This window comes from Sebastes umbrosus, chromosome 2 (genome assembly GCF_015220745.1).
Source record: "Sebastes umbrosus isolate fSebUmb1 chromosome 2, fSebUmb1.pri, whole genome shotgun sequence".
Lineage (NCBI taxonomy): Eukaryota > Metazoa > Chordata > Actinopteri > Perciformes > Sebastidae > Sebastes > Sebastes umbrosus.
Window position 1 is genome coordinate 10,112,283 of NC_051270.1, and position 540,570 is coordinate 10,652,852.

A 540,570-nucleotide genomic window follows, 5' to 3' on the forward strand; every position below is an offset into this window, starting at 1 on the left:
AAAGTTTTCAGAATCCTCTTGTAGTGTACTTTTTAGCTGTAAAATGAGAAGGTTTGTGACCCGGCAGCCATGTTGAGATCAAGTTGAGGAAATACCAATAACAGCCAATAGGAACGCTCAATAGGAACGCTCTCTCTCTGAAATGACCTGTGATTGGTCAAAGTCTTCCGTCACGGGCTAGATTTTTAAAACCTGAAAACAGAGCCATGAGGAGGTGCAGAAGTCTAGGTTTCTCTCAGAACACTTGAATTACAATATGCTGAAAGGATATACAAATTTGGCCAAAAACATTCTACCTACTGCACGTTTCAGTTGTGTTCACACAACGAGCAACACAGCAAAAGTTATTTTCAATGGAAGCCGGTGACATTAAGCTACAAACTGACGGCCGGGATGCACTACAAATAAAGTTGAGTTGGTCTCAACTTGTTCAGCGCTCCAATGACACAGTGACGCGTCAACCAATCATATGTGTTTGTTTCACCCTGTCCCGTTCCATCTTAAAGAATGCTGTTAGCCAGTTCCTAGTGCTGTTTAATGACATAACTACGTCAACGAGCGCTTGAGCAACACTTCAACGGTGACTCGCCGACAATGCAGCTGACCACGCTAGCCGTTTTGTTGCTTTTGTCGCTCGTAGTGTGAACGTACACTAGCGTCTGAAGCCATGCTACTGGCTCCGGGCACCGCTGTAGGCACCGCAGTGCTTTGAGCTAAAGGCTCAAGTCGGCATGCTAACATGATCACAATGACAGTGATAACATGCAGGTATCATTTTTACTGTACCATGTTGATCACATAGTGCAGCTGATGCTGATGGGAATGTCACTAGTTTTGCAGGTATTTGAACCAAAGTATTGGACAAGTTGAAAATTTAACCTGATGATGGTGCTAAATGAAAAAAGTCAGGGGATGACTAAAGTTATTACAATTCATCCTGAGGGGGACATGGACGTCTGTACCAAATTACATGGCAATCCATCCAATAGTTGTTGAAATATTTCACTTGAAGCCACAAATGTCAACCTCATGGTGGTGCAGGAGGAACAGTAGAATACACTGTCTGGGAACCATGGATTTCTGTACAACATTAGACAGAGATATTTCACAGACTAACAGCGAATGTACAGTGCATCTGGCTGCGTCCCGTTCCAGCTACGCAGTTTTAAAGTCCACCGGAAACGTTTCAGAAGCGGAGCGTCTGCTCTTATAATATACTTTAGAGTTGTGTGCCGTCATTTTTCTGTGTTTTACCGGCATAAATACACGTTTGCAGCTCATTTAGATGTGGCAACAGATGCTTTTTGGCCGTACTTGTATGTGACAAACCTCCTCTATGATCACTCATTTCAAAACGTCAATAGAGTTGTTTATTTTGTCTGATGATCATGCAATAATGATGTTATCTGCAGCCGCAGCAGCTTGGTAATGCCGGCTGGTCAACATAGTATTTATGAGCTGTGATCAAATTTCACACTCATTTTGCTGTCAGATAACAGAGACAAAAAAATACGGAAATGAGAATAACTATATCGTGAATTTGGCTGCATTAAGACATAGTATCAGTGATCACAGAGAGCAGGAGGAACAGAATGGAGGTTTAGAGACGGAGACGGCACAGCGGCCAGCTTATATCCCGACAGAGTTAGCCAGAAACCCAAACAATATACGATCGCAAAATGTGCACCTTTCTCTAATAATGAGTATAATGTATGAGCAACTGTTTACAAGTTTATCGTGCTTTGTGGACTGTAATTACCTTAAACAGGGGGGAATAGTAAGGGAGAAGGATGAGGAAACAACAAACAGCTCTCGCCTTCACTCGTCTGTAGAGTGAGGAGGAGGAGTGCGATTCCCCTACTGGAGCCCTGAGGCATTACCAACAGATCACCGCACAATTAAGTATCTGTAGTCAAGGATCTGTATCACGTATTCCCTCTTTCTGTACAACTGGCTGCATAGTCTCAACAGTGACCAGTACTAATAGACATTTACAGGCAAAAATGAAATTACATGTCCTGAAATACAGTAATAACTGAGACAAGACAGAAATCTCTGTTACATATCACTGCAACCCACTTCCTAACTCTTTTTCAGCCTTTATTTAACTAGGAGCATGTTATTATTCAGCACAGTACTATCCAGTACAACCACAGCCAGCGTTTGTTGGCCACTGAGTACCTTTACAGGATTGAATGGAAGTTGTAAAGCAACAGCGAGCGGGTTCACTTACCGACAGCCCCGATTGGCAGCAAGAGGTACTGTAACTCTAAAATGCCATCATAAAAAAAGAGAGTAAAAACCATGATATGAAATCATGGGTCAGTAGCAGTGAGCTGCTTACAGCTCATTCATTCTCAGCAACTGGTCAATGAGTCCTTGTATCAAAAGATATCACAGAGCAAAGCACTGTATCGATTTTTGACAAGCTTTCAAAAAATGTTTGCTGTCAAGAAAATGGTTTAAATTTCACTTTAAAAGAAAAGAAGCCCTCTCTCTTACGCTTTTAAAATGTTATGTGACATCTGTCTGTGATGTTGGAATTTTTTTGGTGCAGCAGGTTCCTTCAGTCTGCCTCACCTACTTCTACTTCACGTTGTGGTTTCCAACATTTCCCAGGATGGCCTTTGAAGAATCCCAGAGAAGAACTTCTTTCATCCAGCTGTTGGGTTTTATATGAGGGAGGAGAGAGGAGCAACAATAGCAACACAGTTTCCAATTTTCCAGTGCTGTTTCTATCAATTAAGTTTTATAGTCACAACAAAGAAAGTTGGGTTTTTTCGTGACCCATGTCAAATGTCATGCCAATAAAGCTTATCAAATTGAATTAAATTGAATTGAATAGAATTGAAAGGGACTATGACTCAGAACAAGCCGTTGTTACTGCCAGCTCTGTGATGGATTCTTCTGTGTGTGATTACTTAGCAGGGTTTCCTGCCGGGTCTAAGTTGACTTCCCGCAGGGCATAAGCAACGGGGAATTATGTTATTTAAAGATGTTTTTTAAACTAAAATGTGTTAAACAAATAGCAAACTCCTTTAAGAAATAACTCAGTGTGTAGTTAGCAAGAGAGACAGACAGAGAGAGCGAGGGAGTGTGTGTGTGTGTGTGTGTGTGTGTGTGACGGAGTGACAGCGAGTATGAATTCAGCAGTAACGTTATACACTCACCGGCCACTTTATTAGGTACACCTTGCTAGTACCGGGTGGTATCCACTTTATTAGGTACACCTTGCTAGTACCGGGTGGTCTTCATCTGCTTCAAGGTTGGACGTGTTGTGCGTTCAGAGATGGTATTCTGCATACCTTGGTTGTAACGAGTGGTTATTTGAGTTACTGTTGCCTTTCTATCATCTCCAACCACTCTGCCCATTCTCCTCTGACCTCTGACATCAACAAGGCATTTCCGTCCACACAACTGCCGCTCACTGGATATATTCTCTTGTTCGGACCATTCTCTGTAAACCCTAGAGATGGTTGTGCGTGAAAATCCCAGTAGATCAGCAGTTTAATACTCAGACCAGCCCGTCTGACACCAACAACCATGCCACGTTCAAAGTCACTTAAATCCCCTTTCTTCCCCATTCTGATGCTCGGTTTGAACTTCAGCAAGTCGTCTTCACCACGTCTAGATGACGTAATGCATTGAGTTGCTGCCATGTGATTGGTTGATTAGCTGTTTGTGTTAATTGAACAGGTGTGCCTAATAAAGTGGCCATTGAGTGTAGCTGTAAACGTAGCAGTGCAGTGTGTGTACAGTTTAGGCTGCCAGTGAATAAATGCTACAACTCCTCAAGACAAAAGCTTGTCTTGCTTGCCACAGTCCTTTTACTGAAGGGGGGTTAGCCCCGAAGTTATCCACAACTTCGGTTCAGGCTCACTTAAGGTGGGCTGACCTTTAAAGGTGGACCAGCGCTATTGTCATTATGACAAGCTGCTCCTCTGAGTTTTAGCGTAGTAGTGTGTAGCTATACATTTCTCTTTCACAATATTACCATAAAACTATTTGACTCTTAAAGGGGAACAACAGCCATTTTTTAAAACATTGATATTATTCTGGAGGCTATATAACATGATGGAAAAAAAACACAGCAACTTGCTCATGTACGCATCATGGATCTCTCCATTCCAGTGGATTGCTCCGTTCCAATGGCCAGCACTTGCATAAACTATAACTACTGGAAGACAAAAGAAGTCAAAAAGGTATGACCCAGTTTCCCTGTCTTATAAGTGTTTATTGTTAACATAAAATAGATTCAGAAAGTACCAGCATGTTTATTTATATTGAAAATGTTGTTGAAATTCTATACTCCATTTATATCAGGCAGTTACTGTTTACCGTGATGACGCTGCCATCTTGTGGTTTCCGGGCGTGCCCTCGCAATATATGCGTACATGTGCAAGTTGCAGCATTTTTTCCATCATGTTATATAGCCTCCAGAATAATATCAATGTTTTGAAAATGTCAGATGTTACCCTTTAACTTTGGACATTATCACCTGGGATTCACAACACACTTAATTCTTACATTGAGGTATGTGCATCTCATCTGGAGGAATTTTAACCCACCTGTGGTTGGAAACAAAGAGGCAGAAAACTTATGCTTACGTTCAGCTTGACTGCAGGATATATTCTCATACTTGTAGAGCACAACAGCGTTTTACTTAATCTCTAAAGACAAAACAAAATAGATTAAAAAAATGTTTATCTGACTTATTTTTTAGCTACTAAACTGAGCCATAGCTCCATAATGAACTGCACTATGACTTTTTGACCTTTGCTGCATAATATTTACGCCCTGTATTTTCAAGCCTTTACACATGCTTGTTAATACGCACATAAATGCAACACAAGCCAGTTGGGGATTTTTTTTAACCCTTCAAGTTCAGTCACAGTTTGCCCACAGGGATGTCTAGACGGAAGGTTGGAATTCACATATTATTATGTATATACTCACATCACCTCACAAACCCACACATATGGAAATAACTGTCAACATCTAGGAGTTAGGCATTTTGAGATCTAAGTGCTTTTCAAATTGGTGCTTTTATTCTTCCATCATACGAAGCCACGCAGTGCCTGTTCCGAGAGAAATGATTTGATTCATTTCCATTCTGTGATTAGATCAGAGTAGGTACCTTATGGTGCCTGAATATGCACTAATTTGTATGATTCGCACACGCTCTACCTACATTTAAAAAGGGAGAAAAATCTGTCACAGCAGCGTTTTTGTCATACTAGAATTTTGCCTTCCAAAATGACATTGTTTTAATAAGAACAAATAGCAGCCTTACTGCTTGGTGTTGTTGTTGTGCTGGCATATATATGTGTGCGCGTGTTTGCGGGAACGTGACGATTATGTTTATGCTTGTGTGGCAGATGAATATTGCAGCACAAATTGATCACTCTGTAGAGTTGGAAATTTGATTAAATGCTCAAGGCTGATTTCCGCAACAGCTCTTGTATAAGTCATGAGAGCACTTTGGGGGAAGTTAAAAAAACTGTGAAGAAAACAAAAGCCATCCATTTACCTCATTAGTGTGCGTGGAAAATCTTGACATGCTTTGAAGAGAACGTGCTTGTGTAGCTAAATCAGCTTAAGGGCCCAAAGCAGACATTCAAGGCAGGCAACCAAACATCTTCCCAGAGTGATAAACAACCTCGCCTTGGTTGGGAGGACTGTAAAAAAAGAGAGAGACTTTGCTCCATTTTTCAAGTATTACTATTATAGGTTCCTCCGTTAATCTTCATGTTTGCCTTGGAGCCAGCATTAACATGGCTGATGACAGGTTTCTGCTGATTCTCTGAGCTCCATCACACAAGCATTCGCACGTCGTGCACACGCGCGTATAGTACAAAGACTCTCAGCTGCTTACACACACACTCTCGCTGTCTACAATGGCAGCAACTGCATCAATGCCCATTAGCAGAACAAAAACAATTTGAGGGGTCGAGTCCTCGGTTCATCGGGGCGACATTTGAGAGGCAGAGAATATTTCCCTCCAGCGTCGAATACAACATTTCTCTGATTCACATGCACGCCAGGTTAATTCTCCCCCTTTCACATAAAATCCTTGTTTGTTTTGGCGGTGCGTTGCGGCGCGCTCCAGACGTGTCTCTCAGTGACACAAACCTCATTAAAATGATTCGCTGGAGCTCCGTTATTAATCAAGCAAAGCAAAATGATAAGTGGGAAATAACTTTACGGAGGAAATCTCAAAGTCCTGTTGAGGACATGTGCTTCCCAAATATCTCATTTGATTAACTGGCCTGAACCCCTTTCATCGACACGCTGCTCGTGCTGGAAACAAGCACTCATGTGTCATTTGGCAGGACGGAGCCAGTGATAATATCAAGAGAATGGCTTTAGAGAAATAAAATCTCAATCTGTCAGTATTTCATTTTTTCCTTATGTGCTCCAGCAGGAACTTCCAGTGCCATAAATTGCTCCCATTTGAACGCTGTTGGTATTAAACTGTTCCAAATTTGGACACACTGAGATTCAGACAGAAACATTTAAGATTTATTTAAATGTACTATTATTGTATACTCACAATTTTTCACACAATTCAGATGTGAGTCTCTGAGGCAAACCTTTTACAAAATGCTGTGTTTAGTTCTCATGTCTGTAATAATAGCAGGACAGTCGAGGGTCTGTTATCTAAACTGCTAAAGTCGGCTGAAAAAGTGAAGTGAAGATAACGTTGTCGGTAGCCTACCGTTTACAAACAACATCCTGACGGATCGGTTAAAACATATCAGTGATGCTGTTCTGCCCTCAATGTTCTCCATGAAGTTTGCTGGAAGTGATGCGATGCCGCCGTGTAATGCGTTTTATGTGGAGAGAACACTGCGCCAGACTCCATTTAAAAAATAGCCTTTTAAATGCTACATTGCCTGTCAGTAACCGGTCATATGGTAACTTGGGAGGCAATTTGGCCCTGTGTGCTCTGATTAATTTGGCATGCAGTTAACACACCAGTCATAATTTGGTTTTAATGGCAACTCAGCTCCTGGCATTTGCTCCCGGTGTTCTTCATCACTATTTTGGAAGAAGGAAATAACGGGAGTAACAGGAGAAACAGCTTTAAAAGTGACATATTTTCTTTTTTAAAGTGCTGTGCGGTGGATCTAATTTATGCCAATGGGAAAAGCGGTTTGTGTGGATTACGAAAAGTGATAAACTGATTAAAAGAATCTTTAAATAAACTGTTAAATTTGAGAATGGAATTTGGTGTGTGGTGTGAGGCCAAAGCAGTCAACCTAGGGGAAAAACTGATGTTTTGACTGTATACTGAAAAAGCTGGAAAGCCCTGCTGTGTCTTGCCTCACACTGTTGACATATTGCACATAACCACATGATGGCAGTACTGCATCTGAAATATTACAAACCCCAACACACTGGTTTTGCTTTCAGAAGAACAATGCCCTCTTTTCATGCACACGGAGGTATGTGAAGTATAGTAATGTGACGATTTGCTGCCACCACCTGTCATGCTTCCGTCTTGACACTAAAACACCCATGAAAGCCACTGCAAGTCGTCTAATTAAGCTATACGCTGGTATTGACATGAATTATGCAGCAGCTTTAATGAACTCGAATCAATAAACACAAGATCTATAATGGAGCCAGTCACACAAGCTGCTGTGGGCAGAGTGGTTCTTTAACCTTGGGGCTATATCTCTACCTGGCTGACACAACTCCCGGGGAACGGCTGAAACATTCAGGTTGATGGAATAATCCTGCTTTTTTCATATTTATACCATCAGAGGCTCCCCCCCAAACTCTAATGACAGCATATTGTGGATGTATTTTTAATGTAAAAATACATTAAGGGTTGAGACGAACATCTGGGTGGTGATGTTGATGGACAGAAGGAGGAAGGAGGTACGCAGATATGAGAGTGTTAAGAGAAGACAAGGAAATACAAAGATATACCATATATATTCTAAGGCTGCACCTAACGATTAATCTAACGATTCATTTTTATTGATTATTCTAAAGATTATTTTTTTGAATTCTCGATTAATATAACAATTAATTTACCCAAAATAGTTATCAAGCCTTGTCTGATTAATATTTAAATATTTTATTCAATCATCTTCTCTTAAATACATACAAATGTAACAAGATAATAGACCCTATTTGTCAGATACAGGATCAGAAAAATACTGGACCTCAAATTCAAAAGGAAATCTGTGACACAGTTAATTTAATCATGTGGATTGATTTAATCGCTGGAGTTATATGCAGCCAAGATAATCACTGGCAAATGTATTTTTGCATGACGCACGTTATGCAAATCGACATTTTTTGTAATCGATGATGTCGATTACGCCGACGAATCACCCCAGCCCTGATATATTCAGTAGAACACAACCCTAACATCCTGATAACTTACATAAACAATAATGTTGCATTTTCCCGATGGAGACAAGTGAACTCTGTGGATATCAAACTGAAACGCCTACTGTACTGGATAGGTAATATATCAATGATTCACAGACCTAATAATAACAATACACATTTGTCTTGTCTTTCATTGGCATGAGAACAAGGTATGTGAGCTTTTGCAGTTGATTTGTGTTGCAGCGTTGAGTCGTTTGTTCCTCACAATGCCTTCCAACACTGAGCACGGCGTTCCAATGTTGAAATCAACTTTGCCAACTCTGTTGGCTGAGCGAAAAAGTCAGATGTCATGACATCACACACCAGTTTATAATTCAGTATGCTTCCAATGTCAAAGCCACGATGATCAGACTCGTTTGTATACGAGAGCAAAGAAATGATCAGCATGAATAATACCAATCTGCCTCATCTGCCAAAATTCTCCCTCATGGTTTGAAAAAAGGAGTTGTTACTGTTTGCTTTTGAGTATTTCAGTTGCCAAGGATGGTGAGAAATCCACCGACAATCTCTTTATTTGGCAACAATATCTGAAACTTAATGAGGAAAATAATGCTTTGGAGAAAACTGCAGAAAGAAGATCTCTAGAAAATTCCAGCGGAGTTTAATGTTACACTGCAGAGTTCACTTCAGTTAACCGGACAGTTTAACCCTTTGAAAACGGATCTCCCGCAGGCGGCTGCGGGAGATCGTTGTTTGCATGATCCTGATTAAATCGATCTAAAATATAAACTATAACAACCAGAGCATTCATTCTTTTTGCAGCAGAGAGCTAAGGCTTCTGTCTTTCGCGTCATCACATTGTACGCTCATGATGACGTCATTACGTCACATGCATACATAATGAAACTATCAGAACGCCTTTGCGCTTGATCTGCTCATAAAAATGAGAATATCTCCAAAAGTAAAAAATGTGCATAATTCAAATAACTTATGGAGTGTTAAGAAATATGTTGCTCATGTTTCTACATTTAGAAATCTTTTGGATCAATATTATTTTATTTAAGAACGTAAAAACATGACACAATTTCATTATTTTTATCAATTATTATGGTTTGACTTACATAACCTTTTAGTTTAGGTTGTAGAGATTTTAGGGATATGAAGCATTTGAAGATATTCCAAGTTATGACATCACAATAAGCAAAAATACCACTGTAGGCAACGGCGGACCGTTTCCATTGCAGAGTTCAAAGGGTTAACGCAAAGCAAAATAGAGAGACCTTTCTCTAAATGTAAGAAGTCTACCATGGTTAAAAAACATCAAACTCTAAAAAAGCATCTCATTAATACTTTGGCGATTTAGTTGCATTTGATCTGTATTTTTCTATTAATCATTCTACGCATACTTTACAAACATATCTACATAAATGCGTCATGAGTAACACCACAAATGAAAAAAAATGTCTAAAACCCCACTGGTTGACAGGCCTCCAACCACTCTAACCAACAGAAGTCCTCCTAAATTCGGTCTTTTTCAACAAGAACACATCTGTGGCGCCACAGTCTCTTTCACCTATTCCCAACCATACAGCGTTGCCTCTCAAAACAGAAACAACAAACATGTAGGAGGAAAACACTTTGTGCTCTCCGTAAAACCAGCTGGGATCCCCTGCCGGTTTAAAACAGCTTGGCTTCTTTATCAATAAAGGTGTATCACACATCAGAGGACGCGTCAACCTCTCAAGTTTTATTCACTTTGGAGCAGAGCTTCAACTATATTGAAAGTGTTTTCACATTCTCCTCTTATTTCCTCGTTGCTGGCAGCTCTCACAAACACTAAAAAAAAAAAAGAAAAGGCAGCCACTATTTCTCTCTACCGCTCCCTTTCAAGGAGAGAGGAGAGCTTTCAATGAATCACCCCCCCTCTCTGCTCCCGCCGTGTTCTGAACTGTGTCTTCCCTTCGTCAAACAGCGTGAGTGATGGAAGTGACAGAGAAGACACCTGCCCTGAACCACCGCTGACAGAGAGGGAGAAAAAGGAGGAGAGAAGTGGAGGGAGGGGAGGCGCACTGCCTGATGGGAGAAACACACAACGAGGCAACAAACTTGCAGAGACTATCACTTATAGTGACAGGCCAGGAGGTGCCGTGCTATTAGCAGGCCGTAGGGTAGGCCCTGAGCGCGGCCCGTCCTGCCTACGATGGATGGGCCTCTCTCTCGGGACTAAATTAATACTGGGAGTCTAGTGAATTGCTTTTGGAACAATGTCCTCCTAAGGAGCTAATCAGACAGGAGTTATCTAGAAGTGCCTGTAGGCTGGCTGGCGTGGCTGCAGCTCTGTGGCTGCCTGGCAGAAGGCAGGTGCACCACGCCGACACACAGCAGTTCATTCCCGAGCAGGACACAGTGGTGGTGCTATTCATTAGACTCTGGTGATGATGAATCCCAAGACTCAAAGTTTACCAGGAGAGAGTTTTCCTGGGAGTACTAATAGTAAAGTAACATGATCAGACAGGTTGAAGTTCTAAATTAATGTTGAATGTTTGAAATTGTATTAAAAAATTTACTAAAAACTAATTTTGACAATATAGCAATTCAGTTTTCACAGGGGGTGTGGACTTTAAACATGGTTCGAAATAGAGGTATACAAACTATCGTTATCAGTGGAACAGGCCTCTAATAGTAGCTGATGGCTGCACAGCCGCCGCCACCGCCGCCGCCGCCGCCGCCACTCACGCAGAGATGTACATGGAGGCTCCATACAAGTCAAGTTAGAGGGGGCGAAAAAAAAGTTATGTCTGGAATATATGACACAACACTATCAGCTCTTTGTCCCAGATACAAGACAGGCAGACAAGGAGGAAAAGAAATCATTCACTTCTTCTTGCTTACTGTACCAATTTGACGTGCTCTCTTCCAAATAATCCAGCCATGTAACCATCCATTCATGAAATGAAACCGCACACTTTAGGATCCTCCTTACACAGGGAATATGCACAAACATTAATGGTTTGTAAGAGTGGCATCTAACAACGTAACGGGACACGCAACAGAAGTAATCCTGACCAATCATACTGTAAGCCACAGAACAGCGCATCGCCCGTTGCAAATAAATACCAAAATTGAATCCACCAAATCACACTTCAAGATAGCTTTTTACGAATTATTAAATTTGGAGTGAGAAAAAACTGATTTATTAAAATAAGTATATGCAAAAGTAGCCGAAGTGAAGTAAAGAAGATATCTGCCGAAGTAAAGAAAATATCGGCCGATTAATCGTCTATCGGCTTTTTCCTTCACCTAACTATCATCATTATATCGGCCTTTAAAAATCCACTATCGGTCGGCCTCTAGTTGAAAACGTGGTCAAAATGCCAATATCACTATATGACAAGAAAACCCAGACTGCTGATAATACATCACAAAGTCCAACCTCAACAGAAAAAAAACTCACCCACTCGATGCATGCATCAGGAAGCATCACAGCGTAGAACAAACATTCTCCAATGCAAACTTAAAGAACAAATGCAAGAATGTTGTTGAAGCAAAAGCAAATTAATTCCACCAAAATAGCACAACATAACTCACCAGACACCACTGCAACTCTAATAGTTTTGTGCAACAGACTTTCAGACAGTCAGTACACAAATCTGCAGACTCACCGCTGGAGGAGCTGGAGGGGGCGTGTCCTGGTGCGGGATCTATCCATTCATCAGTCAGCAGTAACATACAGGGAAATCTTTGCCTGTGTAGGCAGTGACCTATCAATGTGGCAAATGTCTGGTTTGTTTGGCAAAGATACAACCAAATAAACACCCCAAAAGAAAACCACCATTAGAAAACAGCTTTTTCACAACTAAAAAAATGTGTAAAAGCACACGATGAACACACACGATGAGCATCTGGTGACGGCGCACCAGGATAAAGAAAAAGGAAAGAGAAATCTTGGTGTCAGCGCACCAGTAGCCATACATCAGACAACATACACAAAGCCAATAAAAGGGTTAAACAAGTAAAAAGAATAACTAAATCATATAAATTAGGCCTGTACCAAATCTCATTCTTTACATTTGAAGCTTCTTTTGAGGTTTTCGAATGAATCTTTGAATGTCTGCCGTCATATTTCATGATGTCATCACCCTAAACATATGGGAAAATATGAATTTGTGTTATTGTGTTTATATAAATTTAATTCATGGTGCTAGACCGCCCCTTTGTGTGCAGCAGAGTGCAAACAGTTTTCGCCCACAGTAGTGAAAATGTTTTTGAAAGGCTAAATGCCAACAACTATGGACTGAAGCAGAATATTTCATTGGATAAAAACAGGGAAATTGGAAATGATTACATTTATCTTTTTTCAATCAATTTTGACTTTTGGACTGAGACAATTACAGCGATGACGACTGAGCGCCACGTCTCTCTCTGTGTGTGATGCCGGATTTTTCTTTCTGGGATCTTTACAGACTTATCTGCCCACGTTTCGACTGTTTCAACGCTTAGCTGGAGAACACCAGTCAAATGTTTGGACCACTACACCATAGCTACAGTATAGTCAATATAGTTATATTCCTTTCCACCCTGAGCGTGACGTAAGAGCAAAATGGCCACTGTGTGAATAAGGTGAATTGTATGCAATGTTTAGGTTAAGTTATTTAAGTTAAGTTAGTTTTAAGTTATTAATAATAATATTTTGAATGTCAACGTTGTGAATGAAGCTTCGAACTCTTCGGTACAGCCCTATTTCATATTTTTTAAGGAGGCAGTGGCACTTACTTTATTTGTAGACGAAGTCCATGCGTCTATCCCTCTAGACAAATGTCAATGACTTTGTTGTAGAAGTCCTCCTTGTCAAATATATTCCTCAGTGCCATCAGTCTCCAAGGACGAAAGCCTGTTCTGTTCCACTCTGGTACGGCTGTAGGTCTTCATGTGCTTTAACGCTGAAAAGGTCCTCTCCACAGATGCGCTGGGCGAAGGAATAGTTTTGTAGCCTCGGGTACAGTCTCCTGCAGATTATTATCTGTCAAAAAAATTAGTAGGTTTACAGGTGTCATTCTTGGACTGTTTGTGGACAGTATAATCCCATCAAATTAAACTTTAATCTAATCAGATAATAATAATAATTTTGCCTATCTGGACAGGCTCTTTAATATATTATCATCAAAATTCTATAACCTCATTTTTGTGCTGTTGACATGTCTCAACACCACTGATGTTTGAGCCTTGTTTGTGATCTGTATCATCCACTTCTACTGCAACAAAGGCTGCTGCTTGTATGTCATTATTTAGAGGCTATGACTCCTGATAACCTCGGCAACGGCTTCAATTGAATTATTCTGAATCTGGGTGTTATGCTGAGGTCTGCTCCCCTGTCAAATAGTGTTTCCCTCCTGTTAAAATGATAACGCCCCCATCGGATAAGGGTTGGTTCAGGTTTAGGTTCAGGGGGGAAACGCGCATCCACGTGAAGCAGTACTCCACACAACACCTGTAGACAGAGTTGAGGAGATAAATATGTCTCCAACTTGTCGTCTTTTTCTGCCAACACACGCAACAGTTCAACATAATTTCTATGATTGTCATTTCCCCAAAAGGCTAGCTCTTGGGTCAGTGTATCATTTGGTCATTTGATTTTCCTTTCACAAACGAATATTAAAAAACAAACAAAATTGTGGTTATTTGATTTTCGTTTTGAAATACAAAAATGTATATTGATATACGAGATGTTTTTCTTTATCGGGCTCAAAAAGAGATGAACTAAACTTAAAAAAACGAGTTGATTTTCATTTTCTATTTCTAAAAACAAAAAATAAAATCACTAGAAGACAGAAACGAAAAAACGCCCCGTTTTTAAATATTCTGCGACCGGAAGCTGCCATTCAAAATCAAAATCAACCAATTTTTTAAAGTTTAGTTCATCCCTTTTTGACCCCGATAAAGAAAAATGTCTTGTATTTCAATATTGATTTTTGTATTTTAAAACGAAAATCAAATAGCCACTCATTTTTTAGGCAAGGTAACAATATAATATTTCCCTATTTCCCTTTAATGTTACCTTTGCATCGCGCGCACTGATATGGAGCCCGCGCGTCTCATCCAGGTGCGTCAATGCGCCTCTTTCTGAAGTGTTCCCAGGAGGTCTGAGAAGTGGACATGGGCCGTGGATGTTTCATGCTTCAGCAGAGCTCTTGATAAATAGTTCAGTTCACAGTATTCCCTTTTTTTCCGCACGCTGTCGCTGCTGGAGGAGAAGAGTATAGGATGGAAAACTTCCTCCCACTCTGTGTGAAAACTCTTCCGGTGCGTCAGTTCCTGCAGGTCAGGTGTAGGTGCACCATTATAGCGACCAAAGCTCTTTCTTCTTCTTCATAAGACAGTGATGAAAATATGTAGTAAGAAGTATCCATGCTGGCCACAGTGGTGAAGCTATCTGTGCTAGCTGCTGTACTGTAGATGCAACTAACGAGGTGCGCCGAGCAAGAGGTAGTGAATGTCACGTCACCCGACTGCGCATGTGCGTCTATGGCCTTGAACTTCCTGTCAAAGAGCATAGAAGCAAAGAGACGAAACTCCGGTGTTTTTTTGACAACAGCTGCTGCCGCCATTTTGGACTGAAAACGCTTATTACGCTTATTACTTTTTAGAACTGCTTTTAATGTGGGATTAATATTGTGTGTTTTATATCTTTTTTATGATGTCCTTGTTTTATGATCTTTTTATCTATGTAAAGTGTCTTTGAGTTTTTAGAAAGCGCTATATAAATTAAATGTATTATTATTATTATTATTATTATAGTATCAATATATATGTATAGTATAGTATGGACATTTTTAATGGCTTTGCTGCTGGGAGCTGATGTTGCAATACAACGAACAACTGACTTTCACTTCTTGGCAATATACGTTCTTTGTTACTTGTATTCAGGAACTGTATTTTTAGGAGCAAGTGGCAGAAGGAGGATACTAAACTATTCTGACTAGTTTTACTGGAGTATGTGTATTCCTGAGACTAATTCTGAGGACTACAAATTAAAAATTAAATTAATAAATACAACTCATAAAAAAATGAATTATGAATATGAAGAAATAATCAACAAATTCAACATTTCTTTTTAGCTTTGGTGAGGCACTGCCTACCCTGCCTGCACATCACTGCCAGTCAGACATTTACGCGTAGGTCCCTCTTGAAGGCCAGCTGCTGCATGTGCATGGCGCATGGATCCAAGGTTGGTCAGTGAAGATGTTCCTCAATACTGTGAAGTGAATTTTCGCTCACTTCCAATATCATTTGGAGGCTGAAGTTGTGGTCCACTGACAGTCACAGCGGCAGGGGCTGCTGCCACAGGGCTATGAGCTTCTTCCCACAACTTGTCTCTCTTCTGATTCCGAGCTGTACGTATCTTTATTTTGGTCGGTTGAATTTCATTTCACATTAAGCAACTTTTCTTATCATCAACCATACATCACTATTTGCTCCCAAAATTCTGTAGGCAGCGGGCGTAACCTTTGACCTTGCAGCTCATCCTTAATCTCGCAGTTATGTGAGAGATTTGATGGTTGACTGTCTTCCTCCTAAATCAGGATGCTAAATTAAGTATGCCCCACAACAGTTTTTATCTGTGTAATCTCAAATGTAAGCACAAATACAAGACACGTATATATTTTTTCTTTTCATTAGAAAATGTTGTCAGATGGAGGGGTGTAACATGGTACAGGTGGGTGGGTACGGGTGGAGGGACACGGGATGTGCCATGGGGGGACATTGGGATGCAATGGTCAATGCCCACAATCCATTCAGTAAAGTTGAGGGCCATAAACCCAAAACAAGACACAAGAAAGACACGAAAAACACTTCATGTTCATTTTCTGTTTACAAGCGAACCTATTACATTTCATATTCATATTTCAAATATTGATTAGTTTAGCTTCAACTATGAATAATTTATCATTTTTAATTGAAGAAAACAAACTAGCATGTGGCATGTTTGGAATTAAAGCTTAAATGTGTTTAATAAACTCACATCACTGAATAGTAAAAACAAATTCTGATTCAAACAGAGACACAGAAAAGGGACAGACACAGAAACCAGAGGAAACTGACTCTTGAGTCTTGGATTTATACTTCCAGACAAACCAAAGAAGATCCAAACTATCTCGTGGCTGACAGCGCTTTGCTAGTCGTCTCCACAGTGGCTTCACAGAAGTGGAGTAAAGCTCCATATCAGAGGTATAAACTGACAGGATGAGGTCAGAGCTGAAACAGAGGGGAAAGCAACACTGAGACACACACACACACACACGAGTGAACCATAATGATGTGTGAGAGAATAAACTCTCTGGTTGCATGCACAATGGAAACCCAGAGTTACTTATGGCCACTTAACACAAAGTGTTGGTGAAAGAAAGCGATGTCTGTGGGGCTCTGGCTCCTCAGCCTGCATCAGGGCGAACCGGGAGAGATCAGCGCCTCTGGCGAGCCCCGGCCTCGGCTCTGTCCTACACTCTGGAGGACGGCGAACACATTCACACTGTGATTCACTGCACAAAACAGATATATCATAGGTTAACAGGCCCATAACACCGTGTCCAACAAATATGGAGATGTTGGCTCTGGTTGCTATGTGGAAATGACGCAGATAAGTGCTATAGGAAGTGATACTGTATTATATCAACCACTGGTAAATAACATCAGTATTAAGTGATGGAAGAAGAACTCAGATATTTTACTCGATGAAATATGTCAAAATACTCCATTACGAGTAAAATTCTTGCATTCAAAGAAAAGTAAAAGACAGAAGTATTATCATCAGCAAAATGTACTTAAACACTCAAAAGTAAAAGTACTCGTTCTGTAGAAAAATGCCCCCGTAACTGATGTTTCTATATATTGCATTCTTACATTGTTAATGCTGTTGCATCAATGCATACATGTAAGTATCATTTTACTGTTAGCTGGTCAACAGTCAGGTAGTTTGATCTGACGCGAAATGATTCATGGTTTAGGAAAGAAGAAAAAACAAAGTTATGCTACAAAAATTTATATAATTTTTATTATGGCTCTAATATTTACTTTTTATAAAGTATTTCTGGTGGAACTGCTAACAACTCATAAACGTCACAACGGACCCCAACTAGACACTACTTTGTAAGGGGTCATAAACCAAAAACATTGGAAACCACTAGTAGCCTATAATCTTTAACAATGTTGTATCTTATAAATGTAGCTGTATTGCCATATTAATATACTTGACTGTTTTTTTTTTGTTTTGTTTTTTTAAATTAACCATAGCTGTCAGATGAATAAAGTGGAGTAAAAAGTGAAATATTTCCCTCTGAAATGTAGCAGAGTTGAAGTATAAAGTAGCATTAAAAGACCAGTGTGTAGGATTAGGGGGAATTTATTGACAGAAATGGAATATAATATACATAACTATGTTTTCATCACTGTATAATCACCTGAAACTAAGAATCGTACATAGGGAGCAAGTCCTCCTCATGGAGTCCGCCATATTTATACAATAGCCCGTAGTGTATGTTACCTGAAGGCCACCATAGTTCTCCGACTGGCTTGGAAAGGGAGGTTTGAGCGAAGAATTATTCAGTTGGTTGAAATCTGCAACCTCACCACTAGATGCCACTTTGAAATGGAAATACTCAAGGAAAGTACCTCAACAATGTACTTAAGTACAGCACTTGAGGAAATGTACTGTTACTTGCAACCATTGTATTTACCTCTAACTTGTATCCATTAAGCTGCAGATAATGCCTTAATTTATCAACAATAACACTCTACAATTAAGTGCAAATGAAATCTCATAAGTGAAATTATGCACAGCGATTTGTAAGCTCTTATTTTGCTAAATAAAAGCTACAGAAACTATTTGAAAAAAAGTCTATTATCCCTCCATATGGTACGAGTTTAGACATTATTTTACCACTCATTGTTCTGTTTACTGTAAAAGAAGTAAAACTCAAAGGACATGATGACACGCAAAACTGCGTCATTCTTTGTGTGGCTGTATCAAAAAAAAAAAAGAAACCCACTACCGTTCAGTGTATGAAAACTGGATTTTGGGTGGGATTGCATGTTGTGACCATAAAATGTCATCAGCCAGCAGCCTCAGTCCCTATCAGGCAGTCTGCTGCACAGAGCACTCTCCTCTAGCCCTGGGCGCTGGCCACACTAGCTGGCACCCTTCCCCCCCGTCGCCTCTCTTTCTCTCCCTCTTCCTCTGTCTGTCTCTGTCTCTCTTTTACCAGGGTGCAGTGACCCACCCTTCCCTCCCCTCCCTGTCACCCTGAGGCGCTCAGCTTCCATAGTGTCAGTGCGGAGGCCTCAGTGTTGACAAAGCAGCAGGCCTTCAGAAGACACATCAAACCCTGTCCCTCCTCGGTGCTGTTAGGGAGCTCAGCGCACAACAAAAGGACAGGGACTCCAGTTTCAGTCTCAGGCCATTACTAGTCCCAACAACATGGCTACAGACAGAGAAAAGGCCCTTGAGGATGGTGCACGTATCACGAGTTACAAACACGGGCCGGATCAGCTCAAAACCGTTCAAGACGAGATCTTCTGACTGTTGCGATGACACTGTTGTGATGGATGATTGTAAATATAAAGCATAAGTCAAGGCTGCGGGTTGATGCCATCGTGACACATGCACTCTAATGAGGACTGTGGGTGCTCCACGGTGCCAGGGACTCACCCCAAGGCACGTTGAGCGGGGGGAATGGTATGTGATGCATACCAGATGTGATTGGAGACATCACACTGTTCACGTTGTTACTGCTAAGCAAATAGTCGCAGCAACAAAAAGCAAAAGACCATTTTTCCTCTGTTCACACATTCAAAGCATGATGCTGGATATGTGTAAGACTGGTTGGAGCCAGAAGCACAATAACACATTTCAGAAGAATTTCAGAGAGTATTGCACTTAGAATAAGTGTCTGGTGAGGAGAGTTTAGTGAAGGATACGACAAAATGAAGCCATGGTATCACCTCTCCCTCCCTAAACAGACAATTTCTTGGCATCTTGTGAATGTATCCTGTACACATCAGAATTTAACCCTTTGCCCACAAACAAATTTGGGGGCCCTCATCCTCCAAACATGAGAAAGGCCTCCAATACCTGAAGGGCTCTCTTATTCACATCACAGGTACCGAGCAGTTACTTACAGCTTGTATATATTATGTGATTAGAGCCTCAGACCACATGATGGCAGCAGAAGAGATTCTTTAGCCAAATCTCAACTACTGGGCCCCTTTTTGATATGCTGTTAAGGCCAGAAAAGTGATGTAATGATGGGATTTATTATTCAAGTTACTCTGAATTTGAAGCAGAAATTCCCTCTAGTTTGGGCTGAAAAATTAATAAAATCCATTTCGGTTCAAATCAGGACATCTGAACTTCAATCAATAGTTATCACTCAGTTACAATTTGATTTACCCTTTTCACTCAGGTGCAGCATTTCATGACAGCAGTTCCCAACATATGGTTTGAGACTCTCCAAGAGCTGAAGGTATATGTTTATCTAAAGCAGTGATTCTCAAAGTGGGGTCTGGGGACCCCCAGGAGTCCGTGGCACTCTGTCACAGGTCCGCGAAATTATTAATTATAAATGAGAAAATTGTGTTGCATCATTAAAAAGTGCATGTTTACAGATGGCGACTATTTGCACCAATAAAACAAAGAATCTTTTACTACCACCCATGTTAGCTTTGGGCCAATAGAAACTGTCATATGATTGTGACACACAGCAATAAGTTAATTATTATAAAGTTGAAGCACTTACTGAAAGTCAGCTTAAGACAGTTAAATATTTTTGATTTATTAGAACTGCCTTTCTTGGTACTGTTCATTTACTGAAAGGTTTTAAGATCAATTACTTGAAATGTTAGCTATAAATGCCGTCAAGTCAAAATGCAATTTGAATGTCACTCTCTGTTTGAAGGTATATCAGTGGTATTAACATTCAATTATATTGACAATTTCACCATTGTGGGACAAATGTAAAGGATTCTCATCTCATGATTCATATTGAAATGTTTGTTCATCACAATCAAAAGTAGTATTTAAGTTGAAAAGTTTTAGATTCCAAACAATTCCAATGACATCTAAGAGAACAAATGGTAGTACACATTATGCTTAATCTGTGTTACAGGGGGAGTAAAGGAATAAAACAATTTCAGCTACACCAAATTCTGTTATTCCGTTACCCCCCTCAGGCCCAGTTTATTAACTACATAGGAAAAGCTCTTTTTTTCTTGGTTGAACCACTCGCAGCTTATACCAGTAGCAATGGACATATTTAGATTCCATTATAAGTAAAAGTCCTGCATTAAATGTGTTAAAGTACAAAAAATATCAAGTTAATATTCAGGAAAGGGCCCTTGTTGTCGGTTGAGGTGGAGCTAGTTTTAATTATTTCACACCCATCTGGGCAATCTATAAAAACGCATCATATTTCATTAGCTCTGTTAAGGAGGAGGTTCAGAATCAGAATGAACAGGAAAAAGCCAGGAATTGATCTGAACGAGGTTTTATTTTCTCCAAAACTCAAGTAGTTGCATTTATGAACTTAAAGGGAGCACAAGACACACATGGACTGGCGTATCTGAAACAAAAGAAATACAAGATTAGACACAATAAGTCAAATTAGTCTCACATGTCCATCTTAAAGAAACAATGCTAAATAAAGTTACACTAACTTGGACACAGGATAAGAACTAAAGAGTAAGATAAACTCCTCTTACCAGACCTGCTACTCCATGCAAAGGTGAAAAAAGAGTGCATGAAAGGGAGTGCAGTCCTTAAATAAGGAGTGATCAGGTGAACTTAATCAGGCTAATGAGGGGTGATAACAGGAGCCAATCAGTGACGAGGAAAGGAGAGGACAGGAAGTGAGGTAGGTGAGGAAAGAAAGTGGAAAAGTAAAAGACATTAGCTGGTATGTTTGTAAAAATTTAAATTGTAAAGTAACAACAGATGTCAAATGAAAGCAGTGAAATAAAAAGTACTTTATTTCCCTCTTAGTACATATGAAGTATAATGAAATGGAAATACTGTAAGTACAGTACATACTAAGTAAAGTGCCTCAAATTTGTACTTGAGTAAATGTATGCAAACTGTGACAGGGTCTACTGCATTTTTAAGGGGTAAAAGTCTACCGTGTTTGGGGTTAAAACGTACTGAATGTCTCCAGCAATCACGTGATAATCTGGGAGAATCAAAGAGATAACTTGACAGCACCAGGGTCATTGCAGTTTTACCTGTAAAAGTGAGAATTGACTCATAACAGCAACTCTCAGAAGTACACAGAAAGTACACACACTCTCTTTGTGCTCAGCTTTTTCGGGAACTTAATTGCTGGCATTAAGCACTTGAGGGAATTCTGCGCTGTGCTTGTTAGGTGTTTGTGTGCAACACAACCCCACACGTTCTATTAATAAACTGACACCCTCTTACCCTCTCTCCCTCTCTCTCTCTCTCTCTGAAATAACGAACAATAAGTGTCGCTGCTGCACCTCAGACACACACCGACATCAAGCAGAATGTCAAATGGCTGGAAGAGCGGAGCGATTGACAGCAGCCGGGCTCCACAAGGCATGCAGATTACTAAAAGCAAGTTCTGAATGTTCTTTTCAAACTTTCTCCACACGCCAGAGGGCGAAGCAGGAGTGTTGATCTGATGTGAAACGCTTGAAAGAGATTCTTGCAAAATGCCCGCATTTAGGAGGGTGGATGTGACTGTATTGTGTCTACTGTTTCCACCTCAGTGCACAAGTACAGTGTGCAGGTGACCTGGGTTATGTGGATGTCGGCCAGATGCCCTCAAGGCTTTAATGGAAAACACCTGAATGAGAGAGTTTAAGAAAGAACATGAATATGATTATGAAACAGATAACCAATGGGTGTCACACAAAGGTTAGAATAAAACAGTATGATTTATATATTTAGTAACATCACAAAAATGGTAATGTGCTGTTTTGTGCCACTAACAAGCAGTGGTAAATAGATGTTTTTAAGAACATTTTGCCCCAGGCGGGAACTCAACCTTTAACCCCTGACATAACTAGTCGTCTACCAACCTCTACCTATATGAGAGCGTCCATATACAGTGATCATTCAGTCAACCAGCAGATGGTACTATGTCCCAACTTCATGTGAACAGCATTATGTTATGTATGTATACATGTAGAAAAAGCAGAATGTATTGATTTCTCAGACAGTGTAGGACCCTGACCTGTATTTCCCAAAGGACACAAACACAAAAGCACACATTTAGTTCAAGAGATCACTGCTTGTAAATCTGATTAAGTGTTAAATTGTGTTTATAATGAATGAATGAGACAAATTAATATCGTAGCGTGTGTGTAGTATGAAAAGATTACTTCACAATCTGTCAAAGTACATTGTGGCAAGGGGATATTTTTGAAGATTGCTTAGTAGAACATTGGTTATCCTCAGAGCTAGTATGTAGTGCTGCTACATGCTGTAACTCAGAGTTTCTCAACCAGGAGTCCTTGAAGGAGTTCCAGGGGGTCCCCAGAAAAATGGGGAATAGTTTATTTTCACTATTTAATTTACTAAAGAAGTGAGCCCGCTGTGAGTAAGAGTCTGAGAGTATATTCTGATCTCCTCGACTGTGGTTGACAACTATTCATTTCTTATTTCATCATATAACCAAAACCTTTTCAGACGGAGGTCCCTAAAGCGAAATCTTATCAAATGAGGGCCTGTGACCTAATTTGTATCAATTTAAAGGCCCCTGATACAAAAAAGCTTGAGAACCACTGTTGAGAGCAATTCATGCAGTATTAGAAATGATTTAAAAGTCATATATCATCCTCTGGTAAAAGGACAAAGCTCCTATGGTAGAGATGGGTGTCCTCCTTTGTGCCACTTTAGGCAACACCACTAATAGCACCTGCTTTTTGAACCTACAGGCAAAGTTATTATTCTTAAAGGGTCATGCATTAATTCATACAGCTCATTAACATAATATAATGTCTGAAGGACACTTTGAAATTGTGACTGATTTTCAGTTGTTCCTGTTTAATATTTCTTATTGTATCTTAAACATATTAGCTCAAATTGAGGTAAAAATCTATATTGATTTGACTTCCATAGTTTAAGAAAGGCAAACATTTTGAAATTGTGGGTAAATTTAGTGGAACAATCCTTTAAGGAGAACTAGAACAGAGCTGTTATCTCTGACCAAACATCAATAATCTCATTACTTGGGTCAAATATTACAATCAGATCTGCATTTTATTTCCCCTGAAAACGAAAAGTGTTTTTGAATCATTGTGTGAGTGATACAGAATTGTTATTTTTTTTAAAGCTTGGGAGTGTCCTTCCACCTACTGGTACCGGTCACCAGGAGGGCAAATGTTTGGATCTGTGGTGAAATCTCAAAGCTTGCATGCAAATCCTCCAGATGACCTACTTCTCTTCCCTTCGACATAGACACTCCGCTAAAATCCATAAATTAAGGAAATTAACTGATGGGGCCCGGGGCCACTTTGTAAGCTATTTAAATCTTTAAATTTACAACATCCCTGCATACTTCATGTAATTGAACTAACTCCGGGCTTGTTTCCTTTAATGAGAAAAAAAATATCCAGTTTCCCCTCCAGTTTGTACCTCTGGAAACAACAAAATGTGTGCCAGAGGGTGAGATGGGATGGCTCTGAGTCTCATTACGCAGACTTGGAACGCTCCAAGGAACAAGAGACGCGTTCTCACACTCTCACTAGTCCTGCTGTCAAACCACCAGCACATAACTAAACACTATGTCAAAGTTTTAATGTTGTAATGTTTTAAATGTGTGTAATCAACATAAAGTTTTTATCTTAAAGAAAGGTTTCTCTTGTTCTCCGAATGCGTCCCGTTGACTGCACTGTAAACAATTGCTGTTAATTTACATCAGGATTTCAACAGTATTAACCTGTTATTGCTAAAAACAGTGCTTTACTGTTAACACAAAAGAAAACCTGTTAAATTACTTTAACTGAACTATAATGCATTCTTAAAAAACAGCACTTTACTGCTGATCAACTGTCTAAAGTATCATCAGTAACAGTTTCATTCAGTATTTTTTTAATTCTGGGACCTGATCTGCACATGTGAGGCTTGTACATTGTACATGATTGTAAAATCAGTGAATTAGCTTTACTGTTCTTCACTCACATGTTGTTCTGGTTTGCATTCTGTGCTTGTAGCCAGCTATAGACATACATTTTGGGAAAAGTGTCAACAAGTCTATTATAGCCTTTTTCCTAACAAGTGCCTTTAATTGTATTTAGTGTGACTATTCCTATGTCTGTAACCTGCTAAGTCTATTCATCTAGGCAAAAAATAATGTATAGTATACACAGACAGTATAATAATGTTAATTTTACAGTAACATAAAGGCAACCCTGCTGCCAGTTCTTTACTGTTATTTTACTGGGAAATTCTCAACAGTGTGTTACTTTGTCTGTCAACTGTGTTACGTGTGGTTCTTGTGTCATAAATCTTTTTCAATGTTGGCTAAACTGTAACAAAAAAAAGATGGGGGATATCTTTAGAGAGGGAAGTTTTACATAAGGATGGTGAATAACTCTAAATTCAGTGTAATGTGGATTTATGTTGAAAAAATATTCATCCTTACTGAGAGCATCCCATAAAATGTCCCATTACGAAGATCAAAATTCATATTTTCAAATCAGTTACACAGACAACGTTAGAACCCCTGGGGAATAGACTCAAAAACTTTCAAACAAATGTGTTATCAAATGTGTAGTACCTTGTTCATGTTTAATATGACACAACATGTGTCTGTAACACAGTTGACAAAATAATGAATCAAATGTTTATTTTCATTAAAATATTTAAAAAGTCATTAGAGCTTAAGCTTGGGAATTTATGAATTTAGCACATTTAGGGGGGAATATTATCTTTTGATGTTTAGATACATTTTCTTTTCTTCTGTACTGATGCATGCATTTCATTGTTTTTATTAGATTGTTTTCCACTGTTTGGTTAGGTTTTTCAGCACATTTTGTGTACTTCTTGTTGTTGTTTTTAACTTTTGTTGTATTTTTAAAATTAGTGAAGATCTTTCTTCCTTTTTTGTTATTGTTTTTTTCTCCTGGGGTTGGGGGGAGGTCCTTTGTATAAGCCTGTAGCTTCTTGACCTTTCCTGACACATTTCTTGTTTTTTTTTTTCATTGACTGGATTTTGTGAAGTTTTATATATGTGCAAATAAATAAATAAATAAATAAAAAACGGTTCCCAAAAAGTGAGATTTTTCTGTGGACCAATAATAAGTTCCTACACTGGTTGGCGCCAAATATCAAGAAAACGACCTATCACTCTTCTCTCTCAGGATGCTGGTACAGAGTAATTACTGGGCTCAATGTTGCATCAATTATTCACAGTTATTTACCCGCAAATAAACAAACATGCAAATAAATAAATAATCGTCTCCTTTGGTGTGAGCACCTGCTTTGACTCTCTCTCGGTGTGCAAAAAAAAAATGTGCGCACCACTTTTGCGCTTCATCACCTGCATTGTGTCTTTCTTTATGTTGAGAAATAACAATAATCTTATTTTCCAAAAAAAAAAAAAAAAAGTCTGCAGGCTGTCTGCTTTCATTTTAGAGTGAAGAGAGAGAGAGAGAAGGGGGGTTGTTCTGGGCAGATATCTCCATCTAAGCCCTGCGCTATAATTGAAATGGCGCATTTGGCTGCAGGCAGGTTGTGAGGGCGCTTTCTGCAGCAGCATGCATGCATGTCCATAGACGTCATTTGATTTTTAATGGCCTGCAGGACAATTTGGCGTTACAACTCCAGACATTAAGGCAAGAGAGAGGAGAGAGGGAGGGAGAGAGAAAAGAGAGAGAGGAGAAAATCACCGCATGAAAGATATTGGTTCAAGGATATCTCTTCATTTTCAACATTATTTTTCCTACTGGGACTTTATCAACAAGTTACTGCGCCTTTTATTGCGCGTTGCACAGAGTGGAGGACTATGGCAGCTCGCCTGGCTTTAAACTTTAGATTCAGGCTGGAGATGGAGATGGAGATGGGATTGTATGCCTACTAGCTGGAAAGTGCCTGGGGAACTATTACATCAGACGGAGTGACAATGATTAAAATCTGCTTTTTGCTGCTCTAAATCTATTGAGCGACAGTTAGTTGCCTGTTATAGGTCTCCTATATCTAAAATCACAACTTCACACCACTAAAGGGAACGGTCTACTTTATAGCCGGGGAAAAAATAGATAAGTTATTATATCTGTGCAGTCATAATTTCGGGAAATAGTGGGGGGGGGGGTATTTTTTCTTTCCTTGAGAAAATTGCCTGTGTGAGAGAGTGGAGTTGAGCTAATTGTAGCCTAATCCCTGCTGCATGGCCCAGAGGCGCTCAGGCTGCCCGGAGCAACAATACTCTTTTTTTCCAGCTCTGCTCTGTTATTTAGAGACGGATTATTGGCTTTTCTTCTTCTTCTTCTCATAACAAACCACAGACAGGGGCAGTTTTCATTTTTAGGCAAAAGAGGAAAAAAAAGAAGAAGCTGGAACACGAAGCAGGATTCCAAATTCCAAATTCCAAATTCCAAATTCCATTTTTTTTACGCGTATCCACAAATAAGAGCACAGAAGAAGAAGAGAGGAAGGAGATCATCTCATCTAATGTACAAGGTAAGAAGGACGCTTCCTGTGCGCTTTGGTTTACAAAGAAGAAGCTTTGGTGAGGACAGGACAGGTCGAAGTCGAAGCCAGCCGTGTGGTGTGATAGATAGATAGAGCCTTTTTAAAGCCACAGAGACTCTTTTAGCAAAGCAGTCCATCCAGACCACACAGCTATATAGTGTGTGTTATAAAAAAGGCAGTTTTGTGTTGGATACGGAGCAAAGACTTGAGTTTTTTTTATACCGTGCGGCAGTATAGCTATATAGGATCGTGCTGGAGCTGGATGCTTGTACCACAAACTCAGGGGGCTATTTGGAGAATATATTTGAAAATTATTACGCGGACAGCAGCTTGGACCGATTTCCTCTGGACTCCCTACAATGTTTGAAACGGTAGGGTTGGAACATTTCATATTACACAATCCAATGTTTTTACGCACAACAGGGCAGGTTTATTATAGTCTGGAGAGTGTAGCCCGAACTGCTGCTAGTATAGAAGAAGAGTAGCACTGGTGGATACTATAAAGAGCTTGTCCTTCTTTTTCTTCACAGTTAACACGTTTTTTTTTTTCATCAAGCTTGTGGGTTGATGGATTACACGTGTCGGGATTATGCTTTTTAATTGTACAGCAGTGAATAAAGACGCCATGTTGAGCATTTGCTAGAATTAAAGGCAGAGCGCACATGCAGGTTTATATATTATGGTGTTCGTGATGGGATGTTGTACCGGATTGTTCCTCGTTCGTGTCCGTCTCGTGGTTATATTTAAATGAATGGTGGGGTATCGGGATTATTTTGATGTGGATGTCAGAGGTGTGAAATTGGCCACGACGCTCGAACAGGGTCATTGGAAGGAGGCAGCAGCTCTGAGGGGGAAAGTTGATGCCTTTAAGGCTGCTGTGATTTCGTGGAGGAATTTATCATCATACATGTATGGTGTGTGTGTGTGTACGTGCGTGTGTTTGAGTGTATGTAGGGGAGATATATATAGAGAGAGAGTGATTAAGATAGTGAGAGAGAAAATGTAGACATGATTGAAATTGTGATTGATTTGGAGAGCAAAGAGATCTATTTATGGGTCTATTTCTTTCCATTTGTCCCCTGTATCCACGTATATTGTAATTTAATTGGTTAATTGATTGGTTAGAGAGAGAGAGGTAGAGACAGAGAGAGAGAGAGAAAGAGGTAGAGAGAGAGACTTTGTCAGTGGGACAGCCCAGTATCCAAAACTTCTTAAGTCTTTCCAAGTTTTTTCCCCCCTTTTTCCTGGGATTTGAAATGTAATCCCGTCCTCCTGTAATCGTATTAAACGAACATGATACTGCTGTAAACCGGGCGACACCCTGAGAAAAAAAAAGGAAGAAAAAGCTCCAGTCTCATTTATTGCCCAGAGGCTCCTCTCTCTCAGAGCCGACGGGCTGATCTGGCCTTTCACAACTTCCTCCAGTTCACCAGTCCTTCTAGAACAGCCCTGTATGTGCAACAACTGACTGATCAATTGTGCTGATTTACTGGAGGGTGCAATGATATTATCTCAATCTAGTTAAACCCCAACTACAGTAGCTGTACTGTGGAGCTCCAAGTATTAAAGTTTGGTTGTAAATTGCGTCAGGAGGTCTGCATTTCAACCAGAGCCTGCAGGGCAACAACAGATGAGTAATGATAACCTTTAGTCAGTGATCGCATCACAATAAATAGTCTAAATAGTTTTAGAGCAGCATATAATCTCAGCCACTCTGTCTGTGCTCCCTTCCTATGATTTACACCGTGACTTTCTAGCAGGCAGGAGTCCCATTAAAATGTGGCCGGTGTGAGGTTACTGTAGGTGGTTTACATGATGCAAGCTGTTGGCCAAACAAATTACGCGCCAGTAAGTTGGACATAAACGCCTCCTCAGTGGAGGAATCTGATGGCTGCATGTCCAAGAAGTGAATTAAAAATATTTTTATCAAACATTTTAGCAGCCAATCAAAGTCAGCTGCTGACCTCGGAGCGCACCAGAGTCTGCTCTCAGGTCAGCTCTCCAAAATGTGCGCCTCCACAACTTATTGAGCTGGCCTGTAGATAGTGTGTTTTTTATTATTATTATATCGTTGAATTATTTCAAACACTATCCTTCTGACACTGAGTCAAACATGGAGTAGAATACTTCATGGTTCGACCTGTTAATGTTGACAGCAGGGTGATGCTCTCCATGCGTTTTTACGCATGTGAAGTTTATTTCTCATGCATGTGCCACATAAGTATCGAATCCTCTTTTGTTTTGAATGCATATTTTTTTTTTTATTATATCATAGAATTATTTCAAACACTATCCCTCTGACACTGAGTCATATATGGAGTAGAATACTTCATGGTTCGAGCTGCTAATGTGGACAGCATGGTGATGCTTTCCATGCGTTTTTACGCATGGGAAGTTTATTTCTCATGCATGTGCCATACAAGTATCAGTTAATCTTCTTTTGTTTTGAATGCATGTGTGTGCCAAGAAGAAGAAAGTTGCCCCCTACCCCTCCTCCCTCCCTCTCCACCGTGTTTTCCCTGCTCTCAGATTGGTGGTTGGTGTGTCTGGGCGCATCACGTCTAACACATAAGGCGACCTTTAATTAGAATATTGCAGCAGCAGTTTGTTTTATTCCCCTGGAGGCTGACACCTAGCATTCCTCCCTCTCTCTTTCTCTCTCTCTGTCTTTCTATCTGTCCATCTCTTTCTCTCTCTCTCTCTCTCTCTCTCTCTGGTTCTCTCTAATAAGCATCCTCCTATCCTAGCCTCCGGTGCTGCATGAAAAGATGCAAACATACTTAATTAGAGCGGTGGCAATAATTTCCAGGCTAAATATGCGACCAGACAGACATGGAAGTGATCTGATACCATTCAGCAGAGAGGATACTATCTGCTCCTCGGTGGTGTAGAAGAGCACTGTGTTGTTGTTAGTGTTTTTTTTTTTTTAGCTTTACCTCTATACTCCCATGGCTTTTCTGTACACTTGCTTTCAGGAGGGAAGAAGCATGTCTCGGCTGTCTCTGACCCGGTCCCCGGTCTCTCCTCTGGCCACTCAGGGGATTCCTCTGCCGGCTCAGCTGACCAAATCCAACGCCCCTGTGCACATCGATGTGGGGGGACACATGTACACCAGCAGCCTGGCCACCCTCACCAAGTACCCAGACTCAAGGTAAGGAGACACCACCCTGCATGCTTTCTCATGGCTGCAGAGTTAGTTTATTCATTTATATTTATCATTATTAAGGGAATATTGGCACATTTGCTTTTTGTTTTAAATGTGACACAATCATGAATTTATGGCATTTGAAGTTTCTTATTCTGACAATCCTTTCCTAATTCTGGAGTTAGTTTATTCATTTATATTTATCATTATTAAGGGGAATATTTGTACATTGAAGAGTGCATCTTGTTGCTTTTGTTTTAAATGTGACACCATCATGAATTTATAGTATTTGAAGTTTTTTATTCTGGCAATCCTTTCCTATAATTAAATCCTGTAATGGAAATTCTGTCAATATTCCAAGATGAGTCCTAATGAACGTTGAAAATAAGGATTTCAAACTGATGAAATGTCTTTGTTGTATTTTATTCTTGCAAGAAGAGGCACTGGTTATATACAGAGTCACACAAAGTCTGCATGCAGAAGAGTGCACTGCAGGAATGTGATTATATTGAAATCTACAACAGGGACTGTGAGAAACGGAGTTGTTTAACACAGATAAGGAGTTGTTTTACTCAGACAGTGTCCCAGTAAAAGTAAACACTCAGTACTTTTTAGTACACAAACAGTAACTTTCCACTGTTGCATTAAGAGACATAATTACATACAATGTAATTTTCCATTATATTTCTCAAGTAGATTTCAATCCGTTTACATCTCTATTTAACAGCTTCATTTTTGCATTTCAGTCATTTAAAGCAATTATTAAATTGTTTGACTGGTGTTTGTCTTAATTAAATCTAATTGGATTTATGCTGTTAACAAGTCATTTGGCTGACTGGCATCAGGACAACTGCACTGCAACTTCCATATAGGCTACTATATACAATAATTGCCCTCAGAAGCTCCCACTTTAATATCTTTGCAAACCATTCCCTTCCCCTTCATTATTTTCTAAACTCTCGTGGCTTTTAAAATGATGAATTTGATTGCTTTTGTTTGTTTTAGTCGTGATTATTTTAATTGTTTAATAAATACCTCCGAGGCTTTTATTTTTATCTCCTTTCACACGGTAGCTGTGTTTGGAGAAATCCAGCTGCTGTCGAGCTGGCAAGGGCTTTCACACGTTTTAATTGTGATTTGAATGGTGGTGAATTTACACACCACACAGACATTTCTGCATGTACTTCCTCTTTTCCCAGTCCTGATTTTTGGCTAGTAGATCAGGGTGATTTTAGAAATCCTTGGAGGAAAACCAATGACGTAAATGTCCGGGTGATTGTCATCAAAGCTGATGTGGAGCAGCTTCAAATCTGATTAAAATTGAGCTCATTGGCTGTTACATATTGATTTTCTTCACTATTTTAGAACCAGCATCAGATCTTCTTTATAGTCATTATTTGTGTTCAAACACAGGGCTTATTTTCAAGATATACGATACATGACTTTCATACAGTATACTAAATATTGTGAGACAACATAATCATTTTTATAATTCTTTAAATAACCTAGAACGTGGCTTATATCGCAGTCAAACTTTGAGATGTCAACACCTAAAAAAGAGCGACTCTATTCACTGAATATTTGGAAAAGAAAGGAACTCCGGCTCTCATCAGGCATCTGGTTCTCTCATAAAGCAAACAGGCCTTTTTTTATTTATTTTTGATGCGCTTCCATTGTAAGACTTAGTCCTGATGATTCAGATTGTGTAATCCACCCTCCCACTTTATTCACGCTTTTAGCTCCATCCACAAAACAAGGTGACGCCACCGGAGGAGGTAGCTTTGAGAGGAAACACACAACACTAATGATTCAATATCTCACTGTATGAATTCATTCCATTTAAAACTATAGGATGTTTTACTTTCCCCTCTAATGCAGCATGTCATTCACTACATTATACAGTATTCAATTCAGCATCAGCTGGCAGAGTCCCATGTGGGCCAAGGTAAACACTCGCCAGGTTGTTAGAAAATCTGCAAAAATTGGATACAGGAAACATAATCCCTTGGTGATAACGTCTTGATATTCATAGACAGGAAACCCCTGACAACTCCCCCTTTTATTCCTGACGTGTAACATGAAAAATAAAGATGAGAGTTTTTGTTATTAAAGCACTGTTGTCGGTGTTATATCGGGTTTATCCAGGGGCCACAAGACAAGAGGTTTATTTTAATCAAATGTGTTAATGTTATTCTGATCCGGATGATTTTGAAGCTGTTGGAGCAAAACAGTGAATATTCATTTGCTTTAAAAGGAGCACATCTCAGGTAGTTGTTAGAAAGCAGCTCTATTTTTCTTTTACATTTTTATTTGTGTTTCTTTATTTTTCGGTGCAGCTTTTCCACGTTACAAAGAAGTTATTCATAGGGGGAGACACACACACAGGGCAGAGTCATGTCAGAGCACCCAAACAGTGTTTTCACAGTGAGAGTAAAGACCGGATACCAGTGTGAGTGTTGGTTGGAGTGCTCTTTCCTCTCTCTCTTTTTCACACATGCTCCTTTGCTCTCTCTCTCTCTGTGTCTCTTTCTGTGTCTTTCTCACTCTGGATCACACACACACACACACACACATGCATACACTCACTGTTTCTCTCTCCCAGCCTCCTCAGTGTACAGTTGGCCTCGGGGCTCCACTTTCCACTGGAGCCAGTGGAAGGAGGGGCCCTTTTGTGTGAATTAGGATAATGGCTGACAGCAGAAAGCAAAACAATTACACTGGCATAGCTGCATACATACGCTGCGTCGTTCGGTCACGTCCGGTCGAGCAGCTAGGGCACAAAAACTGAAACTGTGACGCCTTGAGCGGGGTTAAAGAGTTTAAAGTTGATGATTACTTTTAATAGATTGGCCCCTAAATAATGTAGCATGCCAAGAGAAAGTTAGTCTAGTAACTAATGTGCGGTTATTCATCTTCTTCTGTGCGGGCCATATTAAGGGACAGGGGTCATGAAACATTGATGCACACTCTGTGTAGCTCTCAGAGAGGATGGTCTCCAGCAGTCACTTGAACAGAAGCTGAGGAAATTAAGGGGGAAATGTTCCAGAGTCGAGGAAACTATTTTGAAAGGATCACTGGACATTTTTTTTTTCTTTGAAGACGAGTCTAGATCTGTACTGCTCTTTTAGTGCTCCTCTGTAGCTCGCTGTTTTTCTCAGGCTCGAAGTCACCATAATTAACACAGCAAACAATATCTCATCATTTACACTTCGCATTTGCTGTATTTCCTTTCATTTTTATTCCATTTCATTAGGCCTCAAGTGATTTTTTGCTTTTTTAAAGAGGCTACATGGCACTAACACATCGCCGTGATCTGAAGTAAAATGAGCTGTTTGATAAGACTTTTAGTTTTAATCACTTGACATGAAATAATAATGAGAATTAATTGTTGCTCTTTGCGCAGGAAACAGTCGAGTTATGATGTGGCTCCAAAATAACAGATAAAATGTTTTCACGAGCCGCAGATAAACACCGTGATTATTAGCAACACATATTGTATAAGAGTATGAGAGTCAGTGACAGTTATCAATGTAAGTGCAATCTCAAAACATGCACATCATGGGCAAATATTGAGCAACAGAAATATATTTATTCCCAGAGAAGGATGTAAGAAGATTTCTGTTGCTTTTGCTTTTTTAGTATTGAAATGTAGAAATGTGTAAAGGTATTACAAGTTACATTAAGTCATAATCAGCACATTTAAATATGTATTCCTTGTAGGGCTGTCAATTGATTAAAATATTTAATTGTGATTAATTGCATGATTGTCCATAATTAATTGCTAAATAATCACACATTTTATCTGTTTAAAATGTACCTTAAAGGGAGATTTGTCAAGTATTTAATTCTGTTATCAACATGGGAGTGGGAAAATATGCTTGCTTTATGCAAATGTATGCATATATTTATTATTGGAAATCAATAAACAACACAAAACAATCACAAATAAATTCCAGAAACCCTCACAAGTACTGCATTTAGCATAAAAAATATGCTGAAATCATAACATGGCAAATTCAAGTCCAACAGGCAACAACAGCTGTCAGTGTGTCAGTGTGCTGACTTGACTATGACTTGCCCCAAAACTGAATGTGATTATCATCAATTGAGGTCAGAGGTCAAGTCGTCTCTTGACCTCTGACCTCAATCTAGGAAATTTAGTGTAAGTTTGGAGCTTTATTTAGCCTCCTTCGACAAGCTAGTATACTAACTGGTACCAGTGGATTTCTTAGGTTTTTCTAGTTTCATATGATGCCAGCATCTTCGGGCTTTAAAACTGAGCCCGCTACAACATTAAAAAAAACGCAAGTTGTGTTCATGCGTTAAAGAATTTAGTGGCGTTAAAACAAATTTGCGTAAACGAGTTATTATCATGTTAACTTTGACAGCCCTAATTCCTTGTTTTGATACTTTTGTCACACACCCTTTGGGAGAGCTTTCTGAGAACCGTCACAGTGTCTTTAAGCAGAACTCAGCGAATCAGAGCAAGGCTCAGTAAGCAATCTGGTTTTTAACTTCCCTACTCTCAGAATCTATCGTGGGCAGCCCCTTGATGTCAGGCTGGACACGCTCGCCGTCATCCCTGGGTGTGTTTGTTTCACTTTGCAGGAAGCTGCTGGGTGTCTTGCATTTATTAGGCGTCCATTAGTGTTACAGATAGCATCTGTTCTTGTAGAGTCAGTGGTACCTGCGCTGCCTGCGTCCCCCCTCCCACCTCCTGCAGACATTGTCTCTGGCAGCTCGGAGCCGCTGGCCGGCTGTAGCTCGCTGCGGCGAGGATCCTGCCAGATATTGCCCACCTACTGCCCCGCTGCCTGCCCTCACTTGGCACCGCTGGGGTGGGAGATCTGAGCTGTTCCTGTCCTTGATAACCTCCCACACCCACAACCTCCCTCCCTCTCTCCCTGACTCTTTCTCTCTCTATTTCTATGGAGTTTTTTTCTCCCACTCTCTCCATCTCTCTCTGTCTTCCTCTCGTATTCTGTTTGTTTCTCTGCCTCTTCCTCTTCTGATTTCTTTGTCTAGTTTTCCCCCATCTTCACCTTTCCTTCTCTTCTTTCTGCTTGTCTTATGGCCTGTCTGTTTGTGTATCTTCTCTCTTAATTTCTCTATGTATGCCCCCCCCCCCCCCCCCCCCCCACACCCTTTTCTCTCTCCCTACCTGTTAAAAACACCCCCCTCCTGTCCAATTCAGGGATTTAACTGAAAGGGAAAAGATGAGGAGACCAACAGAGAAAGAGAGAGAGAGAGAGAGAGAGAGAGAGAGAGAGAGTGAAGGGAGTAGAAGAGAGAGGGAAAGAAAAAGAAAAACAGGCAGCATTTTAATTGCTTTTTAAAAAAGTGGAGATGAAAAACAGAGTTAGCCTGGAGGGGTATGGTGAAATTCTAGCTGGAAGAATTGCAAGACCATATGAGAAAGGAACACCTCGGGCGAAACAGGGAGATGAGTATTGGTTTTTTATAAAGCATTTTGCATCGATTTCCAGAGAGAAAGCGAGTAAGGGAGAAGGATGGAGACGGAAGGAGAGAAAGAAAGAGTGAAAGAGAGAAGGGATGGCAGGAGAGGAGAGAGAGGAGGGAGGGAGGGAGAACCATCTTTGCTCTGCTTCTTCACACAGTCAAGTCAAAGAAAAAGAAATTTGACGTGATAGCTTTGGCGCGTTGAGCCGACACATCGGGGTCAGGAGATACCTGATAGAATCGTTAAATACGAGCTCGTACACTTTTACAAAGTAGAGGCTCGTAATTGTAAATTCAGTGAAATGAGTCCAGCCTTGCTGTTTGTTCATTGACATTCCCACCGCGGCTCCCTTCCAGTGTCTTGTAATAGAGTTTGACAATACCAGTTCTCAGGCAGCGCCGGGCATACGTGTGTATTGGTTTGCAAATAGGTTTTGGCGATTTCCATATTGTCATACAACTCTGTCAGCCGACCTAGAAGCTGTTACTGTGATTAAAGAGCCGATTACATCAAAATGATGATAATAAGAGCAACGCAGCGCCCCGCCAAGAGCTGTTTCTCAGAAAGAACGAGGGAAATGTGCAGTGAAACCGTTAAGGAGGTTACGCGCAACAGATTTCTTGTGTAAATCACTATTACGACGTATTTACACTGCAAAGGCACTCCAGGTTTCTGTGCCGTTTCCAAATGACTCACGAAATTAAAGCTAATTTTTGCACTTCAGAGTTACATAAATTTAAGCTTTGGGAACGTAAAACTTTTACAAACACTTGTAGAGACGCTAAACAACTATTTTAAATTATTGAATAGGGGTATTTTAGCATATGGAAATGAACAAATAGATAGAGGAGATGTGCCCAGATGAGATTATTAGAGGGAGCTGCAGGTAAGCGGCAGGAAAACCACACAAAGACAAGGGGGGAAATGAATATCTGTCCAAGGGTATCTCGAGGCACGGCGCCAATGCGGTGTGATGAAAGTTTAAACATAACAGCAATTTCCACTCTTTGCCTTGATGAGCCCCTGTAGCCAACTAGTTCAACTGAGCCCTTAATCTTGCAGTACACTAGTGGAAGGAAGAGGTTAACAGCAACAAGTGTCCTAATATTACACCAAAGTCTCGACAATATTTGGTAAAAGCTGTTTAATTACTGTGTTTTTAATTAATGAATGTGTTTCCTAATAGGAAAACATTATTGATGTAATTTCTGGTAATGTTATTTTCATTATTTCAGCTCTTTTTTTCTCTTTTAGATGTTTTTTTCAATCTTTTCTTTGTCTTTAAATGTGAATCAAATAACTTGTCTAATTCAGCCCAATTTATACAAACGAGAGAAGAACTAGGGATGCACCGATACTGATACTGATATTGGATATTGGACCGATACTGACTCAAATAGCTGGATCGGGTATCGGTGACAATGGGGCCATTCTTTTAAGTCAGTTCTATGTTTATATACTACTGTATATACTGGAATTTTAATTCATGTTTTTGTTGCTGCATTAAAAATGTTTTGACTTGAATTATAATTCTTGTTAATTTGAAGATTTTTTACCAAGTTTCTGGTGTACGATTTATTATTTTAATAATAAATCGACTGATGTTTCCTTACATATAAAAGAACGATCCTAGTCTCTCCCACACAGTGAGGCATACGGCTTATTAATTAAACACTGGTATCGATCGGTACTCGGTATCAGCCGATACCCAAGCTAAAGTATCAGGACCGAAAAAGTTGTGCATCCCTAAGAAGTGAAAATGCAACAGATTTTCTGTGATGACATATGATGTAGGGTCATGTTTCCCTCACAACAAATGCACATTTTTAAAGGCCGATATGTTGACTTGTTGAGTTTAGAATTAGATTATGGATCGCTACAGATTAAATAGGAATTTAAATATAGTTTTAAAGTGGCATTAATCACTTTGTCCTCATGCATTCATGTCATTATATCGACCGGATCATGTAGTGAGATTGTGTTTAATACAAACAGAATACAGAGCGTGTGAAAGATTAATTAAGTCCAGACAGTATGACATACAGTTGGGGTGCAGCTGTCCAAATCCCTCTCACATTCACAACAAAGTCGAGTCAAATATCTTTCCCCAGATGTCCTCCTCACATTAGTATGTGGACCTCCACCATTTCTTACCGCTGTTTCATTTCCACCCCTCTGACAGATGGAATAATAGAGCTGTAATGCCACATTCATGCTATTAATTTCTGTAAGTACAAGCAGCGAGCGTGTGTGTTGTTGTAATCTCTCCGCAGAAGGGACACTTCAAACAAGTCTGGAATGGAGGAACGGTGCCTTAAGCCCCTTGTTTCAACCTGGGATGCTAATGCATTTCAAGCTTAGTGCTAATAAAATTGAAAAATAAATGGAGGGTAATTGTTTCATGCATTTGAAGGGAGCTGGCTGGCTCATTCCATTATGTGTGTGTGTTTGTGTGTGTGCGGCTGCCTGTGTGCGCGTGTGTTTGTGTATTTCAATTTTCAGAATCAGTCGTCTGTTCAATGGCACCGAGCCCATCGTGTTGGACAGCTTGAAGCAGCACTACTTCATAGATCGGGACGGCGAGATATTCCGCTACATTCTCAGTTTCCTCAGGACCAGCAAATTGCTCCTTCCAGATGACTTCAAGGTATATATCCGCACCACCACATACTGTATTGTTTGTACTTGTCTGCACCATCAGTTTGAACAAAACACAACAACATGGAAAAAGAAGCTTGAGTGTAAATCCATCTGCCCAGACACGTAGTCGTATAGTGTGAAATTCCACATTTTTATTATACAAGATACTAAAGTGTGAATATGTTAATATGAATCTATTAATTTTTATCGCCCTCTCAGAGGGTTGCATATTTTCAAAATAAGACCTGATACCACAACAGAGCTTCCTCCCCTTCAACACATTAATTACCTGTAATCTAAGCATAAGCAGTAATTAGGGGGGAAAAAAAGAGATATGGAACAGACTCAGTTGGAGTTTACAGTTGGTGGAGAGGTAAAATGCTAACTGGCTAACTGGAGCATGGCCCGGCGATGTGTGTGCCAAAGCCCTGAGCTGTTGTTTTTCACTCAGAGTGCTTTCTATAGAGGTGAGCCCAGGTGAAATAGCCTGTACGCCCCTCTGTTTCCCCCGCGCTCTGATGACCGGCTCCCACTCAGACAGGAAGTCTCGCTGACAGTCAAGGACTCGCTTCTGGGAGAGCGGTGGCCTGTTGGTTGCAGTTTAATACATGCTAGTATACGCTCTGCGCCAATGTAGACCACACACACTTTAATCTTTGTGGGCCATTGAATCTGCTTCGGCCTGTATTAGACTACCGGGGCTGCACGGACCTGGCTCCTTCCTTCCTTCTTTATAGCGTCTGCATGGAAGAACTCTATTTGAAGAGTATATAATGCATATGCAGTATATTATGCCCGTTATCGTACATTATTAAATGATCCAAAGCACATGGCAACAAACCAAGTTCTGTCCGGCTTGGTATCAAATAATGCTTTACACCCTCTAAGGTGTGCTGTACTGCAAAAGGCAGGCGCTTTCAAAAAATACTTGGCAGGTGATTGGATGAACCTTTTCTGAAGCCAGTCGGGAGAAGAGCGAAAACATCTTTTCCATCGAGAAAAGCCTTCAGTACCGTTCTTTGCTCTTCTGTCAATGAAGAAATACTCTCCAGTTCTGATATAACTGATGCTATTGCACTTACGCTAACTGTTCTGCCCTCATCAGAGTCCCCTTCCTTAACTAGACAGACGGATGACTCCGTCAACACACTGTAGTCAATGAATGATGGATTTATTGCGCACCAGCGTTTAGTATTGACAGTATGAGAATGGAGTAAAACTGAAATGAAGGCAACAAAGAGTAAGATAAGCCTCATTAATATACATTTCCATCATGCCTATTATATGCCTCATAAGCCTATGTAATATATCTGGCTATAGTTTGCAGAAAGCCATTAACAGGACAGGTGGTGAACAATGAATAGTCCATAACACATAAAAACATGGTCTAACCTAGCCATCCACACAAAATATAAACATTGCTGTAAATATGGGCATCTTATAAAAGCAGTACTTACAGACAATGCTTCTAAAAGTTATTCCAAAGAAGATGGATGAAGATGCTCTGACTAGACAGTTCCACAATGTGCTTTCTACTCAGGAGTGCAAGGAAAACAGAGATGGCCACCAGGGTTCAAAGGACAAGCAATAAAGCCTGTAGTAAAAAGAATCAGCTCCACCTAGTGGCTGCAAAATGAACTGAAAGTTTCTTTTTCTCAGGCCGGAACACTAATAACCTCTTCAGTGTTGTTTAGAACGAACAGTCGCCTCTCTGTGTCGCGTCACACCCACCTAAGCCACGCCCGTAGCTGCCAGTAGCTCCTCGCAGGACGCTGATTGGTCCGAACCACTGTGGTTTGGACACAAACACATTAGGTTTACTTGAAGCCTGACATGGGGTCGTGTTTTGAAGGTAACCCACAAGTTGCGAAAACGTGCAAAACTTCTCGTAAGACTTGCTGCCTGACAGCCTATCCTAATCTTAACTATTTGAGGTTGATTCCTAATATTAACCATGTCACGAGAGTTTCGGAACTTGTGCGTTACCTTCTAGACATGACCCTGACAAGTTGCAAAACTCTCACTAGATGTGTGATGGTTACGGTTACGATAAATTGTAGGGCAGCGAGTCTCGTGAGAGTTGTCGCAACTAGTGGAATAGACTACCTTTTAGACTCGACCATTGATTTTTGCGTGATTTCATGATCGCACGATTCTCGTGTGAATCCAGTCAATTGGTCATTGGTGAGACAAATATACACGTTTTGTATATTTCATATGAGCTGTGTTGATCATTAAGTTTCTGTTTCTGTCCCCGAGTCAGATGGTAATATTTTTAATGCTAGCAGCTGTTAAAGTGACATGTATGAAGATGACGTGTTGCTTATTTATCCGACATGGAGCAACATTACTTGAAGTTGTGTTTCTGATCGCTTCTGTCAAACATAAGTCCAATATTTGCCCTCCTTCTTGCTCTGGTTTGGTCTCCACCACTTCATGAGAAAAAACATCTGACACTTTAGCAGCTAAATGCTCAGCTATATTCTCCCGCCAGTCGTTAACGTTGTCTGTCTGCCGTTTGGTTCTGGGCTGGTAGCGTTCAGGTGGTTTATCAGTACTTTTTTACTGAAAGAAATCGCCTTCTGCTGCTGAAAATGAGGTTGATGACAGCCGAGAGAGTAAACCAAAACAGTAAAGTTGCGTCCGTAAAACAGCCAGTTAATCCATTGTTGATATGAAAATACTGATTAGTGCAGCTTTAAACCAAACTGGTTGCATTACAAGCAAGTTAGTCTCACTCTACAACCATATGTGGCTTTGTCAGAATGATTATATATTCTGCCCACAGCTCCTTTCTGTTCAAGGTTTTTATTCAGTGATACTGTTTCCTAGGTGCATTCTACTCTTCACTTCTACTCCACCTTAACTCGCGTGACCTTTCTACCGGGCTGGCGCTTGTTCATCATTCTCTACAAGGGAACAAGGCGAGGCCGAGCCGTTCAGAGCCAGGGGCGAACTCTTCAGGCCTCACGGAGAGTCTGAACGAGAGCCAAACCTCAGACAACAGAACATGGCATGAAAGCAGCGCATATTTTCAGCAAATGACGGCCTGACTCAGTGCCGATTAGTTTTCTCCCTTTCTTATTCATGCTTTTCCCTCCCTCGCTGTGAAGTCTTGACAGTCCAATCAGGCGCCTCGGTTGAAGAGAATGCATTGGACTTCATTGTTTCAACTCATTATGATCCCCTCGCATAAGCCCGCGTTGATCTGCATACCTTTCAATTTGCGTGACGCCGGGGAAGGAGAAAAAAAAATGCAAATAGTGCGAGGCGGAATTGAGCATGTCCTTATCTGAACACAATCAGGCTTGCCGTCGCCCGAGGGCCGGGTCTGTTCTGCTGCTGGCAGCCACGGCGCTGTGTGTTTTGCTAAATCAATGTGAAAGTCTGAGCAGAATAGGAAAAGAACATTTTCAGCCTACATCAGTGGAACAAAATATTCACTATTAATACCCTCCCTCGTCTCATTATTCAAACTACAATTAATCACAAGAGTGTAAGCAATGCTCAGTCATATTGAGGGCATGGCTTTAAACCGTTAAGAGTTACTCAGGCTTTTGTATTGCACTTTAAATCAATTGTTTCTTTAGGTATTAAAATGCTAAAAAATAACAGGTAAGAGCTCATGTTTTCATTTTTTTTGCGGGCGCTGTATATTAGATGAGAATCGGATGGATTTTTCATGGGTTGCCTGTTTAATCAACAACCTGTGAACCTCTACTTGTGTGGCTTTTTTTGTCCAGAACATACGTCTTTATCAGCCCTCCGACTCCCTCATAGTGACACTTTCCATCATTTTCTTCCTCTCCTTCTCTTTCTCTGTCTCTCCCTCCCTCCGTCCTTCCCCGAGATGTTGCCTTGCCGGTGGGCGATCAGGTCGGATCATTATTTTGAAGCTCAAACGGGCTGTCTGGACACAGGATTGGGGGATGAATTGCCACGTAGAGCTGGCAGCGTGTAGCAGCAGCGGCTCCAGCAGATCAGGACGGAGCTGTTGGCCCCGTCTCCCTCTCATCCTCACCTCGGCGCTTAGGATTACTCTGTTGTTTTCTGCGCTGCTCAGGATGACTAAAGTGCCTCGCAGACAGACCCCTGTTAAAAACATATCCATCCATGGCTTCAGACCTGTGAAGGATGAGGAGCTACACTTTGATACAGAGAGCCGCCTGAAGGGGAGCGTCTCAGTATGAGTTTTGTCAGCTGCAGCAAGAAGGCCAGGAGAGAGAAAAAAGACAGGGAGAAAGGGAGAGAGAAAAAGGGGAAAAAAGGGACCCCCTCATCCCCCCCATCCCTCCTCCTCCCCTCTTTCGCATTCTGAAATCTTAAATATTAGACCGTCAGCTTAAGATGTGTTGCATCAACGCTCGTCCAGATGGAGTTGTACATGGGTGTCGTTCACACGCCTCAGATGAAGGCACAGTTTATGTGATGGGGTAAACCAGTGAGGGAGAATGTTCAAGGCTAAAGAGTCTGACAGAAGCAGCGGGGTTAATGAATATGCTGTTTGCTGCCACGCTCTGTTTCTATACCCAGCAGTGGTGAGAAGGGAAGGAGGAAAAAACTCTTTTTAGATCAGGGCTCCCCGGCACCCAACACCCACAGCCACCAACGACGCACACTATATGAAACATATGTTGTTTCCACAGTACAAATACACAGTGCTTCACTGTTCAAGGGCGTTTAGACTTTGCACCATCATGAGCAACCTCTATCTGTATCTATTAAACAGGGGCGATTCTAGGATCCAACCTTTAGGGGGGACTCAGCCCCTAATGAGAATGTGACGTGTACAGTCAAGGACGTAGGTTTCGTTCCAACATTGGGGCGGGGAAAGGGGGTCACATATTTAGCGGGGGTCGGGGGAAATTTTGAGTGCTTCATTTCCTGCATTCTGGTGAATTTTTGTGCACCAATTTCTCCTTTCTCTGCATCAAGTTATGGTGAAAATGTCTTTATTTATGTAAAGGAAAACACAAAATTCAGGCAATTCAATTCTTTGGATCCACAGGAGTCTCAGCTTTCCACTCAACTTATGCAATTCCAAGACTGTTGAGGGACCTCAGCATGCAGAAATATTCAAATATACCATTTTAGAATAAGAAAACATAACACATTTATACTGTATGCAAAAAAACTGCATGTGATTATCATGAAGTGGGCATGTCTGTAAAGGGGAGACTCGTAGGTACCCATAGAACCCATTTTCATTCACATATCTTGAGGTCAGAGGTCAAAGGACCCCTTTGAAAATGGCCATGTCAGTTTTGACTTTTTGGAGCGTTATTTAGTTTCCTTCCTGACAAGCTAGTGTGACATGGTTGATACCCATGGATTTCTAGTTTCATAAGATACCAATATCCTCACTCTAGAGGGTTTAATATTATACTGATTGTTTTTTAGGGGTGTAAGAAAATATTGAAAGTATCAAAAATCACTTTGTTGCTTGAGCACCCCTAAAAAGAGTCTAAAATTGCCACTGCTATTAAATATGTAACCAACAATCAGTTGTTTGCTGTGTTTTGACAGTGTCCATGCACTTAAACAAACTAGCTAAGCTAAGGAACATGAACATCGTGTAAGAGTACACTTTGAACGGCACTGATGGAAGTTCAGAATAAATGAAGCTGTCATTCTTTGTCGTGTGAAACACTGATCAGATTTATTAATTACTAATTGTTTAGCAGAAAGATTTGCAGCATTTAGGTTTAACCTAATTAAATCTTGTTCTAATAGGAGCTTAACACCGGGGCCACGAGCCTCATTAACATAAAACTCCCTCCACGTGAGGAATACATTAAAACGCTCCTTGGCTGATGATTGTCCTCATGTTCACTTGCACATATCTTTTCCTCACCTCCCGTCTGCCTCCCATAGCGAACCTCCGCCTCCCTGTATTTCTCTATGGTAGCGGTGAATGATAGTGCCATCTGGTCTTGTGGGAAATTAGAGGCAAGAGCGCGGGGGCAAATGGCCCCCAGCAAGCCCTGCGCCGGTAGGCAGAGGCAGGCAATCTGCTGCAGACTGTCTGCACACAGGAATGCACCATCCCACTTCACTGGAGCCCCACTGACGGCCTTTCTGGAGTCGGCTCACTGAAACATGCTAAAGGCTAGCGCAGCTCTGCCAAGAGCTACTGAGGAGGAGAGCTGCAGCATGGTTATGCTTTGTTTATTGAGAGTGTTGTCCTGCTGGTCGGCGGCCATCCCCGATCTTAGTTTATTGTTCTGCTTTCCAGAAGATGTATTACAAGGTGAAAAAGTGAGACGTTGAACACTGCTCTGTTTTCAGCCTTTCGGCAATTAGATATCATTAATGGTTCTTTATATTCAGAGCATTAATATAGCAGCAAACAACTATTTGCTATGTAAAATAGAGGAGTAATGTCTACCTGAGCAGAGAATGAAGTTACGGCTCACCGTTGCCATGTTAAGAGCCGTTTAGAGGCAATACAAAATCCTCCCAATCCCGTATTCAGCACTTTTAAGATCACAAGGAAAAACAACAAATTGTATGTTTACACTAGATACTTTTTACATAATTTATATTTTGCATATTTATCGGATTCTTATCCAGATCAACTTACCATGAGTATAAATTCAAACTTTTACTGACATTTACTGACATTACAAGACGCCACAGTAACGAGTTTATGGGTCAAAAACATAGACTGTATATAAAGATGGATGACGCTTCTCCACTTCCTCCCACTGTACAAAAGTGAAGCCAAAATATCCCGCATACGGGAGCTGCCGTCTTGAGATTTTGACGTCATATGGAGCCAGAGTCTGAGCAGTAGTGATTGGGTGGTGGAGTCGCGGTATTGAGGTCACCCGCCTGAACCAATCGCGAGCCGACCACGGCCACAGCTTGTCAGCGAGAGAGACTCACAGTTGTCAATCATGACGTCTCACCCCCTTTTTATAGCATTAAATAACTAATTAAAACCAAACTTATCAGAAAAATTAACACTTGAACATATCAGCGTGATAAAAACTAACTAAAATGACAGAAACCATCTTTGGAAAAAATGTATTTGACGTGTAGTTTGACTTTCGGCCCATGTCCCATCCACTAACATGGAGGGGGCGGGCTTTATGACCTATACTGCAGCCAGCCACGACGGGGCGATCCAGATGTTTTGGCTTCACTTTTAGGGAGCTGTCATGTCGTCCATCTTTATATACAGTCTTCGGTCAAAAACATGGTGCCATGACCCTTTGCACTCCTTAGTAATGGTTCCTTGTAACAAACAGTGAGGACAACAGACACTGGTGGTATCTGATTCACACATGTATAAATGTTTCCTTAAAATATTCTGAAATATTGTTGGACATTTTGAGCACATTCATCACTGTGCTATTAGTTATTTGTTTCTCCCTGCATGCCTGTACCGCACAGTTGATGTTTCACTACTGCAGAGGGGTCAAAGTTCAGATGCAGCCAGAACAGAACAGCTCTCCTATAGAGTAATTAGTGTCTTGCTCAAGGACACTTTGTCATTAGTTGCTGTGGGGAAACCATCAGGATACCCTGTAAATATATCTTCCACTGTCATCTTAATGTATGTGTAGGGTTTTGTCCTGATGACCTTGGTAATGAACTGTAATGTAGTGTGTTCGTCACGCATATAGCCAAGAGGGCCGTACATGCAAACTCACTGCACTCCTCTGCCTGTATAGGACTTCCACCTGCTGTACGAGGAGGCGCGCTACTACCAGCTGATGCCCATGATCAAGGAGCTGGAGCGTTGGAAGCAGGAGCGTGAGCAGCGACGGATGGCACAGCCCTGCGACTGCCTGGTGGTTCGCGTCACGCCAGACCTGGGCGAGAGGATCGCCCTGAGTGGCGAGAAGGTCCTCATCGAGGAGATCTTCCCAGAGACCGGAGACGTTATGTGTAACTCAGTCAACGCCGGCTGGAACCAGGACCCAACACACGTCATCCGCTTCCCCCTCAATGGCTACTGCAGGCTCAACTCTGTCCAGGTAACACACTGGACACCCCCCACCTCTGTTTACTGTCTCTCTCTCTTCATGTCAGACAATTTATGCAAAACACAACTATCAAATGTAGTTATATCTAAAACAACAGTACACATTTTTGTCATATTAGTGATTGAAGAAACCCAGCACACTGTTTTCACGGTGTTCGTAATATATAAATTAAAATTTTTAATAATAATCACTTTTAAAAAAAGGAAAAATCATCTAATATGTTATGGTAACTATACATGCACTTCCAGATACTAAGTTCATTTTAGAAATATTACAGGAATATTATACTGTGATTGAAATAGCTAAATAATCATTTAGATTAAAGAAGTGGTCTAAAATGAAAATGTGCAAACCAGACAGTCAATGAGCAGTATACAGTATTCAGCACGTAGCCTTTAAAATCTCTTTTTTTTAATCCTGAAAGTATAATGCAACCCAAACTATGAAGAGACAGCTATTTACAGCTTCAACACAGTCTGACGTAACTTTAAGTTCAGCTTTGATTAAGGTTCAAACTTTACTGACTAACAAATGAACCGTGTTGAGCTACAGGAAGCACAACTTGCTTCCTTATACACACTGACAGAGTCAGTATGAGGAACAGTGATAGACAGTGTGGCGCTTACCTCAGTGGTCACTGCAGGCCTTTGGTGAATACACACATTGCGTCTCACACAACATTCTCTTAAATTTATCTCATATTTTCTCTTAATTTTCTGTTAATAGATAAAATAAGAGAAGTCAACTTCAGATGCACCAAACGTTCATTACCATCCAAATCTGCTCTTACCCAGGTGTGCTGAATCCCACGATAATAGATTGGAGGCCGGTTGTTTATTATTAGCATAGGTAACGCCCCCCAAAACACTACATAAGGGCAGGTGTTGTGCTGGGTGCAAATACTCTGGCACACGCCCATGAATTAAAGCAATGCCCCAAAAATAAAGGCCGTAAGAGGAAGAAGAACTTCTGTAATTGTGAAATTAAGGTAGCCTACTGTTAAATACACCTTAACATGTGATTTTCCAGAACGTCAGTACTGGCGTTACAGGAAAATGAAAAAGCATAAGAGCACTATGTAAGCCACGCAATATCATCCAAGGGTTTTTATAGTCATAATTAGGATCAGTGGACCAATAGTATTTCTTTAATAATCCAATATATTATTATATTATACTCTAAAACATATAATAATCTAAATTTGATTATAGAATATTCATGCATTTTTTTATGTTCCTCAAATTTAAAACATGTATGTTTCCTTGCGTTGGACAAACACAATTTGTGGACTATGAAATCAAGATGTTTTCTTTTATCTTGGTAAGAGTGCTCTCAACTACTCCTCTTACCTAAGAGAAGAGCAAAAACAACATTGTTGAATCCAAGAAATCAATAGATACAAACAAAAATAAGAGAAAGTTTATTTTTATATCACTTCCTGCATGAGGCCCATTATGTAATGCATGGGTTTGTGACTCTAATACAATAATGCTGAAACACTTAACGTTATATTTAAGACCTCAAGTAAAGTGTTTCCTAATATAAGCTAATTTCCTAATATATTTTTACCTTGAGGTGCTTTATTTTTCTACGGATAATATCTTCTCTGCATCAGGAAGTGAAGATAAGACTTTTAAATGCTCAGGTCTCCTCGTGATTTTGCAGTGAAACCCTGCCGGTGTGCATTTAGTCTAGACGCTGTAGGTCTGCATCTGTTTAAGTGTGCTTTGGCACTCTAGGTGTTTTATGGCACCTTTATTTATCCAGCAAAGGATTTTGCTGAGCGAGCAAACCATTTTTCACCGCCACCTTTCAACACTTTCATACACACCTAACACCTGGCTGGTACTGTACAACCGGAGCTTTGATGGCCACTGAACTGAGGCTTAGCTGCCTAGCATAGCGTCACTCTATCAGTCCAGGTATTCTATGCCAATTTGCAGATTTTATTTTCAGATCACTGGCCAGGCTGGTATTTTTCCTTCATGTTTTTGTCTTTAAGGTAGAATTCCACCTCAAAACTTTGCTTCAAGGCAGTTGGCATGATTTGCGGCCCTTTACTGTGTTTCGCCAGAGTCGAGATAATAGCTGGTTGTCACTAACTGAGATAATAGCTACTCTGATGGAGCTTCAGTCGAGAGATTAACAGAAGTAATGGCAGGTGTGCAGAGTGTGTGCAGTTTTTCTTTCTGTCTAAAGACGGACTTACACGGCTTCCAAGTGGCTCTTGTGGCTGTTGCATTATGTGAAATCTGGCCCGGCCTTTTCCTTTGTTATATGTGACTGTTATGCCGTTTTCAAACCGCCAGTCTGACTTGGATCTCCTTGTTTAAAGCCGAGTTGACCACAGTGTGTAGTAAAGCAGTAAAAACAACTTCAGAAAAGTAATTTTACAGTTGTGTTACCCAGAGAGGTCTGCGAGAGGGGAAACATAACAGCCTCACACCACAGGCTCGATATAACACACTCCAGCGCCCACAGCCATGAACGGGCCAACACATAGAGGAGCCTTCCCCCCCCTCCAGCACCCAGAGGGAGCCTCTCCCAGGCAGGCTATAGCGCGCTCTGACACCTCCACCTCCCTCCTGCCAGTGCGAGAGACCACCTCCAGGGAGGAGAGAGCCGAGCGAGCGGGACAAAAGCACGTGTGGACTGCGGCCATGTTTTCCTGCGAAAAAATGAAGAAGAGGAATGGGAAGGGGGGGAAATGATATGCATAATTTACGCTTTACTCCTTTTTAAGACACAGCTCCTTTTTTTAAAAAAGACTCCAATATAACACCGCTCAAGGCCATTGAAATACACGTATTGCATTTTTTAATACCATACTTACAATTTCTCAAACAGCCTAAACCGGTTTATACTTCTTTTATAGATTTTTAAATGACTTGCAATATAATTAATTGGCCGCATCAACTAACACAACATTTTCCCACTCTGTTTACCAGTGAGACTGGTTATGGGATGTGAGCGCGTCTGACTTACATGGTCTGAAAGGAGTTTTTTTATTGGAAGGGTTTTTAATGGGCTGCTCCTGTGAAGTCGAGGTGAGCTGAAAATCCTCTTTTCAGACAAACTGCAAACAGCAAGAGGAGCTGGATCTTCAAGGTTTCCCCTTTGTCTCACAGTGTGGCCTCACTCAGTTAAGGTGGTGTTAGTTGTTGGTCTTTTTTGTCTTTTGCTGGCTCCTTTAAAGCAGCAGTAGGTAGAATTGGAAGAAATATGATATAAAAAAGTTATTTTTATAAAACTATACTATGTCACTATATCCTGACAGTAGTGCATGAGACAGGTAATCTGAAAAAAATCATGTGCCTTTGTGTCCTCCGGTGCTCCTAATGGCATCTGCAAGATTTCACAGACCGGAGGAAAACAACCGATCAGAGCTAAGCTGGAGTCTGCTGTGTCTGAGCAGCTGTCATTTACTCGCAAACTCCGATCAAACGATCAGCGCTGCCTAGTTTGACCGTTTGATCGGAGTTCACGAGTGATTGACAGCTGCCTCCGTTGAATGAACAGCAAATAGGAACGCTCTCTCTCTGAAATGACCTCTGATTGGCCCAGTCTTCCATCACGGGCTAGATTTTTAAAGCCTGAAAACAGAGCCATGAGGAGGTGCAGAAGTATAGTTTTCTTTCAGAACACTTGAATTACAATATGCTGAAAGGTTATTATGGAGTTTTTGCCCAATGATGCCAAAAACTTTCTGCCTACTGCACATTTAAGACACACAGATACACAAAATTCTGTTAAAAAAAAAAAAAGCGCAAACACACTCACACACATAATCTGCGAGCACAGTAGAGGGGCCGGCTCATTGAGTCGATGTAGATGAGGACGCGAGGAGCAGATGGAGGTGTTTTTCGGTGTAAGGGGAGATTTTTCTAAACAACTTACTCATTCTGTCCTCTCTCATTGTTGCGTGAAGGTATGAGAAGGTTAGGAAAATAATCCTTAGACTTAGCCCGCCAGACAATGAGCCTCTGATCTGATTTCAGTCCTGGACCCCAACCCAGGGGAACGCCACCACACCCTGCCCACAGAGGAAGACGCAGAGCAGTCTGGGACAGAGTTGTTATGGTCTTTGAAGCAGTCTTGACAGGAAAGAGATGTGACAATTTTGAAATGTGTTCAGTTTTCTTATTATTTATTATACGTCACTGGCATAGAGGATTCCTTTTATTGAAGTTAAGGTACTGTTGCTGTCTTGCCCGGGGCTGGAAACCGCTAGACCTTGTGATACTTTGGTCACAATGAGATAACATGACGTTTCTCAATACTTTACTGTACGCTAAGCACAGTATCCTAGTTTTTGCAGTTTTTATTCACTTTATAAAGACAAAGTAACACCCCCTAAGGTCAGTAAATGTGGTTAAACTTTGGAGTGAAACATTTCATTCAAATACTCAGTGATATTCAAAGCATTTCAAAGACGCTCTGTTTTAGGCTTTCTTCTATGTACAGTCTGTTTGTATCAGAAAGGATATCTTGGAAGGAAAGTCTTACAGTATTACAATGTATACTATACATTTAGCCCCTTCTTTAGTCCTTCATCATGTGTATTCAAATGTGAGAGAGTGAGAATAAACAACTCCACCTTGGCGAGTGATTCTCCATGAAGTCATGGCTGGAATTTGGGGAATAATGCGAACCACCTGCGCTGTGATGTAGATCCAGCAGAGAGAGAAATGGAGAGAGAGCAGCAGAGGCACTTAACGGAGGGAAAACATTTAGCCAAAGAGCCACAGAGGTGTACACATACACGCGTCCCAGAGCTGGAGCCGAGGCCTGCTGCTCAATACATCACCGTGATGAAGCACTCGGATCAGACCAGAGCCAATCCGTCCTTCATCAATGTGACAGCGGAGGCAGTCGTAGAGAAGGGCCCCCTGTCCCCCCCGCCACCCGGGCGGCGAACGCAACGCGTCGCAACACTCTCTTACATGTCACACTGCCACTCCATCAATCCTGCGCTGGGTGGAGAGAGAGAAAGCACAACTCATCAGAGCCAGACAAGGCCACACAAACACCTCAGCTGCTCCTCAGTGGCAGAACAAGACATTAACGCTGCTGCGGTGAGGGGTCTGTGTGCTGCCTGTGTGGCTCAGCGGTTAGAGCTCAGAGTCGGGGCACTCGGGCCCAACAGGCAGTGGATTAACCTGCAGTACAGTGAGGCTAAAGACTGGACGACGCTGCCTGCTGACAGCTTCAGCAGTCGGTGCCAGAAAAGTGTTTCGCAAAAATGTTTTTGTTGGACGCAGCATGGTTAGGTAGTGGAAATGTAGAGCTTTCCATGAGTGACTCTGTCAACAGTCAACTGGAGATACGAGACACTTGGAGGAAAAAGTCAGAATGAACTATTTATGAGATGATTTTCAAGTTTTTACACAGTTTAATAAGAAGAGATAAATTCCATAGAAAGTTGTTTTGTTCCCGAAACCTAAAGAAGACGTTTTGTTTGTTTCATTCAGTTTTACAACGTGTCAGTCTGAGTCAGATAGTGTGAGATCCTTCAAGTGTGTTCGCTTCAGTCTGACCTGCAGTCCGTCTGAGGCCTGAGCTAACCCTAAATACCTGTCTAGCTCTGTGGGTATTTACAATGCCAGGGTCAGGGGTCGCATCGCCACAAGGGTCACCCAAACTCGATTACTGTGTGGATTCATACCACTTAAAAGACACTTTAAATCAAAGTGTCCATTTGTAACGGCGAGCTCACTCTTGTCAGCTACGTGATGAATGAGCCGCAAATGCTATAAGAATATATTACACTGTCACAGTGTTTTTGTCGCTTGTGATTCCCTAAAAAAGCTGGCAGATGGCTCGGAGAATTAGAAAGAGTCGGAGCTTCTCGGCTGTTTTATGCCAGATGCTCACAATAAGCGAAGGATGCGATGCAGAGACTGCGGTTAGCGCTCCTTGTCACACATTAAAGACTGTGCATAGTTAAACAAAAGCGACCCCCGGTGTGCAGCGCCCATCACATACTACCGTGTGTGTGTGTGTGTGTGTGTCATACGTGTCAATCAACTCTGTGCCATGATGAGCGAGTGTCTTCCAGCGCCTCCTGAGAGCATGTGTGTGCACTCCGGTGGCCATCAATATTACATTGTGCTCCGGTTTCCAGCCCTGAGAGTCATCCTCTTTGATTCCTGGCCCTGCCATCTTCCATGTGTTGGAAATATACGGCGCTGGGAGGTTAGAAGGGCGAGGTTGCCTTCCTCATCCCCATTGCGACCCTAGAGTGAGTGGCAGCTCAGAGAGATGATCAAATGCTAAATGGTGTGTTTTGGGGGCAGATCCCAGTGCAGCCAAGTCGACCCCGTAACAGTGAGAATGGGTTATTATGTTTCAGATGTAGAAGGATCACTGGGGATGAAGAGAGACGTTGTTATTCTGCTTCGATCACACGCAGGACAAGAAGACGAGAAGAAGAGCTTGAGTTTGTGGTAGAACTAGTAAACTTTGAGAAAGTATTCTCATCTCCTCTGTACTCAGATTTCCTGTTTAAGGTAGTAGTAAATACTGCAACTCTGGGAAGGTCTTCTCAAAGTTCAAACTAGTGCACATGAAAAGGAATAATTAGTCATAATTCCATTTCACGGAAATCACCATGCTTGGAATGAAACTTCGACCAATCGGATTGCTCACATGCAACTCGCTGTTAGAATATTTCGCTATGGTTACGCTCAAACGAGGCAGGCAAGCAAGCAGAGAAATCATACAAATTTCAACATAAGCTGAGATCTGAAAGCCTGCGGTCACAAGTATGTTGTGCTGCTGAACGGAGCCACCCGGACATGTTTTAGCTTTTTAAGAGGGTGCTTTACTTTCTGTCGTCAGCTGGGATTGATTTCAGGACATTGTCCCGTGGACATTGAAACCTTTTTTTTTTTTTTGCTTGGATACATCTTAATTATTCAGTGTATTGTTTATTCCCCCGTGGCACTAATTTACTGTGTCAAACTGAAAATGAATTTCTGTTTTTTAATGGCTTCTTATAGTTATTACAGTATCCTTGAATCAGTTACAACTATCTATAATAATATCCTTAAGTCTTTTGTGTTGCCGTGCATTAATGATAAAAGTGTTTTCAGACTATCTTTATTGATCAGGCCATTCTCCTCTGTGACCAAATTCATTGCCGAACATGACAGTCCCACATGCGTTAAAGAGATGATGGGGGGAAAATGCAATGTGATGCAATGATCAAAGAAGGCTATGTAATATCATTTCCATAATCGTTAGGCTCCTCCGTCGTCTGTCATGGATTTGGGAGTGTTTGATGCTTGGGCAGGTCTCTTAATTAGCCATCCTCACCATCAGCTGTCTGCCGCCCCTTCTGTCTCACAAATTACAGAGTTTGTCGTCGTATGGCCAGAGGACGAAAAAAGCAGGGGGTAACTTTTCCAAGTGGTCCTTTCTGCTTACAAGCAGCATGTCGGCTCATATTTCAGTTTAATCAGGAAGTGGGGTGAGAGGGGTTCAGGTTCTGCTCAACAAGTTTGTGTGTGAATACGATTTGCATTTGTACTTTTGCATTCTTGCTCACATCTGATCTCTGTGTGTTTGTGATTTATCTGCTCTTCTCTGTTGTGCTATAATCCCCAGTCAGGGCAGGGAGGCTGCAGGCCTTCAACCTGGAGGCTTAAATGCCCCAATTTAGCCCTCCGATGGGGCCCTCGGTCCTGTAATTAGAGAGGTCATTCTGCGCCGTGTGTGTGTGTGTATTTGCGTGTGTGTGTATGGGCATCTGAAGAAAGTGATGTATTTTGTGTGAACTTCTCTGTATCTGGCAAGAGGGGTTAGCCCTCGGCGAGACCTTTCATTTCCAAGCGCTGCACACTCCATTAAAAAGGACGGGGGAATAAGTAAACACACAGCACTCCTCGCACTGGGATTTAGATATACCCCCATCCAAAAAAAAAAAAAAAAAAAAAACATCCCACAAGGATTACAGCAGATGAGGAGAGAAAAGGGATCTTGGAGTTCACGTGTTTGAGCGTATCTGCATTTATGTATCGATGCCCAGACTCTCGAGGGCTAACATGCATCCCCGTCTCCCGTTCTCTCCCTGCAGCTCCGACACTTTGTCCTCACACAGATCACCCATAAACTCCCCTATCCTCATTCCCCACACGTCGCTCTCTCCTTCGCTCACGGACCTCACTTCTCCTCTCACCCCGGCCTCATTACTCAAATTAGGAGCTTCAGTAATCACCGCGCTGAGCCCCTTAACACACCTCACTCACACTCCCCTCAGCCCTTTGAGCTCATGCCCTCGGTTCAGAAGCCGATCCAGCGCGAGCGGCATGAATATTGCAGAGGTGGTGTGATGTCGGAGTGCCCTCTGGTTTTTATCCCATCGCTACGTGTGATTGGAGGAGGGGGGAGGTTAACGACACATGGTGTATGTTGTGACTGATGAGGAGCGGAGGTCGATGCGAGGATGAATGGATATCAAGAAGTGATATCTATCCAAGACTTACTTATATATTTACTGATGATGATCATGTATTGCACGAGAAACCTGTAACATTCGGGTAATGAGTTATCACTAAACTTTCCAATAAATCAACATTATTTTTTATAGAGGAAACGACTGATTCTATTAAGTAAAGTACACATTTCAAGCAGAAAAGTATTTATCACACAAAAAAATGTGCTCATATTTTTTTAAGTTTAGCAACAAAAGGGGTATCAGTCTTCTCATCTAATGGTGCTTCAAATGGGGTTCACGAGAAGAGTCCATATGAGCGCCCCCCTCTTGTGGTATTAACGACCTCGTAGGCGGAAAGTTTCTGAAATAATAATAATAATCTGTCTGAGAAAAATGTCGATATTCCCAACGGCCTCATCTTTTTGCTCTGTCATTATGCCTTTTGAATTTCTTGCATTATGTTAGCTCGCTAAATTGTTAGTCTCTGTGACGTCTAGACGCCGACAGTAACAGTAATATTGTCGTTGCTTAGCAGCGAGCTCACGAGTTTCATTTGAAGGCAGCATAACTCTCAGCAGGAAAGCATTTCCCAAAATGTTGAACTTTTTCTTTAGAAAGTATGAAACTTAGTTATTAATGGCCTTCTCTTTACTCTCCTCCTCTCTCTACTGTGTTTCTTCAGGTTCTGGAGCGCCTCTTCCAGAAAGGTTTCAGTGTGGCAGCGTCTTGCGGAGGTGGCGTGGACTCATCCCAGTTCAGCGAGTATGTGTTGTGTCGCGAGGACCGGCGGAGTCTGTCCATCAACACGCCCATCAGGATAAAACAGGAACCCCTGGACTAGAGCATTCTGGGCGAGGGACTGCCAACCCTACCAACTACTCCTTCCATCTTCTCACACCACCACCCCCCCCCCACCCTACCTCACCCTGCCCCCTCCCTCCCTGTCCTCACAGGACCACAACCACCCCCAACATACCTAAGTATTAGCAGAGGCTTGTTAACCTCACCTGCTCTGCAGAACACTAAGGGGAATGTAGTATCAAACAAAAAGGAAAAAAAAGCATCAGCAGCAAAAGTTTTTGATTATGTTAAATGACGCCCAAAGAATCTGGGACTGTGATGAAAACAACACCAACGACAAATGGACTCAACAGCAGCTCACTTGAAGCATTTTAGCACCATGACTGGTTGATTTTGCCCTCTTCTTCTTATGAAAAAGGTGTCCTGACCCTTTTGGAGTGACACAGCCTCCTCAAATCCCAATACACTCCCCAACATCCCCCTCACCCTTCTACCCCTCTTTCAGTGGTGTATCATCCGATTCTGTCTCTCTACGAGGCCCATGTCTGGTCTGCTGTGGGACAGGAAAGCTTTGGCAGACGGGACGCTGTTAAGGATGACAGGAAGAGGACATAATCCCATCCCGCGAGCCCCCCAAAAAGGCCCCAATCCCCAAGACCCCCGCGGCCCTCCAACCCCATCCCACCTCACTCCACAGGCCTTGCTACAGACGGCGGGGGCCTCGCCGAAAAACAGCATCGTTTGCCAAACTGATTGTTTATTACAATTTTCATTGTTGTTTCTAAAGTACGTTCTTCTTGCTCCTTTTGCTGTTCTTATCATGACATGGTGTAAACAATTATTATTAATAGGATTATTTTTAATGTCTCTTTTTTTCCTTTTCTCCAATATGAAGGATGTATGAACGTTGTATTCATTAGGCTTTGAGAGCTTGTGAGGGAGCGTTTCTTGGCAGTAGCTGCAGAAACTCAGATGTCTGCAGGCTATGTGGCTAAAGCGATCTGGCTGGCAATGCATTCAGAGCTGAAAAAAAAAAAGTCCCATTGTTCAAACGGGGATGGAAGAGAACCTGGATCTTTCAAAATTGTTTATAGTCAAATGTGTAGCGCACATAAAAAAGTGCTCTGGAATTTCTGCTTATTAACTCTAAAACATATCTCGGGTCTCTGATCGGATTCTCTGTCACGGGCACGAACCTTTGTTCGTGTTTAGCGAGAAGTTTAAGAAAGTCCGTCAATTTGAAAATCAGGTTGAAGTTGCACAAGCTCTGAGTGTGTTTTGTCGAGTTAGAATGTTAAAGACTTGAGGACCGACGTGGACGTTTACCAGTATGTCTCGTGATCGGCAAGAGATGTACTCTAAATGCTTAATGTTTCTTTGCACTTAAACGTTTCCTGCCCTGTTCCCGCCATACACTTGTTTGAACCCAGTGACCAGCGCCAAGTCAAGCTGTTTATCTTAGACCAGAATATTAAAACAAGCAAAAGTTACAACAGAACAAATACTGTAAAGGTACCAGAGGAGACAAGGTGCCTATTTTGTTGATTGTACAAACATAAAGACGTCACCTCTTTTTACAGTTTATAGCTAAAGAAGACACAATGCATTATAACAAACTGCACCAATATTTGTTCCTCCGGGCCTCCAGTCTAGTTGAGAATAGCTCACAGTACCTCCAGACAAAGTTTGAGAGACAAAGTCTCTGTTTGTTTCAATATTGTCACTTCTAAGCCAAGATTATTCCGATGGCAGAACCCAACGTGAACCGTACTCCCAGCATCAGCGTCTTATTCACAAAGAGGCGAGTGGGCGGCATTTACTCTATCCTGCTCTCATTCTCTTGGTCTTATTCGCAACATTTCTGGATCAAAGACAGAAACAAGAAAGGCCAAGTTTTCATGCTTTGTATTTGTGTGTAACTTACAGATGCTGTTTCTTCCATTCCAAAAGACTGATAAGAAAAAAAGAAGTCTGATCTTTGTTTGAGTTGAACTGGGGGTTGTTTTTAAAAACTAGTTGTTCATTAAAAATGGGTGGTAGTTCTTCTGACCAATCTTGTCCTAATATCTGCTCTCACCGGACGGCCGCTGATTAAACAAGGCCAATGAGTGGATAAAGATGAGCTCGGTGTAAGCGTAGCTCCCAGTCTAGCGCGCTCCTCCCCGGGCGTCTCCCTCACAATCAAGCCCATCTTTGTTCTGACCTGCCAGTGGCCTGCGCCTTTGCATCCAGTCGCCTCAAAGGGAATGGTCAACCAGGCCTTTCATGTGCCGAGGCATGTTGGGCATCTTCACAGCGCTCCTCACCCCCCTCCGCCTCCCCGAAGGCCCACAGCTCAGCGGTGCCAGTAGAAACTCGGGTTGCACCCCCTGCTGCTGTGTCATCCCCATGCCCTGGTTTTCAAAACGCCCTCCTACACTGTGGCTCGCTGGACCACACACTGCAACAAACCAAACTGATGAGTCAAATCTGAGCATACTCAGAACTCACTGTACAGCCAGGCGGCTCGACTCTGCTGCTGAGCCCGAGATCTTTTGATCCAGTTGATATGAGGTGTGGAAACTCATCTGGGTTAGTTCTCTAGGAAACAGGGGTAAATAAAATCAGTGTTGTTCTAAAAACACACATCTGCAACTATTACTTTTTTCAGGGAGGAAGGAAAGAAGGCATATTTTCTCACTGATGTGGCATTTGGAAATCACAGAATGGGCTTTTATCAGCTTTAAAGAGTTAAGGGGTCATGCACATTAGAATAAAACATTAATGGGCGATCACACAAACACATAAAGTGAAAAAAAAGGAACACAAATTGCAGTTTTGGGCTTCTGTCTGCAATAAACAAACCTGGGACGCCCCTTTTCGACCAAGCGTATAAGTGACAGGTTAACTAGACAAACTCGACAGGACTGGGAACTTCATAGACATGTTCACACACGCCACCCTTCCAGATATAAGTGCAGGTCAGTGTTTCAGCCAGTTCACATGGCATTCACTCCACCTCTGAGGCGGGTCAGTTGTACTGTACAGTTATTGTATATTGAATTATCAGGACTCTGGGTTTTACGGGACCCTCGTGTTTTTAAGAGACCTCTTAGTCCTCTTCACGAAAAGAATGGAAAGAATTCAAAGCATTACATTGTGTACATATGGATTGAAACATTTCAAAGGGTATAATAAGGTGCAAAATGTATATTATTTAAAGTGTTTAAAACAATTAGACTGTGGTATTAAAGGGCATGTGTTCATTTACAGTGTCTCCATTTGACTTTTCTTGCATATTTGCGATAATAAAAGGATGTAATGATGTATATCTGACGTGTGTCTCATTGCTCTCATGCTCTTCCATTAACCTTAACTAGGGCAGTGCCCGTTCGGAGCTTGTGCCCGTCCAAAATGGCCCAATTGCTTGGGCCCTAGAAGTTCTGCTTACAGCATTGTCGAGTACCGCTGTATGGCTGCTTGTACCCGTCAAGTGTGAAGTTGATTGGATGAACAGTTCTTGAGATATGCGAAGGACAGTTTCACACACGTAGACAGAGAAACTTTCTTTATAGTTAGATGTTGCTGCTACAGTGCCACCTATTGGCCAAATGGCACCAAATTTGCCATGGTCACTCAAACATCATATCTACACATGTCCACCAAACGTGGTCCCAATAGCTCAAAGCGTTAAGAAGATATGGCATTTTTTGTAATATAAGCCCTGCCGACAGCATTTGAGCTAACTTTGAGGACCAGCTGTAGCAAAACTGTATGAAACATCAACAATCCAAAAATGAAACTTTTTCCAGCTTGGTCCAGAGATGTTCTTTACCAATTTTTGTGATGATTGCTAAAAAAAATTGTAGGAGAAGTAGCAAAAAATCTGACTTGGACAAAATTCAAAATGAGGGACGCAAATGGGCGTGGCTTATATAGATAGATTCATCTGGACCAACAAAATCCAGGGAAAAAGATATCGAGAATATATATATATACAGAGGATATAAATATACAGAGAATAAAAATGTTTCTGAGACTTATGGTTCAAAAGTTACAGCCCAAAACATAAAGTTCATTGTTATAGCGCCACCATCTGGCCAAACTAGACCACATTCAACAGTGCACTCCATGGGGTCCCCAGCAATACACCCGTCAAGTGTGAAGTAGATCGGATGAGCGGTTCTTGAGATATGCAAAGGACACACAGAGGGACAGACAGACAGACAGAGATTCCTGCCTTTATATTTAGATAGTTAGATAAGTTAGTTTTATCAGGCATTGTTTGTACTATCGGTGATTTCGAGACGTATTTATTGCAGATGATGCCAACACGTAAATATGTATGGGGTTGCTATTGCTGTATATAAGTTGATCTCTGTATCCTGTAATTGAACTGATGAAACCTGATGAATCCCCCCCATCTACTTTATACAAGCACACACGGGCTCCCCGTTGACTTGTTGCGAAGCGGGAAGGTCGTCTTCAAGACTGAATCCAGATCAGCCGTCTGCGGCTCCAGAGGGACCGAGGAATAGGCCGAGATCTTGAAAAAAACAATATGCTCCCAAACTCCAATATTTTACACTGAGTTAAACAGTTTGGTCTTTTCAAAAATGCTTCTGCTTAATTAGCAGCAGAAACCTAGAGGGACTTTTCATAGTTGAGCAGCAGCGCTTGACTCAGTTTGTACTTAGCATGTGCAATGTTAGAAATGGAAATGAAGCAGGCTGAAATTAGTAGTTGACTTAAGTAAAACTGTCTTGCAAAAACATAACAGCTTATTTTTTTTCCTTTTCAAGAGTGAGGAATGAACAGAGGGAAACATATTGCTTAGTTATTGAGTCATTTTTGAGTAAAATTTACATTTTCTTTATTACCGTTGAGACTCCCACAGTAATGTGTATGCTGTTAGAGTAAAAAAAAAAAAAGAAGAAATAGACAAAGTCAGCATCTGCTCAGTTTAGTAAACAGCGTATTTATTCCTTTACAAAATAGGTACAAATACATAAGTATTGTTTTTTCACACAAACAGGAAATTTTCAAGATATGTACAAGAGTTTACCAAAAATAACGTGGTTCTAATAAACACATAGTTTTGTAAACAATATTTACAAATCATCCATACATTGAAATGTTATTTCCCCCCATCTGTTTACATCAGTAATATTGTCCTATTATTTTGGCTAAAAAGCTGAAGTAGTAGTAGAAATGTCCTCCTGTGAACCCACCAGAAACCATAGAAATCACTAATAAAATCATCGGAAATCACCACAATAGCTATTGTTGTGCTTGTCTTTAAAACATGGTATTTTGGAGATAAAACTTATGAAAATGTATTAAGCTTAAAAGCCAATTAAAAAGAAAAGAAAAGAAAAGAAAATATATTAATTGTTAAAAAATAACTGTCTTTTGACAGAAGTTGGCAATACTGTTTACTACTTAAAAGAGTCATTTCTTTGCTATAATACAGTGACAGCTTTCAGTTGTCAGGTAAAATAGATATAAAAAAAGTTCTGTCAAAATGTACAACGCACAACAATTGTTTCAAATGTCACCAATATTTAAATAAATTTCAATATGACAAGAAAAGCTGCATAGAGGCCAAGATATTTAGTTAAATAGAAAAAAATACATAATGGACAATATTACATTATACAATAAGGATTTGTAAAAAAAAAAAAAATTAAAATAACAAGGCGACAATGCAATACGACATGTAAGAAGCAGGCGTTTTGTCCCATTCCTATATTCAGTCAGTAAAATAAACAAAATGGGGAAAAAGTAGAAATCAATTTTAGGTTGAAATCAACTGATTCCTTCTACAGTTTATCTTTACAGCTGCGATATTGAATTTGGGATCAAAATACAAACAGGTATAAGTGCTTTTGTCGTTCAGTCATTACCAAAGTAGGTGGGTAGCTGAAATGTAATTTTTTTGCCATTAATGTGCAGATGGGACAGCGAGAGGAGAAGATAAAGGAATGTCTGTTTTGATCCGAGGTCTCACTCTCCCCAGTCACCACCCCGCCTACAATATTAACCAAAACTTACCTTCCTAACAGGTAAGTTATTGAAGAAGTGAGCATGATAGTACACAACATCAAGTCATAAAAACAATGTTCACATTATGTGTGGGTAAAATAAAAAATACTGACACGGGTGACCAATCAGAAACTGGCGTCTTAGTGCGACTCTAATTTAGTTTAACGACCTTTGCAGAAAGCTCATGGGGACTCCGTCTTATTACAAATACTCTACAGGCGAACAGAATAAACTAATTCTGACTCATTCAAATCACAAAACATCAGGTCTCATTATATTGACACACGGGTTATTTCCTTTTCCTACAAAGCTTACGTGTGATAAAAATATACATGCTGTAAAATAATTCAATACGAACTATTTACACATACAGTAAGGAGATTGATCGTGATGCTGTTATTTGGAATCCTAATGTTTGAAATCAGTAAAGTCTCTCATTTATTATTGAGTTCAACTAATAAACTACATTCATTGAACTGTGTTCAACAAATAGCTCGCGGAGAATATCGTAGGCTGCATCGAGGTGCGAACATAACTGTCTTACTCTGAGGTGGTTCATTGAAGCTACTGCCGACGACGTCGAATAAATAGTTACCCGACATACATGGAACCAGTTCTGGGTCACAAAATACACTTTGTTCCTTTAACAAATTCAACGTCAACACAAAGAATCTGATATGGCCTTTAAACTCAACGATCTAACTACACACCGTGAATCTAAAACGGAGAAGACACGGAACAACAGTTTAATTTTTGTTTTGTTTTTCCTCTCTTCTCTCTTTCTCTCTTCTTATTAAAAGCTACATCAAAACGTCACTACAGTACATAATGGAGACACAGAGCTGAAACATTAGACCTGATCTGAAGGCACGTGGCTGGGAAGGAGGAGGAGGTCGAGGCGGGCGCTGAGCGGAGCGGAGGCTACTTGAGCAGGGCACGGTAAAGGAGGAGGGAGTGGGCGGTCTCTCTCTCCTGCTCCATGTAGAAAATTAAGTCCCTGAGGTTGACGCGAGTGATGCGTTGCCGCGTGTACTGGCGCGATGAGGTGGACGGGGCGGAGGAGCTGGCCGGGGAGCCCGTCGAGCTGCCTGAAACCTGGAGACAAGGGAGGGGTCAAAGGGTGAGAAGGGAGGACTTCACACTGGTTCCTTAACATTTTACATTCCTACACATGGGTTTTAAGGATTAATATTGCCTTTAAATATAATATGACAATGATTCAACCTATATTCAGTATATACAGAAAACCCTGGTAGCTATCATGAACAGTGAGATTTTCAATTGCTGAGCTTATGAACAGAAAAGGCATCATTTCTAAAAACTGAAACTGCATCGACAAAATGTTCAAGGGAAAAGACTCAAAACTGGTTAACTGACAAGAAATCTCCGGGAAATGAAGTGCAGAAACACAGCAGCAAAGATTCCTGTTAAATACAATTTTGAAAAATGGCATCATGGATTTGCAAATGTTTACTTTTTTCAGGGAGGAAGGAAAGACGGCATCTTTTCTCACTGATGTGGCATTTGGAAATCACAGGATGGGCTTTTATCAGCTTTAAAGAGCTAAGAGGTCATGCACATTAGAATAAAAACATTATGTTGTAACAAAAATGATAACATTTCTAATCATATATAATGGGTAGGGCTGTGTATTGGTAAAAATCTGGCGATACGATACGTATCATGATACAGGGGTAACGATTCAGTATATTGCGATATACTGCAATTCTTTTAAATCCTATTTTAGAAAAACTGTCATAGTATAAAGAAAACACCAGAAATACACAACATTTTTAGAATAGGCAAAAAAAACTTGTGGGTACCAATAGAACCCATTTTCATTCACATACCGTGAGGTCAGAGGTCAAGGGACCCCTTTGAAAATGGCCATGCCAATTTTTCCTCACTGATATTTCGCCTAACTTCGATGCGCTTTACTTTTTTTTTTTTAATCAATTTTATCTTTAAAACTGAGCCCACTACAACCTCCGAAAGATCAAATAGCGGCCAGGCCCGACGGCGGACCATTGGATTTTTAAAAGGTTAATTAAAAATCAATACAGTGTTTTGGATAATCGATACGGTATCACAAAACATGATATCGCAATACTCGAGTATCAGTATTTTCTTACACCCCTAATAATGGGACCTAGCAATAATTAGCTATCCTAGCGGCAGAACATTGGATGGATTGCCATGAAATTTTGTGGCCTACAGACATTCATGTTCCCCAGAGGATGTTTCTGAATGACCTTTGTGATCACCTGACTTTTCCTCTAGCTAGCTCCACCATGAGGTTGACATTTGTAGTTGAGAGTGAAATGCCTAGAGGTGTATTGGATGGATTCTCATGAAACACTGGACAGACATTCATGTTCCCCTCAGTATGAACTGTAATAAGTTTGGAGACCCCTTAACTTTTCATCTGGCGCCACCAACAGGTCAAATCCTCAATTTGATTAACGACCAAACATCTGCAAAACTAATCACATTCCCATCCGCCTCAGCTGTACTTTGTATTTAGTGCTAATTATCATAGACATGGAAGAATTACACTCTTCCAAAGCTGTGTAGGAACCCTGAAACTAATCAGGGGACGGGAGGGAATATTCCAGCTCTGAGCTTTCAGCACGAGAAGGTGCTTGATATTAATCAACAGCGGCCATCAACGCTGCTATAGTGACCTTCAGCAACACACACTGCAATCCAATTGCTTGAGTGTACCGACTTCATCGAGGAAGTTCCTTTCTGTATCAAGCTTTTTATGCAGATGAGTTTTTAGGTGAAAATAAAATGATTATGCTTTTCATTAAAAACATCAAATGATTTGTTTAAGTTTGTTCACTTTATCTTCTCCCTTTACAGATGTGTGTTTTGCACTTTCTCTTTCAGGCGGTTTGTCCTCACTTTGCCTCTAGTGAAGGAAAAGATCTTTGTGACGCAGCCGAAGGGATAGTTTCCATGGTGAAACATAGAAACTGTTCAGAAGTAAGCAGCAATACTATGTTTCCCATTTCCCATAAATGAAGTAATCGTTGTTGAATGGCTAACACATTGACAGTATCAATAGTAAGGAATGCTGTGGTCTCTAACAAAGTATACACCTCCAATTAAGAAAAGTAAACCCTCTTACAGAGCATGAATGAGATCAAACAGATGCAGTAATAACAACCAGATCTTCAGGTGCAGCAGAGCGTTTGGAGATTTTTTTTTCTTCAAACTAGCTGAAGCCGAGAAAAACATTGGCGACGTGCTCCGACGGCAAAGGAAACGATCATTTTTATTTTACGGCTCTTTACGTCGCCCCGAATACGAACAGATTTCCCCTCTAAATGAACAACGCCGCTGACGTAGATCTGAGCCGACGTCCCGCTCTGAAATGGAGCCCTCGTTGTTTGTATTTGATCCAGGAAAAATGAGAAGGACTAAAAAGGGAGTGTATACAGAGGCTGATACAAATCAAGGGATGCATTTACATTTGGAAATGAGAAACACTGGGAAACAAATCCAGCAAGTGCCCACACTTGAACCCAGGCAGAGAGAAATAAGACAGACGTTTCAGTCAGGAACACCCTCTCACAATTACATTGATTGCACCACTCTGTAAACACACAGTACAGACAGGCCTTAATTGCAAACATATGACGGGTATGGATTTACAAGAACCAAACCAAAGTCCCTCCAGCACCGCCCCCTCGTGTGCTTGTCTTTGTGTACACTGTATGACGGTGTTTTGTCTCAAATTTCCCCTCAGTACACTCTCTGACCCCTGGACGCTGGATGATGATGAGTGAGGGGAGCCAGGCCATTGTTCCCGCCAACTTACCCCAACCACATCAACCATCTCTGGCAGACTCAGACTGGCCATGAGAGCACTGGGAGAATTACGGTAGCCTGGCCAGCTGATTGGTCAGCAGTGTTAGGCCAGTGTTGAAGAGGAATTGCACACAATTTTCACACAAAATTCATTTTATGTGTTACATTAGCTTGTATTTTATTTGGATTTGAAAGTTTGTTTCAGCCCAATTCTCTGGCCCCTCCCTAACCGTGACGAAATAGGTAAGCATCCGAGGACTATTAGTTATGTCCACCCCCCTATGTGGTAGCAGCTGCCGTGCAAAGTATAAAAAGCAAAACATGAGGCTGCGTCCGAAATTCCACGCTAACATGCTGTTTAGTACACTAAAACAGTATGTGAGATTTTTTAGTATGTCCGAAACCTTAGTATGAAATCAATAGTACGAATAGTACCAAATGCTCGACACAATGGCGGCACAAATATCCCACAATGCAATGTGGTAGTGACGACAACGTTCGTAACAGACGTTGACGGACAACTCTGTAACGTCAATAACGCTTCTATTTAAGTGTAAGTATAAGATTTCACTTTGATGGGTGTAATATATGTTTTTAAATTAGTTCAGACTTTATGATTCTCATAAATCATCGTTTGGTCACTGCTACACCCCCACACACAAACACACACACATGACCTCCATGCTAAATTTGAGCCTCCCAGGGCGAAAACTGTGGCCGCAAAAGCTTGGGGAAATGTTTGTGGACTGACCAACCGACCGACAGACTGATACGCTGCTGGTCGCACCTAAAAATAACATGCTAGCAGGGCCGCCCTCAGCACGTTATACTGTCACAACTACCCTCCCCGAGTTGATTCTGTGTTTTTAAAAACTAATAAATGATAACAAAACTTGTAGGAAAGCAGGAGATGTGTGTATTCTTGGAAATATTCCAGAAAATAAAGACATATCTAGTCTTTTCTGTCAGCTGGAAGTACCTCCAGTTACTCAGACCTACCAGTCCAGTCAGAGCTGTGAGGAAATGCCAGGTGCAAAACAAACACTCGAAATCTAATTAATTCCTGTAGACTTATTATGGAAATGCAACTGAGTAACTAATGAAACTAAAGACACTTGACTGTTTTTAACTATTAACGATGTTTGTTGAAGCAGTTTTTGTGTGTAGTGATAAAACTAAAAGATGTGTTACAGTATATGTGGTCTGTTTTGAATGTGTGGAGATTGGCCTGCGTGGCTGATGTTAGATTCCAGGCATGAATTATTATCCCCGTCCGGCACTGGTCTCTGGTCAGTAATGCTCATATGCTGGGAGCAACGTGGGTTGAAGCACAAGTGGGTAAAGCCAGCTCCCCGCCGCCGCCCCCCCCGGGGCACACCAGACCCTCACTTTGGGGAGCGACCCCAGCCTAATCAGGTCAATCATGGCTGACCACATGTGAAAGATGGGCCTGCCTACTGCCATGCCAATTACTGCCACTCACAAGTCAGCTCGGCGACGGGGCCACAGATTCTACCAATCAAAGCCATCCATCCACCTGGACGGATGGGCAGCAGTAGCCACAGGCAGTCGGTGCTGGGGTGGTGCCGTCGCCGCAGCGGTTGATGGCGGGTAGGAGAAAGACAGTGAGTATAGCCAGATATCGCTGGTCAGGTAGTGTGCCACAGCTCCCAGAATGCCTCATTCCCTTCAGGGACAGGGGCAGCCTCAAGTGATCCAAATACAGGCAGAAAGGTCAGCGCTCGTCCAGGAATTCACTCAACGCAGCCTCTCCTCTCCCCTCCGTCTTTATATGCCCTCTACATGCCAGCAACCCAAACACGGGTATGTTGTTGTCGGTATCTATGGAGACCAATCCCTCTCGCCAGCACACGCAGGAAATCATGTTGTGGAGGAGGGAGCGGGGATGGGAGGGGTAAACACCGACGCTAAACAAAGCAGATGGCTGAGTGTCAGTTAAAAAGGAGAGGGAGACATCAACAACCACGCTTTCCCTGTCGCTGGCAATTACACAGTAATTGTGTCTGAAATTCAATGAAAAACAAAATGGCAGGCTTTGTAAGGTCACAGTGGATGAAAAGAAAAAAGTGAGAAGAAGAGGAAGAAGCAAGAGAGCAGAGGCACAGAGAGGGGGAGAGAGAGGGGGAGAGAAAAACTGAAAGTCTCAAAATCAGCTTGGCCAAGAAAGATCCATGAGGCAAAAAACAGCATCTGTCATTTTATCTGTGATGGGCGCTCGGAGGCATTATGTCATATGACATATCCATCGTACAGAACGCACAGGGATACTTCGATACATCTCTTCAGACATTTGACTTGTTTGGAGCTGGGGACAGAGAGAAAAACACAGAGAGAGAGAGAGAGAGAGAGAGAGCATAGAACCCGAGGAGAGGAGAGGAGAGGAGAGGAGAGGAGAGGAGAGGAGAGGAGAGGAGAGGAGGAGCTCGTCTGTAATAAGGCCTCTTTGCTGGCTCTGGTCTTCAGCCATATTCTGTTGACATACATGACAACGTGCCAACAGGCCAGACACATTACGTTACACCATTTCACCCTTCCATGGTTTCTCCCACACACACACACACACACACACACACATGTTCATCCACAAAGAGAGAGCCTGAGTGGGTTTGTGTAGCTGACAATTAGTATAATAGACTGCAGTACGACAGACTACAGGAAAACACAGAAATACATGACAAATGCCCCAAATGCCCATTCTGACAAGAGGAATCAGGCAAATAAACTACTGGAATTTCAATAATTAAAATGTATCAATAAAGATGTATAAAAGCTCAAACAATGTGTCAAGAGTATGATAGAAGCAACTTTAAAGGGATATTTCGGGTGTTTCTGAGTGGGGTTGTATGAGGAACTTATCCATAGTAAATGTATTACCTACAGTAGATGACGGCTGGTACGCCCCCAGTTTAGAGAAACAGACAGCAGTTACCGCATGAAAGCAATGTACTGCTGCGGACTGGGCCGGCAGGAAAACGTATTTTAGATACCAAAACGAAAGGCTCACCTTAAAAAATCAATATCAGTTTAAGTGTACGCTATATTTACAATATTTTTGCCGGTTTACCTTGCTGTGAGACAGCGATACAGTCTATGTTTCTGATAGGGAACTGAAGCTGTTATCTATGCTCTCGCCAAAGCAACCAGACTCCATTGAAAAAAACTGCAAGGTAAATATTACAAGTTTTTTCAATGGAGTCTGGTGGATTTGGCGAAAGCACAGATCGCTGGAACGGCTTCAGTTCCCCATCGGATAGGTCTGTCTGATAGCAATGATGCACCGATAGCGATACTGGATCAGATATCGGGCAGATACTGACTCAAATAGCTAGATTGGGTATCGTGACAGTGGGGTCAATCTATTAAATTCAATTCTATGTTTATACAGTATACTATATACATTATATACTGAATTTTGAATTCCAGTGTAAGTTTTGACCAATTTGTTGCTGCACTACACAGGTTTACACTTGAATAATAATTCCATTTAATTCTGAAGATTTTTTACCAAGTTGCTGGAGTACGATTTATTTCTATGTATTCATTTTTTTTACATTTTGTTTTACAAAGTTAGGAAAGCAAGTTTAAGTCAAGCTTGATGTTACCTTACACTTAAAAGAATGATCCCAGTCACTTTGACACAGTGAGGCGTACAGCTTACTAATTAAACACTGGTATTGCATCGGTACTCGGTATCGGCTGATAACCAAAGCCCAGGTATTGCTATCGGTATCGGGACTGAAAAAGTCAAATTGGTGTATCCCTCGAGTTGCTCTTTGAATAATTGCAATTTGAAACTGCTATTATGTGTTATTGGAATGACTGGGCCCCTATGTTTAGACACCTCATTCAATGTTTAATATGTCTACGGTACTCAGAGGTACAGAGAAAATCTGAATTTCCTATTAGAAGGACAAAGTCAGCAGGTCACACTTTCATGTTCATGTTCGATGACCAGCAACATTCACCTCAAGTTCGAGGGGCCTAAAATTAATTCCCGTTTTGCTAAATTTACTTTTGATTAATAATGTATGTTTTCGCCCTCTCTCTCTCTTTCACACCGTCTCTCTGCTTTTGACTCCGTCTCCAATTGTGCAGCAGCAGCAGCGATGCTAGTAGGTGTCTTGAGGAATTTACATTCAGTCCTTTATTGTTTGAGAAGGGAGAGGGGGTTGGGGGCAGGGGCAGGGGCGGCGGTGGGGTTCTTGCTGATCTGTGGCTTTGAACCCTGAGTGGCACCTGTGCCTTGATGCCGGAGCCAATATTGGATTTGGCCCAGGTCACACCTTAGGGCGGTGGGTTAATGGCCCACTTTGCCAGGCACACAGAGCTGCTCGGCCGCGCACAGGCCAACTTGCTGTCTCAGCACTCCACTCCTCACTTCAGGAGAAGTTGCAGACGGGCTGCATGGTGAGAGAACACACACACACACACGTGTACTTTATGTACCGGTATGTGTCGACATCACGGCTAACGTACTGTGTTAACTAAAACTAGGGGAGGGACAACATTGCTCAGCATTCTCATTGAAGGATAAAGACTAGCCCCATGTTGGTTGAGAAATAGATAAGCTGTTCATGATGCAACATTACTCTTTTGTTGTTATTACTTTGATGCTGAAAAATCCGTTTAAACTCTGATGTCTACGCTCCAGGCGGGGAGGCCATATATAGCGCAACAGAGACAGACTGTTGACAAGCTAAACAAAGAAGTGAAGCAAAAGCTGAACCAGGTGGTGTACTTTTTTTTCAAAAGTTGAAGCCAGGGTGGAAATTAGCAGCAGCCAGTCATCAGTCAAATACTGATGACTTTTGCGTAATGATTTGGTGGTCCACTTGTATTAGCTAAGTAAGGGATAATGTACGGCGAGATGGTCATTGTTGTGAAATAAACCCCGACGCAAAGTCTTGCATTGTCCTGAAGGGGTTTATTTCACAACAGTGACCTGCTAGCTGTACATTATCCTGCTTAATACACGGCTACTCACTTAAGAAATCAATAATTTGACACAAAAACGGCACGTCAGTGTCCAAGATCAGAACTGTGCCCATAGCAACGGTCTGTTATACATAGCAACGGTCTGCTATAAAGAAATAACAGACCGTAGAACGCTGTGATTGACCTATCAGAATTGAGTATTCAACAAGGCTGTTTAATAAGAACCTTCAGGAGTACCTGACTGACTGACAAACTAGTTGTTACCCATGCTGGCTGACTGAAGGACTCCCTGATTTGCTGACTGACGGACTAACTGAAGAACTGGCTGGCTGAGGGCCTGACTGACTCACTGACTGGCTGACTAATTTACTGACTGAGGGACTGACTGACTGACTGACTGACTGACTGACTGACTCTGTGCCAGGGAGCAAAGCTTTCCCACATGTTCTCCTCCACGCCGCATTTCAGTCGGGGAACGCTGCCTCGTCCCCTCACAGTGTTTACAGCGCGGAGCCCAGCCGTGGGAGTGCAGCCCCGCTTCATCTCCACACTCGGCCTGAAAACGCCTCTCCTACGGCCGCCATTAATCAGCAACAGAGACTTTCTCTCTCTCCCTCTCTCGCCTCTCCCTTTCTCTCGCTCCTCTACGCCCACAGACATGCTGGATGAGGCCATTTTGAAAGAGTTAACAGATGTCGGCTGATTCGCCCCGGGCTCTCTGACATTGCCCGAGTGATGTATTTGATGTGGAGTTTATTCAGCTCTAATAAACGTATAAAGAATTAGAATAATAATTCACAGATGTACATACCCAGATTATATGCTGGAGCCGCTCTTTGAAGCAGACAAGGCAGCCAAGATTAACAGAACCAGGGGAGAGGATGAAAAGGGGTTTTGGTTCAGCCCGCTGATAATCAGAGAGGTCAGGATGGACTAATACCGCAGCTTTATGTTCATGCACCGACACAGACGGCCTTTGTTAGCATCACAGGTTCCTTTTCTGTGAAAAGCCTAAACAAGAGGCTGCCATTGTCAGTTAAAAAAACTGGAGCAGAGGGAAACAGATTAGCTTTATCTGTTTTTTCTCGTGTCATACTGTTAATTTGTCATTTTGTGAACAGCAGAAAGAATAAAGGGGAAATACAAAAGGGATAAGAGGTGAGGTCTAGCATTCTGATCACGGCAAAAAAAATGAGAGAATTACTTTCAAAACAAACAACTTCCATTTGCTTCACAGCTAAAGAACAACAAATCTCAAAAATGGCCAGTTGCAGAGCATCTTAATACCCACATAAACCATAAAAACAGCTACACAGCTCCATGGCAATGCATAGCAACCGTGCAGAATTTCAGTCAAGGAGAAAGAAGGCAAAAAAACACCTTATTACTTCTAACTCCTGCAAGCCATTTTGGTCTCCAAAGGTTTTAGAGCGCCGCAGGCCATGTGTCTGCAGTGTTTCGGGAAATGACTTGCCTTCGCACGAACACTGCTATGTTCTGCAGCACTGCTGCCCCCAGCATCCCCGCTCAATTTCTGTTTAACCCCTTCCTGCCTTCCCTCACACTGACTCACTGCAACAGAGAGCTCACACCCAGCACAATACTGTCACATTGTTCAGCCTCCCACAAACCGAGGCAAAGCAGACCAGCTTTTTTCACGAACTAACACATTAACTCCACGTCTAATTTGGCTACTTAAGCATGTGATGGCTCTTAACAATCGCGGTGCAGGAAAGGCGTAAGGTTACACGGGGCAGAGAAAAGATAGGAGCAAAAAAAAAAAAAAAAAAGCCCCTTCACCATTACACTTGATCTACTACAATGTGCGACACAGTTTGCACACTTGAGTGTGTATCAACGGTGGATTAAATCTGCAAACTCGTTGACACAACACATAATTAAAACATCTTGCTCGAGGTCAGGAATTTTCTAATTAGTAGTGTACTGACAAAGCTGCAATTCCATCGCCCTAAGTTTCAAAGTCCACAGGTTACCGCTAAGATGAAAGCCGACCCCGGAGCACTTTTCTGCAGGGCTGCTCATACAATTCCTCAGAAGACAGTCACAGGGTCACCGAGCTAAACAGTGCGCTGCACCCGGAACCTCGCTTCCAAACAAAGAACTTCAAACTTTCCTGCCTGGAAACACAACGTTGGCTTTTTCTCCCCCCTCTTTCTCTCTCTTTCTTTCTTTTCAACCTGAGAGAAACAAAAGATTGTGTGAAGGCAACCAGATGAGGAAACCATAACATTGTTTTTAATCTGTTTAATTAAAATGCTCTCAGCCTGGCTAGCTGAACAACTTGTTAAATACTACAAAGGCTTTTTTTTTAGCTGGGTCTTTGCAACTTCAGTCGGCAACACCATATAGGATTGTTACATTTTGTTCATATAATTGTTATTATATGAATAAAAGTCCTATTGTCTACATAATAGTACAACAACAGCTACTATAACAACAATGCAGATGATGCTTTTGTTGCTGTGATTCATAAATCAGCTTTATTTGTCTGCAGATCAGGATCCAATCAATAATCCACCAAATGATGCGTTCAATGTCTTTCCTCTCTGGTGTTTTCTATGAAGAGAGCAAAATAAAGCAGCTGGGAAATGGCTAACAGCGTGCCTGATAAGCTGGACAATTAACGCAGGCCAAGTATCTTTGGCTACATAAAGTATCAGAAGTAGAACTTTTCCCAACATTAAATATTCAAGGCGTTTCATATATAAAATGAACCCAATTAGAGTTAAAATAGGAGAAGTGTAATGAGTCTCAAGTCAGAATGCTTGTCTTCAGAACTATTCGCTAATGAGCCCTTGTTGGTTTTGCACACTTTACTTTCAATGGTGTGGCACTGTCATTTTCTGCCGCTTTTTAATTTTTAATTCAAGTTGAATGAGAGGGTGGTGACTGAGTTAATAATCGAGGCACCGGGGTGTTTTTGCAGCCGCCGATGGATAGCTGGGAGAAGTTGCCAAATGAGGCTCGTGGTCCGCCCTTTGATGTCTTTGCGAAACGTTCCAAATAGGAACAACCAGTTAACAAAAGCCTATCAGTTCAGAGTGGTATATCGAACCTAAATGACCACACTAAGGGGGGGACGCATCCTGCAAATGGCCTAATTAGGGGAAAAGAGTAGGCTAGCAAAATAGCACTGAATAACACAGAATCCCAGCACTAACAGACTGACTTGAGAATGAGATAGGAGACCGAAAAGGCAGCGCGGAGCGTATCCCGCCGCTCCGCAGATATGTGCTGTGTGCCGAACTGTCAGCCTTCACATAAATCCTCATATGAGCGGTGACACATTTCACTTACAAGGAGAGGAACGCACCGAGGGGGCCACAGTAGAATATGCAGATGGAGGAGATAAGGAAGCACATTTACAGCGGAGGGTTCACACTACGAATTGGTCCTTGATCTCAAATTGACACAAATGGGGCCATTTTTGACATCATTTAGCCATCACAGGCTCCGTTCCGGCGCCGCTGTCACTGGTCCCCGTGCACCTGATGTGACGCCCGCTAAGTATATGAGGCAGGGAAACGGCTGTCTGAAGAGCAGGTCTGATTAAAATCCAGGCTCTTCTGGGGAAAGAGCAGAGCTTCATGTTTTATATAGATGGCCCAGAAAAGACGAACCGAAACTTTACTGGAGGATTTTTTTTGTTTTAAATAGAGAGCCTCTGTGAACATTTGTGACCCCCAGTGTCAATGTTTTTAATCCACCAAGCTGTCAGAGTGCGAGGCTGATAGATACTCGGAAATAAATGTTTCCATTTACCATTTGGGACATTTGGGTATGTCAACTTCAATATATACTGTAATAACATCTATAATATAATACTTATATTATTACTAGGGCTGTCAATCAATTCAAATAGTTAAATCGCGATAACGTGCATGATTCTCCATGTAATCGCAAATTAATCACGCATTCTTTATCTGTTAAAAATATACCTGAAAGGGAATATTTAATACTCTTATCAACATGGGAGTGGACACATATGCTTGCTTTAAGCAAATGTATGTATATATTTATTGTTGGAAATCAATTAACAACACAAATCAATGACAAATATTGTCCAAAAACCCTCACAGGTACTGCATTTAGCATAAAACATATGCTCAAATCATAACATGTCAAACTGCAGCCCAACAGGCAACAACAGCTGTCAGTGTGTCAGTGTGCTGACTTTCCCAATAACTGCATGTGATTATCATAAAGTGGACATGTCTGTAAAGGGGAGACTCGTGGGTACCCATAGAACCCATTTTCATTCACATATCTTGAAGTCAGAGGTCAAGGGACACCTTTGAAAATGGCCATGCCAGTTTTTCCTCGCCAAAATGTAGCGCAAGTTTGGAGCGTTATTTAACCTCCTTCCCGACAAGCTAGTATGACATGGTTGGTACCAATGGATGCCTTAGGTTTTTTAGTTTCTATATGATACCAGTGCCTTCACTCTAGCTTTAAAAACTGAAAATTTGTTTTGTTAATGCGTTAAAGAAATTAGTGGTGTTAAAGCAAATTTGCATTATTATCGCGTTAACTTTGACAGCCCTAATTATTACTACTAGTTCTGCTGATAAAAATGAGAAAGACAGAAGTCTACTGATTCCACATACTGCGGTACATTTGGCACTGCAATGTCAAAATTAAAATCATATAACACACTGTCAATTAGTAGTGTGGGTGGGTTGGGGGGGTATTAATGGCAGGCAGCATCACAAAATTTGGACTCAGCTAAAGAGATCCTCATTACAGTTTTTCTGGCATTTTCCTGGAGGCCTTGTTCCTCCCATCAGGTTCCTCTTCCACGGGCCCAGAAGGCTTCCTTCCTACCTGCACAGCATTTTGGCAACCTGCTTTATTATACCACATACAACAGCATCATTTTCCAGGCAGCTGCGGTGTGTGTGTGTGTATGTGTGTGTGTATAGAACGCTTATCTACATATTGACTTGGTTTAAATCCACACCCTTGTCTGCCATAATAATTACACATCTTGTAAAAAGGAAGCACTCAATTCTTCCTGCACCTGAGGCGGGCAGCTGCAGGACTTTGCCCACCGGCGCCCAGCAAACACACCTCCGGCGCCGCCTGGTATCCAAACAGCTTCGGCATACACACCCACGGCCATTGCCTTCAATGGCGTAATGGCGCCTTTCTATTAGACTCCAACTGAACAGAAAGGCGCCAACGCAAGCACGGTTTCCATGTATTGCGGGAACAAAGCAGTCGGGATCGGCCCGACAGGTAATAAAGTCAGCAGGGGCCTGTTTTATAGTTGTCAACGAGTCAGACCACACACACGCACAACTGCACACACTTCAATACACGGACACACAACAAAGCAGGAGTGTGTAGTGACACAGGCCAGCCCAGGAGGTATGTTTACATTTTGTGGCTCTCTGGACCTTGTTGTATGTGTATATAAAAATCACTCCAAAAGGCCAGGCAAGCCAAAACCACATCTATTGCTCAGAACTGCAGAATGACACGTAATCAGAACACCACATCCAGCTATTCACAACTCTCCCAAAGTTCTATCAGTGGAGGGCGTTCATTAGTCCCAAAAATACATAATTTATGCAATCTAAAAAATACATGTGATCATGAATCAAAATGGGAATGAGAGACACAGAAACATTGAGGTTCTCTGGTGATGCCAATTCTTTGTTTCGGGGAAAAAAGCGAATAGAGGTCAAGTGCTGGGCAGCTGTCCTGCCAAATAGGGGTGTAGGAAAATATTGAGTATCGCAATATTATGATTTATGATACTGTACTGATTCTCAAAAACACTTTTATTTAATCAAAGGGTCACATGCAAAGATTAACACAGTCAATACTTTATTTCATTGGCAAAGAGATGCACCATCTCAGTGTATGTGAAAGTAGTGCTATGATGCTGGATGTTACAAGTACTGCGATACATGCAAATACCCATCCCACTGTTCTGATTGTATAAAAAGTAAAACATTTTACGCCGATTGTATTCATATGGTGGTGTGTTCTTTATATTATGACAGTTTTCCTGAAATTAGATTAAAAATACGCAAAATATGCAATATAACATCTGGCTTACAGTATCGCGATATATTGAATCATAACCCCTGTATCACCTCATGCAAGTACACATCCCTACTGCCAAACATGGGCGACCACAACATTGTTGTTCTGCTGCGTAGAGGCCAGATGAGAGCCAGATCTAGTGACACTGTATGGCAAAATAGCAGCAATCTGTGTTTATTATAATACTTTTTCTCTCAAACTATACTACCGTATCTCAGAGAGTATCCATGCAATGGTTCAGTACATTAAACAACAGTCACGTCAAATCTAACATATTGTATAATTGTACAAACTTGGGAGACATTCGATTAGACTGCATGCTAACTGACACGAACAACACACCACTGGGAGCTCACACACACATTTTCAGCAGCACAAGCAAGCGTCTAAAACGGCACCGGAGCCAACAGCCGTCATCCTCCCTCCATTCAGGACTGATAACATTCATGTACGCGGTGATGTCTGAATTCTGCCGAGATTATTTGTCAAAAAATGCCTGAATTTCACAGTTAATTGGCCTCCCTAATTAGCACAGGATGTCTAATTCCCATTGCAGTCAGTGTGCTAAATGGTAAAGCTTTAGCAAACGGATGCCATTCCTTTTTCGTCTGAGCGGAGCGAGAGTCCCCGCGCAGGCCGAGCTACACTGTACATTACACACTCAATGATCGATTCTAAATCTTAATTAGGGAAACGACAAACAAGCAAGGGGACTTAATGAACTGTGTACCTTGTCAAACAGCTGGCTGATTATATTTATTGAGATATATTTTAAATTTAATGATTCGGGCAATTAACTGTAGACCCCTGTGTAATCTCTGAGGGATGTAAAGGGGCCAGGGCGGCGAGCACCGGGGCCACGGACCTAATGGAAAGCAGCTGACACATATTTGTCATCCCCAGAGTGCTGAGACAGGCATCAGCGGCTCACAAGACCTTGTGCCCAGGAATAAAGATATCATACGTATTTTTCTCCCTTGTGTGCTTCAATCCCAGTCATTTGCGGTCGTGGTTTACACGGCTCTGATGCCGTAATAACACGTGTTTCAGGCACTCTCTGCTTTGCTGGGACCTCATCCCATTTAATGATCTGAGATGGTCCGCAAAAACAATACAGAAACATAACAAAAGATATCTAAAAGTGGGCACAGTCTTTATTATCAGCGCCTTTTTTTTCACGGCCATCCATTTCCAACTTTTTTTTCTAAATTGGTCAAATGGAAAGCAGTGAAAAGCGAGGAAAAAAAAAATTACGCCGAGCCGAAAAGTGCGACTTGGATTTAATATTTTATAATTGCCAAGGGACATTCTAAGATCAATGAATTTTTGCCCGGGACGCACATCAGAAAGAGATGTACTTCAGTCTTTTTAGGGAACATTGGTCTATTTAATTCCAGTGTCTGATGCATGTGAAATATGCCTTCCATGGCCTCCTTCTTCTTCCCCAGGCACTGCTGCAGGCAGACATTACCACTTTTAATGGGCCGCCATGAGAAGAGGCAAGCCAGCCAATAACCCATCCTCGCTAATGGATCGCCTTGTTTGTTCTCTTTCACCATTTTTTCTGAAGCTAATTTTAGATGTTCTGTTTTTCCGTTACAAGACAAAATAGAGGACACTGTATCGCAACAATATTTTAGCACAAAACAATAGAATAAATGGTGCTTAGACTAAAGGACTGATAAGAACTGTGTTATTGGAGCAATTCATTTACATTGGCCGTCTGTCGAGTTAAGTAGCTGGTTGTTGGTCTAGGTTATGAGGGGTAGTTCAAGTGTAACTGGGAGTCAGAACAGGGGCTCTGTGTGTGGGAGACTGAGAGAAAAAAAGGTGCTTCTGGGCAATGTAGTAAAAATCTTAGAGTGGAATAAAGGGGCTAGTTAACAGCAGTAGTCAACAGTCAACATATACTGGTATATTCATTAGTCATAATCTAAATTTAACCTTAATAGTCCAAAAAGTCCCCATGTCTTATCAAAACAAATACAAATTTGAAATTAACATTTTTGCCATAAAATTAAAGGTGCAGTGTGTAGGATCTGGCGACATCTAGCGGTGAGTTTGCAGATTGCAACTAACTGAAATTTCTCCCGTGTGCCAAGCTTGGAGGAGAACTACGGTGACCGACGCGAAAACACGAATGGCCCCATCTAGAGCCAGTGTTTGGTCCGTTTTGGGCAACTGTAGAAAAATGGTGACTGGCTCGGTGAAGAGGACCCAATCCGTATGTAGATATTAACGGCTCATTCCTAAGGTAACGAAAACACAACGATTCTTATTTTCAGGTGATTATACACTAAAGAAAACATACTTATTAGTCAATCGATTCAAATATTTAATCGCGATTAATCACGATTGTCCATAGTTAATCACGATTAATTACAAATTAATCACACATTTTTTATCAGTTCAAAATGTACTTTAAAGGGAGATTTGTCAAGTATTTAATACTCTTATCAACATGGGAGTGGACAAATATGCTTATTTTACGCAAATGTATGTATATATTTATTATTGGAAATCAATTAACAACACAAAACAATGACATATATTGTCCAGAAACCCTCACAGGTACTGCATTTAGCATAAGAAATATGCTCAAATCATAACATGGCAAACTAAAGCCCAAGAGGCAACAACAGCTGTCCCATAGAACCCATTTTCATTCACATTGCGGACAAATTTCCGCAATTTTGGAGCGTTATTTAGTCTCCTTCACTCTAGCTCACTCTAAGTTGCGTTAGATAAATAGATCCCCCTAAATGGGACACACTGTTCTTTTAAGTTGTCATCTGTTGTGATGTGGAAACACAATCAGTATTTTTCTATCATACATGACCATTAAACAGACGTTGTACATTGTACAGATATATTGAAATATCATGGGTTCACTACCAATGACATTCCTACTTAAATTATTAAAGACATCAAGGTTATTCGTGAAGAAAATCAACTACTGCAAAAGTACTTGTATATTATACATATTAAGAAAAATGGAAAACGCAAACTGCTAGAGAAAAGCTATGATGCAGTGAATGTAAAGATGGTGCCCCATTCTTTAGTATTGAGTTTTAAGCAGAAAGCTGCTGCTTACAGGATGCATAATGTTCACCTCCACAATGAAAAGACCTGAATCAGACTCTGGAAACTCAAACTACCCTCTATGTTGGCATTTCTGCCATCTAGTTGTAGTATTCTGCCTACTCCGTACATATTACCACCTCTCCTCTGCCCTCCTTGGCATTCTTCTGCCCCCTCCTCCCACCCCCCTGCCAGCACCTAATGAAAGATCTTTTCCAGCTTTTTCTCCTTTCTTTCCCGGGGCTCAATACCTTGACAGCTGACAACGGAGCTGACATAAAACTTATAGTCAAAGGAAAACAAACTTAAATACATAGCGACAAGAAAACGCTGGCAATGTGCTCTCTGGCAATGCCACGGCGCTGTTGTGCACAAAGCAATCAGGGTTAAATCCAACAGCATCGCAGGAGGTCCTATAAAAAACGACAGTAAGTCACACAAAGACACAGGAGTTTCTTAAGTGAGCCATAACAGAAAGAACTCTCCGGGCTCTCCAGGGCTCCACCATGTAAGTTTCAGAGGCTCCGTGTTGACGACTTCATTAGAAGCGCCCGCGCTCTAAAACTCTCGAGTCGTTCAACAACATTACCACACGTTAAGAATTTGGAGGCCCAGAGTTTCCATCTCCTCCAGGATGGAGGAAACACAAGCAGGCGCCGAATGGCAAAGCAGCGATTGAGGCGTTTTCCTCTGCCTATCCCTGTGAGTGGTGAAGGCGTAGGATGAGGAGAGTGGGTTTGCACAGCGCGGTATAGCACAGCATGGGGCCCAGGATGTTAGGCTGTCCCCACGTCCCTGGCCAGCAGGCTAGCTAGAGAGCCAGCCATTATCAGCTCGCCTCCATAGCAGCGAGGCGGAGTGAGGGGAAAAAGGCAGCAAATTTCATTCTTCAGAAATTTAATTATATCAAGATTAACAAGGGAGGTAATTAATTTCTTTAAGATGGGTATCTTTAAAGTGCCTGGGGCTCAACTTTGTTGTCAAAACTGTATATTTAACCATTATTTCAGGGCAAAGTTTTAAAGGCAGAAACGAGGGGGGATCTCTACTTTGCCATGAATATGGATTATATAGGGTGTTGTTATCTAAATAGGGAGATTACAGTGTTAACACTAATGTGTACATTTACGTACATATGTAAATATTTAGGAATTTTCAAAAATGAATCATCAAAAATGGGTTGCATCAACTACATTTAAAATAATTTACCAAATTTATGGTCATGATGGATTTTTTTTGTTTTTTTTAGCTTATACTGAGCCCTTAGTGTTAGTCAGAGCTCTAGGCTAAAACCCACTGTATGGACCATGAGCTGATCCGGGACTTGTTATTTTTAAGGCTTTCATGTAAGTGCGTACTGTTTCCTCTCTTCAGGCTGACTTGAGATGTATTGTAGCGATGCAGATTGATGTATTCATTTAGATGGAGCACCATCAGCTAAATATAATTCATCAATATCCACTGATGTATCACAGTTACAGTACAATCGAACTTTATGCAACCAGTGAATTCTACATTGTCTTTTATGGTCTGATTGGTATACGTAGGAGTCCTCTCTCCTTCACTGAGAATGTGTAATTACTGTCTTATTTCTGTAAGTGTGACTAACTCGAAAATTTAACCTAAATGAGTGGTGGAACGTGGACAGCCCATGTGTGTGTGCGTGCGTGTGTGTGAGAGGCTCTTTAAACCGCTGTCCATGAATGAATACATTAAAGCCTGTGATGCTGAGTCAAGTTGACAGTTACCATATATTCAAGAACTAACAGACAACCATGGCGGCTACATTATCTCTTCTGCTCTCTGGTTCTATACATATTTTCAATTCATGTGCAGAGAGCAAGATACAAACGTGTCAGAAAGTAAATTATTCTTTTAACGCCTCATGTCTGTTTTACAAGAAACATCCTGAGAAACATCAACCCGGGCCACACACACACATAAACTGACTGGGTAAGAGAACAGAGACGGTGGGACAAACAAGGATTCTCTTAAATACAAACATGCTGAACTGTCTAAGTATTGGGTCTATTCCATATTCATGTCCATGAAGATTTTTATTTAAATGGTAAACAATGTGGAAATGTGTGTTGTGTGCACACTAAATATCTGAATAGATCTGTCAAACTAAAGAACTACGATGTTTATGATGTAAAGAACTATGTTTTTTAAGCTGCCAAGTATATTTATTAGAAAAATGTGTTTCTATGGACGGCAATGTTGGTTGTTCGGTCCACCATTTTGGTCCAGACTGAAGTAACTATTGGATAGACTGCCATGAAATGTTGTAGACATTCATGGACCCCAGAGGATGAATTCTGCTGACTATGGTGATCTCCTGACTTTCCCTCCAGCGCCACCATGAGGTTGACATATTTGGTTTCTAGTTAAATATACTGACGATGGAAAGATTGTCATGGAATTTGGTGCACATTTATGTCCCCCTCAGGGTGAATTGTAATAACTTTGGTGATCCACTGACTTCTCATCTAGCGCCAATCTGACTTCAAAATGGAATTTTGTCCAATGCGTTGGTAAATGACTAAAAGGCTTTTTGACTCTAAAGAAGACACAGTAGTGTAGTAGTGCTGGTTTGCACTATTTAAGACTGTAAATGAATCAGTGTGCTCCTGTGCCTTTTCCCCCTTGGAAATACCTACACAGCTTCAGCTGTTCTTTGTGTTTAGTGCTAACTACCAGATGTTAGCATGCTAGCAAGCTAAACTAAGACGGTGAACATGGTAAACATTGTACCAGCTAAACATCATTTAGCTCAAAGCACCGCTGTGCCTGAGTCCAACCTCACAGACTCTTGTTTAAACTTACTATTCACGGTGACATTTAATTGGAAGTTGATATTATTTGCTGTTTAACCTTTGATTTACTTCTTCATTGAACTGATATTTTCCATGTATGTTTTATGTCAAAATGCTAATTTCACCTTATTAAAAGCTCTTACTATAACTGTGTGATCTAGTTCTCATCTTTCGAAGTCCAGCCTTTCATGAACTGAATACACGCTATGAAAGGGTTATGTTATAGGGAGATGTAAGACGAAAAGACGGACAACACCCAGACTGGACAACGCAGCGGTAGCGACTTGTCAACCACAAGGTAGCCACGCCCTAAAGCATCCCCTGCTTTATGGTCTATTTGACTCTAAATGGGACCATAATTTACTTCATGAACATCATGTTGTGTTGAAGAAGAGTTTAAACTAGCTATTGAGACCATAAACTCATGTTTACAATGTTTACTGAGGTAATAAATCAAGTGAGAAGTAGGCTCATTTTCTCATAGACTTCTATACAATCAGACTTCTTTTTGCAGAGGAGTCGCCCCCTGCTGGCTATAAAGAAGAATGCTAGAAAGAATGCAAGTTTAAGTCTGTGTTTCATATTTTGTGCATCTCAATACAGAACTAAACGGGAATGGATAAGTGGATGACTAAAGAACAAATGTATTTATATTTTCATGCTAATGCTATAGCTGCATTCCAAATGCTTTAACCCACAGACCATAGTACATTGACCACTGGTGGGTACCACTGTGCTCTGCACTGTGCAGGGGAAGGGAAAGTTGGCAAAGTGCACTGTGCTAAAGCTCTAAGAACGCATGGCATCCGGCCAAGGAGCCCCTGTAACCATTCCGAAGACTCGACTCTGTCTCCTTTGTGTCCTCGCTGGAAACGCAGAATCGCCTCAAGACATGAAGTCAAACTAATATTACAATCTTCTTGACATTATGAAACCAATAGCAGCCTCTCTGTGCCCTCTTTAATCATATTTATGTAGTATGTAGAGAGGGGGAACCCACACAGGAATCCTTATGCTTCATTACAGTCTGATATAAGTCATGCTAAAGTCATTGCGTTCTACTTTGCATCCCACCCTGCATTACTTGAGTGGTGAAATAAATAAATAAATAAAAACAACGGCTAATCGGGGGGTTAATATCCATGCACCCAGCGGACTTAAGAGAAGCCTGCATATTGTTAAGGGCAAACTTGAAAATAAAAAAAGGTATCTTTTCCACTGTGTGCATGGTTTGGACATGGAGAAGTGTAAGAGGAAAGTAGTGCTAGTTAAAGCAGGAGGAGGATGTAGCGAGTACTGTATACTCACACATTACTGCCACTTCTCCTACTGCACCAACAAGCAGGCATGACTTTCTAACCAAACACTTATCCCCAACAGATTGTGGGCAGAGAAGAGGGAAAAGATGGAAAGGAAGAAGAGACGGGGAAGGAGGAGGAGGAGCGAGCGGTTTCCTCCACGCTGTCCCTTCTACTAGCATTCAGTCGGCCAGTCTCTTTCTTAACCAAACAGCCTGGTTGGTCCTAGTCCTCTGAGTCCTTACGCCCCCCCCTCCAGCTCCGGAACCCTCGTGCTCTTGCGAGTTTCCTGTTTGTCTGGTTGAAGACCTGGCCGTTTTTTACTCCCAGGCGGCGCACTGGGAGGGACGCGGGAGAAGGAGAGGAAGGAAAGCACAAGAGAGAAGGACAGAGGGGAGGTTGGCGGGGGAGAAGGCAAAGGGAGAGACACTGAACACTCCCGAGTTGGGATTGATTTACTTCATTAACCGAGATTACAAGTTTAACTTACAAACCAGAGGTCAAAATTTCTCATTAACAAGGGGACCGTGGAGAACCTCGGGGCTTGGAGACCACTCTTATTACTGACTACACATTTCAATCTGTCTTTGATGTTCCATGTCTGCCTTTCTACCCCCTCTTTCCCCCTCCTATTTTTTGGCAGCGAGGTTGATTTTAATTGTAGCTATAGAACAGAGCATAGTTTGCCTGTAAGCCAGCCTCCACATCTGTAGTGAGTGCAGCTTTAGTGATATTGGGTGCAGTCCATAGCTCGGGGCTAATTTTAATGGTCCCCCCCCCTCCCTCCTTCATTGGAGACTCAGATTGTTTTCCACGTGATTCCTGTTAATTTAGCTGGAGGAAAGGGCATCAGTTTTCCTTGTGCTTTTCCCCCTCTCTCCCCATGCCTCTCACTCTATTGCCTCACTCCTTCTTTCTGATCTACAGCCTCAAAGAAAGAAGGTGAAATGAATTCAAATGGAAAAATAGACTGCGCTCACTATTAAATCGCTCGCCTACCTTTTGTCCCTCGCGTTGCGCCTGGTCGAGACAGATATGAGGAGAGGCGGTGTGGCTGCACCAACTGGGGCAATTTTAGCTGATATTGTTGCTTTTTTCTTTTTTTACGTCAACAAACAAAGCTCTCGCTTTGATGTGATAAATGGCCTGAGCGCCGGGATGATAACTCTGAGCTCGTAAATGTGTCAAGGATGTTTCAAAGCTCTGAGCATGTTCAACACTGCAGGACATTGTGCGTCGAGGCGCATTTTACATCGCAGAACCTTTTAATGCTAACCTCAGATGTACCGGAGGAGCCTCTATCTGTCTTTTCATAAAGCTAGCGACACAGGAGTCGAGATGCACCGAACGGGGAGAGGGGAGATCATAACACAGAGAAATCGATGAGGGGAAATGAAACAGTAAAGTGTTCAAATAATGTTAAATGTGCGAAAGGACAGAATATGGAGGGTGTGATGGAATAATCGTTGGGAATAAAGCTCTATTTGACAGACTGTCCTCTATCCACAATTCAATGAACTAAAAATCCATTTTTATTTCCTCTCTGTACAATATACAAATACTGATGTGGCTATAGAGGAGCATAGAGTATATCTATGTATAAGCTGCTACCACCTCATGTAAACTTTAGTTGCAGCAGCACTGTATAGATGCTAATAGAAAGAATTAAAGAAAAAACAGCGTCTCGCAGTGATTTTCTACAGATGTGTTTTTTGGTGCCTAAGAAGTAAACATACACTTGGAATTAAGATATCTTTTTTCAATAGCTCAACACTGTTTAATCAGGCATTATAGTATTAGTGTCCACATCTTCAAGCTAATGTTTTGAGGGCATTTCCATCCTCCTTCATCTGCCCCTTTGTCCCCGCGCTTCATCCCTCCACCTTCTTCAAGGTGGCTCACCCTTGACTTTTGTGCTGAACTTCAAAAGCCTGTATGTGCTGATTGGAGGGTTCGGGGACTACTGAGCTGGAGGGGGGTCTGCGTTGTGAGGCCCCTGCCTGTGCAGTGACCCACCGCTGGGGCCACAGCAGGCCCTCTTCCAGCGAGCCGCCCAGCCAGCCAGCAGCCCCAGCCATTGGCTCCTTGGAACTAATCCACCCTGCGGAGCCCTGTAAGGCCCCCTTTGTTCCCTCCCGCAGACTAGATCAGGCTGGAGACAGACACTCCAGTCTTGACTGGCTATCAGTTTCACAGCCCGTGGCGATCCACATCCAGGCACAGGCCCAAGCCCGGCCAAGCCACCATCAAATTAAAGGTGGGAGAATGGGGGGGCCTGTGGGGGTCGGGTTGCGCGGAAACGGAGCAAAATTGTGTCACCTGAATTCCGTCACAGTCCGAACACGGCGGAAAGGTGGTCCGATGAGGAAAAGAACAAGCGGGAGGAATATTGAAGAGGAGGATTTCAACAGGAGCTCTGCTTCTCAGTGAGCAGAGCAGGATCTCAACAAGGCCATTATCTGGATCCTAATTTGAGTTCTGGCACAGCACTGAAGGGCCGCCTTTGTCTGGGATTAATGCGGAAAGCTCAGGATGCGATGTCAGAGGGAAATAATCAGCATGGGCCCTTCATAACGTTGGCTGCTTGTGCTCCTGGCCAGGGCCCCCCGGCTCATTTCTGTGGAGATGAAATCTATGACAAGCCCCTCAGTGAAGCTAAGAGCAGGCAACAGTCCAGTAACACCCACAGGCCTCCAGGCATCCTGTGACCCCCTTAGAAAAGTCACATTCACTTTGCTCTGGAGAAGGGAAAGAGAACGCCGCGGGCGCTTCCAGCCCATGTGAAATGAAGAAATGTGAGGAGGTGAAAACGAAGTGAAAATAAGTTAAGATTCCTCCTCCGCCCCCTCCGCAATCACTCCAGAGGAGGGGCGCGCTACGACTTCACTTCATTATGCCCCTCTAATTAAACATGAACAGGACATTAAAAAAATATAGAAAAAAAGACAACAACTCCCGCATAATGTATATTCATGTTTATGTTATGTAACTGCATTTGGGAGAGCAGTTTGAGAAAGCAGCTTTTTTTGAAAGCAGCAGAAGGTCGCGGGCTAATACCCATCAGGGTAAAACATTCTGAAAGAGGTTGGCACTGCACTCAAGGACCAGAAGTAATGCTTTTATTTTGTTATTTATGCTGTTTTACCGGGTGCATTACTATGCTCCTCTGCAGCATATTGTTGCTAAGCGAAGGATGTGAAGATGCAACTCGATAAGCAGGTTATTAAAATGACCAATTGACATTCAAAATTCAGGCTTATTTTAGATTCATCATATTTACAGATGAATATGTGGAATTTAAATGTTTCCCCCCGCTGCCTCGAGGGAAATGTGACTGGGTACAGCAACTGTGCATGACTTCATGTATGACCCTGTGCCGGAGAAATATGATACTCAAGTCACTGCTTTAACTCAAACAGGAGACGGTTCTTTATAATACCGCAGTTCAGCTTAATTAAAAACAGACCAGGCAAGTCACATGGGAGTATGTCACCATGCTCCAGACGCAGATATTTCCTACCATCTCTGTCACGTTCACCAACTTAAATTGTGGAAAGTGGGTTATTAGACAGATTTCCTAAACTTGGCTAGTGCTTAACAGGTTAAGCATGAAGAGGATATGTGGTATTAGGAAAACAATGGTTCTAAAAACTAAAGCCGTAGGGGGAAGGGAGACCGACAGAGAGCCCCGTCCACAAAACAAACCCGCTCCCTGGTGCCTCCAGAAAGGTATTGGCTCGTGACTCTAGTCAGAGATTTCAGATTTGTTCATCTTCATCCACTTTGTAGATGAATAAACATGAGAACAATGGTTCAGAGGGCTGCACGCTGTGTCGCCAGCCCACCAGTGCACTTCACAGCTCCCTCACCAAACAGCCTCAGTGGTGGAGAAACACAATCAGCTCGACTCTGTGGGAATAAGGACGCCAAACTAGAACCGGATTCTTACTCGATCGGTGATCTGTGGCCAAATATGAACGTGTAAATCTGAAATAAAATGAAGGCGAGGCATCTGCTTATTCTCATCTGAGTTGTGAATATTAATTTCAATCATTTCACTTGGTCAGCTGAACAGTAAAATATTTTAATGCAGGATGATAGTAACCCACTGTGGCTTCTTTCAAGTGAAGCAGCTCAGGTTCTTTTTCCAACTGTTTTCTCTATTTTTGGGCTATGTAGGTATCTAATACTCCTTTTTACACCCAAAATTAGCATGTATATGCAGGTTTTTTAAACGTGGGAAAACACACTAACAATAGGCAATAAACTCCTTTAAATCCTAGACGAGTATGCCTTTCTGTTTTTTTTTCTGGTGTGTCACGTTTGACGTCACAGACGCGCCGGCCGGCACCAAAAGCAGGGTTAGTAAACAGTGAAAATGTTGCGGTGGTTACTTCTTTTTTATATGTTACTTATTCAGTCTCTCTTTCAAACTCTCAAACCAGAGTTGGTGGTTTTTGGAACAGTGGAAAAGACTAACAAAGACGGTTTTGATGAGTTTTATTGTGTTTTGTGTCGAGTTTGAATAAAGTGTGTTTTACGACGATCAGCGAGGTAAAATGACTGCTGTGTGACTGGAGTCTGGTGGCTTTGAGGAGAGCATATTAACATTGTATGTTTTGTATGGAAATAAATTATAATAATTTTCCAAATCCTTGTTGATTTTATTAATTATATATTCACTTCAATGCGCATCACATAGCACCAAAAAATTGCATTGTACCGGGAATGAAAGCCGATTGTAACCTTTCCTACTTAAGACAAAAGCCAGATGTTAGGGGGGGTTTTATACAGTGGGAAAGGGACTTTATATTGCTTATTCTATATCCTATTTGGGTGCAGTATATTACTCTTTTCCTCTATTATATCCATTGCTCTAAACTCATATCTATTCTTCAGCTTCTGATTTTAACTACTAGTCTGACACAGACTCAACCAATCAACCAGTTATTTATCTATTTACAATGTTGTTAGACTGCAGAAAAAAAAATATTATGGTGTGGTAGATTACAGTCATCAATTTTATCCTTTCACATGTTCACCTCAGCAAACATTAGAGCCTCTAACATGTCAAGCTGTCAGTGTTTTCTACGTGACAACTGACTAGTCAGCCAAAGAGAAAACTGCTAGAGAGGTTAGGGTCACACTCCCTCAGGGAGTTTAATTTGTATTTCCAATCTCCATTTTTACGACATCTGATGTATTCTCAGTCGACTTCATTTCGATGTTCACCTCTAAAACAGTAAGCCTGCTTTTTTACTGCACTATAAAAACTTGAACAGACAAACAAATATAATTTTGGGTTGATCAAAGGAATTTTTGTGTGTGAATTTAAATGAACTTGAAAAAGCATTTAAACAGAAGCCTATTGGCAGAAAGGAAGCCCCACAGAGTGGACTGTGAAGTGATCACATCTTCCACCAAAAGATGCCACGTTATTTTATCAGGAGATGAGGCCAAGACAGCAGCATACAGAGGCTCTGTCTATATAGATAATATAAATTAATGCAATAATATAAAGTAATAATTTATGTTTTAGTTTTCATTTAATTTGTACGTCCATCAGGATTCCGCTTCTACTAATTTTCACTACAGTGTAATCTGAAAATCTTTGCTACTGGCCTGCTATGAGTTTCTTCTGGCTGCACGGAGGTGCTAAACTCGTTTCTGAATCGGTGAAAAATGGTGTAACCAGACGTGCTGCTGAACACTGATGTATAAGAATTCATGACAATAGCTATTAGGCAGATGAATAAAACAGGCGGAAAACTAGAGTAGGTAAACAAGAGTTCCACATAAAGTAAGCTAAATGATCAGGGAACAGTGGGGGGACAACTAAACACAAAGCAGGCTGTCTGTATTGTATTGGGCAGCCAGCAAAGCTAACTGTGATTTTGCCTAATCTCTAACAATACCACAGCCGATTGTAGATTATTGATTAACTGTCCCAGGAGCAATGTCGGTCACTGCACTTATGTAAATAATGTCATGACTACCAAAAAAAACCTTGACCTACAGATGCATGACAAGTTTGGAGCATTCTGTGTATCGTGAGTGATGTACAACACCAAATCTCTCAACAACAGCACAGTAATTAAGATTCAGGAGAATATCCTGCGTTAAAAACAAAAACTTCTTTCAAAGTGTGTTGCTTAAGAGGAGTAACAACCTTCGACCTCCCAGCAGCTGGAATTGGAAACCACTTCTTTACCTTCAGTAATGGATTTCTATTTCTTATTCACTGAGATAGAGATAGATATTCAGTGACTCATTTTTTTTGCATATCTAGCATCCCTCCATGTTTGAACTTACTACACAGTGAGGGATGACAAGGCCATGGAAATTACCATTGAAAACTGTCTACACCAAAAAATATACCGCAAGAAAAAAACTCAGAATAAAGATTTTCCGCTAGCCCGGGGCAAGTAAAGGGGCAAGTAAAATGGCAAATTAATCTAGCAACTCACTTGCCAGATCAGGCAAAAAAAGAATTAACACATTATTTTTACCAGAGTTGATAATGGAAGCAGCTAAGGAGTGAGCCATCTTTCTTCCGTCTCTCTCTGATGAGAGTTGCACCTTCGCTGTACCGATCGGGCACTCACAAGAAAAAGGAGGAGGGTAAAGACAAAGCTTATGAGCTGAAGCGGAAACGAGCATTTCAATTGTCCTGAAAACAGGAGTTTAGTTGGGTGGCGTTAGAGGATGGGGCCGAAATTCCAGATTAATTTATTTAAATCAAGATTAAAGGTTCTCTATACGATATCCAGAGCATTAATATAGCATCAAACAACTATTTGCTTTATAAAGATATAGTGGAGTAATGTCTACCTGAGCAGAAAATGAAGTCACTCTCCCAACCTGACCGACAGCGCCATTGCGGAAGCGTAGCACCCACCCTCTGGTTAACCCCCAGGTTAACACTGTTAGCTCTCTGTTGCCGTTGTTTCCACTGTTAGAGCTCTTAGCATTAGCCGTCGCCATGTTGAAAGCCGTGTGGAGGCAATAGAAATGCTCCCAATCTTGCAATTAGCACCTGACAAACATGACAATTTGGTCTTTGTTGTTATTTGATAACCGCTAATAAAGAAAAGAATTTGTATGGGGGCAAGTAAAAATTGACTTTGGGCCAGTAGATTCCTGAAAGACAACATTAAGGTTGAACCCTGCACAAACAACTATATATGGTCGAAAACAAATTGAAAATCTAGCCATTAAGTGAGTTTAGTTCTTCTTACCTCGGTCCCTGATGGGGTTGTCCCTGGTGAATCCACTTTACGTTTTTTGCGGGGTCCAATGGCTGCTAGTGCTGTAAGGTTGGCATCTCGCTGCCTTATCTGTGCCAGTTCCTGTTGCTGCATCTGTTGAAAACAACACAAATATTAGAAAATAACCGAACCCTCTGCACTATTTATGTAGAGTTGCCTCAGTATCACATGCATATGTTTGAGTTAGTAAGTACATCATGTGCAAGTGGGCAACCTCTGGGTCCTGGAAAGTGAAGCTAATGCGGAAGTGCCTTAAACCTGCATTCTTTCTAATAGCCAGCAGGCGGCGACTCCTCTGGTTGCAGTCTATGAGAAAATGAGCCTACTTCTCACTTGATTTATTACCACAGTAAACATTGTAAACATGAGTTTATGGTCTCAATCGCTAGTTTCAAGTCTTCTTCAATACTGCATGATGTTTATTTAGTAAATTATGTTCCCATTTAGAGTCATATAAACCATAAAGCAGGGTATGCTTTAGGGCGTGGCTACCTTGTGATTGACTGGATGTTGTCCGTGTTTTGGTCGTACAACTTTAACCCTTTCACAGTGTGTTTTCAGTTCATGAAAGTTAATTGTAACATTTTGGTCGTCTAAAAATGTCTTATTCAGCATTCGGTTGTACTTAGCTCCACCCTCTCGTGTCCCGTCTGGTGGCGACGGTCCAAATGCTGGACTTGAGGATTCTAAACGGCAGTCAACAAACCAATGGGTGACGTCACGGTGACTATGTCAACCTCTTGTATACAGTCTATGAGTACAAGGTATCAATATGCACCAGTGACCCAGTGCCATCCTGACAAATTCAAGTGGATTTAATGTCTCTAAAACCTTACAAAAACGTACAACCCTTGATTAATGTATAAATCTAAAACATGTCCTGTATGTGGTGGCTTTGAAGGATTGCCTCAGTCTGCATTAAACAAATAAATAACAAACATTCACAGCAAAAATAACTATCTGTGATACAGAACATCAATAAGCTTGCTTTTTTTACTTGGTGGTACTGACGGTCCCAAACCTCCAAAACACTTCTTTATCACTCTGTATATGAAACCATGACACAATGACAATTACTTGTAGCCACACATGTGACACCAAAATTCGGAATTTCAGATTTTAAGAGCATTTTCCATCAAAACTGTCATATTTGAGAGCGCCGTAAGACCTGGCGAGAACGAGTGAGCGATGAGAGTAGGATGAAAAGTTTAAGTCAAAATCTACGTCTGTAAAATAGAAAGATCTATCTGTCCAATCATGTATTGTATAAGCTCTCCTGAGCCAAAACAAAATGGAAGCCTGTTGTCAGCCATTAACAGCGCTCCTGTCAAAGACCGAGTGTGTGCGCAGTCACATGGTCCAATTGTGATTTTTGCAGTTTGTGATATATAAAGGGGGAGGTTGTAGGGAGGCACTGCCCAAGGTAATGTCATGTCTAGCCGCGGGGCTGAGGGGGAACCCAGCGTCGCTGGGAGCTGCCCTTTCTATTGGGTGGATGTGTGAGGGCCTGGGGCCATGGCACAGAGGGTGTCAGCACTCCCTCCAACATGCAAACACAGTATACACACACACACGCACACACACACAAACACACACACACACACACACACACACACACACACACACACACACACACACACACACACACACACACACACACACACACACACACACACACGCACACACACGTGCCTATCAATCTTGGCCACAGCACAGGGAATGCCTACCCACCAGCTTGCCTCCGTGCCTGCCCGCTGGGGGAGAGAGGCCTCGGTTGAAGCGAACAGGGACAATCAATGTGCGCTTTCATGTCTTTCATGTTCTTTTTATGTTATCTCTCAGCATGTGTGCGCTGGGCGCTGGTGTTTGTGTGAGGCACGTATGTTGTCTGATCGTGGGGAAAAATTTCATGTTACTTTCAGATGGCGCTCTGTAAAAGGTTGCTTTGGTGTATAAAGTCTGATCTCAAATGTGCATGCAGTTGCCTCTGATTTTTCCCTAAAACCCCCCGGGCAAGGCATGCCCTTTAGGGTGTTGCCACTTCACATTTAGCACGGCGGAACTGTTGAAAGATTCAAACGCGCTGACAACACAAAGTAGGGGAAATAATAGCAGTGGTGCCAACCAGCTGAATATCTAAACCACATTTATTTGTCCATTTTATAAAATGGATGGTGGTAAAAAATGGATAGTTAAAACAAATACTACTTAGTGGCAATGTTACGGACAAGTCAGGAATCAGGCTCTTAACAGTATGTAAATGGAGACAGAGGGTTTAAGGGAGTCAGAAACTGGAGGTCGTGGCTGGATGTGGCTAACAGGGTGGAGATGATTATTGCCCCTGTCCATATGGCAAATGTAGCATTAAAGGGATAGTTCGGGTGTTTTTGTAAGTGTTGTTGTATGAGGTTCTTCTCCAAAGTCCGTGTAGTAGTCAGTAGATGACGGTCGGCACGCTCCCAGTTTGGAGAAATAGACAGGAGTACCGACACGGGAGCAAAGCAATGTACTGCTGTGGACGGGGACGGCAGCAAAATACATTTTAGCCACCTAAAAGTAGGGATGGGCACCAAAACCTGGTACTAAACAAGCCCTGGGGCAAATTTTTTTGTTAACCGTTGTATCGTTAAGCTCCGACGTTAAAGATTCTGCTGTTGGTATTGGAAAATTAAGAAAATGTATTTCCTACATTAACGTTATCTTGCACCTTGGATCGCACAAACTCTGTTTCTAATTTGTCGTCTGTTTGTGAGGGGCGGGGCCAGCTCTCTCTGCCTCTCTCCCACTCACACACAGACACACAGAGACCGGAGAAAGTGTGGTTATACTTCAGTCGTGTCGATGCAGACAATGTTCGACGGATACACAAGCAATCTGTCAAAACATCTAGCGAAAGTGCATCAGATACGGGTGAAGAAATGCCCCATTTTTGACAGGCTAGCTCATCCCTCGTTGTCCCATCCACCATCATCACATTATAGTTTTATAATAGTGATTTGTTCAAAACATGACCGTTCCATATACCATAAATAATTGTTTATTTTATTCATTTTACATTTTAATCATCATAAGCGATTTGTTAAAAACAATGCTGTTGCAGTTGCTACACGAATGTTAATTTATATACAGTATATATATATGACAAAATAAAGCAATAATGATTCTGTTATTAATTTGATTATTTTTTTCTCTTAAAAAACAACAAAAAAGAAACGTTAACAGTACCGTTGAAGTATCGGATCAATAAGCAGTATCGGTAAGAGTAGTAGTACCGTTAAAATCTTAACGATACCCATCCCTCCCTAAAAGAAAGACCCACCTAATAAATCAATATCTGTTTAAGCGTACGCTACATTTAGAACATTTTCACCGCTTTATCTTGCCGTCAGACAGCCCTTTCCGACGGGGAACTGAACTGAACGTGAAACTTATCTATGTTCTCTTCAAAGCCAGCAGAGTCCATTAACAAAAACAGAATAGATAGTTCAGTGTCCAATCGGAACATATTCTAAATATAGCATACACTTAAACAGATATACATTTTTTTAGATGGGCCTTTCTTTTAGGTAGCTAAAATAAGTTTTCTTCCCCCGTCCACAGCAGTATATTACTTTGCTTCTATGCTGGCATTCCTGTCTGTTTCTCCAAACTGGGGGCGTGCTGACCATCATCTACTGTAGATAATACACTAACTATGGATAAGTACCTCATACAACCCCACTTCAAAACACTCAAACTATCCCTTTAATGTTCTAAATCCTAACCTTATTAGGCTTTGCCACAAACAACACACAAATCTCTCCAGGCCTGACCTTAAAGAATCCCTCTGCAAAGTGAGCTGGGAGAGAGCGATAGAGCAGGAGAGAGAGAGAGAGAGAGAGAGAGAGAGAGGTCCGCTATCTCACTGATGGCACCAGGATGCCGGCATCTCTGCCTGGCAGTTGGCACCAGGCATGGGCTCCCAGCGCCCACAGCAACTGCCTGCATTTTCAGATTTATGACTGTATGATAAATGAAGACTTCATTTTACCATCTGCAACCCTCCAGTCTGCGTTTCCAGTCGGTGAAACGGCCGCCATGACACTGGGAGACTGATTTCTGATTTCAATCTGGTGCCACTACGCCGAGTCTACCTTCCTTTAATGACCGCCAACTGATACGAGCCAGATTTGGGGCCAGGCTTTGATAGATTTGTTTTCCCTTAGGAGTTGTTTCGACTACCATTTCATCCAAACATTTACATAAAAGTATGTTCATCTAGGCACACACAGGTGGACAAATGCTATGAGGTAGCCTAGTAGCAGTAGCTATGAAGGAATGTGGATACGCGTTGCCTTCAAAACAGTTTCAGCTCTTAGACTGCTGTCATTAACTGTACAGGGTTTGTTGAGATTTAGTCACAATGCCATCCAGCCCCCAGAGCATCTTTTTGATATTGATGTAAATCAAAATTGTGACCTACAAGAACAAAAATCTCTCTATGTTAAGCCATAGCCACAATCGCCGCCAAAAACTGCAAAAGGTCACTACAGAGATTCATCCCAGACTGGAGGAATGCATACATTTGCCAGGTCCGATCAATGGTACCGCATAAATATCTGCTGTTCCAAAGTCACTTAAATACCAGTGCTTCCAGTCTGCCTGTATGCCCTTTCAAAGCACGGAACTGGAACTTGTAAAGTCAAATTATTAGCAAAGGTCAGGAGATGTAGAACATTTTTCAAAGATGCCCGACAGAATCAATCTGCAGCTTTGTTAGAAAGAGGTTTCAGTCTTGATGCAAAAAGAATGTCAGGTGATGAAGTTATGGTCAGTGTGGGGGAATAACTGGAAATATTCTGGGGAAACACTTGTCGCAGTTGCACAAAGCTCTTTTACGGATGTCGAGTGCTTGGCTAAGTGTGTATACACTATGATGGTGCAATGTGCAAGTGCAAACAGTGAAACTCTGAATCTGATATTAACCAGATCAGGGTCTGTTTTCATCAAGGCTTTCAGAATCACTCCTTATCTGAAAATGTGATTACAGCTTAAAATACACTGTTGGATTAAGCTTCTACACAAACTCTCTGCAAGAAGTAAAAGCTCTCTTTTCAGAATAAATGACATCATCCGATGTTTAATAAATATAACATAAATTACCCACAACCCACCTCCAAAAATAAATCAAATCTTTTTTAGGAATCTGAATTGAATATGTTTGATATAATCCAGATCCTGGGTATCAAATTACATGTATTCCTCAGATTGCTCATGTCATGGAGTTATGTCCTGGAAGATTCTTCCAAAATCATATTTAAATAAGACTAAGACCTCTAGTTTGAGGGCAGTGGATGTTAATATTGATCAGCAGCGTAGAAGGCCGGTTTGCAAGCTTAACACACAGCTGCTGAATCAATTCAAAAACTAAATAATGTTATAAAACATCAGTAATATTTTCATTACTGGGCATGTTTTGGTTTTATTGCAATTTACATTACAACAAATACATTTCAGAAAACATGCGTGAATTGGGCTGAATGTGAGCAACTTAAAACAATCAAATCTATTTGTCTATCCTAATATTGTTTTTTTTAGTTACCCGTTTCCCACATTTTTAATTTCTAAAAGTCTAATTTTAAGCTCTGTGCCCTTAATAGAGTGGTAAAAAATGTCCATGAAGACCTAAACGAGAAATAACAGGGCTTTTTCTCAACACAAAAGAAAGAGAATTATGTTCCCTTATGATGCAAAAATGTCCAAAAGACGGCAAGAACCTCAGAGCGCTCTGATGCGCTTGGAGTGAAAGGGAGGATGAGCTGCAGGAGCCATGATGGCCAACCTGCCGTTCTCCGTCTCTGCTGTTTTTTAACAAAGGCTTTTCTCTCCATCTTCCCTCCCTCCCTCCCTCCCTTCCTTCCTCGCGCCTCCCGGCCTGAGGGGCTGCTCGCGGCCCCCCAGACGCTTACAGACAGATGTCCTTGGTAGAGCAGAACACGCTCTGCTTGACGTCACACGCAGCTACGGGGCCGTGAAGGAAGCTACGAGGCTCTCTGCCCTGCAAAGACCACGGTATAAAAGCCAGACCATGGGTTTTGGAGTTCGTCTGTCTCTCCCCCTCCCCCTAAAAAGCTCTGGTCCAACGGCACACAGCAGGGAGCCTCTCACTATATAGACATAACATATGCCACCTTTTCATGAATGCTTTTGCCCCCCTAAAGAGCCTTGGTAGGGTGCATACATCGTAAACAAGGGTGGCTCTAACCTTTGCACTGTGAGCCTATAGGTTGATCTATAGCATATAATGGAAAGTGCTTATTGGAGTATGTTGACAAGAATGAAGCTGCATCTAAATGAATAACTAAAAACATTTAAAATGATTTTAGTATATGACAGAAAACCCAGGGTTAAGGCTCCTGAAGAGACATATTGTATACAAAGTACTAGTTTTACCAACCTATATTTGTGTAATGGTGTGTAGGTGGATATTAGTTAAAATGCTGAGACCAAAACGTTTCATCATTTGTTCTTGGAAACAAAACAGTCTCTTTAAATTATGACTGTACCTTGATTTTAGTTTGATACACAGCAAAATGTTCAGCTCAAACTAACTCTGCTGTTGTGGTCGATACACACACTATAACACAGTGTTAACACCAATAATACTGATATTCAGTGTCAGCAGTGTAAGGTAAAGGCTTGGAGGATGTGACAGGCATTCTATCAACTCAAAACTTCACGTGGGAAAGATAAAAATCAGCATCTTGATTTACAACCAGACGCCTAAAAAGGTTTGTCAGCTGTCAGGTATATCAGAGCAACAGGAGCAGAACAGACAGTTACAGTACCACTGGACATTGGCATCCCAACAGCTCCCCATAAGTCAGCATCAATGTCAGGTGGCAGTCTAAACTATTTCTTATCTACTGTAGAGTATGTCAGTGTGGGAGTGTTGTTCGCCCCAATACGGCTGCTCAAGGGAGGGGCGTAACATCATGTTTCTCTGGTGGTCCTGGTAGTGTAAGACACCGATTGCGCAATCACATCAACGCTGGTTCGAGTCCAACCGTGACCTTTATGGCATGTTGTCTCCCCTCATTTACTGTTACCTCTCTAGCAAATGAATGTAAAATACCACCAAAAATTGTACCTTCTAATATCAAAAACATAATGTATACATTTTGGGCTGCGTGCAGACAGAAAAAATCTACATCACATATGTCCTGCAGCTATGCAGACACAGAAAGAATATATATATTTTTTATGATATAATATTTTTTCCAGCTATTAACTATAAATCAAACCAAAACTAGTAACCCCGTAGGAGTGTTTAATATTTTATTAGTTTTAGCCATGCTAGCAGCGTGGCTCTTGGAATGGCAATGTTGGTCTGTTGGTCGGTCCACCACTTTGGTCCAGACTGAAATATCTCATTAACTGTTGGATGGATTTCAAAGAAATTTTGCATTCACGGCCCCCAGAGGATAAACCCTTACGGTTTTGATGATCCCCTTCCACTTTTCCATCTAGTGCCATCATCAGGTCAAATTTTCAATCATGTTTTCACATTAATTGTTCATTATTCCCAATTTGCTGACAAACAACTTGACACAAAAACAAAAGAATTTGTGCACATTGGTAAATATTGGTTATGACAGCATAAAAAAATAACATTGTTTCATCTAAATAAAGTTCTTAGTAAGTGTGTACGCACGAGTTAAGATCGAATCTGTGTGTACAAATATGTCATGAATGAGGCCCAGTGGAATTTGTCAGATGAAAGGGAAGATATTTTTTCCCAGCTTCAATACCAATTTCAAATGCCGGTATATCCGAAACACATCTTCTTGTGCGTGTGATTCCCACTACTTAACGTGAGAGTGCGTGGACATTTCACGTATGTGCTTTATGCAAGTCTGTAATCCATGGATCTCATTCACCTGACACCCACATGGCCGACATTACGTGAACATCTGGGAGCCGCATCTCGAGGCCTTTCTTCATGTGAAGTGCCTGGCAGTTAGTTTGCTGCAGGGAGAAGCGCCATTTGCGGTAACCAATCAGGTTTCACTTCTCCATCTGCACTCAGACATCACAAAGAGACGAGTTCAGCTCTGACCTGCTAATGGAGGCGAGTCTTTGTGTTACAACTGGATATAGAAGCATGTCTGACTTCATCAACAGAACGCAGTAATTACACGTGGCAGCATTCTTCAAGATAAAATAATTAATATATGATAATATACAGTATGTGTCATGTCTGAATTGAATTGAATATACAGTATACAGATATATATTTATTTATGGAATATATACAATGGAGTCATAGATTCAGTGCAGCATATCATTTCCTGCCATGTATACCAGTATATATTGATACTTATCATAATAACCACTTTGTGTTTGCACTATTGTGCGGATACCAATCTTCTTGAATAACAGACAATAAATCCGTTGAGATAGAAAATGTGCATTAAAGATGCAAAAAAAATCCATTTGGAATTCTGTTTCATCATCTTTTTTTCAACGCACATAAATCTCCTTAAATATTCAAGTAAATCTGTTTATGATGATATTATTTTACCTATGGAGATGAATTCAAAATACATGCATGGAGCTAATAGTCTTGGCTCCGAGTGCTCCGTTTCCTCTGAAGCTGAGTATGTCAGAAGCGTTTCCAGGGCCAAGGACCAATTATTCAGAGCCCTCAGTCGTCCCTGGAGCTAAGGTCATTATGTGAGTGTCACTATCATGACCCTACGGGTCCTCTTCATCTGCAACTTATTTGCAGGAATTAAACAGCGTAGAGGGAGACTGTGTGAAAAACAGGGATAAATTGAAAGTGTCTTAAAGACTCAACGCTTTTACGTTGAAGTAAGTATTATTTTTATAAATAATAACATTTGCGCTTCACATTTTGCCAAGGAGCAGTGTTTAATGAAGGAGCAAGAAATCAGTGTTAAGCAGATTCTGACGGCCTTACACCGGGAGAGTGGTGATCATTAAAAATACTGCTTATCTAAGGGAAAATTTCCTACTTTAAATGTTCTCTCGCTTTGTCTCATTCTATGCCGGCGTGCTTCGTCTAGCAGTCTTCTCTCTGCCTGTCTCTCTCTTTTTTTTAACATTTAGATTCGCCGCTCGTCACCTTCTATTGATCACGCCTAATTTGCATCCAGGAAAAGATGAGAACTCAGATATTCACACTCCGAGAGAGGACGATCTCAATGATTTATTCATTTCCAAATCAAAAAAAAAAAAGGAGTGAAAGGTAGATGAGAAGGGGAATCTTCATAGGCAAGCAGGCGACTAGCGGGCTCTGAGGCTGGGCTCCTCTTCCCCACACCGCCCCCAGGCACATGGTGTGCAAGTCCTCCTAATTAACAAGGTGAATCATGCTGCCGCTCTCTAATTAGCCAACATGACAATCTAATGGAAACATGCAGGCCGAGCTGGCACACTTAGCATCACCTCACAAAGACCCCCGGTACCGTCCTTCCCATGTGGATTCCACAAAAAATGACACCTCCGATTTTAAAAGAAGAGAAAAGGTGGAGCAGAGCGGTTCAGGGAAGTGTGTTTTTGGGAGAGGTCAGAAGGGAGAAGTTAGAGGTGTTTTTTCCACTTCTCCCCATCCTCTGTGTGCGGTGTTTGTTGCCTAATTGAAACGTGTCCTGCCTCCTGCCTCCCTCTCACTTATATCCCCGGCACAGGAGGCTGGCACCTCGCCACCAGCGTAGCTCAGCATGCCCAATTCCCCTGTCGCTCGAGTCCCAAGGAGTGCTCTGGCGCACAAAGAGAAAAGTGAACCTACAGGCTTGTACAGCGAGGAGACGAGTCGCTATCTCCCTCTGAGGCAAAAAAAAAATCTCCTTTTTTTGTTGTTTTCCTTCTCATTACAGCACTTTGTAATATTCGAAAACACACAGGAACACCAAAGGTACTTTTAAAGCCCGCTTCTGTTTTTTTCTTGCAACATGTCTTGAGGTGAAGAAGAAAAAGTTGAGACTACCGGCAACAAAGCAACAAATAAAAATAGGGTTACAGTGTACTATTTAGTAGCCTGCACATCTTTAAGACCTGCAAAACAGACCTTTCTTACGTGATAATTAAGTTATCCACATCGACCTTGTATGATCTTTCAAAAAACATAGAAATTATATTAAATAAAAGGACACCTGCTAAACGAATGTATAACCCAACAAAAAGAAACACACGATCTTTCCACTTGAGCAGAGCATATGTTGTTGTACTCACTGACCATGAACGCCGCTGCTCTATTCATATTAAGGTGTTGTGTATCTGCGAGGCCAGAAGACAAGAATATAACAACTACGAATTGGGACGCACACAACAGCAGGAATTCTCTTTGAAAGTCAGCACAGACAGGGAGAGAACATGGAGGAGGGGAGCCGGCTTTTTGCCCTGAGGCCTGCCTGACGGGGGAGAGCGCCTCTTTGAGCAGAGCAGTTTTTGGAGGGCCAGAGGATGAGAGCCTATGAACTCGCAGATATTACTGGCCTAATAAAAAAACTAAGGGGCTGCTACATTGTCCTCTGACACACAAGAGCCTCTCCTCTCCGGAGGAGTGCGAGGCTCCGGCTGACGGGGGCTTTCACCGTGGGTGGAATCCAATCTCTCCGTGACCTGGTCACTTGTGGAGGATGCCGGGGCCAATCAAGAAACATGTATGTGTGCATTAAGACATGGTGCATACCGGCTGACCAAAGGGTTGTGATTTAAATAACAAGCACAACATAAATGAGGCTAAATATGCTCAATTTGACCATGGTTGTGCATATGTCACATGAGTATTGCTCTAATTCGATTCATATATTCTAACATATATGTTAGTACAGTACAGTACAGAGGAGGGATGTATAACTGCAGGCTTTTAATTGGAGCCATGCAAGGTTCAAAGTTGAGCTAGGGCGGAATTAATTCGGTAGAGGTTCAAGACATTTCAAGCAATGTTGGTGCGTCAAAAATGGGCAAAATAAATGCCTGAAGAAGAAAAATATTTGAGAATTATACTTATAAAAACCTTTGAGATTCCTATTAGACAGCTCTTGGTTTCCTCGGGAATCACTCTATGCTAGAAGTGTCTTCCTGCAAGGGCATGGTAATGTGGAAGACTAGAAAAAGAGCAATAGTTTATGATGGTTAACCAGCTCTTATTAACATCGCTACGCAGTGGAAATTTTGGGTGTTCTTTGCATAGGTTTGCTTTAGCAGCTGAACGGGCCCCTAACAGGAGCGTTTGGCCAGATTTTGGCCAGGTATGGTAGCCAATTTGTCTTCCCCCCCTCTTCCCTCGTCTCTCTTCGCCTGTCCTCGCTCCACTCCTCTTCTCCAGTTCACTCGTTTCCTGTGTCCAGTTGTGCCTGCAGACGCGGTTGCGATGATGAATCTGTGGCTGCGGTGTGTCTGTGTGTCTGACATCGTGATGTATCTCTACTGGCCTTAACTCCCTCTCTATCTCTCTCTGCCTCCCCCGTCTTTCTCCCCCCTGCCCCCAAAGTCTCCTTTTCTCTCCATCTCTTTGTCTCTGTCTCTCTGTCTCCTTCCCTCTCTCTCTCGATGATTAGGCATTGCCTGGCCTCCTGCCTCAGTGATGGAACAGACAGAACACACAGACCCACCACCAACAACAACAACAAACAGGAACTGAGCTCCACGATTTGCCCATTGATTTTCACTGGGGGCATTTTTGAAATAGCCCATCTGACCTTTCGGCCAAATGGTAGTGAATGGAGGAAACAGGGGCGCTAGACCGCTCTGCCTCTCTCTCTCTCTCTCTCTCATGCAAAACCTCTGTCAGCATCTATCTGTCCAGCCTGCTCTGCTGGTGATGAGGTTGCGGGTTAAGTTGCAGGTGAAAATACAGACACACAATTAGATGCATGGCTACGACTAAAACCCGAAAGCCCAGCTAGTGACACCTAGATCCTACAATGTTCATTACCCCTCAATATAACGCTATTGGACAAAAACATTGTGGTATTTTGGGGTCTAATATTGTAATTAAACGTTTATCCTGAGACCATTGAATCAGAGGTTTTATCCCCTTGGGACCATAAATCTGCTCTGTGAACTTCATGGCAACTTCATTTGCCTGTAATATTGTGAAATATGTTGTGTCCACAGTTTTGGCCTGAGGGTGGCACCATAGACTGGATATAAGAAGTGGACGTAGTTACCGTGACGTCACCCATTGGTTTGTGGACGGCCGTTGGGAAGCCTGTTAAGAGTTCGGCATTTTGGCCGTCGCCATCTTGGTATTTTGCAACCAGAAGTGCAACAGGAGCGTGGAGCCAAGTACAACCGAACGCTGAATAAGACGACCAAAAGGTTAGTTAACTTTCATGAACAGAAAACAAACTGTGACAACTCCTAAATCGGACAACGCTGTGGTAGCGACCTGTCAATCACAAGGTAGCCACGCCCTAAAGCATCCCCTGCTTTATGGTCTATTTGACTCTAAATGGGGCCATAATTTACTAAATGAACATCATGCTGTATTGAAGAAGACTTGAAACTAGTGATTGAGACCATAAACTCATGTTTACAATGTTTACTGAGGTAATAAATCAAGTGAGAAGTAGGATCATTTTCTCATAGACTTCTATACAATCAGACTTCTTTTTGCAGAGGAGTCGCCCCCTGCTGGATATTAGAAAGAATGCAAGTTTAAGGCACTTCCGCATTGTCTTCACTTTTCAGGCCCGGAGGTGTAGCCCAATGGGTGGCACAAGCAGAAAGCTCATGGATTGTCCACAATATAAAGATTTTATCTGCTGGGGAGCATGAATGTGACCAGTGAATGTCATGGCGATCTGCCTATTTGATTCTTAAAATCTTGTTTACAAGTGAACATTTTCACCTGATAGTTGCACTAAAGGAAAGATAAAGGGATGACAAAAACATTGGGATTTATCCTCTGGGGAATGTGAACAACATATTCACAGTGATCTGGCCAGTATTGATAAGGAAAGGTGGGGGAACCCACTGGTATACTGACTCAGAGGTCCACCTTTTAGGTCGTGAGGAAACAATCTGTCTAATCTAAACTTTTATTTTGTATTTTTTACTAACCTGCCCTTTTTGTCACAGTATTAACCTTTATGGACTGTGAAAAGGTGAGAACTAATAATTCTGTTATGTTATCAGGCTAAAAGAGAGACCGTGAGCAATGCTAGTGAGTTAATTGCCATTCAAGCACCTATTATGTGGCCTGTGTGGATCTACAGGGTGTAAGTGATATCACTTTCTTGGACAAAAAACACTTTCACCGAAGGATCACGGATACACATTGAAAGAGAGTTTCTCCCTTTTTTCCGTGGAGTTCTTCCTTCCTCTAAATCGCTGGTCTAAGGATGGAGACGCTGTACAGATTATAAAGCTCTTTGAGGCAAATTTGTGATTTCGGGCTAAGTAAATGAAATTGACTTGACAAGACATTCAGCCTGAGCTTGACGATTCATACCATTCATTTGCTGGTCATGGATTAATACCTGGTCGTCAGACTAGACTAGACTCAAGACCGCAACAATAGTTCCACAACACACTGTACCTGCCTTTTTAAAAACAAATCATGTGCCTGCTCAGTTTACACGCCGACACTCGGTTCGAGTATATAACACGCTTTAATTCCATCTCTCCAAAATGATGATTGTTTTGGTGGTGGTGGTTATTTTGTTTGTGTGTGCGTGATCAGGGAGAGGGGCTTAAAGAGAGGCTGGCTCCTCTGCCCGTCGTCGCCTGGAAGAGTAGCTCGGGCTCATTATCCTGATGAAATTTGCACAGATGTGTGAGCTGCCGACAGACTCCGCAGTGACACAAACAGCCAACTCAGGTGATGAAAACCGGAGAGGCACGGGGGCTGAGAAACGACGGCCATTAAGCAAAAAAAGAAAGAGGTGAGGGAGGGTGGAAGAGGGGTGTGTGTGTGTGTGTGTGGGGGCAGTTGGGGGGGTTGTGAGTCTTCCTCGCTTCTATCTAGCGGGAGAAAGCATTACATAAAGTAACAATTTTCCAAACCACCTTCTTCTTAAAATTCCAGCTGAAAATGAAAATGTGCACACGTGCGCGCGGGCGTCTCCTCGCAAGGCGCTAATCTGGCCGTATCCAGATGACGAGCGGACTGCCACTTAACAGGGAGGAGATCCGCTTTGATCACATGGCCCCTGGGGGCGAACCTATCGCGCTGCCTATTACGCTGCTTCATTTGCATATGTGGGGCTTATGGGTAGGCTGAGATGTAGTGTGAATGTTCTAAACTGCAGCCGGGCTCGCTGTTGCTAGAAAGAAATGTCCGGGAGAGATGCAGAGAAAAGACAGAGCGCTGCCAGTAGCCGGCGGTGAGAGAAGTCCACTTGTCACTTGAAGGTCACAAGTTCAGCACAACAGACTGGCTAAGAAAATCCTTAATACTTCAAACAACAATACTGAGCTGCCCTTGAGCAAGGCATTTACAGTGAAAATGTAAATGGCCAACATTAACAGACAGTGGTAGTTTTACTGGGGAGCTGTCAGGTGGAAAATTGTAGAACTGCGAGTACGAATTTAGATGTTGGTAAGAAAAGTGCATACGAGCTCAGTAAACTTTACCTGGATGAATAAAAGACAACTTAAAAGAAACCACATCTGCTCCTTAAGTTCTACATCAACAACAACAACAACAGGTGACTGGTGCCTGTTTTATCCTCCCGCCTACTCAGACTACTCTACGGAAGCTCAAGACAATCCTCTTGATCCCCGTTAGCACGGCGAGGACTGAAAAAGCACCCAGTGAAGTTATTCTGGAGTAAACAAAGTGAAAAACGAGAATGCAAACTTCCACCGTGACAGAACTATTGCGTTTGCGTAAACAACATCAACCAACCACTAAAAGAAGACTAAGAAGACTGGTCTACTTCCCTGGGTCCACTGGGAATTTTGACATATACAGAACCTGCACTTAAAGTAAGGAGGATATAGCAGCGTAGCGCCAACAGAAGTGCGCTACATCAGTAAAACACAATGTGCAACTCTATGTGTTGTGCCTTAGCCTATTGCTTGAAGAAGGAAATAATTCCTTTTATTCCTTTGTAGTAGGAGAAGTTAATGCAGAGCATGAATTGGTATCTAAGACCCTCACTCACCATTCACTTGCTTTTTTTATGTTATTACTGAATTATTGTTGCAAATTTGACTCTTTTCCAAAGAGATGTGACAAGAACAGGTTTTTTTGTTCTCTTTTAAGTCATAACTAGAGAGACAGATATTATCAGAGGTGTGGACTATGGACAACTCTCAAATTTGATGACTTGAAAAAAAAACTTGCAACTCGACTTGGACTTGAGCTTTTTGACTTGAAAATACTTGATACCTTCCCCCCAAGGCCCAAACAAAAAAAAGTATGTTATTTAAAACGTCAACACCTAATTCCCCAGATTGTTTTTTATGACAAAGTTCAGTCACACTTTTTTTTTTAAATAAACTTGTTTTAATTAGGGCTGTCAAAGTTAAAGCGATAATAACGCAAATTCGTTTTAACATCACTAATTTCCATAACGCATTAATGCAACTTCAGATTTTTAGGTTGTAGCAGGCTCAGTTATAAGGCCAGAGTGAAGATACTGGCATCATATAAAACTAGAAAACCTGCACCATCCATTGGTACCAACCATGTCGTACTAGTTTGTAGCGAAGGACATAGCAAAGAGGTCATTTGACCTCTGACCTTAAGATATGTAAATGAAAATGGGTTCTATGGGAACCCATGAGTCTCCCCTTTACAGACATGCTCACACAATGGTATCACATGCAGTTTGGGGCAAATCATCGTCAAGTCAGCACACTGACACACTGACAGCTGTTGTTGCCTGTTGGGCTTCAGTTTGCCATGTTATGATTTGAGCATATTGTTAATGCTAAATGCAGTACCTGTGAGGGTTTCTGGACAATATTTGTCGTTGTTTTGTGTCGTTAATAAAGGAAGCATATTTGCCCACTCCCATGTTGATACAAGTATTAAATACTTGAAAAATTTCCCTTTAAGGTACATTTTGAACAGATTTAAAAAATGATTATTTGCGATTAATCATGGACAATCATGCGATTAATCGCGAATAAATATTTTAATTGAATGATAGCCTTAGAATAAATACTATTTTTAAAAAGCATTCATGATTTTTGTAAATTAAATATATTATTACTCTGTTGTTAAAATGTTATTGCATTTGGTGAAAAGAACATTATTACTTGTTTAGGACTCAAAACTTAAGGTTTAGGACTTAGGACTTGTCAGTCTTGACTTAGACTTATTTGTGACTTCCAAAACAATAAATTGGTCCCACCTCTGTATAGTATAGTGGTGTTTTACAACAGAATGGCATTAACAAATATCATTAACAAAAAAAGGACTGAGATTAGAAAATGCAGAATAAACCTAGAAAGGCAACTACAGTTACAACTGTATATCCTTCCCCTGATATCCCGTTGACCAAGAAAAGGAGGAGCTCAATGATCAGCAGTTAGTCAAAATTCAAACGAGATGAAAGGTTCAAATAGACGAAGAAAAGAAAAAGACGGGGGTCGGGGGTTGGGGGGGTGAAGGAAGTGGAGGGTGTCTTTGGTATGCAGAAAAATCATTTTCCACACATGGGCATCAATCGGCGCGAATAATTCCTCAAACTTTTTTAAGTCCGACTTTAAATGGCATTACATATGTAGTGAGGCATGAAAAATTAATACGCCCGAGTCGGGGGAAATGTCAAGGGTAATGATCTCCGCAGCAGCTTACCTCCTTAGCTTTCTGTTTCAGTCGAGCTTGCTCTGGGTCCTCTTGCCTGGAGCGACTCTGTGGAGTAAAAAGGGGGGGGGAAACACAGGTTAACAGCTGGTTTAAGGAGTCCACCTCCCCCGCCCCCCCTCGCTACTCATCTGTTGCTGCTGCAGCAAAAATAGTGCAAAATGGGAACAGGATACAGAGGTGTCAAGGACATCGTATTTGAATTCAGAGAAGTGCAATGGAGCGCCCCCCGGGGGGTGGTGGCCTTTAAACCCGCTCCAAATCCAGCCCTAAATAAGCCGCTGGAGGGGGATTCTAATCAAAAGAGGTTATTAAAAATTCTGCAGGAGCCAGCACACACACACATAGTCACACACACACACACACACACACACAGACACACACAGTCACACAGACACACACAGGGCAAAGGATGTTGGTGAGTATCAGTGGCGGTGGCTGTGTGTGTGTCACTGTGAGCCAGTGTGGCTATCCGCTGCTGTGTGTGTGTGTGTGTGTGTCCCTGGCGTAACAACACAGCACTTCTATTTTAATCAGCAGCCAAGATCTGGGTGAATGTGCTTGTCCCTGGGAATCCTTCACCACACAGCCAAATGTACATGTACGGCTGACCACTGCAGGCAATACGGCAGATTATGGTACTACACACACTAACTGGGTGTTGCTATTTTGTTGGGATCTGGATGTAATCTGTGTAGTATTATTTTTACTGAATTAGGTCAGGGGGTTCATGAAAAAACATTTTTGTGCAAAAATATATCTTTCCCTTATTGTCCGATATTGTTTTCTTTTATTCACTAACACATTTCAAAGGGTATATCGTGTAAGCAAACATTGAATATGAATATATTTTATAGTAAACTCTATAGATCATAGAGTATTAATATCTATTTTGGTTAATATCGCCTTCCAATACTGAATCAATCAGACTTAGCGCTGGGCCTCGACCCTCTGCCTCCCTTCCTCCCCTTCCTCTCCTCATCCTCTCCGCCTTATGGATGCTCCTCATAGCCTTCCTGCTAATTGGCTTTAAATATATCAGGCGGTTCACGTACTGGTCGGTATCTCAACTAAGACTAATGTGTTCGCCCTCTGGTCGGCCAGAGCATCCCTCAAGACTTGAGTCATATTCTAAATGGACGGCGTCGAGGAAGGGGAGGGCTTGTTGTGAAGGGAGGAGGAGGAGGAGAGAGGACGGGGGTGGAGGGGAATATGTTAGCGGGTTTCTTATTCAAGAGGTCAAATTAGCGGGCGCTCGAGCAGGAGAGAAGCGGGCAGGCAGGCGGACAGGCGGGCGGGGAGGTGGGTGGCAGAGGGGCGGAGGAGTGGGAGGGGTTGGTACAGATGGACTGTTTACAAAAGGGCAGCGGTGCCACTGGCATGCTCTACATCTCCTCTGTCAGCTGCCCTGGTTTCCCCACTTACAGGAGAGAGCAGAGGGGAGAAGAGGACCGGGTAGTCGATGCCGACAAGCTCTGTTGGGTTTGGCACAGTGGAATATACTGTACTTAAATAATAAAGAAAAACCTCCATGCTACAGTGTTCTACAGCATATGATCAATCTGTGATGGTGATCATATTCCAGGAGTTATTTTGTGATGATTTTTTTTTTCACAAAGTTTTGTCTACTTTTACTTGGTCGGTTGGCTCTCTATCGTTGCCCAGATGTATTTTTGAAAGCCCCCAGAGGGTTGTACTTGGTTCATTTAGCTGTGGGTTGTATGTGGAGAGAGAAAAAAGTTAATATTCTGTCAATATATTCTCCCAAATATTAAGTCCAGATGGTGAAACTTCTACTCCTATCACTCCTCTTACAGTAGTCACTGATACATTTATTTATCATAGTGGTTTTTCTCATTTGCTTTAAAAATTTTAGTAAAGCAAATCACACACTTTACAAATAGCCAATAATCAATCAACCTTACATCTGTTTTTAAATAGGAGAGCAGAAGTGTTGTATGTTTGTCGAGAAAAAGCGAGATTATGCAATATGTCTTCAGGCTGCATAACATTATGGAGTTTTGAGGTTTATGATGTATTCAGTGATGGATTTCTCCCTCTATACTGGTTGGCCTAAAATGGAGAATGTGAATAAAAAAGCAGTGGGCAACCGGTTATGAAAATTAAAGTGGCTTAAACTTGCATTCTTTCTAATAGCCAGCAGGGGGCGACTCCTCTGGTTGCAAAAAGAAGTCTGATTGTATAGAAGTCTATGAGAAAATGAGCCTACTTCTCACTTGATTTATTACCTCAGTAAACATTGTAAACATGAGTTTATGGTCTCAATCGCTAGTTTCAAGTCTTCTTCAATACAGCATGATGTTCATTTAGTAAATTATGGTCCCATTTAAAGTCAAATAGACCATAAAGCGGAGTATGCTTTAGGGCGTGGCTACCTTGTGTTTGACAGGTCGCTACCACGGCGTTGTCTGGTCTGGGAGTTGTCCGTGTTTTCGTCTTAGAATTTTGACACTTTCAAAGTGTGTTTTTAGGTCATGAAAGTTAATTCTAACATTTTTGGTCGCCTAAAATGCTTTCTTCAGCGTTCGGTTGTACTTAGCTCCACCCTCTCATGTCATTTCTGGTTGCAAAAAAACACAAACTAATGGGTGACGTCACGGTGACTACATCCACTTCTTATATACAGTCTATGGTAAAGAGACTCTTTTTTTGTATTTTTCAACAACAAATGTCAAAACATGACATAGGTTTGACAGTTTGCATTAGGAGTAAGAAAAATAAACAAAAAAAATGTTAAAAATAAATTAAAAGAAAGGATAATCAGTAATCAGATCAGATCAGAGCCAATGATCTGATACAACTGATGTGATGAATATGCTTGTGTCCACACAGTAATATAGAAATAGATTTAACATGCATGATTAAATAGGAGAAGAAAAAGTACTAGTATGTTATCAGGCAGTGTGGTGGTGTAATATATTGTACTATCATTAGGAAAGAAGATTTGCTCTCCAAACTTCTGCTTGAACTGAAACGCCATGGCAACAGGCACCAAAAAGCCATAGACATGTCTCTGAGGTGAAGTCAAACTATCCTCAACGATGCTCATGTAATCCAAACAGCCCCGAGGTAAGCCCTTCCAACAACAACTTGGCTACATTTGCAAACGTTTTTCACTAATCCTGTTAATGAAGAGAACTGTTCACAGTAAAAGAAAGAAAAGATTACGCTGTTCAGCCATGTAGAACCGGCCACTGACAGAGGACATAAAAGCGTCACTATTCATTTTTTTAACAACACACTTCACGGTGTCGTTTTCCTGCTGAGGCAATGTCTTTTTTCACAACCAGGAGCGAGGCTATCTGGTTTCTGCTAAAAGGAAAAAACAGACAGGTCATGAGGTTTGGTGGCCAGTGTTCATCAACTAGAGGATTTTCTAATATCCTGCATGGCAGGACCGGAGCGTAATAATGCAATTAAGACAGTGAGGTGTGCCGCAATGAGAATCTTTACTGTGGGACATTTGCTCCATTCAAAATTAATTAAATTAACCTAGCTTTCTGCTAATGTCGCACCGCGAGGCATTTTCATTTGCAAAAGATTCTCTCTTTTTTTTTGGTCAGTGGTGATCTTTCCAAATTTGAAGACCTTTTTTTAACTGATAAACAAATGTCTCTACATGTACAGAGACGAGATCAGAATGGTGGATGGGTAACAAAGCAAGGACTCTGTTGGAAATAAGTGGTTTTAATACTTTCTTCCAAAGTTAGCGCAGGTATTCCTCTTCCACGTGTCTTATTGAGTCAGGAGTTTTGTGCAACTGTGATCAATCTATCAGCTGGGTAAAAGAGACTCCTATAGTATGCAACAATTTGCAATATTTTTCTAGGACAAAAGGTCACTTACGCCCTTGAATAAAAAGATGTATATAAAATGTATAGACACTCTCTATATTGGGACTAAATGACTATACCAGTGATATACACCATACCATAGTTATTACAAACCACATAACTTTACATTACTGCTGGCCATTTTTTTAAAGTTTCTTGTAGTTTTTGCAATTGAATTCTATTTGCACCGTGTAACTGAAACGTTATAAGGAGTTACATAAAACACAACCTTTTCACCCACTGTAGCCTTATACAATAGCTAGTAAAAATGCTAAGGTGTGTTATTTAATATTAATATATAATATATTCCAGGTGGTTTAGTAATGTAGGTGTTAGCATCTGGTAACTGTTGAAATGTTGGCCGGCAATTTGATTTTTCTTTATTGGATATATACTTATTACAGGCCCATGAATTAGCCAATACCATTATTCAAGATTCAGGGAAAGTATCGGCTGTAGTTAGGATTGTGTTTGAAACGATTTGTGTAACAGTTAAAGGAACAGTGTGTAACATTTCGGGGTGATCTATTGGCAGAAATGGAATATAATATTCATAACTATGTTTTCATTAGTGTATAATCACCTGAAACTAAGAATCGTTGTGTTTTCGTTAGCTTAGAATGAGCCGTTTGTATCTATATAGGGAGAGGGTTCTCTGGCGGAATCCGCCATGTTGCTCCTCCATGTTTCTCCTCCATGTTTCTACAGTAGCTCAGAACAGACAAAACAAACACTGGCTCTAGAGAGAGCCTTTCATGTTTTTACGTTACCTGAAGGCCACCGTAGTTCTCCGACACACTTGTGAAACTGCGGTAACGTGAGCCACAGAGCACAAAACCGTGGTACCGCCAGCCGCCGTCTGATTTCTGTTGCTCCTAAAGTAGTGTTATTATGGTATGGATGGCCTCTGAGCGAGGCGAACTGCGTTACCACGGTTTTGCACTCGGCAGCTCGCGTTACCGCAGTCTTGGAAAGGGAGGAATGAGCGGAGGGGTGCTCAGTTGGTTGCAATCTGCAACCACACCACTAGATGCCACCAAATCGTACACACTGTACCTTTAAGACGCAGTGCACACTACTACTCCGCCAAAGCCAGAAAACTTGTGCAAATGAGGCATCTGGTTAGACAATGATTTTTTTTTTCTGATTGCCACCTAACATACAATGACAATCAGAGATAGTTTGGACAGGAAATCATAACACTTCTTATTGCTTAAAGTTGTAATCAACTTTATATATATATATATCTTTGGTACTAAACGGTTATTACTGTAGTCAGGCTGTTCTCATACACCATTTGTAGCTACTGTATACCTACGAGAAATTATTTTCCTAAATCAAACTAAGTAGTTTTGTTGCCTAAACCTAACCAAGTTGTTTCCCTGTGAAGACCGAAGTTTATTTTGAAAAGACTGTATGCATGTTACAAGCAGAAATTGAAATGTGTTGCTGGACATTCATAGGAAAAAGCACAAAAAATGAGGAATAACTTTTTTGTAAGATATGAGGATACGTTGCTGTAGCGTATTTGTGCTGTCTCTAAAAACTACCTCTAAATTAAACAGTGCAGCCGGTATTATGAGGCTTTTCATTGGATTTGTTAGTTTAAAGAAATCATCTATCTCTGTTCTTGATTACTAATGCAGTTTGTTCCAAACAAATCTCTGTTGCTGCTTTTGGAAAGATGCAATACTTTTTGTGCACAATGCAATTTTCCTGGTAAAAGCCTGCTTGACACCAGATGTTTGGAGCAACATATATTCAGTTGTATACAGTATATTGATAGATAGCTTGATAAAACAAAAAACATGCTGGCACTCTGAGAAATCTGTACTCTTTGTTTTTAAACTGATGCTCTGTTTCAGCTGAGCTGTCAAGGCTTGTGATAGAGGGATGTTGTGCAGGTTGTACACGGGGGTGGGTGAGTGTGTGTGTCGGCTGAATTGTGCATGGGAGTTGCGTAGTGTACGAGGTCCCCCCTCCTCGCTGTGTCCGGTGAGGAAGAGCCAGGACAGAGGAGGCCTGGGGCCAGGAGCCTGGGAGGACGCAGGGAGGTCGCTTCATCCACTGGTGTCACACTCTAATTCATCTGTCAGAGCAACACGCACACACATACACACAGCAGCAGTACACAAAAACACACTGTTGCACGGGGACATAACAACTGTCTCTCTTTCTCTCACACACACACACACACACACACACACAGTAGGATGGTGAGGTGACAATAACTTACTTTAGCGGCTTTCAACAGGATCTCTCTCTCCTGCTCGTCCTTCCTCTGCTTTTCCATCCTTTCCAGCTGCTCGAAGAAGCGCAGCTGAGAGCGAACGTCTGCAGACTGCTCGTAGCACTCATCATCCTGACAAGGAGATAGAGAGAAAATCACTGCAACTGTTGAAAAAAAAAGCTACAAGTCCCATTCAGTGGCTGCTTCTGAGGCTTTGGGCACATATATCAGAACTTCAGGGCGGCCCTCAGTCCATCTACTAAATTATCTCGAAACCAAAAATAGAGTAAATAATTGCTAGAACATCGATTTCACCCAAAGCACAGAGTATGGTGGTAGAATATTTGTCAGACATCAATGACAGAAAATTTAGAAACTCCCCTTCCTTGAAGTTTGGCAAGATGAGTCAAACCAAAAAATGTATGTGGCCACAAAACTTTTAGTAGCAAAATAGTAAATACTGTAATAGTGCTGAACAGTAGATGAATAAACAGTTCAGTTCTTTCTTTTTAGTCTGCAACTAATGATTATCTTCATTATCGATTAATCCTTTAATTTTTCTGTTTTATTGATTATTTACTGTATTATGAGTCAGAAAATTGTCTATACCGCCCAGCACAGTCTGGCAGAGCCCAAGGGGACGTCTTCAAATGACTTCTTTTGCATGGCCAACAGTCATAAGCATAAAGATATTCAATTTAAAATGATATACAACAGAGAAAAGCAGCAAGCTGGGACCAGTAATTTGGCCATTTTGCTTGAACAAAAGACAAATAAACGTGTTGCTGATCAATTTTCTGTCGATTGACTCATTGAATAATCAACTACTTGTTTCAGTACTACTGCACAGTGGCACTATATGGAAACAGGCTTCTGAACTAAGAGGACGCACAGAGAGGAGAGACAGGTAGAGAGCAAACTGACAAAGAAAAGTTTGACAAGATGTGCGTGATCATAATTAAGCATGCTTGAGAATATACATGGGTCAGTCCTCATTATAAGAATTTCCTAAAAACAATGTATAGGTAGCTTTCTCTCAATTTTCAAGTTAGTATTTTTTTTTGTAAAACTTAAATACATTTTTTATATCAAATTAATAAAACACTTGGTAACACTTTCATGGTAATTAGAAAGTAACCTATTTGAAATTTCTTTGGATTTACTGCCAAATTTACCTCAAAATTATTTAATAATTATATGCTAAAATAGCATATAATTGTTAAAAAAGGGCTCTTATGCTTGAGAAGCGGTTGTGCGCTGCTCTTCATCTGAGGTGGAAAACCAAAACTAATAGAAGACACTTCTGATCAGACACAAATCTCACCATTGTGTGATTTATTGTCTACACAGCTGTAACCAGGTAGCTAATGTAATGATTCAGGAAGGTTTTTTTAACAAATTTTAAAAGAAATTATTTGCTAATTATGATCTATTTATCAACAGACATGGAAATAAAGCATATCAATTAACTTTGTATTCTTTTCCTGGAAATGTATTGAATAAATTACCAGCTATTGGGAAATAGCGGAATAAAACACTTTGTCCAGGTGTGATTTATTGTATGCATTCATCGACTGGACGAAAAGAATAACAGACTACCATCACCATTAAAATCAATGATTACAGAGCACCTTTGTAGCCGAGTGGTTACAGCACACGTCACATTACCACAACGTCCCGGGTTCGACTGCAGCTTTAGGACCTTTGTTGCATGTGATACCCCTCTCTCTCTCTCTCCCCCCATTTACACTCTCACATAAAGGCAAATGTCACAAAAAAATAAATAAATACAAATAAATCTATGATTACAAATAAAGATTATAACAAATAAGTCTGGCATTCCCTGCTGATAATCATAAATATACCTTCATCATTAACTGCACATTTGGTTAAACCAACTTTAAGACGTCTGGAACACCAGCGGTCTGATCACAACAACACACTTGAACATACACTAACTTTTTCTATTTAAAGGCGACGCTTCTCTTTGCGCATGGCGCATTCGCCTCCCACTTGGGAGATGGAAAGGCAAGTGTGAAAACAACTTTTGTAGGTCATCAAAAGTTAATAGGATAATTACTTATTTCACATGTTTGTGTGTGTATGTCTCCTCTGCAGCTCTGTTCTCCTCTTGCACTTTATTTCTATATCACTCTCTTCTCTATCTGTGTGTGTGTGTGTCAGGTTTGTGTGGATGAGAGACGCTGGGTGGCACAGAGCACAAAGACACATCAGAGGAGGCTCCTCGCCAGCACCCCTCCACCCCCCCACCCTCTTTCTCTCTCTCATCCAGCCTCCCTCCTCTTTGTTGCAGCGCTGAGCCTGCACTCTTGCCGTAGCTCCTGCCGCCGCTGACGAAGCCCGGTTGCTCTTTAAGGCCGCTTTGTCTTTTGGTCTTTTCTCTTTTTTTTTCCCGCTGATGTCAACAGAGTGGCTTCACAGAGCTCCGTGCCTCTCTCTCACACACACCTCATTTACAAAACCACAAAAAAGGAACAGAAAGAACGAATAGAAGAAGAAGCACCAAACAAGATGGGGACAGCTGTAGCGATGCTCTTCCTCCCTCCCCCTCTTCCTCCCTTCTTGGTGTCAGGGAAAAACACATTTTCAAAGTTCCCCCACTGTTCTCCCAACAACGCCAAGATTTAGGCTCGCAGTCGAGATGGATTTGTGCTTTAATGTACACCAATTAAATGTGGTTATATAGTTGCATTCAAGGGCTACGAGAGATAAAGCCACCAATAACGAGAAAAGCACGCAGGTGTACGTCGCAGACGAGCACTCAGAAGTTCTTTTACACCTCAAGTTTTGGCTGACTGACTGAGAAGTCTGCGCTCTCCTGTTTATCAACTTAAAGGTAAAAAAAAAGAAGACTTTTCATATTAACTTTTATGTGTTTATATTAGTGGTACACTTGCATTTTTGTCTGTGAGTTTATGCGTGAGACAGATAAAAGTGCATGTGTGTGCATGCCACTGTGTGTCTGTGTGGGAATGTTGGAGCATATAAGCCCGTATTCGAGTTTGTGTGTTTAAGTATGTGTGCGCTTGAATGTCCTGATGAAGTTTCTTCACGAACTCGAGTGAATATTCTATATGATGACGTTGCTACATATATCCTTATCCGTAGTCAGTGCATTACCTACAGATAGTGGTCGGCACGCTCCCACTTTGGGGAAGCAGACAAGAGTAATAGCACAGTAGCTAAATGTATTGCTGTGGACGCCACATTCGAATCCGAAAAGTCACACAATAATATAAACAAACTAACCAATCGATGCAGCGGCAGACTAGCAACTTCGAGGTAAAATTACTGTTTGTGTCAATGGAGTCTGGTGGCTTTGAAGAGAGGGATATAACGGCTTCAGTTCCCCGTCAGAAAGGGCTGTCTGATGGCAAGGTAAAGCAGTGAAAATAATCTAAATATAGCGTACACTTAAACTGATATTGATTTTTTTGAGGTGGGCCTTTTTTTAGGTAAGTTTTTCTGCTGCTCCCGTCCACAGCCGCTATACCTCGCCGTCAGACAGCCCTTTCTGACGGAGAAGTGAAGCCGTCATATCGTTCTCTTCAAAGCGACCAGACTCCATTGACAAAAACAGAAATTTTTAGAACACGAGAGTGTACATACAACTCCACTTCAAAAAATCCAAATTAACCCTTTTATTTATTTGCAAACTTAGCACAGCTAATGTTGACTAAGCTAATGCTAGCATTCACATTATTTATAACCTTACTGATTAGCTTACTTTGGAAACCTATGTCACTGCTTTATGCTAATGGCTGAGTGGGCGTTTCCATTTGAAAAACCCGGAAAAGAACGCAGATGGAGTCAACCTTTAACGATACTTATATTTATCGATGCTCTTAATGATACTTCATAAAAATGTGGCAACACACCAAAAGTTTTTGGATGAGAAAATGATAATGTTCGTTCATTTTCCACGATTTCGCTGTGTGCACAGTTCAATCTCACACACTGATGGCGGCGGATGACATGTAATGCGCTGGCCTGCCCATCAGGAGCAACTTGGGGTTCAGGTCTTGCTCAAGGACACTTCGACATGTGGACAGGAGGAGTCAGGGTTCGAACCACCAACCCTGCAATTAATGAGCCACAGATGCCTGAAGTAGCACACACAGCAGAGTGGGATGACTGGCTGCTGTGAGTGTGAGGCCATTAATTGAGGGTAATGAAATTTCTATAAAACACTTTTCAACTTTATCCTGCCCACCTGCCCTCTGCCTTTGGAGTTTTACTCACTCACTTACATGTTGAATATTTCATTTTCCCCAGTGTCGGCTGTACCTAAGCTCGTAAGCTAAGCAGCTTTAAAACATGTGAAAGTTGACGTATCTAGTTACAATAAAAAACTGTTTGGAAATGAATTAGGTGTAAGAAATGCATTGAATGACTCCAACAGCTCTAGACGTCTCTACTTAGTGGGTATGTGTATGTGTGTGTGTGTGCGTTCTTCTTACCTTACAGGAGTCCAGTCGGTGCTGTGCGATGGTAGAAACCTTTTCTACCACAGTTCGAAGTCGTGACTGCGTGGCGTGTGAGATGAATGTCACTGCCTCCATAGGGACCTCTGTGACTCCAAACTTCTTAGCTGTGAAGGACACAAACACACATTTAGGACAAGATGAAACTTTAGCGATCAGCATCAATATCAATTCGACCCCTCTTTCTCACTCAACAGGTACAGTTAGTATTTTTTCCTTCTCATAATTAAAAGCAGATTTCTCATTCACCTCACTGATTCTGTCTCAATTAAAATGTTGATCCTCTACTTTTTACCATCTGGGAGTTTTATAATATAGCCTTTATTCATTTAATTTACTAAAGAGATAAACGGGTTGGAAGTGATTGTTTTATCATCACTTCACTTGCTTCCACCATTTGCCATTTCGAGAAAAACAACAGCTAAGCAGGTAGAAGGTAATTGTTTCACTACAAACACACACACAACTCATAAAAACACACCAACAGAGTATCACAACTTTCATTCTCCACTCATACACACCTACTGTACTCACTCACACACACACACACAGAAAAACAGTCTGGATTAGTACGTGCAATTAACTCCCAGAAATAGGACTCATCACACAGAAAAGTTAATTTGTTTCACAGTCTTAGTGCAAATTCAGAGAGTGGCTTTACTAGCTAAGCTCCTCCAAGTGTGTAAACGACATTGACCATCTCTTTTTCACAGGAGAAGGATAATTTAGTTTCCTTGGAGCAAAACTCATCTGAAGTCATAACAAAAGAGAGGAGGACAGACTTTGGTGGGGTTACTATCTGTTTCCAACTTCCTTTTAAATTATTCCATTACCATAATTTTCTCTCTGGCACCCTTTTAAGTAAACCACACCAATTATTTAAATCAGCTGAACAATGCATATACTCCTCATCCGCTCAGGCTTTGAAATGGATGCATGGAGGGAGCCCTGTTAGCCTTATAATTACGGTGGCAATACATGTGGCAATGTCACAAGGTCAAAGAAAAACACTAATAGGCTTCTGCTTCCTGAAAAATAAGATCTTTCAGGGACATTAATATTTCAGAGAAAGTTTAAGAGACTTAGCCAGAGAGCCACATTTCTGTGAGCAAAAACACATTCTTGAACTTGTACGGATACTAATCACTATTATTCACCTAGAAAAAAAAGGGCCTGGAAAACAGACTAATGAACTAAACAGCTTTAATAGTTTGCTTAGTTTCTACAAGACAGAAAAGATAACAGGAATAAATTGCTGCACCAGATTTTAACATCTCCAGTTGGGTGGATATTTAGTAGTTTTATCAATGCAAGCGGTATGGCTGTAGGGATGGCAATGTCAGTTGTCAGGTCAGTCTGTTCACCACTTTGGTCCAGACTGAACTATCTCAGCCATTATTGGATGGAATGTCATGAAATTTGGTACAAACATCTGTGGTTCCCAGATAATGCGTATTAATAAATTTGGTAATCCTCTGACTTTTCCTCTAGCGCCACCATGAGGTTGACTTTCATGGTATTTCTTGGGTTCACTAAGATGGTGAACACATGGATGTTTTATAAAAACTGGATACTGGACCCCAAGATGACGCCTATTCATTCCAATGAGAGTTGCTCGACTGATGTATACACCAAAAACGTTTTCTAGCTTCCGGGTTTCCTTCCAGGGTATGCGGCCCACTGAATATGTAGAGTAGTGTTTCTCCCGCTGGCCCATAGGCTTTACATTTTGATGATGTCACAGATTTTAAAATCGCTTTTCTCGGCTCGAGGAAAGTTTTATAAATATAAAACCTCCAAAGAAAGAATCATAATTGACCTTGATTGCAGTTTGAGGTGTCCTGTCAACAGTTTTACAGACGTCTCTTTTACAATGGTGGTCTACGGGGAAAATGCTTTGTATATCCAGGTCTTATTGTACATCCATGGGTGAACATGGTAAACATTATACCTGCTTAACTTTAGCATGTTATCATTGTCATTGTGAGTATATTAGCATGCTGATGTTAGCATTTAGCTCAAAGCACCGCTGTGCCTATAGTACCTGTACAGCCTCACAGAGCTACTGGTGTGGCTCTTTGTATGTTTGAGATCTGTCATCAGTTACATCTTTATAGTTTCTCTTTCAAGTCATACAAAGACACAAAGACATTTTGATTGATGGTTGCATGTGTCGAACATGTCTTCAAAACTCAAGACACCCAATGTCATATAGAGAACTACATGACCATCCGCTACCCACGTATGCATCCACTCCTTTTTACACTTGCAGTTGCAGAGCTTATCAATATAAGACTTATTAGAGGCTATCGCTAATGTTTTGATATATCAAGTAGGAGCTATGTAAACAATTAATTATAAGGTTAATATAGATTATGTTTGTATTTTTCACTTATTCTGTGTGTCATGCCGCTCCCTTGTTAGATAACACTGTATGTTCTTATACCATAGCTATCTGCTCATCACTTTCAACACCACAGCATCAAGAAATCCAATGGAGAGACACAATCTGCATCAAGGCCTGGTATCTTGAATATTTATTTAGCATAGAACTGAATGGTATCCATAGCAACAAGGGTCCCCCTGAAAAGTAGCTGGCAGTGAACATAGAAAAGGTCCTGAATGACCCAACTATACTAGTTTATATCTATAAAACCTGCAACTATGTGATTTGTTCTTTTCTCTGCCCACAAAACACATAATAACCCATGAAAATCCTGATATAGTCCTCTTGGGGCAGCTGCTCCCCCTCACCTGAATTGAGCAATTTAACTTTTCTGGGAAGGAACCATGATCTCAGATTTGCACATGTTGATCTTCATCCTGATCACGATAAACTGCACATCAGGAGTCAAGGTCCAGTAAAACCACAAGGACCACTCCGTCCTCAAATAGCAGAGATGCCATCGCATCAAGTTATATCCACACACATCTTAAATATGATGTCAATAATAAGAAATGGCTCACATAAACATCCAGTGGAACCCATAGCCGAGGTGCTCATGATCTTATTAAAGATCTACAATACGCACATAAAACGTATTACTTATAACCATTATGATTTTTTTTAATTTTTTGATACTCTACAGTTATTGTGTTTTTATTTAAAGGTTCTCAATACAATATTTAGAGCAGAGGGATTGCTTCCGCACAGCTCTCAACATGGCGACGGGTGAGCCGGCGGCTAGCAGCTAACGGCGCTAACAGCACGAACAGTGCAAACAACTGCCACAGGGCTGACAGAGCTAACAGTGTTAACCTGGGGGGGAACCGCAGGGTGGGTGCTACGCTTCGGCGACGCCGCTGAGCGTTATCAGTGGTAACCGCCGTATGAGCGCAGTGCAGAGCGTTGGAGATTAGCTACCCAGTGGGGAACAACAGAGAGACTCAAATGCACCAACATGCATGCATGGCTGGCCCGCTACGTGAACAAAGCACAAACAAACTCGGATTACAACACGCACAGAAGGAGAGTGACTTCATTCTCTGCTCAAGACGCTATTACTCCTCTAAATCTTTACAATTGCAAATAGTTGTTTGCTGCTATATTAATGCTCTGAATATCGTATTGACAACCTTTACAGGTTGTATGCATTTAAATTGATTTGCGGTATTTTGATTTGCCAACAGGAACTGCATTCAAGACAGATTAAAAGGTGATGTAGCATAAAAATGCCACAGCATGGTGAACAAAAAGAACTGTATTTAAAACTGCTTGCCATATAAATTTGATTACTTAGTCTCTGTTCCATTGATGATTTACTCTCAAACAAGCTCAAGCAGCTAACATTTGTGTCAAGCAAAGTGAGACTTCAGTGACTGCATCATGCTGCGACGTGCTCCTTAGATACTGTAGTTTAATAGCTATACTGGTAATTAAAATATCAGTTGATTATTATGCCATTGTGCACAAATTAGACACTCCAGAGACCAGTCACATTGTTTAATGGTTAAACACACTCTTCTTCTGGCGCCAAGAGAGATATCGGAGCACATGTCTTACAATTAGAGTGTTTGTGTTGACCTGTGTTTTTTCCCCAGTAGCAGGTCATGCTAGTTTCATGGTAAAACTGACATGATGTGAGCGCAGCATGAGACACTTCCTTTGTTTTGAAAGTGAATCATGTTCCAGTTGCAGGAAATTATACTTGAGAACACATAGCATCCAATCAGAATGAACCATTTTTTGTGTCGTTGCTATCATCTCTCGATTGTGCTATCAAGATATGTTTGAGAATGACACTGAAATAATAATCAATCCACAAATGATTATTTTAATATATTTTCAGGTTGTAGAATTTTATTTTTTTAAGACATTTTCAGCAGATATGAAAACCTGTGTGTTCCCTGTTAAGCGTGTGTGTGTGTGTGTGTGTGTGTGTGTGTGTGTGTGTGGACCATAAAAGTATCAGTGGACTATCATTACTTTGAGGAGCTTTTCTAGAGAGCTTCCAGCTGTGCTTGTGTTCTGGTTCCTGAAATGAGGGAGGTGGAGTGCTGTTTTGTGGCTTCAGAAATGTAACTGCCCCCCCCACACCCAGCTCAAGGACCAGCCTAGAGAGTTACATGTATGAAGGGAGGGAGAGAGAGGTTTGGGGAGAGGAGGGCGGTGTTTGTTTGGAGGGGATAAATGAGAGAGGAGAGGAAAGGAGACACAGGGAGACATGAAGAGGAAAATAAAGACGGGGATAGAAAGAGGCATCCTCTCCTGGAATCAAAAGAAATAAAGGGGGAAAAGGAAAGGGGGAATTAGGTCTCGATTGAAAAGAAAGATGCTGGGACCCATCTTTTTGAAGGGGCAACCAGAGGTGAAGTTTTAGCAGGATGTTCCACAGTAAACGAGAAGGCAGAGCAGAGTCGAACTTGGTACTTGTACAGTAAAGAGGTGCAGCCGAGGCTTTCTGATTGAGTGGAGCTGGCAGGCCGGTGGAGCCTCCCTCGGACTGCTGTCAGCTGAGAGCGCAGAGAGGCCAATCACTGACACAACAAAGCTGCATAAGTGCCACTTCCCCAGCAGGGGGCGCCCTAGCCTCCTGCCCTGCATCATGCTGCGTGCCCCCCCTGAGGAAAGATTTATATTTTTAAACAACCCCTCTGCCCCGAGGTGACGGGATAACAACCATGCCAAGAGTCCACGTAACGAATCATGACCCGCAGGGTTCCGTGCTACTCTACAGATACTTTAATTGAGATAAAACGAGATGAGGGCGCTAGACTCCCCGTCACGTGGAATTATGCTGTGTGTTTTTTGATCTGACGCACAGGAGCAAGATGCTAGGCACAGTTTTATCTTGAGTAATAACGCTCATTACACGTTTTCACAGGTTTCACTGTGCAGCGAGAGCCTAAAGTGTATTTCAAGCAATAAAACTGACTGCCGGTAGCGAAAAGAGGTAATGAAGACACTATCACTCTCATGTGATGCTGCAAACCGACCAAGACCTCTCCGCCTGTATCGATTAGCACACGCAATACTGTGTGCCTTCGGAGTGTCAAGATCCACTAAAAAGAGAGAAAGAATCAAAATCTCGCTGCCAAGTCTTATTCCTCTAAACTCTGTTCCTTTAGTCCAGAGGACAATCTGACAGCCAGCCTTCAAAAGACAAACCCATAAAGTATTTATGTGTGTGCCTGGGGTCCAGTGAGTTCAGACAGCCACTGAAGAATTCATTAAAGGAGGTGAAAGAATTGTTAAGTGTATCAAATTTAAACCGAGGCCAAACAAGAAAAGGCTCAGCCTGAACCACTGAAGGAGAGAAAATCAAAACTGTCTTTAGTGATGACACAAATACAGAAACAACATGTTCCTGACGCAAAAGACAACAGTTAGTGATTTCATCACTACTACAGCCTGGGTTTTTCAGTTTTGGATTGTTGTTTAGATGTGAAGATTGGAGGTACATTTTGTCTGCTGCTATAATAACCACTTTATTTCTGAGAGGCTGTAAGAACATCTAACAGTTAAATGTTTGTGAGTCTGGGCAAGGCGCACTTATCTTACCTGTTTCCAGAATCCGTCGATGGAGCAGTCCCGGATGGAGAAAGGCCTCGTCTTTACATGAGCGGATGTGCGTTCCCACTAGTTCAGAGTTGGTGGCGAGTATTCTTGCGCTCTCCTCGTTCAGGTTCACCCCGGCCATGGAGGCCACGTCATTGATGTCATCGTCATCCCTGCAACATGAGAGATGGTCGATTAGCAAAATACACACAATGGAAAACATTAACTTCTAATTTAGAATCCTAACTAAAGGATCTCTTCTTCAAGAGTATTAAGTGATTAAGTAAACAAATCTTTTATAGACCCCCAAATAGAAATAGAAGTAACGCCTCGCGGTTGTATGCCTCCACCAACCAGTCAGCGATATTACGAATCCTACTATAGTGAAGGCTAGCCCTACTCTGCCTCTGATTGGCTTACCATGATATTCTTACCCTGACCCAAACCAATCTCACTCCTCATGCCTAAACCTAACCAACCTAACCAACCCAACCAACGAAGGCAGTGAGTACTAGCCAATAACAGGCAGAGTAGGATAGTTCATACCTATACTGCTATAGCAGTAATTTAGCTACCAGTCAAGTTGCAATTTACATCCATGTCTGTCCAAAATGTCATCACTTCACTATTTTATCCTATTAAGACATTTGTGTGAAATTGTCATAATTAGCATATGAATGCTTGAGTTATGACCAAAAACGTGTTTTGTGAGGTCACAGTACCAAATTCTAATCAGTTCATCCTTGAGTCCAAGTGGACGTTTGTTCCAAATTTGAAGAAATTCCCTCCAGGCGTTCCTGAGAGATCATATTCACGAGAATGGGACGGACGTAAGGTCACAGTGACCTTTGACCACCAAAATCTACTCAGTTCATTTTGGAGTCCCAGTGGATGTTTATGCCAAATTTGAAGAATATCCCTTGAGGCATTCCTGGGATATCGTGTTCATGAGAATGGTACGTACAACCCGAAAACATAATGCCTCCGGGCGGGGCTGATGCCGGCGCGGAGGCATAAAAATAGCTAATGCATTCTGGCAAATTTGATGTCCTTTATCTGGTTAGGATTACAGATTTTGAAGACACTCCAAAATAGAGGCACAGCAGAGGTACAAGGTAATTCAGGGTGAACTAAAGTTACTAAAGTCAGTGAAGGTCGCACACTGATTATGGCGCCTGCATAGCGCAGGGGAGAGGCCCGTTTGGGAAGCAGTCTTTAGGGATCTTGTCCTTGTCGCAGCATTAGTGACTCCTACTGGTTGGTTTGTCTGCACCCTCCACAATTAGAAGAAACTGCTTATAGTAATCTGTATTGCGGAGGGAAATAGTCGTAACAAAATGTAAAAAAAACAAAAATCCTTAAGAGAAAAGGCACAATGCTGCTCGATCCACTATAGAAAAAAAGAATTAGGTTTGGCCATGGAGGAAAAGCCTTGTAAACAAACCCGTACCCTTACTCAATATCAGTATTCATGTCCCAACATTATCACAATATATTCCTGCTTATATTCATGAATATTTCCTTGATTGACAATATGCATTCATTTTGTTACAGAGGGCTATGCTTTGGTCATAATGGCACAGAATTCCCATCGCGGGGTCTATTTGTGTCGGCGCTCTGTGAGGCGGGGAGATGAAGAGCGTTTGGACGGAGCTTAGCTCGGTAAGGATGCTCCTGAGGATTGGCACAGAGCTGTGATGAATCTGGCCATGTACTAATGTCAACAAACTCCATTTGCACGCCACTTTGCCGCACTTTGCTTTGTATTTTCTTGATGTACTGGTCATTTTCTCGCAGTCGTAACGCTGACTTCACATTGTTTACATGTTATTTCATATTAGCAGAGACGTGGACGAGGGTAAACATGCATAATTTGTGTTTGGGTCATTGCATTTGACAGTAAATGAGATCCCTGCATCCTTCAAAGGCTGGAACTTTCTTTGTGAGTTGTCACCGGGACAAATTCCTCTACAATTATTGTACTTGGCAAGTAATGATTGTGATTCTGGCCTGAATTAGCTGAGCGGTGACGTGTTGTGCTTACAGGACTGGCCCAGAGCGAGCAGCGGATTTTCTGAGTTGCTTTGACGGAGGGAACAAAGAACCACAGAACACACACAGAGTGGCCTCTCGCCACTCACTGGCTCACCTCCACAGTCATTTACGTTCATGCCACCGATGTTGGTTGCGACAGAGCTTGTGCATGTGCCGCTGTGCTTTTGTGTATGCATGTGTGTGCAGCGCGGGACACCGAGTTCTTTCAGGCGTCTGAGCGTGGGCACTCGCCGTCAGCCAACTCCACCCCACTGAGGCCCTCCTGCTCCTCGGTGCGGCCACAGAGACCCGATATGAAACTTGACACCACAGCGGGAGGTTGACAAAGATGATTAGAGCATCTCCCTGAACCTCACACACCTCTACCTTCTCTCCTCTCTTCCTCCTCTACTCCGGTCTAATTATGCCTTCACAGGGAGGATCTACATAACAACACAAGCATGGATACGCAGGATTATACCCCGCGCTGCACCTCAGTCTGCACCTTTCTTCATCACATCTTCATGAATAACTTGGCCTGTCCTAAAAAGACACATGCCCGAGGCCATGTTCACTCAGGTAAAAAAGAAACGCTGCTACCCCCACAGCTTAAATCTATACATGTAGTCAGGTTAAATGTACCAGTCAGGTTGATGACCTTATCCTTTTCACATGTTGAGCAACAGAATGAAAAACACTGTGGACAAATTCACTATTATAATAGATGAATACAAAAAAAAATATCTCTCAAAAATGTCTCTTTTTGGACAAATCTAATCTCCTACTTAAGTACCATGCAAAGCTTACCAAGGCACCTACATTTCTGAGGTTGGCAGGAGACATCACAACGGGTTAGAATTTTATATAAATCATACATTAATTGCATACTATTCATACACATAAATATTGAAGTTGTTATTCCTTTTTTAGGTCAGATCTGGCGGCATCTAGCGGTGAGGTTGCAGATTGCAACCAGCTGAAACTTCTCCCATGTGTCAAGTGTGTAGCAGAATTACGGTGGGTGACGCAAAAACATGAAAACTATCTAGAGCCAGTGTTTGGTTTGTCTGTTCTGGGCTACTGTAGAAACATGGCGGCCGGCTCCGTGAAGAGGACCCGCTCTCTAGGTAGATATAAACTACTCATTCTAAGGTAACGAAAACACAACAATTCATATTTTTAGGTGATTAAACACTAAAGAAAAAATACTTAATAATATTATATTCCAATTCTGCCAATAGATCCCCCTAAATGCTACACACTGTTCCTTTAAATGTATTAACATGTGTATTTCCTGCAAACTGGCTCAGGTAATGATGTGCAAGTTACGATATGTGGCATTAGTCTATCTAGCAAATATAATCTGCTTATGTATCCCTATAAAAAAAAAACATGAAAGTGAATTTATAATTTTGTTCCGTTGCCTCTAGTTATCTGTTCATATAGCCCTAATGAAATAGGGAATAAGCCACATGAAGTCATATAAGTTTAGCTCAATTGATGGGATGAAAGTAAGTGTTCTTATTTTCACCAGTGAGTGTTTACAGTGCAAGTATCAGTACTGTTGATGCACAAAAATCTACATTGAATCTGTTAGGTAACATGCAAAAAAATGTCAGCAGTAAGTCAGGGCAGAGAGGTTACTACACTGCATAAGTACATAAAGCATCACCCAGTATCCAAGAACACTAGTAATATTCTGTTTCTTTTTCTTGGATGGTCTGATTTCTGGCTGTTTGGGATCGCCAGGCTTCAAATCAAATGAGAATGCCAAAGACAGGTCTGACATTAAAAGGAGGGAATGAGATATGAAATGCAAAATATTCCCGACTATACCTCCGCGCTAATAAAGCAGAGATGTAATTAGCTTCCACAGAAGCTAAAGAGCAGCCTCTCAGTTATTGGTTTGGGTTGGCTCGGGGACATAGAGCCGGCGGTCACATGAATACATATGCATGTCGTTTCCATATCAAGCCTGTGTTTCACAGAGGGCACGCCATAGGTGGTGGTGAGAGGATTGCATTGCCATTTAGAGGCTGTGTGTTTGAGCGTGTGGAAAGATGGGGGTGCAGATCTCCTGCGCCCCTCTCCACCATCGCACCAACCCCCCACCCCCGCTGGATAAAGGTCCCTGTGCCCAGGCGGGGGGGCGCTGATTGATCCCTGTGACTAACGCACAGGCCATCCAGGCTTGTTGCGCCCTCACTGAGAGACATGGACCACTGGAGAAGTATTCTCCATGAGGCAGCCAGGGGTTCACTGGGCAGCTGATGGGATGTGTGTTTATGGCCCAATGGATGACTGGTGGCACAAGAGGGGCCAATAAACCCAGCAACAAACACTATTAATTGAACAGACCACCCACGCTCAGACTACAGTTATTCACAAGCATCCTGGCTGGGTGTTATGTAGATGTTTTGATGAAGGTGTATGCCAAAATACCTCAGTTTGATGAGGCCGTCAATAAAAATATATTAGCATTCCAGACTTTCCTATTTTTGGAGTGCCACCATTTTTTTCCATGGATTTTTTGGAGCAACTTTATAGTGGCAGAGCACCCACTCTGAACGTAATCTAATCTTGTGGCTGCTCTGTTTCCAAGTCTCTGCATCAACAACTGTTGGGAGGTCACTTTTATGTTCTAATTGAGTCCAATTTATTTATAAAGCTTTTTTAGCAAAATAGGCGCATCACATTTGGCAATTTAGAGAGCAACTGAGGATGTAACCACAACGGCAGAATCAACTCACTTTGCTGGTAAATGATGGAAAAGGGCTGGTGGGACACTGGCAACAGTGACTGATGAACAAAAACTTTTGTTCCCTATGTGTCTTTTCCTATTCAACTATGCATGTGTTTGTGTGTTTATGCGCACGGATGGATGTGTGTCCAGCATGTAGGACAGGGTTGGATCGGAGGGCTGAGCCTGAGCTCGGAGGTTGGCAGAGGGCTGAGGGCCTCGGCTGGCTCGCCTGTGATTACAGCGGATGTTGAGTGTTTACAGAGAGATGAGGAGGGGATGAGAGGGGGGGGGGCACAGAGACAGCTGCTTTCACTCTGTACTGTAAACTACACACACATCCACACACACACTGACACAAGCGCTTACACAGAAGGCTGTAGCTGCACTGGAAACCCCACAAGCCCCGCAGTGTGTATGTGTGTGTTTGTGCTACAGCCGGCCCGCTGGGACCAGTGGCTCAGAGTGACAACCATACACACACATCAGTCCCCGACTAACAGCTGAACACGAAGCAGACCAGGCCGGCAGAGCTCAGTGGATTATTTTTTTTCTTTCTTGCGATCACTTTCATACTTTTTCTGATGTTTGCTCCTCTCTTATGTTAAACATTTGTTGAGTTGTAAGTAGTAAAATCATGTCAAAACAATGCCGATAGCATGTTGTGAGAAGAAACCCATAGGTAACTTTGAACAACTCCTAAAAGCAAATATATGTTTTTTTTCCCATTGTGATTGACAGGAAACACAGCAGCCACCTCTGTTCACAGGTCAAGCCATTATGTTCATGTTGCAGGTTTCTGGTATGAAGACACAATGGCGTCCGACGAACACTGGGCTCTGCTCCAACATGTTTGTATCCTCAGGTAAGAAAAACGACAGCAAACAATAAACAGCAAATGAGACTGAGAGGTTTCAGACAGTCCAACAGTAACCAACTATAAGGTTCAGCCGAAACCTTCAAAAAGTAAAGAGTTTAATGCACTCTGTTTGCACTATAAACTAATAATAAATAACAAAAGATAATTTTGCACAGCGGTTTCCAAGATGCTCAGAAATGCTGACTGAAGAGGAGCAAAGCAACACAAAACAAAAATTGGAAATGAAGAGGATGTCAACAGAGGTCCATCACTCATTAAACATTAAAATCAATATCAGCCCCAGCAAACTCATATTTGACTTAAATTACAATTGTGAGTCGAGGAAGTTCAGCGAGAGCGTGTTTGTCGGAAGGAAACAAGCTACCGGCATGTAGAGACAAACACATGGATGGAAGCAAGTGTGCTGTTTAAGGACCGGGCATTTAGCTTCTTTAACACACAAGTGCAGATTATCACCTGACCTGGATGAAAGGAAAATATGCTACAAAATATCAGTGACTTGCTTCTTGCGTGACAGTGTTGCTGTGCGTTATTGGGCTTATGTTGAAACCAGTGTGTTTGTGTGTGGAGGGCCACTGTGATCACCGCGGGGGGAAAAAGGTCGACAGTAACAAGCGAGCCTGACAGCTTAATTACCAACGCAAGCTAAAGATTTATTGGTTTATCAATCAGAGCCTCGGGCGCTGCCTTTCCCCTCAGGAGACGGGAGCCATTACCATGAACCCGTTGGCCCATGTGACCCAGACTCTTCTTGCCCCGGCCCGGTCACACCAGGGCAATCCTAAACCCCCTGCTCCTGTCAATACACGCATACACACATAAACAATATTCTCAGATCTTTAGGATATACACATATGTTCATGTGCACCCAAGCAGGGACACAAACAAACACAGAGAAATAGAGGCATACATGCAAAACATAAACACACACACACACTAGCACGTATATGCTGCACAGACAAACACAAATACACAAAGACTCACACAGAACATGAACCACAAAGGCCAGCATGTGGGCGATGAACCTTTTATGTTTTGAGACAAAAGCCCAGCTGAAGCTGAGACGGAGAGAGAGCAAAGCTGCGGGCTAAATACCGTATGTTTGACTTAACCGAGAGGTATTTTCAGAACCGCATCCAGAAATTCCAACCATCTGGACACAATTACCTTATTTCTAAATTAAGATGTAGCTCGTTTGTAATTCTGTCGATGAGTTGTGACACTGACACAAGGAGGGCGACCGTGAGGGTGATGTATTGGCTGGCTGTGTGTTGCTATGTGGTGGGCGCAGAGAGAGAGAGAGAAAGAGAGAGGACCACCGATCAACCAGCCAGGCTGCCAGGTGGCCACTGGGATGAACACTCGTAGCCTTAGCTGAGAGTGTAGCCTGTAGTCATGCGGGGGCATCTTAGTGAAATGCTGCCCCCATGTGACGACTGCCAGGAACAACAGCGGTCTCCTGGCGAGAAGAGATGTACCTGAAAGAACCTCCTCCGGGGTCGTTGAGCTTGTTTTTCTGATTCCCAGAGATCTGAACAGCGAGGCCCACGGGACTTTTGCCTGCTTGGATGAAGCCTCCCTTCCCCATTGTGCCTGTTAAGAAAAGGAGGGATAAAAACAAAGAAGAACACACTAAACAAAACAGTAAAGGAGTAATGTCATCATTGAAACGTCCCCTTCTATCTGCGTCAAATATCCTCCTGTCTAACGACTACCTTCAACTGTCTCTGTCAACCTCGCAGGGGTAGATGGAGGAGGGGAGCGCTACTGTCGCTCTCCCCAGGTTGGTGCGTAGAGCGTCGCTCTGTCAATATCACTGCGCTTCACCGGCTCTCCTTACACTCCTAAACCGCATCCTGCTCCGAGACACGTTTTCCAGAGAGGCACAAGGACTGCCAGAGTGAATTTAAACTTGATTTTAACAGGCATGTTCCTCGCCAAGAGGCACAGAAAAGTATTTTTAGAACTATCCCCGCATTCCAATTTATGGGCATAAAACAACCTACAGATCTTTCACTGCAGGCAATCTTGGGAAAGGGGGCAGATCAAATTTGTATGCACCTCCGATCGCGCGCACACACACACACACACACACGCACGTACGCACACAAGCAAAAAACAGGTACAAACACGTACACACATTACACACACCACCTGAGAGCACACAGCTCTCTTAGGGGAGCGTTACGCCCGGTTGGTGTTGGGGCGATATTTGTGGGCTTCTGTGGGAAGAGTGTTTGTGAATCAGTGTGAGTAAGCAGCAGCGCAAATGTTTGAGAAGGCTTTATAACCAGACAGGGAAAAAAAAAAAAACACCTGTTCTCTCTGTGGCTCCTGCCTGTTTACACATCTTACAGCTTACTGAGAGATCATTTAGGGTTTCACTAATGGCTATCTTTGTTTAACCTACTTTGCTGGCTTTTTTATTTAACCAGGAGGTCAGACTGAGTTTGAAAATCTTGAAATATCCGGCCAAGCATGCTCCCTTGCTGGGAGAAGTAAAAGTTGCAGGCCAGAAACAGAAGCAAAGTGTGTGTCGGAGGACTTCTTCAAAGATGGGAAGCTGAAAGTCAAACCTACCAGAAGTCTGTCCTTAACTGAACTTTAGTCTCGCACAATTTTAAAATATGTTCTTCTGAGTGAGACATGAACAACTGCCTGAAATAATAAAAAAAAAAGGCAGATACTGTACATGTGATTGAATTCAGGCTGGAGAAGGACTGCAGATGTCCTACCTTGCGATCTGACAGACTGTGCGATCACCACAGGCATCCGGACCTGGCCACCAACGGCGCCCGCTGACTTGATGCCCTGAGGAAGAAAGACAAATGATATACTTTACTGTAGTATTTCAAAGAATGAAACAATTTGTAAGTGAGACGGGAGATTAAAAAGTATATGTAACTGCATGCCTGCTGAACCACATTCTGCACTTTTACACCATCCCCAAGAGGAATTGTTCGGGGGGAAAATCTACTTTTGCTCCCCTCGCAGACTTTGTTAGTTGAGAAGAAACGATCCATAGTCAAGCCGGCCGAGAGCCACTTGAGTTTTGTGTACTGATTTCTATTCTACTGTAAGATACTGAAAAATATCTGCAGTAATAAAGCAGGATAGATGCAGAATATTTAGAAGAATGATGAATGCTACAATGGCTATCCCGACACACTGCTCTGAGAATCAATAAGGAGGATGGATTTCTGTCACTGTACATGACCTACATTTGCTTGCAAGACAAAGGCAATAAGAAGTCAAGACTGCGGTGAAAAAGTAGTTTAGAAGAAGGAGATGTAGTGGTAGAAGAAGAAGAAGGAGCAGGGGGGGTGGGGGGGGCTGTGCTGGGCTATTAGAGTCACTTCCTTCCTTGGTAGCAGCCAAAGGCTCGGCCTCGGGCTCAGCCATCCATTCCTACCAGTTTGCTTCTTGCTGCATATTTTTTAGCCTTGTTTTCCATTCCCTGACACATGCTATATTACTGTTCAAGCTACTGAAAAAAGACAGAGGCCATTTTTCCCAGAGATCCACTGCAGGGGCTTGCGAGAGTGGGAGGGAAAGGGAGAAAAAAATACATTCAGCACAGGCAGAGATAGCGAGCACCTCTGGCCAGCTGGCGACACAGTTAAGAGGGGGGAAAAAGTCAGGTAGAAAGTTCGGGAATCAGAGGTTAAAAGGGGAAACACTGAAACTGAACTCACTGCTCGTCTTTCAATTCAAAAGTATAATTTTTCTACTTTTAAACAAAGTCAATATTAAATATTAGATATTATCATAATTACTGTAAACAAATGATATACAGTATATTTTGAATGATTGTTAACATTTGCCACATACTAGCGGTTTCGTTAGTGCTGGTATTCTTCAAAAAGACCACTGCTTCCTCAATAAAACTGTACTCGTGTTAGCTGTAGGAAAAACTGAAAAACTGTCATGGCAATTTTCAAAGGGGTCCCTTGACCTCTGACCTTAAGATATATGAATGAAAATGGGTTCTATGGGTACCCACGAGTCTCCCCCTTTACAGACATGCCCACTTTATGATAATCACATGCAGTTTGGTGCAAATCATAGTCAAGTCAGCACACTGACACACTGACAGCTGTTGTTGCCTGTTGGGCTGCAGTTTGCCATGTTATGATTTGAGCATATTTTTTATGCTAAATGCAGTAACTTTGAGGGTTTCTGGAGAATATTTGTCATTGTTTTGTGTTGTTAATTGATTTCCAATAATGAATATATACATACATTTGCATAAAGCAAGCATATTTGCCCACTCGCATGTTGATAAGAACATTAAATACTTGACAAATCTCCCTTTAAGGTACATTTTGAACAGATACAAAAATGTGATTAATTTGCAATTAATTGCAATTAACTATGGACAATCATGTGATTAATCGTGATTAAATATTTTTATCAATTGACAGCCCTAATCTATACACATTGTGAACACACAGTGAATAATAAGCTGCCATGTAGTGATGTGGCCCAGTTACTACTCTCCATTTATTCTCCACCTTTTTATCAAGTCCATTCACTAAATATATCATTTGCCCGGAGGAAGTTTCATTATAACTAGCGGTGTATTTCTTTTTCCAAAAAACAAAATTACATCATAAATTGCTAATTTTATTCGATTTTCTACCCTAAATGTGTTAAAGAAACAAAGTCGTACTTCAGATATCTTGCAATAAAAACAAGCCGTAATCACATTAAACCCATACCATGTCATGCTATCTCCAGTTACAGTTAAAAAAACATTTTGAAAATCACTATGCATAGCTGCATATCCTTGTGCAGTAAGTGAATTATAGAAGAAACCTCAAATAATATAACCTCACATCTATAGACTTTAAGTTACAACTGCTACACTTTAAAAGATATTTATTACATTTAAGTATTTTCCATGCTGCTGGAAGAGATGTAACCAATGCTACTGTGGTATGAGAGGAATTTTTTGCCTAATTCAACTAGCTGTCTGGTTTCAGACTGTTGATGTGCCAGGGGCGATCATTTACTAATGTTTTGTGTGATAGCTTATGTTGGTGTTTTATGCATGTGTGTGTGTGTGCGTGAGAGAGAGAGAGAGATGGAGAGAGACCAGAGGCATGTTCTGGACATAGACTGCGGCCGCCACATTGCTTTAAAATTGACCCGGGGCTGACCTAGTTACCTCGCTTCACCCTTCAACGGTTAACGGGTAGAGGGAGGGAGGAAGGGAGGGAGCGAGCGAGCGAGATGAGAGAGCGATGCGGGGGTAGATACAATGAAACTGTTGGAAAGAGATGGAGAGACAGCAGAGGATGGAAAAGAGGAAAAGAGAGAAAGCAAGTGAGAGAAAAAAAAAAGTAGTGAGGAAAATGGTGCGAGAAAGAAGAGCAGGAGAGAAGGAAGGAGGGAAAGTAAAAGACAGAAGCCTCTAGCTCGCCCACCCCTCTGCCTGGACCAGACCAATCTGAGTCTGACCTCGCTTGACCCATCCATAGCCTGTGCTCTGTGTGTGAACACATCCGTTTCACTTTGCGTGTGCACACACACATATACAGTATTCACACACACACCATGCTAACGTGATACTGCTGTGAGTTGAGTGAGGCTGTCGGTGTCCAGCCCTGGACCCTGCAGCTTACCTGGCTTTACTTCAGCTGTATCCACACACTATCACTGGATGAACTGCCCCTAACCTTGGGTAACACTTGTCCCGTTGCCAGGGGAAACGACTGAACAAAAAGATATTTAACTGGGACAGAGCACACAATTATCCTTGGTCGAAAGACGCTGCCACAATATTTTTCTCTTTCTAACTTACATTTCATTTTCAGGGTCAATTTGCAGAGTAATATAAATACAATGAAATAAAAACTATTAAATTAAATAAAAAAAATAACTATAATAAGAGTCGCTATACAATACTGCATATTAGGAATATGTAGGACAGATGACACTCCATTGACTGCAGCAGGTTGTGGTTTGTCTCAGAAAGCACCCTAATAAAGTACACTTAAAGTTGAGATGAAATTAAAGGAATGCCTTTTTAACCCTTTTAGACCACATCCCCGGTCATATTGTGCACCTATTTAACAATATATGCAAGGAAAAAAATTACAAAAAAATACATTTCTTCGTATTTTTATTTTAAAAGCCAATCATCTTTTCTTTCTGTAAAACAAAATATGACACGTGCTTATGTAAGCTAGTACCAACCAGTTTCAAACAATAATATCGTGACATCCATCCATCAATCAATCAATCTGCAACTAGTGACAAGGGAGGTGTGTGTGATGTAGCTCCGTATTGCACTACATTCTAAGCCCGCCCACTTTTTAGCAGTTCAATCAAATGCAAAGAATTTGATTTTAAATCCCTCTTGTAGCTGCACACCGCTCAAATACTCTGTTTCAATGGGGAATACTCACAGTACAGAAGCTAAAGAGGCTCTGACTTCTGTTTCACAGGGACTTCAAAGCCCCGATGTGTAAAACTTTTACGTCATCATTCAAATATTTCTAATGGCAAACATTTTTGTTGTAGAAAAAAATGTATGTTGATGTGTTGCTTTTAGCTCATTCTCAGTGGGCAGGGGATAGCGCCGTTTATTTCCCTCTGCCACAGTGCCTCGCTGACACTAAGATCAAGCTTATGAGTCAACAAAGTTTTACATCTCCAATTCATCATCATTGGAGCTTCAACCAAGACAGCAGATAGGTTTCCAGGTATTACTTGACATATTGTTATTATTATATCATTATGATATATTGAATTAGAAAAGCTCAACAACTGAAGCACATTTTTATAAAATAATAATGAAAATAAATAATAAAAAATGGTTATAACTAGTGTGTGGGCATTATAATGATATTATCTTTTTATCAGACTTGATAGCAAGTCAGAAATGGTGTTGTCCTAAAGAAAAAAAACAAAACGTATTTATATATCACCTCGCATAAATGAAGTGTAGCATTCAAAAGGAAAGAAAAAGAGCTTGGTTTGTGACCTTGCTCACACATTTCTAATCAGCTGTCAAAGTCTTGGCAAAACAATAACAAACAATAATCACAAGGTGCCTTTGAGTCAAGCGCTCGAGCACCATCTGCTCTGATCAGCACCCAGTAGTACAGTTTGGTCACACTGAACATCTCCAAGGTGTGAATACAGGAATGAGTCCTAAAACCCGGGAATTAGTTGGCATTTTAGGACTTACGTGTCCCCTCATCTCATCAATGTTTTGTTTTTTTTAATGGGGGTTTTCAGGCATCTAGCCTCAAATAAGGTCTGTGGTTAACACAAGCTGAAGAGATTTTAACGTTTTGTTCTACGACATAAAATAAATCAATACTTACTAACCCCATTTGTGAATTTTTAAACTTTCATATGTCTTAAAAAAAGGCTGTTGCTAACAGGTGGCAAAAAGAGACTACAAAACACCATCACACCAACTCGTCCGCCTTCACAGCCTCGTTGTGTTTATACTCGCGTTCATGTGACCGTGGTGTAGTTCGTTTATAGCCTAACGTTAGCTTTTTACTTCTGGCGATTACACTTTAAATATCATAGTAGTGGTGTTCATTTGTGAAGAATATCTTGCTGAACAAAATGTGTAAGTATCATAAACGTGTGTTTGCCACAGAGCTTATTTTCTGCAATAATCCAAAACCTAATGGAATAATCCCATTGGCTTTTTGTCAAGGGAACCAGGGCGATGTTAACTTCCTGGTTGGCCTACATAAATACGTCATCCCTGGAGCACTCTACTGTATATGGAAGTTTATGAACAAGTTTGCATGATACTGAATCAAATAAACTGAAACATTGGACGGAAATTCATAATTAAGCAGACGAAAAAAACACTGTAAATGTTGGAGAACAGGACCTATTGAAAAGGGAGAAAGTCAACCTTTTCACAGTGAGTTACCATTAAAGAAAAATACATATTTTCTGAAGACAGAAAATGTTTCTGTGCGGAGTTTGCATGTTCTTCCTGTGTCTGCATGGAGATCTGTCCAGGTTGTACTTGATCTTGTTTAGATAACTGTGCACATCTTGAAGTTAAGCCCACGTACTACTCTCCTAAAACTTTTTGTTCTGTAAACTCAGTGTGATTCCTCAGTGAGTCTGTGAGCTGGGTGTGACTCTAACTCACTGATGGCACTGTGACACTCTCCAGCCTGATAATTCAGCCTTGTATAAGACCCATCAAAACACCGCCGCCACCACCACCCCCCGCAGGTCTACATCCATCACATTCAAGCCCTTCTCTATTGAATGTAGGAATATTGAGGGTAAATATTTGTCACATCTATTACTTGACCTCTTTAGCTCTTACCCTCTCCATACTAACACACATTTCACCTACACGTTTCTCTACACATTTTAATTACTGCTCTTGTACTGGACTAGAATGTATTTTATTGGCTGTATTTCGCTAACTCTTAAGATCACTGTAGGTCAATTTAAATATAAACTGTAAATGTAAACAATGTGTCTGCACTGGAGTCTGTTCCATCTGGTCCGCGCCGTACATACCATTGCAGCTGCATGTCCGTGCGTCCCGGCGGGCAGCGCACTGGCACCCGTAGTGACGCTGACGCTGTTAGGGTGGTGTATGCGGACAGCTGGCCCAGCCGTGATGGCGGGAGGGGGGCCGCCGGGTACTGGTTTGACTCCCTGCTGCGGGGGCGGGGTCAGGGACTGCTGACTACTCAGCAAAGACAGCCTCAGGGCCGGGAGGCTCTTCTGTTGACGGGCAGAGAGAGAGGCCAGAGTTGAGAGCAAAACAGACATGCATGAGAAACTTCCATACACAGCTGGAAAAACAAATATTGCTGTGGTCACTGGCTAATTTAGCATAATCGTTACCACAAAAAACATGGTTACAGGCTAAAGAAACACCTGCTGAGAAGTCAGTGATTCATGTGGTTATATACTGTACATTGTAAAAAAAAAACATTTACTTCTACAGTTGAACTGTTTAATTTGATTTCATGATAATGAACCATGTCATACATGAAACATGGCCATCAGCCATTTCTGATAACCCACTGTCACTGACGACCTGATGCTGCTCCATACAGACTATTTCAGGCAGATTTTTGACGTAAGCGACCTAACGTTGCATGACAACATGTGTTTGTGGCCGGGTTAGGCGGGCGGCCGCCTTGATGTGACGCTCATCACGGTTGGCTGGAGAAACCTGCTGGCTACTGGCAGGGACGGCTGCGGGGACCACTGTCACACACAGTCAGAAGTCAGGCCAGAGGGGCGTATGTGTGTGTGTGTATCATTCTACTGTCAGGCCTGGCCATCGCTGGCCTTGGTGCCAGGGAAAGGACTACTGTAGGGGGTCAGTTTAGGAAAATACATGGGAGCACCAGCTTAAGGAGCCACGCTAGGGGATGATTTAGGGGCAATTGAGGAAACAACTCTATTTTACAGGACAATTTAGGGCTAAAGGGTCAAGTCAACTGTCAATGTAGGGCCCCGGTAAAGAGGACTACTTTATGAGACAGGTGTAGATGGCAAGCTTAGGGTTAATTGTTAAGGAGCCAATTTAAAGTCCAGTTTTGGGAGGAATCAGTCAGTGAAGGAGGCAGTTTTAAAAGTTGATGGAGCAAGTTTAGAGAGTAGTTTAACCCCACCTTGAGAAAGGGCACCAGGTAAGGCTGCGGAGACGACTTGAGCTCAGTCTGCAGCCGGCTGGTGAACTCCTCCGGTTCGATCTTGGCATCCTGTTAGGTGAAGAGCATAAAGTATAAACACCACAAGAGAAGAGCCCGGTAACAGTAAGCGAAAGCACACCACAGTGACTTGAACACAACAAGATGACATCCCATCACCGGGGCTGATGATCAACCATTCAACTCCCATCCTGGCACCTCAGGGTGCAGCTCATGAATGTGTAACTGTGTATATAAGATGGAAATTCAAGATAGGGCAAGGAGGGCTTGGAATGAGTTTCATGCTGCCATCTACAGGTTTAAAATATTCAATACAACAATTCATCAAAGAGTAAACTTTCACTTCGTCCTACATATATTCGAAACTGCAAAAATAGTTACACTTCAAAAAGAAATGATTGAAGAAACAGTCAATCAGATGTGTAGGAAAGTTGGTCTTATAAGTCTGGCTATAGAAAAGAAGCTCCTGACAGGAAAGTGGAAGTTGAAATTTAACACCATAAAGTTAAGACTTTCAAAAAGGTTGACTCTTAAAAAATACTCTTCTTCTTTGTAGAAAAATGCTGAAAAATGTGAGTGAACATGATCTGTCCAAAAGCTTTTGTTACTACACAAGCACAATACCTCCATGATGTCCATGAGTAGTGTTTGTTTATTGTTTTTTGAGGCTCACCAGCAGGTCCTGAACCAGAGACTTGACATTCTTGGAGGTCTCAGGGGACGGAGAGTTGTGAGACGCCAGCTTGATGAGTGTAGCCAGGAAATTCTTACACTTCTTGACGTTCTCTTGCATTTCCTGTAGAAGATAATAAAACAATTATTTACTTTCTGTGCGAAAACAAACTGTCAGCTCGAGCTACAAATAGCTCAGAGACTTTAGCATCAAAGATCTTATTTCTAAAATGCTAATCAACATTTACAGAAATGTTCTTCCTTTGTTATTCGTCGATGATTAGTGCCAATGTGGGATCAGAATTTGATGTTAAAAGAAAGGTGTCGGGTCAAATCCTGAGCAGAGAGGAAGAGACCTGCTGCTTTTCTTTTATTAATACTTAGCAGAGATTATACCGAATGAAATTACTTGGACTGATAAAGAAGCTGACAAGCATCAGTCACAAATCAGAGCATAGTGCACGCTGTAGCCAAATGAGACATGGCACCTGTCCACCCAAATTGCCGGTGGCATCAAACTGTAGCCCCTATGAGGGCCTGAATATATGGAGATGTGAGAGTCTGTATCTCAGTGTGGATTATGTGGATGTATATGAACCCGCATCTATGGCCATGTGTCCCTGAATGTGTACGTTGTTCATGTTGTGTCTGTGCCTTTATGTCTTTGTCTGTATGTCCTTGGGTTGGTATGCACTTGTGTGAATGTATGAGTGCAAACGTGTGTGGGCATGTGTTAGACTCTCGGTGCACGGCCAGCTGTGTGAGGCGGCGAGGCTGTGGGTCCGGGGCTGAGCTTGTGACACAGCCAGCCTGCTGGCAGCTGTGACAGTGCCTGCGCCCTTGAGGGTGGAGTGTGGGCGGTGGCGGTGGTGGTGGTGGTTGTGGGGGCAGGGCGGCAGAGAGAACAGACCTGGGACACGGGGTTCGCGGTGATGCCCGTCTGCGGAGGCTGCGCTGGCTGGGAGGCAGCCTGGGCCGGGGCCTGCGGGGCCATAACCACGGGGGTCTGCTGCGGAGCCGTCACCGCCACGGCCGGCGCCACGGGGCCCTTCTGGAAGAGCAAGGAAGAGACAGGGAGATAAACAGGACGTGACGCCTCGCTCGCAGCAAGGCCACAGAGAACAGGAGGCGGGCGCCACAGCGCTCCTGTCACATCTGGTGTCCTGACTTCGGTGGACATCGCTTAACAGACAAGGAGGCGGATGGGGAGGTGGTGAGGAGCTAGAGGCTGGGAAAGACGGGAGGCCATCAAAGCTTCTCTTAACAGTCACCTACCTGATGAGAGAAGTCTCCTATCAAGATCTGTTACTGGTTACCTATTGTCTACTTTCTCATAATGACACGTGAGGGGATGACTAGAAAATATCTCACATCCAAAACACAAATTTTGCTCAACAGATGAGATGCCGTCAGCAGTCTCTCACTCTAAAGCCCCTCATCACCTCTTTCCAATCTCTCAGGGCCTGTTCACACTTGGCAAGAAAATACATCTCATGTGATGCAATCGGAAGTGGACAGCTCTAAATACAGGTGTGAATGCACCCAAAATGCATAGAGGACACATTAGGGTCTGATCACTCAAGAGCCCAATTCCCATTTTTCTCTGCAAATAAATAACTTTGCTTCCAAGATTATGTTTTATGTTCATTATTGTATCTTTTAAAAGCCAAATGATTTCATCCCACAGTAAAAACCAGTGAAAAAGGCTCAGGACAATCAAAAACCTCAACAATAATGAATTATGATTGCGTGTTATAGGGGTAAGATGTTTTAGATTATATTTTAGATTCTCCACCCTGGTTCACAACCTGCTGTGTAACCTCTAGACTACCACTAAGCCACGACAATAGTTCTTGGCATCACTCGTCAAGGCTGCTAAAGAAAGAAAAAATAAGGCAGAAAAGACTGAAAAATAGGCGAGTAAGGAGGGTTATCTCACTGGGCGGAGTGCGGGACAGGAGGAGGAGGAAGAAGAAGAGGAAGAAGAGGAGGAGGTCTGGAGGGCAGGGCTGGAAGGAGTGGGAGAGGGAGACGGTACCATCTTGGCCGGGGTCAAAGGACACTGTCTGGTGGTCTGAGAGGTCACAGGAGACTGCAGGGAAGAAAGAGAGCAACACAGAGAGGCAGAGGGATGAATAAGGAAACAGAGAGCATAAAGATATCAAAGAAAGTGGGCCAGAAAGGGGAAACGGGAGATGAATGAATACAAGGCACCTCAAAAGACACAAAAGAAAGAAAGAAACAGTGAAGGTGAGGGTGAAGAGGAAGTGAATGGAGGGCAGAGAAAAGACCGGGGCAGCATGAGAGAGAGGGGAAAAGAGCAGCAGCGTGCCTTGCAGACAGATGAGAGGTCAGGAAACAATAAAGAAGGTTGGAGCATGTTGGTGGTGTTGAAGAGCGAAACAGAGCATGTTCGGGTTGCAGTGGGTCGTGGTGTCACACTGCTGGGGTCTCATGTGTGTCCACAGAACCAACAACACCAATGACATTTACCTAAACAGAACCTGGTGTAGGGATGGTTTTACTTTTTATGGGGAAAACTCTGTCACTTGCTTTCCTGATGTAAATGTAAAAAGCAAGGAACTGAAGTGGAAAAATCGATGGAAATGATTTGACTTTTGACACAATCTGACCAGCAGGTTAAAGTCTATGAGAAATGTGTTGGTTTTTCTGGCAGAAGAAAACAGCAGCAGATGTCTGATTGGCTGTGTATACACACAACCGCTTATTCGTTGCTAAATGCTGCAGCTAACTCAGCGAAATAGTTGGCAGATGAACGATGATTTTAGCATCATTAAGCATGAAAGCGTGATTTTATATTTATTCTCTAATTTATTATATTTATATTCTCCAACTTTGAAAGAGATGTTAATTCACTGACTCCTGAGGACTTTGGCAACAAATTCATGATAACTGTAGGTAATGACAAAGTCTTACGCTGTCTTCATTACAGTGCCTATATTCAAGTCATTTAAGGCCTCAGCATTTACAAGCTTTTAATTTGAAATACAGACATGAGATGATTAGTTTGTAGAGGTTGGTGTTTCTTGGAACACAATATTTGTCCAGTGAGAAATTAGCTCATCCAACTAGCATTTGTTTTAATGAAACCTTCAGACACCATACTAATTGGTATGACTAATGCAACTATTAAAAATTTTTGCATAAGAAGCCATTTACAAAGACCCAATTCCATCTCGAAATATGCCTGTGTATCTATTCCAGACACCGTCTAGGATGAGAGAGCTGACTTGGATGTTACAGCAAAGGAAAGTATGGTAAGATAGGGCCTGTTAATTACAGTAAATTAACAGTATCAACTCTATAATTGTAGCAAAATATTAAACACTATAACCAAAATGATAAACTCCCCAAATCAACCTTTTACTGACTGTCAAATTTGCATTATTGCAACTACATTAATCAATCAGATCTGGCCACCAATGCAACACTGGTACGCTCAAGTGATGTTTTACTTTTTCTCCGAGAGAATCTTCTACACTACTGACGCACAAGTAAAGAAATAAATACATAACAGACTTAACCACATGTTTGAAATCCCCTGTGATCAGGAGCTGATTACTACGGTACATTGTGAAACCGTGAAATTCAAAAAATCTGTTTTGATGACGCTGCTTCAAGAACAGTTGCACACTGCACATACTTAACATTCAGTACAAAAGGATCATGCAGGACGGATATATACAAGAGAGATTTTTGGACAAATTCTTTTTTTTTTATTGTTTTGATGGCACTTTACTCCAACACAGTGGATTTGAAAACTTAACTGGGAGGTTTAAGTGCTAACGTTCAGCTTTAATTTGAGGATGTTTACGTACATCGAGCCCCTTTTATACACATTCCTTCAGTTATAGAGGACCAAATGTAATCAGACAATAGGTTGCAGAAATATTTCTTGGGTAGATGTGTTGCATGCATTATTAATTCATGCACAAAATAGGCAGCAGGATGTCTGGTGTTGATTCAGGGTGTGACTTTTGTATTTGGAGTCTGACATTGTCTGCTATCTTTTGCAACCTGAGTACCAAAATGTGCATTATTAGGTTGAGAAATCTGAATAAATCAGACCCATAGTGTATATATACAAAGTACAGTATATTATGCAGTATGTGGAATGGACACACAGTAGGTTGCAAATGTGTGGAATAAGGTCAGAGCATAGTATGGAAATACTGCAGGTTCTCTGTACGATAAACAACATGGACTTGGAAACAAAGAAGAATATAGTATTTTTTTAAAAAGATTTATATAAGTGGATGCTGAAATTTGTGGGGCTGCCCCCTCTTAGTCAATTAGTCAACTAATCAGTCGTTTTGGTCTTAGTCGACTAAGATTTATTTAGTTGATTTTATGTTTTTTTTTCATGCTGAATGACTTATTTCCTACAAAATTATGAGCACATCTCTGATAAACACATGATTTAAAGTGGTGCTTTTGTGTGATTCTTTGTGGAGAAACTCAGTTTTCCAGATCTATCGATGAAATCAACTAATTGATTAGTCGACAAAATTGTACGAGTGTTAGACGAGTGTTAAAGAATTTCTTTGGTCGAGGATGGCCCTAGAAAATTTGTCATAACTCAGGTCTGTTTATTAGCATATTAAAAGGCACAAGAGCAAACGGGATGGCTTGTGCCAACTGCCACAAAACCATGGTGATGCCCGGTGGCTCATCACACACACATAGAGACACACACACACACACACACATCCTGGCTGCTGTCCTGTCTGTGGGCCAAGACAACCCAAGAGGGCCTCTGCCCTGACCTCTGGCACACAGCCTTCCATTCACAGGCGGGCCAAATCATTCAAACACACACACACTTCCCCAGCACAGACCCACAGACAGCAGAGAGAACATGCACACAAATACACACACATTCAAGCACATGATAAACTGCACTTGTCTTGCACACAAATGAAAACAAACTGATACACAACCGTGCCAAGGACAGGGGGAAGGAGGCGTAGAGGAGAAGAAGTAGGATAAGAAAGAGGAGGGGAGGGAGGTTCGCCTCAACTAAAAGTTTTGTACGATCCAAAAGAATGTTGTAGTGAGGAGTTGGGGGAAGTGTGTGTATGAGGGATGAGGGGATGGGGGTGACGGTAAGAGCCACGGGGTGCATCCCACCGCTAGCTATGCCTCTCTCTCTCTCTCCCTCTCTCACACAGACAGACACACACAAACACACTGAAGAACCAAAGCCTTGTTAGCTTTTTAAAATAATCAGGCAGTTGGATGATGAATGATTTAACAGGTATGGAAGGAAGGAAGCTCAGGATGCCTTCCGTTTCTCCCCTTAGGGTCATGGGAAGAGTGACAGGCCGACAGAGGGGTTGAGCTCTGGGAATAAACACCATTCCCTTTCATTTCCCTGCTACTGCTTTTCCTGTCGAGACGGCAACGCCGCGGCCCGCTAATTTGTCATCAGCGTGACTGTGAGAGGCGATGACAATCTGCGACTCTCTTTTGTGAGGGGGTTCATATCAGGATGGATCCAGGTATGAGTGCAGAGGCAGGAGGAGGGGGGCGTTGTTGTGTAACTGATGCGGACTTCTGTCTGTGAAGCCAGCAGGCTACTGTGGAGACTGGGGGGATGAGTAACCATGGGCTGTACTGAACATTTACATGGGATGTTTCAGCATGAAGTTCTTTATACTACTAAAGTATGAGGGGGGAATTTTCCATTAATAAGGAAAACTTAATCTCAGTTTTGAAAGGTGTTACATGGCCTCTGACAGCTCAGTCTGTAGTGTAGCAACACTGCCTGAGAACGTGAGAAAACTACCCAGAGTGTAATATTGCTATTGTATGATGGGTACACCAAACACCAGTATGGCATACCTGCACTAATCCAGTACACAGTGCTATATATTATGAACGTGTTTGGTACGGTAGGCTGAATTTCCTGGACATGTATTGTCTGATCTGATACAAGGCCATATCTCTTTTTCCTTTTTGCATTCAGAGATCCTGTTGACAATACTCACAATAGTAGTATAAAATAGAATGAACACATGTCTTACTGTAACCCTGAGTGCAAAATGTTAGAGGAGTGAAAGCAGCAGTAGAAACAAAGAGGAAAGTTCAGCCGAATATTTAAAAAAAAGACAATGAAATGCTGCCCTCTAGTGTCAGTCCTTTGTCCTCACAGTTAGTGATATGATGAAGAGGCGCCAAAGATCTTCAGAGGGCCTCTTCACTGCAGCCTTGAGAGTCCAGATCACAGAGTGTGTTGGAAGAAATTAGCGCTTAACTTTGGAGATAAAATTGAGCACTTGACCTTGAGATGAAAAAGCAGTGATTACTGTATTTTGCTATCCGTAACCCAAACAGATGACTGAAACCAAGAGTTACTTAAAAGCCACTTGTATTCAATTACTTATTATTAGAAAACGTGTGAATCATCTTTTTTATGCCTGAGCTGAGTTTCAATAAATTGTCAAACTTGTCCTCAGTTGCCTGCAAACTAAATGTTGTATTTAAAGTACAAGATATGTGGTGTTTTCAACACTGCGTGCAGGACAGATTAGATGATCACAGGACACTATTTGAAAGTCTATAGAGGACAGGTTACCTGATTTTACAGCAGCCAATAGCGCCAACAAATGCCAGCAGCATTTCCTCTAAGTTCACTGTTGACATCTAAACACTTAACCAAGGTCAAAGTTGAGTCTCAAAACATTTTGAGTTGGGATTCGAGGGCGTATTGTGCACTATTTCTCTAACTGACAACTTCACCTGACCAATTTTCAGTAGCTTTACAAGGAGTCATCTTCCAACAAAAGCCATTGCCAGTGCAAAACTTCCCAGCGTCACTCCCTATTGCGAAAAGAATATAACTAAATGTGATTAATTAATTAGTCAAATGAATTAAATGAATCGATAAAGTGGGAAGGAAAATTTATCAAGCAGAAATGCCAAAGATTTACTGGTTCCAGCTCCGCAAATTTGAATATTTTCTGGTTTTCTTCATCTTCTGTGAGAGTGAACTAAATATCTGCGTGAATAATGACTCAGTATTTGGCTTTTGGGTCGAACAATACTAGCAGCTTGGGCTTTGGAAAATTACAATGGGCATTGTCTTTTTCTGGCATTTTGTGGACCAAGAAAGTAAGAAATAAGTAGAACAATTGATAATGATAATAATCATTTGTTGCAGGCTGACATTATCTCAACTGTCGGATGGATGGATGGATGTTTACGTTCTAAAAACGTATTCCTACTATAACATGCCAATTTGAACAAATGAACCCCTCTGATATGTTAGTGTTGTATGTTCTGAGGTGAATGAGAAAGACAAGACAATAAATATTTATCTGTGCCATTTCAGCTTTCCTACGTGATTTACAGAGAGACTGTGAGAGACAAACTATCTAGCAATCTCATGATTAAAGCCAATTAAGTTCCAAAGGTGTGGACCCACCCAGCAGCACAAGCTCAGGTTTCTACATGACTGATGTATCCACAGGTGATAATAAGCAAATTCCAATTAATGATTCAGTGGCTCGTTAAATTTTGATGAGGGGACCCCATGGAGTCATTAAGCAGCCTTGAGACATTAATTCACCTATTAATCTCAGTTTAATCTATACGTAAAATAATCAAGAATATTAATTCATAGTAATAATTACACGATTAAACATATTAATCACATCCCAATTAGGTGGCGTAGAACTAAGCTGTTCGCTTAATGAGGTGCTGCCCAGCTAATATCAACTGTACGAACCTGCACATAATTAGATCAAAGTTTCTCCAATTTAATCAGTCGAAATCGTTTTGGAAAAAGGTCACCAGTTGTGGCATTAACACTGACACATTCTGCAGAGCTCAGAAGACTGAAACATGCAGGAAATATTCCTGTACAATGTCACAATTTCAGTCATACAAGGAGGTCTGAGGTTGATGCCCTTTGCATTGTGTAAAATAGAAATGAAAAGAACCAGTAACTGGTGCTTCACATAATATAACTAAAATTTAACATGGAATTAAATATTATCATATCATATCATGTCTTTTATTTATTTTTATTCTGCTTCACTAGTCCCAGTATATAATACCATCTCCTGCATTAAACTCATCCTAACAATGTGAAGCGAAGGGCAGCCGTTCTGTACTGCTAACGTCAGGTCTGGGGTCAGTGCCTTCGTCAAGGGCAATGACGATTGCACTTTAAGTGTACGTTTTTATTTTGGGTACCTGCAAAGCTTTACAGGTGGAGTGGATACAAATGTCTGTATGATTTGAATCATTTTGTTAAAATATTGTTTTTTAAAATTGGTTTAAAATGACATATCTACATATCTAAAACTGTTTGGTATATGTAACATACTGTATATGGCTTCGAAATCGCACACTAACATACTGCATACTACATACTCAATATGCATGTATCGCATACTGCCCACTAAGTTAACGATTAAGTATGCCGTTACCAGCAGACTGTTCACTCTAAAGTAAACTCAAGCAATACGTCTTCTCTGCATCACGACCGTATCCATCACGACCGTATCCATCACGACGCTACTGGTCCGAGCTACCGTTGAATGAAAATTGTTTATCACAAATGTAAATCAACATTACCTCTCACACTCAATTTAATATTTTACAGTATTATTTGAAGGCAAATTAAAATTATTAAATATTAAGTCTTAAATATGTTTTCTAAAGTACATTATATATGTGAGCTTTCGCGCTTTCACTCGCCAACGTTAATGATTATTTTTATCCAACAGTTAATTATCTTGACCGTCTGTCTCGCAGTCAGTCATTGCACAGTCTGAAGAGATGCAGTGCATTTTGGAGCGGTTCAGTATGTACAGTAAGCTCATGTCACATACTCAGAAATTTTTGCTTATCTGGTATACATCCAGGCATCTCTCACATATACAAAGTCAACATACTATGCACTTGGAACGCACTACATACTCTTTATTTACGTCATACTCAGTATAATAATATTAACTGTATGAATAGTACGTTAGTATGCAATTTCGAACACAGCCTATGTATCTTACCCATATTTGCCAAAGCCAGGCCACTGTTTTCTTTGCAATAAAACAGTTGCTATACAATAAAATAATATCACCATCATTTGTGTTTCTGAGACAGAAATCTCTGATGAATTGCAATATTGTTTTATTCAAATAAAATGGTTTTCTTTTTCCTCTGTTATCTATCTGTTTATTAGACTGCTGTTATTTCAGCACCAGGAGCTGTCCACAGTCCTACAGTATCTGTGTGATCAAACTTTTCTCTGTTGTCCTGGATATTAACTCTTCTTCGTTTTCATGTCCCACAGCCCATTTCATATATTATTATCATGTCCAGTGAAAACCATGTATCTCCAAAATGACAGTTTTCTCTGAGTTAAGAAAAACTTCCCTGTTTTCAGCTTTCTGACAATGCATTTGTTATTTTTTTTAATATGCTATGTAATATATAGGGATATCGTGATAAAGTTATTGGCCCAGATTGTGATATTGAGTATTGAGCAAGCTGAGGAGGATAAAACACACTAGAGTACAGAAAAGAAAGGATCAGCATATCCGATTCTTTAAAATATGCCCGGATCTGACCCATTACGGATCCTTAGGATCTGCTCAGGACATCTCTAGTAATATAGGATATAAGAAGGATACTCTCCACAGCCGATAAAGAAACATTTAATCCTTCAGTTTATCTAAAAAAATATATAAATCATCACATCTTGAGACATGTGGTTTTCACAAGCAGCGACAATATGCTCCCCCTGAGGCTACATTATTTAGCACCATAAAGTCATATTTCGCTGTTGATGATACACAGATCTATGAAAACCCCTGACCTGAAATGACCCGACCTAATTGACACTGGAAAGTGCTAGCTACTGTGCTGCCTAAATAAATCAGAAACAAAAATGTATTTGACTCCATATATAGGAGCAAACACTGGAGAACAGGGATACTAAGATTCCTCTTAAAAGAAAATACTTTCAGGGTTTTCTGTTGGCTAAACAAGGAAATGTGGCATGTGTATTACTGGCTCAAATCCACAGAATCTGTACTCTTTTTTTGATGAATTGTTTTGGCTACATAAAGGATGATTTATTTCTGATCCTTTGATTGTTCTGGTTACACCAGAATAAGCGGTCTTTACACGTCTGGTCTGTTTGACAGATGTGCTTGAGTTGCTAGAGTTTGCGCTGCATGGAATTCACTTATGAATATTCTGTGTACACTGTATAAAATGTCTCTATTTATGCAGTGTTGATATGAAATTATTATCAAATATTGCTTTTGATGTGCTTATCCCAGTAAAGATAGTAACTGATGGTTACATATAGCCATTTTTACTGTTTATATTAAACATGCACTTAAAGCTGAAGTCTGTAAGTTTGTGCAAATATTTTTTTTAAAGTTATTTTTATAAAACGGTCACTGTATCCTGACAGTAGTGCATGAGACTTCACAGCGCTGAAGGAAAACAACCAATCAGAGCTGAGCAGTCTCTACAGCAGCTGTCAATCACTGCTTGTAAAACTCACGATCACCGATCAAATGGTCAAACTGGGCAGCGCTGAACTAATATGAAACTGTTACTAATCTGTTACTGTAATGCCTATTTCTCTCCTCAAATGTTTTCAGAAAAATCTTGTAGTGTACTGTTTAGCTGTAAAATGAGAAAGCTTTTCTCCGGCCGGTGGGCGGTGCTTGGTTTTGGCGAATATTTTCATGTTGGCCGAGTCACAAACTAACAGTTTGATCGGAGTTTGTGAGCAGTGATTGACAGCTGCTGTAGAGTCTGCTCTGCTCTGATTGGTTGTTTTTGTTCGGTAGAAACTTGCAAATGCCATTAGGAGCCCTAAGAGGAGGCATTTCACAGATTATCTGTCTCATGCCAGCCCAGTCGCCAGGAAAAATGGGTGGCATGGGACGTTTCTGAAAACCGGGGATACGTTGAATCTTGACGTTTTTGCATTCAGTCAGAGCAAGTGATGTAGTTTAAACAGCGAAAAGAGACCCACCAGGCAGGCGGGAGGGGAGATGGATTGGCCCGAAAAACACAAGGCTTTCAACCAGGAGACCGCTGTTTGTGTCCCGTGCGTCACGTTACAATCAGCCGTTTGTTCATGTCCCCTGTTCACAATGTTCAGTGTCATTTTCACTCGACAAACGTAGTAGTTTTAAGCCCAACCGTGTTGTTCTTTCCTAAACCTAACTATAGTAGTTTTGTTGTGTTGTTACATACAAACCATGATCTGTTTTCTAACCTTAACTAAGTAGTTTTTTTGCCTTACCAATCGTTTCACTACGTTAACCACGTGGCATTGTGCGTTTCTGCAAGGGTGATACAACATTTTTTTCTGACGACTGGGTTCCTCGTGCACTACTGTCAGGATACAGTGACAGTTTTATAAAAATACATTTTTATCATATTTGCTCAAAGTTACCGAGTGCAGCTTTAACAGTGATGGACAAGTACGGTACAAAAATAATTGCTAATTTTGGTTGTTCCCCCGAGGCCAAGTAGTGACACCAGCCTCATTCACAAATGTTGCAGTTTTGCAACGTCTCTACCAACAGGCTGTGAAGGAATTACTGTTGATCCAGATGGCAGCCCTTGTCTACTACTACTACTACTACTACTACTTACTCTCTCCTTACTGTCAATTTTATTAGTCTCTGATTTTATGAACTTCTCTTATTTGTTAAAAAAAAAAAAAAAAAAAAAAAAGAGTAAGAAGAAATTAAGATAACCCTACAACACTGATGTGTTCTTAAATCACCAAGTTAAGATTTTAAATCTCTCAATAAGGTTTCATGAGCAAAGCCGTTGTGTGTGACGTACATGTGGACTGTGGACAGCATATCATCTGTTCCGTGGTTGGAAAACAGGTCATGTGTATTTAACAGCACAGCTCCTCGACCTGTCCCTAACACTTCTCCTCTTCTCGTTCTCGTCTAGCTGTAAAGAAACAATATGGTGCAGTAACACTGTGTGCTGTGGTCACACTAATGGAGCTCTATAGGTGGCAGCTACCATGTGGGTTCTGTAGCAGCAGAGTCTCACCTGAGGAGTTGTCACTCTGAAGGATGCTCCTGTTGTGGGGGTGGCAGGTCGCGGAGAGATGTTGTTCTGGGCCTGAGCTTGAGCTTGAGCCTGAGCTTGAGCCAACGCCTGCTGAGGAACCATCACTAGCTGGCCCAACTCTGTGCGTACCAACACCATCCCTGGAGAATCACAGGGAACAGTCATGAGAGGAAACACTAGAACATCACAGGCACTGAATAGCACTTAAACCACCACTTGCACAGATAACCAAGTATCCTCCTGAGGGAGGTTTGCACTATAAAAGTCGAGCAGGTTAAATAGTGATTCAAAATAAATACTTTAACCAAGCAGCCGGTATAAATGTAATATTTAACCTTGCGAATTTGAGTCTCATTGCAAAATGGGAAGAGTTTTCTGAGTGGCAAAGCCACTTCAACACAACTTTAAGAATTAGAAAAGAATGAAAATAAATGTGAGCAAATGAGAACATTAAATGGCAACAAACAGAAGCTATTAATTAGATTATGTCAAGTGCTCTGGAATTGAATAGTGAATGATCTTATGCCATGGGCACTGAAAATATATTTCTGAGTGGCTGGAAGGTGTCTGTTAAAATCGTGTAACAGGACACCTGAAGTCGTCCCATTCAAATGTTTAACCACAAATCGGTGCATAAGGGATATTAAACTGCAGTTCACCATAGAAACAGTACTTTGCTTTGTGCTACATTACCTGCACGAAGATTTAAACAGAGCTAACCATGGGTTAAACTGACTACAAACAAAATGATGAGCTTCTTCTGTTGTAAGTGGCCATGGTTTAAATGTGAGTCATCCTAATATAGAAAATTACATCTGTAATTTTCATATATCAGGACAATCCATCACGTATTATTGTTTATTTTATTGCACTACAACACTGCTTAAAATGCGACTTCCTCAAATTAGCATTCCAAGAAAAGCTCTAAACCTCACTGGGTATCAGACTAATGCACAAATGAATTGAGTTGAAGCTGTGATCAGGAGTTAATTACACTGACTCTTTGCTCTTTCTAAAAGGCTCGCATTGCAGTTAGTATAATGCTTGTGAGGAAGCCCATGTCAGGTCAAGATGAAAAATGTTTTATTACATATTTGTTTATCTTTGCAGAATTTCCATAAAGCAAAAAAAAAAAAAAGACATGAGGTCAATAGAAAGGTTAATCGCATACTCTGATCATTCTCTTGGTTATCTGACTGAGCCGTTATTCCTGAAGAGAGATGACTCAGAGCAACATTCAAGACAAAACAGCCGGGGGGGCACACGAACCCTACTGACCGCTGTCTGCAGTTATTACCTGCCATTCTTACTAAATGACTACACTAACAAAATTCTATCCACAATTTTTCCTAACAACAAGACACTCCAAAATGACTTGAAATGACATCCCCAGCGTTACTTGCAGTTATCAAACAACACAAAAACTGAGGGCAACAGGTCTTATTCGCTTGTTAAGCTGCATTTTCTGGGGCAGTAGTAATGTTATTCAAAAGTAAAACCCACTGAAAAGTAAGGGCCATTGTATTATAAGCAGGGCAGTCAAAGTTAACGTGATAATAACGCGAGGAAAAACTGTCACAGACATTTTCAAAGGGGTCTCTTGACCTGACCTCAAGATATGTGAATGAAAATGGGTTCTATGGGTATCAACGAGTCTCACCTTTACAGACATGCCCTCTTTATGATAATCACATGCAGTTTGGGGCAAGTCATAGTCAAATCAGCACACTGACACACGGACAACTGTTTTTATCTTTTCGGCTTGAGTTTGCCATGTTATGATTTGCATATTTTTTATGTTAAATGCAGTACCTGTGAGGGTTTCTGTTGTCTTGAATCTTCTAATGGGATTCTGAGCACTTTGAAGGACTCTTACAGTACTGTACTACTCTATATAATAGCCACAGTATAAGTTTTACTTTCTTTATGCACTATTTGTTTATGTGTTTGCACTGACGTTAAGATATATTTCTCCACATTTTTCATACAAATGTTTGAAACGTTGGTGACAGTCATGACAGTAGCTGCCATTCACCATACTATGTTGCAGATGGAAAACCTTCAAATGCCTGAATATGGAGGTGGTGTGTTAATACATTGGTGATCACATTCCTACATGATTTCAGTGTAAAGAGCTCTGTCTTCTCCTGACAGTGAACTGACAAAATAATTAGCCTGGGGCTGTTAGGTGTGGCAGCATGGCCACATTACAGAGTTTTTGCTGCAAGTACTTTACAGCTCAATAACTGAAATGGACAGATAAATGTCATTTGACACAGTTTCACTGCAAACTTTATGTAAGTTTCATCTTATTTCTTATTGTTCATTTCATTTTAATGTTGTGTTATGATGCCGTTAAGGATGCTTGGTGTAAATTTGTATACTTTGCATGACTCAGTTGTTACATTATGGCTTGGTGAAGTGTTTGACTCCCCATGGGGCCGAAAGAAAACTCACAGTACAGCTACTATGAATAAAAGGATAAATCAATAGGAAGGTTTTAACTTAGGAGCAGGCACCATCCTATAGCACATTTGTAATATGTACATGGGATAACTTGGAAAGCCTCCCCAACGCAGTCAGACAAACACGAGACGAGAACAGGATGACACACACACATAAACCTCCTCATACTGAAGACAGTCAAACAAACACTCTTATCATACTGACAACCCAACCAATGATCCTCAGGTATGGTTACTTTAACACAGGTGTGTGTGTTAGCACCTCCTTGCTGCTCTCCTGCAAACCTTACCCTGTGGGATGGTAAACCCAGGGGGCAGCTGAATGGTGGTCTGCTGCTGAGGTGCTCTGACAATCAGCTGCTGGGGGGCTACGATCCTCTGAGGTGCTGCAGGAAGTCCAGGACGGGGATTGTGGGACTGTGCAGATGTGGCCATGGCAGGTGTTTGGGAGGGTGTTGTGGGTCTGACCATGCTAACAGTGGTAGTCACTGATGTGGTTTGAACAGTTCCACATGCACAACTTGCAGCAGCTGTAGCAGAAGAGCTCACAGGCTGGGTTACTGTTGTTGCTGTTGTTGCTGCTGCTGTAGTTGTTGTTGTTGTTGTTGTTGGTGTGACAACACAGGTGTTTATTACAGAGTTGACACAACCAGACTGGCTTGACATTACAATTTTGGACTCTGTTTTGGAAGCCCCAGTGTCTTTGCAGTGTGGTGGAGCTGAGGAGTTGATGGGTCCAATGGGAGCCCCCTGGTGCTGCTGCTGCTGCTGGACCAAAGCCGACACACTAGTCCCGTTACCGTTCTGGGCTATGCTCGCCACGATGTGACTCGGGAGTCGATGCAGAGCGATGGTGGGAGTCCCCCGGTCCAGAGGGATAGCAGACTGACCTACAGGGAGGTTAGCGTTTGATAGAGTGAAAGTAGAAGTGTTAATAACAGCACCACCAGAGGAGGATATCACCGGTCCAGTAGAAGAGGAGGAGTTTGGTGTTGTAGTTGTATCCACGGAGCTAACGGTTTCAACGGTTCCAACGGTTTCAACGGTCTCAACCGCCGCTGTGTTGCTGTTACTGTTACTGGTCCTCCGCGTCGTTACAGCGGCGCCGTTCAAACTCTTTATCCGAGCAGAGGCGCTCCTCCGCGGCGTCGGTAACCGCTTTCTCGGAGGGGTTACTTCCACAGACGTCGGGCTAACCTTAGACTTACTGGTGGTGGTGGTTGTGGTGGTGGTGATGCTGGCTAGTGGTGTTGTAGACGCCAAAGTTGACACACCAGTCAGTGTTGTGATGGATGCTCCATGTGATAGCGACCCGCTGCTGCTGCTAGTGGCCGAAGAAGAGGTGGTGTTGGCGGGCTCTGCAAGAGAAGAAGAAGGGGTACAACCCAGAGACGTGACAGTTGTATCCAGGTTGGAGTTGGTGTCCTGGCGCATCTCGGGTTTATACCGCCGTCCTTGGTGTTGTTGTTGTTCTAGTGTTGTGGTGGTGACTGCTGGAGCTGCTGGAGCTGCTGGTAGCGGTTTTCCTAAGTGATGGTTAGCGGGGGCCACTGAGCCAGCGCCTCCGTTTGAGTCTGTTTTACCCGCTGGGTTGCTTTGGCCAGCAAGCTGTGACTCCAACGAGCCCACCAGGTCGCTCACAGCTTTCTCATCCACCTCTGAAAAGAGCATATCTTCCAGGGGGTCGGAGGCGCCCGCCATCTCTGATCACAGATAGCTGTCTTATTTTTTTTTATTTTTTTTTTACACAGTACGCATGCGTGTTACTAGGCATTGTGGGAATGAATCTGACGTCATTAGACGAGAGGGTAGGGGGGGCATCCTAGTAGGTTTTTTTTTTTACTTTTTTTTTACTTTTCTATTGAACAAATTCAAATTTACAAACAACATGGCTAATAGGTCACCTCTGACCTGGCTTTGTTGGCTGCCCAGGAGTTCTGATATTATATGACTTGAAGAACAGGGTTGAAAATATAACTGTTACCTATTAATATACATATTACTACACGTGTAATAAGGCTTTACATTTGTACATGTATACTAGGGTTATTATTACTATACACTAAAGTTAACGCGATAACAACGCAAATTTGTTTAACGCCACTAATTTCTTTGAAGCATTAACGCAATCAAGGCAAGTCAAGTCAATTTTATTTGCATAGCCCCAAATCACAAATTTGCCTCGGGGGGCTTTATAAACTGTGCAGGATATGACACCCTCTGTCCTTTACAGTACGACCCTCTCATCGTATAAGGAAAAAACTTAACCAAAAAAAAAAAATGTATCCTTCAGAAGTTGTAACGCAATCAGTTTTAAAGCTAGAGTGAAGATACTGGTATCATTTGAAACTATAACCTATGAAGACCATTGTTACCAACCATGTCATACTAGCTTGTTGTGAAAGAGGTTAAATAACACTCTAAACTTGTGCTAAACTTTGGCGTGGAAAACTGTTGCAGCCATTTTCAAAGAGGTCCCTTGACCTCTGACCTCAAGATATTGAATGAAAATGGGTTCTATGGGTGCCCACGAGTCTCCCCTTTATGATAATCACATGCAGTTTTGGGGCAAGTCATAGTCAAGTCAGCACACTGACACACTGACAGCTGTTGTTGCCTGTTGGGCTGCAGTTTGCCATGTTATGATTTGAGCATATTTTTTATACTAAATGCAGTACCTGTGAGGGTTTCTGGACAATATTTGTCATTGTTTTGTGTCGTTAATTGATTTCCAATAATACATTATTTTAATTGATTAAAGTCATGAAAAACATGGTTCCACAACAGCTTCTTCACAGCTACAATAACATTGGTGGCAAAGGACATTAAAGAGGTATACAAATACCCTGCACCTCACCTCCATACCATTCATGGCTCTAGACTGCGACCAAAATGATCGCATATGCGACCTTTTTTTGGGAGTGTGCGAGTACAATTTTTATCTCAGATAACTCAGGACCTGTGATCTCAGGAGCTGCAGCGTCAACGGGGAATTATTCTCAAGTCAGTGAGTTAAACTTTCTGGTATTAACGTTACAGTTAGCTAAAGTTAGACTGTTTGATGTTAACGGTAACGTTACACTTAACGCTCACTAACGAGCCGGCAGCGACGTTTGCAATCACAGTGAGTGAGTTGATAACGTTACGTTAACGAGGAGTCAAAACTTCGCCACAGCTCAAATCATGTTACTGATGTTAACCACTTATTTACCTACTTACTCCTCTCTTTGTCAGCTTTGGGTAATAAGGCTGCAATGAATGAATTGTGTCCGAACATGCTGCGTCTCTCCTCATGACAGCAGCATCTCCAGCAGCTCCTCTAACTTTAGAGCGCAGCTAGCAGGGCCGGTCCGAACTTTTTGGGGGCCCTATGCAAAATCTTGTTTTTCGACCAAATGCTATTTTTTTTCACAGCAATATAAAATAGATGATAGAAAGGGAATTGTGATTATACATATTATATTTAAATAATCACAATTAATAATAAATAGTTTTTATGCAATAACAAACCACAGTTAATGGAAAAAAGTTAATTTCAGACCCTGCTCACGCGCATCACACACTGCAGGGCGCCAAAGTTTCGCTGTTCGCCAAAATGAAGCGGTCTAGCGTTGATTATTTAAAAAAAAAACAAATGAGGAGAGAAAGGAGGAAGCTGGTGGTGAGGGAGAGTCTAACAGAGGTGCCGACTCAGACACCACCGATGATGAATGTGCAACAGGCACGGATAGACTGGCTGACAGACAGGTGAAGAAAAAGAAGTACCACTTTCAGCCACAATGGCTAACACAGTACCCGTGGTTACGGTACGAGGGGAACACTGTTCTGTGTGTTTATTGTAGGCAATGTGGTCCGTCCGTTGCAGGCAACTCTAAACTTGTTAGTTAAAATATTTTGCAAATATCAAGTTTCGAGGCATTGTCAATGTTTCACTGGGGTATGTATATTAGGACAACTATTTATTAGCATGCAAGGTCATTGATTAATACCATGCTGTAAACCAAAAAAAAGGGTGCGACCAAATCATGTGCTTGTGCGACCAACTGTGAAAGTTGGTAGCACCAGTGCTACCAGTGGAAAAGTTAGTCTAGAGCCCTGCCATTATTGACACACAGTACACCTGAACTGAATGGTCTGTAATGCTGTGCAATATGCTGCCTTCCACTGTGTAATTCTCTGAAATATATCAATTATTTTTTTTTTAAATATTTTTATGAGAGCTACAACTTCTTTTAACATGGTCATGGAGCATATATACTGTGTATTTGTATTGTGGGGTATCGTTCCTATGCAGAGGGTAGTTTAGTTTATTTATTGACTACACTGAGGGCGCTTTATGTTTTAATAATTTATTTATTTATTGTTTTGAGTTGAATGTGCTACTTATTTTTTACTGTAATTACCTTGTGCCTTTTCTACCTTTTCTTTTCTTAAAGCTGACTCGGTGTAAACAGCTCAGAATTCAAATGTAAATGGCTAATAAAACTCTTGAACAAAAACACATTGACACTTCTTATCATAATAGAAGAATATGAATTACAGGTACAGCCCTATAGCCCTTAATTTAATGTATTATTATTTTCATGTATTTTCAAATTACCTGGCAATATGGGGGCAGGGCGGAGAGAGAGAACCCGTCCTTTGTAATATCGCGATATGATAGAATGGCTGGATCTCATCATCATAAGCCTCCGTGATGATGAGCTCCAGCCATTCTATCATATCGCGATATTAGCGAATGGCTGCATCTCAAACCTATAATTAAGCACCCTATGACTCATTTTCTTCGCTCAAAAAATAATCATAAAAGAGAACAAAACTGAATGTGAAGCATTTTGGGTATAAGACTAATGTATGTAAATACTACTTGTTTCTGACTTTCCACTTGTTGGTATGATCATTCTATTTTTCTTTATTTTTTTTTGTATTCCTCATGTTCGAAATAAATTTTGAAATGAAAAGTGTGCAAGTTACAGTGTTTTGGACAACACAAATATCTTTATTTATTTATTTATTTATTTTTGTATTCTACATGTTCGAAATAAATTTTGAAATGAAATGAAAATGAAATGAAAGTCTTGACATTACTAAGCTCGCCATGTTTCCGTGAAATCACTCCTTTTTTTTCGTTTTTTCTTTTTCAATATTATATTTTTTTGTTCATTTTGAAACAACAGAACAAACATTCACAAATGTTCCCAATAATAACATTCTCGGAACAAAGAAACTTAATAAACTTAATATTAATATAAAATAAGCCAGTATAGATACAGGAAAGACATATTATACACAAGTAAAATAAATAAAATTTAAAACAATAAAATAAAATAAAATCTAATTTATATATACATACATATACTGTACACATCACTCTTTAACATTTAAAAGAAAAGGGTAGTAGTTGGGAGGAAGAGGAGGTGGTTTTTTACAGGAATGAGACGCAGCCTTTTCTCCCAGCATGCTTCGCGGCGGCTGATAGAAACATGAAGACGGCCATGTCGTGGTTCAGCAGTCAGTCGTGAAACCGAGGCGAGGCGTTTACTCTGACACTCACAGCTCAACTTTAACTACTCTTAAACCTACTCTATCTGAACAACAACACAGCAGCAGACCCTCTCGTTTGACAGAGTCAGATTCCGTCTAGATAAGCGCGTTAAGAGCACGAAGAGGAGAAGCAACATGAGTGGAGGAGGGACGCCGTACATCGGCAGCAAAATCAGCCTCATCTCCAAGGCCGAGATCCGCTATGAAGGCATCTTATACACCATCGACACGGAGAACTCCACCGTGGCGCTCGCTAAAGGTGAGTTAACTCACCAAAGGGTGGAGTACAGGACTCAAAAAGGTTGCAACATCGATTAGAGAAGAGTTAAACGATGGACGTTAGTGTCAGCGCAGTTAGCTATGTTAGCTCGCTATAGCTAATGTTAGCTAGCTTAGTGGAGCTGTTGGTTAACCCTCTGCGTCCTTTGTTTACCTTGTGTTTGGGCTATTCGGCCCTTATTCAGGGAATACCAAGTGGTATACCGTGTTATAGAGAGTAAATCTTGTGACTATGGGTCATCCTTTATTAAAGTTTTCATCAGGGGTTATATTTAAGTGTTTATACTGTGTTAAGTGAACTCTGATAACAACCTAACGTGTAGCCTAAACCTACACACCTGACAGATTACCTGTCAATTTGTTTATTAAAGTCACTTTGGTGTGGTTATTCATTGTATTGTTGAAAAAGGAAAATAAACCTACAAAGGCATAACTCATTTTTTTTCTTTAACTGTGAACATTTCTTTGAAGAGATGAATTTTAACAATAAAATTGTTCATCATTATTAATAGTATTTAAAAACTACACACCTGACAGATTACCTGTCAATTTGTTAATTAAACTAATGGTTGACTCTTTAAAAGTCACTTTGGTTTGGTTATTGTATTTTTGGATGCCTGATATCTGGTCAGAAAAAAAAGAAAAAAAACTAAGGCTAACTATTTTTTTGTTCTTGAACTTTGAACATTTCTTTGAAATGATGAAAATAATTGTTCATCACTATATTTAAGTCTTTATACTGTGTTAAACGAACTCTGATAACGACCTAATGTGAAGCCTTAAACCTACACACCTGACAGATTACCTGTCAATTTCTTAATTAAACTTATAGTTGGTTCTTTAAAAGTCACTTTGGTGTTATTGATTTGTTGGATGCCTGATATCTGGTCAAAAAAAGAAAATAAACCTACCAAGACTAACTCCTTTTTTTCTTAATTTGTTTTCTTCATCTTCTTTCTTTGAATTTTTTTTTGAAGAGATGAAAATAACAATAAAATTGTTCATAACTATTCATAGTAATTAAATATGTGGCCCTTATTGAGGGAATACCAAGTGGCATACCGTTAAAGTGAACTCTGATAACCACCTAATGTGAAGCCTAAACCTACACACCTGACAGATTACCTGTCAATATGTTAATTCAAGTAATTCTTTAAAAGTCACTTTGGTTTGGTTATTGCATTGTATTGTTGGATGCCTGATATCTGGTCAGGAAAAAAAACCTAAAACTAAATAAAATTAACCTAAGGCTAACATTTCTTCTTAGAGATGAAAATAACAATAAAATTGTTCATCACTATTCATAGTATTAAAAAAACTACACTGTATCACTCTCACTGTGATAGACAATCCCTTATTAAAGTTTTCATCCTGGGTTATTAGCTGAGTTATACTTAAGTCTTTATACTGTGTAGCCTAAACCTACACACCTGACAGATTACCTGTCAATTTGTTTATTAAATTAATAGTTTATTCTTTAAAAGTCACTTTGGTTTGGTTATTGCATTGATATCTGGTCAGGGAAAAAAATAAAAATAAACTTACTACGGCTAACTCATTTTTTTTCTTTAACTGTGAACATTTCTTTGAAGAGATGAATTTTAACAATAAAATTGTTCATCACTTTTCATAGTATTAAAAACTACACACCTGACAGATTACCTGTCAATTTGTTAATTAAACTAATAGTTGACTCTTTAAAAGTCACTTTGGTTTGGTTATTGCATTGTATTTTTGGATGCCTGATATCTGGTCAGGAAAAAAAACTAAGGCTAACAAATTTTTTGCTCTTGAACTTTGAACATTTCTTTGAAATGATGAAAATAATTGTTCATCACTATATTTAAGTCGTTATACTGTGTTAAGCGAACTCTGATAACGACCTAATGTGAAGCCTTAAACCTACACACCTGACAGATTACCTGTCAATTTCTTAATTAAACTTATAGTTGATTCTTTAAAAGTCACTTTGGCGTTATTGATTTGTTGGATGCCTGATATCTGATCAGGACCTACACAGGAAGCTACTAAGTCTAATAAAAAAAGATTAATAGTGTTAATTAAAGTAATAGTTGATTCTATAAAAGTCACTTTGTATTGTTGGATGCCTGATATCTGGTCAAAAAAAAAGGAAAATAAACCTAACTCTTTTTTTTTCTTGAGCTGTGAACATTTCTTTGAAGAAATGAAAATAACAATAAAATTGTTAATCACTATTCATAGCATTAAAAACTACACTGTATCTCTCCTGTGATAGACAATGCCTTTTAAATGTGGATATATTGTCCAGTGCAAGGACCTACACAGGAAGCTACTTAATAGTGTTAAGTCATTTGAATTATTCTGTGATTTTTTTTTTTTTTTTTTTTTTTTTTTTTTTTTTTTTTCCCCCCAACAGTTCGCTCTTTTGGCACTGAAGACCGGCCCACTGACAGGCCTGTTCCACCTCGGGAAGAAGTGTTCGAGTACATCATCTTCAGAGGAAGTGATATAAAAGACCTAACAGTATGTGAGCCACCCAAAGCCACTAGCTCCCTGCCTCAGGACCCCGCTATAGTTCAGGTAAGTTGATTTATATGCATTCTTCTACTATAACATGGCTGCATGTGTGGCAGTTTGTCACATACCACTCATAGGAAAGCTGATTTCATACATTGTGCATACTGGCTCACTGTCACGGCTTACTGGGACACCTGGGTAGAAGAAAATCATCATTTACTGTTATTAGTAACACCTGTGCACCTACAATGACAACTCAAAATGTCTGCTGTGAAAATGGCGTATTCTTTCAATTTGGCAAGTCCATGAACTTTCCCAAATATGTTCACTGTTGTTAATCAAACTTTAAAATCTGTGCAAAAGCGTACAGATGGGCAACATGGACATACTTATTACTGCAGTTTAAATTAGTATTGTGTTTTTTTCTTTATTAGAAAGATTGCTGCAGTTTTAAAAAATGCTGTCAGGTAATTAAGATCTCACACAGTGACAGATTTTCATAATTAATAATTTAGACATGAGAACTTACTCCAAACCACAATATCTCAATTTGAGAACATTGTCAAAATACTACTGTTATGAAAATCAAATCATTACCTGCTCAGGCTCAAACAGGTCACACATATTTTGAATTGTCACAGCAGGAAAGGCACAGGTGCATTTAATAACATTAATTATGGCTCCATCTCGTTAAAGTCTCGCGTGCCAGTGCTTTAAAACCGGCTCACTGAAATGGCATTAAGCCATCACTGATTGTCATTGATTACACCTGTGCTTCTCATGTTAAGAAGAAACAAGCAAGATAAGAAATGGGTTAAGAACATAGTTGGTCACATTTTAGCTCATAAATTGCATTTAAAGTCAAAATCACTTTGCCCTAATAACAATTTGAACTAACAACATAGTTCCACAACTGAACCTAGATTCTGATGGTCCAAAAAAATGATTGCATAAACACTGAGGACTTCAACACTTACCTTTTACAGAGAAGTTGGCTTTTTGCTGAGACCAAAGTAGTACCATAATGTGGTTAAAATAACAACTCCTCCAGCTCCATGTGTCAAAATGGGATGAATTCAATTCCTTCCATTTACAGCTTGTTTATCATTTCTGCTTTCTTGTTGTCAATAATCATAAACTGTCTTACATGTCGATGAGGCTGACTGAATACATTAGCTTTTTTCATGAAATTGGTGAATAGCAGTAGAAATGGTGAATACAACAAGTCTTTTTAGTAATTGAGTTTCAGAACTACAATGGCATTTTCATGTCTTGTGGATGATGATTTTATCCCTGTCAGTGGTATGAAAGGAATGGATAAAAACATATGTTTATTATCTGAATTTATGTGATAGTGCTGTTTTTTCAATTGACTGTGTATTTGTTTTTCTAGTCGTCACTTGGAACCACCAGTTCTGCAGCAGGACCATCATTCCCGTCGGTTGGGCCCTATGCTGCACTCAGCAAGGCCCCTGTCCCACCATACAGCCAGTTTGGTGTTCCACCACTTGTAGCTCAGCAGTTTGCATCTGCTGTAGCAGGAGGTACGGAGTAGTTCTTGTTCAAAATAAGTGTCTATTCACTGTATGGGTTCCCAGTAGAGGTGTGGAAATTTCTCGATTCTTATGATGCATCGCAGACAGCAGTGACAGAACGTATCCCTAAACTGTCACTGCCTCTGTCAGCTGCAGCAAGATAAACTACGCTGCCCCTGCTTTTAAGAAAATCATATATGAATCTCACTTTGCTGTTTTCTGCAGGGCGCACCAGTCCCCAGCTGGAGACTCTAACAAAACGTCCCAGCTTGGAGCAGGCAGTGCAGGCCCCACCATCAGCTGCCCCAGCACCACCTGCACCTGTAGGCCAAAGGAGTCAGATGGGGGCGGCAGCTCCCAGACCCACCAGCTCCACCGTTGGCAGCCAGAAGCCCCCAGACCTCCTGGAGCAGAGGAGAGGTATGCTGAATCTATGCAATGTCTGAAGAAGTCTTAATGTATATTTTATCAAGTAGTGCTTTGTTAGAGCCTTACCACTTTACCTTGAGTTCAATTGATGGTAAATGGTGTCTTTTGCTATTCAGCTCCTGAGGTTCAGAGGGTGTCACAGCCAGATCATCATGTACATCATGAACATGGTGCTCTTGAAAACCGAGATCCTAACAGGCATCAAGCTGGTAAGTAGTTTGGCACCTTTTACTTAATAATACCCATCAACACACTTAATTACATCCACTAATATGTTTGTTTTCATTAGTTGTATTACTAGTGGTCAGTTATAGTCATTTGTTTTCCCCTGAAAATATGTCTGATTGTTCACACAAGAAAATCATCATTTTTATTAAGTCTTCTTTAATGTTTACTAATCTATCTTAGTATTTCATTTTCATTCCATCACCTCAGGTATCTACCGCGCAATCAAAACTTATTGGGACAATGTTGTGTTTTTCCCTTTTCTGTTTCTGTGGTCGAACATTTTGGATTGAATCTGATGGAACAATGATGTTAAAATGCTGACAATCAGCTTTAAAGGTGTTTGGGGTTGTAAAGGTGCACTTACAGGTCTGGCCGAACATTATCAGGGAAGCCACCTGGCGTCTTCTGATGTCTATGGGCTGTAGACTGCAGCCAGTTGCTGACTGCAACAGAAGATTTGCAACCAAATATTACATTTTGATGACCCTACTGTTTTCCTTTAGTTTAACTTGTTCCATTATTTTGGCACCTATTGGGGGATGACTTATTGAAATGGCTGCAGTTCCTACACTGTTTATTTGAGGTGGATGTTAACATCCTCAAATTAAAGCACTTACATCTCAAAGGTTTAATTTTAATTACATTGTGCTGTAGTGTAAAGCTAGCGTAACACTGTCCCACTAGGCCTAGGTGTTGCTGGTTGGAGCATTGCTGGATTTCATTTTTTCCCTGTTATTTTTCAGCTGGCGCTCAGTCCAACCGCCGTGGCCGTGGAAGAGGAAACCGCAGCAGAGGCAGAGTTAACGTACGTAGGGATGGCGCCATGAAGTTTGAAGAAGACTTTGACTTTGAGACTGCCAACGCCCAGTTCAACAAAGATGAGATTGACAAAGAGCTCCAGAATAAGCTCAAACTGAGAGGTACGGATGGCTTCAACACACTTGAGTCCAAGAAGTTAAAAGGGAAAAATGTCTTTCTTCAGCTTATACATTGGCTCAGATTGACATTTTCTCACAAGTGCTGGACAAATTTCAGCAGTTACATTGGCCTTATGGTGTAAAACACAGATGCACTGGTTGAGATAGCGCGTATCATCCAAAATGTGGAAGTGAATCATCGCTTCAAAAAGCCAAATGCGACAGGTGCAGTTATTAGTATTTTTAAAGTGCAAGACTGTTTCAATATCACCATTTTCACCAGTGAAATCCCAAGAAAACAGTTTTGCAGCCAGAAATACATCAATGTTAGAAATAAGATGTTTGTAATAATGCGCTGAGATGGACCCAAATATACTAGAGTTTTGGGATCTTTGATGTAATGGTCTGTAGCCATACTATAGCCATATATTTGTAGGTCTTTTCCCAGCCCGGATGATCACCTTATTGTTCTTAGGTAACTGTCTTTACATTATTTTAATGTCTTACAAAATTTCTTCCAACATAACCACAGATGACAAGACTGAAAAACCACAGAATGGAGAAGAAGCTGCTGAGTCAGAGCATCCAGCCAATGAGGGGACCACTGAGGAGGAGGAGGCTGCGTGTGCAAACACTTACTACGACAAGACCAAGTCCTTCTTTGATAACCTGTCTGACAATGATTTAAGGTACGTCAGTATGTCCACAGTTTTAATTGTTGTTCGATTATAGGACTCTATTCTGATAGTAGGAATTCTGATGCCAACTGCTAACGCTTAAGGCTGTGTTCACACTTATAATGGCAATGCTTAAAAAAAAAATGCAATGGTCTGTGTAGGTGCAGTTGGCAATAAAAAAGATAAAATACGAACCAGGTAGTCCAGTTTGAAGGCTCATCAGACTTGATGAGTTAAACAGTAGAAGTGGCACATTATTTGCCCCTAAATATCATTCTAACTGGACCTGGCTTTTCACTTGTGATTGGCCAACACGTAGGGCTCTGCAACAAAAGTTAAGTCAGAGCTTTATTGAAACAAATCAGGGGGCTCTGTTTGACAGTGTTATTGTCAGTCTGAACGGTATCTTTGTGAAATATTCCCTAAACTCACTATAATGCATTTATGTATTTAAACATGGGAATTGTACTCCATTAATCCACTAAAGTACTCTTGTTTTTCTCTCTTTCAGTAAAGGGGGTGACAGAGGATATTCAAGGTAAGTTGCATATTTTCTAAGCTGTGTTGAGGGAGGCACCTCAGGTTTCATAGTGATAGACCAATTTGTAGTTGTTTCTGAGAGTTGTACGTATCTTAAATACTGAAATACAGTTTTGCATAATATGTTCAAATTGAGAGCCAAAATGAGGATTTCAGCCTATGGGGCCTCCCTTTGTATGTATCATTGTTTTGATGAGGTATGTTGAAAAGATGGACCCTGATCGGTCTTTGTGTGTCAGGGAGCGAAGGACAACTTGGGCAGAAGAGAGACGAATGAATTCCGAGACATTCGGCATCCCTCTGAGGCACAATCGAGGAAGAGGAGGTTTCCGCGGCCGAGGCTTCATGGGGCCCCGCGGAGGCCGAGGGCGACCGCTTAGCAGAGGTTCCTTCGCGCCACCCCGTGGTCCTCCACCCGGTTTCAGGGGAGGCGGATTCAGAGGTGGCAGAGGAGGCCGGGATTTCTCTGATTTTGAATACAGGGTGAGTCTATCAGCTTTATGAGTTCGGATGTCACAAAAACATATTATGAAAGTGCAGTATGTAGAAAAAGGAGACATATTTATGGCCGTTCTAAACTTTTGTTTATTTGTTTTCCAGAAGGACAACAAGGTGGCTGCGTAGTACTGCAGCACTGGATCCTCAAAGAATTGTAGCCCCTCATCATGAAATTATTCCTGTTGAAGAAATTCTTTGGTCTCAACATTTTGACAGAAAGAATGACGTCATCCTCTCAGTCACCAGCACCGGGGTCGACTGCTTTACAATGGCGGGGGGGTGAGAGTGCAGCTCCCTTTTCTCCACTTCGAGAGTTAGGCTTTTTTTGTTTGTTTTTTGGCCCAGACATTTAGTTTGATAAACCAGTCACCAGATGGACGAGAACGTGTGTAAATACCTTGCTTTGGAGTAAGTCTGTATTTTTGCATCAATCAAGTTAATTTCTTACTGGAGTTGTCTTTGATATTGAGAGCTGTATGCAGAAAAGCCCACTGAATACTGTGAGTGGATCACGGTTCATGTGATCGATAGCTTTATTTTCTATTTCCGTTCAGTTTTTGATCTTGTGACGTATGTTGGCACCACTGCATTCATTGCCTGTTGCACCGTATTTTTCTCTGTTCAGACTTACTTAGTTTGGTTGCCATGTGTTCAGTATTTTTACCCAGTTTGCAGGATTTTCTCTTTTTCTTTTTTTGGGACATCCATTCAATTTCAATGAAGTAGTGAGATTAAAGCCAGTTGAAAGAAACTAAATCTGAACTGAATATTGTAATGAATGAATGTATATCTAGCTCTTCTTCTTCTGCTTGGCGCCCCCCCCAGCATATTGTGGCTCGCCAGACAGACTCACTTGTAGTTTTTAGAAATGTTCATTCAGTATTTAGAATTGCGTAGATCTTACTTTGACCCCCTCAAACCTCCCACATCAGGTGAATTCCGTTTCTGCTTTATATGTTCGTGGCAGCCTAATGCAGGCAATCAATAGGAACCAGCCATTTGAATGATGGGGTTTACAGCATTAGCTTTAGAAGCATTTTGTTGACTGTAGATTTCTTTGACCGGGGCTGTTTTTATATAGTTGACGAAACAAAGAGCATTCCCATGATTTGTGTCTGTGAAAGAGGAACATCCATTACTATTAATGCCTTTAGAAGCTCTTAGGAAAAGAAAGCCTTTAGTGTATTCAGTTAAAAACCTGCAGTCAGAATGACTTTGAACAAGTTAGATTTGGATAAAAGATGCTCCGCTATTTTGCCAAAAAGAATGAGCATTTGGTTGAGATAAAAAACTAATTGTCAGTCTATAAGTACATGTTTTCTCATTTTAGTACCTGTTAAATCTACCTTTGTATCCAAAACATACTGAGCCACCTGTTAACGCATGTTCTTTTTGTTATCAGCATCCTTTGAATTGTCTTAGTTTGTTTTTTCCACTATCAGCTGTTTGCGCTGCAAAACTGCTTGCAGTGTCGTAAGGATTGTTTACAGAAAATGGGAAACCTTGTATATGATTTGAATGATGTCTCAAAACGTATGTTCATAATCTCTGATCAATATCAGCCCTCTGGCTTGTTTGTAGCTCCTCTTGTTGCATTGTTGTCAATGGGATTGTTCTCTGGAGTGAATTTCTTTTTTTTTATTCTTACCGACTTGTGAACAAAGGGACATGACCTGGATGTGGTGCCAGTGTGTTGGAGGGGCGATAGTTTTCTTTTTGGCTCTGATTTGTTAGTACTTAAGGGAGTGCCTTCAGAAATTTTTACAGCTCTCCCTTTAACTTAAAAAGTCGACAAAAGTATTGATAGCACTACAAGGCGAGGCTCGATCTTTCTCAGTAGCCGTGGTTGTTTAAAACAAAGCAGCTCAGGTGAAAATGTGCTGTTTAGCTGGATATTGCACAGATTCGCTGATCACTGCATGATAGCCGTAGGAACCATCACTTCATACGGGCTTTTTCGCAATAACCAGCAAGATTGAATTTGAGGCAAAAAGTATTACGGAACTATTACAAACTGACATGTTTTCATATGTTTGTTACTCCTTCCAGTCACTGGAATTGTAAACCAGGAATTGTTTTCATGGGAATATCAGCAAAGTTGAGTTTTTACCTAAAATAAAGAGTTGAACAATATCCATGTCTCTTGATGTTTTATTTTTTAATGCACGTTCCTGAATTTTCACAGTAATGCTACTTTTGTAGTGTATATCTCTCTGAGTCTTCCCTTTAAATAATACCCTTGTATTTGTGTTTATTATAAAAGTTATTGAAATATGTTGTTTTATAATGGGAGTGCGATCACACATTGGCCTTCAGCAGGTAGAGAAGACATTGCTTTAAATTAGGGCTGTCAAAGTTAACGTATCAACACATTTGTTTTAACGCTACTAATTCCTTTAACACATTAATGCAGTCTATCTTTCGGAGGTTCTAGCAAGCTCAGTTTTACCGGTTGGTACCAATCATGTTACTTGTTGCGAATGAGGTTAAATAACGCCACAAACTTGCGCTAAATTTTGGTCATTTTCAAAGGGGTCCCTTGACCTCTGACCTCAAGATATGTGAATGAAAATGGGTTCTATGGGTACCCACGAGTCTCCCCTTTACAGACATGCCCACTTTATGATAATCACATGCAGTTTGGGGCAAGTCATAGACAATCAGCACACTGACACGCTGACAGCTGTTGTTGGCTGTTGGACTTGAGTTTGCCATGTTATGATTTAAATGCAGTACCTGTGAGGGTCTCTGGATAATACACTGCTCATAAAAATAAGGGGACACTTAAATCACACATCAGATATCTGAACGAATTATTCAAGTTGAAAATCTTTACTGATGTACATTGTATAATTTGTTTAGAACAAAATGATGTAACAACAGTCAATGGAAACTAAAATCATCAACCCATTGAGGGCTCCATTCAAAATCACACCGAAAATCAAAGTAAAAGAATTGAAATCACAGGCTGATCCAACTTGCGTGAATTTCATCACGGCAACTCATGTGACTTGAATTGGATTTAGGTCAGGGGAACGTGAGGGACAGTCAATGGCTTACGGTCTGACAATCGCTCTGAGGATTTCATCCCGGTAACTAACAGCAGTCAGGGTACCATTGGCTATGATGACATGGAGGTCTGTGCGACCCTCCGGGGATATGCCTCCCCATCACTGACCCACCGCCAAACCGGTCATGCTGGATGATGTTACAGGCATCATAACGTTCACCACGGTGTCTCCAGACTCTTTCACGCCTGTCACATGTGCTCAGTGTGAACCTGCCAATGGAGGAACTGCCAATTTTGGTGTTCTGTGAGCACAGGTCCAACTAGAGGACGTCAGGACCTCATGGAGTCTGTTTCTGACAGTTTGGTCAGAAACATGCACACCAGTAGCCTGCTGGAGGTCATTTTGTAGGGCTCTGGCAGTGCTCCTCCTGTTCCTCCTCGCACAAAGGAGCAGATACCAGACCTGCTGCTGGGTTGATGCCCTTCTACGGCCCTGTCCAGCCCTCCTGCAAAACCATTCCCTGTGTGGGGGTTGTCTTGCTGTTGCCTCTCCATTGCACCTGTTGTCACTTTCCTTTGCACCAAAGCAGGTGAAAGTGATTCACAATCACCTGTGCTTCCTAAAAGGACAGATTGATATCCCTGAAGTTTAACTGACTTGGTGTTACACTGTAATGATTAAGTGTTCCCTTAATTCTTTTTGAGCAGTGGATTTTCAAAGAGGCACAGTGAAGACAGGACCAGTCTGGCTGGTAGCCAGCAGGGCAAACAGAGAAATGTTCTTCTCCTCCCCTCCTACTTATAGGAGTCCTGATTGTGTTCTGATTGGACTCACCTGAGCCTAGTTGACTCTGAACAGCACAGGTGAGCCTGTGGCTCCTCTCAGAGCTCATCAGGATAAAGGCGGACATGAAACACTTTCTAACAAATATTATTGATTGTGTGGCCGTCTATGGAACCTGTTGTGTTGTATATTTATATTGTTGTATATTTGTATATACATGTTGTATATTTATTTTGCATATTTGTGTTGTATAAAACACTCTAACTTGCACACTTTGCTAATGTATGTTATTGCACACAGTAAAAAGAAATCTAAATTATTAACATAGAATAACCAACTATATTTAGATTTTTATTCTAGTTGTAGTCAAGTATATTTATAGTGTATTCCAATATTCTTTATATTTTGTATTCTTTGGATATATTGCATTATTTGGATAACCTGCTGCTGTAGCACAATAATTTCCCAATTTGGGATCAATAAAGTACATCTATCTATATATCTATTTATATCTATATCTAGATATATCTATATATCTATCTAGATATATCTAGATAGAGATATAAGATAAGATAAGATAAGATAAGATAAGATAAGATGAACCTTTATTAATCCCCGGAGGGAAATTCAGGTGTCAAAGCAGCAACATCAGCAAACAGAGTGAAACACAGGAGAGGTAAAGGTATACAAAAATTATAAAGACAATAATAGAGATATAAAAGATACAGAGTGAATGGGTGAACATAGTGTGTACAGTCCGTCAATAAATAAATGTAGAATGTGCAATAAATAAATGTAATATGTACATATGTGCAGTCAGCAATAAAGTGGTAAATAGGATGTATAGTGTAAAGTGAGTGTAAAGTGCGCCAGATAGTGCATGTTAAAAGGTAGATAGTGCATGTTTAAATTTCTTAAAAGTCCTAATAGTTGTCATATGGGGGTCAGCCTTGGTTGTGGAGCCTGATGGCTACCAGCATGAAGGACTGACCCAGGAGCTTTGTGTTGTGCCGAGGAGGGATGAGTCTGTGGCTGAAGGTGCTCCTCATCTTAACATATAATATATATATATAGATAGATCTATAGATCTATAGATATATCTATAGATCTATAGATCTATATATATAGAGATCTATACAGATGTCTGTCTATATAAACATCTATCTCTCTATCTATCAGGATGCTATACTGCAGCTGTCCACTAGATGGCGCTAGTACAACAAGAACGACGCGGCCGTCGATCAAAACAATAGAAGAAGAAAACGAAGGAAGAAGGAAGAAGAAGAAGTGGCGCTCTGCTGCAGACAACACAAACCTCCAAACTACACCAACATGTCTATTGTGTTTGTGCCAAAGAAGCTACGAGGAAAGGCGAAAATTAACCAAGACACCATACAGAGGGTAAGACATTAAGGAGATTATTTAATGCTGTACTTAGTGAAGATGTTTGGTGTTGAACTCAGTTTCTAAAGGAGGCTAACTCATGCTAACATCATCAGCTACTGTCTGTTAGCAACATGAGTTCATGTGTTTGTTCTGTGTTTCTCAGCTGCTGGATGAAAACGACCAGTTAATAAGATGCATCACTGAATACATGCAGAAAGGACGAGCAGTGGAGTGTGTACAGTAAGTCTAAACAACCCATCAGTACCTGATGGTTAAAATAGACATGCAGTGGTTGTTAGCATCACATCCATGGTTAGCATGTGTCTGAGCACTGTTGTGAGTTGTGTATCTTTTCTAATGGGTACTTATCAGCTGCTGTTTCTCTTCTTTTCCAACAGATACCAACAGATCCTGCACCGCAACATCGTCTATCTGGCCACCATAGCTGATGCCAGCCCAGACAACATGCCTCCTTCCTCAAATGTAAAGACAAAACCTCACAATTCACATGTAACACACAACCAGCACTGCTCCCAGTAGACCACTTACACTTACACACCAACAACTGACAATAACCTGATATTTTCAGGTGGAATTTCATTTCATTTTCCACTTGTGCAATTTTGTCAATAGTCTGTTTATTGTCAATACAGTATATACTGCTCCTATTTTTATACTTCCTTCTATTTAAATGGTTCATATTTTGTTATACTTTGTTTAGCTCTTTTTTACTGTGTTAGCTGATGCATCTTGTTTTTTGCACTATCCTCTTAGTTGCTGTACACTGCAAATTTCCCCACTGCCGGACTAATTAAGGAATATCTTATCTTAATAGTATCGGTAGTGTTCTGTTGACTAGTTGCTTATTCCTAATATACTCTTGTTTTTGTTTCTGTTTCTAGTCTACACCTAATGAAACCTCAGCCTCAACACCAACTCTGAATGGGCACGGTGGGACGCGATGATGGCTGTGGAGTCTGGATGGGGTGTCAACTCTTTCACATTAATGTTGTTTGTTACTGATTTTGCATCACAAGAAAATGTATTTATTATAACTATTGTTTAATGTTACCCATACTGGGATCGCTAGTGCTCCAGTCCAGTAAGGCTACATTGAATGTCTGTTATGTGGAAGAAAATTTGTGATTTCAAAATGTCTTTTTTTTTTAGTATGTGTTGTACATTACAGAAATATATTCTATTTTTCAAAAAGTTCTTGGTGTCAGTTTGTGAAATCACTTCAGTTCAGAGACCACATTGTATCGGTAATGTTTCCAGCAGGAGCTAAGGAGAGTTTGAACATAAAATGAAAAGAGAACAGTGTGCGACTCTTCAGCAAAGAAAAAAACTACAAAGACAGCATTTTGAATTGCTAGTCATTTTTATTCATTTTTTGCATTGCTGGTACACTTGGAAAGATTCAGTTGCCAGCTCAAGAGAACAATAAGCAACATAAGCCAAGCAGTCCCCCTTCATATCTTTTATCAGGGCAACATGTTTTTATTATTATTTTTATTTTATTTTGTAGAAGCCACTAGTAAACCATTTGACACAGCTGAGAAGCTAACAGTTACAGTCCAAGGTCTGTAAATGATGTCTTTAAAAAAAGGCTGCAACAGTTAGGGAGATAACACAGACAAAAAGCAACAAACCCTATATCTTGATTGTGCAAAGCACATTAACTATAAAAAGATATATATTTATATGTATATACAGCAAACAATTCTCTGTAAACATGTTAAGTATGTTAGTTTTCTGAAAACATGGTGTCATTTCATAAATACAGGCAACATTGGCATCCGCAAACATCACAAAAAGATAACATTCTGGGCTTTTAAATACAGCCCACTGCCATAGAAACCGAAGAAACAAGGGCCTCGAAAAACACCCTCATCACACAATGTTTTAGTGTTTAGCATGGCATATTTGGTAACCTTTATAGATAGATGGTGTAGTTCAACTCTGTAGGAAAAAAATGTGCTTTTTCACATATTGGGAGGTGGAAAATAATGTTTTATGTAATATGCCTACAAGAATACTAACATACAGTAATGGTATAACATGTAAGAAAATACAAAAATAAGATTAATACTGTCAATAATTGTACAAGAAAAATATTGTATTATTAAACAAAAGAAAAAGTTAGGTTCATGGGAGTTAGTGTCAATCTGGAGCAAACAACTGCCAATTAGAGCGGAGGAAATGAATGCGCTTCTGGGTGTGAAGGTGTTCCCTAATGCTCTCATCCAATAGGGCGTGTAACTTCACTGTTAATCGTTATCTTATCTCTTCAGCACCATTCATCTGAACAACGCTTTGGTTGGAAATAATATCCTGCAAGTGCTATCGATACCAACATGGCACATAGTTGCTGCTATAATTCTTAACTCTGGTCAGTTGTTGAAAAAGTAGTGTATTTCTCTCAAATTACACCTCTGCAGTGACTTACTATATTTATGCTGAGCCTGCTCAAAGCCTCTTAATAAAAAGAACTAAATATTTATATTTCAACTTCAGTATTTTACAAGCTATGAAACAGTAGATGGTAGCTGTATTCTGAGTCATCTTGCGTGAGATTTGGCAGTTACAGCTATGTAGACACAGTATATTTATTATGGGCAAAATGAGAGCAATTCAAGCCCCTGCCCCCCCACCCCCCCTTGTAATCCCCCCTCTTTTACACACACACGCGTTCAGCTGCAGAAGCGAGTGGGTGACGGCCGTGCACGTCTCCAGCTCTTGTCTGAGGAGACGTCAGCTCGACAGACAGAGAAACGACCGCTAGGCTAACTGCTGCCAGCATGACGCATGCACCTGTCGTAGTTTAAAACATGGCAGTTCAAAAAACTTCAAAATACGTCTCCTTTTCAAATGGGGATGTTTGACATGGAAAAATATAGATACAAAAATGTTGAGCCAGTGTGTATACTTAATTTTGCCTCTGGGGCTTTGAAATCTTCCAATTCAGTGGGTGTGTGGACTGTGATGGCTGCAGCTCAGCCCACTCAGTGGCTCATCTAACGGAGCTACAGGCCCTCAGTGGCACTTCACCGCGGACTCGTTCGCATCAGACTGCGATCAGTACTGGTGAAGGTAGGAGGGCCTGTGCTCGTGTTTGAGGGGGAAGGATTTAAAGCCCTTGGTCATGGGTTTGTGTTGTTGTTGCTGCTGCTGCTGTTGTTGTTGCTGCTGCTGCTGCTGGGTGAAGGGGAAACCAGAGGAGATGCCGGTGGAGGGGGAGCAGTCGCTGGCAGTGGACCACACGGGAGACTGCAGCATCTGCATGGAGTCGCTCCACTGGGAGGAAGGAGGGATGTTCATCTGGTACAAGGAAGAGCTGGGATTGGGCATGGTGTTGGTGTGGGTGGAGTGCTGCCATGGCGCTTTGGGAGGCCAGGTTTTAGTTTTGCTGTCCTGTGGAACAGCAAGGTTGAAAAGGTCAATAACCGAAATACTATACTATGACTTTTATTTTGACATACTGTAACTTTTATTTTGACACACTATACTATAACTTTTTTATGACATACTATACTATGACTTTTTTCATCACAACAAGACCTTACCAATCCCATTAAATTAGGACCAAAAATTGATTCCCAATGCCAAACTCACTGGTGCTGTTTAATGTATAACTAAGTCTGATGTTTCCTTGATGGCAAAAAAAGCTAATAGCATTTAAAAAAAAAAAAAAAAAAAAATTCCCACGAGTAGTTTGCAAAGTGTCAACACTGGTTAAAAAATAAGCTCCATTCACATACTATACAGTTCATACTTTACCTGGTTATCATCCACGATGTGATGGAGTGGTGGTGAGGGCAGGGTGCACACCTCCGGCTCACCACAGCTGTGTTTTCTGAGATCAGAGATATTTATTATGAGATCACTGAACCTTGTTAGCATTCACATACTGTACAGCTAGAGTATTTCTCACACAGCCGAGCTGGCACATCTTCTTCTACGCAATAACCCTCAACAAGTGTGTAGTATAAAAGGGATGGGGGAAAAAGATCTCTACTTAGTTTTGTGTGTGAGTGTGGAATATCAACAAAAGAAAAAGATAATTATCAGTGCGGTGTGAATGTAGGCAACGTTCACACCGCACTGATAATTATCAAACAATTGACAGTAAAATCTGGCTGACTGAAATTGATGAGACAAATCCAAGCCGGTGGATGAGTTTGAGACTTACCTCCTTTGTTTAACCGCCGCTACGAGGTCCGGCCCAGAAAACATGGAGAACAGACTGTCGCCATTGGCTGAAGACGTCTCATCGCTGGAGCTGGCCGAATCCCCCTGATTGGCTGACCAGCTGCTGTTTACGGCCTCCCTGAGGATGCAACCAGAGGAGGTGTTAGCTCTGTTACCGTTAAACTCTCAACGATGTTGTATTTGAAGGTATCACAAGTTCAGATTTATGTGATGATGATGTCTAAACACCTTGATGACACAATTAAAGAAAAATCTGCAATGTATGAAATTGTAAAAGTCTCTTCTTTGAGTTAATGTTGATTCAGTGGCATTTGATGACTACATATCAACAGAATCTCTTGGTCTTATTTCATGGCAAACGCTGTATTAAAGTGGTTAAAACGTGAAATCCTTTTCATAACGACAGCACTATTGCACAGGGTTTACATGTGAGATGCCACTGCGGTGATGGCTTCCTGATTACGTCTTCCTGTTGTCTCACACTTGTGATCTGAATTAAATGACAACAGTCATGATTAACATGGTAAATGCCTCACATATCAATGATGTCTGCCACATTAATAATTTAATCAGGACATTGCTCAACACTATTGTGCACTATGATGAAACTAAGCTTTAAATAACCATCCAACAGTTCAGCACTATACTGCTGCCCAAAACAAGTCCTGAAACATGGTGTTATAAGTGTGGGTCCCTCCGTGTATCTTGTTTTTCACAAGCCATAGTACGTTTGGCTTGTCTGAAGCAGATGAAATTGATACTTTAGGCTATTTAGTCTGGTTTGGTTTCACAGTACACAAATTAAAACGGACCAAATAAGAAAATAAGTTCTTGAAGGGCGTGTACGAAGGAGCGAATTTATCTTTTTTGTCTCAAGAGCTGCCACTTCTATGCAGGGAGTAGCAGGCTTTGATATATTGCAGTTTATTTTTTTCACTTTGACTCAGCACTGATCTACTGTACGCGCAAATCCTTTCTCTTCCAATTTACCTCAAATGACTTTATAAACGTCACTACTTTTGTGGACTTTATTTAACGTATTCTGTACGCTGTCTTCAGCCCAGATTTCAAGCAAAGGTCGTTTACTTATGTCCATCTCATCAAATGCCCGCACAGGCAGCCTGCATTTTGGTTTACTTGGAAAAGGTCAGAGAACACCTCTCGCAAGCGGTCTCAGTCCGGTTGTTTTGGTCCGCACCAGAGTACGATTACTGCGTTCACAACTGCCCAAACAAACCGCACCAGAGTTCGATTAAAAAGGACTAAATGTTGGCTTGTGAAAGCACCCTAAGAGTGAGAGCGGTAGAAAACTGTCTGCCTTTAAACACTACTCCGTATTGATTTGTGTTGTCTACATTCAAAAGGGGATACCAGGGAAAGACTTTCATCCCATAACACATTGTGGGTGTCATCTAACTTTAGCCCATGGCAACATGATGCTGTGTGTATCAGTAACCTGTTTGATGTTAATGCCATCTTTTCTTATTCTTCTTTCCTGCTTGTATTCATAAGATAAGATATTCCTTTATTAGTCCAACAGTGGGGAAATTTGCAACAGTGGGGAAATTTGCATGTTAAAATGCCAGTTTGACTAATTAAAAGTCTGGTTTTAAAACTACAAAAGAATTGTTTTCCTGTTATGCAGTGGATCAGAGATAAGGAAAATGTCATGTACATATACCCACCCTTCACTGTAGTACTCTGGGTGGGACCAGGTCCTGTGCTGCTCCTCAGGCATTGGCCAGTTGCTGCGCGTGTTGCTGGGGCGACGGATGTGCTGCACCTGCCGTTTCTGCTGCATGGCCTGACTGACGCCGGCGACGTAACGTGCAAACTCCGGGTCAGAACCAACTGCGCATATAAAAGGGAGGATAAACACAACCATGAGTTTCTGACACCCTCAGCTTTTCTCTTTGGCTCCCTGGAGCTCAATCCGTTTAGCCAGACTGTCTACCATAGCAGAAAAATCACAATAGAGGTAAGTCAACTCGGCACAATGGGCCTCGACTGCAATCAAAAGAGTCTGCTGCACTGTAAAAATAGCGACTGACAGGCTAAATTCAGCAGAAATTGTCAACTTGCAGGCGAAAACAGCTCCTCGCACTATCTGACCTACATTGATTATACTCAGATCAGGGTCCAACGTCTGAAATCTGCTTGAATGGTTAAGATAGTAAATAAATAGCACGATATGACACCTGTGCTGCATTTCAAATACTTTCTACAAAATATCTGCCATACTGAATTCACTAAATAAAGCCTAAAAAAAAGATAATATTTCTATGTAGTCCGGCCTTGACTAACTAGTGACCATCCTGATTATTTCCTTGCCATTTGCTCTCTTGTCACCACTTCAGAGTGCTTTGGCTGAAGACAAAAATAGGCAGAGACGTCATTTATCCCCACTGCCATTACACTGCTTCACTTTAATGTCATGAAGTTGCCTTTTGTGTATGATAAAAATCTTTGTATGGTAGTCCCTTTATGTTGTTAACAACTGATGCCTGCAAACAAATTTTATTTTATGGGACAATAAAGATTTGAATTTAGAGGAGTAACTATTTATATGTCAGCTGGATACTCACTAAATGCATCTTCACAGTTTCAATTGGATTGTATGGACACTGTTTTGAACATTAGTCTCCTGGTACAATGAATAGCTAACTAGTAACTGCATTATAAGTCATAAAAACATTGCAAAGCTTTTTTTAAATAATGAAACAATGTTGTCAGCAAGCTTCAGGCCTACTTCCCCCCTCACACTGCTGACATAACAGTATGACTGAGGAGCATGGGAAGTCGACGCCAACGCTCCTATCCGGACATCTCTTCGTGACAAAAGAGATGACCAGCCATAACTTTATATCTTTACATCTTTCTTATTTGTCTTAGTTTTCAGCAATCTTTACAGAAAAATACATTTGTAGAATAGTAGCAGATTGACTTATACCAATTTTTAAGGTTTTTATCCTCCTACACATAAAAAATGTATGTTTCCTGATTTTTATCTCAATTTTGTATTATTTATTTCTTGATCTGACAGCCCATAGTCAAAATATAAACAAATCAGTTCCCAGATTTTTAGTTGGAAAAAGTACACCTCATAGGTATATAAAAGGGATCTCACCTGCTGGGTCGAAGGGCAGCGTGTCTCCCAGGACTCCAAACACTCCTTCACTCTGATCCCTGTTGGGCCAAGTGTTGTTGCGGGGCCCCTGCGGCTTCTGACCCAGCATCTCTGACATGACGCTGTCCATGTAGGTGCTGACCAGGCCCAGACTGTACAGATCTGAGCTCAGATCTGGCAGTCCGGGAGAGCTCCACTGCCCGATCGGACCCAGGGGGGACAGCCCTCCTGGGGGGCCTTGCGGTGGAGGCTGTTGCCCGGAGCTGCCGAGCCACTTGCTTGCCACTCTTTGCTGTGACAGAACCTGGGGTGGGGTCTGCTGAGGAGGAAGCTGAGGAGGAGGCGGCTGCTGCTGACTGATGGGCTGCAGGAGGTGCTGGTAGTACTGCAGGGCCTGTGGGGAGGGCTGCTGAGTCGGAGGAGGGGGCTGCTGGGGCTGTTGTTGCTGCGGAGGAGGTGGCTGTGGTTGTGGCTGCTGCTGCTTCTGCACCGACGGTGGCGGCTGGGGCTGAGGCTGCGGCAGGTTCTGAGCTTGGGCCTGTAGGGCACTGTGAGAGATAGATTGGGAAGTTGGCGGAGGTCCACTCGGAGGCTTCAGCTCAGCGGGGTTTGCAGACGCCACAGAGTTCCTCCTCTTGACCAGGGGTGAAGCCTGCTGGGATTTCCCCATGTTAAATCCTGAGAGAAAGTCGATGACATCCTGCATCTCTTGGTCAGTCGGCAGGTTCATCCCCTGGTCCTCGGACCCTAAGCCGTTGGCCAGCAGGTTCTGCTGGGCGGAGTCAGGAGTGCAGGACAGGCTGCTCATCTGCAGGATGCTCTGTAGTCTCCCGTCGCCGTGGCCCAGGCTCTTGGCCTTCTCCTCAGAGCTGCTGGTTGTCAGCATGCTGCGAGACGGGGTGCTAGGGATGGAGTAACTGCCCCCACTATTAGAGCTGGATGAGACCTTCTTGGTGAACTTGGAAGTCAGCTTGGATATTGTTTTGGGCAACCCACTGGAGGTCTTGGAGCTGGTGCCTGGAGGCAAGTCTGCCTGGCCACCATAATCTGGGATCTCCCGCTGCAGCTGCATCTGAATAGTTGGCAAGGCTTGTTCTCTTTTGGAGGGAAGAGAAAGACAAGTAATTATTATTTAGTGTTAAAAGTACTACAGTAATCTGAATTCACTTGATTAAGGGTGCTAAAGGTGCTTTAACACCTGTAGTTTAATTCAGTTAGTCCGGACCTAAAAATTATACTTTTATTATTAGAATTATACTCACTTCCTCTCCTTCCACCTGTTGATGTCAAACACTGCTGTGTAGAGCACGTCTACGAGACCAAGTGTCTTCTCTGGATCCAGGCTCCTCTGGAGCAAGGACATAGTGGCTGGGTCCTCCTTCAGACACCTGAACACGTACACACACACACACACACACACACACATGCAACAACATGAAGAGACAGGAACTACAAATCCACACAATGTCTTGCATACAAAAGCCCAGGTGCATTTGCTAAAGAGATTAATACTTGAAATTTGACATTCAAGAAAAGAAGAGCCAAAACAACCCGACAGACTACTCTTTCAGCTCACACACTGGTTTAGTGTATTCATCGTGGCCCACTGCCTCTCCACATCTTGGAAACACGTCTCCTTACATGGATGCTAATTCAAATGTCTCACATTATCTCACCACAAATGATTAGAATGAAGTATTAAGAGAAATACTTTCACTTTTCTCAAATAACACTGACTTGCTCTGGAGCAAGATCTGCCAGGATCTGCCAACATAACTGCTGCAAGAGAGTTACTAGGTATAAAGTAGCTCCTCACCATGAATATATGTGTATACAACTGTATAAATATGGCAAGAATTAAGGCATAAACACATCATAACTGTATCCATATTGACACTATTTGACCTGATCCAAACCACAGTGGCATCTGGATTTTCTAGTGTGAAAAGTTTACACTCCTGTTGCAGCTGTAAAACAGTTTGGAGCACTGACTGATTGACTGAAAATTCAGCACAGAGCATCTAATCGTACGATGCTCCCATGACACAAAAAAACATTTCTATTTGAAGATGTGATAATGTCAGAGTACCTAGCAAATGTGTTAACACTATATTACAAAAGGTGCTCAACATCTTTGTGTACTCAGTCTATTAAATCCAGTGTATTAACTAGATGCTCCGTTCCTCTTCATTGTGTTGAGAATGTTAGATCCGGACAGTGTCTGCTCTTTCTCACCTCCCATCTCTGTCTGCATGCATATGATTTACAATTATGTAACTAGACTTACACAAAACCACATGATCAATATTGGTGCATGTAACTGTACCTGGGTAACTATTCAGTTTCTGTTCGTAGGTTTCATATTTCTTATTAAGAATTACAATTTGATGTGATTCATTTTAAATGTGACCGCCACTAGTTGGAAGACATGTCCATATAAAAAACTTGAACTTACCATGTAGAGGGAACCTGCACCACCACTTTAGAGCCCTCGAGAGTGATCTGGGGAGCGTAGGCCTCCTTGTTCTCAATCTGAGCTGTATCGACAACCACCTGTTGGGACACACAAACACATCTGCATCAGCATCTCCTGACAGAAAAGCTTTATTCAGAGCCATCTATTTCCTTAATGTGAATACTGATTGTGCAAGAAATCCACAACAGTTTATAACATACTGTCTGTTGGGTGAGTTACACAACTAAAACAGTGTAATACAACTTGACAAAACGGACAGTCTTAAAACAAAAATGACTGTTTTTTTACCCTCTACAGTTAGTATGTAAACCAGTCAAGCATAGCAGTTTTACCATGGAAAAACATGGGCAGAAGTCAAAGAAGTTTCATTGGTGTCTGGCATTAATTTCCCACTAAGTGGAGAGAGGCAGTTCAAGGCGAGAAAGCTGAACGCAACCAGTCAGCCAGTGACAACAAACAGGCCAGCCTTCCTGCCTGCTGCTAGTCAAATGTATTTCAAAGTTCTTTGAAAGTGGCCTTGACTCCTCGAGACCCACTCAGCCAGGTCACAAAGAGGGAGGGAAGGCGGGAGGAGTCAGTTTCCTGTATCGCAGGAAGTTACCCTATTGTTATTAAAAAAGCAGGTGTATCCTCGGAAACCCCGGGCTGCCCAAGTGGCAGAGCAACGCATACACGCAAACAGTCTGTCAGCCAATGGCGAAACACATACGACAAGGTCATTGGGGGCAAAAAGGACGAGGAAAAACGCAGCAAAACAGACAAGATCAACTTCTGCGCTGCCATGACTAGTAGGAAAAAGGGCGTCGCTAGAGAATAATGTTTCCAGGAACGACATCAGAGCAGATATGGTGATTCTTACTGTCAGTGTAAACGAAAGAAAATAAGGAGGAGAACGACTGCGTGTGGGGAGGTATGACTAGAGCGTGACAGTGTGGGGAAGACACTATGTGTGTCCATGCATGCTGCTGTGTGATCTATTTCGAGTTGAGTGGCTATAGGATCAGATAAGGAGCTAATGCAAAGCGCTCATCCATCAGCCAGGGATTGTTTTACAGTTTGCACGGGGCTGGCAGGACTGGATGAGAACAAACCCTCAAAACAGGGTAGACCACACAGAGGAAATAAACACTGGAGCATACACACACACCAGTGATACTGCGTGGAGAGTCCTCCCTCCCCGTGAATCTCCTTTTCAACAGGACAGGGGGGGATTCTGTTTGCAAACCCGCCCAGGCGAGCCCATCCTTCACCCAGATGCTGCAGGAATGTTTCTTTCCCTTTTGTGTGTCTCTGGTGTTTGTTTACACCTCTCGGCTGCCTCAAAGCAAGCAGACAGATCTCCTCATCTCCATTACAAATCTGACAAACAATGGGATGCGCGTTGCCAAACCCAAAGACACACAAAAGGAGAGGATTCAGTAACTTAAAGCAGAAGTGTCAGTGAAGTACAACAGGCCTGTTCACGTCAGCGTGTCACCTCCTTTCCGCTGCTCTGTAGTATCAACTACACTGTGTTGATGGATGTTAACAAGAGCAAATACTGAATGAGGATCCAAGAGAACTTTCTACACGCTGTTTATCTTAGTTTACCTTGCACAAACGCAAAAAAGACTCTCTAATGAAAGACTGTTACAAGAACAGAGAAAAGGCTAGTATAAAGGTGTTACACTATTTAAGATAAATATATTTATATGAGAACAGAAATCACAACAGATCACATGATTACAGGTTTAATCCCAAGAGTGTCCATATTATCAGGAATAATCAAGAAATACAGCTTTACTGTAGCAACTCCGGCCTTTAACATCTCTACTCACCAGACCAGCCTGGGCAAACAACAGCTGGACAGCTGTTTTGCAGGCTCCTCTCCAACTAGATGGGCAGACCTGGTTGAGGACCTCGGTGACGGGAGAGTCGTCCCTGGGGGTCACTCCGTTCTGGCCCAGCGCCTCCTTAATGAGCTGCAGCATCGTGTGCTGAGGAGACAAAACACAGTGGGCCATCAACAAAGCAGTCCGCCATCACCGTCTGCTGATGTTTCACTACAGATGCCACTCAAAAGAAGCATCTAGAGCTTTCACTAGTCCACATATATCTGCTGAGGTTATCGCTCAAAACACAGAGGTGATTTTGAGAGTGGCACAAAACAGAATCGTGAAAGAAAGGGAGAACAAGGTGGGTAACCACTAGAAGTAGTATGAAGCTGGCGAGTCCAGTCAAGGACCATACCGTTTTCAGTTTGAGGTTTTCAGCCGCTGACTCGTTGAAGGACACTCCTTTGAGGAAATGTGAGCCGATCTGTACAGGGATGGTGGGCAGCTCGCACTGGATGGGCTGGGAGGTGGTCTGCATCCTGCCCGCCTGCTGGGCCTCCGCCTCACTGCAGCAGCTCTGCACACACACACAAACAAGCATGTAAACATACACACATACATTGACACATGATGGAGACACACAGCAATGGAAGAATAATTGTTGCTCTTTTAACATTATAATGAAACAAGAAAAAAATAGTAAAAGAAAAAGCAACATTTTCCATGAGGCGGATATGAAATTCATTCTTGTCCAATTACATGACTGGACATTATCCCTCCCTACTTTCAAGATTTTTTCTGACTTTTTTAGCGTTAACCCACCTGTAAGGCCGCCTCCACAGCTTTGGGGTTAAGATGAAAGCCGGCCTTCAGTGCGTACTCACTATGGCCCAGGCTCTCCAGCGCTGCTTTGTAGGCCTGGAGATGGAGAGAAAACATGACCTTCTATCAGTCAAACATTGATTTCATCACAAAAAACAATCGGTTTTGATGTAACACTTCAAAATAGATTACTTTTCCCTGCATAAGTGCATGTCCATTTGATTCTTGAAACAAACATGTCTCAGGATTTTTTCTAAACAGTAATTGTAGTGTTCTGGCCTAGTCTTTGGGGTGATACTGTACCTGTAAAGCATTGTCAATCTTCATGTTGAGCTCCTTCAGCTGGTGCTCAGGGATGGTGGTGTTGTTGGAGCAGAAGAGGTGCTGAACCTGGATGCCTGCCAGGCAGCCGTCCCGGCCCCTCTCTCTCAGCCTCGCCATGGCCTGAGGACACAGCAGAGTACTGGGTCAGAGTGACAGCAGGAACATCTACACTACTACAGCACGGCCTCACAGAGAAATACAAGAAATACTTGTGAAGGAGTGGATTGCACAAAAGTGATTTTTTTATAAGGAAAAAAATGAAACAAAGGGTGTTTTTAAGAGGGATAGTGGGAGGTTTTACAGGCAAATGTCCTTTAAATATTGCAAAACCTTGCAAAAATAATAAACATTTTGACAAAATAGACGCACTGGGAGGTACACATTTTTAGATGATAAAAAGCATGTGTGCTGCTTCTGAAAAAGAGTCCTGGCCGCCTCTCTCGGCCTAAACGCCCGCCCAGCACATTCTATCAGGGTCTATCCAGGCCTAGTCCCCTCCAGGGCTTACAATCTGCATGCCGGGGCTTAACAGATCAATCAACCCACTATTCTCCTCTCTGCCTCACTTTATACAACAAAGCTCAAAATGGGCCAGAGGGACTGATTAGCCCGGGGATTAGTTAGGTCCTCTTACAAAACTGCCTCCCTTACATAGGTTTGGGTGAAGAGGGGTGCAGAACATAACATTGCAGGTTCACAGACAAACTGCAGCCCAAAAAAAAAGGAAATAGGAAATTGAGGTTGGAACTCATAAACGGCTGGCATTTCTCAGGAATGTTTAACAAGTCTGCTTTTCACCTCACACAGACAAACCCCATATTTCCAAAGGCCCAGACCAGGAGGAGTCCTGGGGCGCGCTGTGGCTGCATACCTGAGCTGCGCCTTTCCACGAGCGGGAGGCTTCCTCCAGCTCCGTGAGGGGCCCGAGGTCGACGCTTTGGGAGCGGGCGTTGGCGCAACGCTCCTGGGCCTGGGCAAGAGCCTCTGCCAGGCAGGACTGGGCCACGGGCTGGACCTTCTGCAAAGCCTGCGATAGAAACTGGAAATGGACCTGCATCACCGTGAGGAAGCACCGACCCAGCACCTGGAAACAGAGGACAGAGATTACAACATGTGTCATTCTGAGGAACATCCACCATTAACATGCTGGAGTACCAGGATGTTTGAGACACCAAACAATAAGGATGCCTGCAGGCTAAGAAACTAACATGTATGTCCACATACCTCAGTGGTTGAATAACCAACTGCTTGTGCTACATTACCAACAAAATAACAACTGGCTGCCTCACAAACAAGTTATCCCTAGCTCTGATATTTTGCACATTTTCAGGTCTGTTCCACCAAAAAGATTCAGAAACTAAACTGAAAATATAAAACTTGTGAACTCCAAAACCACCTTTCCACACCTTAAGACCAGAGAACATTAGGCTTGACAGCAAAAGTGCAGCTGTTGTGGTATATACCTTAGAAACATTCCCATTAAAAACATGTTTTTTTGCTAGGCACACTATGTGGTTTAAGCATGACATTTCCCTTGAAATGAGTTGCAGCGTCTTAATACTTTTTACGACAGACAGCCCATTTTCATAAAATAATGTCACACCATTAAAAGGTTGACTCATCTATCACATTTGCTTTAGTCATCAGATCACATGACCTAGATTGTCTTCAGGCTTCTCCTTTAAATGATAAGATGAATCATTAAAAACAGATCTAAAAAAAAAAAAGAAGAAGAGGATGAGGACACCTGGAAGAGTGTCATGCTCCAACCAATAGCCGACTATAACACAACCTGGTTTATCCAACAGCCGAAAATATAATCATCTCTCCATGTGTCCACCTTGTTTCCTGACTCTTTGCCACAGCAAATACCATAATGGGAAAGCTGAGAGCCAAGGCCGTGTCATGAAGCAGAAATCAGAGAATACGACAGCTCTCAAAACAAAACGTCTTGCCAGGTCAGATTTCAGCTAACTTAACATGTGTTTGCATTTGTGGTAAATCGTGTGCTGTAAACAGATCTCAAACATCTGAGAACGAGTACAATGTGTATTTGTATTTGCAAGCCAAAGGCAGACGGAGAACATATTGGATTCCTGAATATGTATGTCAGTGTGCGTGTCTGTGAGAGGGGAGGTTTGTCTATTTATACTTAAAGATTGGAAAATTGCAGCTATGACATTTAATGCTACACTAGGTGTGATTTTCCTGCTCTGATTATGTAGTTGAACCACAGTTTCTCTGTATACAACATTAGTACCTACATATATTTATCTCCCTTATCACAGTTGATTTCTTAACTTTCTTTAAATTGAGTTGCTAATCTAGGAAAATGGAAAAATTAAATACAAAACAATACATTCGATTACAATGATTAGAACACTGCTGAGATATTTACACATACATAACACATATTTCGGGGTGACATACATCGCTCCACACCAATGTGGTTGAACGCCCAAGTGCGTGTGTGTGTGTGGTGAGAGAATAGTTCAGGCTTAGAGGCTGTTTGTTGTTCGGTTAGCAAAATAAGGGAAACAGGACACCACAGGGTCCACCACAGTCACAGGGTTTTCTTTTTCAGGTACCTGCTGAAAATATCTCAAGGGGGAGGCTGAGTTGTAAAGACAGAAATATGCTGCTGGCAGACAGGAACAACAGGACACAGCCACTTCCATTCTTCAACATGGAAACCAGAACTAAACTATGGAAATGCCTAACAGGCATGAAACCTCAACTTGTTGGAGAGTTCGTTGTTTTCATAACAACTATAAAACAGAATGTGATGGCGAATCCATCGGCCTTTTTGAGCCAAGACTTGAGCTTTGATAGCTGCTTTAACGTTTTGTCATTCCATGCAGTGGACTTACTGTCAGAGGTTATTCTGTTTTTATAACATGCCCAATTTCATTCAGCCAGGGACCTTTATTGTATGTCATTCCCACCTCTCTCTCACTTTATTTATTGTCACCTCTCTACTGTTCACTGTAAAATAAAAAGGTAAAATGCCCCAAAAATATATATAAAAAAAATTAAAGACAGGAATGTCCCCATTATTCCTGATATCCCGAATAAAGAGATTAAAAAATTTTATCACAAAAGCAAATTGTTGGTTTGTGGCCCGCTTCACCATTGTATGAGCGCAACTATTCACTCTGAGGGGTCCCAAAACAACTTTGTGGTGTATAATGGCTCCCAACATTTCTATAAACTATTATGTGGCTGTTCAGTATATCCACTATGTTTTAGCAAACAAGGTGTGCATGTTTGGTAAAACAAAGTACTCCTGAAATGTAACTTGGGACATGGGAGTTTAGCGTGTTATCATGCTAACATTAGTTTATTAGCACTAAACACAAAGTACAGCTGAGGCCCATGGGAATGTCCTTGGTTTTTCAGGTAATCAGTCATAAACCAAAGTATTAGACAAACAGAAATTTAGATGAACGGTCAGGTAATCCAAATTTGTACAGATAATCCTCTGGGGACCATGAATGTCTGTACCAAATTTCACTGCAATCCATCCAATAATAGTCAAGATATTTCAATAAAAAACAAAAATGTCAACCTGCTGGTGGCGCTAGAGGAAAAGTCAGCAGATCATCAAAGTCAACTAGATTTATCCTCTGGAGATCATGAATGTTTGTAAAAAATGTCATGGCAAACCATCTAATAGTTGTCGAGATATCTCAGTCTTGACCAATGTGGTGGACCGACCGACTGACAGACAAACCAACAGGCCGACTGACCGACATTGCCATCACTAGAGCCGTGGCACTAGCATGGCCAATAAAAACAACTGTAAAATACAAGTCTGTGTCCTTAAACTCAGACCCATCCTATCATGTATAAAATAGGACAATATACTGCTCAACCTTACTCTGAGCCGACTCTGGGAGGCTTGATAAACACAGACCCAGATCCAGTGTGCACAAGATGGGAAATTCCTGCTCCTGCTGCCGGCGTTGACGCAACTAATCAGTCAACAGGGATTTAGTGTTTATGCAAAGTAGACAAATAACAGATAACAGACGACACATTTAGCCTTAATGAAGCTTGGACACAATACATACGGCCAAATAATGCAAACTGATATCACCTGCAGTGCATCGTAAAGAAGATCACAAAATAACATGCACACAAGCTGACAATGAGATCACATGCAAGTGAAAGTGTTACAAAAGTCGTCTACAATAACCAAGTGAGGGAAAAAAATGAGGCCATGGCTACAGCACGAGATAATGGATAACACATGTGATTGGCTGAGCAGTATCCCACACAGTCATGGAAAATATGAGAAATAAGAGTGCAGCAGAGCCAAGCCGACGTTGGGCCCCTTTCAGGCCCAAACAAGGCAAATCATGAATCAATCAACATTAATACTTCTATTTTCTGAGATCACCTTCACTATGAGTGCACTGAATCTAGGAGAGTTGTGTTCCTGAGATCTAGACATCCTCTAGGAAAAGGGAGAGTGAGGCTGTTATAATAACCAGATGGTCATGTTGTTCCACTGTCTGACCTGTGAACAAACACGGAGCCTACCTTCGTTGGTTAATGGCAATGGTAAAAAGACAATCTTTCAAGGGAAACAGGAAGGTCACAATAGTCTTGACCTCTTAATGTCTTAGAACTGGTCACTTACATATGTTGGTACTCTACAAACTGAAACAGATTTTACTGTGCCACTCTAAAGTCATTCTAGATACGATCTCATCAGCTGAATGATCAAGTGTAAATGATTTTTAAATGATGATCGGGCTAAAACAGATATTTTAAAAAGGTGCCCTGTGGAGTTGTCTTGCGAACAAACACAAGTTATGTTTACATTCATTGTTTCACACCAAAACACACTGTGTATATCTTTGAGGTCTAACAAACATGTTGAACGCATTTCCTTCCTTGTCAAAAGATTGCCTAAGGCGGTTTTCTTTTTTGTTTGTGTTTTAATCCCTGCATTGTTAAAGTCCATGTTTGCTAGCTTACAGTCTTCTTCATGTGCCTTTGCAGACAATACTGCCACGTACTATCGACCTATTATCTATTTTACCTTTGAATACGTCAGACCTTTAAATAGCATGAAATCATCGGTAGGAATGTGCATCGCATTGCTCCATAGCAGTACTCGAACAAAAACTCCAGGAGGTTTTGGTCTGAACTGAAAACAGGAGCCCGCCCAGAAATGTTGCTACAACAACCTGTGAGCATCAGGCTGCGCTAAATTTCATTACAAATCACACTTTTCTTCAGCCTTACTTTAGACCCACTCCAACGAACAGACATTTTTGTGCTCATTTTTGCCTAATGTTATCCTGGCCACCATACAAATGCTCATGACGTTGGTTAGCAGCAGACCAGTAGAAACCTCATAAGTTTAAATCCAACTTGTGCTCAAAATATTAACCTCTTCTTTCCCTCTCTGTGTTTCTTTCCACAATACACAAGTCAAAACAGCCAACAAAAATAACTCCTACAATAAATACATCATATGTTTCACTGTACTAAGATGAAGCCCTCATATATAAGGCCACATTTCATCAAGCAACCAGCAACTGTATGTTAAAAAATGTGTTTTTAACAGCTGAAGACTACGGGGTCGGCTGAGAGAGCGTATGCAGTTGTCTCACTAGAGCAGCCATGAAGGTCTCTGGTTGTGGGGGGACCTCTCCGTCCGCCTCTGGTCTTCGCTCTGTGGTTTAAACTTACAAGCTCGGCAAACGGCCTCTAAACAAACCGTGACATTTTCATGCATATTTGGCAGTGGAGTCACTCTGAGCAGCCAGGGAGCCGGGCTCTGATTTGGAAAAAAAAAAAAAGTGGTTTGTTTTGCAGACTGCACTGACCTGAACTTTTGGGGGCTCTTGGTTAAAAAAAAGGGGGGTTGGGCAAAAGAAAGAAAGAGGAGAAGGAGACGTGAGCTAGGGAACACAGGGGGAAAAGCTTCACATACCATAACTCCCCAAACTCAGACATGCATTTGGTTCTTTCTGAAGACCTCATAATACATCCAGCTGCCAAACAGCATTCCTCAACTCATGCAGACAAAGGAAAATCCATTTTACAGTCGCATATACATCACAGCGTAAAGGACAGGCTGAATTAGCGGCAATTATTACAAGCTAGGTCTACACAAGTTTAGTCTGTGAGTGCACAAAATTTCTACCGAAGTAAAACATGGGAGATAGTAGTGCAGATATGTATTCATAACCAATGCTCTACATGAGTGAACACAAACTTAGGCCATAGATAACTCATCGCAAAATCCTAAAGCCTGTTGCAGATTCAATTAACTCATATGTGCACACAAACAATGTTTTGATCACTTAATCTTCATCAGCTTTAACTGATATTTTTCAATTTCTAGTGTTGATACACTATCTCTGTCCAACATTTCATTTACGATTCTCCACTTTGGTAAGCACTGCCCTATAACTGTAAAAAACGAAAACAAAAATCTGCAGGGTTTTCTCAGAGGTTACCAACTAACACGCTCGAATAAGACCATTGTAAAGTAAAGTATTAATAGTATTTCCTTCTCTGCTTTAACAAATGTATCCTTTATGCCCGGGGCCAGACAGCAAGTGTGAGCGCCAAGCCATGCGGTCTAAACTTTCACAGACTTGGGCTTCCTCTAATATTCATCTGTGCATATCCAAGACCACAGAGAGTCAGATTTACTGACTGCGGTGCAAAAGTGTTTCCTGTTTTGGGCTCAGCCACATCCACTGAGGTCTCGTACTAGTGTCTTAGCCGCAGCCTTGTACTCATCCCCTGCTACATGCTAAAGGATTATGGAAACACTGATAAACCTCATTATGTTTGCTTTATGTTGGAGTATTTCACCTATACAGAGCTCCACCTGTGGCACATTGCTACAAATTTGTCACAGGTGCCACAAAATCAAATATAATGGGGGATTCTTCTTTGTCTTAAGTGTTAAATGCATTCATAATTGTGCTCTACGTATCAAATACGAATATTGATATGTGAAATGAAGAAATACAGCAAAAAGGAATTTGACAAGGTGAGTAAAACTGAGGAGTCTGAATGCAAGCAGCCAAACAAACTTGAGGTGAGATGGTGGTTAAGATTTTAGGCTAGAGGAGAAGCTTTCCCATGTTAAAATGTGTAAGCAGCCAATATTTACATGTAAATTGTACAAATATCTTTATTTACCAATTTCCTATGGTGTTTGTGGTTTATGTAGTGCCATGTATTATTTTGTATATGGATCATAAAAAGAGAAGCGTTTATTTTGAGTTTGTTTTTTTGTCCTACATCTTGCACAATCCACTTATTATGCAACAAATAATTGATATTTGTCGATTTTTGTCTTTGCTTTTTGGGACTTTCTCTTATTTCAAATGTTGTTATTACCTAATGAAAATCCCAGAAACTACTAAACTCGTGTCACAATGTGATTATACTCAGTTAATTGTAAGTCTCTATGTGCTGCCACAAGAAAACAGTTAAGGATGTCTTCTAATCTGTGGGATAGCGGGTGATCAGCCACACAGGGAGCTCCACAGGCTCGCAACTGTGTATTAAATGAAGGATAAATAAGCAGATGTAGTCATCATAAGGAAGGATGAGCTTTAGGCTCCTTGGGTGTGGTGTACAGCTGAAAATACAGCTACTTGATGCTGATGGCACGACATGACAGACGACAATTACAGCCAAATTATCAATTGGAATTACTTTGATAAATACTGTAATTGAGATTTTCCATCACAATTATCAAGTCGTGATTATTACATCTCAAAGCAAGAGCGGTAAAGCCTCTTCACTTTCGAATAATTGTGTCCAGATCTTTAACACATGCCCATTTCAGACTGTGACCTGAAATGAACCCGTTTTTGAGGCATGAAAGCGTCAACATGAATTATCCAACCTGGGTTTAAAGTGGGTCTGACACAACCTAGATGTAGTAGAAAACAGTGAGCAGGGATTCTATATCAACTATAGGATTATTACACTGCTATTATTGCTAGAGTTGTCTCAGCCATGACGTCTGCTCTTCTCCATAATGTTCAGGTTCAACTCTGTTGAGTGAATATATTTATACAAAATGTGACACCGTGCAACCACAGTTTAACCAGTCCGGAATGAATGGTCAGACACAGGTGTGTGTACAGCTAAAGCTCTCTCGATCAGTAAGGTGTGACAAAAGATGAATGAATGGTGTAAAAGAGAAAGAGACATACAAAAATAATTTGAGACAGAGAGAGAAATTGATTCCCATATCACAGCTGAGCCTTTTGGTTATTTAGTGCATCGGTCTCCTCACATGAAAAAACACCTCTTCTACAATGTTTTACATTTTACACATCAGCAAATTCGGTGCTGTGGAAACACGGTGTGGTATTCGCAGTGACAAAAGATGACTTTTCTTCTCACATCCTCAGTGTTTTTCACACCTCACCCTCAGATCCTGACACCAGCTTAACACTGGGCGTGAGAATCCTATTTGAGCCAGGAAACACTGATTCATGGAGCTAGCCTTCTGACAGAGTGCAGCTAAGCATCTTAGCACCACTGCTAGAAGACGAGTCATGAGTGAATGAATATGATAAAGTATGCGGTGCTAAAGTACGGCGCCTCAGGTTGCGAGCTTAACTGTTTTGTTTAGTTGGCAGACACGAGGTAGAGTCATTTTACTTAAGTCAACACAATGAGACAAAACTCCAGTATGGAGATGGTGTTTGTTTCTGTGTGATCACCTACCTCAACATCCTGCAAGCTGAAGTCGTTCTGGTCTTTGAAGTTGGCGGCCCCGGCGCTCAGCTCCATCAACATCTTGGCGATCTCGGGCTTTATTGCTGCAGTCAGCCTGCTGGCCGCCTCCATGACGTGTTCCTGCACGTCCTTCAGTTGCATAGCTGCTTTGGAATAGTGAGAGTTCCTGAACACACTGCTGAACAGGTCTGTGAGGAAGGCGCTGGCCCGGCAGAACACGTTGAGGGCATCCAAATATTTGGATATACCTTGCTGGATGTCTGCAACTGCGGTGGTGGCGCCAGAAGGAGGCGGGTGGCAGCTGCCGGGCATGCCCACCCCGGTGCCCATGGGCGAAGAGGCCGAGCAAGAGGAGGCCAGGGAGGCGCTCAAGGTCCGGCTCAGCTCAGGCATCTGGTACTGCTGGTGCTGTTGCACTTTCTGCTTGGACCCGCCGAGCAAAAAGCGACGCTTGTAGTCCATTTTACTTTCCTGCGCACTACAACAATACATAAGTGGTGCAACAGCACCGGAAGCTGTTGTTTTTAGTTTGTTTTCCCCCCGCAAAGTGCTCTTGTCCTCTTTACAAAAAACACCGAACCCAGTCCACTGTCCTGAAACTGTTCCAAGTTATGTAAAAAGACAGCTCAAGGATTCCACCTGCCAGAGGCTCATCTCAGTGTGCCTTGTAGAGAGGCAGCACAGAATTGGGTGAGGTCAGAGAGCGATCAAAAAGACTGGCAGGCTGAGTGAAATGCTTACATGCAGCCCTGCTGCAGATTTGTCAGGCCCAGCTTAAAAACACAGCACAGACACACCTCCAGATTCTCTGTTTCCAGCTTCAAACAAAAATTATCAGAATAAGGGAGGAAAAGTCAAAAACACTCCTTAATTTACTTTAAGTGATACTACAGCAAAGTTTTAAAGTGCATTAACTTTCCTTCAGAATGGGAAAAAAATCCTTCTTCATACAGTATATATAGAGTATATACACATATGTATGTACATATATATAAACCTATACCAGCCTGCACTAATAAAAGTAAAAAATCCTTCTAAAAGCTGAAAAGCAAAAATTAATCCAGGAAAATCAGACACTGGTCAACAGCACGGAGGACAAATGACAGTAAAAAAAAAAAAAAAAAAACAAGTAAGTAAATGCTGGAATCAGAGGATGTGGGTTCTTGTACACTAGCTGGTAGAGGAGCTGTGGGAGGCGAAGGGCAGACAGATCCAGTCCGTCACAAATCCTCTTCAAGAAGCAGGACTCTGCAGGCAGTGAGCGAGTGGCCAGCTGATAGCTCCGTCTGCCTGTCTGAAGTCTCCAGCAGCTTCCTGGTTTCTCCCCGGTATGCTGGCTGAGGTAGATATTACTCACCGCGGAAACAAGTGTGCTTCCAGATCTCGCTGCTCTCCGCGGATGCAGATTAGAGAGCGACAAAAGCACAAATGTATCTGTAAGGCCTCTAGGTCATTTCCTAAGGGAGGAAAGGGCAGAGACACAGAAGAGAGGGTTAACAGCATGTCAAAGAGGAAGGATGAGCTTAGTTTCAACTTTTTTACTGTTAGCCTACACCCCCAAAAAACACTGGACTGCCCAATACAACTCAAATAGTAATACTGTGACAGGAACACACATAATTTGTCAAATAATGTGCCTTTGAAAATAGTTGGTCTAGCAACAATAGTATAAAAACCTCATTGGCTGATCAGACTGAAAGCAGAAGTTGGAAAGTTCATAATTATTTTTGGGCTGCTGAGCACACCTACTTCATATTTCGAAAGTTAAAGCTACACAATAATTCACAGTTTTGTTCAGTTTTAGATACCACAATACAGTGATAATATCAAACCCTGAGTATAAATTGTGACGTCCATAATATTTTGGGATGTATCAGCTCATGTATTGACAGATACAAAACTGTTGTTTTCCTGCTCTGGTTGGAAGAGGATGACATTTAGCTGCATTTCTCTAAACTCGGTGGTAGTATTATATTACTGTTTTGGTAAAGAGCTGTGGTTTAAAGTTGGACATTTCTAGACGATTACTAACACCATACCTCACAGAGAGCGTCTCTGAAAAGAATCTCTGACAGTGTCTGGTTTAGCAGAACACAGCTGCACAGAGAAATTCCTGCAAGAAGCCATTGTTGGAAGACACACTGCGGGGTCTGTTGAGCGACGCATAGTAGGAGTCACAATACTGTTATTCAGTACCCAAGCATTAAATGACGACTTGTCCTTCTCCTTTTGGCCTTTCCGCTTGATTATAACATTTCTACATTGTCAAGATCAATAGGGAAGTTGGCCTCACATCTCTTACTACAAGTAGCTAACTCAAAGACAAGGCCAAAGGGTAGCCGATGACTGTAGATTTCAGAAAAACATGTTTAAGACTGAACATAGTTCATGACATTTCTAACTAGGAATAAATACTGATCTGAAGTCATCTAAAATTAAACATGTAAAGCAAACTAAAAGAAATCTGGAACTTGAAATAAAAACTACTAGGGCTGGGATGATTCACCCATCTCCTGATTCGATACTATCACGATACTTGGGTTTAGCCGTGATGTCTAGCTCTGCTTTTCCTGGCAATGTGTGGAACCCAAAGTGTTTCCATACTTTACTGTATGTGTAGTGTTAACCACTTTGGATTTAAAATGTGAGTTGTGCAGGTCGTATCCACCCGAACCCTCCGTTGTTTTGTACTTCCTCATTTTGGCTCGCTGCGGTTTGTTTTGGTCGATGGATACGGAACGGATATGACTTTGTTACTTTGACTACAACAATAAAACCGCTAACTTCCTTCTACCTCCGCATAGACTCAAATTAAGCAAATATATCGATTCAGGCATTAAAATATCGTGGGGGAAAAAATCTCGATACATAGGTGATCGATTTTTTTTCCCAACCCTAAAAACTACCTTAAATCAGCTTCAGAAAGAAATTTGTTTTTGTTTTCTTTCCATTTCCTAAAACGAAAAGTTTCTATAATAACTTTTATTTGGTGAAAACATTTTTTGGAGGTGAAACTGTATTCAATATTCTGATTTTGTGTTATGCTGTAGGCTAGTAGGTGTAACTTTCAAAGGAAACAGTCCATCACTAAACCTGTTCCTTTGCTATGTGGCGCCCTTGCGGCACTGGTTGATACAGACACACACACACCCTCCTGATGATATTACACTCAATGGGACACCAAACATCAACATGACAGACTAATCTGTGAGATACACAGCTCGATATACAGCAGCGCTATCACTCTGTGGAACATTCAGACTCTGTTATCTTGTAGCACCATGCTGGAAGCTTCTGTGTTTTGGGATGAGTCAGGAAAAGAAACTCGTGAAAAAAAAAAACGTACCCAACTAGATAACACTAGCCTTGCGTCATTGTATGCTAAGCGGCTGCGTAGTGGCCTTACATGCGTAGCTTCCATTATGCATCCCCGCCAACATTCTCCTGACCTTCAAACCTCACTTCCTTTCCCAAACATAGGGGTACGCCCGGCACGAAACAGCCCACCCTCATTTGTCCCAGATCTGTTAAGTGGAGAGACAGAGCCAAGGGAAACTAGTGACCTCCTCATGAGGGGACAACAGAGATGTGCCTCCCATTTTTTTTTTAACTCTTACATTACAGGCAAGTTTTTAAGTTTTAAGTTAAGAAATCAACAACACTTGTTCTAACAGTGTAACTTGTTTACAACTTCCAAAGCTTTTCTAAGATATGTACACGCTAGTGTTTTTTTTCTAAACAAAGCTTGGTGATTTCCACAAAACAAAAGCTGCTGTATTAACTAGTTCAATTAAATAAATCACATCAGAGGTTGCTTGTAGGTTACGGTGGTATTTCACTTTTTTAAGATCTTTGTATATACTAAGGACTAGGGCTGGGATGATACAACTATCTCCCGATTCGATACTATCGCGATACTTGGGTGCCGATTTGATAAGTATTGCGATTCGATATTACTTTTATTGCAATTTTTGTTAACTTTTTTAACACTAGACCATGGAAAAAAGTTCAATCATACATTTCAACGGGAAATGTACTTTGGAAAATATCTAAATTGATACAGTAAAAATGTTGGATTTTGAGCATGTATGTAGTCGGAGATGTCCTGAATTCAAATATACTTCCATACTTTACTGTAAGTGTAGGGTTTACCACTTGGAGTGTATATGGAGTGTATATGACATCACGTTACCCAGACTACAACAATAAAAGCCGGAATTTCTTTCCACCTCCGCATAGACTCAAATGAAGCAAATATATTGATTCTGGCATTAAAAAATGTATTTCAAAATTGTAAAAAAAAAATAGATTATTTTTTCCATCCCTACTAAGGATGTACCGCTCCAGTATGCCAGATCAGTATCATCACCACATTAAACAGTTTCTTTGTCAAAGTCATTATAAAATTCAGTGTTTCCATCAGTTACATTGAGTCCCATTGAGTCCCAGCAGGTGGCTTTGATTCATCCCCTTGTGTTTTCCTATGTAAGCAATTACCATTGGACTTAATCTGCTACCAAACCTCATTGTAGCTGTATTGTAAATTCATCAACAGAATATCACACCAGAGTCCACCATCACCTCTCAGCCTTTTGGCAACAACCCGGAGTTTAAAAAAAGTTTTCTTAACTGTACACAAACATACACCATCAACTAACAAACTGGGCAGATAAATTCAAGGACCAGTCCATTACTGGCTCTTTAAGGATTAAGTTTCTGGGTGAACAGCACATGCAAACTGTCTACTTGTTACTCAATGGCAGTTTGAGAGCAGCTAACTAGTGCAACAGTGCAGACCTGTAATCCCAGGGATTACAGGGAGAACCTGCCAGGTGCCCCACAATGCCTGCTAGTTGACACAGTTAATAGGATATTCACTTCTGCGAGGTAAACAGGAAACCTGAGCTTAGCTAGCCTGGAGCTAACCGCAGTACAGAAATCAGAGGATTTTTACTTTTTCTTCTTTAAAAATTACTCAAACCGATTAATCGATTATCGAAATAGTTGGTAATTAATTTAATAGTTGGTAACTAATCGATTAATAGTTGCAGCTCTATTTAACTGTGTGCTTTAGTATTTCTTCGAAACACTATTGTCACATGCAATACAGAATGAAATGGAGGACCTGCTCACAGCTGGATATAATTAAAGCTAACTATGTGGACAGCGGTGAGACCGCTTTAGGAAGGTGGTGTGGAAGACCAAAAGTTAAATATTTAATCTTAGAGAAAAACATTGTGCTTTTTTGTTAGATTTAATTAGCAGTGGTATTCCAAAAGTCACAGTTTGACATCCGTTGACTCACTGACTCACATCTTTTCTCATTCCCCGATGGTAAAAACATGCTAAATCACATAGATTTGTTTGTATATCAAATGTTAAAACATTATACTATGATGATTTCTAAATAGTATATACTTTGTGTTGTATGGTATTGAGACATGACGTGGTTTTAACTAATTCTGTGGATTTTGACTTTTCTGAGAGTGAAAGCCTCATCTTGGTTGGATGTAGTTTATGGCTCCACGCTCCTCAGAGTGAATAACAAAAGTAGGAACTGATTAAGCGCAGTGAGTCACAGTCCATTCAGCCTGAACAACAGAGCCAGATTTTTTTGGGAGAAAATTATGGGCTACTTGCTTTGTTCCATGGTTGTTCCAGGCAGATATAAATTATCTCTGTAACGTTGTTAGAGAGTGTTAGTTGTCTACATTTCCTTCCTGGCTATAAAATTCCGTAAGCAGAGGTTATCCCGAGAGGAGCAGCAGACACGGCATCAATATTAATGAGGCCTGCTGGCTTCTCGGGGTAGCTCTACTGGCTGCCAGCCTCCTGTTGCAGGGCACACTGTATTAGAGTTGCACCCAAACAAACACATGTGATAGGAGAGTCCCTCCGGATGCACTGGAGTTGTGCCAGCCCACTCTAACGTCCTTCCTCCAGCAGGGGCTGCTTGGGGCTAATGTTAGCTCTACTTCCCCACTCACCGTACATGTCAGCTGCTCAGCTTCAACAGGAAGGGGGTTAAGGTTTCCTGGAGCAAGCTCCCTGTCGCCAGTAACAAAAACATCAAACCGAGTACGCCACTGGGTAGGGGTATGTAGTAAATCACAGTACCAGGTATGATTTACCTGTCTGTGCAAACCTCCGGGTAAAACAACTGCAGCTATCAATACACAACTAGGGGGCATTTTTAAAAGCGGCAGCATTTTAGCAACAAGCTCCAAAATGCTTTTTGTTGTCTTCACTAAAGTAAGTCTCATAACCTACCAAAAAATTACTATGAATGTTGGCTTTTGCATACAACTCCTGTGAAACAACCTACCGTGCTTTCATTATGGGAAACGTATTTACTCGGGCTGTCAAATTTAACTCAATAACAACGCGTTATTGCAAATTCGTTTTAACCCTACTTATTTCTTTAATGCATTAACACAACTTGCGATTTTTAATTAACCTCTTAAAAATCTGACAGGCCACCGTTGGGCCTGGCCGCTATTCGATCGTCCAGAGGTTGTAGCAACCTCAGTTTTAAAGCTAGAATGAAGATACTTTCATCATATGAAACTAGGTTGTCACAAAAGAAGCTAAAAAACGCTTAAACTTGTGCTAAATGTTAGCGGGGGAAAACTGTCATTGCCATTTTAAAAAGGGGTCCCTTGACCTTTCACCTCAAGATATGTGAATGAAAATGGGTTCTATGGGTACCCACGAGTCTCCCCTTTACAGACATGCCCACTTTATGATAATCACACGCAGTTTTGGGCAAGTCACAGTCAAGTCAGCACACTGACAGCTGTTGTTGTCTGTTGGGCTGCAGTTTACCACGTTATGATTTGAGCATATTTTTTATGCTAAATGCAGTACCTGTGAGGGTTTCTGGACAATATGTCATTGTTTTGTGTTGTTAATTGATTTCCAATAATAAATATATACATAAATTTGCATAAAGTAAGCATATTTACCCACTCCCATGTTGATAAGAGTATTAAATAATTGACAAATCTTCTTTTAAGATACATTTTGAACAGATAAATAATGTACAACTAATTACGATTAACTATGGACAATCATGCGATTAATCGCAATTAAATATTTTAATCGATTGTCAGCCCTAGTATTTACACCAGGATGGTGCCCAGTACATCTACACCCTTTTACTACTGGCCACTGAGCAGCTCCACTCAAGCATACAAGTGCCATTGCTCAAAGGCACCTTCACACCAGTTTTTGAGAAGCATTTGCCTTTAATTTTATTCACTCTCCGCACACAGATTTCCCAACAGATTTGACTAACTAAACCCTCTGGTCGCAAGCCCACTTCTGTAACCTTCGGGATACTGCCACGCGTTATACCAACAGCAGTTACTGTTGGATCTGCAGCCATACTGTATTTGTGACTGTCACATCACAGCTAGGTAGTTTAATAGCTGCGGATGGGGCAGCTGTTACCCATGCTGACAGCTCCTTATCCATCTGCCACTGTGAGGCAAACACGGGCCCTCTGACGCTCCAGCCACAGGCCCGACATTAGCTCTCTCATGAAGTCTATTTCAGCCTCCATGGGCAAAACAGCTGCCCTACGGTCCACACCGCACTGTTTTTAGACGCTCCAAAAGGTTCAGCTCAAAGAGAAAAAAAACGTTCTCCCCTACATCTGTTGCCAATGAAGCAAAGGAATGCACTTCCCCAGAACCCTCTTACTGCGGGTTCAAACGAGCACAAAAAAGCAGGTCAGGAAAAACCGACCATACATTTGCAAAACAACTCCTCGAAATATTGTGTCATTGTGTACAATAAAAATATAAATGAAACTAATAGAGTTTGGAGAGCAAGACTGTTTGTTTTATAGGAGAGCTTCACTGAAGACATTCCACAGAGCAGATAAGCTATAGGAAAGTCTGAGACTCAGCAGACAGGTCAAGGAGGTCAGTCCAAATGACAGGACAAGTGCCGTGAGCAACTGTGTGACAGGAGTTGAGCCAGGCTCCTCTTGCCCGCAGAACACAAGGAGAGTATTGTGGCAGGCCCTGGTCTCCTCATACCAGCACACAGAAAAAAAAACACTCTTGCACATGCAGCTGCATGACTTTGTGAGAGGAAGAGAAAAATAAAGGACTTGGCTACGATTTGATATTAACTGTAGGAATAGGTTTTCTGCCATCAATATCACCTGGAATTATTTTGAAGGCAGCTGCAGGTTTCGGTGGTTTGAGTTTGGTTTTGTTCCCATTTATGTTCTGAGGGTTTAGAACTAAAAATACATTTACTTTGATACTCAGTTATCATAAAAAAAAAGCTGTCCATATATACATTTTTCTGTGAAATCGTAGCCAGTTCTGCTAGGTTGTATTTTTTGGCAGATTCTACACTTTCTAAAGCAGTAGTGAAACCTTGCCTGCTGCTGAAAGCAAACCACTGTTGAGTAAGTTAGGACAAAACCTAATACTCCTATCAGTCAAGAGGCTGATACTGTTGGTGAACAGGCTGGATAATATTAGGCTAACCTGTACTGTCATAGCAGACATTGTAAGTAGCTTATGGCTCCAATAAAAATAGCAGACTCGCCACTCTAACAAAGGACTTACATACTTGAGGGCCCCACAGGTCTGTGTCGCATATGCAAACACACATTTCAACATGTACCTTTGCCTTAATAAAATGTGCAACACTGAAAAAAAGAGAAAACCATTAATTTACTAATTAATTTAAGTGTCACCAGGGGATTTAAGATGATAATGGCCTTCTAAATGGGCACATTAATGCCAATAAATAAGAAGTCCCATCTGATTTGATCTAATCTAATAGAGCATTTGCACAAAGCATAACATGCCTTTCAGTGTTCGACTGATGGCAAACAGAATTAGCTCAGACATCCTCTCTAGCATAGCAGAGTACAATAGTGTGTGTTTAGTGTGCCCAACTGGTGGGTTTCAACAAGTGATGAAAGGCTCTGACGTCAGTTCCATTCATGAAAGGCCGGTGGCAACCTGTGGGGATGAAAATGCTTCCCTCAGCCTATACTGAGCAGGCTGCTATATACTGAGGTTGCAGGTTGTGCTGCATGCCAGCCACCAGGGTGCTGTATTTTTAGCAGGGACAAGAGTACGAATTTATTCTTCCAATTTAGGCACAATGAGACAGGATATGGAGGTGCCATAGAAGTCAGGCTTGGTCACACAAACCGCAAAACTGTTCCTAGTATTTCAGCACCGGAAAATCAAGCCAAACACCAGAAAGTGCAAAAACTTGACGTAATTATAAGTCACAGAAACCTCCAGCCTTCTGCACAGAGGAGAAAGAAAGGTCTCCTTTACTACATGTGTAGAATACGTTGACAGGTATGATAACAACAGGATATAGTAAGGTGGTGGAGTCAGGAAACATATACTTTTAAACAGTGGACCCTGGTTCAAGCCACTGCTGAAGTGAACATCAAATCTCTACCAGCTCTCCTATTCACTGTTTGGTAGCCAACCCTGACTTACAACCTAATCATAGAAAGGCACAAGCAAATGATATTTCCTGCAGGGATTAATAAAGATAGGCATCACATTACATGAGAGCCTTGATTCTTGTTTTATTTGATCATCTCTAGTGCATGAGCATTCATGCATCTCACTGGGAACATTTGACTGAGGGGCGAATAGCTGACCACAAGCTAAGTCTAAATTGGTTTCCCGGGAGACAAGGGTGACATTTCCCATGCTGCAAGCCCCGTCCCTTTATCTGTAAACCCGGCTAGCTGCTTCCCTTCTGGATGAGGATCTGGCATCTTCTTCAATTCTGCCAAGAAAATAGCCTATTTGTTTCAAGTGTACAAAATAAACTGTGCTAACCAAGCAGTAGATGAAACAGCAGTGGACTAGAATAGATGCCTCGCTGTAACATCCCCTGTTACAGAAGAAGCAGACCTCCGCCCCCTGACCAGTGCAAATAGTGTTGTTAGTTTTGTGCATCCAAATGAAAATCCTGTCACACAATACAAACTCAAATAAGCCTCCATCTCTTTGATGCATGGGCCGGCTGAACTTGTTGTATGTAGGTGGATATTATCTAACACGATGATGGAACCGCATCAAAACCATCCATTGCTTTTAACTCTTAGGCCAGAGGTGGACAACATCGCATAACTATCACAGAGCATTATCATTCTTATATTTGATGGTCAGTCTCTTGATTTTCTAGCAAATATTACCATTGCCATGACGTCTAATTCAATGTCCATTTTGTACAGTAAAAATATACTCCTTCAGTGCCGCTTTGATATGTTTCTTCATCCAGTGTTCTGTACCATTTTTATCAGAGGTTTGAGTTCAATAATATATTAACTTAGATTTAAGAGGCACTAAGCCAGTGTGTCCTAAAATGTTAGTTAAAAATCTTTCAATAACAAAGAATCGTGCCATAAAAACTATCCCTACAAAGCATCAAAACATGATATTAAAGTATTAAGCATTTTTAATATGATGATACACACTTCGGCTTGTTTTTTTATGCCAATTAGACATAATTGTTTACAATTAAGAGACCACTTGATTAGTTACTACCAAGCTATATATTTGAGCCATGCCATGGAGGTTTGCTTTGTCAAAATCTCAAACTTCTGATATAAAAAAGCTAGTGGCCACAGACACTTAAAAAAACGTCTGGTCCAATGACTCCAATCTGAGAGAAGAAAATAAACTCAATAAACAAAATGTTGGAATTCCCAGGGTCTAATAATACCGTGGCCTGGGTCGACTCACCCTTGCCCCAGCGGAGACTTCTCTGTAACACTCATCCGTATAATCTAAAACTGTGCAGCGAGAGAAACCTTAGAAAGCTCCTTTGTTGAAGGAAATAGCATTCAGGTCTGTGGAGACAGTGTCCCTAAGCACAGGCCAGGCTTGTACTCCACCCGAGGCAAGCGCAAACAGTAATCTTGTGACTGTATGTCGACTTCCTCACGCATGCATCCGGATTCAATGTTGGACTAAGGAAAAGTATCTCTCCTGGTCATATCACATGTTGACAAATACTGACAACAAAAAAAGAGAAAGAAAACTAGTTCACTAACTGTGATGGCCATTCAGGCACACAGATGACTAAGCTATTGAAAATAACAAGTTTAAAAACAGACAGGAATTTTGCAGAGCAAAGCACGAATTTCTATAGCGACACAGCTGTGGCAGATGTCAACACGTACTGTAGGTTCAGGGTTGTTTCAATGAAAGCTGTACGACCCTGCAAAACTCAACAGATGGAATGCAATGACATTTACATGAATGCCTCCTTCTAAGTCTGAAATTACACTATCAAACTTTATTACAGACACAGGGTTCAGATAAAAGACAAGACATTACATATAGCCTAATAAATTACATATAAAAGCACGATAAAAACTCATGGTTTAAAAAGAATATAATTCGGTGTCCTACAAATAGGCAACGATACTAATGTCTCCGCAGCTGGGATTTTAATGTCAGTCAATACTATACTGGGCCCCCATTCAACATCATCAACATCCATACGATTTTATAACCAGGATTGGAAATTAACTTTTTTTGTCCACCGGCCAATTTGGCTGGTGGATTCCAAATTTTACCAGCCACTCAATAGATTACTATTGTTTTTTTGGCTGGTGATGAGTGAAACAAATCTAGCAGCCACTTGCATATTTTACCAGCATTTGGCTAGTGGCTGGTGCTAATTTCCAGCCCTGCTTATAACTGAAAACAACACAAACAACTTTCTGTATAATTCAAAGTTTAAAAGGTAATAACCTTTTAGTCATATTTCTCAACACTGTACTTTGCATTATAAAAGGCAGCAAAAACAAATACACCACTTCAACCAAGTATTAAGGTCAACAAGGCCACTAGCAACATTTAATTTCCCAGTTATCTATTTATAAAAAAGCATCCCCCATTAAAATATGGATGATATAATGGCAATGAAAGCTGACTTTCAGATTCCACCAGTGAACAATTTGGCTGCTTATGACAAACCTTGTTACAGCCCTTCAGACATCCAGTGCACACACACACCATCAAATCACTGACTGTGATCAGGACCAATCTCCTTGTTCTATATGATCAAATCCAATGGGCAACTAAATGGTTACTGCTACTTTAATTTCCACACTCCAACGACCAAAACAGGAAACACTCTCCATTATTTTGTCAAAACACAGCTTCGTTGCTAGACTGTAAAATGCCTACACTCATAGAGAGAAGTGGGCCAATGTTACATATTAATGCAATTCCAGATATCTCCTCTGTTCTGTAGAGACTATATAAAGCCACATTACCAACACTACTGTGGTAGTGTAAGTTACTGTTTTTGTATTTGCATTATTTACAACCAGTCTGATAAAAGAAATAGTTCCTAGATATTCTGTTGCATGATCCAAAACAATCACCATTTCTGTACATTTGTTTTTCTGTGAAATGCATTGGGAGGATAATATTACAACACCTCTGTGGTAGTTACTCCAGATAATTCCTCTGTACTGTAGAGAGTATATAAAGCCACGTTACCAACACTACTGTGGTTGTGTAAGTTACTGCTCTTGTATATTTGCATTATTTACAACTAGTCTATAGAAATTGATCAAAGAAATAGTTCCTAGACATTCTGTTGCATGATCCAATCACCATTGCTGTTCATTTGTTTCCTGTGCAATGCATTGGGAGGATAAGATTACAACACCTCTGTAGTAGTTACTGCTGCTCTCTACACAGTATCTAACACAACACGGTTACACTGGATATTAATGCAATTCCAGATATCTCCTCTGTACTGTAGAGACTATATAAAGCCACATTACCAACACTACTGTGGTTATGTAAGTTACTGCTCTTGTATAGTTGCATTATTTACAACCAATCTATAGAAATTGATAAAAGAAATAGTTCTGTTGCATGATCCAAACATTCAATCACCATTTCTGTACATTTGTTTTCTGTGAAATGCATTGGGAGGATAAGATTACAACACCTCTGTAGTAGTTACTCCAGATATCTCCTCTGTACTGTAGACTATATAAAGCCACGTTACCAACACTACTGTGGTTGTGTAAGTTATGCATTATTTATAACCAGTCAATAGAAATTGATAAAAATAAATCGTTCTTAGACATGTTGCATGATCCAAAACATTCAATCACCATTTCTGTACATTTTTTTCCTGTGAAATTCATCAGAGGATAAGATTACAACACCTCTGTAGTAGTTACTCCTCTTGTATTCGCATTATTTACAACCAGTCAAAAGAAACTGATAAAAGAAATAGTTCCTAGACATTCTGTTGCATAATCCAATCACCATTTCTGTACATTTTTTTCCTGTGAAATGCATTGGGAGGATAAGATTACAACACCTCTGTAGTAGGTCTCTATACAGTCATCAAACACAGCACGGTTACACTGGATATTAATGCAATTATGCATTTAATATTGCAACTTCAATGAGGCAGAAAACTAAACAAGTTGTGTACCTTGCTATGAGTATTATTTTAAACCCCAGATCACTATTTAGCAGGAAGGTGTAACAGAATCCCCCGCTAGCAGCAGTTAGCCGGTTTCATCGAAACTCTCTCTGGGATGACATGGCCCCAAGTCATGGGAACACTATGTCGCAGCTATTAATACGGCCTTTTTAACGCCCTTAAATGTGCAGAGTCGACCAGAAAAGGCTTTCAGTGCAACACCAACACACCAGACGTTAGAAAAAGCCGACTACACCGTTACACCGACGGTTAGATAGCCGGTGTCCGCTGCATTCACCGACTTTGACACTCGCCCACTGCATAACTTACAAACCAAGAACGCCCATGTCCATTATCGGACATGCAGTCAAACCAGGTCGCTGTTAAACTATAAAAGCTCATTAACTTCCTAATTTCTCTCACCTGCATTAGCCACGACTTATCCAATGTCAAAGACGTGGTATCAAATCAGTGGAGCAGAAACGAGCCGGTTGCAATGAAAACATAAAATAACCGATACCAACCAATCGCTCCTCCTTCGCTTAGCCTGTACTAGGCGGATGCGCTTCATCAGTAAGACATCAAATTTGCAAAATATGTGTATAAATGCACAAAAAATATCACATGCAATTTGCAGATATCTCTTAAAAACATGTGTCCAGATGTTTATGTGTGGTGTAATATTTAAATTATGATGAAGAAAATGGATTCATGTGTGTGAGAGTGAGGTGCGTCCGATAATGGACGCATCATCGGTTCTAAAGCTAGCCACCTAGCTAAAGCGGAGCTAACGTTAGCTTCTCCAGCTAGCTAGCTCTCTGCGACACGGTTTGGAAGAAAGCTCCGGTAAATGTAGACGGCCCAGTGCTTACTCAGTACCGGCTAACAACAGTCAGCACCAAAAGGCACCAAAGGAAAGCAGAACAGCTCCAGTAAAACATGAGTAAATGATGTTAGTAGAGGTTTAAGTTAATCAGCTCATCGCTCACCATCTCTCGGCTTCCACCCTCCTGACAGCGAATCACTCTGTCTGTCTGTCTGAGACCACCGGGGAGACCACGGCAATAAAATACACAGGCTTCCGGTGGAACCTTCACAATAAAACACGGTACAGACAATTTGTATAAACAACATTATTTTTTAGGAAAAACACACTGGTCCAAATTTTGTGAGATTTTAAACCTGGTTTAAATGTATTCATTTATTTACATTTTTACTTATGTATTTCCAATCATTATTTTCCATATTTTCATATACATTGTATTTTCATATAATTACAGATTTTAATAGGCGTGTTTATTGTTTATTGTTTATTTATTTTGACCAATTTCAGACTACACAACATAACAAAAAAATAAATGAACAATATACAGTGCAGGAACTATACTATACTATGTAACTATAATTATTACCTTTTATCTATGGTTTAAATATATTCATTTATTTACTTTTTTACTTCTGTATTTCCAAATATTATTTCCCATATTTTCATATAATTACAAATTTTAATAGGCTTACATACAATGAAATACTTGATATCTGGGTGTTTATTGTTTCTTTATTTTTGCACAATTTAAGACTACACAACATAACAAAAAAATAAACAGGGTACAGACAAAAATAATCTTGTATAAACAACGTTTTTTGAGGGAAAGCCACCGGTCCAAATTTTGTGAGATTTTAAACCTGGTTTAAATATATTCATTTATTTACATTTTTACTTATGTATTTCCAAATATTATTTTCCATAGTTTCATATACATTGCAAATTTAATTGGCATACATACAATGAAATACACGATATCTGGGTGTCACTTTAATTTCAATTCAATTCAGACTTTATTGCAGACTTAAGGTCCAGATAAGAAAAAAGAAAAAACAACAACAATACATTACATATAATACATTACAATACAGGAAGCACTATAAAAAGTCATGATTAAAAGATATAAAAAATATAAATACCAAAAATATATATACATACATCAATGCCTTACATATAAAGAACTATACCAGTGCCTCCACAGCTGTGATTGGTACCATGTAGTGCTAAATCTGATGCAGACGTTATGTCTATTTAAGACTCAAAAATGTATGAGCTAAAAGATCATGAAAGCATTATGTTAGGATTGATATAGTAGGACAACATGTGTATTCAAGTGCAAGTGGAACCGTAAGTATATAAAAATTATATTTATAAAAAAATTATATTTATTTTTATACTTCTATCTCTGTACATCTTTATACTTTTTCGAGAATACTGGTTTTCTCATCAGAGCAAATAACTGTGATTAACATATTAACAAATTAAAGAAATATAACAATGCATAAATGTAAGTGTGTCATAAAGGCATATTGAGGGGTTAATAAGTCATAATGATCACCTTAACAAACTAATCCTTATGATTATTTCAGGGCATTTGTTAATGTCTTACACTTCATTTTGAAATTAAAATGATTATAACTGCAGTAACACACACCCAAATCTAAACAATATGAAGTGGTGTGAGAGGAATTATTCACAGTTTTTGTTCCCCCAGGAAAAAAATGCTGCTCTCCAAAAAACGATAAAGACTCTAAAATAGAAAGTGGGTCACCAAATATTATTATGAGTCATTAGAAGTCTTCTACTTTTCATATTTCAGTAGTGTGCCCCTACTATGCTATATGCTCCACACAGTATCTACTGGATATTGCCTGTCATGCTGGTGATGTGGAAATGTACATTTATTCTGTAATTGTAAATCCTTCTGAAATATATCAGCTGCCTACATTAGCAACAGTGTTTAAATATATATATTTTAAATGATTCCCTTCAGATAATCTCTTATCAATATCCTTTGGTCAAATCATTTAGACCATTTGCTGTTGTTCTTGTCCTTTTGATTCACCACTCTGACTATGCCTAAAAACAGAATAATTAGTGTATTTCTAGCTAGGCTTTTCTCGCCCTCTAGTGTTTAATAAAGAACATTACACCCTGCTCTCTATATATTTAAAAACAGCCACTTGGGTGCGTTGAGGTCCACAGATGCTGCTGGATGCAACAGTTTCATTCGTATGATATAAAAACATATATATGCTACGTTGATATCTAATGCATATTGTTCTGTTTTTATTATATAAGTACAAACACAGAAAATACAGCTCCATGGTGATGCAATATAAAATACAAAAGCATAACACACAATACATAGAGCAGTACAATTATATACAACATAGGAATTTTTATCCATACAAACACATAAAAAAAAGCACATAGATATTTAAATAAATGAGTAAATAGATGATAATTATTATAGATAATAATGATTGAAGACAGAAAAGGAGGAAGGATGACAATCTTCTGTTCCTTAAATTATAAATATATAAACAAATAACTTTAAATGTACTGGTATATCATATCTTTTACTTCAAAGAGATTATTTGAATGGAATCATACAATTTTTTATTTGTTGTTAACTATTGTACCTTGTTAATTAGAGTCTTAGGGTTGACTTTTATACAAATTAATATCTGTATATATCAAACAATATTAAGTAACTTTGATAAACTGTTGTCTGTAATGTAAGAGACAATGTATTGTGCAATGACTGTTTCTAATATAGACAGCTAATATTTCAGAAGAGTGCAATGAGTGCAACAGTAGAATGAACTGTACTGTCTGTACCATCTGATGAACTACGTGCCACTGTGTTGCTACACTGATGACGCTCCCCTATCAACATGCACCGTAACCCTGCAGGACAGTGTGGAGGTGTGACATGCACAAGCCCTGCATATAGTGTGGTCTCTTGTAGGAGGGGCGTGTGTGGATCTGGTCTGGCCACCCTTCAAAAAGCTCTCCCCATGACCTGCACGGTCCCACTCAGCCAGGCCAGTTGAGCACAGCAGAGCACAGGAAGCCTCTCAGGACTCATCATGGGACTCACACAGGACCCCAACTTCCAAAAGCTGCAGGACTGGTACACAGCCCATGCCCTGAACCTCAACATGAGGCATATGTTTGAGTCTGACAAGGAGAGATTCAACAAGCTCAAGTATGCATCCTATTGAAACTATTTTATTGTGTAAAATATTGTGTTTGTATGTAAATAAGCTGTATTATTAGTGTGACTTTGCCGGTTCTGTAATCTGTTGACAGTCAAGTTCACATGATAATGTTCTGATGGCATTCCTGCTATGCAACTGTGCAGCTTCATTACATAATACTGAACACTAGACGTCAAACCACCACCACAATCATCCTGTTTGTTTAGATATTGTATTTATTTTTAGTTAGGAAATGTCACAGTCGTTGTTCTAGTCACTCATGTCTTTCTGTGTTTTGACAGCCTATGCATGAAAACTGAGGATGGAGACATTCTTCTGGATTACTCCAAGAATCTCGTCACCGATGAAGTCATGAAGATGTTGGTTGATCTGGTAAATACATTTCCATCTTAAATATTTGTCGCTTTTTAAATGCTAAAGTATATTGGTTTATTATCTCCCTAATAATACAGTTGGATTAAGAGCTGATATGGGCAGCTGTGAGGTGGAATTCCTATCAGTCCTTGCAGAAGACAAAATAATCATCAATTTGAATCATAGCCACAATATACCATTCAATACTGACATATGCATTTTATATATCTGTCTGCTTCTGTAATTAACAAATGTATTGTCTGTTTCAGGCCAAGTCGAGAGGCATTGAAGCTGCCAGAGAGAAGATGTTCGCTGGGGAGAAGATCAACTTCACTGAGGTGCTCATTGTTGATCACATGTCAGCTGTAACTTGACTTAAAGCCGTCTTTACCTCTTGACATTTATGCTGGTGGGGGTGAAACAGCCACTGACACAGCACTCGCAGCATGTGACACAATAACTCCTGCACATATGTTTTGGGCTTGTTTAAAAATGAACATTGAATACAGTAAATTTAACAGCTGAGTCTTTTTTTAACTCTTTGATCAATAACAGTATAAGCAGTAGGTGCTAAGTATGTCTGTGTGTGTTTTGTTTCCCTGTGTGCTGTGGACATGAAGGGCCGTGCTGTGCTCCACGTGGCTCTGAGGAACCGCTCCAACAAACCCATCATGGTCGATGGCAAGGACGTGATGCCAGATGTCAACAAAGTTCTTGAGAAGATGAAGGGCTTCTGTCATGTGAGTGGAATGCACCAACCAGAAAGATGCAAAATCACTGGAGTTGACACATTTCACAGTATGAGTTTTAGCAATCCTGCTCATGAAGGTTTGATGTAGCTATCATACATAATGTTTCTGATGATTGTGTTTGTCTGTTGCAGAGAGTTCGTAGTGGTGAGTGGAAAGGCTTCACAGGAAAGGCCATCACAGATGTCGTCAATGTCGGCATCGGAGGATCTGACCTTGTGAGTGTAATTTCTGGGAAGATTTTGATGCATTTTATTGCAAAATCACACAAATCACACTGCCCAGTACAGCCACAGTCTTATCTGAACTTGAACTTGACTTGCAGGGCCCCCTGATGGTGACTGAGGCCTTGAAACCTTACTCAAAAGGTGGCCCACGTGTCTGGTTTGTGTCAAATATTGATGGAACGCACATCGCCAAAACCCTGGCACAGCTGAATGCTGAGACGACCCTCTTCATCATCGCATCAAAGGTAGCTGATCACGGAGCACATCTTTTGAAACTGCACCAGAGTAACATCTCACATCAGAAGAGAAATTCCTTCTGATTCACATTTATGTTTACATAATTTTGTTAAACATCTTTCGTGTATGAACCAGTTGTAAATTTTCCAATCAGGCAGATAAATCTGGTTGTGCTGCAAGCCATGAGTTGCTCTCTCCAGAAAAAGCGACTGCTAAAAGATTAATAACAGTTACTCTAAAATGCACCTATTCATGGGGATTGTTTTTACTAAGCACAGGCAATAAGATTCTTCATTTTCCAGTTTCTGTTGATGTGCCATTCTGTACTGAAACTCTTGAGTTCCTCTTTTGCAGCCAGATATACCATAAGTTTAGTTGCATTATATATTAATACTTGGTTATCTATGTATCTAATTCTCCGTTTATAGACATTCACCACCCAAGAGACCATAACCAACGCTGAGTCGGCCAAAGCGTGGTTCCTTGAACATGCCAAAGATGTGAGTATGCAGCAGCCTCAGACAGCAGCAACATTTTGTCAGATGGACGAATGATGACCTTTAATCATATCCTCTCTATGATTCAACAGAAAGCTGCTGTTCCCAAGCACTTTGTGGCCCTTTCCACAAATGGAGTAAGTCACAAAACACTATTTTATAGGTTTGACCTTCTCTCTCTGTCCAGACATCTGAGCCTAACTGTCCTCTCTGTCTCCCCCTCAGCCCAAAGTGAAGGACTTCGGCATCGACACAGAGAACATGTTTGAGTTCTGGGATGTGAGTGCTCTTTTAGCCTTAAAGCAGACTGTGTGTGTAGTGTACAGCAGGTCCTGTCTTCATCCACACACAGACTGCATGGGATGGGGGGCTGCAGGCAGTAGCTATAAATAAGCGAGGCTTTTGACCTGTGAAGTAGGTGGTACCGACGCTCTGTCCGCCAGCTGCTGAGTAATCAGAAGCCTCTCTCTTCAGACTCAGTTATTATTGGTAGCGACCTTCTCTCTCGCAGAGGTTACTGTAAAGGCTGGGTTGAATCAAAGGTCAGGGAGCTGCATTCAGTTACAATATGCCCTTTATATCACGGAAAAAATGGCTGCCAGTGTTTTACACTGTATACAGAATATACAGTATCATCTGTCCCTAGGAGAGAGAGAGAGAAAACTCGACCAATGGGACTTATGCAAAATATCAAAGGCTAAATGATGAAGTGCTAAGTGAACTACGCTGCTCATGTTAATGCATATTATGGCTTATGATTAATTACATTAATGTTGTCCCGCAGTCAGCACCTTCTGTTGTGTGCAATGCTTGTTACTCTTTCATTAAAAGCACACATTTTGCAAAGCAGTTTTGTTTAAGGCATGGATATATTTTCTGTATTTTCTGGGGTTTTTTCTTCTTTTTAGTGGGTTGGTGGTCGTTTCTCCTTGTGGTCTGCAATTGGAATGGCCATTGCCCTGCACATTGGTAAGTACAGTGAAAACTCATTTTTCTATTTTTTTTTACATTCAAAAACATTATGACTTTGGTGCCTCCCACTTGTATTATCAAAAAACTCAATTTCAAGGATACTCCAGACATTTAGACCAGAGGGTGGTGCTCAATGACAAGTCAAGGCATCACCAGAGTTATTACAATTCATCCTGAGGTAGACATACGGTAAATGTCTGTACAAAATGTCATGGCAGTTCCTCCGATAGCTGGTGCGATATTTAAGTCTGGACCAAAGTGGTGGACTGTCTTACTGACCAACATTTTGCATCCCTAGAACCACATCGCTAGCATGGCTAAAAACTGTACACACAATGGCTTTAGTAAGTCAATAGGACTTTATCTTGCTGATATTTGGTGGAGAGACACTCTGAAAATACAAGAATCATTCCACACAATCAGTCTGTTATATCAATAGTTTATTCAGTCAGTAAACCTTTCTGTCACATCTCCTCTCCTCATCAGGCTACGACAACTATGAAAAGCTTCTTTCAGGAGCTCATTGGATGGTAGGTACTTCTCCAACACCTTCAATCCTCCACCCTCTCTAGTGTAGAAAAACTATTCGTAGATACAGAAGACATGGATGTATAAATCAGCATCCCTCCCTCTCCTGCAGGACAACCACTTCCGCACGGCTCCCCTGGATAAGAACGCTCCCGTGCTGCTGGCTCTGCTGGGCATCTGGTACATCAACTTCTTCCACGCTGAGACCCACGCCATGCTGCCCTACGACCAGTACATGCACCGCTTCACTGCCTACTTCCAACAGGTCTGCAGCCACAAAGTAGTATTACTTTATATTGTTAACACAGACTGACAGAACAACACTATGTCTGTGTTAATAGTCTGCACCCATCAGAGAGAATTTAATGCATGTGATAGTTTTGATAAGTATCTGTTTTCTAGGGTGACATGGAGTCAAATGGAAAGTACATCACTAACCATGGAGCACGTGTAAACTACCACACTGGGCCAATAGTGTGGGGAGAGCCAGGAACCAATGGACAGCATGCCTTCTACCAGCTCATCCACCAAGGTAACATCACCAAAGATTATCATTCAATGACAGCAAAATGTAGGTGATTCAGTCAGTTAGAGTATCTAGTAGTCTGTCATCCTTATCCTATCTTTACTGGTAGCATTGCTAGCTGGTAAGCCTCATGCCATGAGTCCGTGGGCTACTTGTGTGTATAAATCTGCCACTAATGCCATCCAACTGTGTCCAACTCAGGAACACGCATGGTGCCTTCTGACTTCCTGATCCCAGCTCAGTCACAACATCCCATCAGAGAGAACCTGCACCACAAGGTAGCACATACCCTGTTAGAAGAATATTGGTTGTCTAAAGCAACGTGTTAAAAGGGTACAGACCAGAACTGTGGTACGCTGACACGATGAAGTTCCTCATCTTCTTTAATAGAGTATACCCAATGGAATGAGGATTTTTGCTTCCTTGTTGTAGGGAAGTTGTGTAATCATGTACTGGTTGATCCTTAAACGCTGCAAGCATTTTAATTTACGGTTTTATATATTCACAGCATGAATTCAACACTTAGTTTTTCACATTTCCCAAATCATCTCACAGACAGCTAAACATCGTCTTGTGACCTCTGTGGAATTTTGAGTCCCAAATTGTGAAACAGTGATCTGAGCTACCGCTGCAGTGGTGTGTAGTTAGTGTGTGTATTAATTACCCGGAAAACCTGAGGAATACACATGTTTGAGGGATCATCCTTAAAGGTCACACATTCTTCCACCACAAGAGCCAGCTGAAGTGAAACGTGCCCCAAGAGGGCCGATGACAGATGTAATTGAATATGTATTCTTAAACGAATACATGGAGAACTCAATAATGAAGAAGTTCACAGTGTAACACTGTAAAAAAGATAATAAAAACACATGTTTTTGCAACTAAAACACATATTGCTACAGGTCTGAAAGGCAATATGTCAAAATATTAGAGTACAATACAAAGTAAAGCATACACTGTGGCTAAAGGTGTGTGTGTGTGTGTGTGTGTGTGTGTGTGTGTGTGTTTGATGTGGCTGTAGATCCTGTTGGCCAACTTCCTGGCCCAGACAGAAGCTCTGATGAAGGGTAAGACCACAGAGGAGGCCAGAAAGGAGCTGGAGGCCGGCGGCCTGAGTGGAGAAGCTCTGGAGAAAATCCTGCCACACAAAGTAAGTCAAATCAAGAACAAACTGACTGACTATAGAGAATGAGCTCTCATAACAATGGCAACAAACTTAAACCTGAATTTGAGAAGAGGCGGTCATATCATGTTACTCATACCAAAGGAGTCATGCCTGACATGAGGAAGTGCTAACAGCAGACTACAGTAAGTACCAGGACCAGAGTGAGGAAGCATACAGGAGGAGATAGTGCCCCCCAGTGACCAGAAATAAACACAGCTATCAAGCCTCATCAAGAGAATTGTTGATTATGCCATGCACAAAGTGGTCACTTTTATGAAATATTTCTCCCCGTTTAACGCAGGTATTCCAAGGAAACAGGCCAACCAACTCAATCATTTTCAAGAAAGTGAGCCCATACACACTGGGAGCACTTATAGGTGAGAACAAACAATGTTTCTCTAACTTACAGCCACTGATGATACTAATATGAAGCCCATGAATGAAATAGTACAGTACTGTTATTGTTAGTGGTTGTACAGGTGTTTTTCTTTGATTTGGATCTCTTGATTTTCTCCCAAGAGTCCATATGATAGTCCCAATAAAAACATTTTCAGAAAGACTATAAAGCACACGCCTATACACATTTTATATACACACGATTATACTGTAGGTATTTTCACACACACTCAGTTATACATAATCATTTATAGATACACACACATTTCAGATACACAAACACATCTGTATATCTAAACTAATACTGACGGTGCAATTTCGTGGTGGATTTAACCATTTATTGCACACATGGACATACAGTTTTGCTTGGCGCTGATGGCTCCACTCTCAAGATGCTCCCTGGATTAGCCAAGACAGGGAACGCAATGCAGAAAACCTCCACGAGTATACCAGAGTGGGCCCAAAAGCGAGATATTGAATACCATTTTAACCTTTGAGCCGTGCATGTTAGGACTCTGAACTAGTAGGTGGAGGCTGGGGTGAGCTGGGGCTAGCAGCATTGGTGTAGCAGGGATCAGTGAGGTGGGGCCATATTTAAATGGACAGCTTTGTCGTGAGTGTGGGCTGTGATTGGTGTGACAATAATTCAATCAGCTGCTTGTCAGCTGGTTACAGTTGAGGCGTATGACTTCTGTGTCCTGCATGAACTGACGCGAATCTTCATTAATAGCAGTATGTTGACAGCCATAGTTAGTGTTACCATTGAATTAAAAACAAACAACTACCTATCTCCCTCCATAGTTATTTTGTTGTTGTTGTGATAATTATTATTCTGTCTTGTTTTACAGCGATGTACGAGCACAAGATCTTCATTCAGGGTGTGATGTGGGAGATCAACAGTTTTGACCAGTGGGGGTGAGACATTTCTTACTATACCTATACTATACATTATACACACAAAGTACTGGTTGTGTTGAGCAGCTCTCCTTTTGTCACCCCAGTGCAGTGCACTGCAGCATGGTTTGAATATTTCACACAGAGTACGCATCATATAGCTTCAATGAAGAGTTGGAACAAACGGATATATACAGTATATACTGTATATGTGAGACTGTCAGAAAATGTGGAATATGATGAAACCTGGGGGTTATGGAGTTAATGAGTGTGACTCTGTATCAGGGAGTTGGTGAAAAGGAGCATAACTTTTTCAGCATGCCTAAGGATGGCTGAAGTCAATGACTTGTACCTTGCATTTTGGTACAATCCTGCCCTTTAACTTGGAAGTCATCTCTAAAACCAGCATTTCAAAGTGATTCAAAAACCTCAGAGTTAATGTGGCTGTTTTTGATTAAACCCTTCATATGTTCTTCGCATCACTGAACCCATTGTCTCTCTTCTGCTTGTGTCCGCTCTCCTTCCCCTTTGCATTATTAGAGTCGAACTGGGCAAGCAGCTCGCCAAGAAGATCGAGGCTGAGCTCAAGGACACCGCAGAGGTCCACTCCCACGACTCCTCCACCAACGGACTCATCAACTTCCTCAAGAATAACTCTGCCTGAGTCTAGTCCCCCCCCCTTCCCCTCCCGATAACTTCCACATCATTATCCATCTAATCAGCTCATGAGCTGCATGGACAGGAGACTCGCAGAGGCAGCTGGTCACTCCCACGCAGTCGAGCTGAAGCACTCTGTATGTTTTTACTCTCATAATGATTATCGTGACCGTCTACAGTGCTGTCTTTTCTATGTTTGTTCGTTCACCACTGTGAGGAGTAAAGGCTTTTTGTATTAGAGTTGTGGGAGGCAGAGTGAAATGTGCCCTCACCGTCTCTCCACTGTCACAAGAAGTGTAGTTTCTGGAATAAATATCTTTACACAATGTCAGTCATACCTGGTCTAATGTGAAAAATAAACAAACACAGCTGTGTATAAATTACTGTAATAATGTGCATCAAAGTGATGCTAAAAAAACTCATGCATCCTCTCAACCTCATGAGCTTGTGTAAGCAACACGTCACTAGATGGCATCAGAGTGCCAGATTATATTACTGGGAGCAAATCAGCCACCCAGTAATCTACCATTTATTCAGTGGAACAAAGGGTCAAAGGTCAGTCCATCTGCACCGTTCCTCCCAACAAATCCCCTGACGCCACAGCATCCATTTAGAGAGAAAAACAAACATCTGGACTAAACAAACATCTGGACTGAAAGCCAGTCCTCACTGGCACGACGTTTAAACACCATTAAACTTAATTTTCTTAATGTGGGATTTCAGTCAAATGCCAGCACAACATTTGCCCGGTGTATTTCTCCTATAAACATTAAATCATATATATAATAAATTTATGAGAGACAAACATCTCACACAATACATCATGTGACGCTATTAATAACAACGCAGTAAACAAGATAAAGTGCTCTGCTATGTTCTCCTCATACTCCTCACTGCTGGGCACAATTACAGAGTGTGTATTGTATGAGGAGAAACACAAAGTTAAAAAAAAAAAATCCTAGACCCCCAGACACTGCTGGGTTTTCAATGCTGTTGCCAGGCAACAATACTTTACTTCAAATCTAACTTGTCCTTTTTTATCTCCAGCTCTGAAACAGGTTACAGAGGAAAGTGAGTTTGACTGAGGACGGAAAACACTCCACATTGTCAATTTTAGGATGTGGCAAATTGTCCCCCAAAAAAAATGTCATCTTGTAGTGTACTGTTTAGCTGTAAAATGAGAAAGTTTGTGACCCAGCAGCCATGTTGAGATCAGTTGAGGAAATACCAAGCACTGCTCACCAGCCGGCACAAACTTTGACCGTTTGATTGGAGTTTGCGAGTGATTGACAGCTGCCTCCGTTGACAGAAACGCTCTGTGATTGGCCAAAGTCTCCCGTCACGTGCTAGATTTTCTAAAGCCTGAAAACAGAGCCATGAGGAGGTGCAGAAGTTTAGTTTTCTCTCAAAACACCTGAATTATAATATGCTGAAAGGTTATTATGACATTTTTGGATGACAAAAACATTCTGCCTACTGCAGGTTTAAAGCTACTGATATCAACTGCAACCCCACTGCTGAATTACGACTGTCTTCCAATCTATTTGAGCGAGGTGCAATAGGTTGAAACAAACAAGCAGCGAGTAAACATGAGGAAATAAGTGATTAGGCTCAGGCTTAGTTCATCGGAGAGAAGAACCAAATAGCAGCATGAAAAAGGTTGTGTGCGTTCCTGAGATGTTTGCTGAACAATGGCGCTGCATACCCTCACATTCCACTTCATGCTTTATTGGTTGGCCCTGTCACTCATTTTTTTTCTCTCTCCAGCCTGTTAAAGAGCTGCCCCCCCCCGCGCCTCCCCGCTCGATCAGGGTCCCAACCTGCCCCAGTGCGGTAGTTGCCATGGCGACATCACCCCCCCCTGCCACTTTCGACAGTGCAGTCCCAAGTTCATGGTGGTGTCAGACGAATGGTAGGAGCGGAGTCTGGGATTCTTCTGCAGTGACTAACCGTACCACAAAGCTCCTCGTTGAAACATCTTCCGAGAGGCATGTCCTCCACGCATTCGCATCATCTGTATTCATCATGAGCCACAGTGCTGGAAGCAGTTTTTAGGGTCAGCATCCTTGCATGTAAACAAGCTTGTAAACTCGGCCTCAGAGGAGAAGAACAGCCTGCAGGTCCGAGGCCAGTTTTAAATTCTCCCTTGAACTTCACTGGAATGCCTTTAATGTCTTGTCTTTTAATGTGTTCTCTTGGGCTAAACATTATCCCTGTTAACACATGACACCCCAACAAGCACATCACACCAACATTTCCCAATATCAACCTCAGTGGAAGGTCCCTCTCTAGTTCCATGATATTTGCAGACTGAGGCTGCCATTGACAGCAGTGACACAGAAACCCTGCAGGCTGTTAAAAAAAATAAAAAAAAATAGCCATTGAGTCGAGCCCAGCTTCATTTTTTCCCACGACTACTGGAGTTATATAAAGATTAACTTAAGTACGTGGGCAGAACTCGTCATGCTGCAGCATAGGAAGCCAGCAGCAGTCTCATGAGGCCGGAGGGGGCTCCAGCCGACCTCTCGTTGCTCAGGCTCCATGTCCCCCATTAAAAAAGTTTCTTCAGATCCCCAGATCCATCTTTAAATGCTTTGCTGAAAAACACCCTTAAAAATACAAGAACAATTTCATCTAAGATCATATTGTTCCCATGTTACTGCACATCTATGTGACCATCTGGGGAAGAGGAAAATGAAGCAGTGCAGCTCTCACCTCCCTGAGAAACAACTATTCTTAAGCAAGGAAAAACACATTTTAATGTGTTGGTATAAATTATCACATGGAAATATTGGCCTGCTCCATATCTGAATAATTTCTTCGAGCTGTCTCTGACCTCACAGAACAGTCAGAGGTTCATCTCTGCCAAACTACCAGACAGCTTGTGCACCCATTGTAGGATTTCTTGTATTCACCACCTCTCCTAAATCCACAGAAACACAAATATACTGACCGACATCTGGCTCTTATTCAGCGTCATAATGTGAGAGATTTAAAAAAAAAAAAATACTCCCACGCTGAATGTTCACAGTGAAAGTGACAGTTGGTATCTCACATTATTTAGACCACGGCTGTTTTTGGTTGAAATTACATATTTGATGTCAAAGCAGGCATGACTGTTGGTTTTTTGCCACCATAGTAGAGGTAGGATTGATTCTTTCAACCTTCTCAGTGGTTTAAGGTTGTTTCATGGATGTGACTCAGCACATCATAGATAAAAACTGGTATTTTTTTTATGGAACAGGTTATTAAAGGAACAGTGTGTAGGATCTGGAGGTATCTAGCGGTGAGGTCGCATATTACATCTTCTCCTGTGTGAAAAGAGTGTAGGGTTGCTACGGTGGCCGAAAATGCGAATGGCCCTATCTAGAGCCAGTTGTTGTCAAAGTAGTGTCCTTAAAGTGTGTGTGTGTATGTGGGAAGTGAGTGGTGAAGCAAGAGAGAAAGAGTGGCGGTGACGGGAGCGAGTAACGTTATCGACTCCGGCCCAAGCAGGAAAAGTTAGTTTTTTTCCATTCTGGGCTCCTGTAGAAAAATGGCAGTGCAACATGGCGGACATGGCAAAAAACCTGATGACATCATCAGGAACTACACGGATTATACACGTCAAGTGTGTTTACACGTGTTGGGGAGCAGTACTACTACCGCATATATGAAAAAAATATTTTTTCTGGCTGCAGGGGGAAAAATTGTCTCCAGTGATGTCACTTGAGTCAGAAGAAGTGAGCTTACCAGACGTAGACCACTCCTCACGCTTGAGGCTAACAGCTCGAGGCTACATTAGCCGCTACTAGAATAACATGCCTCCACCAGAACAGTCAAAGGTGAAGTTGCATTGTGGGTAATGTAGGCACCAGGTTGTGACAAGAAAGAAGAACGCATTGAATAAAAAAAGACGATATCTTTGGTTCTGCTGCCTCCACTTGCTGTCGAGTTTTTCAGATGTAATTTCTTAGCAGCAAAAAATCATATCCACTGTATTGAGATGACAGTTTCATAGGTGAATACCTCATCACCTTCACACATAAAACCACAATCATCTCCAATGACTAGATACCACAAGGGTTAAGTGAAAAAATATGTTGATTTGAACTGGTTTCAACTGTAAAGGGTGTGTCCTAATTAAACATATTTGCCTGATTAAATAATTTGTGAAGTGGCTCACTAAGATCCAATATTTTCTGTTTATGTATAAGTATGATTCTCTGCAAGTTGGGTCTCTAAATATTCTCACTGTTAAGGTGACCAAAGTGGCGAGGGCTGGAGACTCTGGACATTATAAGTATTGGATGTGAGGTAACCAGAATTAGGGAGAGAGAGAGAGACAGGAAATCCCACTATAAAGGGACTTAATTCAGATGAGTTTCCCCTTTAACCTCATCAAGTGGTTGATTTTAAAAGACAGACTTGAAGGCAGGGGATCAGGTATGGCCAGTAGCATGCAGGGCAAACAGGGAAATGTTCTTCTCCTACTTATAGGAGTCCTGATCATCTGATGATCGGGCTCACCTGTGCTGTTCAGAGGCAACTAGGCACAGGTGAGCCGGTCAGTGGCTGCTCTCAGAGCTCATTAGGATGATCACTCTTCTCCTGTTGCTGTAACACATAAAACATATCACCTCATTTCAGGAGTTTTTCCAGAGAGAGCTGACAGTACGTGGTTTAGAGCATCAAGTGTGAACACTTTCATCAACTAAACCACTGAATGTGACTTCCTGCGATAGAAAGCAAACTTTTAATTGAAAGTGGCGCTGAAAAAACTCTGCTGAGTGAAAAATCAGACAAGGGTAGCAAACAGGAGGCTGATTTTTTTTTGTTACAGGAAGGGGGACAAAATGTCAGTAACCAAAGATTCAGAGTGTATGAGGTAATCCTGTGGCGAGCATATTTTCACTCATTTCCTGGCAGTGGAGGTACCCGTGTGCTCCAGAGGGAAGGTGTTCTTTTGTGCGTTGTAACAGAGCTCACCTCACAGCGGCTCCCCTGGGGCTCCGCTACCTCTGCACACACATTAACACACACACATTAACACACAAACACACACACACGGCTCCCTGAGTCACAGGGTGGAACCCTCACACACATAAAGGGCGCTTTGTGCCCCAACTCATGGAGCTGACAACCAACACCAGAGAGCTCCTCACACTGAACACCACTGTTTAGCTAACAGGGGAGCTCAGTCAGAGGGCAGACCGCTTTTATGTACGCCCACACAAAATGTATCTCCATCTGTGTATCAGTAGCTTATAAATTCAGTTGGGCCTACTGTAATTGAAACTGGAGACTCAAAGAGTGAAGGGGGTGTGCAGTTTTGAATTTTCAAGTTTTATCCTCAGTGCAGGTGCAGGAACTGTGACGGTCCTCTTCCCTTATTTCCACTTTCATTTTGAAAGATATGGCCTACAGTCATCCGTGAGTCTCTGAAACATATTTCCCGTAACTGAAAATAGAGGGTGACTTGATTTCTTACTCACTCAGGGATTGAATCGAGCCATGCAGCAGTAATTTAGCTGTAGAAATGTGACTTCCACTTCTCCTGAAACCCACCCACTCACCTGCAGGATCTCCAGAGAGAGAGAGATGACAGCAGCACCGCTTGTGTCATGTTCCTGTATCTTTACTGCCAACCTCACACAGGGGCATCATTAAATGACTTTTAAAGCTGCTATTAATAATATGTCTTATATCAACAGTGCTTCTGTAAACCATCAGAGAGCCGGGCTGCGTCCCCAGGAGGGAGAGTCAACAACATCATGACACGCTACAAGTTTGCGTGCATGGGTGTAATTATACAGCAGTGTTTTACTGACTGTGGATAACACCGGCCCCGAGTACATTTTTAATACAGCTACAAGTACTGACGCTTTGTGGGAGATAGTGGAGACTAAAACAGAGTTAATAAGAGAATGAAAAGTGGACGGAAACTCAACTGCAAATGAAAGCTTAATGTTTCTCTGTATCTGTCAGTTGGAGCCAGCATCTAGTGGCCATCGATGGTATTGCACCTTGGGGTACCTCAGCATTGGCTTCAGCCTCCGGCCGTGGTAGTTTCCATCTGGTTTACACCTTGGTGTGTTGGGGTGTGCAAAAAAATTCAAAAATCCTACAGACAAGCCCATAGGTGGTTTGTATCCAACACCACTGTGGAAATGCTGGCACGAGTTAAAAACAGTAAATGTTTTTCTTCATTGCTCCTTAGGTCTTTTCACTGTTGACCTACTGTAGAATCTACCTGAGGATTAAAGCCACCGGAGTTCATTAGGCCTACCAAGCCTAGAAACCAAGACACACGTCCGCCAGGTGGGTCTGAAGTTTTCCACCTGCTTCTTTTCTTGCTGTTATTTACTCATTTCAAGTCAAAAGGGGAGGGGAGGTTGTGGCTCAGGGGGTAGCGCTGGTCATCCATTAATCACAAGGTTGGCAGTTTGATCCCTGGCTTCGATCCCCGGCTCCTCCTTTCCGCATGTCGAAGTGTCCTTGAGCGAGACACTGAACCCCAAGTTGCTCCCCGGGCGCTTTACAGCAGCCCACTGCTCCTAACTGCTTAGGATGGATTAAATGCAGAGGTCAAATTTCATCTATGTAATGTATGTGTCAATTAAAATGGTTGTTGTTTTACTGTATGCCTCCTCAGTGATGATAAAACAATGAGATCTGAATTAACTTAGTTACATAACGACCAAAGGTATCCTATCTAATGGAGATGCAATCAAGAAAATCTCAATTATTAAAAGTCGACGGAGCTTCTCTATCAACCCTGAACATGATGTGATGACATGTTGTAGGGATGTGATCTATGTAGTTTAAGGGTTCGGAAGAAGATTCACACTTTTATGTCTGACATTAGGAGGAGAAATCTGGTAAACAAACTAGTTTATGCTCCAATTAGCCTAAATGTTAATAACAATACAGCACCACAGGGGTGCAACAGCTTTACTCAAGTTGGAAAACAAAGAGCCGTTTAAAGGAGACAACTTTAATACTGAAAATTAAGTTACAGTTGCACAAATCTGAAGGTTTCTTCAAAAATATTCACTCATTCTGACCATTTCTGCATCTCAAAATCAGGGGATTTGTTAGCACAAATACCAGATTTATGATGTAAAATAAAAGACAATATTTGTCTCCTAAATGTAAAGTAACTTTATACATTCATAGTTGACTTGGGGCTTGTTTTGTAACTAAAAAGCTTAAAAAATTCCACGGATATCCTTACAGTTTATCAGTTCATCATGCCTGTGTGGTATTTCCAGGAATGTTGGAGCAGTTTACTAAAAGGGTTGGTACCAAGGGAACTGACTCAGCGACTGTGTTTACGCTGGCTGCTCCCTGTCTTCTCATGTGTTTAAATACATGTTGCTATTTTGTCTATTTTCCTTTATAGTTTTTAAACTTTTCTGGATAAAAGGTCTCTGATGGTCATGTTTCTTCCAGGCTTCAGATTATCTGACCATCAGCGTGCCGGATGGCGTCCCAGGAGGGAGAGTCAACCACATGACATGCTGTTGCGTGCGTGGCTGTAATTACACAGCAGTGTTTTACTAACTGTGGACACGATCGGCCTGAGCACATTATGTAGTTAATGATGCTTTGTGGGAGTTTTTAATTAACAGTTTTATTCATTGTTTCATAATGTGGCTGTTGTGAAGTCTTTTGAGACATTAACTGCTATATAAATAAACTTGACTTGACTGGTCTAACTGCAATTTTTCTAAAGCAGCAACATTACAGTCGAGCAATATTAAATGAGCACAGTGAAAACAGTGATCCAACCATAATCCAGTGACCCCTGGACGATCATATTATAGGGACACGTGTCTGCAGAAGACATTAAGAGCGACGGAGGAATAGAAGAGTGCAATTAGAGAGAGTAGAAGAGACGGATATGACCATAATAGAAAGATAAGGTTCAGTAGAAAGACTGGACAACAGCATGAGATCTCCATCTGAGTCTCATCTACATCCCAAACATTTAGAAAGCAGCCCGGCCGTGGGAAAACCACTTACTGTACATGTGGTCAAACCGTTCTTGACTCGTCTCCACATGTTGTTCCCGTCCATACCCCTAGACTTTGACATTATTTTATGATTGCTTTGGATACCCGGATAAGCGGTTGAAGATGGATGGATGGATGGATGCTTTGGCTCAGTTTCAATGTGTAAAACTCTCAATGCACCACGACTTACAATTCTTATTACTACTACTGTACAGATCACTGAATACATAACAACAATCCTAATTATTTCACCACCACTGCCGTTCATTTCAAATGAATAGCAGCATCGGAAAGGAAAAAACAGACAAAAGAAATGTCTTTTCATTAGTGTTCAAATGTTGCAATGCATCAAATGTCTGTTGCAGCTCTATAGATTGTGTTTAATATACATACACATTTACATTATTACTGTAGCGTACTGTATTTTAGATTACTGTAGAATTACATACAGAAGAAGAGAACAAAATAAACTGATGCAGTGAAGTAGTATCACAATCATCATTTTGCCCTGCATGAATATAGGATTCACTGTTGTGTAAAGACTTCAGTCTCTAGATTTACAGTAGCGCAGACTTCTAAATAAATTGCACTTTTTTTTCTCATTGCTATTTGTAAAGATGTGAAGAACTGTAAACAACTGCTTACTCTGTTTTGATGAGAATTAGCCTAGTTAGTGTTTGCAGCTTCATATTTAGCGTACAGACAGGCATGAGAGTAAGTAATAAGCATTTTGCGAAGTGAATTTCCGTTGTGAAAATTGAGCCAAAGCAAATGTAAAAGACTAATATAACAGCCCTGGAGAAAACACATATCCAATGCATTTCTGGCCTGATGTTGTCATAACTACTGTACATATCTGTGATGTGTGTCTATGCTGTTATGAATCACGCAGCTGTAATTTTACTGCATTCTGTCCTCAAAGACTGTTTAAAGATATTTGATTTATATGTCTGAATGCAAACATATAGGCTACAGACATTTTTAAAAACAGCAATATTTTTGGACAAATTTAATTCAGTATTATAATCCGTAGTAACATCTGACAATTTTAGTAAAACTAGGATACATTGTTATTGTCGTTCTATATATAGTTCAATTTCTGCATATAAATGAACGTAAACATGAGTTTTAGGGTGTTCATTTAATGTCGAGTGCCAGAGACTCCCAAAATATAAAAAACAATTATAAATGTATGTCTGGATGTATGGGATGCAAACTGCTTCTCTTTCATGTCAGCAGTATTATGTAACTGGGTGTAATTATGTGTATCTGTTGATTTACTAAACATGCGAAAAAATACCTACAAACAGCAAAATAAAAGAGAGAAACAACAGACATTTTTTTTGCAGTTAGCTACAAAACCACTTTATTGAAAAAGCAGATTATGTCATCTACAGTTAAATGATACGTCCCGATTTTTAATACATTAAATAACTTTAGACTTTTTTCCATGTTTAGATAAATAGATCTAGTTTCCTTTTTTTATGAACCATCTAGGTAATCAAAACACTTAGCGATACAAAAAGATGTGTGACAGATGTGCTTGTTGGAACTACCAGTAAGAGAAGAAGAAGACGTCTTCTCTTTCCAAGTGATTTTTGACAGAAAAATAAAATTAAAAAAAACTAGCCTCTTTATGTACAGGGTAACTAGCTGTGTGCTATGCAATAGAAACTGAAGTAGTACTTTTAAAAAGGGTGAATTAAGACATCTTTAAAGGGGGTACAGTCTGATCTTGTTACGCTTTCCTCGGGGGGTTGATACTGTGCAGTTAAAAAAAATGCCTCATTCTTCAAGTATAGCACACATTACTTGACCAGATCCCTTAATACAAAATTGAAGTTAATCAAATGTCAAAGGGAATGTCTCACATATGCAGTCCTTTTCTTTTCTGCTTTTACAAATATACAACACTAATCATTATTACATTCGAACGAATCTCATTACATCAGGTTACATTAGAAAGCACTTCCTGCCTGTGGTGACCTTCAGTCTCTGCTTCAGTCTCTGTTTCTGACACATTCAGTAGTATTTATTCAGACCTGCGTGTACAGTAATACAGTATGAACGAGAGCCAGTGTTTGCATATAATAGTTGGTGACTGTTTTTACTCTAGTTTGAATACCAGATGGGTGGCGTTTGCTACAGTCAGAGGATGATATATATATATATATATATATATCAGCTACTGGAACACACCACCAATGTGGTGCTAGACAGATGTTCAAACAAACACCAAGAATTAGACACAAACATCTGGACGAAGGTATGTGATGAACAAACGCAGTCATCGCTAACAGACGGAGCAGGTCGTTGTGTTGGATGCTGCGCTGCCCTGCAAACAGTGACGTGCATGTGCCATGGCCCGGCCACTAGTACACACACATACACACACACACACACACGCGAACACTTAAGACATTTACACAATTTGCTCACATTTGAAATAAGCACAGGTTGTTGGGGTTTATATACTTCAGATTTTTGCTCGGTGCAAGAGTGACGCAGAGTTCCCTAAAATACCTTGAATTCTGACATGAAACTTTTACTTTGAAAAACCTCATTGATGACAGTAACAAAGTGGGGAGGGGTGAGACTATTTTTTTTTCCAGCAACACCATAGTTCAGAGTTTTAAGTGTTTTTGTTTTGCATACACACACACTCTCACACACACATGCACACAACGAGCAAGGGAAGCAACTCCCGAAAAACCCGGGTGAGACCAGCAGCTCCGGGTTTTCAGGGACGTCCTCCCACAACACGACAGCAGACCGCGTGGCAATTCAAACCAGAGCGAGACACACAAACACACCTGTTCTGTCTTAAGGCATGCGGACAAGAGGAGGTTCCTCGTAGTAACGCACCGTGTTCTCAGTGCTCATGTGACAAAAAAAAAACAGTGTCTGGGAAACATACCAGGAAACAGTGTCCCGAACACACCTGCGGCAAAAGGTATTTGCAAATAAATCATTCAGTTAATTCCTCTTTGAGTACCAGATGGGCCAGATGCCACATTTAGACAGTATCAGATGTTGGAAAATTACTTTCAAATGACACGAGACCCCTGAAATCAGGCTCCTCTCTGGGGGAAGTAGCTACTGGGTGTTCAGAAAATCTTTACAGTCACCAGATGACATACGTTTCATCAATAAATGCTTATAAACAGTGTTTCAGCAAGAGAAATGATATGTATAATATAGAGCTGCAATGATTAATCGATTAGTTGTCAACTGTTAAATTGATCGCCAACTATTTTGATAACTGATTAATCGGTTTGAGTAATTTTTTAAGAAGAAAAAGTCTAAATTCTTTGATTCCAGCTTCTTAAGTGTGAATATTTTCTGGTTTCTTTACTCCTGTGACAGTAAACTGAATATCTTTAAGTTGTGGACAAAACAAGACATTTGAGGACGTCCTCTTCGGCTATGGGAAGACATTTTTCACCATTTTCTGACATTTTATAGACCAAACAACTAATCGATTAATTGAGAAAATAATCAACAGATTAATCGTCAATGAAAATAACCGTTAGGTGCAGCCCTAATATAAGTATAAATAAGGAATAGGTTTAAGTTGACGATTGATGAAATGATTTACAGTCCAGATCTTGATCCCTCTGATGAGGCGTCTTGTGCACACAACAGGTTGTCTATTCGTCACACAACTACTAGCACTGACTAGATGTTTGGCCAAATCTTCTCCAATCAGAGTTTCTAAAATACTTTCTCATAGTCTAAACCACAGAGCCACATTTGGTTTCTGTGATAAGCACCGAGTGTCTTTTAGTGTTCCACCACAGGGCCTAAATCTCAGCATTTAAAGACCTAATTCTAGCTAAACTCGGAGATTTTAAGATTAAGTCTTAAACCTTAATCTTAGAGCTCTGTGTGATAACATGGGGAAATAAAGTGTCACCCTTGACAGACGGTCTGTAAGTCTGAAAACTCTAAAGATAAGGTACGAAAATGCATTGTTACATTTTGTGGGAATGAAAATTACAAGGCATTACATCTAGTAGAACTTCAATTACTGCTGATGTTCTGGAGAGACAAACCAAGTCAGCGTGTATGTTTAAAACACAGAGAGTGTTGGCATCAGTTGTTATACAAATAAACAGAGAGATCAAGATCTGCGTCAGGTCTAACCAAATACAGGGGAATTTAAGGTATGCAGAAATGTCTATTAGTGTGTGTTATAACTGTCTAGAGTCAGTAGAGAGGGGATATGCAGTGTAAAAGGAACATATTTGTTGCCAAAAATGTGATTTAGGAACTGAACATTTGGTGCTCAAAGTGGGAAAAAAATAATTGAAGGAAAATACTATTTGAGTCAGGTGTGCTCCTACAAAACCAGTAGATCTGTGACAAACGTGAATAGGCTCCGTGTCCCGGAGGAGAAATGATACAACAGACCCAAAATCTATCAGACTGCGTGACAGTTTCACCTCTGAATCTATCGCGAGCGCAGCAACAACAAAAAATGAGAATCTACGTCTACGATCTTATGTGGAAAACATCTGCAAAATATATATTCATATATAAAAAGACATTCTATGTGCATCTAAAATTTTCTTTTTTTCTGTCATAATATAATCATTAATTAAGACACTGCTTGTGAATCCCTCGAGGTCTCGTCTAAGACTTCTAAGTGGAATGTCAGTCGGTCCTCTGGGCTCGTGGTGCTACGGTGCATCTGTTATTTCGGGGTGGCGAGCGATGAGTTAATAGTCTTTTCTCACAGCCCTGTGTCGCGATGCTGGGTGTCCTTTGCATAGCCTTTAGCAGGACTCCATATCAGTGTTAGAACTGCACGGAGAGAGCCTGCTCTGAAGGCACGGCATGCCCACCCTGGGGTCTGTCCTGTCCGGCCGGCACTGGAATGTAGCGGCTTGTTCCCTGGCTTCCCCGACGCCGACATCAGCGGCAGACGTGACAGCACTGCAGAATACGCGGCGGTGAACCGCTTCAGTCAGAGAGGGAAAAAGAGAGAGGGAAGCAAGAGAAGAAAGATGAGTCTGCGTCCTCTCCTCTGATCCAAAAAACCCTCTCTTTGATGAATGTGCAGGGGTCAGGCTGTGTGACGTCACCGGGGGCCTCTGGGTGAGCCGGCGTGTTGGCTTTCGGGGGTTGAGCACCCAAGGGGAAGAGGGGGAGGAAAGGACCACAGATGGAGGAGGAGGGGGGACCCTTTTTTTTCCCAGCCCTGTCATGTGACAGCAGGGCTTGTGGTGGGAGCTGCACTGAGTGTGTTAGTCCACGGCCTGACCGTCCAGTTGAGGACGGGGGCCGTAGCTCAGATGGCCACACAGAGGCTTCCCTGGAACTGCTGGAGGGGGTGCAGGCCTTTTTTTTTTTTTACCCGCTGCTGGTGTCTCGGATCACCTGGGAGGCAGGGCTCGGTTGCTGCCCGCCCTCCTCCTCCTCACAGCTCGGTGACGTGGAGGGGGTAGCTGGGGGGCAGGTGGGCAGGGACCTGCGTCTGGAGCCGGTGGATGTGGCAACCGTGGCAGAGCAGGTGGCCTTCCAGTGGATAACAGCGGTGGCCCTCTTCGTCATTTAGCTGGAGACCACAGTCCTGAGAGAGACATGAACACACCACGAAGACAATCAGTAACTAAACCCAGATGTGTGTGTGTGTGCTTTGATCATGCAAAATTCAAGATCAAGATTCTGCAGCTTGCAGCTTCTTAAATGTGAATATTTTCAGGTTTCTTTACTCCTCTATGTCAGTAAACTGAATATTTTTGAGTTGTGGACAAAACAAGACATTTGAGGACGACATCTTGGGCTTTGGGAAACACTGATCTACATTTTTCACCATTTTCTGACATTTTATAGACCAAATAACTAATCGATTAATCGAGAAAATCATCTTCAGATTAATCAACAATGAAAATATCGTTGGTTGGAGCCCTTAAACACACTTCCCAAAACACTGAACTATTCCTTTAAGCTTACGTCTGCTTAATTAACAATTTTATTGAGAGTGAGTAGTTGGGTCTTGGTAGCGAGTGAGGGTTCAATGAGGTGCAGGACGGACTGATTTAATGCTCCACCCCGACGGGTCCCTGTCTTGTCTTGTGTATTTTTTGTGCATTTCCTTGAAATGTCTGTGTTGGCAGATTTCATGCATTTAATAATAAATACATTGAACATTGAACCTGCGGAGGAATTCTGTGCACATCAGACAGGAACGAGACCCCGGGGGGGAGGCCCTGAACATGCTGGAGAGAATTACATAAACCCCCCCCTCCACCACTCAGCTGCGGTCGTGACTCAGACCTGGATAAGCAACTGAAACTTCATGTATTATACATGAATTTGCACTGACGCGTGTGTGAATCTCACCACATCTTGTGCTTGGTATTGTTGCATCTAGTTGAAAAATACTGAAGAAAAATAAATCTTGAAGGCACCTCATTTGTTAGAGAATCTGAAAAAACTTTTGAATTTACAATCTCCTGGATGATCGAGCTTTGGACTTTACTCTTCCTCTGTCCACAAGCCCCCCCCCTCTCCACAACTCGGCTGAATCATTACCCGCTGCTTACATAATGATCTGATCCATTTCTATGAAGTTATTCAGAGAAACCAGTCAGTCTTATCCTGCTCATGACAGTAGAATTGTTGCTCAATTCAGTGTTTTCAATTCTGAAATAAAAAGCTGAATCACTGCGGGGTGAAATGTTTCATTCGTTTCACTTAACCGTTCCGTCACACTTGAACTGCAAACCATCTGACGGAGCTGAGTGGCGGCAGGATGATTTCACAAGTCTGGTTTGAGCAACAAGTCCCCAGCTGAGTTCAGAGCTCGACGCAGGAATGTGCTTCGTCAATGAGTCACAATGTTGAGCTGTAACCTTGGGTTGGTATCCGTCTGTGTGTGTGTGTGTGTGTGTGTGTGTGTGTGTGTGTCTCATTCATTCAACAGGAGACTGCAGTAGTGATTCACGCTCCAGTCTAGTCTTGTACCACTATTTGCAGCCCTTACCCAGGTTCATTGTGTCTGCGGGTATGAGTAGATGTGCACATGAATGCACGATCAGGTGTGTGTGGCTCAACAGTGTGATCTGTGTGTTTCACAACAGCCTGAAAAAGTTGATTCACACATAGCAATGCTGAAATGACTCTAGTCAAATCAAATGCATGGTAGACTGCTCTTACTCATACCCTGTATGTGTGTGTGTGTGAGCGTCTCACCTCGCAGTGGTAACACTCCACGTGGTAGTCCTTGTCCATAGAAACGACCCGGATGGTTTCCTCGGAGCCCTGGTGGGACAAACACAACAGTCAGACCTTCACATTACATCAGTCTGGTGTCTCATTAAAGTGATGGTCCAATAACCAGCAGGTCTCAGGTCTGATCTCTGCAGCTGCAACGTGTCCTAAAGCAACACACACATGCACAACCTCCTCCACTCTCTCCGTATAGAACGGTACACCAGAGCTGCTCCAAATAAATACACATGGCTTTACGACAAGCAGAAGGAGAAAGTTTGGGACTGTTTTTATCTTGTGATTACATCGCTGCTGTTTGCTTTATTTCCTACGTGACACGTGAATAGAAAGCAAGATAATCTAAGACCTGATGCACATTTGTCTCACAGTTCAACAGAATATCTCTTGGAGACTTACAGATATGTTAGATATGTTCGAACCGATATGCATTAGATGAGCTCCTTACCTGGGCTGGGAGGATGGGCTGGTTGCAGGAGGCACACTTGGGAGCAAAAACCCTGTCATGGATGAGATAACAATACAGACTCAGTCAATGTGTGGTGGAAATCAATTGACATCTTATTATCTGTAACTATTTTGCTATTTGATGCAAAAGGAAAAAGTTCTCTCTTTCCAAGAATAATCCAGAGTGTCCCATTAATTATGCAACAGTCTAGGTAAGTCCGCCACAGTTTTCATAATGAACTTCTCAACGAGTGGGGTTTGCGCGGTCTGCCTGAGGGATTCAACTCGGCGGGTTAGGGACGGACGCTCGGTGTGGGAGGATCCCCTCGTGGGACCTCTACCCAACGCTGGCTGGCCCTTGCCGGGCACATTTCCCCCGTGGCAGTGCGCAGCCACCGGCTCTAGTTTGGCTCAGAAAGGCCCGGGGTGAAGGTGGCTCGCGGCTCTGGCCGTGAGCTTTACAGCACCCCTCGCCTCTTACCGGGCGGACTGTCCTCAGTGCATCAGAGGTCTGCAGCGATGTTGGCAACCCACCCGACCCGTCTTAAAACACGGACCCCGTCTCGTTTACCATGCTTTACTATTCATATCCATACAACCAACGTGTTTATGATTTTATTGTTTACTATAGTACAAAATTGTTTACAAGAGCACAGAGCCTCTTAATTTAGCTCTCAAAGTGCACCAGATTGATGCATTTAACTATGAAATGTACAAAATTTACAAAATGTCAATTTTTCCAATATCGTGCAGCCGTAATAGTAACCATACATTTGGTGACAAACTGTTATTTCAAAATGTTCCTTTCCGTGCTGAACAGCTCGTTTGCAAATGTCAAACCATATTCCGTCACGCAGTAATCACATTTCACCAGTGTGCAGAGCAGAGAGCTGATCTCCTTACGTGTGGTAGTCTTTGACACAGTAGATGTTGTTCTCAACGTCCACGGTGAAAGGCACACCATCGAGACCCTCTTTACACACCACGCAGCGGAAACAGCCAGGATGGTAGGACTTGCCCAACGCCTGGAGGATCTAGACACACACACACAAACAGAAAAACACACCAGATAACGGTAAGACTTCGGGAGTGAGGCCATGCAGTTCATGCAGTAACACACAGATCAGATGCCATCAAAGAGGTTTCTTTAAGCTCAGTTTAAAAACATAAACACAGTGAAGGTGATATCATGTGTCAAGTCAATGTTGTGAGAAACTAAAAATGTAAAAGTTTAATATACCAAGTTGAGGTTTCTTTACTTACCCTAAACACAATAATGCCTCAAGAAGATGGGAAAGTTTTAAAATACCATACATCTGTTCACTCTTTGCTTTAATTGTTCTGTCCGATAAAGGCTCTTACCATCTCCATGATGAGGTGACCACACACGAAACACTTGTCAGCCGTCTGCTGGAAACCAGAGTACTGAAAGAGAAGAAAACACAGGACTTATTATCTTTAGGAGTGAATTTTGGAGAATATTCTGCCCGGCTATGCAATCAGTAGAACAGCTTCACACCTGATGCATGAACTTGTTTCAGTCCAGGACTCATCTATAGAGGGTGCTGCTGCGCTCTTTAAATGAACATGACAGGAATTTCTTTCAGGATCCTTTTGTCTCTCAGCTGACATGTTCATCAAGCAGCTGTGACCTGTTGCGCCTAACCTGTTTTCATCTTTATTTTAATGCTGTTTTTCTGCATCATATTCATACAGTTAAATCCGTTCACATTTGGGAATTGCCATGAGTTTGTTGGCCAGTGAGCATCTCCGCTGGACCAACTGGGGTCCTTTTGTGTGTTACAGGAAACAAAACACCCCGCGTCACATCAGTAGGACCTTTCCCTTAAACCCAGAGCGCAGGAAGATAATGACCATCTGCATCTCACAACCCCCTCAGGGTCGTGACCTGATGACTCGGGGGCGGGGGGCTGGTAGAGGCTACCAGGTGGAGGTGGGAGGTGGTGATGGGCAGGCTGCCCCCTGCCCTGACATCTCCACTCTCCAGATCTACCATCTGCCACCACCCCCTAACCCCCCCACCCTCGAGACGCCCCCGGGGTGACGGATCAGACTAGGCGAGTCTTAGCTGTATTAGGGAGGCGGAAGAAGATTAGTCTCATCCCATCATCTGACCTCCAGCATCAGTTTATCACTGAGAGGCCGTGATTGTAAAGAGCAAAACAGGAATTTGAGTATTTCCCCAACAGATCAACAGGTTGAACTTTAAGGGGAAGCTGCCTATAAACAGGAAGAACTGACAGCAGATGAGGCCATGCTTTGTGTGAGGTCGTTTGGATCACAAAGCTGCTTTCAACATTTATGTTACAGGAACCTTTTGTAAGCTCCTTCCTCCATGTTTGGAAATCAATCTGTGTCACATTAGATTCAAATGTCTTTGGTCTTAAAAACAGCATCACATACAGCTATACATAATGATCAGAAATGTCATTCTTTCATTTGCACAATCAGCATCTTTGAGTTCATCTACATTAAACTCATTACGATATTTCCGACTGAACATGAAGGCATCGTGAGAGCCAGCCCGGCGTCTGCCCTGTTAACCTGAAGCAGATGGACCAGGAGCCTGAGAGCTACAGCTGTCGTCCTCCCGCTCTTAATTGTAAGTGCCGAGGAGCAGCTCGTGGGGTAATTGAGCTCCTTGGGGAAATTTGGGGGAAATTAGTGTGAATTGGAGGGGTGGTGCTAAACTCCTAATTATAGCTGCCATGTCCGTTTCCTCTGGAGGGCTGCAGAATGTAGCCTGAGATCCTAATCCTTGGCTTTCTGCTCCGCCCCGGCCCTCTGCCAGCACACCATGAGGCGAAGATGATACGGCGAAACCAGCTGATCTACTCATCACAGAACAAAATCAATAATCACTGAACACACACGTGACTCACCAGGAAATCCTCCTCACAGTAGACCTTCCCGTTGACGTTGTAGAACGCTTTCCCTCGCAGCCTCCGTCCTGAAAAGAAAGACATACATATTCAAAAAGAGTTTAGCCAATGTGCTGCTGCAGGTACAGTATATGGCTTAAAGTATTGGTTTTGGTTTGGAGCTGTTTTTCATAGTTTGGGCCAGGCTTCTTAGTTCCAATAAAGGCAAATCTTAATGCTACAAAGTACAATAATAATTTAGACAATTGTGTGCAACAGTTTGGAGACGGCACTGTTTCAACATGACAATGCCATAATGTACAAAGCCATTTCCGTAAAGAAATGATTTTCTCAGTTTGGTGTGGAGGAGCTCCGACCTCAACCCCATCTAGCACCTTTGGGATGTCCTTGAACGCTGAAAGTGAGCCAGGCCTTATTATCGCCCAAACTCAACAAATTTCAAAAAGGTTATTTGCTAATTATTATCTATTTATCGTGGAAATAAAGAATATCAATTAACTTTGTATTCTTTTCCTGGAAATGTATAAAATAAATTACCAGCTATTGGGAAATAGTGAAATATAATTATTAAATAATGTTTATAATAGTAATTTTCGATACATTTTGAGGTAGATATTGGGGTAATTTGGCAGTGATTCCAGAGAAATTTCAAATAGGTTACTTGCTAATTATCACCAAATTTGCGGACCTGTAAAATGAAGTGTTACCCAGGTCGGTGTAGAGCAGATGGCTGGCCGAACGTATTGCCTGTGCCTTCGTTTAATTACTTTGAGCATTGATTCCAACAGGATCCCATTCACAACCCATACACAATCAATACAGCAGGCTGCTTTCCAAACCTCCCCCCAAATCTCTCCTCTTCCTTTCCCTGCTATTGTGCACCGTTCACAGACAGACAAACAATAGCAGGCTGGAGGGAGGATGTCCCTAACTCTGACATACCAGAGCTGAGACCATTAATCAAACAGCAAATTGAAATATATCAATCTGATTAAAACTTTTGGTCATTCATCAAGAAACAAGAACAAACTTTTGCTTCTGCTTTACTCAGTGTTCCACATCATTATCAAATAAACACTGAGGTTTTCTTGCCTGCAGGTTAAAGCAACATCACTTTGGTGGTCTAAAGTATCATGAAAACAATCAATAAGCTGCGGTGCTACACCTTGCAAAACACGTCCACAGAAATAAGCCCAAACCACAGCGGGCCCAGGTTCAGCGTACTGAGCTTCCAGCTCCGAGGGTGAAGGCTGAATTCCTCTGGGTGGGTCTTCATTCATCAGAATCCAAGTCTGAATCCAATCTAAAAGGAAATTCTGCTGCGGGCTGGCTTCTGCAGCCCCCTGCCATGCACCCCTCACGGCTCGCCCATTCAAATTCATTTAACAGCAGCGGTGTCTCTCTGGCAGCGCGATGACTTCACCCGAGCCTGGCAGACGAAGCACACGGATCTCATAAATCTGCTGGATTAGTCAGATTTAATTGTCGTCCCGAGCCACCGTTGATTTTATGGGTGTCCCGGCATGGGAAAGACATGCCACCCCCCCCCCCCCCCCCCACCCTTCTCTCTTTTTAACACTGAAATTTATGCAATCGCTGTATTTCACACGCAAACACGGTGTCACAATGCCGGGAGATGGCAATACATTAACACCCACATAAATGGCTGGAGCAGCCGAGGAATGCTGTCCACACAATAGGTGAGACTTTTAAGACTTTGAGACTGAGGAGCAATTAGCATTTTGGTGGCGTGGAGCAAAGAGAAAAGCAGGATCGAGGAAGAACTCCATGTGAAGCAACTCTTAAGAGACACTGTGTTCAAAAAGCCAAGACATTGGAGAGGCTAAACTTGCAGGAACGGTGAGATTATGGCGAACAGTGCAGCAGCGGGGGCTGCGAGGTGTTGCTGTGTGCTCGTCTGTGGCCTCTGCTCTGGAGTTTGGGGTCTGGAAGGTGAACACAAAGGCCCCAGCGCTGATGACTGTGTGGAGCGCTGCTAGGGGAGCGGGCCGACTGAGCAAACGGGGACATTCTTTCTGCCTGAGGTCACTAGCTGGTCCCATTCAACCCCCCACACCTCTCCAACACCCGCTCTCTGCCCGCTTCCCTCGCCGCCGAGAAAAGGAGGGGGAGGGCTCCATGCCTGCCTCTCTCTCTCTCTCCTCTGGCCTTTTGTCACCAGACAGCGCTGCTGCAGAGAGCCCGAACCTCCTCACAGCACTACGAGTGATAGAAGCAGCAGCTCCATTTACAAGTTATTACTATAAATTTAAGACCTCTTTAACACTAAATGGAAATACTTCAAACTTAACTGCACAATGTGAGATCCAAATGTAAACCTAATGAACATAAGATAGCCTCATATTACTCTCAAAATAGACATATTTTGAATTATAAATGGTTGAAAAACACAGAGAATGTAATTCTTTCATTCATTCTGGTCCAAGTTTTACATGGACGAAAATCGCCATGCTGGAAAAACACACGATTTCCCATCAAGCAGCTAATAAAACCTTCAGAAAAAACAATATATATGTAAAAACAAATCAACCAAATGGTAACTTAACCACAAAACGATCAATAATGACATAATGATGACTGACTTTCTCCTCTCGCTCTATGCTCACAGTGTTACAGTTGACGCTTTAAGGCCGTGACCTCGACACTCCTTAAAGCTGGCCGCTTGTAATTTTTGTCCGTTTAGGAGTTAGAGCTCATTCTGCTAATGCACCCATTTTGAATAATGGTGTTGCCATGGAAATGAGCACTGGTCTTGGTGAAAGATGTGTCAGTGTTGCAATGGTATTATTCATATTATTATAAATTCCCCTGTGGTATACTGTAGCAGTTGTGTTGAGCCTGTTCACACATAAGAAACTGGAATGCACAGTAACATCTACTGGTAGCCACGGAGGGCTGTCTTCTGTTATCCCCTTTAAGCCAAGATCACACTCTCATGTTGTATCTGTCAGGTACAGGTATGATGATGATCTTCCGTTCTTGATTCACTAACAACTTAGGACTTGCTTGCTCTTACCAAAGGGCTCCTGGCATCATTTTATCCAAAGCTACCACCAACAAGTTCTCTCTCAATCAAATGTTTTAGGTTACAGGTTAAGGTAAAAGCAAAACAAGACTCGGTCAAAACCGAGTACATGGCTGGACCATGTTTGGTCAGTCTGTGAATTTGTGGCTAAATTGTTAAACAAGTAGTCAGTGGTCATGTCTATAATGTTAAATCCAGCGGTACATGTCCACCAGGTCTGGCAAGGACACTAGAGGACGCGCTGCTCCACTCAACTGGCCGTTCAAGCGGTGACATACCCTCTCAAACAGGACACAACATGGCGGCCTGCTCATAAACGTTCTGTTATTCTGTCTGATCAATCCACCAAAATCTACGTCTGAAAACATTTTAAGCGAGAAATAGGCGATGCCACTGCTGAAACTAGATTGCCTAGTTTCACAGCTTGGTCCAAGTTTCGTGAGCCGGACGCGTCACGCTGTACGGGCTCATTTGCATAAAGCACTGATCCCCGCCTTTTCATTTTGAAAGCGCAACGGCCAATGAGGAATGTCCAACACTCGGCCGACCAATCGTGTAACTTCATCACACACTCATTGACAGACTTTTGCCTTTGTAGGGCTGGCCCTCTGCGGTCCAGCCAAAACTATCAAATCATTAAAAACAGAGCTGCTGCATTGGCCAAAGAGTTCAAACCTCTTCTTCTTTTGGATTGCCTCATCTGCAACCCAAACAGGAAGCAGCAGAAACAAGTGGTGCAACATCAACTGTACAACCTTCTCTGACTGCCTACTTTCCACCACACTCGTCCTCAGGACCCTTGTCAGAAGTTTGTAAAAAAGGCCATCTTCGTGCAAGGATACGTCGCCCCTTATTTTGGGAGAAAGGTTTCAGGATAAAGACAGAACTGGTGCCACGATATAAATTTCCAAGTCACATCACAATCTCAGGACAAGTAGTGCAGTTGTGTGACAGCCCAAATAAGAATGATTAACCACTTCCACCCTATAATAAGTGCAACAATAATATTCAAAGGATCAGACAGATGTCAATCAAGCACACAGTCTTCAGCAAGCAACAATTGTTTACCTTTGAAACATCTAAAATTGCAAATGCTGCTAAAAAAAAGTGGGTCATATCAGTTCACATTCCACGAAGAAGTATTTGTCAACTTCCTATTGGTCATATGGCTGTTGGTGTGTTTCAACATGTGATAATTGTTCCTCTTTGTGAAGGTAGTTCTCTTGTGTTTGTCATGGCATGCTCTTATTATTTTCAAGAGTGCTCATCCTGGCATGAAATCATTTTGCAGTTTTCGTAATTGTCGGAATATAATTGTAATCTCTAGTTGGACTAACCTATGCTTTAAACACAGCAATGAAGCAGACAGGCTGTAACTGAACACACAACACATCCTCAAGTATGACATTTTTGGCACCGGCTGATTGACCGAACAAGTGGCTGCTTACAGTAGGCGCTAGCCGCAGCTGAAAACCTTCAAGTTATCACATCTCTGATTCTGGCTGTGCAATAAAGTGGCTTTGTGTACTACTACTAAGTGTTGCTGTAGTTTTGATTTCTTCAATCAGGTTGATTCGTCAGGATGTGTAACAGCTTGTGAGCCTCCAATCACAGCCCGGACCTGCCTGCATTCACACTGAAGTTGCTCACGGCATCATGTCAACATGGCCACTCCAATGCAAAAAGACATCGCTGAGTGGACGTGTTTTTTTTTATCAAAACACGTCCACTCACTTTTCTGTGATTTGCATTTTAGCACCTCATTATTTTGTATTCTACGGCTGCATCATTTTGTCACCGGCAATAAACCAGTCTAATGAGAGGTACTGCTCTTGTTCCTGTTGGTGGTATGCATCACTCAGTCTCTCTGTACTTCGTCTCTGGCAGAGAAACCAGAGCTCTGGCCGGGCTGGAAGGACATACTGTATAAATGTGTTGATTTGCTCACAAAAGGAACTTCAAACAGATTTTTTATACCATGTCATGGCGAGCCTGTGCATGCCTGCAATTTCAACAAGATTTGAGAGTATTTTTGGTGAAAACCCAGCCGAGAAAGGTACAGCACGGGCAGCAGTGAGCTTATTATCCACCATGAATGATGCGGTTGTCCACTAGAATCAGTAACACATCACCCAGTAAATTGCTGCCACACCCCTTGAGCCAGCCAAGGTAATACTGAAACCAAAACACACACATCCCAGCACTGTGTTATATCACGCTCTGATTACAAGATATTTACGCAAATTTAACTCTAATTTGCACCACCAGAGAGTCGGGAGAGAGGTGTGCTCCGACTATTTGGTCTGTGCCGATGTTCAGCACAGAACACGAGTGGTTTACAGTTACGATTTTCACTTTCCAAACATCGAGATATTTCCAAATCTGTTTGATATTCGTAAGGAATTTTACTAATTGTCGCCTCTTTTCTGAGTGGACCAAAGCTGCTGTAGCCTTTGGGTTTAAAGTACAGCCGTAGGGGGAACAATGGTGGAAATGTGACAAGAACTGCGGAGGCTATCATGTCTTCAATTGTGCATAAAAAGAAGAGATGTGGAGAAGAGGGATGAGAGTGTGTGTGTGAGTGAGAGAAAGCTTTCTCTCTGTGGCTCAACTGGAAAAATAATGTTCATAATATCCTCTAGTCTGTGATGCACGGTTATTTTCTCATATTGTGGTCTGAGTGCTTTTGGGGTTTGGAAGCAGATTCAGCTCTGAATTTTCTGCTTATGCATTTGTATGCATTTCAAAATTTGACAAAGGCGGTGTCCGCACACTAGCTAATGCTCCCATGAACATTCGATTAATTACCACCGGTGACGTTTCGAACGTCGAGCTCTTCTGTAGACACCTTAAACATCACCGGTGGTAATTAATTAAATGTTCATGTGTGCGGACTATACATTTTCTGTCTTTTAAATGCTTTTTTCTGTCCAGAACCTAGTATTTATCATCTGGAAGAGCATGCTTTAGTAAAAACTCATATTGTCAACCCTTCAAGCACCATTAAATTTGTCAATATCATGTTCAAAGGCACAGTATACTGACAATTTGGTAATTCAGCTGATAGTACAGAATGATATTTCCAGAGAACAAACTTCTATTGTTGAGGTATAACGATAAGATATACAGTGAGGATGTGCAAAATGGACAACAACTAAAATATAAATATACGGCCAAGTGATACTCGGCTGCATGAGTTCACCTGCAGTCAACAAACCTGAGGCACCGTGGCTGGCTTTGGCCCACGCATCTCTGGTAGCAGACAGCAAAAAGACTTTTGGCCTCTTGTTAAGAGATGAATATTCGTTATGAATTGATATTTTATTGACTTTTTAATCAATAGCGAAAATAATATTTAGCTGCAGCTCAAATCGAGGATCCTCGGTGCAACGTGTCTCACAGCATCAGTCTGCCTGTAATTCATTAAAAGAAGAACTCTACTGTAACCGAACCACAAAGGTTAAATCGAGGGTGTCAAAAATACAATACTGCTGCAGGCTTGTTAGCAGTCGGCTCACTGACCGCCTGCTAATGAGAACACTTGTTAGTATCTAACAAGCTACTGACTTGCATAACTATATATTCTATATATAGACCGGTATATCCTATATCAATGTGTTTTACAACTATACAGACTGTATAAATCTTTAAGATGAACTTAATGTGGGTTATATGACAGCTTATTCTTATCACAATCCAAGTATTTCTAATAACACTGTGCATGTAAACATACAATATGACTCCAGGAACAAAAGACAAAAGAACCGAACGTCCCCTGTTTCTCTGCTTTCTGATTTCCGCTGCCTGGCAGGTGCAACTGGTGGCGGTGAATGATTTGAGAAATTCTAGCCCCTCAGCTCTCCTCTCCTGCCAGTTCTTTCAGAGGCCGTTTGGATTACTGCAACACACAGATGAGTCATCAGTCCTGCGGCTGTCAGTCTGCTCATCCAGCCCCGAAGCGGCGTGTTTATTTATTTATTTTATTTTATCTGGAGAAGGCGTGCTTATTTTCAACGACACCCTGCCTCACACTCACACGGAAACATATATTCCCTCCAGTTAAAGTGTATTTCTGTGGGACAATATATTCAGTGGCAAATTGGGGTGCAAAGAGCAACTCCTGCTACAATTAAAGCTGCGGAGGGACACAAATTGCACATTAATAGTAGCTGTGAGAAGAGGAAGCTCTGCAATGTACCTCAGCAGATGTACTTTTAGGTGATACAAGTAGTACTAGTGTACAAAAGAAAAAGAAATAAAGATATTTAATGCAATTCTTAAAAGAGAGATTCCAATCTGGATTGACCCAAAAAAACATTTCCGTTTGTGTGTGCGTTTGCATGATGCACTTCTCCGTGCATGTGCAGTTCAATGTGAGCCCATGCCAGGCCTGCCCCCTCTGATAAGCAGGTCTGGTACACTTTGTGACTGTCTGATTGAGGTCCTCCAGGGAAGGCCGGCTGAAGTGGAGGGGGGTAGTTTGCATTCTTGGCCATTTCATGAAAAAAGGGTGCAACCATGGGAGTAAGCCAAGAGGAGGGCTCAATTATGCATGGTTAAACAAAGCCCAAGGCTACCAGCGAGCAGTGTCTCAGCAAACTCGGCCTCGCTCTGGAGCTCCAGACTCCAGGAGGACCCCTACTCAAGAAAAAAAACAACCAAAAAAACAAACAGCGACATAAGAACGTAGCTCCTGATAAATCACTGGATTGTGTTATGACAAGCGCAGGCACTTTGAAACTAAACTTCTCAGAGGCCTTCAAAACACGGCTCAAAAGCAAACATTCCCATTCACATGAGGTCAAATGATACATCGCAGCGTTTACGTTGCCAATAAACCATCTCAAGAGGCAGGATGGCCCGTGAAGCCATCAGCGACAACCTGCTCCGAGCGCGGTAAAACGACTTGTTATGTCATCCTGGATGTGATGTCTCCAATAAACGCAACAATAATTCTCTCAGGAGCTGTCTGTGGTTCTTGTCTAACAGCAATAAAGTCCCACATAGCTATTTTATGATGTAATTACCCCCTCCCAAGAAGTTATCCAGTCATTCTCTGACAGTATTTTAGTCTTCGGAGGAAATAACCTGGTCGTCTCACAAATACGTTTGTTTGAAAGACCTGTATCTTTGCTTCATTTCATCACTGAAAGCAGTGTCCTAGCTAATGGCTCCTAAATAAACCCTAAAACATAATCAGCACTATTAAAACAGCACTTAACCAGGTCAGAGGCTACTTTTCCATAGCGAACCCCACAACTTCAGCAACTGGACACTCAGCATCTGGCCCCTCTTTCTTCAGACACACAATAAATCGGAAAGTATGTGGCTTTGGTTACATGTAAATTATAGGCAGTTCTTCCAGAGCCGGAGGGGGTGGGGCGGAGGATCAGTATCCATGTATAGTACACATATGAATGGGAGCAACCTGGCTAAAAAGCTCTCTCCCGACATCTTCCTCTTGTTTCCCCGGGAAACAGGAGAGGAGGGCTGGAGTCGGGTGACAGGGGCGTCCAAAACACACACACACACACACACACACAATCTATACTGTGAGCTCGAGAACAGATTTAATTACAGCCTTAAAGACCAAATAATGTCAGCATTTTATTTCTTTGTGGCATTATTAGCTGGTTCCCGCTGCAGAGAGAACTGAGCTGCCCTGTTATTCCACTGAGCAGACTTCAGGCCTGAGGATTTTTTTTTTTTTTAAAGCAGCAGATGTTTTGATTCCCGACCATAACACCACCTCTGACAGCAAGCTGGTGATACTAATGATGATTTTTCAGCAAGAGACAGCAGCAGCTGAAGCTTAGAGCGAGGTTGTATGAAAGAATACAGATATCTGCAGAGAGAGAGAGAAAGGTGGGGATCCTGGGGAGCAGACGCATTAGCACACATTTTTGCACTGCTTTCTATGTTTTCTGAGAATGACTGATGATGCCTATAAGACGTGTGATGTTTCTACGGCATAAAAAAACGTTTGAGGCATCAGACTCATGGATTTTTAAACACATCACTTGTCTTTCATCACCTCGAAGAGCACCGAAGCATAAAGTGGCAAACTTTGGTTTGGCTTCAGACCAACTGAATCGCAGGGTTCCCGACCTCCAATCATCGCCCACATCTCAGATTTCTTTTTAGTGATTAAAACATGTGTGGTGCTCACTGACGGCTGTTTTCCCTGGCTATTGAAGCAATCAGAGCTTTGCAGGTGAGATTAAGAATGGGGGAATCATTTTCCTGGGCCAGAACCAGAAAAAATAGCAACAGAAAAATGGCCATTAAAAGGACGATGAGCGCGGATGAGACTCACGCTGCTCTGCAGGATGTTGTGAGTCGACTTAAACAAATAACAACTCTTAAATCATCCTCACTCTTCAAAAGTCATCTGGTCATAGCAACCGCAGCTTCCGTGTAGATCAGAGGTTTTCAAACTGTGAGGAGGGAGCAGGAGAGTTGCACTGGGTTGCATGGAGGGAGATGTGAGGCAAGGATACTATGTGAGATGTAACAGGCAGGTGCATGCCGCTGTTCTCAACGCGGTCAGAAGTTGCAGCTGCAGCAGCTGTTATGACACACAGCTAACAGAGACCATTGAGGTACTTTAAAACACCAAGCGCCCGCAATTTGTGTCAAAACTCCAAAGCAGTCCTTCTCTGAACCTGAACTTTTAAACTTCACTTATCTCCGACGTCCAAACGTCCATAAACCTGCTTAGAATTCATTGAGACAAGACGCTCCTTATATCTCCAGAAGTTGCCTGAGAATCATCACATTTTTAAGTTTTCCTCGGTATCAAAATAATCCAGTGATAGTTGTCTGTACATCCATGGGTACACTGCAAACAGAAACTGCTAAAAGCTAATTCGGCATACTTTTAATGGTGCCATTTTGGTGCCATAATGTAAACCAATACAGGCTAAAAAAAGCAAACAGGCTGAAGTTGTGGCACACAGCGGAACTCACTGAATCCACAGCAACAATATACTTCCTCTTCACATACCTCAAAAGCACTCTGGCAACTTAGAGCATGAATTTCTACCAAATAGAAGACAAAGAATAATAATAGGAGTGATAAAATTCAGTAATATTCCCTTTTACATGTTGCACTGCTGAAGCTCATAATGTCTTATTGAAATGGGGGTTTGTGGGTGGAGGGAGGCGTTATGAGAAAAGGTGTTGGGGGTCGCTGAGAATGGCTACTGTATGCTCACATACCGGAGTTATAGGTTACCGTCCACATCTGATGAACCAGTTTTACTATTATTTCACTAAACTGAATGTTTTACTTACCACAGGAGCAGCAGGTGAAGCAGTTTGTGTGATACAGGTTCCCCATGGCCTGGCACGCCTGGCTGGCTCCATACACACCTTTCCCACATTTGACACAGATACCTGTTAGAGACAGAGTCAGTTAGTCGACGTTATTTATCCTGAGCAAAATACTTTGTATGCAACAGTAGAATAAGATCATCCTACATTCAGTGTGGAAAGAAAAAATCTCCTGGTGAATCATTTAAAGCTCTTTGTCTTCATGAGATTTTAACACAGTTAGAATTACACATCATTCTTTCGCCCCAAAGCAAAGCACTATGTGAACACCGATTTGCTTCTTCTTTATGGCTAATGTTATGCTAAAGAGTTTTTTGAGTGGATTCAATGAAGATACTGTCTGCTACCACTCTGCACCATTAGAATCAAATGATTTCTGGACACGCTGCAAGCTTTGTTGGAGCTTTGCTGGAAAGCTGATATGAAAAAAGCGACTCTGCCAAACGGCGTGTGCATTCCTGTAATTATGCAACAGTCACAAAAAAGAAAATGATTAACCTGCTAGAAATGTCATCACTACTGTATTTCATCCCCTGTTCCCTCTGCAGCTTTTCAAGACCAACATCACAAAGAAGCTCTGCGATGTCTTAACTCTGACTGAAACCACACCGTGCCAAACCCAAAACATTACACACGCTCTTACAGGAGCACAGCTGTTTTGAGTTTGTGATCATTAATTCACAAGTAATACTTCTCAAAATGATTTATATTCCAGTTGCATAAGTCATTTCCATGTATTACATCATTCCATTTGAAGGCACATTACTTCAGGAGAGATGATGATCGTGTTAAAATGCACTGAGAGGAAATTAAGTGGATGTGAGGGGATTTTCAGGAACAAGGTGCACCAACAACTTTTCCTCGATACCAGGAAAAAAGCTGAATGAGCATGCAGAGTCAGTGATGTGATGAGAGTCCATTTTTATTGAACTATGGAATAAAACATTTCACAGCATATAAATTAACACTCAACTTTTACAACTAGACTGTTTTAGATGCTTTACAGATGAGGATGGTGCTTCCCTTCTACTATAGTTTGGGTTAATAGCTTTTTAGAAATACTGAAGTCATGAGTCCAAACTCCCTCAGCGCATCCCTGTCCCCCACGAAGAAGTTTTTCGGCAGTCACCAAAAAAGTTTGTCTTTAATTATCTAAAAAAAGATGATCACAATGAGCCTTAAAGCCCCTGAAAACACTATTTTAAATCTTACGTATTTCTCTATAAGACACAATCAAAGTTAAAGTTCAGGAAAAAAGCATTAAAAGGTGCTGTGTGTGGGATTTGGCGGCAAATAGCGGTGAGGTTGCAGATTACAACCAGCTGAAACTTCTCCCGTGTGTCAAGTGTGTAGAGAACTACAGCGGCCAACGCGTAAATGTGAATGTGCCCATCTAAAGCTAGTGTTTGGTTGTCCGTTCGGGGCTACTGTAGAAACATGGCAGCTGGCTTTGTGAAGAGGACCCGCTCTATCTTTGTAGATAAACAGCTCATTCTAAGGTAACGAAAACACAACAACTCCTATTTTCAGGTGATTATACACTAAAGAAAACATACTTATTAATATTATATTCCATTTCTGCCAACAGATGCCCCTAAATGCTACACATTGGTCTTTTAATAGTCATTATTCATTATGAACTCATCACTCAAAAGCGCAGCTAAACAGCATCATCATGGTTGTGTGGGTGTTTAATCACATTCGACTGACAGTACTGGCAACAAACAGCCCCACCGACATTAATCATATTATGATTCAAATGTTGCCAACTGTGATTGGTGCACAGAAGTGACATCACCCTTTTCCAACTGAGCCCCACCCACTTCTTCAAACCTGTGAGAGGACAAACGATAACGCAAAAAATATAGAAAAAATATAGAAATCTTTCATGTAAAATAACTACAACTGTTCCAATTTTGGCAAAAACCTTTTGTGTTCCTGTAGGGCTCCCAACGCTCGTTGTAAGACGCTAATTGAGAAAATAGATTTTAAGGGCCTTTAAAAACTCATCAATTTGTGTGTAATTGTCAAATTTAACATCCTCCTCGGGTTGTGGCCCAATTTGATCACTGACCGACCCAGGGAGGGAATGCCCAGCTAGCCACAGGTACACAAGTACAACACATCAGCCATGGACACAAAGACTACTCTGACCTTTAGTGAAGAAATGAGATAGGGGGGGCGAGAAAACAGTGGCTTCAAACTATTTGTACACAGCAGCAGCAGCAGACTAACGATCTCCAAACTCTCACGCACAAGACGACCTCCACCGGGGTCACATTCCTCAGGGAGTGCAGGGTCAAAGCCTGGGTGGGGTGAGTCCAGGGTCACAGTGCCTACAGGACACAAGATCCCAACAGGGAGCTGCACCCCACCACCACCACCACCCTCCTCCTCCTCCTCCTCCTCCTCCTCCTCCTCCCACAGACACATTATTACACTCACTTATCTCTGAAATAAATACATATTCCAGGAAGGCTTCTAGAGCAAGGACACACTTTCTGTCACGTCATCGTAGAATTCCCCAGCTATCTGAAGCAATAATTTCCCCTTTCATAACAGCTCTAGCGCAGGCTGTGATAAAAGGACAAGGGTACAAGAAAAGCACCCAAAGGTTACATGTCTTCCCTTTAAACCTGAAGTGTTTGCACAAATGAATTAATCACAATCAAAGTCAAATATTGGCATTTCCTGGTGTAACCTGAACTCACAACTTCATTCATGCACCCAACAAAGATAACAGCACACACAAGGGGCGACAAGAATGAACAAGTAAACTTTAAATGAGCTTAATTGGTTTGGATAATTTCTCCAAAATAAAAGCCTATGATGGTAAACAAAGTGGAAGAAACCACAGCTACCTGTATGCGCTAGAATGTCTTTACCTCCATGAATTCCCTATTTAAAGAACTATTAAGTAAAAGTGCGAATGGTCAACCTGATAAAAACATAGGATTTATCAGCCCACGGTCAAAGATGGTTGAAGTGTTCACCCAATCTGCCATTAAAACAGGAAGCCAGCTCACCATAGCTGTCAATAATGAATAACATTTTACTGTTGCACATCATTTCTTTGAAGTTCTGTCATTCCTGATTTGCCTCCTGGCTGTGTCTGGTTCAGCACAGGTTTCTTATTCATCACTGCAGCTCAAAGGAACATAAGGCCACTTTGTGAATAGAAGAGCTTTTTTTATAGACTCAATGAGACCATGACTGTAAATAAAAGTGCCCTCTTGTAACCTTTTTTATTAGAAAATCATTCACACACACTGAACATTTTTGCTCCCAGTAAAATGTCACACGCTGCATTTTGGTCTGATAGCATTTAAAAAATGTTCCTTTTTTAATGCCTTTTACATATTATATACTGTATAATTTTATATTTCCTCTCGACTTCTGCAGCACAAACAGTTTAATTTTTAAATGTCATAATGTTCTATATTGAATGAAACACAGGAACTCTCTGGCAGAAATCCATTTCTTTCCCGTACTCCCTCTAGACTACCTATAATGTTGAAAATACAGCCAATTAGCTTCTTACTTATTAGCCTATTATTATGGTATTTGGTCATTGTTTTCTGCCATTTCTTCTCATTCTATTCTAGTGTGATTATATTCGTCTTTTACTTTGCTTTGATCACTGTCTGCCACTGTAATAATGACCTAATTTCTCCTCATCTCACAGTATTAAATCCTCAACTCTCAATAATCTAGTATTGCTGGCTTGTAATTATGAATGCTACCTCTTTTGTGTAAGCGTGCAGAGTTAACCGTGTGAATGTTACGTCTAGTGAGGCCATGATACAGGCCCCTTCCTCTGTGTTCAAATGAAACGTGGGCTGGTTGAACCGTCGCACCACTATTAAACACAGGCCTGCTAATTATTTGATGAAGTGCCAGAGACATAGTGTAAATCAGCGTTTTGGCTTCATATAATAAAGAAATATCATTCATTACTATCAGGCAATCAATCAGTCTATCAATTTATACATTTTGGACTTTAAACACATTAGAAAAGGTTATGTTTTTCTTCTGCCTAATGTGCAAAACAAACCGAATCCAAACCACCACAATACAAACCTAACGTGGGCTTGTTGAACCATTGAACCACTAGTTTATATATGAGGTGTTTGTTTCTTTTCTGTTCCTGCATCAGGACAACATACTTCCTTCTCTGCTTATTTGTAATGACAACAATGGATGACATGGATCAGCTTCTTTTGATGTGGGTAATACTCCACAGTTTATGAATGTTACCGGTAATTGCATGTGGGTGGAGTGACATGTAGTACTAACTCAAATTACAGTGTGTGTGATGTGAGTGTTAGTCACTACGTTGTTCTTTGTGTATTGTCATCCTGCCGCCAGCCGCCTGTTGCACTCGTAGACTGACAACACAATGTAGCCCTGACACAAAGGTTACTTCCATAGACCAACCAGGTGACTACACATCTGTCTGAATGCCAAGAGGCAAAGTCACTCAATTATCTAGCTTCATGATAAGAGGTGTTTCAAGCAGTTATATTTCTATTTCTTTCCCACAGAATTAATCTATGATCATGCAATTACAGACAAGGCTCTCTGGCTTTGATTCTCTATCCAACAGCTAAACTAAAAAAAGGATGATTTATTTATGAAGCGATATCGATTTACCTGCATTACTTTATTCCGTCTGGTTGCAGTTTCTTAAAAACTATACACCATGTGTTGGCAAGACTGTCGAGATTTCATTTATCAACATGAAAACGTTCTTTGTCGTGAGAAAACCACTGTAAATAGGGGACAAACTTCAGTCCTAAAAATAAACATGCGATTCGTTACAATTTTGCACACAAATGCTAAACATCCCTGAGGTGTCTCTATGAGTGAGGATGTGGTTATCATTTTACAGGACAGCAGGGGAATCTGAAGCACTCTTGTTATTCGTCTAAAAACAGGATGCTGAATCCCTCAAGTGCCCATTTCATAACATGTTCATGGCATGTGGCAAGGACAGGATGTTGTGCATTCACTGGGGTTAAAAATAAAACGGCATTACTTGATGCACATACATGCCTGCACCTCTGAGCTAAACACTGTTGTTAAGATCAAGCCAGTGTTATTTGATAGCAGCAGCCGAAGCACGCAGCTCAATGTGGCCCTGTTATTATGCTAGTGAGAACATCAAACTCAGACTGATGAGTCTGATGATGAAATAAAAACAGTATGTGTATTAAAAAATATACATTTTATCTTATTTCTGAAAGACCAAAGTCAGAAAAATGTAATGTGCAAGATCAAGCAAAGGATGTAATAGTGACATAGCATGAGATTATGTGATGCAATTAGAATATATTCATCATTCATTTGAGCAAGTGTTTTATGAAACATACTTGACTTCATATTCTGCCGTCACTGAAAACAACACAGAACGTGCTGCGAGTTGCAAGAAGGTTTGCACAGCCTGATTCATGAAACTTTAACGACCGCTCGGTGTGACTTTGACGTCTTACAGCGCGATTTCAAACCGGTCTCTGAGGATATGAGCCGATTACATGAGAAGTGTTAATCAAACAAACAAAAGCTAACATTTATAGAAGGATGAATTGCAGATTTGTGGAAACAAATGCTGCCAAATACTTTAAAACCTCTGCACGTCTTCTAGGAGTGATTCAGTTACTGCACACGGAGCAGGTTCATGTATCTTTCCAGTACAAAATAACCCTGGTCCTGTATGATAAAATCACAACGTGGCATTAACAGCACCACCACTGTGCCCACTTATTCTGAAAAAGACAATATAGTAAAAAGATACTCGGCTCAACAGTGGAACAAAAGAGAGCAAATAATTTCCCATCATGCTTAGAGTGTGTCATCCCGTATTTACAGTTTCAGACACTTAAAGAACGACTGATGATTTATGGATGTTCTTGTGGCTTTTGCTGAATTCTGGTGCTGGTGTTTGATTTGATTTGTCAGATTTACTGAACTCATACTGATACTGTAATGTGAAAGATTGCAGCATTTTACTTCCAATTTTGCAATAAGGAACGGGTAAAAAAAAGGGGAAGCGGATAGCATTTATAGCATCAAAGCCTGGAAATACAGCATCACTTCAGGAGGAGAGAGGTCTTCACTTGTAATCTGAGACCATTTTGACACATCAGAGGATAATGTAGGCTTCAAACTTAAAAAGTGAGACTTAAAAAAGTAAAACATCTAATCTTATGTATGCTGCAATTTGTGCATGTACAGTATAAACAGAGGGCAGTGTGCTGTTGTGCTGCAGCATGTGTGTGTATTATCAGGCATGTGCATGACTACTGCCATTATAATTCTGGGCAGGTGATCAGACTTGACCCCCACCAACTATGTCTGGCCTGCCAGCCAAGATCGTGTGCCAAGTGTCTGGTGTTGCCCGACTCCCCACTGGCTGGTTAATGAAGGGCTTCGCGGGGGAGTCAGGGCGGGGTGGTGGTGGTGGTGGTGGAGAGGAGGAGGAGGGGAGGTACAGGGTGGGGTGGGCCTCCCTCTGCTGCTTCAATTGCAGGCCTGTATCGGGCCAGCTGTTGATTCACAGCTCCTTCTCCACCACAACAAACACAGGCCACACAAGGGCCGGCCAGCAGAGCAGAGACCGCCAGTGTGGGACACTGGCAGTCAGTGCTGCACCCCCCCTCTTCCCTCCAAAAAAAAAAAAGCCCCGGCAGTCAATTTCTCCACTGTCGCTACGGAAACAGAGCTGTCTCTATTGGACTCGGAGCGTCTGACTGCATTCTTCTCTCTCCCTCCTTTTTCCTTTCTCTCTTCTTTCCCCCCATTATCTCTCCTCTCCTCTTCTCCCTCGCTGTCTTCCTCCTCCTGTCTCCCATCCTCCTGCTCTCACCTGCTTCTTCTCTGAAACAAATCAACAGCTGTCTCAGCCTCACTCTGAGCAAGTGCACTGGCTATAAAACAAGCCACTGTTCTCTCTGGCTGCAGCCATTTGTCCGGCTGCTAATTCAAAGGTAGACAGCAACTTCCTCAGCAGGCTTTCTGTGGCTGTGTTGTGTTGCTGCTGGTGAACAAAACAGATCTGGCTCTCACAATCCCTCCCTAATCACAAAAAAATGTGCCACAATGTTCAATTCTTGAAATCAGGCAAAAACAAAAACAAACCACTGACGACCACAATCTGTCCTCCAGAAGATAACTGCATTTTCAACAGATCCAGACGACGCTGCCCTGAATGACCGAAGGGTGTCTGCTCTGGCAGAACAGAAGGTTCCATTCAGCGAGGTGCAGCGCTGTGCAAATGTTAGCTCTGCCAAGATAGAAATTAGTATTGCCCTGCAATGCCACTCTTATCTGCCACAGAGGGGACCTGTTAGTGGTGATGTAGCATTAGCAGGTTGCACATAGACCTTGAAGAGATGACAAACCTATAAATAACCCCTTCCTGCGCAGAAAAAAACACCAGCAAACACTGCATTTTAACTATTCCAATTTCAGCAAGCAAGTAATCTAATACAGAGGAGGTTAAACATGACATTTCACGCTACGAGTACTATCATATGTTTGTTCAATTGTTGCCATGGAGAATTGTTTCTATTTCTAAAGGAAAGCATTGCTCTTGTCAGCTGAAAACCTTCATTTTGGGTCATTGTTTTGGATTGTAAACTTGCTTTATCCATACAGGAACAAAACCCAGAGCAGGTTTTTTCTTTGAACACAACATTGCAGGAGGGATCTGACAGATACTAGTGAGGGCTCAAGTGTGCAAGGACAGTGTAGGAGAAGGAGTCAGGGTCAGAGCATCAGCGTCTGCATCTGAGGAGTGATGATGTTGCTGAGGAAAACACATGGGTTTGACTGATCTGGAGCTGCAGTGACCAAATTAGTTACTTTACATCAATCAGGCTCCCATTACTTACTATTTTCCTAAATCCCCTATTAGTTGATGCAAGATCTTAGTCCAATTTTTGTAACAGTAATGCAAACAGCACTTTACTATTGACATAAATGCACTTTTCTCGCTGCTAAACACGACTGCAAATTGGGTGTATGACTGCAAATTGTATGAAACTGTGTCTGAAACGTTTACTTATTTTAGCCTTTTATTATTATTTTTAGCTATGTTAATTTTAATACTTATTTATTCTATCCTTTTTAATGCACTGACGGGAGCTGGGAGAAACAATATTTCGTTTCCTTCTGTGTATGCAAATACTCAGTGAAATGACAATAAAGTAAATCTTGAATCTTGAATATGTACAATACATTGGAAAAATGATCCATATACCTTTGATTCTCTTCACTCTCTCTAAGGGCCACACAACCAAACACTCATCATATGCAATACACAATATTGATAAGGAGAGGCTTGAGTAATTCATGTTGGGTCAAAGTGAGCTATGTAAAAAATCCCTAAACTTGCTCTATCTATACAGGAGGACCAAAACCCAGAGCAGGTTTTCTTTGAACACAACATTGCAGGAGGGATCTGACAGATACTAGTGAGGGCTCAAGTGTGCAAGGACAGAGTAGGAGAAGGAGTCAGAGCATCAGCGTCTGCATCTGAGGAGTGATGTTGTTGCTGAGGAAAACACATGGGTTTGACTGATCTGGAGCTGCTGTGACCAAATGAGTTATTTTACATCAATCAGGCTCCCATTTCAGGAGAAAAGCAATTCAAAATCTCAATCAAATTACTACTGACACACTAATTTTCCTAAATCACCTATTAGTTGATGCAAGACTTTGGTCTATATGTACAATACATTGGAAAAATGTTCCATGTACCTTTGATTCTCTTCACTCTCAGGTGCTCTAAGGGCCACAGAACCAAACACTCATCATATGCAATACGCAGTATTGATAAGGGGAGGCTTGTGTAATTCATGTTGGGTCAAAGTGAGCTATGTAAAAACTCCCAGAGGGTATTTGGATGTGTTTGTATGTTCTGATGTTGTTTCCAATCTTATCTACTTGCAAGTTTTAAAAAAAACTTTTTCCTAAATCACCTATTAATTGATGCAAGATCTTAGTCCATATGTACAATACATTAGAAAAATGCTCCATGTACCTTTGATTCTCTTCACTCTCTAAGGGCCACAGTATCAAACACTCATCATATGCAATACACAGTATTGATAAGGGGAGGCTTGTGTAATTAACGTTGGGTCAAAGTGAGCTATGTAAAAACTCCCAGAGGGTATTTGGATGTGTTTGCATGTTCTGATTTTCTTATCTACTTGCAAGTTTTGAAAAAAAAAATTATCCAATTGCATATTAATATTACCTACCAAAGTATTCCTTTTTCATGTGCATCTCTAACTCCTTCTCCAGCTCCAAGGTGAGCGCCTCCAGCCGCCTCTCCGCCTGGCTCGGTCCACTCTCTCGACTGGGGGTCACCTGGTAAGGCAGCTTAAACCTCTGGCTCGAGGAAGCAGATTTTGAGGACATCCCATAACTAAACGATGATGGAGACCCAGCAGTCATCTCCACGGTCTGGGCTGTACACTGCTGCTGCTGCTGCTGCTGGGGCTCCTGCACCACCTGGAGCCCCTGCAGATGGATGCGACTCTGCAGGATCCCATTGGAGTCTCCAAACTCCTGCAGCAGCGTGTCCTCGTGTAAACTGCTGCCCATCAGCATGGACGACCTAGGAGAAGGCAGCTGCAGCTCTGGATAGGTGCTCATAGACCCCCTGGAGCTTCTGGAGCTCCTGGAGCTGTGACTGGAGATGCTGGACCTGGGACTCACAACGCAGTTTGCAGGGGTGGTGGTCCCCCCTCCACCTGGTCTTGCACTTGCACTGCTCCCATCCTGGCTGCAGATGCTTGACCTCGGACTCTGCATCTGCTGCAGAGGCGCCGCGCGTAAAATCGCCCCCTCCAGCAGATCATGGTTGTACCTCGATCCGTCCGAGTAGCTGGACCTCGGGCTTGTAGTGAAGGAGTACTGGCTCGCAGTGCTGGACCTGGGGCTCTGGTGCCTCTGGTCGTAGCCCATGCTGATGCCACTGGTGCGGTTGCTGCTGGTGCTGGTGCTGGGTTTGCTGCAGCAGTCGCAGCTGTTGTTGAGGAGGCTGGCTCTGGGGCTGCTGGAGTGTTTACTGGTGTCGCTGGCTGTGCTTGCATAGCTGGATCTGGGACTGAGGACACTAGACTCCACCAGACTAGACCTGGGGCTCGTCGTGTACCTATCCTGACCATGCACCACCATGCTCGACCTCGGGCTTGCATGCTTGCTCTGCTCCAGAGAGGATGCCAAGCTGGATCTTGGACTTGTGGTGTTGTTGTACCTGCAGTCGTGGCTGCTGCTGCTGCTGCTGCTGGTGCTGCTGGTGGTGATGCACACACTGTTGCACCTGTTGCCTGGCTGTGCAACCGGCTTGTCGAAGCTGGAGCCGGTGCTATACCTGTGCACCTCCAGAGAGTACCTCCTGCTGTGCCTCTCGGATGCACCAGTGTAGCACGGCAGAGCCACTTCAGATTTGGTGCAGCAGCTTTCTTCACTAGTATTATAAACTGCGTCTTTTTGAGGCGCGCAGAAATCCAGGTTGCAATGCACAGGACGCACCGGAGCCGCGTTGTACACTTTATTCCCAGACGTGAAATTCTCCACAGTGTGATGCTGCTGGTGGAGAAGCAAAGAAGATGAGGTGCCATTCATTGGTTTATTACCACCAGCATGCTCCGGAGCAGAAAAGTCCAAATCTGGGTTAATCACCAAGTCTCTCCTCGTCGACGCGTTGTAGTCTTTATTATAGGCATCATATAAGGAAAGATCCTCCATCAATGTGCTGGTTCGGAGTAGTCCCAGATCTTCCTGGTGGTAGTGCTCCATGTTTTGTGCGAGGAAACAAGTTGTGTGCAGCTCCGTGTGTCTCCAAAACTAGCGAGAAGCACCGCGGAGCACTAATTGCATTTTCACATGGAAATCAAAACACAAAAAAAGCCGCACTACATACAGCCAAGTCCGTCGCTCACTTACACCAAAAAAAAACCTCCACCGTGTTGCTGCATCGTCTTCTTCTTCTTCTGCTTCTTCTTCTCTCGTCGCCCGAGGAAAAAACAAACTCTTTCTCACAGTTTTTTCCAGCCGATACGTTTGTCAACTTCAGTTTTTTTGTTAAGTTGAAAGGTCTTTTACAGTCAATGGCGCGCTGCGCGGAGGAATTTCTCCTTGTTGGTTTTTTTCCTCTAGTTTCTCTTACAGGTCTCTACACCAAAAGAAAAATCATCAGATAATCTTATACGGGGTAAATATTCATCCTGTGTAAGTCTGAGCTCAACAAACGTGCTAAAAATGTGAATAAAACACCGTTTTCCGCAGGGGACTCGTTTGCGTAAGAGGAATGCGAGGATGGATACAGGATGCGCTGCGGCCTCTCTGGAATGTGGTTAATGCTGCAGAGAAACAATGATTGCGACCAACTCAGCAAGGGGCTGCTGGGCTCTGAAAAGAGAAGAGTTTAGAGAGAAGGGGACGTCTGCATTCATCCCAGGCAGGCAGACTAAAATACCACACAAAAGCACGCCTCACCTGGTCAGACTCCTTTTACACTGGGAATATAAACTGCAGTTTGGTAATATGGAGGGCAAACCTAAATAAAACTAAAACTAAAAAGTTTATTTACCTTTTTCTAGTCTGATGATATAAAGATAAAGATATTCTCATTGTGGTCCCAATTCAAGTTTATATGACTCATATTAGGTTAATGTCCAATTATTATAGCTGACTATAGGTTTCTTATAGGAAATATTATGATTTTGGCAACAAAACACGAGTTAATTTGGGTGAATTGATAACATAAATAAATCCATAAATCCACATTACACTGAGTTTAGAGTTATTCACCATCCTTATGTAAGACTTCCCTCTCTAAAGATATCCCCCATCTTTTTTGTTACAGTTTAGCCAACATTATGGAGGGCAAACCTAAATAAAACTCAAGTTTATTTACCTTTTTCTTGTCTGATGATATAAAGATAAAGATATTCTCAGGTCAACTCAAGTTTATATGACCCATATTAGTCTTGAGATAACTTCTGTTATGATTTGACGCTATATAAAAATAAATTTAATTGAATTTAATTGAATTAGGTTAATGTCCAATTATTATAGCTGACTATAGGTTCTTATAGGAATATTATGATCTTGGCAACAAAACATGAGTTAATTTAGGTGAATTGATTGAATACATTAAAGGATTTCTTCTTACTTTATATTAGGCTGCAAATAAATATATATTCTTTTATTTTAAGTAGAACTATAAACTGCATGCAAAGTGTACAAGTCAAATGAAACCAAATAAAAAGCTGTGCAAAGAAATGGTTGTTTATGATGACAACAAATGGAGGCCATGGTTAACTTTATATTTATCACTGTGAGATTGTGATACATAGATATGCCAGCAGGCCAGAGCAAATATGCTGTAGCCATTATAAACCAGGCTACTAAATCTTTATCCAGGGTCCTCAAATATGAAAATTATTTATCTGTAAATAAATAATAAAATAGAAAGAACAAAACAACCTTACAATTAAACCTTGAATCCGTGTTAAAAATCAAACAAAACACATTTGCCATGTAAGGATTTATTCATTACAGTTTTCAGAACAGTTCTTCAAAAACAGCATTTAAAACATGTTTGTATTAGATTATTATTATAATTATCAATCTTTGATCCCAGAGATTTTCTGTAAAAAAAACAACTGACCGTTGTGAGGTAGCATTTGACATATAGTCTCGAACCGAGACAACAACCAGACATTAAGATACAGATATTATTTGATTATATTCACATGTGATGGGTGTAACAGTTTATAAAAAGGTGTTTTCATGTCTGAAGCACCTGCCAGTACTGACTGATTTTGTAATAAAATGTGTCCATGGACCAACCCAGTTATGAACCAGTCTTGATACACAGGGCGTATGGCATTTTGAAAAATGTAGCTTTAGCTGCTCATCAACTGCCAACAAATGGAAGAAAAGAGAGAACCACAGCAACAAAGGCAGAGACAAACAGGATGTCGAGTAGCATTCGACGGAGGAAGGAGCTGTGAGATTTCTTCCCGTGGCCTCTGCTTCTGAACCACTGTACAACCTCATCCAGGTTGTGCTCCTGAGGCTCATAACCGAGATCCGCCTGAGCTTTTGCCATGCTGAAGTAATGCGTCACGCCAGTCTTGTACACCTCTGTGCGTGTCAGCAGTGGCTGGAAGTTATAGAAGGGCCCGACGAGGTGGTGAATCATTTCTGTGAGAAAGGCAACGAAGTAGATGAGAGAGACAGGAAGGCGCAGTTTGGGGAAAGGATAGCCCAAGCCCTCTACCAGAGGTCTGAAGAATTCAAAATTGTTGACAGGCCTGCCATCTGAGATGAAGTAGGCCTGGCCAGCAGAGCGGTGCCGCTTCTCCGAGGTCAGAGCCTCAGCGGCAAGCTCGTGTGCCGACACTAGGTTGTCCACATGGACAAACTCAACCCGGCTGCTGGGTTCACCATAAACAAACCGGAAGATCCCCTTCTCTATGTAGCCAACTATCCTGGGCAGGTGCCTCTGCTCGCCAGGCCCGTAGATTCCCGCTGGACGCAGTGCACAGCTTCTCAGCACCCCGGAACCGTCCTCCAGTGCTGTGCCGTTAGCTTCGAGCACAGCCATCTCAGCCAGCGACTTGGTTCTGGAGTAGTGGTCGGAGTGAAGATGGAGAGGTAGATAAGGGAGGCTTTCATCCCCGTTCTCTATCACCTGGCCTCCGAACACCACGTTGAAGGTGCTGGTGTAAACCAGCCTGGACACTCCGTGCTCAACGCAAGCCTTCAGGACGTTCTGCGTGCCTTGCACATTCACCGCCTCGATCAGATGCCGGTTCAGCTGCTCCCTGCCAGACATGCCATAGGAGGCGATGTGGAATACACAGTCCACACCAGCGACGGCCTTCTCAACTTGTGCATACTCACGTATATCTCCTTGAAGAAACACAATGTCCTCAGGCACTTCTTGCTTTGGAGGGACTGTGTCAAACAGAACGATCTTGGCTCCTTTTTTATGCAGGGAGCATGCAAGGCTGCAGGGGGAAAACAAGTTATTAAATATGAATTCACCTCTGCATGAAATTCATTACAATCCCTCCATTTTAACTAAATGAAATGCTTTATAAATGCATGTATTTCTACTTTTAAATCTACCACAAGTCTGTGCCAGTTATGGATCCAGTCTAACTGAGATAACTAGTGTGATAACGCCACCTTGTGGTAAAGCAGTGGGACAACCCTGACACCGTTACTGAGGTTTACTGACTGTGAATGTGTGTCGTTACTTCGTTTTCTTGAGTAATAATAAACAATATGAAGTTGTTCTTACCGATAACCAAAATAGCCACATCCACCAGTTATCAAGAACATGTCTGTACGTGCATTTTCCATCACAGGAGGGTGAATCTGAGTTTATAAAAGAGAGAATTAGGCATAATACAGTTAAACAGTTAATACAGTTACAAAGGAGGACGGTCTGCAGGACACAGTGCACTTTCATAGACTAAGCTACTTTTTTAATTCTGCACACCATCAACAGCTCTACTCTGCACATTTATACTGGTTTTTACTGTATTATACCAATAATGTACAACTTTATTCTGCACTTTAGTCTATTTTTAAAAAACTCTCTACCTCAGTTCTCGTCCCACATTATATTCCATATTTGACATTTCTTAATCCCCTGGTCATTACTGTATATCTCCTGTATTTTATTATGCAGCACTATATCACTTTTTGCACTATATTCACTTTTTTAATAGTCCTGTATCTCAGTTGTTACACTACTGCACTATATTAATTTTTAACAGTTTTCTTCATCTCCTTGTATTTTCATATCTGGTATATTTTTTTTGTACTTTGCACTACTACCTTTTTTTACTGCCTTTTTACTAACATGTTTTGCACTATGGAACTGTGATGCTGGAAACTTGAATTTCCCTCGGGATCAATAAGTTACCATCTATCTATCCATCTATCTATCTATCTATCTATCTCTCTATCTATTATAACGTCAATAATTTTTGAAAAGTAGGCTAAACGTAAAGGCATCCTCATGAATGGCAAAATTATACAATCACCACCCCCCCAAAAAACAAAATAAGCTGCTAAATTGACGTTACTTAACCTGTAATATGTAGTTTTCAATTCAATTCTATTCAATTTGCTTTATTGACATGACTGTCAGGTGAACAATATTGCCAAAGCGTCAATTCAGTAATAAATAAAAATAAAAAAAAAAACAAAATAAAAACAAAAACATATATATACACATATATACAATTCATTAAGCAAATTAAAATATATAGATATTTAAAAAGAACATGCATGTAAATGGGAGAAAACAATAAAGAAGTAATTAATGTTTGTTGTGTCAATTAAACAAACAAACAAATAAAAAACAATTAATAACAATATATTGCAATATCAAAGGATAAATGTAAAAAAAAAAACAATGAAGTAGAGGAGTAAATAAAAGGCAGAGTGTGAATTACATCTATTATGTGTTGTGGTTGTCTCTTAGGCTGTGACATGCACTCTGCCTTTTATTTACTCCTCTACTTCATGGTTTGTTTGTTTTTTGTTTTGTTTACTTCTACCTTTTATGTAATAAGCTGCAGCCTACCTACCACACTTACTTTCCCAGTAAGGGGTTATATTCACAATGCCATGCCCCAAACTATGCTGCAGAAGTAGTGTTAGTGTGCTGTGAACATGCACAGACAGTAGTTAAGATAAACCTATAACTATATATATATATTATAAGCTCTCGTATGATAGCTATTCACTGTCGGTACCAACCTCAACATGAACTGGGCAGAAAACGAGGGAATATCCGCTGAATTTCACTCAATTAATGCAAACACACTACTATAAAAGCACCGTCGAGGAAACACAGGCGTGCATTCACGTGCACTTCCTTGGTACGTGCTGTACGTCATTTTTGTTACGTAATTTACGTCGATGACGCTCTGCAATTGGATGCGTCAAGCTGCGTCTGTTACGTACAGAGAAGTAAGGCGACGTCATCTCCAATGTAGTGATATACTGATTAGCAGCTGATTTTTATTTAATTTATTTTATTTTTTTTAAACAGAGTTTATTTCTGAATTTTGTTAATACAACTCTGACAATCCACTACACAAACATGTTTGGACTGACATGACAATAACCCGAGGGCACTCCAAAAAAAATAGATATAAATAAATAAATAAATAAATAAGTACACACAAATATACAAATAAAATAAAATATTCATAGTAAAAATAAATATAAATAAATAAATAAATACACACAACTATGCAAATAAAATAAAATATTCATAGTAAAAAAACATATAAATAAATAAATAAGTACACACAAATATACAAATAAAATAAAATATTCATAGTAAAAATAAATAAAAAAATAAATAAAAAAATAGATAGATAAATAGATAAATAAAATATAAAATTTATTTTCTTTTTTTTTTCTACAAAATAAATGAGCTGTGTAAAGTGTTGGTTGATAGTGCCTCTAGTGGTGGTATGTGATGGAAAATAAATGCAACAAGGAACCATTCAACTCGGGACAACTACGCCACGTTTTACATGTTTTAGTCCAAAACTGCAACAACAACTCTCAGCTGAAAGTCACAGTTAAGGTAAGAGTGTTTTTTTTAAGGCTCATTCAACATAAAATCTGTGAATTAAGGGGTGAGGTAAGTTTAGTAGGCTATTAGTTAAAGTAGTGTTCATTTACACCTCATTTAGCTTGCAGCTCTTAGAACAGTTTGCACTTCCTTGACATTTTGTTTTTACTCTAATACTCTCTTTATACATGTGTTACACCCAGCACAAGAGCATAAGGATGACAATCAAGGAGGTAACGTTAAAGAGTAGAAAACTTTTATTACAGTAATTTATTTAGCTTTACAATTCATATTCTCCCACCTCAACCCACTCCCTGTTTACTCCCCAGCTATACTAATAGGGTAGTAGTGACTGAGTCCCACATCAGTACACACTGCAACCAATACGTTTTGCGAGCTATAAGTGAATTAACAAATCCCAAAGTCACACAGGATTAATTTCACTGCAAACAATAACAATATTGTCAACATTATGATCAGCATTGATTCATGGAGAGACATGGAGATATTGTGGTTTTAGCTGACCCGGTCGCCTCACTGTTTTGACGGATGCTCGCTTACATTCACGTAGCGCATGCACACGGGCGAGCGCGGGCAACAGGGCGCTGACTTTCGTTGACTTAACTGCCACAGGTGTCGCTGTTACAACCAATTTCTGATTCTTACAAACAGTCCCTTTAAAAATATTAAAACCACTTTATTACCAAACATTAAAATACATAGGCTACCGATTAAACCTGCAGTAGGCAGAAAGTTGTGGGCCTCATTGGGCTGACTGAATTTCTCCTTCTAAACTTTTCTGACACTGCCGACTTAAGAGTGAGGAATTAGCTTCATTGAACTATGGTTCTTCTCAGCAGGTTTGAGTGCCCAAATAGCATAAGCAATAGGCCTGAGCTTCCCTCCATGTTCCTGGGAAAGCACTGGCTGCCTCCAGCCCTGCATGGCTTGCATCTATCTCCAAAACAAATGGCCTCTAGAAATCTGCATAGGCCAACACTGGTGCAGAGACGAGTGCGTTCTTTACCTGGCCAAACTTCTCTTCGCACTCTTCGGTCCAGGCTGAGGCCAGTAGCGTCCTGGGGGTCTTACCCTTTTACCTGGACTCAGTTGTGCCACCACCTGGTGCAAAGGAGCAGCCATCTTTGCAAATCCTGCTATGAAGCGTCTATAATAACTGGCAAACGCTATAAAGGCTCAGAGCTCAGCCAGGTTATGGGGGGTCCTCCACTCTCTCAGAAATGACACTTTGAACATTTGACCTTGAGTTTGTCCAGATGCTGCTGAATAGAGGAAGAGAACACAATAACACCATCAAGGTACAGTAAGACAGATTGATAACGGCAGTCTCCAAACATGTGCTCCAGAAGGCGCTGAAAAGTACTAGAAGCGTTGCACAGTCCAAATAGCATCCTATTGAACTCAAATAGTCCAAACGGAGTACAGAACGCCAGTACGGACAATTAACATAAATTGAAAGTGAAGTTACGGGCTTCTGGGTGACATGCACTTGACCACGCATAGCTTGGCAGCGTTCCCCTTATTTTAATTACTTTATAATTTACAGATCCATTCATCCATCCTTTATCTGTAACCGCTTATCGCCAGACTATCACATGGCTGACACATAGAGACAGACAACCATTCACGCTCACATTAACACCGACGGGCAATTTAGAGTCAATAATTAACCTAACCTACATGTCTTTGGACCTTGTAGACAAGGCTAAAGTTTACATAAGTAAGCTGGATCAGTTATTTCAGTTCATTTTAAAACTATGAACAGAACATAGATTGGAGAGGAGTTTGGAATAATATAACCTAGGTTTTATTTATCACCAAGAAAACATTGCCAACTTGAAATGACCCCAATCCCTGTATGTTTATTATGTTCACAAAATGAAATCGGAACATACACATGTTGTGGGAATACCTTCTGGCTACAGTTAGCAAGAGCCTTATCAAAGTAATGGATATAAGTTTACCCTGTTTTCCAAACATTATTTTGAGAAATGACAGGTGAGACTTTGAGTCAACAATTAAATAGTCCCATAGTGAAGTAACTGTGGAGCAACACATACAGTATAGCACTGATTAACACAAGGCCCATGTGAATCATCTACTTCCCCAAACACATGTGACTAGATAAACTTAATTCCTGTTCACCATTCTGACTGAGCGCACAATCAATCTATATGGAAGGTAAGGTTAAACACTTTTGCTCCATATTTTCTGTTGCAGGACACTGTTTCACTGACTATATGAACTCAAATCCTGTTCCCCAGAAAGAAAGACCTGAGTTGCACTTCGTTTGTGGCCCTTATAGACATACTGCGTCCTCAGGAGAAACCATTCTAACTGCTCGCAAAATCAATCTACATGGAAGGTAAGTTTAAACACTTTTGCTGCATATTTTCTGTTGCAGAACGTCAATCTTAAATGTTATATACGTACAATTTGATTTTTCATACATCTGATTATGACAGTTTTTTAATAATTGAAAACATGCATAACCTTCTACTTGACCAGCTTTGTCCACATCAGACTTGATCAACACAAACTAAAAGTCCCTTATTCATTATTAAAACCTCTCAATCATGAAGCACGTGAAGCTTTGAGACAATTGAGAGGAATTTGCTAAACTGAGTGAAACTGTGTAACAGGTAGATTGGTCCTATAAACTCATGTAATGTCCTGTATTTTACAGGCAAGATGAATTTGGAGGAATACTTCAAACGAATTGGTGTCCATGGCTCTTTTGATAAACTGGATCTTGCAACACTGAAGTTGATCCACAAACAGCACGTCATGTCAATTCCTTTTGAAAACCTCAGCATTCACTGTGGTGAGAGGAACACCATGGATCTTGATGTAATTTTCAACAAGATGGTGAGGAGCAGCCGTGGAGGTTGGTGCCTTGAGAACAACTTCCTGTTTGGCTGGGTGCTGAGAGAAATGGGCTACGACACTACGACGTTGGGCTCCAGAGTTTTCAACAGTCCGGTCAATGATTTTGGCCCCTTGGAATCTCATCTCATCCACAAGGTTGTCATTGAAGGAAAGGCTTATATAGCAGATGTCAGCTTTGGGGTGTCTTCCCAAGTGTGGGAGCCCCTGGAGCTCGTCTCTGGAAAGGACCAACCTCAGGCAGCGGCTGTCTTTCGCCTCATAGACAACGGGGACAAGTGGGTGCTGGAGAAAACTGGTAGAAAGCCAGAGATCCTCAATCCAGAGTTTGCCAACTCAAGTCTGGTGAACAGGAAGGAAACAAATCAGATCTACTGCTTCACCTTGGTGCCTCGTGAGGCCGATCATTTCTTTGAGACAAACCACAACCTCCAGACAGATCCTACTTCACTGTTCACCAACAAGTCCATCTGCTCTTTGCAAACACCAACAGGGTGCAGAGCTCTTATTGGCTGGACCTACAGTGAGGTCACCTACAAACCTGAGGAAGGTGTTGATGTGTTTGACATGAGAAACATAACAGATGATGAGATAGAGCAAATTCTACATGAAAAGTTCAATATGAAGCTGCAGAACAAACTGCAGCCTGCAAACAACAAATCAGGGTACACACTCTGAAATCCTCATATTCTGTTTTAAAATTTTCCTAAAATTATGTCTCAACCTGTTTTGATTTCACGACCCACCAGGGGCCTGTACTACGAAGCAGGAATTGGCGTTGGCGAGGTAACTTCAGGGTTATCCCTGGGTTTTCCGTCCTACGAAGGTGGTTCACTTCTTACAGGGTAGATCGCCATGGTAACTTATGCTGAACAGCTAACCTGCTCAGAGCAGGTTATGTTCCAGATAAGAGATCAACTTGTATAAAAGCACCGCCTACTGACCAATCAGAGCTTGGTGCGCAGATCGTATGATAATATTACACACAAAATAAAGAAGTTACAGTCATAATCCATACTTAAAACAACACAATTTAAACTGACAAATGCAGGAAGAACAGCTGGATTTATGCCGTGGGTGCTTACCACTTTGAATTATATTTTTTATATTTATTTTTTGTACTTGCTCTTGAGTCCATTTCACACCGCCAGAGATGGGGACGCAGCTGAGAGAAGGGTGAAATAGTCACACACGCCTCATTTTTGTTAATGGGCATAATGAAGTGTAATCCATTCATCCATTACATTTCTAAAAGCTATTCATATCTAGACGACCATATCTGACTTTTGAATATTCTGTTAAATGAATAAGTCTCTTCACACATCGGGAGTTTTTTCTTTTGCCAGCTGTCCTTCCTGCATTTGGCAGCTTCAACTGTGTTAATTTTAGTCTGGATTGTGTGTTTAACTTCTTCGTAGACGTGTCCATGATTGTGACTGGTCATATGCTACAAACACCGCCCCGTTCATGTGAACATGTTCGCAGCCAGATGGAGAAACCCTGGGTTGATTTACCGAGTTGATAACCACCGTCGTAGGACCGTTTAGTGTGATCTTGTTAGTTAGGGTTAGTTAAGCCAGATAACGAGAAGATAACCTTGGTATGTTGAACTCGCTTCGTAGTTCAGGCCTCAGGTAGAGCAGCTTGTTGAAGAATTGTCTATCTGAAACACAAACAATGCTTTGAATTAATTTTTTTCTACAATGAAAATTGTGCAATAGTATTCGGGCTGAGAGAAGTAAAAACAGATGCCATGTTTTGGATTTATGCTTTTGGTATGTGTGTAATAGCAAAGTGTCTTGAGTTAATGTGAGGTGCTGACATGCCGTTCTTAAGGAAGGTATAACTAACCAAAGAAATGTTATTTTCAATCCAACAAAATCTACATTAAAGCAATGCTGTGTGCCATTATTATATGTTTTATATGCCAACGTGATCTGCTAAGCTTCAAGTTATATATTATTATGTTATATGATTTTTCTGATATGAGTGATATGATTATATATATTGTAGTTTATGCTTGGATGTCCCAACTTAGTCTCATCTGTACTCTGTGTACTCGCTCATATATCATCACCATGCTTAAATATTATGCTCATACATATATTTTTCTTCTGAAACACGGCTGAGCTTGTGATTTTGTTTGAAGGCTGGAAGAAGGGTTGTTTGTTTGGGGTTGTTGTTGTAGGAGTATTATCATGTCACAAAGGCAATTCTTTGCAGAGACCATCAAGTGTTAGATAGAATAACCTAAACTGTATTGTTCATCTGACTACATCTGTAGAGCTTGTGCTGACAAAGGCTGGGTGAGTCTCATTAAAATTATTAAAATGAACTTTACTTTTTGGCTCTCATCTTTTTACCAGCTCACAGGCAGGTTTCATCTTTGAATGTGGCCACATGCAGCCAAACCCCCACTCTGTTCATTGGGCTACAACAACTTCTCTTTTGCCATCTTAAGAGGCCCTCTCACTTCATGCACATACACACGTTTAAATGGGTTGAACCCAGTCAATTCAATGACAGAATCCCAGATGGCAAATAACAGGAACTGCATGTCTACATCCCAGTCTCCTCACAATGTGGGCTTTAATCTTTATCTTGAGAGTCTGATGGTAAAGGGCGTAATGGCACCTTGAGACAGAGGATGGTAGGTGGAGGACATCTGTTTGATCTCTAGTTCATGCATAACTACCTGGAACAATCCTAATGTAAAATTAGATCCAGGGTCATACTGAATCTCAGATTCAACTCTAGAAAAGAGCTGGATCAGAGCCTCTGCTATCACCTCAGCCTTAATATTCCTGAAGGGTAAAGCTTCAGGGAGTCTAGTGGTCATGTGTATAAAAAAATTACGAATGATTCATTGGAGGCAATGCCACACGAATAATGCAAATCATTGCCATATATTCTGGTCCTGCCCTGTTTTGATCACTCATTAGAAGAGTACAGAAGTATTCAGGACCTCAATCCCTTTTACATTGGATGTTCTATCATGATTTAATATCTTACCTGTGACAAGCTGAACATAGAAACCTTACACATTAACACATATCTGCTCAGGGTGGATTTAGTTCATTTGACCCTGAAGACAAGACTTTATAAACACAATTACATAATTTATGGATATTACCATTCCTCACTGTTGTTACATAGTTCTGTTTGGTAACAACTATGGATGTTTACGTAATATGGACTATTAGGAAGAAATTTAATACCTTTTCTTCAGAAATTTTGCCTGCGAGCCGGCGACAACAGTGGCATGTTTTTGAGTTGTCTGTCCATGCGTCCGTTCGTATATACGTCCACTTGGACTCAAGGATGAACGATTAATTATGGTATATTAACAACATGACTGTTTGGCGTAGGCATACAACCGCGAGGCATTGTACCATTCAAAGTATAGAAATGTCAGGTGAGACTTTGAGTCAACACTCATCTACTTACCCATAGTTCTGTTTGGTAACAACTATGGATGCTTACGAAATATGGCCAGTTTCAAATTTAAGAAATGACAGGTGAGACTTTGAATCGACATTAAACAGTCCCATAGTAAGTAACTGATTAATATAAGGTCCATGTAAATCATCTACTTACCCAAACACTGTGACAATAAATTTAACTCCTGTTCACCAGAAAGAAAGACCTGAGTTGCACTTTGTTTGTGGCTCTTATAGACACACTGTGTCCTCAGGAGAGACCATTCTGACTGAGCGCACAATCAATCTACATGGAAGGTAAGTTTAAACACTTTTGCTGCATGCTTTCTGTTGCAGAATGTCAATCTTAAACAGTATATACGTACAATTTGACTTTTCATACATCTGATTATGAAAAAATTGTAATAATTGAAAACATGCAAAAAATGTTCATACATCTGATTTGACTGATATGCACTGAGTGCACCAGCTTTGTCCACGCCAGACTTGATCAACACAAACTAAAAGTCCCTAATTCATTATTAAAACCTCTCAATCATGAAGGACGTGAAGCTTTGAGACAATTGAGATGAATTTGCTAAACTGAGTGAAACTGTGTAACAGGTAGATTGGTCCTATAAACTCATGTAATGTCCTGTATTTTACAGGCAAGATGAATTTGGAGGAATACTTCAAACGAATTGGTGTCCATGGCTCTTTTGATAAACTGGATATAGCAACACTGAAGTTGATCCACAAACAGCACGTCATGTCAATTCCTTTTGAGGACCTCAGCATTCACTGTGGTGAGAAGATCATCATGGATCTTGAGGTCATTTTCAACAAGATGGTGAGGAGCAGCCGTGGAGGTTGGTGCCTTGAGAACAACTTCCTGTTTGGCTGGGTGCTGAGAGAAATGGGCTACGACACTACGACGTTGGGCTCCAGAGTTTTCAACAGTCCCGTCAATGAGTTTCGTCCCTTTGAATCTCATCTCATTAACAAAGTCGTCATTGAAGGAAAGGCTTATATAGCAGATGTCAGCTATGGGATGTTTTTCCAAGCGTGGGAGCCCCTTGAGCTTGTCTCTGGAAAGGACCAACCTCAGGCAGCGGCTGTCTTTCGCCTCACAGACAATGGGGACTACTGGGTGCTGCAGAAAACTGGTAGAAAGCCAGAGATCCTCAATCCAGAGTTTGCCAACTCAAGTCTGGTGAACAGGAAGGAAACAGAGCAGATGTTGTGCTTCACCTTGGTGCCTCGTGAGGTCGATCATTTCTTTGAGATAAACCACAAACTCCAGACAGATCCTACTTCCCGGTACCTCAACAAGTCCATCTGCTCTTTGCAAACACCAACAGGGTTCAGAGCTCTTATTGGCTGGACCTACAGTGAGGTCACCTTTAAACCTGAGGAAGGTGTTGATGTCTTTGACTTGAGAATCATAACAGATGATGAGATAGAGCAAATTCTACATGAAAAGTTCAATATAAAGCTGAAGAACAAACTGCAGCCTGCAAACAAAAAAATATGGTACACATTCTGAAATCCTACACACGATCTGTCTTGACATTTTCTGGAAATTATGTCTCAACCTGTTTTGATTTCATGACCGACCAGGTAGAGCAGCTTGTTGAAGAATTGTCTATTTGAAACACAAACAATGCTTTGAATTAATTTTTTTGTACAATGAAAATTGTGCAATTGTATTCGGGCTGAGAGAAGTAAAAATGGATGCCATGTTTTGGATTTATGCTTTTGGTATGTGTGTAAGAGCAAAGTGTCTTGAGCTAATGTGAGGTGCTGACATGCCGTTCTTAAGGAAGGTATAACTAACCAAAGAAATGTTGTTTTCAATCCAAGAAAATCTACATTAAAGCAATGCTGTGTGCCATTATTATATGTTTTATATGCCAATGTGATCTGCTAAGCTTCAAGTTATATATTATCATGTTATATGATTTTTCTGATATGAGTGATATGATTATATATATTGTAGTTTATGCTTGGATGTCCCAACTTAGTCTCATCTGTACTCTGTGTAATCGCTCATATATCATCACCATGCTTAAATATTATGCTCATACATATATTTTTCTTCTGAAACACGGCTGAGCTTATGATTTTGTTTGAAGGCTGGAAGAGGGGTTGTTTGTTTGGGGTTGTTGTTGTAGGAGTATTATCATGTCACAAAGGCAATTCTTTGCAGAGACCATCAAGTGTTAGATAGAATAACCCAAACTGTGTTGTTCATCTGACTACATTTGTAGTCCTTGTGCTGACAACTGCTGTGTGTGTCTCATTAAAATTATTAAAATGAACTTTACTTTTTGGCTCTCATCTTTTTACCAGCTCACAGGCAGGTTTAATCATTGAATGTGGCCACATGCAGCCAAACCCCCACTCTGTTCATTGGGCTACAACAACTTCTCTTTTGCCATCTTAAGAGGCCCTCTCACTTCATGCACATACACACGTTTAAATGGGTTGAACCCAGTCAATTCAATGACAGAATCCCAGATGGCAAATAACAGGAACTGCATGTCTACATCCCAGTCTCCTCACAATGTGGGCTTTAATCTTTATCTTGAGAGTCTGATGGTAAAGGGCGTAATGGTACCTTGAGACAGAGGATGGTAGGTGGAGGACATCTGTTTGATCTCTAGTTCATGCATAACTACCTGGAACAATCCTAATGTAAAATTAGATCCAGGGTCATACTGAATCTCAGATTCAACTCTAGAAAAGAGCTGGATCAGAGCCTCTGCTATCACCTCAGCCTTAATATTCCTGAAGGGTAAAGCTTCAGGGAGTCTAGTGGTCATGTGTATAAAAAAAATTGAAATGATTCATAGGAGGCAATAACAGACGAATAATGCAAATCATTGCCATATATTCTGGTCCTGCCCTGTTTTGATCACTCATTAGTACAGAAGTATTCAGGACCTCAATCCCTTTTACATTGGATGTTCTATCATGATTTCATATCTTACCTGTGACGAGCTGAAGATAGAAACCTTACACATTAACAAATATCTGCTCAGGGTGAATTTAGTTCATTTGACCCTGAAGACAAGACTTTACATAAAACACAATTACATAACTTGTGCATATTCCCATTCCTCACTGTTGTTACATAGTTCTGTTCGGTAACAACTATGGAAGCTTACAAAATATAGCCAATTGGGAAGGAATTCAATACCTTTTCTTCAGGAATTTTGTCTCCGAGCCGGCGACAACAGTGGCATGTTTTCAGGTTGTCTGTCCATCCCTCCGTTCGTATATACGTCCACTTGGACTCAAGGATGAACGATTAATTATGGTATATTAACAACATGACTGTTTGGCGTAGGCATACAACCGCGAGGCATTGTACCATTCAAAGTATAGAAATGTCAGGTGAGACTTTGAGTCAACACTCATCTACTTACCCATAGTTCTGTTTGGTAACAACTATGGATGCTTACGAAATATGGCCAGTTTCAAATTTGAGAAATGACAGGTGAGACTTTGAATCGACATTAAACAGTCCCATAGTAAGTAACTGATTAATATAAGGTCCATGTAAATCATCTACTTACCCAAACACTGTGACAATAAATTTAACTCCTGTTCACCAGAAAGAAAGACCTGAGTTGCACTTTGTTTGTGGCTCTTATAGACACACTGCGTCCTCAGGAGAGACCATTCTGACTGAGCGCACAATCAATCTACATGGAAGGTAAGTTTAAACACTTTTGCTGCATACTTTCTGTTGCAGAATGTCAATCTTAAACATTATATACGTACAATTTGACTTTTCATACATCTGATTATGAAAAAATTTTAATAATTGAAAACATGCAAAAAATGTTCATACATCTGATTTGACTGATATGCACTGAGTGTACCAGCTTTGTCCACGCCAGACTTGATCAACACAAACTAAAAGTCCCTAATTCATTATTAAAACCTCTCAATCATGAAGCACGTGAAGCTTTGAGACAATTGAGATGAATTTGCTAAACTGAGTGAAACTGTGTAACAGGTAGATTGGTCCTATAAACTCATGTAATGTCCTGTATTTTACAGGCAAGATGAATTTGGAGGAATACTTCAAACGAATTGGTGTCCATGGTTCTTTTGATAAACTGGATATAGCAACACTGAAGTTGATCCACAAACAGCACGTCATGTCAATTCCTTTTGAGGACCTCAGCATTCACTGTGGTGAGAGGATCATCATGGATCTTGATGTAATTTTCAACAAGATGGTGAGGAGCAGCCGTGGAGGTTGGTGCCTTGAGAACAACTTCCTGTTTGGCTGGGTGCTGAGAGAAATGGGCTACGACACTACGACGTTGGGCTGCAGAATTTTCAACAGTCCCGTCAATGAGTTTCGTCCCTTTGAATCTCATCTCATTAACAAAGTCGTCATTGAAGGAAAGGCTTATATAGCAGATGTCAGCTATGGGATGTCTTTCCAAGCGTGGGAGCCCCTTGAGCTTGTCTCTGGAAAGGACCAACCTCAGGCAGCAGGTGTCTTTCGCCTCACAGACAATGGGGACTACTGGGTGCTGCAGAAAACTGGTAGAAAGCCAGAGATCCTCAATCCAGAGTTTGCCAACTCAAGTCTGGTGAACAGGAAGGAAACAGACCAGTTGTTCTGCTTCAACTTGGTGCCTCGTGAGGTCGATCATTTCTTTGAGATAAACCACAAACTCCAGACAGATCCTACTTCCCAGTACATCAACAAGTCCATCTGCTCTTTGCAAACACCAACAGGGTTCAGAGCTCTTATTGGCTGGACCTACAGTGAGATCACCTTTAAACCTGAGGAAGGTGTTGATGTCTTTGACTTGAGAATCATAACAGATGATGAGATAGAGCAAATTCTACATGAAAAGTTCAATATGAAGCTGCAGAACAAACTGCAGCTTGTAAACAACAAATCAGGGTACACACTCTGAAATCCTCATATTCTGTTTTAAAATTGTCCTGAAATTATGTCTCAACCTGTTTTGATTTCACGACCGACCAGGTATAGCAGCTTGTTGAAGAATTGTCTATTTGAAACACAAAAATGCTTTGAATTAATTTTTTTGTACAACGAAATTGTGCAATTGTATTCCGGCTGAGAGAAGTGAAAATGTGTTTTGGATTTATGCTTTTGGTATATGTGTAAGAGCAAAGTGTTGAGTTAATGTGAAATGCAGACATGCCGTTCTTATGGAAAGTATAATTAACCAAAGAAATGTTATGTTCAATCCAAGAACATCTACATGAAAGCAATGCAGTTTGCCATTATTATATGTTTTATATGCCAACGTGATCTGCTAAGCTTCAAGTTATATATAATCTTGTTATATGATTATTCTGATATGAGTGATATGATTATATATAGGTTATGCTTGGATGTCCCGACTTAGTCTCATCTGTACTCTGTGTACTCGCTCATATATCATCACCATGCTTAAATATTATGCTCATACATATATTTTTCTTCTGAAACACGGCTGAGCTTATGATTTTGTTTGAAGGCTGGAAGAAGGGTTGTTTGTTTGGGGTTATTTTTGTAGGAGTATTATCATGTCACAAAGGCAATTCTTAGCAGCGACCATCAAGTGTTAGATAGAAGAACCTAAACTGTGTTGTTCATCTGACTACATCTGTAGACCTTTAGGTAACAACTGCTGGGTGTGTCTCATTAAAATTATTAAAATGAACTGTACTTTTTGGCTCTCATCTTTTTACCAGCTCACAGGCAGGTTTCATCATTGAATGTGGCCACATGCAGCCAAGCCCCCACTCTGTTCATCGGGCTCCAACAACTTCTCCTTTGCCATCTTAAGAGGCCCTCTCACTTCATGCACATACACAAGTTCAAATGGGCTGAACCCAGTCGATTCACTGACAGAATCCCAGATGGCAATTAACAAGAATTGCATGTCTACATCCCAGTCTCATCACAATGTGAGCTTTAATCTTTGTCTTGAGAGTCTGATGGTAGAGGGCTTAATGGCTCACAGGCAGGTTTCGTCATTGAAGGAAAGGCTTATATAAAAGTGCAGCTTTGGGGTGTCTTCCCAAGTCTGGGAGCTCCTGGAGCTCATCTCTGGTAAAGACCAACCTCAGGCAGCGGGTGTCTTTCGCCTCATAGACAACGGGGACAACTGGGTGCTGCAGAAAAATGGTAGAAAGCCAGAGATCCTCAATCCAGACTTTGCCAACTCAAGTCTGGTGAACAGGAAGGAAACAAATCAGATCTACTGCTTCACCTTGGTGCCTCGTGAGGCCGATCATTTCTTTGAGACAAACCACAAACTCCAGACGGATCCTACTTCACTGTTCACCATGAAGTCCATCTGCTCTTTGCAAACACCAACAGGGTTCAGAGCAGTGGCGGCCAGCCAATAGAGGGTGCTAGGGAACCGCCCCCACCCCCCCCCCCCCCTGAGCCGGACAGCCACACACAAAAAAACATTACCACTAATAATAATAAAAAATATACAAATTTTCAATATTTGGGTGTTTAAAATATGGAATGCATCCAGTAATATGTGTAAAATATGATAGAAAATCATCTGTGCAAAATATATGGTTTTCCTTCACGTCCCCTGACTCCCCTCTGTCTGTCTGTATGTCTGAAGTTCAGCTCTGGGACGATGGTGAAATCGCCCACAGCAAGCGGGTCTGTGTAGCAGCTTAGCCAATAGCTGATTCAAGCTATGAACGAAATACATTAAATTTAGCAAATCAGCATCCTCAAATCTAATATGAGAGGGGCGATTATTTTATCGCCCCAAGCCATCTACTGCTAAAGTCAGGACTGCTCTCCGCGGTCTCTACGGACGCCATTTATGGTGACCGCGACCACAACTCCAAGACCGAACCTTAACTCTGTAACTCCCTAAATGTGCCTTGTCATCAAAGTGAATGAATATCATAGAGCACATCGAAATTATATCTGTTTAGAATTGTAAAAAGGAAAGAGAAGAGACAATCAGATTTGGATAATAACGCAGGTAAAGTAGTTATTAAACACAATCCACCAGGTCAATTTTAATGTAATTGTTATTCAGACTATACACAGGCTAAATGCACAGCAGAATAAAAGTTTAAAAAAAGTGAATTATATAAACATACTGTAAACAACAGTGAGTATATTGCACACAATTAATAGAATTGCACATTAAGGAGTCTGATGGCAAATTAGCAACTCAAACTATATTTTTTGGACCAGGGCCTCCATTTCCTCTCTGTGGGAGGAGAGTGAACCTGACCAGCAGCACCCGCCCATGAAGCGACGAAGGATCACCTTAATGCTCTGGCCATGCTCTCCATGGAGAAGAAACTCGTCAGAGACATTCCTGACTTTAAGAAGAAGGTCATTGAGAGGTTTGCCACTAAGAAGGAGAGAAGAGCAAAGTTCTTCTCCAAATAGGCTGTCAAAAACATGCAGGCTTTCTCACCACATTGACTTTTCTTGTACACAGTTGTCTTCAGTCTCATTTGCTTAAATTGGTCATGGAGGCATCACAATTTAATTAAGACCGGTAAATTAATTGTATTGTTCTTGTTAACTGTATTTTATGTAGTATTAATATCTGTGGATGTGTTGTGGTTGTGCCTTTTGAGTAAGGTGAGAGAGTTTTGAAGCAGAAGTGCTGCTGGAGTTTACTATCTCTACACCTCAGAGCACTTGAGTCCCATGCTTATGTACATTCAGGTGAATAGCTTCAGGACTTAACAGCAGTATAACAGCAGTATTACTATCTCTACACCTCAGAGCACTTGAGTCCCATGCTTATGTACATTCAGGTGTCTAAATATCTTCAGGACTTAACAGCAGTTTTCCTAATTACACTTCATGTTTACTTCCCCTGATCTCGACCTCACTATTGGTTTACCAAACAAAGCAAGGTCAATAGGGTTATCACATTAAGGAAACATTTCTATTACATGTTATATTGTTTTAGCCTATAAACAACAAATCATGGTACACATTCTGAAATCCTCATATTCTGTTTTAAAACTGTCCTGAAATCATGTCTCAACCTGTGTTGATTTCACGTCCGACCAGGTAGAGCAGCTTGTTGAAGAATTGTCTATTTGAAACACAAACAATGATTTGAATTTCGTTTTTCGTACAACGAATTTGTGCAATTGTATTCGGGCTGAGAGAAGTAAAAATGGATGACATGTTCACGTCACTGTGACCTCAGAAAACATGTTTCTGGCCATAACTCAAGAATTCATGTGTTTATTATGACAATTTCACAGAAATGTCTAATAGGATAAAATGGTGAAGTGAGGACATTTTGGACACATACGGATGTAAACTGCAACTTGACTGTGTGGAGGGCAATGAGAGACACCTGTCAGGGCCTTAGGGATGTGTGAATGCTTGTATTTTTCCAGCACAACTGGTTGGCGTAGGCATACAACTGCGAGGTATGGTACCATTTAAAGTTGAGAAATGTATGGTGAGTCAACACTCATCTACTTACCCAAATACTGTTTCACTGACTAGATGAACTCAACTCCTGTTCCCCAGAAAGAAAGATCTGAGTTGCACTTCGTTTGTGGCTCTTATAGACATACTGCCTCCTCAGGAGACACCATTCTGACTGCTTGCAAAATCAATCTACATGGAAGGTAAGTTTAAACACTTTTGCTCCATATTTTCTGTTGCAAAATGTCAGTCTTAACTGTTATATACGTACAATTTGACTTTTCATACATCTGATTATGACAATTTTTTAATAATTGAAAACATGTATACAATTGCACTTGATTTGCACCAGCTTTGTCCACACCAGACTTGAAAAAGAGAAACTAAAATCCTCTAATTCATTATTAAAACCTCTCAATCATGAAGGATAAGAAGCCCTGAGACAATTGAGATGAATTTGCTAAACTGAGTGAAACTGTGTAACAGGTAGATTGGTCCTATAAACTCATGTAATGTCCTGTATTTTACAGGCAAGATGAATTTGGAGGAATACTTCAAAAGAATTGGTCTCCATGGCTCTTTTGATAAACTGGATCTTGCAACACTGAAGTTGATCCACAAACAGCACGTCATGTCAATTCCTTTTGAAAACCTCAGCATTCACTGTGGTGAGAAGATCATCATGGATCTTGAGGTCATTTTCAACAAGATGGTGAGGAGCAGCCGTGGAGGTTGGTGCCTTGAGAACAACTTCCTGTTTGGCTGGGTGCTGAGAGAAATGGGCTACGACTCTACAACGTTGGGCTGCAGAATTTTCAACAATATCCTCAATGATTTTGACCCCCTTGACGTTCATCTCATCAACAAGGTCGTCATTGAAGGAAAGGCTTATATAGCAGATGTCAGCTATGGGATGTCTTATCAACCGTGGGAGCCCCTGGAGCTCGTCTCTGGAAAGGACCAACCTCAGGCAGCAGGTGTCTTTCGCTTCACAGACAAGGGGGAAAACTGGGTGCTGCAGAAAACTGGTAGAAAGCCAGAGATCCTCAATCCAGAGTTTGCCAACTCACGTCTGGTGAACAGGAAGGAAACAGAGCAGATGTTGTGCTTCACCTTGGTGCCTCGTGAGGTCGATCATTTCTTCGAGGTAAACCACAACCTCCAGACAGATCCTACTTCACTGTTCACCAACAAGTCCATCTGCTCTTTGCAAACACCAACAGGGTTCAGATCTCTTATTGGCTGGACCTACAGTGAGGTCACCTTTAAACCTGAGGAAGGTGTTGATGTGTTGGACATGAGAAACATAAAAGATGATGAGATAGAGCAAATTCTACATGAAAAGTTCAATATAAAGCTGCAGAACAAACTGCAGCCTGCAAACAACAAATCATGGTACACACTCTGAAATCCTCATATTCTGTTTTAAAATTGTCCTGAAATTATGTCTCAACCTGTTTTGATTTCACGACCGACCAGGTAGAGCAACTTGTTGACGAATTATCTATTTAAAAAATTAACATTGCTTGGAATTTTTTGTACAATGCTGATCATGCTAAAAATAATGAAGATATGGACAGATGAGAAAATATATATCTCAATTGATTGACAGATGAAAATGTGGCGGAAATAAAGGACCAGCTCATCATGAATATTGTTACCTCTAAACACCATAAATGTTTATCGTTAAAGAAGCTTAACGAAGCCTTACACAATCATAAAACAACTAACTCTTCATTTTCCAAATAGCCTATCATGCATTCATGTGTTTTGACTTAAATAAATAAAATTATACTCAAAAGGTTTAGACTGTCTTATTGAATGACTGTATCCACATCAGTAATTCAGCCAAATGTCTATTGAACTGTCAAGTGCATTTAAAACGACCTTAATTAATAATTGAACTGTATCCTATTATGCCTATCTATTACCTCCTTTCTTTACTAATATTTTATCAATTCTATTTTTTTTTTTTATATGTTTTGTTTTCTGTGTTGAATTGGATATCTGTTTGTAATAAAAGAAAAAAGGGTGAGGGCTTTCTGGTTCTATGGAGAAGAGTCTGAGTTTGGGTAACTGACACCGTGGAAACATCGCCATCTAGAATCCCTGGGCCTATCTGGTCTGTCTGGGTAGTAGTAGTAGTAGTAGGTCGTGAGCCTGGTAGATAGCTCAGAGCATTTGTCCTTTTCTATTCATAAGCAGTCATTGATGGAGCGAGGAGGAGATGGAGAAAGAGTCCACTCGAGGCAGCTTGACCCATGCCTGGCCTGCTGAGTAGTTTTTTAAAAAAAAAATTGTTTATTATTAGTACTATTATTATTACAATTTGAATATGAGCAGCTGTGAATTATATCTTAGCATAACCAATCCAGGTTTCAGCTAAATTTCAAACTACAGCAAAAGCTTAGCATTTGGGTCTAATGAAAGTATCGAAGAGTTTTGAATGGTGCTGTTTTTCTTGCACCACCATATCAGAATTGACTGTCCCTCCCTAAACTTCAAGTAAAAGCATCAGTCTGCACTGCGGCTGTCCTCGACCAACGATATTCTTAGTCGACTAAGACTCATAAGATTTTGTGACTAATTGATTCGTTGATTTAATCGACAGATCTGTAAAACTGAGTTTCTCCACATAGAATCGCACAAAAGCACCACTTTACCAGAGATGTGCTCATATGTCATTCAGCATGAAAAAAAGCATTAAAATGACTAATCGACTAAAGAAATCTTAGTTGACAAAGACCAAAACGACTGATTAGTCGACTAATGGGGCGAGCCTTGGTCTGCACTTTGGTCAAACCTTGTGGTCAAAGTATGTAGTTCGTTGAACAGCTGAGTAGTTTTTTTGTTTTGTTTTTTCTACTTATAACAAAACAAAATAATGAATAAATAAAATGAAATATGAATAAAATATGAGTGTAAAAAAACAAAGTAAAACCGGATTAAAAAATATATATATATATATATATATATATATATATATAAATAAATAAATTAATAATAAAATAGAATTAAATAAATAAATAAAAATAAAGTCTGTCTGGGCTACCTCCTGCAAACCTATTGGACCAGACAGCAGACAGTAGTTCTTTTGTTTTGTTTTTTCTTCTTATAACAAAAAAAAAGATAAAAAATAAATATATAAATATATATATATATATATATATATATATATAAAAATGAATAATAAAATAAAAATAAAAATGAAGTCTGTCTGGGCTACCTCCTGCAAACCCATTGGTCCAGACGGCAGGAGGCGGGACTTCAGCTTCTTTGTCCCGCCCTTTATTTGGTTTACACCCAATCACGTCAGAGCTCTGCAACACAGCCAACGCTGATTGGCTCCTGCGGCCTGTCCATCAGTAGAGGTGGAAGCAGCAGTGTGTGCTGCATGGACTAAAGAGGCTCAGAGATGAACTCACTGGAACAGGCCGAAGGTAACCAAGATACACATTAAATTACCACCTTTTTGGCTGCACAGCTTCCTATTTGTTGTAGCTTCATAGCTATAATCACCGAACTTATTCAAAACAAACGCATTAAGAGGATATCACACAGTTAGCTGCAGCGTTGAATCAGCCGGCTAGTGTTTTTACGACACTTAGCACGTTAGCTTAACTCAACCTAAAGTAGTCGTTCATACGCTTGTATCGGCATTAGCTAACACATATTCCGTTATTATGTCCTATAGTCTATTAACCAGCAGCCAGCAAACGTTTGGGGATATTTAACAAGCATATTCAGTCACATTAAGCTCCTGTCTTCTTCAGTTTAACGCTGCTTATGTGCAGTAACGGTTTCTGCTATTAACGTAAAGGGATTCTGTATAAATCACATGACTGGAGAGAGATAATGATGCTATAGGTCATACAGACATGATGTTTATTACAAATACACTGTGTTAGTGTGATACAGTGTGTGTTAGTGTGATACAGTGTGTGTTATTGTGATACAGTGTGTGTTAGTGTGATACAGTGTGTGTTATTGTGATACAGTGTGTTATTGTGATACAGTGTGTGTTATTGTGATACAGTGTGTTATTGTGATACAGTGTGTGTTAGTGTGATACAGTGTGTGTTAGTGTGATACAGTATGTGTTATTGTGATACAGTGTGTGTTAGTGTGATACAGTGTGTGTTAGTGTGATACAGGGTGTGTTATTGTGATACAGTGTGTGTTAGTGTGATACAGTGTGTGTTATTGTGATACAGTGTGTGTTAGTGTGATACAGTGTGTGTTATTGTGATACAGGGTATGTTATTGTGATACAGTATGTGTTATTGTGATACAGTGTGTGTTAGTGTGATACAGTGTGTGTTAGTGTGATACAGGGTATGTTATTGTGATACAGTGTGTGTTAGTGTGATACAGTGTGTGTTAGTGTGATACAGGGTGTGTTATTGTGATACAGTGTGTGTTAGTGTGATACAGTGTGTGTTATTGTGATACAGGGTATGTTATTGTGATACAGGGTATGTTATTGTGATACAGTGTGTGTTATTGTGATACAGTGTGTTATTGTGCCCTATTTTTCGTTTCAGACCTGAAGGCCTTTGAGAGAAGATTGACAGAGTATGTCTCCTGTTTGCAACCTGCAACAGGGAGGTGGAGAAGTAAGTAACTATTAGTGGTGATTGTCAAAACCATGACAAGAGAAGATGTGGTGGATACCTTTTTATTTTTTGCCAAAGTCTTTTATTTGGTGAACCCTATGCATTTCTGTTCATTGACTTCAACCTTACATTTGGTAACTATAAAAAAGAAAGAATCATGTGAAGCCACCATCACTCAGTAAATACAGTTGTTGTTGTTGCAGGCGTAATCACAGGTTAAGAGACTTTTAACTTGTCATCACCAACATTGAGACTTGCGATATGATACAACTTTATTGTCAGTTTGCACTGAAATTCATTTTGCATCCATAGGCAGCTCAGTTTGAGAAAAAGTACACATACAGTAGACATACTGTTACCATAGACAGACAGACAGACAAGTAAGACCCATCAGACAAAAAACAAAATACATCACAATTATTCATACATAACCCATTAAAAGAAATTACCATCTGTCCTCTGGATTTACATGTCTTTAGCAGCACATTAATTATTATTTAGCAACAAGATGGACTGATGGACAAAAGCCTGTTCTTTAGCCTGATGCGTTTAAATGTAGGGACTCTAAATAGCCTCTTGGAGGGCAGAAGTTGATATTCCCCATTTAAAACATCTAAGGGATCAGAAGAGATGCTTTTGGCAAGTCTGAGCACTTGATAAAGCACGTTTCATGTTGTTTCACTGTATGTCCTTCTCCTGTCTCGTTTCAGTGATTCTGATTGTAGTGTCTGTTTGTACGGCTACTGGGGCTTGGAACTGGCTAATAGACCCGGACACACAGAAGGTATGTATAAGTCATTAAAATGACTAATGGGCTAAAGAAATCTTAGTTGACAAAAACCAAAACGACTGATTAGTCGACTAATCGACTAATGGGGCCAGCATAGGTCTGCACTTTGTTCAAAACTTGTGGTCAAAGTATGTGGTTCGTTGAACAGCAACACCTTATGCTGATGGGATGATGTGTAGCTATTGTCTTGAAGCTCTGTTAGCTCATACCACCACCATAAAATAGCAGATTCCTGAGGGTAGAAGAAGCACACCAAAATTGGCGAGTAACCACCATCACCCCACACAGTCAGCCGCATTATGGGCTGTCAGTCCAAAAGCAGTCAATGTTTGCTCCCATTGTTGTTGCTTGTGTTTGTAAAGTAAAATAACAAATAAAGTAAGTGAGTGCAAGCTCCATTTAAATACAATTTTATGTCAGATGTGTGATGTTTAGGTCATTTTTTAAAACTGTAAATATCAATCTTGGCTGTGATTGGTTACCATGCTGCGCTTTTCTGAGCGCATAGTTATTGTATTTTAGCTTTGCCTCCTGCACTACCTGCCCCGAACATCTCATCATTCTCCTCACGACTGTTTTGCTGCTTGCACATCATCCGAAATGCGTTCACTGCGTACAGTGTGTTTCTCCCCTGAGTTGTCTGACTTTGGAGATGCCTCTTCCTGTCTCAAAGGTGAAACACAAGGACATACAAGCTGTACTTCAAGCCAGATCTTTGGTGAGATAATGTGGGGAAAAAGCTCAAGTAACAGATGGCAATGAGATTTTTTTATGCTAGTCCTTCCCACATTAGAATGAAAGGATTCAGGTTAAGAAAATGTGAAGTGACCCTTTAAAGACAGACATGCTCAGACTCACAAACTGAGTTATACATTTAAAGATGTGTAAATTATTTTTTTACTCTACCAGATTGATTAGCTACTGTTGGATAACCAAATTTCTTGTGGGACCCAATTAAATTTTTTTTAAATGTTTAACTACATTTAACTTTGATTTCCTAAACTCACCATAGATAAGATGTGTAAAAGTGAAAGTTTTGTTACTGACTTGATAATTTACGTTGCTTTGTTCCTCTTGTTCTGCAGGTCTCTTTCTTTTCATCCCTGTGGAATCATCCCTTCTTCACCATCAGCTGCATCACTCTAATAGCGCTCTTCTTTGCTGGGATACACAAACGAGTCGTGGCACCATCGATGTATCCTTCTGTCCTTCTATGTTTTATCAGATTTATCATTGCAGCATCCGCACAGACATCACACGCCAATCTCAGCTGTTGACAGAAAAGTGTAAGCATGCAGGAAACGTTTGGGCAATTGCACTTTTATAACCGATTCATCCTTGTTCAAGCTTACAGATCTTTGACCATTGCCCGTTCAGTATCGCTGCCCGCTGTCGGACAGTTTTAGCAGAATACAACATGTCCTGTGATGATGTGAGTCAACAAATCTTTTTGTCTCTTTGATGTTGTGATGTCCCTGTTTCAGAAAGCAGGATTAGTGAAAACTCTGAGTTAGTTAAGCCTGAGATGAGGTAAACTCTGGATCCTCATTCATTCAGTCCATATCAAAGCGCGTATCGAAGGTTTACTGTATGTCAGACTCTAAATCCTGGTTGGATATTAGTTTGTTACTCAACTGTTTAAAGTTACTGCTTTTATGCGCTGTCAGTCATTTCTTTGAACAGCGGTTTTGGATGAAGGATCAATGAATATTGATCTATCACTCATAATGTGATTGGTCACACTGATGGGACATAATTCCACTAATATTGGAGATTATATGTTAAAATTTCAAAGTGAGCAGGATCGTGGTGCAGCTGGAGTTTGAAAGTGAGTTTTTTCGTAGGCTGAGTATAGTCTGAATGTGTTTTAACGGCATTTCAGTTTAAATTGACTACATTTGTTTAAGTAACTGAAATAAAGTCACTGAATTCTGTTGTGCCAAGACCCAAATAGATGTCTACCATTTAAATTTAATCTACTTTACTAATATATTTTTTTTAATCTTCAATAGGACTGAAAGGATTCCTCGAATAATTTGATTACTAAAAATCATCACCCGTTCTGACTGAGGCTCTTTATTTTAAAGCTCAATTTGCACAGTCAGCATATACATGCATTAACATCTCTACGTTGACTGGATTAAAATGGAGGCTTTTATTTACCTGTCGCCATGGTGAATTGTAGTATTAGAGCTCCATTGATGATGGCTTTTTATGTTCAGGTTCAACCTACTCAGAGTTGATTGAACTGACTCTGATCAGCTGTTCTGGAATCGAAAAGTCTGAGTTTCCCACCTCAGGATTAGTCAACTCAGAGTTCAGACTAAGGCACAGAGTTCGTTAAACCTGCTCTGAAACGGGGCCCTGTAGTCCGCTCCGACAACTTGCATTTTTGAAAAATCGTTAACACTTGTCTTATTTCCGTCTTTTTACAGACGGGGAAACTTATTCTGAAGCCACGACCGAACATCCAGTGACCACAAGCTTGAGTGGGGCGGTCAGATGTCCCTGGTCTTTGTTGATGGCCACTGATCACTCAAGAATCTCGAGTCCTTTGGGTGGTCTGAACAGCAGCACCAAGGGGAACAGCACTGAGGCCGACATTATAACCATCATAATGGAAATGCATTTGGAAGAAAGAAGAAATAATGGGGCCTTTTAACAGTGTCACACTGCTGATGTCACGATGGAAGATGAGAGTTCAGATGTGTTTATTTCTGTTTCTGATGTTGATTATGTATTTTAACTAAATGTTTCTATTTTTAAATTTATTTACCTAATAAATACTTCAGTTATAAAACTATGTCTCATATTTATTTATGTCTTATTACGTGTAAAGCCTCTGTCTATAATATATATTGGTGTTTGTTATTAACTACTAACATCTGTACCAGCAAGCATTGAAAATCATGGATAAATATTGCAATATAGTTAAAAAGCATAATCTTTTGACATTTGAACATTTTCTGTTTATAGCCAATTTATTATGTAAGATCATTTAGCACCACGCACAGTTTGTGATGACATGTAGAACTGGCTCAAGGTTATCAAGAACCTCCACTCGAGGGGGCTGTTGTTTAAAATTTCTGTTTACAACATTTGGACAAAAACGGATGTGGAATTATTTACCAGAGTGCAGTTCTTTAAAACATTTAAATGGTGTGTGAAAACTTGGTTGAAGGACAATTAGGTGTGTAGCCTTTGAGCTAAGAGACACTGAATGTGACTGCTTGGAAATGTCGTGTACTTTTTTTTTCGTCTTTATTTAGAAAATTCAACACAGTAGTTACATAAACATCCTCAGATTTTATTTAAAAAAAAAATTAAATATATTTCACAGTATACAAATAATATAAAAAAATAAATTATACAACAAATAAAATGTTAGGAAAGGCAAATATTAATAAAAAGAAAAAGGGAGTTTGTTAAACAATTGGAAAAAAATTGAAATGTCTATGGTACTGAGTGTCTGCTTGGAAATGTTGTGTACTTTTTTTTTCGTCTTTATTTAGAAAATTCAATACAGTAGTTACATAAACATCCTCAGATTTTATTTACAAAAAATTAATAAATATATTTCACAGTATACAAATAATATAAAAAATGAAATAAATTATGCAACAAATCAAAAATATTAATAAAAAAGAAAAAGGGAGTCTGTTAGACAATTAGAATAAAATTGAAATGTCTATGGTACTGAGTGTCTGCTTGGAAATGTCTTGTACTTTTTTCTCTTTATTTAGAAAATTCAATACAGTAGTTACAAAAACATCCTCAGATTTTATTTTTACAAAATTAGTAAATATTTTATATTTCACGGTATACAAGTAATACGAAATAAATTACACAACAAATAAAATGTTAGGAAATAAATAAACTGATCCATTTTTTTTCCTGGTGTGGCAGCAATACGCTTCCGTACAATATATATCAATATACTGCCTTTTTAATACAATACACAAGATAATTTGTGCACCAGTAAATTTGTGAAAATATCAGAATATCAAGCAAGAGAAAAATGAGTAGACCGGTTGAAATATGGACAGAGTGTATTTTTAACACAATTTGTAGAAATAAAGCCTATGTAACAAATTCTCTTAAAAAAAATCACAATTCCTCTTAGCTCTCTACTCCAGTCTTCCTATTAATAAAAAGAAAAACGGAGTCTGTTAAACAATTGGAATACATTTTAAATGTCTAAATAATCAATTTTTTATTAATTTAGAATTTTTCAGTTTTATGTTTTCAATCAGTCGAATATATTTTAAAATCAGTATCTTTAATATAGTATAAAAGGAGTTTACTGATGAACTGTCTCTTGCAAACAAACAAATAAATAAACAAACAAACAAATAAATAAATCTTGATACAGTTTTACGTCGGTGTTTTGCGACAGCGTCTCTGCTTTCTGTTAGCAACCATCGCTTTTACGGCATGAGAGCACTACTTCCACATGGCCTCCAACTCTTCTCCAACACCGGGCTGCAGTTTGAGCGTGTGTTTTTAGTGTTTTGGTCGCTAAACCTGAGTGTATAAGGGAAACATCACGTTACATGCTCAGTTCGCACTTTACTAGAGACTGAAATGGGTAAAAGTAAAACCACTAAGTTTAAACGTCCACAGTTCAACGCTGTTGGTTTGCCGGTGAATGCTGTGAAGGAAGAAGAAGCTGAGGAAGAGGAGCATGGTGATGATGACGCCTGTCCAGCTGCGGAGCTGCTGGAGAAAGTATGATCATTATATTCTGTCACTAAAATAACTCCCTGTTTAACTGTTGTTATGTCATTGCATAGAGGATAGGACTGCAACATGCGTCTCTTCAGCTCCTCTCCACTGGCTCCCTGTGGATTTATAAACATGGAAATGAATGAACTGTTTTTTGTTTACATTTTTATTTTTATTTACCATTGTTGTAGGTCTAATGTACGACGGTATGACGGAGTATTAGGGCCACACTGAGGGAAAGTAAATAAATCGGAGATTACGAGAATAAAATCATAATATTATGATAATAAAGACATAGGTTTATGAGAATAAAGTTATAATATTATGATAATAAAGTCAAAGGTTTATGAGAATAAAGTTATAATATTATGATAATAAAGACATAGGTTTATGAGAAAAAAGTCATAATATTATGATAATAAAGACATAGGTTTATGAGAATAAAGTTATAATATTATGATAATAAAGTCATAGGTTTATGAGAATAAAGTCATAATATTATGATAATAAAGACATAGGTTTATGAGAATAAAGTCATAATATTATGATAATAAAGTCAAAGGTTTATGAGAATAAAGTCATAACATTATGATAATAAAGTCATAGGTTTATGAGAATAAAGTCATAACATTATGATAATAAAGACATAGGTTTATGAGAAAAAAGTCATACTATTATGATAATAAAGACATAGGTTTATGAGAATAAAGTCATAATATTATGATAATAAAGACATAGGTTTATGAGAAAAAAGTCATAATATTATGATAATAAAGACATAGGGTTATGAGAATAAAGTCATAATATTATGATAATAAAGACATAGGTTTATGAGAAAAAAGTCATAATATTATGATAATAAAGACATAGGGTTATGAGAATAAAGTCATAATATTATGATAATAAAGTCATAGGTTTATGAGAAAAAAGTCATAATATTATGATAATAAAGTCATAGGTTTATGAGAATAAAGTCATAATATTATGATAATAAAGACATAGGTTTATGAGAAAAAAGTCATAATATTATGATAATAAAGACATAGGGTTATGAGAATAAAGTCATAATATTATGATAATAAAGACATAGGTTTATGAGAAAAAAGTCATAATATTATGATAATAAAGACATAGGGTTATGAGAATAAAGTTATAATATTATGATAATAAAGACAGGTTTATGAGAAAAAAGTCATAATATTATGATAATAAAGACATAGGTTTATGAGAATAAAGTCATAATATTATGATAATAAAGACATAGGTTTATGAGAATAAAGTCATAATATTATGATAATAAAGACATAGGTTTATGAGAATAAAGTCATAATATTATGATAATAAAGACATAGGTTTATGAGAATAAAGTTATAATATTATGATAATAAAGACATAGCTTTATGAGAATAAAGTCATAACATTATGATAATAAAGACATAGCTTTATGAGAATAAAATCATAATATTATGATAATAAAGTCAAAGGTTTACAAGAGAAAAAAGTCCTAGTATTATGAGAATAAAGTCATACTATTAGAAAGTGCAAAAGAACATTAAGACATAATTAAAACAGCTATAAAAACATTAAAGATTAGAAAATAAAAACAAGCTCAAAATAAAAGCTAGGATAGAAGGTAAAATAGAATATAACACACAAGAGTAAAAGCTCTAGTGCAGTATAAGATCATTATCTGGTTTAATAAAAGGCAGCAGCAAACATGATGGTATACCATTATAGATTCAAGATGTTTATTGTCACGCCGGTTGTACAGGTACAAACGTGTGAAATACTTTTTGCTGGGAAGCTCCATTAAAATAATAAATTATATTACATTTACATTACAATGACATTACATTTACATTACAATTATAAAGGGAAATACTTTATACAAGGGCATATTAAGAACATATGTATTAAGAATATATACAGTATATATATATATAGCATTATAATACCATTATAATAGTTGGTGTCATGTTTTTTTGTTTATGTTTCAATAGTTGCAGAGTCCCAGTGCAGATGTGCGAGAGTTTGCATGTGCCAGCATTTCTCGTGTGGTGCAGCAGAGTCAGACCATCCCAGGTTTCCTCCAGAGGGATGCCGTGAGGCGCCTTGGGCCCATGCTGCTGGACAAGAGCCTGGCTGTCAGGGAGACTGCCGCTGGAGCACTCAGGTGAGTCAGTACAGTGCAGTGGTGTGTGGTGTGGACTGCACCGACTAAACCAGGTCTCACACAAGAGTGGCAGACTGATCACTCTCAACAGGTCAGTCTCAGACAGGGAGATGAAAGTTAGTAGGGGGAGAAAGAGTTTGTGATCCTGACAAAGGTGAAGCACGGTGTGTTGATGTCTGTAAATACAGGAACGCTCTGACAGGTGGACGTGACATGCTGATATCCTCAATGTGTCAAGTCCCTTTTATCCTGAAACATGCACATTTTCAGTCACCACATCCAGCAAATCTTTTTGAAAGTAACAAAGAGGCTCTTGAATAGACCTTTTTTCACAGCAGACATGTCTTAGATGTCACAGCAGAAAACGTCAAGGTACATATGATGTCCAATAAATGCAGGAACTAGGGTTGACCCGAATGCTTCGAAGCTTCAACCGTTGCCATGGTATTTGAACTCCAAATCAGTATTCGAATGCTTAGGTTTTTTTTGTTTATATATAAGTATATAATAATAATAATGTATAAATCCCCAAATAGCCCATGAAATAAGGAACACATTATTCATGATTAATATTCAACATTCATTATTATTAGTTATTCTCAGACGGATATCGCTGTTTGTTGAATGTAGAGGTGCATGTGTGTGCAGTTGTGCGGCAGCAGCACTGAAACGGTAGAAATGGAGACAGACAGATAGAAGAAAATATCAGCCTACTACGCCGCACTGCGCCACGAAGCCTCGAATACCTTCAGATTTTACTCACTGAAGCTTCAAAGCCCAAATAATTGTATTTGGGACAGCGCAAGCAGGAACCCTCTAATATAAAGTGAGAAGAAAGAAGTCAATGTAATGCTATTTCTTTTAACTTCAAGCTATTTCCTTTGATCATCAGCCCAGTTACAGTATGTGCACACTTTGAGGACTACTACTACCAAGTGGCCTGGGTGCCAGAAACAGCTAGGAATGAAGTGGTGGCTTTATATAAAAAGATAAACTTGTTTCATATGGTAGCTGCAGGGTGATAACTTTCTTCAATGTGTAACAGTAAGTGAACAAGTTGGTATTTAGTGTGTTGCTGAAGCACATGTACTAGCACATTCCTCGTAATCTCCTTCACTTGCACCTCTTCTCTGCTCCTCCTCCTCCTCTCTCGATGTGATGCAAAGGAGAGATGCAAGGAGGACTTGTGAGGATCGGCCTTTTTCACAGCGTTTGCCCCGTCATGGTAGGAAAAGCACAGGCGTTACTAATAACATAAACACAGTCTCTGTTGTATTCAAGTGTAAGCCAGCATGCACACTACCAGCAGGTACCCCATAGAGTTTTTGATCATTAGTCGAATTCTCTTAATGCTAAGGAAAGGTGCTTTGATGCGTCCTTTCTCATCTCCTTTAGCATAGGGAGACACTGGACCATCCTTTACCAAAGGAAAGGAGATAATGCCGTCCCACAGTTCCCTGCGGCAGCACCATGGCAGGCCCACGTAAACAAAGACCGTTTATTGCTAAGAAGTCAATTGTTGGATGTGAACAATTTTAGACATTTAATAGTGTTTAATGAGGAAGGAAATGCATGCATTCAACACATTTAGTTGACCTTTTAAACGGGTTTCTGTCCGATGGTGATCAAACAGCAGCAGGTAGGATGGCAGATTATACTGCATGCCAATAGTTCTTGTTATAATAAACTGTTAAGAGCAGTGGTGAAATGTAACTAAGCTTTATTTGCTGAAGTACTGAAATGTAAATTTGAAGTACTTAAGTTTTTTCAGAAAAACACTATATCGCCATGCCTTTTGTATAAAAAATAAATACATTTGAACTTCTAATGATTTTTTTCCAGTGACTGAAAATGCTATTTATTCACTTTTCAGCCCTCTTCTATGGAGGAAGGAACTTGCAAAAAATCAAAAATAATTGAATAAATTAATTGACGAATAATATGTCATTAATTGTAGTCGTAAAAAAAAAAATTAAACAGAAGAGTAGATAAATAAGGGAATCAATACAAAGATAAATAAATAAAGAAGCAAATTAAAACAAACATCAATCTGTTTTATTTATATACCTTTCTTAATTTTTTCATAAATTTAATTAATTAATTAATTAATGGCTACATTAATTTTTTTCTGCACAGAAGTGCTTTACTCCCTCACCAGCAGCCTAAATGTTGAAACAGCGCCACCAGCCCATTGACACTGTGATGTGGCTGTAAATGGTATTGCAGCTCATTTCCCTCTGACTCCTGGTGCAGTGTTGATGAGGGTTCTATTCCACCTGCTCAGAGAACACATTAAAAAACAACAAAACGACCAAACAACGTGATGGCTCGTGTTTCCAGCAGACAAAACAATTAAACAGTACTACAATGGACACCAGTGGCTAGAATAAATGTGATTTAAGCTTTCAGCCCACCTCACCAATCAGCTTACAACTGATAAAAGTTCATATTTTATGAATTATGTCACGAGAATTCTTAATTCATCCATTTTACACAGTGTTACCCATAATTCCAAGGGGCAGCCTCAGCCAATATAAAAGCCAATAATTTGAAATTTAAAGCAATTTAAAATCTGAAAACTGTATCTGGCTAGTGACTATGAGAGGGAAAGTGTGTCAGACATGGTAATAGCCAGAGAAGACAAGTGGCCACCCTCAGTGAGACGAGATCCACATGGAGCCCTATAAATACAGCTGGACTTCAATGTGTTATTGGGTTGATAGCTTGCTGGCTGGCTTAGTCATATGTCATCCTTGTTGCGGTCTAAGCCTGCGTGTAATCTTACAGTTAAGACCATAAAGCCTAGCTAGCAAAGCAGGATGCTCTTATTTTGTGTGTGTGTGATTATTTACAAATAGAGAGAGGCAAATATTGTACTTTTTACTCTATTATCTGACAGCTTTAGTTACTGTTCAGATTACAATTATGTAATATTGATCCAAAAACATCTTAATAGTAAAACACTCACAGGGACCATTTTACTGTTGATAATACTTGTATACTTTTACTTAAGTGAGGTTTTGAATGCAGGATATTTTGGATTATCTTCATAGTGTGGGTAGTACTTTTACTTATGTAAATAATCTGAATACTTTTTCCACCACTGATAGCCTATATATATATATATACAATTTTTGTAGGGTTTGACATAAAACTAATTTTTAAAGACTTTGACATACTAATATGCTCTCTATTTGAAGACCGGGTTGTCATGGCCATTGTATCTGTACCCTATATTATGTTATTTTTAAATTTTTTAAATTTTAAATTTTTTCTTGCAACCTGGCCTTGAAATAATAATAATAATTAACAAAAGAATTCATTGAATGTAAACAAGCACAGGTCTCAAACCCGTTGTCTTACTTGATGTTTCAGAGATTAAAAAACACCCTTCAGTGGGTGCGAGATCTGAGAATTCAAAATGTCATTTTGTTTTAGTATAAATTGTACATTACAAAAATCTATTCTTCCTCCCTGGGACATTTGAGTCTGTAGTCAAATTCCTTATTAATTTGCAGGTCGACATAACTTTTTCAGGTTCTCTTCTTTCATGCTGAGTGATTTTACAAATTTGTTTGTTTATTTTTCAATTCACATGTTATGATGCCAAACTTGATTGATAAAGCTGTCACTTTTTTGGCTGACCCATATATAAACAGAGACTTTAGTCTCGCCTCAGGTTACACCACACTTCTAGCGTCACTTTGCACATTTTTCATCGTGGCCGAATGGTTAGAGCAGCTGCACATAAGAGAAATGCATACTGCCCATGCGCATGTGCACATGCAGTATCAGCAAATTAAAACAGAAACATCAATTTATGTTTTATTTATAAACATTTATTCATTTTTATCATACATTTAATTAATTAATTAATAATTAATGGCTACATTTATTTTTTAATATTATGTTTACCACATGTAATGACATATTTATGTATTTATCGAGTAATTTTTTTAATTTAATAATTTAGTTTTATTTTGTCAGGTTCCGTCCTTTATACTCTCCAGCATATCACTGACAGATATTACTGAATGTATTTATGTATTACAAGATAATGCTCCCTGTAATAAAGAAAAAATTTGTTCAGGAGTGGTTCAGGAATCATTCTTGAAATGAGTTGATGACAATCACCATCAAATCTCCTGACATCTGTCCCGCTGAAGTGGATTTACTCACACATAGGGGACTTTTTCTGCAAAGAGGTGCTTTACTCCCTCACCAGCAGCCTAAATGTTGAAACAGCGCCACCAGCCCATTGACACTGTGATGTGGCTGTAAATGGTATTGCAGCTCATTTCCCTCTGACTCCTGGTGCAGTGTTGATGAGGGTTCTATTCTACCTGCTCAGAGAACACATTAAAAAACAACAAAACGACCAAACAACGTGATGGCTCGTGTTTCCAGCAGACAAAACAATTAAACAATACTACAGTGGACACCGGTGGCTAGAATAAATGTGATTTAAGCTTTCAGCCCACCTCACCAATCAGCTTACAACTGATAAAAGTTCAGCTTTTATGAATAATGTCACGAGAATTCTTAATACATCCATTTTACACAGTGTTACCCACAATTCCAAGGGGCAGCCTCAGCCAATATAAAAGCCAATAATTTGAAATTTAAAGCAATTTAAAATCTGAAAACTGTATCTGGCTAGTGACTATGAGAGGGAAAGTGTGTCAGACATGGTAATAGCCAGAGAAGACAAGTGGCCACCCTCAGTGAGACGAGGTCCACCTGGAGCCCCATAAATACAGCTGGACTTCTCTGTGTTATTGGGTTGATTGCTTGCTGGCTGGCTTAGTCATATGTCATCCTTGTAGCAGTCTAAGCCTGCTGATCCAGTTAGTACCATGAAGCCTAGCTAGCAAAGCAGGATGCTCTTATTTTTGTGTGTGTTTATTTACATATAGAGAGAGGCAAATATTGTACTTTTTACTCTATTATCTGACAGCTTTAGTTACTTTTCAGATTACAATTATGTGATATTGATCCAAAAACATCATAATAGTAAAACACTGACAGGGACAATTTTACTGTTGATAATACTTAAGTGAGGTTTTGAATGCAGGACTTTTTGGATTACTTTCTCAGTGTGTGTAGTACTTTTACTTAACTAAAGAATCTGAATACTTCTTCCACCACTGATAGCCTATATATATATATATACAGGTGATACCGGGCTCAGTCCGCCTGATTATATATTGTAAAATTGTTGTTTACTATATTGTTTTACTGTATTTGGACAGCTTGAAGTTGATGGCAAAGACAGTAGGCTACAATACTTTTTTCAGTGATGCCAAACCATGTAATGATATGTACATATTTGAGTCTCACAGCCATAACAATAAAGTGTCCAATCTCTTATATCTTATTTTTTTCAATATTTAAACAGAAACCTTAAGGAAAAATAAATATTGTAACAGAATTATTTCAATCAATTATGCTATTTATTTATTTTTTTAATGTGGTTAATTTTTAGTTTTCCCACTGTCATAAAAGTTACATTCAGTGTGGTATCATACAGCATTATGGGTAATGGGTACAGAAGTATTTTATCTATTTACGTCTACAGCTGGTCTGGTTGTAAGAAGAAGGAAGGGGCTGTTTGTTTTTTTGTGATTTGATGACTTATGTTATTACTCTTATGACAAGTTACATACAGTTATACACTTAATTCTGTTTATTTATGTGGGAATTTGATCATATTCACATGTTAAATTTGTTTCACCCCAAATAACCATCCCTAAACTACCCCAAAAAACAAACAAAAATCCGTCAGCGGTGATGACATTTGACAATGTCGTCATCACCATCATCCTTTTCACAGTCAACACTTGTTTTTGTATCAGAGTGTGACCTCAACACCCGTCCTGACTATTGCCTTCTTGTAAACTTAAAATCAGGGTTCATGTTCTGGATATTAAAATAAGACAGTCACTCACAGGACTCCCCCAGGCGGCTCTGCCTCTCTTACACAAGCACACAAACACAAGCAGCATCTTTGACAGCGAATCTCCTCCGACTGAATGATGAGTGTGTGTCTCTCCCTGACAGGAATCTGAGTGCATGTGGAGGTCAGGAGGTGTGCGAGGACATGGTGAAGCACGACGTCATGACTCCTCTGACAGCACTGCTTAGAGAGGTGAGACTCCGCCGCTGCTTTTAGCTCACCGCATCACTTGAGTTCCTCCTCATCAGCAGCTGTTACAGCGTGCTACCATATCCTCAGCAGTCAGAGCAAAGACATCCACAATTAGGGACCATCTCTGCACCCAACACTCCAATAAATAGACTTCTGGCATCAGATTCAAGCTCACTGTTGACCAGTGGGTGAGGTCAATGGGTTTCTTGAATGGGGCTGCACGATTTTGAAAAAATTAAGATTATTTTGACTGATATTAGAGGGAATGATCTTTTTTACATCATTCTCATTTTCATTGAAAAACATATTAAAATTTAATTAATTGTGAAACCCTCGTCTCAAACCATCAACAGTTTTGGACTGAATTCATTTTAAATGTAATCGCACACTTTCTCAAACTGAGCTATATCATATCGAGTTCACACTTTGAACATATTCACACCTGAATTTCCCCCCGGGGATTAATAAAGGTTCATCTTATCTTATATTAGGATGGATGATGAAGTTCATGCCTGCTTCACGTGTGTTTTTGTTGTTTTCTCTTCAGAGCTGTGCTGGTTTTGAGAGCGCCGCTGTGGCGATGAAAGACCAGAAGAATGCAGTGGAGGATGTCGCCAATGAGGCTGTGAACCTATTGTGGAATCTATGGTGAGCCAAGAGGTTGTGCAAGCTGGTTGACAGGCAGCAGTGTGTTTTCATCCTTTTTGTTTATATCGAGGGATGTTTTACGGAGCATGCACGCTGTCTCGTTGACGCCCTACAACTCATTCTAAGCTACACGCAGTTTGTCCCCTAAGAGCTGCCCTGTACTACCAATCCTATGCTTGTGGCTAGTAAGCAGCTCATGAGGCTAGTAGGTGTCTACTGCTGAAGTAAAGATACATCATCATTATATACTTCACCCCGCTTCGATTTTCTTCGGCAGTCCAGAAAATTGCACTCTTTACTCTTATATTTTGACAGTGTTTAGTGTTTAAAAATGCCAGAATTGGCCAAAAGGCTATTTTTCATCTGTGGTCCCTGGCCAAGGTGTTACAGAAGGGATCAGAACTGAAATACATCAGAACAAAAACATAGAGCAGGACATGCAGTTTAAAAGTTGGAAAAGGACACACAGTTGTTAAAAGCAGCAGAAACAGTAGTGACATTTATACATATAAAATTGAAAACAAGCAGGACATATAGATAGAAGCAGCAAAAAGAGAGCTTAGTGCTGACATGTGTATGTGTTAATCATACATTGTTTTAATTGGTTACTAAAAGATCTATAGTTCAGTTGTTTAGTGTTCTGATGGGAATTGGAATTATATTCCTCTCTCTTGAACCTCTGACAGACCAGGGTAACTGGCTAAAGACACTTTTCTCCTCTTATAGACCCCCTAGCTATACGATTAGTATCGGTTCTTCTGTTGATAGGGGCTACAAGTGATGGTGGAGCTAAGTTATGGATGACTTTGTATTCCAAGCACAAGTTCACATATTTTATTAGGTCATCCCATCTTAAAATCTGATACTTTTTTAGGATTGGGCAGTGAAGTGCTTTGATTTTTTTTTATCTAGTGTTTTGGTTGCTTGTTTGTATAGTGATTCTGGTGGTTTCAGCGTACTATGGCTGGCCTGTGACCAGCTTGTTAAACAGTAGTACAGATGAGTAAACATCATAGACTGTAGAAATATCTTGGCAGCCTCTCTAGACAAGTGATTTCTAATAAACAGATATTGGCAAGATTGAACTGGACCCTTTTACAGTTGTTTTTTTTAAACATGTGATTTAAAGTAGAAGTTAGTCATTTAACACCTCAAGATATTTGAATTCCCTCACAACCTGCAGTTGTTCACCTGCTACAAGCACGTGAGGGTCACCAGTAGGACTATTTGTTTTGCAGAAGAACATGCTGCCATTATCCGCAATTATTCACGCAAAGATGATACATGATGTCTTTCTGTGTGTGCATTTCTTACTTGTCTTACATCTGTCTGTCTTATTGTGTTGCGTCCTTCCAGTGAGAGCAGCAGCCAGTCGCTGTCTGTGTTCAACAAAGCGGGTCTCCTGGACGTGGTCGTCCAGTGTCTGGAGAGACACCCACACAACGTAGAGCTGGCCATATCTGCCGGTAGGTGTACTTTAATAAACTCTTAATTTGTAGTCATAATTGATTTATAAAGGTGTGTGTGTGTGTATGTGTGTGCAACCTAGCTGGCCAAGATATATTATTCAGTTTTTGCCCACATATTAAATAAATATTCCATTACTGCTGGTTCAGGTCCTGTTGTCATTATAGTGAATGTACTGACATTTAGATCCCCGCTAACATTAAAGGCTCCCTGTGGAGGTTTTGACCTCTAATAGGGCAATGGAGCTGTTCTTTTTATGTGAAATTCATTTACGCTAAAAAAAAATGCAGTGTAATGCAAAAGTCCTGCAATGAATCGTACCGTCATGAACATCATGAACGTCCAGTTTTTCAATGTCGATTCAACTGTGCAGTATTTTGGAGGATGTAGTTTCTGTTGCTGTTGAACTGTATTGCATTATACAGAGAGGTGTTTCTGTTATTTAGTCTACCCTCATTGATAGAAATGGGGTGGACAAAATAATAGGAACACCAGTCAGTGAAATTAACTTGTATTAACTTACATTTATTCACAATTGATGCATTTTTATTTGTTTTTGACTTTGTCTACACAAATGCAGAGCAAAACTAGTTTTTCATATTTGTAGTTAATGAGAGAGGGAGAGACGGTTTTAATGCATCTGAATTCACAATATAGTTGTTCTCATTTACTCGTTTCTTTTGTCAGACAAAAAATCTCGGCTCATAAATTCCTGTTGACCAGCATGCATTACCAAGCTGCTAATAAAATCCTTATTTTATGATAAAGACATCGTCAGACAAAATACATACAAATACAGGTTAATGATGACAGCAATGGTACTGTGAGATCAGCTATATTATATTTAAAATTAGACATGGGAGAGAAGGCTCTAGCTTAACATCGAAGGTACCGGCTTGAGTTTGGTATCGATCGTTTCATTTAACCCTCCAAAGGGTGTGAGTGTATTTCCTTAAAAAAACTATTAATTTAAGACCAAGTCCAGTCAACAATAACTACAGGCTCACAAAGACATCAGGTGAATTTATGAAAACAGGATGCCATATTTTTATCTTTAGGTAAATAACAAAGACTAAACTCATGGCCACATGTTGCAGAGGATATTATTGTTAATATTCATAGAAGTTATGTGGGACATGGCAAACCTTTTTGCTGTGATGACGATGTGTAAATGGAGCTTCCACTCCCAGCTCTGTAATGTATGAGGCCGATGACAGAAATGACTTTCGACGTGTGAACTGGTCATTGACATTACACACTTTACAAATGTCCTATAATAGCTATTACTGTACAAATGCTGTCCTTCCAAACAGGGCTTTCAGATATCTTAATATTATTGCTGGTAACAAAGGCCTTTGTCAAGCCTGACCTCTCACTAATTGGGTTTCTGAAGTGTGAGAAAACAGTTTATGAGTGTCTCCTCTTTGTGTTTGGGCCAGCACACTGTTTACACACTGTGACCGAGGACAACCCAGAGCTGCTGTGTAGCGTGAACGCCGCTGTGCTTGGAGTCGTGGAGAACGTGTTGCTGACGTCTCAGCCCGACATGGCACACACTCTCCTCAGGACATTGGCTGCAGGTACAATTTGTTTGTGTATTTATTGTTCAAAACTGTCATTTAATATCTAAGTTGAAAGTGACATTTTAATAATCCTCTGTGTACAGAAGCTGCTTATAAATGTAAGGAACAAACGCTACGGTCCGTATATTTTGTAGGGCTGAGATGATACACCCATCTCCCGATTCAATACTATCACGATACTTTGGTGTGTGCGATTTTTGTTAACTTTTTTAACACTAGGCCATGGGAAAAAGTTGAATCATACACTTCTAGGGACCAAGTCTGTCGCTAGCTTTCCCCGTCAGCTCCGTTCTCTTTATCCATCCATGGTTAGCGCCGTTTGACTATATTTAATATAAATGTCAGTATATGGGTGCTCTACAGTTATAGCGTCGGCCGATTTGACCACGCAGATTCGAGTGACTGCTGGCTTGACCGCACGTTACCGCAATACGATAACGTTTCCTGTCCATGACAGAGTTAGCATGCAGCTTTAGCCATGATGTCTAGCTCTGCTTTTCCTGCAATGTGTGAAACCCAAAGTGTTTTCATCCTGTATGTGTAGTTTTTACCACTTTGGATTTAAAATGTGAGGGTTCAAGTCGTATCCATGCGGACCCTCTGCCGTTTTGTACTTCTACTTTCGTTGCGGCCGGCGCAGTTTGTTTTGGTTGACAGATATGGAGCGGATATGACATCATGTTACGCAGACTACAACAATAAAGACGATAACTTCCTTTTACCTCCGCAAAGACTCAAATGAAGCAAATATATATCGATTCTGGCATTAAAAAATGAATTTAAAATCATTAAAAAAATCGAGATCCATAGGTGAATTGACCCCCCCCTAATATTTTGTGCTTATAATGTTTTTAATAGCTCTTCCTGAGCTCTAACTCCGCCTGCTGTGTCACTCAGGGACACTGTGGAACATGAAGGGCAGTCTGCCCGCTGCCCGTCAGGCCCAGACCTTGAACGCTGTGGTGGCCACCTTGTCACAGTGCCTGGATCTGGACACAGGTACACTGATACCTGAACTCAGACAAGCAGAAGAGGTTCGTCACAGAAATAAACCAGCTGCGGCAGACGTAGAAGAGCAGGCGACAGCGGAGCAGGCGACAGCGGAGCTCGCTGCGGCGGAGATGGACGAGGAGGAGGAGGCACCTAAACAGAAGAGGAATGGGAAAGCTCGGAGGGTTGATAACGACTTCTCTGACCTTTTACCTGTAAGTGGTGTCTCTCATAAAGTACTATACATGCTGCTGTTCCTCTTCATGCAGGTTGTGAGCTCACTGTAATGTTGAGTAAATGACACTCTCAAACACAACATATTAACACTATTTTGAAAAGACAATGAATAACAAAACATACACACACATAAATCACTGATTAAACCGATTTTAACCGGTTGTAAACAAGTGAAATATCTTGTGGAAGCTTTTCCTCTTGTATGCTACAATATGTTGAGGCATATATAATGGATAAAATGCAGGATGGCTAGTAATTAAGACAAGGTGTGCATGAAGCTGTGAAGCAGCCATGATGACAAGACACCATTGGAGGCCTGCTGTTGGCTGATTCCGTGCATGAGGGAGGGCATTTTGGATAGAAAATGATTGTAGTCCATGATTTTACACTTTTACCGCCTGATTTGAACGCCTCTCAGGCTCATTAATTGTTAATTAATTAATTAATTAAAACGGCATCATTAAGCAAACATAAAAGAAATGGTTGATGAATAAATCAGGCGTGTAATATAGCCTAATGCTTGCATTCCTTATGTTCCAACTTAAATCCTTAATGTTAATGTAGTGTTTCTGTCTAAATGTAATATGCCAGGCTGAAAAGGTTACCCGTGTGCCGTCCTCTTTGTTTACCTCTTTTCCCCTGGTAACCTCGTGTTTAACTTCACAAAGGTTTGAATGAATTTTGGGTGATTCTCTCAGGGAAAGTCTGCAGAATTGCATACTTGCAGAAAGGGTTCATAAAGTGCTCAAAACGTCTGCGAGAGAGCCCTCAAGCACTTGACAATTGACAGTGGGACAGACCTAAACCCTCACAGTCTTTGAGTGTGAACATTGGGATTGGGTCATAGAGTCCAGATCTGTTCAAGGACAAAATTTGGATACAAATCCAAATTAAATGCAGTGTCTCCCAAGTTAACATGTAACTGTATCTAATGTAACAATTTATTTATGATAAATTACATAATTGACAAAAATGGATTGGCATGGGTCTTGTACATAATTAGTTCACCCTCAGTTATGAATGTTGTATATTTTAGGACGTGACGTGTACGGCAGTCTGTGTTTATGGCGACTAAGCGATCCAGTTTTGTATTTCGGAGGAGCACGTTAATGCTAGGTGAAAAGGTGCCGTATGAGTCATCCTGGAGTGCGATCCAGACTGACAGAGCAGACAAACTGTCGGGTTCGGTGGGAGAAGATTAGCGACACTCAGCAAGGTTCAGCTGGGGACCGGCTTCTGGCTTCCCCCACGCTGACAGTCCCCAGACCTGACCTCGGCGAGACAGAGCTGTCCCTCTCGTCTCAGTCACAACCAGAGCCCCCAGGATTGCGGCTGACATTCATGTTGACGTTCCCAAAAAAAAAACCCTGTTATATTGTAGGTTATGCAATGAGGGTTATCTCGATCTGTGATTTTGTTTTTGTAGTTTAGCAGTGTAAATATACAGCTGTGGAAACACCCCTCGAAGCTGGTTTCACTTGTTCACAGTTTAGAAAGTGCAAACATGTTTGAGTACAACCGTGCTTTGTGGCGGGCAGCTGAACTCTCAGAGTGGGTGCTAACAGTGCTAACAGTCATCGTTTTGGTATAGATGTTGACTCACATGGCTGCTTGTTTTTGTCCAGAGGGACAAGGAGGAGCTGAGGGAGGCAACGGCCTTGCTGACAGCCCAGCAAACGTCCTTAGAGATCATCGTCAACATGTGCTGCTCTGACGGTGAGTGTTGTGGGCACGGACAGCGGTGCTGACCCCAGGCACTTTTCATCTACATTTTTTCCTGTCACACTGTGCATCAGAAAGGCTATTATAACAAGAGATACATGAAATGAGTTCATTTGAGTGCCTTTTGTTATTCTGCATTGGTAGCGTTTGTCTCATTTCCCTGATCAATTCTATGTATGTGTGCCTCTTAAAGACCCGTCTGACGACGAGTGGGAGGAGGAGTCGAGCAGCGACGAGAGCGACATGGGTCCGGATGGTCTTTGTGATGCAGTGTCCAATCTCATGTCTCCACTGTGTTTGTCAGCGGAGGTTCACGAGGCCTTAATGAACCACAGCATCCCAGAAAAGGCAAATACCTGTCTGCTTCACCTCACCTCGGCATTGCTCAATAGCTATAGGAAAGGAGGAGTTCCTCTCAGTGTCAACAATGTTTAGACAAGCATGTCAATGTAATTAAACTGTCATTTTACTGTAATTATATGGTTCTGTTTATGGGGCGAACCCCACCCATCTTCTGCCTGAGGCTAAAAAAGTTTACATTACTTAACCTATGCAGCTTAATAGAGATCTCTTTTATGAAACTAAATGATATAAAGACGATTGTAGTAATATCTTTTTTTCTCCTCTCGATTCAAGGTTCTGAAAAAGACCGAGTGCCCCAGAAAGGAAGCCATGGACGTGTGCCAACAGAATCCCTCCTGGAGAGGCCTGATCAGAAAGTAATCCTCTCACTTCTCATCCTGTCTGTAACTTAACTGTCAGATCAAAATTTGTTTAAGGTATCTATGTACTGTATTACAAAAGCCATCTTTTCTTCTTCCCTTTAGGATGCAGCGCGTGCAGTCCCGGGCGCTGACGTGCCTCCACAGCATCCTCTCCACCATGGACGCCGAGTCTCTGGGAGGAGCAGCGGCCCTGCAGGGAGCAGCGCAGCACCTGTCCACGCTGGTTTTTGGCGCAGCAGGTCTCACATTTATGTCAAATTGTAATACAGCACATAAGTCACATTGATTTTTCACTAAAACACACGTGGATATAGGCAAAAATACTAATCCTAGTTTTGATTCAAGATTTGGAAACAAAATTGTGGTGAAAAGTGAAAAACACAATACAATCGTTAGAAGACAAATGAATGTGTATTCCTAGAATGATCACTTGCAGCAGTATAGAGTTGCAGTATTGCATGTAATACATCCGTTTTAGTAAGTACAATGTACTGTCTCATGTTTCAGAGATACCCAAAGATGAGGAGTTCCTGGAGGCTGTCATCAGCGCCATGCGGTCTCTTTTACAGATGATTGCCTCCAAAAACATCTCTCAGGTACAGAACACACCACAGCTTCACTCTTCTCTTTGGTGACTTTAAACATTTGCATTTTTGGGTCATTTTGAAGCAGGGCCGGCTCTAGCACTTTTGGTGCCCTAGGCGAAATTCGGATTTGGAGCTCCCCCCGCCGCTATAGGGCTAGGGTTAGGGTTCAACCCCCCCAGAACCCCAAAATCTTATATTATATTATAATATTATAATATAAATGTACAATTGGTCCCTGATATTGTTAGCTTAAAAGTGTTTAGTCAGTTTCACTACAATTTACACTTTTATTAACAAATAAGTGCAGCTGGGCAGACGAAAAAGTGTGAGAAAGAGAGTTTCAGGGGTGAAATGTGTATTTCTTTCTTTCTTTCTTTATTTGTAAATTTGTTACCTCAATGCAGAAAATGAGGAAGGCATTTTTTTTTTTTTTTTAACAGGGCGACCAGCGCCCCCCAGAAGGTGGCGCCCTATGACTTAAGCCAGCCCTGTTTTAAAGGGTTACTCCAGCGACTTAGTTTTGCACTTCTGTAAAGTTGCGAGTTTCACAAGAGACAGGATAAATAAAAATAACGTCAAAGTCAGGTTTTCATCCCTAGTGTGGGTCTAGTGGGAAACATGCTTGGTCCTACATTTCCCATAATGCAACTCAATAGCATCTTTAGTTAGACTTATCCTGCTCGGTAAATGTCCACACCTTTCAAACACCACACCTCTATTTTGTGATGAAGTCTTCAAGCTGAGATGACCCTGATGACATCATCAGGGTTACTTTCTTAGGCTATCTTAGAGCAGTACTCCTCATGAAAAGAAAACTGAACTTGTGTAAAATTAGTGGAGGGCCCCTTTAACTTATGTCCATGTTTGTTAACAGTGGTGACTGAATACATACAGAGGCAACATAGAACTTTTTATTCCTGTCAAACTTAAAACTCCACTGCCTGCTCACACTAAACCCTGCTGACTATGTGTGGCTGTTTTTTGTTTTTGTTAGTGCATGACCCCCCAACAGCTGATGAGTCTGAGCGAAGCAGCCACCCGCTGCGATGTGGTCAGCGTGAGGGTCAACGCCGTCGCCATTCTGGGCATCACTGGCAGCACATTAGCCAAAGAGAAGGGCACTGCTGAAACCCTTCAGGTACAATCTTTCTCTCTTTTTTTTTTCTTCTTTTGGAATATTTGTGTTCCTCCTCTAAGAAACTCTGTTCCCACAGATGATTGGAAACGCCTTACTTCAAGTCGCCACAAGGGATGCCGACCTGGTTGTGAACGGAGAAGCTCTGGATGCCTTGTTTGATGTTTTTGCAGATGGAGACGAAGCAGATACGGCTGCCAAAAACATCCAGTTGCTACCTGCACTGAAGGCACTTCAACCTGTCTTCAAGGCCAAGGTACCAGAGACTTATTTATTTTTACTGAACACTGTTCTTGTTGATTTTTCCCAATTTTCAAATGCATTTTCAGGACTGTTAACACATCCCTCCCACTGCTAAACATGTTTGTTTCTCCCTCTTGTATTGCTTAAAATGGCTTTATGGATTATGATGAATCATGTGTCCCATTGTTTTAAAGAACAAACAAGAAGACAAACTTTCCCTTTCAATAATAAATAATAATAATTTATTTTTATTTTTCTACTAGATTCGTAAAGAAGGAAGAGGCAAGTACAGCCCCCCGCAGCTGTGTGTGCTCGACAACATCAAAGTCAACCTGAGGAGATTCATCGGTTATCTGGAGAAGGTGGTGAAAAAATAACAGCGATGAGTTGAACCTGTATGGTTTGGACAGATATTCTAGCAGGAACAAAGAACGAAACACAACGTGGTTGTGAAACCATCAAGTATTTATTATGTTGGTAGTATGCCAGTTGTTTTTGCTTAATGTTAATATACTCTAAAAATAATGATTTATTGTTTTACTTGGTGGTGTGAAAGTTTTATTTTTTGTGAAGAAAGATGGTTTGAAATCTGATATTAGTTATTAGTTACTGTAAGGTTGCAGTAAAGAGACTTTTTTTTTTAATTGTTGCTTCCTTAGTTGATATGTTTCATTCCACTCAAAGTGGTTGTCAGACTTGAATTAGTATAATTTCATGTCCCAGAGTAACATTTTTTCAGGTGTGGAGAGCTGACACCAGGTTTTGACATGTGTCCCCTTAGTCTTGCCCCATGTTTCAATGGGCCAAACATTGATGTTTGCAGTTCTGCGACAAGAGATGGGAGGCAGAGATGTTCTACATGACAGGCCCTTTATAGGAAGGATTGTAGTATCAGCTACTTTTGTGTTATGGATATTGTGTAGTAGAATCATAATTTAGTTGAGAAAGAAATTGGCTTGGTTAATGGTAATCTTGAGAAACTGGCAAGAGTACGCTAGGTTTTTAAAAATGATCGAACCGAAAAACCCAGCCCAGTGTTTCCAACTCTTTTCTAATTAAAAGTAGTTAGCAGCACTAGCTCCAAACGTCCCTAAAATTTGGGGAGAAAGTCGCTTAGTGTCGCCGACGCTTCAGGTCTCCCTTCAAAGTCACTTCCCCAAAATATCATTATGAACATAAACATAGCATTATGAAGGTAAACATGGCTATTGTTAGTACTCACAGCTGTCAAGTTAGCAGCTTGTGGAAGACTCCGGTGTCGCTTAACGACTGCACGGGCAGTGTGCACAGAGGCAGATTGACAGACAGGCCAGCCATCCAATCGTTACATTCGGGCCAAATAAATGATTGGACGGGCTTGTTACAGTCCTGCGACAGCCACAGATACCTGATCTTTTTCTTATTTTTGTCAGAGCATTTGATTTATTGATTGCTGTCGGGATGTAATGAGAATTTCAACAAATATAATATATATATATATATATATATATATATATTTTTTTTTTTTTTTTTTGAAGATTACCAACCCTAGCTTTAAAGAGAAACTAATTTAAAATGACTAAGTAATTTCAGTAATTTACTAAGCTGACAGGGTTTGGCAGGCACACTGCCAATGTTGTGATAACATCAAAATCTATGAAGACAGACACATTAAGCCTTAAGAAATACACACACATATTCTCTACCTCTGCCTCTCCGAGCTCCCTCCACCTCCCATCTCTCTGCATTAGTTGCACACTCTGTCACACTCCACTCCTCTGCATGGACTGGTGACTTTTTCTGTGGTATTTTTGTGAACTTTTCTGTCTGCAAGTCACCACGGCAGCCCATTTTCTACTGAAAGCATTCTTGTCAGTAACACAAAATAATTGCTCAAATTGAAAATAGATTGGGTGTCACTAACATCAATAACTTTGTAATGATCAATCGGCATCAACACTTTCTGCTTCAACTGAGAATCCTGTTCTACAACTGTGCAGGTTTGAATTATGTAAATCCAGGATAGAGCCATCTATTTTGCACCTAATCCATAGTTTATCATGCTTTGAGTAACTGACAAAGTCAACTCATTGGCTTTTCATTAATGCAGTAAATGGTAACGATTGAATAGTGACTTGCACCCACGAATGTCATTAACCTAAATGTCAAAATGAACTGTGATGGGTTGTAAGAGTCGGGCACAGCTTCTCTGGGTTCCAACTTTTCAGGGAAATGTTAATAAAATTGCATATCATTGATTTAAAAAATGATAAAATTCAAAGACAAATTTAAGGGAGATTATGTCATCATATTTTTTTTTTTAAATAAATACGGATTTCTTTATTATTTCCTTGAATGTTTGTTTTCTTTTGCATCATATGAACAATCTCAATTTCTAATCCTCTACCTAATGTTGTTCTAGTCAGTTAAAAGGTTGATGAGTTATGACCGCTACTGAACATTATTTAGGTTTGATGATAAATATCACTATTGCTACATATAAGGAATTCCTTGAAGGTTTTTATTATTGTTAAATCAATATAAAAACACAAATATACTTGTTATATTATAACTTTATTCTCGTAATGTTACGACTTTTTTTCTGGTAAAGTTACGACTTTTTTCTCGTAATATTATGACTTTATTCTGTAAATCTCAGATGTTTTTCCCCTCAATGTGGACATAGTACTCCGTCGTACATTTGCTTTTTGGCCCTTGCTGCATTAGACTTATATACTATATACTTAGACTATAAACTGTGTTACCTTCATCACAATGATCAAATATTTTGCGGCTCCACACAGATTTTTTTTTTTTGCCTAAAATGGCTCTTTTCATAGTAAAGGATGCTGACCCCTGACCTAGTATAATATGTACTGTGTATTTACAATATGGGCGTTTTGTCTCAAATGCACCCTATATTTATATATATTTGGAATTAGTGCTTAAGTGATTAGATAATTAATAAGTGATGAATAAAAAGATAACTGATTCAAGCAAAAATGCTCACAATTTCTGGTTCCAGCCAAGTAACTTATAAAATGTGTATTATAGGTTTATAAAATGTATATTAAAGGTTAATTGGTTCCTGCTTATGTTTTACATCACTGTAAATTAAATATCTTTAGATTTTATATATATATATATATATATATATTTATATATATATATATATATATGGAATTAGTGCTTAAGTGATTAGATAATTAATAAGTGATGAATAAAAAGATAACTGATTCAAGCAAAAATGCTCACAATTTCCTGGTTCCAGCCAAGTAACTTATAAAATGTGTATTATAGGTTTATAAAATGTATATTAAAGGTTCCTCGGTTCCTACTTATGTTTTACATCACATTAAATTAGATATTTTTAGATTTTAGACTGTTGAGATGAGATAATAATTGACATTGAAAATAATTCTTAGCTATAGACCTATTTTAAGTTTGTATTGCCTCTTGTCACCTGCAAGCGTTTTAACCTAGTATATGTACTGTGTATTTACATCATGGGCGTCTTGTCTCAAATGCAATATATATGTATATACAAATATATATATGTATATATATATATATATATATATATATATATATATATATTTGTATATACATATATATATACAAATATATATATATTTATATATATATATGTATATAAACATATATATGTATATATTTATATACATATATATGTTTATATATACATATATATTTGTATATATATATATACAAATATATATGTATATATATATACAAATATATATATATATATATATATACAAATATATATATATATACAAATATATATACAAATATATATATATATACAAATATATATATATATATATACAGATATATATACAAATATATATATATATATTAAAAAAATCTATAGACAAAAAAAATAAAATTGTTTTACATTGCAGTAATCCTAACACCTTGTCCATCATTTCTATTCGGTGAGAGAATAATAAATCAGATGTGGTTATGTAACATAAAACAGTTGTCTGTTGCGTAACCACACTGTGTGCTTCTCTCCGCCCCATTTTACACTCTGCTCTGCTCCGCTCCGCGCATGCGCAGTAGCACCCTTACACTAACGCCATTGAGGGACTGAACCAGCGACCAGGAGGAGAAGAGAAGAGACGAGACGAGGGTCAGAGAGGAGCTTCTTCTATCGACACACAGTCAGCTGCTGCACGTTTCTCTACCAGGCTAACAACTTCAGATACCACCTTTTTAACACTTGACTCTTGTGCTATCTCCTGTGGATTATATAGGGTTGACAGCTTGTTAAATCTCCTTTAAGGGACGTGTTTTAACCGGATACTAGAAGTAACGGAGGCTAATATACAGCAGTGCTAGGAGCTAGCTAACGTTAGCTAGCGAGCTAACTGGGCTAGCTAGCTAGCTGCACACGAGCTGAAGGGTGGTGGAGGTGTGCTTGGTGGAGGTGGAGGAGGTGGAGGAGGAGGTGCAGGGCGGTTTAGCCTACAGTGTCTCTGTTTGATGGATCCGAGGATCGCTTGGTTTCAACCAGAACAACGTGGACCGGCTAACAACCTGTGGATGCAGATCTGGGAGACGACACAAGGGCTCGGCTACTTGCATGTGAATACCGGCTACAACACCTCCAGCACTACCAGCGGATCTCAGAGCACATCGAGCCTGAAAGCAGCGCTCGTCAACGGGGCGTCTGGAGCCGCCGTCCTCGCCGTGCTCGCCGGCAGCAGAAACGGCGACTACTCATCCTCAAACACCGGCAGCAGCAGCAGCAGGACTCAGGGGATGTCGACCTCAACGGGGGTCCGAGGAGAGATAACGGCACAGCGGGACTTTATACCACTGGAGAGCAGCAAGAGCAACAGCAACCACCACAACAACCGAGCCGGTGGAGGTGGAGGAGGAGGTGGTGGAGGAGGAGGTGGTGGAGGTCAGCAGCAGCAGCAGCAGCAGGGCAGCGGGGTCGCGGTGCTCTGGAGGGGTTTGACGGACGGACACCCCAACAAAAGGAAAAGAGACAACAAGGCTAGCACTTTCGGATTCAATTCCAGCCTCTTGAACAGTGGCAGCAGCTCCAACACGGGGAACTATGATGGTTACACTGGCACGCCATGGAAAACCAGGAACTACTCAGATGGGATTGTTGGGTAAGAGAGAGAGAGAGTTTCATTAAGTTTTTTATAAGATGTATATTTTGGCTGCTGGTAATGGCAGAGTAAAACCTGTCAACTAGGAGTTTATTACCTGTTATTACACCTTTTTTTTAACACTTAAATGACATGCACTGAGGCTGTCAGTCTCACCCCACCCACTTTTCATCCCCACCCACAGTTGGATAACTTTTGTATAGTAAATGATCTGTGAAAGTGAGTTGACATTTCAAGACAGTAACACAGCAAGTTTGATTAAGTTGTTGATTAGATGTATATTTTTTTGGGCTGCTGGTAATGGTGACACTCACACAGACAGAGGAGCAAAACCTGTCAACTAGGAGTTAATTACCTGTTATTTCACCTATTTTTAACACTTGTACACTTAAATGACATGCAGGAAGACTACTGAGGCTGTCAGTTTCACCACACCCACTGTTCAGCCCCACCCACAGTTGGATAACTTTTTGTGAGTTCATCCACTAATGCAACATTTCAAGACAGTAACACAGCAAGTTTGATTAAGTTGTTGATTAGATATATATTTTTTTGGGCTGCTGGTAATGGTGACACTCTCACAGACAGTGCAAACCTGTCAACTAGGAGTTTATGACCTGTTATTTCACCTATTTTTAACACTTAAATGACATGCAGGGAGGATATGACTAAGGCTGTCAGTTTCACTCTACCCACTTTTCATCCCCACCCACAGTTGGATAACTTTGAATAGTGAATGATCTGTGAAAGTGAGTCCATCCACTAATGCATATTTCAAGACAGTAACACAGCAAGGTTACGGTGCAGATCATCATTGTAAGTCATTAAATTGAATGAACTGTCATTTTAGATCTGGTTTCCTACACCTCAAAAGGGTATAGGAAACCTTTCAGAAACCTGAAACAAGTTGAGTGACTACTTTTATTTTCAAACATCATAATGGATCACTTATTTTTCTCCCATCCCTATCCCACTAACTCCTTCACTCCACCTTTCTCCCCCTCCACCAACCAACAGGATAGTGATATCCACACACATCCTTATTTAGACAGAAGATCTCTTAAGTTAGATATCAAGTTTGTCTACATTAAAACTGTGTTTGGTCGTGCATCATTGAGTCTTGCTGATGATAGTTCCAGCTTATAAATGTCCAAAAATCACAGTGAAACCTGTCAACTAGGAGTTTATGACCTGTTATTTCACCTATTTTTAACACTTAAATGACATGCAGGGAGAGTGACAGAGGCTGTCAGTCTCACCCCACACACTCTTCATCCCCACCCACAGTTGAATAACTTTGTATAGTAATGATCTGTGAAAGTGAGTCCATCCACTAATGCACATTTCAAGACAGTAACACAGCAAGTTTGGTGACACTCACACAGACAGAGTGAAACCTATCAACTTGGAGTTATTTCACCTATTTTTAACACTTGTACACTTAAATGACATGCAGGGAGGAGAAGACTGAGGCTGTCAGTCTCACCCCACCCACTTTTCATCCCCACACACAGTTGGATAACTTTGTATAGTGAATGATCTGTGAAAGTGAGTCCATCCACTAATGCACATTTCAAGACAGTGTGACATTTTACAATGCAAGGTTAAGGTGCAGATCATTTTAAGTCATTAAATTGAATGAACTGTCATTTTACATCCTTTTGTATTCTAGTTAACTATTATACTAAATGCCCTGGCATTAACAAACCCAAGCAAACACATAAAATCCAGGAGGTTTATTCATTTAGCCTTTCTTATTTCTGGCATTTGAACAAATCTTCATATGGAGGTATAAACACACCACCTTTGCACTGCAACAGATAGTGCCTTTGGGTAGAAACAGAACAGGGCATTTCAATCCTGGCTTTGCTAACATTGTGGTGTTCACTAGGGGGTTCGCAAGCCAAACGTTGAATGAAGGAACATGTGCATAGTACACATATGCAGCCTACTACTGCTAGGGAAGGTGCATATTTGAGTAAACCGGTCTGTCAACAGCAAATTTTTTAAATGGAGAGAGCCAGAAATGAGCATTGAGGAGGTATCAGGGTGCTACCCCAAACCAGAGTGATACTTTTACTAGATGTGGACCATTTCACTGGTCCTCCTCCAGCCTCCGTAAGACCACAGATATTAGCCTGGCACTATTTCAGAGGAAGTTAGAGTTGATGTGTTTGCCAAAGTTGACAAACTGCTTTTGAATACAGTATTGTGAGCAAAGGTCAGCATGTCACCTAAAGTCAATGTTTTGTAACACTCAGCTCAAATGACATAATAATACAGTCATGACTGCTGATTAATAGCAGGTGAAGGAATATTGAAGAATGACAAGTAACTCTTAACCAGGTTGGCTTACCTGGAATATTGTGGGGTGACAAATGAGGCCGGTGTTGTGTCTAGTACTGTTTCCTGTCAATGTCTTTCCCCCTACCTAAACCTGAACCAACCCTTATCTCTAACCCTAACTATCGAGGGGGGCGCTATTATTTGAACAGGAGGGAAACACTATTCGACACGGGAACAGACTTCAACATAACACCGGCTCTGCAAAAATTCACCCGCAACCGTCTGCAATTGCGTACTCGACTCAATCACTTCCTCTTCTGTCTCATCTCAAAACACACTGATAATCAATGGACATGTATTTTTAAAGATTAGAATCAAAGAAGCAAGTAGAAAACAAAAAAACATGCTGTGCAACAGTGAAACACAGCCACTGTAAACGGTTTTCAACAATGAACCGCCACGTGCAAAGCACACTGGAGCACACAGATTTAAGGCAATCAACTTTATTTAATCTCTTTTTTAAATCCATGTGCTCCAGTGTGCTTTGGACTTGGTCTCTGAAGTCTCTCCTGTTACAAGATTGCCCTGTTCTTTGAGCACCGGACAGGGCTACTCCTTGTGAAACGGTTGAAGTGCGTGAAACTTCCTTTCTTCAACCGCGATGTGCGTTTCTTCTTCTTCATGTGCTTGCTGTAGATTTTTCCACAGCGCCCACTACAGTTTCAGGTGGCATTAGTATGCATGCTAGTATGTACACAATAATTGTTAAAGACAGTGCACCCACAGGGAAGAACGTGGCCGATATCTGCAGGGAGCATGCTGAAAAGCTTTAACAATGTTCGCTGACCAGCATAATGATGGGGCAGAGTGATTCCTCTAGCTAACTGATTCATGATTCAAAAGATTTGTATGTTAAGTGGCTGTGAAATGCTTATAGTTTAGGCTACTCTTTGGTTAGGAACAGCAGCTGTGGTCAACCTGAATTCAGTTGGTTATAGGCCTACTGCATTTCAATGGTGACCAATCATATTAAAAAAAAGAATCAAAATGTTTACATCGGCTTGTCAAATCACACATAACGTAACACGTAACTGACTGAATTTAAGCTGATCATCTTCTCTGAGAAAACTACACATTATTTGCAGTCACCTTTCAAACCTACAGGCGCTGCTACTCATAAGATGTAGGGTGAAGTATAGCTTTAATGCGAACTCTGTTCTGTGTACTGATCCCTGCATAACGACAACAGATATTGTTCCTGAAATCTTGACCAAATCCAACCAGGCAGGGCGACGATTAATTGTAAAAGCCTTTTGAAATCTTTTAGGTCATGCCTCATGTGTTACCGCTTCTATCAGTTCATGAACTACACTTCCACTTAATTCAGTGAACGATTCAGTGAATCGCAAACACCCGTTTCATTCAGTGAGATTTGATTCGTTACCGAGCATGTAGATTTAGCTGTCATACTAAGAGCTAGTCCTTTCACATTGGGCAACGGTATTAAGCCACAAGGTTTAATAAATGTTTAACTACGTCAGTGGCCTCCTTTACTCACCAGCGGTTCTTTTAGATATTATGACTTGGGAGAAATATTTCGGTGGGTTGGGCTCTGTTTTAAAGACCTTTTAGGTGCAGAGATTTGGCCCGTCCCCACCCCTCTCTGTTAGACATGTGTAGACAAGCAGAACACCAGAGCGTCGAGCTCAGTGTTTGGCTGATCCTCATTTATAGTAATATGGAAGCTCTGTGTTTGCATAAGGACATTCCTTAGTGATTAGCTCTGCTAATACCAGAACCTGAACCTCAGAGCCTTGATCATACTAACCACCACTGAGGGCTCTCTGTCTAACCATACTCCGTTAATTCACAATGCTAGCATTGGCATGTCTGGCATTACAGGAAATGTGTTTCGAAACGCACATGTATACGTATGTGGATGTAAAAGCTCCTGTCTGTTACGTTATATTAATTCCACGGTTAAATCTCTTCTTATAATACAGGTTTTGCTGCTTGGGAGATGCAGTTTGGATGTGGGATATGTAAAAGAGTGATAAACACCTTGTTCCACGGTTGGTTATAGCGCGTATACAACATCTGCGATCCACCAAATGGAGGAGACTTTTATTCATTTATTGCAGTTAGCCTTGTCCTCATGGGCGGTAGCAATGTTTTGGAAATTTGTAAAGCCCCTTGTGGCCACATTGCTTCCTTCCCATGCATGTTGCTTAAAGATGCACATTTTATTATACTATTACTCTGTATTTAAAGACTGAACAAACTTTTTTTTTGCCGTTTAGGCTTGTGTTTCCATTTTTTTAGTGTCATTCCGTCGGATGCAGGGAATAAGATAAGATTTGACCTTTCAGTCAGTGGTTTAGGGAGCGAGCAAAGGTAAAAATGGGAATCATTGTTCCATTCGAAATGTGCAAGTAGCAAAAAGGGTGAAAGTGGGAGTAAGTTCAAATGCATTTTTCCACGGGACAGTTTTTGTATACTATATTTGGCCATGGGGCTTGGCTAGAGAGGCAGAGGCATGTGCTTATTTGTGTTTTACGCTCCTCCAGTCTCTGTGGGAGCGAGAAGGTCCAAGCTAACGGCCCGCCTCACGATGGAAAAGGACCAGTGTTTACATGCTCCACACGGCCTCACTTCCACAAAACAAAGCCAACCCTCTGAGAAAGAAACCGGAGTCCCTTGAGTGTCTGTCCAATCAGATGGGGAGCTCTAAGGGAGTGTTTCCACCTCATTTTCTGGTGGTGTGGAACAGTTATTTAGAGTCTTTATATGGGCACAGGAAGTCAGTGTAGCCTGGGAGAGCTGTGGCCCATTTCTGTCCTGCTGAACTGTGTTCTGATCTGGTGTTGTGGGTTTTTATTGTGTAGGCAAGATGCAATGTTTCAAAGTTCCAGTCATTTTATAACAGAGAGGCATTGTGAGAGAATGAGTTCAGAGTGATAGGTGGATTTACTAGATGGGTCTGATGTTTTTCTGTGTAACCGGCCAGTACCAATCTAAATTACCCTTCTGAAATGTACATGTTTATTTAATCTATTTGCGTAAAATGGCGGGCTTCCCCCAGAAAAATTTGAGTGTCAGAGACTTTGCTTCCTGCATTCTGGTTAAAATAATAAGTACACAGCAACAGCAGTTTTATGTTAAATAGGCCTACTTTTAATTTAACTTTTAATTCTCTGGAAAGAAAACAGAATAATTTGCCCCACTGGCGTTAGTTTGTGTGAATCTCTGGCATAAACTAATATTCATCAGTTTGTATTCATTCATTCAGTATATCTTTCTCTTAGAACTCTCCATTTCTCTCTCCATCTCTGAAACACATTATTTCTAATGGCTTGCGCTGCCCCTTGACGGCTTTTTGCTACGTCGAGCAAAGGCCAACTTCGGGCTCTGCAGGCTGTCGAGCGCAGCTCAAACTGCCTTGTTTCGCGAGCATCTTTTCCACTGGGAAACAACATTAGGTGTAGCTGTATTGTCAGCCGGGTGGAAACAGTAGGACTTATTCACGCTGTACAGTGCCAGAAACAGGTTTAGATAACGGAAGGGAAAGGGATTGTGATTCTGGGAGGAAACCGGGAGAGGACGTGGAAAAACATGAGTCTCCCGGGAAAAATCGGAAGGGGTTGGCAAGAATGGTTATACACATGAAAAACGAGTGAAGTAAACCTGCTCGTAGCATTCACCTAAAGCTAAACTTTGAATTTTGCAGCAATAGCAAACTGTCTTCTCAGAGTTGATCTTACAGAGGTTGTCACAAATGGAGGAAGCTAGTGCTAGCATTTAGCCAATGCAGTTTCATACACTGCTTCTTTGGTAAAATAAAAAATATCAGGCTAAAAACCCTGTTGAATGGTTTGCAGTCATGATAGCTTACATGTTAGCTAGCTTTACAACTCTGTTCCAGCCCCAGTATGCATATTTAGTGAAATTCCTGTTGTGAGAAAACATTAGAAAGATGAGAAAATAACTGGGAGCAGGACTGAGGACATTGGCTACTGTAAGTCAGGCAGCCCAGCCAGCCTCTCTCTGCTCTGATCTGTTTAATGTCTGCTAAATGAACGTCCCACCAGCTAGCAGGCCCCATCTTTAATAAATAATAATAGTTGCCCTCATTATTACGCAGTGTCACGTCTATTGCCCTTTTGTTTCTTTTGTAAATGTCTTATCTTCACGTTTTGCAGTTTCGTAGATTGGTTATCATGAGTTTTATGGTATGAAAAATGTATACTGTCAGCACAGCTGGGTCATGTACATATTTGGCCAGCCTAGATTGCCAGGTCAGTCAGTTCTTCTGTTGAATAAAGGTGTTAGTTTAGTTGATAGTTTACCCACAAAAGGTTTTGGTCTTTTAATTTATGTATGTCCCCACCACAAAATCTTTATTAAGGGACAATTTTTTAAATATTTGGGAACATCCAGGTCTTTTTTTTTAGAGCTTTACTGTTGTGCATAAGGGCACCCCGCCTATAGTTCCTGTGTGTGTGCTACTTGTCCTGCAGGGCTTGTTTCGCTAGCCTGTCTGTGAATGCAAAGCTTCTGCTCTTTTCTCCCGATGTCTTCACTTTAACCTCACATCCTCTTAACATGTGTTGAATGTCTTATTCATGCGAAGCAATTTGTTCCCAAAATGGTAGTAATGACAGAGCAACCTATACTTGATTTAATTTTAGTGGAGCCTGGTCGTTGGCAGCTAGTTCCAAGCGGCGGAGCAGAACATCACTTACAGGCTAATGTGTGGTTAATCGCTCACTGATGAGTAGCCCTGGCTCATGCTTTTATTGCCATTTATTGCCGCTGTCTTTTGGAGATTTATAATCCCCAGCACACAGATAGCACCTCTGTGACTGAAGCTCCATTATTAGAACTATGGTTCCGGCCTCTACTGGTCGCTTTGACATCTATGTCACGCTCTCCCCCTCTCAGCTCGCTGGCTGACTCTCAGCCAAAGCGTGTAAGCCGGTGGAGAGAGAAGCCTGCACGCTGGTCATTTGGACTGTAGGTGAAACAGGCCCCGTCTGAACAGCACGTGTGGGCAGCTCTCCATAACTCAGCCTTCCCATGTGTAGTGAGGAATGTGTTTTTTTTTTTTTTTTTTGCCTCCTCTTCCTGTCCAATGGAAAGCCCTCCTCATGCTCCAGACTGATGCAGTCAGCGAGCGACACACAGTGTTCTCGTTTTTTTTCATAGCATGTGCTCAGACTGTGACCTTCTCAGCATGTGTACAGAACGGCTGAGCTTTGACAATTTCCTTTTGTCGTGGCCTAAGTTAATAATTTTTTTTCTTTTTTTGTGATACTGCGCTAGTGTTGCATTGAAATCACATTTTCAGTGTCGGTGTTCTAGTACTAAAATATTAAAGCTTACAGGGAAATAAACTTGGAATGCTAAATTAACAAAGAATAATTTAATTTAATTTTAATTAGGGCTGTCAATTGATTCAAATATTTAATCACGATTAATCGCAAATTAATCACAATTTTTTTATTTGTTCAAAATGTACCGTAAAGGAAGTATGTATTTGAAGTATTTAATAATCTTATCAACATGGAAGTGGAAAAATATGCTTGTTTTATGCAAATGTACGTATATATTTATTATTGGAAATCAATTAACAACACAAAATAATGACAAATATTGTTCAGAAACCCTCACAGGTACTGCATTTAGCATAAAAAATATGCTCAAATCAGAACATGTCAAACTCAAACCCAACAGGCAACATCAGCTGTCAGTGTGTCAGTGTGTTAACTTGACTATGACTTGCCCCAAACTGCATGTGATTATCATAAAGTGGCCATGTCTGTAAAGGGGAGACTCGTGGGTAACCATAGAACCCATTTTCAGTGGTGTTAACGCGTTCACTTTGACAGCGCTAATTTTATATGTATATGTATTTAAAAATGAATAGTAAGAAGTAAGATCATTTACTTTATGTGGTACATTTGTTTTAGGTTATTCTTCCCATTTGTATTGATATTTATATTGAAGAGATGTAAAAAAAACTGGCCAATGTCCTTTAGGACAGTTTGTGTTGAATCATAACTTTTCTTTGCCTTTATACACTAATAGTAAACATGTGTTATGTGACACATGGTGACACATGACACGGTATTAGGAAAGCTACTTTTAAACTGTACAAGCTATTCCATTGGCAGTAGTTGAGCTACAGCCATAAAACTTTGGTGAAAGTTGCAAGCTACACAACAAAAGTACATTGAAGCTATTTCACACCAAGAAATATAATATACAATTGGAATAGATTTGGAACAATTGTTACACATTGTACATTTGATATATATTTTTTTTTTACATCATTCAAACTGTACTTTGAATTTTGAATAAAAAGCAAATGCCCTAGCTCCTACACAGATACCAGATCAGTTAGAAAGCTCAGACAATCAACAAATGGTTGACGCTATACTGGTGTGGTACTCCAAGCCCACTAAACAAAGTGTTTATTCTGGTATTACCATATTTATAGTCCCGACTGTTCCTGTTTTGACCACAGCACTCTGCTGCATCACTCAGGCATGACCAAGCCTGCCGCCATCAGTCAGCGGTGTTTGGGTGTCTTGAAACTTGAGCCGTTTTGTCCCAGCGGCCAACACTTAGCACCTAGGATCAGTTCATTGATGAAACATTAATGAATCTGCCATCTGCGAGACATTGACACCTTTGCCTCGGTTTGTGGTTGTCCTCGTTTTGAAAAGCGGTGTGGGATGCGACTTGTTTGCCTCCTGGCAACCCTCTCAACGTAGATAGAAGCAGTGTCACATGACATACGCTACCCTCTTTTGTTGCAAAGGATGCCGAGGTCCAAAATTTCAAGCCCTTACAAAAAAGGGTCATGATGTTGGGACTCTTTCTGGGACAATATGACCACAACAATGGTCACAACTGTTTCACCAATGACCAACCTGATCTAATGCATAACACTGAGGCATTGTGCTCGTTCATCCATCAGCTATCTCATGCTTCAGGCAGGTGTTTCTTGACACATGAACGTTATGTTCCAGCATGCCTGTTTTTAGGTAGTAAATTCTAAATATATGCTATACAGACGCTTTGAAAGACACCTTTGTACCGTAGTGCCAAAATATCTGAATAGTCAGTAAGTAGGGCTCAGTGTGATGCGACAATAACCTCCTTTTTCCTTCATCCTACCCAACTTAACAGATGGCTCTCGTTCACATGAAGGCATTTCAGCACCACACCCAATCCTCTCCTCTCTCTCTCCCTTTCTGTCTATTTTTCTATTTCACCTTATGTGTATATCTGGCCTTCTACCTTTTTCTTTTTCACTCTATTTTCCCAGCTTTCCTTCATTCCTTCCTCTCTCTTTACCTTTGCTGTCCCACATTTTCTCTTTCTCTTGCCTTCCCATTCCTCCTCCTTTCAGCCGCGTAAAGGCTGAACTATGATTCTCTTGACAAGGTGTTGCGGTGCCTTCATGGAGAGGCTTTGTAGGATTTATGGTTGCAACCAACGATTATTTTCATTGTCGATTAATCTGTTGATTATTTTTTTCTATTAATGGATTAGTTGTTTGGTCTATAAAACGTCATCAGCGTTTCCCAAAGCCCAAGTTGAAGTCCTCAAACGTCTTGTTTTGTCCACAACTCAAAGATATTCAGTTTACTGTCACAGAGGAGTTAAGAAACCAGAAAAGATTCACATTTAAGAAGCTGGAATCAGAGAATTTTGACTTTATTTTTCTTAAAAAATTACTCAAATCGATTATCAAAATAGTTGCCGATTTATTTTATAGTTGACAACTAATCGATTAATCGTTGCAGTTCTGGTAGTAATGTCGAGGGTCCTGTAGCTCATTGTGAAGCAGTATTTCAAAATACAAAAACCTGATGATATGTAACACGGAGGATTGCAAGAACAGTAGGGATACACTGATAACACTTTTTCTGTCCCAACACTGATTCCAATACATAAACCCGGCTTATGTGCTGAGTATGATCTTATACTAAGGTCAGGTGTGCTTTATTTATTCATTTATTTAGTCAGAGAAAACGTTATTTGCAATTTGCTACAAAATCAGGAGAGAATGAAAGAAAAGAAAGTTGTAACCTAAATGCCTAAGGCCAGTCATTTCTATGACCATTGAACAATATTGTAAATGGCTATTGTGTTATCATGCCCATACTTTGAGTATAAATGCACAACACTGCCTGAAAATGCACGACACCTCCAACTAATACTGGTGGCAGTACTATGACTAGGGCTGGGTATCGGTACCAGTACCAAGTAGTATCGAAACTTCTCCAGTCAAACGATACCTGCAATCGATCCTTTTTGTGCGCAGAGCTAGAAAAAGATGACTGTTTTGATCTATGCCTATCACCACGAGTGTTCTTCGAATTATTGCAACGTGTGATTGGCTCACTTCCGCACCAGCTACAAGCCATACAGCCGGGATTGCCTGCTCTGAACACGAAGCCGCTAACAGTGCTTACAGCACTAACAGGGGCAACAATTGCTGACAGAGCTAACACTTAACGTGGAGGGGAACCGATGGTGCCATTACGGTTCCACTTGTGGTTTATTGTTTTGTAATTTTTCAAGCAGTACTGCCAAACATTTGATGGTTCCAGTTTCTCAGATTGTGAAGATTTGCTGCTTGTTGTTGTCTTAATGTGATTATAAACTGAATATCTGAGCTCTAAGAAATTGTGATGGGCATTTTTCATGTCATGATTTGATGTTTTAGAGACCAAACAATTTATCAATTATGAAAATAATCGTTTGTTGAAGCCCTAAATTGGTGTAGGTGTGAACACTGCAAAACCTAGACAAGGAATCACAATTCCGTAAGTCCTCCGATTATCAACACTCAGTGTGTCTCTGACTTGCTCTAAGAAGGACGTTTAGCACTGGTTTTATCCTCCATTGCAGCCCTTCATCCCCTTTCCCTGCTATCCTTCATTCAGAGTTTAGTCATACATACAGAGCAAGACGAGCTTTAACTGCCTCAGTAAACATGACTGGCAACATTTCAGTGACACTAGAATAATCATGTCCGAGGGAAAAGAAGAAGTGCTAAAGAAGAGAGAGAACATTTTTTATCCTCTGGAAGCTTCAGCTCGGGAAATCTGTTTGAGAGATTACATAACATTACTGTGATATAGGCAAGTGGGATTATCTGATAAGCAGTGCCAAGGGTCCATGTGCTCCCGAGGCAAGCGCAGGGCTGAGATGAAACTTGATCCAAGAAGGTGGGGCATGAGATGTGATTTCTATGGTTGCTCTCAACACGTGATGACAAGGGAGCTGTAGCGCCCTGTTTGCTGTGAAATGAAACCTATTGGTGCTGCTGTTGTGGAGTGGAACTGCCCACATCTCAGGATGTCAGTTTTACCAGCAATGTTTTTTAGTTTATTATGTTTCACTCTAATAGAAGCAAACCATAAAGATCATGATGGATAAATGCCCTTTTTTTAGCTTGATATTTCTAAAAATACATTAAAGCTAAATGGGGTCATACGTTCCCCAAACTTATAAAATCCTTCAGTTCAATTACAACACATTAAATTATCTTGAATTGGTGTTAGGTTTCGGTATGAGGTGTCTTAGTGATACGTAATTGAGCTACAGAGAGCTGTGTTCTCTGAAATCAAAACTGATTTGTAATGCAGACTGTAGCTGCTGAGTTTCTTTTACCCTTAAATGAAACCTAATGTTTCTGTGATAGAGGCTGGAGTCTCTGCAACAGGAAAAGAGAATAGGTCATTAAAATTTAGAGTGGTTGTCAGCTGCCGTGTAAGAGGAGGGGCAACAAATGGAAACTGAAACTGTTTTCCTCCTCTTACCTGACAAAAAACAAACACATTTAACAACAATGAATTTGAAACAACCTGTTATCTGAAAGACAAAGGGGTGTCTTGGTCACCCCATTAACAAAGTAGGAGTCCCATGTAATGCTGGGATAAAGGCTCAAAGCATTTTTTGACGTAACAAATAGCAAATAGAAACCCAATATCCAGTGGCCCATATATATTTAGTCTGAACAACGTTCAAGTCAATGAAAGGAAATCATTCAATTCACTTTACTTACTTATTTGTGCTCAGCTCTCTGAAGATAAAACCATCATTTGTCTGTGTGAGAGAAAGAACAGTTCTGATACAATATGCAACACATGGAACTTGTGTTGTCATTAGGGCTGTGTATCGGCAAGAAATCTGGCAATACAATACGTATCATGATACAGGGGTAACGTTTCAATATATTGCGATACTGAGTAGATCCAAAGGGTTGATATCGGGGCCGATCCAGGCATATTATAATGGATGGGACTCCAATATTAAAGGACTCAGTTCAGGATTTGGACATCCCTAATTTTAACGTCATCTATCTGTGGACTGCATTAGTCAATAAAATACTTTGCAAGCATACTCACTTTTAACGTGCACCTTGTAACTTGCTAACTTCACTGTTTATCTCACAAGTGTCGAGACTAGAGCTGTAATGATTAGTCAATTATTTGATTAGTCGATTGATAGAAAATTAATTGTCAACTATTATCATAATGGATTAATGGTTTATGTCATTTTTTTTAAAAGCAGGCTTTGGACTGTTGGTAACAAAACTAATTGTGATTGGCATTTATTTTAGTATTTTTTTCTCTTCATTTTCTAGTCTCGCTGATTTCTGATTATTCGAGAAAATAGTTAATCGATGATGAAAATATCAATTATTTCCAGCCCAAGTTGAGACAGTTAATATCTTTGATAACTTTTAAATTATGAAGTGCTGTGTGTACATGTCTGATAAGCCTTCATACCAGTTATCTTGGTTTATATTTCATATTTAAGTGTAGCAGTATGCACACTTTTATGTAGCATCTTGTGTTATTAATGCAGTGTTTTTGTCGGTCTGATCACGGCCTTAACTATACTTTTGGCCGCTCAGCAGTTTGGCTGCAGCAGTTTAGGGGTTCGTTTTTGTTCTCAAGGTCACCGTGATAGCATCTGGCTAGGGACAAGAACATTTTATTCTGCACATATTTTCCCTACATGGTTAGCAGACCAGCAACCTTTCAGTGCTGCGTCTGTATCCTGTGCTTTCGCTAGCTAGACTGAGAAATAATAAAGGTGAAACCCAGTCAACTTTGACTGCTGTCGGGTAAAGTGTTCTCGTTACATAAAACCCAGACACTAGACGCACATACAGTGCTCTTAGGGGCAGTCAGTCAGTGTTGGTAGCTGCTAGTGTTTTTCTTGTGGTAAACGCGGGCTTTGCTTTGCTGCCTTTATTTTATTTTTAAAAGCAGAAACATCACTTTTCCTCTCTCTTTCTCTATCGTCTGCCAAGGGGAGTGTGCCTATTATTGGCCAGATCTGGCTCCGTACGGTTGTTTGTGCACATGTACATGTGTTGATGCTTCTGAGTGTGGGTGCCTCATGTTCGTATTTGTCTGCCCACAGATACTTGTCCCCGTGTGTGTTTGTGTGTGTGTGGACAAAACTGGTCAGTGGAAAGGTCAGCGCATGTGGGCAGAGTGACCTGTTCCAAGGACAAATGTGGTCACCTTGCTTACTGAGCATACTGTTTTTTACTTTTACTGACATAACACTGGGACACAGTAGGGGGTCCTGTTTTGTTTTTGCTCAGCCCTACTGTTTTACCAAAAAAAAAATAGTTGGTTTGAGATAACTTTAAAAACACAGCTGCTTCTCTTTTTCACTCTCTTCCCGGAAAAAAGCAGTCCACTTTTTGTTTTCAGTAATTATTAACCGCCACCCGTATCAGGCAACTGATAGACGACTCATTAGGACAGAACATATCAGTCAAACTAATATTCCATCCAATGATAGTCATGAATCTACCTGTACCTCCAGAGGAAAGCTGATATAGGAAGTATTCAGAGAACTGGGGAGGCCTACTGCTCTTTTTGTAACACCCTGTTACATGATTTCATATCTTGGGTCTGCCTTGTAAAAAAAATCTTCAACCGTTGGTCATGAGATTTGTTGCGTCCAGCTGCCTGACTCTGTGACGCCTTTCTATCACTGCAGAGGGAGATACTACAGTTAATATTCAGTTTTCCAACAGGCCTGGACATTTGAACCACACATCTTTCAGTCACAAGCCTTTTATCGCTAACCTTTTTACTCCCATTACCAAACGTATATGGTTTATTTGATTTCAGTGCTTTGATACAGATGGATGAGGAGAAAAGTGAGATAACGGACACCCTTGTGAGGTGTGAACAATTCTCAGCTTAATCTGATATTAGTTGTAGGTGTGTAAATATGCAAGTAGAAGGAAGAGAACACAGGTATTATCTATGTCCGACACCGAGTCAGTGTGACTCGATATCTGACATCTGTATCTGTGGCAGTGACTGTTGGCACCCAGTGCTTTGGCATTGCATATTGTGTCTTTTTGCTCTGCTAGCAGTTTGCAGGAGTGCAGAGATTGGAACTAGAGAACAGGAACATTTTCACATATTCATTTTCCTCTGTCTCCTGGCTAAAGTGAATGTGTGATATGGGATATTGCTAAATCTCAGTAGTCTTGAATTGTTAAAATTAACTTAATAATTGATCTGTTTTTAGATGGTGAGCAATATTAGTTACAGTGATCTGTACTGTTTTGATGTTTTCAATGGTCTGTTCTATGTCTTAGTTCTTATCACCGTCAACCTGCTAGAACAGTGTTTCCCAACCCTCCTTAGGGGGGCGCCAAAGATCCCAGGGGGTGCGCCAGGATTTGTCTGCTCTGAGGTTGTCAAAACTAGATTTGCTCATGTATAACTAAAATATTAAGAACACACTTACTGGATAATTTACATGTTTATAAGTCTGTATATAAAACTATTTAAAAAGATATATATTTTTTGCTACTTAATAGCAAAATCTAACAACATATTTTGCTTCAGTCCATATTTGCTGGAGTTTAGCCTTTCAAAAACAACATTTTCACTGCAGCTGTCCCACTAAATGCACACAAAGGGAGGCCTGCGCCTGTATTAACGGGGCAGTTTAGCAGCAATCTAACAGTACCATGAATTATTGAAACATAATAAGAAAAAAATCTATTTTGGCTTTAACATTATTATAGTAAGTTAATTAAGTCGTTACAAAAGAAATCACATTCACTTGGCGAATCCATCAATAAGTCATCACTCTTTGTGTGAACAGAACTGACTGGTTTTATTCATTAAAGAAAGTTGATTTAATCAAAAAGACTAACTCATTTAATACAATGACTCACACATTGAAATTAAAGATTTTATTCGAGGATTTGTCATTTTTTTAAGGGTGATGACGTCGGGGGGGAGACTCAGCTTTTCTTGGATACAACTATTCAATGAGAATAGATTGGGAACCACTGTGCGAAAGTGTAATAAGTTAGTACCTGCTGTGTGCATGTTCATTCTTGATGTCTGTATATGCAAAGCATCTATATGCAGCATGACTTTGGGTGCTGTTTATCATTCAAATGGAAATTATGATGGTCTGGCTATTTAATTCACTGGATTACCACCAAAAAAAACCCTTCTTCTCACAACATGTTGTTCTGTGTCATATGCAGGTTACACGAGGAGGTCAATGACTTCTATGAGTACATCTCCCCACGGCCGGAGGAGGAGAAGATGAGACTGGAGGTGGTGGACAGAATCAAGGGAGTCATCCATGACCTGTGGCCCAGTGCTGAGGTACACCAACACCAAAAATTGAGGATTTTGTTTTGGTGTTTTAGATCCCAGGGTGTGACAAAACAGATGTTTCAGCGTGCCACTGATAATCAGGCTGAGAACTGCCCCCCAGCTGTTTGCTAGAAAACCTTGGCTGTAATCTGAAAGCTACTTTTTTTTGTTTTGGCAGAAACAAATGGATTTGTGTAATGGTGAAAATAGTCAATTAATTATAAACACTGAACTCAGTGTTCGTTTTACTGGTTGAGTACTGTGACCAGGCTTACTTGGACACAGTGGCCTCTGTAATTTTGCAACACTGAATTACCACAGTTAGCATATGAGCCAGCTAACGGCTATAAGCTTCAGCCTTTCACAAAGCATCCTGTTGTTTTCTGTTATCTCCCTGCTGCACTCTACTCGGTGTGGGCCATGTTATCAGCATCACCTCAGGCATTCCTGTACACGCTGACTTTGATCCTGCTGATAGAGCAGTGTGCTTCAAAGTGTGCCTGCTCCGAGCTTAGCTGTTCCTAAATTAAGGAGCACTATACTGCCCCAAGCCTGCTCAGTTTGATTTCCTTTCCCACTGTGGAGTGAGCAAGGGCAACTTGGTCATCCGCAGGACGGGATGCTTGTTTAATTGATGAGCTTAGATGCGTAGACGTCCACCAGACACCCACGAATGTTTCCACCGTCTGTTGCCACACTGAATCGTAATCTTGCCAGGTATATATGGAAGCTTGTCTAAGGCCCTGCTCAGACCTGGCATTAACATGCATCCTGAGTGATCCGAACACAAGTGGACAGCTTTAAGTAGGTCTGTTCCCACCTGGCATTAGAATGCGTCTCCACATGCATCTTGAGTGGCCACTTGTGATCCGATCTCACTTCCCCGCTCTGTATGCAAATAAACACGTAGTAAACACACGGCCAATACAGCAGACGTTGTGACGTAATATTACAGGAATGTCAATAATAATATCCTACATATTCGAGAATTCGGGTATATTTTTTATATTTTTTTTAACATCAAAATAAAAGGTTATTGCACCGGCGGTCCCGGGGACCTCCGCGCCACCGGCACCTCCGCGCCATCGGCACTGCTGCCTTTGCCAGACAACAGCGGGTTACAGAGCTTCAGAGCCGGGGATGAGAGAGAGCGGGCGGGTGGGCGGGCGGGCTGGTTGGTTTAGTATCAGCTCTGGGCCAAGCAGCGGAACAAAAACACCGACACAACTCCGGCAGTATGATAATAATGCACTTCCTGTGCCTAGTGTGATAGTCTGTAGACTATTTAGACTATAGACAAGATATATTTTAATAAAATACAGTTGTACCGACAGAAGCCGTTTCCATGCTGCGAGGCAGACAAGCGCTTGTGTCTGCCTGTCTGTTCACCTGAGGAGCGCAGAGACCCACGGATCCCAGCGGGACATCAGTTGAGCAGGTGGTCCTTAATGTGGTCCTTAATGTGGCCAAGGACACATTCACGTACACACTGCTAAAATATGTGGCCATATGTGGCCCAGACCTGCTCTGAATGTGGTCTGAAAGATCCGATCTCAATGCGTCACGAGTGCGTTCACACCTGTACTGAGAGCTGTCCACTTGTGATCCGATCAGTGAGGACGCATGGGCCTAAGTACCAAAACATGTCCATGATAGCTTCTCTATTGTAGTTCAGTGTAGCATTTGACATGGTTTTGAAACTCTTTGTGAACCTGACACTGACCACACTCCTGCCCCAAGTAAGAGTTCGCCAAGACGAGACAAAACATGGCTCACCTGTAGTTAACTCTTCCTTCACAGAAGTCTCCAGGACTTACTACTCACTCATTCACAAACGTGGCTCTGCAATCTGCTTAGCACTGGACATGTGACCGGGCTGTAAACCAGAGTTTATACTAGTGCTCTATGTGGGATGCAGGGAAACGGTTTAAAGGAGTAAAGGAGTAAAGGTAGGGGTCAAGGCTTAACTCTATTTCTGGTCACACACCAATTTGTGCGCTGCTCAGTTGGAGGCTGAAGGGTGGAAGGTTGAAGATATTTTAGTCACTTCGATAGTGTGCAGGTTAAGACATCAGTGGCAAAAAAGAACTGTTTTGTAAACATGGTGCAAGTTTTGATTTCCACATCAGCCGATTTCCACATCAACGTGACATTTAACGGAGGATTTTCTTGTTTCATTGAAGCCACTGTGATCTTTAATCCCTCACTTGAAATCCAACTGAAGTGGTTTTAAAATAATCACAACACACACTCTTTCCCTCTGCGCCTGATTGGTAGTTTTTGTACCACGCCTCAGTGGAGTTTGTTTGGGCATGTCAATAAATCAACACTAAGTTAAGCTGAAGAATAATAATATTTATACGCAGATTGGAGAACAGGTTTTTATAGTAGTGAAGCTCATCGTGTGAAAATGAGACAAGTTGATGCCTGCTCGGTGACACTATTTGTCCTCAGTCCAGTCCGTTTCATAAAGACAGAACGAGCTATCAAGAGCGTAAGACGAGGAGATGTTAAAATGTTAAAGCAAAACATGATAGCAAATTTCAGGTGTAGGATGTTTTGGCTGTTCTGCAGGACGTGCATCAATGAATGTAATATATTGAATTAAAAAATCAAAACGATCTGCATGTGTGTAACTGTGTCCCTCTACTCTCCCCAGGTCCAAGTGTTTGGAAGTTTCAGCACTGGTCTTTATCTGCCAACAAGGTGAGCCATTTGGTTTCCTAAACCAGCCTAGAGACTTAAACACATGCTTACTCTCTTTATCTTTGCCAAACTGTGACTGTAACTGTGAACTGGCCCCCTACCAAAAAATACTTAACTCTAGAAAGTCTAGCCAGCAAATCATTATTCGCTGTTTTGAAGATCAAGTGGTTTAGTAATTTTTTAGCGCTGCTGATCCTGGATCTTTTTTTTAAAGCTTAATTCTGAGACAGGAACCCGCCATGCCACACATACACAGAAATATACAACCGCCTACACACACACACACACAAATAACTGCCGGACACAGACACGCTGACCTGTCACCTGGATTAGTGCCCTCTTGACAACACTGAGCACTTTAATGGATCTAAACCGTTAGTGGATGCATGCATGTCAGTGGGGGATGTGTGTGAATGCATGTCTGTGTCTGTTCTGTTATTCTGGAAACAAACAAGTGTATTTGCCTGTATTTAAGTTACAATGTGCAGGTAATATACGCTGTGTGCATGTATGCTTGTGTTTGTGTGTGTGTCTTGTTTGTAGTGTGTAACATTCTGTATGTAGTGAACACATGGCACTGCTAAAATAGCACTCACACACGCTGGTCTGAACATTGCTCATCCACAAGAGGGAAGCATAAACACCACCTGTCAGCAGTAAGCTACCATGTGGAGGATATTTAAAAATGGCTGCTATAGGGTGTCCTTTTTGCCGTATTCAAGATCCGTTCCACCTCAAGAAAACCACCATTGTATATCGATCAGTTAAAGCGGTCTTGCATTACAGTACAATGGTAAAAGCTGAAACATAATGTAACCGTAGTAGCGCAAGTAGAGGGCAGTAATAAAGTCAGCGAAGTGACTCTAATGTCAGTTATGCAGCGCTCTTTATCAGAAGTTTGTTAACATTAGCCACCATAAACTGCTGGTCATAGCAGACCAAGTAACAGCAAAACCCCCAAGTGTGCTAAATTGAGCAAGGGTGTGCTTTTTGTTTGTAAAAGGAAGAGTGTTGTATCTCATTTCTAAAGTTCGATAGTCACATGCAGCTAGTTACAGACTGATCAGTACATCAGTTGTTGGTGGGAAGGTGTATTTTGTTAAAGGACCACAAGGGATTTCTTACAAAGTTTGGAGTAAACATTTTGTCATGCAAGATAGAGAGAAATGCCCCCAGTGCTGTTGTATGAGTTGCTTTTTAATGTTTCTATAGCGGACCTAAGTGATACCTGTCATGTCTCTCTTCCACCAGTGACATTGACTTGGTAGTTTTTGGGAAGTGGGAGACCCTCCCACTCTGGACGCTGGAAGAGGCTCTCCGGAAGAGGAACGTCGCAGACGAGAACTCCATCAAAGTTTTGGACAAAGCCACGGTAAGACCGCAACCACTCGCAAGTGTGCATTGTGTTTTAAATTTGTATGTCATTTTTCTTTGCCAAGGATTTATTAGTGGGTTTAATTTATCAGTCAGTGTTGCACCATGTAAATCCACAAGTAAAGCTGTCTGACATGTGGCAAATATGATTGATCATTGTTTCAGGCATTAATCAACATGATACTGCCTGTCATATTCAGGTCTCTGAAGTTATCAGTTAGGTTCACAAGCTGTAAATCATATCAACGCACTCTGATGTGACAGTTCCAAAACCCTGACTACACGGGTTAGCATACAGGCCTTGTATTCAGGCATGTGTGCAGACATGTGCACCCAGGGAAACGCCTCAAGTGTTTCACTGTAACATGCAAATTAATGTTGTAAATTTGTATTGGCCAGTGGCCAATGACAGACACAATATTGGTAGTGTTGTGTGCTTTGCTTTGGATCTCTTATGTCTTCCTGATCAAGTTTTTTTTAAACCACTCCCAACCTCATATCAGCGATCCGAGCTATTTGTAAACAGTTCATAGATTGGATTTTCTGTTAATCTGAGTTTATTTTATTTCAGGATTTAAAGGATTTGAATAAAGCTTTTTCCTTTGTGTTTCAACTTTCACTTTTGTTAGGGATTTTAAATATCAGATTAGTACTTTAAATCTTTGCTCAAGTAGTTTAATTAAGGATTAGATCAGAAAGTGTGGGTTTGTGTGTTATTGCATGTGTGTTTTTGTTTTCAGGTTTACAATAGACATAGAAGTACAATTATGGATGCCGGTTTATTTACAAGTGTCTTACAGCAGAATGTCAGTAAGGCGCTTGAGCCGATTGTTTGACTGTTGGGATTGTTTGATTGTTTCCTGTCCGACTGCCTCGGTAACAGCTCCGGTATCATGTGTGTTCCAGGTTCCCATCATAAAACTGACGGACTCCTTCACTGAAGTCAAAGTGGACATCAGCTTCAATGTGAAGAGCGGCGTAAAAGCTGCCCGGCTCATCAAGGAATTCAAAGAGGTACAGTTTGCAACACCTCGTTCACAAAATGTCTTTCCTGTATTCTTACGTTTTTCGTATATACTTGGAATACATAACCTTTATAATTTACACCTGTTAATATATAATTAACAGCCAGTGTTGTGGCTGTTTTGAAGTGTAAACATTGTTTGAGCGTTAGACAGGAAGGCAATCCAGGCACTCCAAAATACTAAAACAAATGGCAACGAGGAAGGAAATATATCAAAAAGCCTTTATTGTAGTGGCTAAATCATTAAAAAGCGAACATATTTCGAATACTGTAGGTCTTCGTCAGGGCTTAAAAACAAACAAACAGACAAAGCGGATGTGGCCTCACCTACCTTATATGGTATCAACAACCAATGGGAGGCAATCACATGATCACCATAGTATTACAAAATATTACAAAAATGTCACAAAGAAATAACACAGAAGCAAGTCATTTATGTTCATCATCAATGAAACTACTCCTACTTTTCAACGGAGGCTGCAAAACAAACATGGGAGCCTTTACTGAAAGAAGAAAAATATATATAAATATTTCTTATTTACAGAGAGCATGTAAAGTCTATATCTTCATTAGGACCAGGATACTTTAAGGCATCCAATCGATGGATCCAAAAAGTCTCCCTCTGGTATCGTTTTTGTAACCTGTCTTCCCTCCTGACCAACGGTCAAACGGTCATTGTTTGAGTGTTATTGCAGCTTGTTTGACTAAGACTCTACTTCATCATCGTCATGTGGAACGTTGTTGTTGCACTCATCGAGCTACTGGGACTCAAACAGTGAGTTCCTATAGAAACAGCGGAGGGAAAAAACGTAGATGCAAAGGTCAATTCAGTCCAAAGTTAAGCTTATAGAGCCCTGCTACTGGAGCACAGAGGTGGAAATGCTTTTCCCAAGCTCTGTGGGCTCAACAAATAGTAGTACTGGCTCTAAACCTGCCTTTGGCTATCCCACAAATTGTTCTTAAATCTCTATAGAAGCCTGAAATATTGTACCCTTCTTACAACATTAAAACACAATATAGTTATTATTTTAGTAGCTCATTTAGCTTATAACGGCACTTTTTAACAAACGTTCAACATCACAGGAGGTAATTTGATTAAAAAACATTGCTTAATGGAGATTTAATATCTTGTGTGACATAATAATTATTTCATAACCCACTTAAACTTGTAATATCAGAATAGGAATGTTTTGAAGTGGGCCCTTCCGTATATTACTGATCAGGATGACAGGGTGCTAAAAAATCCTGCACTTGTTATCCTCTAGAGTGTGCTGTTGGCATCAACAGCTCTTCCTCACCATGTCCAACACTGTGTCTGTATGTTGTCCTGCAGAAATACCCTGTGCTGCCTTACCTGGTCCTGGTGCTGAAGCAGTTCCTACTGCAGAGGGACCTCAATGAGGTTTTCACGGGGGGAATTGGCTCCTACAGTCTCTTCCTCATGGCTGTCAGCTTCCTGCAGGTCAGATACACTTGGTCATTGACGAGAGCTCTCTTAATGTTTTTATCAGTGTTTGTTTGTCTTGAATATTTTCTTTTCTTAATGACTTAACTATAAAAGACATTGGGCTTTATCAGAGAACTCTTTTACAGTTTTTTAGTTTTATTTTTATCCATCCCAATTGCTTTTTTTATGAAGGTATTTGCAATGGTGATTCTTGAACACCCGAATCAGAAATATATCCACAATTCTGAATAAAACACAGTCGGAGACAGCACTATATGCAGTATTCAGAGTAAACAATGTTAAGACTGTAATGTTATCTTAGCATCAAAAAAGTCTCAACGGTGACTTGTTAAACTCATTTGCAATATTTCCACTCTTACTGTGTATTTTCCAGCTTCACTACAGAGAGGACGTGTGCAGTCCCAACATCAACATCGGTGTTCTGCTCATTGAATTCTTTGAGCTCTACGGTCGCCACTTCAACTACCTGAAAACAGGCATCAGGATAAAAGACGGCGGTTGCTACGTTGCCAAAGACGAGGTTCAGAAGAACATGATGGACGGTTACAGGCCCTCCATGCTCTACATCGAGGACCCGCTGCAGCCAGGTAGGAACAGTGAACACAACAGGACAAAGGGTTTGGCATGGGGGAATGGCACGTTGTCAGGTTCTCGTATTTACACAAATTGACCATCTGTCTTGTGTCTAACAGATAACGACGTTGGTCGAAGTTCATACGGTGCCATGCAGGTGAAGCAGGCGTTTGACTATGCCTATGTGGTGCTCAGCCACGCGGTGTCACCCATCGCCAAGCACTATCCCAATAACGAGACCGAGAGGTAAGTTCTGAATTAGTTGTTGAGCGATCACAGCAACCCTCATAGCCAGTCAGTTTATTGTTGCAATATTCAGTAAAATACTGTCACTGTTTATGTTGTCAGTGATAAGATCGGAGCATTTCAGTTGTTGTTCTCGTCATGGTTGCCATTATTTTATCATACTGAAAATATCAAGTCATTGCCAGTAACATTTGCTATCCAACTGCTGTTTAAACAGTGGTTTAACAGGTGTACCTCCTTCTGTATCCCATCACAGCATACTTGGCCGAATAATCCGGGTAACACAGGAAGTGGATGAGTACAGGGATTGGATCCGAAAGAACTGGGGGAGCCCGTCTCAGAATGATCTGCCACTCAACAGTACGTTAATACCATTTCTTTTTTTTCCAAATTCATAAAACATTTCTTGAAGTTCTGTTGTTGACCTGGTATGGGCTGGACCTACAGTAGCAGGGCTCTATAAGCTTAACTCTGGACTGAGTTGACCTTTGTGTCTACATTTTTCTCTTCTCTCTTTCTATAGGAAATGACGTCGCACTGTTCGAGTCCCAGCAACTCGACGAGTGCAACAACAACGTTCCAGATGACGATGATGACGATGTCGTCGTAGTTCTACCGTCAGCTCCCCACAGCAAAACCTCCTCCAATTCCTCCTCTCCATCCCCCTCACTGCGCTCCTCTCCCTCCTCCTCTCCGCTGTCACCTTCTTCCACATCCTCAACCTCCAGCTCTAGTGATGCGGTCAGTCTTGCAGCCAGACACACACAGCCTTCGAATATTGTGCTATCTGTAGCACTTAGAGTAAAACTTCATGGTGCCATTTTTGTCATACTATTTTACTCTTTTGTCATTTTTTTCCCCAGGACTCTGATGGCACGCCGTGTAAGACAGCCAAGCAGCAGTCTGGCCGGGGCTCCAGTGCCCACATAGAAAAGTCTGCCGTCGTCAATAACAACAGAACGCAGAGCCACACTAACAGCACTCCATCTGGAAGCAACAAGGGAGGAAAGGTACACTCAGCTTTACCTTATTATGTACATATGCAACACATTATGCACCACAAGACTAAAGGGGAACTGCGCCCATTTTTTAAATTCATACATGTTATTCCTATGGTCTAAGACAGTCCAAAAAATATTAGTAAACATGAACAACTCTCTCCCAAATCCAAAAACTAGAGTGATAAAACTCAAATTTGTGATGTCATAGAGTATAAAGTGTGGAGCTGCCCCATAGACAATGAATGTGGAGAGATGTTATAGACGACACTGAGAGCACCCAGGGGAATGTTCTGAGTATACGGGTACATTTTCTGTTTCACAACTGACTAAACTACACTAGAATAAAGCTCATTTGGCGATAAAAAAAGAAAACAAACATTTTATGAGTCCACAAAATCAGTCTTCCATTCATCGATTATGGAGCAGCTCCAGACTTTATACCCGATGACATCACAAGTTTGGGACTTACTTCTCTGGTTTCTGGCTTTGAGAGAGAGTAGCTCATGTTCACACATATTAATTGAACTTTCCTCGGCCATTGAAATAACATATTGGAAGTCTTAATTTGGGCGGTGTTCCCCTTTTAAAAAAAGAAACTGTGCTGTTAAATGTGTATCACTGAACACACCATGTAAAAGTGAGTGTAAAATTAGCTAATTTTGGATAGCTGTAACACATTTTGTGGAATTTTCTTATGAAATATGCTTGATAAAGAGCTATTAAATTAAACTGTTTTATTATATTTCTCCACCATTACCATCCTACAGTATATTGTATTGAATAACCAAAGGGAAATCCTTCAGGAACTCAGATTTTCTTTTGCGTGTTCTTTCCCCAGGCCAGGATATCTCGTTCTCACCAAAAGAGCGGCCACCACGGGCAGCAGAGCTCCTCTTCCAGCGCCAAAAGTCATCAGAGCAACAAGCCACACCACCAGGGCAACAGCAAGAAGAGGAAAAATGTGCGAGACTCTACACAAGAGGACCTCTGCAGATAGGGGTGACCTTGCTTGCCTCCCCCCAAACCCCGCTCCCCGTCCTCGTCTGCAACTGACTGACTGTCCTGTCCCACTTCTGCTGCCAGACTCCAGCCTCGGGAGGTTGTTAGAAGTATTAAAGCATCTGCAGCATCTGTCCCTCTGTCAAGCTTTTTCAGGGTGACAAGCAACAATTTCTAGCAGGAAAAAAAAGAACAAAAAAAAGAAGAATTGTTATAGGAAATGGGGTTTAATTTCTTGAACCTGAACTGAAATCACAATGGATAAATGCTCATTTGCTTCCCAGTAGCTTCTTTTATGAAGTGGTTTTCCTTCCCACAGCCAGCATCTACACAACATGCCTCTTGCGCCTCCTGCTGTACAGGAATAGACAGGTCGGGTGTCTGGAATCTACTCTGGAGCAATACCTGGAACTGCTGGCTCGCTGGATGAAAAATTTTATCAAAAAAAAAGAAAAGAAGAAAAAAGCAAATGGCTGAAAATGTACAAAAACAAATATGTCTTGTTGGACAACAGACAAATATGTACACAGATTTTATTAAGATGGTAACTGACAAATGCAATCGGTAAGAGTGGGACATAACTTATGCATGAGATTTTTTTTTTTGTTGGTTGATTTTTCTGTTGGTTTAATCTGTTTTGTTATGTCTAAACAGGTTAAACAAAGATTTGTACAAAAAAACGCATAAGCAGAAAAATGTAAAAAAAAAAAAAAAAGATACAAGTAAGAAGAAAATGTTTCATATTACCTTTTTACAAGATATACCGATTGAAGACATGTAAACGTGCACATCTTGTGCCCTCAGTTTTTTGGCCAAATGCCGAGAGCTGGTTCGGGTCCCATTGCCAACATAAATCATCAGCATCTACTTTTACTCCTGGTTGCTCTCTGTGAGTGTGCTACAGTGTTAACATTTAGCCTTTTCAGTGAGCCGACGCTCACATACAGCCCTATAGATGACTGGATGGAGTCACCCAGCTCTCAATAGCACAGCCACAGCAGTGTAGAGGCTTTAAGGTTTAAATTAATAAGGGGTGGTAGTGGTTTTATCGAGAAATCCTTCACTTGAAACAAAAAAAATGTGTTAACAATACAACTGTGGGTGATGATCTGTTCCTTTTGGTAATTTGCCCACCGCAAAAATCATTTGTATTTGTTAAATGTATTTATTTTTTTATTAATTATATGAACATAGTATGGATAAATGTATTATTAACATTAGAGCCCATATCTTTGAGTCCTATATTTGAAGTTGCGGGGAAGGGTGGGGGTGAGAACAGTTTATGTTCAGGTACAGTACCAACTTTATTATTTCATTGGGTTTTTCTTTTTTCAGTGACAGTTGAGTGACCAAGTTACTTTGAAAACTTTTTGAGAGACCATTTTACAAGTCCTACGCTGAGAATTTTGTTTTAATATGTGGCTGGTCTACTTTAAAAGGGAGATGATTTTTATTTTATTTTATAAATCTATAGCAACAAATGCTTCTTCAAATGTCAACCCTTTCTCTCTCTCTCTGTCAATGCAGTACAACAACTAACCTGTAGATGGAGTCATTGCTCCTGGTCTGAATCCACAGAGTTTGGTGCTTGTATACTGCATTTTTGGATGGTTCATCATCATCTGCATTATTTTTGTGATTGACTTGATAATATTTCAAAACTGAATAGAAAATCTGCTTGCTGAAGGGAGTTACACACCAAAGCACACCACAATCCTTCTATTGTCTCTCTCCCAAATGTGACAGCAATCACCCACATTGACAACAAAACAAGTAGCCAGCAATAACAACCACCTTTCATGATGTATTATTACTCCCACAATGACAGCTGTAGCCACAGAATGGCATGCTCAGTGTTAAAGACAGTGAAGCACATTTGATAAGTCCATGCACTAATTTACAGCCTATTTTTGGTGATGAAAAGTTGAAAGTTTCTTGTCCTCCCCTCATCCATCCCTCTCTACAGTGTTACAGTTGCGGTTTTAAATGCAGTATGTAAGCGCTGGTTTTGTGGTAGACAAAACAAGGAGAATAAAGTTAGCCGTGCCATCTGAATGTCCACTGACCCATCTCTCTCTTCACTGCAGGAAACCTTCAAAACCCCAACTGTACTCATCTGAATTTCTCTGCAGCTATTACAATTCATGCAATAAAAACAGTACAATTAAAAAACCACGTGTTGAGACTTGCCTTGCCTTTTCTGACTTGTATCTCTCTGCTAGAGTATTAATAGTTTAATGTAAAGAACAAAACAAGTAGACAGCAATAACAACCACCTTTTCATGATGTATTACTACTCCCACAATGACAGCTGTAGCTACAGAATGGCATGCGCAGTGTTAAAAAACAGTGAAGACCCTCTCTCAGTGCTACATTTGCGGTTTAAATGCAGTATGTAAGTGCTGGTTTTGTGGTAGACAAAACAAGGAGAATAAAGTTAACCGTGCCATCTGAATGTCCACTGACCCATCTCTCTTTTCACTGCAGGAAACCTTCAAAACCCCCAACACATATACATAAATACATAAATGTGTATAAATGTACACATGCATCCAGAAACGGATGTATACATACATACATATATTTATACCCTTCTACTTATAGGAATAATATCCTAAAAAAATGTGTTTTCAGAAGTTTTTTAAAAGTGGATACAGAGTGAGATGATCGTATCTCTATAGGAAGTGTATTCCTATAGAACAGTACAATTAAAACCACGTGTTTTCTGACTTTTATCTCTCTGCTTAATGAGTGTTAATAGTTTAATGTACAGTGCGCCTATTATGATGTCATTTCATAGAACGCTGGTAGGCGCGCGTGAGATAGATGGAGGAGGGGCCTCTTCACTCGGAGCAGCGCGCGGGGACTAGTGATGGGAATTCCGGCTCTTTGTAGTGATCCAGATCATTTGGCTCAGCTCACCAAGAAGAGCCGGCTCTTTCGGCTCCCAAACGGCTCTTCGTTTGACCACTTCTGCCTTTTATAATTCAGCCAAATTTAGCTTTAGCTGTTTTGACCTATGATTAGTATGTGTGGACATATATCACTTAAATTATTCAATTTAATTATACTAAACCTTATAATTTCCAGAATACCATCATTTGACATGCTGCTTTGTTTCCGACCGTCACTCATCTTGTCTGCTATTCGCGCACCGCACTCCTCTCTCTTTTTCTCTCTTCCTCTCCCTCCTGCTCTGTACCTGTAGACCGTCAGCGCGCCGCGCACCTCCGCCCCTCTGCCCCTCCCTGCTTGATGGCATGATCCTTGTCTGTCATCACCTGATTAGTCACACGGACGTCATTAACACAACATTCAGTCACAGTCAGTGCATGGAGTGCATGTAGCGCGGAGAAGATCATCATATCATTCTGCCTTGAATTAATTAAAGGGAATGTTTATAACTTTTTACGCGTATAAATCTACCGGGTCAGTTTCCAATGCGCGCCCGCATATGCGCACTCGCGTGTGGCTACGCTGTTCAGACAAAACTCCAACACAAACTACACGGAAGCACCAAAACCTCAAAGTTCTATCTTGTGAAGCCCGTCCGTTTATCAGTGTTGGCCGCAGTCGTAGTACGCGGGGGAGACCGTAGCTTTGGTCTCCAGGGCCGGAGTCTCTGCTGTAATCTGCTCCTCTGCCTTCTTGCCTTCACTCAAACACCGCACGCATTCTCGCTGTCTTGCTCCACCTCTACACCTGCATGCGCGCTCACCAAACACTGCAGAAGAGTTAGTTTAGCTCTGAGAATATCTAGTGAATGTACAGTGGACGTTTGTGAAGAAATAAATGATGCAGCTCCTCCAGACCAACAGAGGTTTCCAGTGTCTTGTGAAGTGACGGGGCTCCGCAGTGAAAAACGTCATCATCTCCGACCGGGTGCCGGTGTCTCCCTCCGGCTGCGGTCGGAGACGATAACATTTCTCTTCCTGCTTCAGCCTCTGGGGCTGAAGCAGGAAAAGCCAACACTAGGATCAGCAGTGATTCATGGAGAGACCTCCGTCTGGTCAGCTAATATTACTGCCAAGCAGATGAAATATAGAGTGATATTGTGGTTTTAGCTGTCGTGTGTCGCCTCACTGTGTTTAGCGATGCTCGTTCATGTCTATTTAGAGCGAGCAAAGCGCGAGCCCGACGCTGACTTTCGTTGACTTCACGGCCACAGGTGTCGCTGTTAACAAGCATTTCTGATTCTTACAAACAGTCCCTTTGAATCAAGAAAAAAAAAAAAAAAAATTGGGGTCTCTCTTTGGGGTTAAAAGAGTCGGCTCGTTTAACCGGCTCGTTCTTGACCGACACATCACTAGCGTGGACCACAACACGCTCCTCAGCCTCTACCTCTCTCACCTCTCTACAATACCTACCTAACAGTCAACTATGTAGATTTATCTCCCGGGACATTACTTAAACCTGTCAGGTAAGACACTAAACCTTCATTTAATAGACCATAATGTCTCCTTGTGAAAGCTTACATGTGGCTGTTAACCACACCGCTCACAAGGAGACATTAATTGTTGCTTCGCTTAAACAAAAAAACAGTTAAAAGACGGTTTTATGTCAAAAAAGTTGTCACCTCTGTGAAGAAATTTATGTTTTAGCTTCGAAGCTTCGAAGGTTAAACTACTGTGCACGTTTAGCTTGAGTTTAGAGTTATACATGTTGACTATTTTCTGTTTTTTTGTGTGTGTGTCGCCTTTTCCACCTGGCTACTCTTGTCATCGTGTAGTGTTGATGTTGAATTTGGTGCATTTCTTTCTTTGGTTTATACACTGAAAAGTCTACCAGTCATCTTTTTGTGTTGTCTTTTGTCAGTGACTTAATGTTCCTCCAACTAACCCCAAAAATAAAGTCAGGACAGGAAATGTTTTTACAAGTCTGCAGAAATGCATAGGTTTGTCCTCCCCTATATGTAATGTTATATTGTGTATTTATTACAAGTGGATGTCTGCTTATTGAAATATAGATTATCCCTTGATGGAGCAGAACAATGCTGGTGTTCAGTGCATCAATCCAAATATGTTGAGATTTTCTTTTTATACACTCACATTGCAGTGAAAAAGTCATCTTTTTTGTGTTGTCTTTTGTCAGTGACTTGATGTTCCTCCAACTAACCCCAAAATGAAATCAGGACAGGAAATGTTTTTCAGAAGTATGCAGAAGTGCTTCTGTCTGTGCTGTCTTAAGATGCAAACTGTAAAGAGTTTATCTTCTCATATCTCTTCCTGGAACATCATGCTCATGGTCTTAGCAGGACTGCCTGAGTCACTCTCATTTGTAAAAAAAATACCACATAAAACAAGATATTTTGAACAATAGAAATGACATAAAAGGCTGTAAAAGATTCCTGTTTTACTTTGAATGAACTTTGAAGCTCTATCACCTTAAATTTGATGAGGAGGAGTTAGTTGTTCGCTGTGGCTCAAATAGGTCTATCCTCCTGGGAACCGAGTTAAAAAAAGTGTCTTCCAATTACTTTTTTGTGATTTCCTTCCTATTTAGGGTTAAAAGAAAATCTTAACAATTTAGGCTTGCTAAACTTTATTTGTATTGTCCACTGTAGTGGACTAAAGGACTATTTCAGTGTGAAAAGACTAAAAAAATGAACAGATTATGGTTGTAGAGTGATAATAAACCAAGAATACATTCAAATTGATTAAAAAAAACACATGCCATATCACTGGAAAGACTTGGATGTCCTCTTTACAAGACACCAGGGGTTGATAGAGTAGGTCAAAAGAGTAAGAGGATATGCATGTGGACAAAATGTCCACTACAGAGGACACATGTCAATGGGCCGGGTCTCAGGAGGATATATGAGCTGAAATCAGTCAGTAAATTAGTTTTCCCCTCCTGTCTTAACTCACCGGTTTGTCCTACCCTATGTAACGTTATATTGTGCATTCATCACAAGTGTATTTCTGCTTATTGAAATATGGATTATCCCTTGATTGAGCAGAACAATGCTGGTGTTCAGTGTAATCCATCCAAATATGATGAAGATTTCTTCGGTTTATACACTCACATTGCAGTGAAAAGTCATCTTTTTAGTGTTGTCTTTTGTCAGTGACTTGATGTTCCTCCAACTAACCCCAAAATAAAGTCAGGACAGGAAATGTTTTTTTACAAGTATGCAGAAGTGCTTCTCTCTGTGCTGTCTTAAGATGCTAACTTGAAAGAGTTTATCTTTTCATATCTCTTCCTGGAACAGTATGCTCATGGTCTTATAGCAGGACTAGCACCTCTGCCTCTCATTTGTAAGAACACTACCACATAAAATAAGATATTTTGAGCAGTAGAAATGACATAGGGCTATAAAAGATTCCTGTTGTACTGCAGCTGGTACATCACTGGTCTTTCCTTCAGTCATTTCTTCACAGACAGCTTTATTAAACAAGGGGAGTTAAAGCATACACAACTTCATTCTCCAATAAAACAGGGTTGAATTGAATTTCGTTTTCACAGCACTGAATAATTACTTTGGATAATCCAGAGACCTCACTGTCAGCTGTCCCGAATACCATTTTTTGAGAAATATTCAAAGGTATTCGAAGCTTCGAAAATTGGGATTAACGACCGGTGCTCTTCCTGGGGGCTTGGATTATTCATTATTTCATAGGCTATTTGGGGATTTTTACATTATTATTATATACTTATATACAGTATAAACAAAAAAAGCCCAAAGCATTTGGATACTGATGTTGAGGTTGAATACCATGGCAACGGTCGAAGCTTCGAAGCATCCGGGTCAGCCCTACTGCCAACATCTTTCATTGGAGCTACTGTCTATTGAAGAAACAGTCCTGAATTGGTTGATATATAGTTTGTTATTATATGTCAGGAAAGCACAGTGGCTGTTGAGAGTCATCGTTTTATGGCTAGCTCGAAGCATCATGGGCTTATTTGGTTGTTGTGGAGGAGAGAGCATGACTGTTTTCTAAATTGACAACACTGGCGCTTAAGGTCAGTGTCCCAGCAGTGTCCAACATTTTTCATGCGTGTAATGTTGCAGGCTAGTTGATTTCACCAATGTGAATGCAGAAATTCAAACAACTGACATAATGTTAGGAGCAGAGATTATAATGGCTGGATTTTGCTGAGCAACCATACATTGTCTGTGTTTACATGCAAACAAATTATACTTGAATTATTAATAGATAATAGTTTAATATTCTGCAAATCAACTGATTACTCGACTGATCGTTGCAGCTCTATAAAATGTAATAATCTGGGGGATAATATGTAAATATTCTCCCTAGTCAATGTGGGTATTTCACTCCACGTTTAAACACCAGCCATAATTCTTCCATGCAATTCCTTGGCGGTAACGGGTTGTTAAGTGGACTTTTCCTGATATCATCATGTAGTTTAAACACTGGATGAAAGGAAGTCTTGAGGTTTCTCTTAGAGGCAACAAGAGATTGCTTGGCTGCACAAATGTCACTGGAGAATGCAGTCCTGCTGATTAATGCTGTTTGCTGAAGCTTAATAGCTATTGCTGTTTGTACTGTGAACTAAAATCCTTGTTTCATGTTTGCAAAGAATGAAAAATGTGTAAACCCCTGGGATTAGATGATACATGTTTTCCTGCCACTACAATGCTGTGTACAATAGATACGCGTATGTGTCCATAGTGTCACCATCTGCTCAAGGATGACACACATGGTGGTGTGTGTGTGTGTGTGGGGTGTTTATCATTTGGATGATTACATCACAAATCCCTTTGTCAGTCCTGCCCTACTAAACGGAGTTAGCTTATGGGGTCACCAGTAGCTGGTTTTCTGTGATGAGGACAGAGCTTCATCACTTTCGTTATCTAGCCAGCAGCAAAAGTTAAAGTCAAATATACGTAAATAGTGACTGGTTTGTCACAAATGACTCTGAGAAACAAAAAAAAAAGCAATGCATAGGGTTAAAAATCAAGTGAGAGCGCAAACAGGGCATTGATCTCGGGGTATGGAGCTCATTTGTTTGAGTATAATAGACCACAGAGCGGCACTACAGTAGGCTGGGGTTAAATTCTTGGTCATGGATCAGTGGATCAATGTACTGCTGCGATGCCTAGGACCTTTCATAGAAAAGCTGCCATCTAGATTGTGACTCGTACATTGGCATTTGCCATTGGTGTGCATCATCCATTGTAATGCTACGATGTATCTCATTTGGGAAATGATGGGAAGCATGTTGTGATTGTGCATGTTATTAGATTAATTTTACAGTTTGATGGATCTGGACAGGGACCGTCTGTTGAGGGTTGTGCAGCACAGACACATGCGCACACACAAATAATAAACCCTGGAACAGATCTGTACTGTTACGCCAGAGTCTGCTGTCCTCATCGTTGTTTTGTGACGAGTTAATAACCAGTGGTAGAGTTGTTTTGTGTTCTTTCTTTTTCCTCTGTCATGCGGCCTCAGCTGACCAAGTAGACAGCGTAAAACAGTGGTTCCCAGAATGAGGTTTTAGGACTTTCAAGGGTCTGTCAATGGAGTGGTGCAGGGATGACGTATTGTTGTGGGACAACCTGGAAGTTAGATCGCCCTGGGTTCCCTTTTACAAAAATGTTTCCATTGGGTTTTGGATTATTGCAGAAAATAAGCTCTGTGGCAAACAAAAGTTTATGATACTTACACGTTTTGTTCAGCAACATAATCTCCACAAATGAACACCACTTTTAAGATTTTTGAAGCATAAATGCAATCGCCAGAAGTAAAAAGCTAACATTAGGCTATAAACGAACTACACCACGGTTGCATGAGTGCAAGTATACACAACGAGGCTGTAAAGGCAGACAAATTGGCATGATGACGTTTTGTAGTCTCATTTAGCCGCTTGTTAGCAACCGCCTTTTTTAAGACATGTAAAAGCTTCAAAATTCACGAGTGGGATATTTATTGAGGCATCTAATCAAAAACCCATTCAAAAACCGAAGTGCTAAAATGCTAACTCATTTCTGGGTTTTAGGACTCATTCCTGCACCAAGGGTTGTCCAACATTGAGCATTTATTTTTAGAGAATCTTTAATTTTCCGATTACATATTAACTGCCTGCACTGTCTGTTATGTCACATCCATAGTGAAAAACGGTGTTGCATTTGGAGTCCCTGGGACAAAATGAATCAGATCATTTAGGCGTCATTATCATCCGTCTATATCCTTTGGTGCACTGTTGATCTGACAAGCTTTTGGCCATGGTTTATGAATAACAGGCTTTTTTGTTCTCAACTAATAATATTTGGTCTCTTTAGTTTGACCCCTCCTTAGTTTTGTTGTACAAAACAAAACCATTAGTGGTCATATTTTGTCATTTTTGTACATCACCACTGGTGCTATGAGAGTGCTGCTGACTTGTGTGGCTTACCTAAACACACACACATACACAAATCTTCTAACACATACGCATTCAGTACAGACAGTCTCGGTCTGTGCTTGGCAATGACAGTGACCTTGACAGGAAATATGGGGAACCTCTACAGGAAACGTGTATGTGACTTCTCGCATTTTTTTCTTTAGAAGTAGGGTTGACACCGTCTGTCAGGCAGACGCACCCGCGCTCTCTTCTTGTACCGCTTTCATTATCTTTCTTTCTATCTATCTTTTTTTGTTACTTAGGTTAGAATAATACTTTCTGTTATAATAAAAGTTATTCATAAAGAATAACAGAAAAATATCAGGCAGTATCTGATTTGTGCAGTAATAATGCAGTAAACCCCACCCACCTCCCAAACAGCATAATTTTCTAAGAATTACTTTGTGAAAGATTATAACACATGTGCTTCAGAGTGTAGGGGAAAGGTGTGTGTCAGAATAAACCTACCTATTTCTGTGTCAGTAGAGACATGGCATCCAGCTCTGTCTTCTCTAAACACACACAGAGGCAGGATTGCTCACATAATAGGCATTTTCTGTTGTAATTAGACTCCATGATGTTTTCCAAATGCTTCTAGCCACTCATAAAGCTGATGATTTCACCCATTTCTCCCCTCTCTCCCATCGTCTCTCTCTTTGTCTCTCATCTTTCATCCTCACTTTCTCTCATCCACTTTTCGAGCAGCCTCTCTGCTCTCTCTCTCTCTGTCTCTCTCCTCCTCAGGCTCGAAATGAGTTTGGTTCCTCTTGGTGGACAGTGTGCTAATCCCTGAACACTCACAGGGGACTAATCGGACTCATTAACTCAGACTCTGGTGCTTCCAGCCAGAGATCAGCACTAATCCTTCCACAGCACAGCCTTTGACATGCATGTTAGAAATACTCTTTCTCTTTTCCTGTGCTGCTTTTTCAATGCAAATTAAGAGAGACATCTAACTTAACAGAAAAAACAATGTTGTGTAGGGCTGCACAATTAATCAAGTATTAATCGCGATCACAATTTTAGCTTCCCACAATTAATTGAACATGATCGCCTGCAATATTGACGTTTAAAATGTGCTGCTCAGAAAACTCTGCTGCATATCAGGTCAAGCGCTTCCTAAACTAACAGCTAGCGACCAGCCGGTGATCAAGATGTTTTGCCTTCACTTTTGGGTATAGATACTATCTATACAACCAATGTGTTTATGATTAAATTGAGAGCATAAAATTGTTTATCTAGATCTCAATGATGCTAGTTTTGCTCTGGAAAGGCACCAGATTGAAGCATTTAACTTTAAAATGTATCTAACAAAAGGGTACGGTAAATATTTCTTTATTTTTTCATATTGCAATATATATAGCAGAAAAAATATGTTACAATGTCAGTTTTTACAACATTGTGCAACCCTAATTTGTAGATTAGCAGGAATGTAGCACAGCATGGAAGGGAAAGCAGTGACTTTATCTTAAAGTGAAAGTGCAAGAATATTATGTTGTCGCTAAAATGAATGAATGAATAATTGTGATAAATAATCTTGATATCAATATTAATCAAAATAATCATGACTATCATTTTGGCCATAATCGTGCAGCCCTAATGTTGCTTGTACAGAGTGATTTTGCGATGCCGTTGTTGAGTTGTATAAGGAGACACAGAGGTCCACTTTTAGCTTCAAACATCACCTCAAATTTATTTCTGACACAATGTAATCATAATTCATTTTTGACAACACGTGTCACGTTTTTAACATGCATACAGGTGTGAGATCAGAGCAAAAACATTGGTCATCAGATCATCTGTCAGTGATTCATTTCCACCAAAATGTCTGGATTGTTTTTGCAGTGCTTAAGCTTGTTTGATCTATTTAAAGTGAGCCAAACCTCAGGTCAATACCTACTGGTCTGTGCGTGTGAGGCTAGGGTGTAGGGCGGAGATGACCTTTACTTGGGTGATGCCTCTCTCCATCTCTCTACATCTCTCACTCCCAGGATTTCCCTCATATTGTGCTGTGAAATCGTAGGAAGCTTCCCCACTGTAGGAAAATAAGGAATACGAGCAGGACGCCACTGGGAGCGGGCTCTCTAAAGTCACTCAAAGTTCAAAGGTTTCTGTCATTGACGTCATCAAATCTGCGGGAGACTCAATCTCACTGTTTTAACTGTCCAATGGAATCTGTGAGCAGACTTTTTCTTATTTTTCTTCATGTTGAATGCTTATTTTTCTAGCTTTAACCTCTTGACAGTTTGAAAGACAAGACTCTTTGTCAGTTTGCAACCATGCAAAATCATGCTGCTAAAATCAGTAACTTAAACTTAAAGAATCATAAACATAAAATCATAGCTGACTGTGGAAAAAAGACTTCACACGTTCCCCATTGTCAGTACCATCCTAAAGCCCTATAAACTAGTCAGATAGATAACAAGCCATGTTGCAGTAAAATCAAATTTCTACAAATGTCTAAATTGAAAACAAATGTATAATAGCAAAAACAATTGATTGCATGAGTATTCTCCTCCTAATATAACACACAAATCATCATTTGTGCAGCCAATACAAAGACATTCCCTGTTTGAAATGAAGGTGTTACAAATGGCTTTATCTGTGTCTGGAGGATGCAACACCTGGTTATTAATTTTCTATTTAACGCATTGTGACAGAAATCTATTACACAATTTTTGAAAGGCACCGATTAACAAAAGTATATACAACATTTCCAAGGAACTGACTATCCCTTGGGGCAATAGTGACTCAGTGGTTAGCATTCATTTCTGTGGAGTTTCGATCTTATTACCGTGTCTGGGGTTATTTCGAGTGCATGTTGGCTGGGTCAAGTGGAAACTTGAATATATTGTTATTGCTCTTTCACATTAAAATAAAAGAGAGCACTGCTTTCAGATTAGGGTTGCACAATTTGAAAAAAACTGACATTGTAATATATTTTTTCTGCTATATATAATGCAATATGAAAAAATACAGGAATATTTACCCTACCCTTTTGTTAGCTACATTTTAAAAGTGAAATGCTTCAATCTGGTGCACTTCGAGAGCAAAATTAGCAACATTAACATCTAGATAAACAATTTTATGATCTCAATTTAATCATACACTCATTGGTTGTATAGATAATATCTATACCCAAAAGTGAAGCCAAAACATCTCGATCACCTGGCTGGTGACTGGCTGTTAGTTTAGGAAGCGCTTGATTTGATATGCAGCAGAGTTTTCTATGAGCAGAACGCACATTTTAAACGTCAATATCACAGGCGATCATGTTCAATTAATTATGGGAAGCTAAAATCGTCATCGTGATTAATATTTGATTAATTGTGCAGCCCTAAGTTGCATCTATAGTGACATTGTTTTTCATCTTTTTAGATTTTTCATGCTACAATAACTGGTAGCACTATAGCACCTTGTTTGTATACAAAGTTGAGATATTAATTATGTATTGTGTTTTCATCCTATATTCTATTGACACCATCTAACCTCTAATTTTCAGTCACACTTGTTCGAGACTGCTAATGTATCTTGCTCAGGAAAGCTCTTGAGGGGCCATAAAAGGCCGTGCCCTCTTTTACTTCTACTGTTTGGAGAGGATCAGTGGCGCTGAGATGGGATGCTCTGGAGTGCCATTAGAGAAATGCCTCTTCACCCTATTGTCTGTTAAATTGTTCCATTTCCTGGGCACCTTCCCCGCCCACAGCCCCTTTTGTGAAAACACTAATTACAATCTGCCTTCAGCAGTTTGGCGAGAAAATGTTTTTCAATGTAGGCACACACTCGATGTGAATCATTTATTTATAACCAAAAAGATCAAATCCATCACACATTCAGATCCTAAATCTTGAATAATATGCCTATAATGCACTGGGATGAGATAAAGTGTTGGCCGCAAAATGAATTGGTTCTCATGGGATACATATGAAGTAATCTTGTGCGGCTTGCTTGTAGATTGAACGCTGTGTCGAATGTTGAAATACCCCGCAGCCAGCGTGAGCTGAGGCATGCCTCCTGTGAATGTTCGCTTTGAGTGTGGATGGTGCAGATGTGTGGGTGTCGTGCTGTCTCTCTTTCCCCCCCCCATTTCAATTTCAGTGTTTTTTTGTGCTTGCTGTGGTTCAAGGACATTATGTAATGCTTATGAGAGCATCCCATCTGGAGAAGTGCCATTGAGACGCGGAGTTTGCAGAACTCACTTTAGAACTGAAAAACAGCTTACCTGTGAAAGACATTAGTAACTGAGGACACTAAATGAAAAGAGGAATTTGCAGTACAGCAGGTAAACAGCTCTCAGGCACGAAGAATCTCTGTGATTACTCATTTTGATGGATTTTTTGGTGAGTCTTCATTTTTAATTAATAATACTGAATAAGTATTTAGTTGGTACACACACAGCGGTCTGCACTTGATGCTTGGATGCTATTTTGTGTCTGTATTGTATGAGAATGTGCATTCACTCTTTCAGAAATGTGTATAGTGTTTGCATGTCACAGGGAGGCTTGCGGCACTTTGCTGCTTCAACAAGCCACTCATTGTGCTCGGCCGGTTAATGAATGATTAGCCAGGATTGGCTCTCTGGTAGATGACCTATCTAATGAATACAGTGGAGACCCTGAGATAAAAAGGGGGATATGCAACCGGATAGAGGCTGGACGGCACAATTCAAACTGCCCGAACCGATCGTAAGGATCGTTATCGGGGGTTGAGTCCGGCATATTTTGATGGATCAGTGTTGACTAAAATAAAGCCGATTGAAATCTGATTCTTTCTTCACTGGACTTTACTAGGTTTCATCAACATCCGTCTGCTAGCTTTACAGCACTGCTCTCCATAATGACAGCTGGGTTTATGAGATGGTGTGGCAGTCGTCAAGCAAGTGTTGTAGAGAGGGCCGCAACTATAGCTTGGTTAGCTGTGATTTTTCAGTCCACGGGGACCGCCCCGAATATGGCCGCCAAAGGGTTGGGATCAATAACTGTGCCACATATATTTTAAAGGGTATTAGAATGTTTTAAAACCTCAGGACAAAAACATACGGCTGTGGGTGTACAAGTACGCCAGCATCCGAAGCAATTCTCATCTACTCCTGAAAAGAATTTTGCGGATTTGTTTCTCAAATGGAGCCTGTCAAGTACTTTAAACTCTATTAGCCTGTATCTGATTCATATTTGATGAGGAATTAACTAGACCGATTGACAACTGCCAAGATATGTCTGATATTTTTGCTATAAAGCATCATAGAGAGGTTAAACAAAAGCATATGTGCAGTTTCCTGGCGTCAACCTAATACGATTTATGGAAGAATCACTGTCTAACCTGTTGCACTATTTATACTGCATCCGCAATATGGAGAAAAATACATGAATTTAGCACAGTATCATCCTGGTTGATGAGAATTTGGCACTGCAGTAGTGGTGATATATGGTAGAGATTTCTTGAATTGCTTCTTTGAGGAGGATCTTAAACAATGTCGTGCCATTTACCCCCAGATGCTACAGTTCCACATCATAGTCCTGTTGTTTTTGTAGAATCAGCATTGAAGTGTAGACCTGCACACACTGATCACAGGGAGATAACAGCGGCGTGAGTGACATTTACAAGTACAACTTAGTTTGATTAATGGTAATCATTTAATTTAATAAATTATAATGAAATTAATCACTTCTTCATTTTGCTGAGGCGTCCTCCTGTTGACCTTGCCATGGCACCAACTGCCTTTAAAAGATCCGGTTTCTGTTGCTGCGCCACCCAGCGTGCACACTCACTGCGTCCTTTGTGAGGCTGTCACACGGGCTACTGCTGTCACCATTTGGATGCAGTGGTCCAGTGGAGCGACCCAAAGCTTTAGGCTCAGATGTCGTATAGTTAAAAGGATGCTATTACATTCATTAATGATGGCTAGCTAGCCGATACCGTGATGTTATCCTGTCTTACAGTTGATACAAGAATTACACAAAAATGTTTTTTCTGAGCAGAAATGGTTTGTGTTATGTACTCGGGCTACATCCCTCTCATTTTGTCAGTATATGAGAAGAGGATTTCACTTTTACAGCCTTTAAGAGACACTTACTGCTCATTACAAGGGCAGAAACCATGTGCCCATAATCAATAATAAATATTTGGTTCTTATCTGTATCTGTGCTTATCTATCCCAACTAGATCACTGTTTGCCCTGACATAACTTAAAGTCAGTGGTTGCTTTCATAACAGCATCCATCTGTGACTAATTGTGCAGCGGCTGCAGGTTCCCTTTTTATGAAGCTGGCCTTGCTGTGTTGTTAGGGAAATGAGTCACAGTCGCTAAGGAAGTGAGACGGTGTGCGGTCGACTGCATGTCACAGTACGGCTGGCCTTCACTCGAGAGCTCTCTGAGCATTGAAAACCCGTGAGCTTGTTTGACGTTAGCGCTCTGTAGAAATGCATTCAGATTTGGAGAAATTAAGAAAGGCACAGAGAGAGAGGAAAGTAGAAAGGTGAAATGTGCAAAAAGAGTGGGAGGGATAAAATCGTTTTCACTTACAGTATTCTGAAACTTCCTGTCTTAAAACATGGTGCAATCTGCTACAGATCAATTAGCAGTCAGACACACGCACACGTCTGCAACACGTTGGCAGAGGCTGCTTAGACATGCTACATTTTAGGACTGCAATTAACGACTATTTTCATTGTTGATTCATCTGTTGATTATTTTCTCAATTAATCGATTCGTTTTTTGGTCTATAAAATGTCAGGAAATGGTGAAAAATGTCCAAGATGACGTCCTCAAAGGTCGTGTTTTGTCCATAACTCAAAGATATTCAGTTTACCGTCATAGAGCAGTTAGAAAAACAGAAAATATTTACATTTAAGAAGCTGGAAACAGAGAATTTTTCCTTTTTTTCCCTTTAAGAAATACTCTATTAATCGATTGTCAAAGTAGTTGGCAATTAATTTAATAGTTGACAACTAAGTGATTAATCTGTTAATTGTTGCAGCTGTACTACATTTTACAGTTTGTAACACATGTACAATGAAAATCAGCTACTTCTTCTTCCTCGTGTCCAGCCATCTTCTATATCACGTCTTCCTAGCGGTTGGCGCTGGCGAGCGCAGCAGCATTTGGTTCGGCCAGGTCATCTTTGGTACATTGTGGAGCTTGGCTACATCTCATGATGTGTTCCGTGGTTTGGGATTTGCCACACACGCATGCTTCGGAAGTTGTTATTTTCCATTTCTTCATAGACAGCTACTCTGTACTGTGTAGCAAATGTAATTTAGTTCAATGATTGCTAACAGGTCTGAACAAAAAGCTCTCTCTGTTCCTCTTTCAGATGAAGCCTAGCCTATGATGTGATGCAAGAAAGTAAGTAAGTACAGCTTTATATATATATAGCACTTTTTAAAACACGCAGTTTCAAAGTACTTCACACATAAATAAAACAGAACAATGAGAGACAGACCAAACTAAAACGAACAAACACACATGACAGCGATGAGATCTATAAAAGGCTTCCCTATAGATATGGGTTAGTCCAAAGATTCAGCAGCTCTGATAGACTGGGGGAGTTCAGTTCAAGACGGCAAAGGCACGATCACCTTTTGTTTTGCTGTAGGAGCGGGGGATAGATGAGTTGATTTGAGGATCGGAGTGGTCGAGAGGTAGAATAAGGAACAAGGAGATCAGACAAGTGTGTGTGTGTGTGTCTCAATACAAGGTGGGCAGTGGTGATTTGGAAGGTTATGGTATTGGTGGTTTTAGTGAATTAGGAGATCCCAGTGTCTTCCAAGCTGACTTTGACTACAATAATCCAAAATCCATTGGAAAAATCCCGTTGGCTTTTTGTCGAGGAAACCAGGGCGATGCTAAGTTCCTGGTTGGCCTACAAAAATACGTCATCCATGGAGCACTTTATTAATTGGTCAAACAAGTATTGTTTGGCTTGATGTAGCTTATTCCTCTCTGTCACAGACCTCCATTGTTATCCCAAAACTATTAAAAGCACATTAATGAGCTGCACGCTTGCACTGGGTGACATTTTCTTTTATTACAATGAACCTGAGCACTGCAGTTTATTTTGAGTCAGTCCCACATACTCTGTTCAGGCACCGTAAATACTCACTGGCGTTCCAAATATGCTGCTGAACACTGTCACCAAATACACCCTTTACTGCTGTTTGAGAAACATTTGCTAAAATCTACCGCGCCCAGCTGTTTTAGGAAGTTACTGAGCCATTTTTGGAAATGAAAGTGTATGTTTTGTTTCTTAATCTTGATGTCTTCAGTAGGAACAAATGAGAGCCACAGACAGGCTGGGGAAGTCAGAAAGACTGAGAGAAGGACTAACGCATTGTTGGTTTTGGTATTGTCATGGGATTTGTTGCATCTAAGCACCTAAAAAAGTACTGAACTGTGATGCCCAGTCCAAGCTATAGTTTGAATCAGCATTGTTTTTAGGGAGTGTTATCTCTCTGTTCACGAACTACATATGATATCTAGACATTTGTTAGCTCTTTTTTGAGTGATATATAGCCATCCATTGCCCCTGTTAACAGACAATATCATCCTTTGTAGTTCTGGCATACCCTCAAAACATAAGATGAGTCTTCACACCTGGATGACTTTATTTATATGCAGCACGGAGTGAAACTGTGACTCATATTTGGGAGGGGCTGCAGTGAAACTCCAGTCATCTCAAGCCAGTCCCTTTGAGAAATCAAGTGGGAGTAACCTCGCCTTCACCCAACTTAGCCAAAAACTTCCCACTCAGCCGCAGAAGCCCCAGGAAGGGTGCTGCTGCCTGCAGACATTCCTAACTGTGGCTCTTCAACAGCGATGCTTCCCGGCACATTCCTTGGCTCGCAGTGGCAAAACATAGGGGGTGGCTTTTACAAAACGTGCAACTCTAGCCGTGGCCGTATGTAAGGCTGCCACAGACAAGGCCTCCATTGAGAGCCACGAAGAGTAGCGTGCCATTGACCACCATGAGGTGGAGTAAAGAGGCTCAACTAACACAAGTTGGTCAGTTGTATGAAAAGGCCGCACAGAAACACAAATGGTAAGAGTGCTAATGAAGACACTCAGAAAAGCGACAAGGATGCTATTAGTTAAATCCTCAGGCTCCATCCACTCCAGTCATCCAGAGTTCCCAGGAGGCATTTGAGGTAATGAGATCCCTCCGTGCTACTCGTGCGTCACTCCGACCGGCTGACCTCTCTGCTGCCACACAGCTGTAATTGAAGGCTTAGGAGAATGTGCCGTTCCATGCAACGCTTATAGCACATACAGTCAGCAATTCTTTTCCCTGTTACACATGTTATTTTTCTTAGCACAGCTATTCATGCAATTAACCACATTTACACCAGGGAGTCACTTGATCAACTTTGTGGTAAGGCAGCTGTGTTTTAAATGTTAAGCTCATGGGAAACTCAAACTGTTTATAATTAGTGCTGTCAATTGATTAAAATATTTAATCGCGATTAATCATGATTGTCCACGATTAATTGCGATTAATTGCAAATTGATCACACATTTTGTATCTGTTCAAAATGTACCTTAAAGGGAGATTTTTCAAGTATTTAATACTCTTATCAACATGGGAGTGGACAAATATGCTTGCTTTATGCAAATGTATGTATATATTTATTATTGGAAATCAATTAACAACACAAAACAATGACAAATATTGTCCAGAAACCTTCACAGGTACTACGTTTAGCATAAAAAATATGCTCAAGTCATAACATTGCAAACTCAAGCCCAACATGCAATAACAGCTGTCAGTGTGTCAGTGTGGTGACTTGACTATGACTTGCCCCAAACTGCATGTGATTATCATAAAGTGGGCATGTCTGTAAAGGGGAGACTCGTTGGTACCCATACAACCCATTTTCATTCACTTTGAGGTCAGAGGTCAAGGGACCCATTTGAAAATGGCCATGCCAGTTTTTCCTCCCCAAAATTTAGTGCAAGTTTGTAGCGTTATTTCACAACAAGTTAGTATGACATGGTTGGTACCACTGGATTCCTTAGGTTTTTCTAGCTTCATATGATACCAGTATCACTCTAGCTTTAAAACTGAACCGGCTACAACCTCCTCCGAAAGATCAATTGTGTTAATGCCTTCAAGAAATTAGTGGCGTTAACTTTGACAACCCTATTTATAATATTTTACTGACCTTTATAGGGAAATCTGTCCTATCAATTAGACCTATTCTAACTAGAATCACCCAGCAGTCATAGCTCAGTGCCCATGGACCAGCTCTAGTACTGAAGCTCGTGCCTTGATCAAGAGTAGCGACAGGAGTATTCATAATATCTAATGCCTAACGTGCTTGTCTTTTGGCATGAGAGGAAACTCAACACTGTGATGCAACGCTGCTAATCACTGAGCCACTGTTTTATACTGATGGCCTCTGAGCTACGCTGCTGGGGCACTTAGGGTTTAAGGGCTCAAGGTCAACTTATCAGTAGTTTTTTGAGGGATGGGAGAGCGTTGCTGAAAATCTTGTCACCTCCCCCCCTCTCGTAATAGAACTGTTGGCTGCCATCAGGAACTGTGCCTGAACCGTGTTGTTTGGCTCTGGCTGGATGGTGTAGTGTATGTAAGTGCGTGTGGACAGGGTGTGTTGGACAACACTCACTGGTCCTCGATGTTTGAGTCCGAGCCAGGCAGCTGTTAGCCTATGCAGACAAGCTGACTCCTCCCTGCTCGCACACCCAATGTCCTCCCGAGTCTGCACTGAAGAAGTAGATACTTGAAGCCAAATTAAACCACTAAATACACATTCTCATCTCCTTTTAACTGTAAAGTTTCTGTGTTGAAACATATTGGTAGCATTTTTGGTATGTTTTTTTGGAGCCCTTACAATGTTAATGCAAAATCCTGTATGTCTAAGCATGGACAAAGAACACCAATAACCTATTGGCATAAAGGTACAATAGGGCTTAAATTATTTCTCAAAGCTCAGAGTATCATGGCGGACAGCATTGTATACTTAGTTTAAATTCTGTATCATGTGTGTTTCATGTGTATACAGTATTACAGATTACCATTATAGTCAAACAAGGGCATAAATATGGTTGCAAAGAGCATTTTTGCCATTTTTCCAGATTCAAATAAAAGGTACATATAATTTTATCTAGAGATGCACCGATTGCAATTTTCTTGACCGATTCCGATTTTTTTAAAAGTATGACCCGCTGATGCCGATTTTTGCCAATTTTCTCTCGTTCTAAGAACTATAATTGACAGCATACAAAAACATTTTTGTAACCTTTCTTTTATTGAAAATTGGAATTCAATTGTATTTTCATAATAGACAGTCACATCAGTTGGTTGTTCCAAATGTTTTAAAGGTTGTCCCTCCACAGCTTATTTTTGGACTGGCAGGTGTTACAAATCGCAAGCTTTTTTTCTTCTTTACTCGCACTGAAAAACGTACTTGTGTGTGTGTGGCTGTGATGATAGAGTGTGTGCCGCTGTGTGTGCGCGATGTAAAACCATTATGCGGCCCGTGTGTAAATTTGACCAGCAAAAAAAAATCAGATATATGATACTAATTGGCCGGTCACAGGTCAGAGGTGATCAGCTGAACCAACCGGTTTTGACCGGTGGTCAATCGATCGGTGCATCTCTAATTTTATGTAGATTGGACCAGTTACATGTACAGAGGTTAACACTACTCCCTCCAGATTCCCCCTCCTCTGCATACATATGCTTTGACTAACAATGTACAAGTGCATCCTTCCTGGCTTCCCACCCACAAGCACTGCATGAGCAATTTCTGTACAATGTTAAAAGCAGTTTGTAGGAGTCCTCCTGTCTGTTCGGATGTTCCCCCGGTAAACCGTCACATTTGGAGCTTTGCAAATGTATGCAACAGCTGGAGTAAAGAAAATAAGACGACATGGAAAAAAAGTGACACACTTTAGCAAAACACTGAAGCTACAGTACCTGCACCATTTCTGTGGCTTTTACCTTTTCCCGCTGTAATATGCTTCCAGTATATGCTGCTTAAATGGTAATTTTAGCATTGTACATTTCCAATTAAAAATCTAATCAGAATCTCAAATGCTGGAATGTGTTGCTAAAAGGTGACAGATATAGCCTTGCGAGAGGCAGACATTAAAATCCTGTTTTAAGCCCTAGCCGGTTTTTATTTACATAATATTTTGTCACTCTGTTTGCAATGATTCTTTTGGAGACCTTGGATACTGCAGGAAGAGAGGAGAGATGGTATGCAGCAATGAGCTGGAATGCTATCATAGCGGCATCATTTGATATATCCTCACACAAGAATAAAATATTGCTGGGGATGAAGTCACAGTCTGCGTATGGACTCACTCAGGGGAATTTTAATCCCCTCATTCTGAAAGCTTTAGTTTAATGTCATACTAATGCACACTTTATTTGAACTTCAGATTGGCCAGTATGAGAATGGCTGTTTTGTGTTTCAGTAAAAGCTGTGTGGGAATTGTTGGTCTTGTTTGTCCCGTGCTATGGACCACAGCTGTATAAACTATGAATTACTCATCACTGTCAATGCAGGTAGGATTTCTTTTTTTTAGTAGCGTTGTTGCAGAGAATTGATATTCAGTAGTAGCACATATGAAGTATAGGCATGAGAATCACTCCACGATACGATATTACTATGATACTTAATTCACGATATGATCTTATTGCAATTTTAAACATTTTGTGATATGCTGAGTATTGCGATAATATATATTGCGATATATTGTGATTTATTAACCTTTTTTACCTGCAAAAACTGTCAACCATACAGTTTTCACTCTGTTCATCTCAGAGTTTTCGTTCACATATCTTGAGGTCAGAGGTCAAGGGACCCCCTTGAAAATTGCCATGGCAGTTTTTCCTCTGCAAAAATTTGCGTAACTTTGGAGCGTTATTTAACGTGACATGGTTGGTACCAATATGATACTAGTCCACTCTAGCGTTATGACTGAGCCTGCTACCTCTGAAAGACAGAATAGCGGCCGAACTGTTAAAAGATTCATATTTAATATAATAAAAGATCGATACTTAACGTCTGTGTATCGATACAATATTGCCCAGCAAAATATCACGATACTATGCTGTATCGATTTTCTTTTTCCCCCACTTCTAATATGAAGACAACATGACCTTATCCACAGTGGAAGGAACAAAGGAAAAATGCATACATTGGACAGTAAGCTACATACAGTGTATTGTTTAGCAGAATTATTTAATGATGAACATATAAACATATTGTGGTATCATTTTACTAATATTCTCTGTGGCATGCACATTATTCGCACATAATCCTACATATTCTACGATATTGCTGTGATGCAGAGAATATGTAGGAATACCGTATGTATATAACAGTGATATTTTAATCAAGTTGGTGGAACATACGATGCATAAAAATAGAAAGAGCACTACAGGAATACTATGGAGTAATTATGTTAATTCTTATTGATGTGTTTGCACAAGAAATAGAAAAGCATTTAGCCAAATTATACACCAAAGATGATTTCTTCATTAGTGTTGTCCATGAAGAGCCTGTTAAAAAAATACTCAACATTGTTGGAATACTCTAGGTGTGATACCCGAATTACCTGCTTATTATAGGTATTTCTTTATAGAGCCAACAGACCAAATTACATCAGGATTGCTATATAAATCGTGGAATATTTACATAAGGTCACCTTTTGTGTTTGTAATGTGTGAGGCAACTTTATATCAACTTTTAATTTGAATCACATCTTAGCAATACAGGCAGGGTCCATTCATATTATAGACTAATTTAACCTTGAGTAGTCAGTTGACACAAACAGCAGAGATGTGATATAATCTAGGTTGCCCCTGCCAAATTTGGTTTCTAGACATTGCCATATAGTCTGGAGTAGGCCTAATGCAAAAATAACAATGCAAGCTATAGTATGAGTTATAGAGTATGTATAAAAGCCAATTAGTTACCTCCCATTTGCCTTGTGGTATTGTGTCATAGATAGTATATAATTCTGTTGTCAATGTGGAGTGTAGATCACTGCTGTCAAGACTCCATTAACCTTAATTTATATTTGATGTGGAACAAGACCTCACCCTGTTGTTCAAACATTCATGAGCTAATATTGAGAATCTAAAATATAACTACAGACGGAGTGTATACACACACACACACACACACACACACACACACACACACACACACACACACACACACACACAATGGGCAAGTAACAGATTTAAAGTCAGAAGAGGCAAAGGTCCACTGCACTTTAAAGCATTTTACTGTATGATCGATTAGTCAACTTTCTCTATATGTTTACTGAGTAAATCAGCTACACATGAGTAAAACCTTATTGTGTATCCCATTGTCACAGAAATAGAGGAGACATCTCTCTCGTGTGTTTTCCATCATAAGGTTGCATCTCTCAGTGACCGGGCCACAGGATGTAGGTCAGTAATCACAGCTGACAGATGAGGGTGTGGTGGTAATGTGGAGCGTCACACACACCCATAGAGAAGAATTGGTTTACAGGTCAAACTATTACAGCACTACAGGGATTTTCCTAAAGCTGAAGCCCTTTGCAGTGTTGCTCGTTCCTGGCGGGGCCTCCATTGTCAGTGCTTCCCAAAGATAACAGAGAATGTGTTTAATGAGGACGACCATCATGGAATATGTTTCCTTCTAATGCCTGGCAATTGCATGTAGGGAATACTTAATCCATGCTTCGGTAGCATCAAAGGTCCTCTCTAGTAAGCACTGTAGGCTTCTTTGTAAACCTATGTATTTATACATTGCAGTGTAAACGCTATTGATGTTCCGCATGTTAGCTTCTGATGTTTGACAGCGAAGGTCAAACACACAGGCGCAGTTTGCGTTGGTTCAGGGGGCTCACTGAACCCCATAGATATACAGCTTATATTTTTTTTTTATAATAACGCAGAACTAATACTTTATTATAATGATGAATAAAATCAACCTTGATGTGTCTTCTTTACAGAATAGACATTAGACACTCTGTTAAATATGATGTAAACAAACCACGTACCTATCAGCTGTGCGGTCAAGATCAGACTAGAGACGTAACCACTAGATGGGTGAGTAGTACTTGCTCTCTTCTGACGTTTGTGTTTTTTAAACAGAAAACACATGTTTTACATTGTGATATTTACTGAAAATGACATGCAATACAGCCAACAGTAGCCTATGTAAACTTTCAGACGATCTCCCTCCAGCCAGCTGTTACCTTATTTAGGTGTTTGTAATTCAACTTCACCAATCCCGTTCCTCGTCCGTTGTAGCGCTTTCAATCAAAGCGAGCGACAGGAATAAATAGAAACATGCAATCAAATTGATTTTGTCACCCACGCTTGTAATATTTAGGCTACGTGCATCCCAATACATTAGACCTCTCTGCATTGTATACATCACATTCCCTCTAGATTTCTTTTTTGTGAACCTCCAACAATGAAGTTCAAACTGCGCTTATGGTCAAACAGTGCTGTTATGTGGGTGTATTTACAGTGTGAAACAACACTACTTATGACAGTAGATTGTAGGAAACATGCACCAGATGGCCTTGCCAGCAGCCAGGGCTTTATGGTCTCAGCCTGGAAAATAACCATCATCAAGCTGATCTTCAGCTGCAACCCGTTTCTGTTGCAGCAGTTTTGTTTAGCTGCGTAAACAGCTCTCTGCTTGCAGATGTTGAGGTTTCTCTTTGAGTGGCGGTGCCGGTAGTAAGCTGGCTGGCGTACTCAGGGATAATTATGGTTTTCTTATTGGCGGTGGTTGGTGATGGTGGTGGAGGGAAGGGGCTGGGCATACAGATGGGGCCCTACAGCTCTGCAGTTATACAGGATGGAGCGGATCCAGTTATGAAACCTGAAATGGGGATGTGGCTGGCCACACCAACTGGAAACAATGGTCTCTCTCATTGTAACGCATTCTTTCCACTCTGTTTTTCTTCTCAAAGTTTGCTTCCAAATTATGTGTCTTTTGGAAAAAATCGAACAAAACATTCCATGAATCTCATCTTTCAGTGTGTGATTGTACGTTATATATGTTTTATATACTCCAAAAGGTTTTGGCACAAACAAAAGTACTGTGGAACTGAGCTGGATAAAAAAAGCTATGATAATATTTCTGAAAAAAAGCAATAGTTACCACATGTAGAGTTCAGAATTCCTACTGTGACAAGGTTAAACTTTTTATTGAGTTTGTAGAATACAAATTCATTCACACCACAGCGAGTCAAAGGTTCAGAGATGAACAATAAGTTCTGTTCGCTGCTCTTTAAAGAGAAAATCTACTGACTTCAACTAAACCTGCAGTAGGCAGAATGTTTTTGGCGTCATTGGTGGGCGGTGCTTGGCATTTCCTCAACTGATCTCAACACAGCTGCCAGGTCACAAACTTTCTCATTTTACAGCTAAACAGTACACTACAAGATGTTTCTGAAAACATTTGAGGAGAGAAATAGGCATTACAGTAACAGAATATTGATTCATATTTGATCAGCGCTGCCTAGTTTGACCATTTGATCGGAGTTTGCGAGTGATTGACAGCTGCTCAGAGATGGCAAGGCTCCGTTTTCCTCCGTTCTGTGAAATCTTGCAGATGCCATTAGGAACACCGGAGGACACAGAGGCACATGATTTTTTTTTCAGATTACCTGTCTCATGCCCTACTGTATATGTGCTCCAATTCTACCTACTTTAGCTTTAACAGTCTGCAGTAAAATCATCTTACTTGTCAGGCTTGTATTGTATCTGTCACAGAAGAGAGAATTCTCCTTGAAGAAGATGTTGTTTATTACTTTGCGATGCCTTTTGCTTCCAAATAATGTTAAATCATTTTTTTCTTTTTAACCATAACTGGTTTCATTGAATAAGACAAGCCTCTTCTGAGCCTAATCTAATTTTTTCTTTATGACTACGCTGACATTATGTTAAGGATGACTCGGGTGACTGATGGACAACAGTTTTCCTTTGTGAGTGTGCAGGTGTTTTCAAACCCAAACGGCATATGAGAAGGAAATGGCATAGACTAATTCAATGAATGCTATTTCAATATTGGATTTGCCCCATGGCTGATATGTTTAGATCTAAATTCTATGTATTTTTAAATCAATAAACTCCTCTTTGGACTGCTGTTTGCATCAAGCAGCAAAATTGATGGTTTCACTTGTGGCAGTGCGAATCGGTTCCAGTTTGTGGAAGTGAATGTGAAACACTTGAGGAGTGACGACCAGCTTCCGAGCACGTGGTGCTCTTGCTTGCACTTCCTGTATTTATTATAAGCAATGGCATTTGCAGCTTGAATCAGTGCTGAGATAGCATCCTGTTAATATTGTTAGGTTTCAGCAGCTCCTTCTGGTGAATGTGGCTAATTCAATACCAGAAGACAGTACTGGGAGGAGAGGAGGGGAGATGGGGGAAGGACAGAAGGCCTAATCTAATCTCCCCTGTGCATTGCAGTACATACATCAGTCATCTGTTTATTGAAAGGCTCTGTGTATAGGCAAGAGTACGTAGCCTATATCCCAACCCAATTTGAACTGGGATAGAATTTGTCCCATGTACATACTGAAAATAACACAGGCTAATTTAGTCTTGTTAAGTCACTGATTATATCATGGCAAATATTAGTTTTTGTAATATAATATACCTTAGTTAAATCACCAAAAAAGATGTCTGTCTTTTAAAGTCCCCTGCGTCCGCAAAACAATTCAGAATTAAGCATAGCTTATAAACTTTTATGAGTCTAGTGTTGTCTATAAAATATACCAAATGTATTTAGAAAATATGCCAAAATGTATCAACGAATGTTTTAAAGTTGCGGGATGCACCTCAAACATCGTAACAACAACCATTTTCCAAAGCAGCCCACGCCTTTTTGGACTAATGAATTTTGTTTTCTTTTTCCATGCACTCATTGGTCTTGCTTACAAAAACAGCTCCCCTCCAAATGACCAGTAAATTTAAATATAAAATATAAAATTATTAAAAATAAAGAATTTACTCTGTTGGAGATTAAGTCCTCAAAAGTACGCTAACCCAAAAAAGTAATGTCCTCTAACCTTTGTAACACTGTGGAATTTAAGGTCACATCTAGTAGTTTCCCAATCTGCATTTACAATAAACTAAATCATTAAAGATATCAGTTCCAGCTATTTGAAATACATGATAAAGGTCCTAAAAGTTGTTAATAACTTGGTGCCGACTGACTTTGCTGACTTTAGAAAGAAGGGTTGTCAAGGTGCCCTGTTATATCCCGGGTATACGATCCCGGGGTATAAACTGGGTTGAGTGATGCGTTGGATATTTCCTGTCTTGGTGACTATGACAATTAACTATGGACAGAACAGTCCTTTAATGATATTGACATTTAACCGACCAAATAAAGTATATGGACAAAGAGAGAGGGAACAAGAGAACCCACATGTGGGTGAGCGAGACGACCGAACGTAGAGTATTGAAACTGAAATGAACTATATTTGGTAAGTAGCCTATTTAATTAAGTCTGTGTCTTGTATGGTTTTGCATAGAAGTGCTGCTATGAAAGTGCACTGCAGAATGGAGTCTTTTCTAACATTGACAACCCAAAATTAACTTGTCTTATATGAATGGGTTAAATGTGCATTGTACTCTAGTTCAGCATACGCACGTCGACCATATGAAAGGATTATTAAGACACCAAAAGGCACATTTCAGTGTTTTTTTGACATGAATGCTTGACCGAAGCCAGCTCTACAGCTGATGTCCACAGGACTGGTTCCTTTGGTCTATCTGACCTTTACCCGCATCGCCTTTAACCCCGGATCTGTGGAGCATGGGCTGAGAAATGTGGTTCGCTGTTTTCTTTTACTGAGGTCACTCTTTGTCCCTTTTTTTTGTCCAATCTCATTGAATGCCAACACAAAGACGGCCATAAAAGCAGAGTGATTTGCTCAGGAGAGAGACCTGCCTGTTTGCTCTCCATGAAAAGGCTTTGTATTGGGCGTAGATTTGGTGAAGATCTGACCAGATCTTTACATAAGATTGGTTTATTACCCATGTGATTACTTGGCATAAAGAAAAAGGATTGATCGTTCCCAGGCAGCATTCTACCAGAACATTTCCAGAGTAAATTGACTCAAATGAGGAACTTTCCATGCTTTGTTGAAATTAAAATCTCCTGGCCTTGAATCAGTCTCAGGTGGGAGGAAAATTCAAATTAATTTATGATGAATAATAACCTTCCAAACAGAAAGTCAGCACTTCAACCTCAGTCAATGTTTCATTTCAACTCTAATATGCCAAAGTACTGAGCCAAAACAATACCAAATGCGTCAATATGCAAATACTTCGGGACTGCATTGTATCTAGCTGCTTGACAGATCTGCTTTGCTTCCTGTTAGGCATCTCTGGCATTGTCTGGTGTTTTTTAGGCTGCCCAGCAGATACCACTCCTGCTTTGTTTCTTGGGAGGCTAAACATGTCACTCTGCTGCCCAACAGACTGCTTGTACGTGCACCAGGGCTACCACTGATTAATATAATGTAAATAGCAATTGTGACCAAAAGGCTCCATGTAGAGTAGATTCATGATGCATAAAAATCAACAGTGCCCATGTCCAGTACACGTTTTATATTGTCATGTCTTTGTTGGATCACTGGGATAAATGTGAATAGAAAGAGTATGCAGGAATATTGACTTAAGCCTTAAAAGCTCCCAGTAATCAGGGTTTTGGTGCGTATTTATTATGGCGACTCAATAACCAGTACCAGATTGTTGCAGTGTGCGCTGCAAAACCACCATAGAAATGAAGGCTTAGTATAAACTGATGCCAAAATAATAAAAAATAAAAAGGAGCTCACAGATTGCCACGTTTAATGGCTCATTTAATGCACTAATGTCTTTAAAATACCAAGAAAAGTAGCTTTCTGTAATTTATTAGTCTCCCCAGTGTAGGCCTTTTTAATGAAATCCCACCCAGCTTGGTCTCCACGCTTATCATTGTCACGCTGTCGTTTTCCTTAAGCTGTCTACACAACACGCACACAGACACACACACACACAGCTCCCGGTCTCTTTTCTTTGACACTAGGGTCTGTGCGTTCCTGCGTCTCAACAGTGACGTTAGTTGGTTTTTGTACTGCTGCCGTTCCAGGATTCAGTGACGCCAGTTTACAAGGCTGCTATGTGATTCCCTCAATTGCCAAGCTCTCATAGTAAAAGACCTGGCAGTCAATGCAGCACAGTTTCAGCTATTCATCCGAGCTTGCTGAGAGACTCGTCTCTATTGAAGCGTACATCCCTCCCTGTCTATTCTCCCAGCTCAGCGCTACGGCACAACCGCAGGTCTGATGGTGCTGCTTTTTTTGCCATGGTAACTTTAGAGTCGAAGCATAAAAAGCCCCGTCAGGGCCAGGAGCTTTCACATCTGGTAAATGAGAGTTCTTGCAGTGTCAAATTGCTGTCTAAAGCCTCGACAAACCCTTTAAATGCTGAAGTCCCTGGGTCATCTGACCTGGATCATCGATTTAAGAGCATCTTATTTATCTTTTCACTTCTTTTCCTTGTTGTTTTCAGTCATTGAGGAAACTACGTTATAGACTAGGTCGAAAGCTTTTAGTACATGGCTGAACCCTGTATGGTCATGTGCTAAATTGTGGCCACATTGTTACAGGGATAGTCAGCCGTAGTGAACTGAAACCTACACTGTACTACATCTTGACAACTTCACTGCTAATTTCTTCTCTGCTCCGATCGCCAACACCTGTCTGCTCTGAGCGCATCCACCATGACTCTCTCTCGTTCGACCACACTATGCACTGAGCTATTCCTTAAAGCAGCTATGATACTCCATAACATATGCATCAAACTGTGTCAACAACCCACTAATATAGGATTGAAACACTATGTTTTAAACGCATATAAATGGCACCAAAAATTGCAATATTTTAGAGCTCCCCCTAAATTTCTCAAATGATGCAAGAATTTTTGCAACTAGGTACCTGCTGCAAGCAGGGCTTTTCAGACATGACTACTACAAATACTGATATAAGAAAATAACTGAAATTAAAAAGTAAAATAATACTTTTTTTTTTACTATTAATATGTCTCAGGATTTTAGAAAGATGACCAATTATGTGCTAAAACAGAGCGTTTCACACAGAGGGTAAAAACAGGCATATTCAGGCAGACAGTATGAGGAAAATTAAGTTTTTTTTGAACAACACAGCTCTAGTTGTTCTAGTTCTCTATGTTCTAGTAGGAACATAAAATACAAGTATGAACCTGAAAATTAGCATAACCTTTAAATGCTTTAAAAGCAGGAGATCTTAGAAATCTACATTTGAGTAAATATTTAGCCAGCCGAATCAAATTGCTTACTGGATATTCAACCTTTTAAGCTTTGTGTCATTAGAATACATTTATTGTTCTAAATATTTGACTTTTTTCTTTACAGGGATTGTATAAAAGCGATAAAGTATCTCCATGAATATATGATACAAGTTTACAGTTACAGGTAATTACAATTCCTCCCCGGCATTGAGGAGTTAGTGTGTTTAGTCTATGACGTTCTTTCAGTAACACTCGTTGACTTCTTGCTTCTTCACTGAATATTCTGTTCGTACACCCCCCTGGCGTTTCGGAGAATACTGCGATGAACAACATGTTGAGCATAAACGCCTTTGTGTGTGCTGTGTATCTGTCGAGGTCCGTGCCACGACGTCTCACGCGGGTATAAACAAGGCTTAAAAAACACTTTGCGCAGCAGCAACAACCGCATTCGTATTGAGGAGGTGAATTAGATGGTTGATCGTGGAGGTAAAGATGTCGCCAGCGGAAACACTGTCGCGCCTATTCATTTTGAAAGAGCAACGGCCAATACGGAAACTCCAACTCTACCTACCAGTGGTGTAACTTCCTCATTCACTTTGACTAATGATGCAACTTCATCACTCACTCACTCACTCAGGCGTATTGGCCTTGGTCCACAATTACACTTCAGCTTGTTTCCTGGTCATGTTCCATCTTGTCACTAACCGGTTGATCACTGTGCCGGGCAATTTCTAAGAAATAATACCAGACATTTGTTCATTAATGAATAACGGATTACAGGAAAAACGGCCACATGAGAGCCATCACGCTGAAAGAAACAGCTGATGGTTCCTGTTTTACTTATTTTTTCTTCTTTGTATAGTTTCTTCTAAGTAGGGAGGTAGATCAGCAGATCGAAAGGAGAAGTACCATCCTGTGGTCCATTGAAAAGTATTCGAATGTCTACTGTAGGGATGATAACAGTTCCGTTGTTCCCTCTCCGATGCATACTGTCTGGACCATTGTGGTTTTATTTGCTCTGTGTGCCTAAGCTTGACTGTCCGTTTTATATTTTTCTGTGCTGCATACGGTCGTTCCCAGGTTTAAGATCAAGACATGGCATTTAGTAGGTATGTGGAGTAAATGATTCCCCCAGTGTAAACAGCCAGTAAACATCTACTCATGGTTCCCCAGCTGGTTCTTATTGATGCAGGAGGAGGACACGATCCCTCACCACTGCTATGTGCTTTTGTGTTACCTCCCTGCTCTCCCTCGTGCTTTTACTGCCCTCAGACTGCCGGTGCTGTATTATCTGAGGCTGGGGAGAGCCGGCTGGATGCTGTTCTGTACAGCAGCAGCAGCAGCAGTGAAAGGGAGAGTTAAAAGTGGTTGTAAACTCATGACACTGCTTACTGTGTGCGACGCATTTTATCACTACAAGATGGAAGCACTGCGGCTGATTTTTCACTCGCACACGACGCAACAGGTGTGTGTGTGTCTTGCCCTTTTTTTTGCCCTGCTTTTCTCTTTTTATGGCACATAGCATCTGTCGCAGTTGCTATGTGAGGGACAAACATGAAGCAGTGCCTTACACACACCAGGACACAGCAGTGATATTAGCAACTGGAGGAAATGAGGTTTCTATTGACAGCGGTGCGAAGTTCACATTGTTTCTATTGAGCTTCAAGCCAGTGTCTCCTCCTCGCGCCTAAATGAATATATGTAGCTCTTATTAGTGAGAGCTGGATAGTTGCATGCAAATTCACCCCTTTCTAGTTTTTGAGCAATATAATGAAACAGATTTTAAAATCTCTGCATTTTCAGAGGAATTGCAGGAGGGTTTATCTATCAACATAATGCAGCCCTTACCTCAGCTCCACTGCCTCTCCTCTCATACTGTGGTGTCTACAGATTGTATTTTGTGATCATCAGTTGCTTCTTGCAGCTCCGTTATTTGAAGAGATATCCACATTGTGTGTTTTAACTGAGCCTTTGTGGCATCTTCTCTTAGACTCGGTAATGTAAATACAAAACGGTCCCTCACTCTGCAAGCAGACGACGTATTGTTCTTAGATAAAAAGAGGATAAATGCTACATATTGCATGCATTAGTGTCACCACAGATCAGCTCAGATTGTTGTGAAATGGATCATCCTTCAATTTATTTTTCCCTCAATGATGCATACAGTTGTGGATTGTGTATATTCACACACAAAGTTACAAGTCCACTTCTCTTTGGTTTGCCTGTTGTCTCCTTTTATCACTGTAATCTTGGCTGTGGGTCTATCTTGTTTGTTAGTTCAGCTGGGGGAGAATAAAGTGGTTTGTGGCTGTATAGAAGTTCATTCCACAACGTCGTATTGTTTAGTAAATGGCTCCAAAGCCACTGCTCTCATTAGCAGTGTGGCCCATCATTACGGCTGCTTTCTATGAAAGTTCTTCTGGCCAAACTGAGCCAGGACCCTGGGGTAAACAGAGACAGGGCTTTCCAGGTTGTGGAAATCGCAGAGTTCAGGTATGAATAATCATGTGCTCATCGAGGGATCCGGATATTTATGTCTCACTCTCCCAGTATTCCCAGTGAGTCACATGTAGTGCCTGATTACAACCTGCCCTTTTCACATGTTACAGCCTGGTTCATTTTCAAATCAGTTGAGCCATATTTTTTCTTGTATATGCCCACGAAAAAAATATATTTTTTGTTAGTCTTGGACAATGTTTGTTTTGTGTGTGTGCCACCAAACCTTTAGTAAAATAATTTCCTTTTTTCTCCCTGTCCTCTCCCCTCCTTCCATGTGCCTCTAAGGAGCGGAGCTGCCAACCTCACCGCTCCATTACATCCCGAAACCTGGTGGGATCACTGATGACCTTTGTTGCTGCCCTCACCGGCTCCTGTTTTCCTCCTGCTCTTCCTCCTTATCCCTCTCCTCCCCTTTCTTAAACTCCCCTCCCCCCTCCTCCTCCTCCTCCGTGTCTCCCGGCCCCAGGCTTATTACTCAAACCCACTGCAGGGAGCAACACAGTAGCTGGCAAAGGATGAAGCGGGTCTGCCTGCCAACGCCAGACAGAGGATAGAAGACACAAAGGGACCAGCGAAGGGGAGAGAGACAGAGAGAGACAGAGAGGACGACTAGTGGAGAGAGTTACAACGGAGCCGTGAGACAAGCACCAACAACATTCAAGATGCCACACCGAAGGAAAAACACAAGTTTCACTTGAGCGTCATGAGCTAGCAAGGGGCCCCTAACAGATCTAGAACTGTGGACTTCTTAACAAACTTCTGGCTCACACACACACAAAAGTTGTGGAGACACACTCTCCTGCTATCTGGGGCTCCTTGTTAACACCTGATATGCCTATGTAAGGAGCGAGAGCCATGCCAGCCAAGGGGAAGTACCTGTTGAACGACCAGGAGCTGAAAAATGAGGCACTATACCGCAAATTCTCTTGCATCAGCCAAGAGAAGCCGCTGGTGCTCCTGCTGGGCCTCTCCATGCTCTCCTGTGTAATCCTCCTCATCCTCTTCTTTGCCCTTCGACTGGTGAGTCTTCACATCTTTATGTTTGTTAAAAACTGATAGAATTTTTGCTCTGTTTGCAGATTTCACATTGGTCATGGAGAGAGTTGAATATCCCAGAGTATTTTAGGTTATTGAGCATACTAGTGCAGAGCCTGTTCAAAACGTGCCTGTTTGGAACGGGCCGGTTGCTTCGCCTCGAGTATAGCTACCTTGAGCTTTCTCGAGAGCCGCTCATCCAAACAACTTCACACTCGACACTGCGCTCCATTGGGTCTTGAGCAATACACCTGCCACGACATTGTTGCATCCCCTAGTAGGGATGTGACGGTGAGGACATTTTCCCACCGGTTAATAAACTCGTGACAACACAGGTGTTACTGATTACAGACATTTTCAAGGAAAGATGATGCTGAATATCTGTAGAGCGCTTGCTTTGATCTTTAATGTCGGGTGGCTGTGTGTCTGGCCTGTCCGGTCGAGCTTTCGCTGCGGGGCAACAGATTTCCACTCTGCGCCACACACACCGGCTGTGACCGCTCCGGTAAATGCCTCATTAACGTTATGGTTCCCTTATAGCTTTAGGTTTTAATACGAAATATTGCCAAATAGGCGCTTTTGCTTTTCACTTTTACAACCAAATCCTCTGCCATCGTCTTGTCTGTCAAATCCCTCTCGTCCCGTGTGTGTAAAGTCTGACTCCTGCTACTCTGTGCTGAGACTCCGTATGGAGCAGATACTTTCACTCTCAGTCTGTAGCGTCAGTCGTCCAACTATGTGTTGATAACACAACGCTAATACGGGAAAATGAACTAAATGGGTTTTATTTCTATAAAGATGCTTATCCGTCATCAGACCGATAGCCAATGGGCTCAGAGATTGTTCGGACATCGACGAAGAGCTAGCTGTTCGGCGGTGTAACAGTTAATAGGGGTCCCCCTCTCAATACCCTACACAGTTTGTACATAACCCACTACTAACAAATATGTTAGTAGAGCTTGCACTCGACATTGCACTTCCTTGGGTCCTCAGCAATACATCTGCCAAGTGTGAAGTCGGTCTGATGAACGGTTGAGAAAATCAAAGGACAGGCAGACAGAGACTCTTTCCATTTTAATTAGATGTAAATGTTTGAGTAGTTGAGTTATTTGCATTTGCCAGTTATCTTAGTATTTTTGTGCCTTTGCAGTGCACATGGTGCAAGGGTGGGGAGGAATGTCACAACAAGATGATAGTTGGCGCAAGGCAGAGTGTTGACATTTAATACAAACTGAGTTGTCAACTGTTTTCAACACATGGTTTAACACATGTTAAACCATAAGTTTAACTTTGTGAGCATAGAAAAAACTACTATTGAACTCACCAACGCTCTCCTCTAAACAAATTTTTTCAACTCTCTAGTCTCTGCTGTCTAAAAAACATCCTCTCTGTCCTGCTGTTATTCCAGACATGTCTGAGCGCGCCGCGACCCCTTGACTCACCTCTTCTGTCGAGCCATGACGTTAACCTGTGTCTCTAGGGCTTATGGGAAATTGTGTTTGTTAGAGGCTGCTAAAAAACATAAATATTGAATTAACACCAATATTAGATAACTACCGTTTTTATCTAAAAACATATGAAGCAAGCCACACAACATACTTTTCCACGGCTGTTCTTTTAGTAATTAGAGTAAATGTCAATGGGATTGTGCATGAGGTTTTTTTACTTCTGCAACAGCACCCATAAGCTCCGGTTTCACTTCGGCTCTCTATAGAGGTGTTAATTGAATCATAAGTTTTAGCATTAAGGTCATAGTTAGTGATGGTGTTGTACTGGGCTGCATTATATTGACAGATGTTTCTAATATTCTTATTCATTCATTATAAAAAAAAAGTATGAAAATTATAAATTAAGATGTATCAAGATTAGGGCTGTCAATTGATTAAAATATTTAATTGCGATTAATTGCATGATTGTCCATTGTTAATCACGATTAATCGCAAATGAATCACACATGATTTTTATGAATAAATATGCCTGCGTTATGCAAATGTATGTATATATTTATTATTGGAAATCAATTAACAACACAAAACAATGACAGATATTGTCCAGAAGCCCTCACAAGTACTGCATTTAGCATAGAAAATATGCTCAAATCATAACATGGCAAACTCAAGCACAACAGGAAACAACAGCTGTCAGTGTGTCAGTGGGCTGACTTCACTATGACTTGCACCAAACTGCATGGGATTATCATAAAGTGGGCATGTCTGTAAAGGGGAGACCATAGAACCCATTTTCATTTACATACCTTGAGGTCAGAGGTCAAGGGATCCCTTTGAAAATGGCCATGCCAGTTTTTCCTCGCCAAAATTTAGCTCAAGTTTGCAGCGTTAATTAGCCTCCTTCACGACCAGCTAGTATGACATGACATTCCTTAGGCCAGTATCTTCACTCTAGCTTTGAAACTGAGCTACAACCTAAAAATCGCAAAGTTGCTTTAATGCGTTATCGCGTTAACTTTGACAGCCTTAATCATTGAGCTTAGCAAATTATTTTAGAGACTCACAGCCCTGTAGCATTTTCTATCGCTTTGATGGTGCAGAGAGGATTCAATGAGTTGGACAGTGTGTGGGGACTAATGTGGCACATTAGCACAGCAGCAGTAGCCTGATGTTTAGAGAAGCAGGATGTGACTGGATGGTCAGTTTAAATCTCTAGGGTTGACTGTTTAAATGTGACAAATGAAAAACTCCCTCCTCTGCCTCAGCAACTACTTAAATAAAGCACTTACCTCCCCTTCACTACCACAGTGCAGCTGTCCAGAAGTGTGAATGAGTGAGTGATTGCGTAACTGTTTGAATGTGAAGGAGGACATCGCTGAAATAGACATGAAAATAGGATGCATTTTTCAGTTGCTTTCCCTAGATTTGAAAAGGGGACAGGTTAGAAATGCATCTATTAAACCACATCAGGGATGTGTTTGATAATGCTGATGATATTTCTCAGTCAGGAAATTGTCTTGCCTTTCTCCACAGAGAGGTCGGGGGGGTCAGGGTGAGCTACCGAGCAGCAGCCCGGGAGCTGCTTAAGTTCTGCTCAGAAATAGTTCAACAGAAGATATGCCTGCTGACACGAGGTCTATTCACTTAGGCACCGTCTTCCTGCTAAGTAAACTAAAATTATGCGTTTAAAAGCTTTATAGGGTTTGTTTGAAGAGTGAATTAAGACATCAAATTTGTGGTTAAAACAACATAGCTGTCAAAGTGTTGATAGTGTAATTGTTCTGACTGTGACAGGAAAAGGCAGGTATTCATTGACTTTGGCGTCACGCTGTTGATTTTGGCATGATGGCAGGTAGCGTAGCAGTCGGTCAGTCCAGCGGTTCATAAAGTGAACTGACAGCTCGTGTCCCCGCACCGGAGATTAAATTACTTTCCACTGTTGGAAAAACACATCTTAACCTTCCCTCTATTGTGTTGCTGTTGACTATCTGGCACGCTCCCTTTCTCTCGTCATTGTGCTTGTACATAAAGATCTTCCAGTTACACAGAGTCTGGCTCCATCCCTCATGTATGTACACACGTGTTTATTCACGCATTGATTTAGTCCCTTGCTCAAACATACAAACACACAATTTTATGTTATGTTTATGCTATTTTTAGTTACTCCTAGATTGTAAAATGCTTCGTTTTTTGCTTTTTTTTAATATACAAGTATGTAATAAAATTGTATAAATCCTCAAATAGTCCATGAAATAAGGAATAGTTCCACAACATTATTCAATATTCATATTCAATAATAATTATTATTAGGTATTCTTAGATCGCTGTTTGTTATGTATAGAGGTGCGTGTGTGTACAGTAGTGCGGCAGCGGCACAATCTCACCGAAGCTTCAAAGCCCAAAAAATGGTATTCGGGACAGCCCTCCTCATCCATCCCTGGACATACCATCACTCACTCCTTCTATTCCTTTTCTTTCTCCTCTTAGCTGTCTTCCCGCACACACACAGTTGCCAGGGGTACAGAAGAGTTGAGAGAAAATGTTAGGATGGAGCTTGTATAATGCTGTTGTTAAATGCAAAGGAGGGGCAGGGTTGCCTGTTTGGGGGTGGCTACCGGTGTCAAAAAGTCACTGTCAACTTATATAACTCCTCTCCAGTCGACATCGGATGAAGAGCGATGCTTAGAGGAAAAACTGGCTGAGCCGACGTTCCAAGTGCCACTCGTGGCACCAGTCTCAGGCCCTGATTGGATGGAGAGATAAGCAGCCTGTTGTCTGGGTTCTTAAAAAAACTATATCCGAATACAATAGGTCTATATGTTTCTAAGAGCTGTGAGAGTTTGTGGAGTGCATGTTACATATTCAGTTCCTCCATACAAGGCTCTTGTTTTGTCATTTCACACTTTTTCATTTTTCATCCTTGACCCGTGCCTTTGTTGTCTATAATTGCTTAAAGTCATGATGATCTGGTAGTTGAGGCATTCTTCACCTTTGAGCTTATTTTAAGATACACATTTTTCACTTGTCTGTTTAGTCATAAATAACAGAAATACAGTGTTTAAAGCTGTCAGGAATTTGCCCTGGTGACATTACTGCAGGAATATATCATACTGGCAGAAATGGTACAGGAACAACAGGACCATTTGCACATTTAGTGTGAAGGAACAATATTACAATATTATTGTTTATCTACATAAATAAAGTGTTCTATCAGAAAGAACCTGCTGATACTGTATAATGAAAAGTATGCAAATACTACAGAATATCTGGCTTCATTTGAGCTTTTAGTCCTTGGTGTGCCATTGTAGCGTTCACATGATTGTTGCTCCTATTCATATAGAATAATTGTTCTTTTTTCCGCTCACAAAAAGACTCGCAGCTACATAGGGAGTAGAAAGTGCTTTAGTTGAAATCTGGCCTTTTCCAATGCTGCCATGGTAACCAGAAAGCTCAACATACAATGCAGAGATGGCCTTCTCTGAGCAGAGATCTATTAACACTGACTTTGTGCGTCTGTCTCACTCTTGAGCTCTCTTTTAACCCCTTGTTGTCCCTCGTGCTCTCCCTCCGACACCCACTCTCTCTCTCTCTCTCTCTCTCCCACTTACACCAAGACAGTCTCACACGTGTGTAGGCTTGTTGCTTTCATGCATGCATTTACTTGCCCAACACACACATACAGATATGAACACAAACATACAAACATGCTTCTACGCGCACAAAATGCACTTTTTTCCCTCGCCGTGCTTGCTTCTTACTGTACAGTAACTCAGTCAAGGAGATGGTGGCCTGGAGCAAACGGGACAGGATGCAGAGGCAGATTTTATGGAAAAACTCCTACATAAGCCTCAATGCTGATGGATATCAAGGATATCAGGAACATCTTATAACTGTCTAAAACCTCAGATTTACTTTCAGGGTACAGTCGGATATGCAAGCAATAAAATACTGATTAAAAAAGATAAGCATTTCATTTATTTGACAGTAGATTCTAATGTTTATACAGAGGGGTGGACAAAATAATAGACTTGCCATACAAATAGCATACAAACATACAATAGCCCTGCATTATGCCAATTTGGTGAAACCCCTAATGTTTGTTTTTTGTTGAGACTTGTAAAGGTGTTGATTAAAGAATTAAAATGGTCTTGTTTGAGGTTGTAGCTTATAGTGTTGTTAATATCCTGTAAACTATTTCAGTCAGTGTTGGTTTCAGTATTTGTGACTGATTTACCTGCACCTTTCATCGTCCCTCTGCAAGTTGCCTAATGTAGTCTTTAAAACTAATTTATAACAACTGTCTTCTATTAAAGCTGACACATACTAGTAATTGTACTATGACTTATGTTTATATAGTACTTTATGAAATGCCATCGCATGATTTACTGATATTACTGTAATAAAACGTGTGTTTATTTTCCTCCTTCTCCCCCGCGGCTGGAGCAGAGCGCAACGGAACACTGTGCCTTTGTGAGCGTGGTGAGCGGCAGCCTGTGTGTGTTTCTGGCTGTGTTTGTGCTGGTGTGTACGGAGATACTCTCACAGCGATGGAGGCGTCTGCTGGGCCTGATCGTATGGGCTACACACCTCACCATGGGCTACACCTTCATCTTCAGCGGCCCCATCATTCTGCCTTGGGACCAGGTAACCTCATCTCCCAGCCGGGTTCAGATTTAGGTTGTATTTTTTTTTGTTGCGAGTGACTTTTATAATATGATCCTCCTACGCAAACTTGCAGGCATGGCAATCTTACACAACAAAACACAATGTACACAGATGTGAAGAAGCCCCAGAACTATTACCTAATTTCATTTTTAATGTTTCCCATCTCTAGTATTTAGATGACAGATCATTTGAAAAAAAAACTTGCATTGATTAATCGCATTTTCTAGTGTGTATGCACTTTATTTGCTGATAATAGGTCTATACAGTGTTATACACAAGTTTCGTGAGTTCTGTTACCACACTTTTAAGGCACCAGATGACCCAAAATGATTAAATGGTCGCAGCATTTAGCAAAATGTGATTTAGTCGTGGCGTAACAGATGACTTCTTGAAATAATGGAACCTCCTCTATGTTTCCAGGTGCCTTTCTTCCTCTTCATCATCTTCACCGTGTACACCATGCTGCCATTCCAGTTGTGGTACGCCGTGGTGCTGAGCGTCATCTCCTCGCTGTCCCACATCATGGTCCTCACACTGCGCCTCACCATTTACGAAAATAAGCAAAGTTCTTACCTTGCACACCAGGTAAAACTAGTCGGGTAAAAACTATGTCATTATGTTATAGAAATGTGTCTGTAAAGCTAAAGGATAAGTCTGCAGCTGTGTGTTGAAGACTTCAAGATAATACTGGTTATTTAAGGACAATGTTATCTCCCTAATGAAGCTGCAGTTCAGTATTTTTGTGTAAATATTCTTCATCATTAAATTTAACAAAAAAATAATGACCAGAATTTAGACATAATAAAATGTTTGGCCAGTGTCACATACAAGAAAATAAACAAAAGTAAAGGTTGAAAGTAAAGCTACTAACAAAGTAAATGAGTAATCTCTACAGGGGTTCAGATACATTCATGTGTTTCCATTTGAGCTCTAACTTTTGCTACTGTGTCTGTTTCTGTAGCTGCTGTCCAACGCGGTGGTGTTTCTGTGTGGCAGTGTGGTGGGAGCCTTCCATAAGGTCCTGATGGAGAAAACTCTGAGGCAGACCTTTCAAGACACCTTGAGGTGCCTGAGCATGCGGATGAAGCTGGAGATAGAAAAAAGACAACAGGTTAGTGTAACTCACTGGCTGTCAAAGAGTAGTTTATAACGAGTCGCAAAAAGAATAGCTACACTGTCTCAAGAAAAGGCAATTGAATATGAAAACCTGCAGTATGTTTCCAAAGTCTTTCAAAGTTTGGCTGACTACGTTAGTGCAAGTGTCCTAATAATAATAATAATTTGATGAATTTGTGTCCTCATTAAGAAAGGTATAGCAACAATGACCAACACATGCATTAAGAAACATATAAAAATAAATCACAAACACTCACTACTTAAAGGGATAGTTTGGGTGTTTTGAAGTGGGGTTGTATGAGGTACTCTAGTTTGGAGAAACAGACAGGAGTTACCGCACAGAAGCAAAGCAATAAAGCAATGCACTGCTGTGGACGGGGCTGGCAGCAAAACATATTTTAGCCACCTAAAAGAAAGACCCACTTTAAAAAAATCTATCCGTTTAAGTGTACGCTATATTAGCAACCCCCGTGTTCTGCGAGGTAAAATTACAGGTTTTTTATGGAGTCTGGTGGCTTTGGCAGGAGCATACATGGATACCACGGCTTCAGTTTTCTCATCGAAAAGGGCTGTCTGGCTGCAAGGTAAAGCGGTGAAAATATTCTTAATATAGCGTACACTTAAACTGATATTGAATTTTTTAGGTCGGCCTTTCTTTTAGTTAAAATACGTTTTGCTGCATGCCCCGTCCACAGCAGTACATTGCTTTGCTCCTGTGGACTCCGGCCTATTTCTTCAAGCTGGGGGCGTGCCTACTGCCATCTACTGTAAGTAATACACTGACTATGGATAAATACCTCGTACAATCCCATTTCAAAACTCCCCAATTATCCCTTTAAAGGACCAGTGTGTAACATGTTGGGGGAACAATTAGCAGAAACAGAATATAATAATCATAACTATGTTTTCATCAGTGTGTAATCACCTTGTGTTGGAAAAATACAAACATGTGCACATTCCTAAGGTCATGACAGGTGACACTCATTGCCCCTAAGGCCTATTTCTGTTTAGGTGAGGGTCACCTAGTCAGCGAACTTGTAGAGCCTATTTGAGGATAAGTAACCCTAGTGTTTATTAAACCTTTAAAAGACTTTCTCTTGATTTTCGAGTCCTTCTTTACAGAAATTGCCTCTGAAACTAAGAATCGTTGTGTTTTCATTAGCTTAGAATGAGCCTTTCATATCTACATTGGGAGCGGGTCCTCTTCACAGAGTCTGCCATGTTTCTACAGTAGCCCAGAATGGGAAAAAAAACAACCACTGGCTCTAGAGAGAGCCTTTCACGTTTTTACGTTACCTGAAGGCTACCGTAGTTCTCCAACACTTGTGTTACTGCGGTGACGTGAGCTGCAGAGTGCTAAACCGTAGTACCGCCAGCTGCCGTCTGACTTCTGTTGCTCCTAAAGTAGTCTTATTACGAAATGGCCTCTGAGTGAGGCGAACGACGTTACCACGGTTTTGCACTCGGCGGGTCACATTACTGCAGTCTTGGAAAGGGAGGAGTGAACGGAGGGGTATTCAGTTGGTGGAAATCTGCAACTTCACCTCTAGATGCCGCCAAATCCTAAGTACCTTTTAAGATTATAAGTAATACAAATCTGGAAAAATCTAAATAGTGAAATGCATTACAGTCTGCATGGCATTAGGATGATTAAATGGGCGCCTGACACATTTGGTTAAATTAGGCCCACACTACATCCATACACACTCTCATCAGGTAATGGTAAAAAATAGGATGGCATACCACCATTTTAATAGCGAGGAAATCTGTACTTTGTTTTTTAAGCCAATTGTGATGAGCATTGTAATACCTTTTATTTTTTCTGCATAATCTTTATTTTAGTAACCTCACTGAATGGAAAGAAACATTACAGACAAATGATGAAAATAGCTAGACAGTAATCGTTATTGCCATACTCTTATAATTTTATTTCATCTTTAAGCTTTGCCTTTGGCTGGCCTCATGGTGACTCTCCCGTGGATGTTTTCATTGCGACGAACAAATCCTTCTCAAATTAGATTTTCCTGTGATGCTTTTTAAATTAGATGCATCTGCGCTGACTTGCTTCGACTTCAGAGACATTTTTAAAACAGTCATTTGTTATGGCTGTTGCTTAGTGCGGGGACATAAAACGTGCTGACAGGGAAGCTGCTGTGTTGCCTAGCAGGACAGGAAGGAATGATTATAATCGTTAACATTTAAACCTCCTGTTGTATTTGAATTGGGACTGAAAAAAGGAGCCGGGTGCACACAGTTAGCCAAAAAGAACAGGGACATAATAGCATGGGGGCGGCGGGGATCCAACAACGTTCCTAATGGGGGACCAATGAGGAACTCACATTGTGTTCCCACATTCATTTCAGCAGGAGGGAGCACAGTGTGTTCCTCCTGAAATGCTTCTACCTACTGCTTTCCCATAAATCAAAGTAAATGTATGCATTTTGTGACGACAGATTTCCATATTTAAGATATGTACTATACATAAGTAATTAAAGTGATTTTATTCATTTAGAAATGAAAGCCTAATGGATCACAATTAGAGCAGCACTATGTCATGTGACACAGCCTACAGTTGCCCATCATCCTCTATACAAAGGCTACTTTATGAGAGGTGAGTTATCGTGGGAAACTAAAAACGATCATTCACACACACACACACACACACATACACACAAAATTCATTGCCTTACGTGAGTATTTAACCCTCTCCCACATGTTGCGTCGTCACAACCCTGATTTAAAAAATTATTAACTTTTGATTATTTTGTTTTTTGTTTTCTTCAACTCGAAATCTCAAATTCAGTTTGAATGTTTATTTTAGTTATTTTAAAAAAAGTAATCAAAAATGAAAAAGCTGGAATGCTTTGAGTCAAAACACATTCACCTCTTTGCAATAACACCCCCAAATTAAGTTGAGGTGCAATTTTATTATTTTGAGTCCTTGAGATGTCTGCACAACCTGGAGAGTGTCCAGAAGCACTCCAGGGAAATAAAAGGCTTGTGACAGCACACTTTTGCTTTTGCAAAGAGCCACATGGAAAATGTTAAAGATCCCGTGGTCTAATGAAAAGTAATCTGAACTCTTGCTGTAATGCAAAGCACTATGTCAGACCAAAACTGGGCACAAGTCTGTAGCCAAAGTGTGGTAGTGATAGCATCTTGCCAAAGGGATGGGAGGTGTTTTCAGCTCTATTGGCTAACAAAAAAAATAGAAGGATCCATAAATAAAGCAACATGCAGGAGATTCAGAGAGCCAAATGAACACTGGCTTCCAAGGGTCTCAACTAAAACGCATGGGGGAGTCAGCGTTTAGCCACTCTGGCTTTAGTCTCTGGAGCAATCTGAGGATCTGAGGGACTCCACCTCTGTGGACACGTTTAAAAGAATCCTAAAGACATATCTTTTTAGCCCTTTATTATTAGTTTTTAAGTCTTAATCATTGCTTTTTCTACTATTTCTATTTCTTGAGTGACTTTTATTTATTTTATTGTTGTAATTTGTAGTCTTGCAAAATTCTATTTATTGTTTTATTTTTTTGTCTGCTGTTTTAATCTTCCTCTGTGAAGCACTTTGGGCTGCATGGTTGTATGAAAGGTGCTATATAAATTGAGTTAAGTTGAGTTCAAAACAAGAATGTGAATGTCCTTAGGTGGCCCGCCTGAAGCCCAGATCTAATTCCCTTCAGATAATCACTGTAATGAATTGAACATAATTGTTCACACACACACACACACACACACACACACACACACACACACACACACACACGCACACACCTCTCATCCCACCTGACCTACCTTGAGCAAATATCAAAGAAAGATTCAGGAAGAAAATGTCAAAATCCAGATTTTACTAGCTGAAGTACATAATTATGACTCACGGCCTTGTCTGCTTGAATACCTGATAAAATAATATTTAATTTTCAAGCACAGTTCTAAAACCAAATTATTAACTTATGTCAGACAAAATCCTCCACACACGAACACTTTGCTTTGGTCTCGTACCTTACAATTTCTAATATTTGTTCTCCTCCATCTATCTATTTACATACTCTTGTTCACTCTGAAGCACTTTGTGGTGACTGTATTATGTTAAAAGCCGTTCTGTAGATGAATTTAACAAGCAACAACTTGACTCAGTAAGTGAAGTCAGATGATCTAACCTGACGCCCCTCTGGTGGTTTGAAGAGGGATTAATCATTCCTTGAGAAGTTGCCTCTTCAGATTCCTGTCTTAATCAAGCCATTGGACTTTGAACACTTGCCAGGCCTTTGTCTATTGTGGCAGACTCGTTCCAATGTTATTTTTTTTAACTGAAGTAATGCATTGTGCCATACCCATGCTGGCGCAATGTGGAATATTCTTCCTCTTTATCATGTTTACCATTATTTGGCTATCAAGGCGGCACAGTGATATAGTGTTTGAATGTATTTGGTTGAAACTGTATGAACGTGCTGGTTCCTTTATAAACCATCCCTGCTCTGAATACCATGCAAAAATTGAAGGGTGTCGGGAGAGCACTGACGCACTAATGGTGACACCACAGGTACAGATTGGTGCCTGTACTGTGGTATATCTACAATAGTGACATAGAAGAAGTGACAGGCACAGGTCAAATAAAAAAAAGTCCTGATTGTTCAGGTGAACGGCGCTCTGACAGATGCTTGATGAGACAAAAGTTCATAACTGGATATTAAAGAGTGTTGATGAGGTGGGTCTGGGAGTCTGAGCTTGTGTGTGTGTGTGTGTGTGTGTGTGTTGTGGCTGTTCCCAGGTAGGCTTTTTTTTCTCATCACTGTACATTGAGTGTGACAGTCAAATAAGCCTGGCTCACCTAAATTGCTTTTATATAACTAATTGTGTGTGTGTGTGTGTGTGTGTTTGCTTGCAGGAGAACCTGCTGCAGTCTGTGCTGCCGGTCTACATCTCCATGAAGATGAAGCTTGCTATCATGGAGCGCCTGCAAGACTGTAAAGACAAAGAAGAACAACAGCGACTGGTCAAAGATAACAACTTCCACAGTCTTTATGTCAAGAGGCACGAGAACGTCAGGTACAACCACAAGCCACCTTAAAACACATGGAAAGCCATAGATTTTTTGATTTATTGATCATTAACTAGCCCTCACCTCATCATGGAAGTCTTGTTTCCCTGGTCAAACCATGCACTTAGGGGATGGTTAAAAGCCTGACTTATTGATCTGCCATCAAGACCTTTTGAGGATGTTCAGAGGTCCTTCTACATATTTATGATTTTGTTTGCAAAGTATTAATGGAAGTATATTGACTGTCCTGCCAGAGATTTTGAACGGTAGTAAATGTCACAAGTGAAAACGTAACTTCAGTTGGGTTATGACTAGTAACCACTATGACAGACTTGTGAAAAACCTGTATCTTAAACAGCAACTTTAAAAAAAGAAGAAAAATTAGTCTTGCTTTTGAACTTTGAATTGCTATACTTGCATATCTCAAAACTAAAAAATGTGTTCTTTAATCAGACTGATTTCATTTCACATCTGTCTACCTCGTCTGTATTTGCAATTTTATAAATCCTCAGTCGTTCTCAGGGAAACTTGCACACGAAAGCAAAAAAAAGTGCAGTCAAAAAGCAGATTTTCCTGACCACTTGTAACTATGGAGATTAGTATGTCTATTTGTTGTCAGAGCAGTGACCCAGTTACAGCTCTTTGTTTTATGAGGGTTTCATTCATTTAGCAAGTGTTGACAGATATTGGGTCAGCTTAACTGAACTTTGGCAGATGGCTTACCAGCTAATTTTTTGGGAGGGGAATAAATGTAAGCAAGATACAGCCTCTTCCTTACCTCACTAAGGGAAATGCATTATAGTGTTTTTAAGGTGAACACTGGAAGAAAGTTTAGTTATGGCTTCAGAAGATTTAGATTCTAAACTTTTGGTCTTTGCTGATCAAGAGGTCATTTGTGAAGGCATCAGTCATGTTTGCTGCCACGTTGATTTAGTAAGAAGGTGTCGAATGATAGACTGCAACCCTGACCTATCCCTATAATTACCCCAGTCAGACCAGGCATTAGCTGTGTCGTCTGTCTCATGAAGCACCTGGCCGTCTTCAGTCAGGCAGTGGAACAGGTGCCGGGTCTGCGTCCCTCTGCTGGTCACCAGACGGACAGTTGTACTCAGGCCAGGCTGAAACTTCTTCTTGTTTTAAGATTGTTTGCAGCATTTCTACTGTATTTGATAGTGAGAGAGACTGACAGGAGCGTCCGGCCAAAACACACCGTCACTAAACAGAGTGCGTTAAAACAGCCGCCCCTATTATTTTCTATGTACATCCCCACACCGGTGGCGGCTAGGCGCTCGTTGACGCGTTGAGGTCGAGAAGTATCTCGAGCTATATGACCCACAATGGCAAAAAAGATATTTCCTGGTGAGCCATAGCTCTGGAGATCGGCTCTTCAGGTGAGAAATCAAGTTAATAGATGTTCACACATGATTTAAAGCTAATGCAGAGGTGGAAGTAGTAACACACTCAGATTGTTTACTTTAATAAAGGTAGTAACAGTGTAAAAATACTCTACTCTTGACGTGCATCATATGACATATGACCTTAATGGCTCACGCGGTGAGCTACCAGGGTGTCCCCAAGGCTGCAACTTTTAACCAGCGGGTGCTGGTTATCAGCCCTTGCTAGATGTTGTGGTTTGTTACTTTTGAATATTTATGTACATAGTTTGAAATGATGTGAACCCCATCTCAAAGTAAAATGAAATACATTTCATCCTGCTGTAATTTACGTGCACAGCATTCATCACACTCTGAGATGATGACCATGGTGTTCACTGAGGCTTACAATGCCATGGTTAGAATTTCAATTCCCACTGGCCAGACGTGCTAAGACGGGGAGGCAGGTCAGGTGCTCTGTGTTGGTTGGGCTTTTGCCAACTTTCCAGCTAGTGGTGTCGGGGGGGGTCTTTCAGAGGTCAGATGAGATAACAGTGTCCCTCTGTGGTCCGCTGAGCGGCAGCTTTTAATGATGCCTAGGATATGATTCAGCATTGAATCAGTCTGGCTTTTTAATCAGTCACTTATCAGGTCTACTAGAGGTTAATGGGAGGATGGTCAGGAGCTTTTTAGACTGATCATAATGGGCCAACAAATTTGTACAGAGAAAATCAAGCCCAAATTTGTTGGACACAAATGGTGTCAGCTTCATGGTCCCTTCATAGCAGTTTGTGAAATTGATTGACAGATTGAAAAAGTCAGGGATGATCTCCTAATATTAGTTTTATGTTAGCGACCCGGAACTGTAAATCAAACAGCATTATAGACAGACAGATGTTACATGGATGTTGCTCACCAGTTATCCATTGTGTTGAATTGCAACGGCATAACGGAAACCTGATTGGTCTCCGTGAGGTCTCTTTTTGGGGAGTCTGCAGGACTCACCTTGGTGGATGTGGACTTTGAAGGATGCTGAAGTCGCTGTGTTTTTTTCTAGATTCATTTGTTGCAAATCGTTAAAGTAGTATTCAATTTTAGTGGGTGGAAATGTAAAAACAGTTCAGTTACTAAAGTACATTTATCCTTTATGTCGTTAATACTAATAACAATCTTATTTTAGACATTATTTCTGTTTATGTGAATGTGTTTTGTGTATTAAACCCTCATTGTATTATTTCTCTTTCTTTCAGTATTCTGTATGCTGACATCGTCGGCTTCACCCGACTGGCCAGTGACTGTTCTCCCAAAGAGCTTGTCATTATGCTCAATGAATTGTTTGGGAAATTTGACCAAATTGCCAAGGTGAGTCACCATTTAGAATTTCATCGTGTCATTATTACACTGACCGCTACGCTTAACTTGCAGTAGTCGCTTTGACCTCTTGTAGCAGTGATAATGTAAAGATTAGAGTAGTGACAGGAAGATTTCTGCTAAACCTCAGACTGGCTGGGAAAATCTGGGTTGGGCAGTTGAACGAGGAAACACTCTCTTCTTATCAAGCCACAACCAAGGCACTTAAACTTCAGTAGCACAGGACTGCGGTTGTATTGATTGGCTCCCATGTGTTGGCATGTGTACACTCATATCCTGTCTGTCCGCCTACCCGCATTTTATGCAACCAGGCAACTCTTTAAAATATTTGCCTGGTTGCATAAAACCAGGCAAATAACCACGTTTCTTCTCTCCTTATTCTCTTTTAGGAAAACGAATGCATGAGAATCAAGATCCTCGGAGATTGCTACTACTGTGTGTCAGGGCTGCCGGTCTCTCTGCCTAAACACGCCAAGAACTGCGTCAAAATGGGCCTGGACATGTGTGAAGCCATCAAGTGAGTTTGTGCCAACCATCACCCTCAACCCTGACTGAAACATCTCTCAATTTAACTCTTACAAGAGATGTGATAAGCACAAGTAGCTTTGGATTGTGTATTAAAAGCTATTTGTGGAACCGCTCAGAGAATAGTGCGGTATATCTGTAATGGTGGACAGTAGGGTGAGTCATTCTCAGTCATGTCTCGAGTTTGGTGACACACAGTTTGTGTTAGTTAAAACAAATCTTATACAGTAATGCCTGGAATTACACAAGTTGATAAGGACGTTCAAGAGTGTTAAGAGTGTATTGCAACAGTAGGAAAGTCTGAGCGAATGTTGACTCGTTGAGAATAGTCTGACTATTGACACAGAGACATACAGTAGGGCTGCACATATGGAAAGGCCGCAGACTATATTGTGATGTCCTTGAATGACTGTGTTCAGCATATAGAAACAACCCTCAATGACAATGAGCTTTAGTATTGCTGTTAAACTCCTCCAGGCAGGTGCGGGAGGCCACAGGAGTGGATATCAACATGAGAGTGGGCGTGCACTCGGGCAACGTGCTCTGCGGAGTCATTGGCCTTCGCAAGTGGCAGTTTGACGTGTGGTCACATGATGTCACGCTGGCCAATCACATGGAGTCGGGAGGCCTTCCAGGGTAGGTTGTATTACTTTTGTACCATGAGTATCATAACTCTTATACACATCAATGTATCGTATTGAGTAATCCATTATTTCCATAATCTAGTTTTACCAGGAACCAACTGAAGATCATATGATGCAGCATTATTGGCTGTTGCATAACCCAAGTTGCCCAAAAAAAAATCACATTTTACTTTACTTTAAATAATTAATTGCATTAAAACAATTCCATGATAACATTTTACATGTCTCTTAAAATCACTAATATTCTGTAGTTTTTTCATAACAGGATATTGTAAATGTTACGTTTCAAAAGGATCGAATAAGAGTATTTATAATTTCTACACTCCATTAACAATACAGATACATTGTCTTTTACACAAAAAGTACAATTTAAAATGTATTAAAAAGAGCAACCACAATGGTGAATGTAAAAGTGTCATTACAATAAATAATATAAAATAATCAACTGGTCGAAATACGTGTTAGATATTCAAAGTATTTCAGTCTTTCTCCTGCTCTTTCCTCTCTCGGACAGACGTGTCCACATCACAGAGGCGACTCTGAAGCACCTGAACAAGGCTTATGAAGTGGAAGATGGCGATGGCCACCTCAGGGACCCCTACCTGAAAGAGCAACAAAGAACAGAGAACACCCGAACCTACCTGGTCATTGATCCACGGGTGAGTCCTCTGTTCGTCTTCCTCGAAAATCCACATTAGCCTGATGTTGCTTCCTACATCTCAACATTTTTTGTTGTAGTCCAAATGCTTTACGTCATCGCTAATATGTTAATATCATTTTAAAAGAATCATAGTTTTGTACATCATTATTTTGTTTTCCCCACCATACTGGTTGCTATCGGTTTCACCCGAGATAAACCGTGAGGCATACCATGGATTTCTGGATTTTTGGGTTCTGGACAGATTTAAAAGTATAAGCTGCACACCACTACTGCATAAACAGATTTTTTTTGCAAAACATTTTCCTCTAGCTCTGCCTACAAATTCCACCATTATTTGCTAGATTTGGTATTTCCATGCATTGGTCACTTGCAACCAAATTTAGATGACCCATGCACATATCAGGTCTGAGCAATCCTGCAGAATTGGATGGAATTCTGACAAAACTCCTGCAAATCTTGATCCAGATCCAGGTCTATGTACACATCTAGAAGATTGCACAGCCGTAGTGGGGGGTTTGCTATCCCTGAGTGCTCTCTCATGATTTTCATGATTTAGGAACATGCTCACCCTCATTTTGTTGCCTCAGCGCTTCAGCTAAATGACCACATTGTACTGTAAATGTCATGTTGTCGTGTGTGTTTGTGTATTAAGTCTAAGGACCCATCATTGAACAGCCGTAGTGCTAAACCTCGGGTGAATGATGGTCTGAAGATGAGGGCGTCCGTGCGTATGACCCGTTACCTGGAATCTTGGGGGGCCGTCAAACCTTTCGCCCACCTTCAGAGCCGAGAGGGCTTCACCCCAGACGCTATCGTCAACGGCAAGTCACGCTGCAAGGTAAGCAGATGGTTTGTTGTTCGTTGTTATTAAGGCAACAACTACTTCTCTGCTGGAGCCCATGTTAAAGAGTGCAAAGTTGCAAGGCATGGTCTTGCTGTGTTAATGATGTTAAAAGCTTTAGGCAAGTATGAGAAACTTTAAACTTGCTCTTAATAGATGATCTGATTTTCTAGTTTTCTGATGAATAGCTAGTGTTTCAGAGGTATCGCAGGCAAAATGCACACAATGACTAATGGTAATAATTTTCTTGTGAGAGGTTCAAGTATTTCTCAAATGAAAAAGCTGGATAAATTGAGTTTCAGTGGGTTTGGCTTTCAACACTCACATCATCATGCATTCTTATTGGGTGAATGTTATCCTTGTGTTTTCCAGGACATCCCTCTGCGATCAGCCCCCGGCTCCAAGATCACTGAGAGGTAAAAACAACTCTGAGCTTCTACAGTGACTGCAAAATGAATTCTTCTCACTATTATCATTTTTAACTGCATATATTAAACTGTACTCACACACATTTCACTCTGGACGTTGGCCCGTGTAACACCACCGTTGCTCAATAGTATCAACTGTTTCCCATCAGCTTTCCCTGCCGGGACTGTTCATGTTCATGGAATGTGAACTTTCATCGCTCCATCACATTTCATTACCAATATTTTGTAACACAATATATCAAAGTGTTTAGAAAGATTATCATAATGATTAAAAATGATTGCTTTTCATGGAAGCTTAGAAAATTTGATGGTATGATGTCTCTAATGGGTCAGCATTATGGTGTTATTATGGTGGTCATCAGAGTTAACAGTCGTGTTAGATGACTTGTTGTTACATGTGAGATTTTTCTTTGAATTTGGATGCGTGACTCACATTTTAAAGGTTCTGAATTTGATATCCAGAGCATGAGTATAGCATCAAATAACTATTAGCTATGTTTCTGAGCTTCTCCGTGCTTTGTTTACATTGAAAATGCCGTCCCGACCGTGCGTGACAGCGTCGTCGCAGAAGCGTAGCACCCGCCCTCCGGTTCCCTCTCAGGTTAACACTGGTTAGCTCTATCAGCACTTTCGCCGCTGTTTGCATTGTTAGTGCTGTTAGCACTGTTAGCTGCGAGCCACTGGCTGGCCGTCATGTTGAGAGTCGTTGAGAGGCAATAGAAATGTTCCCAATCCTGTATTTAGCACCTTTAAACATTTAATATCAAGTTGATGGTCTAATCTAAAGTGATTTACAGTGAGCAGGCAGGATGTTTAGTTTTGTGAATTGTGATGGATCAATTATTAAGCCCTTAAACTCATAAACATCCCAGCGGAGGTGATAATTGTGAAATTGTTCTTAAAATCAAACATTATTTGAAAATAAGTCTGCATATGTTCCCAAAGCAAAAGGAGTGTTAAAGGAGTTGGTCTCAAACTGCAAATGAAACATTTGCCAAAAAAATGTCGTCACCGAGGGTCTGCTTATTGCAGCTGTGCTACTTTGGCAGTCGTTCCTGCAGAGCGATGGTGGGAGTGCTGAGCTCCATAACGAGCCCCTCCATTAGCTTCAAATAATGCACAGACAAATTGATTATGGTTGCAGCTTATAATGGCTCGTTCTCTTTGCCCGTCTGGTACAGGCCGTAAACGTAGAGACAAATATTTTAAAGTATTGCTTCTGATTAGTGGGCAGGACTCACCTACACAAACAGCGTGGGAGTGTGGAGTAACGTGATTAGAAGAGATAAGTGTGTGCCTGAAAGCACACGCTTTTCACACAGATTTGTTTTAACTCGGAAATAGTTAATTTCATTCATGTATTCACAGTCCACTGTAGCGCAGGCAGCAGCTAGTGAACATGTCTGAGGCTGAAGTGACAGTGAAATGAGGTGCACCCACTCAAGCTTGATGACATTACATAGCAGGGTATATTTTTTTTCTGTGGTTAAAAGGAACAGTTATGAGTGTGCTACTGTTGTTCACAAGCGTACATCTAGCTGTTGTTTTGCATGGATTTTCACATTTATTTGATCAGTGGCCCTGCGTATTTTTCGACTCCCCACTGCTCTGTTGTGATGAATTTGTGTTTGTGTTTCACTGTTGGGCCCTGACAGCTTTGATGAGTCTCTAGAAGAGCCGTTCACCTTGCCTACTCCTCCATTCAGCAGCTATAAGTGAGTGGGGCCTTCGTGGCCCGCAAGGTCCTCATTCCCTCAGTGCAGTAGTTCTCAACCTTTTGGCTTGTGACCCTAAAAACAAACACAAATGGATTCACACTCATAGACACTTGTTTTAAATTCAAAAGATGGTGAGCTTTCATATATTTTTTTGTTTCAACTATTGTTTTAAATTGCAGATTAGTACCCAGTAATCAGTATGCGTCATGCAATTTCCCAAAATGAACTAATTTATTTAAATATTGTTGAATTGATTAATTTTTGTGGGAGTAGAGTAGAGGCTAAAATGACTAATGTATCACAGTAATTATTAAAGATATAACCTATTACACCATAAATTCCAATACAGCACTCATTCGGTGAGTTCCACACCCCATAAAAACATGTCTGTGTGATGTCCTACAGGGTGAGAACTATTGCCTTAGTGGAGAGCCTTGCTTGTCCTAACACTAACCTGAGCAGTGGTGTCCTACTGTTCCTTACTCACTGCTACCCCAGGGCAACATATGATCTCAAAAGCCACAAGAACCCTTGTAACCTCTGTTAGTGGACTGACATGCTCCTATTAACACTGATCACTGACTGGGGCTTCTGTGTATCTGGGTCTGGGCATCTGTGCGAGTGTTTCCTTCCTGATGCAGTAGGGGGTTTCCAAGCAGAAGCACGGCAGACACACTCCAGCTGAATCCCGCCGAGATCATCATCTAACACACAGCACTCTGCATCCGGCACACTCCCTCTACGTAACTCTCTCCCAGGCACAAACCATGTTGCTCTTTTTCTCACTAATGCTCCGAATGGCATTAACCACGTTGCCTCCGAGCACAGCTAAACTGGACCCGAGTAACCTGCATGACCTGATCTTGTTTTCCCAGCATCTATTCCAGTCAGCTTGTGTGTTTCAGTGTCTGTCCGTCTGCCTCTTCCTAATTGTCTCTGTGCTTTCCGGTGCAGGAACAAATCCCAGAAGAGTAAGTTTGATGAGGAGCTGCACAACGAGATGACTACTACCATAGATGAGCTCAGCAGCAAGTAGGTTTTAGTTCTAGTCAAATCACATTATGCATGGAGTACATTTAATAAAATAGTGTAACCCAAATTGCATGAAAATAATGTCCAATGGTTCAATTTGCACTGAATCATACAGGGGAGAAAGACCTCTGCTACACTATTTTCTATAGGTTGAAATGTTCAAGCAGGCTGCACTTTGATGATAAAGCAGATATTTGATCAATAATGGAAAACACCTGTTGTGACACCACGAAGTTTGCAGAAAGTTTGAAATTTAGGCGTGCCGATGTGAAAAACTTCTCTTATCAAGATATTGTGGCTCAAGTTTCAGTGAATGATAACAAGTATTTACAAAATCGTCACTTTTTAGCCATGCTAACGGCGTTGCTCAAGGGATGGCAGTGTTGCTTTGTCGGTCTTTTGTTTGTAGGTCGTCCACCGCTTTGGTCCAGACTGAAATATCTCTACCACTATGAAATTTAGTACAGGCATTCATGGTTCCCAGACGATGAATTCCACTTATGTTGGTGATGCCTTGACTTTTCTTCCAGCGCCACCATGAAGTTGACATTTAGTGAAATGTCTTGACAACTATTGGATGGATTAATTGGAAATTTGGTGCAAACATTCATGTTGACCTCAGGATGAATTGTAATAACTTTTGTTATGGTGCGGTGATCCCCTGACTTTTCAGCTAGCTTCACCATCAGGTCAAAATTCCAAATTGTCCAGTACTTTGATATCCGCTAAACTAATTACATCCACATCATCCTCAGCTGTACTTTGTGTTCAGTGCTAACTATCAAATGTTAGTGTGCTAACACACTAAATTAGGATTGTGAACATGATAACATTATGCCTGCTTAAAGGAGCAACAGCTGGCGTTTAAAATGGGTACAGCAGTCCAAATTCAAAACATTGGAGCCGTGGCCTATCCGCTCCTCCGGTGTGACTGAAATTTGAGGGTTACCGCGTGCACACAGCTGCTAGCGTGGCTGCAGACTCTTAGTCCTGGTAGCATATCTTTGCAAATACTTTAGTAAACATTTTTATTGATATCAAGATAATGCTGTTTATTGCACCATACATTTTGCCCGTATCAATCACTCTTACTTAAGAGCTTTAAGTAAGAGTGATTGACATGTTTCTTCCTTCCCTCCTTCCTCTCTCTCAGGCAGTGGTCTAAAACTGAAGAGAGTGGCAGTTTAGTGCTGTGGTTTCCAAAGAAAGATCTGGAAAAACAGGTTAGTTTAACACAAATCTGTGTTAATTAAAAAAGCATTTATGATTGCACATTGTGTTACATTTCAATTCAAGCATTCTGGTGCTGAACAAGAGGTCCTTCTGTTTTTCCTCTTCTCAGTACCGAGCCCTGGACTTGCCCATGTTCAAACACTATGTCGGCTGTGCCACCTTCATCTTCCTCTGCATCTTTTCGGTTCAGATGTTTGTCACAAAAGAGTGAGTATGATGTGATTTTCCTCTGTTGTCAGCAGAAGAAGCACACTATGAAGATGATAATTGCACTGTTAGGAAAATAAGATGCCGGAGACTGATTTCACTCTGGTTCTCATCTCTCTCAGCCGACAGATTTTGGGGATGTCATTCGGAGTTTTGGTCTGCTTGCTACTGCTGACCCTGGCCATCTGTTTCGCAGGTCACTTCCAGGTCAGTGTTTTAACATTAACATTTAGATATTCAGGTGAATGAAGTTCAAATTTCAGCTCTTTTGGGGCAGTTTGTCCCAGTTAGCGTTTAGGTTTGTAGAAAGTGGAAAACAAAATTAGCCTCACAAGCACAGCAAACCTGTCATCACTCTTTTACAGCAACCTCTCAAGCCACATTGAATGTAGGTCAAACGTCAGCGTAAACGAGTTGTCATTTCTCCAGCAACACTTGTTAAAGTCCCACATTGTATAATGCAGGCCTGACCCTGAAACCTCATTACATGTATGTGACTCACGATGGTTTTGCTCTAAAAGGATATTCAATGAAATCAATTTCCTGATGCTTGAGAAGTGAAATGTGGATGTGTCATTAAATGTGAAATTCTTTATAGATCATTCTATTGCTGTTGTGTGAAGGCCACAGAAGATGAATACCAAAAACAAAATGGCAAGCCTTCAGGAAGGATGTAGCTTTACTCACCACCTGCTTCCTCCCCATTATCTGGGCTGTATTATCCAACAAGCAATGTACAGATGAGAAAATTTTTAATTAAAAAAAAATAGAAGATTGTGTGATACGATCGCAAACTCCATAACAGCTACTAATCGTGTGCTTGTACTAACATTGTTGTGGGAAACTGCTGTTTCCAAGGTCAAGGAATGAACTTTAAATCGCAAAACAAACACGTGCATTCTGGGTCAGACTGTGAGTGATTAGTACAACCATCTCTGTCTTGCTTTTTAATTTAAAGGAGCAGGCCTGTACATTGAAAGAGAAATATTCTTCAGAAAAAATGTTGTATTTGACCATTTATTTTTCATGTTATTTCATTTCAAATGATTCATTTAAACCTAAAATGATTGTTTTAAGGTTTCATAATACCCGTGCATTTTTATGGCTCCGCGTCGGCGATTATGTGTCTGGGTTGTCCGTCTGTCCCATTCTTGTGAACGCTATATCTGAGGAACGCCTAGAGGGAATTTCTTCAAATTTGGCACAAACTGAACACAAGGATGAACTGATTGGATTTTTGGTGGTCAAAGGTCAAAGATCAAGGTCACTGTGACCTTGCGCCCATCCCATTCTCGTGATATCTCAGGAACAATTTGAACAAATTTCTTCAAATATGGCACAAACGTCCAGTTAGACTGAAATATTAACCGATTAGATTCTGGTGGTCACTGTGACCTCACATTCGTCCCATTCACGTGAAGGCAAAATCTCAGGAACACCTGGAGGGAATTTCATTACATCTGACACAAGCGTCGACTTGGACTCGAGGATGAACTGATTAGAATTTGGTGGTCAAAGGTCACTGTGAGAATTCATGTGCTAATTATGACAATTTCCACACAGATGATGAAGTGATGAAATGATGAAGTGATGACATAGTTTTTACATAATGCAGAGCTTTAGGCGAGTCATGGAAGACAACATCAATGTGTCCTTACGGTGGTCTTGTTTTTTGCGTCTGTAGCGAGAGAAGAACAACAATGTCATCAAGATAATCCAACATGACTTGCAGCCAACTATAAGAGGTCAAAAACACAAGCATGTTACAATATGCAAGTGCTTGATAAATAAAGGCAGGAGTGAAAAGGATGTGTGCACCTATGTTTGTGGTGTGTATGTGTCATGCTTCACCGTGCCAGAATTAGCCAGTGTGAGGAATGGAAACGTCATGGAAGCTATCCGCTGCACTCACTGTAGCTTTCTATAGCTAACCTACTGACTTGGCAGATGACACCTAACAGTCAGTCCTTGACAGGCGGTGTGTTTTCTCCTCTCAGACAGATTCCTACACTGGAAATAACCAGCGATGCCTCACTCACACATGATGTCTGGAGATGGATGACTACGTAGAAGCCACGTGCTTCTCATACCGGTTTGACTCCATCTCTCTCCTCATTTCTCTTTCTCCTCTGCAGCGCCTGTTTCCAGAGAAGCTGTCGAGGTGCCAGTGGTTGCCAGCTGTGTCGGAGGCGGTGGTAAAGCGGCCGTGTGTGCGCCTCCCTCTGGCCACCATCACTACTACTGTCATCATTATCTTGGCAGTGTTCAACCTGGTGAGACTACGCTCACAAATCTGAGAGAGGGTCATTCTAGGCTCTGCTATTTCTAGCTGTGCCACACACTTCATAGCTGCAATGCCAGACTTCAAAGCATGCTGTCCAGCGGTCGCTTGTCAGTCAAATGTTTTTCATCCCTCTGCAGTGCTGCGTCAAGACAAGTCAGCTAGAATGGTCCATTGATGACCGGTGTCACTCAAATTATTCCCTTGAGCCGGAATTAGAGGAAATGCTCTTCTACCTGCCTGTAAGTGATGGGTTTGTTAATCACAGGCAATAATGAAATGGTGATATTTAATTTTTTTTTTGTCATATCACACTGGATTAAATAGTATTTGCAGATAGTTCTGGCATGGGTTTAATTGAGTACCAGAGAAGACATGATGCTTCAAAGGATGAGTTATAGTTATTGACAGATATATTGATAAAAATGTTTACAATTACATAATAGTGTGTTGTAAAACATTTTATTTATTGTTTGTATGCTGCTTAAAAATGCAAAATAGGGGTTGTAAAAATAAATTGTCATTTGACTCTGGTATAATTCCATCCCTTGGCTTTCTCTCCCTCAGTACTCCGTGTACTGCTGTATCCTGTCGCTCATTGCATGTGGAGTCTTCCTCCGGGTGAGCTTTGAGCTCAAAGTGCTCTTCCTCTCCCTGGCCTCAACAGCCTACTACATCATCATCCTCAGCACCAAGAGGGAACTCTTTGTGGTCTACGGAAACCTCCTCTGCGCTCAGCAGCCCGACAGCTGCAACTGCACCAGGTGTGGGACTGAATGTAGAAACAAATTATACTGTGTCAGAGCAGTTTATTAAGTACCACTTTATGACAATATAATCAATCGGTGATGGTGGTCGGAGTCACAGCTCCATAAAGAGACATTTTCATTTATTAATTTACACAGAATAATCATGTATGAAATGTGTCAATGGAAGCAAAGTGCAGCCGTGAATGTTGTTGTTTGTTCTGCAACAGAGATGATCACACCATCCTGGGATATTTAGGGCTGGTGAAACACCCCCAGGTGATGAGCTGCATATATATCACCCTCTTCCTCGTCACTATGCTCATCATCTCACAACAGGTAATGACGATCTTCACCACTCTGTCCTCATTTTGTAATCCTCACATCCCAAACTGACAAACTAAAAACATATCAACAGATTACAAATTGAAATGTGCAAATGGAGTCTGTAAATCTTCACATTCAAATCATTCATGAATTTATCTATATGTTTTATATATTTGTCTCTTCCTGCCGTCCGCCAATTGGAAAATGATAACAAGTATTAAATTTGAGACTGCAAGAAATCCAGGCAAATTCCAGTGAAATTTGTTTTGAGTTATGGTTTCCTTCATTTTCACTCGCCGTGTTTTTGTCGGCTAGAATGAGTCCTGCTTCCGCCAGGACTTCCTGCTAAAGTATAAGAACCGCACAGAGCAGGACGAGATCGAGACCCGGGAGAACCTGAACCGCTTGCTGCTGGAGAACGTGCTGCCGGCCCACGTGGCAGCGCTGTTTGTGGGGGAGAATAAAAAGAATGAGGTGAGAGAGGAGCCCCCTGTTAGTTATTTGACATATGATCATTGATAAATGAGAAACCAGTTAACCACAATTCATGTAATATGATCAGTTGCTCACTTTATTCAGCCATCATTCTGCAATGGAAAGGTACATTTTCACAATTTATCAGCATTATAGAGACAGACCAACTCAACCTACCACGACAAGTGTGAGTCTGTGGGAGTCATCATGGCAAAATTTGCGGTAACTATCACAGAAGACGTTTTTAGGACTTTGCCAGGTGTTTATATTTCTGTCTGTGGACAGATTTTGTCAGCACGATAGCGTCACAACGGTGCAAAACCTTACAGGTGTGTGGTTGAGAACAAAATAAAGGTTGAGTTCGAAGATGGACCGGTGTCGCTGTCGCAGCTGGGAATCAAATATTCATCTCTACTTCATTCAGCAATGACTATGTTGATTCAGTCAGTCAAATTCTAAATTTTTACATTACAAAATCTTTTCATCTGTTAATGGTTTCACAGTTCTCAGGATAGACATGTAGTGTCTCCCGTTCTGTTTGGGTGTCTTTAAAATGTCGCGTAAGATGAGGCAAAAGGTTCACTAATGTGTTAATTGCTTGAGGCAGAAGCAGAGGGCATTTTTTGCCCTCAAGTGAAACACGATACTGTGCACATTCAGGTCATCAGGTAATCATTGACAATGACTTTATTGTAAAGGTGAAACATGACATGGAGCATCATACATTACAAGCACATACTGGACATATTTGAAAACCCAGCGTCTATCAGAAGAGGTTTTGATGTCTTCCAACATCCCCGATGTATTTCCATTAAGTTTGGTTTGGTGTAGCGTTTCTAAACAGTTTTCTCGACCACAATCATCTTAAGAATTCAGCCCAAAACTGAGTTGTCCTTATCAACAGAACTAGTAGGTTAAGTTAAGGAAGGTCTGTTTCCTCCTGGGTAAAACTATTAACTGTGCTTTTTATATTTTCTGTCTTTTTCCCGACAGGACCTCTACTACAAGTCCTACGACTGCGTCTGTGTGATGTTCGCCTCAGTGCCGGATTTCAAAGAATTTTACACTGAGTGTGACATCAACAAGGAGGGCCTGGAATGCCTGAGGCTCCTGAACGAGATCATCGCCGACTTTGACGAGGTCAGGAAGACAAACAGGGACTTGCACATGAAGTCTTTAAAGCCCCAGTCTGTTATCGGTAGCTCTGTTTATGACAGTACAGTATTATTATCGATTGTTATCTACTAAGAGCTAAATCTCGATAATGTAAATGATGAAAGGAGGGATGAGGAAGTTCCCACCCATCAATCTTTTTTGTTTTTCTCTAACCCAACAGCTGCTGTCCAAACCAAAGTTCAGCGGTGTGGAGAAGATCAAGACAATTGGCAGCACTTACATGGCAGCTGCAGGGCTTAGTGGGACGCCTGGTCAGGAGAACAATCAGGTGAAGTAGCTACTGCTTCAGACCCGGGTCACATCGGCTTTGTCAACCATTCCTTAGCAAGCCATCAACCTGTCATAAAAACCATGAAGCTTGAAGCAGTCATATTGAGGTTGTTGAATATTTTATTTCAGGACAGAGAGAGGCAGCAGGCCCAGATAGGGATCATGGTGGAGTTTGCCATCGCTCTGATTGGCAAGTTGGACGGCATCAACAGACATTCCTTCAATAGCTTCAGGCTTCGTGTGGGTGAGTGTGAGCTTCAGCACAAACCTTTCATTGACTGAATACTGCACTGCATTGTATCCAGCTTTGTTAACCCAACAGGTTTCCTTGGTTACACGGCACATGATTGGCACCAATGTAGTGTTCTTGCTGTGAGAGCTGCTGCATTCGCTGACAACGATTATTAGGTTGTCAAGTTAAACTTACCAGAAGTGAACCCATCTGTGTAAGTTAATGTACTGTAACCTTTGACAGAAATGTGAAGCATCTGCTTTGTAATGTTGAGGGTCCAGGCGCTTATTTCAAATTTCCACTCATAAATTACAATGGTTAACTTAAGTTCATCTAATAATATATAAAGTGGACGTCATGCTCAAGCCATGAAATGGAGAGAGAGCCCAGTTCAGTGTCTGAGAAACCTTAATGTGTGTCTGTGTCTGCAGTCCTTACAGTTATTCCCAGACAGATGATTCTGAGCAGACAGCTCACAGGATAAAAAGTTTCTGTTAAAACATTTACATTTCTTGGGAGATAAAAACCCACGTAAGGCATAAACACTGAAATTTGTATAAACCTTCTTATCTGTGGCTGTCTTGTGACTTTGAAACTAAATCCACTTTTGAAATGCATGTTTATTAAAAAGCAATTTAAGTATTTGGCAAGGACCTTTTCTTTGACCAGTGATATCATACTTTTATAATTCCTCTGCTGCCAATTTCACAAGGCTTATAACTAGTCCAATGTTTCCCACAGAATTTGACTCTATTTGTGGTGGTCCGCTGCAAATTAGGGCTGTCAATCGATTAAAATATTTAATTGTAATTAATCGCATTGATTGTTTATAGTTAATCGTGATAATGGCTTTAATCGATTGATCACACATTTTTTATCTGTTGAAAATGTCCCTTAAAGGGAGATTTGTCAGGTATTTAATACTCTTATCAACATAGGAGTGGGCAAATATGCTTGCTTTATGCAAATGTATGTATATATTTATTATTGGAAACCAATTAACAACACAAAAAAATTACAAATATTGTCCAGAAACCCTCATTTAGCATAAAAAAATGCTCAAGTCATGACATTGTAAACTCAAGCCCAACAGGCAACAACAGCTGTCAGTGGGTCAGTGTGCTGACTTGACTATGACTGGCGCCAAACTGCCTGTGATTATCATAAAGTGGGTGTTTCTGTAAAGGGGAGACTCGTGGGTACCCATAGAACCCATTTTCATTCATATATCTTGAGGTCAGAGGTCAAGGTTTTCCTCGCCAAAATTTTGCGTAAGTTTGGAGCGATATTTAGCCTCCTTCCCGACAAGCTAGAATGACTTCACTCTAGCTTCAAAACTGAGCCAGCTACAATATAAAAATCGCAAGCTGTGTTAATGCATTAAAGAAATTAGTGTGTTATTATCGCGTAAACTAAAGACAGCCCTACAGCAAACAATTGGACAGTTTTGGACAAATTTGTGCAGAGCTGTTCATCACACTAACCATTTGTGAACTCCCTATTGATTCTATTAAGGATTTAAGTCAGGGGCTATTCACAGATACAAATAATTCAATGTATGGGAAACACTGTTTTCTGCAGTGTATATATTGATCTCTCCAGGTGTGATCGGTTTCTTAAATTACTTCATTGTTTGCATTAAAATTCAAAGTAATGGAATAAAGCTAAACTGTTCTCTCCTTATCGAAATAACCTTCCAGCCTTAAAAGCGAGTCTGTGTGACTTAACTGAACAGAAGCCACTGAGGCCACAAGTGACACTTACAGGATGGTAGTGCTAAAACACAGTGTAACAGTAGCACAAACAGAAAAGAGTCATAAAGCCAGAGAAGTGACTCAATAGTGCCAATCACTCAGCAATAACTATCTAATGTTTGCTAACATTAGTAACCATAAGCTGCTGGTCATTAAGGCTGTAGCTGCAAAACCACTAAATTTCGTATGAATTCAACTTTTCATTTGTAAGAGAAAGATTGTTATTTCTTCTATCAACAGTTTCATAATTTAGCTTTTTGTTTTGGGAAGATTTTCAAATGTTTTTTAAATCTGAAGGAATTCTCAAGAATTAATAACTTTAATTTCCCTAATGGTAAATTAAGCAATCCTTGTCCATTTTAATGTGTTTAGCTGTGAAACAGATGCTTCTCCCAGTTTGACACTCAGACTCAGACTTGATAGATGCTGTGAATGTTTAATGTCTTTGCTTGCTGGGTCCTCAGGGAGGGAAGCACCCCTGTGTTAGACTGACTTGGAAAGTTATGTACCACCTTTTGCTGGTTAATGTCTTAGACAAAAATGACTGCAAACCAACAGCAGTGTATTAATGAATGAAAATGTCTACCAACTACCAACTGAGCCAGTGTGCCTGAGATCTTGTCGATGGATGACTCATTTTTTCATCCTGTGTTTTGTTTTTCTACACTCTTTTCTTTCTCTGTGAATTCTGCACATGAACGTGAGACAATTTGTCATAAAATAACAAAATGAAACTTGTTGTTCTTCCACAGGCATTAACCACGGCCCGGTGATAGCCGGAGTGATCGGGGCGAGGAAACCTCAGTACGACATCTGGGGCAACACGGTGAACGTAGCCAGCAGGATGGAGAGCACCGGCGAGCTGGGAAAGATCCAGGTACATTCAGCACAGTCCAACAGAGGCAAAAAAATATTTCATCTGGTGCTCTTAAAAGGTCAAACGGTCACGTGACGCTTCTCACATAGCTGCTGCTTCTTAGCTTTGTATTGGAGATCTCAACACAATCATGGCTGGATTTAGAAAGATCCAATTTCAGACTCTTCTCCAGATTTTGTTATCTGCTTTTAAGAGCTACAGAAAAAAAAATGTCCCTCCTTTTACCCAGTCATAAGAACATCTCATGAGATGAACATTTAATTTGCTTTTCCCCTGCAATTGTGTTGTATTGCTGTGTATCTGTGGATTCAAAGCAATTCATGCTTTCACTTGAGAAACTACTTCGATTACTTTGCCTCTGCTAATGGCACTGCTCCCAAAATGTAATACTACCAGAGCTACAATATAATGCTTCCATATTGATGTCTACTTCCAGGTGACGGAGGAAACGTCCGGCGCGCTGCATAAGCTGGGCTACTCATGCGAGTGTCGAGGACTCATCAACGTCAAGGGCAAAGGGGAGCTGAAAACCTTCTTTCTGTGCACCGACATGAGCAAGCAGCAAGGTATGGGGTTGAGCTGAGACCAGGCCGCCACAGCCAACATAACTGGAGACAGACTCGCGCACACAAGCCAAGAGTTTATAGACTCCACAAGTGTTGAGACAGACCTGACTTTGATGCAGCTGTGATGTTAATGAATGAAAATACTGAGGCGTATTAAGGACTTGGCTGCGTGGTGGATGTGACTGAATCAACACTTTCTACTCCGGACCTGTTGAACGGATCAGGATGAGGCAGTCATAGTGGGGAGATGGTCAGTACGTACAATCACCATCTTTTTCTACACACATTTACGTCCAGTGATCAGTCACTTTTGTACTCTTTTTGTCTTTTAACTTAGCTGTTGTTTGCGATAGAAAGAAATGTGTATTGTACTAATGCCAAATACGGTTGTGTAATTTTTTTTGAAGACCTCTCCGGTCCTTTAAAAACAAAACAATGGATTCTGTTTGGATCATAATTTGAGACCCATCTGGTTTTCCTGTTTTGAGACAGGATAGACACGCTGCTCTGTTACTGTGTAATGAGCATGACATATGTGAGGCGGTTAAGCAGAGCCGTTTCAATAACAGAAACCGGCTGCACAGAAGATAAAGAAAACTCTTTTCTCGCTCCTTTCTTTAGGACATATTCACATTATGAAAAGTAGTACGTTTCACTCTCTGGCCAAGCTGCAAATCCTAAAGTTACTGTATCTTTATGTGAATATCTTTTAGGTTCCAGATGTGTAGTTTGGCCAGAGAAACAACTCTTTAATTTTACATATATGGCAAGATATTTGCTGCATTTCAAGAGGAGATACACAAATCCATGTGCTGTATGTACCTCATCTGTTAAAGTGTTTATTCTGCTTGTCTGCATATATGCTGCAATGAGGGAAACCTGTGACGCCCTCCTTTGGTGTCCTGAGTCTGTGTGATCTAACAACCTGCCTGCTGTGAACGTTTTTTCTGACTCCAGCTCAGATGAACTGATCGCTCCGTGTGTCTCTGAAAACTTGATTCGTCGTGTGGCCTTATCTTTTGAGACCATCATCTTGTCTGTAATCGTGGTTACATAATAATAATAATAATAATAATGTATTGGCCTTTATGTGAACAAATGTGACATTTTGTACAGTTACAGAATGTATTAAATGTTTTCCTAAGTCTGCAGTTTGTCATAAACATATTTCAAAAGAACCAAGGTTTTCTACATATATTAAAAAAAAAAGGTTTATTGAATGAAATGCATACAAATGTCACACAAAAAAGCACCCTTCATACAAAACTTAACTTATGAAACTTTGAGCGAAGTTGGAATTTAATTATACAGCAACAACTGGAACTGAATCGTGACAACTGGACAAGGTCTCCATTGGTTCAGCCGTCTCCTGCACTGAAAACATTGAAAAGTATATATTAAACGATGAAGTTCTTGCAGACACTCTGCATTTGTTAGGTTAAATTCAGACTTTACTTTCCAAATAGCAGACAAATAAATGGTATTCAGGGGTGGAGGAAGTATTCAGATCCCTTATTTAAGTGAAAGTACTAAAAACACACTGTAAAAATACCCTGTTACAGGTAAAAGTACAGCATTGAAAATTTTAGTTGTAGTTTCATATGTAAGAAAATGTCATATGTTTTGTATGCAAAAATCTCAATTTGTAAAGTAACTAAAGCTGCATGCCAAATAATTGTGTAGTAAAAAGTGCAATATTTCCCTCTGGAAGTAGAAAGTGTCATGAAAAGAAAAGTACAGGTACCTCAAATATGTACTTAAATACAGTACCTGAGTAAATGTACTTAATTACATTCCACCACTGATGTTATTCAACACACAGACAACCAGAATGGTAGTTTATACTAAAAAATAACTTTCAATATGTCCAGTAGGGTATTTACCTGTAGTGAGGTCGATGAAGGGCTCAGCTGGTTCTGGTAAAGCGACGCCCATGGCCTTCCTGATGCCATACACGCTGCTGACGTCACATGGGGCCACTTGACCAGTTAGCTGAGCCAAGTTCCCAGTCACCTTCTCAGCTGCAGACAGAGGAAGAGCCGAAAGGAAACATTATCAAGACAAGGAATAATAGAAGAGTGAGTCAGGGCCAATCACGGGCAATAGGAGAGGGCTGAAGTGTCCATTTTCCAGATTTTTGCTATTGATTCAACCTTCAGCCAGAACATTTTATACAGGAAGTTCTGTGTTATGTTTAAAGGAATAGTTCGACATTTTGGAAAAATACACTTCTTCGTTTTCTTGTTATCTACATAACAGCGCTGCTCATTCTGACAAATTTTCAGTGTTGTGTGTCTTCAAAGTTGCTGATTTGAATCGTATCACTGTCTATCTGTGAATTCTTGTGTGAAGCTAAAAGACAAACCACATCTGTGTAGGGTAAAGAGGTAAATGGAGTGTTGTTAGAGGTCTACAGATGGCTTGAGTGGAGGAACAAAGGGGGCCATGCACCGAGGGGCTCTTACCCAGCTCCAGCTCCTTGGCAGTCGGGGCCAGCAAGCAAATCATGTTAGGTGGCTGCTTGGCGCTCAGACGCTCCTTCTGTGCTTCCTGCAAGTCACGCAGGAGCTTTGTAGTCTCGTCCAGTTTCTGCTGGAAGTGCAGGGCCTCTGTGACAGATCGACAACACACATACCGTTAGTACTTCCTCTGGGTTCCTCCGGTTACCTTAGGGTGACTCCTCCTGTCCTCGGTTGCACGTATCGAACACAATACATCCATTCTTTCTCGGGCCTGATACGGACCCCTCGGTCTTACATTAACATCTGAGAGTGCTGAGAGAGCACAGGGGGGAGAGGACGGGCTGTTAGAAAGATCTAAGAGGATACATAATGGGGTGCTGAATGGCTAAATGGCTCATCTAACTGCTTTAGATGAGGGCTGCTTTTTCTTGTTTTGGATTACTTCAATGGCAACGGCATTTACAGTGTAATTATGAATCTCTTTGTTCACATATTCCTTTGAGACGCACATAAAGCAGTCGGGGCTGACCAGGTTGAGAGAGCCGAGTCCTGCTCCCCTTGGTTGGGCAGATCATATCTGAGATCTTCCATGGGAGTGGGTAGTTATTTCAGTTGTATAGGTTCGTTTTCAAAATGCTTATTGTGGAGTTGAAAAATGTTTTGCTGTTCATCTGAATGGCTTCTTTGGTTTTCTGTCTGATTCTGAACTCCATCCGTGCATATATTTTCACATCTGGTGCTCACATGTATTCCGGCAGGTTCATATTTAGGCAAAATCACAATGTGATTCATTGGATATGCAATGTAAATAGAGCTGAGAGACGTTGTATATTTAAATAGTCAATCAACAGAAAATCAATGAACAACAATGTTTTGAAAGGAGATTAATCGTTTAAGTCACTAGTTAAGGATAAATGCCAAAAAATCTCTAGTTCCAGCTTCTCAAATGTGAAAATTTGCCATTTATTTGCTATTTATATCATTTTAAATTGAATATCTTTGGGTTTTGAACTGTTGGTTAATAGACAGATATATAAATTTGACATTGTTTCCTTGTCCCCAGGAAAGTTTTTTTTTTTTAAATTATTTTCCGACATAGACTAAATGGTTGCTCAATTAATGGACAACATTCGTTTAGAAGACCTGCAGATATCCTGATTAGAGCTTCAACAATTAATAGCCAACTATTTTGATAACCGATTAATCTGTTTGAGTATTTTTTTTTTTTTAAAAAAGCTTCTTAAATGTGATTGTTTTCTGGTTTCTTTACTCCTCTATGACAGTAAACTGAATATCTTTGAGTTGTGGACAAAACAAGACATTTGAGGACGTCGTTTTGGGCTTTGGGAAACACTGGTCGGCAATTCACAGACCAAATAACTAATCGAATAATCGATAGATTAATCGAAAATGAAAATAATCGTTAGTTGCAGCCCTAACCCTGATATATATATTTTTTAATTGATAGATTCATCTATAATGAAAATGATTGTTAGTTGCATCCTTATATGTAACACAGACTAAGTCAGTCAGAAGTTTTACCCCCAGAGAGCTCCTCATCCGTCTGCAGGCCTGCAGCACAGCGCAGGAAGTCGAGCCTGTTGCAGCTGGATGTATCGGGCTCAGCTACCTACGAGAGATGACATGTTTAGTCAGGTTAGAGAGACGCATTCCACACCAGACAGCTGACGCTTCAAGGGAACATCCAGGCCGTTTGAAGCCTATTTAGTCACGCTGCTTATTCGCTCCAATAAAATCAAACCTAATGAAAAGCTGCAACACCCGGGCAGGGGGATGAGAGCGAGCTGGAGAGCGGCCAAGAACAGCAAACAGCCGGGACAGAGGGTTGCTGTGTGCCTGATGGAGGGGCCTGTGCTTTTGGTTTCCTCCGCTGAATCTGAGCAACGATTCAGCCGCGCAGCCAGCGGGCACCGAAAGAAAACACGGGCCTCTCCAACATTCTCCCAACAGCGGGCCTTTGCGCGAGCAGCACCGCTGTGTTTTGAAGGGAAATGTTCTTTCCGTGCGCGGGTGGATTGCAGCTTAAAGGCAGGCCCCTGCTATGTTGACACAGCTGGTTGATGTAGCAACCATCTGCAGAGGCCATATAATGTCATCGTGTCATCTAATGACAAAATGAAATGAAGTATCCACGCATGAATGCCGAGAGCACGTGCTGCACGCCGAACAACGCCACAGTGGGAGCTCCTCTTCCAAACATCCAACACCGACGAGGGTCAATGGCTTCGGTTTTGTGTTACATAGCACATGCTGATATTTGTCATTATGTACTTGATGTCTTTTTCCATTCGGATCGTACAGTGGGACAAACAATGTCTGCTTATCACTCAGGACAGGTTTTTTATCTGGGTATCAACTCTCACCTTCTTGTCATCCTTGTTCTCTTGTGTAGTTGTTGCCTTCTCCACCTGCTGGACAAAAACAACAACTCATTCAGTCAATTGATTCGCTTTAGATTTCTATCCTGTGCTGCCGTTTATCTCCGTAGTAAAGAACTAGGATCAGTTAAGATGTCAGAGTAGGCGCTTACCGGCTCAGTCTCCTTCAGGGTTTTCGAATGCTCTCCGTTCGTCACTGCGTCCAGAACATTGTCCGCCAGTTTGTACACATACTCGTCCGATTTGGCCAGAAACTCTGCCAAGCTGCCAGACGCACACAGAGAAAAACATTTACAGCTATTGTTTTCGAAGCAGAGAAAAAAATTAGAATCACTTTCTCGGCCAAGAATAATGAGAAGTCGATATTGACACTGTGGAAACTTGCTGACAACTCAACCTCCTGCACACTGGAAGACAGAGACAGTCAAACACATACGCTACTAACAATAAATATAGTTACAGCGTGCTTTTTCCATGAGGAGAAATAAAGGTTTGAGGAGACGACACAACTAAAGAGGCCAATGATGATGATTAAATTGACTGTTTGACGGTTTGTTCAAAACACAAAACATCTAGTTACCTCTAATGTTTAGCCCAGATATAGAAACTCAAGCACAGACCGTGCAAATCTGTCAAAGTAATCAGTGAAATACTTGGTGGATATATAGGTAACCAAGGGTGTCATGATGTGTCCTATAACACAGTGGCCCAGAGTGCGATGAGATAATTATACACCATAAGAGAGAAGATGAAACCAAAGTGTAATAATTGAAGTCAGGATTGAGGCCCAACCTACAGCTGACCTTCTCCAGAGGGAAAAAGAGAAACATCTGGAAAGCAATCAGCCAGGAATGCTTCGAGTGACGCTCGGTGTAAATGCCGCAGAGCTCGAGTGCGTTAGTGGCGGTCATACTGCACATACCTGTCTGAGCCCCAGGGACTGGACTCCTCGCCATACAGCGAGGAGAAGAGGTCAGAGTCCTCCTTGCTGATGTTGGCGAAGCTGGAGTCGTAGGTGGGTGCGTAGGAGGTGAACGGCCCGTAGTTGACGTAGGACACTGTGGAAAGCGTGTTACACGCAGACGGCTCATATTAGCAGTCACGTAAGATCAACCAGCAGGGAGGAGAGGTCTGATATTAACGATGTGCAGAAACGTTACCTGGAGTAATCCTGTTCCTTTTGTCCTCCCTGAAGCCCTGCAGGGTGTTCACACCGCTCTGCAGCCGGTTGGACATCATGCCCAGTTTCACGGGACAGTATCCAACATCTGCAACAGGAAACACTCCATTTACCAACTGTCCTTCATTCATTTAAAATCTATCTGCCAATTCTTTTCTCGATAAATCTGAAAAATAGTACAAAAATTATCCATCACAATTCCCCAGAGTCCAAGGTGATGTCTACAAATTGCTTTTTTTTTGTCCAAGCAGCACTCCAAAATCCAAGGATATTCAGTTTCCACTCTCATCATTATGAGAAAACCAGCAAATATTCCGATTTTCAGAGCTAGAAGCATTTTTTGACATTTTTGCTTAAAAAAAAAAAGCTTTACTAAGAAATTGTTTGAGCTCTATTATGTTTCCAGATGGACGTACCTCCTGCTGATGGATCTGCTGGGTTGAGGATTGCCAGAGTGGTGGAGCCGTCGGACTTCCGCCTTGCAAACTCCAACTACACAACAAAGAAATGAAATGCCTCAATGGCAGCAAACACCCAAATTGTGGTGAAACATTTGACCGTATTAGGTGAATGGAAACGTATGGATATTACCACAACCAAGGGCTTTTAAATGAGCTACTTTTCTTTCCATGTCGTTATTTTGTCAGGAGCAGGATTCATGATATTTTTAATAGTGGATATGTCAATTTGAAAAACAAAAGAGTTTAACCGTGCTTTCTCACATCACACTGCAGCACTCTGCTGGACAGCTTTCCTCCAGACTCCTGGATGACCTTGCGGATTTCCTCCAGCTCTTTCTCTACCTTTGCCGCCTCGTCCTTGGAGTCCTTGTCCTGTCTGCAAATGAAAGACACATTGAAAGACGAGACAGACGAGGCACTTTGGTCATGAATGAAAAGGTTTTTTATTTTGTGGCAAGAATAAAAAGCATGCACACTGCAGCAAAATACTGAAGGGGAGAAAGCACTGTGTGAGTGCTTCTGTTCATTAAAACGCCCACATTCTGCTTTCATTCCTCAGATAATCTACCTGGAAGAGTTCTATTGACGTCAATAAGCCCCATTAGGAGTTTGAACAGAGCATCTTCTGTTGTAATTCAGAAGGTAAGTTGATAAATGGAAGACAGCACGGTACATGTTTCTCGTCCGTTCCTCCGACGGTTAGTCATAACCAACACGTGACTTTAATCGTCAGGTTCTGTTACATCACTGTGCAAAAACAACACCGGTTTAAAAGACGTGCGGCATTGAGAGAAAACAAGACCCGGCATGCTGCGAGGCATTCTTCACATTCTCAGCCTCCAGCTTTGCAAAACTGATTCACTTTAGTGTCAGAAGAAAACAAGCTCAAAGAAAGTAACGCTATATGTGGGAAACTAGTTCTTTCAGCGTGCTGCATTTCCTCCTCCTGGCTATTTAGTTACCTCAACCTGACCTGTGTTGACGTGTGAGCGACAATTTCAGCATTTATTTCAGTTTTAAAAATCGGATTGTTGCAGGCAAACTGGAAACTGTAGTATATATGTATATATAAATAAAATTAAAAAAGACATCTTTGGTTTGAGTCATTTTTTTAAATTCCAGCTTCTCAAATGTGAATATTTTCTGGTTTCTTTACTCCTCTATGACAGTAAACTAAATATCTTTGAGTTGTAGACAAAGAAGACATTTGTCATCTTGGGGTTTGGGAAAAACTGATCGACATTTTTCACCATCTTATAGACCAAACAACTAATCGATTAATCAATATAATAATCGACAGATTAATCACCATTGAAAATAATCATTAGTTGCAGCACCACACCCAACTTAAACTGTGTAAAATGTCAAGCTTCAAGGGATTTAAGTTCGGGAATCCATAGAATCTGGGCACTCCTAGCTTAATAACAGCTATGCTGGGGTGGCACATGACTGTGACTTAAGCAAACATGTATGTAAAGTGAGCGGGTTAAAGGACCTGGGTGTGCTGGGTGTCTGGGATCTCTCGCTGCTGCCTGCGGTCGCGGGTCCCTCTCTCTTCTGGTCCAGGCTGGTGCCCCCTTGATCCTCAGTCTTTCCCGGCAGTTTGGCAGAAGGGTCAAGGCCAGACATGAACTCTATGCTCTGCTTCAGGCTCTCCAGTCTTTCCTATTGGAAAGACAATTAAAAGATTTTTTTCACTTAGGATCAGGAAGGAGAAGAATTGGAGAGAAGAAAACATGCTTGATAGACCTGTTGGATATACTACTCCAATTTGAGGCTATCTACTGCCCCCATCTGTCTCATTATAGCAAAAGCAAAGTAATTTAACTGTGTTCCAGTGCTCCACATAAAGTTTAAGGCAAAGACAACACTGCTGCACTCTGTTAAACTAGTATAGAAAACTAAATAATGACATCTTGTGGCTCATAAAGCTTTGTGTCAGAGAATGGGAAGATTTACACATGAACAGTAAATACAAGCTGGGTTTAAAGAAGTAGCAAACATTTTCTTTCTGTGGAAGAAGTCTCTCTAAACTTTCCCTTTGAGACATTTCTGCCACTTGTTGACTGTAATCATCTGACACATAGTTTATAAATAAACCTGGCTAGGTTTGCTATATTAACAGATATATATTGTAAGCTTTAAATGATAAAGACAGCAAAAATAATAAATGCCCCAAGAAGCTTTTTCCTACTAAAAGGCTATTTTTTAAATAATGCTAGTTGTCTAAAATCCCTTAGTGAATCCCTTAGTGGGAATGACCAACAGGGGACAAATGACAAAATGTCAGGGTCATTGGTATGATTCCTTAAACAGGTATTTTTTCTGAATCTCCAGTTTCATACCTGGCTCAAGATCTTTATCCCAGAGTGTAACAGTTTCCGAGCTGCTTTATGGTAAATCGTCTCAGGTTTGTTGTAAATCATTGCGTTTTCACACATGATCCTGAAATCCACCTGCATCAACACACAGCACATTAAACACATGACAAAAAAAACAGCTCTTCTGGATCCAAATGCTAATGGTTAAACGTTATTGTACTTTATTTTTACTCTCTTTGCAAGTGCTCTTATTTTGACATTGATCCAATATGATCAACATCTTCCAAGTTGCAGTTATTTTTAGGGTTGTGCCGATCAAGTTTTTTGGCCTCGGCCTCGATCCAAGTCCTCTGATATTGGTAATCTGCCAATACAGAGATCGATCTGATACTTATATTTACTGAAGTGTTGATTAAATATATAACTGATACTCTGAAAATAACAGGTGTAGCCTTCTAAATTGGACACCTTATTTTTCATGAGTTACTTGTTCCAAATACTGACGGTCCTGATTCAAAACTATAAAGTTGATAAGCTTAAATTATTAATATGATATGATTGAAAGGTTAACTGCAATCGCAACGTCCCCGGTTCGATTCCAGCTGTGGGACCTTTGTTGTATGTTATTGCCCTCTCTTTCCCCCATTTCCAGTCTGCCTCTACACAGTCATCTATCCAATAAAAGGAGAAAAATGCCCCCAAAAAATAAATAAAGAAAGTCTAACTTGGAAAAGGTGACTCATGAAATTATTGTGAAGCGATCAGATAGAGAGAAGATGTATCACTCTGTTGAGATTGTTAGGACTACAAAAGCACACACGCTCGCAGTTTTATACTTGTGTTACAGAGCGATGTTTGCAGAGAGCCCACAGTCAATAAAATATGTCCGGATTAGCTTGAGTCCCGAGTCATTTTTCATCTTGTAACTGGAGAGACTTCAGAGAACAGGTCCAAAGCACACTGGAGCACACGGATCTAAGGCAGTCAACTTTATTTAAAGACTAACGCTTCGACGCCAACTGTGTCTTCTTCAGAGTCTTTTTGACTCTGAATCTTTAAATAAAGTTAACTGCTGTTCCTTGTGAGGCGGCTGAAGAGCGTTTAACCTCCTCTCTTCATTTTTCAACCTGTTTTGTGTGTATACTTAGCATGCAATAATACACCTGTGTGTAATACAGACGGATACCTTGATTTCGTCCAACGTCTGATAGTACTCTTTCTTTACTTTGTCCTTCATTGTACTGAAGTCCATAGGCCGTCTGATAATCACAGAGTAGCCAGGAGCAATGAGGTCTGTCACCGGGAACGAGAAGAATGCACTGGGATCTTTCCTACAGAGAAAACACACACATACAGTACTTATTCACCGCACCAGACTAACTTTACTGTAGGGGAAGGAAGGGGGGGGCTAATGGTCAGTAATATAATCACAAGCACTGCTGCTGAATGTGCAACAGCTCATAAATAAACAAGTAGATGCACAATTATTTCATATCAATAAATGATCAATACTGAACCTTTGGAGCTGCCTGATGAGCTGGTTCAAAGCTTCCTGCAGAGGAGTTTGTTCCTTTTCTACAAGGAGGAATATCAAAGCATTAAGGAAAGTTTTGAAGAAAAAAAAAAAGTGTTGACATAAACTGTGAACAAGAAGAAATTAGAGAGACTACCTTCCTGTTTATCCAGCTCTGAACGTATTGGAGTTCTGCTTCGTTCATCATCTCCATCTGCTTCCTGTCCTTTCTTCTTCTTTGTTACCTAAAATTACAAAAAGCAAGCATATAAATTAACTACTCCCTTCAAGAGGCCTAACACTATACTTTTTCTCATAATATTATGACTTTATTCTCATAATATTATGATTTTTTTCACGTAATATTACGACTTTTTTCTCATAATATTATGACTTTATTCTGTAAATCTCAGATGTTTTTTCCCCTCAATGTGGCCCTAATACTCCGTAGTACATTTGCTCTTTGGCCCTCACTGCATTAGACTTACTGTATATACTATATACTTAGACTATACACTATGTTTTGCGGCTCCAGACAGATTTCTTTTTGCCTAAAATGGCTCTTTTGATAGTAAAGGTTGCTGACCCCTGATCTAGAAGAAAGGGGACATATGATGTTTAGTGATGTTACCTTTTTCTTTCCTCTGTCATCCTCTGGAGACCCAAAGCTCCTCTCTTTATCCTTCTTCTTCTTCTTTTTCTTCTCCTTGGGTTTGTCCACCGCCGGTTGTTCTTCATAAAAAGTGTCCAGACTCGAGCTTCCTGTCGTCACCTCGTTTCCAGACACTTTCAGCACCAGCTTCAGCGGTCTCTCTATGTACTCTGCAGACATCAAGTCAACAACAACAAAAGCATTATGGAGCATATAACAGTAGGTAACTGATGATAGCTGAGAGATGCTAGAAACAATAGGCAGGCAAGGCAAGGCAAGGCAGCTTTATTTGTAGAGCACATTTCATCAACAGGGCAATTCAAAGTGTTTTACATAAACATTCAAGAACATTGCGACAAAGTGCAAAAGAACATTAAGACATAATTAAAACATTAAAGATTAGAAAATAAAAACAAGCTAAAAATAAAAGCTAGGATAAAAGCTAAAATAGATATATTTAAAAAAAAGGCAGCAGCAAACAGGAAAGTTTTAAGCTTTGATTTAAAAGTCCTGCAGGTTTCTGGGAGCTTGTTCCAAATATTTGGTGCATAAAAACTGAACACTGCTTCTTCTGCATGTTTAGTTGTGACTCTGGGTACACTAAGCAGACCTGAAATGTATTTTGGCCCTAAACCATGTAGTGCTTTGTAAACCAGCAGCAGTATTTTGAAATCAATCCTCTGAGAGAGACAGGGAGCCAGTGTAGAGACCTCAGAACTGGACTGATATGATCCACTTTCTTGGTCTTAGTGAGGACTCTAGTCTTGGTCTTAGTGAAGACTCTAGTCTTGGTCTTAGTGAGGACTCTAGTCTTGGTCTTAGTGAGGACTCTAGTCTTGGTCTTAGTGAGGACTCTAGTCTTGGTCTTAGTGAGGACTCTAGTCTTGGTCTTAGTGAAGACTCTAGTCTTGGTCTTAGTGGGGACTCTAGTCTTGGTCTTAGTGAGGACTCTAGTCTTGGTCTTAATGAGGACTCTAGTCTTGGTCTTAGTGAGGACTCTAGTCTTGGTTTTAGTGAGGACTCTAGTCTTGGTCTTAGTGAGGACTCTAGTCTTGGTCTTAGTGAGGACTCTAGTCTTGGTCTTAGTGAGGACTCTAGTCTTGGTCTTAGTGAGGACTCTAGTCTTGGTCTTAGTGAGGACTCTAGTCTTGGTCTTAGTGAAGACTCTAGTCTTGGTCTTAGTGAGGACTCTAGTCTTGGTATTAGTGAGGACTCTAGTCTTGGTCTTAGTGAGGACTCTAGTCTTGGTCTTAGTGAGGACTCTAGTCTTGGTCTTAGTGAGGACTCTAGTCTTGGTCTTAGTGAGGACTCTAGTTTTGGTCTTAGTGAGGACTCTAGTCTTGGTCTTAGTGAGGACTCTAGTCTTGGTCTTAGTGAAGACTCTAGTCTTGGTCTTAGTGAGGACTCTAGTCTTGGTCTTAGTGAGGACTCTAGTCTTGGTCTTAGTGAGGACTCTAGTCTTGGTCTTAGTGAGGACTCTAGTCTTGGTCTTAGTGAGGACTCTAGTCTTGGTCTTAGTGAGGACTCTAGTCTTGGTCTTAGTGAAGACTCTAGTCTTGGTCTTAGTGGGGACTCTAGTCTTGGTCTTAGTGAGGACTCTAGTCTTGGTCTTAATGAGGACTCTAGTCTTGGTCTTAGTGAGGACTCTAGTCTTGGTTTTAGTGAGGACTCTAGTCTTGGTCTTAGTGAGGACTCTAGTCTTGGTCTTAGTGAGGACTCTAGTCTTGGTCTTAGTGAGGACTCTAGTCTTGCTCTTAGTGAAGACTCTAGTCTTGGTCTTAGTGAGGACTCTAGTGTTGGTCTTAGTGAGGACTCTAGTCTTGGTCTTAATGAGGACTCTAGTCTTGGTCTTAGTGAGGACTCTAGTCTTGGTCTTAGTGAGGACTCTAGTCTTGGTCTTAGTGAGGACTCTAGTCTTGGTCTTAGTGAGGACTCTAGTCTTGGTCTTAGTGAGGACTCTAGTCTTGGTCTTAGTGAGGACTCTAGTCTTGGTCTTAGTGAGGACTCTAGTCTTGGTCTTAGTGAGGACTCTAGTCTTGGTCTTAGTGAGGACTCTAGTCTTGGTCTTAGTGAGGACTCCAGCAGCAGCAGCAGGTTCTGAATCAGCTGCAGCTGTCTGATCGCCGTTACAGTAGTCAAGTCGGCTGAAGATAACAGCTAGCTCACCTAGCAGGCGTTGTAGTGAAGCTACAGATACTATTGTATCATAATCTTACATGTCCTGAGTTATAATCGCACAGAGTTGAGTTATATTGTTATATTGACAGAGATATGCAGAAAGTAAACAGATAGCCTAGCTTAGCATACACTAGCTAATCCGCTAGGTAGCCTCTGGTCGTGCTAACAAAGCTAACAATCATAATGTATTTACATAATAAAGCATCAAATAGCTCCAGGGGATGAGTGCTTGAAACTATCTGCTGATTAAATACCTTCATATCCGTGTTTTTCGGACTTGTGCTTCTTGTGCTTCTTGCCCATTGTTTGTGTTGTTTTGATCTGCTGCCGGCTGGTTGTGATCTCTCTCTGTGGTGGCGGAAGTAGTAGTGGTAGGTAGAGAGGGGACACAGCGCCTCCAGCAGCGCCACCTGGCGGTGAGGCGGTGGTAGTGCAGGAGGTGATGCGACAGCCTTTATAGCCGGTAGGGGGCGAAGTAAGCTTAGTATTAAACCTTCAACCATGGACTAACTAAGCCCTGCCAAACTTTTATCCCTTGTAAATTACTCCCTGTGATTCTAAATTTGTACTGTCAGATTTTTACTGTTAGCCTGCTAATGCTACATGGATGCAGGATAATTAACTTTTCCTCACTTCCCAGGAGTCAAAGAGCACGTGTGCACAGCCTCTGCACCACTCTGCCATTACAACTCAAATTGGGTACGTTTTTCCATACAAATTTATAACACTAATAACCTGTCAAAATAACTAGGCAGCACACCTGTGCATGTATGTGTTGTTGGCACTCTTTGTGCTGTTAGCATTGTTAGTTGTTAGCCGTTGTTTCCATGTACAGGTGTGGAGGTAATCCTGACCTTGCTGCAGGGTCCAGACTGACTGAATCATAGTTATGCTCTGAATTCATTTTATAGCTTATTTAACAGTAAAACCATTAATACTACTGCATAGTAAATGCAATGCATTCAAATGTTTAAGGTTACTTCAATTAAAGAGTGAAAGAGAAGCATTATCAGCACAATGTTCTTGAATTTACTTCAATGCCTATGCTGGACAATGCTGGATAGTTTAATGAATATTACCTAACTCTAATTATAATATATATTTTGTGAGTAAAATCTGCAATGTAGCCAGTAACGTTTCTCTGCCAGGTAAATATTTTACTACAATGTTTTCCTCTGAAGTTGTACACACTAGATTATACAGTTGAGTTGCATATCTTTTAACTGCTTTTGGAGCCCTTTTAAAGTTAATTTATTGTTCAATAGCTTAGAATAGTAACATAATTAAATAATGTTCATATAAAAACATTATAATAAATCTATAGCAGTTTGGGCCCTCTTAGTTGGGGGCCCCAGGCAGTTGCCTACCTTGCCTAACGGTAAAATCTAGTCCCGTGAACCAGTATGTATTTCACCAGTGTTTCTGACCACGATTAGCCTCGACTTGGGTGTGTTTTGGGGTGGATTTAGTGATTTGGGAGCCTCAGGCAAACACATTGTAGCTTTACTTTTCACCCTTTTTGCAACTGGTAATGTTTGTATTGGCTGTGGTAGAAGAAGTACTAAAAACTTCATTTTTAAAGTAGAACTATTAATACCACACAGTAAAAGTCCTGCATTCAGATTTTTACTTCAAGTGAAGAGTGAAAGAGAGGAATTATTTGGAGAATGTGCTTAAATTTACTTAATAGATCTCAATTTTAATATAATGCATTATATTAATTGTTATATTTTGTGAGTAAAATCTGAATCTGTAACTTAGCCGGTAACATTTCTCTGTCAGGTAAATGTAGTGTCACAATGTTTTCCTCTGAAGTAGAAGTACACAGTAGGCTAAGTACCAGTTGAGTTGCATATTTATTTTAAGTTTTTTTGGGGCCTTTTTTAAAGTTATTTCAGGGTGCAGTAGCTTCGTATAGTAACATAATTCAATAATTTTCATACCTAAACATCATAGAGCTGTTTGGGGCTCTTTAAGTTGGGGGCCACAGGCAGTTGCATATCTTGACGTTAAACGGTAAAGTCTGCCCCTGGTGTTTTTTCCCATGAACCAGAGTGTATTTGACCGGTGTTTCTGAGTAGCCGGGACTGGATGTGAGACGCTATAACTATGTTATGGCAGGTGTATTGCTGAGGACCCAAGGAAGCACAGTGTTGAGTGTGAAGTTGTTGTCATGAGCGGTTCTTGAGGAAGCTGCAAGCAGCAACACCACAGGCCCAGCATTCACACCCGTTCTGAACAGACATGTTTTGCATGGGCACTGCACTAGTTTTTTATTTTTAACGGAAGAAAAAAACTCTCTGGGAAATATCAGAAATACGTCTCAGCCTGCTGGAGGGGTGTGCCATGTCTGTGTTTGATTGACAGTAAGTGGCAGACTGCCAGAGTGCCGGTGTTACACTATAGGTGTTGACTTAAATCAAAACTAGGGGGCGCCATCATGAAACCAAAAGGTATAACATTTCTCCCTTTTGGTTTCTGATTTTTTTCCTCAAAGGAGAACACAAGACAAATGCTTTACAGAGCAGATGTGTAAGCTATTACATTTCAGTTGGACTTGAATTAAATATGGGAATGAATCTTGTTTAAATAAACCAGACTAAGCTTCTAAAGGAGACAAATGACACTTGGTTATGGTTGGGCTCCATGAGGACACTGTACAGTCTGGAGCTTCCCTGCCTTGCAGAGCTGTTATGCTCTGTTAAATCGGCATATTGTACTGGCTGATGAATGACAGATGTTTTATTCATGGAGGAAAGATAGTGTGCATTCTTTGAAGCGCATTCCAGGTTTTATGAAGAGGGTACAGGATGGGGGCAGAAGGTTTGAAAGGAATGAAGATTGACTGTTACCACCATTTTCAGCCATTCCTGCCTTCAGATGAAGAGGTGATTCTGACACTCTGTTGATGTTTGAGTCTCTTATCTAAGCAAACCCATCCCCAACAAATTACCTCCCGATCTGTGTCAAGAAATACCAGCCTCACAGTACACCCTTTACATACCGGTGTGATTACTAGCTGATACTCTTACGGAGAAAGCTTCAGTTACAAGGCCAACAAATTTTTATCTGCGGAATTCAAGGGTCAAAGAAATAGTGCCCTGACAGTTGCCCTGCCGGCAACCCAGTGAGGGAGGGTGGTGTCTTTCTCCTTTACTCTTGTACACATCTTCAGGGAACTAAATACAACACACAAAGAAAAAGCATTTTGTGCATCTTCAAAATCATTGACTTATTGTCTGATTTTATGTATTATGGATATTTATACATCCCTAAGTGTGTCCTATACCTCTAAAGTTGATATGACAAACTTGTTAACAGCGTATTATCCAGCAAATATGGTATATATAAGTTAATTAATATATTTATTCATTTATTATTAATATAAGTTTTTGGTCTCCACCAACTCCTGAGGGAAATATCTCTTTAGCTGCTAAATGCTCCACTGTGTTCACCAGCTAGTCGCTATCTGTGTCTGTCTGCCGTTTAGTGGGCAGGTTTAGCGTACAGTGGGTTCATCTGAAAATGATGCTGATGAGAGCAGTGGAGTGAACCAAAACAAAACAGTTGTGGGCCAGAAAACCAAAACAGTGAGCTGAAAGATGCTAAAAAAATCTCTATAGAGCTGAGGGGAAGTGCAGAGTTGGGTGATATTTCCCTGCGGATTCATCACTACCATAGACTCTATAAAATATGGGCGTAGTCTCTATGATGTCACCCATAGGTTTCTGAAGAACCGCTGTGAAGCTCAATGTGGGTGGCTCCAGCCGTTGCCATCTTGGCAGTGACGACAGCCTCCAACTCCCAGCTAATCCAAAAATGGATGGTTGGTGAGCCGTAGAGTTGTCATGAACGGGGATATAGAGACCGTAACCGTACGTTCTGTACCAAGCTGTAAACATGTTTTTTCCTGCTGTAAAGTCTGGCATTTTAACATTGGGGGTCTGTGGGGATTGATTCGCTTTAGGAGCCGGCCTCGAGTGCCCATTTGATTAACTGCAGTTTTTATAATATAATATATATAATTAACATAATAAAGTTAATTTTTTTTTAAAGTTTTTTTTTTTTTTTCCGTACCGGAGGCTGCCCCTCGATCACTAGTGAGTGAAGTGACACCTTTCGCAGTACACTTAGCAATTTTATCTGTTTTTGAAAGCTTTATATTTGCAGTTAGAAATCTTTTCTGTGGTTATAGCATGTTGCAAATCACTTAGATAATATACGTTTTTGTTTTTGGTTGAAAAAATATTTCCCGATTGGAGTGAGTGTAGTGGTGCGTTTACCCACCTGATGGCGCCAAGGTAAAACATTTTGAATCCTACACATAGTAAATTGAGTGACTTTAGTTCGCATGGAGGAACAAATCCCATTAAGGTCAGGTTTACCTTTCCACTCCCATTATATGCATTTAGCAAACCTGGTCTAGAGAGAGTGATTAAGGACGAGTGTAAGAGGTGAACAAGCTTAAATTCATAGGATGCCTTCATTACGAGCAAGTGGTAGTGATTGCAGTGTGCCTCTGCGCTCTGTATCTCAGGCCTGAGGAGAAGAAGGGCAGGATATATGCCAGCCCCGGTCCGGGCCGCCGCGGCCCCAGAGAGGCCGTGGGATCCATCTGCTTCATTCCAGCTGCGGAGCTGCACACGCGTTTGGAAGTCCACGGATTAAAAGGAGATCAGTTACACCAAACAGGGCTAACAAATGGCAGATGTTGTGAATTTCATTATCCTCTGTCACAACACAGAGGCTAAAGGGACCCAGAGACTGTTTCCACATGAAAGCGGCATCCCAGCAGAACCATGGGAAACCGCTTCCCACTCTGCGGACAGCATGGAACTGGGATGTTTGGTCTCTCCGCATATACACAACAAAAATACAAACAGGAACACAAAGACAGGCTTTGAACGGTTTATCTGTCTTGCACATGGTTCGACTGAACCGGAATTGGAGATAAAATGTGCTGTTTGGATGCCACTGAGCCAGAGCACTACGGTCGTTTCACATGTTTTAAGGTGCTGGAACAATTGAGTTTGAGCTGCTCTAAAATAGCAGTTTTTCCCTGCCAGTGTCTGTCATACATCTACACCGTCTCTTATCTTCTTTCTTTTCTTGCACTTGATAAAGTTTATTAAAAATAAACTTTGCACTCAGTTCATAAAAACAAAAATGTCTTCGGCTTCCACATGAATATTTGTAACATCGTTTGTCTGGGTTTTGTAGCTTTGACATTTGCACTGTTTCTCGCTCTGTTTGAAAACTTGGATTTTTTTGTATCAGTGTAAGTCACTTTGGGTAATTACATCAAACTTAAAGCCTGTGACAAATGCAAATTAATAACTTCTCTCCTTATGGAAAGATATAAGAATATGGCATGAAGTTTGGTCATAGAAGTATATTCTTTTCACTAGAAGTTGTCAGAGCGCTGCTCAGATATGACAGATGAAATGTTTGGGGTCATTACAACTGTCAACGCAGAACGGTTTTGAAGATGTAACCAGCCATCACAAGTAAGTCAGACAGAAACATCAAAGAGGAGAAGCCAATCATTCTGCCTCAGTGTTTTTCTCCCGCCTGCCAGTCTGTCATGGCAACATCTTTGAGCATCAATCACTCATCCCCGTCAAAGCGTTATGTGTATGGTGACTCTATTTTTATCTGCAACCAAAACACTTCGTTTTTTGTGTGGCTTTGATTATCAATTTTTACAGCTCACCACTGTCGCCACGTTCCAGTCCTGTGGTCCTCTGACATGCCACCCGGTTCTGGGCCGATCTCATGCTGCAATAACCCAATACTTACATGTTTTAATGTAGATACGGCAAATGGGTCATCCTGCCAGAAAATACCGAAAGCAGCTATGATAACTCTATTGGAGATTATTGTTTTAGAAGTGTAATGGACAAACAAAAGTGGTGACAAGAAACAGTGATGCGATAAAGGTCCCAGTTTTGAAGCCTTGAGTTCGGCATTTTAGTCGTCACCATCTTGGTTTTTGTCCGTTGCCATCTTGTTTTTTTGCAACCAGAAGTGACACGAGAGGGTGGAGCTAAGTACAGCTGAACGCTGAATATTTTTAGGCAACCAAAATGTAACAATTAACTTTAATGAACTGAATACAATCAGACTTCTTTTTGCAACCAGAGGAATCGCTGGCTATTAGAACGAATGCAAGTTTAAGGCACTTCCTCATTAGCTTCACTTCTCAGAGCTGGTTACCGCCTGTTCACAATCAGGACGTCATGGTTTCACTGTAAGCATCTTGGACGATTGAACCAACAGGAGTCCCTTCCGTTTAAAAAAAAAAAAAATCTGTCCACACAACCTTACAAAATATCTCTGTCACCACTATAATGCAAAATCGACTCCAAACGCTCACCGGGCCAGTAGGTGGTGATAAAGGCTACTTCAACGATTCATCAAAATACCAGAGAAGAAGATTCTGAGTATGCGCAGTGAACCTATTAGCTAATATAATGATTCAGGGAGTTTTTTATGAAATCTCAAATAAGTTATTTGCTAATTATGATCTATTTATCAGTAGACATGGAAATAAAGCATATCAATTAACTTTGTATTCTTTTCCTGGAAACGTATCAAATAAATTACCAGCCATTGGGAAATAGCGGAATATAATTACTTAATAATTTGAGGTAAATATTGGGGTAATTTGGCTGTAATTGCAAAGAAATTTCAAATAGGTTACTTGCTAATTACCATGAAATTTGCGGACCTGTAAAATTAAATGTTACCGGAAATTGTTACCTCTTCCACTCAATGTACTATTTTCCAGTATTATTTCAAGGCAAATTCAAATTATTAAATATTTTTTCTACAGCTCATTGTAAATGCGAGCGCCAGTGTTTTTCACATTTGTACACGCTCTGTTGCTGGCTAGTGCCAGAATATCTGCCTTGGACAGTCTGAAGAGACGCAATGCATTTGGAGCGGTTCAGTATGTCCCTGTAAGATCACGTCGCATACCCAGAAATTCTTGCTAATCTAGTATCTTGCGTACACAAAATCCACATGCAATTAGAACACACTACATACTCAATTTCACGTCATACTTAGTATGAATAATTTGTTAGTATGCTATTTTGAACAGAGCCACAGTCTTCTCTGATCCAATTACTCTAATGTATATTTCATTGGGCTTGCTTAGTGTTTTTGTAGTTTAACGTCACCCTCTGCTTTAAGGTACTTAATGTATTATTCTGTTTTTGAAAACTCCATTATAATGGAGGATTTTTTTTAAAAGAGGCTGGTCTGATGTGCCTCTACAGGGGATGCTTGTTGGGAGTTGTCTGTGTGTATTTTCATGGAGCACACACATCAAAATGCTCACATGCATCATAAATTTGCAAGTGCGTGTTTGTGTGAGCGTGAGCATGTGTGACAGGATAAGCAGCGGGTGTGGGGGGGGGGCCGCTGATTGCTGTCGATCTGAGCCTCTGAAGACAGTGGTCCTGCGGTGGGTAAAATACACAGGGGAGACGTGTTAAAAGCCTGCGAGCTTGGTGACGATCCGCCGTCAGATCCTTAGCCGTTTGAAAAGTTCATATAAACTGAAAGACAGCCACTGGGAAATGGTCTTTGCAAACTCAATGAGAGTTTATCATCTCAACACAGGGAGAGGCACCGTTTGAGGTGGAAACGCGCCGCCTGTAATCTCGTTCTCCTTCAGAGGTTTATTAGGGACCCCTCCTTCCCCAAACCTGAGTCCTTATAAACAAGGTAGCTCAGCTGTCATCCTTCTTAGCCTGTAGCCCCCGAAAACAACGCAACACCGCAACTCCTGTTTGAGACCTGCGGATGCTGAAATAGAATAATGAGTTGTGAAGTTGTGAACTTCCATTAACTTTGTTCTCTCTTCAGGCTATTTTAGCAAACTGACTGTTAGAAGAAGAAGCCCTGCGGCTAGAAAAGGGTCATTATTTCAATACATTATTGAATTTCTTGCTTAATTTCTTAATTATCTGTCAATCGAATTAAGTCCCAAGTGGGTTTGTGTCAATTAATGCTGTTGTAAACGCTAACAACGCAACGCTAACAAAGCCTCGCTAGCATTACATTCGTCAAACACATTAGTCCTCATCCTAACAGCCTTTTATCTCGTTAGAAGTGAAACATACTGTTGAAATATCTCTGTCTTACTTGTCCAAGTACGTAAGCTATGTGTAGGCTTTGCAGTTAAGAGTTATGTATTTCCTTATCCCACTTAAAGGTGGTGAGAACGCTGACGTTTTGTTTGGGACATGTAGGTCTAGCCTCCGTCTTTTAGCACAATATCATGTACGTAGCCATCAAGTCTCACAACTTAAACAGGAATTAAGATTCCAGTATATAATGTATATGCTATATAAACATAGAATTTAATAGATCGGCCCCATTATCACCGATATCCAATCCAGCTATTTGAGTCAGTATCGGCCCGATATCCGATCCAGTATTGGTATCGGTGCATCCCTACAGGCGAGCCCTCCCGTCCCTCCCCTAGGTTTCCCCTCAACCTGTGTCTATATATTTAGCATGCTAGATATCTGGAATGTGTCTGCGAGTCTCTCGGCTCACGTCTTTGAGCAGTTCACACATGACGCTCAAGCGCCGATGTGCGAGCTGCAAGCCAACGCCGATATGCCTCTACTCTGGCTAAAGTTTTGTAGTGTGATCTCTAGCTAGATACAGCTAATGAAATCTGCTAGTGATAGTTCTCAGTTCATTCAAAATTGACAGTCGCTGCTTTTGTTTAGCACTGTCTAAAATCAGAGGACCTATTATTTCAAAAATAACTATGAATTTCGAGCGGTATATGTCGTGGTGATGATCATTATAAACTGCATAATGTGTCTTGGTAGAACAGGCGTAGCAAAAGAGGGGAGTGCTTGGTTAAAGACAAAATGTCTCAGTAAATGCCTTCCAAATCAGACCTTAATTCAGTGTTAACACCCTAACTGTTCCTGTTTTGGAACATTTATCAACAGTTGGAAGAAAATCCAGTTTGGGATATTTCTCGATGAAAACTTTCTTGTAAAGTAAACCTCGGGCTGCTGGCGGCTGGCTGTTCTGCAGTCTTGTTCAGCCTGCAACAGGCAAACGTGCAGTCTCCTAAACTCATGAACAATCAAATCCTTCCCACTGGTTAGGCACAAAAAGACCCACATGACAGTGATTTCCAGGGCTTTGGTAAAGTGGGAGGAAACCAGAGATGACTGTGAGGGGATGACGATAATTGTCTCATTTAGAGACTGATGCCCACAGGTAAGAGTAATTACGGAGGACCATCATTCTCTCCTGTCTGTGGGTGTGTGCGTGTTTGTATGCTGCGGAGGCCAATCTTTCAGGCGGGCCCCAGCAGCAGATTACAAAGGTGTGGCTTTCACGCGACATCCAAATGTGACACATAAAAGACAAAAGTGTGGATCAACAGAGGGTGTCTCAGCCCCCATTCCGCTACTTTGCCATCAATCTGACAGATGGCATGGGCCTGTCTGAGGCCCTGGCAATGAGTAGTGCAGTGGCTTCAAAGGCCCTCTGTAATCTGCAGAAACATCACAGGCTGGGAGAAAGTGACTGTCTCCCAGACACCCGCCCTACTAAGAGGGCGAGCGAGGCGCTAATGAAAGGCAGATAAAGGGATTGCAGGCACAGACAGCGCCTCATGAAAAAAAAAAAGAGAGCGAGAAAACATCAGGTAGGCTCGCCTTTTTTCTTTGCCTTTCTTTTTCTTTTAAAGAATCTACAGATAAATGGTCTCGTCAGTCCTTTTGTGTTCCCTGAAAAACAGCAACACACAGATAAAGAGTTATTTTCAAAGCTCTCCTCCCCCATTGAGTGTGACTCAATTCAGACTAAATGGTCAGCGCTGAGTATGGGGTAAAGTTAGTGATGATGGAGGAACGATGAAGATTGTGCTCTTTGTTGGAAATGCCACCAGTTCCTTGTGTTTCTGGTGCCTTTGATGTGCCAGTCAGGCCTGGCGCTCGCTGACAGCCACAGCATTAATCAGAGGAACTTGGTTCTTTTGTCACACTTTGCCGCATTCATTTATGGCCCAGAAAGGAGCAACATCCCTTTATTTGGGCTAATCAATTCTTGCTTTTTGGTGACATCTCTGTGCACCGCGGGTTCACATCTCCTTCTAGGCAACAGCAACACTGATGCCTGACAGCACCAATATCAAAAGCACAGTTAGTCCTTTTACGTTCCAGGAAACGGTGGGCTGACGTCAAGCTGTACAACCCCCAACTATACAGAGCATTTAGCTCAAACACATTTTAGTTTTATTATAAAAAAGTCAAACAATTGTTATCGTCTGGGTGAAAAAAAACAACTAATTATTGGCCTTAGTTCACCCCTTACCATCCCGCCCTCCTCTTTTTTAGAGGGGTAGGGGACAGGGGATGTTCACACATATAAGTAGTGGTGTACATCATATGAAAGCTGGGAATCTAAAAATTAATTGGAGATGCAGCTCAGCACTGTGTCAAGTTGTTCTAGTCATAAATCAGAAAATAACATGAATCAGTTTATTGATTTATTAATTAGAATAAATTGTGAAAGTGTATAAGGGCTTAGAACATCATGATGGACTTTCCCATGCTCACTTATGTCTCACAAGTTGTTGCAGCACTTTTTGGGTTGATACCATCTGTTACACAGACTTGGTGCTAAATTTAACCTCTTTTTTTACCACTTGAGAAATGATAAAAATGATAAATAATCCGTAACACATTAAGACACCAAGACCTTGAGGAACACCATAGAAAAAGCTATGTTGTGATGTGGTACTTTTGACATTTGGAGTTTTCTGCCATTTTTCGGCGATTAGATGGCGAGCACTTCTGTTTTAGAAACTGCTCAGAAACCCCCTTATTGTCAATGTACCATACATCCTCTGAAAGCTCTAGGTCTCTAGTTTGTGGTTGTAAAGTTTCAAGAGGCTGTGATTATCTGAGAGGTCACCACAGGTCATTTTATACAGAGAGGTCAAGCTTCAAAAAATGGTCTCACTATGTGAAATGGCTACTATGGAGACTAATATCATCACACATGAATAGAATTGGGCTCATTGGATCCACAAGAGTCTCAGCTTTACAGTGATACCCAATTTATGTAATCCCAAGAGTGTTTAGGGACCCCAGTATGCAGAAATATTCAAATACACCGTCCTGCATTAATAAAATCTGCATATTTTTGCCCCAAACTGCATGTGATTATCATAAAGTGGGCATGTCTGTAAAGGGGGGATTTTCATTTGCATATCTTGAGGTCAGAGGTCAAGGGACCCCTGTGAAAATGGCCATGGCAGTTTTTCCTCGCCATAATTTCGCGTAACTTCATAGCGTTGTTTATCATTCTTTCCGACAAGCTAACATGACATGGATTCCTTCGGTTTTCTAGTTTCATATGATATCAGTATCTTCACTCTGGCTTGGATACTGACCCCGGTACAACCTCTGAAAGACAGCATAGCGGCCGGGTCTGCCCGCGGGCCGTCAGATTGTAAAGGGGGTTAAAGCACCAGTTTACTCCACAAGCCTGACACGGTGTGATGGGGAATCTGGACAGCTAGCAGTGCACGGGTATGGACGGGTTCAGTAGAGCGAGCATGGATCTGTCATAGTCTGCAGACCCTCACCCAGCTCCAGAGCCGGGGGATTTGTTAGCTGCTCTCAGGGTAACCAGGCCACTCTCCATTTCAACACATTTGCCTGTTTTTTCTGACAAGCCACTGGACTGTGTAGGCCTGTCAAAGCTGGTAATGGTGGTTATTTTCAGGGAATACCCACAGCCCTATGTTATCCATCCTTTTCAGTGTGTAAAACCATATCACATAGGTCTGTAGCAAAGGAAAGAGAAATAAAGTTTTAACAACTAGGCTAAATCACAGAAATGCAATGCCTAAAGCCACAGAAATTGTCAACTAAATGTCACTCCAATCAATCAAATACTATATGATTTAATGAGATCAATGTTAATTGTGACTTTAAGTGCTGTTATCAATACAGTACTAGAAAAATCCTGTATGTGTATGTGAGGGTCCACCAGCTTTGTATTTGTCAGCCTGTCTCTGCACCCATAGAGGATTTTTGTCTTTGTGACATATCCATTGCAATTAATGGGATTCTGACTCTGATATGGATTAACCCTGCCTGCCAGTAGCTGAATCCTCTTAAAGTGAAATGCTTCAGATGCCGCTGCTTTTTAGATTCGAGTGGCAGGAAACATAAATTTTTTTGTGCATCTATTTTGGAGAGTCTGCCATCAGTCAGTGTTTTTTTTTCTGTTCATAGCAACTGTAGGAATTGCAGATTTTTTTTATTATTTCATACTGATTAAAGGTTCTCTATACAACATCCAGAGCATTAATAGCAGCAAACTATTTGCTATCTAAAAAGATATAGAGGAGTAATGTCTACCTGAGCAGAGAATGAAGTCGCTCTCCCTCTATGTGTGTTGTAATCAGAGCTTCCTAGCATAACTGGGCCGACCGTGCTTGACATTTAGTACACGTTTGCACATGTGAGCGTGCCCCTCTGGCTCGCTCACGGCCGCCACTCTGCATTGCTCTTATACGGCGGCTACAGCTGATAATGCCTACCCAACCCAATGGTGTTGTTGCGAAAGTGTAGCGCCCACCCTCCGGTTCCCCCTCAGGTTAACACTGTTAGCTCTGTCAGCACTGTTGCCGTTGTTTGCACTGTTAGAGCTGTTAGCATCGTTAGCTGCTAGTCTCCGGCTCAGCCGTCGCCATGCTGAGAGCCGTGTGGATTGCTGTGAAATAGGTATAGATATTTATGTCCCTTTCAGGATGGGATGTAATAACTTATGATACTTTTATCTTTACATCTAGCATCATCATCAGGGGTGCTAGATGGGGAGAAAAATGTCCATATATATATTATAAATTATATTACACGGCTTTGTTGAATACTCAATTCTGATCGGGCAATAATGGCGTTCTACGGTCTGTTATTTCTTTAAAGCAGACCGTTGCTATGTATAACAGACCGTTGCTATGTATGACAGACCGTTGCTATGGCCGCAGTTCTGATGTCGGACTCTGTCGGACCGTTTTTGTGTCAAATGATTGATTTCTTAAGTAAGTAACAATGTAATAAGCAGGATAATGTACAGCGAGCAGGTCATTGTTTTGAAATAAACCCCTTCAGAGTGATTGCAAGACCCGCTTCGCGTCAGGGTGCGACATCACTCTGTCGGGGTTTATTTCACAACAATGACCGGCTTGCTGTACATTATCTTTTACATATATTTCAAGAAAAAAATCTACTTGCTCCATAGGCTGCTGTGTTGTGCATTATGTTATTGCTCTGCTGATATGGTAGTATTCCCTTCAGACCATCTGACAGACACAGAACCCCGTTTGGGACTCTCTCTGGTTGAGACAAAGTTTAGAGAAGCGGCTGTACGCCGCTCTTCATCGGAGGTGGAAAACCAAAACTAACTAAAACACTTCTGATCAGGCATAAATCTCACCATCGCGTAGCTTACTGTGCATGCAAATGTTAATTTCACCACCTCCGATAAAGTGCAGCTCAAAGCTGCTTTCCCAGACTTGTCAGAAGCACACGCAGAGACATAGAGCTACAAGTCAGAGCAACCTGCTGTTCTGCAAGCAATTCAGAAAAAAAGCCTCGTCGGAAACGGCTTCAGATGATGGTGGTGAAAGCACTGATAAAGCAATGATAAAATTGTGAAAATGTGTGTTCGAATGTGGGACTAATCTGGCATTAAAGAGCAGACACAATCGCCCCCCAAGAACACCTCAATGCCCCCCTTTTAAAAATACCGGTTCCGCCGCCCCTCAACGTTCTCTGAACGGTACCGTCCCCGTTGAGAAACGCTGCACTAAATTAAGACGGAGAACTTGGCAAACATTATACCTGTTAATGATCAACATGTTAGCAGTGTCATTATGAGCATGTTGATGTCAGCGTTCAGCTCAAAGCACCGTGCTTAAGTACATCCTCAAAGAGCCGCTAGTGACTATAGACTCTTAGTTTTGTTAAAAAAAGAGTAGTACTTTATGTAAATCCTTAATCAACCCCTCAACAGTCTTTTGTTCAACATGGTTTCCTGTCTCATTATTGCTCAAAGCGAAGGTATCATGTATTAATCCAGGAATGAGAGCCACACCTGAAAGTAAACATCCTCAATAGCTTACAACAATTTTCATTCACGGCATAACTCGTTATGTTATAAAGCTGCCAAAATAGCCACCTTAAAAAATTATGTGATACAAAATATAAAAGAAAAGAGTAACTAAGCATCACCACATTAAAGGCATCTACCTGACACAACAATAAGTTAAGGTCATCGATCACCAACTTTACACTCAACCACCTCCAGCCTGAGCCCTCTGCAGATGAGGGATGTGTCCATAAAGCTCTGGTTTTGAGTTAGTGCAGCATAAAATGTCTGGGTGTCAGCTGCTGTTTCACTTTTAGCTCTGCCAGATTCCTCTCCTCCCCACGCCCAGCTGGGGATACAAAAGTCATTCAAGAGTTGTGTAATTAGCTGGAGTTTAATTAAAGGACAGTTTGAAAAAAAAAGGCAGACAAAAAGTCAAATTAAAGAGACTTGTAAAACGGAAAATGAAATGCTTAACAAGCTCAGTATCGCCATTCAGAGACCTAATTTCCATGGGGAACCTTTCCAGTGAGCATGTTAACAATTTTGCGGGTTCAGTGTTACTGTTACTATAAAGTTGAGATTCTATAATTGAAACATAATACAATAAACATTTTACCGCATGTCAAAATCTCACTACATCGCACCAATTTTAAGCTCATACTCTGTGCAGACTCTGTGTCACATCTTAAACTTTTTATATATAAAAATTTCTCATGACAGTTGTTTGCGTTAGTGCATGATTCTGCTTGGTTGCATTATTTTGTGATTAAACTAAAGCAAGAACTTAAATATTTGCTCATGTTTCAGGACCTTTATGGTGTATTGTGAACATTGACTGTATATAAGAAGTGGACGTAGTTACAGGACCGCCGTTTTGAAGCCTCGAGTTCGGCATTTTTTCTTGGTTTTTGGCCGTCACCATCTTGCTTATTTGTAACCACAAGTGACACGAGAGGGTGGAGCACAAGTATAACCGAAAGCTGAATAGGACATTTTTTGGCGACCAAAATGTTACAATTAACTAAAGGATTAACAATTAAATAAAGGATTAGAGTTCTAAGATGAAAACACAGACAACTCCCAGTCCGGACAACGTTGTGGTAGCAACCTGTCAATCACAAGGTAGCCACGCCCTAAAGCATACCCTGCTTTATGGTCTATTTAATATATAACTCACTAAATGAACATCATGCTGTATTGAAGAAGACTTGAAACTATAATTAAGACCATAAATTCATGTTTACAATGTTTACTGAGGTAATAAATCAAGTGAGAAAGTAGGGGAATTTTCTCATAGACTTCCATACAATCAGACAACTAGAGGAGTCGCCCCCTGCTGGCTATTAGAAAGAATGCAAGTTTTTTTAATGTAGTTTGCAGTGTTGTCTATACAGTGAACGTTTCTCATACTGTAACTCCAACACTTCTGTTAACTCAGCGATAATTAATATAACCAGTAAGAAACCGGAGCCTGTCTACCCTCAGTGCAGCTAATTGCCCCGGAGGGAGTCCAAAAAGCCACAAGCTGTTCTGCTCCTTGTCATCACGGGACTGACTGCAAACTGGTGGCTCCTGTGCTCACACACACTGCACATTTTCCACTTAACGTTGAATGTACCAATTGCATCGAGAGTTTAAAAAAAAAAAATTGATGCCATGAAAGTAAAAAACTTCATCATTTGAATATTATGAATTATTGATATCATATATAAGCGGTTAATTATTCTCGCTGCTTTACTGATGAGTTTTGTTTAAAAGAACATCCATTCATCCATCCATTATCTGTAACCGCTTATCCTATTCAGGGTTCACACCTACGGGCAATTTAGAGTCAACAATGAACCTAACCTGCATGTCTCTGGACTGTGAGGAAGCCGGAGAACCTGGAGAAGACCCACGCTAACACAGGGAGAATTAAGAGAACATGATGATCTGTATTTTTTTTTTAAATTGGCAAAGAGCATTTGTCATCCTTTTGCTAAAATTTGACAGCTTTGGAATGACAATCTTCACATGAAAATGAAGTTTTAATATGATTGAAACACTCGTAATGAGTTTCAGATAGCCACACCAGTGATTTAAAGAATAACCTAAAGACGTAGCTGACGTTTGGGGACATTAAAAGCAAAACAGAAAGAATGCAATGAAGTTGTGATTGATGGGTTAAATGAAGACATATGACTGTTTAGTATAATTCAGTCACTGTGGAGATCTTGGCAATTGTCATGCAGCTTCAGACCTCTCAACTCATTAAAAAAGTGGTGAAAATGTGAGACAGAACCACCCAACCGCGAGGACATGCATCCAAAATGACAATATTGAGCTTAAAAAAAACAGAGTATATAATATGTGACCTGTAAAAATCAGCTTGGCAGACGTTTAAGGTGGAATTATATGAGCCCCCCTCCACCCCCCCCACCCAATTAAATGAATTTAGAGGATCACAACTTTCAGCAAATGATAAAAACATGATTACCATCTGTGCGTTTGAGGAGCTCTTTCTCTGCCAAGCCTTTTGATGAGGCTGCAGAGTTATCCAACAGCTTTAGCAGATGCTGTGGTATATTGAGTTGAAAAGCAGTTCTCAGACATTTCACTCCTGTTGAGAGATTGTTTTCAACTGGGGCACTTTGAATCTAAGAAGAGGTTAACTGGGATCCGCGGCAGTGTGAGAGCAGCACTGTTCAGATCTGTTACAATCTCGGCACCTTGTTCTCTGCTCTCTGAAAAAGCCTTCGCATAGCACCTTTAAGGACCGCGCTCATCCCATCAAATAACACACACATGCATTGAAAGCTTGCACACACTGGAGGAGGAAGGGATTTTTTTTGCCTGATTCTAGTGACTTGTGTAATTTACGACGGAGTATTAGGGCCACATTGACAAAAAATAAATAAATCGAAGATTTCAAGAATAAAGTTGTTGTTGTTTTACGAGAAAAAACCCCGTAATATTATGAGAATAAAATCATAGGTTTACGAGAAAAAAAGTTGTAATATAATGAGAATAAAGTTATAGGTTTAAGAGAAAAAAGTCACAGTATTATGAGAATAAAGTCATAGGTCTACGAGAAAAAAAACTTAATATTATGAGAAAGTCATAGGTTTACGAGAAAAAGTCGTAATTTTATGAGAATAAAGTAATAATATTATAAAGTAGTAATTTTACGTGTTATTTTAGAGGGGAAATAGAGCAGTGTGTGTAAATGAGGAACGTGGATAAAGTTATGACTTTATTCTCGTAATATTACTAATTTTTTTCTTGTAAAGTTATGACTTTATTCCTGTAATATTACGACTTTCTTTTCTTGAAATAGTATGACTTTATTCTTATTAAATTACGACGTTTTTCTCATAATATTACGACTTTCTTTTCTTGAAATAGTATGACTTTATTCTCATTAAATTACGACGTTTTTCTCGTAATATTATGACTTTATTCTTGAAATCTCCGATTTTTTCCCCCCCTCATAGTGGCCCTGATACTCTGTCGTAGTAATTTATTTATGGTTATCAGCAATTTACATGTTTGCACTTTCAAATGATAAATATAATTACAAAAAAATTTGAACATTACAATTCGCAGTAATCCACATATTCTTTTTATGAGCTTTTGATTTTTTTTTTTTTAGGGACATGAAGAAGCTGTGAATAATCACATTATGCCACGAAACTGAACAAATTCAATGATATTTTCAGTAATGTGTAGCACATTACATTGTGAAAGTGACATCTACAAGCTGACGCACTCAGTGGGGTGCCAGAACATTGAATGAAGCAGCCCATCGTCTTTTTTCTGAAACAAGACGCCGGCTTTCCTTGGTGTAAAATAAGAGAGTGATTCTGGAACTGCTGCTCCTTCAAAGCAGCCTCCTTTACGGAGAAGCTGGCATGACCTTGTTTCCTTGGGAGTAAAAGATACAGAAAGCTGGAGGGGCTGGGCGAGGAAGAGGAGGGGTGGAGGAAGGAGGACGGGGGGTGGAGGAGGGGGGAGCATAGTGGAAGAGGTGGGGTAACTTCAAAACCCACATCAAAAGGAATAAATAATTGTTTCTGCTGGTTTTGTTGTTGTGATACGGATCGGCGAAGCAGCAAGTGGCGAGCAGGAAGCTTTGATTTGAGGCAGCCTTCCTGGAGAGGGCTCCTTCTGTCGGCAGCTGAGCTGAGAGAAGCGGGGCCCACTGATTAAAGTCCTGTTTGTTTTAATCTTCTCTTTTGCCCAGGGGAGGCCCACAGACAGGGAGAGATCCTGCTGAGGGGCGGGGGTGGGATGGCACTGTCTCCTTTTGCGTCTTAAAAAAGGAGGCAACGTGTGCAGCATCCAGACGCAGGGAGAGGAGAACGAGTCAGAGTGGGGTTGGGGGGTTGGGGGTTCACGATAGGGGCTGAAGCGTTTTGGGTCAAAGGAAAATTGCAGATGATTGGGATGATAATCATATATTCAGTAAACCCGCATCTCAATTTTCCTGAAAACTGGATTAGTTTTAGTGGTTGGTTCAGGAGCGTACATTAAAATTCCATCACTGACGTTTCAACAATTTTCTCTCCACCCTTCCCATTTTTCTCTCACTGATATTGCTGTCCTCTGTTTTGTCCTACTGACCACCTCCTGATGCTATGTCCTGCCTCTGATTTAGGTCCAATTACAAAAGCAAGATACCCACATCATTGGGACTTTAAACCTGTATTAGTTGATTTTAGGGGTGGGGGTAAAAATTTAAATAGCATAGTATTTTGATATTTTGCGTTACAATATGGTATCAATACACGGATGCCAATTATCAATCTTTTATTATATAAACTATTAACCTCTTAACGGCAAGTCCGGCCACTATTCTGTCTTTCAGAGGTTGTTGGTTCTGTGTTAAAGCGAGTGAAGATATACTGTTATCATATGAAATTAGAAAACCTAAGGAATCCATTGGTACCAACCATGTCATGTTAGCTTGTCAGGAAGAACACTAAGTAACGCTCCAAAGTTACGCTAGATTTTGGCGAGGAAAAACTGCCATGGCCACTTTCAAGGGGGTCCCTTGACCTCTCACTTCAGAATATGTTACAGAGTGAAAACTGTATCTTATTAGATAAAACAGATGTTGACAAACTGTATAATTTGCAGTTGAAAAATAGTAATATATCGCAATATATCTTATCGCAATACTCAGCATATCCTAAAATGTTTAAAATCTCGATATCCCGCCCCCATGTTGATTTATTGGGCATTTGGGAGCAGCGCAAACATAACACTGATATATTATCACGGTATAAAGTTGATTTGGCGAAACTGTCGCTTATGTACAGGGAATGTGCACTAATGCACTAATTCACAATGCTAACAATATAATGCGTAGCAGGTTTAATATTTATCATATTTACCAGTTCATCCTCTGGAAAGCATGAATTTCTGTACAAAATATTTTCAATGAACCCGATAGTTGTTAACGATGTTCTTTTAACTGTGCATGTACATTGATGTTGTAACCATGTGTCTTTTTTAGAATGAATTGTCAAATAGACAAAACAAAACAAAGACCAATCAACATTGCGATCCCTAGAGGGATTAGACTAAAAATATTGATTCGATCAGTTTTAAAGATAAAGCACTCCTGGCCTGAATTTCAGTAATCTTATTCCTTTGTTGGATCTTTTGTCGATGCAACCCCGCCCTTGAAATCTTAACAAAAAGGTTTCATTTCTAAAGCTCTTGTGCTGCAGTACTAGATGAATGTAGTGGCGCTAAACTGCGGGGGCTAGCAACAACTGGGACCGCTTATATAAAAAATGTATGTGCCCATGCTGCTATACAGCTGTTAAGATTAAAATGATCACCACATGACATGTGATATGTTAATAGGCAGCTGTTTGGATAAAAGTGGACATGACATGACATATGATACTGTAGATTAACAGTTTGTGCAGTGATGCCGGCCTATGAACCGTTCCCGCTTACTGATTTCAAGATCTCATTATTTCTATATGAGCTGCAGAGGAGCTCATGTAGAAATGAGGTGTAGATGGGATCCCCTGCTGACAGCTTCTGTGGAAAATGACAGGTTTTAAAGGTTCATGTTGACACGGGTCAAAGGTCATATAGTGTAAGACAGCAGATCAGCGGGGGGTCGCATGTTGAATGTCAGAGTTTAGGGGGAACGGAGGCCACTCGCGGTGGAATCTCAGCAAACGAGCATATATGCACATGACACATGCACGCACACAGCCTCAGGCCTCATGAATCCTCCACTGGCATGATGAGAGGTGACGCATAACATGAGAGGAAGAATAGCTCAACACAGAGAGTGCACAATAGTTCATATTTATTTTGCAATCGGTTGACTGCATTCAAGTCAGATTAAAGCTGCAGTAGGCAGAATATTTTTAGCATCATTGGGCAAAAATAAATCCATGATAACCTTTCAGCATATTGTAATTTAATCAATCAATATTCTGTTACTGTATTGCCTATTTCTCACCTCAAATGTTTTCAGAAACATCTTGTAGTTTAGCTGTAAAATAAGTTTGCTCCGGCTGGTGGGCGTTGCTTGGTATTTCCTCAACTGATCTCAACATGGCTGCTGGGTCACACATTTTCTCATTTTACAGCTAAACAGTACACTACAAGATGTTTCTGAAAACATTTGAGGTGAGAAATAGACATTACAGTTACAGAATATTGATTCATATTTGATCAACGCTGCCTAGTTTGACCGTTTGATCGGCGTTTGAGAGTGATTGACAGCTGCTCAGAGACGGCAGGCTCCAGCTCGGCTCTGATTGGTTGTTTTCCTCCGGTCTGTGAAATCGTGCAGATGCCATTAGGAGCACCGGAGGACACAGAGATACATGATTTTTTGTACAGATTACCTGTCTCATGCACTACTCTCAGGATATAGTTTTATAAAAATAACTTTTCTAAGTCATATCTGCTCCAATTCTACCTACTTCAGCTTTAAGGAATGAAAATGATGTCCCACTTTGTACTTACAAAATATCACATTAGTACAGTAAATGGTATAAATTGTACTTTGTTCCTCAGTAGAGAGGCTCTGCACAAGCCAAGTGTTTGACTGAATTGAGATCACACCAGACTTTACCTCCCAGGCCTGTTTAATAATTCCTACAGTTACCTGCAACACACACGCATGCAATTACCTTAATCTAAATGTCGCTATGCAACGTTGAAATATTTCCTTCCACCAGACACCTCTCGCCTTGAATAAACTGAATATTTGCACTGTGATATAATCTGAGAGGTTCTCACTGATTTGCATCAACTGATATATGCGACACCGACGCTTTGATTCTGACAGAAATCCAGTATTGGCAAAAGTGTCATCAGAATTGCTGAAAGAATGAAATAGACTTGCTGAAGCGCACATTGCTTGTAGCGCTTTATGCAGTTATTCAAACAAAGTGGTCTCATTGGATCTTATCGACATGTGACGAAACAACGGAAGGCAGCGTTTTCCATCGCTGACAGTAAACAACCGCTCCGTCCACGGGCCTGTCAGTGTTAGAGACAGAGCTCCTTAAGAGCTGACATCAAACGCTTATGGAGACTGATGATTTAAATATTGAATCGACTAGCGGCGGCACGCAGACAGAGGAGAGCTGGTACGTGCTGACACTAAGACAGATGTATATTTTAGCAGCCGTTTCCCAGCTAAACTGCCTAATGGCCTTGGGGATGAGGCAGATGAAAGTCAGACCTGCAGATCTGCTGGGACGTCTCTCGGGTTTGTTGTACTGTAAGTGGCAAAGACCCCTGTCACCCCCCCGCCTCAACCTTCCCCTGTTCATACCCCCAGTCCCCCTTACATGCTGCTTGACTCTCCGTAGGATTAGAGGAGAGGTTCCCCAAACTGAGGCCCCTCTCCAGGCCCCAGGCAGCGGGGACACTAACAAGCTCTAATGATCTCCAGCCAGGCCTGTCTCTCTGCTCTTCCTCCACTCACTCACACCACAACCTGCAGAACAGGCCTCCGAGCAGACAGACAGACAGACAGCCTTACTGAACCCACTGCCACCAGTCCTGCATACACCGTCTCCCGTCCAGCTACTTTCAATTTAGGATCAAGATGAGACAACTTCTACCGGGGACTGGATTGACGTTCCACACTCCACAAGAATGTGCACTGATAAATGTTTATGGATGAGGGTAAATGAATGTTGTGTGATTAAAAACTCAATGACCCTCGTTTCTTTCTGCACTTCTGGTCTCCAGGCTTTTGTCGGCATGTCTGCTCTCCAGGGGGAGACCAGATGTGAGGCACTGGAGGAATTAGAGATAATTGCTAACGTGTTCTGGCCTCCTTCCTATCTTAATGGATCCAAGTGTGTCTATCGAAGACCAAAGAGGAAGAGAGAACGCTGCTCTCCCACATCACCGTGACCGAAAGGCCAGGAGCTACAAGGGCAGGTAGCGACTGCACCGATCTTAGACTGTTGGCCATTAAGTTGCGATATTTTCAATGCAGATACAATAGGGCTTAATGGCACATACTTTTACAGTTCTTCTAAATCTTTAACACTAAATGTCAGATTTTGGTTTCAGTCGTACAGAGCTAAAAAGAAAGAACTTTTCTTTCTGTAACGACAGTGAGAAATCCAGAGTAAAACAAGCTAATACAGTAAGATGTGTTTTAAGGGTTTAGCAGTTTTGTTGTAGGCTGCCTAGATCAGAAAATTGATTTAACAAGCCGTTAAGATTTGGCTCCCCTTCCTATGTCACATGCACGCTCATTAGAATATACCGCCCACAGCTTGAGAACTACCTTTGCAAAGGTGCACCATATTTTTCTTGCAAGCCAATCAGAGCAGACTGGGCTTTTTCAGGAGGGAGTCTTAAAGAGACAGGCGCTAAAACTGAGCATTTCAGACAGAGGGTGAATACAGGTATATTCAGAAAGACAGTATGAGAAAAACAATGTGTTTTTTGAACAGTAAAGCATGTAACACGTTCTAGTAGAAACCCAAAATACAAGTATGAACCTGAACATGAGCATGATATGTCCCCTTTAAGTTGTTGAACCAAAACAATGAGCTGAAAGATGCTGAGATGAGGGGAACGGCAGAGCTGTGTGATAATTCTTTGTGGGTTTGTCACTACGAGTGACCCTTTTCAAATTACACACAGTCATTTGACAAATTGTATGTATAAAAATATGGATTAGTGCAGCTTTAAATACTTATCATGACAACTTCAATTAACACAAAAATACTTGGAACTGTACTGGTGTCTTATGGGCCCCTAAGCATCTGCCTAGATACCTTGGACCAGATGTGGGAAAATGTAGAAAAACACATGATAAAAGAGGATAGTAACAATATAAATCATAGAACTGCTTTTGGATTCTACTGAACAACATAATCTGATGATCTCTAGGCATGTTAAAGTATTCATGGGTTGTATTTTAAATTTGTTGTGTTTCTTAAGGGCAAGCCAACAAAAGTTGTTGAAAATGGAAATTATTACCATCTCCGTTGTAACAAATCATCATCAGCACCTCCTCTGTAGTCGTTTCACTGCTGTGTGAAATAAAACTAAAAAACAGTCTCAGACTTTGCTCCTCAAGCTCAGTTTCATATTGTTCTAGAAAAAATGGGATATTTGTCAAAAGCAGCCACTATAATAAGGAACTGTTTTGTAACATAAAGTGTGATTTGAAATAAACTAATTATAGCCCCTGCAGTTGTAATAATATCACACATACATAAAGTACTTGGTAGGACAGGAGGAAATTCCTAAAAATGCATTGTTGTATTTAACTTTTGTCATTTTTTGAGAAGTTGCCAAACATCTTTCGGGGTAATTTGAGTAAAATACCACATAATTCTATTAATTGTTGTGATTGAATTGAACTAATAAACAACCTGGTGCTGACTTGTTTACATTTCTATTCTACTGTTTGTTCTTCCGATAGAAAGCTGTCACCAACAAGACCAGATCCAGTCATTAAAAACCATCAAAAGGACCATGTGGATGTTGGAAGCCAAGCCGGATGGATAAAAAACAAGTGAGTGCATTAGCAGCACATTGTTTAGATGCTGCTCAAAGTCCAAGACTATAAATGAGTTTAGAAGTAGTCTCAGGGGTGGGACTGCCTCCAGTCTGTCTGTGTAGTCAGACAGAGTTGACCTCAGAGACAGACACTGCAGAAATATCCTCTGCATGTCACGAAACCTAATATACTGACACAAGAGTAAGATGATTACAATTTATTCACGTGTAGTTTCTTGAATTAGGTGTCATGATTTTATGCTACTTTGGCAACATGCTTGTTCTTTTGTGCTTTGCTTAAAGCGAAGGGGGGAGTAGTCACATAGTAACACCAAACGCAGCAGAATAAACTGCATTTGAAACAGATCTTTCACTTGTTTTAAGAATATTGTCATTTTAAGGCCGAATAACAAAAAATGACTTCTTGCAGTGCACTGTCTGCTACAAGTCAGTGTCCTCTTTTGTTGTGGAGTACATTCTCCTCGGGGGAATAATGAGCATGAGGCGATCAGACAGCAAAGCTGGTTTGGCTCTCTGAAGTTTGTGCCAGAAACGCACATCCTCGTTAGACTGGTCCACAGCTACTGGGAACAGAAAGTTCCCAACATTGGCTTGTTTTGAGCCATTGTGTTTGCATCACTCTCTAACCCCGAAACCTTCTACTGTATAATTGAGTGGTTACAGAATATTTTCATTAAGTCAGAAGTAGCTGTCCAGCCCTGGCAAGCAGCACGTCTCCGCTCTCAGCTTAATGTACTTCAAAGTTCTCTTGAAACTTAGCTCAGTGTTTATTTCTGTCAGTCTTGAAGCCCGTGTAATCAACGGGGAATTGACTTGAAGGTCTTAAAGGGTCCACTTTGAAATAGATCAGTACCCGCTTACGTCCCCCCCTCACCCTGGATGTGAGAGGTGTGGACATAAATTTCGCATTGGACAGTGAAAGAAATGAATATGAATTTTCCACATTTTGATCTAAGCATTGAGAGCGGATAAAAGGCACAGTCCAAAGCGCATCTGAAAAAGGAGCTTACATTTTCTATAATATTAACCCTAAGTCAGCCTTTGATCTTTTAATCCTGTGCTCATAAGGTTGTGAGATAAGCAGGCATGACTAACGTCTCTTTCTAATAGTCAAGAAAGAGCAGAGCCCACATAATGAGCTCTTTTACCCCCTTTTGAAGACAAATTGGACCGAAATTCCATATTTAATGGATCTTACTTTCAATAGAATTCTGTTTAAAGTCAAGAGAGAGAGATGGCCGGTCACGTTAACAGCGCTGTTAAACACAGTGTGGGCGCCTGGCATTGTTTTTCTCTCAGCCTCCCAGATGTCTGTCTGAGCTGTCTGCTGCTGTCTTTGTGGTATCATCCTTGTTGTTTCTTTATTTAGCCAACACCGTCGCTTAGACTGACTTGCAGGGTTTATGTAAATAGGAGAGTGGAACTAAACTCCCGTGCAGCTCACAGGCTGCGAGTGCTCCCTGTAATCACATCCACAGATCTGCTGATGCCAGCTGTGGTCACCTATCTGTCCTCAGTCAGCATCCCCCTGCCTCTTCATTAGAGTGTTGAGGCTGCTGGACTGAACGCAAACCAACATTATAGCCACACTTGTGCAAATATTGAGTAATATAGAATAAAAAAAATAAATGTGAATTTATTTCAGTCTGTTAAAAGGTAAAGTAAATACAACTATTCGTGGTTTTACAGGAAGTTATGGCAAAGAGTATAGAAACAAAGAGACGAAACTCTTTTTTTTTTTTTTACAACAGACATTTTGAACTGAAAACATTCATTATATTTACAATATTTTATTGTTCAACACAGACCATTTTGGAAAGATTTTACAATAGAATAGAAATAATTTTGTTTTGGCTTTGTACGGCACTTTTTAAGCGGATGTTTTACTGGCGTCTGGTTGTCGCTTTCAGTCCAAAATGGCAGAAGTGTAGCTTTGCTGCTGGGCGCTGATGTTGCAATGGAATGAACAATTGACTTTCACTTCTTGGCGATATATGTTATTTGGTTATGGGCTGGAATTATTTCTTCTTTAGCATTCGGGTTCAGTGACTTCCTGGTGTCGTGTCGTCACTGTGAGGTTGCCAGGCAACCAGTAACCATATACTGTTGTTTTTGCATTTTAGTTTGTGCTCAGATTAAACAAATGCGACACAACGTGTGAATTGATAAACATATATTTGAGCTTTTCTTCAGCGTCAGTCTACTTCTACTTTTCTGCCATAACACAGATTTTATACATGAAATAAGGCAGGCTACTTAATGGTCAAGTAGACTTATGTTCAGATGTCTCTGGCACTTCATCAGATAATTAGCAGGCCAGTATTTAATACTGGTGCAACGGTTCAACAAGTCCACAGTTCGGTTTGTACGTCATTGAACGGTTCGGTTTTTATGGTTCGGTTTTGCATCAGTGCTGGATACTGCTAGCCTGTTTGTGTGCTATATTAGCATTAAAAACCCTCTGAGTGGAGTTTGGTCAATAGTTTCTGTGGTATATGTTGGGTGTATGATGATATAAAGTGTCTGACAAGTAAAAATTGTAATCTGATGGGAGTGATAAATGAAATGTCAAGGGATCTTTGGGATTCATGACTCAAAAATGTGCCTCTTTGTTTTCGTTAAAATGTAAGTTGACAATATATAAGCATTAAAATATTGATCCTTATGATATAAACTAATACTAACAATAACATTTAGTATAATCGTGCAGTTTTGGAGGGATCTTACAGAAGAGTTTTTCTTCTCTTTCTCGAATGACGTTCTAGCAGAGTACATTGATGTGACCACCTGTCACCAAAAATGTTGCCAAATCTTCCCACACAGATTTTCTTCTGGAATAACTTTAAAGGGGTTTGTCATGGAAGAATAAAAACTACCAAACCTCAAAGTTCAAAATTAGATTTAATTTTAAATGCAGATCACTAAACTTTTCCAATTCTCTGTCTGAGCAGCAGGTCTGAGATACTTAGTGTATGGTTTAACATCATGCATATGCGTGATCCAAATCTAAATCGTTATTGTGATCTTTGACCTTTTAAAACACAGAAACAATAGTTGACACTATTAGCCTTTTGCGGGGCATAGCAGGGCATCTAATCACTTTTAAAGATTAGAGCCATGTGTGCGTGGCTCTGTAACTACAGCCGGGTAATAGTTTCTCTCTGGCTCTCCCACAGGCTGCGCTGAACCTTTAATTGGGTGACGCTCATTCCTGTTTCTCTCCCTCTCTGTATCTCTGTCTCTTTGTTTCACAAGCAGACAAAGTTATTTGAATCGCTCTAATACTTTCATCTCATATTCTCTTTGTCCCATTGTTATGCAACCACATGGTCTCAGATCTAAAAAGACACCAACGGAACAAAGAGAGGAATTTCTCAGATTTTCCGCATTACTTCTCTTCACATATCTCGCATTCTCTCCAGACAAATTGCACTCCAGATATGAATTGGTGGGGTGGGCGAGGCTGAACAAGGCCAATTTGTTTAAAGGCTGGTTGGTCTTCAGGATGACGCGCACCACAGAGCTATATTCATATATTACATTTGCGTTTTTACACTTCTGACGGGCGCTCTATCGTGTGGCCGTTTTCATCTCCCCTTTTGATGCTGGTTAAAGGAGAAGGCAGCCATTGTCCTCCGTGGCCTGCAGGCATGTTTTGAGCTACGCAGAGTGAGTCAATGGAGAGTTGGGGGCCGGCTAAATGTCAGGCGCACATGGCCACGCTCGCACAGCTTAATGCAGGCCTGTGTCTGGCCCTTGTCCTTGTCCCCCTCCAACTCTTGTGTGTCTTTATCCCTCTGTCTCCAGCTTCTCCCTCTGTCTCAGATGTACATGCCATCTGGTCTGGCTCCACATCTGTGGATATCCTGTCTACAAAGCCCGGACAGCAGCGCTCTTTGTGCAGCGACTCTTTGCGCTCAGAGGCACCTGCCATGGCTTAAATCACTTTACCCATGCAAAAGAGGCGAGCCCATTAATTGTGTCCACTGCTAAACATGTCGTATAGCACTCGCTGGAATATCGTTTATAGCCACAGGCTGAGATGCGGCTTTGCTTGGGAATACCAAAGCGGCTCTACAGACGAAGAACATTTGCAAACCTGTCAGCAACGTGCACGGCCGCAGCACACACACAGTCATTACGATGTCAACCCTTTGCCAAAGAGGGAAACGTGCCAGCAACTATAGAAAGGGAGACAAATTGTGTTTGGAGAAAAAAATAAACACAGTTCAATCATTAATTTCTTTTTATCAAATGAGCTTAAATCTGTTTTCTTTCTTTCCTGGGCTTTCTATTCCCCCTTTTGCTGGCTTCAAACAACGATGTGAATGCAAAGACTAATTCCTCTTCTTCACCGTGTTTGGCCTTGGCAGCACTTTGCTCCGCAGATGTGTTCAATATGGGAGCAGTCACAGCACGTTCGTGTGTACCAGGAATGAAAAGCCACGGATGCTTCCCACTGGGACAAGCGAGTAGACGTTTGATTCATTATACAACACTGCAATATCCAACGTGTACCGTCTTATATAAGTCTGTTTGTGAAATGTGCCGTCTTTGTGATCGCTTTAAAGCCTTTGTCAGTTAGAAATGAATTCCACATAAACATTTTTAGGTTTCATGTCCTGGTTTAAGCTGGGCATCAAAAGAAGATGACGTTCGTGAGGATGTTTAAATCATTAAATGTTTTGACGTGTACAAATCACTACGGATACCAAATCCCATTGTTTTTAATATCTCATCAAAGGCCCCAATCAGTATATTATTGTCAAATATTGAAATTACAGCATTATGGTCTTTGCACATCAAGTCCGTATTTTTCGTACGCATTTTTTTTAATCCGTCATCCAATAAAAAAACGTTACGTACAGAAACCTTGCACACTGAGTCCAATGCGTTTTATTATTCTATTAGTTGCGAAAATTCTCAGTACGAGACCAAACTGAATGAATTATGTGGGTGCAATGAATAGCACTAGTCCCAAACGGGGGGCTAATGCATGAATGACACTAGCAAGAAGCTATTGTTTAGTTGCCTATAGCACAACCACTATTGTCTAATCTTTCGTACATCCTTTATTTTGCAACCATCCCCGATTCCAAGCTGTTCTGCAATCACCTGCCACAATCTATCTTTAAATTCTGCATCTCTGCATTCTTTCATTTCTTGGTGGTGAAGTGCTTTGTGCTGGGGGACGAAGTGTGAAAACGTCTATTATGCCATTTTGGATGATGACATATGCATGGACAGTGGCTCTGAGTGGTCAAACAACACTCTTTTGCCTTTTGATGGATGTGAAAACTCAAAAAATCAAACCTGTTCCGAAAACTTAAATGACGGACGAAAGTTTCGGAGCCGGTGTGTAAACGTGATTGACACAACGTGAGGTCATATTTATTTTTGGACTTGGTGTGCAAAGGCCTTTTTCTTACACACATGATGGAAGATCTAAATTTCCTTTGAAACTGTGACGCAAAACCAACCTAAAATCAAATAGTGGTTGAACAATACAGTAAACACACATATAAAACCATGATTAAAGGTGCTAAATTTGATATCCACAGCATTAATATAGCAGCAAACAACCATTTGTTATGTAAAGCTATAGAGGAGTCATTTCTACCTGAGCAGAGAATGAAGTCATTCTCCCTCTGTGTGTGCAGAGCTTCTCTTTGCTTTGTTGACGTCGCCAGGCCGGCCGCGCATGCTTTTAGTGCATGTTCAACATCGTCGTCGCGGAAGTGTAGCGTCCAACCTCCGGTTCTCCCTCAAGTTAACACTGTTAGCTCTGTTAGCACTTTTGCTGTTGTTTGTATGCTAGCTTGCCGTCACCATGTTGAGTGTTCGAGAGGCAATAGAAATGGTCCCATCACGTATTTAGCACCTTTAAGGTGATTATTAGCCTCTGTCTCTCAACAGTGATGGTAGTTAAGCTTGTATTTCTCCAAATGACACTTCATTTCCCATAAACCCTGTTGCTTCCTGTCAGAGAGATGTTGCTTCTTGCCTCCCAGTGATGCTACTCCGCATGCATATGTTTTCACTACTGCTCAACTGATGAAGATAAACATGTCAGCAGTCATTTTCCCAGCGGCCTTTGACTTTTTCCAGCATCTGCCATTGCCAGTGGAGAGATTTGGCTCCATATATGTTGTGAGAACAGTGCCCACCTCCTGTTTGTGCTGTGAGGCATTCCTGTAGATTTCCTGCAAAGCCAAACACAATTGCAGTAATCTTATGACAACGTTATTGTATCATTGTCTAAAGTTATATGCTAATGTTGTAGTGATTTACGAATGTTAAAATACTACATGTAACAACTTTTATGGGTACCGTAAGGAAGATAGTTACATGAGATAATCTTTAAGTGGAACTTTCAGTACCATAGGTATTTTTCAACCCTATTTTCAATGTTTTTCTGCCTAACTGACTAATGGGGACACCAATTTCTGAAATTGGTTCAGTATTGAGGGCAATATGGTGTTATTGGGGCAAGCTGGCACCGTCATTTACGTCCACTGAAAGTGCTTGTTTTTGCCATGACTGAGCCATGCAGGAAACGTGAGTGCCAGGCGGGCAGAGTTTGTTGTGTTAGAGCGCAGAAAGCGTAGCTTAGTGTTATCTAAAATACTTTCAATGTCATGGCTACTTTCAAGGTCTATGGATTCGATGGCCGCCCGTATTTATTTGAGCCAGAGTATACGGATATTCAGATTTCACAATGAGACTTCTTCTTGAGCGGGACACAATAACAAACAGACCAGATCAAGCAAAAGGTAAGAAAAAGATTTTATTTCTCTGTAGGGTCCTTTCCATAATGTTGTCAGACACTTATAATAACAATCTCAGCCTGTCAGTGGCAAAAACATGCACTTTTAGTGAACGTAATGTTACATTGACGCTGCTCACTTGCCCTCACAGCTCGTTTCCCGGCTGCCGGTTACAGCGTTCTCCCTCAATACTGGACCAATTTCAGAAAGTGTTGTCCCCATTAGTCACTTAGACACAAAAACATGGGGAAATAGGGTTGAAAGGTTGAAAAATACAGACGTTACCCTTTAAAAACATATGAGGAGAGCAATACAGTGGTAATCAAACCAGTGAAGAAGGTGCTGCTCGGTGAGGGGATGAAACATTCATAGTGTTCCAACAGACTTAGTCCAAGGCAGCTCAGAGAAAGATGAAAAGACCTTTATTAATTTGCTGGTTCATAATAGAACAATAGAAACTTTCACCACCATGTTTCTGGCCCTGATGGGGAGAGCCTTTCCCAGCATGCAATGCACAAAAGTCAGGAACACACTCTATAAAGAAAGTCAAATATGACCCTCACCATGTAGATGCTTCAAAATTTAAAAAAAATGTGTGTGAGTGATGTCCAGAGCAGGATTAGTATTAGGAAAATCAAGATTCTTTAAATATAAATCGAAGGATCCATTTTCAGTGCTTTATAAATTGTAACCCTTTGCGGTCCAGGTCAGAATTGTGCTCTGTCAAACACTAGAACCTGTTCGTAGCACAAAGCATTGTGAGTAAATGGATGAAGAAGAAGCACAAGCAAGCAGAATCTGATGCATTTTTTAATGTGCTGACTTGAGTTTCTTCATTTTCATTATTCTAATTTCCTCTGTGTTCAAGGAGAAAAGTAACATTACTCTAAAAATCTACTCGTAGTAACCAGAACAATTGACAAGAGCGAGCGAGAGTCAGCAGAGCAGAACGGGAAGGCAGAGCAGAATGAGAAAAGCCGAGATCTCTGTCAAACACTGTGAACGTGCTGGGCAGTCGCCCTGAACAGACAACACTGACTCAGAGCAGACTGTCAAAACAAAAGACAAGAGCCTGCCTTCGGCAGTATGTCTGATGATGGAGCAGGGTTGGCGGTTGTTGGTGGGGGGCACCTTGCAGGCTCATCCGTGGAGGAGGTTTCTTTACCATATTTACGTTCACAATATGCCATGGGCGCGGAAAGTAATTGTGGGGCTTTTACAAGAGCGCATGCGCACGAAAAAGATTTCAAAAAGCGTCAGTATGACAGCAGTGCGGCAGGATGCAAACGATCATTACTCCACAATAGTTATATCCAAATAAGTCTATATAAACTAGTGTCTACAGCTGAACATTAACTCTATTGAAAATTCAGACTTATTCTCACAGTGAGGAACCACAACAACAACAACAACAACGAGAGGTGTTGTGTGTAACCTGATTTCCCCCTATAGACTGCTGTATGAATGACACATAATTCACAAGGTGTGCAATAAGAACGCCGTTCTTACTTTTGGCGTGTCATTTGTACGCCATGTAGTCCGAGTCCAATGTAAATGCATCAGCGTAAATATGCTACGCTCACAGCTCAGAGTGATGTAGAATAAAAAGTGAGAAAGACCGCTTGTGGTGGCTGTGTTGGGAGGTGGATGGGTCCAACAAACACAGGACTTTTAACCAGGAGGCTGGTGTCTTGTTTTGTAAGTTACGTTAGTGATGTTTTTCACGTGTTTTAGTGACGTTTGTGACGTGTTTTCCGTACGTATTTTACTTAGTTAGGGTTAGGAAAAAACGTCATGATTGGGCTTAAAATAAGTATATAAACTAAGTGGTTTTGTTGACTAAACCCAACTGCAAATGTAGTTTTATTGCGTGGCATACAAATGACATGCAAAAAGCCTAAATAACGTCCACATTACACGTGGAATGTCCTTGTAATGTCTTGTCATTCATATGCTTTCCCATGAGGTCAGGTTGTGTGTGTATGTACATATTAGGTATCAGGACAGCTGTTGTGTTTCACACTGTCATCTTGTGGAAGTGTGCATTATATTATATCTGTCATGTTGTTAGTTGGAATCACAAAACACAGTTGAATATACCAGATTCCTAACAAGATTTTCAATTTGATAGGCTGACCAACAATTATTATCTTCATTATTGTAGTGCACTACTTTGACAGTTGATCTATTATTTATCAGTAATGCCTGTTGTATCCTGTCCTGCTATTTTTCTGCAAGAACGACTCCACATGTTGCCTCCACATACCATCACCTTGGTTAAGTCCCTTGTCTCCATACTTTAGTTTACAGCTTAGCAGCTCAAACATGTCAGTAAGTTACAGCTCATTGGTTGTGAAACCATATTTCAGGGAGTAAAGTGTATTAGTTGGCTGGTAGCATCACCATCCAGCCAGCACGTTGATCTGCTTGCCTTTTTTGGTTCTCGTCTGTCTGCTTAGGGAGATATAAGAGCAGTGCGAGTTTGCCAGAGTTTGATCCAAAGTTGGAGTGGAGGGATGTTTTCTGCTAATATAAATACCACAGGACACACCCAACTCTTAAGTGCCTTTCAAAAATACTCCCACGTTTTTCAACACATCCTTTTTTGGCAGAAAAATGGGGCGATACGTGTGTACACGCACACACTGGCACCAGAATAATCTGCTGCTTCTCATAGTTTCAGCTCTCCGGTTCTGGTTCTTCTCATATTTTGGAGGTTCTGGTTTGTTTTGAACACATCTGGGATCAGAGCACCAAAGAGACAAGACTGGCGCTCTCGCAGTGGCTTGATGGTGGTACTGAAGTTCTTTGGGAGTGGCAGAGTGGTAACACCACCCAGCTACAAAGCTGTCATGGTGGAAGTGATTGCCCAGTTAATTAGTGCCGTGAAAATATATATAAATGTGCATTTGAGAGCTGCAGGCAGCCTAAAACCATTGTGCTGTAATCTCACCCTCGCATCTCCATCAAACGGTCCGAGTCGGGAGAGACTCTGATCACAGCGAGCTGTGTACTCACTGATAATGCTGTTTCAGACCCTCTGCGGGCTCATACGGGCCTTTCATATGTGTTATTTATGTAATTATTATGCTCATGAATTGCGGATTGTCAACAGTAGTTTGAAGATGAAGCGCTGTGTCAATTAAAGTGATCTGCATTTGAAGTTGGCATCATCCACCACTACAGAGGGAGCAGCTCCTCTGATGTGGAGGCATGAATACAAGCAAATGCATGTGATTAAATATTGTTCCCTATTATTGTTTACTTGGAGATTCCTCTGAAGTTAATTCAGAAAGTCTTTCACATTGAATCACTTTGAGCTGCACATCAGAGGGAGAACTTGAAATCAAATCCTTTTGGTTTTCAGCTTTCTCGTGGAAAGTTATTTGAGAGATTTATTTCAAACAGTTACTCTTGTCAGGCTGATCTAAAGCTTTGGAATTTCAGAAATGTGTGATTCTCTCCAGAGCCATCATCAAACCAGACCGAACTCAAACTTTCCACAACATGTGTTCAGTCAAACACATGTTGGCTTCTCAGAATTCCTCTCCAGAGTGGACATGTGCGTCTAGTATTGTTGTTGTTGTACTATAACAGATTTTTCATTTAACATCACAATACACCTCTGACTTGGGGTGTATTACTGGGGGTCTTCGACTTCTTGACCCAATTTACACCCAGTACCTGCGATCAGTATCTGGATATTTATCTGTAAAATTACGTTTGATTAATGGACCTTTGCATTTATTAATACTAGGGCTGTCAAAGTTAACACAAAAATGACACATTAATGCAAAATGATTTTTAGGTTGTAGTAAGCTCAGTGAAAATACTGGCATCGCTTGAAACTAGAAAACCTAAGGAAACCATTGGTACCAACCATGTCATACTAGCTTGTTGAGAAGGAGGGTAAATAATGCTCCAAACTTACACTAAGTTTTGGCGAGTCGAGTCAAGTCAGCACACTGACACACTGACAGCTGTTGTTGCCTGTTGGGCTGCAGTTTGCCATGTTATGATTCTCCCATGTTGATAAGAGTATTAAATACTTGACAAATCTCTCTTTAAAGTGCATTTTGAACAGATAAAATATGTGTGATTAATTTGCAATTAATCTTGATTAACTATAGACAAGATAGATTACATATTTTAATCGATTGACAGCCCTTATTAATACACATTCTCTTTATCTTGATTCTGCCTGCATTGTTGGACCATTGATATAAAAATCAAGATTTGATAATAATATGCAAATTAGGAAGGCAGAACTGGTGGACATTTTTTTGCTTTGTCGAGCCTTGCCTGAAAAGCAGATGACCTCTCAACTTGTTTGGCTGATTTGTTTTGTTAAAGGAATTGTTCAACATTTTGAAAGCTCTACATGAGCACGAAATGCGCTCATTCGCTTTCTTGACCTGTTTACACCTCCCTGATAGCACAATGCATGCCAGACCACCTCCAGATGTCTGTCAGATTCAATTCCAATTCAATTGTATTGCATTCTGTGTGCATTTACATCATATCATGTGTTTTTCCATATACAGATAAGATATCAAGATACAGATTACATGTGAATACAGGGTGTAAATGGGGTTCTTAACTTGCAATCATCAATAATAAAATCGTAGTTCCTACTGATGTCATACTTTCAGAAATGGATTTATGCTATAATATTTGCACCATATTATCATTTCTTTTATCAGGTGTTTTGCGCATTGTTTCTGCTCACAGTGTTGAAGTGCCCTTAGAGGGCGGGTCCATCTGCTTTCTGTTCCGTTTTTGTCAAATGGAAACGCGCACTTAGCCATTGCAAAAAGCCGTGACGAAGGTTACCCAAGTAAGCAAATTAAAGCTAATTAATAAGGTTATGAATAATGCAAACACTAGCTGAGTTAGCTGTGCCGAGTTTGCAAATAACTGAAAGGGTTATTTTGGATTTTTTGAAGTGGTTGTATGTATACCCCCGCGTTCTGCCGGTACTACTGCTTTTGTGAATGTAGTCTGGTGGCTTTGATGGTGGTGAGGTAAAGCTGCTGTGGACCGGAGCAGCAGAAAAACATATTTTAGTCACCTAAAGAAAATCTGTTTAAGTGTACACTATATTAGGTATATTTTCACCGCTTTACCAGACAGCCCTTTCCGACTGGGGGAACCGAAGCCATTATATCGCAGTCTTCAAGCTACCAGATTTCGGATACAAACTAACGTGGCATCCACAGTAGTACATTGCTTAGCTTCATTGTTGGTACTCCTGTCTGCTTCTCCAAACAGGGACCATGCCGACCGCCATCTAAGTTCCTGTATGTCACGTTAATATACTGACTATAAGGATGTATATATATATATATATATATATATTGTATATGTAGCAGCGCCATCATGCAAAAACCTACATTGGCTCACGTGGGAAAACGTTTTTAGAAGGGCATTTTGACACTAACACATACATACTTTTGACATACCAAAATACCAAAATTTGAATGTTTGGATTTGAATACATAAGAAACACCTCTATGAGGCTACAGAATGATATAAAAACCTCAAAAAACTAAAAAATGGACCCGCCCTTTAAGTATGTCAATCCAGCTTTGGGGGCACTGACTGCGCTCTCACATCTCTCTAGTGAATGTCAAGGATTTGCAAAATTCACTGATGTGAAAGGACAATCTTCTTCATCAGTAGACCAGTGCGACCAGTCTAAGCATCTAAACATTGAACTGGCATTCTGTGTAAATATTCTGTTTACAGTTTGCAGATGATTCGCTGACCGTGTGTTCCAACAAAACGAGGTTTGAGGCCTTAAAGAGCTCAGAAACACAATGCAATCCCAGTGCACAGCTAAGCGTCACAGCAAGCCAAAGTAATTAACAATTAACACTGTACTAATTCTCCCTCCTCACTTGCTTTAAATGGAAGGAGGCGAAGGAGGAGTGGGGCTGGGTGGGGAGCTACTGAAGAACTTTGAGGTTTCAGAAAACAAACTTTGCCAGGGCATTCTTTAGACTTCGTTTGGCCAAGTCTGAATCAAAGCGAGCGGACAATCTTCCCTTTCATCTCTCTGAGGCTGTGAAGGAACAGACTGTGTCCTGCCATGGCTGTGAACTTGTACAGCTTAGCACTGTGAAGGCCACGATTTCTTTTTTTTCCAGAGGGTCGTCCTTTGAGTGTATTTTTTTTCCTCCTCTAACCTTTTGATCTAAATCTTCTTAACTTTAAATGAAGTGCTTCAGCCTCTTGGGGATTCAGAGCTTTCATGTCACTGTTTGTCTTGAGATGTAAATCCTCTTGGCGACGGGAGGACTTGACCATGTTGATCAAGTATGGTTGGAACTGGAGTACGGATATTCAGTCTCTCTGTCATTGTTCTATTCAGTAAAAAATAACATGTCTAAGAAAAATAAAATACAACTTCACTTTTAGGCTGAAGATCTCCAGATCTGACATGTGTTGCATGTTTTTGTTGGATCTTTGGTTACTGTACCAAGTGTGAATATATTCTGGGAATATATTTAACACCTTAATCCTGTTACTCTTATCATATTACTCAATACATATACAGTTTATGGTCATACAACACTGCCATGAAGCATTCTCAGTAATAGATATCTAATGCTGCAAATCTATATTATACTGTATAAGATGGGGCTAATTCCCTTTTAATAAACTAGATTATAATGTAAATTAAAACCAGACTTGTTATACTGCAATAGTGGTAGAATCTAATTTGTCTTTGGATGTAAAACGTTTATGGAAATCATCCCTAATTGCTATACTTTGTGGAATAAATCAATTTGCTTGGTTGAATTTTAACATACAGGATGAATGCAGATATATACAGATCACTGTACTTTCACATTAACTGCAAACCATAGTACCATTACATCACTCAGGGAATGTTTTCCTTCTTTACTCACAACTACTTGCTCATTTGCTGCTGTCTTGCTGAAATTAGCATGAAGGTGGGATTGAGATGACCTCTCTGTGAGAAGCTACTGGTTTCAACATACCAACAACAACAACCAAACATAGGGACCTGTAAGAACATCTACAGACATTAAGAGAGACTGTAATACAATTATATATAATAATATCAGTGTTAATAGATATAAACAACCAGGTGTAATTTTCACAACAATGGAGATGGATGTTGATTCCCAAATTAAGTGTCAAATGTCCAATTTGTAACATGTACACAGATATAAATAATAATTAATAGAGAACCCAGGATGGAGCCTTGGGGAACGCCACAGTCAAGAAATACTGAAGATGAGTTTAATCTTCCAGTTCTGAGAAAAATGTGTATGTCTGTTTGTATGATGCAAACCATTTAAGAGCTGTTTCTGTAAATTCCTAAAATGTTCAATGATGTTTTTGTGATCAACAATATCCCATGAAGCACTTAATTCAAGGAGGAGCAGAATGGAACAAAGCCTAGTGTCCGCAGCCAAAAGGTAATTACAGATTTTTCTCTGCACCGTGTTTTCATAGAAAACCAAATTTGATATTTTAAGAGCTCTTTTCTGGTTATCTAATCTATTCATGTAAATTATGTAAGAAAAACAAAAAGGTCCAACCAAGTTTTATTATATTCAGATGAGCACAGAGGTATGAGTCAACTAAATAAACATTATAAGAGCGTACAAAGACTGCAACAAAAAAAGCCTGATATCCTCTTACAGGCTATTCCAAAAATGTGGGGGTCCTGACAGCACACATCTGGTCCTCTTTTGTCTTATTTTGGCCCTTGGGACAAACACAAGGACCTTGCCTGGCTCTAACAGGGTTAGAAGGTCTGTGATGTGAGAAGAGGCCAAACACAGAAAAGGTCACTAAACTGACAGTATAGTACAGTTATTGTCTGAATTTTCCGGCACCCACTGTTATCCAATGGATAGCAAGAAATACACATGACTGTGAAGCTAAGCTAAATCAAAGCGTAATATAACATTATGACCTTGTACCAGAAAACCATTATGTTCTTTGCCTTGCACTGCTATATTCAGGCTGCTCTCATACATCGTCGTAGCTATACCTACGAAAAGTAAAGCACTGTAATTCGTATATGTCCCATAAAATCAGTTTGTATATAATCCATGCAATTGTGAACCATTGTGAACATCGGACTTTGGCCCAGGAGACCAGTGTTCATACTCTGTGTGAAATCACAACTTTGATTTATTTAAGTAACTTTAACCAAAACCACGACCTAACCAAGTAGTTTTGTTGCCTAAACCAAGTTGTTTCCATTGAAGCCGGAAGTTTATTTGAAAAGACTGGCTCGGAAATTGACACGTGCGTCACGTGTTGCTAGACATTCGTAGGAAAATGCACAAAAAATTAAGAATAACTTTTTGAACTTTCTGTTCTATGAGGATACATTGCTAAATTAAATATCAATCAGAAAGGATAGTTGTGCAGCTGGAAAGATTTCTTGTTATCTTCAGGTTCATAATATCTCTGGCACCTGGACATGGTATTGCGGGGGTACAAGCAGTGCACCTACGCACATGGTGGTAAGGAGTCTTGGGAGGGGCCGTAAGATCACACAGAACTCACTCTTCTATCTGTTCACCGTACATGATGTACAGGACAGTGAAGAATAGGCATTCCTGCACCCAGGCCTACCCTGACCCAGCTGTGCCAGTGTTTGGCCAGCCGGCCAGAGGAATAAGAGGAATCCCTGGTGCTCTGTGCTTAGTGCTGCTAAACAGGCTTTTGTATGTGCTATACACAATGCTCCATCACTGGCACTTTGGACAGCGCGAGGGCTCTGCTGCCAAGGGAGCTCCTAGCTGTTGTTCTTTTCATCTAAGTTAAGCCACTTGGCCCGCAGCAGAATGGACACGAAGAAGAAAGGGCGAGCAGAGAGGCTTGTGGGAGATGGCAGGATTCCTCCCCGTCTCCCTCTGGGACACGTTTCCCCTGCATTTTATCCTCACACCCTTGGTCTGATTCACCATGAATTCTTTGGAACACTTTGGTACCGCTTAATTTACATGTATGCCAACAGGCTTTTAATGTATTTAAAACTTGGATGATGTTCAAAGGACGCTATAATTCCTCTGAAATAGGCCTTTTGAAGGCTTTATCTTGCTCTTTCTCTTCTGGCTAATCTTGGAGCCCCTCCGTATGCCAGAGCAATTTTTCTAATGCCAATTAAGCTTGACATTAGCATAAAACAGCTTTTAAAGTTTTTTTTTTCTTTTGGAATGAAAGAGCGATGTTAAACGGACACTTCTTTACACTCCAATCGTCAGTCTTTGGAGTTTCAACATTGAGCAACCTCAGTAAAATAAAGGTCTTTGTTTCTTTTGTCTTGATATTAGCAGATGGAATTCCCTTAATAACAACTCAACACATTTTTTTTATTTGCAAATTAGCAGTCCCTGTGGTACAACATCACACATTTCGCTTTGTGTCCAAATGAAGGTTATGCTATTAATGCAGAACATGTTGGCAGTCTCTTTCATTTCTCCCAAGAACTGTAGTAATTGCCACAGAGTACTAGGAATCAATTAATTACCATTAGGGCTTCATTCCAGAGCACAGTGAAACACACAGCAAATGGGTTTTCATTAGCCACAAATGTGCAAATGTGACCCAAGGGAGAAACATAAAGTCTTAGCAGATTTCTTGCATTTTTGAGTGGAAGTTAAAAAAGCCTTGTTCTTTCTCCGCATGGAGAGCTGGGACACATTCCACTCCCAAGGAAAAAGTGCAGGTCCCACTCAGGGGAGCGTTGTGGGAAAACTCAAGCTGTTGTTGTGTTGGGCTCTTGTTTGTCGGAGCTGAGAATAGTGGGAGCAAATAAATCCGCAGTATAACTTCTGTTACTTCGTGTGGATTATTTAAATTATGATAAACAGATTCATTAACCAAATCCTTTGAAGTGGATTTGTTTGTTTAGTCGATTTCAAAGAGTAAGAAAGTAAGACTGTGAAGTGGACGAGAAATCTAAAGGCAGCGGTGGTGATGAGGAACTTGAAGACAAGAACAATAATGCTGGCTCATATACATACATGTAAATAATTGCTAGAAGCTGCAAGTTTATCTTATGGTTCATTCAGCCCGTTCTCATTCCCAGGGCGTCAGATACCAAGGCTTTGTCATGGCCATCGGCGTTCGATACTGCCACACAATGTACCCTTGAGCGCACCAGGCTTTCCATTAACTACAATGTAAACCCATCCGCAGCAACAGTAAACGCTCAGAGAAAATGCGCCGGTGACATACTTTAAAGAGCGAAAAGAAACACACCAGGCAGGCGAGAGGGGAGGTGGATGGGTCCAACAAACACAAGGCTTTCATCCAGGAGACCGCTGTTTGTGTCCTGTGCGTCACGTTACAATCAGCTGTTCCCTCGTGTCCCTTGTTCACAAATTTCAGAGTCATTTTCACTGTACAAACAAAGTAGTTTTAAGCCCAACCATGTTGTTTTTTCTATAGTGGTTTTGTTACCTAATCCTAAAGAGACACCAAGGGTTACTATAGTGGTTTTGATGCCGGATATTGTGACGCCAAGTGGCATGACAAAGCGACGGTATGTGATGAGTTGGGCTGAGAAGAACACGTTAATAGAAGAAAGAACTGAAAGTGAGCAACAGCTAGTTGGATGAATCCAGAAATGGGTTTCCACTGAAGCTCAACTAAATGCTTTCATCCCGTTGCAGTTGTTTATTCATTAATTAAATAAATAGTTTTACAATGGTCTCTTCACAATAGCAAACTATATGCAAACAATGCATTTCTCTATTTCCTCATTTACACTCTTTACATTCGGTTTCTCATTAAGCCGTAACAACGAGGCAGCATGCACTATACCAGGGCCCTGAAACTGACACACCTAGAATGCAGTCACCATTAATGTTGTTCATTACACATTCCCGCTACAACAAGCCAAAAATGGCTGAAGTGAAAAAAGGCCCTGTGTATTTATGTTGAACCATCGAGTCTGGTGCACACATGGGATGTTTTACACACATCTGATTGGGAAAGAGAGTAGAAGAGGTGTCTGCTGTCTGCCTTGATGAAGGCTGTCTGACTGAAAGTTTAATGAAAATGTAATATAGCATTGGACATAGTGTGCAGACATTTGTTCTTCAAGTCCCTACAGAGCTATTGTCCACATGTTTTCACTTTTATTGCCTGATTAGAGCTCTTCTCAGAGAGCACCTCCACCACTTTACTCTCAGTTTGTTTCACTTGTTAGGGCAGGTTAACATACAAATTTATAGCTGTTCCCAAAATCACTCCCTTGTTCACTCATTACAGACACTGCAGTGCAGCAAACTGAGATTTTAGACACTTGTGAATCCAGTGTAATGACTGCAATTTTTGCAAGTATTAAGTGATGCATTGCATTGTGGGCTTGTTAGCAGAAAGTGCAATGTATGCACATACACAACTTTTTTCCCTCCATTGCAGGAATTTTTGAGGGCACCATACAGAAGACCTTTTTCACAGCAAACTTTTCTCTTTTCATAGCAGGAAAAGCCCATTGCATACATGTCACACTCAAATTAAATGGCACACAGTGCACTATATAGTAAATATTAATATAATTAATATAAAAATTATAAATATGGTACATTTATGACACGGCCCCTTATTCTTATAGTTGGATGGAGATTGGGTGCCTGTTGTGAAAAGAGCTCAACAGTTAGGTTCCGGAAGTGAAAATCCCATTCATATTCTGAATTGTGGATTTGATTATTAGCTATAATGTTGTAACCATCCAAGATAGACTTACTACAAGCTCTGAGACTGTGAAACGATGGAATATGCTCCTGTAGAAGCCACAAGTCTGTATGATATCAACCTTGTTTTATTTGCAATGTCATGGAGAAGTACTACCCATAATCCAAAGTGTAACAGCAATGTCTCAGATTGGTGAAGCTCGCACCCGTGAACGGCTAGTGGGGGTATTTGCTTGTACATGCTGCGCCATGGTGTCTGCGACCGGATTTCAAACTGGCCAACATAGGGACTCATTTGGAAACTTCTCTTATATTACGAAAATAGTTCACCGAAATGTGTTTCTGAAAACATTTTTAGCAAGAAATGAGTCATGCAGTTGCTAGATCTGTCTTCATATTAGATCAACAATGGTTAGTTTAAACGTTTTTTGGGGGTTTCCAGAGGGGGCAAGTTGCCATTCGCAATGGTTTATGATATGAGTAGTTCCTTCACTCTTAAAATAATTATGTAAAAAGTCTTGTACCTTTGCCTTTTTTTCTGTTTTCCAATGTCTTTTTGCTCTGAACCAAGCGTTTTATGGTCACGATTCATCCCGTAGCTGGTTGGCTCGGTACCATGCTTAAAATGTCTTTATCTAAGGATTTTCTGAAATGTCAATGGAGTTTTGAATTGGAAATCCACGTCTGGAACCGGAGCCATTCACAAAGTGGGCGGTCACTGTTGAGCTCTATTGACAGCATAGCTCCGCCAATCTTCAACCTGAACAAGAGGTCTAAATAGCCAAAATAGCTAACACCTGTGTGGATGTGCAAGGCCTCTCTCTCTAGTAAAATTGACAATAGAAATACTCACAGTATTGTACAACAGAATTCATTCACACAATCATAGTCCATTTCACTGTAACTGTGGAGGCCTAAAAATGTTAGAGGACATAACTTAATGACCCATAGAGCCACCCAGTTATATAAAATATACAAGATGTAAAGCAGCACAATCAGCAGCAGCAACTCTTATGGAGATAGTATGTAGTACATTTGTATGTGGACACCATTCATTGTCAGTATATTACAACTGGCCATACACCACACATGCCCATTTGTTTGTATTACAGACTAATGATATTAGTTACATCTGTGCCCTTCCTAATATCACCAGTATTTTATGTTTTCCAGATTATAAACCGATGAAAACGTACATTGAAATTAAGTATTTTAAATGTTGTAACAAAAACTGTGTGTAAAGTTGTCAAGTTTTCAAAATTGCGTGATAGTTCCACTTACGGGTAGAAGAATATATTTTCATTTTCATGCGACTGAGTAATTTCCAGTCCCTCTAATGCTACAACAATTTTTATACTTAGTCATTACTGCACAATTCACTGCCTATAATTTAAAGTATTATTATAAAGCACTGCATGCAATTACAAACCTTTTGAGATGAACTACTTAGATTGTAGGGCTGCACATCCTACTCAGTAACTTCCCTGCAAACATCTCACTCTTCACTGGAGTGTATATATAGATTGGTCTTACAGCTTAATTTTGAACTGTTTTTTAAAACATGTTTTTATGTCAGACTTTTTTCAAAAAACGTCATTTTACATCTAACATGCACATTGTGGTAGAGATAAAACTGGACAAAAAGTTACTGTACCCTTGCTAAAATGTTTCCATGTAATTAGTGGAGACCAGTTGAGTCGTAAATAAATGCCAGTCAAATTATTTTCTGTTGAATGTGTTTTCTTAAAAACACGTTTGTAAATATAGTCCTTTCTCTTCGTTTGGTATTTAGAGGACACTCCTAGAGGGCCGTAGAGGGTAGGGATGTCACAATTCCAGAAATTTACCAATACCAGTGAAAGACCACGATTCTTGATGCCAATTCGATACCATGGTAAAAAACAAAAGTAAAACAATAAATGTCCTGTACTTCAACATCTACTCTATTACCATTTGCATACTGTTTTTTGTTAGGAAGTTAAACAGGTCATAATTCCCTCTCTATTACCTATTTTATATAGCTGTGAAAACATCTCCTTTAATTAAACAACTGTATTTTTCAAGATTACATTTGTACACATCATGATAACTTTAGAATTTATTTTCACCCTATACTGAATAGAGCCTTAACGCATCATAATGTAAATCAATGGCACCTCCTGTGTTGAAATCGGCAAGACGAGAGCTAGTTAACGTTAGCTGTTAGCATCCGGTAAGCAGCACAGTCCTGCACGGAGCTAACGCTAACTAGCTCTCGTCCTGCCGATTTCAACGGGGATTTGTTGTTTGCAATGTAGCATTATCAGGGAAAAAATAGGGTGCGTCCCCTGGATGCATTTATAGTGAGTTTACTGCGTCCCAAACACATTTTCTATCGTCAACTGGACGCCGTTAGCCTCGAGCCCTGACGGTACCTGATACCGGTAGAATTTTCGACTTGGTTCGACTCGGTCGGTTGTCATGACATCCATAACAGAGGGTTCTTGTGTGTGTGAAAGCTCAAAAGCATAATAGGTCCACTTTAAGTCTTCTTTTCATACATTTTTGAGAAAATGCATTTGAAAGTGTGGAACGATGAAGCCAGAATGCAGAATATTAAAAATCAATTTCTTAATTAGTAGTGAGTTCGGGACTGCCGTCTCTAAAATGTTGATTGCTGCCGTAGAGGTCAACCACCACAGAGAGCTCAGCCTGTGGGGAAACCCTGCCTGTTCCGACTACATGTTGAAAATGTGTATCTACCGATTTTCCGTGTTTTGTTTTCACAATCCTCCCCGCCTGTCTGCTACTGCCCATCATAAGCCTGATCTTGACAAAGTAAACTGCCTTTCAACTCTACCTGCAGCGTGTTTTGCCCTTGTTGCCTGTTGTGTTATTACCTGCTGCCAAACTGACAGTTTGATTATGAAGTATTGATGCCCTGTAACAAGCCCAGCAAGCCAAGTCTCAAAATCATTTTGAGGATTTCACATGATATGTTTGCACGGGGATTTATACCAAGTACAAATTAAGCAAAATCATTGTAATCTACATATTTTAGACCGGTTGACTGGCGTGAAGAATTTGACCATACTTCTACGTCATACTGCTGAGTCTAATGCCAAAGCAGCACTTTACTGTCAGACTTGTTTCCACAGCAAGTATAATGGATACTATACGCTGAAACAGGTACGTCAGTGATATCAGCTAAGTGGGAAAAAGTGACCAATCCATCAACAATAAGGGATGACAACATACAGCATCTGAAGTGTGAAGCTGAAGTGTAAAGCTTTTGCTCTTCTGGCGTAAAAGCTGCTTTAAGTAAACTCAGACAGAGTGCTTCTCAAACATTCCTGAAAAAAAGTTGGAGAGGAGAGCAGTGCTGACAGGGAACAGGTCTCCAAGTAAAGAGGCTTTGAGATCACTTCTGAAGCGTCCGTGAACACGTCTCCCAACACTCTCTTGTGTTTCTGTCTCGTTATCTGATTCTTTAATCACATTTCTGTTCCTCTGTGACGCTGCTGTGACAGTGCTTTGCTGCTGTGACACCACGCAGCTACTGTGGCGTACCGTCGCGAATCCAAGCCGATTCACCGCCTCAGAAGAGAGCAGTCAGAATCACAGTGAGAGAGACTTTAAAAGGAGAGCCACATCAAGTCTCAACAAAAGCCAGCTGAATACCAGAGCAAACAAGATCATTTGAAAACGTCATCATTTTCTTGAAAAGGAAATAAAGAACTGTTCCTGTCCCAAAGTATGAGACAGGTCCCCCCTTCCCCCTTTATAACCCCTCAAAAAAGTGGGAGTGCAACCCATTAGCAGCAAGTCACTCGCACTGATCGTCAGCATTAGAAAGTGCTTTCAACTCTGCTGGCTGTCAGCAACTCTGGCAGCTTGGAAGAGCTTTAGCTTTGACTCTGAATCTTAGCAGAGGGCTGTGGTCGGCAACGACAAAATCAGTTTGAACTCTTGTATGGAGGATCTGTTAAAAGGGGTTTCGGATCAAAGCAGCCTAAGTGGGTCAAAATTACCTTGACCATCTGAGAACAGTCACATTTTGAAGGGGGGATGGGGGTAATCTGCAATGTAGAGGGTAGATTAACATTTTGCCGAGAAGATTCCTCTCAGAGACGTCAGATCAAAGCGGCGCGGAGCTTTTATTTCTTCTCCTCCGACGTTCCACTGACTCAGTGTTAATTTGGTAATTTGGCTGGCGCTTTACATTTTTAGCAATGCGAAAATGTGTTTACCTTTTCAGTGTTTGGAGAAATGTCCAGGGGCCTCCTTTGCTTTGCTCTTCGTATGAAATACAACAAAGAATCCAGCGTTTATTTGGTCTTTAGGAGTATGAATGTGCTCAATATCACCTCCAGTATAAACTTTTCAGTGAGAAATGTTTTATTGTACACTTCTGAGAAGAATTACTGCCGAGTGCAGGCAGTCTGCTTTCATTTGGAAGAGTTACTGATAAACACAATTGCAAACAGAACAGGGACATTATTTATAAGGTCAGACCAAAGACAGATGGGTACAGGCGATGCACTTAAAGTTTGTAAAACGAATGCAATTTCTATATTTATCCTTTGTTTTATTTCTCTGCAGCCAAACTAACTGAGCGTCTTTATGGATGGCAACACCAGATGTTTGGTTGGTTGGTCCACCACTTTGGTCCAGACTGAAGTCTCAACAATTATTGAATATATTGCCAGGACATTTTATACAAACATTGATGGTGCCCAGAGGATGAAGTCTAACTTTTCCCCTGACTTTTCCTCCAGCACCACCGTGGAGTTGACATTTGTGGTCTTAAGCATAGACTGTATATTAGAACTGGACATAGTCACTGTGACGTCACCCATTGGTTTGTGGAGTGCCATTTTGAAGCCTCGATTTCGGCATTTTGGCCGTTGCAATCTTGTTTTTTTTTCAGCCAGAAGTAACACGAGAGGGCAGAGCTGAGTACAACCGAACGCTGAATAAGGCGTTTTTAGGCGATCAAAATGTTACAAAATGTTACAATTAACTTTCATGAACTGTGAAAGGGTTAAAGTTCTAAGAAAACACGGACAACGCCATGGTAGCGAGCTGTCAATCACAGGGTAGCCACACCCTAAAGCATACCCTGCTTTATGGTCTATTTGACTCTAAATGGGACCATAATTTACTAAATGAACATCATGCTGTGTTGAAGAAGACTTGAAACTAGCGATTGAGACCATAAACTCATGTTTAAAATGTTTACTGAGGTAATAAATCAAGTGAGAAGTAGGATCATTTTCTCATAGACTTCTTTACAATCAGACTTCTTTTTGCAACCAGAGGAGTCGACCCCCGCTGGCTGTTAGAAAGAATGCACTTTTAAGGCACTTCCACATTGGCTTCACTTCTCAGACTCAGAGGTTGCCCACTGGTTTTGAGTGAACTGTCTTAAGCTATTGAACAGATTGTCATTAAATTGGTGCATACGTCCCATCCCCCCCTCAGGATGAATTGTAATACCTTTGATGATCCCCTGACTTTTCATCTAACAACACCAGCAGGTTAAAATTCAAATCTGTCCAAGCAGCATGCCAGCATGACGGTCAACTCTTAATCTAACTTTTAAAGAAAAGTTACCGCTCTCTTGTTTCTTTTAATGCTCTTTAGGGCCGTTGTTTTCGTCCCCGTTATGATTTTACACAGATTCTAAGGTTTGTAATTTTCTTCATTTCACCTTGCTTGCCGTAAACTCGTAAAGGTCAACAGTAGCCCTCTCCTCTCACCGCCAGTGTGAGCTTTGTGGAAGAGAGGCGAGATCTCAGGAACAACCTAATCCAGCCAGTCCAGGCGAAAATTGTTTGGTATTGAAGCAGTAATGAGCCATGGCAGTTACTCAATGGGAGCTCTGTATGAGCAAATGGACAAGAGGAGAGGAGTCATAATAGATTAAAATCAGACAAAAACCATGTATTGACAAATCGCTGCGGCTCTCCCTGCGCCTTCAGCAGAATCACCAGGAGGGAACAAATACCTGTTTTCTTTCTGCTCCTCCTGAGGACATGTCAGCTCTCTTAATACCACCTTTAGCTGTACTATAGCTGTTTCTTTTAACTCAACAGCTGCACAAAGCAAACAAGACTGTGATCAGCTGAAAAATAACCTTTTCTTTTCGATTTTCTCCACTTTAAATTAACAACAAACACATATTTGAATCTGATCTCATCACAAAAAACTGCACATGCATTTTTAATTTAGTTTTGTAGCACCAATTTCTGTTGCTCCTTTCTTTATACGGTATATACTTTTTAATAAATGGTACATGGCAGAGGGGAAATATTTTACTCTAATGGAGGATTTACTGAGATGATCTTGCCTCAGTTCATTAGCAGAGCTAATTTCTGTTTTAACCTCGGCCGTGCTAATTCCAGCCTGGCCTTTCGTACACGCGAGGCAGTCCTTTAAAGACGGCTCGCTTTTGAAGCCTGCTGGTCGAGCTGTTCAAAGCTGCAGCTGTTTTTTGGTGGTGTTTGACAGCTTTAATTGATGTTTATTTTGGCACAGAGTTTCATTCCTTTCATGCAAATGTCCTGCATGCAGCGAAATGGGTCAGGGCAGCACTAGGTGGGCACAGTTTGTGTGTACCAGGATAAGAGCAAAGTGCTTAACGAATTTACATTTTAGATCACAGAATCTCAACAAGCAGAGCGCGACAAAAAGCAGCCACACTAATGCCTAAAATGAAAAATGGCTTGACAAGTCTCTCTTTGATTAGATAATGGATGATGAAAACATTGTACAGCACATTAATATGCCTCGTGTTACAGAGAAGCCCTTTCTTCAGTCTCCAGAACCAGATTACGGGGCTATAATATTCATTTTCACCTTCATGTTTTGTGAGAAAAATACCCATCCCATTAACTTTTCTCTTCAGATGTTTTATGAGGGATTTTTTTTTTTTCATAACAGTTTCTCCACGTTTGATATCAGTGTGAGCTCTTTGGCTGTGTTTTGCTGCCCACCTGTAGACCTGCCGAGAGTCAGCCGCCTCTCAGGCGTTCTGGCTCACCGCATGCCCCCCTCCCTCCTCCTCCTCCTCCTCCTCCTCCTCGTTCTCCACCTCTTACCCCCATCCCGCCATGCTTTTCCCTCCACCAGGCCTGACATCACCATGGAGGCACGCAGGGGCCTCCTCATCTGCTCCCAATTACGGCCTCGCAAACTCCTCCACAGAAAAGACTTCAAACTGTTATGAAACTGAGAGGAACAACCTGAGACCTCGAGAAAACAAACCGGCGACGAGGCTCGGTGGCGCGCCCAGCAAGGTGTGGATCTGTGTGCGATCAGCTGACGACACTTTGCTTCAAATTAAGGCATCAGCGGGGCTTAGAGGATATTATCAGAGGCAGTATTATGGATGTGGAAATGTAAGATATTCTGACATCAGCCCAACAAGAAAGAATGGGAATATGATGTTAGTTGTCCTCCCGTTCCCACTAAATATGTGTGAGAATAAACCAGACAGTCCGACTGACTTGTATTTGAACCTCTGGGTTTTCCTGTGTGTGAGTCCATAGGAGGCCATAAAATCCAGAGAGGCCTGACGCATGTAAACGGCACAAATGGCCTTTTCATATTTGTTGCTGTTTTTGGTTCAGCTTCAACATCATTTTTATCCTCACAGATTTATCCTGAGCCATTTCTCAATTTTTCAAAAGCATTTCTGCTTTGATAGATGGAGGGAGATTTGTACTTTGTACTGAGAAAACATGCCTAATCTTGGATTAAGCTGCACTACCATTTTAAGGTCAGAGGTCCACTAGCAGTCATCATGAATCAAAGTCAGATACAGTAGAGTAGAAACAACACAGATACCACGGAAGGCCATGGTCACAGTTGCATTGACATGTAGCCATTTTCATACTGTTTACATACAACAGAGCCAGAAAACAGATACTTAGCTTTCTTTGTTTATAAAGTCCTTCCCAAGTACTTAGTAACAACAAGTCATTTATTCGGGTTATACCATTAAAAGTTAAGAAATGTCTTATAGTAAAGAATTTTGGAATATGTAAATTGGTTGCAAGGTAATATCTGTAAACAGTCACTGCATCAAGAGCTGTAGCGTAACTTCCAAAAACTACAGTTTTAGGGGGCCATTATTAAGTGCCACTGTGTAAATATATATGCATACATGAAGAAACGTGACAGCGTTAGTAGTATTCATGCAGTTTAGAGTAGGATATATCTGATTGTGCTCACCTAACTTGCGCTATTTTTGTCATTTAGTCTGACGCTATTAGCAAAATATTTTGTAAGTTGCGGTGTATTGTGTTGTATTTGCGAAATTTAATTAAAAATCTTAGAGGAGATAGGCTATTTGTCTTGAGTGCAGTGCTACAGTCCATTGCTTTATATATAAAAATCATTATCATTATTACCATGTCATTATTAAACTGCAAACTTTTTAATCAAGTGTCAAGTTAGATAAATTGACCATATTCCATTATAACTTAGTCTTCACCCAGCATGGGTTATCAGCAGGTTAACATTAACTTTGTCAGTTGGTTCAGTTAGCTAACGCTACACAACAGTTACACCTGGTAACTACTACTACTACTACTACTACGGTGTAAATATTAAATTTAAAGGTACAATAAGAAGGATTTGTCGGTTGCGGTGTGTAAACACAACATGCAAAGTTGGCCCCTCCTTCCTGGCTCAACATTGGTTACGTTGCTCGCCAGCGGGTGAAAGCCAACCCCAGATTCACTTTTGTGTTGGAATGAGCTTCATCTGCTTGGCGCTTCGCCGCGATATATTTCGCATTTTTGCCATTTTCGCAGCTTCCTCTTGGATGCATGCTTACGATTTAACACCTGGTCGCTAAGTTTTTATAGAAGTTGATGCCAAAAAAGTTCCAAACAATTCAAAATGAAAAGAAAAGAGAAAAAACAGACAGAGGCTGGGTCTCTTCAGATACAGACACCAACACACACTTCTAAAATCATCATCATATATCATAGTCCAGCTTAGCTTTGCGCTAAACACACTGAACACGCAAGTGGGACCACCCAAGTATTTTAAATATGTTAACCACAGCCAAAGAAAGCGTGATGTCTCAGCCCCGATAAGAGTCACTGAGGTGTAATGTGAGTATCAAGTAGCTGGCACACACAATGTTTTAACAGGTGATTGTGAAGGTCACTGACATTGAGAACCTCGCAGTGAGAATTGTGCTGTGACCCATACGCTCTCCAGATGTTTCCCAACATGCAAAGGGAGACGGACCTGATCCCGCTCCATCCAACAAAGTCAATGACAAATTAAATGCACCATTAAAAATTACATTTTAAGTCAATAACCAATAAATACAGCAGTTTACACAAGTGAATTTCATGCTTCTGAGATGCGAGCTGCTCCGGCAAAAATACACCCAGCGCATAAAGATAGCGGAGCAGGGAGGGGAGAATAGTGAAAAATGGCGGCCTGAAGCCAAACCAAAGAAACGTGTGTTGAGTTGTATACTCTCGTTACAAGTTTACTGTTGCACTTTAACAACAGAACAGGTAACATTGTTAGTAGCTGCAATAGCTGGCATTCAATTAAATACTGTAGTTCATGATTCTACCAGGGAAATGTTTTAATATGTCCTTTCTTGCAATGTTTGAAAGTCACTGGATCCAGTTCCTATTCCACTCCAAATTTTCTCCTTGCACCAGTCGGCATCAAATGGCACAACCTCCAGCAGGATGACATCACGGGCCTCTATGGACCCTCCACCCTCCGCCCCCTTCTCCCCTTTACCTTCACCCCCACCCCCACTTTCAGAGCCAGTCGTTGGACCGCCAGCCATCCATCCGGCCAGCCTTTCTCTCTCTGGGAACACGACTTCATTACAGAGATGAATTGTGTTATTGTGAAGACCCAACTGCCCCCTCTCACAGGAGAGGGTGGAGCCTCGCTGGACATCGGGGCATCATGCGGTGACCCGGCTTCAGGGGTCAGTTCACCCACTGTTTGAAAAGCATCTCACGTAACGCATCACTGGATGACTACCCCCTCTTCTCAACCAAGGGCACTCTCACAGCCACACCAAGCAACAATTCGCTGAACATCTTTCTACATCTTTTACAATACTTAATGAGTGTACACTTATTGATGCTACATATATATATAAAACATTACTTTTTATGCCTCATGATTTTTGACGAAAGTAGTTTAGAATTTTTGCAGTTTACTTTTTTGCTAGCGATGTACTTTCACCCACAGCTCTACCCCTACTTGAGCAATATTGTTGAGTACTTGTGTAATTCCTGCTCTTTGAATTGGATTTTGATTTTACTCTGCAGTGTGACCCTGCAGGTACTGCCCCCTCTCATGATGAAAGGAGTTTGTGGATGGTCATTTACTGGCACAGGCAGAATTGAATGTCTTTGATGGTGGTCTATTTGAAGACTAACAGACAGCTGACCTTGGTCGCCATTGTGTAGGAAATAGGACAATTTCTTCGCAAGGCATGTGCGCTGTCAGGTCCAACCAGCTTTATAAACTGTGGATGGAAAATCAGTCCTGTTTGGAAAGTAGGCAGTAGACACGCAAACCCTTGGAGGCAGACATCTGTGGGGGGAGCTGTGAACAGTCAGGTTGGTTGGAGAGTGTTTGATCAGCTCCTGGAGGAAGCAGCAGTTTCCTCCTGTGGAGGACACGGTCCATATGTGTCACTGTAAACTGAAGGAGACTGAACACATGCAAGGATAGTGAAACACACAATCTAGCTAACGCAATCACATACTGATAGTCCTAATACTGCAAAAGCAAAATGTTAAAGTGGCTATAATCTATTTTTTTATGATAAAAAAATCAAATGACAGTGTGAAAGGTGCTGTTCATAGTGATGAACCTGCAGAGAATTATCACCCAAATCTGCAGCTCCCCTTGGTTTTACTCTCTTGGGATTGGACGATCTTGACGAGATACTGAATTTCCATTCATGTTCCTCACAGGAGGAATTGTAATAACTGACTTTTCAGAGCATCATTAGGTCAAATATTTAGCTTTGTCCAATATTTGCTAAGTATTTTGACTGATGATTTTCCCATCATCATCAGCTGTAGTTTGTTTATAGTGCTAATTAGCAAATGTTAGCATGCTAACATGCTGAGCTAGGATGTGAGCATGGTAAACACAGTGGGCTAATGCCGGGTCTGAAACGTGAAGCCAACGCGAAAGTGCCTTAAACTTGCATTCTTTCTAATAGCTAGCAGGGGGCGACTCCTCTGGTTGCAAAAAAAGGTCAGATTGTTTAGAAGTCTATGAGAAAATGACCCTACTTCTCACTTGTTTTATTACTTCAGTAAACATTGTAAACATGAGTTTATGGTCTCGATCGCTAGTTTCAAGTCTTCTTCAATACAGCTTGATGTTCATTTAGTAAATTATGGTCCCATTTAGAGTCAAATAGACCATAAAGCAGGGTATGCTTTAGGGCGTGGCTACCTTGTGATTGACAGGTCGCTACCACAGCCTTGTCCAGTCTGAGAGTTGTCTGTGTTTTCGTCTTAGAACTTTAACCCTTTCACAGTGTGTTTTCTGTTGTTCACGGCGGTTACTTAGTAACATTTTGGTCGCCTAAACATGTTTTATTCATTTCGTATTTGGTTGTACTAGCTCCACCCTCTTGTGTCACTTTTGGTTCCAAAAAAACAAGATGGCGATGGCTAAAAAACAAAATCGCGACTGGCCGACGGCCAAGATGTAGATCTGGAGGATTAAAAACAGCAGTCTACAAACCAATGAGTGACATCACGGTGATTACGTCCACTTCTTATAGACAGTCTATGGGTAAACATTATACCTGACATCAATATAAGCGTATTGCCATGCTGAAGCTAGCGTTTAGCTCAAAGCCCTGCTCTGCTGCTTCACAGAGCTGTAGACTTATTGTTGTTGTTAAACCTTTGTTTTAGCTGGGAAGCAAATTGGTGAGTGCTTTATAGGCTACCTGTTGTTTCCAAAGCACAACCGTGTATCGTATTCATGATGTCACATATTTATGGAGCTGTCTAGTGCAATCACAGGATCCATAAAGTGGATGTAATTGGAAAAAAGCTAATGCTTGCTATTGCTATTCCATTCCTTTCCCTTATAGCACATAAATGATCAAAACCATGAATGCTTAGAGATGAAAACTTGAAATCTAACTTTGTTCTGTTATTACAGTCGGACCATATTCAAGGTTGGTGCTTAGACTAGTTTGGCTCGTGCCAGAAACGGTGCTATAAAAGGAATCAATGTGCTTTATTATTTATTTGTTCATTGTAACATACAGTCGTTGAAACATTTTATAGAGGTAAAAACCAGCCAGTAAAGAATTAGTGTTGCCTTTATTGCTTTTCTTCTGAAATGTCCTCGCTGCTTTCTTGCCAAGCAGCTACAGGCAGAATTCTGTGGGGGTGGCTATGAGCCAACTCCGAAATGTTTTATTGTTGTGGAAAAATTATTTTAAGTACTTGCTTTACAATGCTGCTTGAGGCATGCCTGTTTCTGCTGACAGCACTCCGTAGCTTTTGTCTGGTTAAATGATATGCTTTACAAGATTTTTTTTTAAGTAAACACATAAAAAGAACAATGTCAAAACAGTATGTTGTCAAATGCTCTTTGGAATAGTTCAGTTCAGAGAAATGCTGTTTTCTCTTTGGAAAAGTGCAACGTGCAGTGTTATGTTCACTCATGCAGGAATAACACTGCATGAAATTCTTACATAAATTCTTAATTTTTTGTTCCTTCCAGGGATGAACATCTTACTGTAATTAGTGAAATATGTTGAAACACAATCTATCTTGACAAATTTTAAAGCTGCATGAACCTCCAAGGTGTCTTTCTCACACTTACGTTGTTGGCTGGTTGCCTAAAAGCATTTTTCTTGCTTGACAGCTTCAGTAATTATTGAAGCCACACTGCTTCCTCCATGCAGGCTACACTAATGCTGCCATATTGCTCCAATTCTAGTCATTTCTGTACTGTTTATAACTTTTGCAAAGATTTAGACACGTTACCTTGGTGGTTTCTACTGTGCTTCTACATCTCATGAACAGCCCATTGGCACGAAAAGGCTTAAGAATATGCACAATGCATTTAGCGTGCAGTAAGAACGCCTTTCTTGTGTTTAGCGTGTCATTTATGCGGTATGTAGTCTGTATTGATCGCAATGTAAACACAGCCGAGTGAAAATGCTACGATCAGAGCTAGTGATGTAGAATAACAAGAGAAAGACCGTTTATGGCGGGCGTGTGAGGAGCTGGATGGGTCCAACAAACACAGGACTTTTAACCAGGAGACCGGTGTTTGAGACCTGTGGTTTGTTTTGTAAGTTACGTTAGGGACGTTTATCACGTGTACTTGTGTTTCCGTACGTATTTGACTCACTGACACACCAAGGCGACGGTCGGTCGTCAGACAGTTTGGTGCCATCGGTGAGCGTCTAGTTTTTTCGGTGTGTCCTGCACCGTCGGCTCTAGTCTGCCCGTGTTGGAGGTTTTTCAGCTGATTCAGCATGTTGAATCGGCGGCAGCGTCCGCCGGTGAGAGAAATCACTCTAATTGGCGGTTCAGCTTAAACGAATCAGTGCAAGAGAAGTGAAATGGAAGTGAGGAAAGCAAGCCAACGTGTAAAGTCAAGAGGAAAAACACAGAAGGCTCTTCTTCAAACGCCGCTTTGTTTCATCTACGTATCATAACAACGGCTTGTTTATCCGCCATCCTCAGTCTTCCGGTTTCCTTTTATGAATGACGAATAGAGATATCCGCCGCCTGCTGGTAGGGAGAGTTATTTCATCTCACCCAGGCGCAGAATGTACATGCTAACTGGCTGTTGCCTGTAGTCTTTGCGGTGTGTTCGGGTGCAACTTGTCGGCTAAAACAAAGGTTGGTGTGTCCCCAGCTTTAACCTACATAAGTGGTTTTGTTGCCTAAACCTAACTACGGACGTTACCATAGTTTTGTTACGTGGTGTACAATTGAAACATGAAAAGCCTAAAATGCGTCCTCATGACACGCAGAATGTTTATTTATAGGCCGCGCCTTACCGTGAGACCGGGTTGCCATGACGTACTTTCATTTACAACAAGGACAATGTTTCCCAACAAGGGACTTTTACCTGTTATAGCAAATCTGGTGACTCATGACATCTTAAACGTCAAGCTGTGACAAGGGAATTAGCTCAAATTGGTGGTTTTGTGATATTTATTGGCTTCTAGCAGCAGAGGTATGTATTTCGATTTTCCGCTCTCCCCAAAAAGGAGAATTTGTCCGGCTTGTTTTCCTGTGGATCTGTAGGTGAAAGGTCAGAGGTTTGTGGACAGGAAGCCTTTCTGCAACAAGAGCCCGGAGGCTCGCTGCGCCAAGCCATAGCCGTGTTATTCCGAAACGGGCCTCCTCGCTGTGGAAAGTGCTGCTAAATATTTGGGTATTAGCCTGCCATTGTTTTCCTGTGTGGACCTCAGCCTCTCGTCTCAAGCCGAATGCCCTGAAGATGATATAACACTCACGGTGCAATTTGATCATAACCTCCGCGATTGAACCCAAGCAGAGAGTGCAATTTCAAAGCCTGCTGAAACTATTCAAAACACCAGCGGCCCGTTAACGGCCCGGGATAATGAATTCCATGGCGGTGTGGGCCTCTATGTGTGGGAGACTCGGAGCTTAGCTAAATAAACCTTGTCTGGCTGAGTGGCCCCACTGGTGCCCGGCCCTGTGGGGACGAGAGCGGCCTGGTCGCTCACAGGTCACTGGACGGGCTCAGTGTTAATGACAACCTCATTTACCCCTAAAGTCACCGTTAGCAACATCCCACAAGTCACACCTCCACTCTGTCACAAAGGATAGGCTACTGTTGGCAAGGGCATTGTTAGTGGCTCAGCTTGAAATGACAAACTGCGTCTACAGAGGGTTCGTAGGAGTTGTGCTGGTTGAAGCTGATAGCAGAGATCACTAGTCTTCCCTGTGGTGGGAGTGACAGGCTCTGATTTTTTTTTCTCTTCTCTCTTCATTAACTATTCACATTTGCACCTTATGTGCAGATCACCATCGCCACTCCACGTGAGTCCAAGCAGTTCAAAGGCAGCGTTGCTTGGAAGTGTGCGCGCCACCCCAGGAGTCGCCGGGCCGCGGACACCTGCAGGGTGGTGGGTGCTGAGAGCTTGGGCGTGTTTGGATCAGGGACTGAATTTTCCTCTGAAGATGAGGAAAAGGTTTATGGCACGCTCCCATGAGAGTGTCTCCTGCTCTTTGAAGCTCCTGTCTTGGTGGCTGCTCTTATCTTGGGAAAGGATTATTTTATCTCCTCCTGTTCCTTTCTTTCTCTTCTTCTTCTCCTTTTTCTTCTCTCTCGCTTTCCATCAACTCAGGTTTTGTGCGGATCTCTTAGGAGATCTCCTCGCCCTTGCTCTTTCACTCCACTCATTTCCAATTTCCCCCCCTTTCAGAGTACACCCATCCCTCTTTTCACCCCCACTCCCCTCTCTCTGCTTCCTCTGCTGCACCCCACTCTCTCTTTTCTTTTCCCCTATCTCCTCTATTCTACCCTTCCAACACATGACAGACTGTGTAATTAATGAGCATCATAAACCTCTCTTTCTATTAGCTACCCATTAGTAAACCTGGCAAGCCTGTCATTTTGGACAAAAACACACAGCTCCTTCATTTGATCCCCACATCAAAGGGGGAACCCCACTGTTTTCGGCTGAATACACTAATTGTGTCCTCGTTCTGGATGGGGCTACACCCCCACCGCTTCAAAAAAGCAGCCAGTGCCGAGTGCAGATAGCAAAGAGAAGTACAGAAGCAGAAAGTATTGATTTAGGCCTAAATTTGGACGTTGGAAGAAATTATCAGTCATTCAGCGGCGCGCCTGAAAGTCTGCACAAGTGCGTGTTTATTTACCGCACATCACTTCCTCTGTTCAGTTTTACTGTAGACACATTTTGCAAAAAATAAATGCCAATGGGCTTAAGGCCCTGTTAGGAGCGTTTTATATGCTGCTGTTGAGATTAAAAGGAATCTTTAAGTGGGATTCTCCTATTTTACACTACAAACCAATAATGTAAAGTACGGGATCAGCAATCTTATTAAAATCTCGTCTGGAAGATTTTTTAAAACTCTGATATTTGCATTTATTGTAGTCTCACAACCTTCAATGTAATTTTTTGCAGTTTAATGAAATGTTGTGCTAATGTGATGAAGCAAATTAAAATCAAAACCGTAAAGCTGAAGTTATATTATATCATGTTTATTTTTGTTTAAAGCTTATTTTGTATATTGTATATTCTTAAAATTTCATTTTTTTTAATTCTATTTTATTCTAACGTTTTTATCTATTTTGTTATTATACTGTTTGACTTGCACCAACATAACCAAAGCAAATTCCTAGTGTAAATCTCTTACACCTGGCAATAAACACAATTCTGATTCTGATTCTGAATAAACAATTCTGATATTTTCCATGTCCGCGGTTAAATTTCATCATCAGAAGGTGTAAGCGTAGGCTCTGTGCGGACATCCGCCACTTTGTTGTGACCACGTGGACTTGTCCAGACTTTTCCGTGTGGCCACTACGCTACAAGTGGTAGTGTAGCGAGCTACTGCGCATGTGTGGAACACGTCCTCTAAGCGGACGGTATAATGGTATGTGTCCACAGGATCCGCCTTTTCCACGCTTCTCATTCATTGTTTATGTAAGCAGCCGTGCAAAGCATTTTTGTAGTGTAGCGTTGCGTTTCGAGAGACGGACGTCACCTTGGCAGCTCCTCATTTGCATAAAGTTAAGATCTAGGCTAATTTATGCAAATCAGGGGCGTCCGGTGAGACTCGCCGCCTCTAGAAACTCACGATCGATTCAAGATAAAGACAGATTCAGCAACTGCATGGTTTATGTCTCGCATAAAATGTTTTCAGAAATAAATTTCGGTGGCCTATTTTTGTAATATACGAGAAAAAAGTTTCCAAACGAGCCGCCATGTTGGTTCTGGTTTGAAAGCTGGGAGCAGCAGACGGCAGCAGCCCAGGATGGAAAGCGTTCGTCTAATCAAGTGTCTAGTACTTAGTGTCTAGTGGCAGCCCATCAAGCGTCCAGTGCTGGGAAGCGAGGTGATCCCTGGCGTCCAAAAACACCCCATGTGGACACGTGCCATTACGCGAGGGCCCGCTAGGGTCTGCGTGACTACATTTCATCATCGGGGTGTACACGTAGGCTCTGTGCAGACGTCTACAAACCGTGCTGTGACCGTGCGAACTTGTCCAGACTTCCTCGCGGCCATCTACTGGGCATGTGTGCAAGGCGTCCTGGAATGAGTTTTTGTTTAATAGTTATGTTTACACCTAATTTTATTGAAATTGCACTATTTTACACATACACAAACCATCATTTTGAAGACTTGTCATCTTAAATATGTGCGTTTTACAAAAAGACTGAGATACAAATTTCACATATACATTTTTAAACCACATGCTTGTCATGTGTGTGCATATTATTCCTCTTGTATGCACTGCCATATAAAATTACTGTGTTATTGGTCTTGTGGGGCATCAAATGCTCTCAAAGGAAGGAGCTGCTGTCTGGTAGTTAGTTTCTATTAATACATCAAAGGTGTTATTAGCAGTATACGGTTGCATCTGCTTTGACATTGAATTTTACTCCACTTAGCAACTAAGAAAGTGTTAGTATAAAATAAAGTACACCAATGTGTCCAGGAATATTGTGAATCCAGGTCATTTCCATTACTTCCAGTATGCAGAATGGCAAACGCATGCCAGGCTGTCTTTCCCTCCTCGCCTGACACATCACACGCTGGGCGACCACAATGGGCTGAGTCACTGCCGCTGCAGGAATCAACACTGTACTTCAGTCGCGATTGTCTTCTGCCCTTTATAACATCTATGCCCTTTTGTTCATCAAGATAAAGGCAACAGTCACATGTTCGAGCTTTAAGCGCCCAGCAGCTGCTCTTCTCTCCCGCTATAGGCTTCACATCCCCCTCCTCACCACCAGGCATCGTTCCCTCCGGTGGGCTCTCCAGGCATCAGGCCCCTAACATTGTTACAAGGACATAAACACAGACAAACCATTAGATCCCCCTGAATCTAGCCGTCTGAATGCCCCCATTATGCCTGTTTCCAAGGAGAATGCCGAGTTTTATGGTGGAATGAGCTGGAGTCGGCCACCAAAGTAGGAGCTCCCCCAGGTCAATAAATACCTACATCAATCAGACAGGTGTCTAAAGAATTTAGCTTTTGTTCTATGAAGCTTTTTTCGACCATAAAAGAAGAAACACAACAGAAATCAGGAGACAGATTTCCACTGGATTTGACAAATGTCTTAATAAGAGCCAAATATTTACTTCCTTTTTTTTTTCTTCTCTGATTTGATGAGGTGTCAAGCTAAAATAACTGCATCCCACGATAATGGGGATTGATTGGAGGTTTGGGGGTTCGCGTCCATGAGATGGAACTCCAGCTTTAAACCCCCGCCACCTCCTCTCTCGCAGGCATCAAAGGCGAAGCTTGGAAATAGGGCCCGCAAAGCCATCTCTCCGTTGGCCTCTTCAAAGGACAGGAAGTGTGTCAGAGGGACAGGCCTTCTTTCCCAGCAAATTCAGGCGAGTTGCTATAATAACAAGCTCATCTGTGTGTCTGCGGCAGACTAGTTCAAAGGGGAGCCTGATTCCTCCTGGTACAACATGTGATGATAGAGTCAGGATGCGGAAACCACTGTTTAGCAGAAATGCAACCGGAGGGCTGTCCAGTGTATAGTCACATCCCCAAAGATGTGAAAATTGGGGCCAGATTACATTTTTGATCTTGACTTCCCCAGAAATCCCCCCAACTCAGTTATATTTGCATATGTCACCTTCGGCTATTAGCTGCTTAACTATGTGCAGGGATTTATAGGACTTCCTCTGCAGGATGTTGGTGTATTAAAGTCTATGAAAGCTCAAGCTGGATTTACAGTTGTGCGTTAAGGTGTTGCATATAGCCTATGGCGTATGTGACTAGGCTCCTTAGATAGATAGATAGTCTTCCAATGTGCTGGAGGCATATGGATACAGGCTGGGAAAGCCAAGCTTGTAAAATTTAGAGGCCATACCACCCAACCATGTGGTAACCATCTCCTAAAATGGTGATATATTTTCCCATTTCAAGCAGCTCTTCAACAAGTCTGTTTGTTTCCACAGATGTTGAGTTTTAAGATTAGGTCCTAAAATTGAACAAAGCCTCCCCAAAGATTTTAATCTGCTGTTTTTAGACATAAAAGGGAAAAATACGACCATGACACAGAAATGACAAGAGAAGAGTTTTGATCTAAAATTAGACATGCAGCATTTGAAAAACATGGTTTGTTTTTTTGCAACTTGATTGATAACATAAACGCTTCCAAGTTGCACCAGCTGACAGCCAACAGAAAACCTTTTTGATTTGTTGCTAAGTGTATTATTAAAATGAACTTAAGTGTACTGTTTTTGAAGATGTAATAATGCAATAATGTAATATGCTGTTTTTTTCATTCCTAACCATGGCACGAATGAGTTCTCTTTGAGGGTTGCATTTCAGTGAAAAAGAATAATGTTGCTAATCTGGGATCATTCAACAGTCACAGATTGAAGATTGAAAAACAAAACCACATACACATACATGCACAATTGTTAAACTTAAAGCAGCAGTGGGTAGAAATGGAGAAAATATGATTAAAAAAAGTTATTTCTATAAAACTATATCCTGACAGTAGTGCATGAGACAGGTAATCTGAAAAAAATCATGTGCCTCTGTGTCCCCCGGTGCTCCTAATGGCATCTGTAAGATTTAAAAGACGGGAGGAAAACAACCAATCAGAGCCGAGCTGGAGTCTGCCGTCTCTGAGCAGGTGTCAATCACTCGCACACTCTGATCAAACGGTCAAACTAGGCGGCCCTGATCAAATATGAATCAATATTCTGTTACTGTAATGCCTATTTCTCGCCTCAAATGTTTTCAGAAACATCTTGTAGTGTACTGTTTTGCTGTAAAATGAGAAAGTTTGTGACCCGGCAGCCATGTTGAGATCAGTTGAGGAAATACTAAGCATCGCCCACCAGCCGCAGCACAGCCAATAGGAACACTCTCTCTCTCTCTCTCTGAAATGACCTGTGATTGGCCAAAGTCTCCCATCACGGGCTAGATTTTCTAAAGCCTGAAAACAGAGCCATGAGGAGGTGCAGAAGTCTAGTTTTCTCTCAGGACACTTGAATTGCAATATGCTGAAAGGTTAGTATGGAATTTTTGCCCAATGATGCCAAAAACATTCTGCCTACTGCAGGTTTAACTCATGTTTGGACCATGCATTGTTTATTATTAAACTCTGGTGTGGTTTCTCTTAAGAATTTCTGAACCTTTACCAATGCTTTCTTACAGGATGATGCTCACAGTGTGTATTGCATTGAGCCGCTAGCAGCATGGCATGACACAACATGGCACAGTGGCTCCTCTGTCTTTTATTATATAATTGAAGACTTCAAAAGAGTCTGTTTTCATCTGCTGCCTCAGTCCAATAACAATGTGATTTCTTAACCTTATTCTGCTGTCAAAGACCCCAACAGACAGACTGACCACAGCAGCACACATTATGATGTGATTTTGTCCCCAGGAGGAACCTGCTAATGTCCTGGGACCCCTGCATGCGGGAACCTGTCAGTTTAGGGAACCATTAACAATACTGAGAGCGTTTAGTTGCACTTTCTTGCTTGCAGTTTGGGTGGAGGTGTAAATCCTGATCTTTCAGCGATTGAAATTAAGGTTTTCTTTACACCTCATCTGGCTTTGAAGAGACAGCTGAGCTGCGTCAAGTTAGACAGAAAAAGTCCATTCAGACAGGAAGTTATTACATTCATTTTTATAATAATAAAATATGAAATGAAAATATGAAATTGAAACGAAATGGGCTGCTGTGGAGTTGCTTTTGAACTACAAATAGGGTTACAGTAGGCCTAATTATTATTACCTTATTAATTCGTAAGCATTTTCATCACTTCCCTTTTCTTTAATTATTTTTTTGTTATTCCCACCCCTGAGGCCACCGTCCTTAAATGATAAATGGCAATTTTGTGTTGTGAATGATGAATGTAAGATAGGGAAAATGATGAAAAACGACTCTGTTTTCATCATATCCCGACTATTTTAGTCAAATCGGCTTTAAATAATGATAATTTATCAATGCATTTTTCATTTCACATCCATTTAAGGCTCAATTTTCAATTCACTTCATCACATCCATTCTTATCAATTATTTTTTTTTTTTACTTCTACCCTATGGAGGACCACAAATGTCACGTAATAGTAAATGGAGCATTTAATTGATGAATAACTAATTGCACAATAAAAATATGCATTAATAAATGTGTTTACAAATTAATTTATTAATCTATGAATAAATGGAAAAAATGACAAAGTATTTCATTGTATGCATACATTTTAACGTGCAATAAAAAGAAGAATGAAAAGAAATTTAAAATGAAATCCATCAATAAATAGTTCAAATTAAAAAAGGGATTTACAAAAACACCATAAAATCAGTCATTAAAATATCAAATAATGAAATACTTTGTAATTTTGTCCATTTATTGATATACCTACCAAAAAATACATTAGCATGCATTTAAGTTTGAGGTGGCTGTAATTGACAGCAGTATCAAGTGGCTACGCTACATTATATAAATTACGAAATCTCCTCTGACTGAGTATATTTCTATGATATAGTCCACTAAAAATGTTTTAATACGGTACACTGTGTGAATATAGTTTCAATGATGAACACTTTTATTAATACCTATTTTTTATTGTACAATTATTTATTAATCAATTAAATGCTCTATTACTATTTATGTGACTCTTGTGGTCCTCCATACTACCCCTCATCTGTATTTTTGTTCTGCTAATCATTATTGTGAAGCCAGTTTTATTGTGAAAGCGTTGACAGGAAGTGGTGAATTGTCCTGTGTGTGTGTGTGTGTGTGTGTGTGTGTGTGTGTGTGTTGTCAGTGCAGTGTGCTCCGGATCAAAGGCTCTCTCAGCTCCCCAGTCATCCAGTCATCCGGTCCCGTACTGAGCGCAGCGCAGTCTGCTCTCCGTCTCCACGGACGCTCCTCTCTCTGTCTGGATATCTTCTTCTTTTTCCTCTCTGGATTATTATATTCTTCTGATGGTTTTTAACTCCAACTCGATGCATAGAAATGGGTAAACTGCACTCGAAACATGGTAAGGCTTCTTTATTCCTTTGGAGAAATCACATGTCTTGTGGATACTTTCCAGTAATTCATTGTCTTCTTCTGACTTTTTCTTTCTCTCACAAGCTGCTATTTGTAAACCGAGGGAGAGTCCAGAAGGTAAGCAGCTCTTATTTTTTTATTATAGCATAATAATAATAAAAAAGTCTCATATTTGGGTCAGTTTTGTGAACAGCACAGCAAAATGTTCAGCTCATCATAGAGAGAGAGCAGCGACTCTGTGAAGATGTCTCATGGAAAACAAGTGTAATGTGTAGTTTGTAGCTGCGTAATAATAACGCGCTTCTTTGTTTCCAGGCGACAGTTTTGTAGTCAATGCCTGTTTGGCGAGGAAGGGAATCGACGACTGGCTCGTGAAGCAGAAATACTACTGCACGAGCTCTCGCCTCGAGCAACAGGACTGTCACCACAAGAATAACTGCGGTCTGACTACACGGGTGAGTACGAGTCTTGTGTGTCCACGAGGTTTACGCATTCATGTATGCGCAATAGAAGCGGTGCCTGTGCGCATTTGTGCATAATTAGGACGAGGTTTTTGCGGTGTTTTTGCAACCGTGCTCTTCTATCAGTAGTTTTGCATGAAGCTATACATTTAGTCTCCAGTTTACTCTTCTAATGCACTCAAAAGTGTTGACAAACTTTCTCAATGCTTTGCTGGTGGACAAACTTTTATGGATATCCATTCATGTTGGCTGCACAGAGTGAGTTGCTGATTTCAGATTTCAGCCATCAGTGATGCACTTAAAGTTGAAAATGCACACATAACTGCAAAACACACAAGCTGAACAAATGGACTTGCATTTATAGAGCGCTTTTCTAGTCTTCCAACCACTCAAAGCTCTTTACACTGTATGTCAGCATTCACCCATTCACACACACTGATGGCAGAGGCTGCTAAGGTGTCAACTTTGCCCACCAGGATCTAATCTAAATACTTTATTATTGGTATTTTCTTTTTAATTTTAAAGGACATGTTATGTTTTATACTTCTGGTGAATATAATCCAATCAAACTTATTTCCATATATGCATTTTGTATATACAGTTCCCTTTGTTAACACCTTATTTTGAAAACCGGACGTAGTCACACATGTGTACATTCACACACACTGATGGCAGAGGCTGCTAAGGTGCCAACTTTGCCCACCAGGATCTAATCTAAATACTCATTCACACACCGATGGCTATGGGAGCAATTTGGGGTTAAGTGTCTTGCTCAAGGACAGGATCGAACCACCGACCTTCCGATTGGTGGACAACCTGCTCTACCCTCTGAGCAACAAAACACCTTTTTCAGTTTCACTGTGTGGCAAAATGAATGTTACCACTCCTTTGGTGGTAGACCTCTCCCTCCACTCATGTGGGGAACAAATGTTGGTGCCATCCTATATGCACTTACTGATCTGAGAGGGAGTTTTTTTTGTCTTCTAGGGAACAATAGATCAAGCTCCGAGTTGAAAGCATTGCAGTGTGACAGTCTGGTGACAAGTGTGGATTGTAAAGGCTGGGGAGAAAAAATGTTGGAGGTCATGCTTGTTTTGTATTTTGGCATTGCCGTAAACACTGCGCTGTTGTTGTCAAGTGGGGAAATCCTTTGGAATTGCTTCAGAGGAGCCTTAAGCCTCTTTGGTTAGCGAGGCCTTCCTCAAAAGGCAGCATGTTTGAGGAATTGGAGCCTATCAAGCAAAAAAAAAGGGAAATCAGTTCCTCCACCCACGATCCAGAGACACTTTGAGCAGAAATGCATCTACATGCAGCCCAGAATCCAGGATCTCTCTTACATTTTAGAGCACCTATTGTAGTATTGTGTTGTGATGTTTTGCGGCATGATTTTCCTTTTTAAAATACGTGACAGTTCCTTTAGTTGCGCACCAGTCCTGTCATCATTAAGGCTGGGACGATTCACCTATCTCCCGATTCGATACTATCACGATACTTGGGTGCCGATTCAAAATGTATTATGATTTTTAAGTATTGCGATTAGACTTATTGCGATTTCTGTTAACTTTTTTAACACTAAACCATGGGAAAAAGTTGAATCATACACTTTTAGGGACTTTTATTTTGGAAAATATCAAAATTAATACAGTTAGAATGTTTGATTTTCGGCATCTATGTAGTCAGAGATGTTTTGAAGTCAAATATATCAGTCACTATACTTCCGCTAACTTCGCCAAGTCTGTCGTTAGCTCTTACTGTTAGCTCCATTCTCTTTATACGTACATGGTCAGCTCCATCGAGGCCGTTTGAATGCATTTAACATAAATGTCAGTATATGGGTGCTCCACAGTTGTAGCGTCGGCTGACTTGACCACGGAAATGAAAGTGACAGCTGGCTTGGACCGCATGTTAAACGATAATATTTCCTGTCCATGACAGAGTTAACATGCAGCTTTAGCCGTGATGTCTAGCTTTGCTTTTCCTGGTAATGTGTGAAACACAAAGTGTTCCCATGCTTTACTGTATGTGTAGTGTTTACCACGCTGGATTTAAAATGGGAGTTGTATCTACGCGTTGTTGCGGCTCGCTGCGGTTTGTTTTGGTTGACGGATACGGACGATTACTCAGACTGCAACGATAAAAGCGCTAACTTCCTTCTACCTCTGCATAGACGCAAATGAAGCAAATACATCGATTCTGGCATTAAAAAAAATCTATTTCAATATCGTAAAAAAAAATTGCGATACATAGGTGAATTGATTTCTTTTTCCCACCCCTACTCATCATTAGCATGTAGCTGCTTGTTGAAGTAAACAGTCAATCTTTCCCTTCTCTTTCCCTCTCATTTGTTTTTTATGACTTTTGTTCATGCAGCCGTTCTCGTGTAAAGGTCATGTTATACCATGCACTTAAAGTGATTATCATGCAAGCACGACACAGCTGCACATGGATTCTTGAAAAAAAAAACGAGCCGCTGGTATGAGGATTTATTTGCATGCTGGTGAGGAGAAGGCAAGCATCAAACTTGGGGAAGTTTTAGGCAACAGAAATATCTACTGATTCCCGCCCAAGTCAGGTCCAAAGACCTCCATTGTTGATGTTTTGTCTTCTGCAGCGAGGCGTTTTTGATAGCTTTGCTTTGCCTGAAGGGCAGCCATGGTGGGTTGGTGATGAGAGAGGTAGCGGTCACTTTATGAATGTCTATTAAGTGTGACGTGCGAGCGGTTGAGTGTGGTACATGTGTTGGAAGGGTGGAACTGGCTTTACATGTTGCACCCACATGGTGTCAAAGCTGCTAATCCCAACATGTGCCCAAAGCTGCTATAAACATCTTCATACAGTAACAGGATCTCACTGACTCCAGTTTGTGTGTCTCTGAGCCATTCTTTCAGATTATCTCTATGAGAAACACCTGAAACTTATTTTCTAGAGCATGTGTGGATGCCGCTGCAGCAGTAAAACCATGCCATTTACATGGTTGCTTATGTGCTGAGTGGGCTTCATACGCTTTGGGCAATTTAAGCATTTAAAACCCACATTATTACCATGCAATTACCATACATTATTACCACGAAAACAAACATTCATTATTTTGTTCCTGGAAGTATCCGTGTGCTGCTTTTCCCACCAACAGTGGTGTATGAAGTTTTGGCCCGCGATGGATCAGGAGCCCCCGCTGAAAGGGTTGGATGTTTTAAAAAAAAAAAAAATTGGAGTTAGTGGAGCTCAGTTTCTATAAATAATTCAAGTCTGGGTGCCTAATGGCTTTTATAGCTCAGAGGGAAAATGAATAAAAGAAGAAAGGTGTTTCTGCCATCAATATGTATTTGGGTGCTTTTCCCTTTTGTTTTGTGATTATTAAAGTGAATCCAAAATCTTTAATAGTTAATGTTCAAGTTTAAACCATTTGTTTGCTTCTTGTTGTGTTTTAAGTGTTATAGAACACATTTCTACACATTTATGAAGTCATGGTTTGAATAAGCAACGCACAGAGCGTCAAATTTCCACTTTTGCAACACTCAAATTTCCACTTTTGCCTTCAGACTTTGATTTCTAAATGGGACAATTCAATGTTGAGTCTATTCTCACATAGCATGGCATGGGAACTCTGGATATATTAGCCATTTTTTTAGTGCAGGGTAGTGATGAATTTTAAAATAAGGACATGACAAAATTAGGGCTGCCCCCTCTTAGTTGATTAGATGATTAATCAGTCGTTTTGATCTTAGTCGACTAAGATTTCTTTAGATGATAAGTGATTTTTTTATGCTTTTTTCATGCTGAATGACTTTTTTCTAAGATACTTATGAACCCAGCTCTGGTAAACACAAGATTTAAAGTGGTGCTTTTGTGTGATTCTTAGTGGAGAAACTCAGTTTTACAGATCTGTCGATTTAATCAACTACATCAAAATCATCGATTTGTCGACAAAATCATATGAGTGTTGAGTCAACTAAGAATTTCTTTGGTCGAGGTCAGCCCTAAAAAATGTTACCAGTTCTTGCACAGGCTGCTTAATCTTTAATTGGATGGTTATCTTGCCAGTGTGCTGATCATCTGGACTTCTGCACCCAGTTTCAGTTTCACTAAACCTTAAATGTAAATGTTCTCAGCAATCTGATCATCAATTAGATGCGACAATGTTTACGAGATGTGTGCTTTAATACCGTTGGCCTGCAAAAAATAGCCGTAGCTGTCAGTATCTTTCCTAAAGCTTAAAAAAACATTTAACTTTAAACTGGTAGTTCTTACATTTGGCATAAGTGTAAGCACTATGTGAAATATTATGAGTAAAACATTTATGTTTTAGGGCATTAATGGTGTTTTATTTGTTAATTTTGCTGCTTTTTCATATTAGAGCTGTTAAAGAAGCGGTACGCTACATAAACGTTATGAGGTCCTAACGTTTCCAGAGCATTTATGGATTAAATTCCACACGTGAAAGTCATTTTACTTCAAAAATATACTCTAAAGATTATAAATTATTATTCTTATTGTAATGAAGCCGTCTGTTAGAAAATATTCACCGTATAACGTACGTTAACTCAACCCCACGGTGCTTTCAGATTAAAACAGAAGCTAACCTCTTAGGTGAGAGAATGTGAGTCAACTCTCTTAGCTTTAAAAGCTGTCTATATTGTATAGAATACCTGGTGAGACAGTTATTTATAGCCGCTGTTCTTTGAGCCCCCCTCCCAGCTGAACCAGGGTCCAGGAGAATGTGGGTCGGGTGTCAACAGTAGGGAGTCCACGCCTGGAATTCTTTTGATCCGGTCTTTTCCAAACCGTATTCCCTGTAGGAACAATGCCGGCTTCATACCAGTCATTGTTTTGAAGAGCTGCTAGTGCTCACATTAGCAGTTTGTCTTCATTAATGGTTTTAAATGGTGGCATAAAGATGCACTTGAGCTCTCAATGATGTTTCTATGCAGACTTCTACACCCATTCATGAGTTCTGCAATCAGATGTCAGATGGAGTTTTGTTTGAGCTGCTTGGCAGACAGTGAGTGAGTGAGTGGTGTGGGCAGGTGGATCTGGTCTCAACACATGAGATCCAGGTCACGAGAGCCTCGGCACACTTTCTCCCCCCGTGTACAGCATGGTGTCTACACCTACCCGCACATCTGATATGTTATGTGCACCCTGTAGAATTATGTCGCTGACATAGACATCGATAGGGCGGAGGGTCCTCACAACTTATGACTTGGAAGTTCAAATTTTGGTTGGTTAGTTTATTAGGTTGCTTCTCTTGGCATCAGATGAAAGATCCAATTATGTAAGTAGCATGTCAAGTGTAACTAAAAAAAACATTTTTTAATGGTTATTCCTCCCAAGGTTACCCCCTTTTCTATTCTTAATATCCCCTCCCCCTCCTCTGGTTCTCCCCCTCTCCTCCTCTCTCCCCTCCTAGCCTCCATCTGTTTCTTGCGTTTACCCTGTGGCCCTGTGTCGGTTGTGGCTGATGAAATGAGACTGCATTTGAAGTGGGCCATGCAGGGAGGTGTTTGTAGTGACACTGATGGCTCCTCCTCTGCTGTGAAGCCCTACCCTCTGTGTAGTAAAAGCCACCTCCAGTCTTCCCAAGCTGCTGCTCTTACAAAGCTTATATATATATATATTTCAAACTGTGTTTCCATCAACTTGTATGGAAGACAAAGGTACGTCTGACGACAGAATGCAACTCAAACGTGAATCACAGTGAAACTTCTGCCCCCAACCCCCTTGTCTCGCAGTTGGTTGCCAGCCCTTTGATTTTATTTTTTTTTTAAAGTAGAAAGGTTTTTCTTTTTTTTTGGAAGTAGGCCTAAAGCTTTTAAACGCATTCCCTCAGCCTCCAAGTCTGATAAAAGACATGGCAGGTTTTTGCGCCCCCTTCGTCTTTCGCTTTTTGCTGTTGTGCTTTTTCTCTCCTTGTCGTTTCCACAAAGCGAGGGCCCTTGTCTCGAAGCTGAAAGCACCTTTCAAATGCAGACTCCTCTTCCTCTTTCTCTCCTTCTTTTCTGTCCTCTCCCTGTGCGTTTTTCTTTTCCCACCGGCTGGCCTCTTGTGCGTGCTGCGTGACGTATGCCCCTCTCCCACCGGGCTCTACCCCCTCTGTGCTCCCAAGGGACCGAGGGCCTGTTGTTGCTCTTTGAAGAGGCTGGGAGAAAAAGTTTGGAGCCACACTCTAAAGAGAAGAAAAGCCGTAGCCTATGGGGAGGAGGGGTAGCACCTGGCCATAGAGGGGCTCTGTGATTTTTTTTGATTTTCCCATGTGAAGATAGCGTGGAAGTCTTGAGGCTGACGTCAACGTAGCTTGGGGACTGGGAGGTTCCAGGACGTGCAGGTGGCTTTAATGTCACATCCGGCATCGTGTGTCACATAGATTACTCAAAGCTGGAGGAGATTCTCCTGTGTGACAAAGCAGAGCGGATAACTCTGGGTTTCAGTGAATGGTGCCTTGCGGAAAGGTTTCCTGTGAAAGAATGACAGCGGTTTAGAGTAAGGAAAAGCCCTAGTGGCATGTAGACATTTGATCTGGTTTATCCACTTTTCTCCTTTTTATTTGTGCTAAAGCATCTCCTCTCCATCTCTCCTCTGTATTTCACGATTGCCATTATACATCACATACCATTTTCTGATTTTATTAAGAAATGCCTTATCAAATAGGGCTGCGTATTGGCAATAATCTGGCGATACGATGCAAACCGTGATGCAAGTGTTACGATTCAATATATCACAATATATTGCGATACCAAGTAAGGCGATATATTGCAATTTATTTAATCTAATTTTAGGAAAACTGTCGTATAAAGAACACATCACCATATGCATAAAATCTGAGTAAAAAAAAAAATGTTTTTATGTAATCAGAACAGTGGGATCTGCATTTGCATTTATCACAGTCCCTGTAACATCCAACATCATAACACTACTTGGAGAGGGCGCATGTCTTTGCAAATGAAATAAAGTATTGACTGAGTTAATCTTTGCATGTAAACTATTAATTAAAAATCTATACAGTGGTTTTGAGAATCCATACAGTATCACAAAACATATCGCGATACTCAATATTTGATATTTTCTTACACCCCTAGTATCAAATGTGTTCAGTCTAGTTTCAGAGGTCTCTAAAACAAGTACCAAAACATGTTTAAAGTTTGCAAAATCAATGATCAAATGTCACTTGTAGGTGTCATTAGGATTAAAACCATGTATTTGGCATACGAATGAAATGACGCTCATGTATGTGCAAATCTGTTCACGCATGTTCATGTGAGTGTGCCGTCTGGAGTCAGCTGTCCGGATGCACTCCAGAGATCAAAGGATTCTGGGGGAATGTGCTCTAAATCTCCGGGGATTAGCAGCTGAGATTGTGCTTTGTTTCCCCAAATATATGCTCCGTATACGGAGAGCTGTTGATCAAAGTGTCTCTCACCACCCCTTCACAGATACATTTAGGCTGAAGGGGTTTGTTCCGCACTTGAAGGTGGCATTTATTTTGCAATTTTTAGGATGTTTGGCTATTTAGATTTCCTTTGTTTTGAAAGTGGATGCAGATTGAAATGGCTTGCACTTGATAAACTTGTGCCTAGTGTGTATATATAAATACTCTGATAATCTCAACTATAAAGCTGTCCGTCCGTCTGTCTGTCCGTCTGTCTGTCTGTCTGTCTGTCTGTCTGTCTGTCCGTCTGTCCGTCTGTCTCTGTCTGTATGTGTGTATGTCTGTCTGTATGTGTGTATGTCCTTTGCATATCTCGAGAGCCGTTCATCCGATATATTTCACACTTGGCGAGTGTATTGCTAGGGACCCAAGAACGTGCAGTGTCGACATTGGTGCAATTTTGACATACAACGCTTTCGGTCTCAATAAACTTTGAATAAACAGCTTCAGGGCTCTGCAGACTGAGTCAAGCATGTAGTCCGCAGTGGGCCTTTACAGGCAGCAGCTCATTGACTACAGTTCAATTTTGCTGCTTGATATACTAATGATACATCCAAACACTCCTTGAGAACGTTGCAAGCAGCACTTCCGGGGATCGAGCAATCGGCCTGCCCCGAACGGGCACTGCACTAGTCCATCTAAATCTAGAGTGCATTTAACTGACATCATCATCTTTGCCGTAATGCTTACATATCTTCAACCTTTGATGTGTGTGCGTATGCCTTAGACATGCTAATGCCTTTTGAAGAGCTTCGAGAAAGTGTTCCTTTCCACGTTTGACTTGTCATATTGAGTTAGAAAGGAGAGCAATTAATTGTGGAATATTTTAGTTGACAGATAATGGCTAGTTTCATGCTGCCAATATGGTAGATCAAAGACTTGTACAATGAGACTCTTACTTGTTATTTTATTCCTCTGATTGATTAACGTTGATTTTGATGTTCAGGTAGATTTTATCATCACACATATATAACAATTCAGGACTTAAAGAGTAGATCTTCCTCTGCTGTATATGACTTATAAGTGATTTCAGCCGCATTCCCAAACCAACATATCTATCACAACTTTAAATATCACGTTAGTTATCATGCTGAAGAGAAGGGCTTTCGTCACACTGAAACTATGCATTGGTAGATGTAAAAATGTACAAACATACCCAATAACATGGGCAATATTTTCAGCCATCACAGTTAAAAAATAAACCTCTTTCACTGTGGAAATTTTGACTTGTAGCATAAGTGTATCTAATGACATTAATGATGCTCAGTTCCATTAAGTGTCCCAATAGAGTCCCCGTTTTGAAGAGATCGGCATTTTGGACTTCGCCATCTTGGTTTTTGGCCGTTGCCATTGGGTTTTTTTTTGCAACTAGAAGTGATACGAGAGGGTGGAGCTAAGTACAACCGGATGCTGAATTTTTAGGCAACCACAATTGAGACCATAAACTCATATTTACAATGTTTACTGAGGTAATAAATCAAGTGAGAAGTAGAGTCATTTTCTCGTAGATTTCTATACAATCTGACTTCTTTTTGCAACCAGAGGAGTCGCCCCCTGCTGGCTATTAGAAAGAATGCAAATTTAAGTCACTTCCACATTGGCTTCACTTTTCAGACCCGGAGGTTGCCCCCTGGCACCTCCAAAAAGGTTAGATTTAGTTCTGAATGAAGTCTGTAATAGGTTAGGGATTGACAGGGCTGTGTGTGTGGGACTGGGAGAAACTCTAGGTGACTGGGGCGCCAGTGGTGGCGCTGAGCTCCTCTGCCCATTTTAATCACCCACTTAAAAGGCTCTGCTGAAGTGGGTGTTTAAGTGTTTAAACCCTGAATAATTCTCTGTTGTTTGTTTATCAGGTTCCCCTGCGGGTTGCGCTCTGGCCCATGCAGTAAGTGCTGAATAATTTGACTGAGCACTCAAAGTGGCTCTCAAATAGGAAGTGATCAACATCTGCATAAAACCGCTATCAAGCTCTCATGAGAATGCGCACATGCACGGGATCTCGCATTGCACACACTCATGTGCCGTGAAGCACACAGGCACATTACCCATTTGTTTACCCTAATATGTGAATCCATTTATCACTGCTAACAGACGCCGAGTCCCAGCGTGATTCCCTTCCACTTGTTTTTCTTACGAACTGGTCGTAGGGAAACACCAGTGATGGACTACGCAGCTTCCATGAGCCCCGCTGTTGTATTTATCCTCCTTGTGTGTGAGAGCTTTGGTGACCAGGGCTCTACGGCCACCTGAGGTAGAGCGAATGGAGGAAGTGGATTAAGGTAAACAGAGTTGGGAGAGGCATTGTGCCTCCCACAGACAGAGGTTCCAGGGCACTTCAGCTCTTCCTGTGGCGCCAGGGCTGGAGGAGGTCTGGATTGTCTGTTAAGGGATGTTTTTGGTGGAAGGAAAGCTAAACAGAGGAGCGGCCCTGCTGAAAGGAAAGCTGTCCTCCCCCGGTGTGTTTATGCTCCACAGGTGCCGCAACCTAAAGAGCACCTCACCCTGTCGACTCTCAATGAAGCAGGACAACCCTGTGATCCCCAAACAGCCATTTGCCTTGTCCATCAAAGCCACCACTCCCCCACCCAGTTTCTTGCTCAGGTTTGAAAAAACAGCGTCCTTGGACAAAGGTTTTGTAAGTCTTTAGTGGACTGCAAGGAACATAAACTGTATATAAGAAGTGGATGTAGTCACTGTGACATCACCCATTGGTTTGTGGATTACGGTTTTGAAGCGTCAAGTTCGGCATTTTGTCTGTAGCCATCTTGGTATTTTGCAACCAGAACTGACACGAGAGTGTGGAGTTAAGTACTATCGAACACTGAAAAATACTTTTTTAGGTGACCAAAAATGTTACAATTAACTTTCATGAACTGAAAACACACTGTGAAAGGGTTAAAGTTGACAAAAATGCAGACAACTCCCAGAACGGACAACCCTGTGGTAGCGACCTGTCAATCACAAGGTAGCCACGCCCTAAAGCATACCCTGCTTTATGGTCTATTTGACTCTAAATTGGACCATAATCTACTAAATAAACATCATGCTATATTGAAGAAGACTTGAAACAAGCGATTGAGACCATAAACTCATGTTTACAATGTTTACTGAGGTAATAAATCACGTGAGAAGTAGGGTCATTTTCTCATAGACTTCTATACAATCAGACTTCTGAATGCAAGTTTAAGGCACTTCAGCATTGGCTTCACGTTTCAGACCCGGAGGTTGCCGCCTGGGAATGCTTCGACATAGGCTTGTATTTAAAGTGTTCCTGTCTTATAGCACAAAATCTATCTCCATCATATAGTCTTACTTTACTTTTCATACGCTTTTATCTTATTCAGAGGCTCACACAAGTCACGTGATGTTAAAATTTGATTCTTTACTTTCCTTTACTTTTGTGGATTTAACTTGTCCTTTGTCATAAATGGTGTTCCATAACAGTGATGCTTCCTGTATGCTGATGATATTCATCACACTTACAATGGAGCTGTGAAACCAATAGTATTGTTTCCTCGTTTGTGCGTATTTTTTTATTTTTCTCTGTGTTAATGTGTGTATGAGCGTCGGTAGCAGAATTTGGTCGCAGTTTGCAACTGAGTAACCCACTCCGTTGCAAATTCATTATGGTGTTCACTGGTGACACAAGCCACTAATTCCAGTCAGCTATGAATAGAAACCTGCCCCTGGCACCAGCACACTTGTATATAGTAGTTGAAGTGTCTATTTCTGCTGCTATGTTTACTTGCAACGTTGAAACACTCTCTGTAATTACAGAGATTTTGGGTCCACACAGTTAAAAGGTCAGATGTGAGGGATGTTTAGAGGTAGTGGCTTGTGGCCGGCAGGATGTCTGCTCCAAACATGCTGTGCGTGTGTGAGTGTATATGGATGAATATGTGTGTGCATAGGCAGAGAGGAAGAATGGCCTCCATGGTGTTGAGGTCAGTTGCATCTGGTCAGCATGCACACGTCAGAGGTTTTCATAACCGCCACCTACCACATGGAGCTCCGCTGTTGATCCAATAAGCTGGGCTGGTAGTTATAGATGTTACTGACAAACTGTCATTTGGAGGAGTTGTAGCGATCTGATTATATAGATCAGCTTTTATGACATCTCTTCATCTACAGTTGTGTTCTTTTTCTTCACTGTGTTTGTAGTGACTGGATCGCATCCAGACTGCAGATTTGCACTCACAATGCAACCCTGACAACTTACGTAACTGATTCAGTAGATCAGATAGTAATATGAGTAAAAACATTATCTATTTTGTGCATTCCAGCTTGTAATCTAACATGTCTGGGCTGGATCAGATGATGGAAACCACATCAAAGAGAAGACTTTGATGTCCTTTATTAAAAAAACAGTACGAACTTAAGGACTTGTTTCAGTCTGCTGTCTGTCTTCTCTTTAAGGTAACTTACAAGTGAGCACATTTTTTTAGGTAATGTAGTCTTTTGAATTTTTTAAAACAATTGAATATTGTGGGAACATCAAGGATCTCTGCGTGAAAATGTTTCCTATTTTATTATTTCCTTGTAGCTACTGACATGACAAGTCACAGAGGTGTTTTCTTCTCATTTGGCTGTGGTTAGAGATTTAAGTGGCTGTCACTTTCCTTGCTACCCTCAAGGTAGACTTCCTGGCTAAAACCTTGTTCCTCCCACACTTTGCAGCACTTGAGACTGGCGTCTGAAGCCACCCAGACGACTGAAGGACTGTCTCCCCTCAAAGAGCGCTTTGACTAATTACTGCGACCCTTTAGACGTGGTTTAGCACACTCGCTGTTAAACACAACATGCATGGAAGCAGGCATGCTGCCAACTACTCTTAAATGTATAATCCATCCTATTTTTGTTATAATGATTGACATACACACACACAAACTTTAAGCTCATGTCACCTCAGCAGGACCGCTCTGTCCTTTTTATGCCAAGGAAGTTAAAGGTTCCATAGCGAACTAATTTCCTTCACGAAGGGTGAGATATCCTATTGCTGCGCAAACCGCACTAGCTTTTGGAGACGAGGTGTGTCATTTTGCATATGACTCCCTCTCTCCTCTCTCTTTTTTTCCCTCATTCTTTGGAACTGAGCTTCACTCTGAATTCAGAGGGCCATAATGTTGTGATTTGTTGCTCTTGGCAGGCGGAGACCACCTGTAAATCAAGGCCAAGCGACAGGCTGTCTCCATTCCCTTCCAAACCATGGCTTCCTCTTGGGAATGCGAGGTCCCAAAGTGGAGTTCATTGGCTGGTGGAGAATGTGTTTTAAGGATTCACCTCTGGCTCAGATTCCCCCCGTTAACTCTCTGACTCCCAACGAAACTTGAGGATGAAAACAGAAGTGGATTTGCTCGCGCTGTCTGCACACGTCACCTTAATGCCTGTGTGAGACTGGTTGTTTATGAGCGCTGTTACCTCGGACTAGGAGCGCAAGAAGATGACAATAATTAACATGTGGTAACAGTTTGGTCTGAAGATTAAGGCTGCCCCACACTAAGATTATTTTTCTGATTTTTCAAATCTCAACAGATGTTAAAAATGTGAGAGACTCCACACATAACAACATGTTATGTTCAATTTAACAGTTTTTATACCTAACAGTGTGGTGAGCAATGATTTGGCCAAAACAGCACACCACACACTAACAGATTCCATTCATGAACAACAAGAGTCCCGACTCTCAAAACCGGAAATCTTGCAAAATCACTCACAATCAAGCGTGACTTTAGTGTAAACAAACATGGCAGACGACGGGCAGGAAGAAAATTCACAAAGAAAGAAAGGAAAAAATATGGATGAAGTCCTGGAGACACGTTAACTAAACATTTTTTGTTGTTGCCACAAACGTTACTGTGAAAATACAAACGATAGTAATGTGTTTATCATGTTTGTCTCCTCTTCTGGGCTTGGAGCAGCCACTCGACCTCCGTACTAAAGATGCTAGCGTAGTAACTCACTAGCTTCTTTGCAGCCATAACACAGCCAGAGGGACATTCTCCAACATTATTACAAACCGATATTGGATCGGATCGGTCCCATTTCTACTCACACCCCAGGAATATCTGATAAGATATCTTTAGAACCATCAAAAAATCGTGGCTTTGCTGACTAACGTCTGGAGTGGAGAATCAGACCCAAATCGGCTTGATTCTCGTGTAATGTGTGTCCCCGGCATTGCAGTTTTGTGCACAGCTACAGGGCTTGCAAACTATTGCTAATTGCTGGCACTCACATCAATTTTGTGCATCACAGTTAGTGTTGTCTTTTCAATTTTTACAAACCAATTTAAAAAGGAAGTGAGAGAATATTTGTGATTGAGGCCCAGTGTTTTTCTTGTTGTAGAAAATGAAAGCTCTCCCGGCTCTTTTTGGTGTCTCTAAATTGCTGCAGGGGTGATCACGCAGTCAGGCTCTTGATCTTGACACCTTGTATCTTCTCCCTCTCCTCCTCTCTGAGATAAACAGTGTGATAAATGTTAATAGCTGTAGTTACATATTTTTGAAAAGCTAATAAAGGCTGTTACCTTGAGTAACAGGTAGGGTTTAGTGCCCGAGGGGCTGGCTGAGTTGTAAAAGCTTATCTTTGCAGGTGTAAAAGTTTTGTAAATGGGTCATTAAAGTGTTGGCCAACTTCACACATAAAACACAAAAAGGGAGAGAGAGAGGGGGGTGGGTGGACGGGGGGGGGGGGAGATTACTTCAGATCAGCATGTTTCTGAAGCGTCGAGATGAAGGCTGTAAATCTTTGCTAATATTCCACCGAGCCTTTCAGGAGGCAGCCTTTGATGTGGGTGAGGTAATGTGACCAGCAGTGTTTGCAATGTTAATCTGACGTGGAGAGATGATGACTGGTGGCTGTGCATTATATCGCTCGACAAAAAGGAAGGCATCAAATCAGGGCACTTGTGGGTCCTGTAAAAAAACTAATAAATTTAGATAACACGTGCAAAAATTCACACATCCACATGAATGTCCACACGCTACACAGACACGTGTCTTTGCAACCTCTTATCCAGCAGCGACAGAGAGTGAATTACACTGACACACAGTATCATTTGACTTAATATATAGTGCATAGAGAATAACTAACTGAACCGCACCTCCTCCGTAGTTTTCAACCTCACTAAAGTGTATCTGGTCTGTGTGTTTGTGTGTGTGGAGAATCTCTGCATGACCCGTGACGTGAACTACAGTTAACACGGTTAAGCCCTCTGGCATGTGCTGCCTCCTCAAACCCCTCCAGTCCTGGTGTTGCTGACCATGCACACTTTAATCATAGAGCAGCAGCAGCTTCCTCCAACCTGCCTGGTGATGGATCCCAACTCTGTGGCTATAATTTCCTTCCTGGGGTGCAGGGAGAGAAGAGCGTGTGCCGTGACTGAGGGGTGTCAGGCATGGGGCCGCCGAGTCTGGAGAGAAGGTGTCTGTCTTTGATGTTCACTCTCTGAGACGCCAAATTACACGTTAGCCCTCTTTAGTCGGCAGAGATGAAGAACTTACTCGTCCAATTATTTATCCAGTTTGTTGTCCGCTCAACTCAAGTATTGGTCTTTCTCTAGAGATGGTGAAAAATCCAGTCAAACAAAGTGGTTGAGACGCAGAAGAGAAAACTTTAGTGGGTCCCACATGTGGTTTTAAAGTAGGGGGGTTTTAACCACATAGTGACAATTTTCTCATCTGATGAAGCCCCTAAATTTAGATTTTTTTGTTGCTGCATAGTTAACAAATGCTCCTCAGCTAGGGGTGTAAGAAAATATTGATACACACGCGTATCGCGATATGTTGTGCGATACTGTACTGATTCTCCAAAACACTATTGATTTTTAAATAACCTCTTAAAAATCCGGCCGCTATTTGACCTTTCGGAGGTTGTAGCGGGCTCTGTTTTAAAGCTAGAGGGAAGGTTGTGGCAGCATATGAAACTAGAAAACCATTGGAATCCATTGGTACCAACCATGTCATACTAGCATGTTGAAAAAGAGACTAAATAATGCTCCAAAATCGCAAAATGTTTGCGAGGAAAAACTGGCAGGCGATTTTCACAGGGGTCCCTTGACCTCTGACCTTAAGATACAGTATGTGAATGAAAATGGGTTGTATGGGTACAGACGAGTCTTCCCTTTACAGACATCCCCACAATGCAGTTTTTTAATTTGCATGCAGTATAAATGTGTTATTTTCGCCTATTCTAAAACGTTGTATTTCTGGTGTGTTCTTTATACTATGACAGCTTTCCTAAAATTAAATTTAAGAAATTGCAATATATCGCCTTGCTTACTGTATGGATTGTTATCCCGGTATCATGATACGTATCGTATCGCCAGATTCTTGCCATTATACAGTCCTATGCTCAGCTGTGTCCTAATGTTCTGAAAAATAAAACGTGTGCACCAAATGTACTAAATGAAAGGGTGCTTCAGATTAAAAGCATCCACCAGATAGCTTATGTTTTGTTAATGGTGCATGTGAAGGACTCGACATCAAACGATTTACAGTGTGTGACCTCTGGAAAGGCATCGCGTTTCTTATCAAAGCCATAAAATTGCATTGTAAAACACAGCAGATATGACTTTGTCTTGGCACTACAGACTGCTCATGAGATCAGTTTTATTATGCTTTGGTTTAGTTTTTTGTTGTAAAGCTCTGACACTTTGGAAGACACGAGCATCTGTTCTACCGGAGCAAAATCAAGAAAGTACCTCAATGCATCATGTGATGATGAGCCCGATAGCGTCTTTGTTAAAAAAAACCACAGATTTATCTTGTTCTGCTAGAGAGAAATGCAGAGACATTAATTTGCCACGGCTCTCAGTCTGTAGGTGTTGTATGAAAATTGGCCTCGTCTCCCCTCCTCTCCATAAATGGGACCGTCTCGCGTCAGCTTTGCTATGCTATATGATTATCTGAGATCTTTATTTCATGTGTGAAAACCGATCCCCTTTGAAGCCTCACTCAGAGGCAGCTCGGCGCTTCACTACCTCACATCAACACTCTCTATCTTGGCTCCATCTCCGGGCGTCATGTTTTACTGCTACGTGGGGCTTTGAATGAGGCTGTTTAATGCTGCTGGAAGGTGAGGAGCACTCCAGCGTAAAGAACTGCAAAAAAAAACACTGGACCCAGGTTTAAACTGCTGTCTGATGATGACTGGTGGTCCGTTTAGTTTTCCTCTTCCTGCAGCAGCACCACGCGTACCGCACATTGCAGGATAGGCACCGCTCCAGATTCCAAGAGTTGTGCTCGGTGCTTTGAAACTGCCTCCGGTGTATCTCAGTTTACTCTTTGGGATGGTGGAGAGGGATGGGTATTTCCTCTCTTGAGGTCCCCCGCGAGTAACACTACACCTATAAGCTAATTTGCAGCTCTAAAACTAATACGATTTTTTTGTTGTTGTTTTACTTCTCGGTTTTCAACATTTGGGCTGTGTGTGCACTAGAGATTTAGAAAATCCCCCATGCTTATAAAGCTGTTTTCTCCATTAGTAATTCATAAACTTTAGCTAATGGCTGCTATCCAGGCTAGATAGTCAGTCAAAATAATTTTATTTGCCAAGTGCACTAACTTTACAGGACAAAGTACAAAGACACGATGACAGAGTGTATCTTAACATAACCTGGTACCAAGACAGTCCCTTTGTATTTTATGATACTACCCGCAGTGGTGTGATATAACAAAGTAATAATACTTTGTTACAGCACTTAAGTATTTTTTGGGAGTATCTGTACTTTAATTGAGTTTATATATTTCTCTTAACTTTCACTTTTACTCCACCACATTTCCTAAATAAAATATATACCTTTACACTCCAATACATTTCCTCTGAGCGTCTTCTTTACTCATTACTATTGCAAGCAAGCAGGTTTGGCGAATCAGGGGTCCTAACTCGCAAGTTACATAATTGACGTGATGGGTGCTCTCAAAGTGCTCTCAAAGCCATAAAGTTTAGATTTGTGCAAGTCCAGGCAAGCTGCATGTCAGATCATGCTACATGCGACTATGAGTGAAGGAAAAACTAGATTTTTTTCTTTAAATCCTTTAAGTTGTGAAGACCTTGTATGTAGTGTAATATAGCCTCTATTTTTAAGAGGAATAAACTTCATAAATCTCAAAATTGCTTGCTTTTTTATAAACAGCATTTACTTGTACTTTTACTTTCAATACTTAAGTACATTTAATATCAGAAAATTACTTTTGATACTTAAGTGCAGTAAATATCAGCCATTTTTGCTCAAGTAATATTCTAATAGGTGACTTTAACTTCTACTTAAAGTAATTTTCTGGTTAAATATCTGTACTTTTACTCAAGTGTGGCTTTCAGGTACTTCATCCACCACTGACTACCCGACCCGTAGTCGACTATACCTATCAATCTACGCATCCGTACAGATATTGGACATGGTGTAGCTGTGATGAATATGGTGCGAATAATCACATCTTCCTTTCTTTAATGCTCCGTTTCACCCTCTCCGCTGCTGGGTGGCTTTTATGTGAGTGTCAGCGACCTCAGCCGTCTCCCGTCTGAAAGGCCCGGGGGAAGCAGACTCGTACTTGGAGGCGCACCGCTGTCTATTCCCACATTTTCCCTTGTCTCTGTCGCTCTGCCTGTCTAGCCCATTTTGCTAAATGGCCTTTTCATGTGTGTCGCTCCCCGCTTCATGTCGGCACCGCTGCTCCAAACGTTGCAATCCTGAAGGTGTTTTCTTGCGACGGGGGTGGGGGACGGAGCAGGAGGCACCCAGGCGCAGTCCTAATGAGATTTTTCCTGGGTTTTGATGGAGTGCCAGTAGCGCTGCCATTGCTCCAGAGGCCTGCCTCCACTGAGCCCTGGCGCGCGATCAGGGGGAGCTGTCGTTGGCCGCATAAATTGTCAGCCTGTGTGGCGGGTCGTGGAGGCAGACAGCGTAGAGACCAAGAGGCCTTGTGGGACTTTTCCCACAATCACATACAAGTACATATTACTTGCACTTTAATATGCCCTTTTGCTTTCAAACACACACTCGCAGCAGGAAAAAATCTTTGGCTCAGTGGGTCCATGTCTGCAGAGCCAGAGTGAGGATGACGCTCAAGGCAACTTTCTGCTTTAACAAGTCGGTTGTGTGCCAGCATGCGCTCACTGTCTTCTTCACTTTCTCTCTCTCGCTCTCTCATCCTCATACAATACGGACCCTCAAATACAAAACTAATTGGTCTTTTCAAACTTTTTTTAACCTTATTTAATTCAGGGTTTCCTGAATTAAGTTCAGGATACACTCAATCGATGATGTCAATCAAAGTTACTTAGCAGCCAAGGGAGCAGTTGGGTCATTTAACATTATCATTGAAGAAAATCTAGCCATTCAAACTGCCGACAAGATGGAGCTTTTTAAGTCTGTGAGTTTAGCTTTACCTGTTCAGGGCCGTCATATTCGACTTGCAAGCCAAGATGAAAATGAACAGTGTTAAAGAAATGTGGCGTTTTCATTTAATTTCCTTAAAAATGTCGCCTCAGACTGACTGGGCCTACAGTATGTGGACATAAAGTCAAGGCTTCTGCTTTTTCATCCACACTTTATGTTGGTGAGCTACTAGACATTTTTGTAACTGGTATAAAAATGTTTTTAGTAACTGTATCGTTTCATGCCCACTCACCATATCTTTGGGTTACATATATATTACATTGGCAAGAAGAGGTTAACCAGAAGGAAGAGGTGTTTGCTTCTGTAAGCTGTGTTAATTACATTGCCCATTCATCTAAATTTGACAGCTATTTAAACATATGTAGTTCTGTGCTCTAATGTTGAGGTAAATAATTTAGTCTAATGCTTTTTGAAAGCGTGTGAAAAGCATAGAAATATAGATAAAAGTGTTCTTAAAGCCTGGAGTATTGCAGTTCAAGTACTGCCTGTTGGTATACTCTTATTTTAATTGGTGCACTATAATGGAGTTTAATTGAACTATTATTGATTATGAGTTTGCTATAGTTGACATTAATCAACCAAAGACCTGATGTTGAATGACCTTTTCATTCGTAATGGCCTTTACACAGCATTTTTTTTTCGTGTGATTCGCACGTCAGTATATTTTTTTGAAACTGTTGTTTCAGAATGCAAATATTATACAGCAAAAAAGCAACGTAATTTTTTTCCAGAACAAGGTAGATTTTCTGAGCTCATCAACCAATCAAGTTGTGTGGAACAGGTTGAGCGGTGCCTTTATTTATGAAACAACAACACGGGGGCTCTGTAGTATTTTGCATTTTCATGTTGTTTATTCGTCACACCCCCGGTGTGTAAAAGCTTTAAGGAAAACATACGGAGGGGAGTAAAGTGGTCACCAGTCTTAAAGAAATGTTTGTTCAGTAAATAATATTATTCTTAAATATGCTAAAATGTCTTTAGTCCATCCAAATTTATTTTCAGGTAGTGTGCTATTGATGAGGTTTGCCAAATGGTTCATATGGCCAATCCAAACAAGCCTTTAGGTCGGCAAGTAATGTAGATGCAAGGTTGTAATGGGCAGGCACACTGTGTTCTGTGTTATAGCCCAGTAATAAATCATTTAATGTGGAGGGGCTTAAACAAGTTTAAAACACACATGGGGCCACACAATCCCTTGTCCTAAAAGCCCCGAAGAAGCTCTGAAGGACCTGGCTGCTGTTGAAAGCAGAATGCTCTATGCAGTCGTCTCCACAGAACATTTAACATCACGTCTGGAAAATAGTTTTAGCTGGTCCCAGGTGCAGCAGAAAGATGCTTGTTTGTGCCCTGAAGCCAGGACCTCTGACCGAATCCTGCAGAGATGCAGGGAAGTGACACCTTACTGTAGATTTTATAAAAGTGTTTGGACCCCAAGCTGCAGAGACGAGCAGCAACAAAATGTACAAACCCTGCAACACCGAATGTATAGCAGGGTTAATCAACAATGCATTTGGATCATATAGTGTTGCACCAATATTCGCTGTTACCACCAGGGGTAGGAGGGTGAGGTCGCTTCTTCTTTGGCTTGAAAAGCTCTCCCACAGTGACCTCTGACCACTTGAATTGATGGCTCTTTTGTGGTTACCGTTATAGTCATCATGGTCATTGTAGACACGTACCATGTGTGCTACAATTTGATGAGACCCGGTTTTCATATCCACTAACTGTTTGCAAATGTTGCATCAGTTGAGCCTCGTCTTTACTCATTAGTGGAGAAATCACTTTGGAGGGGGATGACCAGCGTTGCAGTTTTAGGCAAATCCACTTTGAGCTCTTTCATTTCAAATCAAACTGGAGGGAGTGAGTTCAAGCTTTTATCCTCTGTGGCTTAACAAACTGAACTGACTTACTGTCTTGTCCAACATCAGCTTTAACATGCAGTTACTGTACCATGTTGCTACTACTACTGTCACTGCAACAGCTCCTTCTGTTGCTTCTTCTTTAGTACGTGACAATGTATTTCTGTTTAAAACTTCTGTCCTTTACAAAAGATAATCTGTCTTTTGGTGTCTGTTTAATAGTATTACAATTTCTATTTTATGCTGCCTTCAGTTTGGTATATTGAAGATCATATTACAATATTTAATGCTTGTTCAAAACATACATGTAGTCTCTTTAAACAAAAATAATGTTTGATGTAAAATAATGCTTTGTTGCGTTTTTTAACCTGCGTTTTTTGGTGGAGTCTGAGAGACAAAGGAGATGAACCAGAAGGAGTCAGGAAGATCTGGAACCAGATTGTGATTGTTACAGCAATGACAGAAAAGAGATTGTATGGTTATTTACTAAATCAAACGATTCAACGATCAAAGGTAGAGTGGAGATTTTAGTAATATGACCAGAAATTTTGTCAATCCCTCCTGAGCAGGAGTGACAAAAGAACTGTTAAGTGTGTCATTCAAGTTACTGGTGCGGTTTAGGACATTAATCTCTTTCTCGTAGGAAATAGTGTGGCCAGAAATCTCCTCTTTACTGGGGCTGGGCAAAGAAATTTGCCTCATTGTTCCTGTGACCAATAGGCTGGTCGGAACGCAGGAAACTCAGAAGCAAACACTCCTTATTTTTAGAACTCTGACATGTTATTTTTTGTCACTAGACAATCTTATCAATCACTGCCAAAGCCAGAGAGCTAAGCTCGAAAGTGGTCGTGTCACTGGGTCAGTCAGTCTGGAGGTGCTCTTTAGAGGCTGTATCAGAGCAGATTGTGAGGATGAGTATGTCAGATCAACCATGGCCGAGGCGATTATCTGCATAATCTTTGGCTGTATAGCCATAGAAGCTGAGAATAAAAACCCATATTCCCATATATTTTTGTGAAACAGATTTAGACTTTTTACCCGACAACTGTAATATTTCTTAATCAGGTTGCGAGGAGAACTGTCAAAAATAATAATTGACATGTCACAGGGTGAAGAAAAATAATATAAGGAATGATTGGAAATATGGGTTTTCTCCCACAGTTTGAAATTTGTTTCTGCTTCCTCGTATATCATCATTCTGTTTATCAGCATTTCTATTTATTAGTTAGAGACTTTTCATGAGAGAAGGAGGAGGAAGTGTGTGTGCGTGTGAAGTAAAAAAAAAAGCATGAGATATTTTTTTCTTTACACTGACCAGAGCAAATCCCAGAGTAACCCTAGCGGACTAATAATACGACTCCCATCCATCACCACAGACAACAACCAATTAGTGCATTCCTCTTCCCCCTTTTTCTCATGTTCTTGGTTAACCCCCTCAATAAATTTGGATCATTCATCAAAAGACACAAAAACATTCAAGATGATGTATCTCTGTGTGTACGTGAGTGTCTTTGTGTGTGAGGAATTGAAGGAATGTTGATGGTGGAGTGATTTTATTTTTCTGTGAGGCCACGCGGAAACCGAGGCCACAGTCTGATACCCCCGTTCAGATCGACACGAGTCATACCCATGTCTGTGATCTGTCTGAATGGGCCAACATGCATTAACCAACCCTCCTACGTGACCGTCCTCCTGACCTAGGTTGAATGCGAGATGGAGAAGATAGTAACTATCTAGTAATTATGTGTTGTCTTTCGGTATAAATATTGTTTAAGCAGTGAAATATGTGGAACCTCTACCGCAGACTGGAGTCTCTGCTAACGGTGACAACCAGTGATTAACCTGTGACAGCTGTCTCATATGAATGGGTCCAATGCAGGCTGACTGGTTTCTAACACATCAAACAATCTTCTAACAACTGAACTGAGACTTAATTGTAGGGATGTGATGGTGAGGAATTTTTCCCTTTGGTTAATAAACCGGTGTTACCGATTACACCGGACATTTTACAAGAAAAGATGACGGCCAATTTATGTAGCACACTCACTTTGATCTTTACCGTCTGGTGACTGTGTGTCTGGCCTCTCCGGTCGAGCTTTCGCTGCAGGGCCGCAGGTTTTCACCCTGTGCTGCTCCGTAGCGCACACCGGCTGTGACCGCTCCGTCCTCCACACGGCGATGGCCTCATTAACGTTATGGTTCCCTTATAGCATTGGGTTTAAATCTGAAATATTGTCAAGTAGGTGCTTTTGCTTTTCGCTTTGCTTCGCATCGTCTTGTCTGTCAACTCTCTCTCGTCCCGTGTGTGTGGAATATGACAAATGCTACTCAGAGCTGATACTTCGTATGGAGCAGACGCGTTCACTGTTAGTTTGTAGTGTTCGTCGTCCGTCTATGTATTGATAACGCCAAAATGAACTAAATGGGTTTTATTTCTGTAAAAAAAAAAAAGTGACGTGACGGTGGAGGCAGTGGGTACGTAATGTAATCGGTGTGTGCCCAACCACCGTGTAACACAGACTACAGCGACTAGCCTACTTAGTGTCAGAAACTAAAACATCCACCAGTAAACAGGAGAGTGGTCAATTTAGCTGGCAAATGTGCAAAATTGGTTCTTCCTGGGAAATAAATGCAATCGTATAAATCAGTTTGAGAAATCTATCATCCATCTGTCTATTGTTAACCTTGTAAAAATAACGAATGTAATCCTGCAATTATCATATGCTGCATTTCCACTGCATGGTGGTTTTTTGGTACCACCTCGGTCGAGGTTCCTAGCGAGCGGAGACGATACTAGAAGGTGGAGTTAAAACACTGCAGACCACTGATTGGCCAGAGAGAATCGTCGGTTGCACGACATAGGACATCCTGCACAAACCCGTCATGTGTGAATAGCCATGCTGTCAATAACGACCGCAATTTTTTTATTCACTCGACTCAGATTTAAAAAAAAAAGGCACCCTGCAAAATTGCGGCGTACATCATACCGTACAATTGACAATGTGCAGACGTTCCTGTTTGGTAGCAGATGAAAAGATCCAACGAGTGTCGCGTTGAAGATGATGCCACGGCAGTCTCACACGCTGTCGCTATGACGACCCGCTGAAGTAACCACCTACACTGAGGGGGTACTATCCGCCCTGGAAAATGAAATAGAGAAAAGTACCTGGTACTAAAAGTGAGTCGAGTTGAGTTGAGCAGAGCCGTGCAGTGGAAATGAAGCAAAAGAAAACTACTGATTTCAATTCAATTTATTTTTATATAGCGACAAATCATAACAGAAGTTCTCTCGAGACGCTTATCATATAGAGCCTAGATGTAGACCGTACTCCATTTCCCCTTCATCATACCAAAGATGAGCAGACCACATTAAAACCAGCTCAGGACCAGGGTCATGAAGCCAGATCAGAACGTGTGTTGATCGATTCATACCAACAACAAACACAGGTTTATCCCGGGTCTCTGCTTTGAGGTATCAGTCTGACAGCCAGCCAGCCAGTCCTGTGGTTCGCTGTATTCTCTTCCTGAGGCCACCCACAGCGCTGCGGCCCGGCCGGCACTAGTCTGAGGAGGGCAGGATCACACCATCTGACCTTCTACCTCTCTGGATTACACAGAAATCCCCTCTCACGCTGTCACAGCTTCGCCTCTGACACACACACACACACACACCTATGAACACACCAGCATGTACACACTTGCTCCTACACTCATATCCAAGGATTGTATGAAGTTAATTATTAATTATTAAGGTTAATCATCACCTATGATAAGAATGCTGTTAGACTTTGCTGAGACGGAACATATCGTGAGCAATTTATCTAGTTTTTGATGAAAATGTCTTTTGTGCAATGGAAAAGTTTGAAATCATGCCAGGGGGTGGGTCTTTGAATGTATGCGTTGAACTATGTGCGTACGGATGTGTGTGTACATATGTGTTTGTCAGCCCCTGAGTAATGGTTTTTGAGCCAGATGACTGCAATGCCACATGGATACCTGAGCCAGACTTTTCCATAGTGAAGCCAGGGGATCACATGTCCCTTCAGCGTCTGTGGTATGCACTAACAGACAGAGCTGCCAGGAGAGGGGGCCCGGGATAAAAACAAGCTTCTGAACGCATCGCTGCAACGATAGCCCGTCACCGAAATAGCCCTACTACCAGCCCAACTTTCTCAGAATTCCCAGCGGGGCCGGCGGCGGCGATTCAGATACTTCTTTCATAGTCTCAATTCTGACTGCCAGTCTTCTGCTCAGCTTGTCTCTCAGTCCTGCAATTACCGTCCTCTTAAACTTTCCGCTGCTGTTTAAGCTCAGGGTACAGTTGTCAAACGTTGTTCATATATAGATATTTAAACGCTGTAATTTTGATTCGGGCATGTCACTCTGTGTTGGAAGGCTGTGCTGTGGATTTGCATCGTTAAAGATGTTTGTTTTTATGTGACAAAAATATGATACTTCTCCATTATATGACTTGGAAACAGTGATTTATGTGTCTGTCTTTTTCTCTTTCCAGGACTCCATCAATGAAGCATGTGCACAGAGGATTGGTGATGAACACTACCGTTTACAAGGTAGGGCCCTTCACCAAAGGCTACATTTCACTGATTTTGGTCCCCTTTATTTTGAATTGAATGAAAACCTGAAAAACCGCTGTTTGCAAAAGCCCTGCAGGTACTTGTGTGGTTCCTTTTTGCAGTTGTTCATCCTTTCCCCTCTGCTCCACACCCAGTCTCTAAGCCCCAACAATGTGCTGATGAGGTCCCCTTTACCTTCCCCTCCCGCCTCTCCACCTCCTCCGTCTTTCATCCGCCCCTCCCCCCGTGGCGCTCTGCAAAAGTGCCTCCTTTCCTCCATGTTTTTCCCCCCGATGTGATGTGATCCTGGATTAAGAGCTCCGGGAGGAGAAAGTCTCTCCCTCCCATTTAAAGACAGGATCGGACGTGAGGCGGAGGCAGAGTTGTACGAGACCGGCCTAGAATTTTGGAAGCGTTGCAAAAAAAAAAATCATTTTTATTTCAGCTCAAAGTAGAGAGACAAGAGATAACGCAACTGATAAATGGAGTATGAAATGATTTGTAGTCGTCAGGCTGAACCTGAGTCTGTGCCGAGGTTGTCCTCCCTATAAGACAGATGTTGCTAATGAGAACATGCTGCTCTGCTCATTCTCGGTGATTAAAAGACAAAGGCCCAAATAATTTGCTTCAATAAAAACATTCCATAGATTATGTAGGAATATTTCAGATACAGACCTCGAAAAAAATTCAATTATTCACGTTTAAGTTACCAAGGCAAACTCATCCATTGACAGCTAGTAAGGAGAGGCAACTGTTTGTGGGTGGAGAAATGTCACATTACGTTGTTAACGTTGCGTTGTAGACAAAGGTGAGTGGAGTTAATCAACAGTTTTTCACTTCATACTGTACCGGCTGGCTGTTTTCAAGCTTCACACTTTTGAAAATGGTGTCAGAGTTTGGACGTTTACTTTATGAGCCAGAGGTGGACACATCCAAGTTATTTTGTCTTCCATGAAAATTGTCAAATGTTTGATTTGCAGCTACTGTGTTAATGTCCTCTAATGAAAACAATGTGTTATCCAAACAGTTCTCTAGTTTAGTTTGGAATAAATTGAACATAGCAAGCCATTTTGTACCTCCTCAGTCAGACCCAAATAAAGACAGCTGTGGAGGATTTATGACGCCCGCTGCATGAACTGCATTTAGTGCAGTGATCAGATCTATTGTCCATACATTCCATACACAGATAAAGTTAAGTAAGAATGAGTAGAGAAAACAGTGAGATCAGAGATGATAGGACAACCAACACACATAAAAGCCTCCTTTCCTCCGGGTTTAAGGAAGCACTTAGTATTAAAAAAGAACGTGCCGGCAAAAATTGTGAAGGAGGGAAGAAGGGATGATGAAAGTGTCTTTAGGATACTTTACATCGGTACTGCAAACATGCAAGAAGAATAGCCTACATGGGCTTTTTATTAAGTTCTTTAACCTTTTGTGAACAAGGGAAAAGTTTGCTGAAGACACTCCATCAGCTCCTTGTTTCAGATTATATTACACTATGTGGGCTACCCAGCACAGGCTAGTACTGTCGGTGCACATGCTGTGGCGCATTTGAGCACGGAGTGGGATCAGAGAGAAGGCATTATTATAGGTGGGTGCATTAGAGGCTGCGACAATCGTGACTTATCAAATTTACTACTTTCACTCCCTTTAATCACAGGGCTATTCCCGTCATGACGCATTGACAGTTTGGGAGTCCCGTAGAGAGTTTTCCTCAGAGGAAATTTATTGTTCTCTGGGACTACGGGAATTATTTTTAACTTTTGTTTTGAACCAGAACAATCTCTATCACAATCATGTTGCTCGCCACAGCCTCAGCCACTATAATTAAAAATGTGGAGCTCAGACGACATTTTGGCCAGGATGGAGACACCGGGGGGAAAGACTGACAACAACAGCCGGTCCTGAGGGAGTTACTGTATAAGAGGAGCGAAATGCCTGTTGATGTGCATTAGGAACTGTGTAGATTAATTAATCAAAACAACACGTTTGATGTGCACATAAGCACGGAGGGGTTCAGTTGTTCAAAATTGCACTAAATGTAACCGGCGGATCTGCCGTGTCTGTGCGTAATTTTGGCTTGACAGCGAGCAAAATCACTCTAGTTATAGATTGCAGCGGGACGCACTGTGCCTGCTCTCTGTATATTTACTTATCTCAGGCACACAAAGTAATTAATGAGTGGAACAGAATATGATAAACGTCTATGGAAGTATGATATTGTTATCATTATTTCAATTGTGGTGAAAACGGGGACAATTTTTTTGTGAATGTTGAAAACCGGGACATTTGAGTGTTTTACAGATATTTGCGGGACTCAGGACACCCAGTTTGAAACCAGGACAGTCCCGGACAAACCGGGACATCTGGTGACTGTATCATGAGTACTTCAGTGGTGGCTTCTGAAAGAAGAGAAAATGTTACGATCACCACAAAGGCTATCCCATCCTGGCCATCCCAAAATCCCCTTAGTGCCCATCACTGATCCGTCCCAATGTATGAGGGGGGACAGGCCCAGTTATGTGTAGTACAGTAGCGTAACTAAGCTGGGTGTGATTGCTCACAGTGTGTGTACTGTATGCATGCATGTGTGTGTAGCACGGCTGCTGAAAATCAGGCCTGGCTCGGAGGGTGCCCGCCTCGGCTGCCCTCATCTTGCCCCTCAGATCTGATGTGCAGCCAATCCCCTGGCTCGGCTCCTCTCATAAAGAGTCGGCTTATGTCTGTGGTGGGGGGGAACCAGAGGGGGAGGAGGGTGATAGCAGATTACTATTACTCCTCCCGGCATTTCATTAGCTCCGAGATAAGCATCTCGCCACCATATTGAGCCTGCTACGGAACAGATTTGCCCTCGCACACAATGTTCCCTTTGAGCACCTCAGATGATCAAACAGCGGGACCCCAAATGCTGCTCCCCTCCAAAAAGTTGGTAAAAGCTCCCTGGGATGATGCCTTTCATTTCTGGCATTTTCCCCCACCCAGGGATGAGACAGGTCTGCTTTGATCTGCTTTGGATCAGGAGGAAAGAAATTGGGCTGTTGTGTCTGCTCCGTTGGCGAGCAAACAAACAGTGTTTCAGATTTGACTTGGCTTAATTAATTAGTGATTCTGTTTTACAGCCGGTCTGATCTTCTTCCAAAAGGTTTGAGAATGGAACTTCAAAGTGTGGCAGCGGAGAGAGAGGAGCAGGGGAGGGTGGGGAGACGGAGGGGAGACGGAGGGGTGTGGTCTGTGTGGGTTTATGGGTGTGTGCACGGGCCTGCAGGACTGTGATTGGATGACGAGGAGGGGGGGCTGATGCTCATGCAGAGCTAAATGACCAGAGGTGAAACATACAGTGGCTGAGAGGCTGCGACAAGCTTCTGAGAAAATACACATAAACATATATGAGGACGAAGCAAGGAGGTGTCTGGCTAACTGTAACTCATAGACGCTCGCAAAGGAGCCGACGTGTACACCTCCCAGATCTCAGTTACGTGTTGTGTGTGTCTGCAGTCTCATGTGTCAAAATGCGGGATTTCAAAGCAGAGAAGGATATCCGGTAGCATTAGGTCTGGGCCAGCATCCAACGCTGAAGCTAAAATATCAAACCAGACAGGGACAGTCGTGTTATTTTTGTCCACCGGGGTGGACAATCTTAGAATACAGTGCGATCCAAAAATACACCACCATTAACTTTGGCCACAGACATTAACATACTGTTGAATTAACCCCCCAAATTACAGTAACTGTAATGGATTCTCACTGATTTTATAACACAGCGTTGATGCATTCACATCAGTGGCACACATACTGTAGGTCTTTCCTACTCCTTGACTTGGTGTTAAGGGAGTATTGAGTTGTTCACCTGTCACCAGGACATTCTCAGTTTGAATCCTGTGTTGTTAAGTGTAGTTCAGTGAAACTCATCATTGACTTCTATGGTATAGGAACTGTTGTCAGGCTCTACACAGGTGGGTCTAGCCGTCAGTTTAAGTGCATGTGACAGACTAGTAGTACTCCCTCTGGACCGTCTGCCTTTACTGTACGTCTGGATGGTAATTTACAGTGAATGTCGTTCCATAAAGTGATGAGCTCCCAGTTGGCCGTTTGATGTTCACATGCTGTTTCCGATCCAACATTTATATCCAAAATGCTACCTAATATTCTATCATGTTTTAGACATGTTATGTCATTCAGTTTCAATGTTTGACATCCCCTCACAGTGTGAACCCATTGGGTTATATGTATATTGTAGCTAAAAACTGTTAGTATATGTGTGGCTGATGGAAGAGCTTTTGCCACTGGAGAATAAGCGCTGTCACATTTTTAACATTTGTTTTTCTTTTTGCATCGGATTGACTTGTTGGATTCCAGTTCCTGTCTTGATATCACCGTTTTGATTGAATAGTACCTCAACTCTCTGGAATGATGCAATAATTAACTTGTTACTTGACATTAAAAGGCTGTGAAATATGGGTCCCATTAGGGCTACACGATTATGTCCAAAATGATAATCACGATTATTTTGATCAATATTGAGATCACAACTATTTATCATGATTATTCATTGATTTTTAGGGCCAACACATTTTTTTTTTAATTGCAGTTTCACATTTAAATAAACAGAGCAGTGCTTTCACTTCCATGTTGTGCTACATTCCTGCAAAAGTACAAATCTTTGCATCAAAATAAGACTTAAAATAAGGTTTTTCTTCACCTGAATTCAGTGCATTTTCGTTATGCCCGTCTGCTCTCTGTTAAAACGAGTTATAAACAGTATATTACTCTTCTACTCTGGACTGCAGCTGCAACATTCAGGAAAGTTAGGAATTGCTTGATTTGATATGCAGCGGAGTTTTCTATGAGCAGAGCACACAATTTAATCGTGATTGTGATTCATATTTGATTAATTTGCAGCTCTAATTCTCACGCAAAAGTTTCAATTAGAGTACCGTTTCTCGAATCTGGTACCATAAGTGTATTATCAGTACTGGTAGAAGCAACATACAATGTCTAAAAAGAAAGTATGAGATTCTTGGATTTTTAGATCAATTTGTTCTAATGAACACTTTTTGATTTCGAGTGCCAAGCTGTGCTTCGGTTTCCTGTTACCTGTGAGTATTATCACAAATACCGGAAATACACCTTACAAGCTCAGTGCATTTGTGCACAGTAGCCCAGAACAGCAAACCAAACACTGGCTCTTAATAGCGCCATTTGCGTTTTTGTCAGCCATCGTAGTTCTCCTACACGCTTGGCACACAGGAGAATTTTCATTTGGTTTCAATCTTCAACCTCACCGCTAGATGCTGCCAGATCCTACACACTGCTTCTTTAAAGTTGGCATACATTGTTATTCTACAGTACATGTTAATATTAAAATAAACATACAAATTCAGAATACAGGCAGTGAGACAAAAAACGAGGAGTTTTGGCTGTGTAGGTTTATTTCCAACCAGGAGCACTTGAATGTGTGACACATCTTAATTGCGGCTGCCAAACTCGGAAGTATGAGCTTACAAGGAACACTTGAAGGCGACGACATATCCTCAGGTTATGACTGCACCCAACGTTTCCATCCTCAGGCTCTCTCTTTTATCTTTGTGTGTGTGTGTTTCTCTCTCTCTGTGTGTGTGTGTGTGTGTCACTGCAGTGGCTTTACCCCCAGAGAAGACAGACAGCTGCTGTGTGGAGGAGAAGATGCAGGGAAGGGACAGCCAATCTCCCGCAGGGCCACAGAAACAGCTCCAGTTTGAAGTGAGTGTCAACACCGAACAGGACGTTTATTACCTCCCCCCTCTGGATGAAACTGGGGCAGCGACAGGACACACACACAAAAAATACACACTTGCTTGCACACACTGGATGACACTGATAGTTCAACGCTGCGCTCTGTTTCAGGAGTTGGAGTGTGCCGTGTCCGTGGAAGAGGATAACCGGCAGGAGTGGACCTTCACCCTCTACGACTTTGACAACAATGGCAAAGTCACCAGAGAGGTAATAAATAATCTTTGTTTACCTGGATGAATGAACCTTTGATGAATGAATGAAGGAACGAACATGTAAATAAATATAATAAACAGACAATAAACCTTTAAACATGAACACCACACAGTAGCCGTAGCCGGAATTCTTTTAAAAAGTATTGTAGTGTCGTGTTTATCATCTAATATGAGGCCCTTTTATTGCATTAATAAAAATGAAACAAATACTTCTGAATGCACAGATTTTAAGTGTCGCAAAATTGTTCTGGTCAGCAGCTCGCAGCTACAAACAACCTTCTTTTAGGTATGAGAATTAATCAATAACTTCCATCTAAATTTGAATTTTTTGCCCTATTCTGGTATCACCACACCCCAAAAAGAAAGCGAGGATAGAATTTACAAGCATCCAACCCCATCTCCCTCCTAAGAACCGAATCCAGCGACATCTGTGCGTTTCCGCTCCTGCGAGGTACCTCGTGGCTTGCGTCTGCCTGGTACAGATCTGAGGGAACATCCAGAAAGGCCCGTGTTTTTTGAGAACAACTTGAAACGGCGCAAAGAGACTGGAGCTGTCCTCTGTGCGGTTGGCTGTGCCGTTTTTTTGGCATCGCCTGTGGCTCCATGGCTCATGAGACGGCAGGCGGCGGCTTGGAGGGGGGAAAGAAAAGCTTTCTTCTCCAACTTTTTTTTTCATCCCTTCACACAAATATGAAAAAAGAGAAGGAAACCAAAAATGACACAGGAAGCTTTTATTTTATTTTATTTTTTTCTTACAGTGCGTCTACGTCTGAAACCAGTATGTGGAACCGGTCCCTGAAGAATTCATAGTAGTCCTTTTTCTTATGAGTCAGAGTACTTTAGTGAGTGAAAATTATGCTGTTGGAGTCGTTGTGTGGTGTAGGCTTAATTCTGCAGCATTGCTGTCAAAGGAGTTCTTATGGTGGAGCTGTTACCTTCTAAAGTAAAACACTAATGAGATGTGAGAAACTGTATGTTTTTGCATCCATACCAGGTGGCATTTTTAAAGGACAATTAGATTTTGGTTTGCTATGAAAAGATCCAGCACAACACCCAAAAGGGAGTCATTATCTCAGTATGGTGCACAAAAACACTTATCAGTGCAGAATATAACTTCTAAGCAGCCACAATAGACTGACTGCATTATTTTAATGAAGCAGTCCAAATATGGCCAGTTACCTTGTACTGAAGTATCACTTTTTTGCATGTGAATGTGTGCTCACGTTTATGTATAAGTGCTTTTTCGCATTTATTTGAAAGTGCACACATGTGTTGCATCCTATGCAGATGTCATTTAAGAGACAATGAGGGATTAAATAGAGAAATTGTAGCGCTCACACAGCTGGAACACGCCTGACATCTCAGTCAGCCTCGTCTGCTACCGCCAAGACGTTTCTTTTCATGAATTTATAACTTGTCTTTACAACCCGTCTGATCGCTTCGACTTGGAAAGCTGAACTAAAACAACTGACATCAGTGAGTTTCTCTGTTCACTGAGTCACTTCTTTAAATTCCTCGCTGTAGCGTGATGCTTATGACATAGAGTTTTAATGCTACAAAATAATGAATTTAAACAGTATAGTGATAAGAATAGTCTCCTATGTTTCTTTTGTCTTGATTTTCTTTCATCACCAATCACCAATTTTTTGAATACTTTGCTTTACTCAAATGATTCTCATCTCTCTTAAATGGAAGCTGTGTATCAAAAAGAGTTTACAGATCGAACTAACCTCGACCTCTTCTGTCCCGCAGGACATCACCAGCCTGCTCCACACCATCTACGAGGTCGTGGACGCCTCCGTCAACCACTCTCCCAGCAGCAGCAAGACGTTGCGGGTCAAGCTGTCGGTGGCTCCCGACTCCAGCCAGAGGTGGAGGAGTTGCACGCAGGGTGCGGCAGGTAAAGCTCGCATTAACACGGTGGGCGGGGGCGGGGGTGAGGGGAGGGGGAGAAGAAGAAGAGAGGGCGTTCTGGGGTCCCCCTTGTGTTGCCTGCTGTCGGCTCACCCAGAGATGTGTTTGTTGTCATGCAGAAAGGCGGCTGCTTCAGGCCTGTCAGAGCTTTGTTCCTCGCAGTCTCGGCGTCGCTCCATCTCTCCCACTCAATGGGGTTCATTTTTAATGATGGGGGGAGTGACAGAGCTAAGAGAGGGCCCCCTCCCTCAGCGCCTTCAAATACTCTGAAAGAAACCTTAAGAGATGTGCCGAGTCCTTTTGATAACCGCAGCCATTTTTCTTTTCTCCAAAGTTCCCTTTTTTCCCCTCCTCTCTTTCTCCCCCCTTTTCTCAGAGCTGCCGGGAAAATATAGCTACGTTCAACTTAACTTTTCTCACTGACGACTTGGTAAACAAGTAGTCAGGGAAAAATATCTCAAAAAGTATATATTCCTGTGTGTTTGCGTCCTATTGTTTCGGCTATAAATATCCGTCAAGAGATTCAAACAAAGCAAGCTTTGAAAATATCGCCTTCATGCTAATTTGAAACTGCATCAGATCTCGCGTCCTTAATAAACAATTTCTGAAGTCTGCATGTTTTTTCATTTTTTTTTCATTCCTTGCCTTATAAGAGGCTGGGAGTTGAAAATAGAATAAATGAAGCATTGTTGTTTTTCCTTTTCTATAGATCTTCAAAGTAAAACCCCAAAACAAAGGTTGCTTTCTTCTGAGGCTTGTGTGACTGTTGTCGTGTGCATGAGTGTGTGTGTGTGTGGCTGCTCTGTGTAGCTCTCTTTGATAATAGCCTCCTGTCTTTCACACATACACAGACATGTCCCACCCCAGAGAGAAAAATGACAAGTGCATAGAAGACCCCAAGAGTGCGGACAAGAAGACTCGAGCACTCCTAAGGTAAACCCACCTCCCCCTGCACACGACAGTCTCTATTGTTGAAGCTTGTGGTGTCTACAAGAAGAAGAAGAAGAAGAAGAATGTGAAGTTTATTATTAGCATATTTTTTTATTATGTCACTGATTATAACATTCACTTTTTGAAAGAGAAAAGTTTCTCGTTTAAAGTGGCTAGGGGGCAGTGGTTGTTTAAGGAAGGATTCACACTTGGGAGCTGCAGACGTCTTCGACTCTTTAATTAGTTTTACCCAAATTTACCTCCACCGACTGCACTAAAGAGGAGTTAACAGTAGAGGGGGAGAGTCAGCCCTCTTACCGCTCTGTTCAAATACTCCCAGTCGAGGTTCAAACCTGTGATTTTCCAGTCACAATCTCACTCCTCTAACAATTACCGCGCTGCTGCCTGATCATAAGGAACACTTGTTTTACTTTCTCCAAACACTACCATACTGCAACCTCTCTGGCCCAAACTGCTACCTAATGAGAGGTGCCGCTCTCGTCCACAGGCGCCACCACAGTGACCACCACACCCAGCCGGGCTGCCAGCGCCACTGTGTGGATGAGAACCTGGAACGCAGGAACCACTACTTGGACCTGGCAGGCATCGAGAACTACACATCCCGCTTCGGAGCCGGTGAGTGGACCGGGGCCAGGGGTTTATAGAGGGGGAGTGGGGAGGGAGAAACTCAGACCGTGGCCCCTTTGAAGCTGCATCCAGGGGCCCTCATTACTGCGGCACCTGCTTGGAGCCATTAGGTGGAACTACCAGCCAGTACAAACATCTGGGCTCCGGCAAAGCACAATACATCAAGTGTTCAAGGCTAAAGCCCATCAATGTAACAGGGCTGTTGTGAAGTGAAATATTGGGTCTAATAAGCAGCAGCCTTGATCTGATGGTCGGTGATGACATGTGATTATTTTAATGTTGGTCCTGTTAGGAAAGTGCTAACAGAGATGTGCTCTCTGTCACATCGAGTCAGAGTTATCCGCATGAAGAAAGAACCTGAAGTCAAGCTGCCAGAATCTTATCCTGGAGCTTTTTACTACATCTTTATTAGTGAGCTGTTGGCACGATAATTTGGACATTTTCTTCCCTTTTTTTCCACGGATTTGAGTGTGCATGCAATACATTTTGACAAGTCCTGTGGCAGAATTGTTCTCTGCAACCTTGAAGTTTGTTGTTGATTCCACTTCCTCAGTTAAAATAAATACCTGTGTCCGTCTCCGTCGCAGCACCCACCACCACGGAGCCGACGAAGGCCGAGCCTCAGACCCGCCCATCCAACCAGACGCGCTCTCGCTCCCACGAACCAGAAAATGGCCACTCCCACCCCCACCATCGCCGCTTGCACACTGTTGTGGACGCAGTTGCTCCGGACAGCCTCCACCCCGCCCGCACGCGAGGACAAGACTCAGGGAAACACGCCCTCCGTTCCCCCAAGACCCACAGCCGAACGCCTCCTGCGCAGATCAGCAGCAGGGTGATGAGAAGCCGAGGTGTCCCTCCTCCCCCGGCGATACCCAGCCAGACGCCCCCTCACCAGTCCTCGGCGCCCTACCGCAAGCACAAGCAGCGGTCCAAGGAGAGCCAGGGCTACAGGGCTTTGGGCTCTCTGGCTCCGGGACAAGTGGTGGAGAAGGAGCAGGTGAGGGACCTGCCCAGTGTGCTGCTGTACGAGGGCGGGCTGGCGCAAGTGGTGCAGCGGCACGAGCACCACCACCACCATGAACACCATCACCACTACCACCACTTTTACCAGTCCTGAATTTCCACCCTGCCTGGGACAGCTCAGCACTCCTGCAGCCCCGCAAAACCCAACCAGGCCAGCAGACACTGACTGCAGTGAGCTTCCTCCTCAACCGCCGGGCTGCCCTACATTGTGCCTTTGTAGTAGACACAGGACATGAGTAGGAGGGGAGAATCATGGGAGGGGTGTCCCAGTGCTGTTATTAATCAGTGTTATAAAGAGGTTGGTCAGACATACAAAAGCTCGGGTATGCAGCAGGACAGTGATTCAGGGCCACAGCAGGTTCCAGGACTGAGGATCACGGCACAGAGGGGCAGTTTTGATAAACAACCCTGAAGTTCCTCTCGGCCCCGACCCTGTAATCCTCTACCTGACGAACTCTACAGCTCCAAACCAGCACCACAACCCTTCCAGACCGCTAAGCCAAAAGGTTTTTTTAAGGAGAAGGAGGGACGAGAGGAAGAAAGACTGTGATGTAAAAATGAAAATATATGAAAGAATATAGGTGATAGGAGAGCAGGGCATAGTGTGCATATGTGTGTGTGTGTAAAAAGCGCGTGAATGTGTGGCCGTAGCAAGACTGTGTGTGTGTGTGTGTGTGTGTGTGTGTGTGTGTGTGTGTGTGTGTGAGTGTCACGACACTGGTGTCTGTTGAAAAACCACTTGAAGTGCGCTCATGGGTGCGTGAGTATTTAAAGCAGGCTGTCAGGCAGGTTTTTGAAGATGAAAATGAAGATTCTGATTCAAGCACGCAATACCCCGTCAGCAAAAATGGGAAGGAAAAAAGTTTGAAATGTTATAAAGTACTAAAAAAAAGGAAAAAAAAAAAAGAACAGAGATCCCAAATCCGCTGCTACCTCTAATTTTATCCTAATTGTTGTTGTAATGGTGACTTTGACTAAGCATTCAGAGGTTATTTTCAAATTGCTTCGAAACCTTTTTGAAAGAAGAGAAAATTGCGTCATAATCTGCAGTACTGAAGTGTCAAAAAAAGCTCCTTACTTTTATTAACTAACATTGACTGTACATAAGGTATATATTGTTATCAATTTTATAAGCTTTATTGATAATGTGATATCTTTGTATTCACTATCGGAAGCTTTTATGTTTGTTTTTCCTTCACAGCCGCATTTTATAAGACCACTAGGAGCCTCATTTTGACTAGAAACTGTACAATTGTCATTTACTCCGTCTCACACCCTCTCTCATTCTCCCTCTGTTTTCAACTTTCTTACCATGTGATTAGATACGGAACTGCGATCTGGTAATTATGCCTGGATGACTAAAATCCCAACTCTCAACAGTGCTGTTTAATGTCCATCATGCTGATAATGAAGACTATTATGTACTAGTGTGTGGGTCTGCATTAGAATCTGAAAAACCTGGAAAAATATCACACAACATTTCTCAGAAGTGTCAGTTTAGTTATCCTGAAATAGCAATTGCCCTTTGACGCCAGTGAGTGTTTGTAACAAAGCTCTTCTTTTTATTTGAATGTCTGAAATCACATGATCTCAGTCCCATGATGCTCTTAAAAACAAAACTAGAAACTAATTATTTATGCATATTTGCATAAATTCCAAACCAAGTTATATCCAGCCAGTTAGAGGTTGGCGTATTCATTCATCAGCATGAAGTTTGGCCTTTAGGGAGTGCTTTTTTTTTTTGTTATTTATGCCGGGAAATATTTTGCTGAGCATGCATGTCATTTTTCACCCCCGCCTTGCTTCAGATCCAAGCAGTTACACATAATCACACCTGGGAGTTGCACCATAGCGCCATGGTTTTTTCATTTTGGACTTCCGACTTTCACCACTTTCCCCTAACTCGTCGCAGCTCTGTTGTCCAGCCCCGGGGTCACGCGGCTGCTCCCTCTGTTTCCGTGGCATCTTCCTGTCCCCCAGCTGTCAGCAGGTCTTTCACCGTGCCGCCATGTGGCCTCAGAGCTCAGCCAACAAGGCTCTGTTTGTGGTGCGGCAGGGGCGAGTGCTCTTTCAGCTGTCTCATTCCTCTGGTGCTGGATAACACTGGGCCCGGCCCGCAGTCTCCACTAGACCCATAACTCAGCGCTGCTGCTCTCCTGCCATCACCGGGGACCGTCTGTTCATCCTGTCCCATGATGCTCTCGGGGCATAAACATGCAGATGTTTGTGCCAACGACATGCGATGCAGTGAATTGAGAGGTGCAAATGTAAGGGTGTCCTTCCCAGTATTCTTAGTGAGCGCACATCTTCTTTTCAGCACTTCCCAGCATCACATTTAGAAATAACCTGCCCCTATGCATCCATAGTCTGTTTTTAGGGCTTAAATGTCATGTTCAAGGACAACCGCATCCATATAGAGAAAATAAGATAATGATGGATCATGTCAACCAGACCCCAGGGCCCACTAGTGTTCAAACTATAGCTGCTATGTTTGATTCTGCTGTAAGTGTTTGTGATGAGCAAGAATGCAGTGTATGCCAGTCTTACCCTCAGCCCTGCGGTGTCCTGTCACAGCTGCAGGCCATCCTTTAGCAGAGGCACCAGTGAGACGGGTCATCCCACGGGACCAGGCGGTGGAAACCGGCGTCATTCCCCCGAGGGGGATCACAGCTGTGCTCCATACCTCAGCTTCCTCACCTCATATTGGACAACAAGTCCTCGCGACTGGAGCCCTCACACAACTGTAACTCCTTTGTCAATGGCTTCCCCCCCCCTCACCCGAAAAAGCGTTGATACCAGCGTGACTCTCCAAATATAAAGTAGTGTGGAAATGGTCCTCTGGTTGTGTGAACGGACAGCACGCGGGCGACCGTTCCTCCTGCAGGGTGGTCCGATTCGACACGGCGAGCAGGGGCTTCTGAAGGAATTTGGGTGAAAGGCTCGGTCAAACCCACAGCCAGGTTGCAATTTTTTAAACTTCTTTTACCCCGAGAGAGTTTCACTGAACAGACAGAACTCCTTTTTTTAATGCCCTGCTTCACATTCGTACAATTACCTGAACTGACATCAGAAAGCCGGCGACTACAAACACACTTCAATGCTGCTGACTTCAAAGCAGCATCGCTGGAGCAACTGGGGGGTGATATGCTTTGCTCAAGAGCACATCTACAGTAGTTGTTGAGAGTTGGAAAGAAGTTTTTTCTCAGGTTTATCACACAGACTTTACCAGATACTGAATAAACTTCCTTTCCCTTTTGTCTTCTATCATACCATGACAGTATATCTATATTTTGGGATTCTTTTGTCATTATTATTTTTGGTAACACTTCATTTTACAGGTTTGCAAATTTCATGGCATTTAAGTGATAATTAGCAAGTAACCTATTTGAAATTTCTTTGGAATTACTGCCACAATATTTACCTCAAAATGTATCAAAAATTACTTTATTATAAACATTATTTAATGATTATATGCTAAAGAAGCATATCATTGTTAAAATAGTGCCCGTAGGCTTGAGAAGAGACTGTGCGCTGCTCTTCATCGGAGGTGGAAAACCAAAACTAATAGGAGACACTTCTGATCAGGTACAAATCTCACCATTGTGTGACTTATTGTCTACACAAATGTAATCTAGTAGCTGATATGTATGTAATGTAATGATTCAGGGAGTTGTTTTAGTTATTTGCTAATTATTATCTATTTATCAGCAGACATGGAAATAAAGCATATCAATTAACTTTGTATTTATTTTCCTGGAAATGTATTAAATAAATTACCAGCTATTGGTAAATAGTGGAATATAATATAGTAATTTTTTACAGTCATTTTTGATACATTTTGAGGTAAATATTGGGGTAATTTGGCAGTAATTCAAAAGAAATTTCAAATAGGTTACTTGCAAATTATCACCTAATTACCATGAAATTTGTGGAACTGTAAAATTAAGTGTCACCTAATTTTTTTCTTTATTTTTTTTTTCAAATTATCAATTCCAAACATTTCACACAAACTTCCGCATCCACCGTCGTCTGTCCTGTTGTATAGAGTCTCCATTAATCACTCCTCCATGTTAATACGATATGTATTGCACCACTAATTTGCTTTGTAACATCCATGTATCGCCATTTAAAAAAGATCTGATGTATATAATGGACTGCAGAAAGGCTAAACCAGCATCATGTAGAAAGAATATAAGGCTTATTATTTATAATTAAAAAACTGTTAAGCTATCTCACTCGCCTACTGTCAGCTAGTACTCCAATATCTGCCACGCCAATCCCACTTAGCAGAGAGGAGTATAGTTATCTGTCTGTAACACGAGTTGTTTCTCTCTCTCCGCACGCAGACACACTCTCACTTGGTGTTTGTTGTAAAAGAAAGTTGTTTAGCACTAGCTGTTTTTCCCCCCTCCCTCCTAATGTTTTTTCATGACTTTGTTTAGTTTATATAGATTGTATTTGATTAATTGCTTTATTTATTTGATAGCAGATCTGTGCCAAGGGAAAAATACCCTTTTATTAAAGTATGAACTTGTTCCTTATAAACACTGTGACTTCTGGGGTCATTTTTACTGTTGGTGTCCGTATTACATGTGTATTTACAATTACTTCTATCCCTTATATACCAGTCAAATAATATTATTACACAGCTTTGTTGAATACTCGATTCTGATTGGTCAGTCATGGTCTGTTATTTCTTTATAGCAGACCGTTGCTATGGGCGCAGTTCTCATGTCAGACTCTGGCGGATCGTTTTTGTGTCAAATTATTGATTTCTTAAGTAAGTAGCTGTGTAATAAGCGGGATAATGTACAGCTAGCCCTTCCATCGCCACATCACCCTGTCAGGGTTTATTTCACAGCAATGAACGGCTTGCTGTACATTATCCCTTACTTAGCATGTCATCTATTTGTGCTAAAACACAAAATTTGCATGCATTATAAAAAAAACAAACGTACAAAAAAATCATCTAGTTATATGAGGATCTTTCATTTTGCGGAATAAACTTGCTGAGAGTTAGATGAGAAGATCTATCAGCTTTCATACAGTAATTTTCTTCTTCATCTGCTCTGAAACTGCTTGTTGCAATGTTGGCGGGATGACCTTTACCTGCCCTCTGTGAAAAGATTAACTACATGGGGTCATCTATATGTATATTTATCCTGTGCAGGTTCACAAACCATATTCTCACTAGAGGTAGACCGATTAATCAGTTTGGCTGATTAATCGGCGCCGATTGGACGTTTTACAAACTATCGTTAACGGTGGGATTTGGCTCCGATAGTGGCCGATGGCTGCGCAGCCGCCACCAGTCATGTAGGGACGTACATCTCCGTTTTGCATGGAGGGTCCATACACAACGTCAAGGTAGAGGGGGAAAAAAAAGTTATCTCTGGAATATATAACACAGCACTAACATCTCTTTGTCCCAGATACAAGACAGGGAGGAAAATATATTATTCACTGTTACTTTAACTTGCTTACTGTACCAATTTGGTGTTCTCTCTTCCAAATAATCCAGCCACGTAACCATCCATTCATGAAATGGAATCACACACTTAACGATCCTCCTTACCCCGGGAATATGCACAAACATTAATGGTTTGTAAGAGTGGCACTTAACAACGGGACGCGTAACAGAAATAATCCTGGTCAGTCATAAACCACAGAACGACACATGTTGTCCACCAAATCACACTTCAAGATGTTAAATTAGCAGTGATAAAAACTGATTTATTAAAAATGGTGTATGCAAAACGTAGTCGACTAGGCTGCTACAGAATAAAAATCAGCCATCGGCTTTTTCCTGCTCCAAACTATCATTATTATATCGGCCTTTAAATATCCACTATTGGTCGACCTCTAATTCACACCTACATTTAAAGACCCCAATGCCTTTGCACCTTTTTTGTGGTTTTGTGGTGTACAGTATCTTTTCCTTTTACCTACTTTTTTTCCCCCAAGAAGTCAGCTGGGTGGATGTGAAGGGGTAACGGGAAATGTGTGTGTGTGTATATAGTGAAGTAAAGCTCCTCTCCGCTGTATCTTAACCGCGGTGTCACAGAGGGCTCCCAAATCTGGCTGACCACAGCTGCTCGCCACGCCACGCTCTCTACATGCACACAGACTTTCATCTGCAGCTTAGCAGCTTATCTCTGGTCGGGGCAACCACAGAGAGTCTGCCTATTGGCAACGTGATACGCCTTCCTCTCACGAACGCGGCTATTTGTGTAAGCGAGGCAAGTGTAACCAGCAGAACTTGTATCATCATTACAAATGGTTTCTATCCTGACACAGCTTACCAGGTTATTATTACCGCTGCTTTACACATTTCACCTATCAAAGGCATCCATATCGGAGGTGTAAAGTAAGTCGTTACAATTATAATAGCAAATTTACTCCCAAATATTACATTTATGTGAACTTTTGTAAGTTTTTTTTTTTTTATCTCCATGTGGCCGGGCCATTTATAGGCATATGATGAGATGGGCTTACTTGTGCTTATCCCGGAGATTTTTCTTTTTCAAAGACATAAGAGCAAGTGGGTTGAGTCGTACCATTGCATACAAATTACAAACAATAAAGAAATGGCTCTGAAGCATTAAGTCTATTAAACAGTACAGGAACTTCCGCAAAATCATGCTACCCATCAGAAAACATAAACCTCGTCACGACATCGAGTTTTACAAAGTTTTCTATTTGCGTCTACAGGATTTTAATTTCTTTTTTAAGAAAACATTGCATCTTACAGCCTAAACTGATGGATATTCCTGAATAATTAAGGTTAGAAGAATAATCTGAATGATTTTAGAATTAATTTATATTGAATTTTGTTAACCTGGTTAATAATGTTTGCACAGTTGCAACATAGAGAGGGCATTAGCCAAAACTGTCACTATGACACAATCTTTACAATATCATGGCGGTGAATTAAAGAGGACCTATTGTGCTTATTTTCAGGTGCATAATTGAATTTTGGGTTTCTACTAGAACATGAACACCCCCACCCCACCCAGTCTGCTCTGATTGGTCAGCTGGCCCACTGTTGTGATTGATCAACCGAACCAAACTCTTCAGACTCCACTCCAGCTCTGCTTGTTACTTAGTGATATCACCACGTTACGGAAGAAAAGACCGGACTTCAAGCAAGGCGTTTCAGGCAGTTTAGAAACAGGGTTTCTGTGTGGGAGAGTAACTCCCTTTGGCATTGACTTTGGGCTTTGTAACTTTGCAGACCTTTTACATGCAAGGAAAACTATATAACACACTAAAGGAAAGGGTAAAAGCACAGAAGCATAATAGGTCCTCTTTAAATGTTGCTGTACCTGAAGTTACTAGAGATATAAATGGTCAGGGTGACCACATCATACATCGGTGTTCAGCTTCATTGCTTCTTCACTAAACATTTTTTGTTAGCACTGTTGAAAGTAGACAGAAAATATTCAAAGTGATTTAAAGACTGCACAAGTGAGCATCACTCAAAAAGAAATGTTTCATAAGCACTTGGCAAATCTAGTAAATTCCGTGCTTGCTCTGCATGAAACTGCTTTGCTATGTTTGCCATAACTAATGAAAGCCATGACAGCCGAGTTTCACATTCTACAGGGAGAAGAAAACACGCTGGAGTAATGGTCCTGACCTGATGTATTAAGGTGAAGGCACTTTATCAAACCACAATTAACCCTAAACTAGAGTTAAGACCTTCTTTACTTGATGTTTGCTTTCTGAATCACAGGATGCTGAGCACATATTGAACTGGTGACACATTGTTTAGTTGTTAAGTGAAATGCAGATTGTGTGCTACAAACCAGGGTTCTCTTTGTCCTCTGCAGTGATCTTTGAAAAAAGAAATGCTGCAAAACTCAAAAACTTCTTGCCTTGCATCTTCGTTGCAAGTCTCACATGCCGTATAGCCAAAGGGGACATTTCCTACTGTATCCTCCTGCATCCTCTCTTCTCTGTAGCCTGGCATCAGACTTTTTTTTTTTTTTTTTACATTTTCTTCATTTTTTTTTACTTTGACTTTGATCTGCACTCCTTTCAACTCTTCACATATGTTGGTAATAGCCTTGGTGTTCATGGAGATTTTCTTCTCCAGTGCAGAGTAACGGTTGGTTAATGCATTCACGCCTTTTGAAATGACAGCACTGGAGACAGTGTCCTTCCTCTCATCTAGAAGTCCGTCTCTGCTGTTCAATCTCTTTGGTTCGGGACTCTTCGTAAGTGTGTCAGGTAAAAGAGTAAGGGGTGTTGAACATGTTTTACAAGTTCAAGCTTAAGTTTGCTTTGGAGTTTTGAAGAAAGATGATCTACGCTTGCTTAATACATTACAATACATTTCAACTGCTACTTAATTTCTGTATTATTCTTAGTGTACATCTATGGTTTCTTTACACTATATCTGTCCTTTCTTTTTGCCTTGAAGTTCAGACCTTAGTCTCCATGGTCTATACGCTCCTGCAGGAGCTTGTGTACATAAAATAATACTGTAATACATTTGCTTATCATGTGTACACACACACTGGCGACAAATGCATATCTGAGGAAAATGTTAATTATTGCTCATGAGAACTGCAGTTTCATAAAAAGTGGAACCCTAACATATATAGCATATCTTCACAATAAAAGTAGAGTGGATCATGTCACAGCAAGTTTCATTTAAACCTGCCAAATGGGATTTATGTAGTGAGGACAAAATAACCATACACTCACACAGGATTTAGATTAATCCCTTTGCTTTGAAATCATATTATATAAAATGCACAAATATCTGAGATAGCTGACTTCCCAGTCAAGCTACCACTGTGTTAACCTACTTAAAGGTGCTATGCGATGTAATATGACAGTACGACTGTTTAATAATTACTTATTAATTGATTTAATCCCACCATATCGAAGGACACGCTGATGATCCATGAGCCGGAAGCAGTGACGTTAATGTATTTAACAGTTTTTCACCAAAATATTTGGGAAAAGAAAAAAAAATCATAACGTTAACTTTACGTTACACCTCATAGATTATAAACATTTGAATATAAAACGACTCATTGAAATGTAGAGAAATGTAGATGTTATAGTGCTTTTTATCCAGAAAAACGGCAGCTCCCCCTTTCACTTGTATGTGTTTTCAGGCCAGTCTTACCCGGTCCAATATGGCGCCCACGTTGACGTACGCTCCAGGAGTCAATGCGGCGTCTACGTATTTGTCTATGGTGCTAACAGTGAAAACAAGGCAATACTGCTGACAGAGCTAACCTGGGGGGGAACCAGAGGGTGGGTGCTGCGCTTACGGGACGGTGCCGTCGGCTTTATTTTAAAAAAATCAATCAATCAGACCTCTGTACATGTTCCCATTCAAAGAAAACCATAACCCCTTGGTCTATGTGGACATTTCAGGCCTGTCTTGAAGCTCAATGTCTTTAGGATGAGTGCAGTACCATGATTTATCCACCAGATGGAGACATGGACCGTGTTTTTATATGGAAGGCTGAGGATAGGCTGTTCGATGCTGGGGGAAGGCAGACTGCAAATGCTCCTCCATGCCATGCAAATGAATACAGACGGCTGGAATTGACTCCAAAATGATCCAGGGACATTGAAGTAGCCGTTAGCAGCGTTGATATGCCCTTGAACACAACTTTTGATCACAAAACATTAAAGGTAAGACATAATTTATGGTTATGGCCGTATAAAGTGAAGTTTACTTTGTCTCTTCTTTGACTGCTGGGCAGTAATGGTCGTAGTGTGATATAATTCATCTGTTGAAATCTGTGGAGTCTCAGCTTTCATAATGACATATTGTTTGTGCGGGTAGCATGAAGTAGCAAAATTGCTAGCACCGCAATATGCACCGTTTGTGTGTTTTTGCTGTGTGCTCATTGTTGTTGTTGGAATTGTGTTTTGTTTTGATAAAAATGGTTATCATGAGCTTTTAGCCGAGCTTCTTCGCATTATGTGGGTATGCAGGATGAATATGTTGCTACATGTTTAACATGTCCTCATCTGGTGTTTGCTGCTCGAGTTTAAGTGGAGATGTTGATGGATTCCTTAATTCTCAGCAAAGTGAACAAAGGTCATTATCTTACAACATGGGAAATCACTGTCTGAGCAAAGGGTACATCATTTATAGATGAGCACTACCCACAGCAATTACAGAGAGACATTACTGCGAGAATCATCCTCCAGAGGGCCGTACGCCTTACACTGAAGAAATAAAGAGCAGCAGTGAGGGGAGTAATGCTCTCTCAGAGACAGCACAGAGGTATTTAAGACTACTATCTGAACATTTTCATTCACTTACTCTAATAACTCTACCAGCGCCTAAGGGGATATATAATTTGTGTTATGCTAAGTACAAACTGTGTAGTGTAATTATAGGTAACAATTTAATCAAGGTGTGAGGAGTTCAACACAGTAGGATTTTGCTGAACGCACAGCTTCCTTTTCGTAATTCAAAGAATAAAACCTTGTTCAGACTGCCTGCCCAAATTGTTTTTTGTTTTTTTTGCATATCCAGGCTGATTTTTTGAAAGTCTGGACAGCAAAAAAACACATGAAATGTGATTTTTGCAAATCAGATCCAGAACAATTCCAGTCAGATTTATACAGATGTGTCTCAGTTCTGCAGCTCAAATCGGATTTCAAAGGCGATACACAAAGATGTCAAATATAGAGAATCAATGCTGCTCAAGCTGTGTTGCAGTGTTTGGAGGCGGCACATGAAGCCAAAAAGGTTCATCTTCCTGGGTGCAAAATTACCCAGATATTGCGCATCCATGGGCCCATAGAACAAGCGCACTAGCGTTGCCTTTAAACCAGTTGAACAGTTCTTGAGATATGCACCAGACAGAGATACCTTGCTTTATAGTTAGTAGTAATTTTTTCAGAGAATAATAGCCACATCTCTGGCTTTTCAATATTTAGAGCTAACAGCTTGGTGGCTTTCACAGAAAACCTCAACATTAGTCGGGACTATAATGGGATAAACCTTTTCCTGTGCATGTGTACCATGTTGTATTTGTGTTGTTGGGAAACATGGCTTACAGAGAATGGTCTTTTTGTGTAGAAATAAACCCTATCTCTCCGTTGCCACTGGCAAAAAAGCAATGATATTGACTTAAATACAGGGAAATGAGAGGCTGCCATAATATGTTCTGTGTGCTTTGTTTCCAGCAGATAGGCAGAGAGCTTTGAAGTGTGGATTGGCACAGCAGGGTGCAAGCTTCTGTAAAGGCAAGATGCTAAACACTAAGGATGAGAAGGACATGAGGTAGTCTATTACCAATACAGGAGCTAAGAGGAAAAAAAGGCAAATCCAATGATAATGTACATCTGTTCCAGTGAATTTATGAGCTTTGAACATTTTTTCATGTGGGATAAGTGGATCCTTTTTCTTACAGAATCTCAGAACTTCAAAGTAGATTCGCTTTGGATAATGCAAATGATCGGAATATGCAGGTTCCTGCCTACTCAAGAGCATGAAAAGAAAGAGGGGAAAGGGAGAATTAAAGCTAATTGGCATGGCGGTCTTTTATGTGGGGAAAGAAGGGCAAAAATAAAACACTTCAATTATTGTCAAGTTCATTCAATTAGGAAACAAGCTGACAAAGTGCTAAAGTTCAGTGTGCCCGACCCTCTAGCCGATTGCATTAAATGTCACTTTTCACTGTCGACTTTTCCCGTGCTATATCAGATGAAATTATAATTAGCAGGATTAACTCCAGCCTATAATCACCAAACTGGCACTGGAGAAAGAGGCTGCTTTGTTCAGCTCTGATGCTGAAGTGGCCGGGGTTTAGGGGTAGAAGTTATACATCTGTTGGTACATTATTTTGCTGTTCATGCACAGTGCTTATACCATTAATCCCATGTCCTCCAAATATGTGTAAAACAAAAAGAAATCCCTCAAAAACAAAGCAAGAGAATGGAACAATTGAAAGTGACCTCCATGGCTGCATGAGAGCTGGAGTCAAAATGAAAGTGACTCAACATGCACGGCAAGTAACAAACACCAAAATGAGTTTTTGCCCATGTTTTTTTATGATCCCTCAGATTAATGACAGACAACCGAACCACAAAAGAGCCATTTGTGTCCAGGAGAGATTATTCATCTTTCTGTGTCATCAAACGGCTGGAAAAAGCAAAGCAAAAACAACACATTTGTCATTTGCAGAAGTTTGTATGTGTGTGCCTACATCTGGGGCGAGTGTGATAACCAAATATGTGACTACTTCCTCATTACCCTTCCTCCTTTTTCATTAAAGGGTATGTCTGGTGATATTTTTCTCACGGTCAACAAATCCCATGAAAAGTCCAAAACCAACAACAAATTGATCCTACTAACTAAGTATTGTCTGTCTCCAAAGCCTGATGTAACGTATTCCTTTTCTGAGATATGTGATCCAGCGAATCTGACGTGATCTTGTGACATCACGAGAATCCAGCTTCCGTGTAAGGTTAAATTAATGCATGCGTTAATATAAAAGACTGAAGGGACATGTTGACCCATTGTCTTATAATTAGTTATAGTCAACAGTTTGCCTTCTTCTAGCCATTTCACATTCACTTTAAACCTGAAACAGCTCCCTTTAACTTTATAAGATATAGCACTCACCATTGGAAGTGTAATGCTGAAAACACAAACCGCACCACCTCAGTGTAAAAAAAGGTAGCTGACTCTCTTTTCACCAGCTTTTCATTCACTTCATTTTGCAAAGAATAGAGTTCAACTTTTCCAAATTACAAATCAGCTCTCTGGACTTCTCGAGACTGACTCCAGACTTCTGGAGATAGCAAAAGAATAAAACAAGGCTCCAGAAAGTTGCATTGGTTTTTAGCAGATCATTGGAGCTCTTTCTTTTTGCAACATCAAAGGCAGCCGCAGCTCTTTGATGTGGCAGCATGCTGTTTAAGGTACAGAGTGAATGGAGAGATGTCAAGCTGCAAGGTGCCTCTGTAGTTTACGTTGAGTGCTGCAGAGAGCTGCAGATGAAAGGAGCAAACAGAGTTTGATAATGAATGTCCAACAAGTAGGACCCATCTCAGACAGCGCACACGCAGCGGGGTGCCCGCGCTAACCTTGAGCGCAGCACCCCAAACCTCGGGCAGACGCTGGAGACCAGACTCCTTCAACTTGGCCGCCCCTGAAAAAAAAAGAGGGCTCTCAGATGTGAGCTTTAATCTTCCCATCAATTAAATCCTGATTGACACACCCACACCCACACACACATGGTCATGCACATGTGCGTGATGCCATCCACTTTCTCTGTTGAATACGTCTCTTTCTGGCTTGGGGAGGTCTTTTCTAATTATACACTAATCCTTCCAATGTATGAGTCAATATGAAGCTTGCATTGCTATAGTGATGATCCTCTTACTGTTAATGTCTCCGTTAATGAAAAGAGGTAATCCACCTTTATTTGTCTCAGAGGAATGTGAGATTACAGGTAAATAACTCAGCTTTCTCACTTGACACCATTGGTAAAGTGGCTGTCATTGTTCTTTGCTTTTTTATAACACGCTGGTAGTAAACATAAAGCTTTCAATGCTTGTATGAAGTCTATATAAATAAAATCACTGGTCAGAGAATTTTTGTTGCATCATTTGTTAGGGACTGGGAATCATCACTGCGGTTTGCTTAATGTAATTCATTCATTAAAATCATCATCATCTTGAAGTTGTAGCCACCCATGGCAAATTACTATGTATCATATATATCAGAGAACCATTCCGAACACGTCAACTTGAAAAAGTCAGTGCCTTATTAGTAACTTAACAGTAAACGCTGCCCATGTTAACTCATTAACTTACGTCTTTGATATCCAAATGTATTACTAGAATTTCTTCTCTTTGTTTTTACTTATTTGCACTGTGGTTATTTTTTATATATTGCACATCTTAATGCAAATATTTGTACATATTTCATATTTTGTTAGATTCTCATTTTCTTATTTTTAATTGTTTTGGGCTGGCTGATTGATTGCATCTTCAATTGTTTAATTTTGTGTCCCATATTCATTTTATCATGGTTGTGCATTCTCTAAAGTTGGCAATATCAAAAAATAAATCATTATTTCTGAACATGAGGATAATTGGTTGTGTATAACTTCAGAATTCATAGAGGATGAGACGTGCTGATTTGCGTCTGGGAGTAGTGTGTGTCTGGCAAACCAATCAGTGCACATACTGTACATCAGTGCACCTGGCCTAACACTGAGCTCACCACATGTGCTTTTGATATCGGCACAGAAAGAATGCACAGCGATGAAACGACTGGAGCCAAAGTATTCCATCTCTGCTACGAGAGGTGGGGCGGCTCCAGCGCTGAACTGCGCTGTTATTCATTGACATACAGTTTAAGACTGACTTGGCTGGACAAGGTTATTTAGTGCTGGGCAGCGGTTTCAGTGAAGTACACAGCGCTGAACTGACTCCATATGGAGCGAGACTGAACTTCCATGCCCAGTAAACTGCAAGCTGAGGAGAAGATATCCCAGGCCAAGTTTAAATCAACCTATCTGCCTGTCTATGGTGGAAAAATGAATATACCTCTTATCCTGATCGTCTATAAAGTGATTTGGAGAAACACAAATTCTCTTGATCCAAAAGCCTAGACATTGAAACCTTAAACAGCAGACGTTTGATGCCTAACAAGCACAGAATGATCAGGCACTGCAGCCTCTGACCTTTGACCCTTTGCTAATACAATGCAGAAACCTTGTTTTGCTCCAAAAACAACGGTACCTGGATATGTGACGTCTGGATATGTGACGTCTGACCCCTCTCAACCCATCTCAACCCATCTTATCCAAACTCATTTCCTTAATTCCGACATAGCTGACTCCTTGGAGATATGAGGTTTACAGTAAGAAGACTTTATCCAACACTTGTTTGTTAGTCATCCAAAGTCAGTGAGTTACAGCCTTTGGCCACTCGTGCTTCTTGGCTAGTCTAGGCTTAACAGGTCCAGAGATCTCTTCATTAATAATGAAGGAGTTTATATAGTCCACATGGATGAAGTTGGAGCCACATATTTCCCTTGCACACAGTGATACGAATTCTGTTGCAACAGAGGATAGAAATACTCAGAGATGTCTTTTGGGACTATATCTGTATTCTCTTTATTGACAATTTCTTACCTTCTTTCTTATCCATCCAAACTTGTCTGGACCCCCTACTGTGTTTTGGATGGCAGAACACCACGTTAGAGCTTCACGTAGGATACTTGACAGAGAGTACTCTGTGTTACACTCCCCTTGGTGGAGTTGCCTGTTTCTTAGACAAGAGGAGGAAGAAGAAGAATGAAAAAAAAGAAACTCACTTTAGAAAGTTTTATTCCAGTCTGTCTTTCATTACTCCAGCCTTGTGTGTGTTTGAGGATGTTCCCCAAGGACACAGCGAGAAAACACAATAAACTAATCATGCTACTCAGGAGGGGGCTATATAATAATAGTAATGAGAAATCATCTGACTGTCCAAAAAGTCATTCTTGCACTTATTTTATATTGACATCAAAGAATGTAAGGAGAGAACCAGGCTATCAATATGAGCTGTTTCCAAGGGTTGTATTTTATATTCACTTTTTGAGGTTTATACCAGATACACAGCATGCTGGCTAGGCTGTGGGTTCCCAGTGGCTACAATATTATTACTATTATAACACTGTAGAATTAACAAAGGTTATCACATAGTATGTTTAAGACCCACTTATACCAACTTGTAATTATCCAATAATTTCCAATTAAACCACTGAAAATGAGCTGCACATTGTGCACAAAGAGAGGGTTGGGGGTATGCGTAGGATGACGGAAAGAAGTCAGAAATGTGACAAAAAGAGGAATAAAGAAATGTGTCAAAGGAGAAGAAACCAAAAGGTCCCAGCCTCTTGAACAAACCAGGTTGGTTTATTTATGCAATAGTTCCACCAAGTGGTTGCATGAGCAAATTGCAACCAGTATGGAAGTACCAACGTGGACCTGCAGATTTCCCTTTCAGTATATTTCTGTTGGCTTTTCATGTAAATGTGTCAAATGAACCATTTCTAATGGGTTAATAGTGTCAGAGCAGAAGCTCTGGCACTATTAACCTCTGCTAAGAGGATGTGGAAATGTCATCACATTCCAGTGAAAAGTGGCCATTGGCATGAGGCAAACCTGTGAAACATGACTTTAGTTCTAGTTTGAAAAATCCCCTCAACCAAATAGGGAAGTAACTTAACTGTTGTGCTGTGACGCATCATTGATGGGGTTCTGTTAAAGTTTCATCCCATTTGCTGACAAGGTTTAGTTTCCGTTTTACAGGAGGGACTTGGTAGCAGAACAAGTTTCGCTTTCAGCAGTGGAATGAGGAACAGGCCAGTTTAAAGTAGTGCAGCGTCTCTGCCCAAATGGCAGGAGGAGGGAAGAGAGCTCTCTGTTGTGGCGCCTCGAAAGTGAGTGATAATCTAACATTGGTGTTACTGTGTGTTGCTTGCCTTTGCAGTTGAAGTCCCTTAGATCAATCTTGTGTTTTTGTGCATGTTTTAAATGAGTGTGTAACATTTACATATAAAAATAGTAAGTGTGCATGAATCAACAACACAAAGCTATGGTGTTTGGTGACTGTTGATGACTAATAGTAACATGATGTCATGTTGGTGTTCACTTTACCAGGTTGTGATACTGGAAGCAGCCTAAGTACACATCGGATGTCCCTGATTATGGAAGCTGACATGCAAAAAGCATGTTTGTCCAGGACTTTGTGCTGAGACAACGGACAGAGATACTGCATGCACTGTGCAGCAGCGGGTCAGCTGAGCATCTGGAACAGGTGCTGGACATACTGCTGTCCCAGGGGGAGCTCCTATGGGAGGACTACCAGAACATACAGGTACCGGGTAGGGCACTGTATACCAATGCCAGGCAGTTGCTCAACCTGGTTTATACAAAGGGTGTGGACACCTGTGGGCTCTTCCTTGCCGCTCTCAAACAGGTCCTACCTGAAGCTCAGGGAGTTGGCCTATCATTTCCAGGATGCTGTTTGAATCTAGTGGAAAAAGAAGAATACCAGAGCACGTCTACTCAGATTGTTCTGATTCAGAGACCAAGCCTGGTTAGCAAGCTACAAGGCTGCATTGATGGTGCTCTAAAAGCTCTTGTCCTATCAGGACACTTCACCTCAGCAGACTGCGATGAGGTGCAGCTACCTATACACACCCCATCTCAACAGGTACTGTTAATGCCTCACGTTTTATACACATTATTAAACTGTGGTTAGACATCTCCCTGTTATTTTTCTTTACCTATTCAATTGTCTTGGAATTAAAACTTTTTGCATCCCTTTTTATTGGCAACTTGGGATGTTATAGCCTACAGGAACTGAAGCTGTCTCTGGTTTAATGTTAATCTTGCTCAGTATACCAGCAATCTAATTTTTGATGTTGCTTAAAATAGATTTTGTACTATCATTAAATTAAATCTATCAAATGACTAGTTTGAAATTACCTTATACACTTTCTTTCCAAGAGCTAAGAAGATTAATACCACTTTCATGTCTGCACGGTAGGCTAAATATGAAACTAGCACCAGCAGCCTCTAAGCTTAGTTTAGCACAAAGACTGGGAACACTGGTCTTTGTGCTAAACTAAGCCAACTGTCTGCTGGTGCTAGTTTCATACTTACCATGCATGAAAAAAGGGGTCAATCTTTTCATCTAACTCTCGGCAAGAATGTAAATATTTGCATTTCTCAAAATGTTGAACTGTTCCTTTAATAATCTGTTGCCACTCATATGTCAATCAGGCAAGGCGTTTGCTTGACCATATCACATCAAAAGGAGAATCAGCGGCAGAGGTTGTGCTGCAGTACATTGAGCAAAAACAAGAATCTGGATGTCCACTGAACCAGGAGGAATGGACTCCTCCCAAAGGTTTGTCATTATAATTATAATTATTATTATAATTACTATAATTATAATCATGCTGAAAACTATTACAGTAGCCTAACTAGAATGGCACTCAGAGAGCCCAGACATCAGCCAAGGCCAATCCACTACAAAAATGGAAAGAAAACTGATGTGTGTTTAAACTTGATCTGATCTGTGATCTGTCTGAAATATGAAAAATATATGCATTTCCTTTGAAAATACGGAAGTGGGGGAGCTTCAAAAATAGGAACTGGTTGAAAAAAAAAAAAGCAGTCGCAGAATATAAACAAATATACATTATGTGTCATTTTTCAGTGCTATATATGTACTGTAGTTTATCTCATGTGTATGCTTTCTGTCACAGAGGTCTTAAAGTATCAGAAGAAGCTCAGCAGTTCTGTGTCGGCTCAGTCCTGCTTCCTCAGTACTTATGGAGGAACTAGCCACATGTCTCTGGATGACATCTACACTGAAGGCCAGGTGGAGCTAACTCATAACGGCGTTGATGCCCATGGACCTTTGGGCCTGGAGGACATCCTTGGTACAGCGGGTACAGTGAACAAGGAGGCTGACACGGTGCTGGTGTCTGGGGATGCGGGCGGCGGGAAGAGCACTTTACTCCAGAGGCTGCACTTGCTTTGGGCTCGGGGGGCAGCCCTCCAGGACTTTCTCCTTCTGTTCCCATTCAGCTGTCGCAGGTTGAACTCGGAGCACAGGGAACTGTCTGTCCAGGAATTGCTGTTTCAGCACTGCTGCTGGCCAGACAGGGAGCAGGAGGAGATCTTCCAGTTCATTCTGGACCACCCTCATCTCATCCTCTTCACTTTCGACGGCCTTGATGAGCTCAAGCAGAGCTTTTCAGATGAATACAGGCTCTGCTCCCCCACCCAGCGTGCACCTGTTCACATACTGTTGTTCAACTTAATCCAGGGTTCCCTAATGAAGGGTGTGCGTAAAGTGGTGACTAGTCGCCCAGAGGCGGTGGGCCCTGTTTTGAAGAAACATCTTCGCAAAGAGGTCCTCCTGAAAGGCTTTTCCCCAAGTGGGATTGACTGTTTTGTGAGGAAGCATCACAGTGATCCCGCTGTGGCTGCTAAGGTTTTGGAGTCCCTACAGACAAACACAGCATTACTTGGACTGTGTCATAGTCCAGTCCTCTGTTGGATTGTCTCACAGTGCCATAAGGAGCTGCTAGGCTGTGGCGAGGGCAGCCCTCAAACAATCACAGACGTTTACCTCATGATCTTACAGCACTTTTTCCAGCACCAAAGCTCCCTGAAGAGCACCACACCAGGGTCAGGTTGGCTTCAGGAACACCTAAACACAGTCTTGCATCTAGGGCAGCTTGCATTTGAGGGGATAGGAACCAGCTGTTACGTCTTCTCAGATACAGACCTAGAAACATGTGGTGTAACTGAGAAGGATATCTGCATGGGCTTTCTCATACAAAGCAAAGATATGTCCTCCACCCACAGTAAACGCTATGAATTCCTTCATTTGACTATGCAATGTTTCTTTGCTGCTCTGTACGTGGTTTTGTCGACTGACACTGACCGTTTAGCTATCCCAAAGCTCTTTGAGGCACAGAATGTGAAGGAGACATGTCAGAACAGCACATGCTTTGGGGTCTGCTTGCCTTCCACTGACAAACAACAGCAGACTTTAGTGAGAGAAACTAGACCAAATCTGCAAATCACTGCCACCTTTGTGTCTGGACTACTGTCTCAGCGCCATCGAGGCCTGTGGCTCCACTGCTGCCCCAGCGCTGTGATGGAGAAGAGGGTCAGTCAGGTGGTGAAATGCCTCTCCAAAGGCATGCAGAAACACTTTAGGTCCATCCCTCAACCTGTAGAGGGAGAGAAGAAGAGCATGCACGCAATGCCAGGCTTCGTCTGGCTTATCAAATGCATCTATGAGATGCAGGAGAGCCGGATTGCTAAAGACACCATGGGTAGGCTGGTGGTGGACCACCTGAAACTGACCTACTGTAACATTGGTCCTGTGGAGTGCACTGCACTAGCCTATGTGCTCCAGCATTTAAGGAATCCTGTAGGCCTCCAGCTGGACAACAACTCTGTAGGTGATGTTGGAGTGGAGCAGCTTCTTCCCTGCATGCATGTTTGTAATTCCCTGTAGTGAGTATGACAAGTTTATATTCTTCCCTCCATCTATTCATTATAGTGAACACCATATCATTTATAAAAAGGCAAAAATACATGTTATGCTCAAGTGTCCTATATTTTTTTTTCCATTATCAGCCTCAGAAATAATAACATTACAGATGAGGGGATCCGCAAACTGCTTGCTAAAGGTATCCAGTGTGAAAACTTCAGGAAAATTTCGTAAGTGCTGTCAAGATGATTAATAACGCTATCGTGATGTTTGATCAATTACCTTTCATAATCAGTTTGTTTGTCTCTAGGCTCTTCAACAACAATCTAACTGATGCTTGCACACTGCACTTTTCTCATCTTCTGAAGACCAAGCAGAATTTCCTTGCTCTAAGGTCAGCACATACAGTATATTATCAGATGTGACGCTAAAATGGATCTATAATGCACCAAGTCTGTGTAGTGTCAAATGAACAGCAAATGCAGTTCTCTATTTTCTTTCAGGCTAGGCAACAATAATATAACAGAAGTAGGAGCTAAGCAGCTGGCAGAGGGACTGAAATTCAACCATTCACTGCAGCATTTAGGGTAAAAAGTTGTCCTGCAAAATTCCATGCGTCTTATTGGTGGTGCATTTTTAATTAATAATCTTTCTTTGTATTTCCAGGCTTTGGGGCAACAAGATAGGTGATGCAGGAGCAGAGGCCCTTGCCAGCGCCCTAGAGAGCAGCACATCTCTGCTGTGGCTTAGGTAATATTTGCTTTGAATGTTGGCATGTCAGATAGACTTAAGACAGTGTGGAAAAATGTATTACAAATATGAATGTATTCAAATATGTCCCACTTTTGTGCAGTTGCATAACTACCACAATTGTATGTATTAGGGCTGTCAAAGTTAATGCAATAATAAAGCGTTAACGCAAATTTGTGGGTACCCACGAGTTGCCCCTTTACAGACATGCAAATTTATGATAATTACATGCAGTTTGGGGCAAGTCATAGTCAAGTCAGCACACTGACACACTGACAGCTGTTGTCGCCTGTTGGGCTTGAGTTTGCCATGTTATGATTTGAGCATATTTTTTATGCTAAATGCAGTACCTGTGAGGGTTTCTGGACAATATTTGTCATTATTTTGTGTTGTTAATTGATTTCCATTAATAAATATGAACATCCATTTGCATAAAGCAAGCACATTTGCCCACTCCCATGTTGATAAGAGTATTAAATACTTGAAAAATCTCCCTTTAAGGTACAATCTGAACCGATAAAAATATGTCATTAATTTGTGATTAATTGCGGTTACTTATGGACAATCATGCGATTAATCGCGATTAAATATTTTAATTGACTGACAGCCCTAGTATGTATTTATCAGTTGTATAAAATATGTTTCTGTTAGTTGCCAAAATGTACATACTTTACTTGAATATAATTCTAATTTGATGTAATGGCAGCCTTGTAGGCAATGGTGTGGGGAGTGCAGGAGCATGTGCCCTCGCCAACATTATAAAGAACAGCACGTCACTGGAAGAGCTTTGGTAAGTGTTAGAGAGAAGTTGTATTGACAATGCACACATACGAATGGCTGATTTGGCATTTGAGCAACCACTGTGTTGCTTAAATTGCTCCACCCTCTTGTTTCCTGTAAAAGGTTGACAGAGAACTGCATATCCAGAACAGGAGTGGAATGTCTGATTCAAGCCCTACAACACAACACTCATATGAAATCAGTGTGGTGCGTAATGTTTCTTTTGTGGTTAGTACATGTACTTGGTGGTTGTTTGCATCCTGGATTTGGGGCAGGGCATGGCCGTACTACTCGTTTCAGTGCCAAGAAGAACTGTTGTTGTAGTTGAAACTGCACCTTATTTTGGCTTTAAGCTTCATTTCCATTTGGAAACTGACTGTGCTAAATCATTGATTGATTTTGTCTCGTCCTATTTCACTGCAGGTTGATAAACAATGACCTCAGTGTGGAGGAGGTAGAGGAGATGACACAACGGGAATCAAGACTAATCTTCTGATTTTGTATCAATTTGACCAAGGACTGTGTACTGCTTTAAGAACTGTGTCTATTTATTATAGGAAATATTTTATGTCAAACTGTGAAATGTAAAATATGCTAAAGTGCATCTTGGTGACCAAAATGCCACTGTTTGGAGTTCATCCAAATAAACTAAATGTATCGACCTTTATTGTGGGTTTCTTTTGTAGGTGTAGGTGGGTATGGGATCACATTAAACCATACCACCACCACCTGTAATACAACAACTACTACTACTACTACTTCTACTACTACTACTACTACTACTACTACTACTACTACTGCTAATAATACAATTTGTAAATTTGTTATCTAAAAACAAGCAGTTTGTGTCTAATAATTGCTTGTAGTCAGTGGTGAAAAGTAACTACACAAATTCACTCAATTTACTTTTGAGGTACTTTTCTTGACATATTAGAGGGAAATATTGTTTTATTGCACTACATGTATAGCTTTACAGCTATTAGTTACTACTTTCAATTTAAAATGTTCATCCAAAATGTACTGTATGATCATCCTAGAAAATATGACTAAAACAGTTTATAAAACAGTGCTTTACTTTAGTCAGATAGCTGCAACATTATCATGCACCATATAGACTTTTAGACTTTAGACTTTATTGTCCCACAAGGGAAATTCTTTGTCACAGCACTGTACTTCTCAGACACCAATACATACAATAGCACACAGTAACACAGCAAAAGCAATACAACAGTGACAACAACAGAAAAAAATAAATAAAAATGACGGACAGCAGAACATGATGAATGCATCATTAATAATAATCCAATAATGTAATATATAACACATTATATAATATATAACACTCTGAAAAAGGCCAATTCTGTATAATGAGCACTTTTACTTTTGTTTTCTAAACACATATTGCTGATAAGAATACATCTCTACTATTAGTAAAGTAAATAAATACATTTGAAGTACTTACCTGTTATAAGGTATTTATTTTTTTAATATTTTTTTATCTATGTAAATATTCCACAATAAATGCTTCCACCACTGCCCTGGACCAAGTGACAGCATCATGACGCTATTTTATACTTCCACTTCACTAGGGTACATATT

General features: G+C 41.0%; 19 protein-coding genes and 1 long non-coding RNA gene across 40 annotated transcripts; 14 read left to right on the forward strand and 6 right to left on the reverse strand.

The window, feature by feature from the left end:
- The first annotated feature begins 25,625 nt into the window (after positions 1 to 25,625).
- Positions 25,626 to 58,835, forward strand: LOC119478418 (BTB/POZ domain-containing protein kctd15). 2 transcript variants are annotated; one of them, XM_037753150.1, is made up of 5 exons: positions 25,626 to 27,037; positions 30,025 to 30,200; positions 38,158 to 38,302; positions 45,975 to 46,280; positions 55,409 to 58,835. In XM_037753150.1, the coding sequence occupies exons 1-5, from the start codon at positions 27,029 to 27,031 to the stop codon at positions 55,565 to 55,567; spliced, it is 795 nt and encodes a 264-aa protein (XP_037609078.1). In that variant the 5' UTR covers positions 25,626 to 27,028; the 3' UTR covers positions 55,568 to 58,835. The 2 variants fall into 2 exon arrangements, with proteins under 2 accessions (XP_037609078.1, XP_037609069.1); XM_037753141.1 differs by lacking the exon at positions 25,626 to 27,037 and adding an exon at positions 27,090 to 27,420.
- A 1,618-nt stretch (positions 58,836 to 60,453) lies between these two features.
- Positions 60,454 to 156,863, reverse strand: LOC119476974 (transcription initiation factor TFIID subunit 4-like). Of its 5 annotated transcripts, XM_037750711.1 has the most exons (15): positions 155,068 to 156,862; positions 152,292 to 152,452; positions 142,159 to 142,311; positions 141,130 to 141,270; positions 140,221 to 140,343; positions 139,509 to 139,598; positions 138,397 to 138,606; positions 132,612 to 132,687; positions 131,355 to 131,469; positions 124,226 to 124,395; positions 118,201 to 118,331; positions 113,726 to 113,851; positions 107,627 to 107,683; positions 90,832 to 90,954; positions 60,454 to 62,646 (listed from the first exon to the last, which is right to left on the reverse strand). In XM_037750711.1, exons 1-15 carry the CDS (start codon positions 156,476 to 156,478, stop codon positions 62,473 to 62,475), a joined length of 3,261 nt encoding a protein of 1,086 aa, XP_037606639.1. In that variant the 5' UTR covers positions 156,479 to 156,862; the 3' UTR covers positions 60,454 to 62,472. The 5 variants fall into 5 exon arrangements, with proteins under 5 accessions (XP_037606639.1, XP_037606652.1, XP_037606647.1 ...); XM_037750724.1 differs by lacking the exon at positions 142,159 to 142,311 and having other exon boundaries at positions 141,130 to 141,267; XM_037750719.1 differs by lacking the exon at positions 142,159 to 142,311 and having other exon boundaries at positions 155,068 to 156,860.
- A 3,372-nt stretch (positions 156,864 to 160,235) lies between these two features.
- On the forward strand, positions 160,236 to 170,056 carry lsm14ab (LSM14A mRNA processing body assembly factor b). The gene is made up of 10 exons (XM_037750753.1): positions 160,236 to 160,580; positions 162,999 to 163,162; positions 164,493 to 164,643; positions 164,860 to 165,054; positions 165,180 to 165,272; positions 166,035 to 166,211; positions 166,741 to 166,897; positions 167,397 to 167,423; positions 167,665 to 167,908; positions 168,026 to 170,056. The coding sequence occupies exons 1-10, from the start codon at positions 160,457 to 160,459 to the stop codon at positions 168,047 to 168,049; spliced, it is 1,356 nt and encodes a 451-aa protein (XP_037606681.1). The 5' UTR covers positions 160,236 to 160,456; the 3' UTR covers positions 168,050 to 170,056.
- Positions 170,057 to 172,955: 2,899 nt separating this feature from the next.
- Positions 172,956 to 174,315, forward strand: ss18l2 (ss18, like 2). The gene is made up of 4 exons (XM_037750760.1): positions 172,956 to 173,118; positions 173,267 to 173,343; positions 173,502 to 173,586; positions 174,006 to 174,315. Exons 1-4 carry the CDS (start codon positions 173,050 to 173,052, stop codon positions 174,066 to 174,068), a joined length of 294 nt encoding a protein of 97 aa, XP_037606688.1. The 5' UTR covers positions 172,956 to 173,049; the 3' UTR covers positions 174,069 to 174,315.
- A 150-nt stretch (positions 174,316 to 174,465) lies between these two features.
- Positions 174,466 to 209,147, reverse strand: LOC119476970 (granule associated Rac and RHOG effector protein 1-like). The gene is made up of 14 exons (XM_037750697.1): positions 209,074 to 209,147; positions 194,603 to 196,071; positions 186,750 to 186,962; positions 185,858 to 185,998; positions 185,555 to 185,650; positions 185,148 to 185,309; positions 184,736 to 184,894; positions 182,898 to 182,995; positions 181,705 to 181,830; positions 180,443 to 181,539; positions 179,001 to 179,166; positions 177,296 to 177,433; positions 176,884 to 176,959; positions 174,466 to 176,517 (listed from the first exon to the last, which is right to left on the reverse strand). Exons 2-14 carry the CDS (start codon positions 195,104 to 195,106, stop codon positions 176,182 to 176,184), a joined length of 3,312 nt encoding a protein of 1,103 aa, XP_037606625.1. The 5' UTR covers positions 195,107 to 196,071; positions 209,074 to 209,147; the 3' UTR covers positions 174,466 to 176,181.
- Positions 209,148 to 211,937: 2,790 nt separating this feature from the next.
- Positions 211,938 to 219,670, forward strand: gpib (glucose-6-phosphate isomerase b). The gene is made up of 18 exons (XM_037756917.1): positions 211,938 to 212,124; positions 212,419 to 212,509; positions 212,761 to 212,829; positions 213,112 to 213,231; positions 213,375 to 213,458; positions 213,566 to 213,712; positions 214,133 to 214,204; positions 214,294 to 214,338; positions 214,427 to 214,480; positions 215,110 to 215,170; positions 215,660 to 215,703; positions 215,814 to 215,966; positions 216,104 to 216,233; positions 216,429 to 216,505; positions 217,249 to 217,377; positions 217,694 to 217,769; positions 218,637 to 218,703; positions 219,223 to 219,670. Exons 1-18 carry the CDS (start codon positions 212,006 to 212,008, stop codon positions 219,344 to 219,346), a joined length of 1,662 nt encoding a protein of 553 aa, XP_037612845.1. The 5' UTR covers positions 211,938 to 212,005; the 3' UTR covers positions 219,347 to 219,670.
- Positions 219,671 to 231,403: 11,733 nt separating this feature from the next.
- LOC119479882 (WT1 interacting protein) lies at positions 231,404 to 259,722 on the reverse strand. The gene is made up of 8 exons (XM_037755860.1): positions 257,567 to 259,722; positions 248,265 to 248,366; positions 237,923 to 237,990; positions 236,382 to 236,444; positions 235,923 to 236,053; positions 235,021 to 235,072; positions 234,537 to 234,605; positions 231,404 to 232,911 (listed from the first exon to the last, which is right to left on the reverse strand). Exons 1-8 carry the CDS (start codon positions 259,110 to 259,112, stop codon positions 232,759 to 232,761), a joined length of 2,184 nt encoding a protein of 727 aa, XP_037611788.1. The 5' UTR covers positions 259,113 to 259,722; the 3' UTR covers positions 231,404 to 232,758.
- Positions 259,723 to 260,850: 1,128 nt separating this feature from the next.
- On the reverse strand, positions 260,851 to 264,256 carry sdr42e1 (short chain dehydrogenase/reductase family 42E, member 1). The gene is made up of 3 exons (XM_037760350.1): positions 264,105 to 264,256; positions 262,633 to 262,709; positions 260,851 to 262,336 (listed from the first exon to the last, which is right to left on the reverse strand). Exons 2-3 carry the CDS (start codon positions 262,692 to 262,694, stop codon positions 261,238 to 261,240), a joined length of 1,161 nt encoding a protein of 386 aa, XP_037616278.1. The 5' UTR covers positions 262,695 to 262,709; positions 264,105 to 264,256; the 3' UTR covers positions 260,851 to 261,237.
- A 564-nt stretch (positions 264,257 to 264,820) lies between these two features.
- On the forward strand, positions 264,821 to 268,715 carry LOC119478508 (arylamine N-acetyltransferase, pineal gland isozyme NAT-10-like). 5 transcript variants are annotated; one of them, XM_037753329.1, is made up of 3 exons: positions 264,821 to 264,945; positions 267,175 to 267,319; positions 267,641 to 268,715. In XM_037753329.1, the coding sequence occupies exons 2-3, from the start codon at positions 267,313 to 267,315 to the stop codon at positions 268,516 to 268,518; spliced, it is 885 nt and encodes a 294-aa protein (XP_037609257.1). In that variant the 5' UTR covers positions 264,821 to 264,945; positions 267,175 to 267,312; the 3' UTR covers positions 268,519 to 268,715. The 5 variants fall into 5 exon arrangements, with proteins under 5 accessions (XP_037609257.1, XP_037609264.1, XP_037609273.1 ...); XM_037753336.1 differs by having other exon boundaries at positions 264,823 to 264,945; positions 267,260 to 267,319; XM_037753345.1 differs by having other exon boundaries at positions 264,834 to 264,945; positions 267,219 to 267,319.
- Positions 268,716 to 271,395: 2,680 nt separating this feature from the next.
- LOC119478552 (arylamine N-acetyltransferase, pineal gland isozyme NAT-10-like) lies at positions 271,396 to 272,870 on the forward strand. The gene is made up of 2 exons (XM_037753381.1): positions 271,396 to 271,577; positions 271,928 to 272,870. Exons 1-2 carry the CDS (start codon positions 271,571 to 271,573, stop codon positions 272,803 to 272,805), a joined length of 885 nt encoding a protein of 294 aa, XP_037609309.1. The 5' UTR covers positions 271,396 to 271,570; the 3' UTR covers positions 272,806 to 272,870.
- Positions 272,871 to 274,843: 1,973 nt separating this feature from the next.
- LOC119478535 (arylamine N-acetyltransferase, pineal gland isozyme NAT-10-like) lies at positions 274,844 to 276,921 on the forward strand. The gene is made up of 2 exons (XM_037753357.1): positions 274,844 to 274,980; positions 275,331 to 276,921. The coding sequence occupies exons 1-2, from the start codon at positions 274,974 to 274,976 to the stop codon at positions 276,206 to 276,208; spliced, it is 885 nt and encodes a 294-aa protein (XP_037609285.1). The 5' UTR covers positions 274,844 to 274,973; the 3' UTR covers positions 276,209 to 276,921.
- LOC119478559 lies at positions 274,901 to 280,355 on the reverse strand. Its single transcript, XR_005204464.1, has 3 exons — positions 280,222 to 280,355; positions 278,711 to 278,718; positions 274,901 to 274,969 (listed from the first exon to the last, which is right to left on the reverse strand). It is a non-coding gene; the product is annotated as an uncharacterized LOC119478559 (long non-coding RNA).
- Positions 279,799 to 281,594, forward strand: LOC119478542 (arylamine N-acetyltransferase, pineal gland isozyme NAT-10-like). The gene is made up of 2 exons (XM_037753370.1): positions 279,799 to 279,896; positions 280,224 to 281,594. The coding sequence occupies exons 1-2, from the start codon at positions 279,890 to 279,892 to the stop codon at positions 281,099 to 281,101; spliced, it is 885 nt and encodes a 294-aa protein (XP_037609298.1). The 5' UTR covers positions 279,799 to 279,889; the 3' UTR covers positions 281,102 to 281,594.
- Positions 281,595 to 282,987: 1,393 nt separating this feature from the next.
- Positions 282,988 to 287,899, forward strand: cnep1r1 (CTD nuclear envelope phosphatase 1 regulatory subunit 1). Of its 2 annotated transcripts, XM_037759802.1 has the most exons (7): positions 282,988 to 283,133; positions 284,238 to 284,309; positions 285,020 to 285,093; positions 285,773 to 285,817; positions 286,185 to 286,294; positions 286,477 to 286,531; positions 287,535 to 287,899. In XM_037759802.1, the coding sequence occupies exons 1-7, from the start codon at positions 283,109 to 283,111 to the stop codon at positions 287,574 to 287,576; spliced, it is 423 nt and encodes a 140-aa protein (XP_037615730.1). In that variant the 5' UTR covers positions 282,988 to 283,108; the 3' UTR covers positions 287,577 to 287,899. The 2 variants fall into 2 exon arrangements, with proteins under 2 accessions (XP_037615730.1, XP_037615739.1); XM_037759811.1 differs by lacking the exon at positions 285,773 to 285,817 and having other exon boundaries at positions 282,992 to 283,133.
- A 1,614-nt stretch (positions 287,900 to 289,513) lies between these two features.
- heatr3 (HEAT repeat containing 3) lies at positions 289,514 to 309,706 on the forward strand. The gene is made up of 15 exons (XM_037754509.1): positions 289,514 to 289,827; positions 291,825 to 291,997; positions 298,058 to 298,145; positions 298,693 to 298,793; positions 300,150 to 300,259; positions 301,700 to 301,840; positions 302,741 to 303,048; positions 304,696 to 304,786; positions 304,986 to 305,140; positions 305,429 to 305,511; positions 305,620 to 305,756; positions 306,025 to 306,113; positions 307,099 to 307,242; positions 307,319 to 307,495; positions 307,746 to 309,706. The coding sequence occupies exons 1-15, from the start codon at positions 289,684 to 289,686 to the stop codon at positions 307,857 to 307,859; spliced, it is 2,055 nt and encodes a 684-aa protein (XP_037610437.1). The 5' UTR covers positions 289,514 to 289,683; the 3' UTR covers positions 307,860 to 309,706.
- Positions 309,707 to 311,528: 1,822 nt separating this feature from the next.
- tent4b (terminal nucleotidyltransferase 4B) lies at positions 311,529 to 340,139 on the forward strand. Its single transcript, XM_037749273.1, has 12 exons — positions 311,529 to 312,608; positions 328,462 to 328,585; positions 331,236 to 331,282; positions 332,534 to 332,654; positions 333,563 to 333,670; positions 335,014 to 335,142; positions 335,522 to 335,735; positions 335,841 to 335,967; positions 336,224 to 336,327; positions 336,491 to 336,708; positions 336,831 to 336,977; positions 337,807 to 340,139. Exons 1-12 carry the CDS (start codon positions 311,968 to 311,970, stop codon positions 337,963 to 337,965), a joined length of 2,139 nt encoding a protein of 712 aa, XP_037605201.1. The 5' UTR covers positions 311,529 to 311,967; the 3' UTR covers positions 337,966 to 340,139.
- A 2,103-nt stretch (positions 340,140 to 342,242) lies between these two features.
- Positions 342,243 to 404,343, forward strand: adcy7 (adenylate cyclase 7). 9 transcript variants are annotated; one of them, XM_037796818.1, is made up of 29 exons: positions 342,243 to 342,387; positions 354,629 to 354,664; positions 361,669 to 361,744; positions 371,408 to 372,142; positions 378,052 to 378,249; positions 378,691 to 378,855; positions 379,232 to 379,381; positions 384,277 to 384,437; positions 387,053 to 387,164; positions 387,563 to 387,690; positions 388,176 to 388,334; positions 388,857 to 389,001; positions 389,656 to 389,841; positions 390,217 to 390,260; positions 391,928 to 391,987; positions 392,945 to 393,022; positions 394,176 to 394,245; positions 394,365 to 394,462; positions 394,585 to 394,669; positions 396,598 to 396,735; positions 396,884 to 396,985; positions 397,311 to 397,507; positions 397,720 to 397,828; positions 398,132 to 398,290; positions 399,284 to 399,430; positions 399,627 to 399,734; positions 399,866 to 399,980; positions 402,475 to 402,599; positions 403,036 to 403,182. In XM_037796818.1, exons 4-29 carry the CDS (start codon positions 371,978 to 371,980, stop codon positions 403,180 to 403,182), a joined length of 3,351 nt encoding a protein of 1,116 aa, XP_037652746.1. In that variant the 5' UTR covers positions 342,243 to 342,387; positions 354,629 to 354,664; positions 361,669 to 361,744; positions 371,408 to 371,977. The 9 variants fall into 9 exon arrangements, with proteins under 9 accessions (XP_037652746.1, XP_037652740.1, XP_037602061.1 ...); XM_037796812.1 differs by having other exon boundaries at positions 361,710 to 361,744; XM_037746133.1 differs by lacking the exon at positions 361,669 to 361,744 and having other exon boundaries at positions 354,629 to 354,660.
- A 17-nt stretch (positions 404,344 to 404,360) lies between these two features.
- Positions 404,361 to 416,749, reverse strand: brd7 (bromodomain containing 7). Of its 2 annotated transcripts, none has more exons than XM_037746195.1 (17): positions 416,586 to 416,634; positions 414,133 to 414,323; positions 413,659 to 413,746; positions 413,506 to 413,563; positions 413,175 to 413,319; positions 412,013 to 412,123; positions 411,163 to 411,332; positions 409,929 to 410,043; positions 409,623 to 409,698; positions 409,187 to 409,294; positions 408,949 to 409,084; positions 408,179 to 408,290; positions 408,012 to 408,056; positions 407,170 to 407,257; positions 405,631 to 405,774; positions 405,049 to 405,186; positions 404,361 to 404,539 (listed from the first exon to the last, which is right to left on the reverse strand). In XM_037746195.1, the coding sequence occupies exons 1-17, from the start codon at positions 416,632 to 416,634 to the stop codon at positions 404,469 to 404,471; spliced, it is 1,845 nt and encodes a 614-aa protein (XP_037602123.1). In that variant the 3' UTR covers positions 404,361 to 404,468. The 2 variants fall into 2 exon arrangements, with proteins under 2 accessions (XP_037602123.1, XP_037602114.1); XM_037746186.1 differs by having other exon boundaries at positions 404,363 to 404,539; positions 408,012 to 408,059; positions 416,586 to 416,749.
- A 64,236-nt stretch (positions 416,750 to 480,985) lies between these two features.
- Positions 480,986 to 518,372, forward strand: nkd1 (NKD inhibitor of WNT signaling pathway 1). Its single transcript, XM_037758103.1, has 10 exons — positions 480,986 to 481,200; positions 481,296 to 481,328; positions 481,527 to 481,666; positions 506,866 to 506,923; positions 512,562 to 512,665; positions 512,810 to 512,905; positions 514,663 to 514,810; positions 515,676 to 515,757; positions 516,263 to 516,390; positions 516,990 to 518,372. The coding sequence occupies exons 1-10, from the start codon at positions 481,176 to 481,178 to the stop codon at positions 517,520 to 517,522; spliced, it is 1,347 nt and encodes a 448-aa protein (XP_037614031.1). The 5' UTR covers positions 480,986 to 481,175; the 3' UTR covers positions 517,523 to 518,372.
- Positions 518,373 to 533,715: 15,343 nt separating this feature from the next.
- nod2 (nucleotide-binding oligomerization domain containing 2) lies at positions 533,716 to 539,653 on the forward strand. 2 transcript variants are annotated; one of them, XM_037789101.1, is made up of 11 exons: positions 533,716 to 533,857; positions 534,078 to 534,633; positions 535,206 to 535,332; positions 535,694 to 537,464; positions 537,588 to 537,671; positions 537,752 to 537,835; positions 537,945 to 538,028; positions 538,108 to 538,191; positions 538,898 to 538,981; positions 539,095 to 539,178; positions 539,395 to 539,653. In XM_037789101.1, exons 2-11 carry the CDS (start codon positions 534,148 to 534,150, stop codon positions 539,465 to 539,467), a joined length of 2,961 nt encoding a protein of 986 aa, XP_037645029.1. In that variant the 5' UTR covers positions 533,716 to 533,857; positions 534,078 to 534,147; the 3' UTR covers positions 539,468 to 539,653. The 2 variants fall into 2 exon arrangements, with proteins under 2 accessions (XP_037645029.1, XP_037645035.1); XM_037789107.1 differs by lacking the exon at positions 537,945 to 538,028.
- The last annotated feature ends 917 nt before the right edge of the window (positions 539,654 to 540,570 follow it).

Excerpts from the sequence above, each read along its gene's own strand:
- LOC119478418 (XM_037753141.1), top strand. Across the intron at positions 38,303-45,974 it reads TCCTTCCAGATGACTTCAAG|GACTTCCACCTGCTGTACGA; the intron begins GTATATATCCGC and ends CTGCCTGTATAG. Across the intron at positions 46,281-55,408 it reads GCAGGCTCAACTCTGTCCAG|GTTCTGGAGCGCCTCTTCCA; the intron begins GTAACACACTGG and ends GTGTTTCTTCAG.
- LOC119476974 (XM_037750711.1), bottom strand. The coding sequence starts at position 156,478 with ATGGCGGGCGCCTCCGACCCCCTGGAAGATATGCTCTTTTCAGAGGTG. Across the intron at positions 142,312-152,291 it reads TCAGAGTGACAACTCCTCAG|TCTCCTGTGACCTCTCAGAC; the intron begins GTGAGACTCTGC and ends TCTTCCCTGCAG. Across the intron at positions 124,396-131,354 it reads CCCGGAGGAGGTTCTTTCAG|GGATGACGATGACATCAATG; the intron begins GTACATCTCTTC and ends CTCATGTTGCAG.
- lsm14ab (XM_037750753.1), top strand. The coding sequence starts at position 160,457 with ATGAGTGGAGGAGGGACGCCGTACATCGGCAGCAAAATCAGCCTCATC. Across the intron at positions 160,581-162,998 it reads CACCGTGGCGCTCGCTAAAG|TTCGCTCTTTTGGCACTGAA; the intron begins GTGAGTTAACTC and ends TCCCCCCAACAG. Across the intron at positions 165,055-165,179 it reads CCTCCTGGAGCAGAGGAGAG|CTCCTGAGGTTCAGAGGGTG; the intron begins GTATGCTGAATC and ends TTTGCTATTCAG.
- ss18l2 (XM_037750760.1), top strand. The coding sequence starts at position 173,050 with ATGTCTATTGTGTTTGTGCCAAAGAAGCTACGAGGAAAGGCGAAAATT. Across the intron at positions 173,344-173,501 it reads CGAGCAGTGGAGTGTGTACA|ATACCAACAGATCCTGCACC; the intron begins GTAAGTCTAAAC and ends CTTTTCCAACAG. Across the intron at positions 173,587-174,005 it reads ACATGCCTCCTTCCTCAAAT|TCTACACCTAATGAAACCTC; the intron begins GTAAAGACAAAA and ends TTCTGTTTCTAG.
- LOC119476970 (XM_037750697.1), bottom strand. The coding sequence starts at position 195,106 with ATGTATTGTTGTAGTGCGCAGGAAAGTAAAATGGACTACAAGCGTCGC. Across the intron at positions 185,310-185,554 it reads CTGTGGAGGCGGCCTTACAG|AGCTGCTGCAGTGAGGCGGA; the intron begins GTGGGTTAACGC and ends GTGTGTGTGCAG. Across the intron at positions 177,434-179,000 it reads CCAGAGTACTACAGTGAAGG|GGAGGCCGTAAACAGCAGCT; the intron begins GTGGGTATATGT and ends TTGCATCCTCAG.
- gpib (XM_037756917.1), top strand. The coding sequence starts at position 212,006 with ATGGGACTCACACAGGACCCCAACTTCCAAAAGCTGCAGGACTGGTAC. Across the intron at positions 216,506-217,248 it reads GAGAGAACCTGCACCACAAG|ATCCTGTTGGCCAACTTCCT; the intron begins GTAGCACATACC and ends ATGTGGCTGTAG. Across the intron at positions 218,704-219,222 it reads AACAGTTTTGACCAGTGGGG|AGTCGAACTGGGCAAGCAGC; the intron begins GTGAGACATTTC and ends TTGCATTATTAG.
- LOC119479882 (XM_037755860.1), bottom strand. The coding sequence starts at position 259,112 with ATGGAGCACTACCACCAGGAAGATCTGGGACTACTCCGAACCAGCACA. Across the intron at positions 236,445-237,922 it reads ACTGTGAGGAGGATTTCCTG|TACTCTGGTTTCCAGCAGAC; the intron begins GTGAGTCACGTG and ends CTTCTCTTTCAG. Across the intron at positions 235,073-235,922 it reads TGTGTCAAAGACTACCACAC|GGTTTTTGCTCCCAAGTGTG; the intron begins GTAAGGAGATCA and ends CATCCATGACAG.
- sdr42e1 (XM_037760350.1), bottom strand. The coding sequence starts at position 262,694 with ATGGAAAATGCACGTACAGACATGTTCTTGATAACTGGTGGATGTGGC. Across the intron at positions 262,337-262,632 it reads TGTGGCTATTTTGGTTATCG|CCTTGCATGCTCCCTGCATA; the intron begins GTAAGAACAACT and ends TTCCCCCTGCAG.
- cnep1r1 (XM_037759802.1), top strand. The coding sequence starts at position 283,109 with ATGAACTCACTGGAACAGGCCGAAG. Across the intron at positions 283,134-284,237 it reads CTCACTGGAACAGGCCGAAG|ACCTGAAGGCCTTTGAGAGA; the intron begins GTAACCAAGATA and ends TTTTCGTTTCAG. Across the intron at positions 286,532-287,534 it reads ACAACATGTCCTGTGATGAT|ACGGGGAAACTTATTCTGAA; the intron begins GTGAGTCAACAA and ends GTCTTTTTACAG.
- heatr3 (XM_037754509.1), top strand. The coding sequence starts at position 289,684 with ATGGGTAAAAGTAAAACCACTAAGTTTAAACGTCCACAGTTCAACGCT. Across the intron at positions 303,049-304,695 it reads ACTTCTCTGACCTTTTACCT|AGGGACAAGGAGGAGCTGAG; the intron begins GTAAGTGGTGTC and ends GTTTTTGTCCAG. Across the intron at positions 305,757-306,024 it reads GCTGGTTTTTGGCGCAGCAG|AGATACCCAAAGATGAGGAG; the intron begins GTCTCACATTTA and ends CTCATGTTTCAG.
- tent4b (XM_037749273.1), top strand. The coding sequence starts at position 311,968 with ATGGATCCGAGGATCGCTTGGTTTCAACCAGAACAACGTGGACCGGCT. Across the intron at positions 335,143-335,521 it reads TGGCTGTCAGCTTCCTGCAG|CTTCACTACAGAGAGGACGT; the intron begins GTCAGATACACT and ends TGTATTTTCCAG. Across the intron at positions 335,736-335,840 it reads CGAGGACCCGCTGCAGCCAG|ATAACGACGTTGGTCGAAGT; the intron begins GTAGGAACAGTG and ends TGTGTCTAACAG.
- adcy7 (XM_037796818.1), top strand. The coding sequence starts at position 371,978 with ATGCCAGCCAAGGGGAAGTACCTGTTGAACGACCAGGAGCTGAAAAAT. Across the intron at positions 372,143-378,051 it reads TCTTCTTTGCCCTTCGACTG|AGCGCAACGGAACACTGTGC; the intron begins GTGAGTCTTCAC and ends CGGCTGGAGCAG. Across the intron at positions 397,508-397,719 it reads GACAGCTGCAACTGCACCAG|AGATGATCACACCATCCTGG; the intron begins GTGTGGGACTGA and ends GTTCTGCAACAG.
- brd7 (XM_037746186.1), bottom strand. The coding sequence starts at position 416,634 with ATGGGCAAGAAGCACAAGAAGCACAAGTCCGAAAAACACGGATATGAA. Across the intron at positions 411,333-412,012 it reads GGATAAAGATCTTGAGCCAG|GAAAGACTGGAGAGCCTGAA; the intron begins GTATGAAACTGG and ends TCTTTCCAATAG. Across the intron at positions 405,775-407,169 it reads GGATGAGGAGCTCTCTGGGG|AGGCCCTGCACTTCCAGCAG; the intron begins GTAAAACTTCTG and ends GATCTGTCACAG.
- nkd1 (XM_037758103.1), top strand. The coding sequence starts at position 481,176 with ATGGGTAAACTGCACTCGAAACATG. Across the intron at positions 512,666-512,809 it reads AGAAACAGCTCCAGTTTGAA|GAGTTGGAGTGTGCCGTGTC; the intron begins GTGAGTGTCAAC and ends GCTCTGTTTCAG. Across the intron at positions 516,391-516,989 it reads CACATCCCGCTTCGGAGCCG|CACCCACCACCACGGAGCCG; the intron begins GTGAGTGGACCG and ends TCTCCGTCGCAG.
- nod2 (XM_037789101.1), top strand. The coding sequence starts at position 534,148 with ATGTTTGTCCAGGACTTTGTGCTGAGACAACGGACAGAGATACTGCAT. Across the intron at positions 535,333-535,693 it reads GGAATGGACTCCTCCCAAAG|AGGTCTTAAAGTATCAGAAG; the intron begins GTTTGTCATTAT and ends TTTCTGTCACAG. Across the intron at positions 537,836-537,944 it reads CAGAATTTCCTTGCTCTAAG|GCTAGGCAACAATAATATAA; the intron begins GTCAGCACATAC and ends ATTTTCTTTCAG.